The sequence below is a fragment of the Colletes latitarsis genome, chromosome 12 (genome assembly GCF_051014445.1).
Source record: "Colletes latitarsis isolate SP2378_abdomen chromosome 12, iyColLati1, whole genome shotgun sequence".
In the NCBI taxonomy this organism is placed as follows: domain Eukaryota; kingdom Metazoa; phylum Arthropoda; class Insecta; order Hymenoptera; family Colletidae; genus Colletes; species Colletes latitarsis.
Genome location: NC_135145.1, coordinates 18,231,808 through 18,808,523, shown reverse-complemented (window position 1 = coordinate 18,808,523; position 576,716 = coordinate 18,231,808). Strand labels below are relative to the sequence as shown.

General features: G+C 31.9%; 20 protein-coding genes and 1 long non-coding RNA gene across 61 annotated transcripts; 12 read left to right on the top strand and 9 right to left on the bottom strand.

Annotated features, from left to right (window-relative positions):
* Positions 1-20,837: 20,837 nt before the first annotated feature.
* On the bottom strand, positions 20,838-48,840 carry LOC143348837 (lysosome-associated membrane glycoprotein 5). The gene is made up of 7 exons (XM_076779498.1): positions 48,655-48,840; positions 47,915-48,051; positions 41,083-41,322; positions 37,849-37,965; positions 31,871-31,958; positions 31,649-31,787; positions 20,838-29,063 (listed from the first exon to the last, which is right to left on the bottom strand). Exons 1-7 carry the CDS (start codon positions 48,695-48,697, stop codon positions 28,853-28,855), a joined length of 975 nt encoding a protein of 324 aa, XP_076635613.1. The 5' UTR covers positions 48,698-48,840; the 3' UTR covers positions 20,838-28,852.
* Positions 48,841-62,418: 13,578 nt separating this feature from the next.
* On the top strand, positions 62,419-67,786 carry LOC143348787 (macro domain-containing protein CT2219). The gene is made up of 6 exons (XM_076779389.1): positions 62,419-62,676; positions 66,528-66,654; positions 66,810-67,064; positions 67,135-67,251; positions 67,308-67,516; positions 67,593-67,786. The coding sequence occupies exons 2-6, from the start codon at positions 66,597-66,599 to the stop codon at positions 67,677-67,679; spliced, it is 726 nt and encodes a 241-aa protein (XP_076635504.1). The 5' UTR covers positions 62,419-62,676; positions 66,528-66,596; the 3' UTR covers positions 67,680-67,786.
* A 59,425-nt stretch (positions 67,787-127,211) lies between these two features.
* Positions 127,212-421,417, top strand: LOC143348816 (serine/threonine-protein kinase MARK2). Of its 17 annotated transcripts, none has more exons than XM_076779449.1 (17): positions 127,212-127,354; positions 353,740-354,510; positions 356,906-357,206; positions 379,768-379,983; positions 384,508-384,886; positions 384,993-385,213; positions 385,317-385,416; positions 388,881-388,993; positions 389,087-389,294; positions 389,691-389,888; positions 391,657-391,861; positions 393,656-393,823; positions 397,231-397,351; positions 399,874-399,962; positions 411,025-411,066; positions 413,514-413,625; positions 416,247-421,417. In XM_076779449.1, exons 2-17 carry the CDS (start codon positions 353,891-353,893, stop codon positions 416,463-416,465), a joined length of 3,312 nt encoding a protein of 1,103 aa, XP_076635564.1. In that variant the 5' UTR covers positions 127,212-127,354; positions 353,740-353,890; the 3' UTR covers positions 416,466-421,417. The 17 variants fall into 17 exon arrangements, with proteins under 17 accessions (XP_076635564.1, XP_076635562.1, XP_076635561.1 ...); XM_076779447.1 differs by having other exon boundaries at positions 385,317-385,428; XM_076779446.1 differs by having other exon boundaries at positions 384,993-385,228.
* Positions 421,418-425,320: 3,903 nt separating this feature from the next.
* Apf (purine phosphoribosyltransferase family protein Apf) lies at positions 425,321-426,325 on the top strand. The gene is made up of 2 exons (XM_076779531.1): positions 425,321-425,676; positions 425,829-426,325. Exons 1-2 carry the CDS (start codon positions 425,571-425,573, stop codon positions 426,143-426,145), a joined length of 423 nt encoding a protein of 140 aa, XP_076635646.1. The 5' UTR covers positions 425,321-425,570; the 3' UTR covers positions 426,146-426,325.
* A 3,924-nt stretch (positions 426,326-430,249) lies between these two features.
* On the bottom strand, positions 430,250-435,196 carry Socs36e (Suppressor of cytokine signaling at 36E). Its single transcript, XM_076779486.1, has 6 exons — positions 434,852-435,196; positions 434,024-434,647; positions 433,589-433,902; positions 433,289-433,528; positions 432,954-433,220; positions 430,250-432,889 (listed from the first exon to the last, which is right to left on the bottom strand). Exons 2-6 carry the CDS (start codon positions 434,493-434,495, stop codon positions 432,554-432,556), a joined length of 1,629 nt encoding a protein of 542 aa, XP_076635601.1. The 5' UTR covers positions 434,496-434,647; positions 434,852-435,196; the 3' UTR covers positions 430,250-432,553.
* A 157-nt stretch (positions 435,197-435,353) lies between these two features.
* Positions 435,354-436,523, top strand: LOC143348839 (pyroglutamyl-peptidase 1). Its single transcript, XM_076779500.1, has 2 exons — positions 435,354-435,881; positions 435,948-436,523. The coding sequence occupies exons 1-2, from the start codon at positions 435,663-435,665 to the stop codon at positions 436,338-436,340; spliced, it is 612 nt and encodes a 203-aa protein (XP_076635615.1). The 5' UTR covers positions 435,354-435,662; the 3' UTR covers positions 436,341-436,523.
* Ints14 (integrator complex subunit 14) lies at positions 436,517-438,660 on the bottom strand. Its single transcript, XM_076779493.1, has 6 exons — positions 438,261-438,660; positions 437,857-438,181; positions 437,557-437,768; positions 437,229-437,483; positions 436,829-437,158; positions 436,517-436,765 (listed from the first exon to the last, which is right to left on the bottom strand). The coding sequence occupies exons 1-6, from the start codon at positions 438,435-438,437 to the stop codon at positions 436,538-436,540; spliced, it is 1,527 nt and encodes a 508-aa protein (XP_076635608.1). The 5' UTR covers positions 438,438-438,660; the 3' UTR covers positions 436,517-436,537.
* A 982-nt stretch (positions 438,661-439,642) lies between these two features.
* LOC143348722 (lysosomal phospholipase A and acyltransferase) lies at positions 439,643-441,879 on the bottom strand. Its single transcript, XM_076779305.1, has 7 exons — positions 441,372-441,879; positions 441,151-441,293; positions 440,842-441,076; positions 440,527-440,754; positions 440,287-440,458; positions 440,099-440,221; positions 439,643-440,018 (listed from the first exon to the last, which is right to left on the bottom strand). The coding sequence occupies exons 1-7, from the start codon at positions 441,472-441,474 to the stop codon at positions 439,799-439,801; spliced, it is 1,224 nt and encodes a 407-aa protein (XP_076635420.1). The 5' UTR covers positions 441,475-441,879; the 3' UTR covers positions 439,643-439,798.
* A 502-nt stretch (positions 441,880-442,381) lies between these two features.
* On the top strand, positions 442,382-447,341 carry LOC143349009 (uncharacterized). The gene is made up of 5 exons (XR_013080857.1): positions 442,382-443,578; positions 443,657-443,702; positions 443,791-443,837; positions 443,982-444,163; positions 446,115-447,341. It is a non-coding gene; the product is annotated as an uncharacterized LOC143349009 (long non-coding RNA).
* Positions 447,342-451,093: 3,752 nt separating this feature from the next.
* LOC143348825 (uncharacterized) lies at positions 451,094-509,554 on the bottom strand. 5 transcript variants are annotated; one of them, XR_013080829.1, is made up of 9 exons: positions 508,979-509,554; positions 508,774-508,857; positions 508,156-508,689; positions 504,227-508,098; positions 503,819-504,051; positions 500,265-501,074; positions 494,008-494,159; positions 451,392-451,557; positions 451,094-451,236 (listed from the first exon to the last, which is right to left on the bottom strand). XR_013080829.1 is itself a non-coding variant. In XM_076779481.1 (5 exons), the coding sequence occupies exons 3-5, from the start codon at positions 505,319-505,321 to the stop codon at positions 500,270-500,272; spliced, it is 2,133 nt and encodes a 710-aa protein (XP_076635596.1). In that variant the 5' UTR covers positions 505,322-508,689; positions 508,774-508,857; positions 508,979-509,554; the 3' UTR covers positions 498,398-500,269. The 5 variants fall into 5 exon arrangements, 1 of the variants encoding a protein (XP_076635596.1); XR_013080828.1 differs by having other exon boundaries at positions 504,227-508,082; XR_013080827.1 differs by having other exon boundaries at positions 504,227-508,689.
* On the top strand, positions 451,112-491,092 carry Ampdeam (AMP deaminase). 12 transcript variants are annotated; one of them, XM_076779465.1, is made up of 14 exons: positions 454,239-454,519; positions 457,918-457,976; positions 458,042-458,156; positions 458,392-458,569; positions 475,678-475,831; positions 477,730-477,916; positions 481,118-481,467; positions 481,560-481,757; positions 482,553-482,848; positions 484,637-484,763; positions 484,830-484,993; positions 486,084-486,378; positions 488,572-488,682; positions 488,993-491,092. In XM_076779465.1, the coding sequence occupies exons 3-14, from the start codon at positions 458,063-458,065 to the stop codon at positions 489,161-489,163; spliced, it is 2,325 nt and encodes a 774-aa protein (XP_076635580.1). In that variant the 5' UTR covers positions 454,239-454,519; positions 457,918-457,976; positions 458,042-458,062; the 3' UTR covers positions 489,164-491,092. The 12 variants fall into 12 exon arrangements, with proteins under 12 accessions (XP_076635585.1, XP_076635580.1, XP_076635584.1 ...); XM_076779462.1 differs by lacking the exon at positions 454,239-454,519 and adding an exon at positions 454,545-454,875; XM_076779468.1 differs by lacking the exon at positions 454,239-454,519 and adding an exon at positions 456,965-456,992.
* Idi (Isopentenyl-diphosphate delta isomerase) lies at positions 490,634-492,151 on the bottom strand. The gene is made up of 2 exons (XM_076779499.1): positions 491,631-492,151; positions 490,634-491,550 (listed from the first exon to the last, which is right to left on the bottom strand). Exons 1-2 carry the CDS (start codon positions 491,907-491,909, stop codon positions 491,092-491,094), a joined length of 738 nt encoding a protein of 245 aa, XP_076635614.1. The 5' UTR covers positions 491,910-492,151; the 3' UTR covers positions 490,634-491,091.
* A 100-nt stretch (positions 509,555-509,654) lies between the features above and the next one.
* Positions 509,655-514,263, top strand: LOC143348834 (uncharacterized). The gene is made up of 7 exons (XM_076779494.1): positions 509,655-509,732; positions 509,971-510,237; positions 510,565-511,051; positions 512,093-512,367; positions 512,429-512,648; positions 512,966-513,234; positions 513,310-514,263. The coding sequence occupies exons 2-7, from the start codon at positions 510,211-510,213 to the stop codon at positions 513,469-513,471; spliced, it is 1,440 nt and encodes a 479-aa protein (XP_076635609.1). The 5' UTR covers positions 509,655-509,732; positions 509,971-510,210; the 3' UTR covers positions 513,472-514,263.
* A 3,046-nt stretch (positions 514,264-517,309) lies between these two features.
* LOC143348805 (DDB1- and CUL4-associated factor 5) lies at positions 517,310-521,555 on the bottom strand. 4 transcript variants are annotated; one of them, XM_076779420.1, is made up of 8 exons: positions 521,259-521,555; positions 520,838-521,114; positions 520,465-520,645; positions 520,128-520,391; positions 519,825-520,051; positions 519,411-519,625; positions 519,066-519,336; positions 517,310-518,967 (listed from the first exon to the last, which is right to left on the bottom strand). In XM_076779420.1, exons 2-8 carry the CDS (start codon positions 521,031-521,033, stop codon positions 517,982-517,984), a joined length of 2,340 nt encoding a protein of 779 aa, XP_076635535.1. In that variant the 5' UTR covers positions 521,034-521,114; positions 521,259-521,555; the 3' UTR covers positions 517,310-517,981. The 4 variants fall into 4 exon arrangements, with proteins under 4 accessions (XP_076635535.1, XP_076635536.1, XP_076635533.1 ...); XM_076779421.1 differs by having other exon boundaries at positions 521,341-521,555; XM_076779418.1 differs by having other exon boundaries at positions 521,410-521,546.
* Positions 521,556-523,701: 2,146 nt separating this feature from the next.
* Positions 523,702-525,151, top strand: LOC143348808 (nucleoside-triphosphatase THEP1). Of its 2 annotated transcripts, XM_076779426.1 has the most exons (5): positions 523,702-523,751; positions 524,152-524,218; positions 524,486-524,654; positions 524,721-524,826; positions 524,893-525,151. In XM_076779426.1, the coding sequence occupies exons 2-5, from the start codon at positions 524,164-524,166 to the stop codon at positions 525,145-525,147; spliced, it is 585 nt and encodes a 194-aa protein (XP_076635541.1). In that variant the 5' UTR covers positions 523,702-523,751; positions 524,152-524,163; the 3' UTR covers positions 525,148-525,151. The 2 variants fall into 2 exon arrangements, with proteins under 2 accessions (XP_076635541.1, XP_076635540.1); XM_076779425.1 differs by lacking the exon at positions 523,702-523,751 and having other exon boundaries at positions 523,761-524,218.
* A 35-nt stretch (positions 525,152-525,186) lies between these two features.
* Ppd3 (protein phosphatase D3) lies at positions 525,187-528,802 on the bottom strand. Of its 3 annotated transcripts, XR_013080824.1 has the most exons (9): positions 528,538-528,802; positions 527,352-527,741; positions 526,984-527,270; positions 526,799-526,904; positions 526,587-526,729; positions 526,202-526,518; positions 526,050-526,131; positions 525,850-525,979; positions 525,187-525,764 (listed from the first exon to the last, which is right to left on the bottom strand). XR_013080824.1 is itself a non-coding variant. In XM_076779422.1 (8 exons), the coding sequence occupies exons 1-8, from the start codon at positions 528,629-528,631 to the stop codon at positions 525,920-525,922; spliced, it is 1,479 nt and encodes a 492-aa protein (XP_076635537.1). In that variant the 5' UTR covers positions 528,632-528,802; the 3' UTR covers positions 525,846-525,919. The 3 variants fall into 3 exon arrangements, 2 of the variants coding, with proteins under 2 accessions (XP_076635537.1, XP_076635539.1); XM_076779422.1 differs by lacking the exon at positions 525,187-525,764 and having other exon boundaries at positions 525,846-525,979; XM_076779424.1 differs by lacking the exon at positions 525,187-525,764 and having other exon boundaries at positions 525,846-525,979; positions 526,211-526,518.
* Positions 528,803-530,018: 1,216 nt separating this feature from the next.
* LOC143348818 (ribosome biogenesis protein BOP1 homolog) lies at positions 530,019-533,959 on the top strand. Its single transcript, XM_076779460.1, has 8 exons — positions 530,019-530,231; positions 530,511-531,434; positions 531,501-532,179; positions 532,248-532,457; positions 532,876-533,153; positions 533,224-533,323; positions 533,399-533,594; positions 533,666-533,959. The coding sequence occupies exons 1-8, from the start codon at positions 530,121-530,123 to the stop codon at positions 533,817-533,819; spliced, it is 2,652 nt and encodes an 883-aa protein (XP_076635575.1). The 5' UTR covers positions 530,019-530,120; the 3' UTR covers positions 533,820-533,959.
* Positions 533,960-536,327: 2,368 nt separating this feature from the next.
* LOC143348827 (uncharacterized) lies at positions 536,328-539,061 on the bottom strand. The gene is made up of 3 exons (XM_076779485.1): positions 538,712-539,061; positions 537,970-538,293; positions 536,328-537,880 (listed from the first exon to the last, which is right to left on the bottom strand). The coding sequence occupies exons 1-3, from the start codon at positions 538,798-538,800 to the stop codon at positions 536,410-536,412; spliced, it is 1,884 nt and encodes a 627-aa protein (XP_076635600.1). The 5' UTR covers positions 538,801-539,061; the 3' UTR covers positions 536,328-536,409.
* Positions 539,057-541,378, top strand: LOC143348836 (RAB6A-GEF complex partner protein 2). The gene is made up of 7 exons (XM_076779497.1): positions 539,057-539,340; positions 539,537-539,662; positions 539,728-539,849; positions 539,988-540,095; positions 540,157-540,306; positions 540,370-540,482; positions 540,555-541,378. The coding sequence occupies exons 2-7, from the start codon at positions 539,541-539,543 to the stop codon at positions 541,083-541,085; spliced, it is 1,146 nt and encodes a 381-aa protein (XP_076635612.1). The 5' UTR covers positions 539,057-539,340; positions 539,537-539,540; the 3' UTR covers positions 541,086-541,378.
* Positions 541,379-542,384: 1,006 nt separating this feature from the next.
* Positions 542,385-575,987, top strand: Apkc (protein kinase C iota type). Of its 4 annotated transcripts, none has more exons than XM_076779476.1 (10): positions 542,385-542,467; positions 546,731-546,816; positions 550,184-550,401; positions 568,868-568,918; positions 573,167-573,252; positions 574,027-574,312; positions 574,435-574,887; positions 575,035-575,507; positions 575,570-575,685; positions 575,765-575,987. In XM_076779476.1, exons 2-10 carry the CDS (start codon positions 546,761-546,763, stop codon positions 575,850-575,852), a joined length of 1,827 nt encoding a protein of 608 aa, XP_076635591.1. In that variant the 5' UTR covers positions 542,385-542,467; positions 546,731-546,760; the 3' UTR covers positions 575,853-575,987. The 4 variants fall into 4 exon arrangements, with proteins under 4 accessions (XP_076635591.1, XP_076635593.1, XP_076635592.1 ...); XM_076779478.1 differs by lacking the exon at positions 542,385-542,467 and adding an exon at positions 546,051-546,274; XM_076779477.1 differs by lacking the exon at positions 542,385-542,467 and adding an exon at positions 546,437-546,455.
* On the top strand, positions 542,459-545,609 carry Ns2 (nucleostemin 2). The gene has a single exon (XM_076779479.1). The coding sequence runs from the start codon at positions 542,650-542,652 to the stop codon at positions 544,789-544,791; it is 2,142 nt and encodes a 713-aa protein (XP_076635594.1). The 5' UTR covers positions 542,459-542,649; the 3' UTR covers positions 544,792-545,609.
* Positions 575,988-576,716: the final 729 nt, after the last annotated feature.

Here is a 576,716-nt window from a genome sequence, read left to right as displayed (position 1 = left end):
TCCACCTACCCCCCGTCGATTTTTCTTAAAAATTTGTTTTTCATTTTTAATAAATTTCTTTGACACTGCATGGAAATATTGTTTAATACTTTTTTGTAGGTACCCATGGGCTCTGCATCAGAAAAAAATTTCAATGAAATACATTCATTATTATAGGAATTATGGCCGTTTGAAAATTGGACCATTTTTAATGGCTTTTTTCTCAATTTACGTAGTTACGAAACAACTTTTCGAATATTCTCAGAATTTCTAAATATTCTTCACCAAAATACGCGTTATTTCCATTTCGAAACATTAAAATCCACCAATCCTTTCAAAAGTTATGATTTTTTAAACATGCGCCTGGAAACTTCGACGTAACATTTCCGACACATTATACTTTCACTAAAGAATTTTTTTCTCGAAAGTGCGTAGAATTTCGGGAATTTACATATCCACCAATAATGATTGCCATTGATCCCTGTACCCAAAAACAATTTTTTCAAAATGATTTGCAATTTTTTAATTTCGCCGAAAAATTTCTACATCTACCCCCTGTCGATTGTTTTTTTAAATTCGTTTTTCATTTTTAATAAATTTCTTTGACACTGCATGGAAATATTGTTTAATACTTTTTTGTAGGTACCCATGGGCTCTGCATCAGAAAAAAATTTCAATGAAATACAGTCACTATTATAGGAATTATGGCCGTTTGAAAATTGGGCCATTTTTAATGGGGGGTTTTCTCAGTTTACGGGGTCAAGGATCAATTTTTCAAATATTGTTGGAATTTCTACATATTCTTCACTAAAATACGCGTGGTTTGCCGTTTGAAATATTAAAATTCTCCAATCCGTTCAGAAGTTATGATTTTTTAAACATACGCATGAAGTTTTGAAGAGACATTTTTAGTCACACATGATATTTGCAGTAAAGAATTTTTTTCTCGAAATTGCGTAGGAATTCGGGGGTGTGAGTTTTCACAAAAAATAATTGTAATTGACTCCCCCAGTCAAAAATAATTTTTTCAGATAGATTAAAAATTTTTTAATTTCGTTGAAAAGTTTCTCCACCTACCTCCTGTCAATTTTTCTTAAAAATTCGTTCTTCATTTTTAATAAATTTCATTGACACTGCATGGAAATATTGTTTAATACTTTTTTGTAGGTACCCATGGGCTCTGCATCAGAAAAAAGTTTCATTGAAATATATTCACTATTGCAGGAGTTATGGCTATTTCAAAATTGGACCATTTTTATGGGGATTTTCTCAGTTTACGGGGTCAAGGATCAATTTTTCAAATATTGTTGGAATTTTTACATATTCTTCACTAAAATACGCGTGGTTTGCCGTTTGAAATATTAAAATTCTCCAATCCGTTCAGAAGTTATGATTTTTTAAACATACGCATGAAGTTTCGAAGAGACATTTTTAGTCACACATGATATTTTCAGTAAAGAATTTTTTTCTCGAAATTGCGTAGGAATTTGGGGGTATGTGTTTTCACAAAAAATAATTGTAATTGACTCCCTCAGTCAAAAATAATTATTTCAGATAGATTAAAAATTTTTTCATTTCGTCGAAAAGTTTCTCCACCTACCCCCCATCGATTTTTCTTAAAAATTCGTTTTTCATTTTTAATAAATTTCTTTGACACTGCATGGAAATATTGTTTAATACTTTTTTGTAGATACCCATGGGCTCTGCATCAGAAAAAAATTTCAATGAAATACATTCACTATTATAGGAATTATGGCCGTTTGAAAATTGGACCATTTTTAATGGGGGGTTTCTCATTGTATGGGGTTAGGGAACAACTTTTCTAACATTCCTAGAATTTCTAAGTATTCTTTACCAAAATACGCGTTATTTCCACTTTGAAATATTAAAATCCACTAATTCTTTCAGAAGTTATGATTTTTTAAACGTACGTATGAAGTTTCGAGGAGACGATATTTTCAGTAAAGAATTTTTTTCTCGAAATTGCGTAGGAATTCGGGGGTGTGTGTTTTCACAAAAAATAATTGTAATTGACTCCCTCAGTCAAAAATAATTTTTTCAGATAGATTAAAAATTTTTTAATTTCGTCGAAAAGTTTCTGATTGAAAATTCTTTCATAACAAAACAACTCATAGAATTCCTCGAATGGAAAACTCAATTTTGAAGCTTAGAAAAATTTGAAAAATTGCATTTCTATATTACGAACTCTCTAAACACTTTCCATTCTATAATTGAAAATTCTTTCATAACAAAACAACACATAGAATTCCTCGAATCGAAATGTGATTCAATTTTTGAGGCTTGCAAAAATTCAAAAAAATTGCATTTCTATTTTACGAGCTCCCTGAACACTTTCCATTCTATAATTGAAAATTCTTTCGTAACAAAACAACTCATAGAATTCCTCGAATGGAAAACTCAATTTTGAGGCTTAGAAAAATTTGAAAAATTGCATTTCTATATTACGAACTCTCTAAACACTTTCTATTCTATAATTGAAAATTCTTTCGTAACAAAGCAACTCATAGAATTCCTCGAATCGAAATGTGATTCAATTTTTGAGGCTTGCAAAAAGTCAAAAAAATCGCATTTCTATTTTACGAGCTCCCTAAACACTTTCCATTCTATAATTGAAAATTCTTTCATAACAAAACAACTCATAGAATTCCTCGAATGGAAAACTCAATTTTGAGGCTTAGAAAAATTTGAAAAAATCGCATTTCTATTTTACGAGCTCCCTGAACACTTTCCATTCTATAATTGAAAATTCTTTCGTAACAAAACAAGTCATAGAATTCCTCGAATGGAAAACTCAACTTTGAGGCTTAGAAAAATTTGAAAAATTGCATTTTTATATTACGAACTCTCTAAACACTTTCTATTCTATAATTGAAAATTCTTTCGTAACGAAACAACTCATAGAATTCCTCGAATCGAAATGTGATTCAATTTTTGAGGCTTGCAAAAATTCAAAAAAATCGCATTTCTATTTTACGAGCTCCCTAAACACTTTCCATTCTATAATTGAAAATTCTTTCATAACAAAACAACTCATAGAATTCCTCGAATGGAAAACTCAATTTTGAGGCTTAGAAAAATTTGAAAAATTGCATTTCTATATTACGAACTCTCTAAACACTTTCCATTCTATAATTGAAAATTCTTTCATAACAAAACAACTCATAGAATTCCTCGAATCGAAATGTGATTCAATTTTTGAGGCTTGCAAAAATTCAAAAAAATCGCATTTCTATTTTACGAGCTCCCTGAACACTTTCCATTCTATAATTGAAAATTCTTTCGTAACAAAACAACTCATAGAATTCCTCGAATGGAAAACTCAATTTTGAGGCTTAGAAAAATTTGAAAAATTGCATTTCTATATTACGAACTCTCTAAACACTTTCTATTCTATAATTGAAAATTCTTTCATAACAAAACAACTCATAGAATTCCTCGAATAGAAAACTCAATTTTGAGGGTTCGAAAAATTCAGAAAATTGCTTCCCAAGCTCACGGAGTCTCTAACAACCCTAATTTCCATAATTAGAATTTTTTGCGTCCGCAAACAGTTCGCAAAATTCCTCCAATCAAAGGTCAGAAAAGGCGATCGTAGAACTTGTGGTGTAATCGACACCTAAAATCGGTTACCATAATATTTGTCTTCCGCGTTTACGGCGTCCACTCGACCGCAAACACTGGGAAACCGCCAGCTTGTCAAAATATAGCTGCAATTCATTACCCAGGAACCGTGGAAGGTGTAGAATCCAGGTAGTTGAGAAGGCGCCTTTTGTCCGAGCTAAATGGATTCCCGGCGAGCGACTGCCAGTCTGCTTATTCTCGCTCGACAAGGTGCGAAGCATGCTTTAAAGAGGAAACTCGAAGCCTATCCGACCATTAAAGGCACGTTACGCGCCACGGAAATGCACAATCGTCTTTTTTCGAACCGTCTCTTCCCATCGACTAAACGCAATCTTTCGCAAATTACAGCTTAGAAAAATAAAAATTAAAATTAAGAATTTATATTACATTCATATTCTTTGGTTTCGATCCCAGGAGTGTCCTGGAAATCATAGAAATCTGCTATTATTAAAATAAAAATAAAAATATTAGGTAGTATTAAGGATTTATATTGTATTTATATTCTCTTTGGTTTCGATCCCAAATCGAGGGATTATCGAGTGTCCTGGAAATCATAGAAATCTGCTATTATTAAAATAAAAATAAAAATATTAGGTACTATTAAGAATTTATATTGTATTTATATTCTCTTTGGTTTCGATCCCGTATCGAGGGATCGTCGAGAGTACTGAAAATCATGGAAATCTACTATTATTAAAATAAAAATAAAAATATTAGGTACTAATAAGAATTTATATTGTATTTATATTCTCTTTGGTTTCGATCCCAAATTGAGCGATTATCGAGTGTCTTAGAAATCATAGAAATCTACTATTATTAAAATAAAACTAAAAATCTTAGGTACTATTAAGAATTTATATTGAATTTATATTTTCTTTGGTTTCGATCCCAAATTGAGGGATTATCGAGTGTCCTGGAAATCATAGAAATCTACTATTATTAAAATAAAAATAAAAATATTAGTTACTATTAAGAATTTATATTGTATTTATATTCTCTTTGGTTTCGATCCCAAATTGAGGGATCGTCGAATGTCTCTCAAATCATAGAAATCTACTGTTATTATGATTGTTGTTATTATTTTTTACTACATATGAAGTGATAAAAACGAGGATTATAATTGCAGATTAGGTATATATGTGAGTAGATTTTACATCAAATGTATTTTTTCGGCCCACTTTTCTGGGACTCTAGAGCCCCATTACCATTTTCGTGTCACTCGCAACATTACCAACAGATTACAGGAATGAACACAAAGGGAAAAGAGACAAAAATTGAAATTACAGAGACGTTACTGACCAAACGTTATATTTTCGGTACAGAATTTTTTTTCTCGAAAATGGTTAGGATTTCAAGGGTATGTCTATTGACCAGAAATGATTGCAATTAATCCCTGCAACCGAAAATAATTTTTTCAGGACGATTTGAAATTTTTTTTTGTCTCTGAAAAATTTAGGCACCCACCCCCTGTCGATTTTCCTTAAAAATTCGTTTTTTATTTTTAGTAAATTTGGTTGGCGCCGTACAGAAAAGTTGTCTAACACTTTTTTGAAGGTACCTATGGGTTCTACTTCAGAAAAAAGTTTCAATGAAATATGTTCACTATTATAGGAATTATGGCCGTTTGAAAATTGGACCATTTTTAATGGCTTTTTTCTCAATTTACGTAGTTACGAAACAACTTTTCGAATATTCTCAGAATTTCTAAATATTCTTCACCAAAATACGCGTTATTTCCATGTCGAAATATTAAAATCCACCAATCCTTTCAAAAGTTATGATTTTTTAAACATGCGCCTGGAAACTTCGACGTAACATTTCAAACACATTATACTTTTACTAAAGAATTTTTTTCTCGAATGTGCGTAGGATTTCGGGGATTTACATATCCACCAACAATGATTGCCATTGACCCCTGTACCCAAAAACAATTTTTCCAAAATGATTTGCAATTTTTTAATTTCATCGAAAAATTTCTACATCTACCCCCTGTCGATTGTTTTTCATTTTTAATAAATTTGTTTGACGCCCTACAAATAAGTTGTCTAGCACTTTTTTGTAGGTACCCATGGGCTCTGCTTCAGAAAAAAATATCAATGAAATGCATTCACTATTATAGGAATTATGGTCGTTTGAAAATTGTATCATTTTTATGGGGGTTTCTCATTGTACGGGGTTAAGAAACAACTTTTCGAATATTCTCAGAATTTCTAAATATTCTTCACCAAAATACGCGTTATTTCCATTCTAAAATATTAAAATCCATCAATCCTTTCAGAAGTTATGATTTTTTAAACGTACGCATGAAATTTTGGGGCACCATTTCTGGCCACACATTATATTTACACTAAAGAATTATTGTCTCGAAAGTGCATAGTATTTCAGTGGTTTGTGTATTTACCAACAATGATTGCCATTGACCCTCGTACCCAAAAACAATTTTTCCAAAAAGATTTGCAATTTTTTAATTTCGCCGAAAAATTTCTACATCTACCCCCTGTCGATTGTTTTTTTAAATTCGTTTTTCATTTTTAATAAATTTGTTTGACGCCCTACAAAAAAGTTGTCTAACACTTTTTTGTAGGTACCCATGAGCTCTGCTGCAGAAAAAAATTTCAATGAAATACATTCACTATTATAGGAATTATGGTCGTTTGAAAATTGTATCATTTTGTATGGGGGTTTTCTCATTGTACGGGGTTAAGGAACAACTTTTCCAACATTCTCAGAATTTCTAAATATTCTTCATCAAAATACGCGTTATTTCCATTTTGAAATATTAAAATCCATCAATCCTTTCAGAAGTTATGATTTTTTAAACATATGTATAGAATTTTGGGGCACCATTTCTGGCCACACATTATATTTTCCGTAAAGAATTATTTTCTCGAAAGTGCATAGTATTTCAGTGGTTTGTGTATTTACCAACAATGATTGCCATTGACCCTCGTACCCAAAAACAATTTTTTCAAAATGATTTGAAATTTCTTAATTTCGCCGAAAAATTTCTACATCTACCCCCTGTCGATAGTTTTTCATTTTTAATAAATTTGTTTGACGCCCTACAAAAAAGTTGTCTAACACTTTTTTGTAGGTACCCATGGGCTCTGCTTCAGAAAAAAATTTCAATGAAATACATTCACTATTATAGGAATTATGGTCGTTTGAAAATTGTATCATTTTTATGGGGGTTTCTCATTGTACGGGGTTAAGAAACAACTTTTCGAATATTCTCAGAATTTCTAAATATTCTTCACCAAAATACGCGTTATTTCCATTCTAAAATATTAAAATCCACCAATCCTTTCAGAAGTTATGATTTTTTAAACGTACGCATGAAATTTTGGGGCACCATTTCTGGCCACACATTATATTTACACTAAAGAATTATTGTCTCGAAAGTGCATAGTATTTCAGTGGTTTGTGTATTAACCAAGAATGATTGTAATTTACCCTCGTACCCAAAAATAATTTTTTCAAAATGATTTGAAATTTTTTAATTTCGCCGAAAAATTTCTACATCTACCCCCTGTCGATTGTTTTTCATTTTTAATAAATTTGTTTGACGCCCTACAAAAAAGTTGTCTAGCACTTTTTTGTAGGTACTCATGGGCTCTGCTTCAGAAAAAAATTTCAATGAAATACATTCACTATTATAGGAATTATGGTCGTTTGAAAATTGTATCATTTTTATGAGGGGTTTCTCATTGTACGGGGTTAGGGAACAACTTTTCCAACATTCTCAGAATTTCTAAATATTCTTCATCAAAATACGCGTTATTTCCATTTTGAAATATTAAAATCCACCAATCCTTTCAGAAGTTATGATTTTTTAAACGTACGTATGAAATTTTGGGGCACCATTTCTGGCCTCACATTATATTTTCACTAAAGAATTATTTTCTCGAAAGTGCATAGTATTTCAGTGGTTTGTGTATTTACCAACAATGATTGTAATTAACCCTCGTACCCAAAAACAATTTTTTCAAAATGATTTACAATTTTTTATTTTCACCGAAAAATTTCTACATCTACCCCCTGTCGATTGTTTTTTTAAATTCGTTTTCAATTTTTAATAAATTTCTTTGACACTGCATGGAAATATTGTCTAACACTTTTTTGTAGGTACCCATGGGCTCTGCTTCAGAAAAAAATTTAAATGAAATACATTCACTATTATAGGAATTATGGTCGTTTGAAAATTGAACTATTTTTAATGGTTTTTTTCTCAGTTTATGTAATTAAGAAACAACTTTTCGAATATTCTCAGAATTTCTAAATATTTTTCACCAAAATACACGTTATTTACATTCTAAAATATTAAAATCCACCAATCCTTTCAGAAGTTATCATTTTTTAAACGTACGTATGAAATTTTGGGGCGCCATTTCTGGCCACACATTATATTTTCCGTAAACAATTATTTTCTCGAAAATGCATAATATTTCAGTGGTTTGTGTATTTACCAACAATGATTGCCATTGACCCTCGTACTCAAAAACAATTTTTCCAAAATGATTTGCAATTTTTTAATTTCATCGAAAAATTTCTACATCTACTCCCTGTCGATTGTTTTTCATTTTTAATAAATTTGTTTGACGCCCTACAAAAAAGTTGTCTAGCACTTTTTTGTAGGTACCCATGGGCTCTGCTTCAGAAAAAAATTTCAATGAAATACATTCACTATTATAGGAATTATGGTCGTTTGAAAATTGTATCATTTTTATGGGGGGTTTCTCATTGTACGGGGTTAAGAAACAACTTTTCGAATATTCTCAGAATTTCTAAATATTTTTCACCAAAATACACGTTATTTACATTCTAAAATATTAAAATCCACCAATCCTTTCAGAAGTTATCATTTTTTAAACGTACGTATGAAATTTTGGGGCGCCATTTCTGGCCACACATTATATTTTCCGTAAACAATTATTTTCTCGAAAATGCATAATATTTCAGTGGTTTGTGTATTTACCAACAATGATTGCCATTGACCCTCGTACTCAAAAACAATTTTTCCAAAATGATTTGCAATTTTTTAATTTCATCGAAAAATTTCTACATCTACTCCCTGTCGATTGTTTTTCATTTTTAATAAATTTGTTTGACGCCCTACAAAAAAGTTGTCTAGCACTTTTTTGTAGGTACCCATGGGCTCTGCTTCAGAAAAAAATTTCAATGAAATACATTCACTATTATAGGAATTATGGTCGTTTGAAAATTGTATCATTTTTATGGGGGGTTTCTCATTGTACGGGGTTAAGAAACAACTTTTCGAATATTCTCAGAATTTCTAAATATTCTTCATCAAAATACGCGTTATTTCCATTTTGAAATATTAAAATCCACCAATCCTTTCAGAAGTTATGATTTTTTAAACATATGTATAGAATTTTGGGGCACCATTTCTGGCCACACATTATATTTTCCGTAAAGAATTATTTTCCCGAAAGTGCATAGTATTTCGGTGGTTTATGTATTTACCAACAATGATTGCCATTGACCCTCGTACCCAAAAACAATTTTTCCAAAATGATCTGAAACTTTTTAATTCCTTCCAAATACATTTACTAAAGAACTTTACCTCCCTTAATAAATCAATAATAACAACAAAGTGAGCAATTCTCCCACCAGCAACAATACCTAATTTTGCCCGGTGTTTCGCCAGCCAGAAGGATCGCACGCTTCATTTGCCCGTTACTCGTGGTGATTAATTTTCTTGCAGTGGAGGCGATACGACATCCGCGAGATACTGACGATCACGTTTGGAAGGGGTTGTTGGCAAGATAATTGAGCGTAATTGGGTGCGTTTGATGACAGATGTAATCCCGGGCGAAGGCTGGAGGCAGAAGCCGGGGGCGCAAGAGGGAAGGAAGAAGGGGCGGATGGGAGGTATGGGGATGGTCTATAATTTATAAACTAGGGGCTGTTTTCGGGTAATTGCAGATAACGATGGGGCGGTCCGGATAACAAGCCGACATGGGAGTCACTGGACACCGTGCCACTCCACCATCCACCGGTAACACCATAACCTTCGTTATATACGGCTATTCTCTGTATCGCTCCTCTGCATCGCTGGCCAGCCATAAGTTACGTCGCGCGTGACATCGCCGCGAGGGTTTCCCTAATAAATCGCGGTTTCCGGTCTCGCGCGACGTCCGCACCTCCGTTTTCGGAACGCAAAATTGGACTCTTTATTCACGATAGCGTCCAACCTCGCTTGTGCACGACTTCTTTATACGTTTATTTGCCAACGAAAATGGGGGCCATTGCTTTTCTTAACACTAGATTTACGGAGGCTGTCAATTTGACGGATGTCAGATTCCATATTAAAAATTGCAGAACGCGTAAATATTATTTTTTAACAACTTACGTTGAATTTGATTGATGCAATGGCGTGAATATATGTTTTAGTTAATAGAAAAATCGTATTTTAAGGTAATCGTTAATATGAAAGGTATCAATAAATATATGGACGATCAATGCCCGTAAATCTAGTGTTAAAAGTCCATTGTAAATTAATATTTTTTGTTTTTATTTATTCAATAAATGAGAAGATTGATTAAATTAATATAAGTTGATACGAAATTGTTTGGGATGAGACTGCTGGTTTTATGCGTTTAAGGGAAATTTTAGTGGTATTAAAAGTCCATTATCAATCAAGATTTTCATTTTTTTATTTATTTATTCAAGAAATGGGAAGCTTGATTAGTATAATATAAATTGATACGAAATTGTTTGGGGAAAGACTGCTAGTTTTATGCATTTGAGGGAAATTTTAGTGGTATTAAAAGTCCATTGAAAATTAAGATTTTTATTTTACTATATTTTTTTTTCATTTATTCAATAAATGGAAAGTTCAATTAGTATAATATAAATTGATACGAAATTGATTGGGGAAAGACTGCTGGTTTTATACATTTGAGGGAACATTTAATGGTATTAAAAGTCCATTGTAAATCAATATTATTTTTTTTTATTAATTCAATAAATGAGAAGCTTGATTAAATTAATATAAATTGATACGAAATTGTTTGGGGAAAGACTGCTAGTTTTATGCATTTGAGGGAAAATTTAATGGTATTAAAAGTCCATTGTAAATCAATATTATTTTTTTTTTATTAATTCAATAAATGAGAAGCTTGATTAAATCAATATAAATTGATACGAAATTGTTTGGGGAAAGACTGCTGGTTTTATGCATTTGAGGGAAAATTTAATGGTATTAAAAGTCCATTGTCAATCAAGATTTTTATTTTTTTTTTTTATTTATTCAATAAATGGGAAGCTCGATTAGTATAATATAAATTGATACGAAATTGTTTGGGGAAAGACTGCTAGTTTTATGCATTTGAGGGAAATTTTTAATGGCATTAAAAGTCCATTGTCAATCAAGATTTTTATTTTTTTTTATTTATTTATTCAATAAATGGAAAGCTTGATTAAATTAATATAAATTGATACGAAATTGTTTGGGGAAAGACTGCTAGTTTTATGCATTTGAGGGAAATTTTTAATGGCATTAAAAGTCCATTGAAAATTAATATTTTTTTTTTTTTTTTATTTATTCAATAAATGAGAAGCTTGATTAGTATAATAAATTGATACGAAATTGTTTGGGGAAAGACTGCTGGTTTTATGCATTTAAGAGAAATTTTAGTGGTATTAAAAGTCCATTGAAAATCAAGATTTTTATTTTTTTTTTTATTTATTCAATAAATGAGAAGCTCGATTAGTATAATATAAATTAATATGAAATTGTTTGGGGAAAGACTGCTGGTTTTATGTATTTAAGGGAAATTTTAATTTTCAAAAAACAGTAGAATATATTTAATATTCAAAAATATAAGAAATACGTAAGATACGAATTATTATAGAATACATTTAATATATAAAAATATAAGAAATACGTAAGATACGAATTATTATATATAGGGGTTGAGACAACCCTCTACAAACCACCCATTTAATTAATTCTATTAATAAAAATATGACTTTACATAAAAATTCACAATCTAGTTATAAACAACCCTATATCTTGAACTAAGCTTATTATATCATTATTTCTCTGCACAAATATAAATATGGTATTCCATTTTGTTAAATCTCCTCATGCTAACACCATTTTGCAAATAGCGTCCATCCATTACCTCTTTGAAGCACACAATTTTGAACAAAAAACCACTCAAAATGCACAGAATATTTTCTAAATAAAAGAAAGTAGAAGTAAACATTCATTTTAGTTATAAAACACGAGTATTTCAATTTTTTAATTTGAAAAATAACCCAGAAAAGAAAGCTAAGCAAAAGTCTTAGGTGGAACAGGTTTCAATCTAACCTCAAAGGGTTAAAGAAGCCTCAATTCATTCGCAAATAATAGAACTCCTACAAATCTTCCCTCTAAAAAATTTCCATTTCATTAATTCTATTAATAAAAATATGAATTTGTATAAAAATCCACGATTTAATTATAAACAACCCTAAATCTTGAACTAAACTTATTATGTCACTAGTTCTATAGGCAAATATAAATATGGTATTCCATTTAGTTAGTTCTTTTGGAACTCAAATGACTTCCATCCATTAACTCTTCGAAACACACGATTTTGAACAAAAAAACACCCAAAATGCGGAGAATATTTTTTGAATATAAGATAGTAGAAATAAACGTTCATTATAGTTATAAAACACGAGTATTTCAATTTTTTTATTTGAAAAATAACCCAGAAAAAAAAACTAAGCAAAAGTCTCAGGTGGAACAGTTTTCAACCTAACCTCAAGGATTTAAATAACTCACCAATCATTCTCAAACAATAGAACTTCTACAAATCTTCCCTCTGAAAAGCTTCCACTTCGTCAATTCTATTAAAACCATTTTGCAAATGGCGTCCCTCCATTAACTCTTCGAGCCCCATAATTTTAAACAAAAAACCACTCAAAATTTACAGAATATTTTTTAAATAAAAGAAAGTAGAAGTAAACGTTCATTATAGTTATAAAACACGAGTATTTCAATTTTTTGATTTGAAAAATAACCCAGAAAAGAAAGCTAATCAAAAGTCTCAGGTGGAACAGGTTTCAACCTAATCTCAAAGTGTTAAATGACTCACAAATCATTCTCAAACAATAGAACTTCTACAAATCTTCCCTCTGAAAAGCTTCCACTTCATCAATTCTATTAAAACCATTTTACAAATGGCGTCCCTCCATTAACTCTTCGAGCCCCACAATTTTAAACAAAAAACCACTCAAAAAGAACAGAATATTTTAGGAATATAATAAAGTAGAAATAAACGTTCATTTCTGTCATTAACACTAGTAATTTTAACTTTTCGATTTAAAAAATAACCCAGCAAAGAAAGCTAATCAAAGATCTCAGGTGGAACAGTTTTCAACCTAACCTCAAAGAGTTAAATAACTCACCAATCATTCTCAAACAATAGAACTTCTACAAATCTTCCATTTCATCGATTCTATTAAGACCATTTTGCAAATGGCGTCCCTCCATTAACTCTTCGAGCCCCACGATTTTAAACAAAAAACCACTCAAAATGAACAGAATATTTTAGGAATATAATAAAGTAGAAATAAACGTTCATTTCTGTCATTAACACTAGTAATTTCATCTTTTCGATTTAAAAAATAACCCAGCAAAGAAAGCTAATCAAAAATCTCAGGTGGAGCAGTTTTTAACCTAACCTCAAAGAATTAAAGAAACCACAAATCCTGTCTCTAAGAAGCTTCTACCTCATCAATTCTATTAATAAAAACATGAATTTACATAAACATCAGTCTATTAATCATCCTTCAGTGTTCCAAGCGCATTATTTCGCGAAATCGCATTCTTGCGTTAATGGACCAGCGTCGTTGGCGCTGTTGGCGAGAAGTAATCCGCGTGATTTCGGGCGATTAGGAGCAGAAGCATAGAAGCAGGCTACGTAAGATCCGAGATTAAGAGATGTAATCCTTGGTTAGAGGCGATTTTGTCGACTGCTCGTACTACCCGCAGCCAGGAGGGTCGAGATGCACGCCGACGACAATACGATCGGCCCATTGTCGCGCGGATTTCAATGGACATTGCGACAATAAACTATTGACAACTGTGCGTCGCGTTGCGTAAAGGGCCCGAAGGGTCCCCAGATCGACGGCCATAAGCCTGCTTGACTGTACTTTTCACGCCCTTTTTCCACGCTCGTCCACCAAATTATTATGTCCCGTGACCCTTCGTGCTCCGTAAACAGACATCTGCTATTAATAATATACGTGAAAATTTTACGGATCGTCACTTGCATCGATATGGGTTCGCCTAATTGCGTCGAGATGGTGGTCAATTAGGTTGAACGCGTCGATATTAGCGTCTTGATCTACGATTTTATTTTAAATAATTTTTTTCAAGTGTACTGTTTTGTTTTGGTTAAATTTGTTTATATTATGGGTTCGCCTAATTGCGTCGAGATGGCGGTCAATTAGGTTGAACGCGTCGATATTAAAGTCTTGATCTACGATTTAATTTTAAATAATTTTTTTCAAGTGTACTGTTTTGTTGAAATTTGTTTATATTATTTGAAAATTTTACGGATCGTCACTTGCATCGATATGGGTTCGCCTAATTGCGTAGAGATGGCGGTCAATTAGGTTGAACGCGTCGATATTGACGTCTTGATCTACGATTTTATTTCAAATAATTTTTTTCAAGTATACTGTTTTGTTTTGGTTAAATTTGTTTATATTATGGGTTCGCCTAATTGCGTAGAGATGGCGGTCAATTAGGTTGAACGCGTCGATATTAGCGTCTTGATCTACGATTTTATTTTAAATAATTTTTTTCAAGTGTACTGTTTTGGTCAAATTTGTTTATATTATGTGAAACTTTTACGGATCGTCACTTGCATGGGTTCGCCTAATTGCGTCGAAATGGTGGTCAATTAGGTTGAACACGTCGATATTGACGTCTTGATCTACGATTTTATTTTAAATAATTTTTTTCAAGTGTACTGTTTTGTTTTGGTTAAATTTGTTTATATTATGGGTTCGCCTAATTGCGTAGAGATGGCGGTCAATTAGGTTGAACGTGTCGATATTAGTGTCTTGATCTACGATTTTATTTTAAATAATTTTTTTCAAGTGTACTGTTTTGTTTTTGTCAAATTTGTTTATGTTATGTGAAAATTTTACGGATCGTCACTTGCATCGATATGGGTTCGCCTAATTGCGTAGAGATGGTGGTCAATTAGTTTGAACGCATCGATATTGACGTCTTGATCTACGATTTTATTTTAAATAATTTTTTTCAAGTATACTATTTTGTTTTGGTTAAATTTGTTTATATTATGGGTTCGCCTAATTGCGTAGAGATGGCGGTCAATTAGGTTGAACGCGTCGATATTGACGTCTTGATCTACGATTTAATTTTAAATAATTTTTTTCAAGTGTACTGTTTTGTTGAAATTTGTTTATATTATGTGAAAATTTTATGGATCGTCACTTGCATCGATATGGGTTCGCCTAATTGCGTCGAAATGGTGGACAATTAAGTTGAACGCGTCGATATTAGCGTCTTGATCTACGATTTTATTTTAAATAATTTTTTTAAAGTGTACTGTTATGTTGAAATTTGTTTATATTATGTGAAAATTTTACGGATCGTCACTTGCATCGATATGGGTTCGCCTAATTGCGTAGAGATGGTGGTCAATTAGGTTGAACGCGTCGATAATAATGTCTTGATCTACGATTTAATTTTAAGTAATTTTTTTCAAGTCTACTGTTTTGTTTTGGTTAAATTTGTTTATATTATGGATTCGCCTAATTGCGTAGAGATGGCGGTCAATTAGGTTGAACGCGTCGATATTAGCGTCTTGATCTACGATTTTATTTTAAATAATTTTTTTCAAGTGTACTGTTTTGGTCAAATTTGTTTATATTATGTGAAACTTTTACGGATCGTCACTTGCATGGGTTCGCCTAATTGCGTCGAAATGGTGGTCAATTAGGTTGAACACGTCGATATTGACGTCTTGATCTACGATTTTATTTTAAATAATTTTTTTCAAGTGTACTGTTTTGTTTTGGTTAAATTTGTTTATATTATGGGTTCGCCTAATTGCGTAGAGATGGCGGTCAATTAGGTTGAACGTGTCGATATTAGTGTCTTGATCTACGATTTTATTTTAAATAATTTTTTTCAAGTGTACTGTTTTGTTTTTGTCAAATTTGTTTATGTTATGTGAAAATTTTACGGATCGTCACTTGCATCGATATGGGTTCGCCTAATTGCGTAGAGATGGTGGTCAATTAGTTTGAACGCATCGATATTGACGTCTTGATCTACGATTTTATTTTAAATAATTTTTTTCAAGTATACTATTTTGTTTTGGTTAAATTTGTTTATATTATGGGTTCGCCTAATTGCGTAGAGATGGCGGTCAATTAGGTTGAACGCGTCGATATTGACGTCTTGATCTACGATTTAATTTTAAATAATTTTTTTCAAGTGTACTGTTTTGTTGAAATTTGTTTATATTATGTGAAAATTTTATGGATCGTCACTTGCATCGATATGGGTTCGCCTAATTGCGTCGAAATGGTGGACAATTAAGTTGAACGCGTCGATATTAGCGTCTTGATCTACGATTTTATTTTAAATAATTTTTTTAAAGTGTACTGTTATGTTGAAATTTGTTTATATTATGTGAAAATTTTACGGATCGTCACTTGCATCGATATGGGTTCGCCTAATTGCGTAGAGATGGTGGTCAATTAGGTTGAACGCGTCGATAATAATGTCTTGATCTACGATTTAATTTTAAGTAATTTTTTTCAAGTCTACTGTTTTGTTTTGGTTAAATTTGTTTATATTATGGATTCGCCTAATTGCGTAGAGATGGCGGTCAATTAGGTTGAACGCGTCGATATTGATGTCCTGATCTACGATTTTATTTTAAATAATTTTTTTGAAGTGTATTGTTTTGTTTTTGTCAAATTTGTTTATATTATGTGAAAATTTTACGGATCGTCACTTGCATGGGTTCGCCTAATTGCGTAGAGATGGCGGTCAATTAGGTTGAACGTGTCGATATTAGTGTCTTGATCTACGATTTAATTTTAAATAATTTTTTTCAAGTGTACTGTTTTGGTTAAATTTGTTTATATTATGTGAAAATTTTACGGATCGTCACTTGCATCGATATGAGTTCGCCTAATTGCGTAGAAATGGTGGTCAATTAGGTTGAACGCGTCGATATTGACGTCTTGATCTACGATATTATTTTAAATAATTTTTTTCAAGTGTATTGTTCTGTTTTGATCAAATTTGTTTATATTATGTGAAAATTTTTCGCAAGATATATTACAAAATGGCTTGTGTTTAATGATACAATCTTTAAAAAGACTCAACTTGACATCTTGACGTACGATTTATTTAGAAATTATTTTTTAAAAATGTATTATTTGGTTTTGTTGAAATTTGTTTATATTACTTTAAAATTTTCGTATAATATATTACAAAATGGCTTGTGTTTGATGATACACATCTTAAAAAAGACTCAACTTGACATCTTGACGTACGATTTATTTAGAAATTATTTTTTAAAAATGTATTATTTGGTTTTGTTTAAATTTGTTTATATTACTTTAAAAATTTTCGTAAAATATATTACAAAATGGCTTGTGTTTGATGATACACATCTTTAAAAAGGATAACCTGACCTCTCGACGTACGATTTATTTAGAAATTATTTTTTAAAAATGTATTATTTGGTTTTGTTTAAATTTGTTTATATTACTTTAAAAATTTTCGTAAAATATATTACAAAATGGCTTGTGTTTGATGATACACATCGTAAAAAAGACTCAACTTGACATCTTGACGTACGATTTATTTAGAAATTATTTTTTAAAAATGTATTATTTGGTTTTGTTTAAATTTGTTTAAATTACTTCAAAATTTTTCAGAAGATATTTTCAAAAATGGCATTTATGTATGATAATACAAACTTAAAAAAGCTCTACGTAACTATTTGATGTACAATTTAATTATGAATAATTTTTTTAACGCATACTATTTAATTTTCTTTAAATTTGTTTATCTGATTTCAAAATTTTTCAGAAGACATATTGAAAAATGGCTTGTGTTTGATGATACAATCATAAAAAGACTGAACTTAACCACTTGACATACGATTTAATTACAAACAATTTTTTAAAAGTGTAATTTATTATTTTTGTTTACATTTGTTTATATAAGGTCAAAATTTTTCAAAAGATATATTCATAAATGGCATTTATGCAGGTTGTTGGGCCACCCGTGGGAAAAATTATAATGGGAGATTCTAGAGGCCAAAATAAAACAAAAATCAAGAATATCAATTTCTTGACTGAGACTTTATTAAAAAGTTATTAAAAAATTAAATTAAAAAATTTCAAATCCTCCCGAAAAAATTATTTTTGGTTTCAGGGGACGATTACAATCATTTTTGGTCATTACACGTACCCCCGAAATCCTACGCATTTTCGAGAAAAAAATTCCTTACCAAAAATATAATTTCAAACCAGAAATGTCACTCGAAAATTTCCTTCGAATCTTTAAAACGTCATAACTTCTGAACGGATTGGACGATTTTAATGTTTAAAAAGCCAAACGCCGCGTATTTTAGTGTAGAATATGTAGCAATTATAAAAATACTCGAAAAGTTGGTCCCTGACCACGCAAAATGAGAAAAACCCCATAAAAATGGTCCAATTTTCAAACAGTCATAACTCCTACAATTGAGGATATATTTCAATGAAACTTTTTTCTTAAGTAGAGCTCATGGGTACCTACAAAAAAGTATTAGACAACTTTTCTGTAGGGCGTCAAATAAAATTACTAAAAATGAAAAACGAATTTTTAAGGAAAATCGACAGGGGGTAGGTGCCTAAATTTTTCGGCGACAAAAAAAATTTCAAATCGTTCTGGAAAAAATATTTTCAGTTGCAGGTGTCAATTACAATCATTTTTGGTGAACAAACATACCCCCGAAATCCTACGCGTTTTTGAGAAAAAAATTCAGAAAAATGCCTAAATTTTTCGGCGACAAAAAAAAATTTCAAATCGTTCTGGAAAAAATATTTTCAGTTGCAGGTGTCAATTACAATCATTTTTGGTGAACAAACATACCCCCGAAATCCTACGTGTTTTTGAGAAAAAAATTCAGAAAAATGCCTAAATTTTTCGACGGAAAAAAAAAATTTCGAATCGTTCTAAAAAAATTATTTTCGATTTCAGGTGTCGATTACAATAATTTTTGGTCATTACACATACCCCCAAAATCCTACGCGTTTTTGAGACAAAAATTCAGAAAGGAGCCTAAATTTTTCGACGGAAAAAAAAAATTTCGAATCGTTCTGAAAAAATTATTTTCGATTTCAGGTGTCGATTACAATCATTTTTGGTCATTACACATACCCCCAAAATCCTACGCGTTTTTGAGAAAAAAATTCAGAAAAGAGCCTAAATTTTTCGGCGACAAAAAAAAATTTCAAATCGTTCTGGAAAAAATATTTTCAATTGCAGAGGTCGATTACAATAATTTTTGGTCATTACACATACTCCCGAAATCCTACGCGTTTTCGAGAAAAAAATTCAGAAAAGAGCCTGAATTTTTCACCGGAAAAAAAAAATTTCGAATCGTTCTGGAAAAAATATTTTCAGTTGCAGGAGTCAATTACAATCATTTTTGGTGAATAGACATATCCCCGAAATACTACGCACTTTCGAGAAAAAAATTCAGAAAAGAGCCTGAATTTTTTACCGGAAAAAAAAAATTTCGAATCGTTCTGGAAAAAATATTTTCAGTTGCAGAGGTCGATTACAATCATTTTTGGTCATTACACATACCCCTGAAATCCTACGCGTTTTCGTGAAAAAAATTCGTAGAGGTGGACAAATTTTATTAATAATTCGAAATTTGAATTTTAAAAAAAGATTTAAATGGACGATTCTAGAGACCAAAATAAGACGAAAATCAAGAATACCAATTTGTAGATTGGGGCTTCGTTAAAAAGTTATTAACATTTGCGCCTGCAGAACAACTGTAGTTGCCTATCTACAGACGCAAATGTTAATAACTTTTAAACGAAGCCTCAATAAAAAAATTAGTATTCTTGATTTTCGTTCTATTTTGGCCTCTAGAACCTCCCATTAAAATTTTTCCCAGTTGTGGCCGAACATCCTGTATAATAAAATTGAAACATTTTAAAAATAATCGAACACGAACATTTAGAATAGACTCTTCGTAAAATTAATTTATATGGTGGGGATGAACGAGATTACAGCAACGAACGAACTTGTATAACAGCCTTTATTTTATCGATACGATACAATTTTTTATTAGCCGCCCGTTACTCACCGTGTCGCTGTATCGCGCTGAATCCATGATCCGTCTTGTTCTTCCGTGGTGTCTCACGCGTGACGCGTTACAATAATTACTACGAGACTTAACGTTTGCAGAGATAGGTCAAGCGATATGATTCGTTAATTCGACTCTGTTCCATAAAAATTCACGACACTTTGGACTCGCCCTTCTACCAGCTTTCTCTCCTGTAAAAATTCACCCTCGTCGACTTCGTTTGGAACGCTGCAAACTTACGGTCCCCTTTCGCGTCGATCACACGTTGGCTACCCAAAATTAATTTTGTCTCAGAACTAAAAATTAAGAATTAAAAATTCTCTTTTACGTACCATTCTAAAAAATCTATTTTTTTAACACACTATTTGCAGGATTAATTTCTTCAAGTTCCAAACAGGGGACACGATATTCAATATATTCAATAGTTTTTAAGATATAAATAATTAAAATAATTATATGTCAGCTCTGTATAATTTCACTGACTATTTACAGAATGTCTTGTAAAATTTAATATCAATTCTGTTTATAAATTTTTGTTTATTTTTCTATTGAACATATGTATCACAAAAGCTTGCAAACTCAATGAATATTAAATTTCACGAGACATCTTGAGAATAGTCGCTTTACGGTCGCACTTTAATTACTAATATCTTAAAAAGTGTTAATTATACGCACCCAATATTTTACGTACACCAAAAGGGATCACTCTACAACCATTCCAAGCGGTGACCCACATATGGGTCACCGGACAGCCAACGTGAGTCGGACGCTAGAATCGTCGTAGCGATTTCGTTTTCGATCGCTTAGGACAAACAACGGCCCAACAACCCCCCCCCCCCCCCCCCCAGCCGTCGATAATGTCTATGATAAGATTGCCTTTAGCACAAAAATACATCTTCGTAAATTACATCTATAGACCATCTCCGTTTGATATAATAGCGGCGTAGCGTTAAATTAATCTGTTTCGTTTCTCGTCGGTACGTTTGCGTACGTCGCGGCGCACGCCTCTCGAATTCCTCGAATCGCGCGAAAAGGGAAACACATTCCACGCCGGTTTTCTGCCGACGCAGACACGCCCCGATCATCGTCACAGAAACACGATACACGATATACCCATAATACGTATATATATATATATATTATATATATGCATTTATGCATGTATGTATTTATATATTTACACACGAAGTTTCAACTTTAATATGCACTTGGAAGACAGAGGTCATATGTTACGCACATATCGATAATTTTATAAATTTTATGCGCGTCGCGTAATGCGTGCACGCGCGTACGGGTAACACTTAGGTACGCCATTGCTCCTTAACTATAACTACAATATGTATATCCAGCGTGGATTGGCTGATTTTTTTTTTTGTCAACATTACACTCCGCGAGGGAAACCTAGGTTTTGACCCCTGAATTTTTTGTCACGGTCTTCTTTGACACTTTACCGACCGGTATCAATCTACTCTTACCGACAAACAGCCGATAAACAGACCGGTATCAATCTACTCTTACCGACTGACAGACTGTTTATCGGCTGTTTGTCGGTAAGAGTAGATTGATACCGGTCGGTAATCACTACTGGTCGGTAACCACTATCAGTCGGTAAAGTGGTAATTGCTCACGAGGTTTAATTAAATTTAAACGGTTCGACTCTTGGTTTTGTCTACCCTTTCTCGTATTTTAGAGGTTTCATTTTATGCAAAAATTGTGACTTTTGTGAAATATGTTTACCATCAAAAATTGTTTCGTAGACCCCAACTTTAACAATTTTTATTTGAAGACACGATGAACGTATATTTTGTATATTAACTCGTGAATAAAAAATTTGGGGAAACCTGAGGGGTCCCTCGTCAGAGACAAATTTCTCGACTTGGAATCCACGTAATCTCGATATAAGAGTAATTAAAGATCGACAGCGACGATTTTCCAATGTCCTGGTGCGGACAACGAGCCTCCATTCGGCTCGATCTCCCCCAAAAACGACTTTACACGCTAATATATCGTTGAAATGGAACTATCCATCGACTAATAATGAATGCACGCGACATATTAAAGAATCGTCGAAAAGTTTCGCGCGATCGTCGAAGCTCGCGAATCTCTGACGGATGTTAGAAAATGGCCGACGGACGAGAACCCAAATATTCTTTTATGCGACGCGTCGAATGTCCACTTCGTGGCGAGGAGGTGGTTCCGATCGTAAAAAATATCGACTGATCCCAGTTCGCCAGCTTCGTCGATCGCCCTCTTAACATATTTACACGATATGTTACATCGAGAATCAGAGGATAAAAACGAAACGATCTAATCTAGCGATCGTTACGCGGACACAGGACCCAAACGACGATCTAAAAATTATACAATTCTCATTTCAAAACAATTTAACGATCGACAGGGCACTATGTTTCAGCTTTGATCACGCGCACGTTGGTCGATTCGATATTTATATGTAGTCAGAGGCGTTCTTGTACATTGTTCGTCGGTTTGTGAAACGGAAAAATTGATAGACTCGACAACGATCGCTGAATACATTATTTACACGTTTAAGGGGGGATTATCGTGTAACAGCGTCAAAATTAAAGTTTCCTTTTTAATTTTTTTCGTGGAGAATTAAACGTTCTATCATATTTAACTTTTATAAACATGATGAGAGACTCTTAAACTATACGAAAATATTTTTTTTGGTCCATTTTTTATTATCTTTTATTAAATTGTAATTAAGAATTTTAATCCTGTTATATGTTGTAAAATGAGATTGGCGAGACTCTTCCGATGAAAACGAGTCCAAACACGACACCATTCGGACAATTTTTGATTATTCAAAATTGAGAATTTTTCAAAATTGAGTTTGAGTAAGTCGAAATTAAAAGTAGTCCAAACTAGGTCGTGTTTGGACTCATTTTAATCGGGAAAATCTCGCCAATACACTGATGATACTCTCACGAGGATACAAGTATAAACATTTCAAATTTCATTACTGGATGACACACTTGACCCTTTTATCTTCATGTCACTATTACCAATGTATTAGCAGGATTCTCCCGATGAAAACGAGTCCAAACACGACACCATTCGGACAATTTTTGATTATTCAAAATTGAGAATTTTTCAAAAATGAGTTTGAGTATGTCGAAATTAAAAGTAGTCCAAATTAGGTCGTGTTTGGACTCATTTTTATGAGAAGAATCTCACCAATATATTGATGATACTCTCACGAGGATACAAGTATAAACATTTCAAATTTCATTACTGGATGTCACACTTGACTCTTTTATCTTCATGTCACTATTACCAATGTATTAGCAGGATTCTCCCGATGAAAACGAGTCCAAACACGACACCATTCGCACAATTTTTGATTATTCAAAATTGAGAATTTTTCAAAAATGAGTTTGAGTATGTCGAAATTAAAAGTAGTCCAAACCATGTCGTGTTTGGACTCATTTTTATGGGAAGAATCTCACCAATATATTGATGATACTCTCACGAGGATACAAGTATAAACATTTCAAATTTCATTACTGGATGATACACTTGACTCTTTTATCTTCATGTCACTATTACCAATGTATTAGCAGGATTCTCCCGATGAAAACGAGTCCAAACACGACACCATTCGGACAATTTTTGATTATTCAAAATTGAGAATTATTCAAAAATGAGTTTGTGTATGTCGAAATTAAAAGTAGTCCAAACCATGTCGTGTTTGGACTCATTTTTATGGCAAGAATCTCACCAATATATTGATGATACTCTCACGAGGATACAAGTCTAAAAATTTCAAATTTCATTACTGGATGACACACTTGACTCTTTTATCTTCATGTCACTATTACCAATGTATTAGCAGGATTCTCCCGATGAAAACGAGTCCAAACACGACACCATTCGGACAATTTTTGATTATTCAAAATTGAGAATTTTTCAAAATTGAGTTTGAGTAAGTCGAAATTAAAAGTAGTCCAAACTAGGTCGTGTTTGGACTCATTTTAATCGGGAAAATCTCGCCAATACACTGATGATACTCTCACGAGGATACAAGTATAAACATTTCAAATTTCATTACTGGATGTCACACTTGACTCTTTTATCTTCATGTCACTATTACCAATGTATTAGCAGGATTCTCCCGATGAAAACGAGTCCAAACACGACACCATTCGGACAATTTTTGATTATTCAAAATTGAGAATTTTTCAAAAATGAGTTTGAGTAAGTCGAAATTAAAAGTAGTCCAAACCATGTCGTGTTTGGACTCATTTTTATGGGAAGAATCTCACCAATATATTGATGATACTCTCACGAGGATACAAGTATAAACATTTCAAATTTCATTACTGGATGACACACTTGACTCTTTTATCTTCATGTCACTATTACCAATGTATTAGCAGGATTCTCCCGATGAAAACGAGTCCAAACACGACACCATTCGGACAATTTTTGATTATTCAAAATTGAGAATTTTTCAAAAATGAGTCTGAGTAAGTCGAAATTAAAAGTAGTCCAAACTATGTCGTGTTTGGACTCGTTTTTATGGGAAGAATCTCACCAATATATTGATGATACTCTCACGAGGATACAAGTATAAACATTTCAAATTTCATTACTAGATGACACACTTGACTCTTTTATCTTCATGTCACTATTACCAATGTATTAGCAGGATTCTCCCGATGAAAACGAGTCCAAACACGACACCATTCGGACAATTTTTGATTATTCAAAATTGAGAATTTTTCAAAAATGAGTTTGAGTATGTCGAAATTAAAAGTAGTCCAAACCATGTCGTGTTTGGACTCATTTTAATCGGGAAAATCTTGCCAATACACTGATGATACTCTCGCCACATTTCGAGTCAATTCGATCGTGTAAATTAATTTTAAAAATGAATAAGTTTAGAGATAATATTATATTATTGTTTCCCAATTAACGTCCTTTATTAGGTGATATTTAATTCTTACTGGGTAGGATTAATTAGTATTTGATAAAATACAATAAAAAATGAAATAAAAAAATATTTTCGTACAGTTTAAGGGTTTCTCTTCAAATTTTTAAAAGTCTAATACAATAGAACGTTTAATTCTTTTGGAAAAAAATAAAAAAGGAAACTTTAATTTTAACCCTGTTACACGAGAATCCCCCCTTAAGGGCGGGAACTATTCGAAGCATAAGATTAGGATTTCGTTCTAAAATTCTCAGCTGCCTGACAGGGCTTCTCGTTTCCGGGGTCACGGAAGCGTCCAACGGGTGATTCTTTTAAACCAGCGAAAAGGAAGCACACGAAAAAAAAAACGTTACGATGCATAGTGAAATACAATTCTTGACACACGATCAGTGATAAAAGATATGCTTCGCGAAAACTTTAAGCAAACCGCGGCGTTTCGTAACCCCCGATGGAAGAAATATGCAAAAGGCGGGAAATTCAAATTTAACAGCGTGGAAAAGAATGTAAAATTTTTTTTTTTTACGCTTGGCTGTCCGTGTATAGTGTTTTATATGGGACTAACGATTTCCCTAGATCGTGTTAGAAGTACGTGGATCGACGCCCACGAATCAAAAAGCTATCGATACAACCATCAGAGCTTGCGACTACTGTGACGCTTACGCCATTGTTGTTGGATTTCGAACGATGGATTTCACCCCTTTGATTCGTCAAATCAATAATTTGTATGTAAATATATGACACCAATATATTAGACTTATTATCTGTAGATTAATAAATATTTATTAATTTGGTTTTTGCAAAATGTTTCAAATTCGAATTTTAGAATACTGGTGAACGAGTGGAAATATTTACAATAGAATACAAATTTATTGGTTGTGCATCGTTTCAATAAAATTTTTGAACAAAATTTGAAAATTTGATGGATCAAAATTTGAAAAATCGTTATAGGTTGCTCTCAAAATTGCCAAATTTTGATTTTACTCGATTGTTTCTAGACCAACCATTGGCGTCTATCTCAATTTTTTGCATATAAATATATGACCTCAATTACAATACATTAAATATTTATTAATTTGATTTTCGAAAAAAGTTTCAAACTCAAATTTTAGAATTTGAATTTTAGAATATTTTTGATCGAGTGGAAATATAATTGTTCGATCGAATATACGTCACAGATAAATTTGTAATTTATATATCGATTCAATAAAATTTTCAATCAAAATTCCAAAATTTGATGAATCAAAATTTGAAAAATCGCTATAGATTTGTTTCGAAATTGCCAAATTTTGATTTTACTCGATTGTTCCTAGACCAACCATTGGCGTCTATCTCAATTTTTTTCATATAGATATATGACCCCAATTAATATACATTAAATATTTATTAATTTGATTTTCGAAAAAAGTTTCAAACTCAAATTTTAGAATTCGAATTGTAGAATATTTTTGAACGAGTGGAAATATAATTGTTCGATCGAATATACGTCACAGATAAATTTATTATTTGTGTATTGTTTCAATCCAAATTTCAATCAAATTTTCAATTAAAATTTGAAAAATTGCTATAGATTGGTCTCGAAATTGCCAAATTTTGATTTTACTCGACTGTTCATAGCCCAATCATAGGCGTACACCTAAATTTTTTTCATATAAATATATGACCGCAATTAATATACATAAAATATTTATTAATTTGATTTTCGAAAAAAGTTTCAAACTCAAATTTTAGAATTTGAATTGTAGAATATTTTTGAACGAGTGGAAATATAATTGTTCGATCGAACATACGTCACAGATAAATTTATTATTTGTATATCGTTTTAATAAAGTTTTCAATCAAAATTCCAAAATTCGATAAATCAAAATTTGAAAAATCGCTATATATTGGTCTCGAAATTGCCAAATTTTGATTTTACTCGACTTTTAGTAGACCAACCATAGGCGTATACCAAAATTTTTTAGATTAATAGATATAGTAGATTAATAAATATTTATTAATTTGATTTTCGAAAAAAATTTCAAACTCAAATTTTAGAATTTGAAGTATAGAATATTTTTGAACGAGTGGAAATATAATTCTTCGATCGAATATACGTCACAGATAAATTTATTATTTGTGTATTGTTTCAATCAAATTTTCAATCGAAATTTCAAAATTCGATGAATCAAAATTTGAAAAATCGCTGTATATTGGTCTCAAAATTGCTAAATTTCGGTTTTATTCGATTGTTCGTAGACCAATCATAGGCGTACACCAAAATTTTTTTCATATAAATATATGACCGCAATTAATATACATAAAATATTTATTAATTTGATTTTCGAAAAAAGTTTCAAACTCAAATTTTAGAATATTTTTGAACGATTGGAAATGTAATTCTTCGATCGAACATACGTCACAGATAAATTTATTATTTATGTATCGATTCAATAAAATTTTCAATCAAAATTCCAAAATTCGATGAATCAAAAATTTGAAAAATCGCTATACATTGATCTCAAAATTGTCAAATTTTAGTGTTCGTAGACCAACCATAGGCGTCCACCACAATTTTTTGCATAGAAATATATGACCCCAATTAATATACATTAAATATTTATTAATTTGATTTTCGAAAAAAGTTCCAAACTCAAATTTTAGAATTCGAATTGTAGAATATTTTTGATCGAGTGGAAATATAATTCTTCGATCGAACATACGTCAGATTTATAATTTATAATTTATGTATCGATTCAATAAAATTTTCAATCAAAATTTGAAAAATCGCTATAAATTGGTCTTAAAATTGTCAAATTTTGGTGTTCGTAGACCAACCATAGGCGTCTACCACAATTTTTTGCATAGAAATATATGACCCTAATTAATTTACATTAAATTTAATTAATCATTAAAATTAATCATTAATAAATTAATTTATTAATTTGATTTTCGAAAAAACTTTCAAACTCAAAATTTAGAATTCGAATTGTAGAATATTTTTGAACAAGTGGAAATATAATTCTTCTATCGAATATACGTCACAGATGAATTTATAATTTAAGTATCGATTCAAAAAAAATTTTCAATCAAAATTCCAAAATTCGATGGATCAAAATTTGGAAAATCGCTATATATTGGTCTCAAAATTGCCAAATTTCGATTTTATTCGATTGTTCGTAGACCAACCATAGGCGTACACCAACCATAGGCGTACACCAAAATTTTTTAGATTAATAAATATTTATTAATTTAATTTTCGAAAAAAATTTCAAACTCAAATTTTAGAATTCGAATTATAGAATATTTTTGATCGAGTGGAAATATAATTCTTCGATCGAACATTCGTCAGATTTATAATTTATGTATCGTTTCAATAAAATTTTCAATCAAAATTCCAAAATTCGATGAATCAAAAATTTGAAAAATCGCTATAAATTGGTGTCAAAATTGCCAAATTTTGGTGTTCGTAGACCAACCATAGGCGTCCACTTATTCAAACCTCCAAAATTACCAAAAGGGTTGAATCCAAGTTCGTTCGATCCTCTCAAATACACGAATCCAGAATGCAAAGTCTCCGCGCGATCTATAGAAATTTGAAAGATGGACGACGCGCGATATTCGCGACAAACGGAACGTTGGAACTCGATAATCAAGGTTATCCTACGGGTCGATGAAAAATGGGCGTAGTCTCTCCCTGCTCGTCGGGCGAATTACAAACTTCGCGTATTTTGCGATTTTTTTTTTTTTATTTTTTTTTTTCAAAATCCTAGGACGAGGTTCGTTCGCGATCTAATCGTGATTATTAAATCGTAGGTCGAGGAAGAAAGTCGACGCGACGACGGAGAAATGTCGTAGGAAAGGGTTCGTCCTAGGAGCTGGTTTTTTTTTTTTTTGGATTTTGTTCGAGGACGATTTATTCCATGGTGTCGTACTTGACTTTCTTCACTTTGAAGTAGCGATAGGCCGCGTAGCCGGTGATGGTTAGCAACACGGCTGCTGCTAGCGTCGAGCCCACTGCAACCGGGGCTGTTTCGTCCCGGAATCCGCGCGCGCTCAACGACGTGCAAGAAAACTCCACGGCGAACTCGTTGTTCTTGAATTTGAACGGCTGGAGCTTCATGTCTCTGAAATTTTAGAGGGATTCTTGAACAATCTAGACCAGTGATTCCCAAAGTGGGCGCTAGCGCCCTCTGGTGGGCGTTTTAGCGCCATCTGGTGGGTGCTAGCGCCATCTGGTGGACGCTGTCGCCATCTGGTGGGCGAAGATGGCCACAGGCGCATTTGGGAGCGTTGAATATTTAGTGGAGCGTGGATTCAGTGCGGTAAACAATTTATTAACAAAAAAAAGAAACCTATTGCAAATAGTCAATGGCTGTGATTTAAGATTGTACGATAAAATTTAAATAAAATTAAATAGTATGAGTTTTAAAAATTATTTGGAATTAAATCGTACGCCAAGAGGTTAAGTAGAGCTTTTTTAATTTTGTATCATCAAATACAAGCCATTTTTGAATATATTTTTAGAAAAATTTTGAAATCAGATAAATAAATTTGAACAAAATTAAATATTATAGTATGTTTTTAAAAAATTATTTGTAATTGAAACGTAAGTCAGGAAGTTAAATAGAGATTTTATAAGTTTGTATTATCATATATAAATCCCAGTTTTGAATATATTTTTTGAAAATTTTTGAAGTCAGATAAAGAAATTTAAACAAAACTAAATAGTACGCTTTTAAAAAATTATTTGTAATTGAATCGTTCGTCAAGTTTTGTCGAATTTGAATAAATGTATCAAGATCAAATTTCAAAAAAATTTAAAGAAATTGAGATTTCGAGTGAAAAATTTTAAAATCAGATAAAGAAATTTAAACAAAATTAAATATTATAGTACGTTTTTAAAAAATTATTTGTAATTGAATCGTAAGTGGAAGTTAAATAGAGACTTTTTAAGTTTGTATTACCATATATAAATCCCAGTTTTGAATATATTTTTTGAAAAATTTCGAAAATTTTTTTCAAAAATTTAAAAAAGAAACTAAGGACTATGCTTTTAAAGGAACGATTTGTAATTAAATCGTACGTCAAGTTTTGTCGTATTTGAATAAATGTATCAAGATCAAATTTCAAAAAAATTTAAAGAAATTGAGATTTCGAGTAAAAAATTTTGAAATTAGATAAAGAAATTTTAACAAAACTAAATAGTATGCTTTAAAAGAATTATTTGTAATTGAATCGTAAGTCAGGAAGTTAAATAGAGATTTTATAAGTTTGTATTACCATATATAAATCCCAGTTTTCAATATATTTTTCGAAAAATTTTTTGAAAAAACTAAATACTCTGCTTTTAAAGGAATTATTTGTAATTAAATCGTACGCCAAATTTTGTCGAATTTGAGAAAATGTATAAAGATCAAATTTCAAAAATGTGAGGAAATTGAAATTTCAAGTGAAAAATTTTGAAATCAGATAAAGAAATTTCAACAAAACTAAATAGTATGCTTTAAAAGAATTATTTGTAATTGAATCGTAAGTGGAAGTTAAATAGAGACTTTTTAAGTTTGTATTACCATATATCAATCCCAGTTTTGAATATATTTTTTGAAAAATTTCGAAAATTTTTTTCAAGAATTAAAAAAAAAAACTAAATACTCTGATTTTAAAGGAATCATTTGTAATTAAATCGTACGTCAAGTTTTGTCGAATTTGAATAAATGTATCAAGATCAAATTTCAAAAAAATTTTAAGAAATTGAGATTTCGAGTGAAAAATTTTGGAGTCAGATAAAGAAATTTCAACAAAACTAAATAGTATGCCTTAAAAGAATTATTTGTAATTGAATCGTAAGTCAGGAAGTTAAATAGAAATTTTTTAAGTTTGTATTACCATATATAAATCCCAGTTTTCAATATATTTTTCGAAAAATTCGAAAATATTTTGAAATAACTAAATACTCTGCTTTTAAAGGAATCATTTGTAATTAAATCGTACGTCAAGTTTTGTTGAATTTGTGAAAATGTATGAAGATCAAATTTAAAAAAAGATTTAAGAAATTGAGATTTCAAGTGAAAAATTTTAAAATCAGATAAGAAATTTAAACAAAATTAAATATTATAGTACGTTTTTAAACAATTATTTGTAATTGAATCGTAAGTCAGGAACTTAAATAGAGACTTTTTAAGTTTGTATTACCATATATAAATCCCAGTTTTGAATATATTTTTCGAAAAATTTCGAAAATTTTTTTCAAAAATTAAAAAAAAATACTAAATACTCTGATTTTAAAGGAATTATTTGTAATTAAATCGTACATCAAATTTTGTCGAATTTCAGTAAATATATAAAGATCAAATTTCAAAAAAATTTAAAGAAATTGAGATTTCGAGTGAAAAATTTTGAAATCAGATAAAGAAATTTCAACAAAACTAAATAGTATGCTTTAAAAGAATTATTTGTAATTGTATCGTAAGTCAGGAAGTTAAATAGAAATTTTTTAAGTTTGTATTACCATATATAAATCCCAGTTTTCAATATATTTTTTGAAAAATTTCGAAAATTTTTTTCAAAAATTTAAAAAAAAACTAAATATTCTGATTTTAAAGGAATCATTTGTAATTAAATCGTACGTCAAATTTTGTCGAATTTCAGTAAATATATAAAGATCAAATTTCAAAAAAATTTAAAGAAATTGAGATTTCGATTAAAATACCTGAGTAAAACGCTGGCGAAATGTTTGCCATCGGTCAGATTGATCTCCGTCTCCCCACTACAAGAGTACGACTTTCCAACAGGCGTCGGGAACAGCATGGAAGCGTGCTTTTGCCCGGTGCTCAGCCTGATCGTCTTGTCTTTAATAGAAACAGAATTGGAATCGATCCAAAATTATTGCACGAACGTGAAAATTTCGCGAGGGACACTCGACTGTACTTACTGGGCTCGTCGATGTGCTCGAAGTGTCGATCACTCGAATTGTAGGTCAGCTCGATCTTCTCGACGTACCATCGCTCCCCACCTGGTGTCTGGAAGTTTTATTTATTTGAAAATTATATTCGTATTAAATTTAATATGTAACAATTAAATAATATAAAAATAGTATTTTTAAAATACTAATATTAAAATTTGCATTAGTAATAAATTAAGTATACTGTGTATGTTGATACTTGTGAAATATTTTAGTAGGGGGGTTGTTTTTTAAAAGTGTGGTAAATTTCCACGAATGGTGTCTGGAAGTTTTATTTATTTATTTGAAAATTATATTCGTATTAAATTTACTATGTAAAAATTGAATAATATAGAAATACTAATATTAAAATTTATATACTGTGTATGTTGATACTGGTGAAATATTTTAGTAGGAGGGTTGTTTTTGAAAAGTGTGGTAAATTTCCACGAATGGTGTCTGGAAGTTTTATTTATTTGAAAATTATATTCGTATTAAATTTAATATGTAACAATTAAATAATATAAAAATACTAATATTAAAATTTGCATTAGTTATAAATTGAATATTCTGTGTATGTTGATACTTGTGAAATATTTTAGTAGGAGGGTTGTTTTTTAAAAGTGTGGTAAATTTCCACGAATGGTGTCTGGAAGTTTTATTTATTTGAAAATTATATTCATATTAAATTTAATATGTAAAAATTGAATAATATAGAAATACTGATATTAAAATTTATATACTGTGTATGTTGATATTGGTGAAATATTTTAGTAGGAGGGTTGTTTTTGAAAAGTGTGGTAAATTTCCACGAATGGTGTCTGGAAGTTTTATTTATTTGAAAATTATATTCGTATTAAATTTAATATGTAAAAATTGAATAATATAGAAATACTAATATTAAAATTTGCATTAGTTATAAATTGAATATACTGTGTATGTTGATACTGGTGAAATATTTTAGTAGGAGGGTTGTTTTTTAAAAGTGTGGTAAATTTCCACGAATGGTGTCTGGAAGTTTTATTTATTTGAAAATTATATTCATATTAAATTTAATATGTAAAAATTGAATAATATAGAAATACTAATATTAAAATTTGCATTAGTTATAAATTGAATATACTGTGTATATTGATACTGGTGAAATATTTTAGTAGGAGGGTTGTTTTTGAAAAGTGTGGTAAATTTCCACGAATGGTATCTGGAAGTTTTATTTATTTGAAAATTATATTCATATTAAATTTAATATGTAAAAATTAAATAATATAGAAATAGTAATATTAAAATTTACATTAATTATAAATTGAATATATTGTGTATGTTGATACTGGTGAAATATTTTAGTAGGAGGGTTGTTTTTGAAAAGTGTGGTAAATTTCCACGAATGGAGTCTGGAAGTTTTATTTATTTATTTGAACTTTTTTACCAAACTTTTCAAACAACCCCCTTTAAAAATTCAACACACTGGAAAGAAATTTTCAATGCCCACAATAATCATTTTCCAAAAATGTACTGAACCTACATTTTCTATGGTTTTAAAAAATTGAAAACTTTTTGATTCCAAACCTGAGCCTCCATGTTTCTTTTTCACTAAATTTTTCAAACAACCCTCATAAAAATTTAACTCGTTGGGAAGAAATTTTCGATGCCATTAAAAAATCGAAATCTTTTTGAATCTGGTAAGCAAACCTCCATCTTTTGCATTTTTACCAAACTTTTCAATCAACACCATCGAAAATTATCTCCCTGTGAAAAAATTTTTCATATCATCGATTATTTTTCAAAATTTCATTAAATCCACATTTTCAAAGCCATTCAAAAATCGAGAATTTTTTAAATTTACTGCAAACCACCCTTCATCTTGTTTTTTTATCAAATTTGTCAAACAACACCCATCAAAAATTATCTCCATGTGAAAAAATTTCCCATATCATCGATTATTTTCCAAAATTTCATTAAATTCACATTTTCAAAGCAATTAAAAAATGGAAATTTTATTGAATTTACTGCAAACCACCCTACATCTTGCTTTTTTATCAAACTTTTCAAACAATCCCTTAAAAATTTAGCTGACTGAGAAGAAATTTTCGATGCCATCAATAATCATTTTTCAAAATTGTACTAAATCTACATTTTCTATGATTTTAAAAAATTGAAAAACTTTTGAATGAATTAACACAACCCTTCATCTTGTTTTTTTTACCAAATTTGTCAAACAATCCCTATCAAAAATTATCTCCCTGTGAAAAAATTTTCCATATCGTCGATTATTTTCCAAAATTTCATTAAATCCACATTTTCAAAGCAATTAAAAAATCGAAATCTTTTTGAATTTACTGTAAACAACCCTTTATCTTGCTTTTTTACCAAATTTATCAAACAACCCCCATCGAAATTTATCTCACTGTGAAAAAATTTTCCATATCATCGATTATTTTTCAAAATTTCATTAAATCTACATTTTTAAAGCCATTAAAAAATCGAAATTTTTTTGAATTTACTGCAAACAACCCTCCATCTTTCTTTCCCCCTCAAATATTTAAAACAACCCCCTTATAATCACCACAATAATCACACAGAATTAAAGTGTTTATTTCATGATTTTAAAAAATTGAAAATCTTTCTGAATCCAGGTCACAACCCTCAATCTTGCATTTCACCAAATTTGTCAAACAACCCCCAACGAAAATTATCTTGCTGTGTAAAAATATTCCATATCATCGATTACTTTCCAAAATTTCATTAAATCTACATTTTCAAAGCCATTAAAAAATTGAAAATTTTTTGAATTTACTGCAAACACCCCTCCATCTTGTTTTTTTACCAAATTTGTCAAACAACCCCCATCAAAAATTATCTCCCTGTGAAAAAATTCTCCATATCATCGATCATTTTCCAAAATTTCATTAAACCCACATTTTTAAAGCCATTAAAAAATCGAAAATTGTTTGAATCAATTGCACATAACTCTCCATCTTTCTTTCCCCCTCAAATATTTAAAACAACCCCCTTATAATCACCACAATGATCACACAGAATTAAAGTGTTTATTTCATGATTTTAAAAAATTGAAAAACTTTTGAATCCAATAACACAACCCTCCACCTTACTTTTTTACCAAATTTGTCAAACAACCCCCATCAAAAATTATCTCTCTGTAAAAAAATTCTCCATATCATCGATTATTTTCCAAAATTTCATTAAACCCACATTTGCAAAGCCATTAAAAAATCGAAAATTTTTTAAATCAATTGCACATAACCCTCCATCTTTCTTTCCCCCTCAAACATTTAAAACAACCCCTTCATAATCACCACAATAATCACCCAGAATTAAAGTGTTTATTTCATAATTTTTAAAAATTCAATACCTTTTGAATCCAATAACACAACCCTCCACTTTACTTTTTTACCAAATTTGTCAAACAACCCCCATCAAAATTTATCTCCCTGTGAAAAAATTCTCCATATCATCGATCATTTTCCAAAATTTTATTAAACCCACATTTGCAAAGCCATTAAAAAACCGAAAATTTTTTAAATCAATTGCACATAACCCTCCATCTTTCTTTCCCCCCCCCCAAACATTTAGAACAACCCCCTACAATTATCACAATCATCACCCAAAATTAAAGTATTTGTTTTCATGATTTTAAAAAATTGAAAACCTTTTGAATCCAGGTCATAACCCTCCATCTTGCATTTTACCAAATTTGTCAAACAACCCCCAACGAAAATTATCTCCCTGTGAAAAAATTTTCCATATCGTCGATTATTTTCCAAAATTTCATTAAATCCACATTTTCAAAGCAATTAAAAAATCGAAATCTTTTTGAATTTACTGTAAACAACCCTTTATCTTGCTTTTTTACCAAATTTATCAAACAACCCCCATCGAAATTTATCTCACTGTGAAAAAATTTTCCATATCATCGATTATTTTTCAAAATTTCATTAAATCTACATTTTTAAAGCCATTAAAAAATCGAAATTTTTTTGAATTTACTGCAAACAACCCTCCATCTTTCTTTCCCCCTCAAATATTTAAAACAACCCCCTTATAATCACCACAATAATCACACAGAATTAAAGTGTTTATTTCATGATTTTAAAAAATTGAAAATCTCTGAATCCAGGTCACAACCCTCAATCTTGCATTTCACCAAATTTGTCAAACAACCCCCAACGAAAATTATCTTGCTGTGTAAAAATATTCCATATCATCGATTACTTTCCAAAATTTCATTAAATCTACATTTTCAAAGCCATTAAAAAATTGAAAATTTTTTGAATTTACTGCAAACACCCCTCCATCTTGTTTTTTTACCAAATTTGTCAAACAACCCCCATCAAAAATTATCTCCCTGTGAAAAAATTCTCCATATCATCGATCATTTTCCAAAATTTCATTAAACCCACATTTTTAAAGCCATTAAAAAATCGAAAATTGTTTGAATCAATTGCACATAACTCTCCATCTTTCTTTCCCCCTCAAATATTTAAAACAACCCCCTTATAATCACCACAATGATCACACAGAATTAAAGTGTTTATTTCATGATTTTAAAAAATTGAAAAACTTTTGAATCCAATAACACAACCCTCCACCTTACTTTTTTACCAAATTTGTCAAACAACCCCCATCAAAAATTATCTCTCTGTAAAAAAATTCTCCATATCATCGATTATTTTCCAAAATTTCATTAAACCCACATTTGCAAAGCCATTAAAAAATCGAAAATTTTTTAAATCAATTGCACATAACCCTCCATCTTTCTTTCCCCCTCAAACATTTAAAACAACCCCTTCATAATCACCACAATAATCACCCAGAATTAAAGTGTTTATTTCATAATTTTTAAAAATTCAATACCTTTTGAATCCAATAACACAACCCTCCACTTTACTTTTTTACCAAATTTGTCAAACAACCCCCATCAAAATTTATCTCCCTGTGAAAAAATTCTCCATATCATCGATCATTTTCCAAAATTTTATTAAACCCACATTTGCAAAGCCATTAAAAAACCGAAAATTTTTTAAATCAATTGCACATAACCCTCCATCTTTCTTTCCCCCCCCCCCAAACATTTAGAACAACCCCCTACAATTATCACAATCATCACCCAAAATTAAAGTATTTGTTTTCATGATTTTAAAAAATTGAAAACCTTTTGAATCCAGGTCATAACCCTCCATCTTGCATTTTACCAAATTTGTCAAACAACCCCCAACGAAAATTATCTTGCTGTGAAAAAATTTTCCATATAATCGATTATTTTTCAAAATTTAATTAAACCCACATTTTCAAAGCCATTAAAAAATTGAAATCTTTTTGAATTTACTGCAAACACCCCTCCATCTTGCTTTTTTACCAAATTTGTCAAACAACCCCCATCAAAAATTATCTCTCTGTAAAAAAATTTTCCATGTCATCGATTATTTTCCAAAATTTCATTAAATCCACATTTTCAAAGCCATTAAAAAATCGAAATCTTTTTGAATTTACTGCAAACAACCCTCCATCTTTCTTTCCCCCTCAAACATTTAAAACAACCCCCTCATAACCACCGCAATAACCACCCAGAATTAAAATGTTTGTTTTCCAACATCCAAGCTCTATAAACTCTTGTTCGCGAAGATGTAATCGCGCTTTGCAACCATCAAACGAACAATAATTCCAGTGCTCGTGTTAATCGCGAATAAAACAGTTCGACGCGTAGGTCGAACGAGCAAATTGTCGCAAGGATCCCCCGTCACGCGAACGTCTGAATAGAAAATCTAACTGTACGTAGAATTAAACGTGAATCGTCTAGAAAAGGGCCGGCTGTATCGATTTCTGTTCGAAACGAGCATTTCGTGTGCGAGTTGAACGCAGCTTTCGTGACCCCGATCGCGTTCGCGGAGACGAGAACCGTTCGAAACGTAGGGAAATCACGTTTTCTCGGTTCTCCATTAATCGTATAGTACCTTGGCGAAGCTCCACAACAGTACGAACGCATTCCACTTGAGAGACATCGATACCGTGTTCTCGTTGTCGCAGTTTCCGGTCACCTTGGCATCGTTGGGAACGTAAATGTTCGATTCCTGCAATAAACGTTTATTCAGACTCTGCACGAACTGTTTCGTTTTGAATCAGGCTCGAATTAAGACTCGTCATTAGGGGTGGTTGCTGGCTCTCGAATGTTTAAATGTATTTTTGGTCATTTAGGAACGACATAATTAACACTAGAACTATCGAAACAGTCGAAATGAACCATTTATTGATTTTGATGAAATTTGTAAAAAGTTTAGTCGACTGAATTTTTGAAAATTTGATTTTGTATAAGAGTATAAATAAACGCTTGATTTTTATTGGATTATACATTTCTTTAAATCAGTCAAAGTTACTCATTCGAAATTTCTAATAAAATTTGTAAAAAATTTACTGATCTGAATTTTTGAAAATTCAATTTTCTATAAAAATATAATTAAACAATTTATTTTCATTGCATTATACGTTTCTTCAAAACAGTCAAAATGACTTATTCGAAATTTCTAATAAAATTTGTAAAAAATTTACAGATCTGAATTTTTGAAAATTTAATTTTTTATAAGAATATAAATAAACTCTTTATTTTCATTGCATCATAAATTTCTTCAAAGCTGTCAAAGTGACTAATTCGAAATTTCTAATAAAATTTGTAAAAAATTTAGTCGAACAATTTTTTGAAAATTTAATTTTCTATAAGAGTATAATTAAACACTTTATTTTCATTGTATTATACATTTCTTCAAAACAGTCAAAGTGATTAATTCGAAATTTCTAAAAAAATTTGTAAAAAATTTACTCTTCTGAATTTTTGAAAATTCAATTTTGTATAAGAGTATAAATAAACTCTTTATTTTCATTGCATTATGACTTTCTTTAAAGCAGTCAAAGTGACTCATTCGAAATTTCTAATAAAATTTGTAAAAAATTCACTTGAACAATTTTTTGAAAATTCAATTTTCTATAAAAATATAATTAAACAATTTATTTTCATTGGATTATACATTTCTTTAAATCAGTCAAACTGACTCATTTGAAATTTCTAATAAAATTTGTAAAAAATTTACTCGACAGAATTTTTGAAATTTTATTTTGTATAAGAGTATAAATAAACTCTTTATTTTCATTGCATTATGTCTTTCTTCAAAACAGTCAATGTGACTCATTCGAAATTTCTAATAAAATTTGTAAAAAATTCACTTGAACAATTTTTTGAAAATTCAATTTTCTATAAAAATATAATTAAACAATTTATTTTCATTGGATTATACATTTCTTCAAAACAGTCAAAATGACTCATTCGAAATTTCTAATAAAATTTGTAAAAAATTTACAAATCTGAATTTTTGAAAAATTAATTTTCTATAAGAATATAAATAAACACTTGATTTTCATTGCATTATACATTTTTTCAAAGCAGCCAAATGGACTATTCAAAATTTCTAATAAAATTTGTAAAAAATTTACTCCTGAATTTTTGAAAATTTAATTTTTTATAAGAATATAAATAAACGCTTTATTTTCATTGTATTATACATTTCTTCAAAACAGTCAAAGTGATTAATTCGAAATTTCTAATAAAATTTGTAAAAAATTTACTCCTCTGAATTTTTTGAAAATTTAATTTTTTATAAAAATATAAATAAACGCTTTATTTTCATTGTATTATACATTTCTTCAAAACAGTCAAAGTGATTAATTCGAAATTTCTAAAAAACTTTGTACAAAATTTACTCAACTGAATTTTTGAAAATTCGATTTTCTATAAAAATATAAATAAACATTTTCATTGCATCATAGATTTCTTCAAATCAGTCAAACTGACTCATTTGAAATTTCTAATAAAATTTGTAAAAAATTTACTCGACAGAATTTTTGAAATTTTATTTTGTATAAGAGTATAAATAAACTCTTTATTTTCATTGCATTATGTCTTTCTTCAAAACAGTCAATGTGACTCATTCGAAATTTCTAATAAAATTTGTAAAAAATTCACTTGAACAATTTTTTGAAAATTCAATTTTCTATAAAAATATAATTAAACAATTTATTTTCATTGGATTATACATTTCTTCAAAACAGTCAAAATGACTCATTCGAAATTTCTAATAAAATTTGTAAAAAATTTACAAATCTGAATTTTTGAAAAATTAATTTTCTATAAGAATATAAATAAACACTTGATTTTCATTGCATTATACATTTTTTCAAAGCAGCCAAATGGACTATTCAAAATTTCTAATAAAATTTGTAAAAACTTTACTCGAACAATTTTTTGAAAATTCAATTTTCTATAAAAATATAAATAAACACTTTACTTTCATTGCATTATACATTTCTTCAAAACAGTCAAAATGATTCATTCGTAATTTCTAAAAAACTTTGTAAAAAATTTACTCGCCTGAATTTTTGAAAATTTAATTTTCTATAAAAGAATGAATAATTATTTTAATTGCATTATGCATTTCTTCAAAACAGTCAAATTGACTCATTCGAAATTTCTAATAAAATTTGTAAAAAATTTACTTATCCGAATTTTTGAAAATTTACTTATCTGAATTTTTGAAAAATTAATTTGTATAAAAGCATAAATAAGCACTTTACTTTCATTGCATTATACATTTCTTCAAAGTAGCCAAATGGGCCATTCAAAATTTGTAAAAAAATTTCTAAAAAATTTACAAATCTGAATTTTTGAAAATTTAACTTTGTATAAGAGTATAATTAAACACTTTTTTTCATTGTATTATACATTTCTTCAAAACAGTCAAAGTGACTCATTCGAAATTTCTAATAAAATTAGTAAAAAATTTATACATCTGAATTTTTGAAAATTCAATTTTCTATAAAAATATAAATAAACACTTTACTTTCATTCCACTATACATTTCTCCAAGGCAGTAAAAATAACCCATTCGTAATTTCCAATAAAATTAGTAAAAAATTTACTCCTCTGAAATTTTAAAATTTTAATTTTCTATAATATTATAAACAAACATTTCTATTGCATTATATATTTTTCCGCGTATCTATCGTGTTAATGTCTTCGGTGCAAATAAATACACTATAATTGTCGAGTAGTTCTAGCGTTAAAAGATTTTTCGAGCAACCGTAGTTCGTCACTTGAGAGTCTTTGGTTCGGCCATGTTTGATTCATCAATGAGCATTGTTACCTGATCTTCACCGAGTTTCGTTCGATATTTCACCGTGATCAGAGCGTCCACCTGCAGGAGAATGCACGCTTGGCCGTTGCTGCCGTCCAATCGGTACAAGGGTTGCTCCGTGGAGAAGGATCTGTGCGTCGACGTGGACGTCGTCGTCGTCGTCGTCGTCGTCGTCGTCGTTGTCGTCGCCGTCGCCGTCGACTGTGCAGGTATCGTTGTTGTGCTCCATACTTCGAAGTTCACTGCTTGCTTCGAAATATCATTCACGTTAAAAACACGACTGTCCAAACAACAAAGATGGTCAGTTCTTATACAATATAGAAATATACAGGGTGTCCCGTAAATAGTGTACGAACCGAAAATGTGGGGTAGCTGAGACGATTCTGAACAACAATTCCCTTTGCAAAAATGTCGGATGCGGCTTCGTTTTTAAATTATTAACGAAAAACACTGACGAATTATATAGGGTGTCCAAAAAGGTTGAGTTAGGTTTGGGTTAATTTTTACAAATTAATCGACAAGTTTTTCTTTCTATATATATGTACACTAATTACTTATATACAGGGTGTCCATAAAGGTTGGGTTAGGTCTATTCTTATACAATATATATACCGGGTGTCCAAAAAGGTTGAGTTAGGTTTGGGTTAATTTGTATAAATTAATCGACAAGTTTTTCTTTCTATATATAGGTACACTAATTACTTATATACAGGGTGTCCATGAAGGTTGGGTTACGTCTATTCTTATACAATATATATACCGGGTGTCCAAAAAGGTTGAGTTAGGTTTGGGTTAATTTGTATAAATTAATCGACAAATTTTTCTTTCTATATATAGGTACACTGATTACTTATATACCGGGTATCCAAAAAGGTTCGGTTAGGTTTAGGTTAGGTAATGCATTTTGGATACATTCCCAAAACTGATCTTTTTCTATCGTAGTTTTCTGAATCAACTGTTTTGCGTGATCCCATAAATAAAAACGAATTTTTCCCGTAAATTTTGGAACTCTTATATCTTTTCAATAAAGCATTTTCGGACGTAAGTTTATAGGAACTTTCTTCATCTATTTGACTTCAGTAACTTGTAGTATAAGTTTGGTCCCAAATTTTTTGGACACCCTGTATAACGTCCTCAATTATAATTTTAATATCTTTAATGACGAAAAGTTAATTTACAGAACTGTGTTTCTTTAGGTTTTAAAGCTTGCTTTTGTGAGTTTAGTTTCGAAGTTTGGTCTCAACCTTTTTGAACACCCTATATAACGTCCTCGACTATGTTACAATTTGAATATCTTTAATAACGAAAAGTTAATTTGCAGAACTGTGTTTCTTTAGGTTTTAAAGCTTGCTTTTGTGAGTTTAGTCCAAATCATTATGGACACCCTATGTAAAGCCCTCGACTACAATTATAATATTGTTAATAACGAAAAGTTAATTTACAGAACTGTGTTTCTTTAGGTTTTAAAGTTGGCTCTTGTGAGTTTAGTTTCGAAGTTTGGTCTCAATCTTTTTGGACACCCTATATAACGTCCTCGATTATAATTTTAATATCTTTAATAACGAAAAATTAATTTACAAAACAGTGTTTCTTTAGGTTTTAAAACTTGCTTTTGAGAGTTTAGTCCCAACCAATATGAACACCCTATATAACTTCCTCGACTATCATTTTAATATTTTTAATAACGAAAAGTTAATTTGCAAAACTGTGTGTTTTTAGGTTTTAAAGCTTGCTTTTGTGAGTTTAGTCCAAACCAATATGAACACCCTATATAACTTCTTCGACTATCATTTTAAAATTTTTAATAACGAAAAGTTAATTTACAAAACTGTGTTTCTTTAGGTTATAAAGTTGATTTTTGTGAGTTTAGTTTCGAAGTTTGGTCCCAATTTCTTTGGACACCCTATATAACTTCCTCGACTATCATTTTAAAATTTTTAATAACGAAAAGTTAATTGACAAAACTGTGTTTTTTTAGGTTTTAAAACTTGCTTTTGTGAGTTTAGTCCAAACCATTATGGACACCCTATATAACATGCTTGATTATAATTTTAATACCTGTAATAACGAAAAGTTAATTTGCAAAACTGTGTTTGCTTAGGCTTCAAAGTTTGCATTTGCAAGTTTGGTATAGTATTCACACTCTGTTAAGTGAACATTCCATCTGTCAATAGGAAGCTAGAAACGAGGTTCGCGTGCAAGTATCGAGGTTGCATTTGCTCTATGCAATTGAGATAACGTATGGAAATGCTCGACGAGCAACAGGCTGCACTTAACGCATGCTCTAAAATACTTATCGACCGGGATCGTGTATCAAGTCACGATCTTATCGGACTCAAACTGCATCGTTTTCGTCTCTATATTTAGCAGACTATTTCAAACTCAATATTAAGAAATCAAAGACAGTCTAAAAGAATTTAATTTCCTATATTACATCATCCAAATAAAAAATAAAAATTGCATACAATTTTTAAACAATTTTACGAGTCATTCTATAGTTATTCTATAGTTCATTCAGACAGATTAATAATTATTCTAGAAATTCAAAATTAAAAAGTCAAAGAAAGTCTAAAAAAATTTAATTTCCTATACTTTATTCAACAAATAAAAAATAAAAATTCGATGCAATTTTTAAACAATTTTGTGAGCCATTCTATAGTTATTCTATAGTTAACTCAGACAAATTAAGAATTATTGTCGAAATTCAATATTTAAAAATCAAAGACAGTTTACAAAAATTTAATTTCCTATATTTCATCATCCAAATAAAAAATAAAAATTTGATGCAATTTTTAAACAATTTTACGAGCCATTCTATAGTTATTCTATAGTTAATTCAGACAGATTAATAATTATTGTTGAAACTAAAAATTTAAAAATCAAAGACAGTCTAAAAAAATTTAATTTCCTATATTTTATTATCCAAATAAAAAAGAAAAATTCGATACCATTTTTAAACAATTTTATGAGCCATTTTATAGTTATTCTATAGTTAATTCAGACAAATTAAGAATTATTGTCGAAATTCAATATTTAAAAATCAAAGACAGTTTACAAAAATTTCATGTCCTATATTTTATCATCAAAATAAAAAATAGAAATTGGATACAATTTTTAAACAATTTGACGAATCATTCTATAGTTATTCTATAGTTCATTCAGACAAATTAAAAATTATTCTAGAAATTCAAAATTAAAGAATCAAAGATTAAATTAAAAAATCAAAGACATTTGATACAATTTTTAAACAATTTTACGAGCCATTCTATAGTTATTCTATAGTTCATTCAGACAAATTAAGAATTATTATTAAAACTCAAAATTCAAAAATCAAAGACAGTCTAAAAAAATTTAATTTCCTATATTTCATCATCCAAATAAAAAATAAAAATTGCATACAATTTTTAAACAATTTTACGAGTCTTTCTATAGTTATTCTATAGTCCATTCAGACAAATTAAGAATTATTCTAGAAATTCAAAAAAAAATCAAACATTAAATTAAAAAATCAAAGATATTTGATACCATCTTTAAACAATTTTATGAACCATTTTATAGTTATTCTATAGTTAATTCAGACAAATTAAGAATTATTGTAGAAACTCAAAATTCAAAAATCAAAGACAGTTTACAAAAATTTAATTTCCTATATTTTATCATCCAAATAAAAAATAGATATTAGATACAATTTTTAAACAATTTGACGAATCATTCTATAGTTATTCTATAGTTCATTCAGATAAATTAAAAATTATTCTAGAAATTCAAAATTAAAGAATCAAAGATTAAATTAAAAAATCAAAGACATTTGATACAATTTTTAAACAATTTTACGAGCCATTCTATAGTTATTCTATAGTTCATTCAGACAAATTAAGAATTATTATTAAAACTCAAAATTCAAAAATCAAAGACAGTCTAAAAAAATTTAATTTCCTATATTTCATCATCCAAATAAAAAATAAAAATTGCATACAATTTTTAAACAATTTTACGAGTCTTTCTATAGTTATTCTATAGTCCATTCAGACAAATTAAGAATTATTCTAGAAATTAAAAAAAAAATCAAAGATTAAATTAAAAAATCAAAGATATTTGATACAATTTTTAAACAATTTTATGAGCCATTTTATAGTTATTCTGTAGTTAATTCAGACAAATTAAGAATTATTGTAGAAACTCAAAATTCAAAAATCAAAGACAGTCTAAATAAATTTAATTTCCTATATTTTATTCACCAAATAAGAAATAAAAATTTGATGCAATTTTTAAAGAATTTTACGAGGCTTTCTATAGTTATTCTATAGTTAATTCAGATAAATTAAGAATTATTGTCGAAATTCAATATTTAAAAATCAAAGACAGTTTACAAAAATTTAATTTCCTATATTTTATCATCCAAATAGAAAATAAAAATTCGATGCAATTTTTAAACAATTTTACGAACCATTCTATAGTTATTCTATATTTAATTTGAACAAATTAAGAATTATTGTAGAAATGAAAAAAAAAATCAAAGATTAAATTAAAAAATCAAAGACAATTGATACAATTTTTAAACAATTTTATGAGCCATTTTATAGTTATTCTATAGTTAATTCAGACAAATTAAGAATTATTGTAGAAACTCAAAATTCAAAAATCAAAGACAGTCTAAATAAATTTAATTTCCTATATTTTATTCACCAAATAAAAAATAAAAATTCGATGCAATTTTTAAACAATTTTACGAACCATTCTATAGTTATTCTATATTTAATTTGAACAAATTAAGAATTATTGTAGAAATGAAAAAAAAAATCAAAGATTAAATTAAAAAATCAAAGACAATTGATACAATTTTTAAACAATTTTATGAGCCATTTTATAGTTATTCTATAGTTAATTCAGACAAATTAAGAATTATTGTAGAAACTCAAAATTCAAAAATCAAAGACAGTCTAAATAAATTTAATTTCCTATATTTTATTCACCAAATAAAAAATAAAAATTCGATACAATTTTTAAACAATTTTACGAACCATTCTATAGTTATTCTATAGTTAATTCAGACAAATTAAGAATTGTTGTAGAAATTCAAAAAAAAATCAAAGATTAAATTATAAAATCAAAGATATTTTATACAATTTTTAAACAATTTTATGAGCCATTTTATAGTTATTCTATAGTTCATTCAGACAAATTAAGAATTATTGTTCAAACTCAAAATTAAAAAATCAAAGACAGTTTACAAAAATTTAATTTCCTATATTTTACCATGCAAATAAAAAATAAAAATTCTATAAATTTTTAAACAATTTTACGAACCATTCTATAGTTATTCTATAGTTAATTCAGACAAATTAAGAATTGTTGTAGAAATTCAAAAAAAAATCAAAGATTAAATTAAAAAATTAAAGATACTTGGTACAATTTTTAAACAATTTTACGAGCCATTTTATAGTTATTTTATAGTTAATTCAGACAAATTAAGAATTATTGTTAAAACTCAAAATTAGAAAATCAAAGACAGTCTAAAAGAATTTAATTTCCTATATTTCATCATCCAAATAAAAAATAAAAATTCGATGCAATTTTTAAATAATTTTACGAGCCATTCTATAGTTATCCTATAGTTCATTCAGACAAATTAAGAATTATTCTAGAAATTCAAAAAAAAATCAAAGATTAAATTAAAAAATCAAAGATATTTGATAGTATTTTTAAACAATTTTATGAGCCATTTTATAGTTATTCTATAGTTCATTCAGACAAATTAAGAATTATTGTTCAAACTCAAAATTAAAAAATCAAAGACAGTTTACAAAAATTTAATTTCCTATACTTTATTCAACAAATAAAAGATAGAAATTAGATACAATTTTTAAACAATTTTACGAGTCATTCTATAGTTATTCTATAGTTAATTCAGACAAATTAAGAATTATTGTTCAAACTCAAAATTAAAAAATCAAAGATTAAAATAAAAAATCAAAGACATTTGATACAATTTTTAAACAATTTTATGAGCCATTCTATAGTCATTCTATAGTTAATTCAGACAAATTAAGAATTATTGTCGAAATTCAATATTTAAAAATCAAAGACAGTTTACAAAAATTTAATGTCCTATATTTTATCATCCAAATAAAAAATAGAAATTAAATAGAATTTTTAAACAATTTGACGAATCATTCTGTAGTTATTCTATAGTTCATTCAGACAGATTAATAATTATTCTAGAAACTAAAAAAAAAATCAGAAATTAAATTAAAAAATCAAAAACATTTGATACAATTTTTAAACAATTTTACATACCATTCTATAGTTATTCTATAGTTAATTCAGACAGATTAATAATTATTCTAGAAACTAAAAAAAAATCAAAAACAATCTAAAAAAATTTAATTCCTATACTCTACCCTACAGACAAAAAATAAAAATTCAATAAAATTTTCAGACAATTTTACAAGTCATTAAATAATTACAAAAAACACGTGCAACAAAATTCCAAAAGACAATCGTAAAACGTCTCGTTCCACAGTAAAATTTCGATCGCCGAGACTCGAACCGGCTCTGTCACAGTTACCACCCACCGATAACACCGACACGCCGCGCCCCCTCCCTCGACAACCGGAAAGGTCACATCCTACGAATCTCCATTTACATAATTGTTCCCCACATACGTTACAACGCGTTCACTACTTCCGGTGCGTGTATCGATCGCGAAAAAAACCACCCAGCGACCATTAAATATTCAACTTCCTCGCGAAACTACATCCCCGTCATCCCTCGCGTAATTCGTTTCCTCGAGACACTCTGTTTACGTTCCCAGAGGGGCGGTGGGGAGCATTCCTCTTACCAGGGGTAGCTTGGAATTGGGAACAGGCAAATCGAAGATGACCCTAGGCGTTCTGCGTGTCGTGTAGAGATGCTCGTCCACCTTTTGCGGCGCCGTCGAGGGGCTGGGGACGCTGAACGCCGTGCTCAAGACACACCCTACGAGAAAATAAATCATCCCTTAAACGACTCTCCTAATAACACGCAATTCTATGCAAATATTCGGTCCTCCGAACCGAAAGTGTTCGCGAGGTGGTTGACTCCTTCGAAATGTCGCTGTGCCCCACGCTATCGCGCGACAATATCAAAGACAACTGTCTACGCCAGAGCCCCGGGCCACGAAATTCTTCTCAAACGGAAACAGCGACTAGAGACATTATTAAAAGACAAAAATTGTGATATATTTTTTATTCCGATGAAGACAGTGTGTTCTTCAATTTTTCGAATGGGAAACAACGACTATATTTTTTATTCCGACGAAGACAGCGTATACTTTAATTTTTCGAATTTATGAGATCGAGCTCGAGGAACGCGATGACCTGCTCGATCGTTAAAACGCGTTGCGACATCGTGTGTCCGCCAGAGTTAGGGTCAGGGCCTCTGAATACCATCTAGATTATGAAAAGTCGTGAAATTTTTCCTCGTTCGACACGATCCACAGTCTAAACCCAAGGGTAACCCCCTGCAACCCTCCAACGAAAGCACTGTCCGTTCTGTCGCAGAGCGATTATCAACACAGAGTCGAGGATTCGAGGAACTCACACAGTACGAAGACGGCCTTGGTGTGGTCCACGCGCCGCGCCATCGCTGGTCCGTCGTCTGGCTCGGAAATTCACGGACGAAGGTTGATGGGGTGAAAGGAAAGATACGCCTGGCCGCGAGACGACTCTGCCCAGGCGGCGTTCGCGAAGCTTGTGAGAGGAGCGAGAAAGCTCGGGGCGCAGACGGATCGATAGAAGCTTTCAGCATGCGCTGCGGTGCCTTTCTATATATGCGCGGGGAAGCACGGTTAGGGGGCTTTCCATTGGCTGGTTGCGCGGTTCGCCGCGCGGTGGCGCTGCCGGTGACGTCGCGCAGCGGGCTGGATCGAAGACTTTGGTGACGTTTTGCCAAAAAATGAACTTTTCATCAAATAAAAAATTTTTAATCAATTGGTATTGCCTCTCAAATATCTACTGACCTTGAATTAAAGAATTTGGTGAAATTAACTGTAAATTATGGCTGTATCGAACTGTTGAAGTTTAATGTTTTCAAATGTACTTTCTTTTTCACGGTATTTTGACGATCTCGTTTAATGTTTTCTCTTCGTTTCTTTTCTACAATAAACAGCATTGTTGTCTATTAAAAAATATTGATTACGACTCAAGTTATTTTATTTATTGTACCAGGAATGTAACGTTGAATGTACTACAGAAAATTGTCAATATTTTTATAATTGGCAAGGAATATCTTTTGAGTCCCAAATTGTCCCACACTCGAACATATCTCAATGTTTTCGGGATACTTTCTTTTAGATGATATATAAAAATCGTAACCATCTTCGTCCATCTTTCTGAATTATTAATGTTCAAAGTTGTTGGTGTCATGTAATATAATATAATGATGTAATATAATGATAATGATAGATTTTTCAAAAGAACTGTTCAGATTATAGAAACATGTATAGGAATAGTTCAGGTTAAGTATTAAAGTAGGGTTAATTTAAAAAATTGTGCATTTATAAAAATATGTATGGAAATGGTACGTTTATGAGAATGATAGTATAAGCCTCTATTATACACAGTGTTCGGCCACACCTGGGAAAAATTTTAATGGGGGATTCTAGAGGCCAAAATAAGACGAAAATCAAGAATACCAATTTGTTGATGGAGGCTTCGTTAAAAAGTTATTAACGTTCAAAGTTGCGGCTGTAGAACGACAATTTGTCCATCTATTTGAATTTTTTTCTCGAAAATGAGTAGGATTTTGGGGGTATGTCTGTTCACCAAAAATTATTGTAATTGGTCCCTGCAACTGAAAATAATTTTTCCAGAACGATTTGAAATTTTTTAATTTTGTCGAAAAATTTTACCACTTCTCGAATTTTTTTCTCGAAACTGAGTAGGATTTCGGGAATATATCTATCAATCAAAAATGCTTGCAATTGACCCCTGCAACTAAAAATAATTTTTCCAGAACGATTTGAAATTTTTTAATTTTGTCAAAAAATGTCTGCACCTACCCCCTGTCGATTTTCCTTAAACATCCGTTTTTGATTTTTAGTAATTTCGTTTAACGCTGTACGGAAATATTGTTTAATACTTTTTTGTAGGTACCTATGGTCTCTACTTCAGAAAAAAGTTTCATTGAAATATATTCACTATTATAAGAGTTATGGTCGTTTGAAAATTGGGCCATTTTTATGGGAGTTTTCTTGCTTTATGGGGTTAAGGAATAATTTTTCGAATATTTTTGGAATTTCTAAATATTCTTTGGCAAAATACGCGTTGTTTGCATTTCGAAACTTTAAAATCGTCCAATCCGTTCAGGAGTTATGATTTTTTAAACATTTTCGAAGTGACATTTATTATGGTCATGTATTATATTTTCAGTAAAGAATTTTTTTCTCAAAAATGCGTAGGATTTCGGGGGTATGTCTATTCACCAAAAATTATTATAATTGGTCCCCGCAATCAAAAACAATTTTTTTAGAACGATTTGAAATTTTTTAATTTTCTTGAAAAATTTCACACCTTCTCGAATTTTTTTCTCGAAACTGAGTAGGATTTCGGGAATATATCTATCAATCAAAAATGCTTGCAATTGACCCCTGCAACTAAAAATAATTTTTCCAGAACGATTTGAAATTTTTTAATTTTGTCAAAAAATGTCTGCACCTACCCCCTGTCGATTTTCCTTAAACATTCGTTTATGATTTTTAATAATTTCGCTTGACGTCCTACAGAGAAGTTGTCTAATAATTTTCTGTAGGTACCCATGAGCTCTGCTTCAGAAAAAAGTTTCATTGAAATATATTCACTATTGTAGGAGTTATGGTCGTTTGAAAATTGGACCATTTTTATGGGAGTTTTCTTGCTTTATGGGGTTAAGGAATAATTTTTCGAATATTTTTGGAATTTCTAAATATTCTTTGGCAAAATACGCGTTGTTTGCATTTCGAAACTTTAAAATCGTCCAATCCGTTCAGGAGTTATGATTTTTTAAACATTTTCGAAGTGACATTTATTATGGTCATGCATTATATTTTCAGTAAAGAATTTTTTTCTCAAAAATGCGTAGGATTTCGGGGGTATGTCTATTCACCAAAAATGATTATAATTGACCCTTGCAACTGCAAATATTTTTTTTCAGGACGATTCGAAATTTTTTTTTCCGTCGAAAAATTTAGGCTCTTTTCTGAATTTTTTTCTCGAAAGTGTGTAGGATTTCGAAGATATGTCTGTTCACCAAAAATGGTTGTAATTGAGCCCCGCAACTAAAAATAATTTTTCCAGAACGATTTGAAATTTTTTAATTTTGTCAAAAAATGTCTGCACCTACCCCTTGTCGATTTTCCTTAAACATTCGTTTTTGATTTTTAATAATTCCGCTTGACGTCCTACAGAGAAGTTGTTTAATACTTTTTTGTAGGTACCTATGGGCTCTACTTCATAAAAAAGTTTCATTGAAATATATTCACTATTATAGGAGTTATGGCTATTTGAAAATTGGACCACTTTTTATGGAGTTTTTCTCATTTTGCGGGTTCAAGGAACAACTTTTCGAATATTTTTAGAATTTCTACATATTCTACACTAAAATACGCGGCGTTTGGCTGTTTGAACATTAAAATCGTCCAATCCGTTCAGAAGTTATGGTGTTTTAAAGATTAGCATGAAATTTTGGGGTGACATTTCTGGCCTGAAATTATATTTTTGGTAAGGAATTTTTTTCTCGAAAATGGTTACGATTTCGAGGGTATGTCTATTGACCAAAAATTATTATAATTGGTCCCCGCAATCAAAAACAATTTTTTTAGAACGATTTGAAATTTTTTAATTTTCATATTTATTTACTGTAACATTTTGTTAGTGTTTAACAATATTATCTGAAATAATATTGGATTATATATTTCTATATAATCAAAAAATTAAATGTTTTCCAATATAAATTGTCAAAGGAAATAATATATCTAAAATAAGGAATACACTTCTCATTTTTCAATACAAATTGTCTAAGAAAATAATATATATAAAATAAGGAATACACTTCTGATTCATTTCGCCACATTTGTTGGAAACAATTACATTTAAAACATCGCAGAGACCAATTGAATAAACATAAATATAAAATTAATTAGACATAGTAGTAATAATTACAAAATATTCTGTACGTTATTAAAACGGGAGAATTTTTTAATATTTTTCTGTGGAAACCATACTTTGATATCTTCAATGGTTCAAAAGTTATACTAAATTGTCACTAAAATTTTTCGGGCGTCGGCGTTCCTCTTCATTCAACCCGATGCGTCGGAATCGAACCACTCGCTCGCTCTGAATGAACGCCCTTCGCGCACCGATCTCGCCATTGATAAGATCGAACGTCCTGGAATTGATCGCGCGGGATTATATCGACTTCTGGTCTCGTTTGACGGTGGTGGAGGACATCTTGGATGTAATTGGGGAAATGGAACGGTTTTTGATTACGGGGGATGGGAATTGTTACATATGGTTGAAGGAATTTATTGTAAACTTATTTGGCTGGGGCAGAATATAAGCTCGATTTATTTAGTGTAAACTGTAATAATTGTTACTTATAGTGGGTGGATTGAATTTATTTCTTGTAAACCCCTCTTATAAAATTAGTGGTGCAGACAATTTAATAATCTTGATTTATTTGCAACAAATTTCAACAAAATGGAATTCTAATTATTGGAGGATGCAGTATTTTAAAAGGAGTGAAAGAAAATTTGTAATATGGGGTAGAAATCGTTACTTATAGTGGATGGATTGAATTTATTTCTTGTAAACCCTCTTATAAAATTAGTGGGGTGATTCAAAAAATTTAAGTCTTGATTTATTTAGTCTAAATTTTAACAAAATAGAATTCTAATTATGCAGTATTTTAAAAAAAGTGGAAGAATATTTGTAATATGGGGTAACAATCGTTATTTATAGTGGATGGATTGAATTTATTTCTTGTAAACCCTCTTATAAAATTAGTGGTGCAGACAATTTAATAATCTTGATTTATTTGCAACAAATTTCAACAAAATGGAATTCTAATTATTGGAGGATGCAGTATTTTAAAAGGAGTGAAAGAAAATTTGTAATATGGGGTAACAATCGTTATTTATAGTGGATGGATTGAATTTATTTCTTGTAAACCCTCTTATAAAATTAGTGGTGCAGACAATTTAATAATCTTGATTTATTTGCAACAAATTTTAACAAAATGGAATTCTAATTATTGGAGGATGCAGTATTTTAAAAGGAGTGAAAGAAAATTTGTAATATGGGGTAACAATCGTTATTTATAGTGGATGGATTGAATTTATTTCTTGTAAACCCTCTTATAAAATTAGTGGTGCAGACAATTTAATAATCTTGATTTATTTGCAACAAATTTTAACAAAATGGAATTCTAATTATTGGAGGATGCAGTATTTTAAAAGAAGGGAAAGAAAATTTGTAATATGGGGTAATAATCGTTATTTATAGTGGATGGATTGAATTTATTTCTTGTAAACCCTCTTATAAAATTAGTGGTGCAGACAATTTAATAATCTTGATTTATTTGCAACAAATTTCAACAAAATGGAATTCTAATTATTGGAGGATGCAGTATTTTAAAAGGAGTGAAAGAAAATTTGTAATATGGGGTAACAATCGTTATTTATAGTGGATGGATTGAATTTATTTCTTGTAAACCCTCTTATAAAATTAGTGGTGCAGACAATTTAATAATCTTGATTTATTTGCAACAAATTTCAACAAAATGGAATTCTAATTATTGGAGGATGCAGTATTTTAAAAGAAGTGGAAGAAAATTTGTAATATGAGGTAACAATCGTTACTTTTTTTTTTTTATTGATGCAATTTGAATCTCAAGAAAGAGATTCTTTTGCAGACAATCGTTACTTATAGTGGATGGATTGAATTTATTTCTTGTAAACCCTCTTATAAAATTAGTGGTGCAGACAATTTAAGAATCTTGATTTATTTGCAACAAATTTTAACAAAATGTAATTTCAATTATTAGAGGTTGGAGTATTTTAAAAGAAGTAAAAGAAAATATATAATATGGGAAAAACGTGTATTTAATATTTGTTTTTACAACCCCTCTTATAAAATCAGTTTTATAGACAGTTTGACAATCTTGATTAATTCGATTTAAATTTTAACAAAATGTAATTCTAATTGTTAGAAGTGGTGAAAGAAAATTTGTAATATAGGTAAACGTGTGTAATTTTGACAAGTTATTTAACAACCCCATTTGTAAAATTATTAGGGCTGTCCAGAAAATTTTGCATTCTTTTGAATGTAATTTCAATAATTCTGAGGCAGGTAAACGTGCATAATTTTGACATATTTTTTTTTACAACCCTTCTTATAAAATTATTGGGGTGGTCCAAAAAATTTTAGAGTCTTGATTTATTTAGTCTAAACTGTAACAATCGTTAATTATCGGCGATAAATTTAAATTATTTTTTTACTACCCTTCTTTTAAAATCATTGGGGTGTAGCAGGAAATTTTAGTTTTCATTTATTTGGTCTGAATTTTAAAAAAAATCGTAATTTCAAGACTTATAGGATGCAGAATCTTGAAAGTAGCAAAAGAAAATTAGTAATATAGGTAAACATACATAATTTAAACATTTCTTGGAACAAACCCACTTATAAAATTATTGGGGTGGTCCAAAAAATTTTACAATCTTGATTTATTTAGTTTAAACTGTAACAATCGTTACTTATGATCGATAAATTGAAATTTTGCCTTGCAACCTCATTTACACAATTATTGGGGTGATTCAAAAAATTTAACAGTCTCGATTTATTTGGTGTAAATTTTAACAAAATAGAATTCTAATTATTGGAGAATGCAGAATCTTAAAACTAGCGAAAAAAAATTAATAATATAGATAAACGTGTATAATTTTAACATTTTTTGGAACAAACCCCACTTATAAAACTATTGGGGTGGTCCAAAAAATTTTACAATTTTAATTAAATTAATCTAAACTGTAACAATCGTTACTTTTGGTCGAAAGAATAAATTTACTACTTACAACCCCTTTTTAAAAATTATTGGGGTGATTCAAAAAATTTAACAGTTTTGATTTATTTGGTCTAAATTTTATCAAAATTCAATACTAATTATTAGAAAATGCAGAATCTTGAAACTAGCGAAAGAAAATTATTAATATTGGTAAACATACATAATTTTAACATTTTTTCTAACAAACCCACTTGTAAATTGTTTTGGACTACCCCAATAATTTTATAATCTTAATTAAAATAATCTAAACTCTAATAATCATTACTTATGGTCGATTGATTGAATTTACTTGTTGCAACCTCTTTTAAAAAATTACCGGCGTGATTCCAAAAATTTAAGTCTTGATTTATTTGGTTTAAATTTTAACAAAATAGAATTCTAATTATTGGAGAATGCAGAATCTTGAAACTAGCGAACATAAATTATTAATATTGGTAAACATTCTTAATTTTAACATTTTTTCTAACAACCCCACTTATAAAACTATTGGGGTAGTCCAAAAAATTTTACAATCTTAATTAAATTAATCTAAACTCTAACAATCGTTACTTATGGTCGATTGATAGAATTTATTTCTTGCAACCCTTTTTATAAAATTATTGGGGTGATTCAAAGAATTTAAATCTTGATTTATTTGGTCTAAATTTTAACAAAATAGAATTCTAATTATTAGAGAATGCGGAATCTTGAAACTAGCGAACATAAATTATTAATATTGGTAAACATGCTTAATTTTAACATTTTTTCTAACAACCCCACTTATAAAACTATTGGAGTGGTCCAAAAAATTTTACAATCTTAATTAAATTACTCTAAACTCTAACAATCGTTACTTATGGTCGATTGATTGAATTTACTTGTTGCAACCCTTTTTATAAAATTCCTGGGGTAATTCAAAAAATTTAAATCTCGATTTATTTGGTCTAAATTTTAACAAAATTCAATTCTAATTATTAGAGAATGCAGAATCTTGAAACTAGCGAACATAAATTATTAATATTGGTAAACATGCTTAATTTTAACATTTTTTCTAACAACCCCACTTATAAAACTATTGGGGTGGTCCAAAAAATTTTACAATCTTAATTAAATAAATCTAAACTCTAACAATCGTTACTTATGGTCAATTGATTAAATTTACTTGTTGCAAACCCTTTTATAAAATTATTGGGGTGATTCAAAGAATTTAAATCTTGATTTATTTGGTCTAAATTTTAACAAAATAGAATTCTAATTATTAGAGGATGCGGAATCTTGAAACTAGCGAACATAAATTATTAATATTGGTAAACATGCTTAATTTTAACATTTATTTACACAACCCCTCTTATAAAACTATTGGGGTGGTCCAAAAAATTTTACAATCTTAATTAAATTAATCTAAACTCTAACAATCATTACTTATGGTCACTTGATTGAATTTACTTGTTGCAACCCCTTTTATAAAAATCATTGGGGTGATTCAAAAAATTTAACAGTCTCGATTTATTTGGTCTAAATTTTAACAAAATAGAATTCTAATTATTAGAGGATGCAGAATCTTGAAAGTAGCGAAAGAAAATGACTAATATAGATAAACATGTATAATTTTAACATTTTTTGTAACAACCCCATTTACAAAATTATTGAGGATGTCCAACAAATTTTTCAATCTTAAATTAATCTTAACTCTAACTCTATTAATCTAAACTCTAACAATCGTTACTGATGGTCGATAAATTGAAATTCTTTCTTACAACCCCTTTTATAACATTCCTGGGGTGATTCAAAAAATTTTAATCTTGATTTATTTGGTCTAAATTTTAACAAAATCATAATTTCAGGAATTATAGAATACAGAATCTTGAAAGTAGTGAAAGAAAATTACTAATATAGATAAACATACATAATTTTAACATTTATTTACACAACCCCTCTTATAAAACTATTGGGTTGGTCCAAAAAATTTTACAGTCTTAATTAAATTAATATAAACTCTAACAATCGTTACTTATGGTCAATTGATTAAATTTACTTGTTGCAACCCCTTTTATAAAATTACTGGGGTGATTCAAAGAATTTAAATCTTGATTTATTTGGTCTAAATTTTAACAAAATAGAATTCTAATTATTAGAGAATGCAGAATCTTGAAACTAGCGAACATAAATTATTAATATTGGTAAACTTGCTTAATTTTAACATTTTTTCTAACAACCCCACTTATAAAACTATTGGAGTGGTCCAAAAAATTTTACAATCTTAATTAAATTAATCTAAACTCTAACAATCGTTACTTATGGTCGATTAATTGAATTTACTTGTTGCAACCCCTTTTATAAAATTCCTGGGGTAATTCAAAAAATTTAAATCTTGATTTATTTGGTCTAAATTTTAACAAAATTCAATTCTAATTATTAGAGGATGCAGAATCTTGAAAGTAGCGAAAGAAAATGACTAATATAGATAAACATGTATAATTTTAACATTTTTTCTAACAACCCCATTTACAAAATTATTGGGGTAGTCCAAAAAACTTTACAATCTTAATTAAATTAATATAAACTCTAACAATCGTTACTTAAGGTCGAAAGAATGAATTTACTTGTTGCAACCCCTTTTATAAAATTACTAAAAAAATTTGCCCTCTTGGTTTATTTAGTCAAAATTGTAACAAAATCGTAATTTCAAGCATTAGGGGATGCAGAATCTTGAAAGTAGCGAAAGAAAATTACTAATATAGATAAACATACATAATTTTAACATTTATTTACACAACCCCTCTTATAAAACTATTGGGTTGGTCCAAAAAATTTTACAGTCTTAATTAAATTAATATAAACTCTAACAATCGTTACTTATGGTCAATTGATTAAATTTACTTGTTGCAACCCCTTTTATAAAATTCCTGGGGTGATTCAAAAAATTTTACAATATAAACTAACGTGTGTAATTGCAATTTTTTTTTTTTAAACATGCTTTAATCAACTTATGATAAAGCAAGACCTCCCAAAAAAAATAAAAAATCACTAATTTTGAGGAACAATTGTATTCTTGGTTCTTGGTGCCTTAATCAACTTATGACAAAGCAAGATCTCTCAAAAAAAATAAAATATCACTAATTTTGAGGAACAATTGTATTCTTGGTTCTTGGTGTCTTAATCAACTTATGACAAAGCAAGATCTCCCAAAAAAAATAAAAAATCACTAATTTTGAGGAACAATTGCATACTTGGTGCTTTGTTCTTAGTTGCAAGAACTACCCACCCTTAATGACGTCATAATTATTGAATTACCACCCACTTCAAAAGTACGTCATGGCTTGGAGGGATGATAATCGAGTGAATCGAAATTCAAACTATCGTCATACAATTACTGAGTGCAGTGATTCATAAATTTTGCGTTTCTTTTTTTTTTTATGAGTGAAGTTGAGAATTTCTTGCTCGTTAACGCAAGTTTTTCTTTTTATCGTTTACATCCCTTATATTCGTGTATTCCCATATCACAGTAGTGTTTTTATAGTAAATTCGAAATATTTGACGCAACATTTTTCTGTAATATTTCAAACAATACTGTTGGAAACTTTCCACGGAGTTTCCACGATTTCCCAGAAATATAATTCTGTTTATATTATTTTTATTCGCGAGTTAACGCACATAATTTATTTTGTTTCGATAATAATTTCGAACATGTATAAATCTTTCTCTGAAATAAGTAAAATTTTAAAACAAATTCCTCGTAACAAATAACATAAGATTTTGTTTATTACTATTTAATTTTTCCTTTATCTTAATTGTTACATCAGCCTCTTTTATCCAGTTTTATGAGTAAATAAATTATTACGAACAAATAAATTTTTTTTTGTTTACGAATATATCAAATTAATTCCACTGTATCGAGAATCAAAACAATGGTTAATTTCCATGAAAACGCTTTTCCACCAACGTTTTATATTTTTATTTTTTTCTTGCCCACTTCTAACGATATTGTTGAAATTGTGGAGTATAAAAAAAAATAAAAATCAATACAACATTACGCCAGTAATATAACTAAGGACATAAGCACGCTTAAATAACAATATATTTTTCATGTAACACGATCTTGTTAAATCTAAAACCAGGTTTCTCGGGACGTGATATCTCGAGAATTACTGAACCGATCGATTTGAAATTTCGCGTGCATGTGAAGCAGATGTCTGTTTATAGCACCTGCCAGACTAAAGTTGATATCGTTAAATATTCTATTTGTTTAGCTCTGAGGGCAAACGAAATTGTGACAATATCGACACAAGCTTAAAAATTTCGTTAAATTATATTTTGTCTTTTTTATTCTGATGAAAATAGTACACTTTAATTGATTATTCTGTTTTCTGTTCGTGAATAACAATATTTATTATATCTAATTATAAAAATTGGTTATAAAAATTAATTCGATCAATTTTGCTGATTTTTTTCGTTTATGGATACTATTTTTACATAATTTTGAGGTTAGGTTTAAAAATAGCCTCCAGAAATTGTGACAATATCGATACTCAATTAAAAATTTCGTTAAATTATATTTTGTGTTTTTTATTCTGATGAAAATTGGCACTTTAATTGTTTTTTCTGTTTTTTATTCGTGTATAATAATATTTATTATAGCACGTTACAAAATTTCGTTATACACATTAATTCCTTCAATTTTTCCTAATTTTTTTCATCCATGGATACTATTTTTACATAATTTTGAGGTTAAGTTTAAAAATAGCCTCCAGAAATTGTGAAATTCGTTTAAGTTTGCTGATTTTTTCCGATCATGGATACTATTTTTACATAATTTTGAGGTTAGGTTTAGAAATAGCCTCCAAAAATTGTGAAATTCGATCAATTTTGCAGATTTTTTTCGTTTATGGATACTATTTTTACATAATTTTGAGGTTAGGATCAAAAATAACCTCCAAAAATTGCGATAATATCGACACACACTTTAAAATTTTGTTAAATAATATTTTATTTTTGTTACTCTGATGAAAATAGTACACTTCAAGTATTTATTTTATCTATTTTCTATTCGTGAATAACAATATTTTTTATATCTAATTATAAAAATTCGTTCAATTTTTTCTAATTTTCATTGTTCATGGATACTATTTTTATATAATTTTGAGGTTAGGTTTAAAAATAGCCTCCAGAAATTGTGAAATTCGTTCAATTTTGCTGATTTTTTTCGATCATGGATACTATTTTTACATAATTTTGAGGTTAGGTTTAGAAATAGCCCCCAGAAATTGTGAAATTCGTTGAATTTTGCTGATTTTTTTCAATCATGGATACTATTTTTACATAATTTTGAGGTTAGGTTCAAAAATAACCTCCAAAAATTGTGACAATATCGACATCCGTTTTAAAATTTCGTTAAATTATATTTTGTCTTCTTTATTCTGATGAAAATAGTACATATCAATTGTTTTTTCTGTTTTCTATTCGTGTATAACAATATTTATTACATCTCGTTACAAAAATTGGTTATAAAAATTAATTCATCCAATTTTGTTGATTTTTTTCGTCCATGAATACTATTTTTACATAATTTTGAGGTTAGGTTTAAAAATAGCCTCCAGAAATTGTGACAATATCGACATTCGCTTAAAAATATCGTTAAATTATATTTGATCTTTTTTATTCTGATGAAAATATTACACTTTCATTGTTTTTTCTGTTTTCTATTCGTGTATAACAATATTTATTATATCTAGTGACAAAAATTCGTTATAAAAATTCATTCGTTCAACTTTTTCTAATTTTTTTCGTTCATGGATACTATTTTTACATAATTTTGAGGTTAGATTTAAAAATAACCTCCAAAAATCGCGACAATATCGACACTCGCTTAAAAATTTCGTTAAATTATATTTTATCTTTGTTACTCTGATGAAAATAATACACTTTAATTGATTTTTCTGTTTTCTATTCCTATATAAAAATATTTCTTACATCCCATTACAAAAATTCATCATAAAAATTCATTCGTTCAATTTTTTCTAATTTTCTTCGTCCATGTATACATATTTTTACATAATTTTGAGGTTAACTTTAAAAATAACCTCCAAAAATTTTAACAATATCGACACTCACTCAAAAATTTCGTTAAATTATATTTTATCTTTTCTACTCTAATGCAAATAGTACACTTCAAGTATTTATTTTATCTATTTTCTATTCGTATATAACAATATTCATTACATCTCATTACAAAAATTCGTTCAATTTTTTCTAATTTTTTTCGTCCATGTATACATATTTTTACATAATTTTGAGGTTAGGTTCAAAAATAACCTCCAAAAATTTTGACAATATCAACACTCACTCAAAAATTTCTTTAAATTATATTTTATCTTTTTTACTCTAATGCAAATAGTACACTTCAAGTATTTATTTTATCTATTTTCTATTCGTATATAACAATATTCATTACATCTCATTACAAAAATTCGTTCAATTTTTTCTAATTTTCTTCGTCCATGGATACTATTTTTACATAATTTTGAGGTTAGGTTCAAAAATAACCTCCAAAAATTTTGACAATATCAACACTCACTCAAAAATTTCTTTAAATTATATTTTATCTTTTTTACTCTAATGCAAATAGTACACTTCAAGTATTTATTTTATCTATTTTCTATTCGTATATAACAATATTCATTACATCTCATTACAAAAATTCGTTCAATTTTTTCTAATTTTCTTCGTCCATGGATACTATTTTTACATAATTTTGAGGTTAGGTTCAAAAATAACCTCCAAAAATTTTGACAATATCAACACTCACTCAAAAATTTCGTTAAATTATATTTTATCTTTTTTACTTTAATGCAAATAGTACACTTCAAGTATTTATTTTATCTATTTTCTATTCGTATATAACAATATTCATTACATCTCATTACAAAAATTCGTTCAACTTTTTCTAATTTTCTTCGTCCATGTATACATATTTTTACATAATTTTGAGGTTAACTTTAAAAATAGCCTCCAAAAATTTTAACAATATCGACACTGACTCAAAAATTTCGTTAAATTATATTTTATCTTTTCTACTCTAATGCAAATAGTACACTTCAAGTATTTATTTTATCTATTTTCTATTCGTATATAACAATATTCATTACATCTCATTACAAAAATTCGTTCAATTTTTTCTAATTTTCTTCGTCCGTGGATACTATTTTTACATAATTTTGAGGTTAGGTTTAAAAATAGCCTCCAGATAATTACTCTATTTCGTACACGTTCGTCCAATCTGCATATTAAAGGCGTTACAATAATACCTCGCGGAGGTTCGAGCGATCGCCTAGCGATCTTCGGGCTGCAAATGGAGGCGTCGTGCATGAAATACGGGACGACGCGAAACCACCCCCGCATAGAATCAAAGGGCACAGGGTGGACAGATTTGGTGCATCGGAGCATCGCGTGGGCGTCGAACGGAAAGTTCAAGTTATCGTTACGTGGAATTTTCCCGAGAAACTTTACGAAAGCAGGTGTAAGAATGAGACTGAACGAAATAAGCCAAAGGTAAATGTTGCATTTACATTCTGTCGCAAATGTTAATGTTCCTTGGAAGTCGTAAAGGAAATGGTTCTATTTAAAGGGTCGATAGTCGTTGCTTTTCGATAATTACTAGTGCTGAAGGGCGTAACATTTGAGGTTGAGTCTAGTTTGGACGCATTAGTTGCTTCCGTTACCGCTGTGGCGCTGCGAGCGCCCTGCAAGCATAACAATGACGTCATTATTACGTCATAACTCACACGTAATATACAGGGTGCTCAGTCAACCCTGGGAAAAATTTTAATGGGGGATTCTAGAGGCCAAAATAAGACGAAAATCAAGAATACTAATTTGTTGATGGAGGCTTCGTTAAAAAGTTATTAACGTTTAAAGTTCCGCCCTTATTGAATTTTTTCCTCGAAAATGCGCTGGATTTCGGGGGTATGTCTGTTCACCAAAAATGATTGTAATTGACCCCCGCAACAGAAAATAATTTTTCCAAAACGATTCGAAATTTTTTTTTCCTCCGTCGAAAAATTTCAGACTTTCTCGAATTTTTTTCTAGAAAGTGGGTAGGATTTCGGGGGTATGTATAATAACCAAAAATGATTGTAATTGACCCCTTCAACTAAAAATAATTTTTCCAGAATGATTTGAAACTTTTCAATTTTTAGGGTAGCAGACTGTTATGGTCAGACATTATATTTTCAATAATGAATTTTTTTCTCAAAAATGCGTAGGATTTCGAGGTTGTGTCTATTGACCAAAAATGATTGTAATTGACCCCCACAACCGACAATAATTTTTTTAGAATGATTTGAAAAATTTTTTTTCCGCCGAAAAATTTCAGCATATATCCGATTTTTTTTCTCGAAAATGGATAGGATTTTGATGGTATGTCTACTCACCAAAAATGATTGTAATTGACTCCTACAACTAAATATAATTTTTCCAGAACGATTTGAAATTTTTTTTGTCGTCAAAAAATTTAGGCACCCTACCCCATGTCGATTTTCCTTAAAAATCAGTTTTTTATTTTTAGTAAATTTGGTTGGCGCTGTACAGTAAAGTTGTCTAATACTTTTTTGTAGGTACTTATGAGCTCTACTTAAGAAAAAAGTTTCATTGAAATATATTCACTATTGCAGGAATTATGGTTATTTGAAAATTGGACCATTTTTATGGGGTTTTTCTCAGTTTCTGGGCTTAAGGAGCAACTTTTCGAATATTTTTTTAAATTCTATATATTCTTGGCCAAAATACACGTGGTTTGCCGTTGGAAACATTAAAATCCCCCAATCCGTTCAGAAGTTATGACATTTTAAAGATTCGCATGAAATTTCGGGGGTGCGCACATTAAATTTTCGGTCAGGAATTTTTTTCTCGAAAATACGTAGGAATTTGGGGGTATGTGTAATGACGAAAAATGATTCCACTCGACCTCTGTAACCGAAGATAATTTTTTTAGAATGATTTGAAAAATTTTTTTTTCGCCAAAAAATTTCACCACATATGCGAATTTTTTTCTCAAAAATGGATAGGATTTCGGGGGTATGTGTAATGACCAAAAATGATTCCAATCGACCTCTGAAACCGAAAATAATTTTTCCAGAACGATTTGAAATTTTTTTTGTCGCCGAAAAATTTGTGCACATAACATTGTCGATTTTTCTTAAACATTCGTTTTTGATTTTTAGTAATTTTATTTGACGCCCTAGAGAAAACTTGTGTAATACTTTTTTGTAGGTACTCATGGGCTCTACTTCCAAAAAAAGTTTCATTGAAATATATTCATTATTGAAGGAGTTATGGCTATTTGAAAATTGGACCATTTTTATGGGGTTTTTCTCAGTTTCTGGGGTTAACAAGCAACTTTTCGAATGTTTTTTGAAATTCTACATATTCTTGGCCAAAATACACGTGATTTGCCGTTAGAAACATTAAAATCCGCCAATCCGTTCAAAAGTTATGGCATTTTAAAGATTCGCATGAAATTTCGGGGGTGCACACATTAGATTTTCGGTCAGGAATTTTTTTCTCGAAAATACATATGAATTCGGGGGTATGTGTAATGACGAAAAATGATTCCACTCGACCTCTGTAACCGAAGATAATTTTTTTAGAATGATTTGAAAAATTTTTTTTTCGCCAAAAAATTTCACCACATATGCGAATTTTTTTCTCAAAAATGGATAGGATTTCGGGGGTATGTGTAATGACCAAAAATTATTCCAATCGACCTCTGAAACCGAAAATAATTTTTCCAGAACGATTTGAAATTTTTTTTGTCGCCGAAAAATTTAGGCACCCTAACTTTGTCGATTTTTCTTAAACATTCGTTTTTGATTTTTAGTAATTTTATTTGACGCCCTAGAGAAAACTTGTGTAATACTTTTTTGTAGGTACTCATGGGCTCTACTTCCAAAAAAAGTTTCATTGAAATATATTCACTATTGCAGGAGTTATGGCTATTTGAAAATCGAACTATTTTTAGGGGGTTTTCTCAGTTTCTGGGGTTAAGGAGCAACTTTTCGAATATTTTTGCAATTTCTACATATTCTCCACCAAAATACGCGTACTGCATAGCTTTAATTAATAAAATAAATCAATTTTACGAGCTATTTACAAAATAAAATAAAACTAGATACAAATATGGTTGGAAAAATTTGTGTATATCAATTCCAAATAGTATAAATTACACTATAAAATTGTAACAAATCTTTCTCTCTATTGTCTCTCTTTTGGCGCTCTTGCTTGCACCGAAATGAACCGTTCCTAGCATATCTATAAATGCACATAGTGCGTGAGCGTCTAAACCGAACCGCACCCTTGGTCTAGTTGGATTAAATTCGTGATCGTACATTTCACTTTCGTTGGACGACAGCCACCAAGCGCATATCCTCGTTTACGCCCACTGCAACGCCCCCACAAGCTTAACAATATCCATTTGTCTCATTTCCGGTCGTTCCGGATTTCTACTAATTTTCAAGCGTTTCGTTGAAAACGAAAGTGAAAACACTTCACCTTCATCTTTTGTCAGATTAACGAAGCATTGCTAGTATGAATATAGAAACGATCGAGGAATGTATTTTGTCTACATCTCATTTGCATGATCAAGTAATAATACCTTCCGTAAAAGTGGATCGTCTAAACACAGACGAGTTATACGAGTACACCTTTCACCTTATCGACATTCGTGACCCAATCTGACTGCCTTACCGACCTGAAAATTCGGTGGTGATTTTACCGACCGACATGGATGGCGGTCAGTTGAGAAACTATTCACTGAATTAGTTTGAAACAGCTGTAGTGTTGCGTAAATACATGTGAGTTGACTGTGGAAGGGATTAAAATTCATTTCTGAATCTGTCGGTAACGTTGGGAATGACACGAAAATGGTAATGGGGTTTCGAGACCCCATAAAAATGAGCTGAGAAAATACATTGTGTGAAAGGTCTATACCTCGTCTGTAGTCTAAACTCAAACGAAGTACTCTACATCGCGAGTAGGTGGCGCGCGCGTATGAGAAAAGAATCCGATCGTTCGGAGGATTTCTCGTCAGATGTCTGCACGCGTTCCTCGTTGCTCCATCAACAAAGAGGTGCGTTTTCGCCGGTCACGATCGTGGCCGACAGATAGGACTAAATCGACGCAGTTTTCCTCGAATGTTTACCGTGAATAATCCCGAGTCCGTCGCGAGACCGTGAAAATTCGCAAATCGATCGAATTCCTCGTACGAAAAATCGAAAATCCGCGATTGTCAAACGTTAACGTCCCTTTCAAGTGGAAGATTATGTTCGCTCTCAGAGTAAGGGCAGGAAGGATACCGAGAGCCGAGTGAACTGCGTAGTGAGAAGAGAATTGTTTCTGATTTCCAGGCGGTGCTCGCCGACCGTTTACCAGTCGCCGCCGTACAATATCAAATCGTTCAGAGTCCTTTGTTTGTTATGAATTTTGCCACAGTCTTCGCTCCCGAGGCAAGAATGTCGATCGAGGCTGAAAAACGTAAGGCTAACCGATTACTTTGTTTATATTTTTTTAGTTACGTAAACGTCGACAACTTTGAACGTTCCATATGTTCGTATCTCGTTGTTCGTCCAGTCTCGTTGTACTATTATGAAAAGGGCAGCGCAGAAATTGCTTATTGTCATTGTCCATAGAAAAATTCATGACCATGCGATTAGCAGAGAAAAAGAAATACTATAAAGGAAGCATTCACACGTTAGATAAAATTCCAACGTGGCCGGAGTACTGGCGTAAGAATAAGTCCAATATCGGCCTGACTCTCGAGAAGGTCGAACCAGTCGACGAGGAACTGGCTAACAAAGTTTCTATGTGGCAAGGCGATATCACGTCTCTAGGGATAGACGCTATAGTGAATGCTGCAAATTCGAGTCTGCTCGGTGGTGGCGGAGGTATATAAGACACGTTCGATAGAAACAGAGTAGGTAACTTTGCTAAAGGGTAAATAAAAATCTTTGCTAGTTGACGGAGCTATTCACAGAGCTGCGGGGCGAACTTTAAAGAAAGAGTGCGCAGCGTTGGGTGGATGTCCTGTCGGAGAAGTTAGAATAACCGGGGGTTATATGTTACCTGCAAAGCGTTAGTATGCGCAGTAACGTGGTTGGGATAGCGCTTTCATAGATGTAATATTTTAGATGTTATCCATACGGTTGGTCCGCAAGGGGAAAAGCCAGAAAAGTTGAGGGATTGTTACAAAAATAGTCTCAGGATTGCCAAAGAGAATGATTTACGCACAATAGCTTTTCCTTGCATCTCGACTGGGATTTATGGATATCCGCAAAGACCAGCAGCCAAAGTAGCTATATCGACTGTTAAGAAGTTTCTACTCGACAACAAAGACGCAGTAAGATTTTGTTTGATAGTTGTACAGTTCACGGAGAAAGGCGACAGGACAACTGACGAATTTCTTAAACTTGCAGGTGGATAGAGTTATCTTTTGTCTGTTTCTTAAATCCGACAAGGACATATACGAGGAACTCTTACAAAAATATTTTGCTATCGATTGAACGTCCGTCGTCAGAGGTATCTCGTCCTGTACTTTAACCTGAAATTTTAGAATGTGCTTTACAAAGCTGTATCGAAGTGTGCGTCAAATAATATTCTTAGAAAACTATCGAGAAGATTCTTTCCTAGACGTCACCCTTATCGAAACGTCCGAGAACGGTTTCAAATTTCGCGCGTAAACGCGTCGCTCGCGGCCAGAGTGTCGACGATTGGCCGCGACGGTGGCGCCGCGGCTTTACGGTTCGTCCGCATCGTGTTTCGGGCCGACGACGGCGCGTCGCCATCTTGAAAAATCGAAGTGTGGTAATGTCTGTATGTGATAATAGGTGGGGGACGGTCGTTAATGTGGTGCGTCTCGTACGGAAAATCTGTCACAAATGGGTAAATATATTTTGTATTGAAGTTGCTCGTCTCGAGGGTCGACCGGTCTCGTGGCTATCGCGTCTGCCGGAACGACGGTAAGAGAAGCACACCCATAGTTCTGTACTAGTGCTCTCGCCGATCTGTCGTGGCGAAGGTGCGCTCTCTCGAGCGAGATCGCGGCTAGTGAGCAGTGCGTGCGTCCGAAAGGGAGTACAGTGCGAATTCTGTGGTCCCTCTGTACGGATTCGAGCGTCGATCGAACGCGGCCGGGTTATTCCGTCGTTCGAGCAACGAGCAAACGCGACGTCGCATCTTCGAACGTCGCCTGGCCCCGTAGTGTGTGCGTGCGTGCGTGCGTACGTGCGTGTGCGGCATGAAAATTCACGGATACGTCGGCCCGTGAGGAGAACGATCGAAAAAGGGACGAAATATCGTGGGACATCGTCGCCGGGACGGGACGTGGGTTGCGTATCTGGTCGGTGGGTCTTGTTCTCTCGCTCGGTCGCTCGGACAAGGCGGACGTACGGACGGAGTCCCGTAATCCTGAATGGCCGCCGCTACCGCTTTCTAGGTTACTGACGGACACCCAGCGGGAGCGACGAGGAACTAGCAAGAGCGACAGAGACGGAACGAGGCGAGAGAGCGAGCGTCAGGCGTAGAGAGAGAACGAGCGACCGAGAGACAGAGTGGGGTGCAGGCGCTCGCGACTCCATACACGACCGAGTACCGATGTGCGGCCGCCGAGGTACGCGATCACCGTCTCCCGGGTGTATTTCTCGCGTTCGTCGCCGATCCCAGATCGGAGACTCGCTGCATGTGGCAGACGAGGCTTAAATCGCTGGTGCTGCTACCACCGCTGGTGCTGCTGCCGCCGCCACCGCCGCCGCTTCCACCGCTGTCCTCCTCGTCGCACACGTCGGCATCGACGTCGAGAGACTTTACCTTAGCCGAACGAACGCGTGCCGATCTCTCGCGCTCGTTACGCGCGTATGCATCGCGACGCGTACGTATTTTAACGGACAGAGTGATATATCCCCGAGCGTGTCGCCGCGTCCTACCTACCCACCAAGCAGTAAGTGGGTGTGGGTTTCTTCGTTCGTATGGCTGGCGTGTGTGAGTGCTCGTGTGCTCGCACGTACGTGCCCCGTGTACCTGCGTTCGCGCGCGCGTGTGCCTATGTATGACTGTCGTTCCGCCTATGTGCACTATCGTGTAAGCGTGGTAAGTATCCAAAAAATCAGGCTCCTCGAGGGACGGCGGGAGGGGGGTCGCCAGCGAGGAGGCCCTCGTCGCGAGTTACTTCGCTTTCCTCGTTCACGTCGTCGTCGTCTCTCTCGATTTGGCTACGAAAAGGCTTCTTTCCCCTCTCCCCCCTCCGGGGAGGGATACACTTCGTCTTTTATTTTCGCGGTGCACCTCTAACCCCACATTTTCGTCACTCGTCTGTCACGATCGCGCTTCCGAACCGCGCGTTTCTCCTTGACGTACGTTCCGTTCGAAATCGTTGTCATTCGACGCATCACGGCGAAACGAATCGGCCAGCGAACCGGCTGACACGCGGCTCTCCGCATCGCTCGCGTCGAATATTCAAAAACGCGTGTGCGCCAGGCGTGATCTTGCGAGATCTCCGCGTGTGGGGGGAGGAAAAAAAAAAACGCGTTACGGGGTACCGTTGATCGAACGTTCCGCGTCGACTGGTGCACCGGGTGGCACACGCGTTATTATTATCGTTCGTCAACTCGGGAAGAGTTCTCGATACCGCCCACTTCCTCGTCCACGTGAAGCCTCGTGTCGATCGAAATGGTTTTTTATTACCTGTCTGGGGCCCTCTCTGTCCCTGTCGCCAAGGGTCACTCGCGACGGTGCTACTGACCTCGCTCGTACGGTTATCGCGAAAAACGATTATCGCGACGGTATCAATTTATCGGCGCTATCGGTCGACCGTTGCGTTCTCGTGTCGCGTTGCAACGCTGCCTCGCTCCTAGCGCAGCATCTCTCGTGCGTTTAGCGACCGTGTCGAATTTATATTACTATGACTCGCTGGATGTTAATTCTTTTACGAAGGCAGGTTAGACGCGTGACACGTATTGGCTCTCGACAGAGCTGAAACTATATTGAATACGTTTCGTGATATTCGTAGTTTTGGGGTTAGGTTTCGGTACAGAACTTTTGCTGTGCTTGTGTATTGTAATTTCGGTGATATTTATGTGTATTTTACGTGTAAGTGATAACGATAATAATAATTAGGGGTTAGGTTATGTTATTATATTACTAGCAGGATATTAATTTTTTTTACAAAGGAGGGTTATAAACGTGTAACATTCTCGGTAACGTTGAAACTACATTGAATTGTGCATCGATGATGTACATAACGATATATAACGAATGTGATAACGATAATAATAATAAGTGATTAGGTTATTATATTACTGTGACTCGCAGGATATTAATTTGTTTACAAAGGAGGGTTAAACGTGTAACATTCTTGGTAATGTTGGAACTATATTGAATTGTGCATCGATGATGTAGATATTCGTAATTTTGGGGTTAGATATAGTTTCGATACAGAATTCTTGCTGTTATTACATTACTAGTAGGATATTTATTCTTTTACGAAGGGAGGTTAGACGTGTAACGTTTTGTGATATTTGTAGTTTTGAGGTTAGGTTTCGATACAGAATTTTTGTTGTGCTTCTTACAGTACTCGTGTATTGTAATTTCCCAGTGATATTTGCATGCATTTTACATGTAAATGATAACGATAATAATAATTAGTGGTTAGGTTATGTTATTATATTAATAGCAGGATATTAATTTGTTTACAAAGGAGGGTTAAACGTGTAACATTGGTTCTCAGTAATGTTGAAACTATATTGAATTATGCATGGATCAAGCATTTAGATATTCGTAGATTTGAGGTTAGGTTTCTATACAAAATTTTTTGCTGTGCTTCTTACAGTACTTGTGTATCGTAATTTGACAGTGATATTTATATGCATTTTACATGTAAATGATAACGATAATAATAATAATTAGTGGTTAGGTTATTATATTACTGTGACTCGTAGGATATTAATTTTTTAATATCAAACGAGGGTTAAACGTGTAACATTCTCGGTAATGTTGGAACTACATTGAATTGTGCATCGATGATGTAGATATTCGTAATTTTGTGGTTAGATATAGTTTCGATACAGAATTCTTGCTGTTATTATATTACTAGCAAGATATTAATTCTTCTACGAAGGGAGGTTGGACGTGTAACGTTTTGTGATATTTGTAGTTTTGAGGTTAGGTTTCGATACAGAATTTTTGCTGTGCTTCTTACAGTACTTGTATATCGTAGTTTCTCAGTGATATTTATATGTATTTTACATGTAAATGATAACGATAATAATAATTAGTAATTAGGTTATTATATTACTATAACTCGCAGGATATTAATTCTTTTACAAAGGAGAGTCAAACGTGTAATGTTAGTTCTTGGTAATGTTGAAACTATATTGAATTATGCATCGATCAAGCATGTAGATATTCGTAGATTTGAGGTTAGGTTTCGATATAGAATTTTTGCTGTGCTTCTTACAATGCTTATATATCGTAATTTCTCAGTGATATTTATATGTATTTTACATGTAAATGATAACGATAATAATAATTAGTGGTTAGGTTATTATATTACTATAACTCGCAGGATATTAATTCTTTTACAAAGGAGAGTCAAACGTGTAATGTTAGTTCTTGGTAATGTTGAAACTATATTGAATTATGCATCGATCAAGAATGTAGATATTCGTAGATTTGAGGTTAGGTTTCGATACAGAATTTTTGCTGTGCTTCTTACTTTTATTAATTCTTTTACGAAGTGAGGTTAGACGCGTGACAGGTATTGCCTCTCGACAATGTTAGAACTACATTAAATACGTTTTGTTACATTCGTAGTTTTGAGGTTAGGTTGCGATACAGCATTTTCATTTGTGCCTTTTACGTACTCGTGTATCATAATTTCTCCGTGATATTCATATGCATTTTACATGTAAATGATAACGATAATAATAATTAGTGGTTAGGATATTAATTCTTTTACGAAAGTTAGAGTAACGTAGAGTATCTTTTACGTAAGTTAGTGTAACATTGTAACATTGGTTCTCGATAATGTTGGAATTACATTAAATTGTGCATCGGATTAAATGTCTAGGTATTCGTAATTTTGAGGTTAGGTTTCATTAAATTGTGCATCGATTAAATGTCTGGATATTCGTAATTTTGAGGTTAGGTTTCCATATAGAAATTTTGCTATGCCTCTTACAGTACTCGTGTATCATAATTTCTCCGTGATATTCATATGCATTTTACATGTAAATGATAACGATATTAACAATAAGTAGTGGTTAGGTTATTATATTACTATAACTCGCAGAATATTAATTCTTTTACAAAGTGAGGTTAGACGCGTGACAGGTATTGCTTCTCAACAATATTAGAACTACATTAAATACATTTTGTGATATTCGCAATTTTGAGGTTAGGTTTCTATACAGAATTTTAGCTGCACCTCTCACAGTACTTGTGTATCATAATTTCTCAGTGATATTCATATGTATTTTACATAATAACGACAATAATAATTACTGGTTAGGATATTAATTCTTTTACGAAAGTTAGAATAACGTAAAGTATCTTTTACATAAGTTAGTGTAACAATGGTTCTCGATAATATTGAAACTACATTAAATTGTGCATCGGATTAAATATCTGGATATTCGTAATTTTGAGGTTAGGCTTCCATACAGAATTGCTGTGCTTCTTACACTACATGTGTATTGTAATTTCGGTGAAATTTATATGTATTTTACGTGTAAATGATAAAGATAATAATAATAATAAGTAGTGGTTAGGTTATGTGATTATATTACTAGCAAAATATTAATTCTTTTACGAAGTGAGGTTAGACGCGTGACAAGTATTGCTTCTCAACAATATTAGAACTACATTAAATACGTTTTGTGATATTCGTAGTTTTGAGGTTAGCTTTCAATACACAATTTTAGCTGCATCTCTCACAGTGCTCGTGTATCGTAATGTCTCAGTGATATTTATGCGTGATAGTGATAACAATAATGGTCTAAAACTAGCGAAACATTACTTTCTTTAAATATGTTTTATCGCGACGAGGTTCGTTGGCTGCTATTAATGTTCGAGACAGGTAATTAGACACTACTCGTTATATAGTCAGACGTACTTTGTTGTAAAATAATTCTGGCCGACGACGTGATAGCAATACGCTGGATTGGCCCTCGGGCCAAAACAAGATTGACACGCCTGATTTAGATAAATACGTTGTAGACACAGTCCCGTCGAGCACATTGTATTTTAACAGTTCGGTCTAAGTTTGTCCGTTGCCCTACAGGGGGATCCTGATTTACAGATACAAATTGCAATCATCGCGTTAACACGTTCACTGTCAGATCAAAACCCACATAATCTGCAAAATTAACATTTCGATTTTTACACCATTCTAAGCTACATAACCTAACATTTTGGTACTCGTTTTCGTAACCTCGTCAAAATTCAAAAATTCTATCCAAATTTCCTTTCCTCAACGTCTTAGATTGAGAATTAATTTTGATAAAAAATAAAATTTTTTACAAAAATAAATACTGTCATCCATGTGTGGGTGACGTGGCAGTAAAAGCGTTAAAATCGACAATTCATGATTCTCTAAATTTATGGGGTGTGTACCGTGAACAATTGTATGCTAATGAGCGTGAATTAAAGCCATTATGGCATTTTGCACGTACCGTCTCGTTACAACAAAGTTCGTTTGTACGTTGTAAATTTACACTTAATAACTTAGAAAGCGTTTCGCGTACGATCCCGTATCGCGTGCACAACACTGAATATCGTAACGACTATTGTCTGCGAGCGTTATGCGAACTACAGTCCACTCCAAAAAGGTTAAACGGTTCGATTTATTCCGCTGCTCTTCGATACACGATGATGGTAATTTTCGAACCACGTTTTAACACCGACAACCGAGGGAAAAATTTTGATGGGGGATTCTAGAGGCCAAAATAAGACGAAAATCAAGAATACCAATTTGTCGATGGAGGCTTCGTTAAAAAGTTATTAACAATTAAATTCGAAAATTTCAAATCGTTCTGGAAAAATTATTTTTAGTTGAAGGGTTCAATTACAATCATTTTTGGTGAATAGACATACCCTCGAAATCCTACCCACTTTCGAGAAAAAAATTCGAGAAAATGTGAAATTTTTCGACAAAATTAAAAAATTTCAAATCGTTCTAGAAAAATTATTTTCGATTGCGGGGACCAATTAAAATCGTTTTTGGTCAATATACATACCTCCGAAATCCTACGCATTTTCGAGAAAAAAATTCCTTACCGAAAATCTGCCTAAATTTTTCGACGGAAAAGAAAAATTTCAAATCTTTCTGGAAAAATTATTTTCGGTTGCGAGGCTCAATTACAATCATATTTGGTCATTAGACATACCCTCGAAATTCTACCCACTTTCGAGAAAAAAATTCGAGAATATGTGAAATTTTGTCGAAAAATTAAAAAATTTCAAATCGTTTTAGAAAAATTATTTTTAGTTGAAGGGTTCAATTACAATCATTTTTGGTCAATAGACGTATCCCTGAAATCCTACCCATTTTCGAGAAAAAAATTCAAATAGATGGACAAATTGCCGTTCTACAGCCGCAACTTTGAACGTTAATAACTTTTTAACGAAGCCTCCATCAACAAATTGGTATTCTTCATTTTCGTCTTATTTTGGCCTCTAGAATCCCCCATTAAAATTTTTCCCAGATCGATGACAGGATTATCACTGTGGAACTGGTAAAATTGATTCTCGAGTTGAGTAAATTTGGATAGAATTTGTGGATTTTAAGAAGGTTATAAAAATAATTACTGGGACAAATTTTAGGTTATTTAGTTTACAGTGGGGTTAAATTCGAATTTTGGTCTTGCAGAATATTGTATGTGTAAAAGTAATTATTGTACAGGCGGTGGAGAACTGGGGATGGACGATGGCCGAAACGTTTCCTTTACGAGGCTTTCGAATCACTGTATCGATCACGTATAACCGTTCCTTTGTACTTTGACAAGCGCGTTCTCGACCGTCGGGATACTCCACGCTTACGTTAGCCTCGGGTATTGTTCTCTTAACGATGCGTCGTTTCTTAACCCTTTTACGTTCATCCTATATTTGTATTACTGGTATGAGACGCTCGGGCTAAATTCTAACGTATTTGCAGGTTAGAATAGAAAAGTTACACTTGCACGATGCAAACTATACATAGGATGTTCGATCAGTCCTGGGAAAAATTTTAATAGGGGATTCTAGAGGCCAAAATAAGACGGAAATAAGGAATAACAATTTGTTGATTGAGGCTTCGTTAAATAGTTATTAAAAAATTTTAAATCATTCTGGAAAAATTATTTTTGATAGCAGGGGTTATTTACAATCAGTTTTGGTGAATAGACATACCCCCGAAATCTTACGCATTTTCGAGAAAAAAATTCCCGTAGGTGCAGACATTTTTTGAGAAAATTAAAAAATTTCGTAATCATTCTGGAAAAATTATTTTTGGATGAAGGAGTAAATTATAAATATTTTTGGTGAATAGACGTACCCCCGTAATTCTACGCATTTTCGAGAAAAAAATTCGAGCAGATATTTTTTGACAAAATTAAAAAATTTCAAATTGTTCTGAAAAAATTATTTTTAGTTGCGGGGGACAATTACAACAATTTTTGGTGAAAACACGTACCCTCGAAATCCTACGCATTTTCGAGAAAAAAATTCCAGTAGGTGCAGACATTTTTTGACAAAATTAACAAATTTCGAATCGTTCTGGAAAAATTATTTTTAGTTGCAGGGGTCAATTACAATCATTCTTGGTGAATAGACCTACCCCCAAAATCCTATGCAATTTTGAGAAAAAAAATTCTTTACCGAAAATACAATGTGTGGCCAGAAATGGTGCCCCAAAATTTCATGCATATGTTTAAAAAATCATAACTTCTGAACGGATTGGAGGATTCTAATGTTTCAAAATGCAAACAACGCGTATTTTAGTGGAGAATATTTAAAAATTCTGAGAATATTGGAAAAGTTATTCTTTGACCCTGTAAAATGAAAAAAACCCCATAAAAAAAGGCCCAATATTCAAACGACCATAACTCCTACAATAGTAATTGTATTTCATTGAAATTTATTTACGAACTAGAGCTCATAGGTACCTACAAAAAAGTATTAAACAATATTTCCGTACATCGTCAAACAAATTAATTAAAAATCAAAAACGAATTTTTAAGAAAACTCGACAGGTGGTAGGTGCAGACATTTTTTGACAAAATTAAAAAATTTCAAATCGTTCTGGAAAAATTATTTTTAGTTGCAGGGGTCAATTACAATCATTTTTGGTGAATAGACTTACCCCCAAAATCCTATGCAATTTTGAGAAAAAAAATTCTTTACCGAAAATACAATGTGTGGCCAGAAATGGTGCCCCAAAATTTCATGCGTACATTTAAAAAATCATAACTTCTGAACGGATTGGAGGATTCTAATGTTTCAAAATGCAAGCAACGTGTATTTTAGTGGAGAATATTTAAAAATTCTGAGAATATTGGAAAAGTTATTCTTTGACTCTGTAAAATGTAAAAAACCCCATAAAAAAAGGCTCAATATTCAAACGACCATAACTCCTACAATAGTAACTGTATTTCATTGAAATTTATTTACGAACTAGAGCTCATAGGTACCTACAAAAAAGTATTAAACAATATTTCCGTACAGCGTTAAACAAATTTATTAAAAACCAATTTTTAAGAAACATCCACAGGGGGTAGGTGGAGACATTTTTTGACAAAATTAAAAAATTTCGAATCGTTCTGGAAAAAATATTTTTAGTTGCAGGGGTCAATTACAATCATTTTTGGTGAATAGACCTACCCCCAAAATCCTATGCAATTTTGAGAAAAAAAATTCTTTACCGAAAATACAATGTGTGGCCAGAAATGGTGCCCCAAAATTTCATGCATATGTTTAAAAAATCATAACTTCTGAACGAATTGGAGGATTCTAATGTTTCAAAATGCAAACAACGTATATTTTAGTGGAGAATATTTAAAAATTCTGAGAATATTGGAAAAGTTATTCTTTGACCCTGTAAAATGAAAAAAACCCCATAAAAAAAGGCCCAATATTCAAACGACCATAACTCCTACAATAGTAACTGTATTTCATTGAAATTTATTTACGAACTAGAGCTCATAGGTACCTACAAAAAAGTATTAAACAATATTTGCATACATCGTCAAACAAATTAATTAAAAATCAAAAACAAATTTTAAAGAAAACTCGACAGGTGTCTAAATTTTTCAGCGAAACTAGAAAATTTCAAATCATTTTTTTTTTTTATTTAGCGTAACATTATTCATTTTCCTAGTGTGGAAATATGCATAGATATATTGTAGAATATAAAAGTTACATTTGTGATGCAAATTATATGAAATATGTAGCAGAAACTAAGGACAAGACAATGTACAGAAATTCTACATATAATAATAATGACACAATTCATTTAACATGAAATTAATAATTTTTCTAACGTACAAATATGTACAGATATATTTTATATTATTATCAGTAATATCATTGTACGAGAATAGGAGTAGAAAGTTGAAAATTGAAACAGAGAAATTGGAATTTGAGATTAGACACTGGAGAAGTATAAAACCTACTTACTATGCCCGAGTTAGAAGGAATAAATAATGTTTGCCAGCGGTCAATGTTATTCACGACCAATATAAGGGTTATAGGTATCACGAGGAGCACGTACAATAGAACATGAAATATTAAGTAGTTTAATATCATGTTTCTTGTCTATAGGCATATTCTCAATTCCATTGTGCATACCTCTTGAGACCCTATAACCCTTATAACCCTTATATGTGAGCATTGGCCTCTGACAAACGTAAAAACAATTGTTTAATTCTTCTAATTTCTAAGTAGACTTCGTTTCAATTCGATTTAATCTGAAATTCTAATTTCTTTTATTTAATCACTTTCTACAAAACGTGTTTGCTTCTTCTGGGGATTAATATACAGGGTGTTTCGCATTCTTCTAAACACACTGCTGAAATGTGTTTTACAAGTCAAAATAGGACTAAAATGTTACACAGAGTGTTAGGCTAACCTAGGGAAAAATTTTAATGGGAGATTCTAGAGGCCAAAATAAGACGAAAATCAAGAATAACAATTTGTTGACTGAGGCTTCGTTAAAAAGTTATTAACAATTAAATTCAAGAATTTCAAATCGTTCTGAAAAAAATATTTTTAGGTGAAGGGGTCAATTACAATCATTTTATGTGAATAGACATACCTTCGAAATCCTACCCATTTTTTGGAAAAAAATTCGAGAAGGTGTGAAATTTTTCGACCGGAAAAAAAATTTTCAAATCGTTTTCGAAAAATTATTTTCGATTGCGGGGGCCAATTACAATCGTTTTTGGTCAATATATATACCTCCGAAATCCTACGCAATTTCGAGAAAAAAATTCCTTACCGAAAATCTGCCTAAATTTTTCGACGGAAAAAAAAAATTTCAAATCTTTTTGGAAAAATTATTTTCGGTTGCGAGGCTCAATTACAATCATTTTTGGTCATTAGACATACCCTCGAAATTCTACACACTTTCGAGAAAAAAATTCAGAAAGAGCCTAAATTTTTCGACGGAAAAAAAAAATTTCGAATCGTCCTGAAAAAAAATATTTCCAGTTGCAAGGGTCAATTATAATAATTTTTGGTCAATAGACATACCCCCGAAATCCTACGCATTTTTGAGAAAAAAATTCTTTACTGAAAATATAATGCATGACCATAATAAATGTCACTTCGAAAATGTTTAAAAAATCATAACTCCTGAACGGATTGGACGATTTTAAAGTTTCAAAATGCAAACAACGCGTATTTTGCCAAAGAATATTTAGAAATTCCAAAAATATTCGAAAAATTATTCCTTAACCCCATAAAGTAAGAAAACTCCCATAAAAATGGTCCAATTTTCAAACGACCATAACTCCTAGAATACTGAATGTATTTCAATGAAACTTTTTTCTGAAGCAGAGCTCATGGGTACCTACAGAAAATTATTAGACAACTTTTCTGTAGGGCGTCAAATAAAATTACTAAAAATCAAAAACCAATTTTTAAAAAAAATCGACAGGGTGTAGGTGCCTAAATTTTTCGGCGAAATTAAAAAATTTCAAATCGTTCTGTAAAAATTAGTTCCGGTTGCGGGGGTCAATTATAATCATTTTGGATTAATAGATATATCCCCGAAATCCTACTCAGTTTCGAGAAAAAAATTCGAGAATATGTGAAATTTTTTCGAAAAATTAAAAAATTTCAAATCGTTTTAGAAAAATTATTTTTAGTTGAAGGGATCAATTACAATCATTTTTGGTGAATAGACGTACCCCCGAAATCCTGCGCATTTTCGAGAAAAAAATTCAAATAGATGGACAAATTGCCGTTCTACAGCCGCAACTTTGAACGTTAATAACTTTTTAACGAAACCTCAATCAACAAATTGCTATTCTTAATTTTCGTCTTATTTTGGCCTCTAGAATCTCCCATTAAAATTTTTCCCCGGGGGTGACCGAATATAACAAATAATTAATAACAAAAGATTCATAAATGCTTTGTTAAGAAATTATAACAAAAATATGAGCTGCGAAAATAAAATCAATCTTTTGCAAGCAGTCGATATCGTGAGTTTCTCTGCAATTTACTCAATATAAACTCGAACAATAATTCAAAATTGTATAAATAAATCATTTATTAAGATAAATGATATCAACTAGACTCTGATAAACAAGTGTTTAAGTTATCCACATGAATCTACGTTAAAAATACTTTTTCATGCCTCAACTAGCAGTTTCTTCAAATAAAATTCTAGCAAATTTGTTTAGTAAATAAAAAAACATTTCATATTTTTGTCATAACCTCTTAATAAAGCAAACTTTTTGTTACCTAACACTTTACTGCCATTTTTATTTGTAAAACACCCAGTATATATTTTTAAATTTTTCAAACACCCTGTATATATATTTAAAACCCAATTAGACATCTCACGCTATATTTACGTATCTATAGGTGAACAAATTAAGTTCGATAATTTCCAACTACCTCAATTACCGTGTCTTTAGATAAACGTAAAGACACTGTTTAGCTTTGCAATTAGCGTTTACATACTAATCGGCAATTACAACTTCAGTTTGCAACTTGGAAACTAGTCTCGAATCATCGTTGCGGCAAGTAGGACCTCGATTATTGCACGAGGCTCTCGTTCGATGCGTGTTATCGACGAGTGGGGGGGATGGTCGCTAAGCAACCAAGTTTGAAGACTCCACGCATGAGCCACGAACGAGATTCCACGAGTTATTTTTTATCGAGTCGATCGTTCACGCAGGATTCCTCAGAACACCGATTTTCTTGCAACAATCGAGGGTGTATTGCGTGCACTAAGCAGAGGTTCGTCGTGGCCACCGTCTGTCGCGTGTCAGCACGCGAATCGACGTTTTCTCGTCCACGCTTCCTCCTCCCCCGCCAGCTGTTACGCTCGATACGACGCGCAGACAAAATAATCGCTCTTAGCGAGAGTTCATCGTTACCCGTCAGCCCGACGATTTATTCTTGGATTACCATTATGGAACCGCGGTGTTCGTTTACGTAATAGTACTTCGTAGCGCGCGTCTTTTCTGTAAAAATTATTTTTAGTTGTGGGGGGGTCGATTACAGTCATTTTTGGTTAATAGACATATGTTCGAAATCGTATCCATTTTTGAGAAAAAAATTCGAGTTCGTGGGGAAATTTTTCGACGGAAGTAAAAAATTTCGAATCATTTTGGAAAAATTGTTTTTGGCTTCGGGGGTTATTTACAATCATTTTTGGTTAATAGACATGCGTTCGAAATCGTATCCATTTTTGAGAAAAAAATTCGAGTTCGTGGGGAAATTTTTCGACGGAAGTAAAAAATTTCGAATCATTTTGGAAAAATTGTTTTTGGCTTCGAAGGTTATTTACAATCATTTTTGGTTAATAGACATACGTTCGAAATCGTATCCATTTCTGAGAAAAAAATTCGAGTTCGCGGGGAAATTTTTCGACGGAAGTAAAAAATTTCGAATCATTTTGGAAAAATTGTTTTTGGCTTCGGGGGTTATTTACAATCATTTTTGGTTAATAGACATGCGTTCGAAATTGTATCCATTTTTGAGAAAAAAATTCGGTTTCGTGGGGAAATTTTTCGACGGAAGTAAAAAATTTCGAATCATTTTGGAAAAATTGTTTTTGGCTTCGGGGGTTATTTACAATCATTTTTGGTGAATAGACATACCCCCGAAATTTTACGCATTTTCGAGAAAAAAATTCGAGTAGGTTGATAAATTTTTCGAAAAAATTGAAAAATTTCGAATCATTCTGGAAAAATTATTTTTGGTTTTGGGGGTCGATTACAATTATTTTTTGTAAAAACACGTACCCCTGAAATCCTACACACTTTCGAGAAAAAAATTCGTGTAGTTTGATCAATTTTTCGACGGAAGTAAAAAATTTCGAATCAATTTGGAAAAATTATTTTTGGTTGCGGGGGTTGTTTACAATCATTTTTGGTGAATAGACATACCCCCGAAATCCTATCCACTTTCGAGAAAAAAAATCGAATAGGTTGATAAATTTTTCGATAAAATTAAAAAATTTCGAATCATTCTGGAAAAATTATTTTTGGTTCTGGGGGTCGATTACAATTATTTTTTGTGAAAATACGTACTCTCGAAATCCTACCCACATTCGAGAAAAAAATTCTTTACAAAAAGTATAATCTGAGGCCAGAAATGGCCCCTTTGAATTTCATACAAATCTTTGAAATATCATAACTCCCGAACGGGTTGGACGATTTTAATGTTTAAAAAAGCAAACTATGCGTATTTTGGTGTAAAATATGTAGAAATTCCAAAAATATTAGAAAAATTGTTCCTTAGCCCTGTAAAATGAAAAAAACCCCCATAGAAATGTTCCAATTTTCAAACAACCATAACTCCTACAATAGTGAATCTATTTCAATGAAACTTTTTTCTGAAGTAGTGCTCATGGGTACCTACAAAAAAAGTATTAGACAAATTTTCTGTACAGTGTCATATAAATTAATTAAAAAGCAAAAACGAATTTTTAAGAAAAATCAACAGGGGGTAGGTGTCTAAATTTTTCGACAAAATGAAAACATTTTAAATCGTTCTAACAAAATTATTTTTGATTGCAGGGAACGATTACAAGCATTTTTGGTCAATAAGCATACCCCCGAAATCCTACTCAGTTTCGAGAAAAAAATTCCTAATCGAAAATGTCATTTATGGCCCCAAAAATGTCTGCCCGAACTTTCATGCGAATCTTTAAAACGTCATAACTTCTGAACGGATTGGACGATTTTAATGTTTAAAAAAGCAAACTACGCGCATTTTAGTGTAGAATATGTACAAATAGTAAAACTATTGGAAAAGTTGGTCCTTGACCCCGCAAAATGAGAAAAACCCCATAAAAATGGTCCAATTTTCAAACAGCCATAACTCCTGCAATAATGAATATATTTCAATGAAACTTTTTCCTGTCGTGGGGCTCATAGCTATCTATAAAAAAGTATTAGACAACTTTACTGTATAGCGCCAACCAAATTTACTAAAAATAAAAAACTAATTTTTAAGGAATATCAACAGGGGGTATTTTTCAAATCATTCTAAAAAAATTATCTTCGGTTGCGGGGGTCAATTACAATCACTTTTGGTCAATAGACATACCCCCAAAATCCTATCCATTTTCGAGAAAAAAATTCGAGTAGATGGACAAATTTATCGACGAAATTAAAAAATTTCGAATCATTCTGAAAAAATTATTTTTGACTTAGGGAATCAATTACTATCAGTTTTGGTGAACACACATACCCCTTAATTTCTACGCATTTTCGAGAAAAAAATTCTAGTATGTGTACAAATATTTCGACAAAATTAAAAAATTCCAAATTTTTTTTCATTTAACGTAACATTATTCATTTTTCTAGTGTATATACATATATATACATATATGTATACAGGGTGTTCGGCCACCCCTGGGAAAAATTTTAATGGGAGATTCTAAAGGCCAAAATAAAACGAAAATCAAGAATACCAATTTGTTGATGGAGGCTTCGTTAAAAAGTTATTAATGTTTAAAATTCCGCCCAAACTGAATTTTTTTCTCGAAAATGCGCAAGATTTCGAGGGTATATCTATTTACCAAAAATAATTATAATTGACCCCCGCAACCGAAAATAATTTTTCCAGAACGATTTCAAACTTTTCAATTCGTTTTTGAAATTTTAAATTTAAAATTCGGTTTTGATTTTTAATAATTTCGCTTGACGTCCTACAGAAAAGTTGTTTAATACTTTTTTGTAGGTACCTATGGGCTTCATTTCAGAAAAAAGTTTCATTGAAATATATTCACTATTATAGGAGTTATGGCTGTTTAAAAATTGGACCATTTTTATGGGGGTTTTCTAACATTATGGGGCCAAGGAACAACGTTTCCAATATTTTTATAATTGTTACATATTCTACACTAAACTACGCGGCGTTTGGCTTTTCGAACATTAAAATCGTCCAATCCGTTCAGAAGTTATGGTGTTTTAAAGATTCACACGAAATTTTGGAGTGGCATTTTTGACCTGAAATTATATTTTCGGCAAGGAATTTTTTTCTGGGAAATGGTTAGGATTTCGAGGGTATGTCTATTGACCAAAAATTATTATAATTGGTCCCTGCAATCAAAAATAATTTTTTCAGAAAGATTTGAAATTTTTCAATTCGTTTTTGAAATTTTAAATTTAAAATTCGTTTTTGATTTTTAATAATTTCGCTTGACGTCCTACAGAAAAGTTGTTTAATACTTTTTTGTAGGTACCTATGGGCTCTATTTCAGAAAAAAGTTTCATTGAAATATATTCACTATTATAGGAGTTATGGCTGTTTAAAAATTGGACCATTTTTATGGGGTTTTTCTAACATTATGGGGTCAAGGAACAACGTTTCCAATATTTTTATAATTGTTACATATTCTACACTGAACTACGCGGCGTTTGGCTTTTCGAACATTAAAATCGTCCAATCCGTTCAGAAGTTATGGTGTTTTAAAGATTCGCACGAAATTTTGGAGTGGCATTTTTGACCTGAAATTATATTTTCGGCAAGGAATTTTTTTCTGGGAAATGGTTAGGGTTTCGAGGGTATGTCTATTGACCAAAAATTATTATAATTGGTCCCTGCAATCAAAAATAATTTTTCCAGAAAGATTTGAAATATTTTTTTTCCGTCGAAAAATTTAGGCAGATTTTCGGTAAGGAATTTTTTTCTCGAAAATGCGTAGGATTTCGGGGGGATGTGTAATGACCAAAAACGATTGTAATTGACCCCCGCAACCGAAAATAATTTTTCTAAAACGATTTGAAATTTTTTAATTTTGTCAAAAAATTTCACATCTTCTCGAATTTTTTTCCAGAAAATGCGTAGGATTTCGGGGGGATGTGTAATGACCAAAAACGATTGTAATTGACCCCCGCAACCGAAAATAATTTTTCTAAAACGATTTGAAATTTTTTAATTTTGTCAAAAAATTTCACATCTTCTCGAATTTTTTTCCAGAAAATGCGTAGGATTTCGGGGGGATGTGTAATGACCAAAAACGATTGTAATTGACCCCCGCAACCGAAAATAATTTTTCTAAAACGATTTGAAATTTTTCAATTTTGTCAAAAAATTTCACACATTCTCGAATTTTTTTCCAGAAAATGGGTAGAATTTCGGGGGTACGTCTATTCGCAAAAAATGATTGTAATTGACCTCCGCAAGCGAAAATAATTTTTCCAGAACGATTTGAAATTGTTGAATTTAATTGTTAGTAACTCTTTTAACGAAGCCTCCATCAACAAATCGGTGTTCTTGATTTTCGTCTTATTTTGGCCTCTAGAATCCCCCATTAAAATTTTTCCCAGGGGTGGCCAAACTCCCTGTATATTCTTGGATTACCATTATGGAGCCTCAGTGTTTGCCAGTTTACGTAATGCTGTTTCATCGCGAGCAGAGCCAGGCCGGAAAACTTTCCTCGTAATTGTAAAGCGTTCTCGCGCGCGCTAGCATTCCCACCTGCTCTTAATTGCTATTCTTCGCGAGCGCTTCCTCTTTGCACGTTCGAGCCACGAAGCGATTACGCGAAAGCTCGCCGTCGATACGTATCGTCTGCAGGGAAGAACTATCGCGAACAGCGGTCGTGTCGGTGGTGTTTGATAAGTTTCGCTCTGGTTCGGGGGCGGCGGGGGCGGCTCCACCCCCACCAACTCGCTTAGTTTCGTGCGTACCCGGTGACCCAGTTCCCGCGGAAGGTTTAGGACAGGTTTGCAAACTAAGTTCACGGTGCCCTGGGTGTTTAGGCGATTCGTTCGCGACGCCCTTAGTGACCTAATGACTCTTCTACAGCGCCATCTTTCTTTTTTATTAATGTTGGTGTTTTGACGATATTTCTAATTCTTTAATGGCTGAACAATTCTCTTATTCGTCCAGTAATTATTTAGCAATGATTATTTAAGTGAATGGTTATTATTTATAATTGTGAACGGCGCCATCTTTTTTTTACGATGCTGTTTTGTGCTTCGACGATATTTTTGCGTGAATTTTAAGGGGAAAAAGGATACTCTTACTCGTACAATAGTTATTTAAATAAATATTGTTCTTCGAAATTTGGTTTCTGGAATTTTGTGCAGATTTGGAAAAATGACAAAAATGGAGGGAGGTGTATGGTTGCTATGCTTTACAGCGCCATCTTTTTTTTTTTCGATGCTATTAGTGCTTCGACGATATTTTTGCGTGAATTTTAAGGGGAAAAAGGATACTCTTACTCGTACAATAATTATTTAAATAAATATTGTTCTTCGAAATTTGGTTTCTGGAATATTGTGCAGATTTGGAAAAATGATAAAAATGGAGGGAGGTGTATGGTTGCTATGCTTTACAGCGCCATCTTTTTTTTTTAGAAACACAGATTTCAACATTCTTATTTGCTTTTAAAAATTCAAAATTCAAAATCCAAAATCCTTATTTAATTTCAGAAATTCAAAATTCTTATTTACTTTTAGAAACACAGATTTCAACATTCTTATTTACTTTTAAAAATTCAAAATTCAAAATTCAACATTCTTATTTACTTTCAGAAATTCAAAATTTAAAATCCTTATTTACTTTCAGAAATTAAAAATTCTTATTTACTTTTAGAAATTTAAATTTCAAAATTCTTATTTACTTTCAGAAATTCAAAATTCAAAATCCAAAATCCTTATTTAATTATTATTTATAATTGTGAACGGCGCCATCTTTTTTTTACGATGCTGTTTTGTGCTTCGACGATATTTTTGCGTGAATTTTAAGAGGAAAAAGGATACTCTTACTCGTACAATAATTATTTAAATAAATATTGTTCTTCGAAATTTGGTTTCTGGAGTATTGTGCAGATTTGGAAAAATGATAAAAATGGAGGAAGGTGTAAGCTTGCTATGCTTTACAGCGCCATCTTTTTTTTTCGATGCTATTAGTGCTTCGACGATATTTTTGCGTGAATTTTAAGAGGAAAAAGGATACTCTTACTCGTACAATAATTATTTAAATAAATATTGTTCTTCGAAATTTGGTTTCTGGAATTTTGTGCAGATTTGGAAAAATGATAAAAATGGAGGGAGGTGTATGGTTGCTATGCTTTACAGCGCCATCTTTTTTTTTTAGAAACACAGATTTCAACATTCTTATTTGCTTTTAAAAATTCAAAATTCAAAATCCAAAATCCTTATTTAATTTCAGAAATTCAAAATTCTTATTTACTTTTAGAAACACAGATTTCAACATTCTTATTTGCTTTTAAAAATTCAAAATTCAAAATTCAACATTCTTATTTACTTTCAGAAATTCAAAATTTAAAATCCTTATTTACTTTCAGAAATTAAAAATTCTTATTTACTTTTAGAAATTTAAATTTCAAAATTCTTATTTACTTTCAGAAATTCAAAATTCAAAATCCAAAATCCTTATTTAATTATTATTTATAATTGTGAACGGCGCCATCTTTTTTTTACGATGCTGTTTTGTGCTTCGACGATATTTTTGCGTGAATTTTAAGAGGAAAAAGGATACTCTTACTCGTACAATAATTATTTAAATAAATATTGTTCTTCGAAATTTGGTTTCTGGAATTTTGTGCAGATTTGGAAAAATGATAAAAATGGAGGGAATTGCATGGTTGCTATGCTTTACAGCGCCATCTTTTTTTTTTCGATGTTATTTGTGCTTCGACGATATTTTTGCGTGAATTTTAAGAGGAAAAAGGATACTCTTACTCATACAATAATTATTTAAATAAATATTCTTTGAAATCTGGTTTCTCGAATTTTGTGCAAATTTCGAAAAATGACAAAAAGGGAGGGAATTGCATGGTTGCTATGCTTTACAGCGCCATCTTTTTTTTTCGATGCTATTTGTATTTCGACGATATTTTTAAGTGTTCTTTAAGGGATGAAGAATACTTTTTCTCATACAATAATTATTTAAATAAACATTGTTCTTCTAAATTTGGTTTCTGGAATTTTGTGCAGATTTGGAAAAATGACAAAAAGAGGGGGAATTGCATGGTTGCTATGCTTTACAGCGCCATCTTTTTTTTTTCGATGTTATTTGTACTTCGACGATATTTTTGCGTGAATTTTAAGAGGAAAAAGGATACTCTTATTCACACAATAATTATTTAAATAAATATTCTTTGAAATCTGGTTTCTCGAATTTTGTGCAAATTTAGAAAAATGACAAAAATGGAGGGAAGTGCATGGTTGCAATGCTTTACAGCGCCATCTTTTTTTTTCGATGTTATTTGTATTTCGACGATATTTTTAAGTGTTCTTTAAGGGATGAAGAATACTTTTTCTCAGACAATAATTATTTAAATAAACATTGTTCTTCTAAATTTGGTTTCTGGAATTTTGTGCAGATTTGGAAAAATGACAAAAAGAGGGGGAATTGCATGGTTGCTATGCTTTACAGCGCCATCTTTCTTTTTTCGATGCTATTTGTATTTCGACGATATTTTTGCGTGAATTTTAAGGGGAAAAAGGATACTCTTACTCGTACAATAGTTATTTAAATAAATATTGTTCTTCGAAATTTGGTTTCTGGAATTTTGTGCAGATTTGGAAAAATGACAAAAAGAGGGGGAATTGCATGGTTGCTATGCTTTACAGCGCCATCTTTCTTTTTTCGATGCTATTTGTATTTCGACGATATTTTTAAGTGTTCTTTAAGGGATGAAGAATACTCGTACTCGTACAATAACTATTTAAATAAATATTGTTCTTCTAAATCTGGTTTCTGGAATATTGTGCAAATTTCGAAAAATGACAAAAATGGAGGGAATTGCATGGTTGCAATGCTTTACAGCGCCATCTTGTTTTTTCGATGTTATTTGTATTTCGACGATATTTTTAAGTGTTCTTTAAGGGATGAAGAATACTTTTTCTCATGCAATAATTATTTAAATAAATATTGTTCTTCTAAATCTGGTTTTTGGAGTATTGTGCAGATTTTGAAAGATTGTAAAAAGGGAGGGGGATGCAAGTTTCTGACTTCTGATTTAGACGCCATTTTGGTATCGAAATAAGTCTGGATTTAGTGCCTCCACAATGTTTATTCGAGTGTTTTAATTGCTGAACAATTGTTATTCGTACTCTTATCCATGCATAATTATTTAAAAATAATTATTTAGTAATAAATATTATTCTTCGAAGTCTGGTTTCTGGAGTATTGTGTAGATCTAGAAAGATGGCAACAAGGGGGGTCTCAAGTTTCTGATTTTTGCTTTTGACGCCATTTTGATATACAAATGAACCTGGATTTATTCTTGCTTAATTATTAAGCAATAAATATTGTTTTTCGATATCTGATCTCCCATGTACTGTGTAAATCTAGAAAGATGGCAACAAGGGGGGTACAAGCTTCTGATTTCTGCTTTTGACGCCATTTTGGTATAGAAATAAATCTGGATTTACTCTTGCTTAATTATTAAGCAATAAATATTGATTTTCGATATCTGGTCTTCCAAGTACTGAGTAAATCTAGAAAAATGGCAACAAAGGGGAGGTACAAGCTTCTGATTTCTGCTTTTGACGCCATTTTGGTATAGAAATAAACCTGGATTTACTTTTGCTTAATTATTTAGCAATAAATATTGTTTTTCGATATCTGGTCTCCCATGTACTGTGTAAATTTAGAAAGATGGCAACAAGGTGGGAGGGTACAAGCTTCTAATTTCTGCTTTTGACGCCATTTTGATATACAAATGAATCTGGATTTACTCTTGCTTAATTATTAAGCAATAAATATTGTTTTTCGATATCTGGTCTCCCATGTACTGTGTAAATCTAGAAAAATGACAACAAGGGGGGTACAAGCTTCTGATTTCTGCTTTTGACGCCATTTTGGTATAGAAATAAACCTGAATTCACACTTGCTTAATTATTTACCAATAAATTTACCAATGAATATTGTTCTTCGATATCTGACCTATCAAGTAGTGTGTAAATTTAGAAAGATGACAACAAGGGGGGTACAAGCTTCTAATTTCTGCTTTTGACGCCATTTTGATATACAAATGAACCTGAATTTATTCGTGCATAATTATTTACTAATAAATATTATTTTTAAATATCTGTTGCCTCGACTATTATACAGATCTGAAAAGATGGCAAAAGGGGGGTGGAGGGGTAGTTTTGACGCCATTTTGATATACAAATGAACCTGAGTTTATTCGTGCATAATTATTTACTAATAAATATTATTTTTAAATATCTGTTGCCTCGACTATTATACAGATCTGAAAAGATGGCAAAAGGGGGGGTGGAGGGGTAGTTTTGACGCTATTTTGGTATAAAAATAAACCTGAGTTTCTTCGTGCATAATTATTGTGTGCATAAATATTGTTCTCAGATATCTGGTGTCTCGAATACTTTGCAAATTTGAAAAGATGACAAAAGGGGGGTGGAGGGGTATTTTTGACGCTATTTTGGTATAAAAATAAACCTGAGTTTCTTCGTGCATAATTATTGTGTGCATAAATATTGTTCTTAGATATCTAGTGTCTCGAATATTTTGCAAATTTGAAAAGATGGCAAGGAAGGGGGGTGCAAGTTTCTAATTTTTACTTTTGACGCCATTTTGGTACAGAAGCAAATGTGAATTTAATAGATACTATAAATCTCGATCATTTTTTTAGCTCCCCACGGTATTTGAAATATTACAATTATTTCAAGCGAGACGCGATGATTTATATTTAACTTATACAGAAAATAATATTATGCAATGTTTTTAACGATTAATCACTATTTCGAATCGCTTCGAGGGGGAACGGAAATGTATTCGATGATTATACTTTACACGAGTTAGGTCTTACGACCGTTATAATTAAATGTGTAAATATTAAAAATTAAAAACAATTTATAAGATTATAATTCATCGAAAACACGTCTATGTAGTTTTCATTCCGGAAGTATAGTCGTATCTATGATAAATTTTAATAATAACGACTTCCGGAGCTCGGAACTTCGAAATGAATTATTAGAAAATATTAAATTGCGTCTAGGTTTCGCTGGTGGGCTCATTAGTGAAGCTCTGGCAAACCTTGTCAGACCTGGACGACATTTTATTTTTGTTGTAATTTATTTCAAAGTTCGAAGCTCAGAAGTATATTCTTACAATAATGCAATGGCGTCTCGTTTAAGTATTTCTCATAATATTGTTAGTAAGATGGCTTTCAATATTTATAGGTGTACTTCAAATTTTTAAATTCTTATTTACTTTTAGAAATTCGAAATTCAAAAATCCAAATTCTTATTTACTTTTAAAAATTCAAAATTTAAATTCAACATTCTTATTTACTTTCAGAAATTCAAAATTCAAAATCCTTATTTACTTTCCAAAATTCAAAATTCAAAATTCTTATTTGTTTTTAAAAATTCAATTTTTTACAATTTCTATTAAAAATTACAAATAGGTAATTTTGTCCACTTTGATATATAAAATTTTACTACCCTTATATTTACTGAAATAATAATGAAAAATATTGGATTTTGTAGAACTTTAAACTTTAGGACTTATTTTTAGAAATTTTAAATTCAAATTCTTATTTACTTTTAGAAATTCAAAATTCAACATTCTAATTTACTTTTAGAAATTCAAAATTCTTATTTACTTTTAGAAATTCGAAATTCAAAAATCCAAAGTCTTATTTACTTTTAAAAATTCAAAATTTAACATACTTATTTGCTTTTAGAAATTCAAAATTCAAAACTCTTATTTACTTTTAGAAATTCAAAATTCAAAATTCTTATTTGTTTTTAAAAATTCAATTTTTTACAATTTCTATTAAAAATTACAAATAGGTAATTTTGTCCACTTTGATATATAAAATTTTACTACCCTTATATTTACTGAAATAATAATGAAAAATATTGGATTTTGTAGAACTTTAAACATTTAGGACTTATTTTTAGAAATTTTAAATTCAAAATTCTTATTTACTTTTAGAAATTCAAAATTCTTATTTACTTTTAGAAATTCGAAATTCTTATTTACTTTTAAAAATTCAAAATTCAAAATTCAAAATTCTCATTAACTTTTAGAAATACAAATTTCAACATTCTTATTTGCTTTTAGAAATTCAAAATTCAAAATTCTTATTTGCTTTTAAAAATTCAATTTTTTACAACTTCTATTAAAAATTACAAATAGGAAATTTTGTCCACTTTGATATATAAAATTTTACTACCCTTATATTTACTGAAATAATAATGAAAAATATTGGATTTTGTAAAACTTTAAACTTTAGGAATTATTTTTAGAAATTTTAAATTCAAAATTCTTATTTACTTTCAGAAAAAATTCTTATTTACTTTTAGAAAATCAAAATTCAAAATTCAACATTCTTATTTACTTTTAAAAATTCAAAATTCAAGGCTCTTATTTACTTTCAGAAAAAATTCTTATTTACTTTTAGAAATTCAAAATTCAAAAATCAAAATTCTTATTTACTTTCCAAAATTCAAAATTCAACATTCTCATTTATTTTTAGAAATTCGAAATTCAAAATTCAACATTCTTATTTACTTTCAGAAATTCAAAATTCTTATTTACTTTTAGAAATACAGATTTCAACATTCTTATTTGCTTTTAAAAATTCAAAATTCAAAATTCTTATTTACTTTTAGAAATTCAAAATTCAAAATTCAAAATTCAACATTCTTATTTTCTTTCAGAAATTCAAAATTCAAAATCCTTATTTATTTTCAAAAATTAAAAATTCTTATTTACTTTTAGAAATCCAAATTTCAAAATTCTTATTTACTTTCAGAAATTCAAAATTCAAAATCCGAAATCCTTATTTAATTTCAGAAATTCAAAATTCTTATTTACTTTTAGAAATACAGATTTTGACATTCTTATTTGCTTTTAAAAATTCAAAATTCAAAATTCTTATTTACTTTTATTAATTCAAAATTAAAAATTCGACATTCTTATTTACTTTCAGAAATTCAAAATTCAAAATCCTTATTTACTTTCAAAAATTCAAAATTCTTATTTACTTGTACAAATTCAATTACAAAAGAAATGTATCCTAATGGCGGATAAAAATGTGACTTTCAGACCGAATGAATAGACGTGTGTTGGTTTCATTAATCATTAGTTTGGGAACCCCTGGTGGAGGACCTAATTTAGCACGACGGGGGGTAGCTCAGTTTCGACTGGCGACAGTTTTGGCTTAGGAAACAGTTTCTACTTGCACCTGTAAATACCTTTTAACGAACGTCGTGTCCACGACGCTCTTGGCCGCAGCCACAGGTGGCTCGAACTTTGGGACACAGTGACGCGCACGCCTACTCACCCCCCACCCCCTCCCACGCCAAATTCACTAGTAAACTTTTACTAGCGCAAAATTCTGAACTCGACAGACCCACCGGTAGCGACAGGATTAGATATATCGTACATATTAACCCCTCCACAAATTCCAAATTATTAAATTTCATGGAAAAACCATTTATTTTCATTTTTTTATTGTATTTTTTATCCATTTACGTGATTAGAAAATAATTTAGCATTTAAATTTGTAGGTCTCATTTATAGTCTTCCCCGAATTCAAAATTGTTAAATTTTATGGGAAAAATGTTTATTTTTATTTTTTTATAGCATCCTTTTTAGCCATTTGTGTGATTAGAAAATAATTTAGCCTTCTAATCTCTAAGTCTTATTTATAGCCTTCCCCGAATTTAAAATTGTTAAATTTTATGGGAAAAATGTTTATTTTTATTTTTTTGTTGCATTTTTTAGTCATCTGTGTGATTAGAAAATAATTTAGCCTTCTAATCTCTAAGTCTTATTTATAGCCTTCCCCGAATTCAAAATTGTTAAATTTTATGGGAAAAATGTTTATTTTTATTTTTTTATAGCATATTTTTTAGCCATCTGTGTGATTAGAAAATAATTTAGCCTTCTAATCTCTAAGTCTTATTTACAGTCTTCCCCAAAATTCAAAATTATTAAATTTCATGGAGAAAATATTTATTTTCATTTTCTTATAGAATCTTTTTTCATCCATTTGTGTGATTAGAAAATAATTTAGCCTTCAAATCTCTAGGTTTTATTTATAGTCTTCCCTAAATTCAAAATTATTATGTGATTAGAAAATAATTTAGCCTTCAAATCTCTGAGTCTTATATATAGTCTTTCCCAAATTCAAAATTGTTAAATTTTATGGGAAAAATGTTTATTTTTATTTTTTTATAGCATCCTTTTTAGCCATCTGTGTGATTAGAAAATAATTTAGCCTTCAAATTTCTAAGTCTTATTTACAGTCTTCCCCAAATTCAAAATTATTAAATTTCATGGAGAAAATATTTATTTTCATTTCCTTATAGCATCTTTTTTCATCCATTTGTGTGATTAGAAAATAATTTAGCCTTCTAATTTCTAGGTCTCATTTATAATCTTCCCTAAATTCTAAATTATTAAATTTCATGCAAAAAATATTAATTTTCATTTTCTTATGGCGTCTTTTTTTAGCTATTTACGTGATTAGAAAATAATTTAGTCTTCAAATCTCTAGGTCTTATTTATAGTCTTCCCTAAATTCAAAATTATTAAGTGATTAGAAAATAATTTAGCCTTCAAATCTCTAAGTCTTATTTATAATCTTCTCTAAATTCTAAATTATTAAATTTCATCGAAAAAATATTTTCATTTCCTTATAGCATCTTTTTTCATCCATTTGTGTGATTAGAAAATAATTTAGCCTTCTAATTTCTAGGTCTCATTTATGATCTTCCCTAAATTCTAAATTATTAAATTTCATGCAAAAAATATTAATTTTCATTTTCTTATGGCGTCTTTTTTTAGCTATTTACGTGATTAGAAAATAATTTAGTCTTCAAATCTCTAAGTCTTATTTTATAATCTTCCCTAAATTCAAAATTATTAAATTTCATGCAAAAAATATTTATTTTCATTTTCTTATAGCATTTTTTCTAGCCATTTGTGTGATTAGAAAATAATTTAGCCCTCTAATCTCTAAGATATCTCTAAATTATTAAATTTCATGGAAAAAATATTTATTTTCAATTTCTTGTAGCATCTTTTTTTAGCTATTTACGTGATTAGAAAATAATTTAGCCTTCTCATCTCTAAGTCTCATTTCTAATCTTCCCCAATTTCTAAATTATTAAATTTGATGGAAAAGATATTAATTTTCATTTTCTTATAGAATCTTTTTTTATCCATTTACGTGATTAGAAAATAATTTAGCCTTCTAATCTCTAGATCTCATTTGTAGCTATTTATGTATCACAGTTTACCACTTTCTCGACACTGTATAGCCATTTCGTTCGCTCATGATTGGATTATGGTTATATTATCTGGTCCCAGCATTACGAGACACGTAAGACCATGATCGGGGAGAGTGCAGTACAGATTTCTTGGGTTTGTTTCTTACCGACACACCTGTGTCTGCTTAATGCCATAATTATGATCTCATACGGTCAGGTTATTGACTCTCGGACAACGACATACGATGATTTTTTTTTTTTTATAATAGTAAAGTAATTTTGGTAGAAATATTTTCATAAAAATTGCTCTTTTAAAAATCCAGTTCCTCGTTCAAAACAATATTTTTTGTTTGGAGAGTAAAAATGTGATTTAATTTTATTTTAGAATGTATAATCATCCCCTAAAGGGTTCTTCCCTTGTAGAGAAATCTATATATTTAAAATGGAGGAGTATACTGGGTATCCACCATAAATTAAAACAGTATTTTTTGTTTGAATAGTACAAACTTGATCACGTGAATTTTCGTTTTATTTTAGCGTGTATAATCATCCCCTAAAGGGGTTATCCATTTGTGGGTAAACCTATATATTTAAAAAAATATAAGTATACTGAGTATACCGTTGAAAAAATATTTTCTTAGATAAAATAGGACTTTCCAAATTCCATGCAGGTATTTACCCAGTCCTAATTGAAAGAAAATTTAAATATTAGTTTTGTCAGAGTAAATTGAAACACAGTTTATTCAATATTAAATAAAACGTAGACCCATGAAATAAAATGTATGCATAATGCACAGCTAAGGTCTTTAAAATACTTTCTCAGATAAATTAGGCCTCCAAATTCTATAAAATTCGAATATTATATAATATTAAATAATTCATTAAATCTCGTAGTCTGATATATATTAAATTACTTAGCAACCAAATAAAATTTAATCTGGATCGGCCAGAAATAGCATAATTAACAAGCGCATCACAAACACACAGATTTTAAATGTGAAGGGGGATTTGCAACGAAGAATATTTTAAATTATACATTCTTATTATACTGAGGGATGCTTGACAGATTAAAACAATATTTTTTGTTTCCATACTAACATCGAGATCACGTTTCATATTATTTTCACACGTATAATCATCCCCTAAAGGGTTTCCCATCAGTAGGTAAATTTATAATATTTAAAATATAGGAGTATACTGAGGTATCCATTACAAATTAAAACAGTATTTTTTGTTTGAATAGTACAAACTTGATCACGTGAATTTTCGATTTATTTTAGTGTGTATAATCATCCCTTAAAGGGTTGTTCAGTTGTAAATAAATCTATATATTTCAAATATATGTTTATACTGAGGAATCCATTACAAATTAAAACAGTATTTTTTGTTTGAATAGTACACACTTGATCACGTGAATTTTCGTTTTATTTTAGTGTGTATAATCATCCCCTAAAGGGTTGTTCACTTCTAAATAAATTTATACATTTAAAATACACAAGTATACTGAGATTTCAATCATGAATTAAAACAATATTTTTAGTTTCAACAATAAAAACGTGATCACGTGAATTTTCATTTTATTTTCATGCATCATCCCCTAAAGGATTCTTCATTTGTCATTGTATATTTGAAATATGTAAATCTATTGAGAAATACATCACAAATTAAAACTATATTTCTTGTTTGAATAGTAAAAACGTGATCACGTGAATTTTCATTTTATTTTGACACATATAATCATCCCCTAAAGGGTTGTCCACTTCTAAATAAATCCATACATTTAAAATATATTTATACTGAGATTTCAATCATAAATTAAAACAATATTTTTAGTTTCAAGAGTAAAAACGTGATCACGTGAATTTTCATTTTATTTTCATGCATCATCCCCTAAAGGCTTCTTCATTTGTCATTGTATATTTGAAATATGTAAATCTATTGAGATATCAACCATGAATTCAAACAATATTTTTACTTTCAACAGTAAACACTTAACACGTGAATTTTCATTTTATTTCGTCACATATAATCATCCCCTAAAGGGTTGTCCACTTCTAAATAAATCCGTACATTTAAAATATATTTATACTGAGATTTCAATCATAAATTAAAAAAATATTTTTAGTTTCAACAGTAATAACGTGATCACGTGGATTTTCATTTTATTTTCATGCATCATCCCCTAAAGGATTCTTCATTTGTCATTGTATATTTGAAATATGTAAATCTATTGAGATATCAGCCATGAATTCAAATAATATTTTTAGTTTTAATAGTAAAAAAGTGATCACGTGAATTTTCATTTTATTTTGACACATATAATCATCCCCTAAAGGGTTGTTCACTTCTAAATAAATCTACACATTCGAAATACAAAAATATACCGAAATATGAATTAAAACAATATTTTTACTTTCAACAGTAAACACTTAACACGTGAATTTCTATATTATTTCGTCACATATAATCATCCCCTAAAGGGTCATCCACTTCTAAATAAATCTACACATTTAAAATACACAAGAATTCTGAGATTTCAATCATAAATTAAAACAATATTTTTAGTTTCAACAGTAAACACTTAACACGTGAATTTTCATTTTATTTCGTCACATATAATCATCCCCTAAAGGGTTGTCCACTTCTAAATAAATCCTTACATTTAAAATACACAATTATACTGAGATATCAATCATGAATTAAAACAATATTTTTAGTTCCAACAGTAAACACTTAACACGTGAATTTTCATTTTATTTCGTCACATATAATCATCCCCTAAAGAGTCATCCACTTCTAAATAAATCTATACATTTAAAATACACAAGTATACTGAGATATCAATCATGAATTAAAACAATATTTTTAGTTTCAACAATAAAAACGTGATCACGTGAATTTTCATTTTATTTTCATGCATCATCCCCTAAAGGCTTCTTCATTTGTCATTGTATATTTGAAATATGTAAATCTATTGAGATATCAGCCATGAATTAAAACAATATTTTTAGTTTTAATAGTAAAAAAGTGATCACGTGAATTTTCATTTTATTTTGACACATATAATCATCCCCTAAAGGGTCATCCACTTCTAAATAAATCTACACATTCAAAATACACAATTATACTGAGATTTCAATCATAAATTAAAACAATATTTTTAGTTTCAACAGTAATCACTTAACACGTGAATTTTCATTTTATTTCGTCACATATAATCATCCCCTAAAGGGTCGTTCACTTCTAAATAAATCTACACATTCGAAATACACAAATATGTCGAAATATCAATCATGAATTAAAACAATATTTTTAGTTTCAACAATAATAACGTGATCAGGTGAATTTCTATTTTATTTCGTCACATATAATCATCCCCTAAAGGGTTGTCCACTTCTAAATAAATCTATACATTTAAAATACACAAGTATACTGAGATTTTAATCATTAATTAAAACAGTATTTTTTGTTTGAATAGTACAAACTTGATCACGTGAATTTTCATTTTATTTTGACACATATAATCATCCCCTAAAGGGTCATCCACTTCTAAGTAAATCCATACATTTAAAATACACAATTATACTGAGATTTCAATCACAAATTAAAACAATATTTTTAGTTTCAACAATAAAAACGTGATCACGTGAATTTTCATTTTATTTCGTCACATATAATCATCCCCTAAAGGGTTGTCCACTTCTAAATAAATCTACACATTCAAAATACACAAGAATTCTGAGATTTCAATCACAAATTAAAACAATATTTTTAGTTTCAACAATAAAAACGTGATCACGTGAATTTTCATTTTATTTCGTCACATATAATCATCCCCTAAAGGGTTGTCCACTTCTAAATAAATCTACACATTTAAAATACATAAGAATTCTGAGATTTCAATCATAAATTAAAACATTATTTTTAGTTTCAACAGTAAACGCTTAATTACATGAATTTTCATTTTATTTCGTCACATATAATCATCCCCTAAAGGGTCATCCACTTCTAAATAAATCCATTAATTAAAATACACAATTATACTGAGATTTCAATCACAAATTAAAACAATATTTTTAGTTTCAACAATAAAAACGTGATCATGTGGATTTTCATTTTATTTTCATGAATCATCCCCTAAAGGCTTCTTCATTTGTAGGTAATGCTATATATTTGAAATATGTAAATCTATTGAGATATCAACCATGAATTCAAACAATATTTTTACTTTCAACAGTAAACACTTAACACGTGAATTTCCAATTTTATTTTAATCTATATAATCATCCCCTAAAGGGTTGTACGCCCATAAACAAACTTATATATTGAAAATAAATAAATGGCGAGGACCATAATCGCGCAGAGTTAGGATCGTCTGCTCTTCGTTTCGCATCGAGGAATTCGTCGCGCGTAAATAAATCGAATTCAAATTTAAATAGTCTATTGTTCGCAGACACCGACGCGCACCAGCGATTCTCGAGCGATTCGCGCGCTCGCGCTCGCTGCTATAATTAGTCGACGACGTCTCGCAGGTGCCCGTCGAACGAAAGCGTATTCGAAACACCTGTTTCTCGAGCGGATGAAACCGCGTCACCGGTCGTTCTCGCCTCGATCGCTATTATCGTCGCGGAACAATCGCCATTATGATAAACATTGTTTTGGTAGTCGTTCTGGCTACGAAATTGCACCAGACGCGACCTTACTAAGCACTTTGAGTGTTTGCTTGCCAAATTAGCTACTTTTCAAATTACATTTGAAAGTTGGATATTTTGCATTCTACATATCCAAGGATATTTAACATTTTTATTTTTTGGGGAAAATTGGAAAATGTGATTTATATTTTATTTTGGAAATTACTGTTTTGGTAGCCATTTTTTTTTCCTTTGTACTCAAGAATGAGATTAATTAATTCTTTGTAGTTTGAGAAGCTTCCAAGAATTTTGTAATATTTTTATTTTTTGGGAAAAATTGAAAAATGTTTGTGAAGTAAATTTCATTTTGGAAATTATAGTTTTGGTAGCCATTTTTTCCCCTTTCTACTGTAGAATGAGATGAATTAATTCTTTGCAATTTGAGAAGCTTCCAAGAATTTGGTAATATTTTTATTTTTTGGGAAAAATTGTGAAATATTTGTGATTTAAATTTGATTTTGGAAATTACTGTATTGGTAGCCATTTTTTCACCCCTTTGTACTTAAGAATGAGGTGAATTAATTCTTTGCAATTTGAGAAGCTTCCAAGAATTTTGTAATATTTTTATTTTTTGGGAAAAATTGAAAAATGATTGTGATTTAAATTTTATTTCGGAAATTACCAGTTTTGGTAGCCATTTTTCTTTTCATTTGTACTCAAGAATGAGATTAATTAATTCTTTGCAATTTGAGAAGCCTCCAAGAATTTTGTAATATTTTTATTTTTTGGGAAAAATTGAAAAATGTTTGTGATTTAAATTTTAATTTGGAAATTACAGTTTTGGTAGCCATTTTTCTTTTTATTTGTACTCAAGAATGAGATTAATTAATTCTTTGAGGTTTGAGAAGCTTTCAATTTTGTAATATTTTTATTTTTTGGGAAATATTGAGAAATGTGATTTAAATTTTATTTTGGGAATTATAATTTTGGTAGCCATTTTTTTTTCCTTTGTACCCAAAAATGAAACAAATTAATCCTTTGCAATTTGAGAAGCTTTCAAGAATGTTGTAACATTTTTATTTTTAGGGAAAAATTGAAAAATGTTTGTGATTAAAATTTTATTTTGGAAATTATAATTTTGGTAGCCATTTTTTTCCATTGTACTCAAGAATGAGATTAATTAATTCTTTGAGGTTTGAGAAGCCTCCAAGAATTTTGTAATATTTTTATTTTTTGGGAAAAATTGAAAAATGTTTGTGATTTAAATTTTAATTTGGAAATTACAGTTTTGGTAGCCATTTTTCTTTTCATTTGTACTCAAGAATGAGATTAATTAATTCTTTGCGCTTTGAGAACTTTCCAAGAATTCTAAAATATTTTTATTTTTTGGGAAAAATTGAAAAATGTTTGTGATTTAAATTTTAATTTGGACATTACAGTTTTGGTAGCCATTTTTCTTTTCATTTGTACTCAAGAATGAGATTAATTAATTCTTTGCAATTTGAAAAGCTTCTAAGAATTCTAAAATATTTTTATTTTTTGAACAAAATTAAGAATTGTTTGTTATTTAAATTTTATTTTAGAAATCACAGTTTTAGTAATCTTAATTTTTTTTTCCTTTCGACTTAAGAATGAGATGAATTAATTCTTTGCACTTTAAAAATCTACCAAAATCTCTAAAATATTTTTATTTTCCCAAAAAAAGTGAGAAACGCTTGTGATGTAAATTTTATTTTAGAAATTATAGTTTTGGTAGACAATTCTTTTTCAATTTGCACTTTGAGAAGCTCCAAAATCTCTAAAATATTTTTATTTTCCAAAAAAAAATTCAGAAACGTTTGTGATTTAAATTCTATTTAAGAAATTACAATTTTGGTAGACAATTCTTTTTCATTTTTACTCAAAAATGAAACAAATTAATCCTTTGCACTTTGAGAAGCTACCAAAATCTCTAAAATATTTCTATTTTCCAAAAAAAAAATTGAGAAACATTTTATGATTTAAATTCTATTGTAAAAATTAGTTTTGGTCCACAATTTTTTCTCCATTGTACACAAAAATGAAACAAATTAATCCTTTGCACTTTGAGAAGCCACCAAAATCTCTAAAATACTGTTATTTTCCAAAAAAAAATTATTAAAATTCAAATTCTATTATAGAAATTGCAATTTTGGTACCTTCTTTTTCCTTTGCACTCAAAAATGAAACAAATTAATCCTTTTCACTTTAAGAAGCTACCAAAATCTCTAAAATATTTTAATTTTCCCCAAAAAATTGAGAAACCTTTCTAATTAAAATTTTATCATAGAAATCACAGTTTGGGACTTATTTTTTTCACTTTTTACTTGTGAATGGGACGAATTTGCACTTTGAGAAGCTACCAAAATCTCTAAAATATTTTAATTTTTCCCAAAAAATTGAGAAACCTTTCTAATTAAAATTTTATCATAGAAATCACAGTTTGGGACTTATTTTTTTCACTTTTTACTCGTGAATGAGTCGAATTTGCACTTTGAGAAGCTACCAAAATCTCTAAAATACTGTTATTTTCAAAAAAAAAATTTTTAAATTCAAATTCTATTGTAGAAATTACAATTTTGGTATCTTTTTTTTTCTTTGCACTCAAAAATGAAACAAATTAATCCTTTTCACTTTGAGAAGCTACCAATATCTCTAAAATATTTTTATTTTCCCCAAAAAATTGAGAAACGTTTGTGATTTATATTTCATTTTAGAAATCACAGTTTGGGACTTATTTTTTTCACTTTTTACTCGTGAATGAGACAAATTTGCACTTTGAGAAGCTACCAATATCTTTAAAATATTTTTATTTTCCCCAAAAAATTGAGAAACGTTTGTGATTTATATTTCATTTTAGAAATCACAGTTTGGGACTTATTTTTTTCACTTTTTACTCGTGAATGAGTCGAATTTGCACTTTGAGAAGCTACCAAAATCTGTAAAATATTTTAATTTTTCCCAAAAAATTGAGAAACCTTTCTAATTAAAATTTTATCATAGAAATCACAGTTTGGGACTTATTTTTTTCACTTTTTACTCGTGAATGAGTCGAATTTGCACTTTGAGAAGCTACCAAAATCTCTAAAATACTGTTATTTTCAAAAAAAAAATTTTTAAATTCAAATTCTATTGTAGAAATTACAATTTTGGTACCTTCCTTTTCTTTTGCACTCAAAAATGAAACAAATTAATCCTTTGCACTTTGAGAAGCTACCAAAATCTCTAAAATACTGTTATTTTTCAAAAAAAATTTTTAAAATTCAAATTCTATTGTAGAAATTACAATTTTGGTATCTTTTTTTTCTCTTTGCACTCAAAAATGAAACAAAATTAATCCTTTTCACTTTGAGAAGCTACCAAAATCTCTAAAATATTTTAATTTTCCCCAAAAAATGGAAAAACCTTTCTAATTAAAATTTTATCATAGAAATCACAGTTTGGGACTTGTTTTTTTCACTTTTTACTCGTTAATGAGACGAATTTGCACTTTGAGAAGCTATCAAAATCTCTAAAATACTGTTATTTTCCAAAAAAAAATTTTTAAATTTAAATTCTATTGTAGAAATTACAATTTTGGTATCTTTTTTTTTCTTTGCACTCAAAAATGAAACAAATTAATCCTTTTCACTTTGAGAAGCTACCAATATCTCTAAAATATTTTTATTTTCCCCAAAAAATTGAGAAACGTTTGTGATTTATATTTCATTTTAGAAATCACAGTTTGGGACTTATTTTTTTCACTTTTTACTCGTGAATGAGTCGAATTTGCACTTTGAGAAGCTACCAAAATCTCTAAAATATTTTTATCTTCCCCAAAAAATTGAGAAACCTTTCTAATTAAAATTTTATCATAGAAATCACAGTTTGGGACTTATTTTTTTCACTTTTTACTCGTGAATGAGACGAATTTGCACTTTGAGAAGCTATCAAAATCTCTAAAATACTGTTATTTTCCAAAAAAAAATTTTTAAATTTAAATTCTATTGTAGAAATTACAATTTTGGTATCTTTTTTTTTCTTTGCACTCAAAAATGAAACAAATTAATCCTTTTCACTTTGAGAAGCTACCAATATCTCTAAAATATTTTTATTTTCCCCAAAAAATTGAGAAACGTTTGTGATTTATATTTCATTTTAGAAATCACAGTTTGGGACTTATTTTTTTCACTTTTTACTCGTGAATGAGTCGAATTTGCACTTTGAGAAGCTACCAAAATCTCTAAAATATTTTTATCTTCCCCAAAAAATTGAGAAACCTTTCTAATTAAAATTTTATCATAGAAATCACAGTTTGGGACTTATTTTTTTCACTTTTTACTCGTGAATGAGACGAATTTGCACTTTGAGAAGCTACCAAAATCTCTAAAATATTTTTATTTTCCCCAAAAAATTGAAAAACGTTTCTAATTTAAATTTTATCATAGAAATCACAATTTTGGTCATATTTTTGTTGCTTTTTACTCGTGAATGAGACGAATTTGCACTTTGAGAAGCTACCAAAATCTCTAAAATATTTTTATCTTCCCCAAAAAATTGAGAAACCTTTCTAATTTAAATTTTATCATAGAAATCACAATTTTGGTCATATTTTTGTTGCTTTTTACTCGTGAATGGGACGAAGGACCCGTTTCACGGGGCCAGACGACCGAGTTTCTCCTTGTGTCTTTAATATTTTCTATCGCCGACCAGTCTGTGGCTTTTGTGTTGCAAGGCGGCCGACCAAAGGCGGAAGTGTGTCGATCCTCTCACTTTATGCCTTCGTGCCCTGGCAAAGGGGTGTGCGTTTCTGTTCCACTCATAAGAAAATTACGAGGAGGCGTATTGAGACTCGAGAACGTTTCGTTGAATCCACTTATCTCAACGTAAATTTTACAACATCAATAAATACTGAAAATTAACAAACTCCCATTGTATAAACTCTGTGTTAAAAAATTTAAATAAACAGAGTTGTAATATATTTAGATTTGGATATTTTATATTTCTGAATATTTTAATATTTCACAATAATTAACACATTCGTTTAATCTTAATATCTCAAAATTTATTGGTTTCAGGAATATTTATTTATATTTATACTGTATTTATTTATATTGTAGTATTATTGTTGTAATGAGGATCGTCGTTTTTAATTATTATTTATCATGCTTTTAATACCGCATAACCGTTTCATTAGTCCACAATTGGATTATATTATCTAGTGCTGGTATTATGACACATAAAACCGCGATCGAGAGAACGCCAGCACAGCTTTCCTACCACATATATCTGTGTCTGTTTAATGCCATAATTATGATCTCATGCACTCGTAATGAAGTTAGAAAAAAATTCTAAAAGTGTGTAATTTGGTAAGCTAGAATTTTTTGGACGAATTTATGTCGTATTACAGAATTTTACTATCACTATATTTGTTAAAATTATAATGAACAATATTAGACCTGGCGAATAATAATTAAAACGTAATAAAAGTAGTTAGATAACAATTCAATAATTAAATAAAAATTTTTAAAGTTTGTAATTTGATAAGGTAGAATTTTTAGGATGAATTGATATCATGGTAGAACATTTTACTACCCTTAAATTTAATGCAATAATAATGGAAAATATTGGGTCTGAAAAATATCTAATGAAATTAAATAAAAATTCTAAAAAGTGTGTAATTTGGTAAGGTAGAATTTTTAGGATGACTTTATATCATGGTAGAACATTTTACTACCCTTATATTTACTGAAATAATAATTAAAAATATTGGATTTTGTAGAACTTTAAAATTTAGGATTTTCTTTTAGAAATTGTAAATTTAAAATTCTTATTTATATTTAGAAATTCAAATTTTTAAATTCATGTTTACTTTTAGAAATTCAAAATTCAAAATTCTGATTTATATTTAGAAATTCAAAATTTTAAATTCATGTTTACTTTTAGAAATTCAAAATTCAAAATTCTTATTTACATTTAGAAAATTAATAAAAATTTAAAAAGTGTGCAATTTGGTAAGGTAGAATTTTTAGGATGAATTTATATCATGGTAGAAAATTTTACTACCCTTATATTTAATGCAATAATAATGGAAAATATTGGGTCTGAAAAATATCTAATGAAATTAAATAAAAATTCTAAAAAGTGTGTAATTTGGTAAGTTAGAATTTTTTGGACGAATTTATGTCGTATTACAAAATATTACTACCATTAAATTTGCTAAAATTAGGATGAAAAATATTAGACCTGGCAAATAATAATTAAAACGTAATAAAAGTACTTAGATAACAATTCAATAATTAGATAAAAATTTTTAAAGTTTGTAATTTGGTAAGGTAGAATATTTAGGATGAATTTATATCATGGTAGACAATTTTACTACCCTTATATTTACTGAAATAATAATTAAAAATTTTGGATTTTGTAGAACTTTAAAATTTAGGATTTATTTTTAAAAATTTTAAATTCAAAATTCTTATTTATATTTAGAAATTCAAAATTTTAAATTCATGTTTACTTTTAGAGATTCAAAATTCAAAATTCTTATTTGTTTTTAAAAATTCAAAATTCAAAATTTTTATTTACTTTTAGAAATTTTTAATTCAAAATTGTTATTTATATTTAGTAATTCAAAATTTTAAATTCATGTTTACTTTTAGAAATTTAAAATTCAAAATTTTAAATTCATGTTTACTTTTAGAAATTTAAAATTCAAAATTCAAAATTCTTATTTACATTTAGAAATTCAAAATTTTAAATTCATGTTTACTTTTAGAAATTCAAAATTCAAAATTCTTATTTACATTTAGAAAATTAAAAAAATTCTAAAAGTGTGCAATTTCGTAAGCTAGAATTTTTGGGATGAATTTATACCATGCTAGAAAATTTTACTACCCTTATATTTACTAAAATAATAATGAAAAATATTGGATTTTGTAGAACTTTAAAATTTGGGATTTATTTTTAGAAATTTTCAATTCAAAATTCTTATTTATATTTAGAAATTCAAAATTTTTATTTACTTTTAGAAATTTTAAATTCAAAGTTCTTATTTATATTTAGAAATTCAAAATTTAAAATTCTTGTTTACTTTTAGAGATGCAAAATTTTTATTTACTTTTAGAAATTTTAAATTCAAAATTCTTATTTATATTTAGAAATACCAAATTTTAAATTCTTGTTTACTTTTAGTGATTCAAAATTCAAAATTCTTATTTACTTTTAGAAATTCAAAATTCAACGTTCTTATTTACTTTATAGAAATTCAAAATTCAAATTATTATTTGCTTTTAAAAATTCAAAATTCTTATTTATATTTAGAAATTCAAGATTTTAAATTCTTGTTTACTTTTAGAGATTCAAAATTCAATATTTTTATTTACTTTCAGAAGTTCAGAATTCAAAATTCTTCTTTACTTTTAGAAATTTTAAATTCAGAACTCTTATTTATATTTAGAAATTCGAAATTTAAAATTCTTGTTTACTTTTAGAGATTCAAAATTCAAAATTCTTCTTTACTTTTAGAAATGCAAAATTCAAAATTCTTGTTTGCTTTGAAAAATATTTATTTACTTTTAGAAATTTTAAATTCAAAATTCTTATGTATATTTAGAAATTCAAAATTCAACATTCTAATTTACTTTTAGAAATTCAAAATTCAAAATTCAAAATTGTTATTTACCTTCAGAAGTTCAAAATTCAACATTCTTATTTACTTCTAGAAATTCAAAATTCAATATTCTTCTTTACTTTTAGAAATTCAGAATTCAAAATTCATAATTGTTATTTACTTTCAGAAGTTCAAAATTCAACATTCTTATTTACTTTTAGAAATTTTTAATTCAGAATTCTTATTTATATTTAGAAATTCAAAATTTTAAATTCTCATTTACTTTTAGAAATTCAAAATTCAAAATTCAAAATTCGAAATTGTTATGTACTTTCAGAAGTTCAAAATTCAAAATTCTTATTTGCTATTAAAAATTCAATTTTTTACAACGTCTATTAAAAAATTACAAATAGTTAATTTTGTCCACTTTGATAATTCTACTATTAAATATCTCATAAATAATATATCCAAAACAATATCCTCTAAAACTACTTCCAGTAAAAAGTTACAGTTTTACTTCTACAAATTACATACTTTTCTATAGAATACTTCCCTCGCAGCCAAGAAATAATTTTTTGATTGCTATCGCAGTAGCAAAGGAGAAGCCAGTTCTCGACCCAGCTCCGTAAAAAAGTGTACAACTCCCGGAAGTAGCCGTGTTTCCGGTGTATTAATTAAACATCGTAGATTTGCGAAAGTGCGTAGGTAACTGACTTCGACCGTAATCGCGAAATCTTCTTTCCAGCGTAAATCGTTTCTAGCCGGTTCCACCGTGTTCTTTTTTTCAAACGTCACTGAAACGAGTTTTTTCCCCCCCTAGATCGATCACGTGTCGACGCTGTAATATCGTGCGCAGCATTTCCGTAAGACAGTGACACGCGTATAAATCTAGTATTTTCCAACGTGTAAAATAGTTTTATCTGAGTTAATTGAAAAACAGTTTTTTCAATATTAAATAAAATATTAAATAATTCACTTATTTAAACCTTGTAGCCTGATATGAATTAAATTACTTACCATTTGAAAAAAATTTTATGGAAATCGGATAGAAATTGTACGATTTACAAGGGAATCACAAACACACAGATTCTAAATGCAAATGGGAATTTTCAGCGTAGAATATTTATAATTATACATTCTTATTAAGATAGTTTAATTAATAGTTCGCCATTATTATAATAGCTTCTGTAAAACAGTAACCAAAGTATAAATCTAGTATTTTTTAATGTTTAAAATAGTTTTATCAGAGTTAATAGAAAAACAGTTTTTTCAATATTAAATACAACATAAACGAATTAAATAAAACGTAGATAATAAAATAATTCTCTGCATTAGAATATTTTCTCAGATAAATTGGGGCTTCAAATTATATAAAATTTAAATATTATATAATATTAAATAATTTCAATCTTTTAAACCTTGAAGCCTGATATGAATTAAATTACTTACCATCTGAAAAAAATTTTATGGAAATCGGATAGAAATTGTAGAATTTACAAGGGAATCACAAACACACAGATTCTAAATGCAAACGGGGAATTTTCAGCGTAGAATATTTGAAATTATACATTCTTATTATTGTACTATAATTTATAGTTCGTCATTAGTATAATAGCTTCTGTAAAACAGTGACAAAAGCATAAATCTAGTATTTTTCAACGTTTAAAATAGTTTTATCAGAGTTAATAGAAAAACAGTTTTTTCAATATTAAATACAACATAAACGACTTAAATAAAACGTAGATAATAAAATAAATGTCTGCATTAGAATATTTTCTCAGATAAATTAGGACTCCAAATTATATAAAATGTAAATATTATATAATATTAAATAATTTCAATCTTTTAAACCTTGAAGCCTGATATGAATGGAATTACCTACCATCTGAAAAAAATTTTATCCAAATCGGATAGAAATTGTACGATTTATAAGGGAATCACAAACACACAGATTCTAAATGCAAACGGGGAATTTTCAGCGTAGAATATTTAAAATTATGCATTCTTATCAAGATATTATAGTTTGTAGTCCGTTATTAGTGTAATACCTTCTGTAAAACAGTGACACAATTATAAATCTAGTATTTTCCAACGTTTAAAAAAGTTTTACGTGTAGTTTTAAGAGTAAATAGAAAAACAATTTTTTCAATATTAAATACAACATAAACGAATTAAATAAAACGTAGATAATAAAATAAATGTCTACATTAGAATATTTTCTTAGATAAATTGGGGCTCCAAATTATATAAAATTTAAATATTATATAATATTAAATAATTCAGTCTTTTAAACCTTGAAGCCTGTTATGAATGGAATTACTTACCACCTGAAAAAATTTTTATCCAAATCGGATAGAAATTGTACGATTTACAAGGGAATCACAAACACACAGATTCTAAATGCAAACGCGATTTTTTTGCGTAGAATTTATGAAATTTTACATTCTTATTAAGATACTATAATTTATAGTTCGTCATTAGTATAATACCTTCTGTAAAACAGTGACAAATGCATAAATCTAGTATTTTTCAATGTTTAAAAAGGTTTTATCTGAGTTAATAGAAAAATAGTTTTTCCAATATTAAATAAAATATAAATTATCACAAACTTTATCGGAGTACATAGAATAAACAGTTTTTTAATATTAAATAAAATATAAAGAATCACAAACTTCATAACATCGTAAATTTTATCACAATAAATAGAAAAAAAAAATTTTTTGAGTATTAAATAAAATATTAAATAATTCAATCTTTTAAACCTTGTAGCCTGTTATGAATTGAATTACTTACCACCTGAAAAAATTTTTATCCAAATCGGATAGAAATTGTACGATTTACAAGGGAATCACAAACACACAGATTCTAAATGCAAACGGGGAATATTCAGCGTAGAATATTTAAAATTATGCATTCTTATTAAGGTAGTTTAATTTATAGTTCGCCATTAGTATAATACCTTCTGTAAAACAGAGACACAAGTATAAATCTAGTATTTTTCAACGTTTAAAATAGTTTTATCAGAGTTAATAGAAAAACAGTTTTTTGATTATTATCATACAACATAAACGAATTAAATAAAACGTAGATAATAAAATAAATGTCTGCATTAGAATATTTTCTTAGATAAATTGAGGCTCCAAATTATATAAAATTTAAATATTATATAATATTAAATAATTCATTCGTTTGAACCTTATTGATATGAATTGAATTACTTACCATCTGAAAAAAATTTTATGGAAATCGGATAGAAATTGTACGATTTACAAGGGAATCACAAACACACAGATTCTAAATGCAAACGCGAATTTTTTGCGTAGAATTTATGAAATTATACATTCTTATTAAGATACTATAATTTATATTTCGTCATTAGTATAATACCTTCTGTACAACAGTGAAACAATTATAAAACTAGTATTTTTCAATTTTTTAAAAATTTTTATCTGAGTTAATAGAAAAACAGTTTTTTCAATATTAAATAAAATATTAAATAATTCAATCTTTTAAACCTTGAAGCCTGATATAAATTGAATTACTTAGCACCAGAAAAAAATTTTATCCAAATCGGAGAGAAATTGTACGATTTACAAGGGAATCACAAACACACAGATTCTAAATGCAAACGGAGAATTTTCAGCGTAGAATATTTAAAATTATGCATTCTTATTATGGTACTTTAATTTATAGTCATTAGTATAATACCTTCATTCGAGTTTCATACGATGTTTTTTCTCTTTTTCGCAGTTACTCTCGCGGAAAGTGGGAAAAAATAATTGCGTACGTTTCATGGTCATTGCAACGGTGTGTTTTCCATGCGAGAAAGTAAATCCTCGACCAAGCGAATTATCGCGAGAGATGAGATCGCGAACGTTCTACGCGTTGAAATTTAAACTCGAAATAAAAAGTAGAATCTGTACTTTTTTGCGTCGGTTTTTCGTTCCGTGGTTTTGAAAATGGGTTTGTGGTGTTCAATCATGAATTTTTTTGCTTTTTGAAAGGATTAAAATTACAATAACTCGACAGAAACGTGGTCGAACTAATAATTCAGATTCTTACTTAGTTTTAGAAATTCAAAAGTCAGAAATTTAATTATATACTTGTAAAAATTCAAAATTTTAAAGTTTTACTTACATTTAGAAATTCGAAATTCAAAATTCTTATTTACATTTAGAAATTTGAAATTCAACATTTTTATTTACTTTCAAAAATTCAAAATTCAATATTCTTATTTACTTTTAGAAATTCAAAATTCAACATTCTTATTTACTTTAAAAAATTCAAAAATCAAAGTTCTTATTTGCTTTTAAAAATTCAAAATTCAAAATTTTTATTCACTTTTAGAAATTTTAAATTCAAAATTCTTATTTACTTCTAGAAATTCAAAATTCAAGACTGTTATTTACTTTCAGAAAATATTTTTATTTACTTTTAGAAATTCAAAATTCAAAATTCTTATTTACTTTTAGAAATTTAAAATTCAGAATTCAAAACTCTTATTTACTTTCAGAAATTCAAATTTCAACATTCTTATTTGCTTGTAAAAATACAAAATTCTTATTTACTTTTAGAAATTTTTAATTCAACATACTTATTTACATTCAGAAATTCATAATTCAAAATTCTTATTTACCTTTAGAAATTCAAAATTAAAAATTCTTATTTACTTTTAGAAAATGAATAAAAACTCTAAAAGTGTGCAATTTGATAAGCTACAATTTCTTAGGACGAATTCATTACTTTTATAAATTCAGAATTTAAAATTCTTTTTTAATTTTTGAAAATTCAACATTCAAAACTCTTATTTATTTTTAAAAATTCATAATTCAAAATTCTTGTTTGCATTTAGAAACTCAAAATTCAAAATTATTGTTTACATTTAGAAACTCAAAATTCAAAATTCTTATTTACTTTTAGAAATTCAAAATTTAAAATTCTTATTTATTATTAGAAATTCAAAATTCAAAATTCTTATTTACTTTTAGAGATTCAAAATTCAAAATTCAAAATTCTTATTTATATTTAGAAATTCAAAATTTGAAATTCTTATTTTCTTTTAGAAAATGAATAAAAACTCTAAAAATGTGCAATTTCTTAAGCTAGAATTTTTTAGGACGAATTCATTACTTTTATAAATTCGGAATTCAAAATTCTTATTTATTTTTAAAAATTCAAAATTCAAAAATTTAATTATATGCTTTTAAAGATTCAAAATTTAAAAGTCTTACATTTAGAAATTCGAAATTCAAAATTCTTATTTACATTCAGAAATTCAAAATTCAAAATTCTTATTTACTTCTAGAAATTCAAAATTCAAAATTCTTATTTATATTTAGAAATTCAAAGTTTTAAATTCTTATTTACATTTAGAAATTTGAAATTCAAAATTCTTATTTACCTTTAGAAATTCCAAATTAAAAATTCTTATTTACTGTTAGAAAATAAATAAAAACTCTAAAAGTGTGCAATTTGATAAGCTAGAATTTTTTAGGACGAATTCATTACTTTTAGAAATTCAGAATTTAAAATTCTTTTTTAATTTTTGAAAATTCAACATTCAAAACTCTTATTTATTTTTAAAAATTCGTAATTCAAAATTCTTGTTTACATTTAGAAACTCAAAATTCAAAATTCTTGTTTACATTTAGAAACTCAAAATTCAAAATTCAAAACTATTGTTTACATTTAGAAACTCAAAATTCAAAATTCTTATTTACTTTTAGAAATTCAAAATTTAAGATTCTTATTTATTATTAGAAATTCGAAATTCAAAATTCTCATTTGCTTTTAAAAATTCAGAATTCTAAACTCTTATTTCCTTGAAAAATTCAAAATTTAAATGTCGTATTTACATTTAGAAATTCGAAATACAAAATTCGTATTTACATTTAGAAACTGAATAAAAATTCTAAAAGTGTTCAATTTGTTAAGCCATAATTTTTACAATGAATTTATATGATAGTACAAAATTTCAGCAGAGAAAAGTTGAATTCCAATGTAGAAAATTATCGATAGCGATTTGGTTCTCGAAGGTTCCTCGTCCCGTCACGCTGCAGGGATAATACTCATCGAGATTAATAATCTCTCAATGCCGAGGGACGACTTTCGCCAACCTTGTTTCGTTCGGTCGATTCGAGGTGGAAACGGCGCGAGAGAGAGCGCGACGCCGACACGTAACTCGACGTAGCGTCGGTACCAGTCCGCGTATTCTCGTTTTCTTTATCGTTCCTTTCGTTCGTATCCGCGGCTTCCCGTTTCACGCGATTGGGTCGAAACCTGAGCAAAAACCGAAGCGAGAGTGTCGCAGAGCCGTCGATTGATCGCCAAGAAGTGTCTTTACCTTTCCTCTCTAATTCACAGAAAATTTATATCGGGTTCGAAATCTTATTTCGAAACGTTTCTGGCTTCTTTACGTTCGAAGACACTCGAAACTGTCAGGTATGCGCCAAATATTTTGGCTGCTCAAGGTCATTGTGTATTGCAAACAATTGAAAATTGTGGTAGGAAAAACAAAGATAAATTGCAAATTGTAGTTTGAGTCATTTTGTTCTTCATTTGAAGTTAGTTGAGATTGTCAGGTTTGTGCCAAATATTTTGGCTGCACAAGGTCATCGAGTACTAATTCTATGTAAAATTGTGGTAGAAGAAACAAAGACAAATTGCAAGTTGTAGTTTGAGTCATTTTGTTCTTCATTCGAAGATGATTGAGATTGTTAAGTATGCGCCAAATATTTTGGCTGCTCAAGGTCATTGTGTATTGCAAACAATGTAAAATTGTGGCAGGAGAAACGAAGACAAATTGCAAGTTGTAATTTGAGTCATTTTGTTCTTCATTCGAAGTTAGTTGAGATTGTCAGGTATGCGCCAAATATTTTGGCTGCTCAAGGTCATTGTGTATTGCAAACAATTGAAAATTGTGGTAGGAGAAACGAAGATAAATTGCAAGTTGTAGTTTGAGTCATTTTGTTCTTCATTCGAAGATGATTGAGATTGTTAAGTATACGCCAAATGTTTTGGCTGCTCAAGGTCATTATGTATTGCAAACAATTGAAAATTGTGGTAGGAGAAACTAAGACAAATTGCAAGTTGTAATTTGAGTCATTTTGTACTTCATTCGAAGATGATTGAGATTGTTAGGTATGCGCCAAATATTTTGGCTGCTCAAGGTCATCATTTAATGTAGTGAATCCATATATGTAATGTGAAATTGTGGTAGGAAAAACAAAGTCAAATTGTAACTTATATTTTCAGTCATCTAACTTTCTGTTCCAAAAGATTTGAAATCGTCAGGTCTGTGCCAAATATTTTGGCTGCATAATGTACCAAATGTACCAAATCCAATGTAAAATTGTAAGTAAGAACAACAAAATCAAATTACAGCTTATAGTTAGTCATCTTATTCCCCATTCGAAGATAGTAGAAACCATTAGGTCTACGCCAAATATTTTGGCCACTCAAGGTCATCGTTTAGTGTAATGAATCCATATGTCGAATGTAAAATTGTAGTATCAAAAACAAAATAAAATTGCACCTTATAATTAAAGCCATCTTGATTCCCATTCGAAGATAGTTGAGGCCATCGAGTCTGCGCCAAATATTTTGGCCACTCAAGGTCATCATTTAGTGTAATGAATCCATATGTCTAATGTAAAATTGTGGTAGGTAAAACAAAGTCAAATTGCAACTTATATTTAGAGTTATCTAACTTCCCATTCGAAGACACTCGAAATCCTCAGGTCTACGCCAAATATTTTGCCCACTCAAGGTCATCAAATTTAGTGTAATGAATCCATATATCTCATGTAAAATTATGGTATGAAAAAAAACACAAATTATAGCTTATATTTTGAGTTATCTTATTTTCCATTCGAAAACACTCGAGATTGTTAAGTATATGCCAAATATTTTGACCGCTCAAGGTCATCGTATATCGAATCCAATGTAAAATTCTGGTAGGAAAAACGAAATCAAATTGCACTTTATAATTAAAGCCATTTAACTTTCCATTCGAAAACACTCGAAATTCTGAGGTCTGCGCCAAATATTTTGGCCGTTCAAGGTCACCATTCAGTATATCAGCTCCCACATATCTAATACAAAATTCTGATAGAAAAAAACACAAACAAAATTTCATTTTATAGTGTGCCCCATTTTCATTACTAACAAAAATTATATAATATCATAAAAACTCGAAACAATTATTTCTACTCAAAAACATGAAAATTTAAAAAATTTTAAATGTTTGTGATTTAAATTTTAATTTGGAAATTACAGTTCTGGTAGCCATTTTTCTGGTAAAATTTAAAATTTCCTCTTAAAATTCTGGTAGGAAAAACAAAGAAAAAAAATGTTATAATTAATGTAAAAAGCTTATAATTCGAGCCATTTAACTTCCCATTCGAAGCCACTCAAAACCATCAGGTCTGCGCCAAATATTTTGGCCGTCCAAGGTCACCATTTATATCAAATCCAATGTAAAATTCTGGTAGGGAAAACAAAGCAAAAAATTGTAGCTTATAGATTGAATCATCTAACATTCCATTCGAAAACACTCGAAATTCTCAGGTCTGCGCCAAATATTTTGGCCGTCCAAGGTCACCATTCAGTATATCGACTCCCACATATCTAATACAAAATTCTGATAGAAAAAAACACAAACAAAATTTCATTTTATAGTGTGCCTCATCTTCATTACTAACAAAAATTATATATTATAAAAACTCAAAACAATTATTTCTACTCTAAAACATGAAAATTTAATAAATTTGAAATGTTTGTGATTTAAATTTTAATTTGGAAATTACAGTTTGGGTAGCCATTTTTCTGATAAAATTTAAAATTTTCTCTTAAAATTCTGGTAGGAAAAACAAAGAAAAAAAATATTATAATTAATGTAAAAAGCTTATAATTCGAGCCATTTAACTTCCCATTCGAAGCCACTCAAAACCATCAGGTCTGCGCCAAATATTTTGGCCATTCAAGGTCACCATTTATATCAAATCCAATGTAAAATTCTGGTAGGAAAAACAAAGCAAAAAATTGTAGCTTATAGATTGAATCATCTAACTTCCCATTCGAAGTCACTCAAAACCATCAGGTCTGCGCCAAATATTTTGGCCGTCCAAGGTCACCATTCAGTATATCGACTCCCACATATCTAATACAAAATTTTGATAGAAAAAAACACAAACAAAATTTCATTTTATAGTGTGACCCATTTTCATTACTAACAAAAATTATATAATATTATAAAAACAATTATTTCTACTCTGAAATAGTAAAATTTAAAAAATTTGAAATATAATGAAAATCCGATCGAGTCAGACTACGAATGAAAATATTTTCGACGTGACTCACCAAGCCACGAGCGGCCAAAATATTTGGCGGCAACCTCGGTGCTTTCCCCCGTTTCTATATTCGCTGCGTTAAAAATAGAGGCGCGAAGTACGAATTACGGAGAGTTTTACCGAGCTACGGGCAAACGAGAGTCGAAGTTGGCCCGATGTTGCATTCCGTCGTATGGTCGACTGCGAGGCATGATTCACTCTCGCCTACCTGTGCAAGTTCGGTGGACCGTTTTCGATGGCTGACCTAATGCAACAGGGTCCGCGTGTCCTCCTTTGCGACCGATCGTAAAGTATCCTGTCGAGTCCCGAAATCGACTCGAATTCATCGTCTTTTGCACGCTTAAATTGTTTTTTTATTCCCCTTCGACGACCTTGGTCGCCATAACGAGGATAATAAAGGGAAATTCAACCACACGAATGGAGAAATCGAAGGAGAGTGTGGGCGGAGGTGCAAAATTGCATTTACGGTTTCAAATCTTAAATCCCGACAGTTGTGGTCAGACATTATATTTTCAGTCATGAATTTTTTTCTCGAAAATGGTTAGGATTTCGGGGGTATGTCTAATGACCATAAATGATGGTAATTGACCCCCGCAACCGAACGTAATTTTTCCAAAAAGATTTGAAATTTTTTTTTTCTGTCGAAAAATTTCACACCTCGAATTTTTTTCTAGGAAATGAGTAGGATTTCAAGGATATGACTCTTCACCAAAAATGATTGTAATCGACTCTTGTAACCAAAAATATTTTTTTAGAAAGATTTGAATTTTTTTTTTTTTTTTTTTTTTTTTTGTCGAAAAATTTCACACATTCTCGAATTTTTTTCTAGAAAATGAGTAGGATTTCGGGGATATGACTCTTCACCAAAAATGATTGTAATTGACCCTTACAGTCAAAAATATTTTTTTAGAAAGATTTGATTTTTTTTTTTTTTTTTTTTTTTTTTTTTTTTTGTCGAAAAATTTCACACCTTCTCGAATTTTTTTCTAGAAAATGATTAGGATTTCAAGGATATGACCCTTCACCAAAAATGATTGTAATTGACCCTTACAGCCAAAAATATTTTTTCCAGGACGATTTGAAATTTTTTTTTTTCATCGAAAAATTTCTCATCTTGAATTTTTTTCTAGGAAATGAGTAGGATTTCAAGGATATGACTCTTCACCAAAAATGATTGTAATCGACTCTTGTAACCGAAAATATTTTTTTTAGAAAGATTTGAAATTTTTTTTTCTTCATCGAAAAATTTCACACCTTCTCGAATTTTTTTCTAAGAAATGAGTAGGATTTCAAGGATATGACTCTTCACCAAAAATGATTGTAATCGACTCTTGCAACCGAAAATATTTTTTTTAGAACGATTTGAAATTTTTTTTTTTCGCCGAAAAACTTAGGCACCTACCCCCCGTCGATTTTTCTTAAATACGTTTTTTATTTTTAGTCATTTTATTTGCCGCCCTACAGAAAAGTTGACTAATACTTTTTTGTAGGTACCCATGAGCTCTACTTTAGAAAAAAGTTTCATTGAAATATATTCACTATTGTAGGAGTTATGGCTGTTTGAAAATTGGACCATTTTTATCGGGTTTTTCTCATTTTAGAGGGTCAAGGAACAACTTTTCGAATATTTTTAGAATTTCTACATATTCTACACTAAAATACGCGTCGTTTGCTTCTTTAAACATTAAAATCGTCCAATCCGTTCAGAAGTTATGACGTTTTAAAGATTCGAAGGAAATTTTCGAGTGACATTTCTGGTTTGAAATTATATTTTTGGTAAGGAATTTTTTTCTCGAAAATGCGTAGGATTTCGGGGGTATGTGTAATGACCAAAAGTGATTATAATCGACCCCTGCAACCGAAAAAATTTTTTTCAGGATAATTTGAAATTTTTTTTTTTCGAAAAATTTAGGCACCTACCCCCGTCGATTTTTCTTAAAAATTTGTTTTTGATGTTTAGTAATTTTGTTTGAAGCCCCACAGAAAAGTTGTCTAATACTTTTTTGTTGGTACCCATGAGCACTACATCAAAAAAAAGTTTCATTGAAATATATTCACTATTGTAGGAGTTATGGCTGTTTGAAAATTGGACCATTTTTATGGGGGTTTTCTCATTTTAGAGGGTCAAGGAACAACTTTTTGAATATTTTTAGAATTTCTACATATTCTACACTAAAATACGCGTTGTTTGCTTTTTTAAACATTAAAATCCTTCAATCCGTTCAGAAGTTATGACGTTTTAAAGATTCACATGAAATTTTGGGGAACCATTTTTGGCCTCACATTAGATTTTCAGTAATGAATTTTTTCTCGAAAATTGTTAGGATTTCGAGTGTATGTCTATTAACCAAAAATGATTGTAATTGACCCCTGCAGCTGAAAATAATTTTTTTAGAACGATTTGAAATTTTTTAATTTTGTCAAAAAATTTCCCACCTACTCGAATTTTTTCTCGAAAGGGGGTAGGATTTCGAGTGTATGTCTAATGACCATAAATGATTGTAATTGACCCCTGCAATCGAAAATAATTTTTCCAGAACGATTTGAAATTTTCTTTTTCGTCGAAAAATTTAGGCACCTACCCCCCGTCGATTTTTCTTAAAAATTCGTTTTTTATTTTTAGTAATTTTATTTGACGCCCTACAGAAAAGTTGTATAATACTTTTTTGTAGGTACTCATGAGCTCTACTTTAAAAAAAAGTTTCATTGAAATATATTCATTATTGTAGGAGTTATGGCTGTTCGAAAATTGGACCATTTTTATTGGGTTTTTCTCAGTTTACAGGGTCAAGGATCAACTTTTCCAGTATTTTTGCAATTTCTACATATTCTACACTAAAATACGCGTCGTTTGCTTTTTTAAACATTAAAATCCTCCTATCCGCTCAGAAGTTATGATATTTTAAACATTTCAATGAAATTTCAGTGAAACATCTCAATGGTCACACATGAAATGTTCGGTAATGAATTTTTTTCTCGAAACTGCGTAGAATTTCGGGATTATGTCTATTCACCAAAAATAATTGTAATTGACTCTTGCAACCGAAAATATTTTTTTTAGAACGATTTGAAATTTTTTTTTTTTCGTCGAAAAATTTAGGCACCTACCCCCCGTAGATTTTCCTTCAAAATTCGTTTTTTATTTTTAGTAATTTTATTTGACGCCCTACAGAAAAGTTGTCTAATACTTTTTTGTAAGTACCCATAAGCTCTACTTCAGGATAAAGTTTCATTTAAATATATTCAGAATTGTAGGAGTTATGGCTGTTTGAAAATTGGACCATTTTTATTGGGTTTTTCTCAGTTTACAGGGTCAAGGATCAACTTTTCCAATATTTTTGCAATTTCTACATATTCTTCATCTAAATACGCGTCGTTTGCTTTTTTAAACATTAAAATCCTCCTATCCGCTCAGAAGTTATGATATTTTAAACATTTCAATGAAATTTCAGTGAAACATCTCAATGGTCAGACATGAAATTTTCGGTAATGAATTTTTTTCTCGAAACTGCGTAGAATTTCGGGGTTATGTCTATTCACCAAAAATAATTGTAATTGACCCCCGCAACCGAAAATAATTTTTCCAGAACGATTTGAAATTTCTGAATTTAATTGTTAATAACTTTTTAACGAAGCCTCCATCAACAAATTGGTATTCTTCATTTTCGTCTTATTTTGGCCCCTAGAATCCTCTATTAAAATTTTTCCCATCGTTGTCGAACACCCTGTATAGGGCTGTGGTTCAGTTTCAATTGATGATTTTGAGGTGTGAGAGTGTACGCAGTAAACGACTGTTTTCCCCATTACGTCGACCGCGCCAATGTTCACAAACTGCATCGATTTTCCGACTGTGAAAATTATTAAACCTCGTTATATAATTGACAATACGCAGCTATCACATTTGAGAAAAAATCAGACTCCTAAAAAAAAAAAAAGAAATTCTATCAGTTTTGTCGAAACTCAAAAGTGGGGGGCGCTGTACAAACTATCGAACTGGGTTAGAATTTGATGCAAAAATTTTCTGTTGTGTCAGGAAAATTAATTTGACATTATTTCATTCAAAACAAATACCACGATTTATGCAAATAATTTTTATATTTTATATTAGTGCAATTTATAAAAAAAAAAATTGTTTAGTATGATGAATAAAATTACGAAATGATAGAGTAAAAATTTGAGGCTGTCGAGAAATTAATTTGACATTATTATTGGAATAAATTCCAATTTTTTTTTATTAAAATTATTATTAAATTATTTATTAACATTATTATTGGAAATTATTTCCATATAAAAATATTATTGGAATAATTTAATAATAATTTCCAATAATAATGTTAATAAATAATTTAATAATAATTTTAATAAAAAAAAATTGTTTAGTATGATGAATAAAATTGTGAAATTCTAGAGTGTCGATGAATTAATTTGACATTATTATTGGACATTCTTTTATTGAAAACAAGTATCACGATATATGCAAATAATTTTTATATTTTATATTAGTGCAATTTATAAAAAAAAAATTGGTTAGTATGATGAATAAAATTACGAAATGATAGAGTAAAAATTTGAGGATGTCGAGAAATTAATTTGACATTTATTGAAATTATTATTGGAAATTATTTCCAATAATAATGTTAATAAATAATTTAATAATAATTTTAATAAAAAAAAATTTTTTAGTATGATGAATAAAATTGTGAAATTCTAGAGTGTCGATAAATTAATTTGACATTATTATTGGACATTCTTTTATTGAAAACAAGTATCACGATATATGCAAATAATTTTTATATTTTATATTAGTGCAATTTATAAAAAAAAAAATTGTTTAGTATGATGAATAAAATTACGAAATGATAAATAAAAATTCTAGAGTGTTGATAAATTAATTTGACATTATTATTGAACATTATTTCATTCAAAACAAATATCACGATATATGCAAATAATTTTTATATTTTATATTAGTGCAATTTATAAAAAAAAAATTGTTTAGTATGATGAATAAAATTACGAAATTCTAGAGTGTCGAGAAATTAATTTGTCATTAAAATTGAACATTCTATTATTGAAAACAAATACCACGATATACGCAAATAATTTTTATATTTTATAATAGTGTAATTTATAAAAAAAAAAAAAGATTTTTAGTATAATAAATAAAAATTCTAGAGTGTTGATAAATTAATTTGACATTATTATTGGACATTATTTCATTCAAAACAAATATCACGATATATGCAAATAATTTTTATATTTTATATTAGTGCAATTTATAAAAAAAAAATTGTTTAGTATGATGAATAAAATTACGAAATTCTAGAGTGTCGAGAAAATAATTTGTCATTAAAATTGAACATTCTATTATTGAAAACAAATACCACGATATACGCAAATAATTTTTATATTTTATAATAGTGCAATTTATAAAAAAAAAAGATTTTTAGTATGATAAATAAAATTCTAGAGTGTCGATAAATTAATTTGACATTATTATTGGACATTATTTCATTCAAAACAAATATCACGATATATGCAAATAATTTTTATATTTTATATTAGTGCAATTTATAAAAAAAAAAAATTGTTTATTATGATGAATAAAATTACGAAATGATAGAGTAAAAATTTGAGGCTGTCGAGAAATTATTTCCAATAATAATGTTAATAAATAATTTAATAATAATTTTAATAAAAAAAAAATTTTTTAGTATGATGAATAAAATTACGAAATTCTAGAGTGTCGAGAAATAAATTTTTTCATTAAAATAAAACATTCTATTATTGAAAACAAATACCACGATATACGCAAATAATTTTTATATTTTATAATAATGCAATTTATAAAAAAAAAGATTTTTAGTATGATAAATAAAAATTCCAGACTGTCAAAAAATTAATTCGACACTATTATTAGAAATTATTTAATTAAAAACAAAAATATCACGATATATTCAAATAATTCTTACGCTTCATATTATCACAAATATATAAAAAAAAAAAATATTGTCATAAATAAAACAACCATCGCGTTAAAGTAAAAATTCCTGTCCAAAAATAAATAAGAAAATAAAAACCCAAAATCAAACATTCTTTCATCTAAAATTGATATTTGTTAATTCCATAATGGCGGGGGGGACCCAATAACGTCTCAAACAGTTAAAGTAATTTGACCCGGTTTCGCGTTGCACGGGTAGTATTAAAATCGATTAGGGATTTCCTGGCCCCAGCATTCCAATTTCGAAGATTGCATAAAACAAATGGAGGATCGGCTTATTAGCCGCGCTGAAACGCAAAGAGGCCGACGCGCGCATCGTAGTTTCACGGTTTGGCGCCACCGTCGCGCACACGTACCACTCTTCTAATTGAACGCACGGTTCACTGCGCATACCAATTAATAGAGAGCACTCGGGCGATCATCGATGGGACCAGATGCACCGTTATCGCCCGCGACATCCGATAAGTTGCTTTTTGCCTTCGACGCCGCAACGGGGAAAAAGTGAACGCTCGAGGAACGGTCGGTGGCCGATTTCTCGATTGGCGCGTCGATCGTTTCGGTAGTTGCGCGGGAAAATTCGAACGCGCGTTCAATCTTTAACGGTACAACAGAGACTTTTTGACTCAAAATACATAGTTTAACGGAATTATTCTTTTTGCAGCCTTCGAAGACCAACGATGAGGTGTTTGAAAATAATTTACTATTTCTAAAAAATTTTTAAGAGGCTAATTTCATAGTATTACGATGTTTTTATTATAAAATTTCTCGGAGAAGGAATGCAAAGTTTGAACAAGAAAATTCTCCCAATTGAAACTGCGTTTTATAGAAAATTGTCTAGTTGTTGTAACTTTCAAATTTGTTATTTAATAGTTCAATAGGATTTGATTTATTTGAGGTTAATTGCAAATCTTGTTTTGTAATTATAGTGTTTTTCAGCCCAATGAATTCAAGACAAAATAAAAAATTAAATGAAAAGATGTGTTAAAGAGTGACATAATTTTTTAAGTTATTTGTTATTTTATGAATTTGTTGTAATTTTTTTTACTATTTTTCTGGGCAATGAATTGTCATTATTCTTACATTTTTTTGACTATTGCAGAATTGAGAAAATAATAAACTATGAATCATAAAAATTTAAAATATATTTAAAAATTTTAAATATATTTAAATTTTTATTCTTCTATAAGTTTGTATTATGAAAGCATAATATCCCGTTAATTGGACCTTTTGCAAATTCTTTGTTAAAAATAAATCTCGCAAATTGAAGCACAATAACGGTTGGTCCATTTAACGATGATTTTAATTAATGGAGGATACTGTTATTATGTATTATATTAATTGAAATCGTACTTTATTAGACGATGTGTTGTGGTGGTTTGAAATAAACACGCGTTGAATAATCATTCGGTGTTTATTAAAATTCTAAAGTCGATATGCGGGGCTCTTGGGAATAATTTTTGTAAATATTATAGATAAACTAATAGAATTTCAAAGTAACATGATAAATAGAAGTAACTGTAATAAATATGAAACTGTTTAAAAATTAATTTTTTAATCGATTAATTACTATTTTTTCACGTTTGGAAGTACTGAATTTTTTTTTTAATTTGGAAAAATTATTTCGAAAAGGGCTTGAATTTTAATACGTATACTTGGGCCCTCGAGAATAATTTTTGTAAAAAGATAGATTAATAGAATTTCGAAATAAATTCATAATAAATAAAAATAACTAATAAATATGAAACTGTTTAAAAATTAATTTTTTAATCGATTAATTACTATTTTTTCACGTTTGGAAGTACTGAATTTTTTTTTTAATTTGGAAAAATTATTTCGAAAAGGGTTTGAATTTTAATACGTATACTTGGGCCCTCGAGAATAATTTTTGTAAAATAGAATTTCGAAATAAATTCGTAATAAATAAAAATAACTGTAATAAGTATGAAATTGTTTAAAAATCGATTTTAATCTATGGATAATTGTTATTTATCCACATTTGAAAACACCGAATTTTTTTTTTAATTTAGAAGAATTATTTTGAAGAGGAATCGAATTGTTTAATAAGCATTTTAGTACGACTTTTATATTATTGTCAAAATATTTTTTGGAAAGTTATTTTCGAGGGATTATTTTGAAGAGAGACAGAATTTTTTAATAAGCTTTTTAATACTAGTTCTATATTGTCGCCAAAATAGTTTTTGAGAAATTATTTTGGAAGGATTCTGAATTTTTTAATAAGAGTTTTAATGTGAGTTTTATATTGTCACTAAAAAAATTTTCGAAAAGTTCTCGAGAAATTATTTTGAATAGAATTATTTTGAAAAATTCCTCAAATTTCAATAAGCGTTTTATTACGAGTTTTATTTTGCCATTTTATCGCCAAAATATTTTTCGAAATGTTGTTTTCAAAAAATTGTTTCTTTGAAATTATTTTGTAGGGACCTCATGTTTTGATAAACATTTTAATACGAGTTTTATATTGTCGATAAAAAGGTTTCCGAAAATTTCCGAGAAATTATTTTGAATAGAATTATTTTGAAAAATTTCTGAATTTTCAATAAGCGTTTTATTACGAGCTTTATTTTGCCATTTTGTCGACAAAATATTTTTCGAAAATTGTATTCAAAAAATTATTTTCTTGAAATTATTTTGTAGGGACCTCATGTTTTAATAAACATTTTAATACGAGTTTTATATTGTCGATAGAAAGGTTTTCGAAAAATTTCCGAGAAATTATTTTGAATAGAATTATTTTGAAAATTGAAAATTGAGAATGCAATTATTTTGAAAAATGCTTGAATTTTCAATAAACGTTTTAATACGAGTTTTTTTGTGTCTTTTTATCGCTAAAAAGGTTTTCGAAAAGTAGTTTTCGAGAAATTATTTTGAAAAATTCCTCAATTTTCCAATAAGCGTTTTAATACGAGTTTTATTTTGCCATTTTATCGTCAAAATGTTTTTCGAAAAGTAGTTTTCGAGAAATTATTTTGAAAAGAATTATTTTAAAAAATTCCTCAATTTTCCAATAAGCGTTTTAATACGAGTTTTATTTTGCCATTTTATCACTAAAAACGTTTTCGAAAAGTTCTCGAGAAATTATTTTGAATGCAATTATTTTGAAAAATGCTTGAATTTTCAATAAACGTTTTAATACGAGTTTTTTTGTCTTTTTATCGCTAAAAAGGTTTTCGAAAAGTAGTTTTCGAGAAATTATTTTAAACAAATCCTAAATTTTACTAAACGTTTTTAAATACGAATTTTATATTGTCGACACAATAGTTTTCGAAAAGTTACTTTCGAGAAATTATTTCGGAAAGAATTATTTTGTAAAATCCCTCCATTTTCCAATAAGTGTTTTAATACGAGTTTTATTTTGCCATTTTATCGCCAAAATGTTCTTCTAAAAGTAGTTTTTGAGAAATTATTTTGAAAAATCTCTCAATTTTCCAATAAGCGTTTTAATACGAGTTTTATTGTGTCTTTTTATCGCTAGAAAGGTTTTCGAAAAGTAGTTTTCGAAAAATTATTTTAAAAAATCCTTTAATTTTCCAATAATCGTTTTAATATGAGCTTTATTGTGTCATTTTATCGCCAAAATGTGTTTCGAAAAGTAGTGTTCGAGAAATTATTTTGAAAAGAATTATTTTAAAAAATTCCCCAATTTTCCAATAAGCGTTTTAATACGAGTTTTATTGTGTCATTTTATCACTAAAAACGTTTTTCGAAAAGTAGTTTTCGAGAAATTATTTTGAAAAATCCCTCAATTTTCCAATAAGTGTTTTAATATGACTATTTTTGTGTCTTTTTATCGCTAAAAAGGTTTTCGAAAAGTAGTTTTCGAAAAATTATTTTAAAAAGAATTATTTTGAAAAATCCTTTAATTTTCCAATAATCGTTTTAATATGAGTTTTATTGTGTCATTTTATCGCCAAAATGTGTTTCGAAAAGTAGTTTTCGTGAAATTATTTTGAAAAAAATTATTTTAAAAAAAGCTTGAATTTTCAATAAGCATTTTAATACGAGTTTTATTGTGTCATTTTATCACTAAAAACGTTTTTCGAAAAGTAGTTTTCGAGAAATTATTTTGAAAAATCCCTCAATTTTCCAATAAGCGTTTTAATATGTGTTTTTTTTGTGTCTTTTTATCGCTAAAAAGGTTTTCGAAAAGTAGTTTTCGAAAAATTATTTTAAAAAGAATTATTTTGAAAAATCCTTTAATTTTCCAATAATCGTTTTAATATGAGTTTTATTGTGTCATTTTATCGCCAAAATGTGTTTCGAAAAGTAGTTTTCGTGAAATTATTTTGAAAAGAATTATTTGAAAAATCCCTCAATTTTCCAATAAGCATTTTAATACGAGTTTTATCGTGTCATTTTATCCCTAAAAACGTTTTCGAAAAGCACTCTAGAAATTATTTTGAAAATAATTATTTTAAAAAGTTCCTCAATTTTCAATAATCGTTTTAAAACGAGTTTTATTGCGTCATTTTATCGCCAAAATATTTTGTTTTTCGAAAAGTTGTTTCCCCCCAGTTTTAATCGTCCATGTGCATGTTGTTGCAGGCGTAGGGGAAGAGGGTGCATCGTCAAAGCGTCGGAGGGTTTGAGGCAGTGAAACTGGCTGGCCTACAATGTCCGCTAGTATGCGGAGCACTCTGCAAACCGTTCCAGAATCAGTGCCGGCCGACCACGTCACGAACTCCAAAGTAAGTCCCAGCAATTCGGCGAAAGCCAACGTACAGTTATGCTCGTTTACTCGTAGCTCTTACTCAACGACGAAACGGCCACGGTGCGCTTCGAGCGCGATAAAAATTCCACAGAGCGTCTAAAAAAACAAAAAATACAGACTTTACGGGCACTCCGTACTCGATAAATCTAGCAAAAAATAACGAAACGCGAATATTTTTATTTGGTACCTTTATTTTTTTAAGGAAATATTTATTTCATTAATATTGTTTCTATATTCATGGTATTATATGCAAAGTTTCACTTTTGTTATGTTTTTTAATTGGGGGGATCTTTATGCAAATTTATGCTTTTATTAATAGAATTAATTGTATGTTAGTTTGAGTGTTTTTTATATTTTTGTATGTCAAGTGCATTTTATAATATTTGGAAATTAATTAATTAATACAATTAATAGAGTTAATTGTATGTTAGTTTGAGTGTTTTTTATATTTTTTTATGTCGAGTGTATTTTTTAATGTTTTGGAAATTAAAATTTAGCATAAATGCATAAACATTCGTAGGTTATTTATGATAGTGTGCTTGGAGGGGTATAGAAAATTTTACGCGAGGAAAATATTTTTTATTAATATCAAATATCAAAAATTCATATTTTTCGAAATTGTTTATTTTCGAGTGTGGATTATGAGTTATTTGGGTCGTGAATATTAATAATGTTAGAGACTAGAATATATTGTGATTAATTTGCAAATTAAATAAATCAGAAATATTTTGCAACACTTTTTGCAGACTTTAAATAATAGATTTCTATTTGTGTAATTTATAAATTTGTTAAATAGAAATCATGTTTGAGACTTCTCGTTGCAAATAGTATTTTGCCAAAAATCAAAAAATCATACGAAAGTAAAGTATTTTTTATTAATATCAAATATCAAAAATTCGTATTTTTCGAAATTGTTTATTTTCGAGAGTGGATCATGAGTTATTTGAGTTGTAAATATTAGTAATGTTAGAGAATAGAATATATTGTGTTTAATTTGCAAATTAAATAAATGAAAAATATTTTGCAACACTTTTTACAGACTTTAAATAATAAATTTCTATTTGTGTAATTTATAAATTTGTTAAATAGAAATCATGTTTGAGATTTTTCGTTGCAAATAGTATTTTGCCAAAAATCCAAAAATCATACGAAAGTAAAATATTTTTTATTAATATCAAATATCAAAAATTCATATTTTTCGGAATTGTTTATTTTCGAGTCTGGATCATGAGTTATTTGAATTGTAAATATTAATAATGTTAGAGACTAGAATATATTGTGATTAATTTGCAAATTAAATAAATGAAAAATATTTTGCAATACTTTTTACAGACCTCAAATAATAAATTTCTATTTGTGTAATTTATAAATTTGTTAAATAGAAATCATGTCTGAGATTTTTCGTTGCAAATAGTATTTTGCCAAAAATCCAAAAATCATACGAAAGTAAAATATTTTTATTAATATCAAATATCAAAAATTCATATTTTTCGAAATTGTTTATTTTCGAGACTGGATCGTGAGTTATTTGAGTTGTAAATATTAATAATGTTAGAAAATACAATATATTGTGTTTAATTTGCAAATTAAATAAATCAAAAATATTTTGCAATACTTTTTACAAACCTCAAATAATAAATTTCTATTTGTGTAATTTATAAATTTGTTAAATAGAAATCATGTTTGAGATTTTTCGTTGCAAATAGTATTTTGCCAAAAATCCAAAAATCATACGAAAGTAAAATATTTTTTATTAATATCAAATATCAAAAAATTCATATTTTTCGAAATTGTTTATTTTCGAGAGTGGATTATGAGTTATTTGAGTTGTAAATATTAGTAATGTTAGAGAATAGAATATATTGTGATTAATTTGCAGATTCAATAAATCAAAAATATTTTGCAATACTTTTTACAGACTTTAAATAATAAATTCCTATTTGTGTAATTTATAAATTTGTTAAATAGAAATTATGTTTGAGATTTTTCGTTGCAAATAGTATTTTGCCAAAAATCCAAAAATCATACGAAAGTAAAATATTTTTTATTAATATCAAATATCAAAAATTCATATTTTTCAGAATTGTTTATTTTCGAGTCTGAATCATGAGTTATTTGAATTGTAAATATTAATAATGTTAGAAAATAGAATATATTGTGATTAATTTGCAAATTAAATAAATCAAAAATATTTTGCAATACTTTTTACAGACTTTAAATAATAAATTTCTATTTGTGTAATTTATAAATTTGTTAAATAGAAATTATGTTTGAGACTTTTCGTTGCAAATAGTGTTGTTATTTTGCCAAAAATCCAAAAATCATACGAAAGTAAAATATTTTTTATTAATATCAAATATTAAAAATTCATATTTTGTCAGAATTATTTTCTGGAGTCTGGTACATGAATTATTTGAGTCATAAATAATAATAATGTTAAAAAATATAATATACTGTGTTTAATTTGCAAATTAAATAAATCAAAAATATTTTGCAACACTTTTTACAGACTTTAAATAATAAATTTCTATTTGTGTAATTTATAAATTTGTTAAAAAGACGCCATGTTTGGACGCCATCTTGCCAAAAATCGAAAAATCATACAGAAGTAAAATATTTTTTATTAAAATAAATTTTGAAAGAATAGTATTGTCAAAGTTGGTTATTTTCGAGTTTGGATTATGAATTATTTGAGTCATAAATAATAATAATGTTAGAAAATACAATATATTGTGTTTAATTTACAAATTATATAAATCAAAAATACAAAAAAAAATATGTGAACATACACAATACTTTTTACAAACCTCAAACAATAAATTTCTATTTGTGTAATTTATAAATTTATTAAAAAGACGCCATCTTGCCAAAAATCGAAAAATCATACGAAAGTAAAATATTTTCTACTAATATCAAATATCAAAAATTAATATTTTGTCAGAATTATTTTCTGGAGTCTCATACATGAATTATTTGAGTCATAAATAATAATAATGTTAAAAAATACAATATATATTGTATTTAATTTACAAATTAAATAACTCAAAAATATCAAAAAAAAAAAAATATGATTATATGCAACACTTTTTACAGACCTTAAAAAATAAATTCCTATTTGAACAATTTATAAATTTATTAAAAAGACGCCATATTTGAGACTTCTCGTTGTAAATAGTGTTATTATCTTGCCAAAAATCCAAAAATTATACGAAAGTAAAATATTTTCTATTAATATCAAATATCAAAAATTAATATTTTGTCAGAATTATTTTCTGGAGTCTGGTACATGAATTATTTGAGTCTTGAATATTAATAATATTAGAAAATACAATATATATTATTTACAAATTATTTAAATTACAAATTAAATAAATCAAAAATATTTTAAAAAATATCTGAACATTTTTCGAAGATCATAAATTTCCCAGTTGCCTAATTAATAAACTCGTTAAAAAGGAGGTATGTTAGGGTCGTCTAACTGCAAATATTTGCCAAGTTTCTATGCTCGAGTGGAAAGTCCAACATTCGACAAACAATATGGTAAAATAATCCCACATTTAGAAATCGTGTACCACGGCCATAAGCAAATCAGAAAATCACCAACTCCGACAATATTGATTTTTCTACCCGTGTTGTCCAAGCATTTTTCGCTCTAACGAGTACTATGTCCCCTGTCGAAGGTATTTTCTCAACAATCCGTGCGTGCAACTCGCGAATTTTCTTAAATATTTTTTTTCCCCCAAATTCAAAACCGCGTTTCCATGTTTTTATAACGCTTTTATCACTGTAAAAGCTGAAAAAAGCGTTTTTCTGCAATTTTTTTTTCTTGTCTGACCATCTAGCCATCTTTTTTATTGGTCAAGGAATAATAAATATAATACGAGACGAAAAATCAATATTTTTGCATTTTTTTCGATCTCATATATGGTATTTTTAAATTTAGAATTTTCTAACTATTTTTCTTCATCAGTTAAGAAATAATAAATATAATATGAGGCGAAAAATCAATATTTTTGCATTTTTTTGATTCCATGTATGTTATTTTTAAATTTAGAATTTTCTAACTATTTCTTTTCATCAGTTAAGAAATAATAAATATAATTTGAGGCGAAAAATCAATATTTTTGCATTTTTTTCGACCTCATATATGTTATTTTTAAATTTAGAATTTTCTAACTATTTTTTTTTCATCAGTTAAGAAATAATAAATATAATTTGAGGCGAAAAATCAATATTTTTGCATTTTTTTTGATTCCATATATGTTATTTTTAAATTTAGAATTTTCTAACTATTTTTTTTTCATCAGTTAAGAAATAATAGATATAATACGAGACGAAAAATCAATATTTTTGCATTTTTTTTGATTCCATGTATGTTATTTTTAAATTTAGAATTTTCTAACTATTTTTTTTCATCAGTTAAGAAATAATAGATATAATATGAGACGAAAAATCAATATTTTTGCATTTTTTTCGATCTCATATATGTTATTTTTAAATTTAGAATTTTCTAACTATTTTTTTTCATCAGTTAAGAAATAATAAATATAATACGAGGCGAAAAATCAATATTTTTGCATTTTTTTTGATTCCATATATGTTATTTTTAAATTTAGAATTTTCTAACTATTTTTTTTCATCAGTTAAGAAATAATAAATATAATAGGAGGCGAAAAATCAATATTTTTGCATTTTTTTTGATTCCATATATGTTATTTTTAAATTTAGAATTTTCTAACTATTTTTTTTCATGAGTTAAGAAATAATAAATATAATACGAGACGAAAAATCAATATTTTTGCATTTTTTTCGATCTCATATATGTTATTTTTAAATTTAGAATTATTTAACTATTTTTTCTTCATCAGTTAAGAAATAATAGATATAATACGAGACGAAAAATCAATATTTTTGCATATTGCCACTGCAAAAACGCTTTATTTCAGGTTTTTAATTATTAAGGGGTAAGACCACTGCAAAAACCTAAAATAAAGTATTTTTGTACCACTGCAAAAATACTTTATTTTAGGTTTTTGCAGTGGTCTTATCCCTTAATAAGACGCATCGACACGAAAGTTGTAGAGGCGTCAAGGTGTAAAAGCGACGCTTTATTCCCAACCATTTCTCGACCTTTGAACATTCTTACACCGGGGGTTGAAAATGTCACGGGTGAACCAGCGCTGGATCCACGGCTGACCCTGTGGATCGATCATGCGCGCTGTAACGTAATGCCACGGTTCGTCTATTTAGCAAATCCAATCGCATTTGTTTGGTAAATCGTGAGACAATGTCGCCATATTTTTTTTTTTATTATGTAGTAATTTTATTATTTTTTTTTTACCGAAATTCTTATTTTGATAATTTTCAACTGATCGATGTAAATTAATCTGATTAGTATTTTAGATTAGATTACTAAAAATTATTTTTTCAATTTTCAAAATGACTTTTTTTATATAAAGTGTTTGGCCACTCCTTGGAAAAATTTTAATGGGGGATTCTAGAGGCCAAAATAAGACGAAAATCAAGAATACTAATTTGTTGATGGAGGCTTCGTTAAAAAGTTATTAACGTTCAAAGTTGCGGCTGTAGAACGGCAATTTGTCCATCTATTTGAATTTTTTTCTCGAAAATGGTTAGGATTTCGAGGGTATGTCTATTAACCAAAAATGATTGTAATTAACCCCAGAACCTAGAAATAATTTTTTTAGAATAATTCAATATTTTTTTTTTCGCCGAAAAATTTAGGCATCTACCCCCTTATCGATTTTTCTTATACATTCGTTTTTCATTTTTGATAATTTTATTTGACGCCCTACAGAAAAGTTGTCTAATACTTTTCTGTAGGTACCCATGGGCTCTACTTCAGAAAAAAGTTTCATTGAAATATATTCACTATCGTAGGAGTTATGGCTGTTTGAAAATTTGACCATTTTTATAGGGTTTTCCTTATTTTGCGAGGTCAAGAATCAACTTTTCGATTATTTTTAGAATTTCTACATATTCTACACTAAAATACGCGTCGTTTGCTTGTTTAAACATTAAAATCGTCCAATCCGTTCAGAAGTTATGACGTTTTAAAGATTCACATGAAATTTTGGGGAACCATTTCTGGCCTCACATTAGATTTTCAGTAATGAATTTTTTTCTCGAAAATGGTTAGGATTTCGAGAGTATGTCTAATGACCAAAAATTATTGTAATCGACCCCTGCAATCGAAAATAATTTTTTTTAAACGATTCAAAATTTTTTAATTTCGTCGAAAATTTGGTCCACCTACTCGAATTTTTTTCTCGAAAATGGGTAGAATTTCGAGGGTATGTCTATTCACCAAAATTGCTTGTAATTGATCCATGTAACTAAATATAATTTTTTTTAGCATGATTTGAAATTTTTTATTCCCGTCGAAAAATTTCACACCTTCTCGAATTTTTTTCTCGAAAATGGGTAGGAATTCAGGGGTATGTCTATTCACCAAAAATGATTGTAATGGACCCCCGCAACCGAAAATATTTTTTCCAGAATGATTTGAAATTTCTCAATTTTCAGGGTAACAAGACAGTTATGGTCAGACATGAATTTTTAGTAATGAATTTTTTTCTCGAAAGTGGTTAGGATTTCGTGGGTATGACTATTGACCAAAAACGATTGTAATGGACCCCCGCAACTAAAAATAATTTTTCCAGAACGATTTAAAACACGTGAAATTTTAGGGGAATCATTCATTCTGGATCAGACATTATATTTTCAGTAATGAATTTTTTTCTCGAAAATGGTTAGGATTTCAGGGGTATGTCTATTCACAAAAAATGATTGTAATCGACTCCCACAACTGAAAATAATTTTTTCAAAATGATTTGAAATTTTTTAATTTAATTTTTTAATAACTTTTTAACGAAGCCTCAATCAACAAATTGGTATTCTTGATTTTCGTCTTATTTTGGCTTCTAGAATCTTCCATTGAAATTTTTCTCAGGGATGGCCCAAAACACCCTGTGTAGCGATCGAAAGAGTATAATCACGTATACGTGACAATGGCCGTTAACTTCTGGTTTGCAAACAATCATACTCGAATCATAGCACAATAATATTTCCTTTCAATTACCAGAAAATGCAACTAATTTACTACTCTTTGACTCTGTAAAATTTGCAATTATTTATCAAAATTAATTTTCTGATTAATTATATTGCATTGAAAATAAATGTTTATTCATTCTCTTATAGAAAAGTACAATAAAGTTAAAAAACTCCAGTCGAGTAAATATTTCACAATTTTAATTAGAAATTTATTATTTTGAATATAATCACGTATACGTGACAGCGGCCGTTAACTACTGGTTTTCAAACAATCATAGCACAACAATATTTCCTTTCAATTACCAGAAAATGCGACTAATTTACTACTCTTCGACTCATTAAATTTACAATTATTTATCAAAATTAATTTTCTGATTAATTACATTGCATTAAAAATAAATGTTTATTCATTCTCTTATAGAAAAGTCCAATAAAGTTCAAAAACTCCAGTCGAGTAAATATTTCACAATTTTGATTACAAATTTATTATTTTGAATATGATCACGTATACGTGACAATGGCCGTTAACTACTGGTTTTCAAACTATCATAGCATAACAATATTTCCTTTCAATTACCAGAAAATGCAACTAATTAGCTACTCTTCGGTAAATTTCCAATTATTTATTCGAATACTTTCGCTAATTAATTTTTTGTTTACCCGCTAACCTATAATTTGTCTGTTTTCATGCCCCAAATAGCACATAACTATTCGCATAAGCCGACGAAACCGTGGTTATTAAATCGTCCATTTGCTCGATCGAATGTTTTCGAATGCTCAAGCGCCCGGTGGGCTAGATACCCGCTAATTGTAATACATTTATGCTCGTGTGTTTCGCTGCAAGTGAAATACAGTTTTGGACCATAGATCGAAATCACGCTCGGGACCACCGTCGCCGTTTCGTCGATCGATAATGTGCCTCGTCACGCAAAACGTGTTGAAAGGGTATGGTTGAACGATTGCACTCGGCAAAAGGGTTACGATTGCGGTAACCGGGGCAGAGCTCGATTCTGTAACGGGACGAAACGTCCGCGAAACACGGACGGGAAAAACTGGCTGCGTAAACGAAGGCCAGATCGAACGATTTGCAAGAATTGTTCGGTTACCGCAAACGCGGTCCATCGAGCGTAAACGCAATGGCTGCCGCTCGAGACTTCGAAGCGTTCTTCGATCTCCGTAGGGACGAAGCTTTTCATGTTGGTACGCTCGTTTCGTTGCAAGAGTTACTATTTGGCGCGAAATTCAAATAGTGATACACCAGGATTGGAATAAAATAGAATATTTCATAAATGTTTTGTATAATCGGTTTATTTTAGGTTATGTAGCTTATGTAAAATTAAATAATACTTTTTATGGGGGTCAATTTTTTAAAATGATATATTTTAAATTTATGTAACGTTGAATTTGTTTGAAATAGTATTTATTATTAGTATATTATTGTATAATAATATATTATATGATATATTATTAGTTTTTTGGGTCACAGAAGCATGTTTGAAAGCATTCCTCTTTGGCGCGAAATTTAAATAGGGATACACTAGAATTCAAATAAAGTGGAACATTTCATAAATATTATGTAAAATCGGTTTATTTTCGGTTGTGTAGCTTATATAGGATTAAATAATAGTTTGTGGGGGTCAATTTTTTAAAATAATTTAATTTTAAATTATGGAATGTTGAATTTGTTTGAAATAGTATTTTTATTAGTTTTTTGGGGCAAAGAAGCATGTTTGAAAGCGTTACTATTTGGCGCGAAATTCAAATTAGGGATACAGTAGGACTCAAGTAAAATAGAATATTTTATAAATATTTTGTAAGAGCAGTTTATTTTTAGTTGTGTAGCTTATATTGAATTAAATAATACTTTTTGTGAGGGTCAATTTTTTAAAATAATTTATTTTTAAATTATAGAATGTTGAATTTGTTTGAAATAGTATTTTTATTAGTTTTTTGGGGGCAAAGAAGCATGTTTGAAAGCGTTACTATTTGGCGCGAAATTCAAATAGGGATACAGTAGGAATCCTGTAAAATGGAATATTTCATAAATATTTTGTAAAATCGGTTTATTTTAGGTTATGTAGCTTATATTGAATTAAATAATAGTTTGTGTGGGTCAATTTTGTTAAATAATGTATTTTTAAATTATGGAATGTTGAATTTATTTGAAATAGTTTTTTTATTTGTTTTTTGAAAGCGTTACTATTTGGCGCGAAATTCAAATAGGGATACACTAAGATTCAAGTAAAATGGAATATTTTATAAATATTTTGTAAAATCGGTTTATTTTCGGTTGCATAACACGAAGCTTTTCATGTTGGTACGCTCGTTTCGTTGCAAGAGTTACTATTTGGCGCGAAATTCAAATAGGGATACACTAGGATTCAAATAAAATGGAATATTTCATAAATATTTTGTAAAATCAGTTTATTTTCGGTTGCGTAGGTTATATTGAATTAAATAATACTTTTTGTGGTGGTCAATTTTTTAAAATAATTTATTTTTAAATTATGGAATGTTGAATTTGTTTGAAATAGTATTTTTATTTGTTTTTTGAAAGCGTTACTATTTGGCGCGAAATTCAAATTAGGGATACAGTAGGACTCAAGTAAAATAGAATATTTTATAAATATTTTGTAAGAGCAGTTTATTTTTAGTTGTGTAGCTTATATTGAATTAAATAATACTTTTTGTGAGGGTCAATTTTTTAAAATAATTTATTTTTAAATTATAGAATGTTGAATTTGTTTGAAATAGTATTTTTATTAGTTTTTTGGGGGCAAAGAAGCATGTTTGAAAGCGTTACTATTTGGCGCGAAATTCAAATAGGGATACAGTAGGAATCCTGTAAAATGGAATATTTCATAAATATTTTGTAAAATCGGTTTATTTTAGGTTATGTAGCTTATATTGAATTAAATAATAGTTTGTGTGGGTCAATTTTGTTAAATAATGTATTTTTAAATTATGGAATGTTGAATTTATTTGAAATAGTTTTTTTATTTGTTTTTTGAAAGCGTTACTATTTGGCGCGAAATTCAAATAGGGATACACTAAGATTCAAGTAAAATGGAATATTTTATAAATATTTTGTAAAATCGGTTTATTTTCGGTTGCATAACACGAAGCTTTTCATGTTGGTACGCTCGTTTCGTTGCAAGAGTTACTATTTGGCGCGAAATTCAAATAGGGATACACTAGGATTCAAATAAAATGGAATATTTCATAAATATTTTGTAAAATCAGTTTATTTTCGGTTGCGTAGGTTATATTGAATTAAATAATACTTTTTGTGGTGGTCAATTTTTTAAAATAATTTATTTTTAAATTATGGAATGTTGAATTTGTTTGAAATAGTATTTTTATTTGTTTTTTGAAAGCGTTACTATTTGGCGCGAAATTCAAATAGGGATACAGTAGGATTCAAGTAAAATAGAATATTTCATAAATATTATGTAAAAGCAGTTTATTTTTGATTGTGTAGCTTATATTGAATTAAATAATAGTTTGTGTGGGTCAATTTTTTTGAATAATGTATTTTTAAATTATAAAATGTTGAATTAGTTTGAAATAGTAATTTTATTAGTTTTTTGGGGGCAAAGAAGCATGTTTGAAAGCGTTACTATTTGGCGCGAAATTCAAATAGGGATACAGTAGGAATCCTGTAAAATGGAATATTTCATAAATATTTTGTAAAATCGGTTTATTTTAGGTTATGTAGCTTATATTGAATTAAATAATAGTTTGTGTGGGTCAATTTTGTTAAATAATGTATTTTTAAATTATGGAATGTTGAATTTATTTGAAATAGTTTTTTTATTTGTTTTTTGAAAGCGTTACTATTTGGCGCGAAATTCAAATAGGGATACACTAAGATTCAAGTAAAATGGAATATTTTATAAATATTTTGTAAAATCGGTTTATTTTCGGTTGCATAACACGAAGCTTTTCATGTTGGTACGCTCGTTTCGTTGCAAGAGTTACTATTTGGCGCGAAATTCAAATAGGGATACACTAGGATTCAAATAAAATGGAATATTTCATAAATATTTTGTAAAATCAGTTTATTTTCGGTTGCGTAGGTTATATTGAATTAAATAATACTTTTTGTGGTGGTCAATTTTTTAAAATAATTTATTTTTAAATTATGGAATGTTGAATTTGTTTGAAATAGTATTTTTATTTGTTTTTTGAAAGCGTTACTATTTGGCGCGAAATTCAAATAGGGATACAGTAGGATTCAAGTAAAATAGAATATTTCATAAATATTATGTAAAAGCAGTTTATTTTTGATTGTGTAGCTTATATTGAATTAAATAATAGTTTGTGTGGGTCAATTTTTTTGAATAATGTATTTTTAAATTATGGAATGTTGAATTTGTTTGAAATAGTATTTTTAATAGTTTTTTGGGGCAAAGAAGCATGTTTGAAAGCGTTACTATTTGGCGCGAAATTCAAACAGGGATACAGTAGGATTCATGTAAAGTGGAATATTTCATAAATATTTTGTAAAATCGGTTTATTTTTTGTTGTGTAGCTTATATTGAATTAAATAATAGTTTGTGTGGGTCAATTTTTTTAAATAATGTATTTTTAAATAATGGAATGTTGAATTTATTTGAAATAGTATTTTTATTTGTTTTTTGAAAGCGTTACTATTTGGCGCGAAATTCAAATAGGGATAGACTAGAATTCAAATAAAATAGAATATTTCATAAATAGTATGTAAAATCGGTTTATTTTCGGTTGAATAACACGAAGCTTTTCATGTTGGTACGCTCGTTTCGTTGCAAGCGTTACTATTTGGCGCGAAATTCAAATAGGGATACAGTAGGATTCAAGTAAAATGGAATATTTCATAAATATTTTGTAAAATCGGTTTATTTTTTGTTGTGTAGCTTATATTGAATTAAATAATAGTTTGTGTGGGTCAATTTTTTTGAATAATGTATTTTTAAATTATGGAATGTTGAATTTATTTGAAATAGTTTTTTTATTTGTTTTTTGAAAGCGTTACTATTTGGCGCGAAATTCAAATAGGGATACAGTAGGGTTCAAGTAAAATAGAATATTTCATAAATATTATGTAAAAGCAGTTTATTTTTGATTGTGTAGCTTATATTGAATTAAATAATAGTTTGTGTGGGTCAATTTTTTTAAATAATGTATTTTTAAATAATGGAATGTTGAATTTATTTGAAATAGTATTTTTATTTGTTTTTTGAAAGCGTTACTATTTGGCGCGAAATTCAAATAGGGATACACTAAGATTCAAGTAAAATGGAATATTTTATAAATATTTTGTAAAATCGGTTTATTTTCGGTTGCATAACACGAAGCTTTTCATATTCGTACGCTCGTTTCGTTGCAAGCGTTACTATTTGGCGCGAAATTCAAATAGGGATACACTAGGATTCAAGTAAAATGGAATATTTCATAAATATTTTGTAAAATCGGTTTATTTTTTGTTGTGTAGCTTATATTGAATTAAATAATAGTTTGTCTGGGTCAATTTTTTTAAATAATGTATTTTTAAATTATGGAATGTTGAATTTGTTTGAAATAGTATTTTTATTAGTTTTTTGGGGCAAAGAAGCATGTTTGAAAGCGTTACTATTTGGCGCGAAGCTTTTCTCTCATATTGGTACGCTCGTTTCGTTGCAAGCATTACTATTTGGCGCGAAATTCAAATAGTGATACACTAGGATTGAAATAAAATAGAATATTTCATAAATATTTTGTAAAATCGGTTTATTTTTGGTTATGTAGCTTATATAGAATTAAATAATACTTTTTGTGGGTTCAATTTTTTAAAATGATATATTTTAAATTTATGTAACGTTGAATTTGTTTTAAATAGTATTTATTATTAGTATATTATTAGATAATAATATATTATATGATATATTATTAGTTTGTTGGGTCAAAGAAGCATGTTTGAAAGCGTTCCCATTTGGCGCGAAATTCAAATAGGAATACAGTAGGATTCAAATAAAATAGAATATTTTGTAAATATTATGTAAAATTGGTTTATTAAAATTCTCTCCAATCACTCAATCTTTCATAAACTTAAAAAAAATTCTATTTCAAAATTGACCCACCCAGAGTATTAAAAAAAATTTCAAAAATAAATTTTTTAGCATCGATATTCACAATTATCATCAAATAAATTAACACAAAATTCTCTGCAACCACTCAATCTTTCATAAATTAAAAAAAAATTCTATTTCAAAATTGACCCACCCAGAGTGTTAAAAAGAAACTTCAAAAACAAATTTTCTAGCATCAATATTCATAATTACCATCAAATAAATTAACATAAAATTCTCTGCAATCACTGAATCGTTCATAAATTTAAAAAAAATTCCAAAAATAAATTTTCTAGCATCGACATTCATAATTACAATCAAATAAATTAACACAAAATTCTCACCAATCACTCAATCTTTCATAAATTTAAAAAAATTCTATTTCAAAATCGGTCCACCTAGAATGTTAAAAAAAAAATTCAAAAAAAATTTGGTAGCATGAATATTCGTAAAAAAAATTCTATTTCAAAATTGACCCACCCAGAGTGTTAAAAATAAATTTTCTAGTATCGATATTTTTATAATTACCATCAAATAAATTAACAGAAAATTCTCTCCAATCACTCAATCTTTCACAAATTTAAAAAAAATTCTATTTCAAAATTGATCCACCCAGAGTGTTAAAAATAAATTTTCTAGTATCGATATTTTTATAATTACCATCAAATAAATTAACATAAAATTTTCTCCAATCACTCAATCTTTCACAAATTAAAAAAAAATTCTATTTCAAAATTGATCCACCCAAAGTATTAAAAAGAAACTTCAAAAACAAATTTTCTACCATCAAAATTCATAATTACCATCAAATAAAGTAACACAAAAATTTTCTCCAATCACTCAATCGTTCATAAATTTAAAAAAAATTCTATTTCAAAATTGACTCACACAGAGTGTTACAAATAAATTTTCTAGCATCGATATTCATAATTACCATCAAATAAACTAACAAAAAATTTCCTCTAATCACTCAATCGTTCATAAATTTAAAAAAAATTCTATTTCAAAATTGACCCACCCAGAGTGTTAAAAATAAATTTTCTAACATCGATAATCATAATTATTATCAAATAAACTAACATAAAATTTTCTCCAATCACTCAATCTTCCATAAATTTCGAAAAAATTCTATTTCAAAATTGATCCACCCAGAGTGTTAAAAAAAAACTTCGAAAACAAATTTTCTAGAATCAATATTCATAATTATCATCAAATAAATTAATACAAAATTCTCTCCAATCACTCAATCTTTCATAAATTAAAAAAAATTCTATTTCAAAATTGACCCACACAGAGTGTTAAAAAAAAATTTCAATAAAAATTTGGTAGCATGGATATTCATAAAAAAAATTCTATTTCAAAATTGACCCAGCCAGAATATTAAAAAAAAAGCTTCAAAACTAAATTTTCTAGCATCAATATTCATAATTACCATCAAATAAATTAACATAAAATTCTCTGCAATCACTGAATCGTTCATAAATTTAAAAAAAATTCCAAAAATAAATTTTCTAGTATCGATATTCATAATTACCATCAAATAAATTAACACAAAATTCTCTCCAATCACTCAATCGTTCATAAATTTAAAAAAATTCTATTTCAAAATCGGTTCACCCAGAGTGTTAAAAAAAATATTCAAAAAAAATTTGGTAGCATGGATATTCATAAAAAAAATTCTATTTCAAAATTGACCCACCCAGAGTGTTAAAAATAAATTTTCTAGTATCGATATTTTTATAATTACCATCAAATAAACTAACATAAAATTTTCTCCAATCACTCAATCTTTCATAAATTTAAAAAAATTCTATTTCAAAATTGACCCACCCAAAGTATTAAAAAGAAACTTCAAAAACAAATTTTCTAGCATTGATATTCACAATTACCATCAAATAAATTAACATAAAATTCTCTGCAATCACTCAATCTTCCATAAATTTAAAAAAAATTCTATTTCAAAATTGACCCACCCAGAGTGTTAAAAAAAAAATTTGCTAACATCGATATTCATAATTACCATCAAATAAATTAACACAAAATGCTCTCCAATCAATCAATCTTTCATAAATTAAAAAAAATTCTATTTCAAAATCGGTCCACCCAGAGTGTTAAAAAAAAATTTCAAAAAAAATTTGGTAGCATGAATGTTCATAAAAAAAATTCTATTTCAAAATTGACCCACCCAGAATGTTAAAAAAAAAATTCAAAAACAAATTTTCTAGCATCAATATTCACAATTACCATCACATAAATTAACATAAAATTCTCTGCAATCACTCAATCTTTCATAAATTAAAAAAAATTCTATTTCAAAATCGGTCCACCCAGAGTGTTAAAAAAAATTTCAAAAAAAATTTGGTAGCATGAATGTTCATAAAAAAAATTCTATTTCAAAATTGACCCAGCCAGAATATTAAAAAAAAAGCTTAAAAAATAAATTTTCCAGCATCAATTCGTACGTTTGGAGGATCGAAGGGCGTTCAAAGTCGTTCGAGCGGCAGCGTACGTATTCGAAAGTGTTGTCCTGTCGCGCCGACCGCGCGATTGGTGCTTCGTGACGTCTTTGGTTAACGGATCAGGGTTGTCGCTAGTGTACTAACGCAATGCTTGTCGAGGCGGAAACGATCCGTGGATCGGAAACGGACGAAAGCGTTGTCCCGTTCGCTGTCGTGGCAAAAGTCTCGAAAAACACACAAACCTCGGTAATACATGCATATGAACGCAACGGAACCGCTGGTACCTTTTTTGCTCGGCGCGACTAGGCTCCGTTTTACGGTTCGGGAACGAGTCGTGTCCCGATGACTCGGCCGAACAGGTTTTCACGACTGGTTGCTTTCGAATTTTCTCCCGGTTGTACGACCGCGCGTTCGTACTTTATCGCGTGCAACTCGAGCTTTCACGTTTTCATACTTAAATTGTCAACTGTATATGTTGAATTTGGACGCTCTTTATATCTAGGTTCGATTTTCTTGAAATTTAACCCTCTGAGGGTTTTTGGTGACTTCTAATTGCAATTTGAAGGATCTTTGAAAATTCTAAAAATTGTGTCGATTTTATTTTTATTTATTCTATAAATAGGAAGCTCCATTAGTGTACAAAATAATGGAACATGATAAAATTACTAAGGTAATTTTAATTTTAATGTTAAAAATGTAAAAAAAAGTTGAAATTTGAAAATTTTAAATATCCAAAGTGGTACAATTTGTACCAATCTTCGATTTTCTTGAAATTTAACCCTCTGAGAGTTATTGATGACTTCTAATCACACGTGGAAGGATTTTTGAAAATTCTAGAAATTTTTGAATTTAGTTTTATTTTATATTATATTTATTCTATAAATGGGAAGCTTTATTAGTGTACAAAGTAATAAAACAAGATAAAATTACTAAGGTAATTTTAATTTTAACGTTAAAAATGTAAAGAAAGTTGAAATTTGAAAATTTTAAAAATTCAAGGTGGTACAATTTATACCGATTTTCGATTTTCTTGAAATTTAACCCTCTAAGGGTTATTGAAGACTACTAATTGCAATTTGAAGGATTTTTGAAAATTCTAAAAATTGTGTCGATTTTATTTTTATTTATTCTATAAATAGGAAGCTCCATTTGTCTACAAAGTAATGAAAAATGATAAAATTACCAAGGTAATTTGAATTGTAACGTTAAAAATGTAAAAAAAAGTTGAAATTTAAAAATTTTAAAAATTCAAGGTGGTACAATTTATACCGATTTTCGATTTTCTTGAAATTTAACCCTTTAAGGGTTCTTGGTGACTTCTAGTCACACGTTGAAAGATTTTTAAAAATTCTAGAAATTTTTGATTTTAGGTTTATTTTATATTCTATTTATTGTATAAATAGGAAGCTTTATTAGTATACAAAGTAATGAAACATGATAAAATTACTAAGGTAATTTTAATTTTAATGTTAAAAATGTAGAAAATATTTAAATCCACAATTTTTTAATTATGCAATTGTGCCAGTAAAAAAATCAAATTACACTATCCAAGATGGTGTAATACAATCTACTATTACAAATCTGGAATTAAAAATTCATTAACAATTGTGGATGTTCGATTTTCTTAAAATTTAACCCTCTGAGGGTTTTTGGTGACTTCTAATTGCAATTTGAAGGATTTTTGAAAATTCTACAAATTGTGTCGATTTTATATTTTATTTATTCTATAAATAGGAAGCTTTATTATATAAGTATACAAAGTAATGAAACATGATAAAATTACTAAGGTAATTTTAATTTTAATGTTAAAAATGTAAAAAAAAGTTGAAATTTGAAAATTTTAAATATCCAAGGTGGTACAATTTGTACCGATTTTCGATTTTCTTGAAATTTAAACCTCTAAGGGTTATTGATGACTTCTAATTGCACGTTGAAGGATTTTTAAAAATTCTAAAAATTGTGACGATTTTATTTTTATTTATTCTATAAATAGGAAGCTTTATTAGTGTACAAAGTAATGAAACATGATAAAATTAACAAAGTAATTTTAATTTTAATTAATTTTTAAAAATTTTAAAATCGAAGGTGGTACAGTAAGATCTACCATTGATTTGTCAACTGTACTCACCGAATATGACGCCTTTTACACCGACGTTTTCCGATTTTTCTGAATTTTAACATCTAATCGCACGTTGAAGGATTTTAGAAAATTCTAAAAATTGTGTCGATTTTATTTTTATTTATTCTATAAATAGGAAACTTTATTAGTATACAAAGTAATGAAACATGATAAAATTACTAAGGTAATTTTAATTTTGGCGTTAAAAATGTAAAGAAAGTTGAAATTTGAAAATTTTAAATATCCAAGGTGGTACAATTTGTACCGATTTTCGATTTTCTTGAAATTTAACCCTCTAAGGGTTATTGGTGACTTCTAATTGCAATTTGAAGGATTTTTGAAAATTCTAAAAATTGTGTCGATTTTATTTTTATTTATTCTATAAATAGGAAGCTTTATTAGTATACAAAGTAATGGAACATGATAAAATTACTAAGGTAATTTTAATTTTAACGTTAAAAATGTAAAAAAATTTTAAATAGAGTTTTTTAATTATGCAATAGTGTTAGTAAAAAAAATCCAAGGTACAATAAGATCTACTATTAAATTGTCAACTGTATATGTTGAATTTGGACGCTTTTTATATCTAGGTTCGATTTTCTTGAAATTTAACCCTCTGAGGGTTATTGAAGACTACTAATTGCAATTTGAAGGATTTTTGAAAATTCTACAAATTGTGTCGATTTTATTTTTATTTATTCTATAAATAGGAAGCTCTATTAGTGTACAAAGTAATGAAACATGATAAAATTACTAAGGTAATTTTAATTTCAATGTTAAAAATGTATAAGAAGCTGAAATTTAAAAATTTTGAAAATCCAAGGTGGTACAATAAAATCTACTATTCCAAATGTGGACATAAAAATTGAATAACAATTGTGGATGTACGATTTTCTTGAAATTTAACCCTCTAAGGGTTATTGATGACTTCTAATTGCAATTTGAAGGATTTTTGAAAATTCTAAAAATTGTGTCGATTTTATATTTTATTTATTCTATAAATAGGAAGCTCCATTAGTGTACAAAGTAATGAAACGTGATAAAATTACTAAGGTAATTTTAATTTTAATGTTAAAAATGTAGAAAATATTTAAATCCACAATTTTTTAATTATGCAATTGTGCCAGTAAAAAAATCAAATTACACTATCCAAGATGGTGTAATACGATCTACTATTACAAATCTGGAATTAAAAATTCATTAACAATTGTGGATGTTCGATTTTTTGAAATTTAACCCTCTAAGGGTTATTGATGACTTCTAATTGCACGTTGAAGGATTTTTGAAAATCCTAAAAATTGTGTCGATTTTATATTTTATTTATTCTATAAATAGGAAGCTTTATTAGTGTACAAAGTAATGAAACATGATAAAATTAACAAAGTAATTTTAATTTTAATTAATTTTTAAATATTTAAAAATCGAAGGTGGTACAATAAGATCTACCATTGATTTGTCAACTGTATTCACCGAATTTGACGCCTTTTACGCCGACGATTTCCGATTTTTCTGAATTTTAACATCTAATCGCACGTTGAAGGATTTTTGAAAATTCTAAAAATTGTGTCGATTTTATTTTTATTTCTTCTATAAATAGGAAGCTCCATTTGTCTACAAAGTAATGAAAAATGATAAAATTACCAAGGTAATTTGAATTGTAACGTTAAAAATGTAAAAAAAAGTTGAAATTTTAAAATTTTAAAAATCCAAGGGTGGTACAATAAAATCTACTATTCCAAATGCGGACATAAAAATTGAATAACAATTGTGGATGTACGATTTTCTTGAAATTTAACCCTCTAAGGGTTATTGATGACTTCTAATTGCAATTTGAAGGATTTTTGAAAATTCTAAAAATTGTGTCGATTTTATTTTTATTTATTGTATAAATAGGAAGCTTTATTAGTATACAAAGTAATGGAACATGATAAAATTACTAAGGTAATTTTAATTTTAATGTTAAAAATGTAGAAAATATTTAAATCCACAATTTTTTGCCAGTAAAAAAATCAAATTACACTATCCAAGATGGTGTAATACGATCTACTATTACAAATCTGGAATTAAAAATTCATTAACAATTGTGGATGTTCGATTTTCTTGAAATTTAACCCTTTAAGGGTTATTGATGAGATCTAATCGCACATTGAAGGATTTTTAAAAATTCTAAAAATTGTGTCAATTTTATTTTTATTTATTCTATATATAGGAAGCTCCATTAGTGTACAAAGTAATGGAACATGATAAAATTACTAAGGTAATTTTAATTTTAACGTTAAAAATGTAAAAAAAGTTGAAATTTGAAAATTTTAAATATCCAAGGTGGTACAATTTGTACCGATTTTCGATTTTCTTGAAATTTAACCCTCTAAGGGTTATTGATGACATCCAATTGCACGTTGAAGGATTTTTAAAAATTCTAAAAATTTGTATTAATTTTATTTTTATTTATTCTATGAATAGGAAACTTTATGAGTGTACAAAGTAATGAAACATGATAAAATTAACAAAGCAATTTTAATTTTAACGTTAAAAATGTAAAAAAAAGTTTAAATTTAGAAATTTTGAAAATCCAAAATGGTACAATAAGATCTACCATTAAATTGTCAACTGAATACTCTGAATTGAACCCCTTTTACACTAACCATTTTCGATTTTCCCGAAATTTAAACACTTAGATTTTTAAAAATTTTAGAAATTTTTGATTTTAGTTTCATTTTATATTCTATTTATTCTATAAATAGGAAGCTTCATTACTGTAAAAAGTAATGAAACATGATAAAATTACTAAGGTAATTTTAATTTTAATGTTAAAAATGTAAAAAAAGTTGAAATTTAGAAATTTTGAAAATCCAAAATGGTACAATAAGATCAACCATTGAATTGTCAACTATATACTATGAATTGGACCCCTTTTGCCTGAAATTTAAACACTTCGTCGTTCCTAGTCACATCTAATCACACTGAGAATGATTTTTAAAAATTCTAGAAATTTTTGAATTTAGTTTTATTTTATATTCTATTTATTCTATAAATAGGAAGCTTCATTACTGTAAAAAGTAATGAAACATGATAAAATTACTAAGGTAATTTTAATTTTAATGTTAAAAATGTAAAAAAAGTAGAAATTTAAAAATTTTTAAAATCCAAGGTTGTACAATAAAATCTACCACTCCAAATGTGAAAATAAAAATTGTTTAACAATTGTGGGTTTTTGATTTTCTTGAAATTTAAACCTCTAAGGGTTCTTGGTGACTTCTAATCGTATTTTGAAGGATTTTAAAAAATTTTTAGAATTTTTTAAATTTATTTTTATTTTGTATTTTATTTATTCAATAAATAGGAAGCTTCATTACTGTAAAAAGTAATGAAACATGATAAAATTACTAAGGTAATTTTAATTTTAACATTACAAATGTAAAAAAAGTTGAAATTTAGAAATTTTGAAAATCCAATATGGTACAATAAGATCAACCACTCCAAATGTGGAAATAAAAATTGATTAACAATTGTGGATGTTCGATTTTCTTGAAATTTAAACCTCTAAGGGTTCTTGGTGACTTCTAATCGCATTTTGAAGGATTTTAAAAAATTTTTAGAATTTTTAGAATTTATTTTTATTTTGTATTTTATTTATTCAATAAATAGGAAGCTTCATTAGGATATAAAATAATGGAAGGTTACAAAGGTAATTTTAATTCTAACGTTAAAAATACAGAAAATATTTGAATACACAATTTTTGAATGATGCAGTAGTGTTAGTAAAAAAATCCAAAATGGTACAATAAGATCTACCATCGAATTGTCAACTCTATACACCGAATTTGACGCCTTTTACACCGACGATTTCCGATTTTCCTAAAATTTCACATCTAATCACACTTTGAAGGTTTTTTAAAAATTCTAAAAATTGTTGATTTTAATTCTATATTTTATTCATTCAATAAATAGGAAGCTCCCTTAGTGTATAAAGTAATGGACCATAAGTTTCAAAAAGACAATTTTAATTTAAATGTTATAAATATAAACAAAATTTAAATCCACAATTTTCTAATTATGCAATGATGTTAGTAAAAAAATCCAAGATGGTACAACAAAAATCTACCATTCCAAACGTGGGAATAAAAATTGATTAACAATCGAGAGCACTGAATATCGGCGTTAATCGAATGGTATAAAAATTCTTATTCTAGATCGCTTGCATAAGTTCAAATATTACTGACGACTATAATATATTTAAATGTCACGGGCGTAGCTGAAAATTGGTCGGCGTCCAAATCGAATTAGCATCGGGGCAATCCTTTCTGAAGAGATGCACGGAATCGGGAGAAAGAATAAATCGGGATCAAGGTGTTCCTCCTCTGTGATAAGTGAGTGAACAGGAACACCTTGATCTCAGTTTATTTTCTACCGATCTTTAACATCTCAACTAATCGGGCATCGTAACACTTTTACTGCTACGTCATCCATATATGGGCCAGAGAACTTATAACTGTGAAACTAAAACAATTCTCAATTTGAAATGTATAAAAAGAGACGAGAAAAATTAGAATAGCCTTCGTAAATTATACTTACGAAAGCGAGTACAAAGACAAGTTTTCGTTCAGGTTCAGCGTTTCTTACTTTCGAGAATAATGGAAATAAAAAAATATCAATTTTTTATTGTTAGAAATAAAAAGTATCAATTTTCTCTAATTAAAACTAAAAATTATCAATTTTCTATCATAAGAAATGAAAATTATCAATTATCTATTATCAGAAATAAAAAAGCATCAATTATCTATATTTATAACTAAAAATTATCACTTCTCTATTGTTAGAAATGAAAAAGTATCAATCTCCCATTATTAGAAATAAAAATTATCGATTTTCTATTGTTAGAAATAAAAAAGTATCAACTATCTATTATTGGAAATAACACTTTATCAATTTTCTATTGTGAAAAATAAAAATTATCAATTTTCTATCATTAAAACTAAAAATTTTCAATTTTCTATTATTACAACTAAGAAGATCATCAATTTTCTACTATTAGAAATAAAAAAAGTATCAATTTTCTATTATTATAACAAAAAATTATCAATTTTCTGTTATTAGAAATAACAATTACCAATTTTCTATTGTTAGAAATAAGGAAGTATCAATATTCTATTATTAGAAATAACAATTTATCAATTTTCAATCATTATAATTAAAAATTATCAATTTTCTATTGTTAGAAATAAAAAAGTATCAATTTTCTATTATTATAACTAAAAATTAACACTTTTCTATTGTTAGAAATGAAAAAGTATTGATCTACCTTTATTAGAAATAACAATTATCAATTTTCCATTGTTTGAAATAAAAAAGTATCAATTATTTACTATTAGAACTAAAAATTATCAATTTTCTATTATTAGAAATAAGAATTATCAATTTCCTATTATTAGAAATGAAAATTATCAATTATCTATATTTATAACTAAAAATTATCACTTTTCTATTGTTAGAAATGAAAAAGTATCAATCTCCCATTATAAGAAATAAAAATTATCAATTTTCTATTGTTAGAAATGAAAAAGTATCAACTATCTATTATTGGAAATAACACTTTATCAATTTTCTATTGTGAAAAATAAAAATTATCAATTTTCTATCATTAAAACTAAAAATTTTCAATTTTCTATTATTACAACTAAAGATTATCAATTTTCTACTATTAGAAATAAAAAAAGTATCAATTTTCTATTATTATAACTAAAAATTATCAATTTTCTGCTATTAGAAATAACAATTATCAATTTTCTATTGTTAGAAATAAGGAAGTATCAATATTCTATTATTAGAAATAACAATTTATCAATTTTCAATCATTATAATTAAAAATTATCAATTTTCTATTGTTAGAAATAAAAAAAGTATCAATTTTCTATTATTATAACTAAAAATTAACACTTTTCTATTGTTACAAATGAAAAAGTATTGATCTACCTTTATTAGAAATAACAATTATCAATTTTCCATTGTTTGAAATAAAAAAGTATCAATTATTTACTATTAGAACTAAAAATTGTCAATTTTCTGTTATCAGAAATAAGAAAGTATCAATTATCTATTATTAGAAATAACAATTTATCAATTTTCTATTGTGAAAAATAAAAATTATCAATTTTCTATCATTAAAAGTAAAAATGATCAATTTTCTATCATTACAACTAAAAATTATCAATTTTCTATTATTAGAAATAAAAATTGTCAATTTTCTGTTATCAGAAATAAAAAAGTATTAATTATCTATTATTAGAAATAACAATTTATCAATTTTTTATTGTGAAAAATAAAAATGATCAATTTTCTATCATTAAAACTAAAAATTATCAATTTTCTATCATTACAACTAAAAATTATCGATTTTCTATTGTTAGAAATAAAAAAGTATCAATTTTCTATTGTTAGAAATAAAAAAGTATCAATTTTCTATTATTATAACTACAAATTATCAATTTTCTATTATTAGAAATAATAATTATCAATTTTCTATTGTTAGAAATAAGGAAGTATCAAATATCTATTATTAGAAATAAAAATTATCAGTTTTCTATTATTACAAATAAAAATTATCAATTTTCTATCAGTAAAACTGAAAATTATTAATTTTCTATCAGTAAAACTGAAAATTATTAATTTTCTATCAGTAAAACTGAAAATAATCAATTTTCTATCAGTAAAACTGAAAATTATCAATTTTCTATCAGTAAAACTGAAAATTATCAATTTTACTATCAGTAAAACTGAAAATTATGAATTTTCTATTGTTAGAAATAAAGAAGTATCAATTGTCTTTTATTAGAACTAAAAATTATCAATTTTCAATTATTTTTGAAATGAAGAAACACTGAACCTGAGTGAAAACTTGTCTTAATACTCACTTTCGTAAATAAAATTTATGAAACCTATTCAAATTTTTTTTTAAAACAAATTTCAAATTAACTATTTTGAAATTGTTTAAAATCAAAGATTTTTAATCCCGTAAACAATATTTACGAATTCTTTATCATTTAGAATCTCTAAAATAAACATAATTTTCTCTATTTCACACACAAAAAATAAAAAATAAAAAATAAAAAGTGAAATAAACATAATTTTCGCTGTTTCAAATAAACATAATTTTCTCTATTTCACACACAAAAAATAAAAAATAAAAAATAAAAAGTGAAATAAACATAATTTTCTCTGCTTCAAATAAACATAATTTTCTCTATTTCACACACAAAAAATAAAAAATAAAAATTGAAATAAACATAATCTCCTCTGTTTCAAATAAACATAATTTTCTCTATTTCACACACAAAAAATAAAAAATAAAAAATGAAATAAACATAATTTTCTCTGTTTCAAATAAACATAATTTTCTCTATTTCACACACAAAAAATAAAAAATAAAAAGTGAAATAAACATAATTTTCTCTGCTTCAAATAAACATAGTTTCCCCTATTTCACACATAAAAAATAAAAAATAAAAAATAAAAAGTGAAATAAACATAATTTTCTCTGCTTCAAATAAACATAGTTTTCTCTATTTCACACATAAAAAATAAAAAATAAAAATTGAAATAAACATAATTTTCTCTGTTTCAAATAAACATAATTTTCCCCATTTCAAACACACTCAGTATTTTTTACTTTTGAGCTCAATAAAAACAAAAATTACCAATTTCCTAGTATCTCTACCAACACAAATTTTCCATAATCTCCAATTCCCAAAAACCAAAGTTTCAATCCCACAAACAATTCTACACTGTTGACCTGGCAGTCGACACATTTCAATTTAGTTATCCCTCAAATAATATTTATCTAAACGAATTAAACAAACTGAAGCTATTCTTACTCTCCTCGGCCGCAGAAAGTAGGATTGCACCGATGCAACTTGGATTCCATCCAGCCCCGACTTTCGTGCGTTTTATTATTTAGAGCAAACAAGTCTCGTAAAGTTTGATAAAATTCAAACGAAACCCGAAGCCTTAGTCCCAGAAGCGTCCGATTTAGCGTGAAACGACGTCGAATTTGCCACGAGAAGATCGAGAGAGAACAAAGATCCACCTTGTCATAAAAAAAGTACTCGAAATTTGTCAATAACAGAAAAGATTCAATTATTACATATTAAAACGCTTCTTCCAATCTTCAAAGCACTTTCGAATCGCTTTCAGCCTCTTCTGCGAATTCTTCATCGTCTCAATCACCTGAGAAAGCTTTCCATTCCTATGATTGGTTCATTTCGATGTCAAATCGATAGATCCATGTCTAATCATCGGTAACAATGCCTTCGATAACGTTTAGAACCATAGAAAACATTTTCCTAGCGACTTCTGCAAAACGTTCATCACTCTAGGCTCAAACGCTTCAACTTGTCTTGTTGGGTGGTGAACTACCATGATTGTTAGGACCCAGAAACATATATTCTGTCTTATTACACTATATAGTAATCGCGATAAGTCCGTTTGCAGCCTACCCAACGCGTCTCATGCCCAAAACATCGTCCATAACGCTCTGCACGGATCCTAACACCAATATCAGCTGCTTCCTGATGCTCACACGACCATTTTCGAGCACAGTTTCCTTAACTTTTTCAATGTTTTCGTCAGTCACAGAGGTAGGAACGAGGTAAATCATCACCCACAGTACGCACTTGTTTGCTCGTGTTTTCGACATTGTCTCCATAGGCTACCGTCAGACTCTTTGGTCAAGTAAATTCGACGAAATTTGCAGAGCACACCAAACTGGTGGATTCTAATAGAATTGGCAAGACTTTATTTAAGAGAAACTTGTACAACTATTAGGTAGACTAAGTACTAGACTCTTTGTGCTGGTTCTTCAATGATGCAAGCTTTTGTGTACTATTGCTGGAGATAGGTAGAAGTAAGGATGATGGTCAAGGGACAGTGTGACTCAGGGATGAGTGAGGATTAGAAGTCGTGACTAGGATATTTGGATGAGTAATGTTCGTGATGTAATGTTGTGATTTGGAAGCTATGAGTAGGATGTTTGCGTAAGGATGATTCTAATGCAGTATCAATGTTGGTTTACCAATTAGTCATTCAATTTTCTATTATTAGAAATAAAAAGTATCGATTTTCTATCATTGGAAACAAAAATTATCAATTTTCTATCATTAAAAATAAAAATTATGAATTTTCTATTATTAGAAATAAAAAGTAGCAATTTTCTACTGTTAGAAATAAAAATTATCAATTTTCTGTCATTAGAAATAAAAAGGCAAGAATTATCTATTATTAGAAATAACAATTTATCAATTTTCCATTGTTAGAAATAAAAATTATGAATTTTCTATCATTAGAAATAAAAATTATCAATTTTCTGTTATTAGAAATAAAAAGTATCGATTTTCTATCATTGGAAATAACAATTATCAATTTTCTATTGTTCGAAATAAAAATTATCAATTTCCTATCATAAGAAATAAAAAGGTATCAATTATCTATTATTAGAAATAACAATTTATCAATTTTCCATTGTTAGACATAAAAAGTATCAATTTTCTACTGTTAGAAATAAGAATTATCAATTTTCTATGATTAGGAATAAAAAGAAGTATCAATTATATATTATTAGAAACAACAATTATCAATTTTCTATCATTAAAAATAAAAAATACGAATTTTCTATTATTAGAAATAAAAAGTAACAATTTTCTATTACTAGAAATAAAAGAAGTATCAATTATGTATTATTAGAAACAACAATTATCAATTTTCTATCATTAAAAATAAAAATTATCAATTTTCTATTATTAGAAAAAAAAGTATCAATTTTCTACTGTTAGAAATAAAAATTATCAATTTTCTGTCATGAGAAATGAAAAGGCAAGAATTATCTATTATTAGAAATAACAATTTATCAATTTTCCATTGTTAGAAATAAAAATTATGAATTTTCTATCATTAGAAATAAAAATTATCAATTTTCTATTATTAGAAATAAAAAGTATCGATTTTCTATCATTGGAAATAACAATTATCAATTTTCTATTGTTCGAAATAAAAATTATCAATTTCCTATCATAAGAAATAAAAAGGTATCAATTATCTATTATTAGAAATAACAATTTATCAATTTTCCATTGTTAGACATAAAAAGTATCAATTTTCTACTGTTAGAAATAAGAATTATCAATTTTCTATGATTAGGAATAAAAAGAAGTATCAATTATCGATTATTAGAAATAAAAAGTAACAATTTTCTATTACTAGAAATAAAAAAAGTATCAATTATGTATTATTAGAAATAACAATTATCAATTTTCTATTGTTAGAAATAAAAATTATCAATTTTCTTTGATTAGAAATAAAAAGTATTAATTTTCTATTATTAAGAATAAAAAAAGTATTAATTATCTATTACTAGAAATAACAATTATCAATTTTCTATCATTAGAAATAAAAAGGTATGAATTATCTATTATTAGAAATAACAAGTTATCAATTTTCCATTGTTAGAAATAAAAAGTATGAATTTTCTACTGTTAGAAATAAAAATTATCAATTTACTATTATTAGAAATAAAAAAAAAGTATGAATTATCTATTATTAGAAATATCTATTATCAATTTTCTATCATTAGGAATAAAAAAAAGTATCAATTATCTATTATTAGAAATAAAAAGTATCGATTTTCTATCATTGGAAACAAAAATTATCAATTTTCTATCATTAAAAATAAAAATTATCAATTTTCTATTATTAGAAATAAAAAGTATCGATTTTCCATTGTTAGACATAAAAATTATCAATTTTCTATCATTAGAAATAAAAAGTAACAATTTTCTATTGCTAGAAATAAAAAAAGTATCAATTATGTTTTATTAGAAATAACAATTATCAGTTTTCTATTGTTAGAAATAAAAATTATCAATTTTCTATGATTAGAAATAAAAAGTATTAATTTTCTATTATTAAGAATGAAAAAAATATTAATTATGTATTACTATAAATAACAATTATCAATTTTCTATGATTAGAAATAAAAAGTATTAATTTTCTATTATTAAGAATGAAAAAAATATTAATTATATATTACTAGAAATAACAATTATCAATTTTCTATGCTTAGATATAGAAAGTATCAATTTTTTATCATTAGAAATAAAAAGGTATCAATTATCTATTATTAGAAATAACAATTTATCAATTTTCTATTTCTAGAAATTGAAGGTATCATTTTTCTATGATTAGGAATGAAAAGTATCAATTTTCTATTGTTAGAAATAGAAAGTATCAATTTTTTATCATTAGAAACAAAAAGTTATCAATTATCTATTATTAGAAATAACAATTTATCAATTTTCTATTTCTAGAAATTGAAGGTATCATTTTTCTATGATTAGAAATGAAAAGTATCAATTTTCTATTGTTAGAAATAGAAAGTATCAATTTTTTATCATTAGAAACAAAAAGTTATCAATTATCTGTTATTAGAAATAACAATTTATCAATTTTCTATTTCTAGAAATAGAAGTTATCATTTTTCTATGATTAGAAATGAAAAGTATCAATTTTCTATCATTAGAAATAAAGAAGAGTATGAATTTTCCATCATTCGAACTAAAAATTATCAATTTTCTATCATTAGAAATACAAAATTATCAATTTTCTGTCATTAGAACTAAAAATTTTCAATTGTCTACTATTAGTCATACAAATTATATAAAGACGATGACCAATGAAAAAAAAACAAACAAACAAACTGTCTGACAGATTGCGCTTGAAAATAACATATAAACAACTGACAGATCTACCAACTTGAAATAAAAATGATTTTGACAATGTCTCAGGTTCGTTTAAATGAGAAATTCCGGGTACTTTTAGATGAGAAGATAGATTGGTGACCCTAACAAGGCAAATCATCAACCAAACAGTACGACCCTCTTTTTGTACCACTCGTTTGCTTGTGTTTTCGACATTGTCTCCAAACATTTTTGATCAGAAGATGGATTGATGACCCTAACAAGGCAAATCATCAACCAAACAGTACGACCCTCTTTTTGTACCACTCATTTCCTTGTGTTTTCGACATTGTCTCCGAACATTTTTGATCAGAAGATGGATTGATGACCCTAACAAGGCAAATCATCAACCAAACAGTACGACCCTCTTTTTGTACCACTCGTTTGCTTGTGTTTTCGACATTGTCTCCAAACATTTTTGATCAGAAGATGGATTGATGACCCTAACAAGGCAAATCATCAACCAAACAGTACGACCCTCTTTTTGTACCACTCGTTTGCTTGTGTTTTCGACATTGTCTCCAAACATTTTTGATCAGAAGATGGATTGATGACCCTAACAAGGCAAATCATCAACCAAACAGTACGACCCTCTTTTTGTACCACTCATTTCCTTGTGTTTTCGACATTGTCTCCGAACATTTTTGATCAGAAGATGGATTGATGACCCTAACAAGGCAAATCATCAACCAAACAGTACGACCCTCTTTTTGTACCACTCGTTTGCTTGTGTTTTCGACATTGTCTCCAAACATTTTTGATCAGAAGATGGATTGATGACCCTAACAAGGCAAATCATCAACCAAACAGTACGACCCTCTTTTTGTACCACTCGTTTCCTTGTGTTTTCGACATTGTCTCCGTAGCCTACCATTAACATTTTCAACACTTCCGTGATATTTTGTTAGAAACACAAAATTCCAGGCAGACTGCTCAACTAAATTCGCAGAGTACCCCAAACAATGACTTGTTTAGAAGGCTATTACACACAAACTATCTGACAGATTGCGTTTAGGAGTGAAATGTAAACATCTGACGAATGTACCAGCTCTTCATCATTGTTACTACAATTAGACTCTTCTTCTATCCACTTCTACAGTGATTTCTGGTGCTGTCGTACGCCTGTTGCGTTTGCTGGGGGTCTCAATACACCAATCTTCAGCTTCTGTAGTCTTCTTTGGTCAACCTCATCTCTTCTTGCCGCTACAAGTGTCGCAATTTATGAAATCAGCAATCAAGAAACAACTTTGGCTCATCCCCAATGGAATGACCTTCTTTCTTCAATGTCTACTGATAATTCTTACCAAACGCAATGCAAAACTGAAACTGAGGCGCAGGAAACGCATCTATCACTTTGACTATATCTTTGTCTCCAACAAATGAATAGAACTTCACACAATGTACACAAATACTTAAAACAAGCCCCAAACTAGATGATGCAACCCTGAGTTGCGACTCTGGAGTCACTTGAAGCCTCCACATTCAGGTGCCTCAACGAGACCAATTTTAGTTGCTATCATTGTACTATTTGACATTAAACATCGCCTTTTTCGAATATCATAGATCCCATATGAACATCTGAATAAAACACAATGATCAAAGTTACGTTAGACAGTTTTACCCACAGATTCTGAAAAAATATGTTACCTCTGTCAAGATAGCGTTTTAAATAAAGAAGTAAAGGCACGGTGAACTTTTTTAAAAACTGTATTCGATGTCTGCTCGCGGCAAGAGCCAATACTCTGTACCCTGACAGAGAACCAGGGTCGTGAGGACACCCTTGACACTATGGCCCTCCTTTTTTAAGTGTCCTGGCCGATCCTCCTTCAAGAAACGCGCCAAAGAGCTCTTCTAATAAGATCGTTTCAGTTTTTTTTGACAAGAGATGTCCAAGTACTTATCATGTATGATCGACGTGGCAGTCAAAGCGTTAAGTGAGAAGTTCGGGATACTTTCTGATCGCAAGGTACGTCGGCCATTGGACGGTTTGACGACCGGTAGACCTTGGATAGGACCTCACCGACCGAATATGGTTTCGGTAGCACGGTCGATGACATCGAACGATCCTCGTGGCCACCGCTTATCCGGGCGATTAAATGGCCAAAGCCCGCGCGTCCGGTGTTGATCCGAGCCTCCAACGCGCGTTACCGGACAGGGAAACGATAATAATTATTGGTATCGAGGCGGAATGTTTCTATTTCGTTCGGTGGAAGATCGTAAACTCGATGGTGAAGAGTCAAAATGGACCAAAATAAGACGAAAATGAAGAATACCGATTTGTCAACATCGTCAACTCGATGGTGAAGAGTCCAGTTAACGTACGATAGCGCAATAACATCCGATGTGACAATCAATTTCTTTTTATTTTTCTAATTGGGTGATCGAAGTTCGTGGATTTGGACCCAGATTTGTCGTCAACAATTAATCACTGCGATTCCATCCCATCGGTGGTTCTCTGATCATTCAGACGCGAGATAAATACATCTCGACGAGTTCTCAACCCTATACTGGCGGCCATTTTACAGTTTAACTGCCCAGGAAAACGTGGGAAAATAACATAGGACAAGATTCGACAAAATGGACCAAAATAAGATGAAAATGAGGAATACCGATTTGTCAACATCGTCAACTCGATGGTGAAGAGTCCAGTTAACGTACGATAGCGCAATAACATCCGATGTGACAATCAATTTTTTTTATTTTTCTAATTGGGTGATCGATGTTCATGGATCTGGATCCAGATTTGTTGTCGACAATTAATCACTGCGATTCCATCCCATCGGTGGTTCTCTGATCATTCAGACGCGAGATAAATACATCTCGACGAGTTCTCAACCCTATACTGGCGGCCATTTTACAGTTTAACTGCCCAGGAAAACGTGGGAAAATAACATAGGACAAGATTCGACAAAATGGACCAAAATAAGACGAAAATGAAGAATACCGATTTGTCAACATCGTCAACTCGATGGTAAAGACTCCAGTTAACGAACGATAGCGCAATAACATCCGACGTGACAATCAATTTCTTTTTATTTTTCTAATTGGGTGATCGATGTTCGTGGATTTGGATCCAGATTTGTTGTCAACAATTAATCACTGCGATTCCATCCCATCGGTGGTTCTCTGATCATTCAGACGCGAGGTAAATACGTCTCGACAAGTTCTCAACCCTATACTGGCGGCCATTTTACAGTTTCACTGCCCAGGAAAACGTGGGAAAATAACATAGGACAAGATTCGACAAAATGGACCAAAATAAGACGAAAATGAAGAATACCGATTTGTCAACATCGTCAACTCGATGGTGAAGAGTCCAGTTAACGAACGATAGTGCAATAACATCCGATGTGCCAATCAATTTTTTTTTATTTTTCTAATTGGGTGATCGAAGTTCGTGGATTTGGATCCAGATTTGTTGTCAACAACGTTTATTTGGGAATTAATTTTTTTTATACTGAGTGGTAAATTGTGTCACAGAGGGTGAACTTGTGTAATTTGATAATGTTAATTTGTAATTGTTATTTTATTACTGGGGGTCTATTTAAAATGTTTTTTGTCTTGTATATGGTTCGGGGGGAATTTTGAGTATGTTAAATTTTTTGATATTTTTTTTTTCCAATTTGAAGAAATGAAACTTTTCTATGTAGGGTGTTGGGCCACCCTTGGGGGGGGGGGGGGGATTTTGGAGGCCAAAATAAGACGAAAATGAAGAATACCAATTTGTTGATGGAGGCTTCGTTAAAAAGTTATTAAAAAATTAAATTAAAAAATTTCAAATCATTTTGGAAAAATTATATTCGGGTACGAGGGTTAAGTACAATCATTTTTGGTGAATAGACATACCCCCGAAATCCTAACCATTTTCGAGAAAAAAATTCATTACTGAAAATGTAATGTCTGACCACAACTGTCTTGTTACCCTGAAAATTGAAAAGTTTCAAATCATTCTGGAAAAATTATTTTCGCTTGCGGGGGTCAATTACAATCATTTATAGTTATTAGAGATACCCCCGAAATCCTACCCATTTTCGAGAAAAAATTCATTACTGAAAATCTAATGTGAGGAATGGTTCCCCAAAATTTCATGTGAATCTTTAAAACGTCATAACTCCTGAACGGATTGGACGATTTTAATGTTCAAAAAAGCAAACGACGCGTATTTTAGTGTAGGATATGTAGAAATTCTAAAAATATTCAAAAAGTTGTTTCTTAACCCCCTAAAATTAGAAAAACCCCATAAAAATGGTCCAGTTTTCAAACAGTCATAACTCCTACAATAGCGAATTAATTTCAATGAAACTTTTTTCTGAAGTAGAGCTCATGAGTACCTACAAAAAAGTATTAGACAACTTTTCTACAGGACGTCAAACAAAATTACTAAAAATCAAAAACAAATTTTTAAGAAAAATCGACAGGGGTAGGTGCCTCAATTTTTCGGAGAAAAAAAAAAATACTGAATCGTTCTAAAAAAATTATTTCTAGGTTCTGGGGTTAATTACAATCATTTTTGGTTAATAGACATACCCTCGAAATCCCAACCATTTTCGAGAAAAAAATTCGAGTAGGTGAATCAAATTTTCGAGAAAATTGAAAAACTTCGAATCGTTCTGAAAAAATTATTTTCGATTTCAGGGGTCAATTGCAATCATTTATGGTCATTAGACATACCCTCGAAATCCTACCCACTTTCTGGAAAAAAATTCGAGAAGGTGTGAAATATTTCGACAAAAATTAAAAAATTTCAAATCGTTTTGGAAAAATTACATTCGATTGCGAGGGTTAATTACAATCATTTTTAGTGAATAGACATACCCCCAAAATCCTAACAATTTCCGAGAAAAAAATTCTTTACCGAAAATCTAATAATGTGAGGCCAGAAATGCACCTCTGAAATATCATGCGAATCTTTAAAATGCCATAACTTCTGAACGGATTGGACGATTTTAATGTTTAAAAAAGCAAACGACGCGTATTTTAGTGTAGAATATGTAGAAATTCTAAAAATATTCAAAAAGTTGTTCCTTAACTCCCTAAAATTAGAAAAACCCCATAAAAATGGTCCCATTTTCAAACAGCCATAACTCCTACAATAGCGAATAAATTTCAATGAAACTTTTTTCTGAAGTAGAGCTCATATGTACCTACAAAAAAGTATTAGACAACTTTTCTATAGGGCGTCAAACAAAATTACTAAAAATCAAAAACAAATTTTTAAGAGATATCGACAAGGGGTAGGTGCCTAAATTTTTCGATTAAATTCAAAAATTTCAAATCGCTCTAGAAAAATTATTTTCGGTTGCAGGGGTCTATTACAATCATTTATTGTCATTAGAGATACCCTCGAAATCCTACCCACTTTCTAGAAAAAAATTCGAGTTGTGAAATTTTTCGACAAAATTAAAAAATTTCAAATCGTTCTGGAAAAATTATATTCAAGTAAAAGTATTCAAAGTACCGTTCAATAACTACATTTCTATCCAATGAGTCACAGGATCATCGAATGAGTATAAACTGTGATTACTCGACTGTAAAAACAAATAAATTCTATCAATTTGTAACTATCCAGTTTTAACAGAATTTTATCGAAAACTGGACCTGCAACGCTTTCACAAAAACCGGATCTTTTAATACTTTTCTCCTCAAAGTTATGGAATGCTTCAGAAGTTTCGAATAATTCATAAGGGAAGACTTCTCAAATTCTCCAAACTTTCGAAATCAGTTCTGTTTCGATGATTCCAAACGATTAAAAATCAACGAATCCAAAATATTTAAAAAATGACAAATTCCAAAACTAATCGATATTTTGAAAATTTACCGAATCTAAATTATACAAAATTATTCCTATTGATCGAAAAATATTCAAAAAACCTACTTCACAAATTCCAAAACTAATCGATATTTTGAAAATTTACCGAATCTAAATTATACAAAATTATTCCTATTGATCGAAAAATATTTAAAGAACCTACTTCACAAATTCCAAAACTAATCGATATTTTGAAAATTTACCAAATCTAAATTATACAAAATTATATCTATTGTTCAAAAAATATTCAAAAAACCTACTTCACAAATTCCAAAATTAATCGATATTTTGAAAATTGTATCAAATTTACGTCCCATACGCTGAAACGGTTTATTGAAATTCACAACAGATGTCGCTGACTCGAAACGACAGTTTACATGGCAAATTCGAAATATGAAATTTGTGTCACAGGAGCACCTGATTAATAAACTTCGATACGAAATTCATGTCACAGACTATTCCGCCTGTCTGGGGCCCCCGACTAATAAGATTCGTAACTGACGTCACTGATTCTAAGCTAATCGATCTATTTTCGTGTCCCTGGATAATAACGTTCGAAACTAACCTTAACTTAAGGGGTAAAACCACTGTGAAACCCTGAAATAAAGCGTTTTTTTATTTGGATGAATAATAATATTGAAGAATGTAATTAACCATGTCGTTGAGTGTTAATAAAAAAATATTTATTCAAAAATAGTGCAAAATAAATAAAATAAAAATAAAAATAAAAAAAATCCCAAGTATGAGAGTTGATATTTTTTTAAAATGAGTTGATAGAATTTGAATCAGTTGCTCAATAGAACTGGAATTAATTTGTTTGAACATTTTCTCCGGGTCAGTGCTCATTCGCTCCCTTTGCAGAATTAATGTTTCTTATGTGTTGCTAAATTGATTGTGCAACCAGGTTCGTAATCTCGCTAATTAATAAAATGTAATAAATTCGAAACCGGTTTTCGGCTTCGAGGTAGTTTAAAAGCAGTGGAAATAAAATTTGTGGACTCGTTGAGGGTTTCAAAATGTTTGACGCGTTCATTGCCACGGTGGTCACCGGTGACCGTCACTTTGAATTTACGTGTTGTAATGTTTTTTGGAATGGAAAATCCCTGGAATTGTTAATAATGTTATTTTAATTTGGAATATTGTCAAATAACAAATTTATCATTGTAAAATAGTTTGTTGATTGCTATGGTGGTCACCGGTGACCGTCACTTTGGATTTACAGTATTATGTTGCGATATTATTTACGATAGAAAAATTCTAAATTGGAAATAACGATATTTTAATTTGGAATATTATAAAAAAATTAATTTATTATTTTAAAGTAAGACGTTGACTGTCGCGGTGGTCACCGGTGACCGTCACTTTGAATTTACAATAATATGTTGCGATATTATTTACGATAGAAAAATTCTAAAATTCTAAATAATGCTTATTGATTTGGAATATTATAAAAAAATTAATTTATCAATTCAAAATAAGATGATTTTCACGGTGGTCACCGGTGACCGTCACTGGAAATTTGCAATATAGTCCAATATTATTTGCATTGGAAAAATCCTAAAATTCTAAATAACATTATTTTATTTTTGGAAGTTTCTAAAATAACAAATTTATCATTTTAAAATACTTTGATTACCGCGGTGGCCACCGGTGACCGTCACTTAAAATTTGCAATATATTGCAATATTATTTAAAATAGAAAAATCCTAAAATTGAAAATAACGCTACTTTAATATGGAATATTGTCAAATAACAAACTCAACATTTCAAAATAATACGTTGATCATCACGGTGGTCACCGGTGACCGTCACTTAAAATTAGCAATATATTGCAATATTATTTGCATTGGAAAAATCCTAAAATTCTAAATAACGTTATTTTATTTTTGAAATATTATAAAATAACAAATTCATCATTTTAAAATACATTGATTACCGCGGTGGTCACCGGTGACCGTCACTCAAAATTAGCAATATATTGCAACATTATTTACAATAGAAAAATTCCTAAAATTGAAAATAACGCTACTTCAATGTGGAATATTGTCAAATAACAGACTCACCATTTTAAAATAATACGTTAATTGTCACGGTGGTCACCGGTGACCGTCACTCAAAATTTGCAATATATTGCAATATTATTTGCATTGGAAAAATCCTAAAATTCTAAAAAACATTATTTTATTTTTGGAATTTTCTAAAATAACAAATTTATCATTTTAAAATACTTTGATTACCGCGGTGGTCACCGGTGACCGTCACTCAAAATTTCCAATATATTGCAATATTATTTACAATAGAAAAATTCCTAAAATTGAAAATAACGCTACTGTAATGTGGAATATTGTCAAATAACAGACTCACCATTTTAAAATAATACGTTAATTGTCACGGTGGTCACCGGTGACCGTCACTCAAAATTTGCAATATATTGCAATATTATTTGCATTGGAAAACGCCTAAAATTCTAAAAAACATTATTTTATTTTTGGAAGTTTGTAAAATAACAAATTTATCATTGTAAATTAACACATTGATTACCGCGGTTGGTCACCGGTGACCGTCACTTAAAATTTGCAATATATTGCAATATTATTTGCATTGGAAAAATCCTAAGATTCTAAATAACGTTATTTTATTTTTGAAATATTATAAAATAACAAATTTATCATTTCAAAATAACACATTGATTACCGCGGTGGTCACCGGTGACCGTCACTCAAAATTTCCAATATATTGCAATATTATTTTTACTTAAAAAATCCTAAAATTCTAAATTACGTTATTTTATTTTTGAAATATTGTCAAATAACAAATTCACCATTTTAAAATAATGTTGATTGCTATGGTGGTCACCGGTGACCGTCACTCAAAATTTGCAATATATTGCAATATTATTTACAATTGAAAAATTCCTAAAATTGAAAATAACGCTACTGTAATGTGGAATATTGTCAAATAACAAACTCACCAATTTAAAATAACGTTGAGTGCCATGGTGGTCACCGGTGACCGTCACTCAAATTTTGCAATATATTGCAATATTATTTGCAGTGGAAAAATCCTAAAATTCTAAATAACGTTATTTTATTTTTGAAATATTATAAAATAACAAATTTATCATTTTAAAATACTTTGATTACCGCGGTGGTCACCGGTGACCGTCACTCAAAATTTCCAATATATTGCAATATTAGTTACAATAGAAAAATCCTAAAATTCTAAATAACGTTATTTTATTTTTGGAATTTTCTAAAATAACAAATTTATCATTTTAAAATACTTTGATTACCGCGGTGGTCACCGGTGACCGTCACTCAAAATTTCCAATATATTGCAATATTATTTGCAGTGGAAAAATCCTAAGATTCTAAATAACGTTATTTTATTTTTGAAATATTATAAAATAACAAATTTATCATTGTAAATTAACACATTGATTACCTTGGTGGTCACCGGTGACCGTCACTTAAAATTTCCAATATATTGCAATATTATTTACAATAGAAAAATCCTAAAATTCCAAATAACGTTATTTTATTTTTGAAATATTGTCAAATAACAAACTCACCATTTTAAAGTAACATTGATTACTGCGGTGGTCACCGGTGACCGTCACTTAAAATTTCCAATATATCGCAATATTATTTACAATACAAAAATCCTAGAATTATAAAAAGAAAACACTATCTTAATTAACAATATTACAAAATAACAAATTCACCAAATATATAGCAAATCTCGTATCATAGTGTTTCGAATCCTCGAAATACCAAGATTTAATACCAATTCGAGTAATGGTCATCGATGCCAAAGAAAACGACTCCGATCGGGCTGCAACTCGATAACGCAACGTCGTTTCTCGGATAAGCCGATTATCGAGAAGCGAACGTTACACGTTGACCTTGAACAATGTAACGGTACCTGCGGACGATAACGTTAATTAGCATCGGCGGACTATCAATGCGTACCACGGGAAGGATTAATCACTGCGATTCCATGCCATCGGTGGTTCTCTGATCATTCAGACGCGAGATAAATACATCTCGACGAGTTCTCAACCCTATACTGGCGGCCATTTTGCAGTTTAACTGCCCAGGAAAACGTGGGAAAATAACATAGGACAAGATTCGACAAAATGGAGTAGAATTTGTGCTATATCCACGTATTGAACTTGAATTTTTCGTTTAATTATATAAAATAATGTGTAAAATAATTTTCGTATAATATTTGTTTTTATTTTGAAACTTTTCATTTTTTTTAAATCACGCTATTTTATATGATTTGTGAGATCAGTATAAATGAATTATAATTAATGTAAAATTGATAGGTTAGAAAGGACATAATTATTAGACACTTTTGTTTTAATTAATTGTTATTTATTGTTATTGTATTTTGAAGATTTTAGAATCAGTACAAATAAATTAAAATTAATGTAAAATTGACAGGTTAAAAAGGACACAAATATTAGACAATTTTATTTTAATTAATTATTATTTATTGATTTGACTACTTGTTCTAAATTTTTCTAATTTTTTCGTCTAATCGTATCAAATATCATGTAAAATAATTTTTATATAATGATTGCTTACTGTTTTTATTTTTTTTAAATCACTCCATTTTATTTGACTCGTAGAATCAGTATAAATAAATTAAAATTAATGTAAAATTGACAATTTGAAAAGGACATAATTATTAGACAATTTTATTCGAACTAATTATTATTTATTGTTATTGTATTTCGAAGATTTTTAGGATTAGTACAAATAAATTAAAATTAATGTAAAATTAACAATTTAAAAAGGACACAAATATTAGACACTTTCATTTTAACTAATTATTATTTATTGTTATTGTATTTTGAAGATTTTTAGGATTAGTACAAATAAATTAAAATTAATGTAAAATTGACAATTTAAAAAAGACACAAATATTAGACACTTCTATTTGAGCTAATTATTATTTATTGATTTGACTGCTTGTTCTAAATTTTTCTACTTTTTTCTTCTAATCATATAAAATATCATGTAAAATAATTTTTATATAATGATTACTTACTGTTTTATTTTTTTTAAATCACTCCATTTTATTTGACTCGTAGGATCAGTATAAATAAATTAAAATCAATGTAAAATTGACAATTTAAAAAGAACACAAATATTAGACACTTTCATTTTAACTAATTATTATTTATTGTTATTGTATTTTGAAGATTTTTAGGATCAGTAAAAATAAATTAAAATCAATGCAAAATTGACAATTTAAAAGGGACACAAATATTAGACAATTTTATTTTAATTAATTATTATTTATTCATTTAACTACTTGTTCTAAATTTTTCTAATTTTTTCGTCAAATCATATCAAATATCATGTAAAATAATTTTTATATAATGATTGCTTACTGTTTTTATTTTTTTTAAATCACTCCATTTTATTTGACTCGTAGGATCAGTATAAATAAATTAAAATCAATGTAAAATTAACAATTTAAAAAGGACACAAATATTACACTTTCATTTTAACTAATTATTATTTATTGTTATTGTATTTTGAAGATTTTTAGGATTAGTACAAATAAATTAAAATCAATGCAAAACTGACAAATTAAAAAGAACACAAATATTAGACAATTTTATTTTAATTAATTATTATTTATTCATTTAACTACTTGTTCTAAATTTTTCTAATTTTTTCGTCAAATCATATCAAATATCATGTAAAATAATTTTTATATAATGATTACTTACTATTTTTATTTTTTTTAAAATCACTCCATTTTATTTGACTCGTAAAATCAGTATAAATAAATTAAAATCAATGTAAAATTAACAATTTAAAAAGGACACAAATATTAGACACTTTCATTTTAACTAATTATTATTTATTGTTATTGTATTTTGAAGATTTTTAGGATTAGTACAAATAAATTAAAATTAATGTAAAATTGACAATTTAAAAAAGACACAAATATTAGACACTTCTATTTGAGCTAATTATTATTTATTGATTTGACTGCTTGTTCTAAATTTTTCTACTTTTTTCTTCTAATCATATCAAATATCATGTAAAATAATTTTTATATAATGATTACTTACTGTTTTATTTTTTTTAAATCACTCCATTTTATTTGACTCGTAGGATCAGTATAAATAAATTAAAATCAATGTAAAATTAACAATTTAAAAAGGACACAAATATTACACTTTCATTTTAACTAATTATTATTTATTGTTATTGTATTTTGAAGATTTTTAGGATCAGTACAAATAAATTAAAATCAATGCAAAATTGACAATTTAAAAGGGACACAAATATTAGACAATTTTATTTTAATTAATTATTATTTATTCATTTAACTACTTGTTCTAAATTTTTCTAAGTTTTTCGTCAAATCATATCAAATATCATGTAAAATAATTTTTATATAATGATTGCTTACTATTTTTATTTTTTTTAAATCACTCCATTTTATCTGACTCGTAGAATCAGTATAAATAAATTAAAATCAATGTAAAATTGACAATTTAAAAAGAACACAAATATTAGACACTTTTGTTTTAATTAATTATTATTTATTGTTACTATATTTTTTAAATTTTAGGAACAGTGCAAATGAATTAAAATCAATGTAAAAATGACAATTTAAGAAGAACAAATATTAAACACTTTTGTTTTAATTAATTATTATTTATTGTTATTATATTTTGAAGATTTTTGGATCAGTACAAATAAATTAAAATTAATGTAAAATTAACAATTTAAAAAAACACAAATATTAGACACTTTTATTTTAACCAATTATTATTTATTATTATTATATTTAAAAAATTTTAGGATCGCTAAAATTAAACTGAAATCACTGTAAAATTAACAATTTAAAAAAGACACAAATATGAAACACTTTTACCTTAACTAAATTAACATTTATCTTTCCTATATTTTTAATAACAATAATCACAAATAAATACGTCATCTGTGAAACACACTGCTTACATTTTACAAAATATGAGAAACGTCCTTCCGCAAAGAACGTTCCACTACAAATCCGCCATATTGAATTTACTGTTGGCAATCGTCCCAAACATATCAGAACTTCCCATAAAAAACGATCACACTCCAAAAAAACAAGCTAGATAGCATCTATCCAACCTTCCCCACCTAAAAGTTACTTCACATAATCCATAAACATCCTAGACATCGGTGATCTCGTTTACGTGGTTCACCCATACAGACTCCCACAACTGGTCTCTTGTTTGGCCAGATAGAAAAAAAGTAGAAGAGAAAGTCGAATGGTTACAAGAGGATCTACCTTCCCCCCTCTGTCGAATGCTCGCGAGAAAGCTCAGAAAAAACCCCGCAAATAAATTTTCTCCCAACGATGAGAACCGCCATCGCTGTCGTATATACTCGGTCGATAAACAAGCGAATTAATTCGATTTGATTTGTTTTCATCCTCGTGACTCGTCACGAGTCCCTAATCGCGACGAATTAATCGCCAGGCAGAAACTGCATGGGCGCTGAGTCGTTTACGGAACGTCTCCGTACGACGAATCGAGTTTAACTCGAGCCCCCTGGCCCCCCCTCAGCCGCCAACGGTCGACCATTCCTCCGTCTCTGTTTCCACGTAGTCCTGCTGGTTTTCTCTCTTCCCGTCGTCGAGCCACGCGACACCGACGCGCTTAATCGTTGCGATCGTAATTGTTCGTTGAGCTCAATTCCAGCCGCGGACGGGGGACGATCGTCGGCAGCCAGTGGCGGCACACGTTCGCTCGTCCGATTTACCTTGTTCCGCGCGACGCTCGGAGGAAACGCACGCCCCGTGGCTTTTAGGTCGCGTCGATGAAAAGCGCCGCGGCGGCGGTTCCGATCGATCACGACGCTTATTCGCGGCGTACGAATCGTTGGGGAACCCATCCCGTCGCTCGATGGAACATCGCGAACGATTCGATCCGGGGAACACCCGATACAGTCCGTCCACCCGGTGGTTGGAAGTAGGTTTATCGACGACCGTCGAGCGTCGATCCAGTTTTTCGTGACTTTCCATCCATGCAGAATGCTGCGCTGACCTTGTAGAGTTATTCTTAACAGTTGCTCCAGTTCCAGGAGACATCGTTTGTGCGGAATTGTTTCTACCCGGTTATCTGAAATGGCCTTCCCCGGTTAAGTGAAATGGGTCTTTCAGTGGAGTAGTTATTTTGTGGCATTCCTAATTGTAATGTAATTATTTAAAAATTTGCAAGTATTAAGGTTCATTTATTGTAAGAGTTTTAAAAATACATAGGATTCAGTTTTTCGTGACTTTCCATCCATGCAGAATGCTGCACTGGACTTCTAGAATTATTCTTAACAGTTGCTCTAGTTCCAGTAGATCACATTTGTGTGAAATTGTTTCTACCCGGTTATCTGAAATGGCCTTCCCCCGGTTAAGTGAAATGGGTCTTTCAATGAAGTAGTTATTTTGTGGCATTACTAATTGTAATGTAATTAGTAACAAACTTGCAATTATTAAGCTTCATTTATTGTAAGAATTTTAAAAACACGATGTAGGATCCAGTTTTTCGTGACTTTCCATCCATGCAGAATGCTGCGCTGACCTTGTGGAGTTATTCTTAACAGCTGCTCCAGTTCCAGTAGACCCCGTTTGTGCGAAATTGTTTCTACCCGGTTATCTGAAATGGCCTTCCCCGGTTAAGTGAAATGGGTCTTTCAGTGGAGTAGTTATTTTGTGGCATTCCTAATTGTAATGTAATTAGTAACAAACTTGCAATTATTAAGGTTCATTTATTGTAAGAATTTTAAAAACACGATGTAGGATTCAGTTTTTCGCGACTTTCCATCCATACAGAATGCTGTACCTGCCTTCTAGAGTTATTCTTAACAGTTACTCCAGTTCCAGTAGATCACATTTGTATGAAATTATTTTTACCCGGTTATATGAAATCATCTTTCCCCGGTTAAGTGAAACCAGTCTTTCTCTTGGTCGCGTGAAATAATTTGTTTTGTGGTTGTTCGAGAAATAGAACCTCTACTTTTTCTAATTACGTTAAAAAAGGAGATTAAAGTTTGAATTGCGTATTTTTGAATCATGTTAACGAAGAAATTTACGAGTATTATAGTTTGAGCATGTGTTAATTTTCATTTATATGAAATTACTCCTACACGGTTATCTGAAATCATCTTTCCCCGGTTAAGTGAAATAATCTTTCCCCGGTTAAGTGAAATAAATCTTCTTCTGGTCAGGCGAATGAATTCTGTTCAGTGGTTTCTCCAGAAATGGGACCTCCACCTTCCCTAGTTACACCAAAAGAGATATTATAATTTGAATTATTTTTTGAATCATGCTAATGAAGAAATTCGTGAGGATTATAGTCTAAGAATGTGTTGGTTATCATTTAAGTAAAATTATTTCTACCCAACTATTTGAAATCATCTTTTCCCGGTTAACTGAAATGAGTCTTTCTCTAGTCGTTCGAAGTAATTTTGTTCAGTGGTTATTCGAAAAATAGTACCTCCATCTTGTGTCGATCACCATTTACGTGAAATTATTTCTACCCGGTTATCTGAAATCATCTTTCCCCGGTTAACTGAAATAAACCTTTTTCTGGATGTGCAAAGTAATATAATTCTGCGGTCATTTGAAAATTGGAACCTTCATTTTCCCCAATTGCACTAAAAGTGACACGAGAGTTTGAATTGTATATTTTTGAATTATTGTTAACGAAGAAATTCACGAGTATTATAGTTTGAGAATGCGTCGGTTATAATTTACGTAAAAATAATTTCTACCCGGTTATCTGAAATCATCTTTCCCCGGTTAACTGAAATGAGTCTTTCTCTAGTCGTACGAAGTAATATTGTTCAGTGGTTATTCGAGTATATAAGTAGTACCTCCATCTTGTGTCGATCACCATTTACGTGAAATTATTTCTACCCGGTTATTTGAAATCATCTTTCCCCGGTTAACTGAAATGAGTCTTTCTCTAGTCGTACGAAGTAATATTGTTCAGTGGTTGTTCGAGTATATAAATAGTACCTCCATCTTGTGTCGATCACCATTTACGTGAAATTATTTCTACCCGGTTATCTGAAATCATCTTTCTTCGGTTAACTGAAATAAGCCTTTTTCTGGACGTGCAAACTAATATAATTCTGCGGTCATTTGAAAATTGAAACCTTCATTTTCCCCAGTTGCACTAAAAGTGACGCGAGAGTTTGAATTATTTTTTGAATCATGCCAACGAGGAAGTTCACGATTATTACGGTTCGAGGATGCGTCGGTCACCGGTTTGTTTCCACGGTGCCCCGCGTCGCGTTACAGTCGCGGAACGGAGGAAGTCTGCTCAAGGAAAAAAGAAAAGCACGCCTTTGACGCGGCTCAATTGCGGCGGCAGTTATAGTAATCGCCCCGAGTTCACTGGTGCGCAAGCGGATAAAAATAATTGACGCAACCGATCATTCGGGTTCCACGCGACGGTTCGAATATCGATTAATGATATTGCCCCGGGTAAGAGAAGGGAAAAAGGTCGGGGAAGATTTACCTTCAGGGTCGTTTGCAAGAATATTTTATTTATTCGACCCAAGTCTTTGGTATAAGGACAAATTGCGGCAGAGTTTATTTTTAACGAGGCCTCACCGGAACCTTCCTCTATCAATTCATTTTCTATCGTCGTCTGTCGTGGACATTTCGAACCAAACGCCATTTTCCGTTCAAAATTCTTCCCATCGATTTTGATAGATTGAACATTTTCGAACATAGAAGGTTACTTAAAGATAGCCCGTGACCGATTTAAATGTTTGCGAAACGCTAGCACTAATAAATAAATTACACTTTCTACGCTGCACGAAACAATGGCTCAAGACAGAAAATCACGAGTTAATTGAAATTTAAAAATTAGGGCATTAAGCGATTTCGTCGAGGATAGGGCTTAGGCGAACGTTTGGTTCTTAAGTTATTTTAGGTTCTACGAAACGAGGATAACCGCTACAATTGCGAATAAATATTTATAATTAGATTTCCCAATGATATAACAAGGCAATAGCGTCACCACTTCTATAGATGCCATCGGTCAATATCAGTTAGAATTTTAATTTACTTTATACGAAGCCATTCGTCCCTGAAGGGGTCGAAATGATACGAGATAAATATACTCCTACAGTTTTTGCACTTCAATCGCTTAATTGCATTTTTTTTTTAGTTTAAATATGCAATCAATAAATATAAAAACTGCCCTTGAAAAGAGACGCCAACCCTCCCATGCATTTTTCTATGAGGGAACGTTTTTTTTTTTCAAATTATAAAAATTGAAAAATAAATATGAAACCAACCCTTTAAAAAAGAACGTCAAGCTTCTCATGCATTTTTCTATGAGGAAACATTTTTTTTGTTTAAATTTAAAAAATTCAGAAATGTAACACACAGAGTGTGGGGGATGCAAAGAACAAATCAATAAATACACAATTTTTAAAATTAAGAAGATTCAAAATTATAATACATATAGTGTGGGGGATGCAGAGAATAAATTACTAAATACACAATTTTTTAAATTAAAAAAATTGAAAAATAAAATACATATAGTGTGGGGGATGCAGAGAATAAATTCATAAATACACAATTTTTTAAATTAAGAAGATTCAAAATTATAATATATATAGTGTGGGGGATGCAAAGAACAAGTTAATAAATACACAATTTTTTAAATTAAAAAAATTCAAAATTATTATACATATAGTGTGGGGGATGCAAAGAATAAATTACTGAATACACAATTTTTTAAATTAAAAAAATTCAAAATTATTATACATATAGTGTGGGGGATGCTGAAAATAAATTAATAAATACTCAATTTTTTAAATTAAAAAAATTCAAAATTATAATACATACAGGGTGTTCGGCCACAACTGGGAAAAATTTTAATGGGGGATTCTAGAGGCCAAAATAAGACGAAAATTAAGAATATTAATTTGTTCATGGAGGCTTCGTTAAAAAGTTATTAACGTTTAAAGTTCCGTCCGTACTGAATTTTTTTCTCGAAAATGCGCAAGATTTCGGGGGTATGTCTATTCACCAAAAATAATTGTAATTGACCCCCGCAACCGAATATAATTTTTCCAAAACGTTTTGACATTTTTTTTTTCTAGCGAAAACTTTCAAATCTTCTCGAATTTTTTTCTCGAAAATGGGTAGGATTTCGAGGATATGTCTAATGACCATAAATGATTGTAATTGACCCCTGCAACTGAACATAATTTTTCTAGAGTGATTTGAAATTTTTTTTTAATCGAAAAATTTAGGCACCTACCCCCTGGCGATTTTTCTTAAAACTTGCTTTTTCATTTTTAGTAATTTTGTTTGACGCCCTACAGAAAAGTTGTCTAATACTTTTTTGTAGGTACCCAAGAACTCTACTTCAGAAAAAAGTTTCATTGAAATATATTCACAATTGTAGGAGTTATGGCTGTTTGAAAATTGGGCCACTTTTATGGGGGTTTTCTCATTTTAGGGGGTTAAGGAACAACTTTTTCAATATTTTTAGAATTTCTACATATTCTACACTAAAATACGCGTAATTTGCTTTTTTAAACATTAAAATCGTTCAATCCGTTCAGAAGTTATGACATTTTAAAGATTCGCATGAAATTTCAAGGGTGCATTTCTGGCCTTAGATTTTCGGTAAAGAATTTTTTTCTCGAAAATGGTTAGGATTTCGGGGGTATGTGTATTCACCAAAATTGATTGTAATTAACCCCCGCAACCGAATATAATTTTTCCAAAACGATTTGACATTTTTTTTTCCAGCGAAAACTTTCACATCTTCTCGAATTTTTTTTTGGAAAGTCGGTAGGATTTCGGGGGTATGTCTAATGACCAAAAATTATTATAATTGGTCCCTGCAATCAAAAATAATTTTTTTAGAACGATTTGAAATTTTTTAATTTTCTTGAAAAATTTCACATCTTCTCGAATTTTTTTCTCGAAACTGAGTAGGATTTCGGAAATATATTTATGAATCAAAAATGCTTGCAATTGACCCCTGCAACTAAAAATAATTTTTCCAGAACGATTTGAAATTTTTTAATTTTGTCAAAAAATGTCAGCACCTACCCTCTGTCGATTTTTCTTACAAATTCGTTTTTGATTTTTAATAATTTTGTTTGACGCTTTACAGAAAAGCTGCCTAATACTTTTTTGTAGGTACCCAAGAACTCTACTTCAGAAAAAAGTTTCATTGAAATATATTCACAATTGTAGGAGTTATGGCTGTTTGAAAATTGGACCATTTTTATGGGGTTTTTCTCATTTTGCGGAGTCAAGGACCAACTTTTCGAATAGTTTTACGATTTGTACATATTCTACACTAAAATGCGCGTAATTTGCTTTTTTATACATTAAAATCGTCCAATCCGTTCAGGAGTTATGATGTTTTAAAGATTCGTATGAAAATTCGGGCAGACATTTCTGGCCAAAAATTATATTTTCGGTAAACAATTTTTTTCTCGAAAAATGAAAAGAATAAATTAATAAATACATATCAATCCTCAAACATCTTTTTTTCTTGTTTAAATTAAACAAATTAAAAAATAAATATAAAACCAACCCTTAAAAAAAAACGTCGACATTTTTATTGTTTAAATTAAAAAAATTAAAAAATGTTACATATAGGGTGTGAGAAATGCAAAAAATAATTTAATAAATACACATCGATGTCTTATAATTATTTTTTATTATTTTTATTAAATTAAAAAAATTCAAAATTATAATACATATAGTCTGGGGGATGCAAAGAATAAATCAACAAATCCACAATATTTTAAATTAAAAAAACTCAAAATTACAATACATATAGTGTGGGGGATGCAAAGAACAAATTAACAAATACACATCGTTGTGTAGATTATTTTTTAATTTTTTTTAAATTAAAAGAATTCAAAGACGAGTATATAGAGTGTAGGGGATGCAAAGAATAATTTAATAAATACACATCAATGTCGTATAATTATTTTTTATTATTTCTGTTAAATTAAAAAAATTCAAAATTATAATACATATAGTGTGGGGGATGCAAAGAATAAATCAACAAATACACAATTTTTTAAGTTAAAAAAATTAAAAATTATAATCCATATAGTGTGATGCAAAGAACAAATTAACAAATACACATCGTATATTGTGTAAATTATTTTTTAATTTTGTTTAAATTAAAAAAACTCAAAAATCTACCAAATAGTGTGTAGGGGATGCAAAGAACAAATTAATAAATACACATCGATGTCTTATAATTATTTTTTATTATTTCTGTTAAATTAAAAAAATTCAAAATTATAATACATATAGTGTGGGGGATGCAAAGAATAAATCAACAAATCCACAATTTTTTAAGTTAAAAAAACTCAAAATTATAATACATATAGGCTAAGGGATGCAAAGAACAAATTAACAAATACACATCGTAGTGTAAATTATTTTTTAATTTTGTTTATATTCAAAACACTCAAAAATCTAACAAATAGTGTGTTGTAGGGGATGCAAAGACCAAATTAATAAATACACATCGATGTCTTATAATTATTTTTTATTATTTCTGATAAATTAAAAAAATTCAAAATTATAATACATATAGTGTGGGGGATGTAAAGAATAAATCAACAAATCCACAATTTTTTAAATTAAAAAAATTCAAAATTATAATACATATAGTCTAAGGGATGCAAAGAACAAATTAACAAATACACATCGTGTATTGTGTAGATTATTTTTTAATTTTTTTTAAATGAAAAAAATTCAAAGATGAGTATATAGAGTGTAGGGGATACAAAGAATAATTTAATAAATACACATCGATGTCTTATAATTATTTTCTATTATTTTTGTTAAATTAAAAAAATTCTGAAGTGTAACACACAGAGTGTGGGGGATGCAAAGAATAAATCAACAAATCCACAATTTTTTAAATTAAAAAAACTCAAAATTATAATACATATAGTCTAAGGAATGCAAAGAACAAATTAACAAATACACATCGTTGTGTAGATTATTTTTAATTTTGTTTAAATGAAAAAAATTCGAAGACGAGTATATAGAGTGTAGGGGATGCAAAGAATAATTTAATAAATACACATCGATGTCTTAGAATTATTTTCTATTATTTTTGTTAAATTAAAAAAATTCTGAAATGTAACACACAGAGTGTGGGGGATGCAAAGAATAAATCAACAAATACACAATATTTTAAGTTAAAAAAATTCAAAATTATAATACATATAGTCTAAGGGATGCAAAGAACAAATTAACAAATACACATCGTAGTGTAAATTATTTTTTAATTTTGTTTATATTAAAAACACTCAAAAATCTAACAAATAGTGTGTTGTAGGGGATGCAAAGAACAAATTAATAAATACACATCGATGTCTTATAATTATTTTTTATTATTTCTGTTAAATTAAAAAAATTCAAAATTATAATACATATAGTGTGGGGGATGCAAAGAATAAATCAACAAATCCACAATTTTTTAAATTAAAAAAACTCAAAATTATAATACATATAGTCTAAGGGATGCAAAGAACAAATTAACAAATACACATCGTGTATTGTGTAGATCATTTTTTAATTTTTTTTAAATGAAAAAAATTCAAAGACGAGTATATAGAGTGTAGGGGATGCAAAGAATAATTTAATAAATACACATCAATGTCGTATAATTATTTTTTATTATTTCTGTTAAATTAAAAAAATTCAAAATTATAATACATATAGTGTGGGGGATGCAAAGAACAAATTAACGAATACACAATTTTTTAAATTAAAAAAGTTCAAAATTATAATACATATAGTCTGGGGGATGCAAAGAACAAATTAACAAATACACATCGTGTATTGTGTGGATCATTTTTCAATTTTTTTTAAATGAAAAAAATTCAAAGATAAGTATATAGAGTGTAGGGGATGCAAAGAATAATATAATAAATACACATCGATGTCTTATAATTATTTTTTATTATTTCTGTTAAACTAAAAAAATTCAAAATTATAATACATATAGTGTGAGGGATGCAAAGAATAAATCAACAAATCCACAATTTTTTAAATTAAAAAAACTCAAAATTATAATACATATAGTCTAAGGGATGCAAAGAACAAATTAACAAATACACATCGTAGTGTAAATTATTTTTTAATTTTGTTTAAATTAAAAAAACTCAAAAATCTAACAAATAGTGTGTTGTAGGGGATGCAAAGACCAAATTAATAAATACACATCGATGTCTTATAATTATTTTTTATTATTTCTGTTAAATTAAAAAAATTCAAAATTATAATACATATAGTGTGGGGGATGCAAAGAACAAATTAACGAATACACAATTTTTTAAATTAAAAAAGTTCAAAATTATAATACATATAGTGTGATGCAAAGAACAAATTAACAAATACACATCGTATATTGTGTAAATTATTTTTTAATTTTGTTTAAATTAAAAAAGCTCAAAAATCTACCAAATAGTGTGTGGGGGATGCAAATAACAAATTAATAAACCCACATCCTGTAAATTATTCTTAAAATGACAACCCCCTCGAGATACTAACTATCACAGCGAGCATTTGCATAACTGGATCTCGCCATAAGTTGTTCGATGGGTTTCGACATATACACACACACTTATACACAATCCGTAGTGTAAAATTAATTAACTCTAACGTTTGAGTTACTCAATTTCTCGCTATACGTTCCCATTATCCTATATATCGTAAATGGGAAAGTTTGTAACCAGATTGTCGTTAATAGATAACGGACCACGACCATAACTTTTCCACGGAAATTAGAGCAACACCGATAGTTCGAACCTGTCCGTGGCTCGATGGATTATCGAGGAGCCTCGTGCCGCGGTAATCCGATTGACCGCGAACTTCGCCGGTCCTAGCTGACGCCTAAGTTTAGCCATTTTCTTAACGTCGTTTATAATTTGTGAATTTAGTCCACGGCATTCCGCCAATTCGCCGGACCCTGGCTCGCCGGGCCACGGACCTTTCGAGGGAATTGACGTGGATCCACGAAATTTCACGATCCCCGTTTCCCGCCAATTATGCGATCCCGGATGAAATTACGCCCGCCCCAACGAATTTCCCCCAATTTTTCTCGTTCCGCCAGCGACGAATTGAAATTGCATTCCGTCCTCGAATTCAATTCCACGACCATTAACTAAATTTTTATTCACCCAAAATCATCGTCAAAACTTCTTTTCGCAAGATCCATCCGAACGATTTATTAAAACTCATGAAAAAGAACTTAATTCTCAGTTCAGGAACTTTTTTTTATCGAGGAATTTTGAAATAGAAAAAAAAAACGAATTTCCAGACGCTCCGTGGATAAAACAGCGATCTTCAATATCGGCAGTGTCCTTTCGTTGGCGAAGGCGACGCCAGATGGCGACAGTAGTCCATTCGGTGATTCGAATCGAGGCAAAAGCGATTGGCGATGCATTTTGCGAAAACAGTTCGCGATAAAGTATCGTTTACGATATTAACAAATTTTTATCGAACGTAAATTGAATTCGTACGTCGAAGTGTCTCGTTTGGTCGAGGTTTACGTCGTTCCGGATTGTTTGACAGAAGTCGCTCGTAAGCGTCAGCTCGTTGCGTGCGAAAACAAACAGAGAGAGCTAACGAGAACGTAAAACGGTGAAAGATAAACTGAGGAGAGCGACCTCTTCGAGTCGAGACCGAAACCACTGATGATCGCCATTCTGTATGTCGAATTGGATTCGAAACATTCGAGGCTGAAAGTTTGAAACGCTTCGAAGTCGTTATTCTCTCTAGCAGTGAAAGTCTCGGTAGGTCTTGAAAGTCTTAAAAGTTTTGTTTTGATGCGCCTTGAAACTTTTAACGAGCCCCGCGAACATTTCATGCAAACAAATGAATTTTATGGGTTCATAAAACTCGTTAATAGTTCTCGACGGATAAATTATATTTATAACATTTGATAAATAATTCAAACGCCAAATGTAATTATAGTTTTCTCATAAATATTACTAATGATCTTCTCGACGCTAAACGCCCAGGTGGCGAGATAGTTCCCCATTTTTGGCGCTAGATGGCGCCACGAAATTCTGTACCGGTAATGCAGATACCTGTTCGAGTTGAAATCTGTGTGTTTGTGATTTCTTTGTAACTTCTGCTGTTTTTGTCCAATCACGATGGAAATTTGTGTGGTTGTTGCAAGGTTATAGTTTCGTCGTTTAATGCGATTTCTCGAGTTTGCTCGTGTCATCGGTAATTTCGAGAGAAATACTCTCCCTTTCTAAGGCGATTTACTTGCTTCTACCGTCGAATCGTGGAGTTTCTGTAAACTGCAGCGCAGTTGCTGGTGAACGGGGACGAACGACTGACGCCATAAATGGCAGCGTAAACGTTCATCGAGAATCTATTGTCTCGGTTCGCCAGCAGCTTTTCGATGCCCGGATCTCTCGGCCCGGGTCAATTGTTTTCACGTCGATTTCCACCTACGAGAATCCTTCGACGCCGTCAGCGTGGCTGAACGCCAGCGATCCACTGGAAAACGTGATCCTTTCTACCATTCAGTCGTATTTTTCTGCCTTCGAGTTTTGCAAATTCATGGAGAAATTTTCCTAAACACTTTCGATTTTTTATTTATTAATTTATGGTTTTGAGTGGTTGTATTTTATATTTTTCTTGCTTCGAGTTTTGCAAATTCATGGAGAAATTTTCCTCAACACTTTCGATTTTTTATTTATTAATTTATGGTTTTGAGTGGTTGTATTTTATATTTTTCTTGCTTCGAGTTTTGCAAATTCATGCAAAAATTTTCCTAAACACTTTCGATTATTTATTTATTGATTTATGGTTTTGTAGTTTGAGTGGTTGTATTTTATATTTTTCTTTCTTCGAGTTTTACAAATTCATGGAGAAATTTTCCTAAACACTTTCGATTTTTTATTTATTAATTTATGGTTTTGAGTGGTTGTATTTTATATTTTTCTTGCTTCGAGTTTTGCAAATTCATGCAGAAATTTTCCTAAACACTTTCGATTTTTTATTTATTAATTTATGGTTTTGAGTGGTTGTATTTTATATTTTTCTTGCTTCGAGTTTTGCAAATTGATGCAAAAATTTTCCTAAACACTTTCGATTTTTTTTATTTATTAATTTATGGTTTTGTGGTTTGAGTGGTTGTATTTTATATTTTTCTTTCTTCAAGTTTTGCAAATTCATGGAGACATTTTCCTAAACACATTCGATTTTTTTTATTTATTAATTTATGGTTTTGTAGTTTGAGTGGTTGTATTTTATATTTTTCTTTCTTCAAGTTTTGCAAATTCATGGAGAAATTTTCCTAAACACTTTCGATTATTTATTTACTGATTTATGGTTTTGTAGTTTGAGTGGTTGAATTTTATATTTTTCTTTCTTCGAGTTTTGCAAATTCATGGAGAAATTTTCCTAAACACTTTCGATTTTTTGTTTATCGATTTATGGTTTTGTAGTTTGAGTGGTTGTATTTTATATTTTTCTTTCTTCGAGTTTTGCAAATTCATGGAGAAATTTTCCTAAACACATTCGATTTTTTATTTATTAATTTATGGTTTTGAGTGGTTGTATTTTATATTTTTCTTGCTTCGAGTTTTGCAAATTCATGGAGACATTTTCCTAAACACTTTCGATTTTTTATTTATCGATTTATGGTTTTGTAGTTTGAGTGGTTGTATTTTATATTTTTCTTCCTTCGAGTTTTGCAAATTCATGGAGAAATTTTCCTAAACACTTTCGATTATTTATTTACTGATTTATGGTTTTGTAGTTTGAGTGGTTGAATTTTATATTTTTCTTTCTTCGAGTTTTGCAAATTCATGGAGAAATTTTCCTAAACACTTTCGATTTTTTATTTATTAATTTATGGTTTTGAGTGGTTGTATTTTATATTTTTCTTTCTTCGAGTTTTGCAAATTCATGCAGAAATTTTCTTAAACACTTTCGATTATTTATTTATTGATTTATGGTTTTGTAGTTTGAGTGGTTGTATTTTATATTTTTCTTTCTTCGAGTTTTGCAAATTCATGGAGAAATTTTCCTAAACACTTTCGATTATTTATTTACTGATTTATGGTTTTGTAGTTTGAGTGGTTGAATTTTATATTTTTCTTTCTTCGAGTTTTGCAAATTCATGGAGAAATTTTCCTAAACACTTTCGATTTTTTATTTATTAATTTATGGTTTTGAGTGGTTGTATTTTATATTTTTCTTTCTTCGAGTTTTGCAAATTCATGCAGAAATTTTCTTAAACACTTTCGATTATTTATTTATTGATTTATGGTTTTGTAGTTTGAGTGGTTGTATTTTATATTTTTCTTTCTTCGAGTTTTGCAAATTCATGCAAAAATTTTCCTAAACACTTTCGATTTTTTTTATTTATCGATTTATGGTTTTGAGTGGTTGTATTTTGTATTTTTCTTGCTTCGAGTTTTGCAAATTCATGGAGAAATTTTCCTAAACACTTTCGATTTTTTATTTATTGATTTATGGTTTTGTAGTTTGAGTGGTTGTATTTTATATTTTTCTTCCTTCGAGTTTTGCAAATTCATGCAGAAATTTTCCTAAACACTTTCGATTTTTTATTTATTAATTTATGGTTTTGAGTGGTTGTATTTTATATTTTTCTTGCTTCGAGTTTTGCAAATTCATGGAGACATTTTCCTAAACACTTTCGATTTTTTATTTATCGATTTATGGTTTTGTAGTTTGAGTGGTTGTATTTTATATTTTTCTTCCTTCGAGTTTTGCAAATTCATGGAGAAATTTTCCTAAACACTTTCGATTATTTATTTACTGATTTATGGTTTTGTAGTTTGAGTGGTTGTATTTTATATTTTTCTTTCTTCGAGTTTTGCAAATTCATGGAGAAATTTTCCTAAACACTTTCGATTTTTTATTTATTAATTTATGGTTTTGAGTGGTTGTATTTTATATTTTTCTTTCTTCGAGTTTTGCAAATTCATGCAGAAATTTTCTTAAACACTTTCGATTATTTATTTATTGATTTATGGTTTTGTAGTTTGAGTGGTTGTATTTTATATTTTTCTTTCTTCGAGTTTTGCAAATTCATGCAAAAATTTTCCTAAACACTTTCGATTTTTTTTATTTATCGATTTATGGTTTTGAGTGGTTGTATTTTGTATTTTTCTTGCTTCGAGTTTTGCAAATTCATGGAGAAATTTTCCTAAACACTTTCGATTTTTTATTTATTGATTTATGGTTTTGTAGTTTGAGTGGTTGTATTTTATATTTTTCTTCCTTCGAGTTTTGCAAATTCATGCAGAAATTTTCCTAAACACTTTCGATTTTTTATTTATTAATTTATGGTTTTGAGTGGTTGTATTTTATATTTTTCTTGCTTCGAGTTTTGCAAATTCATGGAGACATTTTCCTAAACACTTTCGATTTTTTATTTATTGATTTATGGTTTTGTAGTTTGAGCGGTTGTATTTTATATTTTTCTTTCTTCGAGTTTTGCAAATTCATGGAGAAATTTTCCTAAACACTTTCGATTATTTATTTATTGATTTATGGTTTTGTAGTTTGAGTGGTTGTATTTTATATTTTTCTTTCTTCGAGTTTTGCAAATTCATGCAGAAATTTTCCTAAACACTTTCGATTTTTTATTTATCGATTTATGGTTTTGTAGTTTGAGTGGTTGTATTTTATATTTTTCTAGCACAGTATCATGGAAATATTATTGGAATAACATTTTAAGGGGGGCAAAAATTTTATACTTTTTTCTAAATCAGTGTTTGGAACAGTTTTTTGGTAGATTCAAATTTTAGAGTTTTTTTTTAATTAATGTTTGAGATAAAGTTATTTGGTAGGTTTAAATTTTATATTTTTTTACTAAATCAATGTTTGGAATAGAATTTTTAGGTAATTTTATATTTTATGCTTTTTTTCTAAATTAGTGTTTGGAATAGAATATTTCGATGGTTTTAAATTTTATATTTTTGTTCTAAATCAGGATTTGGGACAGAATTATTTCATAGTTTTAAATTTTATACTTTTTTCTAAATCAGTATTTGGAGTAGAATTTATTGGCAATTTTATATTTTATGCTTTTTTCTAAATCAGTGTTTGGAATAGAATTTTTTGATGGTTTTAAATTTTATATTTTTTTTCTAAATCAATGTTTGGAATAGAATTTTGTGGTAATTTTAAATTTTATACAGAATTTTTTGATAATTTTAAATTTTATATTTTTTATCTAAATCAATGTTTAGAATAGAATTTTTTAATAATTTTAAACTTTATACTTTTTTCAAAATCAGTATTTGGGGCAGAATTTTTTGATAATTTTAAATTTTATGCTTTTTTCTAAATCAGTATTTAGAACAAAATTTTTTGATGGTTTCAAATTTTATATTTTGTTCTAAATCAATATTTGGGATTGAATTTTTTAGTAGTTTCAAATTTTATACTTTTTTCTAAATCAGTATTTGGGGCAGAATTTTTTTGATAATTAAAAATTTTATGCTTTTTTCTAAATCAATGTTTGGAATAGAATTTTGTGGTAGTTTCAAAATTTATACTTTTTTCTAAATCAGTATTTGCAATAGAATTTTTTGCTAATTTTAAGTTTTATATATTTTTTCTAAATCAATGTTTGGAATAGAATTTTGTGGTAGTTTTAAACTTTATATTTTGTTCTAAATCAGTATTTGGGACAGAATTTATTGGTAATTTTAGATTTTATACTTTGTTCTAAATCGATATTTGTATCAGAATTTTTTGCTAATTTTAAATTTTATATTTTTTTTCTAAATCAATGTTTGGAATAGAATTTTGAGGTAATTTTAAATTTTATGCTTTTTTCTAAATCAGTATTTAGAACAGAATTTTTTTATGGTTTTAAAGTTTATATTTTTGTTCTAAATCAATATTTACGACAGAATTATTTGATAGTTTTTTTCTAAATCAATGTTTGGAACAGAATTATTTGGTAGTTCAAAATTTTATATTTTATTCTAACTCAATATTTGGAACACAATTTTTTGATAGATTCACATTTCTACTTGTTTCTAAATTGTATTTGCTACAGAATTACTTATTAGGTATAAATTTTATACTTTTTTTCTAAATCAATGTTTGGGACAGAATTTTTTAATATTCAAAATTTTAATGCTTTTTTCTAAATCAATGTTTAGAACAGAATTTTGTGACATGTTTAAATTTTACACTTTTTTCTAAATCAATATTAGAACCATACTATTTTACTAATTTTTAATTTTATATTTTTCTCTAAATCAATCTTTAAAACAGAACTTCCATAAAATCTCATGATCTCGATTTAAATAGTTCCAAAATGGTATATCTAGGTTCTTCAATACCACAATTATTTACAAAAATTTTCACGATAAATAATATCGTTATATATTTGTTCTTTCGTTATAAGGGAACGAATTGCCAATGCAAGAATAATTTTACTCTTCTTGGTCCTTGTTTCTGAACTTCTGCAGTACATGTTTACATTGTGTGCTCGCGTCGAGTGCCACAGAACCGAGCCTTCAGTGTTGTAAGCTGCTTTTATGACTGGTTTGCGGGGAAGCGTGCAGACCACAATACGAGCGCGATTTATAGACCCCGCGAGTTTCTCCGATAAATATTTACCTGTCGATGGTCTCGCGGCTGTCGATTAAACGCGCACAAGACCCTGGGGAAAAGTGGAATTCGAATTATCATATTCCCCCGTCGTTGAGAGTTTCGCAACAAACTAGTCTCGATAACTGAAACAAGCGACAAAAGTTCTACAAGAACCGTATAGAAAATTTTTTTCTGGTTAACAACAGAAAGGATAAGATAACTTGTATCATAAATAATAGTCACAGTATCGAGAACATGGTCGATTCGTGTAACCATTTTCTCTTAAACATCTGTTAGCTCTGTTGTAAACAAATGAAATAGAGAATGCTTCGTATATTGTTCTTGCTATCAGTGAAATCGTCGTTACCCGGTTAAGTGAAACGTGTCTTTCAATGAACTATTTCGAATAGAATACTTATTTTGTAGTATTCTTAATGGCAATGATATTATTAAAAAAATGTATATTTCTACCCGGTTATCTGAAATCGTCGTTCCCCAGTTAAGTGAAACGTGTCTTTCAATGGAGTATTTCGACGAAGTACTTATTTTGTAGTATTCCTAATGGCAATGATATTATTAAAAAAATGTATATTTCTACCCGGTTATCTGAAATCGTCGTTCCCCGGTTAAGTGAAACGTGTCTTTCAATGGAGTATTTCGATGAAGTACTTATTTTGTAGTATTCTTAATGGCAATGATATTATTAAAAAAATGTATATTTCTACCCGGTTATCTGAAATCGTCGTTCCCCGGTTAAGTGAAACGTATCTTTCAACGGAGTATTTCGACAAAAATACTTATTTTATAGTATTCCTAATGATAATGATATTATTTAAAAAATGTATATTGTATAAGTATTAAGGTTCATATATTATAAAAATTTTAAATACACATTGTAGAATTGAGTTTCTCGTGGCTTTCCATTCATGCAGAATGCTGTACTGGTCTTTTAGAGTTATTCTTAACAATTACTCCACTTCCCATAGCCCTCATTTATGAGTAATTATTTCTACCCGGTTATCTGAAATCGTCGTTCCCCGGTTAAGTGAACTAAGTTTTTCTTTAGACGTATGAAATATTCTAAATACTCTTATATACTAAATACTATGAAATATTGTTTTCAAGGGTTGTTCAAGGAATTGGATTTCCATCTTCCTCAGTTTTAGTAAAAGAAACATTACAGTTTGCAATACATGTTTTTGCATCTAGTTAAAGAAAAAATTCATGAATATTATGGTTTGAGGTTGTATCAGTCATAATTTACGTGAAATTATTTCTACCCGGTTATCTGAAATCGTCATTCCCCGGTTAAGTGAAACGTATCTTTCAACGGAGTATTTCCACAAAAGTACTTATTTTATAGTATCCCTAATGATAATGATATTATTTAAAAAATGTATATTGTATAAGTATTAAGGTTCATATATTGTAAAAATTTTAAATACACATTGTAGAATTGAGTTTCTCGTGGCTTTCCATTCATGCAGAATGCTGTACTGGCCTTTTAGAGTTATTCTTAACAATTACTCCACTTCCCATAGCCCTCATTTATGAGTAATTATTTCTACCCGGTTATCTGAAATCGTTATTCCCCGGTTAAGTGAACTAAGTTTTTCTTTAGACGTATGAAATATTCTAAATACTGTTATATACTAAATACTATGAAATACTGTTTTCAAGGGTTGTTCAAAAAATTGGACCTCCATTTTCCTCAGTTTTAATAAAAGAAACATTACAGATTGCAATACATGTTTTTGCATCTAGTTAATGAAAAAATTCATGAATATTATGGTTTGAGGATGTATCAGTCATAATTTACGTGAAATTATTTCTACCCGGTTATCTGAAATCGTCATTCCCCGGTTAAGTGAAACGTATCTTTCAACGGAGTATTTCGACAAAAGTACTTATTTTATAGTATTCCTAATGATAATGATATTATTTAAAAAATGTATATTGTATAAGTATTAAGGTTCATATATTATAAAAATTTTAAATACACATTGTAGAATTGAGTTTCTCGTGACTTGCCATTCATGTAAAATGCTGCACTGGCCTTTTAGAGTTATTCTTAACAATTACTCCACTTCCCATAGCCCTCATTTATGAGAAATTATTTCTACCCGGTTATCTGAAATCGTTATTCCCCGGTTAAGTGAACTAAGTTTTTCTTTAGACGTATGAAATATTCTAAATACTCTTATATACTAAATACTATGAAATATTGTTTTCAAGGGTTGTTCAAAAAATTGGACCTCCATTTTCCTCAGTTTTAATAAAAGAAACATTACAGTTTGCAATACATGTTTTTGCATCTAGTTAATGAAAAAATTCATGAATATTATGGTTTGAGGATGTATCAGTCATAATTTACGTGAAATTATTTCTACCCGGTTATCTGAAATCGTCATTCCCCGGTTAAGTGAAACGTATCTTTCAACGGAGTATTTCGACAAAAGTACTTATTTTATAGTATTCCTAATGATAATGATATTATTTAAAAAATGTATATTGTATAAGTATTAAGGTTCATATATTGTAAAAATTTTAAATACACATTGTAGAATTGAGTTTCTCGTGACTTGCCATTCATGTAAAATGCTGCACTGGCCTTCTAGAGTTATTTTTAACAGTTACACTAGTTTCCATAGCCCCCATTTATGAGAAATTATTTCTACCCGGTTATCTGAAATCGTCGTTCCCCGGTTAAGTGAACTAAGTTTTTCTTTAGACGTATGAAATACTCTTATATACTAAATACTATGAAATACTGTTTTCTGGGGTTGTTCAAGAAATTGGACCTCCATCTTCCTCAGTTTTAATAAAAGAAACATTAGAGTTTGCAATACATGTTTTTGCATCTAGTTAACGAAAAAATTCATGAATATTATGGTTTCAGGATTTATCAGTCATCATTTACGTGAAATTATTTCTACCCGGTTATTTGAAATCATCGTTCCCCGGTTAAGTGAAACGTGTCTTTCAATGAAGTAGTTCGATGAAGTACTTATTTTGTAGTATTCCTAATGGCGATGATATTATTAAAAAAAAGTATATTGCATAAGTATTAAGGTTCATTTATTATAAAAATTTTAAAAACACATTGTAGGATTGAGTTTTTTGTGGTTTTACCATCCATGCAGAATGCACTGGTTTTCTAGAATTATTTTTAACATTAACTCCAGTTCCAGTAGCCCCCATTTGTATGAAATTATTTCTACCCGGTTATCTGAAATCATCTTTCCCCGGTTAACTAAAACAACTCTTTTTCTGGCCGTACAAAATAATGTTTTAAACTATAGCCTAACAAAATATTCAATAATTCAACGTAATACTTGTTAATTTGTAATATTCTAATATTAATGTAATTGTTAAATAATTTGCAATTATTAAGGTTTATTTATTGTCAACGTTTTAAAAACATGTTGTAGGATTTAGTTTTTCGTGACGTTATTTTTAACAGTAGTTCCAGTTCAGGTAGCCCACATTTGCGTGAAATTATTTCTACCCGGCTAACTGAAATCATCTTTCCCCGGTTAAGTGAAATAATTTTTTCTTTAGACGTTTTCTTTAGAAATACTCTAAATACTCTTGATACTATAAAATTCTCTTATATACTAAATACTATGAAATACTTTTTTCAAGGGTTGTTCAAAAAATTGGACCTCCATCTTCCTCAGTTTTAATAAAAGAAACATTAGAGTTTGCAATACAAGTTTTTGCATCTAGATAAAGAAAAAATTCATGAATATTATGGTTTCAGGATTTATCAGTCATCATTTACGTGAAATTATTTCTATCCGGTTATTTGAAATCGTCATTCCCCGGTTAAGTGACACGAGTCTTTCAATGGAATATTTCGACGGAGTACTTATTTTGTAGTTTTCCTAATGGCAATGATATTATTAAAAAAATTTATATTGTATAAGTATTAAGGTTCATTTATTGTAACAATTTTAAAAACACATTGTAGGATTCAGTTTTTCGTGACTTTCCATTCATGCAGAATGCTGCACTGACCTTCTAGAGTTATTCTTAACAATTACTCCACTTCCCATAGCTCCCATTTACGAGAAATTATTTCTACCCCGTTATCTGAAATCGTCCTTCCCCGGTTAAGTGAAACAAATCTTTCTCAGGTCGTGCAAAATAATTTTTAAAATTGTAGCATAACAAATCAGTAGTTCATCGGTGTATTTGTTATTTTTTACTATTCCTAATGACAATAACATTATTAAAAAATACATAAGTATTAAGGTTCATTCATAATCAATGTTTTAAAAAGACGTTGTAGAATTAAAGTGCCGGTCACCAGTGACCACCATCGAAGCCAACGTGTTACATATTTGTTCGAACGTGTTAAATATTTCTCGACATTTTCCACAAATCATAGAATAACAACTAGAAATATTCAGTAGTTTAATAAAGTACTTATTGTGTAATATTCCTAATGACAATGACATTATTTATTTGCTTGCTAAACACCCTTTATAAAAATGTGAAAAAATAAGAATTCTCATCGTTTATTAATATCAACTAACCATTAAAAAATACATTTAAATACACTTTGTGGAATCGAGGCGCCGGTCACCGGTGACCGTCGCGTCATTCGAACGTAATTCCGGCCATCTTTGTCCGCGACCGAGCCAGACGAAACTGGCTTATTCCTCGGGTCGATCGGCTCCCGAGCGAAGTCGATGCGTTTTGAAAGACTAGTCGGCCAGGTCGTAAAATTTCCTCTCGGTTTCGCAAGCAGGCAATCTCGAGCCACGACCGCTGAAACCCGGCCGGGGATGAAGTTTCGCAACGTTGAATCTATCCGGGGGAACGACACACGGGTGCACGATCGAAAACTCGCCGGAATTCTCCGTCGCGAAAGTGCACCGTGGCGCCACCAATCGAAATGGAAAACGTTTTCCCGCGAGCGCAACAAAGCATCGCGGGTTTCGACTTTCATCGCGAGAGAAGTGTAAAAGAGGTTATAATAGGATTTGTTGATGGGGTGCAGAAGTTGAACAGAGAAATAGTTTACTCTGGTAACATTTTTATAAGCAAACTGTATTTCGATACGTCTCCTCTCTCACGTGTCGCAAGACGTACTCATCAAGATGGCGCCCTCACCGATCGACTAGGTGGCGCTGTCAATCGACTAGGTGGCGCTGTCAATCGACTAGGTGGCGCTGTCAATCGACTAGGTGGCGCTGTCGATCGACTTCAATAGAATTAGACAATAAAACGACGCACGTACATTCTAGGTTATGTTTGATATTGCACGAATCGTTGCATACATAGTATCTTCGACTGTAACACTCGAACAAAAGATGGCGTGCATGTCTGCCAACATGGAAATGAGAAACGTTTCCAGCAAGAAAGCTTGGCGATCTCGCCGACGGAAAGGAAATGTTCCACGGGCTCTCGCGACTTATTTATTTATTATATTCGGTTATGAACCGGATCGAACCCGCGCGACAATAAAGTTAATACGGTCGTACAATTTCATACGGTTGACCCTACGCGATCCCATGGCGACGTCACGGCGATTCGTGTTTTATTTATAGTTGCACACACGCTCTAAGAATTATGTAAGCGAGCGGTGCATAAATTTCGAGAATTTATTCGGTTTTGTACGAGGGGAGAAGAATTGTTTGGTAAAATGTAACTGGAAGGTCTATTTTGTTTTTATTTAAACGAGAAAATATGTGGCTGATGTTTTTGGGATTTTAAATTCTGATATTACAATTTAAAGATTCTTAAATATTTGTCATAATCGGTAAATATAAATTGGTGACGATTTTTTTAAAAATGTAGATTCGTAAAATAAGTTTAACAAAATTTATTTTTTTGTTGTTTATTAATTAATGATAAGCTGCTACAGTTCCAGTAGACACCGTTTGTGTGAAATTGTTTCTACCCGGTTATCTGAAATCGTCTTTCCCCGGTTAAGTGAAACGTGTCTTTCGATGGAGTATTTCGATGAAGTATTTATTTTGTAGTATTCCTAATGGCGATGATATTATTAAAAAAAAGTAAATTGTACAAGTATTAAGTTTCATATATTGTAAAAATTTTAAAAACACATTGTAGGATTCAATTTTTTGTGGCTTTCCATTCATGTAGAATCCTGCACTGGCCTTCTAGAGTTATTTTTAACATTAACTCCAGTTCCAGTAGTCCTCATTTGTATGAAATTATTTCTACCCGGTTATCTGAAATCGTCTTTCCCCGGTTAAGTGAAACGAGTCTTTCAATGGAGTATTTCGACAAAAAGTACTTATTTTATAGTATTCCTAATGATAATGATATTATTTAAAAAATGTATATTGTATAAGTATTAAGGTTCATATATTGTAAAAATTTTGAAAAAACATTGTAGGATTTAGTTTTTCGAGGCTTTCCATCTATGCAGAATGCACTGGCTTTCTAGAATTATTTTTAACAGTTGCACTAGTTTTCATAGCCCCCGTTTGTGTGAAATTATTTCTACCCGGTTATATGAAATCATCCTTCCCCGGTTAAGTGAAACGAGTCTTTCTTTAATCGTGCAAAATAATTCTTTAAATTGTGGCATAACAAATCAATAGTTTAATGGGGAATTTTTTATTTTATAGTATTCTTAATGGCAATAATATTAATAAAATATACATATAAGTAATAAGGTTCATCTATTGTAAGAATTCTGAAAACTGCACTGGCCTTCTAGAGTTACTCTTAACAGTTGCTCCAGTTCCAATAGCCCTCGTTTATGAGAAATTATTTCTACCCGGTTATCTGAAATCGTCTTTCCCCGGTTAAGTGAAACGAGTCTTTCCCTGGTATAATTTTTTAAATTGTAGTATAACAAATATATAGATTCAATAGTTCAATGGGTTACTTGTTATTTTGTAATATTCCTAATGGCAATAATATTATTAAAAAATTTATATAAATAATAAGGTTCATCTATTGTAAGAATTTTGAAAACTGCACTGGCCTTCTAGAGTTACTCTTAACAGTTGCTCCAGTTCCAGTAGTCCCCGTTTGTGTGAAATTATTTCTACCCGGTTATCTGAAATTGTCGTTCCCCGGTTAAGTGAAACGTGTCTTTCAATGAAGTAGTTCGATGAAGTACTTATTTTGTAGTATTCCTAATGGCGATGATATTATTAAAAAAAAGTATATTGCATAAGTATTAAGGTTCATTTATTATAAAAATTTTAAAAACACATTGTAGGATTGAGTTTTTTGTGGTTTTACCATCCATGCAGAATGCACTGGTTTTCTAGAATTATTTTTAACATTAACTCCAGTTCCAGTAGCCCTCATTTGTATGAAATTATTTCCACCCGGTTATCTGAAATCATCTTTCCCCGGTTAACTGAAACAACTCTTTCTCTAGCCATACAAAATAATTATTTAAACTGTAGCGTAACAAAATATTCAATAATTCAACGTAGTACTTGTTATTTTGTAGTATACCTAATGTCAATAACATTATTAAAAAATATATATAAGTATTAAGGTTCATTTATTGTCAGCGTTTTAAAAACACGTAGAATTGAAACGCCGGTCACCGGTGACCACCATGTAAGTGAACGCGTTAAACAGTTTTCGATTGTCGAGAGTTCAAGGTCGCGTGGAATCGGAAAGATAAGATCGCGTTGCTTCAGCCTCCGTCGAAAATTCTCGAGCTCTCTCGAGAATCGATCTCGAGATATCGTCGAGATATCCGGGGCGTCCTTTGGCGAATCGATCAACCACGCGTGTTGGGTTTAATCCGACACGGTTCGTGTTCTTACATGGCTCGAGAGCAATCTTTGCTACGAAAGCAGCTGGCACCCACAGCCTGCAGTCGCCCCAGATATCGCCCGACCGTCTGTCGATGGGCTTCTGCTTCCGCTATACTCTGACGCACGTAAAATGTCACCTTCCGATCGAACTTTTTGTTTACCCCTTCAAGAACTCGATTGGTCCAAACAAAAAGAAATCTGTAACAAATATGGTGCTTTATGACGATTTTTATGTTCAATTTTAGTGGTAGTTTCAATATTTAAAATATTGGAAAAATTAAATGTATTGCATGAAGAAGAAAAAATCTATCCAAGATTAATCCGTTGACAATTGAATGTATTCTCAATTTTAGTGGTAGTTTCAATATTTTAAATGGTTGAAAAATTAAATGTATTGTACGAAGAAGAAAAAATTAATACAAGGCTAATCCGTTGAAAATTAAATGTATTTTTGGTTTGGTCCGAAGAAAAAGAAATCTATAACAAACATGGTGCTTTATGACGATTTTTATGTTCAATTTTAGCTGCAATTTCAATATTTAAAATATTGGAAAAAATAAATGTATTGTTTGAAGAAGAAAAAATTTATCCAAAATTAATCCGTTGGCAATTAAATGTATTCTCAATTTTAGTGGTAGCTTCAATATTTTAAATTATTGAAAAATTAAATGTATTGTACGAAGAAGAAAAAATTAATACAAGACTAATCCATTGAAAATTAAATGTATTTTTGATTTGGTTCAAAAAAAAAGAAATTTGTAACAGATATAGTTCTTTATGATGATATTTATTCTTAATTTTAGCGGTAGTTTCAATATTTAAAATATTGGAAAAATTAAATGTATTGCATGAAGAAGAAAAAATCTATCCAAGATTAATCCGTTGACAATTGAATGTATTCTCAATTTTAGTAGTAGCTTCAATATTTTAAATTATTGAAAAATCAAATGTATTGTACGAAGAAGAAAAAATTAATACAAGACTAATCCATTGAAAATTAAATGTATTTTTGGTTTGGTTCAAAAAAAAAGAAATTTGTAACAGATATAGTTCTTTATGATGATATTTATTCTCAATTTTAGCGGTAGTTTCAATATTTAAAATATTGGAAAAATTAAATGTATTGCATGAAGAAGAAATAAACTATCCAAGATTAATCCGTTGATAATTAAATGTATTCTCAATTTTAGTGGTAGTTTCAATATTTAAAATAAGTGAAAAATTAAATGTATTGTACGAAGAAGAAAAAATTAGTCCAAAATTAATTCGTTGAAAATTAAATGTATTTTTGGTTTGGTTCAAACAAAAAGAAATCTGTTACAGATATAGTTTTTTACGATGATTTTTATGTTCAATTTTAGCGGTAGTTTAAATATTTAAAATATTGGGAAAATTAAATGTATTGCATGAAGAAGAAAAAATCTATCCAAGATTAATCCGTTGACAATTAAATGTATTCTCAATTTTAGTGGTAGTTTCAATATTTTAAATGATCGAAAAATTAAATGTATTGTACGAAGAAGAAAAAATCAATCCAAGACTAATCCATTGAGAATTACATATATTTTTGGTTTTGTCCAAACAAAATGAAATTTGTAACAGATATAGTTCTTTATGATGATATTTATTCTTAATTTTAGTGGTAGTTTCAATATTTAAAATAATATAAAAATTAAATGTATTATCCGAAGAAGAAAAAATCAGTCCAAGATTAATCCACTGGAAAACTTTTTCTAGTTATTTTTGTTTTGAACTAATTATTGCAATAAAAAAAATTGGGCAGCTAAAATAGTGAAAATTAATAACTAATTAAAAATTTATATTGCATGAGAGCAGATATTGCAATAAAGAATTAAGCTTATATGTTGATTTCAAACTAAAAATGAAATGAATATCTCAGTGTTTTCTACATATTTGCATCTGATGCAAGCTTCCATTTTCACCGATATCTCGTTTAAAGAGTTGCAATAATGCAATTGGAGACCTGCTGCAAGCAGAAACGACTTAAGTTGCCAAACGTCTATTCATATCATATCTTTAACGGTGTCAAATGAAATCACTGGCAAGTTTATATTCAAATTTATGGGGCTCGACAAGAAAGGCTGACTGAATAATCAGAGTCCAGTAGTATAGTATCTCCCAGCATATCTGACGAGGCTGAAACTTTATTCCTGGTATTCTTTTCTTGAAATGATCCCATACACGTGACTCAATACTACGATGACTTAATAATACCAATCTTTGAATATTGCATAATAGAAGAAAAATCACACATATTATTTTTGTAAATAAACTAATCAAAGGTCATATTTCATTAACAATTATTCAATTATTTCTCTAGTATCAAAAAATATCCACAAAAATATTTTCTGTATTTTATGTACTATCAAATTATCACAATATTTGGATCCCAAAATTGAAGTCATTAGAAAATTCTAAAAAATTATATTTGCAGTGCATTGTAAATTATTTTTCGTAGGAAAAATTTTAATGAGAGATTCTAGTGGCCAAAATAAGACGGAAATTAAGAATACCAAATTGTTGATTGAAGCTTCGTTAAAAAGTTATTAACAAAATTATTATTAAATTTATTACAAAATTTGTCCACCTGCACGAATTTTTTTCTCGAAAGTGCGTAGGATTTTGGGGATATGTCTATTCACCAAAAATGATTGTAATTAACCCCCATAATCAAAAATAATTTTTTCAGAAAGATTTGAAATTTTTTAATTTTGTCGAAAACTTTCACACCTTCTTGAATTTTTTTCTAAGAAATGAGTAGGATTTCGGGGATATGTCTGTTCACCAAAAATAATTGTAATTAACCCCCGCAACCGAAAATAATTTTTCCAAAATTATTTGAAATTTTTTAATTTTATTTTTTAATAACTTTTTAACGAAGCGTCAATCAAGAAATTAATATTCTTGAGTTTCATCTTATTTTGGCCTCTAGAATCTTCCATTAAAATTTTTCCCAGGTATTAAAAAGGATTTTTCTCGTCAATAAATTAATAGTAATAATAATATCGTGATTTCAATTTGATGCAAGAAAAGGGGATGTGAAATAAATTCTTTGAAGTTTGCAGCGACCTGAAAAGCTAGTCGACGAATGCGTTTGGCCGCGAAAGACAGTCATTGCGTCGTCATCGTTGACGTCGGCGTCCCCTTTAACGCTGATCCGTCAGAAACCACGAACAATACCCTCGAGTTACTCTTAACAGTTGCTCCAGTTCCAGTAGTCCCCGTTTGTGTGAAATTATTTCTACCCGGTTATCTGGAATCGTCTTTCCCCGGTTAAGTGAAACGAGTCTTTCCCTGGTATAATTTTTTAAATTGTAGCATAACAAATATATAGATTCAATAGTTCAATGGGTTACTTTATATTTTGTAGTATTCCTAATGTCAATAATATTAATAAAAAATATATATAAGTAATAAGGTTCATTTATTGTAAGAATTCTGAAAACTGCACTAGGCTTCTAGATTTACTCTTAACAGTTGCTCCAGTTCCAATAGCCCTCGTTTATGAGAAATTATTTCTACCCGGTTATCTGAAATCGTCTTTCCCCGATTAAGTGAAACGAGTCTTTCCCTGGTATAATTTTTTAAATTGTAGCGTAAAAAATATATAGATTCAATAGTTTAATGGGTTACTTGTTATTTTGTAATATTCCTAATGGCAATAATATTATTAAAAAATTTATATAAATAATAAGATTCATCTATTGTAAGAATGTTGAAAACTGCACTAGGCTTCTAAATTTACTCTTAACAGTTGCTCCAGTTCCAATAGCCCTCGTTTATGAGAAATTATTTCTACCCGGTTATCTGAAATTGTCGTTCCCCGGTTAAGTGAAACGTGTCTTTCAATGTAGTTCGATGAAGCACTTATTTTGTAGTATTCCTAAAGGCAATGATATTATTAAAAAAATGTATGTTGTGTAAGTATTAAGGTTCATTTATTATAAAAATTTTAAAAACACATTGTAGGATTGAGTTTTTTGTGGTTTTCCATCCATGCAGAATGCACTGGTTTTCTAAAATTATTTTTAACATTAACTCCAGTTCCAGTAGCCCTCAAATCGTCTTTCCCCGGTTAAGTGAAACGAGTTTCATCTTATTTTGGCCTCTAGAATCCTCCATTAAAATTTTTCCCAGGTATTAAAAAGGATTTTTCTCGTTAATAAATTAATAGCAATAATAATATCGTGATTTCAATTTGATGCAAGAAAAGGGGATGTGAAATAAATTCTTTGAGGTTTGCAGCGACCCCGAAATGCTAGTTGACGAATGCATTTGGCCGCGAAAGACAGTCATTGCGTCATCATCGTTGACGTCGGCGTCCCCTTTAACGTTGATCCGTCAGAAACCACGAACAATACCCTCGAATTACTCTTAACAGTTGCTCCAGTTCCAGTAGTCCCCGTTTGTGTGAAATTATTTCTACCCGGCTAACTGGAATCATTTTTCCCCGGTTAAGTGAAATAATTTTTTCTTTAAACGTTTTCTTTAAAAATACTCTAAATACTCTTGATACTATAAAATTCTCTTATATACTAAATACTACGAAATACTGTTTTCAAGGGTTGTTCAAGGAATTGGACCTCCATTTTCCTCAGTTTTAATAAAAGAAACATTACAGTTTGCAATACATGTTTTTGCATCTAGTTAAAGAAAAAATTCATGAATATTATGGTTTGAGGTTGTATCAGTCATAATTTACGTGAAATTATTTCTACCCCGTTATCTGAAATCATCTTTCCCCGGTTAACTGAAACAACTCTTTTTCTGGCCGTACAAAATAATTTTTTGATCTATAGAGTAACAAAATATTCAATAATTCAATGTAGTACTTGTTGTTTTGTAGTATTCTAATGTTAATGTAATTGTTAAAGAATTTGCAATTATTGAGGTTCATTTATTGTCGGCGTTTTAAAAGCATGTTGTAGGATTTAGTTTTTCGTAACGTTATTCTTAACAATAGCTCCAGTTCCAGTAGTCCCCGTTTGTGTGAAATTATTTCTACCCGGCTAACTGGAATCATTTTTCCCCGGTTAAGTGAAATAATTTTTTCTTTAGACGTTTTCTTTAGAAATACTCTAAATACTCTTGATACTATAAAATTCTCTTATATACTAAATACTACGAAATACTGTTTTCAAGGGTTGTTCAAGGAATTGGATCTCCATCTTCCTCAGTTTTAATAAAAGAAACATTACAGTTTGCAATACATGTTTTTGCATCTAGTTAAAGAAAAAATTCATGAATATTATTGTTTGAGGTTGTATCAGTCATAATTTACGTGAAATTATTTCTACCCGGTTATTTGAAATCGTCGTTCCCCGGTTAAGTGACATGAATCTTTCAATGGAATATTTCAACGAAGTACTTATTTTGTAGTATTCCTAATGGCAATGATATTATAAAAAAAATGTATATTGTATAAGTATTAAGGTTCATTTATTATAAAAATTTTAAAAACACATTGTAGGATTGAGTTTTTTGTGGTTTTCCATCCATGCAGAATGCACTGGTTGTCTAGAATTATTTTTAACATTAACTCCAGTTCCAGTAGCCCTCATTTGTACGAAATTATTTCTACCCGGTTATCTGAAATCGTCTTTCCCCGGTTAAGTGAAACGAGTTTCATCTTATTTTGGCCTCTAGAATCCTCCATTAAAATTTTTCCCAAGTATTAAAAAGGATTTTTCTCGTTAATAAATTAATAGCAATAATAATATCGTGATTTCAATTTGATGCCAAAAAAGGAGGAAGTGAAATAAATTCCTTGAAGTTTGCAGCGGCCTGAAATGCTAGTCGACGAATGCATTTGGCCGCGAAAGACAGTCATTGCGTCGTCATCGTTGACGTCGGCGTCCCCTTTAACGCTGATGCGTCAGAAACCACGAACAATACCCTCGAAAGTGTGCATGTTCCGCGTCCCTCGAAACCTGGCTCCCGGGTCCGCAGCGTCGAGGGTGCAAACTTTTTTGCAGATCAGTCGAATATTAACGAGATCCAGTCATACGTGCTCCATCTTCAACCTTTCCCCATTTATTTTCTCGACATATTCATAAAAAAAATTTCGATACTTGCTAGCAGCATTTTTTTTCTTTTACGTTTAATATTGCAATATTTCGAGTTTCTATTTCGGGAAATTCTGGTTGGGAATCGATACCGTGACATCATATGTCGTGATCTCACCGTGACAGCGACGATTCCGCGTTGAGGGAGTCGTAGTTACGTAATTACGCCGGGGACGGTGTACACCGCAGAAAAAAGGTGGTTTTCTAAGGCGCGGTCCCCCCGTAACGAGCGAAACGGGGAGCAGAGATCGCGACTGGTCGCTCCGGGCGACGCGACTGATCGCTCCGCGCCGCTCTCTGTCCCGTTGGCTCGCCGCGAGCGGCGGACTTTGCTTTCAACGAGGACCATTTCCCGCAAATTTTGACTAAAACGCTCTTCTTTGAGTTTTCTCTGGGAATTCGAACTGTTGGACTTGGAAAATAACTCGTCGTACGATCGTTTTATCAAGTTTTGTTAGAGTGAGCTCACACTTGAGATAAAGTATACATAAGTATATTAAAAATAGTATTATTTGTTAAACAAGTGGGTTCTTTTTTGTGTACGTGTATGGACAAATTTAACATTAGAATTATCGAAGTGGTAATTTCTAATTATTATTGTTATTGAATAATGGAACTTAATGGGCAATGTTCTTTTTCACAAACTTATATAGATAAAATAGAATGCAAAATACTTAAATAATATATGGGCTTTAATGAACTTTATTAAAGATTGTTATTATTGTTATTTATTTATTTATTTATTTATTTATTTACGGGTAAAAAATGACCCTTTCAAGAATTTGAGAGGTTCTTTTTCAAGTTATTGAAGATCCTTATTAGGAAAAATATTATTGTTATTATTATTGTTAATGAATGATACATTTTAATGGACAATGACCATTTTTTAAAATTCATACAGCTAAAATTGAATACAAAATACTAAAATAATACATGACCTGATTGAGCTGTTAACAGTGCACTCTAATATTATTATTATTTATTTATCTACATCTGAAGAAATTATCCTGTCATACAAATAAAAGTTTGACGAAATTTTTTAATTTTGTCGACAAATTTCACACGTTCTCGAATTTTTTTCTAGAAAATGGGTAGGATTTCGAGGGTATGTCTATTGACCAAAAATGATTATAATTGACCACCTCAACCAAAAATAATTTTTCCAAAACGATTCGAAGTTTTTCAATTTTCTCGAAAATTTGGACCACCTACTCGAATTTTTTTCTCGGAAATGATTAGGATTTCGAGGGTATGTCTATTAACCAAAAATGATTGCAATTAACCCCAGAACCTAGAAATAATTTTGTTAGAACGATTCAAAATTTTTTTTTTCGTCGAAAAATTTAAACACCCCTGTCGATTTTTCTTAAAAATTCGTTTTTCATTTTTAGTAATTTTGTTTGACATTCTACAGAAAAGTTGTCTAATACTTTTTTGTAGGTACCCATGAGCTCTACTCCAGAAAAAAGTTCCATTGAAATATATTTGCTATTGCAGGAGTTATGGCTGTTTGAATATTCAACCATTTTTATGGGGTTTTTCTCACTTTACGGGGTCAAGGAACAACTTTTTCAATATTTTTAGAATTTCTACATATTCATGACCAAAATACTCGTCGTTTGCTTTTTTAAACATTGCAATCCTTCAATCCGTTCAGAAGTTATGATGTTTTAAAGATTTGCATGAAATTTCCGGGGTATATTTCTGGCCATAAATTATATTTTCGTTAACGAATTTTTTTCTCGAAACTGGGTAGAATTTCAGGACTATATCTCTTCACCAAAAATGATTGTAATCGACCCCTGCATCTAAAAATAATTTTTCCAGAACGATTTGAAAATTTTCAATTTTGTCAAAAAATTTCACACCTTCTTGAATTTTTTTCGCGAAACTGGGTAGGATTTCAGGTGTATGTCTATTGACTGAAAATTATTATAATTGACCCCTTCAACCGAGAATAATTTTTTTAGAACGATTTGAAACACTTGAAATTTTAGGGGAATCATTCATTCATGATCAGACATTATATTTTCGTTAACGAATTTTTTTCTCAAAATTGAGTAGAATTTCAGGATTATATCTCTTCACCAAAAATGATTACAATCGACCCCTGAATCTAAAAATAATTTTTCCAGAACGATTTGAAAATTTTCAATTTTGTCGAAAAATTTCACACCTTCTTCAATTTTTTTCTCGGAACTGGGTAGGATTTCAGGTGTATGTCTATTGACTAAAAATTATTATAATTGACCCTTTCAACCGAGAATAATTTTTTTAGAACGATTTGAAACACTTGAAATTTCAGGAGAATCATTCATTCATAATCAGGCATTATATTTTCGGTAATGAATTTTTTGCTCGAAAATGCGTAGAATTTCGGGGGTATGACAAATGACCAAAAATGATTATAATCGACCCCTGCAACTAAAAATAATTTTTTCAGAACGATTTAAAACACGTGAAATTTCAGGGGAATCATTCATTCAGGATCAGGCATTATATTTTCGTTCAAGAATTTTTTTCTCGAAACTGGGTAGAATTTCAGGATTATGTCTCTTCACCAAAAATGATTGCAATCGACCCCTGCAACTAAAAATAATTTATATATTCTAAAGAAGCAGCCAGGTAATCTGAGATGACCTCGAGCAGCAAAACTATTTGGCGGCAACCGATTCGCGCGAGAGTGTCTTCCGAGGCGCGAATGTCCCGGGTTACGCGCCTCGAAAGAAATTCAATCGACCGTGAGAAACGACCAGGCAGTCCTTCGCGGAATCGATAACGCTACGAAAATATTCCCGGTGTCGAATTAATCGTCGAACAACGAACGGTTGTTTTCGTTGGCCGCTCGTATCTCGCGGCTTTCTTCTGAAAGACGAGCGCCGCCCGATAGTAGAGACGAAAATAACGTCGTCGTCGGACACCGGTGGAAGGTTTCACGAAGACCCTTGTACTTCGCGGGAGATTAACCGATTTTCGTGCGATCCCCGTTGCGACGCTGATATTATTATTAGTCCGCACACGCGTGGACGTGTGCACGGCCTTCGATTTATCGACTCTCCAAACCCGTATAATCGACGCGAAGTGTGTGGGTGGACCGCGTCCTTGGCATTGTATTAAGAATAGAAGCGCTGCCGAAAGAATCACCCCGCGAGAAATCGGGAAAAAACAATTTTTACGACGGGGTCCCGCCGAAAATGAGAACGAACGCTCGGTTGCTGCGACAATATGAGAGACACGGTGGATACGTGAAAACTTGCATCGAAGCTTCATACAGGGTGTTCAGCCACAGGGAAAAATTTTAATGGGAGATTCTAGAGGCCAAAATAAGACGAAAATCAAGAGTACTAATTTGTTGATGGAGGCTTCGTTGAAAAGTTATTAACAATTAAATTCGAAAATTTCAAATCGTTATGGAAAAATTATTTTTGGTTGCAGAGGTCAATTACAATCGTTTTTGGTCATTACACATACCTCCGAAATCCTAGTCAGGATCGAGAAAAAAATTAGTTACCGAAAATATGATGTCTGATCATGAATGAATGATTCCCCTGAAATTTGACGTGCTTCAAATCGTTCTGGAAAAATTATTTTCGGTTGCGGCGGTCAATTACAAGCATTTTTGGTTAACAGACATACCCCCGAAATCCTACTCAGTTTCGAGAAAAAAATTCGAGTAGGTACTGAAATTTTTAGACGAAATTAAAAAATTTTGAAACATACTAAAAAAATTATATTTCGTTACAGTGGGCAATGACAATCATTTTTGGTTATTATACATACCCTCGAAGTCCTAACCATTTTCGAGAAAAAAATTCCTTACCCAAAATATAATTTCAGGTCACAAATGCTTCTCGTAAATTTCATGCGAATCTTTAAAACACCATAACTTCTGAACGGATTGAACGATTTTAATGTTCAAAAAGCCAAACGCCGCGTATTTTAGTGTAGAATATATAACAATTATAAAAATATTCGAAAAGTTGGTCCTTGACCCCGCAAAATGAGAAAACCCCCATAAAAATGGTCCAATTTTCAAGCAGCCATAACTCCTACAATTGTGAATATATTTCAATGAAACTTTTTTCTGAAGTAGAGCTCGTGGGTACCTACAAAAAAGTATTAGACAACTTTTCTATAGGGCGTCAAACAAAATTACTAAAAATCAAAAACAAATTTTTAAGAAAAATCGACAAGAGGGTAGGTGCCTAAATTTTTCGGCGAAAAAAAAAAATTTTAAATCAGTCTGAAAAAATTATTTTCGGTTGCGGGGGTCAATTACAATCATTTTTGGCGAATAGATATACTCCCGAAATCTTGCGCATTTTCGAGAAAAAAATTCAGAACTGGCGGAATTTTAAACGTTAATAACTTTTTAACAAAGCCTCCATCAACAAATTGTTATTCTTGATTTTTGTCTTATTTTGGCCTCTAGAATCCCCCATTAAAATTTTTCTCAGGAGTGGCGAAACAGCCTGTATAATTCCAATGTTATTTCTTAAGATAGTCGAAAATTATACAGGGTGTTCAACCACTCCTAGGAAAAATTTTAATAGTAGATTCTAAAGACCAAAATAAGACAAAAATGAAGAATACCAATTTGTTGATTGAGGCTTTATTAAAAAGTTATTAACGTTTCAAGTTGCACCTGTAGAACGGCGCGTGTGGTTACAGTTTTACACGTGGAACTTCAAACGTTAATAACTCTTTAACGAAGCCTCAATCAACAAATTAGTATTCTTGATTTTCGTCTTATTTTTGCCTCTAGAATCCCCCACCAAAATTTTTCCCACGGTTGACTGAATACCCTGTATAATTATCAATTTATGAAGAAATACAATAATAAAAATCATTGTAAGGGTGTTCGACAACGATGGGAAAAATTTTAGTGGATGATTCTAGAGGCAAAAATAAGACGAAAATCAAGAATACCAATTTGTTGATTGAGGCTTTATTAAAAAGTTATTAACGTTTAAAGTTGCACCTGTGAAACGGCGCGTGTGCCATTCTACATATGAAACTTCAAACGTTAATAACTCTTTAACGAAGCCTCAATCAACAAATTGCTACTCTTGATTTTAGTCTTATTTTTGCCTCTAGAATTCCCCACCAAAATTTTTCCCAGTGGCCAAACACCCTTATAATGATTTTGATTATTGTGTATCTTCATAAATTGATAAATATTGATTATATAATTCCAGTGTTATTTCCTGGGAAAAATTTTAATAATAGATTCTGGGGGCCAAAATAAGACAAAAATGAAGAATACCAATTTGTTGATTGAGGCTTTATTAAAAAGTTATTAACGTTTAAAGTTGCACCTGTGAAACGGCGCGTGTGCCATTCTACATATGAAACTTCAAACGTTAATAACTTTTTAACGAAGCCTCAATCAACAAATTGCTACTCTTGATTTTCGTCTTATTTTTGCCTCTAGAATCCCCCACTAAAATTTTCCCCACGGTTGACTGAATACCCTGTATAATTATCAATTTATGAAGAAATACAATAATAAAAATCATTGTAAGGGTGTTCGACAACGATGGAAAAAATTTTAGTGGAGGATTCTAGAGGCAAAAATAAGACGAAAATCAAGAATACCAATTTGTTGATTGAGGCTTTATTAAAAAGTTATTAACGTTTAAAGTTGCACCTGTAGAACGGCGTGTGTGCCATTCTACATATGAAACTTCAAACGTTAATAACTCTTTAACGAAGCCTCAATCAACAAATTGCTATTCTTGATTTTCGTCTTATTTTTGCCTCTAGAATCCCCCACCAAAATTTTTCCCACGGTTGATTGAATACCTTGTATAATTATCAATTTATGAAGAAATACAATAATAAAAATCATTGTAAGGGTGTTCGACAACGATGGGAAAAATTTTAGTGGATGATTCTAGAGGCAAAAATAAGACGAAAATTAAGAATACCAATTTCTTAATTGAGGTTTTATTAAAAAGTTATTAACGTTTAAAGTTGCACCTGTAGAACGGCGTGTGTGGTTACCGTTTTACACGTGGAACTTCAAACGTTAATAACTCTTTAACGAAGCCTCAATCAACAAATTGCTATTCTTGATTTTCGTCTTATTTTTGCCTCTAGAATCCCCCACCAAAATTTTTCCCACGGTTGACTGAATACCCTGTATAATTATCAATTTATGAAGAAATACAATAATAAAAATCATTGTAAGGGTGTTCGACAACGATGGGAAAAATTTTAGTGGATGATTCTAGAGGCAAAAATAAGACGAAAATCAAGAATACCAATTTGTTGATCGAGGCTTTATTAAAAAGTTATTAACGTTTAAAATTGCACCTGTGAAACGGCGTGTGTGCCATTCTACATATGAAACTTCAAACGTTAATAACTCTTTAACGAAGCCTCAATCAACAAATTGCTACTCTTGATTTTCGTCTTATTTTTGCCTCTAGAATCTCCCACCAAAATTTTTCCCACGGTTGACTGAACACTCTATATGTCGCACACTCGTAGCAATAATACATCCCTGCCTCGTCGGTGAGATCGATTCGTGGTTCAAGAAACTCGGAAAAACGAATTTACCTTTTATTCTCGTAGCCCCCGGAGTCGATGTTCCATTCAGTTATGCTATAAACCGCGCTGTCTGTATTTAGAATAAAGCGCCCCTGAAGTGCCATCCACTCAGACAGTTCGAAACGATAAAGAAAATCGATGTAATATCGCCAACGAGCGTTTACCTAGTCGCGAGCGTTTCACGAATTGGTAATATTGTTTCCACGTGTGTGTCGATGGCACTAGAGACGAGTATTTCTGGCGGCCATTTTTATCGAAGCCACTTTCATCATCGTTTCGGAATAAAATAATCGTTAGACTTTCCCATGGAGTCTTTTTTATTCATTTAAACGATTTTATGAAGAGAAAAGGGAAACTTTAAATAGTAAATTACTCGATCAATATTTTCTATACAAAGTACAAATATGGTTTGTTTTGATTTTAAACGAATCACGCGATGACGTCGTGGTTAGCGATGACGCTGTCGTCGAATACGACGCGAACGTCACGTTTGCCCTTTGAACTTGGACAGAAAAGTGCCATCGAGACGGGCAAAATAGCCGACGGATGAATTATACAATGAATCGTGAGCGAAATCGTTCGCCATTTTCGTCTTTCTATTGTCGTACGGAAAGTATTGCGTAGAATATCGAACAAACGCATGTGGGGAAATAATTTCAGACGAGATTTCTGGCATTCTTATTTTAGTTTATTTTAAAGAATAATGGTGCAATTATATGAGTAGTACTTATATAATTTGCATAGTATTAAACAAATGTGACTGATAAAATACTTTTAAGCGAGACTTTAGATATTCCCATTTTAGTCTATTTTTAAAAAATAATATTAGTATTTGTCAATTGATGATGATATAGAATAGTAGATCATTATATAGAAGATTTTCTATTTTTACTTTTATTTTGAAAGAGTTTCAAACAGAATTTTTGATTATTTTTTCTTCCTCTACTTTAAAAAATAATGGTGCAATTATATGAGTAGTACTTATCTAATTTGTATAGTATTAAACAAATGTGACTAATAAAATACTTTTAAGCGAGATTTTAGATATTCTCATTTTAGTCTACTTTTAAAAAATAGTATTGTAATTATATGATTAGTATTTATCAATTGATGAAGACATTGAATCATTATATAGAAAATCTTCCATTGTTACTTTTAATTTCAAACAGTTTCAAACAGAACTTTTGACTATTTTGTTTTTCTCTACTTTAAAAAATAGTATTATAAGTAGTATTTATCTAATTTGTAAAGTATTGAACAAATGTGACTAAGAAAACATTTTTAAACGAGAATTTTGGAATTTTCATTTTACTCTATTTTTAGAAAATAACATTGAAATTATATGATTATTATTTATAAATAAACGAAGATAGAATAGTAGAGATCACTGCATACAAAATTTTGCACTGTTTGAAAATAAAAATAACAGTGGAAGATGTATATACTGATCTCTATTATTCTATGTTTTCAAAAATTGATAAATATTAATTATATAATTGGAATGTTATTTTTTGAAATAGATGAAAATCAGAATGTTAAAAGTCTTGTTTGAAACTGTTTGAAAATTAAAATAACCATGATTCATCAATTTATGTCTTCATCAATTAATAAATATTAATCGTATAAGTGCAATGTTATTTTTTAAAATGGACGAAAATGAGAATGTTAAATGTCTTGTTTGCAAACGAATGAAAATTTAAATTAACAATGATCAATTATTCTATGTTTTCAAAAATTGATAAATATTAATTATATAATTGCAATGTTATTTTTTAAAATTACCAAAATCAGCATGTTAACAATCTTTTTTGAAACTGTTTGATCAGTTATGTTTGTTTGACACTTCACACATTTGATAAATATTAATCATATATATAATTGCAATGTAATTTTTTAAAATTGACGAAAATGAAAATGTTAAATTGCAATGTTATTTTTGAAAATGTTTGATCAATTACATTTGTTTGACACTTTACACATTTGATGAATATTACCCATATAATCCAATGTTATTTTTTAAAATAGACGAAAATGAAAATGTTAAGTTGCAATGTTATTTATTAAAATAAAAGGTAATGAGAATGTGAAAAGTTAGGCTTGAAAATGTTTGATCAGTTACGTTTGTTTGACACTTTACACATTTGATAAATATAAATCAAATATATAATTGCAATGTTATTTTTTGAAATTGACGAAAATGAAAATGTTAAGTTGATCAATAAATATTAATCATATAATTGCAATGTTATTTTTTAAAATAGACGAAAATGAGAATATTATATGTCTTTTTGCGAACGAATAAAAACTAAAATAACAATGATCAATTATTCTATGTTTTCAAAAATTGATAAATATTAATTATATATTTGGAATGTTATTTTTTAAAATAGATCAAAATCAAAATGTTAAAAATCTTGTTTGAAACAGTTTGAAAATTAAAATCACAGTGAAACATGTATATAATGATCTCAATAATTCTATGTTTTCACCAATTGGCAAATATTAATTATATAAATAGAATGTTATTTTTTATTTTGTAAAGTATTTAATTTTCAAAATAGACCAAAATCAGAATGTAAAAAATCTTGTTTGAAACTGTTTGAAAATGAAAATCACAATGGAAGATATATATAATGATCACAATTATTCTGTATTTTCACCAATTGACAAATATTAATAATAAAAATAGAATGTTAATTTTTATTTTGTAAAATATTCAATTTTTGAAATTGCTGAAAATGGGGATATCAAAAGTCTTGTTTGAAACCGTTTGAAAATGAAAATAACAATGATCCACCAATCTATGTCCCTATCAATCAATAAATATTAATCATATAATTGCAATGTTATTTTTAAAAATGGACCAAAATCAGAATGTTAACAATCTTGTTTGAAACTGTTTGAAAATAAAAATCACAATGAAAGATATATATAATGATCCCAATTATTCTGTATTTTCACCAATTGCTAAATATTAATTATATAAATAGAATGTTATTTTTTATTTTATAAAATATTCAATTTTTAAAATTTACAAAAATGAGAACATCAAAAATCTTATTTAAAAATGAAAATAACAATGATCCACCAATCTATGTCTCCATCAATCAATAAATATTAATCACATAATTGCAATGTTATTTTTTAAAATAGACTAAAATGAGAATGTTAAAAATCTTGTTTGAGACTGTTTGAAACTGTTAAAAAATAAAAATCACAATGAAAGATATATATAATGATCCCAATTATTCTGTATTTTCACCAATTGACAAATATTAATTATATAAATAGAATGTTATTTTTTATTTTGTAAAATATTCAATTTTTAAAATTGAAGAAAATCAGAATATCGAAAGTCTTGTTTAAAAATGAAAATAACAATGATCCACCAATCTATGTCTCCATCAATCAACAAATATTAACAATATAATTGCAATGTTATTTTTAAAAACACTCACAGCAGAGTGCAAAACGTTTGGATCAATTTTCGAGCCCTTCGGATGCCAAATGTTTCGAAATTGATTTCCAAACAGCTGGAGAGATAAATCCCGCGTAACCCGCTCGAAAGCGTAATTCCCCGATGGCGTGTAGGATCAGGCAAGATAGAGGGAACGGAACTATCGATCCTCCAGTCAGCGTACACATCCTTGACACCTTCCCTTTGCGCGCATAAAGATCAACCTAGTTAATGGTCCGCTTACGGTTTCCCACGGCGAGCTAATCACAAGAGGCGGCGATTTGCTTCGCGGGGAAAACTATAACGCGGAACAAACCGCGCTGTAAGAAATCGGAGCGTGAACGGTGCGCTGGAATATCGTCCTTTGGATCGTGCGTGCGCCTCAGTCTACGGGAAAATACGTTCTGAGGGCTTGGAGACTGGAAACTGGGTCGTTCTAATCGAAGGTGAAAGAAAAATCGGAGTGAAAGATTTTCTGTAGTTCAGTGATCTACTTTTCGTGTTTCTGTTAATTTTTTTTGTTAAATAGCTAGTTTTTTGAAATTTAGGAAAATGGAGATTTCGAATGGCTGGTTTCAGAGTGTTTGAAAGTGAAATTAACAGTGGGGGATTTTGTGTATAATGACTTCCATTATTCTCTGGTTTTGGCAAGTGATAAATATTAGTCATGTAGGTGCAATGTTATTTTTTGAAATTGATGAAAATTGGAATGTCAAAAGTCATGTTTGACACGGTTTGAAAATGTAAATAACACATTTCATAAATATTAATCGTATAATTACAATATTATTTTTTATAATAGACGAAAATTAGAATGTTAAGTCTTGTTTGAGACTGTTTAAAAATGAAAATAACAATGGAATATTTTGTGTATAATGACCTCCATTATTCTTTGTTTTTGTCAACTGATAAATATTAGTCATGTAACTGCAATGTTATTTTTTGAAATTGATGAAAATTGGAATGTCAAAAGTCATGTTTGACACGGTTTGAAAATGTAAATAACAATGGAAGATTTTGTATATACATTTCATAAATATTAATCATATAATTACAATGTTATTTTTTACAATAGACGAAAATTAGAATGTTAAGTCTTGTTTGAGATTGTTTGAAAATGAAAATAACAGTGGAAGATTTTGTGTATAGTAATCTGTAATATTCTCTGTCTTTTTCAAGTGATAAATATTAATCATATAATTACAATGTTATTTTTTAAAATTGATGAAAATTAAAATGTCGAAAGTCATGTTTGACACGGTTTGAAAATGAAAATAACAATGGAAGTTTTTGTGTATAATGACTTCCATTATTCTCTGGTTTTGGCAAGTGATAAATATTAGTCATGTAGGTGCAATGTTATTTTTTGAAATTGATGAAAATTGGAATGTCAAAAGTCATGTTTGACACGGTTTGAAAATGTAAATAACACATTTCATAAATATTAATCGTATAATTACAATATTATTTTTTATAATAGACGAAAATTAGAATGTTAAGTCTTGTTTGAGATTGTTTAAAAATGAAAATAACAATGGAAGATTTTGTGTATAATGACCTTCATTATTCTCTGTTTTTGGCAAGTGATAAATATTAGTTATGTAACTGCAATGTTATTTTTTAAAATTGATGAAAATGAGAATGTTAAGTCTTGTTTGAGATTGTTTGAAAATGAAAATAACAGTGGAAGATTTTGTGTATAGTAATCTGTAATATTCTCTGTCTTTTTCAAGTGATAAATATTACTCATGTAAATGCAATGTTATTTTTTAAAATAGATGAAAATTAGAATGTTAAGTCTTGTTTGAGACTGTTTAAAAATGAAAATAACAATGGAATATTTTGTGTATAATGACCTCCATTATTCTTTGTTTTTGTCAACTGATAAATATTAGTCATGTAACTGCAATGTTATTTTTTGAAATTGATGAAAATTGGAATGTCAAAAGTCATGTTTGACACGGTTTGAAAATGTAAATAACAATGGAAGATTTTGTATACACATTTCATAAATATTAATCATATAATTACAATGTTATTTTTTACAATAGACGAAAATTAGAATGTTAAGTCTTGTTTGAGATTGTTTGAAAATGAAAATAACAGTGGAAGATTTTGTGTATAGTAATCTGTAATATTCTCTGTCTTTTTCAAGTGATAAATATTAATCATATAATTACAATGTTATTTTTTAAAATTGATGAAAATTAAAATGTCGAAAGTCATGTTTGACACGGTTTGAAAATGAAAATAACAATGGAAGTTTTTGTGTATAATGACTTCCATTATTCTCTGGTTTTGGCAAGTGATAAATATTAGTCATGTAGGTGCAATGTTATTTTTTGAAATTGATGAAAATTGGAATGTCAAAAGTCATGTTTGACACGGTTTGAAAATGTAAATAACACATTTCATAAATATTAATCGTATAATTACAATATTATTTTTTATAATAGACGAAAATTAGAATGTTAAGTCTTGTTTGAGATTGTTTAAAAATGAAAATAACAATGGAAGATTTTGTGTATAATGACCTTCATTATTCTCTGTTTTTGGCAAGTGATAAATATTAGTTATGTAACTGCAATGTTATTTTTTAAAATTGATGAAAATGAGAATGTTAAGTCTTGTTTGAGATTGTTTGAAAATGAAAATAACAGTGGAAGATTTTGTGTATAGTAATCTGTAATATTCTCTGTCTTTTTCAAGTGATAAATATTACTCATGTAAATGCAATGTTATTTTTTAAAATAGATGAAAATTAGAATGTTAAGTCTTGTTTGAGACTGTTTAAAAATGAAAATAACAATGGAATATTTTGTGTATAATGACCTTCATTATTCTCTGTTTTTGGCAAGTGATAAATATTAGTCATGTAACTGCAATGTTATTTTTTGAAATTGATGTAAATTGGAATGTCAAAAGTCATGTTTGACACGGTTTGAAAATGTAAATAACAATGGAAGATTTTGTATACACATTTCATAAATATTAATCATATAATTACAATGTTATTTTTTACAATAGACGAAAATTAGGATGTTAAGTCTTGTTTGAGATTGTTTGAAAATGAAAATAACAGTGGAAGATTTTGTGTATAGTAATCTGTAGTATTCTCTGTCTTTTTCAAGTGATAAATATTAATCATATAATTAGAATGTTATTTTTTAAAATCGATGAAAATTAAAATGTCGAAAGTCATGTTTGACGCGGTTTGAAAATGAAAATAACAATGGAAGTTTTTGTGTATAATGACCTCCATTATTCTCTGTTTTTGTCAACTGATAAATATTAGTCATGTAACTGCAATGTTATTTTTTAAAATTGATGAAAATTGGAATGTCAAAAGTCATGTTTGACACGGCTTGAAAATGTAAATAACACATTTCATAAATATTAATCGTATAATTACAATGTTATTTTTTATAATAGACAAAAATTAGAATGTTAAGTCTTGTTTGAGATTGTTTAAAAATGAAAATAACAATGGAAGATTTTGTGTATAATGACCTCCATTTTTCTCTGTTTTTGTCAACTGATAAATATTAGTCATGTAACTGCAATGTTATTTTTTGAAATTGATGAAAATTAGAATGTTAAGTCTTGTTTGAGATTGTTTGAAAATGAAAATAACAGTGGAAGATTTTGTGTATAGTAATCTGTAATATTCTCTGTCTTTTTCAAGTGATAAATATTAATCATATAATTACAATGTTATTTTTTATAATAGATGAAAATTAGAATGTTAAGTCTTGTTTGAGACTGTTTGAAAATGAAAATAACAATGGAAGTTATTGTGTATAATGACCTCCATTATTCTCTGTTTTTGTCAACTGATAAAAATTAGTCATGTAACTGCAATGTTATTTTTTGAAATTGATGAAAATTGGAATGTCAAAAGTCATGTTTGACACGGTTTGAAAATGTAAATAACAATGGAAGATTTTGTATACACATTTCATAAATATTAATCATATAATTACAATGTTATTTTTTACAATAGACGAAAATTAAAATGTTAAGTCTTGTTCTGAGATTGTTTGAAAATGAAAATAACAGTGGAAGATTTTGTGTATAGTAATCTGTAATATTCACTGTCTTTTTCAAGTGATAAATATTACTCATGTAAATACAATGTTATTTTTTAAAATTGATGAAAATTAGAATGTTAAGTCTTGTTTGAGATTGTTTGAAAATGAAAATAACAGTGGAAGATTTTGTGTATAGTAATATGTAATATTCGCTGTCTTTTTCAAGTGATAAATATTAATCATATAATTACAATGTTATTTTTTAAAATTGATGAAAATTAAAATGTCGAAAGTCATGTTTGACACGGTTTGAAAATGAAAATAACAATGGAAGTTTTTGTGTATAATGACCTCCATTATTCTCTGTTTTTGTTAACTGATAAATATTAGTCATGTAACTGCAATGTTATTTTTTAAAATTGATGAAAATTGGAATGTCAAAAGTCATGTTTGACACGGTTTGAAAATGTAAATAGCAATAGAAGATTTTGTATACACATTTCATAAATATTAATCATATAATTACAATGTTATTTTTTAAAATGGACGAAAATGAAAATGTTAAGTTGCAATGTTATTTTTGAAAATAAAAAAAAATGAGAATGTCAAAAGATGTGTTTGAAAATGTTTGACCAGTTACGTTTGTTTGACATTTTACACATTTGTTAAATATAAATCGTATATATAACTGCAATGTTATTTTTTAAAATAGACGAAAATGTGAATGTCAAGACTTGTTTGAAAATTAAAATAACATGGAAGATTCTGTATATAGTGATCTACTAATCTAGGTTTTCATGGATTGTTAAATATTAATTATATAACTTAAATGTTATTTTTCGAAATACATGAAAATAAGAATCTCAAAAGTCTTGTTAGAAAGTGTTTGGCCAGATATGTAGATCATTTTATACAAAATCTTCTATTGTTATTTTGAGTTTCAAACAAGACTTCTGATATTCTGATCTTCTTCTATTTTAAAAAATAACATTGGTGTTAGATGGTTAATATTTATTAATTAATCAAGACATAGAATAGTAGATCATTGTTATTTTAATTTTCAAACAGTTTCAAGCAAGACTCTAGACATTCCCATTTTCGTCAATTTCAAAAAATAACATTGCAATCATATAATTAACACATATTAATCGTACAAAGTAACGAACAAACATGATTGATAAAACAATTTAAAACAAGACTTCTGACATTCCCATTTTTTTTAAATCAAAAAATAACATTGCAACTTAACATTTTCATATTCGTCAATTTTAAAAAATAACATTGCAATTATATATATGATTAATATTCATCAACTGTGTAAAGTGTCAAATAAACGTAACTGATCAAACATTTTCAAAAATAACATTGCTACTTAACATTTTCATTTTCCTGTATTTTAAAAAATAACATCGCAATTATATGAATAATATTCATCAAATGTGTATACATAACCTTCTGTTATTAATTTTATTTTCAAACCTTGTCAAACATGACTTTTGACATTCCCATTTTCGTCAATTTCAAAAAATAACATTGCAATCATATAATTAACACATATTAATCGTACAAAGTAACGAACAAACATGATTGATAAAACAATTTATAACAAGACTTTTGACATTCCCATTTTTTTAAAATCAAAAAATAACATTGCAACTTAACATTTTCATTTTTGTCAATTTTAAAAAATAACATTACAAGTATATATATGATTAATATTCATCAAATGTGTAAAGTGTCAAACAAATATAACTGACCAAACATTTTCAAAAATAACATTTCAACTTAACATTTTCATTTTTGTCTATTTCAAAAAATAACATCGCAATTATATGGGTTATATTCATCAAATGTGTATATATAACCTTCTATTATTAATTTTATTTTCAAACCTCGTCAAACATGACTTTTGACATTCACATTTTCGTCAATTTCAAAAAATAACATTGCAATCATATGATTAACACATATTAAACGTACAAAGTAACGGACAAACATGATTGATAAAACAATTTAAAACAAGACTTTTGACATTCCCATTTTCTTAAATTTAAAAAATAACATTGCAACTTAACATTGTCATTTTCGTCAATTTCAAAAAATAACATTGCAATTATATATTTGATTTATATTTATCAAATGTGTAAAGTGTCAAACAACTGGTCAAACATTTTCAAACATAACTTTTAACATTCTCATTTCCTTTTATTTCCAAAAATAACATTGCAACTTAACATTTTCGTTTTCGTCAATTTTAAAAAATAACATTGCAATTATATGAGTAATATTCATCAAATGTGTAAAGTGTCAAACAAATGTAATTGATCAAACATTTTCAAAAATAACATTGCAACTTAACATTTTCATTTTCGTCAATTTTAAAAAATAACATCACAATTATATATATGATTAATATTCATCAAATGTGTGAAGTGTCAAACAAACACAACTGATCAAACATTTTCAAACATAACTTTTGACATTCTCATTTCCTTTTATTTTAAAAAATAACATTGCAACTTAACATTTTCATATTCGTCAATTTTAAAAAATAACATTGCAATTATATATATGATTAATATTCATCAACTGTGTAAAGTGTCAAACAAACGTAACTGATCAAACATTTTCAAAAATAACATTGCTACTTAACATTTTCATTTTCCTGTATTTTAAAAAATAACATCGCAATTATATGAATAATATTCATCAAATGTGTATACATAACCTTCTATTATTAATTTTATTTTCAAACCGTGTCAAACATGACTTTTGTCATTCCCATTTTCTTCAATTTCAAAAAATAACATTGCAATTATATATTTGATTTATATTTATCAAATGTGTAAAGTGTCAAACAAACGTAACTGATCAAACATTTTCAAACATAACTTTTCACATTCTCATTTTCTTTTATTTTCAAAAATAACATTGCAACTTAACATTTTCATATTCGCCAATTTTAAAGAATAACATTGCAATTATATGGGTAATATTCATCAAATGTGTAAAGTGTCAAACAAATGTAATTGATCAAACATTTTCAAAAATAACATTGCAACTTAACATTTTCATTTTCGTCAATTTTAAAAAATAACATCACAATTATATACACGATTAATATTCATCAAATGTGTAAAGTGTCAAACAAACATAACTGATCAAACATTTTCAAACATAACTTTTAACATTCTCATTTTCGTCAATTTCAAAAAATAACATTGCAATCATATAATTAACACATATTAAACGTACAAAATAACAAACAAACATGATTGATAAAACAATTTAAAACAAGACTTTTGACATTCCCATTTTCCATAAATTTAAAAAACTATTTTCAAAAATAACATTGCAATTACATATATGATTAACACATATTAAACGAACAAACGTGATTGATAAAACAATTTAAAACAAAACTTTTGACATTCCCATTTCCATAAATTTAAGAAACTATTTTCAAAAATAACATTGCAATCATATAATCGATATTTATAAAACATATAAACTATCCTACAAACATAACTTACCAGTGTCAAATTTTTTACAATCTCATTCCCATCCATTTCAAAAACCAACATTGCAATTACATAATAAATATTCATCAATCATCCAAAATATTTGAAAATCCATTTCTTATCGAAGCAATTTGGAAGATTTTCCAAAAATCGATCCAAACATTTCGCTTCTCTGTCGTAAGACACAGACTCCTAGAAAGTTTCCAATCACCAGAGACTTCCAACCCCAAACTTTCCACTATGGAGGAACCCCTTTCGACGATCGATCGATCCTCCCGCGTCGAGGGGACGTCGAAAACCATTTCCCCCGTCACGATCCCCTAGCTATTCTCGCGAGCTGAATAAACCATGTCGATACTCGATCGAAACGAGAACGAAAGGTGCCTGCCTGCTTAACCCTTCCTTTCTCGAGCTATTTCCAGCCTATGGAAAAAGCTTCACCGATATTTTCCACTTTTTTTTATCTCACGAAAAATACTGTCGACACGTGTTTGACATTTGCCACGAACTTCTTTACCGACGCATGGTAATTTGAATTTCTTTTCGAAACCGTTGGAATTTTCTTATCGATAACATCGCGATAAATTAATCCTTCCTGACGATTCTCAATTTAAAAAATAATTAATATTTATCATAGAATAGCAGAGCTCTTGAAACTCAAAACCGTTGGAATTTTCAAACATTACGATAAATTAATTCTTCCTGGGGGGTTTACAGTTAAAAAAACTAATTTTCCATTCTTCAAAGCGTCCAAAGGACGAGTTCACCTTGACATTAAATATTTTTAGCGCCGCAACTGGTCCCGCGAGAGACTCGTCCCCAAAGTCAATTAATTTAATGGACCCCTAGCGATGTTAGCCGTTTTTTTTTCGCGTTGGAAAATTTCGCTGGTCTCTTTTTCTCTCCCCGGTGGTTGCACAACGTATCTAGGCGCGGTTCGCGTCGTTTAATTTCTATTCAGCCGACGACGCGCGCAGAAATGCATGCACGCTGAACGGTGCTGTACGTGAGACGAGTAAGCGGACGATGGGGGCACAAAGGAGGCTCGTAAACGCACACCTAGTGACCTCATCGTAGCGACGGGGCGACGAAAAGCGCGGGTAACATTCGCGCGATCTACGGACTCGTGTCCATCAACGTTCATTGAAATCGCTCGAATGCCACGGAGACGCGACCTTCCAGCGGAAGAACCGTCGCAACGTGGTTTAAAATAGTCACCCGACCGGCGAGAAAAATAAATGTGCGAATCGGACGGGTCAAATATTTTTTTTAAACAGCGAGCTAATTTGTAGGGTGACGTTACGTTATTTTGTCGCGACTGAAAATAGACTTTTAAATTATTTTGATATTATACAATTGATAAAGTTAATTGTAATTTAATAAATTAATCGAATCCACCTATTCAATAGGAAAAAATTTTTCTTAATACTTTTTGAAACTAAAAATTTAATAATGACGGTATTAAATAAATAAATGTGCGAATTGGATGGGTCAAATATTTTTTTGAACAACCAATTTGTACTTTGACGTTACATTATTTCATGGTGGATGAAAATAGTTTTTCAAACTATTTTGATATCAAAAAATTTTTAAAATTGAGATTACATAATTGATGAAGTTAATTGTAATTTTATAAATTAATCGAATCCACCTATTCAATAGGAAAAAATTTTTCTTAATACTTTTTGAAACTAAAAATTTAATAATGACGGTATTAAATAAATAAATGTGCGAATTGGATGGGTCAAATATTTTTTTGAACAACCAATTTGTACTTTGACGTTACATTATTTCATGGTGGATGAAAATAGTTTTTCAAACTATTTTGATATCAAAAAATTTTTAAAATTGAGATTACATAATTGATGAAGTTAATTGTAATTTTATAAATTAATCGAATCCACCTATTCAATAGGAAAAAATTTTTCTTAATATCTTTTGAAACTAAAAATTTAATAATGACGGTATTAAATAAATAAATGTGCGAATTGGATGGGTCAAATATTTTTTTGAACAACCAATTTGTACTTTGACGTTACATTATTTCATGGTGGATGAAAATAGTTTTTCAAATTATTTTGATATCAAAAAATTTTTAAAATTGAGATTACATAATTGATGAAGTTAATTGTAATTTTATAAATTAATCGAATCCACCTATTCAATAGGAAAAAATTTTTCTTAATATCTTTTGAAACTAAAAATTTAATAATGACGGTATTAAATAAATAAATGTGCGAATTGGATGGGTCAAATATTTTTTTGAACAACCAATTTGTACTTTGACGTTACATTATTTCATGGTGGATGAAAATAGTTTTTCAAACTATTTTGATATCAAAAAATTTTTTAAATTGAGATTACATAATTGATGAAGTTAATTGTAATTTTATAAATTAATTAAATCCACCTATCCAATAGGTAACAACTTTTCTTGATATTTTTTGAAAATTATTGAGAAAACGAAAATTTAATAATGACGGTATTAAATAAATAAATGTGCGTATTGGACGAGTCAAGTATTTTTTTAACCAACCAATTTGTAGTTTGATGTTGCATTATTTTATGGCGGCTGAAAATAACCTTTCAAATTATTTTGATATCAAAAATTTTAAAAATTGAGATTTTAAGATTTTGGAATTATATAATTGATGAGGTTAATTGTAATTTTATAAATTAATCGAATCTACCTATTCAATAGGTAACAATTTTTCTTGATATTTTTTGAAAATTATTGAGAAAACGAAAATTTTTTGAATAACCAATTTGTAGTTTGACGTTACGTATTTTATGACGACTTAAAATAGACTTTTAAATGATTTTGATATCAAAAATTTTTTAAATTGAGATTTTGAGATTATATAATTGACGAAGTTAATCATAATTTTATAAATTAGTCAAATCTACCTATTCAATAGGTAACAATTTTTCTTGATATTTTTTGGAAATTATTGAGAAAACGAAAATTTTTTGAATAACCAATTTGTAGTTTGACGTTACGTTATTTTGTGGCGCCTGAAAATAGCCTTTCAAATTATTTTGATATCAAAAATTTTTAAAATTGAGATTTTAAGATTTTGGAATTATATAATTGATGAGGTTAATTGTAATTTTATAAATTAATCAAATCTACCTATTCAATAGGTAACAATTTTTCTTGATATTTTTTGAAAATTATTGAGAAAACGAAAATTTTTTGAATAACCAATTTGTGGTTTGACGTTACGTTATTTTGTGGCGCCTGAAAATAGCCTTTCAAATTATTTTGATATCAAACATTTTTTAAATTGAGATTATATAATTGATAAAATTAATTGTAATTTCATAAATTAATCAAATCCATCTATTCAATAGGTAAAAATTTTTGTTGATATTTATTGAGTAAAGAAAAATTTTTTGGACAACCAATTTGTAGTTTGACGTTACGTTATTTTGTGGCGCCTGAAAATAGCCTTTCAAATTATTTTGATATCAAACATTTTTTAAATTGAGATTTTGAGATTATATAATTGATAAAATTAATTGTAATTTTATAAATTAATCAAATCCATCTATTCAATAGGTAAAAATTTTTCTTAATATTTTTTCCAACAACCAATTTGCAATATTAGTTTTTATTATTAATTTCAACATTCGATTGACGTTACGTTATTTTATGGCGGCTGAAAATAGTCTTTCAAAATATTTTGATATGAAAAATTTTTAAAATTGAGATTTCAAGATTTTAAGATTATATAATTGATGAGGTTAATTGTAATTTTATAAATTAATCAAATCCATCTATTCAATAGGTATTTTTCTTGATATTTTTTTAAACAACCAATTTGCAATATTAGTTTTTATTATTAATTTCAACATTCGATTGACGTTACGTTATTTTATGGCGGCTGAAAATAGTCTTTCAAATTATTTTGATATGAAAAATTTTTAAAATTGAGATTTTAAGATTTTAAGATTACATAATTGATGAGGTTAATTGTAATTTTATAAATTAATCAAATCCACCTATTCAATAGGTGAAAAATTTTTCTTGATATTTTTTTAAACAACCAATTTGCAATATTAGTTTTTATTATTAATTTCAACATTCGATTGACGTTACGTTATTTTATGGCGGCTGAAAATAGTCTTTCAAATTATTTTGATATGAAAAATTTTTAAAATTGAGATTTTAAGATTTTAAGATTACATAATTGATGAGGTTAATTGTAATTTTATAAATTAATCAAATCCACCTATTCAATAGGTAAAAATTTTTCTTGATATTTTTTGAAACCAAATATTTAATAATGACGGTATTAAATAAATAAATGTGCGAATTGGACGAGTCAAATATTTTTTTTAAACAGCAGACCAATTTGTACTTTGACGTTGCATTATTTTATGGCGGCTGAAAATAGCCTTTCAAATTATTTTGATATCAAAAATTTTTTAAATTGGGATTTTAAGATTAAATAATTGAAATTAATCGCAATTTTATAAATTAATCAAATTCGCCTATTTAATAGGTATAAATTTTTCTAGATCGTTTTTGAAAATTATTTACAGAACAAAAAATATTTTTAAATCACAGTATAAATATTCTATTATAAAGTTGCTGTTTTAATTTACGAATTTTTTACCGATCTTCTACAATTATTCTTTTTTATTAATTTTGGATATTTAAATAAACATCGATTATTGAACAAAAAAAAATGTTCAAATCGTACTATAAACATTCTATTATAAAATTGCTATTTCAATTTACGAAATTTTTACTGGTCTTCTAAAATTATTTTTCTTTAATTTCAGATACTTAAATAGACATCAATTATTAAACAAAAAAAATTTTTAAATCGAACCATAAATATTCTATTATAAAATTGCTGTTTCAATTTACGAATTTTTTACTTATCTTCTATAATTATTCTTTTTTATTAGTTTTGGATATTTAAATAGACATCGATTATTGAACAAAAAAAAATGTTCAAATCGTACTATAAACATTCTATTATAAAATTGGTATTTCAATGTACGAAATTTTTACTGGTCTTCTAAAATTATTTTTCTTTAATTTCAGATACTTAAATAGACATCAATTATTAAACAAAAAAAATTTTTAAATCGAACCATAAATATTCTATTTTAAAATTGCTGTTTCAATTTACGAATTTTTTACTTATCTTCTATAATTATTCTTTTTTATTAGTTTTGGATATTTAAATAAATACAACAAATATTAAACAAAAAAAATTTTTAAATCGAACCATAAATATTCTATTATAAAATTGCAGCTTCAATTTACGAAATTTTTACTGATTTTCTATAATTATTTTTTTTAAATTTCAGATACTTAAATAGACATCAATTATTCAACAAAAAAAATTTTTAAATCACACTATAAATATTCTATTTTAAAATTGCTGTTTTAATTCACAAACTTTTTACTTATCTTCTACAATTATTCTTTTTTTTAAATTTCAGATATTTAAATAAACATCGATTATTGAACAAAAAAAAATGTTCAAATCGTACTATAAACATTCTATTATAAAATTGCTATTTCAATTTACGAAATTTTTACTGGTCTTCTAAAATTATTTTTTTTAAATTTCAGATACTTAAATAGACATCAATTATTCAACAAAAAAAATTTTTAAATCGAACCATAAATATTCTATTATAAAATTGCTGTTTCAATTTACGAATTTTTTACTTATCTTCTATAATTATTCTTTTTTATTAGTTTTGGATATTTAAATAAATACAACAAATATTAAACAAAAAAAATTTTTAAATCGAACCATAAATATTCTATTATAAAATTGCAGCTTCAATTTACGAAATTTTTACTGATCTTCTATAATTATTTTTTTTAAATTTCAGATACTTAAATAGACATCAATTATTCAACAAAAAAAATTTTTAAATCACACTATAAATATTCTATTTTAAAATTGTTGTTTCAATTCACAAATTTTTTACTTATCTTCTACAATTATTCTTTTTTTTAAATTTCAGATATTTAAATAGACATCAATTATTCAACAAAAAAAATTTTTATAATCGCAGCATAAATATTCTCTTATAAAATTGCTGTTTCAATTTACAAAATTATTACTTACCTTCTACAATTATTCTTTTTTATTAATTTTGGATATTTAAATAAACATCGATTATTGAACAAAAAAAATGTGTTAAATTTATTCAAAGCAGGTATAAACAGAGAAATATAATTAATATTTCACATATTTATACGAGTTATTAGAATTTTCGAATTTTTTGAATACACTTATTGCAAAATTTAACCATATATCATGAAAATATTCTAACTAAAGATTCCATGGAATTTTAAAACTTTGAAGAACCCTAACAATTAATTAATAGAAAACGATGAAATTTACAGGTTTTTTACGGGTCAAACAAACGTTACAAATCACTGTGCGATCGTTCGTTAGAAATACGCTCAGAATTGGCGGCGTTTATATCAAACTATCAATCCGGATATCCTTATCTCGCGTGTGCAGTGTTAGATCTAACCACATACTATTTGCATTCTGTCGCACGATAGTTAAATTCACTATTCCCCAATTTTTCCCCCAAAACTGGTTTCAATCTCACGTTTACTTTATAGAAATCGAGTGTAATTTTGTGAAACCAAAGGAACGTCGATAACAACCGCGACCTCGTTTAATTTGAAAGCATTTAATGGAACAATGTTCCTCAGATGCGAATAAAAATGTCAGATTAATTTCTTTTCCCCGGTGATTATTATTGATTTCGTACACTGAATAGGTCCTCGCGTATTATTCTATGAAAAGTAACATTGTTTCGAAACAGATACGAATAAGAAAATTCAATTATGCATCTGTGTTGCAGGAATTATTAATTTGTGAACTGACAATGCATAATGGACAAAATTATGCATTTTCGCCTATTATAAAGTGAATGCATTCACATGCTAATAACTCGTATAAATATGTAAAATATTCATTTTATTTCTCTGTTTATACCTGCTTTGAATAAATTGAAAAAATTCTTTTTGTTCAACAATCGATGTTTATTTAAATATCTAAAGTTAATAAAAAAGAATAATTATAGAAGATAAGTAAAAAATTTGTAAATTGATACAGCAATTTTACAATAGAATATTTATAGTGTGATTTAAAAATTTTTTTTGTTGAATAATTGATGTCTATTTAAGTATTTGAAATTTAAAAAAAATAATTTTAGAAGACCAGTAAAAATTTCGTAAATTGAAATAGCAATTTTATAATGGAATGTTTATAGTACGATTTGAACATTTTTTTTTGTTCAATAATCGATGTCTATTTAAATATTTGAAATTTAAAAAAAAGAATAATTGTAGAAGATAAGTAAAAAATTTGTGAATTAAAACAGCAATTTTAAAATAGAATATTTATAGTGAGATTTAAAAATTTTTTTTGTTGATTAATTGATGTCTATTTAAGTATCTGAAATTTAAAAAAAATAATTATAGAAGATCAGTAAAAATTTCGTAAATTGAAGCTGCAATTTTATAATAGAATATTTATGGTTCGATTTACAAATTTTTTTTGTTTAATAATTGATGTATTTATTTAAATATCCAAAACTAATAAAAAAGAATAATTATAGAAGATAAGTAAAAAATTTGTAAATTGATACAGCAATTTTACAATAGAATATTTATAGTGTGATTTAAAAATTTTTTTTGTTAAATAATTGATGTCTATTTAAGTATTTGAAATTTAAAAAAAATAATTTTAGAAGACCAGTAAAAATTTCGTAAATTGAAATAGCAATTTTATAATAGAATGTTTATAGTACGATTTGAACATTTTTTTTTGTTCAATAATCGATGTCTATTTAAATATTTGAAATTTAAAAAAAAGAATAATTGTAGAAGATAAGTAAAAAATTTGTGAACTAAAACAGCAATTTTAAAATAGAATATTTATAGTGAGATTTAAAAATTTTTTTTGTTGATTAATTGATGTCTATTTAAGTATCTGAAATTTAAAAAAAATAATTATAGAAGATCAGTAAAAATTTCGTAAATTGAAGCTGCAATTTTATAATAGAATATTTATGGTTCGATTTACAAATTTTTTTTGTTTAATAATTGATGTATTTATTTAAATATCCAAAACTAATAAAAAAGAATAATTATAGAAGATAAGTAAAAAATTTGTAAATTGATACAGCAATTTTACAATAGAATATTTATAGTGTGATTTAAAAATTTTTTTTGTTAAATAATTGATGTCTATTTAAGTATTTGAAATTTAAAAAAAATAATTTTAGAAGACCAGTAAAAATTTCGTAAATTGAAATAGCAATTTTATAATAGAATGTTTATAGTACGATTTGAACATTTTTTTTTGTTCAATAATCGATGTCTATTTAAATATCTGAAATTTAAAAAAAAGAATAATTGTAGAAGATAAGTAAAAAATTTGTGAACTAAAACAGCAATTTTAAAATAGAATATTTATAGTGAGATTTAAAAATTTTTTTTGTTTAATAATTGATGTCTATTTAAGTATTTGAAATTTAAAAAAAATAATTTTAGAAGACCAGTAAAAATTTCGTAAATTGAAATAGCAATTTTATAATAGAATGTTTATAGTACGATTTGAACATTTTTTTTTGTTCAATAATCGATGTCTATTTAAATATCTGAAATTTAAAAAAAAGAATAATTGTAGAAGATAAGTAAAAAATTCGTAAATTGAAACAGCAATTTTAAAATAGAATATTTATAGTGTGATTTAAAAATTTTTTTTGTTGAATAATTGATGTCTATTTAAGTATCTGAAATTTAAAAAAAATAATTATAGAAAATCAGTAAAAATGTCGTAAATTGAAGCTGCAATTTTATAATAGAATATTTATGGTTCAATTTAAACATTTTTTTTTGTTCAATAATTGATGTTTATTTAAATATCTAAAATCAATAAAAAAGAATAATTATAGATCAGTAAAAATTTCTTATATTGAAACAGTAATTTTATAATAGAATATTTATAGTGTGATTTAAAAATTCTTTTTATTCAATAATCGATGTTTATTTGAATATCCAAAATTAATAAAAAATAATAATTATAGAAGATCAGTAAAAAATTCGTAAATTATTACAGCAATTTTATAACAAAATACTTATAGAACGATTTTTAAATTTCTTTGTTCAATAATCGATATTTTTTTAAATATCCAAAATTAATTAAAAAAAAATATTTATGGAAGATCAGTAAAAAATTCGTAAATTGATTTTATTAATGATTAAATTGAATTTAATAAGAGAATACTTACAGTACGATTTAAAAATTTCTTTGTTCAATAATCGATATTTTTTTAAATATCCAAAATTACACAAAAAAAAAGTAAATAAATAATATTTTCCACGGATACCATCCAATTAGAACACACGATATAATTATCTAAACGCCAACGACTAATAATAAATCGACGAGATAAAACTAATCCGCTATTTTTATATTCCACGTGGGTTTAAACTGCGTCAACTAGATAATTATTAAAAATTTCTTGTCGGTGCAAAAAAAATTTCAAACATCTTAACAAAAAAAGACAATGCTTTCTCCTAATATAATAACAAAAAAATGACAAATTTAAAAAACAAAATTTCATATCTTCGGTTTGAAAGCAACAATTACATTTTTGAAAACTCGAGCCAGTCGAAATCAAAAATACTCTAACGAGGGATGATCTAGGATTTTCTGCGCCAGTTTCCCACTCGTAAATCTCCTATACAGGGTGTCCCAATTAAAGTGTAACAATCGCGATATTTCAATAACTATTGATGACACGAAAAAATTGTTTACATGAAAATTGCAGGATAAAATAGGGTCTTTATTTTGGCGTGAACGAAACATTCGTTTATGTTGTTAATTTAAAAAATACGATAGTGAAGTTTCGTTTTTTAAATAGAATTATATATTTTTTTTTGGATCACGCGATAGTGTTTTTCAAAACGAATTCATTAACCTGCAATTTATTCACCCGATTTTTATTAGTTTTCAAGATACAACGCTTGGAAGTTTACTGATTTTCGGCGCACGCGTCTCAGCTTAAATGGCGCCATAAAAGCAGTCCTAAGCGCCATCTGAGAGTCGCGTTTAACACTAGATTTACTTTCATATTGACGGTTACCTTAAAATACGATTTTCCTTTCAATTAAAATACGTATTCATGCCATTGCACCAAACAAATTCAACATAAGTTGTTAAAAAATAATATTTACGTGTCCTGCAATTTTAAATATGGAATCTGACTGTCAAATCTGTTAACACATTAACGACGGGGCATTTTTATTAAAACTGTATACTAAAAATGTGATGTGTTTTTGTAATTAATATAGTTTATTTAAATTCTCAGAAATTATACGTGAATAATAGAATGTTTTTCTTGTATTGTCGGAGAAATTACTAGAAAAATACACATTTGTCGTGAAACGAGAATACTCGTTTCCCGTCGATAATGTGTTGAGCTGGTCTCTCGAGCTGTTGGAAACAGCGAGCGAGAAACGATTAGAGCCCGAGGGGCAAAAATCATTGCAACTCGACAGGTTTCACTGCACTACGCAGAACCCAGTATGACTCATGCAACTTGCGTGAAATGGTGTGGCTGTGTATGTGTGTACCTTTCAAGAAAAACTGGCAAGAATTCTGAACTCTTTCTCCAACCTGGAAAACCGTGGTCCACAAATAATCTCTTATTTTTCTGAAAAATTACGAGGGAAGTTGTTTCAACGAAAATTGTATGCTCATATTTTTATTTTTATTTTGGAAATGCATAGAAATTTTTTGGATATAAAAATAGTGAAAGTTTTGGGAATTATATAATAAATAATCTTTTGTACATTTTTTTCAAAAAATACCAAGAAACATTCAACGAGAATTGTGTGCTCAATTTTTATTTTTCCTTTGGAAATACATGAAAATTGTGAAATTTTTATTTTTCCTTTGGAAATACACGAAATAAATGAAAATCGTAGGAATTATATAATAAATAATATTTTTACATTGTTTTCAAAAAATACCAGGGAAAAAATACCATATTTCAATGAAAATTGTATGCTCATATTTTTATTTTTCCTTTGGAAATAAATAGAAATTTTTTCGTTACAAAATAATGAAAATTGTTGGAATTATATAATAAATAATATTTTTACATTGTTTTCAAAAAATACCATATTTCAACGGAAATTGTATGCTCATATTTTCATTTTTCCTTTGGAAATACGTAGAAATTTTTTGGATACAAAATAATGAAAATTGTAGGAATTATATAATAAATAATATTTTTACATTGTTTTCAAAAAATACCAGGGAAAAAGTACCATATTTCAATGAAAATTATATGCTCATATTTTTATTTATCCTTTGGAAATGAATAGAAATTTTTTCGATACAAAATAATGAAAATTGTAAGAATTATATAATAAATAATATTTTTACATTGTTTTCAAAAAATACCAGGGAAAAAATACCATAATTCAATGAAATTTGTATGCTCATATTTTTATTTTTCCTTAGGAAATGCATAGAAATTTTTTGGATGTAAAAGTAATGAAAATTGTAAGAATTGTATAATAAATAATCTTTTATATTTCTTTTTTCAAAACATACCAAGAAACATTCAACGAGAATTGTATGCTCAATTTTTATTTTTCCTTTGGAAATACATGAAAATAGTGAAATTTTTATTTTTCCTTTGGAAATACACGAAATAAATGAAAATTGTAGGAATTATATAATAAATAATATTTTTACATTGTTTTCAAAAAATACCATATTTCAACGGAAATTGTATGCTCATATTTTCATTTTTCCTTTGGAAATACGTAGAAATTTTTTGGATACAAAATAATGAAAATTGTAGGAATTATATAATAAATAATATTTTTACATTGTTTTCAAAAAATACCAGGGAAAAAGTACCATATTTCAATGAAAATTATATGCTCATATTTTTATTTATCCTTTGGAAATGAATAGAAATTTTTTCGATACAAAATAATGAAAATTGTAAGAATTATATAATAAATAATATTTTTACATTGTTTTCAAAAAATACCAGGGAAAAAATACCATAATTCAATGAAATTTGTATGCTCATATTTTTATTTTTCCTTAGGAAATGCATAGAAATTTTTTGGATATAAAAGTAATGAAAGTTTTGGGAATTATATAATAAATAATATTTTTACATTGTTTTCAAAAAATACCAAGAAACTTTTATCGGGAATTGTATGCTAATATTTTTATTTTTCCTTAGGAATTACGTAGAAATTTTTTCGATATGAAATAATAAAAATTGTGGGAATTATATAATAAATAATCTGTTGAATAATTAGACTTAATTTCCTTTACTAATAATAATAACAAACCTTTATTAATAAGGAAAAGAACCACGCAAAAAGGGAAATGAAAAGATCTTAACCTATTATAGCGCCACATAGCGGCATCACTTAATAACAGAAGGCGCGAAATTCAAACTGAATATTCTAATATATAATCTTTGGTAAATTTTTTTCAAAATATACCAAGAAACTTTCAACAAGAATTGTATGCTAACATTTTTATTTATCCTTCGAAAATATATTGAAATTTTTTCGATACAAAATAATAAAAATTGAGGGAATTATATAATAAATAATCTTTTATATTTTTTTTTTCCAAAACATACCAAAAAAGTTTCTACGAGAATTGTGTGCTCATATTTTTATTTATTCTTTGAAAATATATAGAAATTTTTTCGATACAAAATAATAAAAATTGTAAAATAATAATAAATAATGTTTTATATTTTTTTTTTTTTTATCAAAACATACCAGAAAACTTTTATCGAGAATTGTATGCTAACATTTTTATTTATCCTTCAAAAATATATAGAAATTTTTTCGATACAAAATAATAAAAATTGTAGGAATTATATAATAAATAATTTTTTATATTTTTTCCCCCAAAACATACCAGAAAACTTTTATCGAGAATTGTGTGCCCATATTTTTATTTATCCTTCAAAAATATATAGAAATTTTTTCAATAAAAAATAATAAAAATTGTAAGAATTATTTAATAATGTATTTATACAATTTTGTGTAAATAGAATGATTATTCAGTATTCAATAGACGCAAAAATAGTTATAATTGAACAATCCTTAGAAAGTCTAAAATTGTCGAGCATATCGTATATTAATTATTTTACTAACTTTTATAAATTATTATATTTTTTCTTGCATAATTTTTAGTTGCTTTTTTCTTATATGCTACTTCTTTTTCTACAGAAATGTTTTTCGCGTGAATAAATAAATAATAGTAATTCGTCCTGGATGTCTCAAAAAAAGTTGGCTATATTTATGTTATATAATATATAAAACAACACAAAATACAGTGTCGTGAAAAAAATAGTTAAAAAAGAAGAGAAAAATAAAAAAAAAAATCCCTTCAATTGGTTATGATTATAATTATTAACAACACAAAATGTCAAATTCCATTATTTGTTCAAACCGAATATTTAGATAGTTCTATTCGACTATATTTATATTATATAATTCAACACAAAGTGTCATGAAAGAAGTAAATAGAAAGGAACAAGAAAAATAACAAAAAATTGAATTTCATTATTTCAAGTATTTTTTAGTTTATTCAAGTCTTAAATCGTTTATTCAAACCAAGTATTTGAAGAGTTCCAATCGACTATGTCTATATAATATAACACAAAGTGTCCTGAAAGAAAGAAATAGCAAAAAACAAAAAAAATAACGAAAAATTGAATTTCATTATTTCAACTCTCTTCTAGTTTATCCTAGAATCATACTGTTTATTCAAACCGAGTATTTGTTCAGTTTCAGTCGACAATGTTTATATTACATAATATATAACACAACAGAAAATATAGTATCGTAACAGAATTAAATAGAAAAAGACAGAAAAAATAAAGAAAAATTAAATTTCATTGATTCAAGTCTCTTCTATTTTATTCTAATATCGTATCGAGGATTTGCACAGTTCCAATCGACTATGTCTATACAGGGTGTTCGACCATCCCTAGGAAAAATTTTAATGGCAGATTCTGGGGACCAAAATAAGACGAAAATCAAGAATACCAATTTGTTGATCGAGGCTCCGTTAAAAAGTTATTAACGTTTAAAGTTCCACGTGTGAGAACAGCTGCGCACACGCAACTTTAAACGTTAATAACTTTTTAACGAAGCCTCAATCAACAAATTGGTATTCTTCATTTTCGTCTTATTTTGGCCCCTAGAATCTCCCATTAAAATTTTTCCCAGATCGAACACCCTATATAATTCAACACAAAACATCATAAAAAAAGTTAGAAAAGAACAAGAAAACAAAAAAACTTCAATTCCCTTATTTCAAGTCTCATCTAGTTCATTCTAGTCTCGAATCGTTTATTCAAACCAACTATTTGTAGTTCCAATCGACTGTATTTACATTACATAACACAAAGTATCGCGAGAAAAGTAAATAAAAGATCACACGAAAACAAAACAGTTCCATTCACTTCATTATCTCAACTCTTTTCTGGTTCACTCCAGTATCAGATCGACTATATTTACATTATATAATTCAACACACGTCATAAAAAAAATTGAAATTCAATTCCCTTATTTCAAGTCTCAAATCGTTTATCCAAACCATTTGTACAGTTCCAATCGACAATATTTATATCACCTAACAAAACAAAAAATTGAAATGCAATTCGTATATTTACATTATACAATATATAACCCAACAGAAATAGCGCGAAGGAAAACAAAGCAGTTCCATTCGCCTCCATTGTCTCGACTCTCCTCTCGTTCGCTATCAGATCGTGCAGAGTGTCGGATTCGCTATTTTGTCAGGTGCAGACGTTGATTCCACCGCACTCGTGTTTCCAAAGAGTCCCCCCCGCCATCTCGTCGCTCTTCCCCACGCAGCGACACCTATGTTGCGTCGCGAAGTGCGTTGCGTGCCGTGCTCACGCGTCAGACGCTGCTCGACGCGTACGCGGGACTGAGAGAGAGTCAGAGTCGCGTCGTGTGTGCGTGCTCACGCGTCAGACGCTACTCGACGCGTACGCGTACGCGGGACTGAGAGAGAGTCAGAGTCGCGTCGTGTGTGCGTGCTCACGCGTCAGACGCTACTGGACGCGTACGCGGGACAGAGGCAGAGTCAGTCGCGTTGGGAACGCGGGAGGGGGGGTGACGGAGAGCGTATCGGCGGTAAGATCCAGTAACGAAAGAGCTCCGCTCGGAGCTCGCGTGTTCCCGTCGCTCGTTCCGGCTCTCAGTTAGCACGAGACTCGCGATCGAGCAGCACACTCGCGCGAGCCGTTCGAACCGATCCCGGCGAGTGTTTTTCCACGATCCTGCGACGATCGGCTAGACACACGGTAAACGAAGTGGAAAACCACGTGGCAGCGCGACGCTCCTGTTAAACGCTCGACGAACGATCCACGACGCGGATACGCGATCGATACCTGTGGATTTACGCGGAACAGTGTCTCAGCGGTTTGTGAACGATCCTGTGCACCCGGAGATATTTACCCGGTCCTCTGGTTCGAGAGAACGAGAACGTTCCAAGGTACAACGCATTTAGGGAACGAGGAAATCTGAATTTTGAAATTTTTGTATCTACGTGGCATTCTTTTTGGGGGGACTGGAATTTTGGTTTTTTGGAGACTAGTGGAGATCGTAGACGAGATTTTAGGTAAATTGTACAAGAAATATTTCTTGTTTTGAATTGTGGATTTTGTATTTTGAGGTAGGGGTTTTTGGGAGACGGAAAATTTTATTTTAGGGAATCGTGGGAATTCTGAATGGGAATCTAGATGAAGTATGGAACTTGGAATTTGGTTTTTTAAATTTTGAAATTTTTGTATCTACGTGGCATTCTTTTTGGGGGGACTGGAATTTTGGTTTTTTGGAGACTAGTGGAGATCGTAGACGAGATTTTAGGTAAATTGTACAAGAAATATTTGTTGTTTTGAATTGTGGATTTTGTATTTTGAGGTAAGGGTTTTTGGGAGACGGAGAATTTTATTTTAGGGAATCGTGGGAATTCTGAATGGGATTCTAGATGAAGTATGGAACTTGGAATTTGGTTTTTTTTAATTTTGAAATTTTTGTCTCAGGGTAACTGTTTTTTGGGAGACACAGACTTTGGTTTTAGGGAATAGTGAGGATTCTGAATGAGATTCTAGATGAAGTATGGAACTTGGAATTTGTTCGTTTAAATTCTGAAATTTTTATTTCGTGGGGCAGTGTAATATTTGTTGTTTTAAATTTTGAAATTTTTAGTTGAATGTAGCTGTTTTTTTGGGAGACCCAGACTTTGATTTTAGGGAATAGTGTAGTATATAATTTAAAATTTGTTCTTTTAAATTCTGAAATTTTTCAATTCCAAAATTCTTGATTCTAGACAATAGTGAACAATATATAACTTAAAATTTGTTTTTTTAAATAGTGAAATTTTCATTTCAATATAACAATTTTTAAAAGACCAAAATTTTGATTCTAGACAATAGTGTGCTATATAACTTAAAATTTGTTCTTTTAAATAGTGAAATTTTCATTTCAATATAACAATTTTTAAAAGACCAAAATTTTGGTTCTGGACAATAGTGTACTATACAGGGTGTTCGGACAACCGTGGGAAAAATTTTAATGGGGGATTCTAGAGGCCAAAATAAGACGAAAATCAAGAATACCAATTTGTTGATGGAGGCTTCGTTAAAAAGTTATTAACAATTAAAATCAAACATTTCAAATCGTTTTGGAAAAATTATTTTCGGTTGCGGGGGTCAATTATAATCATTTATGGTCATTAGACATACCCTCGAAATCCTAATCATTTTCGAGAAAAAAATTCCTTACCGAAAATATAATTTCTGGCCAGAAATGTCTGCCCGATTTTTCATGCGAATCTTTAAAACGTCATAATTTCTGAACGGTTTGGACGATTTTGATGTTTAAAAAAGCAAACTACGCATATTTTGGTAGAGGATATGTACAAATCGCAAAAATATCCGAAAAGTTGTTCCTTGACCCCTTAAAATATGAAAAACCCTATCAAAATGGTCCAATTTTCAAACAGCCATAACTCCTACGATAGTGAATATATTTCAATGAAACTTTTTTCTGAAGTAGAGCTCATGAGTACCTACAAAAAAGTATTAGACAACTTTTCTGTAGGGCGTCAAATAAAATTATGAGAAATGAAAAACGAATTTTTAAGAAAAATCGACAGGGTTAGGTGCCTAAATTTTTCGACGAAAAAAAAATTTTTCAAATCGTTCCAAATAAATTATTTTCAGTTGCGGAGGTTAATTACAATCATTTTTGGTCAATAGACATACCCCCAAAATCCTATCCACTTTCGAGAAAAAAAATAAAGTAGGAGGCAAATTTTTCTATAAAATTAAAAAATTTCAAATCATTCTGAAAAAATTATTTTCGATTACTGTTGTCGAATACAATAATTTTTAGTGGATACGCATACCCCCGAAATCCTACTCAGTTTTGAGAAAAAAATTCCTAAAGGTAGATAAATTTTTCGAAAAAATTAAAAATTTCAAATTGAACTGGAAGAATTATTTTCGGTTGCAGGGGTCAATTGCAAGCATCTTTGGTCAACAGACAAAATTGTTTGATATTTTTATATAGATCGATTCTTTGGTCCATTCGACACATTAGAGGTGTGAAACATAATCATCGAAAACTCAATACTTTAAAAGATATTTCACATTCCTTTTTATGAGATTTTCTACAAAATCAAAATAACAAGAAACTTTTAAAAATAAAATAAAATATCTTAAGAATTGAGTTCTCGATAATCTCGTATCTGTTACAAAATGATCCAAGGTATCCAAAAAATCCAGTAAACAAACATTAGAAATTGAGGCCTCCGTGGCTAAGTGGATTAGACGCTTGTCTTTGATTCTTGAGGTCTCGAGTTCGATCCCCAGAGAATTAAAAAAAATACACTCAAATCACAAAAACACACACTCGAATTACAAAACACACACTCGAGTCACAAAACACACACTCGAATCACAAAAACACACTCGAGTCACAAAAAAACACACTCGAATCACAAGAAACACACTCGAATCACAAAAAACACCTTCAAATCACCAAAACACACTCCAATCACAAACAAACACATTCGAATCACAAGAAACACGCTCGAATCACACAAAAAAACCTTCAAATCACAAAAACCTTCAAATCACAAAACACACACTCGAGTCACAAAAAACACACTCAAATCACAAAACACGCGCAAATCACAAACAAACACACGGATCACAAAAACACACTCGAATCACAAAAAACACCTTCAAAACACCAAAACACACTCCAATCACAAGAAACACGCTCGAATCGCACAAAAACACCTTCAAATCACAAAAACACTAAAATCACAAAACACACACTCTAGTCACAAAAACACATTCGTGTCACAAAAAACACACTCGAATCACAAGACACACCCTCAAATCTCAAAAACACACTCGAATCACAAACAAACATACGGATCACAAAAACACACTCGAATCACAAAAAACACCTTCAAAACACCAAAACACACTTCAATCACAAGAAACACGCTCGAATCGCACAAAAACACCTTCAAATCACAAAAACACTCAAATCACAAAACACACACTCTAGTCACAAAAACACATTCGTGTCACAAAAAACACACTCGAATCACAAACAAACATACGGATCACAAAAACACATTCGAATCACAAAAAAACACCTTCAAATCACATAAAACACACTCGAATCACAAGGAACACACTCGAATCACAAAAAAACACCTTCAAATCACAATTTTCCCCCCAATGAATTGATACACTCGAAAGCAAAGTCGAATCGTAAAAGAGGTTTTCAACCCCCTCATAAATTTTTTGCAGTACTTCTCTCTTCCCTCGCTCAGAGCATAGCTATAGTTAGTCCCATTTGCTGGAATCACTCACTGTAGGAGATAATTCTCGGTACGGTAGGGACATTTCATCCGCGCGGTTACAGATCACCCATGAAATGCATATCACCGGGGATTGTGACGCGATAGGACGCCGAATCGAGAGAATTAATTGCACCGACGGGATTACAATCCGATCTTCCCATTGGCAAACGCAGGATGCAGGCGCGATAAGGTCAATTCGACGAATTACAGTCTATCCAGATCGCATTGAAACCATTTAGTAATAAATCTCACGTGAATAACTAGCTTCGTATTGAGGGGGCCATCTACTGTAAAACTGACTTTTTTTACGTTCTCTTTGGTATTTTTTTTTTTTGTAAAGAAACTACGCAAATTCTTGCATCGACATTTCGCATATACAGGATGTTCAGACAACCGTGGGGAAAATTTTAATGGGGGATTCTGGAGGCCAAAATAAGACGAAAATCAAGAATAACAATTTGTTGATGAAGGCTTCGTTTAAAAGTTATTAACGTTTAAAGTTCCGCCTGTGAGAACAGCTGCGCGCACGCAACTTTAAATGTTAATAACTTTTTAACGAAGCCTCAATCAACAAATTGGTATTCTTGATTTTCTTCTTATTTTGGCCTCTAGAATCCCCCATTAAAATTTTTCCCACGGTTGTCTGAGCACCTTGTATATTTATTACTTTCAGTGATATTCATAAATTTTTACATTGAATATTTTTGCAAATTTAACCATAGAGAAAAAATTCATTAGACTTTCTTATTTCTATGTGTATTCATAACAATTCTAAATACATCAATAGGTAAATCGTTCGACTTTCCTGTAGAAAATTTATAGTGCAATTCAGACTGCAACAGGTGTGTGTGTTGCCCGCGAAGTGGCGTTAAATCATTCTAAAAATAAACACTATCTTGTTGACGAAATAATTTATTTGTCACTAAAGCTTAAAATTGAAAGCTTTGAAATGGATTTTTCATGTTAAAATGATAATTTGAAGTTGTACAATTATTTTTTCAAAAACTTTATATGAATCAAAATTGATAAGATAGAACTAGATATTTTGGATAACATACTGTTTTCGAAATGATTTACTCAGATATTAATTGGAAGTACTCTATTTTTGAAAAAATATAAAATTGTACAAAATTCTATAAAATTCTACAAAAGTCTATAAATTTCTACAAAAGTCTATAAAATTTTATAAAATTCTATAAAATTCTATAAAAGTCTATAAAACTCTATAAAATTCTATAAAAGTCAAAAAAATTCTATAAAATTCTATAAAATTTGAGAAACATTTATCGACACAAACACAATTATTTTATAATTCCCTGAAGCGTGAATAAAAGCCAAAACGGTCCCCAAAGTATTATTAAAATATTTTACACTTGCGATTATTCATTATTTTATGATGCAATCCAACATAAAAATTGAAGATTCTTTTTTCTTTTTCTTTTTTTTTGATTACTGTGTTTTTGTTTCGATCTTTGAACTCTGACGACATCCGTATCGATGTACATCGATCAAATCATTTAAATCATTCTTAGACAACGAGATCGAAGTCGAAGTAGCAATCGATTCGAACGATTCGCGATTTCTACGGTCGACGACATTTTATTTTTTTACTTGAAGATTTCTCGACAGTTTAAGTGGTTCGTACAATTTTATTTATGCGTGTTTTGAGGATATTCTAAATTTTAAAAAGAATATAAAAATAAATTTTCGAAGATTTTTCACTATATTCAATCACTCAAAAATTTTTCTAAATTATCAAAAAAAATTCGTGTATATTAAAATTGATTCAAAAGTTTAGAAAGAATACGAAAATAAATATTCTTAGATTTTCTACTATATTTATTCACTCAAACATTTTTCTAAATTTTGAAAAAAAAATTTCGTGTATATTAAGATCGATTCAAAATTAAACATTCCAAAACTTTAGAAAGAACACAAAAATAAATTTTCATAGATTTTCCACTATATTCAACAACTTAAACGAATTTTTCTAAATCTTCAAAAAAAATTTGCTGTATATTAAGATCAATTCAAAATTTCATATTCAAAATTTTAGAAAGAACACAAAAATAAATATTCTTAGATTTCCTACTATATTTATTCACTCAAACATTTTTTCTAAATTTTGGAAAAAAATTTGGTGAATATTAAGATTAATTCAAAATTTTAGAAAGAATACAAAAATAAATATTCTTAGATTTTTCACTATATTCAACCATTCAAACGAATTTTTCTAAATTTTCAAAAAAAATTTGGTGTATATTAAGATTGATTCAAAATTTCACATTCCAAAATTTTAGAAAGAATTCAAAAATAAATTTTCATAGATTTTCCACTATATTCAACCACCCAAATATTTTTCTAAATTATCAAAAAAAATTCGTGTATATTAAAATTGATTCAAAATTTTAGAAAGAATACAAAAATAAATATTCTTAGATTTTTTACTATATTCAACCTCTAAAACATTTTTTTAAATTTTCAAAAAAAATTTCGTGTATATTAACATCGATTCAAAATTAAACATTCCAAAATTTTAGAAAGAATTCAAAAATAAATTTTCATAGATTTTCCACTATATTCAACCACTCAAAAATTTTCCTAAATTTTCAAAACAAATTTCGTGTACATTAAGATCAATTCAAAATTTCATACTCAAAATTTTAAAAAGAACACAAAAATAAATGTTCATAAATTTTCCACTATATTCAACAACTTAAACATTTTTTTTTAAATTTTCAAAAAAGATTTCGCGAATATTCAGATCGATTCAAAATTTTATAAAGAATACAAAAAGAAATATTCTTAGATTTTTCACTATATTGAACCACTCATTTTTTTAAATTTTCAAAAAAAATTTCGTGTATATTAAGATTGATTCTAAATTTTAGAAAGAATACAAAAATAAATTTTCATAAATTTTCCACTATATTCAACCATTCAAACATTTTTCTAAATTTTGAAAAAAAATTCGTGGACATTAAAATCGATTCAAAATTTTAGAAAGAATTCAAAAATAAATTTTCATTGATTTTCCACTATATTCAACCACTTAAACATTTTTTTTTAAATTTTCAAAAAAGATTTGGCGAATATTAAGATCGATTCAAAATTTTATAAAGAATAAAAAAGAAATATTCTTAGATTTTTCACTATATTGAACCACTCAAACATTTTTTTAAATTTTCAAAAAAAATTTCGTGTATATTAAAATTGATTCAAAATTTTAGAAAGAATACAAAAATAAATATTCTCAGATTTTCCATTATATTCAACCACTCAAAAATTTTTCTAAATTTTGAAAAAAACTTTCGTGTATATTAAGATCGATTCAAAATTAAACATTCCAAAATTGTAAAAAGAATACAAAAATAAATGTTCATAAATTTTCCACTATATTAAACCACTCAAACATTTTTTTTAATTTTCAAAAAAAATTTCGTATATATTAAGATCGATTGAAAATTGTAAAAAGAATACAAAAATAAATTGTCATAAATTTTCCACTATATTGAACCACTCAATTTTTTAAATTTTCCAAAGAAAATTTTGTATAAAGTAAGATTAATTCAAAATAAACGAGAAAATTCTTAATAAAAATATTTGACCCCTCGAAGAAATTGCTTGAACTGAAGCATCGACTCGTATTTATTTATTTACGTCCGTAATGATCCATCAGTGTACTCAGAGTGATAAATGTTGCAATAATGTTAACGTTAGAAGTTTCCTCAGACTCCAATTGAATCTGTGAATAATAGATCCGAAGGAAGTGAGATATCCATCAAAGAAATCTATCTTGCAGCAATAGCTATTCGCATGATTACATACTCTGTCGATGAGATCACCCGTGTTGTAGCGTGGAAGCAAAAAGCAAATGTTTGAACAACGGAAAATGTTTAACTTTTCCATTTAACATTCTCAAACATATTTTACTACGGTCGAAATAACGAAATTGTTATTCAGAAATTTTTTTTTTTAAATTGTTTTGTTCAACGACGGTGTGTTAATTATTATTTATGATTTCATGGAATAATTTATGAGAATGTTACACTTAATGGAGAAAATATCAAAGAGCCTGAATGGAGAAGTACAGAGTTGGACACGGGCGACCCACGCGACAGGAAATGCGTTAATCTGCATTATTACGACAGTCGTTCAATAAATAAAGAGACAAACAACTCGTTATTTTAACGTGATTTAATAAATTTCACGATTTAATTCCTTGTTTAAATTATACGTTTGCATCGATCTACTTTGTTAACACAAAATGTTGTCGGTTTATTAAATAAAAAGGAACATGTAAATTATTTTACAAGTTATTAATCATTTGACGTACGATTTAATTACAAGCAATTTTGCAAACAATTTTTATTCTAGATAATAGTGAATTATATGTAATTTAAAATTTATCCCAACAAACTTTGAAATTTTCATTTTGATATAAAATTGTTTAAAAGACCAAAATTTTGATTCTAAACAATAGTGATGATTCTAGATAAAATTCTAGACAAACTGTATAATTTAAAATTTGTACTTCTAAAGCCTGAAATTTTTATATCAATGTAACAGTTTTTAGGTTATAAAAATTTTTATTCTAGATAATAGTGAACTATATGTAACTTAAAATTTGTCCCAACAAACTTTGAAATTTTCATTTCGATATAAAATTTTTTAAAAGAGCAAAATTTTGACTCTACACAATAGTGATCTACAATATAATTTAAAATTTGTCCCCCTAAACTCTGAAATTTTCATTCCAATATAATAATTTTTAGAAAACCAAAATTTTGATTCTGGACAATAGTGAACTATACATATAACTTAAAATTTGTCTCCTTAAATTTTATTAGTATTGAGCAAAATTTTCATAATATAATTTTCATAATTAACCATTTGATGTACAATTTAGTGACAAGCAATTTCTCAAAAGTACACACTATTGAATTAAAACATTATTCAAAGGCTTGTTAGAAAACGTGTTTTCTATCTTTGTTATATTCGATTTTTCAATTTAATTTTCATCTAATATTAAGCTTCACATAATTTCTAGTAATAGATATGACGAAAAAGATAAGACTTTTATATAATAAATATTAATTTAGAAACTATTGCACTTGTAGATGTAATTATCAGGTTTAAAAATATATAATGTTATGGGGACAGATATTCAATAATTTTTGAAATATTAATGGTTAAAGTTACATTTTTATGTGCAAATATAGTTTTAATCTATTAATTATTAATTACCACCATAGGATGTGGTGGTAGAGTAAGAGACTCCTACCCAGTTGGTCCGAGTTCGTTTCCCGGATGACCACATGAGTTTTTTCTCTTAATATAAATAAGTTTTAATAATTAAATTCATACATAAAAATGCTAATTAGCTTTTAAATAAAGTGTTTTTCCAGTTATTAAAATTTACAACGTACATAAACAATATAAAAATGTGGTATTGATAACCATGGTGGTAATTGGCAATATAAAATTATAATTGTAGATAATAATGAAACTCGAATCATTAATTCTCAAAAATTATTGATTATCTATAATGTTCATACATTCTTAAACCTGATAATTAAATCTACAAATGTTAAAAATTTTCAACAGAATCTTTGTTAAATTCAGTTTTCATTAACACGTTCACTGTCCGGTTTCTTAACGTCGTATCTAAAAGCATGGCACTGTGTCCCGTATATGGGTCATAGACAGTGAACGTGTTGGCGGTTGAAAAATCGTTTAACGCGTTCACTGTCCGGTTTCTCAGCGTCGTATCCAAAAGCATGGCGCCGTGCCCCATATACGGGGCATGGACAGTGAACGTGTGTTATAACTCTCACACTGAAAATTAAATTCTCTTCCCTTGACTTTCCGTGAAATACAGTTACAGAAAATGGGAAATATTTCAAACGAGGCTACGTTTGATAATAATGATGCTTTAATCATCGATATAATATTAAATATATATAATGTTTATATATTCTTAAACCTGATAATTAAATCTACAAATGTTAAAAATTTTCAACAGAATCTTCGTTAAATTCAGTTTTCATTAACACGTTCACTGTCCGGTTTCTTAACGTCGCATCTAAAAGCATGGTACTGTGCCCCATATACGGGTCATAGACAGTGAACGTATTGACGGTTGAAAAATCGTTTAACGGCGTTCACTGTCCGGTCTCTCAGCGTCGTATCCAAAAGCATGGCGCTGTGACCCGTATATGGGTCATAGACAGTGAACGTGTTGGCGGTTGAAAAATCGTTCAACGCGTTCACTGTCCGGTCTCTCAGCGTCGCATCTAAAAGCATGGCGCCGTGCCCCGTATATGGGTCATAGACAGTGAACGTGTTGGTGGTTGAAAAATCGTTCAACGCGTTCACTGTCCGGTCTCTCAGCGTCGCATCTAAAAGCATGGCACTATGCCCCGTATATGGGTCATAGACAGTGAACGTGTTGGCGGTTGAAAAATCGTTTAACGCGTTCACTGTCCGGTCTCTCAGCGTCGTATCCAAAAGCATGGCGTCGTGCCCCATATACGGGGCATGGACAGTGAACGTGAGTTGTAACAATCACACTGAAAATTAAATTCTCCCCTTGACTTTCCGTGAAATACAGTTACAGAAAATGGGAAATATTTCAAACGAGGCTACTTCTTTTACCAAGTAAAATCCAGATAAATAGAAATGAAAGTCTAATTTAAGAGCGTTGGAAAGCTTCGACAAAATCGTTGAACCTCTCCTTGTAAGTATGCTTGGCGAGGAAAAGTTAGATTCACCTATTCGCTACTCCGGCTTACCCAGTGGGCAAGATTTACGCCCCTGTTCGCGACACGCTCGCAGCCTTTATCAATTGCACTGGGCAGCGAGTGTCGCAAACGAGGAGGCGAGTTGACGCGTGACGCGAGTAACGATAGCTGACATTGCGTTGGACGTCCCCGTATACGCGTGTGCGCGCTTGGTCGTCGCTTTTTAATTTGCGTACCGTCGATGCAACAGGTTCCCCGACGACCCGCGTATCGCTCGAAGCTGCATTCGCCAGTTGGAAGACATCTCACTCGCTGCTCGGTTTCATCGATTTCTCTAGAAAGTCAAACACCGCGACACTTACAAGCGAAGGACACGAAATATACGACTTCGATTTTAATGTTCTTTCGTAGAGTGATAGTAAAGAGATTCCTTTTGATCTATGTAAAATATTAATTGTAGATACTGAATAGTTTTTGAGATATAAATAATCAAACTGGGACAATTATAAATTAGTTTTGTATGACCTCATTGGATGTCTTATGAAATTGAATATTAATTCAATTCGAATGTTCAATAAGGGATTCTAGAGGTCAAAATAAGACGAAAATCAAGAATACCAATTTGTTGATGGAGGCTTCGTTAAAAAGTTATTAACGTTCGAAGTTGCGGCTGTAGAACGGCAATTTGTCCATCTATTTGAATTTTTTTCTCGAAAATGCGCAAGATTTCGGAAGTACGTGTATTCACCAAAAATTATTGTAATTCACCCCTGCATCTAAAAATAATTTTTCCGGAACGATTTGAAAATTTTTTTTTTTTCGTCGAAAAATTTTACATCTTGAATTTTTTTCTAGAAAATGGGTAAGATTTCAGGGGTATGTTTATTCACCAAAAATGATTGTAATTTACCCCTGCAACCGAAAATAATTTTTTTATAACGATTTGAAGCACGTGAAATATCAGGGGAATCATTCATTCATGATCAGACATTACATTTTCGGTAATGATTTTTTTTCTCGAAACTGGGTAGGATTTAGGGGATATGTCTATTCACCAAAAATGATTGTAATTCACCCCTGCATCTAAAAATATTTTTTCCAGAACGATTTGAAATTTTTTAATTTAATTTTTTAATAACTTTTTAACGAAACCTTAGTCAAGAAATTGATATTCTTCTAAAGTATCGAATATCTGCATCTGATATTTTACATACACCGAAAAGGATCATAATATATTATGAACAGCTAACGAACTGAAGCGAAAATTGACAAATTTCGAAAAAGTTTACACGATTATTTAAATTTTGATTTTTACAATTATTTCGTGAGGGACAATAAATCTATCATGAACAACTGACGAACTGAAGCGAAAAGTGAGAAATTTCGAAAAAATAAAATTATTAAATTAAGTTTTTATTATCATAAAATTTTGATTTTGACGATTATTCTGCTCAAAACAAGAAGTCTATTATGAACAGTTAACGAACTATATCGAAAAGTGACTTCTAAAAGATAAAATTATTGAACGAAAATTACACGTTTATTTAAATTTTGATTTTCTCGATTATTCTGCGTGGGACATTGAGTTTGAAAATGTAGAATATAATTTTTTCCATAGAATGTTTTGTTTTTGAAAATATTTGGATAATTGGCGAACATGCCAGACCAGTACTGGTTATTTCTACTTGCGTGGGAGTTCTTAATAATTGATTGTTGCGTGGTAGTATTCGTTGGGACTGTCTTTTTAATAGTCAGACTCGGTTGGAATAAGTAATAGCGTATCGATGTCGATAAACGACGTTGCGTGCAAGTATAAATAATGAATAATGGACAATTCGAGAGGTTTCACATTCTATATTTGAAGTTATAGAATTTCATAGTTTTCTTAGTAATTTATGTTGAATTTGTTCGATGTATATTTAAAGAAAACACCATTTTAATATAACCTTAACGTCAATGCGTATAAACATGTTGCAAGTATGCATAATAAATGATGGACAGATAAATTCGAGAGCTTTGACATTCTATATTTGGAGTTATAGAATTGAATAATTTTGTTAGCAATTTATGTTGAATTTGATCGATGTATATTTAAAGAAAAATAGCGTTTTAAAGTGACCTCAATGTCGATGCATGTAAACATATTGCAAGTATGCATAACGAGTAATGGACAGACCAATTTGAGAGGTTTCAGACTCCATATTTAAAGCTACAAAACATAACAGTTTTTAAAAACAGCATTTTAATATACTCATCACGTCAGTGGATATAAACACTGTGTGCAAGTATGCATAACAGGTAATGAATAGATCAATTTGAGAGGTTTCAGGCTTTGTGCTTAAAATTACATAACTTATAAACACTTTTATTAGGAATTTATACTGAAGTTGATCGTAGTATTTATATTAATAGAAAAACTATATTTAAATAAAATCATCAAGGTGATAAATTTTAACAAAAATTCGTCCCATCACTGTCCCTAGATCTAACGTTAATAGTAATGAAAAAGTCGTTTTAAAAACCCCCAGTAATAGCCTCTAATTTTGCTAAAAACGAACAAGATTGTCACCAAAAATATTCTGATATATTTGTCAGCGTGACTCGGGAAGATCACACGATTTTTAGTATCTGGCGCCATGACGCGACTATCTTTCATCGATCGTGCAGTTTGGAGGATGACAACAATCCGGGCAGCGAGAGGTTATCGCTCGTAAGACCATTGCTACGCTCTTTGGAAAAATAAATAGCAAATCTTGACGACGCAGAAACACATGAAAACAAGAGTGATTTATCAGCTCTCACAAAGTAATCGTAAAAATCAAAAGTTATATAAACGTGTAAATTTTTTTGAAATTTTGTCCTTTAAAAATGAAAGTTTGAATAAACGTGTAATTTTATTTCAAAAATTTTATTTTTGAGAAATTTCACACTTTTAGTTTCAGTTCGTCAAATGTTCGTAAGAGACTTATCGTCTCACGCAAAATATCTATAAAAATCAAAATTTAAATAAACTTGAAAATCAAAATTTGAATAAATATGTAAACTTTTTCGATATTTCTCACTTTTCGCTTCAGTTCGTCAGTTGTTCATAATAGATTTATCATCTCTCACAAAATAATGGTAAAAATGAAAATTTGTATTTGTTTTTTTAAACTTAATTCAAAATTCTATTTTTTATATTTTTCACTTTTGACTTTAGTACGTCAACAGTTCATAATAGCTATTGTCTCATGCAGAATAATCATAAAAATCAAAATTTGTATGATCGTGTAAATTTTTTCGAAATTTTGTCCTTTAAAAATGAAAGTTTGAATAAACGTGTAATTTTATTTCAAAAATTTTATTTTTGAGAAATTTCACACTTTTAGTTTCAATTCGTCAGATGTTCGTAAGAGACTTATCGTCTCACGCAAAATATCTATAAAAATCAAAATTTGAATAAACTTGAGAATCAAAATTTGAATAGATATGTAAACTTTTTCGAAATTTCATTTGTTTTTCAAATTTCTTACTATTCGTTTCAGTATGTCAGCTGTTCATAATAGATTTATCATCTCTCACAAAATAATGGTAAAAATCAAAATTTGTATAAATGTGTTTTTTTAAACTTAATTCAAAATTTTTTTTTATATTTCTCACTTTTGACTTCAGTTCGTCAACTGTTCATAATAGCTATTGTCTCATACAGAATAATCATAAAATTCAAAATTTGTATGAACGTGAAATTTTTTTCGAAATTTTGTCCTTCAAAAATGAAAGTTTGAGAATAAAAGTGTAATTTTATTTTTGAGAAATTTCACACTTTTAGTTTTAATTCGTCAAATGTTCGTAAGAGGCTTATCGTCTCACGCAAAATACCTATAAAAATCAAAATTTGAATAAACTTTAGAATCAAAATTTGAATAAATATGTAAACTTTTTCGAAATTTCTCACTTTTCGTTTCAATTCGTCAGACATTCCTAACAGACTTGTCGTCTCACACAAAACAATCGTAATAATCAGAATTTAAATAATCGTGTATACTTTTTCAAAATTTCATTTTTTTTTTTTTCTTCTCAAAATTTCTCACTTTTCGCTTCAGTTCGTCAGCTGTTCATTTATTGTGTTTCGCAAAATAATCGTAAAAATCAAAATTTAAATAATCGTGTAAACTTTTTCGAAATTTCATCTTTTTTTTCAAATTTCCTACTTTTGTCTTTTGTACGTCAGCTGTTCACAATAGATATTGTCTCACACAAAATAATCGCAAAAATCAAAATTTGTTTAAATGTGTAAACTTAATTCAAAATTTTTTTTTTTAAATTTCTCACTTTTATCTTTAATACGTCAGTTGTTCATACCAAATTTATCATCTCATGCAGAATAATCATAAAAATCAAAATTTGAATAAACTTGAAAATGAAAATTTGAATAAATATGTAAACTTTTTCGAAATTTCTCACTTTTCGTTTCAATTCGTCAGACATTCCTAACAGACTTGTCGTCTCACACAAAACAATCGTAATAATCAGAATTTAAAAAATCGTGTATACTTTTTCAAAATTTCATTTTTTTTTTTTCTTCTCAAAATTTCTCACTTTTCGCTTCAGTTCGTCAGCTGTTCATTTATTGTGTTTCTTAAAATAATCGTAAAAATCAAAATTTAAATAATCGTGTAAACTTTTTCGAAATTTCATCTTTTTTTTCAAATTTCCTACTTTTGTCTTTTGTACGTCAGCTGTTCACAATAGATATTGTCTCACACAAAATAATCGCAAAAATCAAAATTTGTTTAAATGTGTAAACTTAATTCAAAATTTTTTTTTTTTAAATTTCTCACTTTTATCTTTAATACGTCAGTTGTTCATACCAAATTCATCATCTCATGCAGAATAATCATAAAAATCAAAATTTAGATAAACTTGAAAATCAAAATTTGAATAAATATGTAAACTTTTTCAAAATTTCATTTTTTTTTTTTTTTTTTTTTTCAAATTTCTCACTTTTCTTTTCAGTATTTCAGCCATTCACAGTCTTGTCATAACCATAAAAATCAAAATTTGAAGAAACGTACAATCTTTTTCAAAATTTTATCCTCCAAATATAAAAATTAGAAAAACCCCATAATCCTATTTAAAAAATGTTATGCTTTAAAAATTTCTCACTTTTCGTTTCAATACCACGAATGCTCCTAACAGATTTATCGTCTCCGTTTCATTTTCCCTCGCGAAACACGTTTACTCGAATCGTCTCTGCGGTCAGTCGTTCCGATAGAAGCAACGTGACAATCCATAAATTACGCAGCGAACGTGTCGCGACTGGCCGCCATAGTGTGTCGCGTAAATAGAAATTCGGAACAAAAATCAAAGCTTCTAAACTTGTCAATTTTCGACCTGAGACTCAATCGATGCACAACAAATTACACATATTTGTTAAAAAAAAATTGAATCCACCTTAATTTTTTTAATAAAAATCATTTTGCTAATTTCCACAAATTGGGACCAATTGTTAATACTGTAAAAAGATTGTTTAGCAATTTGGAAGGTTCTATAGTACTGTACATAATTTGCAAAAATCAAATTAAAAGTTCCAATAAATTTCTGGCATCATTTTCAACGATAAATTGGCAAATTCAGTCAAAATTGTGGATAGTATTAAAATCTACGTTCCTTTATTAACATTTTGGAATATAAAAATTTATAAAACAATGAAATGTTGGAAGTTAGAGATAAGTAAGAAGAATTATGGAAGTTTTTAACTTTTCCCCATTACTGAACACACTGTGGTTCGCTATATCAGTGGTTCTCAAACTCATTTAGCCAACCGCCCCCTCTCCAAAAACAAAACATCACTTAGCGCCCTCTGGGAAAGAATTTTTCCTAAATTTGAATATCAATCAAACAGAAAGCTACATTTCTACCTTTTTCGAAAAATATACTAAAGAAAGGTTGTAAATTAGAAACATTGAATTATGAAACTATTCATCGAACTAGAAAGGTAATATAAAACAAGTTAAAACATTCAAAGTCATCTTAATTCGTCCAAGTACACTCAAAGAAAAATTCCAAATCTTCTCTTCTTTCTTTTACGCTTTCACCGCCCTCTGGTGGGCGCTGCAGCGGCCGCCAGGGGGCACTAGCGCCCACTTTGGGAATCACTGCGCTATATGGTCTAAGGTTACGTGCTTGTCCGCGGATCGTACTGGCCTAATTCGTTTAACTTAACGACATTAGGAAGTCGCGCGCGCGGATCCACACTCTGTGGCATCGTTTCTCGCGAACTGCGTCCGCGACGCGTTTTTGCTCGCGAGAGAAGAGAAAAATTGTCTAAATAATCTCGATCCCGATCTTCGTGGATGGAAACGGCGCTCGACTCGCCGAGCACGGTGGCTGTCGACGATGTGTGCTCCAGATTCGAAGCGATACGTCGATCTTGATGAAGAAATTGCACGCGAGCTGGCGAAACGTAAGGAGAACGCGCACGATTCGCGAACCCGCCGCGAATAATGCGACCATTCGCGGGTGGTGAAACGACCATGGACTCGACCGGGTAAATATGCTATGGAAGTTGGATTTTGGGGATAATGTAACTCCAAATCGTCGATTCAAACGCGATTATGGGGAACATTGGACGAGAAATTGAGTTTATCATGGGATTTTTTACCTTGAATGATATTGAATGATATTGGTTTGTTTTTGGGGTTTTTTGGAGTTGTGGAATTTTTAAATCTGTGTGGTGGTTCTCGAAGTTTTCATATTTGGGTTATTGGGGGTGGTTTTAAGAGCTCTGAGACGAAAATTTATTGAATTTTTTAGTCGATAAATATTTTATTTTTATTTTTATTTTTATTTTTATTTTATTACACATCAAAAAATTGTTAAACTTGATCAAAATATTTTGTAAAAATGGCACTAATATTCTTGATAAATTTCCTGTAATCGTGTTACAGTTGAAAAGTAACTGCAATTTTTTAGTAGAAAGTATTTCATTTTTATTTTTATATTTATTTTTATTTTATTGATTGAGTAAAATAGAAGTCCCATTAGTTTACAAAGTAGTAGAATATAATAATCGAAATGAGGTTGAGAAAGTTTCAAAACACAGTTTTTGAATGATGCAATAATAGAAATCGAAATTTCTCGAAAAAAGAAAATATTATAAAATTTAGACTTAATCAAAATATTTGTTTAAAAGTAGCACCAATATTCTTGATAAATTTCCTGTAATCGTGTTACAGTTGAAAATTAATTGAAATTTTTTAGTCAAAAATATTTTATTTTTATTTTCATTTTTGTTTTCATTTTTATTTTATTTATTGAGTAAACTAGAAGCCCCATTAGTTTACAAAGTAGTAGAATATAATAATGATCGAAATGAGGTTGAAAAAGTTTGAATGATGCAATAATAGTAATCAAAATTTCTCGAAAAAAAAATATTATAAAATTGTTAAAATTAATCAAAATATTTTGTAAAAATAACACTAATATTTATGATAAATTCCCTGTAATCGTGGTACAATTGAAAAATTAACTGCAATTTTTTAGTCGAAAATATTTTATTATTATTTTTATTTTTATCTTTATTTTTATTTTATTTATTATATTCTACTACTAAAGTAAGTAGAATATAATGATCGAAATGAGGTTAAGAAAGTTTCAATACATAGTTTTTGAATGATGCAATAATAGTAATCAAAATTTCTCGAAAAAAGAAAATATTATAAAATTGTCAGACTTGATCAAAATATTTTGTAAAAATGGCACTAATATTCGTGATAAATTTCCTGTGATCGTGTTACAGTTGAAAATTAATTGAAATTTTTTAATCGAAAGTATTTTATTTTTATTTTTATTTTTACTTTATTTATTGAGTAAAATAGAAGATTTATTAGTTTACAAAGTAGTAGAATATAATAATCGAAATGAGGTTGAGAAAGTTTGAATACACAGTTTTTGAATGATGCAATAATAGTAATCAAAATTTCTCGTAAAAAAAATATTATAAAATTGTTAAAATTAATCAAAATATTTGTTTAAAAGTGGCACTAATATTCGTGATAAATTTTTCTTAAAATCGTGTTACAGTTGAAAAGTAACTGCAATTTTTTCGTCGAAAATATTTTATTTTTATTTTTATTTTTATTTTTATTTTTATTTTTATTTATTATATTCTACTACTAAAGTAAGTAGAATATAATAATCGAAATGTGGTTGAGAAAGTTTCAATACACAGTTTTTGAATGATGCAATAATAGTAATCAAAATTCCTCGAAAAAAAAATATTATAAAATTGTTAAAATTAATCAATATATTTTGTAAAAATAGCACTAATATTCGTGATAAATTTCCTGTAATCGTGATACTGTTGAAAAGTAACTGCAATTTTTTAGTCGAAAATATTTTATTTTTATTTTTATTTCTCTTTTTATTTTATTTATTCAATAAACAATAAGCGTCTATTAGTGTACAAAATAGTAGAACATAGCAATCGAAATGAAGTTGAAAAAATTTCAATATATACTCTTTGAACGATGCAATAATGGTAAAGAAACTTTCTCGAAAAAAAAAAATATTATAAAATTGTTAGACTTGATCAAAATATTTTGTAAAAATAACACTAATATTTATGATAAATTCCCTGTAATCGTGGTACAATTGAAAAATTAACTGCAATTTTTTAATCGAAAATATTTCATTTGTACTTTATTTTATTTAAATATATATTATTCAATAATTAAAACATGGTTACAAAGATAATTTTTAATACGAATTAGGTAAACAATATATTCAAAAAAATTAAATTCCACAGTTTTTGAATGATGTAATCATAATAATAAAAATTATTCGAAAAATATTATAAAATTGTTAGACTCGATCAAAATATTTTGTAAAAATTGCACTAATATTCGTGATAAATTTCTATAATCGTAGTTCAGTTAAAAAATTAACTTCTTTTTAGTCGAAGATATTTTATTTTATTTATTCAATAATCAAAATAAGGTATCAAAGACAATTTTTAATGCAAAAATTATAAATTCACAATTTTTGAATGATGCAATAGTAGTAAAAAAAATATTATAAAATTGTTATAATCAAAACATTTGTTTACAATACCAATAATATTCGTGATTAACTTTTTAGTCGAAGATATTTGATTTTTATTTCATTTTATTTATTCAATAATCGAAACAAAGTTACAAAGATAATTTTGTAACACGAATTGGGTAAACAATATAAGGATAAAATATTTAAAAAGTTTAAATACAAAGGATTTGAATGATACAATAATAGTATAAAAATTTCTCGAAAAAAGAAAATATTAGACTCGATCAAAATATTTTTTTCAACATAGCACTGATATTCGTGATGTTTCTGTAATGGTGGTACACCTGGGGGCTACGTGGAAAAATAAATCGAAAGTGTAGGATGTAATTTCTTCGTTGGAGGAAATCGACTTAGACGCTAGAAGTAGAAATAGCGAGTAATGGACAGACGCGTCGAGCAAATTATATTTCCATCCCCTGTACGACAAATTTTCAAATTCAATCACAAAGCATTGCTCAACTAAATTTTATTTCTGATTTTCCAGTGATAACTTCACTTTTTAAATTTTCTTTTAAGAGTCAAATCTATGAAATTTATAATTTTCAATTAGGACGAATAACAACACAATTCTGATTCTAAAAAAAAGTGTCTATTAAATGCTTGTGAAAAATAAAATTTTATTTCTGATTTTTCAGTACGTAATTTCTTTAATTTTTAAATTTGATTTCTATTTATTCACAATCGTCTATTCTATGAAATTCATAATTTTCAATTAGGACGAATAACAACAAAATTTTGATTCTAAAAAAAAGTGTATTAAATGCTTGTGAAAAATGAAATTTTATTTCTGATTTTTCAGTACAATAATATCTTTAATTTTTAAATTTTTCTATTTATTCACATTCATCTATTCTATGAAATTTATAATTTTCAAATAGGACAAATAACAACAAAATTTTGATTCTAAAAAACAGTCTATTAAATGCTTGTGAAAAATTTAAATTTTCCAGTACATCATATCTTTAATTTTTAAATTTGATTTTTATTTATGCATCATCGTCAAATTTATGAAATTTAAATTTCTCAATTAGGACGAATAACAACAAAATTTTGATTCTAAAAGAAACTATTTATTAAATGCTTGTGAAAAATTAAATTTTATTTCTGATTTTTCAGTACGTAATTTCTTTAATTTTTAAATTTGATTTTTATTTATTCACATTCATCTATTCTATGAAATTTGTAACTTTCAAATAGGAAGAATAACAACAAAATTTTGATTCTAAGAAAAAGTGTCTATTAAATGCTTGTGAAAAATTAAATGTTATTTCTGATTTTTCAGTACGTAATTTCTTTAATTTTTAAATTTGATTTCTATTTATTCACAATCGTCAAATTTATGAAATTTAAACTTCTCAATTAAGACAAATGACAACACAATTTTGATTCTAAAAAAAAGTGTCTATTAAATGCTTGTGAAAAATAAAATTTTATTTCTGATTTTTCAGTACGTAATTTCTTTAATTTCTAAATTTGATTTCTATTTATTCATCATCGTCAAATCTATGAAATTTATAATTTTCAATTAGGACGAATAACAACAAAATTTTGATTCTAAAAAAAGTGTCTATTAAATGCTTGTGAAAAATTAAATTTTCCAGTACATCATATCTTTAATTTTTAAATTTGATTTTTATTTATTCACCATCGTCAAATCTATGAAATTTAAACTTCTCAATTAAGACAAATGACAACAAAATTTTGCTTCCAAAAAAAATAGTCATTTGTCTTAATTGAGAAGTATATAAATATCATAAATTTGACGATGGTGAAACTTTCGTTTGTTCTAAACTCGATGGAGGAAGAATTCGATCGCTGGATCGATGAAAAGTGGTTCGCTAAGTGGTTCTGCCATTCTTTTCTCGACGCAAAGTCCCCTGTTAATCGAAGAGATTGGCTCCGGATCAAATCCGTTGCGTAATCTTTGATAAAACGATGGCTAAGTAATAAGGTAAATCAGGGATTGAAAGATTATCGGGCGCTTCGAGAATCTTACGTCATAGATCGATCCTGTTAATCGGTTCTTCCGTGGATCTTTACTTGGAGAACGCATAGTTAAAGTTTCGATGTTTGATTATTTATTGGGGCTGTTCTAGCGATCTTCTGAATCCATTCACGAGTCATTTTGGGTCTGTAATTTGCAATAATTGAGGAATAAATTATTATTAAAAGGCAAACTCGTTTATTATTGGTTGTTCAATAATTATTATTCAATTCAATTTTTGAAATTGTAATTATAAATTTCATATTTTGCCCCGATTGATTATTTCTAGTATTTTTCGTTTGAAATATGTTTGAATATTCTCCATTTTCCCGCGAAAAAGATCGCAAGAAAATGGAGGTCGAAAACGTGATTCACGAGTCATTTTGGGCCTGTAATTTCCAACAATCGAGGAATGAAATATTATTAAAAGGCAAACTTGTTTATCATTGGTTGAACAATATTTTTTTTTACTTAACTTTTATTGTTGCATCAACAAATTAGGTTAATTATAATTATTGATCAATTCAATTTTGAAAATTCTAATTATAAATTTGATATTTTGCACCAACGAATTACTTTTAGTATGTTTCGTTTGAAATATATTTGAATATTCTCCATTTTCCCGCGAAAAAGATCGCAAGAAAATGGAGGTCGAGAACATGATTCAAGAGTAATTTTGAGTCCGTAATTTCCAACAATTGAGGAACAAAATATTATTAAAAGGCAAACTCGTTTACCATTAGTTGAACAATATTGTTTTTTTATTTAACTTTTATTGTTGCATCAATCAATAAGGTTAATTATAATTATTGATCAAGTCAGTTTTTAAAATTCTAATTATAAATTTGATATTTTGCACCAACAGATTATTTTTAGTATATTTCGTTTGAAATATGTTTGAATATTCCCGCGAAAAAGATCGCAAGAAAATGGAGGTCGAGAACATGATTTTTACGAGCAATTTTGCATTTATAATTCCCAACAATGGAGGAATAAAATATTATTAAAAGGCTAACTCGTTTATTATTGGTCGTACAGTAATTATTTTTATTTTTTTTTAATTTTTATTTCATTTTTATTGTTGCATCAACCTATTAGGGTCATTTGCAACCACGATACCTGACAAATGATAGATATTGAACTAGGTTAATTATAATTATTGTCCAATGCAATTTCTAAAATTCTATCTGATTCTAAATTTGATATTTTGCACCAACAGATTAGTTTCAGTATGCTTCGTTTGAAATATTTTTTACTTGTTTACCATTGGTTGAACAATATTTTTTTTTGTTTAACTTTTATTGTTGCATCAACAAATTAGGTTAATTATAATTATTGATCAATTCAGTTTTTAAAATTCTAATTATAAATTTGATATTTTGCAACGATCGATTATTTTCAGTATATTTCGTTTGAAATATGTTTGAATATTCTCCATTTTCCCGCGAAAAAGGTCCAAAGAAAATGGAGGTCGAGAACGTATTTCGTACTAAATGCACTTATTTGGAATTCAAGGATCGTTTCAGTTAAATTTCGAGCCACCTCTGGGAAAAATTTTAATGAGAGATTCTAGAGGCCAAAATAAGACGACAATCAAGAATACTAATTTGTTGATGGAGGCTTCGTTGAAAAGTTATTAACATTTAAAGTTCCCCCCGTATTGAATTTTTTTTCTAGGAAGTGGGTAGGATTTCGGGGGTAGGTCTATTCACCAAAAATGATTGCAATTGACCCCCAAAGCTAACAATATTTTTTCCAAAACGATTTGAAATTTTTTTTTCCCGCCGAAAAATTTCACACTTTCTCGAATTTTTTTCTAGAAAGTGGATAGGATTTCGAGGATATGTCTAATGACCATAAATGATTGTAATTGACCCTTGCAACCGAAAATAATTTTTCCAGAACGATTTGAAATTTTTTTTTTTTTCGTCGAAAAATTTAAGAATTTAATAAGATTTTCAGTAATGAATTTTTTCCTCGAAAGTGCGTAGGATTTTGGGGGGATGTGTAATGGCCAAAAATGATTGTAATTAACCCCTGTAAGTAAATATAATTTTTTTAGTATGATTTGAAATTTTTTAATTTCGTCTAAAAATTTCAGTATCTACTCGAATTTTTTTCTCGAAAAGGGGTAGGATTTCCGGGGTATGTCTATTTACCAAAAATGCTTGTAATTGACCCCTGCAACCGAAAATAATTTTTTCAGAGCGATTTGAAAATTTTTTTTTTTGTCGAAATATTTAGGCACATACACCCTGTCGATTTTTCTCAAAAATTCCTTTTTCATTTTTAGTATTTTTGTTTGACGCCCTACAGAAAAGTTGTCTAATACTTTTTTGTAGGTACCCATGAGCTCTACTTCAGAAAAAAGTTTCATTGAAATATATTCACTATCGTAGGAGTTATGGCTGTTTGAAAATTGGACCATTTTTATGGGGTTTTTCTCATTTTGCGGGGTCAAGGACCAACTTTTTGAATATTTTTAGAATTTCTACATATTCTACACTAAAATACGCGTCGTTTGCTTTTTTAAACATTAAAATCGTCCAATCCATTCAGAAATTATGACATTTTAAAGATTCGCACGGAATTTCGGGGTAATATTTCTGACCAGAAATTATATTTTCGGTAAGGAATTTTTTTCTCGAATTTGGTTAGAATTTCGGGGGTATTTCTAATGACCAAAAATTATTGTAATTGACCCCTGCAACCGAAAATAATTTTTTCAGAACGATTTGAAATTTTTTTTTCACCGAAAAATTTAGGCACCCCCCCCTGTCGATTTTTCTTACAAATTCGTTTTTGATTTTTAATAATTTTGTTTGACGCTCTACAGAAAAGTTGCCTAATACTTTTTTGTAGGTACCCATGAGCTCTACTTCAGAAAAAAGTTTCATTGAAATATATTCACTATCCTAGGAGTTATGGCTGTTTGAATATTGGACCATTTTTATGGGGTTTTTCTCATTTTGCGGGGTCAAGGACCAACTTTTTGAATATTTTTAGTATTTCTACATATTCTACACTAAAATACGCGTCGTTTGCTTTTTTAAACATTAAAATCGTCCAATCCATTCAGAAATTATGACGTTTTAAAGATTCGCACGGAATTTCGGGGTAATATTTCTGGCCAGAAATTATATTTTCGGTAAGGAATTTTTTTCTCGAATTTGGTTAGAATTTCGAGGGTATGTCTATTGACCAAAAACGATTGTAATGGACCCCCGTAACTAAAAACAATTTTTCTAAAACGATTCTAAATTTTTTAATTTTGTCAAAAAATTTCACACCTACTCGAATTTTTTTCTCAAAAAGGGGTAGGATTTCGTGTGTATATCTAATGACCAAAAATGATTGCAATTGACCCCCACAACCGAAAATAATTTTTCCAGAACGATTCAAAATTCTCGAATATTAATTGTTAATAACTTTTTAACGAAGCCTCCATCAACAAATTGATACACTTAATTTTCGTCTTATTTTGGTCTCTAGAATCTCCCTGATATATACTTACAAATTTTACATTCTGCACCCTTTCCCTTTCTATAATTCTCAACTTCATTAAAGATACTTTTGAATATTTCTCATTTCCCCGCGAAAACGCTCCCAAGAAAATGGAGGTCAACGTGTTCCTTACTCGTCGCGCGGAGTACTTGAAATTCAACGATCGTTCGCGCCGATGTAAGAATTATTAATGTTGGTAAACAAAGTCGGTGTTAATTTTATTCGTCGATTCTCTGTTGCACGGTACGTACGTAGGATCGACTGGGAAAGACGCGTTTCGATCGATAGCGCGCGCATAACCTTCGACTGATCGTGCCTCTCGTGCGTTCCGCGAGGCATCGACGGCTGCGCGCGACCAAACGAAAATGGCGTCCCCTGGCGGTGACGTTCGTGGGTCGACGATCCTCCTCCCGACGGAGCAACGTGTTCCGGACCGGATTTTTCGTAACGTTCGTTCGCGAGTACGCGACTCCACCTTTGTCGCGCGTGTGCCTAACGAGAATAGCTTAAAAATGTGCTTTCCATTCGCGACTCTGGGGGGATTCCGTTTTGAGCGCCACTGCTTCTCGAGCCGCGTATACAGAGACGGTCGTCGCGGTCGTTAAAGCGGATTATCTAAACATAATCGTAACCGCGATGATCGTACGGTCGACTCGTTGAATAACATCGTTCCGTACGCAGCTGCGTTTAACAGTGGCCTCGACAAACGGGGCCCTAGCGCCGTCGTAAATTCTTATCGCCAGCTCGTATTTCTTCGAATCGATCTCACGGGGACCAACCTAACCTCCGAACCACCCGAAAACACGGTGAACCAGAGATGGCCAGAGTTACGTTAGAAACGAGAACGAAGATCGTACGATATGAGAATTTATTTGTAAGGTTAGGTTAGATCGAGAACTCTTGCAAGAAATTCTATGTATACTGTATCCCCGTGCACAATAAAGACGTTTATGTTAATGGTATACGGGGTGTCCAAAACGTTTGGGAACACGTTTAAGTGTTACTGAAGTGAAGTAGGTTAAACAGGTTCGTGCAAGGTTATGTTCGAAAATGTTTTATTGGAAAGTTATTCACGATTCATCGTGGCAATCTTCGAAGGTTTCTCACTCTGTGAGAATGGTTTTTAATTTGTTGAATTAGTGATTGTGGAACTCTTTTAATGACTCTGTTTTGGAAATAAGAGTAAATGGTTTTTAATTCGTTTTTGTAGCAGAGGTTATGGGATTGGAATTTTTTTAGGTTATGTTTAATACTGCACGCTATTCAGAAACAAAAGATGGCGTGCATGTTTGCCAATGAGGGAATTAGAAACATTTCTAACAGTTTTGTTGTAACTACCATAATGAATTATAGATATCTTTAAAAGCTTGTATCTTTTTAATGATGCATTTTCGGACATAAGTTTATATGAACTTTTTTTATACAGGGTGTTTGGGCACACGTGGGAAAAATTTTAATGGGAGATTCTAGAGGCCAAAATAAGACGAAAATCAAGAATACTAATTTGTTGATTGAAGCTTCGTTAAAAAGTTATTAACGTTTAAAGTTCCCTCCGTATTGAATTTTTTTTCTAGAAAGTGGGTAGGATTTCGGGGGTAGGTCTATTCACCAAAAATGATTGTAATTGACCTCTGTAACTGAAAATAATTTTTCTAAAACGATTTGAAATTTTTTTTTTCCCGTCGAAAAATTTCACACTTTTTCGAATTTTTTTCTTGGAAGGGGGTAGGATTTCGAGGGTATGTCTAATGACCAAAAATACTTGTAATTGACCTATGTAATTACATATAATTTTTTTAGTATAATTTGAAATTTTTTAATTTCGTCGAAAAATTTAGACAAATTAGATTTTCGGTAAGGAATTTTTTTCTCGAAAGTGCGCAGGATTTCGGGGGTATGTCTATTCACCAAAAATGATTGTAATTGACCTCTGTAACTGAAAATAATTTTTCCAAAACGATTTGAAATTTTTTTTTCCCCGTCGAAAAATTTCACACCTTTTCGAATTTTTTTCTAGAAAGTTAGTAGAATTTCTGGGGTATGTTTAATGACCAAAAATACTTGTAATTGACCTATATAACTACATATAATTTTTTTAGTATAATTTCAAATTTTTTAATTTCGTCGAATTTAGGCACCAAATTAGATTTTCGGTAAGGAATTTTTTTCTCAAAAGTGTGTAGGATTTCGAGGGTATGTCTAATGACGAAAAATGATTGTAATTAACCTCTGTAACTGAAAATAATTTTTCTAAAACGATTAGAAATTTTTTTTTTTTCCGTCGAAAAATTTCACACATTTCCGAATTTTTTTCTTGAAAGTGGGTAAGATTTCAAGGGTATGTCTAATGACCAAAAATGCTTGTAATTGACCTATATAACTACATATAATTTTTTTAGTATAATTTAAAATTTTTTAATTTCGTCGAATTTAGACACCAAATTAGATTTTCGGTAAGGAATTTTTTTCTCAAAAGTATGTAGGATTTCGAGGGTATGTGTAATGACCAAAAATGATTGTAATTAACTCCTGTAACTAAATATAATTTTTTTAATATAATTTGAAATTTTTTGATTTCGTTTACAAATTTCAGTATCTACTGGAATTTTTTTCTCGAAAGTGGGTAGGATTTCGAGGGTATGTCTAATGACCAAAAATGCTTGTAATTGACCTATGTAACTACATATAATTTTTTTAGTATAATTTGAAATTTTTTAATTTCGTCGAATTTAGGCACCAAATTAGATTTTCGATAAGGAATTTTTTTCTTGAAAGTGAGTAGGATTTCGAGGGTATGTCTAATGACCAAAAATGATTGTAATTGACCTCTGTAACTGAAAATAATTTTTCTAAAACGATTTCAAATTTTTTTTTTTCCGTCGAAAAATTCACATCTTTTAGAATTTTTTTCTTGAAAGTGAGTAGGATTTCGAGGGTATGTCTAATGACGAGAAATGATTGTAATTGACCTCTGCAACCGAAAATAATTTTTCCAAAACGATTTGAAATTTTTTAATTCTGTCGAAAACTTTCGCACCTTCTTGAATTTTTTTCTAAGAAATGAGTAGGATTTCGAGGATATGACTCTTCCCCAAAAATGATTGTAATTGACCCCTACAGCCAAAAATATTTTTTTTAGAACGATTTGAAATTTTTTTTTTCGCCAAAAAATTTAGGCCCTGTCGATTTTTCTTAAAAATTCCTTTTTCATTTTTAGTAATTTTATTTGACGTCCTACAGAAAATTTGTGTAATACTTTTTTGTAGGTACCTATGAACTCTACTTCAGAAAAAAGTTTCATTGAAATTTATTCGCTATTGTAGGAGTTATGGCTGTTTGAAAATTGGACCATTTTTATTGGGTTTTTCTCAGTTTACGGGGTCAAGGATCAACTTTTCGTATATTTTTGCAATTTCTACATATTCTTCATCTAAATACGCGTCGTTTGCGTTTTTGAAAATTAAAATCGTCCAATCCGTTCAGGAGTTATGGTGTCTTAAAGATTCACATAAAATTTCGGGTAACGATTTCTGGCCTGAAATTAGATTTTCGGTTAGGAATTTTTTTCTCGAAAGTGCGTAGGATTTCGGGGGTATGTCTAATGATCAAAAATGATTGTAATTGACCCCTGCAACCAAAAATAATTTTTCCAAAACGATTTGAAATTTTTTTTTTTCCTTCGAAAAATTTCACACCTTCTCGAATTTTTTTCTCGAAAGTGGGTAGGATTTCGAGGGTATGTCTAATGACGAAAAATGATTGTAATTGACCCCCACAACCAAAAATAATTTTTCCAAAACGATTTGGAATTTTTGAATTTAATTGTTAATAACTTTTTAAGGAAGCCTCCATCATCAAATTGGTATTCTTGATTTTCGTCTTATTTTGGCCTCTAGAATCCCCCATTAAAATTTTTCCCAGGGGTGGCCGAACACCCTGTATACTTGACTTGAGTAATAAATAGTATAAGTTTGGTTCCAATGTTTTTGGACACTCTGTATAGTAGAGTGTTCGAGCCAATGTATTTCTCTTTAATCAATGAGTAAAATGTTTTATTTTTATTTTTTTTATAATCATAGTAAATTTTATATGTTTGCAGTACATTTAGAGAACCAATGGTAACCTTCAATTTTTTTTAATGATATGCTACACATTTTGTTATTCATACGCAAGCGTGCGAACCCTAATTACCATTTGCGATACCGCGAAGCAAGCAAAGTCGCCTCCAAAACTGTAAACTAAAAACTTCGTGCAAATATTGCTCATTTTCTATTGTTCCATTTCACTCAAATTTTTTTTTATATCATTCTACTTGATACTGGATATTTTCTTATTTAACATTGTTTTTGTTAAAATATTTTTTCATTTATAGCTCCATGAATTTAATTTTGCCCGAAAATATTTCTCTAAAATCAAAAAAATCGCCTCCAAAACTGTAAACTAAAAACTTCGTGCAAATATTGCTCGTTTCCTATTTTTCCATTCAAATTTTTTTTTATATATTTGTAATTCGATATTTTCTTATTTGACATCGTTTTTATGGTGTACTTTTCTTGATAAATTTAATTTTGCCCAGATATATTTCTCTAAAATTAAAAAAATCATATCCAAAATTGAGAAACTAAAAACTTTGTACAAATATTCCTCATTTTCGATTTTTCTTTTGCAAAATTTTGCTTGATACTGAATATTTTCTTATTTAACATCATTTTTATTGTGTACATTTCTTCATAAATTTAATTTTGCCCAAAAATATTTCTCTAAAATCAAAAAAATCGTGTCCAAAACTGTAAACTAAAAACTTCGTGCAAATATTGCTCGTTTCCTATTTTTCCATTAAAATTTTTTTTTTTATTATTTTGTAACTCGATATTTTTTTATTTAACATCGTTTTTATTGTGTACATTTCTCCATAAATTTAATTTTTCCCAGAAATATTTCTCTAAAATCAAAAAAATCATATCCAAAATTGAAAAACTAAAAACTTCGTACAAATATTCCCCATTTTCGATTTTTCCATTTAACTTAAATTTTTCTTTTGTAACATTCTGCTTGATACTGGATATTTTCTTATTTGACATCGTTTTTATTGTGTACTTTTCTTCATAAATTTAATTTTGCCCAAAAATATTTCTTCAAAATCAAAAAAATCTTGTCCAAAATTGAGAAACTAAAAACTTTATACAAATATTTCTCATTTTCTATTTTTCCATTAAAATTTTTTTTTTTATTATTTTGTAACTCGATATTTTTTTATTTAACATCGTTTTTATTGTGTACATTTCTCCATAAATTTAATTTTGCCCGAAAATATTTCTCTAAAATTAAAAAAATCATATCCAAAATTGAAAAACTAAAATCTTCATACGAATATTCCTCATTTTCGATTTTTCCATTTAACTCAAATTTTTCTTTTGCAAAATTTTGCTTGATACTGGATATTTTCTTATTTAACATCATTTTTATTGTGTACATTTCTTCATAAATTTAATTTTGCCCAGAAATATTTCTCTAAAACCAAAAAAATCATATCCAAAATTGAAAAACTACAAACTTCGTACAAATATTCCTCATTTTCGATTTTTCCATAAAAATTTTTTTTTTTTATTATTTTGTAACTCGATATTTTTTTATTTAACATCGTTTTTATTGTGTACATTTCTCCATAAATTTAATTTTACCCAGAAATATTTCTCTAAAATCAAAAAAAACGTGTTCAAAATTGAAAAACTAAAAACTTCGTACAAATATTCCTCATTTTCGATTTTTCCATTTAACTCAAATTTTTCTTTTGCAAAATTTTGCTTGATACTGGATATTTTCTTATTTGACATCGTTTTTATTGTGTACTTTTCTTCATAAATTTAATTTTGCCCAGAAATATTTCTCTAAAACCAAAAAAATCATATCCAAAATTGAAAAACTACAAACTTCGTACAAATATTCCTCATTTTCTATTTTTCCAATAAAATTTTTTTTTTTATTATTTTGTAACTCGATATTTTTTTATTTAACATCGTTTTTATTGTGTACATTTCTCCATAAATTTAATTTTACCGAGAAATATTGCTCTAAAATCAAAAAAATCGTGTTCAAAATTGAAAAACTAAAAACTTCGTACAAATATTCCCCATTTTCGATTTTTCCAATAAAATTTTTTTTTTTATTATTTTGTAACTCGATATTTTTTTATTTAACATCGTTTTTATTGTGTACATTTCTCCATAAATTTAATTTTACCCAGAAATATTGCTCTAAAATCAAAAAAATCGTGTTCAAAATTGAAAAACTAAAAACTTCGTACAAATATTCCCCATTTTCGATTTTTCCATTTAACTTAAATTTTTCTTTTGTACCACTCTGCTTGTTACTGGATATTTTCTTATTTACCATCATTTTTGTTAAAATATTTCTCTATCATTTAAAAAATAAAAAAAAATATCCAAAATTGAAAAACTAAAAACTTTATACAAATATTCCTCATTTTCCATTGTTTAACCCAAATTTTTCTTTTGTAACATTCTGTACAAAAAAAAAATCTTTTTTTATATAATTCTCCTTGCTATTAGATATTTTCTTATTTAAAATCGTTTGTATTGTGTACATTTCTTCATTTATAAAAATATTTCTCCAAAATCAAAAAAAAAAATCGACACGTTTCACATTTCACGGAACATGGAACAAAAATGCATTGTTGCTTTATTTTATTTGAAAAATAAATAAACTCTCTCTAACAATTTATTTGCAACGTTCATTAACGAAAGACAGAATATTGTACTTTTTAACGAGCAACACACACCGAATTAAAAATTGTTTGTCTTTCGTTCGTTAATATTTCGCGAATTTTTTGCCCATCTCTGTAAAATTGGACGACCGTTAAAATTCACGGAAATATTCATCGAGTACGTCGACCTGAAATTATTCCGCTCGCGATGACGTGTATTGTTAGTCGTTTTCCACTGTGCAACGATAAGAATTCTGACTAGGCGCACAGTTATCATCCATGCATTCGCTCGTACGGAAAATTTTCACATTCTTATTTGACTATCTTCCTATATATTATTGTCACAGAAATTCCTCGACGTTGAATTCTCGAAACACTCTGTATTGAATTTTACTCACAACCGTGGGAAAAATTTTAATGAGGGATTCTAGAGGCCAAAATAAGACGAAAATCAAGAATACCAATTTGTTGATGAAGGCTTCGTTAAAAAGTTATTAACGTTTAAAGTTCCACCCTTACTGAATTTTTTTCTCGAAAATGCGCAGGATTTCGGGGGTATGTCTATTCACCAAAAATGATTGCAATTGACCCCTAAAGCTAACAATATTTTTTTCAGAACGATTTGAAATTTTTTTTTCCCGCCGAAAAATTTCACACTTTCTCGAATTTTTTTCTAGAAAGTGGATAGGATTTCGAGGATATGTCTAATGACCATAAAAGATTGTAATTGACTCTTGCAACCGAAAATAATTTTTCCAGAACGATTTGAAATTTTTTTTTTTTCGTCGAAAAATTCAGGAATTTAATAAGATTTTCGTTAAGGAATTTTTTTCTCGAAAGTGCGTAGGATTTCGGGGGTATGTGTAATGACCAAAAATGATTGTAATTAACCCCTGTAAGTAAATATAATTTTTTTAGTATGATTTGAAATTTTTTAATTTCGTCGAAAAATTTCAGTATCTACTGGAATTTTTTTCTCGAAAAGGGGTAGGATTTCGGGGGTATGTCTAATGACCAAAAATGATCGTAATTGACCCCTGCAAACGAAAATAATTTTTCCAGAGCGATTTGAAATTTTTGAATTTAATTGTTAATAACTTTTTAACGAAGCCTCCATCAACAAATTGGTATTCTCGATTTTCGTCTTATTTTGGCCTCTAGAATCGTACATTAAAATTTTTCCCATCGTTGTCGAACACCCTGTATATCATTGTTTACTTATTTAAGTAAACACGATCATCCATGATTTCCTTATTTACATAGTTTTTCAATTATGGAAATTAAATTGGTCGATATAGTAATTTTATTTCGAAGTGTTTACTCAAGTAAATACAAATGTTTTATAATTTCTCAATTTGTGTTTTTATCGAAATTAAATTAGTAAACATAGTAATTTTACATGAAAGTGTTTATTCTCGTAAATACAAGGAATTTATTTAAATTTTCAAATTAGTTTTTCAATTTTTATTTTTATAGAAATTGAATTAGTCAGTATAGTAATTTTACTTGAAAGTTGTTACTTTTTCAAATAAACATAATGTTCTATAATTTTTCAGTTTGTGTTTTTATCGAAATTAAATTAGTAAACATAGTAATTTTACATGAAAGTGTTTATTCTCGTAAATACAAGGAATTTATTTAAATTTTCAAATTAGTTTTTCAATTTTTATTTTTATAGAAATTGAATTAGTCAATATATTAATTTTACTTGAAAGTTGTTACTTTTTCAAATAAACATAATGTTTTATAATTTCTCAATTTGTGTTTTTATCGAAATTAAATTAGTAAACATAGTAATTTTACGTGAAAGTGTTTATTCTCGTAAATACAAGGAATTTATTTAATTTTTCAAATTAGTTTTTCAATTTTTATTTTTATAGAAATTGAATTAGTCAGTATAGTAATTTTACTTAAAAGTTGTTACTTTTTCAAATAAACATAATGTTTTATAATTTCTCAATTTGTGTTTTTATCGAAATTAAATTAGTAAACATAGTAATTTTACTTTGAAAGTTTTTAACTTATTTGAATAAACTCCAGGAATGTTCAATAATTTTCCAAATTAGTTTTTCAATTTTTATTTTTATAGAAATTGAATTATTATAGTGTTTTTATGGAAATTAAATTAGTCGATACAGTAATTTTACTTTGAAAGTTTTTAACTTATTTGAATAAACTCCAGAAATGTTCAATAATTTTCCAAATTAGTTTTTCAATTTTTATTTTTATAGAAATTAAATTAGTCAATACAGTAATTTTACTTAAAACTTCTTAACTTATTCAACTAAACACAAATATTTCATAATTTCCGAATTTAGTTCTTTAATTTTTGTCTAAATTACTCAGTCGATATAGTAATTTTCTGTAAAATGAAATTTTACTTAAAATATTTCATTTAAATTTATAATATGAAACAATCTATAGATCTATTTCAACGACTATAATTTTCATCAATTAAGTTTTTTCTCGAATGCAATTATTGCCAGAAAATAACTGTCCTCTCTTAATTATTCTTATATTTTTTTTACCAGTAGTCCAATTTAGCCCTGAAACCCCATACAGCAGAAAATTATTACCCATAAAATACCATGCACGTACGAATTATCGAAATTAAAAGTGTCAAGAAGTCCACAAACGTCGCCATACTGCTTTTTTATTTCGATAATAAAATATAGAGTTCTCGATACGGTCAGCAGAATCCTCGCCTTCCACCTGCCACAGAAACACCTGCGTGCCCGCAGATTTACTTGTTCCACCTGTCGTAACTCCATTCGAAAACAAACAAAAAAAAAGAACTGAAATTCAAAAATACTCTCCCGGAACGTCGCGCTGCCACTCGAAAATTCATCGTCGCTCCAGCCTTAAGCTTCTGTTTCCCCCCTACAGATACACAGATCGCGACACGGTTCTAACGACCACGTTTCAGTGAACGCGCGAGAAAAAGATTGTGCGTATCCGTTCCACCCTGATAACTGCGCGCTCGAACGAACAGTTACGCGGGAAGAGCAAATGAGTGGGAGGCGACGTCTCGAAGAATCGGAACGCCCACTGCAAGCCAGAAGATACGGTGAAAATTTCTGCTTCATCGGTGTATCGTTCGGGATACTCGACGAGTGAAGAAAGTTTGCTGGCATCGAGTCGACCTGAAGGGCGGAGGAGTCGAGAGAGTTGTATTATGCGTGGAGGGGCGTAGAAGTTCTCGATACGACCCTGACACGTGGTAAAAGGGCAGATCCCCCCGTGAAGATCGCCTGCAAAGGGTAGCACGACCTTCTCGGTCCCCCCAAAAGGTGAAGGAAAAGTCGCCAGTATTGCGCCGCACGTAGAAACGGTGGCTGCCATGTACGTGACGGAGACGGGCGGCCACAGGGTGGCTCCTGTGCCCGCCAAGACCAGAATGGTCGAGTACAAGACGATGAACGAGGCCAGCGAGGGGCGCGGCGGCGGTGGCGGCACGCATCTGGCCGCCACCGTGAAGAACACGGTCCGACGTCTGCTGCGGCGTACCAAAAGTCACCGTGACGCGCCGCAGGCGAACGTTACCGCCGCGACGCAGACGCAGAACGGGAACCACGCGAACCACGCGGCGGTCACCGTGAGGGCGAAGCCAAACAACGCGAACGACACGGCGCAGAGAAGGTCGCAGCCGCCGTTGCCGCCATCGTCCTTCGAGCGGTACTCGAGCAGAAACAGCTACGTCAGGCGAGTCTCCAGACCACGCGTGAAACTTCAGGTAAGAGAATGCGAGGGAATATCCTCGAGAAGATCGAGTTTTATCAGCTGCTTTCGCGGGGCGAGAGCAGCTGCGAGATACATGCAACGCCGCTACTTAATTAAGATGTCGATTGCCCCCGGAGGGGAAGTTCGTTCGTGGAAGTGGGAGTTGTTTTTAGTTGGAGGGGAAAAAGTTCGATGCGACTTTTTCAGGTGCGTCTGGATGCAGAGTTTTTTGGTAGGATGTTGTTGGGTTTTTTTTAAATTATTTGTTGCATAATATTGTATGTTTTGTAATATCTTATTGAAAATTTTGAATATTTTATTGAACGATTTTTTACATTTATCTATTCTGACTTATGTAGAAGTCTAATGCAATTTAAATAGGGATTAATAATTTGTATGATACGAGACAATACCAAATGTTAGGTTCGTGAATCGAGTGACCCGCTTAGTTGTGACATATTCGCGACCATGCTCATCGTATTGATGCGACCATTTCACGTGCACTTGGAAGCAAACTTTTTTGGTAGGATGTGTTGGGATTTGTTGAAATTTAGCGGGTTTTATTTTGGGATTTTTTAAAGTTATTTATTGCATAATATTGTATAATATTTTGTAACATTGTCTTTAAAATTTTGAATATTTTATTAGACAATTTTTTAAATTTATTTATTTTCACTTATATATTGAAATTCGTAGTTAGTTTCAGAGTTTTCATTATCACGTTCACTGTCCGGTCTCTCAGCGTCGTATCCAAAAGCATGGCGCTGTGACCCGTATATGGGCCATGGACAGTGAACGTGTGTGTTAACTCTAGTACTGAAAATTAAATTCTCTCCCCTTGACTTTCGTAAAATACAGTTACAGAAAATGGGAAATATTTCAAACGAGGCTACGTTTGATAATAATTTCATCAATATAATATTAAATATACAATGTTTATATATTCTTAAACCTGATAATTAAATCTACAAGTGTGCAAAGTTTCAATAGAATCTTTGTTAGTTTCAGAGTTTTCATTATCACGTTCACTGTCCACTCTCTTAGCGTCGTATCCAAAAGCATGTTACTGTGACCCATATACGACTCATAGACAGTGAACGCGTTGACGGTTGAAAAATCGTTTAACGCGTTCACTGTCCGCTCTCTTAGCGTCGTATCCAAAAGCATGTTACTGTGACCCATATACGGGTCATAGACAGTGAACGTATTGACGATTGGAAAATCGTTTAACGCGTTCACTGTCCGGTCTCTTAGCGTCGTATCCAAAAGCATGTCGCTGTGACCCATATACAGGTCATAGACAGTGAACGTGTTGACGATTGAAAAATCGTTTAACGCGTTCACTGTCCGGTTTCTTAGCGTCGTAACCAAAAACATGGCACTGTGACCCATATATGGGTCATGGACAGTGAACGTGTGTGTTAACTCTAATACTGAAAATTAAATTCTCTCCTGCAATATCTATTACCTTAATCTTGCTCTAGAAAGTCTAAATAAAATAAATATAGCTTTCCACGTTGTTTAATCGAACAATAAGCAATATCATTATTATGCATTACGATATATTAAACTTTATATTCGATGAGAGTTGCGTCGTTTGTGTCGGGGCTCGAAGCACGAACGTTTCTAAAGTGTAGCTCCTTTGTCGTCAATCACAAAGACGGTCACGTTTTCTATTCGTTTTGCTCATTGTTTATTCCCTTTTATCGATTCACGTTTACGTAACCATAATTTAGCATCTGCAGCATAAATGACCAATTTGCCCCGGACAATTCCCAGAACGACACTTATGCAACGAACCGACGTTTTCGCGCGAAAAATATTCAGACGTCTTCGTGAAAGCGACCACCATATTTGGGACCAGGTTCGATGCTTCGACGCAATTAATACGGAAAATTACTCGAACGAGTGAATCATCGGTACGGAGAACGTATATGGAAGCTTAAAGTGTGCTTTTCAAGGCCCTTTTATGAACTTCGAAATTTCAAAATAAATCGTAGATTTTTAAATTTGTAAATAGTAAATATAATGAGATAAGGTTTGCTAGGAAACGTGTTTCCTATCTTTATTATCTGCGATTTTTCAATTTAATTTTCACCTAACATAGATTAAGCTTCCCACCATTTCTAGTAATAGATATGACGAGAAAGATAAGACTTTTATATAACGAATACTAATATAGAATCGATTACGTTTGTAGATTTAATTATCAGGTTTAAAAATATATAACATTGTGGGGACAAATATTCAATAATTTTTGGAATATTGATGGTTAAAGTTTCATTTTTATGTGCAAATATAGTTTTAATCTATTAATTATTAATTACCATCATAGGATGTGGTGGTAGAGTAAGAGACTCCTACCCAGTTGGTCTGAGTTCGATTCCCGGATGGCCACATGACTTTTTTCTCTTAATATAAATAAGTTTTAATAATGAAATTCATACATAAAAATGATAATTAGCTTTTAAATAAAGTGTCTTTCCAGTTATTAAAATTTACAACGTATATAAACAATATAAAAATGTGGTATTGATACCATGGTGGTAATTGGCAATATAAAATTATATTTGTAGATAATAATTAAGCTTGAATCATTAATATTTCAAAAATTATTGAGTATCTAGAATATTTATATATTCTTGAACCTGATAATTAAATCTACAAGTAGACAAAAAGCTTTAAAAGAGAATCCTTTGTTAGGTTCAGAGTTTTCATTAACACGTTCACTGTCCGGTTTCTTAGCGTCGTATCTAAAAGCATGGCGCTGTGACCCATATACGGGTCATGAACAGTGAACGGTATTGACGGTTGAAAAATCGTTTTACGCGTTCACTGTTCGGTTTCTTAGCGTCGTACCCAAAAGCATGGCGCTGTGACACATATACGACTCATAGACAGTGAACGCGTTGACGGTTGAAAAATCGTTTAACGCGTTCACTGTCCGCTCTCTTAGCGTCGTATCCAAAAACATGTTACTGTGACCCATATACGGGTCATAGACAGTGAACGTATTGACGGTTGAAAAATCGTTTAACGCGTCCACTGTCCGGTTTCTTAGCGTCGTATCGAAAAGCATGGCGCCGTGACCCATATATGGGTCACGGGCAGTGAACGTGTTATAACTCTCACACTGAAAAGTAAATTCTCCCCTTGACTTTCCGTGAAATACAGTTACAGAAAATGGGAAATATTTCAAACGAGGCTACATTTTAAAGAGTAAAATTCTTATCCGGGAAAATCCAGATAGAAACAAAAATCCAATTATAGAGCGAAATAAAGGTTCGATCGACCAACGTGAAATTGCTATCCGGGGTTATTGCTTATCTATTATTCCGACCGTCTCTGGTTTTCATGGGACAAATCCTTCCCCCGTTGGGACACGTAAGACGATCGAAACGTTCTTCTCCGAACAACGAAACGTTTCGAGGAACTCTGCTCGTGGATCGTAGTCGAGTCGATCCGCGAAACGACTGGTCGTTAACAGTATAATTGACCTCGTAAAAACCGCCGTACGAGCTTAATTGCTCGTCGAATATATCCGTGTGGCTCCGTCGTACGACGTCGGGGAGACACAAAGAATATTCCATAATTTTCCAAGTTAATTTTTTCAATTTTTATTTTCATGGTAATTTCATTTGAAAATTCTTAACTTATTCAAATAAATATGATGTTCCACAATTTCTCAATTGAGTTTGTCAATTTCAGATATATCGTCGTAATTCTAGGCGCGTTTCGAAAATTTCCGCGAAGCTCCTCTCGCATCTTCAGCCTCCGCGATAATTACTTCCTCCGTGTCGAAACAATGGATTCTTGTGGATACACGCCGCGCTCGTGAAACGCTTCTTTGTCCGACGAGAAACACTTGTTCGTTCGCTGGCAGAATAGCCAGTCGTTTTAAAAGGACCTATCGTCGTCGATGGAATTCGATCGATTGTTTCTCGCTAGACACACGACTATGGCGCGTGTTCGCTCGTTCCTTGTACGGAGCACACTCGCGACGAGGTGCGTTTCCAGCTATCTAATCTATCGCCAGGCAGTTGCATTTTTCCAGTCTGCCAGTGTTCGGTGCGTCGCTAATTCGCGTCGACGTAAATCAACGCGACGCTTGTCGAGCGATATCGCGCTAGGGAATTTCGTCTAGAATATTCTAGGGATTTTTTTTTATCGATTTTTGTAGTCTTGTTTCTCGACGATATTTTTTGCTGGTTTTTCAGGAGTTTTTAAATGGTTGGAAATGGGAGGGAAAAATTATATTGGGTAATTGTTTAAAAGACGAAATTCAGGAAATAGTACATTGTTAACAATTGTTATTCTTTTATCATTATTATTGGATGAAAATATATTAACATCAATAAAATCGAACGTGATTTATAAGAAGGTTTGTTCATAATTTATATGTCAACAAGAATAGTAAAAATTTCAAAAAATTATATTAGACAATTGCATAAAACTAACCTCAAAATTAAAAATAAAATACACTGTTTAAAATTCTCTTTTATAATTATTATTGAATGAAAATACAATAGCATCAATGGAGTCGAATGTTATATAAGAATGTTCGTTCGTAATTTGTGAATTTTTATAAATATTGTACACTATTTAAAATTTTTAATCTTTTATAATTTTTAATGGATGAAAATATATTAACATCAATAGTATCGATCGTGATATAAGAAGGTTTGTTCATAATTTATAATTGGACAAGAATAGTAAAAATGGCAAAAAATGATATTAGACAATTGCAGAAAACTAACCTCAAAATTTAAAAAATAATACACTGTTTAAAATTGTAAATCTTTTACAATTATTATTGAATGAAAATATAATAACATCAATGGAGTCGAATGTTCGGTAGTAATTTATAAAATATTTATAAATATTATACACTATTTAAAATTTTCAATCTTTTACAATTTTTAATGGATGAAAATATATTAACATCAATAGAATCAACCGTAATAATGTTTATTCATAATTTATATTCTGACAAGAACAGTAAAAATGTCAAAAAATTATACCAAACAATTGCATAAAACTAACCTCAAAATTTAAAAAATAATACACTGTTTAAAATTGTAAATCTTTTACAATTATTATTGAATGAAAATATAATAACATCAATGGAGTCGAATGTTATATAAGAATGTTCGTTTGTAATTTATAAAATATTTATATTTAAAATTTTCAATCTTTTATAATTATTATTGGATAAAAATATATGAACATCAATAGAATCGACCGTGATAATATTTATTCATAATTTATAATTGGACAAGAATAGTAAAAATGGCAAAAAATAATATTAGACAATTGCAGAAAACTAACCTCAAAATTTAAAAAATAATACACTGTTTAAAATTGTAAATCTTTTATAATTTTTAATGAATGAAAATATATTAACATCAATAGAATCGACCGTGATAATGTTTATTCATAATTTATAATTGGACAAGAATAGTAAAAATGGCAAAAAATGATATTAGACAATTGCATAAAACTAACCTCAAAATTAAAAAAATAATACACTGTTTAAAATTGTCTTTTATAATTATTATTGAATGAAAATATAATAGCATCAATGGAGTCGAATGTTATATAAGAATGTTCATTCGTAATTTATAAAATATTTATATTTAAAATTTTCAATCTTTTATAATTATTATTGGATAAAAATATATGAACATCAATAGAATCGACCGTGATAATGTTTGTTCATAATTTATATTCTGACAAGAACAGTAAAATTGTCAAAAAATTATACCAAACAATTGCATAAAACTAACCTCAAAATTTAAAAAATAATACACTGTTTAAAATTGTAAATCTTTTACAATTATTATTGAATGAAAATATAATAACATCAATGGAGTCGAATGTTATATAAGAATGTTCATTCGTAATTTATAAAATATTTATATTTAAAATTTTCAATCTTTTATAATTATTATTGGATAAAAATATATGAACATCAATAGAATCGACCGTGATAATGTTTATTCATAATTTATAATTGGACAAGAATAGTAAAAATGGCAAAAAATGATATTAGACAATTGCATAAAACTAACCTCAAAATTTAAAAAATAATACACTGTTTAAAATTGTAAATCTTTTACAATTATTATTGAATGAAAATATAATAGCATCATTGGAGTCGAATGTTCGGTCGTAATTTATAAAATATTTATAAATATTATACACTATTTAAAATTTTCAATCTTTTATAATTTTTAATGAATGATAATATATTAACATCAATAGAATCAACCGTAATAATGTTTATTCATAATTTATATTTTGACAAGAACAGTAAAAATGCCAAAAAATTATACCAAACAATTGCATAAAACTAACCTCAAAATTTTTAAAATAATACACTAATTAAAATTGTCAATTTTTTATAATTATTATTGAATGAAAATTGTAATAGCATCAATGGAGTCGAATGTTATATAAGAATGTTCGTTTGTAACTTATAAAATATTTATATTTAAAATTTTCAATCCTTTATAATTATTATTGGATAAAAATATATGAACATCAATAGAATCGACCGTGATAATGTTTATTCATAATTTATATTTTGACAAGAACAGTAAAAATGTCAAAAAATAATACCAAACAATTGCATAAAACTAACCTCAAAATTTTTAAAATAATACACTAATTAAAATTGTCAATTTTTTATAATTATTATTGAATGAAAATTGTAATAGCATCAATGGAGTCGAATGTTATATAAGAATGTTCATTCGTAATTTATAAAATATTTATATTTAAAATTTTCAATCTTTTATAATTATTATTGGATAAAAATATATGAACATCAATAGAATCGACCGTGATAATGTTTATTCATAATTTATATTTTGACAAGAATAGTAAAAATGGCAAAAAATGATATTAGACAATTGCAGAAAACTAACCTCAAAATTTAAAAAATAATACACTGTTTAAAATTGTAAATCTTTTACAATTATTATTGAATGAAAATATAATAACATCAATGGAGTCGAATGTTCGGTAGTAATTTATAAAATATTTATAAATATTATACACTATTTAAAATTTTCAATCTTTTATAATTTTTAATGAATGAAAATATATTAACATCATTAGAATCAACCGTAATAATGTTTATTCATAATTTATATTTTGACAAGAACAGTAAAAATGTCAAAAAATAATACCAAACAATTACATAAAATAATTGCATAACCTCAAAATTGAAAAAATAAAACACTGTTTAAAATTGTCTTCTATAATTATCATCGAATAAACATATAATAACATCAATGAAGTGAAACATAAATTATTAACGAATATTCTTTTATCATATTTTTACAAGAACAGAATAAATAAATAAAGAGAATATATCGATCTCCTGGAAAGGAAAAATTCTTCGAAGGAAACAATCGCCAGTGTCGAATCACGTTTCTTGGTTATCGATACTATACTGGCGTGCCATATTCCCGCGTTGGTTTCCTTTCACTGATCAAATATGCGTACACATTGTGGCTCAGGGTAATAGGAGGTCGCCATTGCCATCTGCGCAGGTGCAGCGCTCTCTGTCCACGATGAATCGCGATTGTGGTCGTCGAGCGTCCACCTGGCAGAGCTGCTGCAATCAGCTATAAAGAATGCTGCGAGCAATGTTCACCGTACGACTGGAATCCGTAATTTCTCCTATAAATTGCACGATTTATTTAACGATTTCGTTCGCCACCATTGTTTACACAATACGCCATTTCGATAGTCGATAAAATTTGTAATATACAGGGCCAACGCTGGGAAAAATTTTAATGGGAGATTCTAGAGGCTAAAATAAAACGAAAATCAAGAATAACAATTTGTTGATGGAAGCTTCGTTAAAAAGTTATTAACGTTCGAAGTTGCGGCTGTAGAACGGCAATTTGTCCATCTATTTGAATTTTTTTCTCGAAAATGCGCAGGATTTCAGGGTTATGTCTGTTCACCAAAAATGATTGTAATTGACCACTGCAACCGAAAATAATTTTTCCAGAACGGTTTGAAATTTTTTTTTTCACCTAAAAATTTGGGTACCCGTGTCGATTTTTCTTAAACGTTCGTTTTTTATTTTTGATAATTTCATTTGACGCCCTACAGAAAAGTTGTCTAATACTTTTAAAGTGCTCGTACCATAATTACACGCAATTGCTCGAGGGTGAAGTATTATGGGGCTATCAAACCTAACCTCAAAGTGTGTTCGTCGACTCTGAGAGCCGTATACGTGAGAATCTCGCGTCATCGCTTCGCTCGACTGTGATTCCTTTCTTTTGTTTGGATAGCAAACTATGATTCCTTTCTCTTGTTTGCTCTAGCCCCGTCTAATATACACTGGGACCACAAAGAAAAGACCTGAGAACAATATCCTCGCTTACGATAGTATTTCAAATCAAAATGGCGCTGTTTATTATACGATTCAATTACAAACAATTTCTTAAAAGTGCATTCTTCAATTTTATTTAAATTTGTACGCACAAATTCATAAAAGAAAAACAGATTTATTTATGAAATATTTTGCAAATGTGAAAAAACTTGTTGGTTTCAAGTTTCAAGAAAATTTGTAGTTGCAAAGAAAAGAAAATAGACTTCTTAAAGTTCCATATGAATACTTGTAATTAATAAAACAAAGTAATATCTTTGTTTGAAATAATAATTGTATTATAATAATTGTATTATAATAATTGTATTATAAAAGACTCACTTAATACAGTCTTTCGAATCAAGATGGCGCTGTTTAACACCTAATACGATTCAATTAAAATCAAAATGGCGTCGTTTAACCTCTAATACGATTGCAAGCAATTTTTCAAAAGTACACTATTCAATTTTGTTTAAATTTGTACGCACAAATTCATAAAAAAAAAACAGATTTATTTAAGAGATATTTTGCAAATGTGTAAACTTGTTGGTTGCAAGTTTCAAGAAAATTTGTAGTTGCAAAGAAAAATTTGTTAAAATTCCATATGAAAACTTTGAATTGATGACAAAATAATTAGATTTTTGTTTGAAATATAGTATTACTATGATATAGTTACTTAATATAGTATTTATAATATTTTGCTTAATAATAATTGTATTATAAAAGACTCACTTAATACAATCTTTCGAATCAAGATGGCGCTGTCGAACACCTAATACGATTCAATTAAAATCAAAATGGCGTCGTTTAACCTTTCATACGATTGCAAGCAATTTTTCAAAAGTACACTATTCAATTTTGTTTAAATCTCTACGCACAAATTCATAAAAAAAAACAGATTTATTTAAGATATATTTTGCAAATGTGTAAACTTGTTGATGTTAAGTTTCAAGAAAATTTGTAATTGCAAAAAAAAAATAGACGTTAAAATTCCATATAAAAACTCGAAATTAATAAAAAAAAGTAATAATATCTTCATTTACAATGTCTTTACTTACAATAATATTTCAAATCAAAATGGCGTCGTTTAACCCCTTGCAAAACGATCCAATTACAAAATATTTATCAAAAATACACTATTCAATTTTATTTAAATTTATTTACACAACTTCATGAAAGAAAAAAACAAATTTATTTCACAAATATTTCACAAACGTGAAAATGTGTAGGTTTTGACTTTCAAGAAAATTCGTAGTTGCAAAAAAAAAATAGACGTTAAAATTCCATATAAAAACTTAAAATTAACAAAAAAAAGTAATAATATCATCATTTACAATGTTTTTACTTACAATAATATTTCAAATCAAAATGGCGGCTTTTAAACCCTTGCAATACGATTCAATTACAAAATATTTATCAAAAATACACTATTCAATTTTGTTTAAATTAATTCGTACAACTTCATGAAAGAAAAAATCAAATTTATTTCACAAATATTTCACAATCGTGAAAATGTGTAGGTTTTGAGTTTCAAGAAAATTTGTAGTTGCAAAAAAAAAAATAGACGTTAAAATTCCATATAAAAACTCGAAATTAACAAAAAAAATAATATCTTTGTTTACAATGGTTTTACTTACAATAATATTTCAAATCAAAATGGCGTCGTTTAAACCCTTGCAATACGATTCAATTACAAAATATTTATCAAAAATACACTATTCAATTTTGTTTAAATTTATTTACACAACTTCATGAAAGAAAAAAACAAATTTATTTCACAAATATTTCACAAACGTGAAAATGTGTAAGTTTTGACTTTCAAGAAAATTTGTAGTTGCAAAAAAAGAATAGATGCCAAAATTCCATATAAAAACTCGAAATTAACAAAAAAAATAATATCTTTGTTTACAATGTCTTTACTTACAATAATATTTCAAATCAAAATGGCGTCGTTTAAACCCTTGCAAAACGATTCAGTTACAAAATATTTATCAAAAATACACTATTCAATTTTATTTAAATTAATTCGTACAACTTCATGAAAGAAAAAATCAAATTTATTTCACAAATATTTCACAAACGTGAAAATGTATAGGTTTTGAGTTTCAAGAAAATTCGTAGTTGCAAAAAAAAAATAGACGTTAAAATTCCATATAAAAACTCGAAATTAACAAAAAAAATAATATCTTTGTTTACAATGCCCTTACTTACAATAATATTTCAAATCAAAATGGCGTCGTTTAACCCCTTGCAAAACGATTCAATTACAAAATATTTATCAAAAATACACTATTCAATTTTGTCTAAATTAATTCGTGCAACTTCATAAAAAAAAACAAATTTATTTCATAAACGTGTAGATTTTAAACTTGAAGAAAACTTATAGTTGCAAAAATAAATAGACTTATTAAAGTTCCATATGAATACTTGTAATTAATAAAAAAAAGTAATATCATTGTTTGAAATATAGTATTATTCTAATATAGTTACTTAAAACAATATGTGTAGTATTTCACTTAATAATAACTATCATAAAAGACTCACTAAATATAGTCTTTCGATTCAAGATGGCGTCGTTCAACCTCTAACACGATTACAAGCAATTTCTCATAAGTACATCGTCCAATTTTCTTCAAATTTATTCATAAAAACTCACAAAACAACTAATTTATCTCACAAATATTTCACAAATGTGAAAATGTATAGATTTTAAGTTTCAAGAAAATTTATAAAAAAAAAATGGACTTATCAAAGTTCCATATGGAAACTTGTAGTTAATAAAAGCGTAGTAAAATCTTTGTTTTGATCGTACATTTCCGAAAGAAAGTGATTTCGATAAGAATTGTACGTAATCCCGATAGAGGAAGAGTGGAAACGTTGCCACGGAGATAGCTTTGGGTTGGAGGAGGGGGGCCAGTTACGAAACGCAACCTTGATAGATCGTGAACTCGGCGGTCGATTTTATCGCGCCATTGGGTTAGTGGAACGAAACGAATTTATTTGTTAGGCATGTGACTAATGTTGCCCGTAGATCCGGCCGCCAGTTTCGCAATGCACGCTGCAACGTGCTGCATCGCGAACAGGTGACAGAACCCTACATACGTATATGGAGTTCCAGGTTGCACGCTACGCTGCCTGGTGCCGCCGTACGGAACTAATCGACTCGTGACAGCAACGAGACATTTCTTTTTAATCGAGGCTTTGCGCTACGGCGAAACCTCCTTAACGCGTACCCCAGATCAATACTCGTAGACTTATCCACCAGGCAGACATTTTGCTTTTGAACAAAAATTAAAGTTCAAAGATTCGTCGAGATTTATCAAATCGAAATAGTTTTTTTAACGTCCTATCTTGAGAATATTTATTTTAACAGAAAAATATGATATATTATTATTCAAATTTAATTTTGAATGAAATTTAATTACTTGAAACTAGAGACTTATCAACGAGGCAGACATTTTGCTTTTGAGGAAGAATTAAAATTGAAAGATTCGTCGAAATTTATCAAATCCAAACAGAGTTTTTTTTTAACGTCCTATCTTGAGAATTCTAATTTTAACAGAGAAATATGATATATTATTATTCAAATTTAATTTCGGTATTTTATTAATACTTTTTTTTTCTAAAAATTGTACCGTTTAAGTTTAAGTATTGACAGCCAAAATAATGAAATTTAATTACTTGAAACTAGACTTTTCCACGAGGCAGACATTTTGCTTGTGAGCAAAAATTAAAGTTCAAAGATTCGTCGAAATTTATCAAATCCAAACAGAGTTTTTTTTTAACGTCCTATCTTGAAAATTTTTATTTTAACAGAAAAATATGATATATTATTATTCAAATTTAATTTTGAATGAAATTTAATTACTTGAAACTAGAGACTTATCAACGAGGCAGACATTTTGCTTTTGAGCAAAAATTAAAGTTCAAAGATTCGTCGAAATTTATCAAATCCAAACAGAGTTTTTTTTTAACGTCCTATCTTGAGAATTCTAATTTTAACAGAGAAATATGATATATTATTATTCAAATTTAATTTCGGTATTTTATTAATACTTTTTTTTTCTAAAAATTGTACCGTTTAAGTTTAAGTATTGACAGCCAAAATAATGAAATTTAATTACTTGAAACTAGACTTTTCCACGAGGCAGACATTTTGCTTGTGAGCAAAAATTAAAATTGAAAGATTCGTCGAAATTTATGAAATACAAATTGAGTTTTTTTTTAACGTCCTATCTTGAGAATTTTTATTTTAACAGAGAAATATGATATATTATTATTCAAATTTAATTTTGGTATTTTATTAATACGTTTTTTTTTTGTAAAAATTATACCATTTGAAATGAATTAAAGTAAGTGAGATAATTATTGTTTTAGTATTGACAGCCAAAATAATGAAATTTAATTACTTGAAACTAGAAACTTATCCACGAGGCAGACATTTTGCTTTTGAGCAAAAATTAAAATTGAAAGATTCGTCGAAATTTATGAAATCCAAATTGAGTTTTTTTTTTAACGTCCTATCTTGAGAATTTTTATTTTAACAGAGAAATATGATATATTATTATTCAAATTTAATTTCGGTATTTTATTAATACTTTTTTTTTTGTAAAAATTGTACCATTTAAAATGAATTAAAGTAAGTGAAATAATTATTGTTTAAATTTAAGTATTGACAACCAAATAATGAAATTTAATTACTTGAAACTAGAGGCTTATCCACGAGGCAGACATTTTGCTTTTGAGCAAAAATTAAAATTGAAAGATTCGTCGAAATTTATGAAATCCAAATTGAGTTTTTTTTTTAACGTCCTATCTTGAGAATTTTTATTTTAACAGAGAAATATGATATATTATTATTCAAATTTAATTTTGGTATTTTATTAATACGTTTTTTTTTGTAAAAATTGTATCATTTAAAATGAATTAAAGTAAGTGAAATAATTATTGTTTAAATTTAAGTATTGACAACCAAAAGAATTAAAATTAATTATTTGAAACTAGACTGTTCCACGAAGTAAACATTTTGCTTTTGAGGAAGAATTAAAATTCAAAAATTCGTCGAAATTTATCAAATCCAAACAGAATATTTTTTAACGTCCCATCTTAAGAACTTATTTTTATTTTAACCTACTAAAGAATAATCCATGTATGATATATTATAATAATATTCGAATTTAATATTTTTTATTTCATTATTTAGTAATTTTTGTTATAAAAATCTAACCTTCTAATCAATAATTAAACTACATAAAATAATTATTGGATAAATATTGACAACCAAATGATACAATTTAATTATTCAAAATTAACTGTATATCACTCCATATTACAAGCTTATTTTTTTTTTGTCTTTTACCAAAATATTCAATTCAAAATAATTAAATCTACAAAAAACACTAACAATAAGTGAAACACTCACTTTTCTAGAGTCTGTTTTTGCTTCGACGTACTCTTTAAATCAAGTTATGAATGATTTTCGTAATTTGTATATCGCGTCGTAAACACAAGTTTCATTGCTTAATTAGGCGTGTCTCGTACGCTAGTAACTGCTGAACGATAACGTTCGATTCGATTTCCCCAATTACGGAGTATCTTGTGTAATTCCAGCCACTCCCATACTTATCGAAGATACACGAAAGTGTTGCCATAGCTTTTGTCGGCAGACAGGATGACGTGAAATTATGAAAACGCTTTTAATTCGTGTTATCGTCTTTTTTTACGCGTTATCGGGAGGTCAGAGGTACCAGCGGAGAACAAAATGTTATTATTGTCGTTCCCGTGCAGATGTCACCGTTCTATTTTGACGTTTCGTGAAATTTGCTGATTTCGTTCATTCTTGTTTTCGCGTTCAAAGATTTATCGTCCATCATTGTCTCCAGTTATACGTCTCTTTCTATATTAATACGTTTATCGTCTCGGATTTAACAACAGTGGAAACGTATTTTTTTCTTATATTATTTGCCAAGAAAAATTACGTAAATAAATCACTCGGATTTTCTGAGCTTTTTATATCGTGTTAACACGTTCACTGTCCGTGATCCGTATACGGGTCATGACACCGTGCTTTTGGATACGCCGCCGAAAAACCGAACAGTGAACGCGTTGAACGATTTTTCAACCATTAACACAGTACACTGTCTATGACCTATATATGGGTCATGGTACCATGTTTTTAGATATGACGCTAAGAGACCGGACAGTGAACGCGTTATACGATTTTTCAACCGTTAACACAGTTCACTGTCTATGACCCATATATGGGGCATGACATCATGTTTTTAGATATGACGCTAAGAGACCGGACAGTGAACGCGTTGAACGATTTTTCAACCGTTAACACAGTTCACTGTCTATGACCCATATATGGGGCATGACATCATGTTTTTGGATACGCCGCCGAGAGACCGGACAGTGAACGCGTTGAACGATTTTTCAACCGTTAACACAGTTCACTGTCTATGACCCGTATATGGGTCATGGTACCATGTTTTTGGATACGCCGCCGAGAGACCGGACAGTGAACGCGTTGAACGATTTTTCAACCGTTAACACAGTTCACTGTCTATGACCCATATATGGGGCATGACACCATGCTTTTAGATATGACGCTAAGAGACCGGACAGTGAACGCGTTATACGATTTTTCAACCGTTAACACAGTTCACTGTCTATGACCCATATATGGGGCATGACATCATGCTTTTGGATACGCCGCCGAGAGACCGGACAGTGAACGCGTTAGTAAATATAATTTGGCCCAGAGACTCTTTCAAATAATGTTTTAAACATGACCAGACATTTTTTTATTTATTTATTTATAACGTGGGAAAAAAGCTTTCGATTTTACGATTATTTGCATTGGCATGCATTTCGACGAAATTATTTGTTTGCAGAGGGACGTGTAAATAAATTTTTCGCGAGTAATCAATTTCGTTTTGAAACTCCGCAGAATGTCTGCGTTTAGCGCGAAATAGGCGCGTAATTTTTGCGTTGAAAAAACAGAGTCTCGTGTTTTTGTAAATTAACCGTCGGATCGAAGCGAGTCTATAAATATTGGTGGTTGCGATATGAAACGGTGTTTGCCAGGCGAGATAGAAGGGGATTACCTTATCGAGTACGCGGTAAAAAAAAATAAATTTTCAATGCGTGCAAAAAACGCTGCTCATTTCGCTTTCGAGCAAGGCTGTTGGTATTGCGAATTTTATAATCGAACTTGGGGAATTTTTTTACGACCCATCGTGTATACTAACAAATTTTTAAAAATATCAACATCGAAATATCGTTACGAGAAAATTTTATATTGCAATTTAATTATAACGTCACCAATTTCATCTAATTAATTTTATAGGGAAAATATTTTTATCGTTTCTGGAGGAAAATGGTTCTAATCAGTTTTCAACGTCACAATCTCGCCTAAAGGTTAAGAACTCGCGTATGGTTCTTTATTTATGCAAGTCCTATACTTGAGTTACTTCACTACCGGGTATCTTTACTATACCAAGGTTAGGTTAATAGCAGCGTAAAACTGTGCGTCGTCTTTGTGCCTCGTGCATACCCATGTTTACCGTTTCTTTTTATAACTCGACTCTAATAATGTTTACAAGGGTGTATTATTATTATATTTTAATTAACGTGTTTAATTCTCTGGGGGTCACCGGTGACCGGCACTAGATTTGACTGGTACCGTCGTGGGGCCCACCGGTGACCGGCGACCTTTTTATAACTCAATTCTAATTTCTACGTGTTTACAAGGGTCTCACAAGCGCCTATGATTATTATATTATAATTAACATATTTAATTCTGTGGGGGTCACCGGTGACCGGCACTAGATTTATCTAGTAGCGTCGTGGGGCCCACCGGTGACCCCCGACAGAATTAAACGTGTTAATTATAATATAATAATCACAGACCCTTGTGAGACCCTCGTAAACATGGAGAAATTAGAATTGAGTTGTAAAAAGGTCGTCGGTCACCGGTGGGCCCCACGACACTACCAGTCAAATCGAGTGCCGGTCACCGGTGACCCCCACAGAATTAAACGCATTAATTACAATATAATAATAATAGGCGCTTTTGAGATCCTTGTAAACACGTAGAAATTAGAATTGAGTTATAAAAAGGTCGTCGGTCACCGATGGGCCCCACGACGCTACCATTCAAATCGAGTGCCGGTCACCGGTGACCCCCACAGAATTAAACATGTTAATTACAATATAATAATAATAGGCGCTTTTGAGATCCTTGTAAACACGTAGAAATTAGAATTGAATTATAAAAAGGTCGTCGGTCACCGGTGGGCCCCACGACGCTACCATTCAAATGAGTGCCGGTCACCGGTGACCCCCACAGAATTAAACGCATTAATTACAATATAATAATAATAGGCGTTTTTGAGATCCTTGTAAACACGTAGAAATTAGAATTGAGTTGTAAAAAGGTCGTCGGTCACCGGTGGGCCCCACGACGCTACCAGTCAAATTGAGTGCCGGTCACCGGTGACCGGCGACCTTTTTATAACTCAACTCTAATTCCTACGTGCTTACAAAGGTCTCACAAGGGCCTATTATTAATATATTATAATTAACACGTTTAATTTCGTGGGGGTCACCGGTGACCGGCGACACCAATATTAGTGAAAATACATAATTAGAATAAATGTCAATACTTATAAATTATCCAATACTATCATTGTTACTATAATAATGTGGAGAATTTAATGCACTATAGAACATATAAAAATAGTTTTATTTATACATAGAATATATTATGTATGTTATTTTAAATATTGCATGTGTTATTTTAAAACAGTCCAAAAAAAGTAAAGATAAACCAGTACTTCACGATATGTCACATTTTTAGTATAATTTTTTGCAATTGCACTATCTAGTTTTTTTTAATGTTTTTCTTAAAATATTTTACAAAATCATATTTTGAAACTCCTGAGACGTGATTTTCTCAGCAAGCTTACACTATCGTCAGATGAATTACTCAACGCATAATCTTCATTTAAAGTCACATTAATTTTAAAAACCGACTAAAAAATTAAATAGAATTTATAAAATGCAAAAATTTGTGTAAAGCTTTTACCCGATCGTTGTACCCACTCGAATATAATAAACAAGTGAAACATTGCTAAACAACTTGAATAAACAATCTGAGACAGCTGATAATCGCGAAAAATAAAAAAAATCGAAGAAATACATTCCAACGTCACGGAGGTCACCGGTGACCCCCAGTGAGATAAATTCATGAAACATAATTATACACCTCAATTTATCCACTATAGATAATATTTCAGTATATATCACACAATAAAAAATTCACTTTGGCTCCATAAACAATCCATAAAAAATAAAACAAAAAATTTAATTATCGCTCGAGATTCAATCTCACAAATCATGAACTTTTCATCGAGTTCACGGAAGGTCAATTACGAGGGACGTTACCCCTCTGCAGAACGATTAGAAACCCTAATCGTGGAAAAATTCCAATCTGACTAATTTTTACGTTCATTCTGAAGAGTTCGCCGCTCGTTGAGGGCAAATAATTCTTTGTCTACGCCGGTTAACAACGGCTCAAATGTACTTTAAACGATTCACTTCCGCGATAACTATCGTGGGGTCCGGCCATAAGCGCAGGCAACGTTCGAGACGAATATTGGATGGGAGTTCCACGAAGGACGTTTCCATCTAACGACTGGGGCTCCCCTAGGGGGGGGCAATCGTATTGAAAATTATTTTAAACCTAGCATAACGCCAGCTCCGGCATCAAAAAATTCCAGGACGTACGCCATATCGCGTTGTGCATTTTAATTACCGTATTTTAATCGTCAGTGAACCTACCAAGAATCGGTGAATGAAATAAAGAATTACATCCACTCGTATTCGTGCATTATAAATGGAAAAAAAAAAAATTGTTGTTTTCGAAAGTGGTATAATAAATCATTCGTGCATTGAGATATGTGAGGGTTTATATGTATGAATAAATTAAAAATAGCTGTCGACACTTCTGGTAGATTGGATGCATTGGTCTCGTCCCGATCGTCGACGTTCAGCTGCATTGGGCGCGCTCGAATCCTGCACTTTGGGATGGGTGACCGCTCGAGGAAAAAGACGTATTTATTATTAGAATTTGCAATTGTCGTATGTTGTATATATTGTAGCTCTTTATCGGGGTTGTAATTTGACGTCTACCCCTTTAATTATTAAAAAAAAATTAGAAAAAAACCACTTCATAAATAGGGGTATAACACAGTTATTAAACAATATTTGGTAAGAATTAAAATGAAAAGAAATATAAGAAAAGTGAAGTCACCATATTATGGAATACAACAAATCCGAATGGAATTAAGTTGGGTATATATCATTCAAAGTAAGATTTATATGAATTGTGTGAATAGTTGTATAAATAATATTTCGTAAAAATTAAATGGAAAAAATATATGAGAAACAAATGAATCAGTATATTATGTACGAATACGAGTGGGATTAAACTTCATGTATATATGTATATCATTCAAGTAAAATTTATATGAATTATATGAATAGTTGTATAAATAATATTTGGTAAAAATTAAACGGAAAAAAATTTGAGAAACAAATGAATCAGTATATTATGTACGAATACGAGTGGAATTAAACTTCATGTATATATATATATCATTCAAGTAAAATTTATATGAATTATGAATTAATAGTAGTAGTATAAATAATATTTGGTAAAAATTAAATGGAAAAAAAATTTGAGAAACAAATGAATCAGCATATTGTGTACGAATACAAGTGGGATTAAGCTTCGTGTATATATATATATCATTCAAGTGAAATTTATATGAATAGTTGTATAAATAATATTTGGTAAAAATTAAACGGAAAAAAAATATGAGAAACAAATGAATCGACATATTATTGTGTGTACGAATACGAGTGGAATTAAGTTTGGTATATATCATCGAAGTAACATTATATGAATTATATGAATAAATTAAAAATAGTACTTGTGAACGGTGGTGGTGCATTGGGGGCACCAGTCGTCGTCCGATCGTCGACGTTCAGCTGCATTGGGCGCGCTCGAATCCTGCACTTTGGGATGGGTGACCGCTCTGGGGGGAAAAAATGTATTGGCATATTTGTTATCGTTGTAGACTGTCATATAATTATATTTCTCTATCTGTCTTTGTAATTAGGTAGTATTTACTTAGTTAATAATAATAATAATAACAATAACAATAACAATGACAGAAAAAAAACAACTACTTCGTGAATTTAGAAGCATAACACAGTTGTAACAAATAAATAATATTTGGTAAAAATTTGAGAATTAAGTGAATCCACCAAATATACAATGTGTACGAATATGTCTGAAATGAAGTGAGTGTATATTTCATTCAACTAAGTAATCTAATCTAGTGTTTAGAATTTTCACGTGCAACGGGATGCACATGCAAAAGTTTCCAGTATGGTGGTTTTCTAGTCTCGAGATGGAAAACACAGATGGATTTTGAATAACATAGAATTAAACTATAACGAGGCAGATTATAATGAGCTAGAAAGCAGAGAGAAATAGAAACATTTAGTTCATCGCTAGATAATTTTCTCTCTATACGATTGCCAGGGAAATAATTGTCCCGGAAACTTTCACGCGCCACCGTGCATTAGAAAACTCGTTTTTCCGGCGAACGAACGTTCCGAAAAATGTTACGAAAATTAGTCTTAAATATTGAAAAAAATAATGCACACTCTTTGTGTTCGTTTATCTGCGCATAACCGGGTCCGAAATCGCCTCTCACTTCCGTCATCGACTGTTTCTACGCTTGTCTCTGGCGTTTATCCGCCGTACGATCGATCTGCAACAGTTACGAACCGGCTCCAACCGGTAATTGCCGGCGAAACTAGGAAGTTGGGGAGATAAACGTACCTACGTAAGTTCACGAAAATTCCCCCGCGAAAGTTATCGATCATGCGATGCGGAACGAACGGGAAATTCGACGATACATCGTCGATGCTCGCTGAAGCGCGAAGAGGTCTTGATGGCTTTGCTGGACTGACGCAGGTCGCAGCACCGTCGCCAAGATCGCCATTGCACGATTGGACCTAACTCGACGCGTAACTTCTGAAGTAATTCATTTTCGACCCAAGACCCCTGATACTTTTTTAAAGAAAATCAAAAAATGCATAAAACATATACAAATTCCTAAAAAAAAAATGAGACGATTTTATGTTTTTTTATTACATAAAAAATTGTGAATTGTAACTATTGCAATTTTTTTAGAAATGATTACTAACTTTTGTTTGAGACATTTTCTTCGAGAATTCTTATTCGAGATATCGAGTTAAGATTCGTTTGCTTTAAGTGTCGGTCACCGGTGACCACCATCGACCATTGAATAATAAAATGCAACAAAAATCGAAAAATCGTAACTTCTGAAGTAATTCATTTTCGACCCAAGACCCCTGATACTTTTTTAAAGAAAATCAAAAAATGCATAAAACATATACAAATTCCTAAAAAAAAATGAGACTATCTTATGTTTTTTTATTAAATAAAAAATTGTTGTGAGTTGTAACTGTTGCAAATTTTTTAGAAGTAATTACTGACTAATTTTTGTTTGAAACATTTTTTTATTGGATCAACAGAAATGCCTGAAAAATCATAATAATATCGTTCTCAATTTTCCTCTTATTCTTTTTTTAAATAATCAAATATTATTTGTAACTTAAAAAGTATGCAAAAATAAATGTATAACAAATAAAACATAAAATAGTTAAATACAAAAAACTTTTAACCTTTTCCTTAAAAATGTATAAAAAAATTGCCATCAATTTTTGAGCAATTTTGAACAATATTTATTCAATTGTTTACTAAGTAAATTTGCAAAATTAATCGCGTACATATTGGTAGATGTTTATTAATATGAAGCAACAGACATCAGAATTAATTTTTATTGTTTGATAAAATAAATTTATTTTTATAAATCTGTCGATGCATCGTTAGAGTTAAAATGGCGATGAAATCTGCAGTTCGACTTTTTGGAAAAAATAAAAATTGAGTTGGATCGTTTCACGTTTCTAACAAAATGATATAAACAATGAAATACGAACAGATTTTCCAGTCTGTGTTGATGTTATTGTACTTTCTAACTCGCAAATGAATTTCTGCAATTATTCCGGTAATTAAACTCGCAGGGTTCTGCATCGATCATTCGTTTGATACTAAACTATGACGATGAAAAATAGTTTCAATAATTACGAAAGAGTGTTTCGATAGAAGGTGTAAAATGGAGTAAATAGAGTGTAAAATAGAACAGTAAATAGTTGGAATAGTTAAGTGTTCAAAGCAGTGGAACAATGGAGGTTTCGATAAAAAATTTTTAATGTAAATAGAAAGTAAAGAATTGGAAAATCAGATATGCTATTATATAAACAGACCTTCAAATAAATAAAGTTCTACCATGATTTATGTTTATTAAAATTTTCCTTCAAATTTATATTATTATTTTTCACCACCAGCCAAGTATTATTCAAATTATAGGGTTGGAACCCTTTCTATGCAAAGTATCAATAATTCTGATGCTGTAGAAATTTATAAAAATTACAATTTAATACATTTACATATCTATTTTCTTATCACATTGAGTAATATAAATTTTTAATGAGAATGTAAGGCAATGTTCTTTGAGTCTGGGAATTTTTGACGCCATTTTGGTACCGTTGAAAGTAGGAATTGAAGACCATATTTAGACTGCAAAAATTTGAAAAAATCGGGGTTTTAAATTTTTCTTAAATTTAACGTAAACGAATCTCAAAATTTTGTTGAAAAATTTGGAAAAATTTAGGTTCTGAATTTTTCATGCATAAACAAAAATTTACTTTGATTATATTTCAATATTCAGTGAGTCGATGGTCACTGGTGACCGACACTTAACGTAAACGAATTTTAATATTTTTTTGAAAAATTTGGAAAAATCTGAGTCCTGAATTTTTCATGCATAAACAAAAATCAATTTTTGCTGTGTTCTTATGTTATTGTATTATTTGTATTATTATATTATATTATGCTGTATTATTTTAACATTTTTTTGAACAATCTCACTGACATTGGAAATATTGTAAACTAACAAGTACATCATCGAATTATCAAGTAATTGTCGCGTTATAAATTCAAAAATACTTAAACCTCGCTTGTTAAAGTGTGATAAATATTCTCGAAAAAATTTAACCAGAAAAATCAGAAAGTTCCAGTTAAAATTATAAAGCCACATTCCATACGATCCGAGCCAACGCGATAAAGTTTAATAAAATTCCAGACATTTCTATTTAATTAACTACGAAATCGTCAATTTCGTTCTCTAAGCTCATCAAATAAAAACGAAACTACTATAAAGAACATTTTCACTAAAATTCAAATCCTCGCATTAATTTAAAATTTCCATTCAAAAAAGGAAAATTCCAATCCCAGATCTAACGATATCGAGGAGCCAAAGAAGGAGTCGTTTCTATTTAATTGTAATTATTCCGTGTTAACGAGCAATGTTAAAGTCCACAACATTGCTATGTATAACAGGTCTGGAAGAATTGTGGGAGGAGAAAAAAAAATTGAAAAGTCATGTCGAATAGAGATAAAAAAAAAAAAAAAAGAAAAAAACGCTCGAGCGATTCGCGTTGGCCGCGAAGATAACCCGTGGTATCTGAACGAATCAGGAAACAACTGCGCGATTAAATGTTTATTGTGCACACACGTGTCCAAAGCGATCAAGCCCCGTGCAGCTTTCATGTGCACGAGCCTCGCGAGTGCAATGGTGGCTGGGTTTACATAATTCCGCGTCGCTGGCTGCGTACGCAGTTGCCGGAGTTTAAGATCGCGATGGTGGCTCGTGACACGAGTCAAAACCGTTTCGCGGCCGACTGTTTGTGCTCGCGTCAGCGTTTATGCTGCGTCTGATGATGTAAATCTTGCGGTATCCGGGTGTATTTGTTGATACATCGTCGCGTACGATTCAGTGTAACGACTATTGGTCGACAATTCGTATTTTCGACGACGCTTCAATGGCATTACAAAATGCAAACCTAACCTAACCTAACTCTGATTCGCGGAGAATATTATATGCTTTTGTTTAGAATTTATATTACTCGTTTGATGTAAGAAAGAAGTTTTAATTCTTATACATTTGAATCGTTACAAATATAAAACTAACCTAACCTAACCCAGATTCGGGGAATATTATTTTATGCTTTTGTTAAGAATTTATATTACTCGTTTGATGTAAGAAAGAAGTTTTAATTCTTATAAATTTGAATCGTTACAAATGTAAACCTAACCTAACCTAACCTAACCCAGATTCGCGGAGAATATTTATGCTTTTGTTAAGAATTTATATTGCTCGTTTGATGTAAGAAAGAAATTTTAATTCTTATAAATTTGAATCGTTACAAATGTAAACCTAACCTAACCTAACCTAACCCAGATTCGCGGAGAATATTTATGCTTTTGTTAAGAATTTATATTACTCGTTTGATGTAAGAAAGAAGTTTTAATTCTTATACATTTGAATCGTTACAAATGTAAAACTAACCTAACCTAACCCAGATTCGGGGAATATTATTTTATGCTTTTATTAAGAATTTATATTACTCGTTTGATGTAAGAAAGAAATTTTAATTCTTATAAATTTGAATCATTACAAATGTAAACCTAACCTAACCTAACCTAACCCAGATTCGCGGAGAATATTTATGCTTTTGTTAAGAATTTATATTACTCGTTTGATGTAAGAAAGAAGTTTTAATTCTTATACATTTGAATCATTACAAATGTAAAACTAACCTAACCTAACTCAGACTCGAGGAGAATATTATTATATGCTTTTGTTAAGAATTTATATTACTCGTTTGGTGTGAGAAAGGAATGTCAATTTAATACATTTCAATTTTTATAAATTTGAATTATTACAAATGTAAAACTTTTAATTCTTAAAAATTTGAATCGTTACAAATGTAAAACTAATCTAACCTAACCTAACCCAGATTCGCGGAGAATATTATTTTATACTTTTATTAAAGAATTTATATCGTTTGGTGTGAGAAAGAAATGTCAATTTAATACATTTCAATTTTTCTAAATTTGAATCATTACAAATACAAATCTAACCTAACCTAACCCAGATGCGTGGAGAATATCAATTTATGCTTTTATTAAAGAATTTACATCGTTTAGTGTGAGAAAGAAATGTCAATTTAATACATTTCAATTTTTATAAATTTGAATCATATTTGGTTTTTGGGGAAAATGATAATATAATAGTTTACATGTTTACTTTTTCTATTTTTGTCAATTCTTTATTGTCAATGATTTCCTAACCTTAACCATTATTTATTGTATATTCTATAATCTAGTAAATTTATGCTCTTGTTAAGAATTTGTACCACTTGTTTGGTGTGAGAAGGAAAGGGATATGACAATTTATTAAATTTAATTTGTATAAATTTGAATCACATTTGGCTGCTAGAGAAAAATGATAATATAGTAGTTTACATGTTTACTTTTTTTATTTTTATCAATTTCTAATTGTCAATGATTTCCTAACCCTAACAATTATATATTGTATATTCTATAATCTAGTAACTTTATGCTCTTGTTAAGAATTTGTATCACTTGTTTGGTGTAAGAAGAAAATGGATATAACAATTTATTAAGTTTAATTTTTATAAATTTGAATCACATTTGACTGCTAGAGAAAAATGATAATATAGTAGTTTACATGTTTACTTTTTCTATTTTTATCAATTTCTAATTGTCAATGATTTCCTAACCCTAACAATTATATATTGTATATTCTATAATCTAGTAACTTTATGCTCTTGTTAAGAATTTGTACCACTTGTTTGATGTGAGAAGAAAATGGATATAACAATTTATTAAGTTTAATTTTTATAAATTTGAATCACATTTGACTGCTAGAGAAAAATGATAATATAGTAGTTTACATGTTTACTTTTTCTAGTTTTATCAATTTCTAATTGTCAATGATTTCCTAACCCAAACCATTATTTATTGCATATTCTATAATCTAGTAAATTTATCCTCTTGTTAAGAATTTGTATGACTTGTTTGGTGTGAGAAGGAAATGTCAATTTATTAAATTTCAATTTTTATAAATTTCTACAATGTCAGATCTATTGATAGTTTCAGTAGAAAGTGTTCAAACCTTACAATTTAAATTATATTTGGCTGCTGGTGCAAAATGATAATCAAATAAACTGTTATTTATATTGTTGTAACTATTCAAAATTTTTGTTTATGTAAGAAAAATTTAAAACCCCCATTTTTTCAAATTATTCAAAAAATTGTGTCAGTCACCGGTGACCACCATCGTTGTATAATAAAATACAACAAAAATCAATTTTTGTTAACACAACAAAAAATCAGGACCCAGATTTTTCCAAATTTAAGAAAAAAATATTAAAATTCAATTTTGTTAAGTGTCACCAATGACCAATAAACCAAAAATCGATTTTTGTTAACGCAAGAAAAATTGAAGATCTCGATTTGTTCACATTTTTCAAAAAAATGTTAACATTCGTTTACGTTAAGTGTCAAAATACAACAAAAATCAATTTTTGTTTACACAAGTAACATTCAGGACCCACATTTTTTCAAATTTTTCGACAAAATATTAACTATCGACCATCATCGTCTAATTGAATAATAAAATACAACTAAAACCAACTTTTATTTACGCAAGAAAAATTCAAAACCTAGAATTTTCCAAATTTCCAAAATATTAAGTGTCGGTCACCGGTGACCACCATCGTCGAACAATCCAAAACTCCATTGTTGTTAACCCTCGAAAAATTGAGATCCCCAGAAGCTTGAAAAGAACTCGAAACAAAAATATTTATACCGAATTCGCGGGAATCGTAAATCGCGATTTCTTCGAACCGATTTGCTTTTTCTCGAAACGTCCAAACTTTTCTCTCGAAGGCAGAAGAAAACAATGCAGTACGTTATCTGTGGCTTTGTTGTGGCTGTCGTCGCGTGAAAGGCTCGGCAAATATTAGGCGCCGCTGCTTTAAACCGAAAGGCGCCAATTTGTTCGCTCTAGCGCGATCTATGGTAGTCGTTTCCCGCCAAATCCTTGGCCAAACTAGCTCGCGGCGCCGTTAATATTTTTAGACACTCGGGAAAATTGATGATAATAACGAAATGTTTGTTTACCAAAACGTCTTCGATCCAACGCGTGGGAAGCTTGGGGGATCACGATTGACAATTACATACAATATAAACGTCTTCTGTTTGCACTCGAGATCAAAGTAATTTAGAGTAACACTAATTTAGAGCGGAGATAGGCGAAATTTTATACAAATTGCAGATAAGACCAACGTGGCTATTTATTCTAGTAGATTGTCGTAAGGTTGGTTTTCAACATATAATTTAATTCGATGTGAAAATTTCGATATTTTTAATAGTTCGTGACGTGTTGGAAGAAATACGTTTTACTATGAAGGTGGATTTTACTCCTTCGATATGGACGATAAGAAAAAAATAAGAGAAAAAGGTTAGGTTTGAGTTAAATATAAAGCGCCATTTGTTTCTGCGCCACCTAGAGTTTTTCTGACTTACTATTGTATCGTGTGTCTTGTCTGTAACGAAGCCTCGTGCTGACAAAGCCTGACATATTTGTGTTTTCAAATTATACGTTGGATACAACATTGTAAGTAACAAAAACCACAATTTTTAGAAACAAATCCATTAATACAAGCGTTTACTGTTTCGCGTGAATTCGACTCACGTGTGTGCAATCCTAGGTTAGGTTTACGCTGCAACACAGAAAACAATTTATACTTCACTATACGTGTACTTCATACCTTTTAACGTAGTTTATAATGTCCTTAGGCACATAACCTATGGGAATTTATGAACAAAACTCGACTTTCTCTCAGTAACACATATTCAATGAGCCACGAGGCTTCATTGCAGTCGAAAAACACACAGTACAATAGTAAGTAGTACATCAGAGGAACTCCAGGTGGCGCAGAAGCAAATGGCGCTTTATTTCAAACACCTTTTTGAGGAATTTGTATTTATATGCAAATATATTGGAAAAGAATAAATGAATTGTTAGTTTAAATTTGAGTCTCCAGAAATTAATTTCGAAACCAATTTTATAAAATATAGATAGTTTAGTAATATTTAGTTTAGTAAAATATTCATATTTTATATTCTTAATAATTTTAGTGATATTTGATAAATATTTTAGTAACATTTATTTTTTAGATATATGTACAAAATTGGTTTCAAAATATTTTTAATCTGTCAGTGATATCAATGATTGATGTTTGGTATGATTTTTGTTAAGTAATCAATTTTATTTGTCGTCAATTTTTATCTCCATTTCGAGACTTGTAAATCTCTCTGATTTGGAGAATAGAAATAGGTTAGGAAATTTATGAAGGATATGAAAGTTTCTCTGAATTTATTATTAGGTCTAATTGTTAACGAAGACTGACATAATAAGAGAAGTATTAATCTTTACCACAAACGTGGTACAGTTTTATTGTCGAGACTTTGTGAAACAGCGAGATAAATATGCTTCTTAGGCGCCACTTTCCCGTTATTCTCGGAAAACTGTAATTGCTAAATACTTATTATAAATTTGTAAGAACTAAAAATTGTTATCAACTTCCAAATATTAGGGACATTGTTACAAGAAACTATAAATATTGATACCACAACGAACGCATGACGCAAGTCCTGAGACCTAAACGAAATTAATAAGTTGAGCAAGTGATGACATAACGATTGGAAGTGAACGTCATGATATACATGTATATGTACGTAAGCGAGCTATTTCAAGTTCGTGATTCGCTCATTTTTAGCATCGATCTTCCCATAATTTATTCTTCTGTAATTCTTGTATTGATAGAAATTCTACATAACAAATTAATAATAATAATAAATTTAATTTCATGACTTTTGAATTTAATAAATTCAATTTTCTGGCTTTTAAATTTAATGAATTTAATTTTCTGACTTTTGAATTTAATAAATTTAATTTTCTGGCTTTTAAATTTAATGAATTTAATTTTCTGACTTTTGGATTTAATAAATTTAATTTTCTGGCTTTTAAATTTAATAAATTTGATTTTCTGGCTTTTAAATTTAATAAATTTGATTTTCTGGCTTTTAAATTTAATAAATTTGATTTTCTGGCTTTTAAATTTAACAAATTTAATTTTCTGACTTTTAAATTTAATGAATTTAATTTTCTGACTTCTAAATTTAATAAATTTAATTGTAAATTTGTGTTTATAAATTGATACTTCTGAAATTCTCATATTAATAGAAATTCTACATAACAAATTAATGATAATAATAAATTTGTGTTTAATCTGTTTATATATTTCATTTTATAACATTCAAATTTAATAAATTTGATTTTCTGACTTTTAAATTTAATAAATTTAATTTTCTGACTTTTAAATTTAATAAATTTAATTGTAAATTTGTGTTTATAAATTGATACTTCTGAAATTCTCATATTAATAGAAATTCTACATAACAAATTAATGATAATAATAAATTTGTGTTTAATCTGTTTATATATTTCATTTTATAACTTTCAAATTTAATAAATTTGATTTTCTGACTTGTAAATTTAACAAATTTGATTTTATTACTTTTACATTTAATAAATTTAATTTTCTGACTTTTAAATTTGATAAATTCAATTTTCTGGCTTTTAAATTTAATAAATTCAAGTTTCTGACTTTTAAATTTAAGAAATTTAATTTTCTGGCTTTTAAATTTAATAAATTCAATTTTCTGACTTTTAAATTTATAAATTTGATTATAAATTTGTGTTTATAAGTTGATACTTCTGTAATTCTTATATTAATAGAAATTCTACATAACAAATTAATAATAATAATAATTTTATGTTTAATATGTTTATAAATTTAATTTTCTGACTTTCAAATTTAATAAATTTAATTTTCTGGCTTTTAAATTTAACAAATTTAATTTTCTGGCTTTTAAATTTAACAAATTTAATTCTCTGGCTTTTAAATTTAATGAATTCAATTTTCTGATTTTTAAATTTATAAATTTGATTATAAATTTGTGTTTATAAATTGAAATTTCTGTAATTCTCATATTAATAGAAATTCTACATAACAAATTAATGATAATAATAATTTTATGTTTAATTTTTTTTATAAATTTAATTTTCTGACTTTTAAATGTAATAAATTTAATTTTCTGGCTTTGAAATTTAATAAATTTAATTTTCTGGCATTTAAATTTGATAAATTCAATTTTCTGACATTTAAATTTAATAAATTTAATTTTCTGACTTTCAAATTTAATAAATTTAATTATAAATTTGTGTTTATAAATTGATACTTCTGTAATTCTCGTATTAATAGAAATTCTACATAACAAATTAATAATAATAATAATTTTATGTTTAATATGTTTATAAATTTAATTTTCTGACTTTTAAATTCAATATGATATACAGGGTGTGCGGCCACCCCTGGGAAAAATTTTAATGGGAGATTCTAGAGGCCAAAGTAAGACGAAAATCAAGAATATCAATTTCTTGACTGAAGCTTCATTAAAAAGTTATTAAAAAATTAAATTAAAAAATTTCAAATCATTCTGAAAAAATTATATTTCGTTGCAGGACTGAATTACAATCATTTTTGGTGAATACACATACCCCTGAAATCCTAACCATTTTCGAGATAAAAATTCGAGTAGGTACTGAAATTTTTAGACGAAATTAAAACATTTCAAATCATTCTGAAAAAATTATATTTAGTTACAGGGGTCAATTACAATCATTTTTGGTCATTATATATACCCCCAAAATCTTATGCATTTTCGAGAAAAAAATTCATTACTGAAAATCTAATGTGAGGCCAGAAATGGTTCCCCAAAATTTCATGTGAATCTTTAAAACGTCATAACTTCTGAACGCATAGGACGATTTTAATGTTTAGAAAAGCAAACGACGCGTATTTTAGTGTAGAATATGTAGAAATTCTAAAAAGTATTCGAAAAGTTGATCCTTAACCCCGAGAAATGAGAAGAACCCAATAAAACTGATGCAATACCCAAACGGCCATAACTTCTATAATAGTGAACGTATCTCATTGAAATTTTTTTCTGAAGTAGAGCTCACGGATACCTACAAAAAAGTACTAAACAACTTTTCCATACAGCGCCAACCAAATTTATTAAAAATAAAAAACGAATCTTCAAGAAAAATCGACAAGCGGGTAGGTGCTGTAATTTTCCAGCGAAAAAAAAAATTTCAAATCTTTATGGAAAAATTATTTTCGGTTGCAGGGGTTAATTATAATCATTTATGGTCATTAGACATACCCCTGAAATCCTACCCACTTTCTAGAAAAAAATTCGAGAAGTTTTGGTTATGACATAAAACAAGAGAAAAAAATAAAAGCTAATTATATTGGTTTCCAAATTAATTTATAGATTTTTAAAAATATTATAATAATCTAAAAATAGTAAAAATCTCCATAAATTAATTTTTTGACCAATTTATACATTTTTTTCATAAATTCAAACCAATTTTTATAAATTTAAAATCTCATAAATCAATTTGCAAAGCAATTTAGAAAAATTGGTTAAAATTTACAAAGAAAATTTAATAAATCAGTTTTCAATTTAATTTATAGTAATTTTTAGTGTTCTTCTAGTTTTTTTCTAGTATTTCAAAGAATGTTGAAATTTTTTATATTTACTTAATATTTACATTTTTATAAAGACTAAAAATACTGAGAATCTCCATAAATTAAATTAATTTGGAAACCAATTTTTTTCGAGATCTTCCAATTTTTTGTGTTTTAAAATCCGATGAGAGAACATACGCAATGGCGTCGCGAACAAACGAAATTCGAATCCCACGAGAGTCCGAAAATAATCCCGTGACTCAGAGCCCAGCCTTTGTGGAAATCCGAGTCCTACGGACAGATTGTCGTCCGATAACAACATTCTTTCCTCGATCGAGCTTGTAAACCGGTATCGATCAAAGGGATTATTTATTTTGAACGCGCGTAATCCGCACGCTCTACTTAGCGCGTTCTCTCGATGGACGCCTCGTAAATAGGTTAGAATCCTTTACGCGTGGCCTTCGCGACGTACAAACTTATTAAACCGTCTTCACGATCGATTTTTCCGCCATTGTTCAACGTGTGAAAATTTGAGGGTTCAAATGAGCAAAACTCGACTTCCTCTCAATATATAAATTATGGATTCATATATTAATAAATAAATTATACAGGGAAAAATTTTAATGGGGGATTCTAGAGACCAAAATAAGACGAAAATCAAGAATAACAATTTCTTGATTGAGGCTTAGTTAAAAAGTTATTAACAATTGCGTCTGTAGATAGGCAACTACAGCTGTTCTACAGACGCAAATGCTAATAACTTTTTAACGAAGCCTCAATCAAGAAATTGTTATTCTCCATTTTCGACTTATTTTGGTTCCCAGAATCTCCCATTAAAATTTTGTATGATTGGGGTTTCTCGTTAATTAGGTACTGAGAAATGTATAGGGTGTTCGACAACGTAGGGAAAAATTTTAATGGGTGATTCTGGAGGCCAAAATAAGACAAAAATCAAGAATAACAATTTGTCGATGGAGGCTTCGTTAAAAAGTTATTAACAATTGCGTCTGTAGATAGGTAACTACAGCTGTTCTACATGCACAAATGTTAATAACTTTTTAACGAAGCCTCAATCAAGAAATTGTTATTCTTCATTTTCGACTTATTTTGGTTTCTAGAATCCCCCATTAAAATTTTGTATGATTTGGGTTTTCTCGTTAAATTAGGTACTCTGAAATGTATAGGGTGTTCGACAACGTAGGGAAAAATTTTAATGGGGGATTCTAGAGACCAAAATAAGACGAAAATCAAGAATAACAATTTGTCGATGGAGGCTTCGTTAAAAAGTTATTAACAGTTACGTCTATAGATAGGCAACTACAGCTGTTTTACAGGTTCAAATGTTAATAACTTTTTAACGAAGCCTCAATCAAGAAATTGTTATTCTTCGTTTTCGACTTATTTTGGCCCTCAGAATCTTCCATTAAAATTTTGTATGATTTGGGTTTTCTCGTTAAATTAGGTACTGAGAAATATATAGGGTGTTCGACAACGTAGGGAAAAATTGTAATGGGAGATTCTAGAGAACAAAATAAGACGAAAATGAAGAATAACAATTTGTCGATGAAGGCTTCGTTAAAAAGTTATTAACAATTGCGCCTGTAGATAGGCAACTACAGCAGTTCTACAGACGCAAATGCTAATAACTTTTTAACGAAGCCTCAATCAACAAATTGTTATTCTTCATTTTCGACTTATTTTGACCCCCAGAATCTCCCATTAAAATTTTGTATGATTTGGGTTTTCTCGTTAAATTAGGTACTGAGAAATGTATAGGGTGTTCGACAACGTAGGGAAAAATTTTAATGGGAGATTCTAGAGAACAAAATAAGACGAAAATCAAGAATACCAATTTGTTGATGGAGGCTTCGTTAAAAAGTTATTAACAATTGCGTCTGTAGATAGGCAACTACAGCTGTTTTACAGGCTCAAATGTTAATAACTTTTTAACGAAGCCTCAATCAAGAAATTGTTATTCTTCATTTTCGACTTATTTTGACCCCCAGAATCTCCCATTAAAATTTTGTATGATTGGGGTTTTCTCGTTAAATTAGGTACTGAGAAATGTATAGGGTGTTCGACAACGTAGGGAAACATTTTAATGGGAGATTCTGGAGGCCAAAATAAGACAAAAATCAAGAGTAACAATTTGTCGATGGAGGCTTCGTTAAAAAGTTATTAACAATTACGTCTGTAGATAGGCAACTACAGCTGTTCTACAGACGCAAATGCTAATAACTTTTTAACGAAGCCTCAATCAAGAAATTGTTATTCTTCATTTTCGACTTATTTTGACCCCCAGAATCTCCCATTAAAATTTTGTATGATTTGGGTTTTCTCGTTAAATTAGGTACTGAGAAATGTATAGGGTGTTCGACAACGTAGGGAAAAATTTTAATGGGAGATTCTGGGGGCCAAAAGAAGACGAAAATCAAGAATACCAATTTGTTGATGGAGGCTTCGTTAAAAAGTTATTAACGTTCGAAGTTGCGGCTGTAGAACGGCAATTTGTCCATCCATTTGAATTTTTTTCTCGAAAATGCGCAAGATTTCGGGGGTAGGTCTATTCACCAAAAATTATCATAATTGACCCCCGCAACCGGAAATAATTTTTCCAGAACGATTTGAAATTTTTTAATTTTTTCGAAAAATTTCACACCTTCTCGAATTTTTTTCTAGAAAATGGGTAGGATTTCGAGGGTATGTCTATTGACCAAAAATGATTGTAATTGACCCCTGCAACCGAAAATAATTTTTGCAGAGTGATTTGAAACTTTTCAATTTTGCCGAAAAATTTAGGCACCTACTCCTTGTCGATTTTCCTTAAAAATTCGTTTTTCATTTTTAGTAATTTTATTTGACGTCCTACAGAAAACTTGTGTAATACTTTTTTGTAGGTACTCATGAGCTCTACTTCAGAAAAAAGTTTCATTGAAATATATTCACTATTATAGGAGTTATGGCTGTTTGAAAATTGGACCATTTTTATAAATTATAAATTATATAATTGTCTTCCTTAATTTTATGATAGAATATTTTGATAAGAAATTTAAATTTAATTTGTTTGAGAATAAATAGAATTTAAATATCGAATTTATTGGGCGATTTATTTAATTTTTTCTAACGAGAAATCTTATAAAATAAGGAAAATAAATTATAAAATAAGTTATAAATTATAAATTATATAATTTTCTTCCTTACTTTTATGATAGAATATTTTGAGATGAAATTTAAATTTAAATGTCGAATTTATTTAATTGTTCCTAACGAAAAATCTTATAAAATAAGGAAAATAAATTATAAAATAAATTATAAATTATAAATTATATAATTCTCCTCCTTAATTTTATAATAGAATATTTTGATAAGAAATTTAAATTTCATTTGAGAGCTAATAGAATTTAAATGTCGAATTTATTGGGCGATAAATATTTACTTAATTCTTTCTAACGAGAAATCTTATAAAATATGGAAAATAAATTATAAATTATATAATTTTCTTCCTTAATTCTATAATAGAATATTTTGATAAGAAATTTAAATTAAATTTGTTTGAGAGCTAATAAAATTTAAATATCGAATTTATTGGGTGATTTATTTAATTTTTCGTAACAAGAAATTTTATAAAATAAAGAAAATAAAAAATTTGTTTTAAAACGAATAGAATTTAAATATCGAGTTTTTGAGCGATTTATTTAATTTTTCCTAACATGAAATCTTATAAGGAAAATGTAAAATTCAAAATATTTAGAAATAATTGTTATAAAATCGAAAACGTTCAAATTGAATAGTAAAATTGTTGACATCATTCGTTTCCATTGAAATGGGAACATGTTACACGCGTCTTATTTTGAATTACAATGGTGGAACTTTGTTCACGAACCGGAAATAAATTTGCAAACAATTAAGTGCACTTTGAATATGCAGTGCTTACGAAATATGTGATTCACTATAGTTCGTGGAAAAACCTACCTTTGGTTGACCTTATTGTCGAACAATATACTGTAAAATACTTGCAATTCGCAATTTTAAAAAAATCTGGAAATATTAGAGATCGAAAAAGTTGAATATTTTTTCATTGATGATGTATTATTTAAAAAAAAATTGGAAATAGTGTCTTTCTGATTTGAATTTCGCGCCTTAAAAATGATAATAAATGTTAATAATGGTAAGGAAATGTCTTCTGAATGGGGCACTGGCATTTATTGGATTAAATAAATTGTACGCCGGAAGTTACGTAAGACAAAGTGAACGAATTTCCATCAGGACTTTCTTTCCGGCTTTGCATAACAAGAAACATCGTTGAAGATTGAAAAGAGATTGAATTTGTTTGTTTTTAGACCGTAAAAACAGTCCACGGGGTTCGTTGGAAACGGTCGTTCGCAATCTCGTTCGAAGAAATCGTATTTATACCTGAATTCAACTTTTCGAGAACAATGCCAATACGCATTGTTCGAATTTTTAAGACCAAATTTGTTTTCAAAGCGTCTTACATGCATAAATATTTTAAATATCAAAAATAGAAATAAAAAAAAATTTGTTCAGTCTCCTTGAAAAATTCCTTACAAATTTCAGAATTAAATTTCTTTATTCAAATTTTTTAAAAATATTAAGAATTTAGTTTCAAAAATTAGTTCCAAAACTTAGTTTTAAAAATTTGAATTACAGTTTGAAGATATAAAAAGAGTTTTCAAATCCAAAAATTGTATCGAGATACGAGATACTTCTGGAATAATTTAGTTGCTTTTGTAAATTTGTAAGAAAGATTTTTAAAATTTGTAAAATCTACGAAGTAAGACCAAAATTATTTTCAAAGCGTTTTATATGCATAAATATTATAAATATCAAAAATAGAAATCAAAAAAAAATTTGTTCAATCTTGTTAAAAAATGTCAGGTGCTTATAAATTTCAAAATTAAATTTCTTTATCGTGTCAAATTTTAGAAAACTATTAAAAATTCAGTTTCAAAACTTAGTTTAAAAAATTTAAATTACTAGTAATAATTCAATTTTATATTGTAATAATTTAATTACTTTTATAAATTTGTAAGGAAGATTTTGAAAATTTAAAAAGAAAAATTTGATAAATTTGTAAAATCTACGAAGTAAGACCAACATTGTTTTTAAATTTCTTTATCATGTCAAATTTTTGGAAATTATTAGTAGGAATTTAGTTTCAAAACGTAGTTTAAATAATTTGAATTACAGTTTGAAGATATAAAAAGAGTTTCCAAATCCAGAAATTGTATCGAGATACCAGATACTTCTGGAATAATTTAGTTTCTTTTGCAAATTTGTAAGGAAGATTTTGAAAATTTGAAAAGAAAAATTTATTAAATTTGCAAAATTTATGAAGTAAGACCAAAATTGTTTTCAAAGCGTTTTATATGCATAAATATTATAAATATCAAAAATAGAAATCAAAAAAAAATTTGTTCAATCTTGTTAAAAAATGTCAGGTGCTTATAAATTTCAAAATTAAATTTCTTTATCGTGTCAAATTTTAGAAAACTATTAAAAATTCAGTTTCAAAACTTAGTTTAAAAAATTTAAATTACTAGTAATAATTCAATTTTATATTGTAATAATTTAATTACTTTTATAAATTTGTAAGGAAGATTTTGAAAATTTAAAAAGAAAAATTTGATAAATTTGTAAAATCTACGAAGTATGACCAACATTGTTTTTAAATTTCTTTATCATGTCAAATTTTTGGAAATTATTAGTAGTAATTTAGTTTCAAAACTTAATTTAAAAAATTTAAATTACAGTTTGGAGATATAAAAAGAGTTTTGAAATCTAGAAAATGCATCGAGATACTTCTGGGATGCTTTAATTATTTTTGCAAATTTGTAGGAAAGATTTTGAAAATTTAAAAAGAAAAATTTAAAATTTATCAAACTTGTAGAATCTTCAAACAAAATTTATTCAATCTCCTTGAAAAATTCTTGATGTTTACAAATTTCAAAATTAAATTTCTCTATTGTGACAAATTTTTGGAAATTATTAGTAAGAATTTAGTTTTAAAACTTAATTTAACAAATTTAAATTATAGTTTGAAGATATAAAACGAGTTTTGAAATCTAGAAATTGCATTGAGATAGTTCTGGAATATTTTAATTACTTTTGAAAATTTGTATGAAAGACTTTGAAAATTTAAAAAGAATAATTTATCAAACTTGCAAAATCTATGAAGACCAAAATTATTATCAAAGCGTCTTATATGCATAAATATTATAAATATCAAAAATAGAAATTAAAAACAAAATTTGTTCAATTTCGATGAAAAATTCCAGGTGCTCAAAAATATCAAAATTAAATTTCTTTACCGTGTCAAATTTTGGAAAACTATTAAGAATTTAGTTTTAAAACTTAGTTTAACAAATTTAAATTACAGTTTGAAGATATAAAAAAAAGTTTCCAAATCCAGAAATTGTATCGAGATTTCTGGAAAATTTTAATTACTTTTGAAAATTTGTAAACAAAAATTTATCATACTTGCAAAATCTACGAAGTAAGACCAAAATTATTTTCAAAGCGTCTTATATGCATTAATATTATAATTATCAAAAATAGAAATAAAAAAAAATTCGTTCAATCTCGATGAAAAATTCCTGATTCTCACAAATTTCCAAATTAAAATCTTTATCGTTTCAAATTTTAGAAAACTATTAAAAATTTAGTTTCAAAGCTTAGTTTAAAAAACTGAAATTACTAGTTATAATTTAATTACTTTCATAAATTTTGAGGTTAGATTTTAAAAATTTGGAAACAAAAATTTGTCAAACTTGCAAAATCTATGAAGACCAAAATTATTTTCAAAACGTTTCATACACATAGATATAAAAAATACGAAAGGTAGAATTTAAAAAAAAATGTAATCAGCCTCCTTGAAAAATTCCTGATGTTTACAAATTTCAAAATTAAATTTTTGTATCATGTCAAATTTTAGAAAACTATTAAAAATTTAGTTTCAAAGCTTAGTTCAAAAAATTTAATTTACTAGTTATAATTTAATTACTTTCATAAATTTTGAGGTTAGATTTTGAAAATTTGGAAACAAAAATTTGTCAAACTTGCAAACTCTATGAAAACCAAAATTATTTTCAAAACATCTCATATACATAGATATAAAAAATGTAATCAGCCTCCTTGAAAAATTCCTGATGCTTACAAATTACAAAATTAAATTTTTGTATCGTGTCAAATTTTTGAAAACTATTAAAAATTTGGTTTCAAAGCTTAGTTTAAAAAACTGAAATTACTAGTTATAATTTAATTACTTTCATAAATTTCAAAGTTAAATTTTGAAAATTTGAGAACAAAAATTCGTCAAACTTGCAAAATCTACGAAGACCAAAATTATTTTCAAAACGTCTCATATACATAGATATAAAAAATGTAATCATCCTCCTTGAAAAATTCCTGATGTTTACAAATTTCAAAATTAAATTTTAGTATCGTGTAAAATTTTTGAAAACTATTAAAAATTCAGTTTCAAAACTTACTTCAAAAAACTGAAATTACTAGTTATAATTTAATTACTTTCATAAATTTGTAAGTTAAATTTTGAAAATTTGAGAACAAAAATTCGTCAAACTTGCAAAATCTACGAAGACCAAAATTATTTTCAAAACGTCTCATATACATAGATATAAAAAATGTAATCAGCCTCCTTGAAAAATTCCTGATGTTTACAAATTTCAAAATTAAATTTTTGTATCGTGTCAAATTTTTGAAAACTATTAAAAATTTAGTTTCAAGGCTTAGTTCAAAAAATTTAATTTACTAGTTATAATTTAATTACTTTCATAAATTTCGAAGTTAAATTTTGAAAATTTGAAAACAAAAATTTGTCAAATTTGCAAAATCTATGAAGACCAAAATTATTTTCAAAACGTCTCATATACATAGATATAAAAAATGTAATCAGCCTCCTTTAAAAATTCCTGATGCTTACAAATTTCAAAATTAACTTTCTTTACCGTGTCAAATTTTAGAAAACTATTAAAAATTCAGTTTCAAAACTTAGTTTAAAAAACTGAAATTACTAGTTATAATTTAATTACTTTCATAAATTTTGAGGTTAGATTTTGAAAATTTGAAAACAAAAATTTGTGAAACTTGCAAAATCTATGAAGACCAAAATTATTTTCAAAACGTCTCATATACATAGATATAAAAAATGTAATCAGCCTCCTTGAAAAATTCCTGATGCTTACAAATTTCAAAATTAAATTTCTTTATCGTGTCAGATTTTTGAAAACTATTAAAAATTCAGTTTCAAAACTTACTTTAAAAAACTGAAATTACTAGTTATAATTTAATTACTTTCATAAATTTTGAGGTTAGATTTTGAAAATTTGAGAACAAAAATTCGTCAGACTTGCAAACTCTATGAAAACCAAAATTATTTTCAAAACGTCTCATATACATAGATATAAAAAATGTAATCAGCTTCCTTGAAAAATTCCTGATGCTTACAAATTTCAAAATTAAATTTCTTTATCGTGTCAGATTTTTGAAAACTATTAAAAATTCAGTTTCAAAACTTACTTTAAAAAACTGAAATTACTAGTTATAATTTAATTACTTTCATAAATTTTGAGGTTAGATTTTGAAAATTTGAAAACAAAAATTTGTGAAACTTGCAAACTCTAGAAAGTATAGTTTAATTCAGAATTTTGGCGTCTAGTAGAGTTATTATAACGAAATTTAGCTCGTTTATGACACAAACGTGCTTTTCTCGGAGCCACAATTTCCTTATCTTTATTTTTCTCGGGCGTAGTCGAGTTCGGGGAACCGAAACGACTGTTTTCGGCCGCGCTGACGCGTGCCACGAAGCTACTTGTCGACACACAGCACCACTACTAGCCCCGCGATGAGTCACTTCAAGTCATCGTTCGCCAGAAGAGAGAAAAATGAGCAAAAGATTCGCTAACGGTAATCTATTATGGCCAACGAGCATCGAGTCATTATTTTTCTAAGCGTTTTGTCCCTTTTACAACGCGCAAATAGAGAGTCCAGATATGGTTACTGATAATTGCCCTGATAAAACGTGCGTGCACGAGTTTCAATTCGATTTAATAGCGCGAGAAAGGCTCGTTGAACGACGTCGTTGAACGCTGCTGGAAATTACGCGTTAGTTTATATTTGAAAAAAACATCAATTTATATCTTCCAGTGCACTATTTATATTCAAATAATAATAAAAACTTAAATTACATCTCACTGTGAAAAACAATTAATTCTCAAGTTGAAATGTTAAAGTGAGGTTATGAAAGTATTACTAAGGGAAATTTTAAGTTCTGTAGTTTATAGTTATTTAAAATATAAAAATATATTCTATTTCCCACGAAAAATTTATAAATACCTATATTTTAAATTCTATTCATAAATGGAACTCAAATCGAGATATGGTAGAGTTAAGACGCCATCTTATTTCGATAAGAAATGCTAGAAAATATTATTTACAAAATTCTTGAATGTTTGGAATCTGTAAAACTTTGAATATTTCTCTTTATTTCACACGTAATCAATATTTCTTACTTTTTCGAACCTAATTGGAATGAAAATTACTGAAAAATTTTGTGTAGCTTACAATTCTGTTCTGTATAATATAATATACATGATATATATAATATTAATTAGAGTATAAATTAAATATAATTCTGTAGTAGTAACAGTTATATTCCAGTGATATACTTAGTAATTTTTTCGAGCGTTTTTAAAATTCTTTTTAACCTTGAAAACAGTAGTTGTACTTATGGTTGTGAGTTCTGTAAAAATTCTGAGGGGATTTGCAATTTTCACGGAAAATTTTCTAAATAAATTCTCACTGAGACTCATCCTCGAAGTTGGAAAAAGAAATATGGCGGAGGAAAGTTTCAGAACACGAAGGTCGCGGTTATTTCGTGACTGGCGGCAACTACGACGAAAAGGGAAAAAGAAAAAGCGAAAAGCCGATCGCGTAGAGCTCGTGCAAACGTCCACGTGCGTGATTCGACCCTAATTTAAACGCACGGGCAGTTTTCACCGACCACCATTTTGTTTTCTCTCGCTGGAACGTCGAAGATTATGCACTGTTTCTGTCGATTTCAAACTTGACGTTCAGAAGGTGGACTAAATTCAAATAAAACGTTAAAAAATTCTGATTTAAATGGTCTAGTCTAGTGATTTCTAGTGGACGCCATATTGGATTTCCAGAAAGTCACTAAAATGACAAATCTGGGGGAAAATATGTGGATTTTATCATTTTTTAAATTATATATCGCGACGAATTATAATATTTTTTTTCAAATTGTTCACAAAAATGAAAATTAGTTTTTAAATAATTGAAAACTAGCATATACTCAAATTGTTATAGAATTTAATTTGCAATCGAATTAAAATTTAAGAATTCTTTCTAGATGTGTTTTCTTTAATATTTAATCTTGAAAATTAACAATTGGAAAGTAGCAGAACCTATAATTTGTCATAAAACTTATTTTTACTGCCTAAATTAATGATTTCTAGTGGACGCCATATTGGATTTCCAGGAAGTCACTAAAATGACAAATCTAGGGAAAATATGTGGATTTTATCATTTTTGAAATTACATAACGCGACGAATTATAATATTTGTTTTCAAATTGTTCACAAAAATAGAAATTTGTTTTTAAATAATTGAAAACTAGCATATCCACAATTTGTAATAGAATTTATTTTTGCAATCGAATTAAAATTTAAGAATTTCATCTAGATCTGTTTTCTTTAATATTTAATCTTGAAAATTATTTTTTTTAGCTTCTTATAATATCAATATTGGTCTTCAAATTGTTCACAAAAACGAAAATTTGTTTTTAAATATTTGAAAATAGCAATACCCACAATTTATAATAGAATTAATCTTTGCAATCGAATTAAAATTTAAGAATTCTATCTAGATCTGATTTCTTTAATATTTAATCCTCAAAATTATTTTTTTTAGCTTCTTATAATATTAATATTGGTCTTCAAATTGTTCACACAAACGAAAATTTGTTTTTAAACAATTAGAACCTAGCAGAACCTACAATTTGTCATAAAACTTATTTTTACAGCCTAAATTAATGATTTCTAGTGGACGCCATATTGGATTTCCAGAAAGTCACTAAAATGACAAATCTGGGGAAAATATGTGGATTTTATTATTTTTTAAATTATATAAGGCGACGAATTATAATATTTGTTTTCAAATTGTTCACAAAAACGAAAATTTGTTTTTAAACAATTGGAAACTTGCATATACTCAAATTGTTATAGAATTTAATTTGCAATCGAATTAAAATTTAAGAATTCTATCTAGATGTGTTTTCTTTAATATTTAATCTTAAAAATTAACAATTGGAAACTAGGAGTACCTATAATTTGTCATGAAAATTATTTTTACAGCCTAAATTAATGATTTCTAGTGGACGCCATATTGGATTTCCAGAAAGTCACTAAAATGACAAATCTGGGGGAAATATGTGGATTTTATCATTTTTTAAATTATATAAGGCGACGAATTATAATATTCGTCTTCAAATTGTTCACAAAAATGAAAATTAGTTTTTAAATAATTGAAAACTAGCATATACTCAAATTGTTATAGAATTTATTTTTACAATCGAATTAAAATTTAAGAATTCTATCTAGATCTGTTTTCTTTAATATTTAATCTTGAAAATTATTTTTTTAGCTCTTTATAATATTAATATTGGTCCTCAAATTGTTCACACAAACGAAAATTTGTTTTTAAACAATTAGAAACTAGCAGAACCTACAATTTGTCATAAAACTTATTTTTACAGCCTAAATTAATCATTTCTAGTGGACGCCATATTGGATTTCCAGAAAGTCACTAAAATGACAAATCTGGGCGAAAATATGTGGATTTTATTATTTTTTAAATTATATAACGCGACGAATTATAATATTTGTTTTCAAATTGTTCACAAAAACGAAAATTTGTTTTTAAATAATTGAAAACTAGCATATCCACAATTTGTAATAGAATTTATTTTTGCAATCGAATTAAAATTTAAGAATTTTATCTAGATCTGTTTTCTTTAATATTTAATCTTGAAAATTAATTTTTTTGGCTTCTTATAATATCAATATTGGTCTTCAAATTATCCACAAAAACGGAAATTTGTTTTTAAATAATTGAAAACTAGCAGAACTTACAATTTGTCATGAAAATTATTTTTACAGCCTAAATTAATGATTTCTAGTGGACGCCATATTGATTTTCCAGAAAGTCACTAAAATGACAAATCTGGGGAAAAATATGTGGATTTTATCATTTTTTAAATTATATAACGCGACAAATTATAATATTCGTTTTCAAATTGTTCACAAAAATGTAAATTAGTTTTTAAACAATTGAAAATTAGCAGAACCTACAATTTGTCATAGAATTTATTTTTATAGCCCAGTTAGAATTCAAGAATTCTATCTAGATCTATTTTTTTAAACATTTAATTTTGAAAATTAATTTCTTTGGCCTCTCAGTGAAAAATCATGTCATCCACAAATGTCAAAATGTTAATTAATGTGGAAATTATAAGCTTAGATCCAAATAGATAGTCTCAGTCACTTGAACATTTATCGAGGTCACACTATGTTCGATTAGGGGTTTCGTTATTCGAAACAAACAGTACAGTTACACCGAACTGCACGGTATCTTCGTTTATGGACCGATTATACGTGCAATCGCGCATACAATTTATGTTCTCGGTCGATAAACGGTTGTTCTATTAGAAGAATATACTATAATAATTCCTGTAACGATCCAATAATTTAATTTCGAATCTCATGTCAGGCAACAATTGTTATTCGACTAATAGATAACGAATAAAATCGAAATATAATAAAATCAATATATTAAATAATACATTTTAATAATAAATGATATTTCAATTTTAACAGTGGAACTAAAACAACTAATTTTCAAGTTGAAATGTTAAAGAAAATGATCTTGAATAGGTTTCATAAATTTATGAAAATAACAAGTACAAGTTTTAGGTTATGTAGTTCAGAATTGTCTAAAATCAAAATTTAGACGATTTAAACGATGTTAAACTAGCAGTCAACGTGTTAAATAATATATTTCAATTTCAACAGTGGAACTAAAATAACTAATTCTCAACTTGAAATGTTAAAGAAAATAATTTTCAATAAGTTTCACCAATTTTAGCGAGGTTATGAAAGTAACAAGTACGACAAATTTTAAGTTATGTAGTTTACAATTGTCTGAAATCGATGTTTTTGCCTCATAAATAATTGTTTCGATGTTAAATTGGCAGTCAACGTGTTAAATAATATATTTTAATGTTAACAGTGGAAAACAATTAATTCTCAAGTTGAAATGTTAAAGAAAATAATTTTCAATAGGTTTCACAAATTGTAGTGAGGTTATGAAAGTAACAAGTACGACAAATTTTAGATTATGTTGTTCAGAATTGTCTAAAATCGAAGTTTTGGTCTCGTAAATAATTGTTACGATGTTAAACTAGCAGTCAACGAGTTAAATAATATATTTTAATTTTATCAGTGGAACTAAAACAATTCTCAACTTGAAATGTTAAAGAAAGTAATTTTCAATAGGTTTCAAACCCTTAATGAGGTTATGAAAGTAACAAGTACGACAAATTTTAGGTTATGTAGTTTATAATTGTCTAAAATCGAAGTTTTTATCTCGTAAATAATTGTTACGATGTTAAACTGGCAGTCAACCTAAATAATATATTTTAATTTCAACAGTGGAACTAAAACAATTCTCAACTTGAAATGTTAAAGAAAATAATTTTGATCAAATTTTCATAAACTCTAGTGAGGTTATGAAACTAACAAGTACGACAAGTTTTAGGTTATGTAGTTTACAATTGCCTAAAATCGAAGTTTTGGTCTCATAAATAATTGTTACGATGTTAAACTGGCAGTCAAAGTGTTAAATAATATATTTCAATTTTAACAGTGAAACTAAAACAATTCTCAAGCTGAAATGTTAAAGAAAGTAATTTTCAATAGGTTTCAAACCCTTAATGAGGTTATGAAAGTAAGAAGTACGACAAATTTTAGGTTATGTAGTTTATAATTGTCTAAAATCGATGTTTTTGCCTCATAAATAATTGTTACGATGTTAAACTGGCAGTCAACCTAAATAATATATTTTAATTTCAACAGTGGAACTAAAACAATTCTCAAGTTGAAATGTTAAAGAAAATAATTTTGATAAAATTTTCATAAACTTTAGTGAGGTTATGAAAGTAATAAGTACGACAAGTTTTAGGTTATATAGTTCACAATTATCTAAAATCGATGTTTTTGTCTCATAAATAATTGTTACGATGTTAAACTGGCAGTCAACGTGTTAAATAATATATTTTAATTTCAACAATGGAACTAAAACAATTCTCAACTTGAAATTTTAAAGAAAGTAATTTTCAATAGGTTTCAAACCCTTAATGAGGTTATGAAACTAACAAGTACGACAAGTTTTAGGTTATGTAGTTCACAATTGTCTAAAATCGAAGTTTTGGTCTCGTAAATAATTGTTACGATGTTAAATTGGCAGTCAACGTGTTAAATAATATATTTCAATTTTAACAGTGGAACTAAAACAATTCTCAAGCTGAAATGTTAAAGAAAATCATTTTGAACAGGTTTCATAGACTTTAGTGAGATTATGAAAGTAATAAGTACAAGTTTTAGGTTATGTAATTTACAATTGTCTAAAATGAAAATTTTAGTCTCGTAAATAATTGTACGATGTTAAACTGGCAGTCAACGTGTTAAATAATATATTTCAATTTTATCAGTGGAAAACAATTAATTCTCAAGTTGAAATGTTAAAGAAAATAACTTTTAACAGGTTTCATAAATTTTAGTGAGGTTATGAAAGTAACAAGTACGACAAGTTTCAGATTATATAGTTCACAATTATCTATAATCGAAGTTTTGGTCTCGTAAATAATTGTTACGATGTTAAATTGGCAGTCAACGTGTTAAATAATATATTTCAATTTTAACAGTGGAACTAAAACAATTCTCAAGCTGAAATGTTAAAGAAAATCATTTTGAACAGGTTTCATAGACTTTAGTGAGATTATGAAAGTAATAAGTACAAGTTTTAGGTTATGTAATTTACAATTGTCTAAAATGAAAATTTTAGTCTCGTAAATAATTGTACGATGTTAAACTGGCAGTCAACGTGTTAAATAATATATTTCAATTTTATCAGTGGAAAACAATTAATTCTCAAGTTGAAATGTTAAAGAAAATAACTTTTAACAGGTTTCATAAATTTTAGTGAGGTTATGAAAGTAACAAGTACGACAAGTTTCAGATTATATAGTTCACAATTATCTAAAATCGAAGTTTTGGTCTCGTAAATAATTGTTACGATGTTAAACTGACAGTCAACGTGTTAAATAATATATTTTAATTTCAACAGTGGAACTAAAACAATTCTCAAGTTGAAATGTTAAAGAAAATAATTTTGATCAAATTTTCATAAACTCTAGTGAGGTTATGAAACTAACAAGTACGACAAATTTTAGGTTATGTAGTTTACAATTGTCTAAAATCAAAGTTTTGGTCTCGTAAATAATTGTTACGATGTTAAACTGGCAGTCAACGTGTTAAATAATATATTTCAATTTTAACATTGGAACTAAAACAATTCTCAACTTGAAATGTTAAAGAAAATAATTTTGATAAAATTTTCATAAACTTTAGTGAGGTTATGAAAGTAACAAGTAACATTTTAGGTTATATAAATTCACAATTGTCTATAATCGAAGTCTTAGCCTGTCAGTCAAGGTGTTAAATAATATATTTCAATTTTATCGCATATTTGTTGTTCGAGGTCCGTAAGAATTTCGTTCGTTACGAAACGTTTCTTACCGTCGATAAAACACGGCAACTTTTATTCAGCGGTCGATGAATAAAACGGTTGTTTATCTTTCGCTCGTTATCCGAAACTTTTATCCAGATAAGAATTTTCTCCGGTTCTCTGGTACGCGCCAGCGATTACGTTTCCGCGATGTCGTAACCCCGTTAACTGCGTAACGTTTTTGGCTTCGTAAATCTTCGCCCATACGATAAGCCGGGGATCGTATTATAGTAATAATCCCGCGTTAAAAATAGGCATTGCGAGCAGTGTAGTAACCTAATCCAGTCTCACGCGATCGCGTACGACCGTAACGATAATGAAATCGTTTAAAATATTTTAAACGCCATCTTACGCGATAGTCAAAATAAAACAATATTTTTAACGATTTTATAGCGGAAGTTATAGGATTAGACAGTAAAAAACGACGAATGTACTTCTTAGGTTATGTTTAATGCACAACTGGTATACTCGAACAAAAAATGGCGTGCATGTGGCCGCCATGGGATAGAGAAATATTTCCACAGGTGCATGTTTGCCAACGTGGAAATGAGAAACATTTCCAACAGGTTTATTAGTAAATTTTATTCTGGTTGTTCGAGTTATTATTTCAATAGTATTTAATTGGGAATTTTACATGTTTTTTTTCTTACATTTGTGTAGAGTATTGATATAAATATGTCTATTTGGCATTTGTAGGTTAGAAATTTAAGGGGTGGTTATGGAGGTCAGAATATAAGGTGCAAATCAAGAATAGTAATTTGTTTATTGAGGCTTTGTTTAAAGGTTATTAATATTATTGTAACATAGTAACGTTAAAAGGAAATCTCAATTAACAAGTTAGTATTTTAGATTTTCGTTTTAGTAATAATTAAATCGTTTAAAATATTTTGACGCGATAGTCAAAATAAAACAATATTTTTAACGATTTTATAGCGGAGATTATAGGATTAGACAGTAAAAAAAAAAACGACGAATATACTTCTCTTAGGTTATGTTTAATGCACAACTGGTATACTGTAACAAAAGATGGCGTGCATGTGGCCGCCATGGGATAGAGAAATATTTCCACACATGCATGTTTGCCAACGTGGAAATGAGAAACATTTCCAACAGGTTTATTACAAAATTTTATTATGGTTGTCAAAATCTGAATTGTTGTTATTATTTCAATAGTATTTAATTGGGAATTTTGCATGTGTTTATTTTTTTATATTTGTAAATATATCTATTTGGTGTCTGGATGTCAAAAATTTAAGGGATGATTATGGAGGTCACTATAAAACGAAAATGAAGAATAGTAATTTGTTAATTGAGGCTTCGTTTAAATGTTATTAACATTATTATAACATGGTAATATTTTAAGTTAATTTAAGGGATGATTTTAGAAGCAAAAATAAAACGACAATCAAGGATAGTTGTTTGTTAATTGTGGCTTCGTTTAAATGTTAGTAACATTATAATAACATAGTAACATTTTAAGTTAATTTAAGGGATGATTTTAGAAACCAACATAAAACGACAATCAAGAATAGTAATTTGTTAATTGAGGCTTCGGTTAAATATTATTAACATCATTATAACATAGTAACATTATAACGAAGTCGCAATTAACAAATTACTAATTTTGATTTTCGTTTTATTTATGCTTCTATAATTATCCCTTAAATTTTAAAAAATGGTGATTTGTGTTAGTAAAGAATTTTAATGTTATTAACATTTAAACGAAGCCTCAATTAAAAAATTACTATTCTTAATTTCGTTTCATTTTGGCTTCCAGAATCATCCCTTAAATTAACTTAAAATATTACTATGTTATAATAATGTTAAAAACATTTAAACGAAGCCTCAATTAACAAATTACTATTCTTGATTTTCATTTTATTTTGATTTCTATAATCATCCCTTAAATTTTTAAAAATAGTAATTTGTCTTAGTAAAAAATTGTAATGTTAATTGTAATGTCCCTTAAATTAACTTAAAATATTACTATGTTATAATAATGTTAAAAACATTTAAACTAAGCCTCAATTAACAAATTACTATTCTTGACTTTCGTTTTATTTTAGCTTCTATAATCATTCCTCAAATTTTTAACATAGAAATACTGAACACCCTGTATAGATATAAATGTTAACATTTAAACGAAGCCTCAATTAACAAATCACTATTCTTGATTTTCATTTTATTTTGGCTTCTATAATCACCCCCTAAATTTCCAAAAATAGCAATCTATGTTAGTAAAGAATTATAATATTATTAACATTTAAACTAAGCCTCAATTAACAAATCACTATTCTTGTCTGTCGTCTTATTTTGGCCTCTAAAATCATCCCTCAAATTTTGGACATACACAAACATGTATATACCACTTACTTCCACTCTTATTTGTACATACATTATAATATTACAATATAAATGAAAAAGAAAACTTGTTTCTTGCAAATTAAACCATTATATTTAAAACTAGTATAAATAAGATAAATATAAAAACGAAATATGTCAACGGTCACGGCATTTGGATGCATTGGTTCCCAGTACGATCATCGACGTTCAGCTTCATTCGCCGCGGTCAAATCCCCTACTTCGGGATGGGTGACCGCTCGGGGAAAAAAACCACATATTATATCGATGATTCGTTTGTCGTTGTTCACATTACATTTCACCATCAGAGTCTTATAATAAAAAAAACCTTATCCGTTAATAATTAAACCAAAAAAAAAACTTCATCAATAAAAATAACACACACAGTTATAATAAACATAAGAAATATTTCAAGCACCTAGCAGTGAAACAATGTGAAAGCTTTACTCATCAGTTAATAATAATTAAAAGGAAAAATACAAAAAAAACTACTTCATAAATAGAAGTATTACAACACAGTATAATAAACATTTGGTATATTATAAATACAATATACCAAGCTTCCTAGCAGTGAAACAATATAAAAGCTTTCCTCATCAGTAAATAATTAAAAGGAAAAATACAAGAAAAAAACCTTCATGAATCAAAGTATAACACAGTATAATAAACATTTGATATATTATAAATATATACCAAGCTTCTAACAGTGCAACATATACATACATATACGTTGTCATAATGAAACTAAAAAAACAATAAAAAGTAACTTCGTTAAAAGAAATGACACACACAGTTGTAATTAACACATTCACTATATTCAAGCGCCTATTAGTGAGAATGTAAATACAGCTTGAAGCTGATGTCAGAGTCTATTTCCATTAACAAAGCGCGGGATCTAAATTCTAAAGATGAATGGGACTTCGCCGCAACTTTCACGGCGAACGGTTGAATTGTTTCCGCGGAAATCACGTTCCTCGGTCAAGCGATGTTAATCGTGCTCCGTGATGCGCGAGAGGCTCCCTCGTTCTTGTTGCACCCCGGTTTTTTCGCGGATAAAGAACGTTTATTATTCGAAATTACACTCTCTAACGCCGCCACGGACAACGGATCCGTTACGCGGCTACCGGGAGACCCGATTCGTTCGAGAAGAAAAAGGAAACGGTTCCAATAGCGATCGCCGTTAACTGTTACCTTCCGTTCTGCATCGGTTCATCGACTTCCATCTCCGTTCACGGCTGAACGACTGCCTATCTCGTCGCTCCGCAGCTTTGCTGGGAAAAAAAAAGTTTACGCCAGAGTCGTGTTCCCCATCGTCCTTTCGATTGCTCGCCCGTTAAGTATGACGAGCGTCCTGAGCGAAGCAGCGTCCTCCTTTCGATCGCGACACGAATGGTTTCGCAACCGGACATAACCTAGCGACGTTCACTTTTGTAGCGTTTGGGTAAACTGGCGGCCATATTGATTCATTGCAAAATTGAGTAGAACGCTTTCGAAACGATAGGAATTATTTTTAAATTGATACTTTGATAATTTGTTAAGTGTGCAACGAAAAATAGGAATTTTTATTTAACACTAGAATTATTGATAATTATAGTGTGTTTATTTGTATCAAAGAAATTGAAACGAGTGGACATAACCTGGCGACGTTCACTTTTGTAGCGTTTGGGTAAACTGGCGGCCATATTAATTCATTGCAAAATTGAGTAGAACGCTTTCGAAACGATAGGAATTATTTTTAAATTGATACTTTGATAATTTGTTAAGTATGCAACGAAAAATAGGAATTTTTATTTAACATTAGAATTATTGATAATTATAGTGTGTTTATTTGTATCAAAGAAATTGAAACGAGTGGACATAACCTAGCGACGTTCACTTTTGTAGCGTTTGGGTAAACTGGCGGCCATATTGATTCATTGCAAAATTGAGTAGAACGCATTCGAAACGACAGGAATTATTTTTAAATTGGTACTTTGATAATTTGTTAAGTGTGCAACGGAAAATAGGAATTTTTATTTAACACTAGAATTATTGATAATTATAGTGTGTTTATTTGTATCAAAGAAATTGAAACGAGTGGACATAACCTGGCGACGTTCACTTTTGTAGCGTTTGGGTAAACTGGCGGCCATATTGATTCATTGCAAAATTGAGTAGAACGCGTTCGAAACGATAGGAATTATTTTTAAATTGATACTTTAATAATTTGTTACGTGTGCAACGAAAAATAGGAATTTTTATTTAACATTAGAATTATTGATAATTATAGTGTGTTTATTTGTATCAAAGAAATTGAAACGAGTGGACATAACCTGGCGACGTTCACTTTTGTAGCGTTTGGGTAAACTGGCGGCCATATTGATTCATTGCAAAATTGAGTAGAACGCGTTCGAAACGATAGGAATTATTTTTAAATTGATACTTTAATAATTTGTTACGTGTGCAATGAAAAATAGGAATTTTTATTTAACATTAGAATTATTGATAATTATAGTGTGTTTATTTGTATCAAAGAAATTAAAACGAAACGAGTGGACATAATCTAGCACGCTAGGTTCATTTTTGTAGCATTTCCTGAATTTTTTTCTAGAAAATGGGTAGGATTTCGAGGATATGACTCTTCACCAAAAATGATTGTAATTGGCTCCCATAGCCAAAAATATTTTTTTTAGAACGATTTAAAATCTTTTTTTTCGTCGAAAAATTTAGGCACCTACCCCCTGTCGATTTTTCTTAAACATTCGTTTTTGATTTTTAATAAATTTGGTTGGCGCTGTATGGAAAAATTGTTTAGTACTTTTTTGTAGGTATTCGTGAGCTCTACTTCAGAAAAAAATTTCAATGAGATACGTTCACTATTATAGAAGTTATGGCCGTTTGGGTATTGCATCAGTTTTATTGGGTTCTTCTCATTTCTCGGGGTTAAGGATCAACTTTTCGAATATTTTTGCAATTTCTACATATTCTTCATCTAAATACGCGTCGTTTGCGTTTCTGAAAATTAAAATCGTCCAATCCGTTCAGGAGTTATGGTGTCTTAAAGATTCGCATAAAATTTCGGGGAACGATTTCTGGCCTGAAATTAAATTTTCGGTTAGGAATTTTTTTCTCGAAAATGCGTAGAATTTCGGGGGTATGTGTAATGACCAAAAATGATTGTAATTGAACCCTGCAATCGAAAATAATTTTTCCAGAACGATTTGAAATTTTTCAATTTTGTCGAAAAATTTCACACCATCTCGAATTTTTTTCTAGGAAATGAGTAGGATTTCGAGGATATGACTCTTCACCAAAAATAATTGTAATTGACCCCCGCAGCCAAAAATATTTTTTTTAGAACGATTTGAAATTTTGAAGTGTCGGTCACTGGTGACCACCAAGTGTCATTTGTTTGGAAATTGAAAATAAAATAAATTGTCCGGTTTTCGAAGCTCCTGACAAACCTAAAATCAACAAAAATTGTGTTGTATCAAGTTATCTCGAGTTTTCATTTCATTCTATGATTGTTTGAAGTGTCGGTCACCGGTGACCACCAACTGCCACTTCTCAATAGATCGAAAATAAAATAAAATCTCTGATTTTTTAAGCTCCTAACATATCTAAAATTAACAAGAATTGCGTTTTGTCAAGTTATCTCGAGTATTAATCCATTCAATTACTGTCTGAACTGCCGGTCACCGGTGACCACCAACTGGCACTTCTTAGAAGATTGAAAATAAAATAAATTCTCTGAATTTGAAAGCTCCTAACAGATCTTAAATCAACAAAAATTGAGTTTTGTCAAGTTATCTCGAGTATTAATTCATTTAATGACTGTTTGAAGTGCCGGTCACCGGTGACCACCAACTGCCACTTCTTAGAAGATTGAAAATAAAATAAAATCTCTGATCTTTTAAGCTCCTAACAGACCTCAAATCAACAAAAATTGCATTTTGTCTAGTTATCTAGTGTTTTAATTCATCCAATGACTATTTAAAGTGCCGGTCACCGGTGACCACCAACTGCCACTTCTTAGAAGATTGAAAATAAAATAAATTCTCTGAATTAGAAAGCTCCTTTCAGACCTTACATCAACAAAAATTGAGTTTTGTCAAGTTATCTCGAGTATTAATCCATTCAATTACTGTCTGAACTGCCGGTCACCGGTGACCACCAAGTGCCACTTCTTAGAAGATTGACAATAAAATAAATTCTCTGAATTAGAAAGCTCCTATCAGACCTTAAATCAACAAAAATTGAGTTCTGTCTAGTTATCTCGTGTTTTAATTAATTCAATGACTGTCTGAAGTGCCGGTCACCGGTGACCACCAACTGGCACTTCTTAGAAGATTGAAAATAAAATAAATTCTCTGAATTAGAAAGCTCCTAACAGATCTTAAATCAACAAAAATTGAGTTTTGTCAAGTTATCTCAAGTATTAATTCATTTAATGACTGTTCGAAGTGCCGGTCACCGGTGACCACCAACCGTCACTTCTTAGAAGATTGAAAATAAAATAAATTCTCTGAATTTGAAAGCTCCTAACAGATCTTAAATCAACAAAAATTGAGTTTTGTCAAGTTATCTCGAGTATTAATCCATTCAATGACTGTCTGAACTGCCGGTCACCGGTGACCACCAACTGGCACTTCTTAGAAGATTGAAAATAAAATAAATTCTCTGAATTTGAAAGCTCCTAACAGATCTTAAATCAACAAAAATTGAGTTTTGTCAAGTTATCTCGAGTATTAATCCATTCAATGACTGTCTGAACTGCCGGTCACCGGTGACCACCAACTGGCACTTCTTAGAAGATTGAAAATAAAATAAATTCTCTGAATTAGAAAGTTCCTATCAGACCTTAAATCAACAAAAATTGCGTTTTGTCTAGTTATCTACTGTTTTAATTCATCCAATGACTATTTGAAGTGCCGGTCACCGGTGACCACCAACTGCCACTTCTCAACAGATCAAAAATAAAATAAAACCTCTAACTTTCGAACCCCTCAACAGACCTAAAATCACCAAAAATCGCGTCGTAGCTATTTACCTCGATTTTTAATTAATTCAGTGGCTAATAATCAATATTCACGAGCAATTACGATTAATTCGGTCGTTAATCGTCACGCGTGATTAATTTAATCGTCGGTCGTCGCAGCCAATTTGCAGTGAGCGTGGTCCTAGATCGTAATCGATAATCGTTATTTCGATTAAATTTTGCCCAACGCGTATTACACGAGCTGTATTATTCTGTGTCTAAATTCAACATCGATATCGTCAGCTGACGTACTCGAAGCACTATCAGCGCGCAAATAGCGATTAAAAAACGAACGTCGCGATTGGGTACGTTCTCTTGCCACAGACAGGTCGGTCCACTCTTGTTCGCGATTCTCTGCGGACTCGGATCTCCGCGAAAGCGACCCACGCCGATCTCGCGCCGCGCAGAGAAATAAGAAGTCGTTCCACGAGCGTAGGACGACTCGTTTACCGCCCACCTGTTCCTCGCGTCGAGACTGCCACGGCGATGCAATCTCGGAGCGATCGTTCGCGAGTAAAATCTCCGTCTGGGTCTCGTCGCTGAAAGACAGAGGCAGAGACGATCGTGTTTATTGATAGTATAATTAAAATAACATATTTGATTTTAAAAAAATTTTACAAATTAAAAGTTTCTCTGTCGACGAAACGTCAATATACAGGGTAATCGAAAAGTACTTAAATAAAGAAACCAAATAAAATTCAAAACTGTTTTTTTTTTAATTTTAAGATAATTTCCTATGGTTTATTTCGGATAACTCGTTGCACGTGCAACAGAGTCGACTTTTAGATTTTGAAACTTGATTTTAACTCCATCTTGCGGGCTAATATAAATCCGATGATCCAGATCGACCAGTTTGCTCGTCCAGCGCCTTAAAGCTGCATTTTCAACGACGCTGTCCTTCGATAAGGAACAGGAAGTCGACCGTTACGTCGGATAAAATATTTTTTCCCGACGGTTTATTCGCGAAACTTGTTTCCACGATGAGAATAGACGCAAAATGTGACTGACTCGACAGAGACTGGCTCGCGATATATCCTGGAGTACTTTTAGGTTTGTTATTTAACGCAGTTTACCTTTTTATATTACTTTACTGGGTAGGTTTGTTATTTAACGCGGTTTCTAGCAGAGTTTGACAACATTCTTAGCTAAATAAAAATTTTAAAAATTCAGATAAGAAAAATTAAAATTTTGATTTAATAATTACAAGTCTGAATTGTGAAGTTATATTTAATTTTAATAACATCAACGCTACAAATATATTTATGCAAATACATTCTATTAATTATTATTAAACAAATGATTTTTCAATAGATTAGGTAGAAGTTTTAGAGTTCGTTTATCTTTGGTTTATCTGAAACCTCATGATCAATTTTTAACGATAAATTTATATTGAAAATAGAGGGTGTTCTGCCACTTCTAGGAAAAATTTTAATGGGAGATTCTGGAGGCCAAAATAAGACGAAAATCAAGGATACTAATTTGTTGATTGAGGCTTTGTTAAAAAATTATAGAAATATTTCCAAATAGTATATTTTCAGTAATGAATTTTTTTCTCGAAAATGCGTAGGATTTCGGGGATATGTCTATTGACCAAAAATGATTGAAATTGACTCCCACAACCGAAAATAATTTTTGTAGAATAATTTGAAAAATTTTTTTTTCCGTTGAAAAATTTCATACCTTTTCGAATTTTTTTCTCGAAAGTGGATAGGATTTCGGGGGTATGTGTAATGGCCAAAAATGATCGTAATTGACCCCTGCAATCGAAAATAATTTTTTCATAACAATTTGTAATTTTTAATTTTTTCGAAAAATTTGCCCCCTATTCGAATTTTTTTCTCGAAAATGCGTAGAATTTCGAGGGTATGTCTATTGACCAAAAATGATTGAAATTGACTTCCACAACCGAAAATAATTTTTTTAGAATAATTTGAAGTTTTTAATTTTTTCGAAAAATTTGCGCCCTATTCGAATTTTTTTCTCGAAAATAGTTAGGATTTCAGGGGTATGTCTATTGACCAAAAATTATTGAAATTGACCCCCGCAACCGAAAATAATTTTTCCAGAACGATTCGAAATTTTTTTTTTCACCTAAAAATTTGGGCACCTACCCCCTGTCGATTTTTCTTAAAAATTCGTTTTTCATTTTTGATAATTTTATTTGACGTCCTACAGAAAAGTTGTCTAATACTTTTTTGTAGGTACTTATGAGCTCTACTTCAGAAAAAAGTTTCATTGAAATATATTCACTATTGTAGAAGTTATAGCTGTTTGAAAATTGGACCATTTTTATTGGGTTTTTCTAATATTACGAGGTCAAGGAAGAACTTCTCGAATATTTTTAGAATTTATACATATTCTACACTAAAATACGCGCCGTTTGCTTTTTTAAACATTAAAATCGTCCAATCCGTTCAGAAGTTATGACGTTTTAAAGATTCATATGAAATTTTGGGGAACCATTTCTTGGCTTCACATTATATTTTCAATAATGAATTTTTTTCTCGAAAATGGTTAGGATTTCGGGGGTATGTCTATTGACCAAAAATGATTGAAATTGACCCCCACAACCGAAAATAATTTTTCCAGAACGATTCAAAATCTTTTTTTTCACCGAAAAAATTTTTCTTAAAAATTCGTCTATCTGAAACTTCATAGTCGATTTTTAGCGATAAATTCATAAAATAGCAGTGAAAATTGTACAAAGTAGGGGGAAATATTTCAAAGATTAATTTTGCAATACGTATACTATGTATAAATAAAAGAAAATTAAAAAAAAAAACAGTAAAAATTTTACATAAATACTTGCAATTTATTACTCGTAATTTTTTCTGAAGAAAATTATTTCTTTCGAATTTATTGCTTCCTCGAGTTTAGTAAATCTGTATATTTACTATTTTTTTATTCATCATGTATCATTTGCAATCTTGCTCAGTAATATTTCAGTCTTCTCGTATTTAAAACAGAGAATCGATGGCGTGGTATCGTCGTTCGTGATCCTAGCAATTATCTAGAAGCAGTAGACCCTCCATAGTTCCACAGGAAGCACATTCCTTGGAAAGAATCGACGTTCGGTTAGACTTTAGTTGGGCACAGATCCAACTTAAACTTAAACTAATAATAGTTTAATATACGTCAATGTAATTATTTTAAAATTTATATAATCCTCCATTAGTTCATTATTTTTTAAATGCTTTACAATTGATTTGTATTTACTAATTTGGCAAAAGTCAACATCAAGTCAGTTGAGATCGAGAATCCATTTAAAGGTTAATTTAGAGTCGATGTCAAAGGAAAGATCGAACGTTCCAGAAATATTTAACTCGTATCGCGGTTCGACGAGAAAGCAAATGGCGATAGAAGGAAGGACTCGAAGGTCGCGATCATGGCAGTCTCACGAGATACGAGCGTGGCTTAACGCGAACACGAGTTTCTACCTCCGGATCGGTGTTCCCCGAGACGCGGACCTTGAGGCCCGCGGGCGATCCGCGGTCGGAACGAGTTCTCTTCGTCTCCTTTGAATCGCGGTTTACACGGATCGAGTTCAAGGACGTCGTCGATCCTCGAAAATTCCTACGCGTAGACACACGCGACCGGAAGCTGGGCGCGTTGATCTCCGTCCTTTCCCACGCACGGGCAGAGTATAGGGATCGCGATTACTCGATGAACGTCTTTCGAGGTTTTGGTAATTTATTAGTTCGTTCTCCATTTGCATCGAATAGATAGATAGAAAAGAAACGTAGACAGTGTAGGGATCGCGATTGCTCGATGAACATCTTTCGAGGTTTCGGTAATTTATTAATTCGTTCTCCATTTGCATCGAATAGATAGAAAAGAAACGTAGGCAGTGTAGGGATCGCGATTGCTCGATGAACATCTTTCGAGGTTTCGGTAATATATTGATTCTCCATTTGCATCGAATAGATAGAAAAGAAACGTAGACAGTGTAGGGATCGCGATTGCTCGATGAACATCTTTCGAGGTTTCGGTAATATATTGATTCTCCATTTGCATCGAATAGATAGAAAAGAAACGTAGACAGTGTAGGGATCGCGATTACTCGATGAACATCTTTCGAGGTTTCGGTAATATATTAGTTAGTTCTCCATTTCCATCGAATAGATAGAAAAGAAACGTAGACAGTGTAGGGGGGTCGCGATTGCTCGATGAACATCTTTCGAGGTTTCGGTAATATATTAGTTAGTTCTCCATTTCTATCGAATAGATAGAAAAGAAACGTAGACAGTGTAGGGGGGTCGCGATTGCTCGATGAACATCTTTCGAGGTTTCGGTAATATATCAGTTGGTTCTCCATTTCCATCGAATAGATAGATAGAAAAGAAACGTAGACAGTGTAGGGATCGCGATTACTCGATGAACATCTTTCGAGGTTTCGGTAATATATTAGTTAGTTCTCCATTTCCATCGAATAGATAGAAAAGAAACGTAGACAGTGTAGGGGGGTCGCGATTGCTCGATGAACATCTTTCGAGGTTTCGGTAATATATCAGTTGGTTCTCCATTTCCATCGAATAGATAGATAGAAAAGAAACGTAGACAGTGTAGGGATCGCGATTGCTCGATGAACATCTTTCGAGGTTTCGGTGATATATTAGTTGGTTCTCCATTTGCATCGAATAGATAGAAAAGAAACGTAGACAGTGTAGGGATCGCGATTGCTCGATGAACATCTTTCAAGGTTTCTGTAATATTAGCTCGTCTCCATTTGCATCGAATAGATATATGGAAAAGAAATGTCGATACAGTAATTCATGTCTATTTATTAATGAATTTGTCTCTTTGTTTTATATGAAAAAAAAATATTAGGGTGCAATGTGACAAAAATTAATATTTTATGTAGATGTAGAATTTCGTACATTATTTTACGTACATCTTCTTTCAACATTGCTAAAAAATAATATTCAACTTCGTAATAATACGATGTTGCGATGAACATCTTTCGAGGTTTCGGTAATATATCAGTTGGTTTTCCATTTGCATCGAATAGATAGATAGAAAAGAAACGTAGACAGTGTAGGTATCGCGATTGCTCGATGAACATCTTTCGAGGTTTCTGTAATACTAGCTCGTCTCCATTTGCTTCTAATAGATATATGGAAAAGAAATGTCGATACAGTAATTCATGTCTATTTATTAATGAATTTGTTTCTTTGTTTTATATGAAAAAAAATATTAGGGTGCAATGTTACAAAAATTAATATTTGATGTAGATGTAGAATTTCGTACATTATTTTACGTACATCTTCTTTCAACATTGCTAAAAAATAATATTCAAATTCGTAATAATACGATGCTGCGATGAACATCTTTCAAGGTTTCGGTAATATATTAGTTGGTCCTCCATTTGCATCGAATAGATAGGTAGAAAAGAAACGTAAACAGTATAGGGATCGCGATTGCTCGATGAACATCTTTCGAGGTTTCGGTAATATTAGCTCGTCTCCATTTGCATCGAATAGATATATGGAAAAGATATGTCGATACAATAATTAATGTCTATTTATTAATGAATTTGTCTCGTTTTATATGAAAAAAAATATTAGGGTACAATGTTACAAAAAATTAATATTTTATACACGTGTTGAATTTCATACGTTACTTATTTGTATATTTCTATCGTATCGATTCTGGTACGAAAAGTACAAAGAAACGATGAATGATGTATTTCCAATATGGCGGCCAAATGCTGAAACACATTTAATACGTTGACTGTCATGGTGGTCACTAATGACCACCAAAAAACTTACAATATATTTTAAAACCAATCACAGTGAAGAAATTTTTGTAAAATACTAAATAATATTACTGTCATTAAAAATGTTAAAAAATAGAAAATACGCCATTGAACCACCGAGTATTACTATTTTTTACATTATAGTTTAAACAAACGACAAAGAAAACAAAATATCTCTTGACATAGAAATCTAGTGTGGCAATCGATATTTCAACGGTAGATTTATCTATTTTAATCAACACATGAATTGCTAAAAAAAATTCAGCCAAACTCGTAATGATACGTGTTTGGGGATCAAACTACAGATTCCGATAAAAATTCGCGAGCAAGCTAGAGCCAAACCGGAAGTACGAGGTGAAATATCGTAAGTGGCACGATTTTGGCTGCTTTCCCTCGCTTACGTTTACATTTCGGTGTACGTAAGAATGCACGCGACTCTTTCTTTCTGCCTTTGTAAATGTTGCATTTTGGCTCGCCGCCCGAAAGGTTGGCGACCCCCGATGCATTCTGTTAGTACGTTATCCGCCGCGGGGTCACGGAGCGGTTCGTGTTTTTAATAAATTACCGTAAACAAGAACCGCCGCGGTGTATTTCCAGCGAGAATCTAGTTTAATGCGACGACGTGTTGAGCTAATAAGAGAAAAATGATAAAATAAAAAAGGTGACCTCATTTTTTGTCGAACGCTGATTTGCTCCCGTGTCGATAACTGGGACAAATCACGATGAGACGTCGATGAACCATGTTTACCAAGTTTTCTATTAATTTACATACTAGACAATAACAAAAAAATAATAAAATATTCCCGCGAAAATTCAAACGTTTACAAAATACAGTTTTACTGTAATTAAATTTTCAAATAATTTTACAACTTCGCGATAAAAAAAGGTAGGGTGTTATTTTTCTATTAATTATAATTTTAATATATATAAATCCCAAATTTTGTATGTCATATATTTTCTCAATTACAATTAAAAATTCGTGCAATGAACCAGTTCTAACCTATTTTGTACTCGAATTTTTCTTAGCTTCGAGAAGCAAAAATACGAATTGTAAATATATTTAATATTCGCTGGGCCATGTTGGGTGCCCTCGCCCGGCGAAATATCGTTTTTCCGTGGCTCCCGTAACGCGTGTCGCTGGATTATCGGCCGATTGGCCAGGATCTCGAGGTTGCTCAGCGGCACGAGGCGTTTCAAAGCGTTCCCTGCGGTCGGCGCGCTTTACGGACTTTCATTTTTATCCGACGATTAAGCGTGGGCGGCGAAGCGTGTATCTCTCGTGCGCCGGAGATACATTATGCGCGGAAGGTTAGGCACTTTCTAAGCGCGTGGCACGCAGTACGCTCCCGACGCACCTGGCCGGAGGATCGCCGGGAACTCGCGTCCGAGTTTTCCTCGAATCCGAACATACGCGCAGAAAATGCGATAGTGGTGAGCGCCAGTGATCGTGTCTTTTACCAAATTTTTCCCTTTAGATTCGAAAATCACCACATTCTTCATTTTCTTCAATGCGTTCACTGTCTGTGACCCGTATATGGGTCATATTACCACGCCATTGGACACGCCGTCGAGAGACCCGAACAGTGAACGCGTTAAACGATTTTTCAACCGTCAACACGTTCACTGTCTATGACCCGTATATGGGTCATATTACCGCGCCATTGGATACGCCGTCGAGAGACCCGGACAGTGAACGTGTTGACGGTTGAAAAATCGTTTAACGCGTTCACTGTCTATGACCCGTATATGGGTCATGTCGCCACGTTAGTGGATACGCCGTCTAGAGATCGGACAGTGAACGCGTTAAACGATTTTTCAACCGTCAACACGTTCACTGTCTATGACCCGTATATGGGTCATGTCACCACGTTATTGGATACGCCATCTAGAGACCAGACAGTGAACGCGTTAAACGATTTTTCAACCGTTAACACAGTTCACTGTCTATGACCCGTATATAGGTCGTAGCACCATGCGTTTGGATACGCCGTCGAGAGACCGGACAGTGGACGCGTTAGTAAATTTAATTTGGTCCAGAGACACTTTCCAATAATGTTTTAAACATAACGAGACGTTTTTTTATTTATTTATTTATAACGTGGGACGAAAACTTTCGATTTTACGATTATTTGCATTGGCATGCATTTTGACGAAATTATTTGTTTGCTGAGGAACGTTTTTATATCATGTTAACATGTTCACTGTCCGTGACCCGTGTACGGGTCATATCGCCATACTTTTGGATACGCCGTCTAGAGACCGGACAGTGAACGCGTTAAACGATTTTCCAACCGTGTCAACACGTTCAATGTCTATGACCCGTATATGGGTCATATCACCACGTTATTGGATGCACCGTCTAGAGACCGGACAGTGAACGCGTTAATACTTCTCGAAAATTCTTAAACCTTCGCAGATTCAAACATTCTTACTTTCATCATAGTCATGAAAACCTGAAACCCTTAAAACTATCCATCGTACACAAAATTGCACAAATTTTATTCGCAGACTTCCATTTATTTGTATTTGTATACAAATTCAAAATATTTTCTTTTCTTCTAAAAGGGTGTCTCAAAAAAATTTTCCTCGAACAGGCGCTGAAAATAAGATTTTAAAAAAATTTTTTCGAAATATTTCGAAATTTTGTTGGGAAATCTAGGGAATTCACGATCACTGGTGCGCACGCTTCGCGAGGAGGCATGTACTTCGCAAGAACGTCGAGAAAATTGGAGGAACGCGTGCATTTCGATCGTGGGACTCGTCGAAAGGTGAAAAATATTTCCCCCGACCGATATTCCGCGAGGCACAATGGCGGCGGTGAAAACGCGCGCGAGATTCGAGCGAGAATCGAAAGCCCGTGGAATCGACGGTGGGAGCTGCGACGAGATCGGGACGTCGATCGACGCTAATCTCTTCTGCTCGTCCGTCGCGTGGGATCTCGACGGAAGGTCGAGATTGTTTGCTTCAATCTGACGTTCCCTCGATTTCACCAGACGAACGCTTCCCCCGACAAATCACCAACAAAACAGGATTCTTTCCACGAAAACTAAAAAAAAAAATAATTCAGTAATATAATATCGTTGAGGAAAAAATCAAAAAAGTTCCGGGCGTCGATTATTTTTAAAAATTGTTAACTTTTAAATTCACGTAATAATCTTGTCTCGCGTATCGATGCAGTGATTCTCGGTGGCGATGTTTTGCAACGGTCCAACGTTAATGTTCGATGTTTACATAATAGATAGCTAAGACCTCGACTCGAAATACGCCATTAGCTAGGTAAATCGCGATTTTTCCGACGAGAGCACCGCTTGACATCGATTTTGAAGCGAGCTTCCAGATGACAGCGCTTGAACTTTTCTTATTTTGCTCGAAAGCGCGTAAACAACGTTCCAATTAATCATCCGTCGCTCGAGTCTTCGTAAATAATTCGATAACGTCGGGGCAAGGAACGATTATTAAAAAACGGTGATTATATTACCAAAAAGAGCAGCGTTCGCTCTTTGTCATCTAAAAATTACAATATTTTAAGAAACATCGATACTTCCCCTACTGTGACAAGTAATGGAACAAGTTGAAACATGCATATTTATCGCGCCGATACAAATCGAAAAGTCCCTTGCCATTTTGCAATTCGAGGCATTCTTTTCGAGATACAAGCGGTACAAGTTTTTACGGCGTGAGAACGCCACGGACGCGAGTTTCACGCGTGTGTGTGCGCCGCGTGCGTGAGCAGGTGCGCGATCAGCTGGCCCGGGCATAAATAGCGAAGCCGCGCATGCGCGTACTCACACGCACTAGGACCACGTGTCCGGTGGCGTTCTCACGCGTAAAAAAACTCGAACTCGCGTCTCGAAAACGGAAGCCTTGAACTGCAAAATGGTAAGGGACTTCTCGATTTCTGCTAGCACGAATTTGCATTTTCCGGCTTGCATGACCAGTTTGTTTGCCTCTTTGGGCACAAATTCTTAATAAAAACGCGTTAATAACGCGAACGTAACCTAAAATATCTTTCAGAGGTTATACATATAACATAAGACACGTTTCTCTCGAATTACAGTACGTTAAAGGCGATAGTAGCCGGGAAATGTGAAAATTTGGGGCTCACGACGTGGGGCCCCGGTCGACGGGGGGCACGGGCCTGCTATCGGCACTTGCACTTTGAGCTCGCGGTACGATAGGCGCTTGGGGTGGGGCGGGGCGGGGCAAGGCGAAGGCGAGACGGCTAGTTGCTCGGAGACCCGTGAGTCACGGAACGCGGCTTTCGCCGGTCGCGCGCAGTTGATCACAGTCGGCGTTGTAGCGACTCCGGTGGAAGCGGATTTTTTTTGTTGTAATATCGCGTCGATCGCCCGGCGTCGACCGGAACCGACGCGCACGGCCCTGGGCGACGACGCGCCGCACGGCGCGCTCCGTCGACCGGATGCGATCACGGCGAGATCGGGCGGCGCAGACGGCTCGACGCAGAAATCAGTTTCAGTGGCGGCGCGTCGCTTCGTCCGCGCATCGACGATCGTGCGCGTGCGTCCGCTTGCACGCGAGCAGTGTCGTTCCTCGTGCCCAGAACGCGCGAAACGCGAAACGAACTCGCACACGTTGAGTTTTTCCGTTCGTACGGTGAACGCGTCGCCAGAAAACAGTGCAAACGTGACAGTGAAGTGCAAGTGCTAAAGGGGGAAAACTGGTCGCGAGCAACGAGCGCGAACGTCGCGCCACCAGTCGCGACACGCCACAGACGGTGGTTCTTAACCTCTTTAACCGCGCTCGTCGCTGCCAGCGTTGGTCTTTTTTTCCCCCCCGTGGACGAAATGATTTCCGACGCAACTGCGAGACAGACGCCGACCCACGAGATAACTCGTTAGTTGTGTTGCCTCTATTTATTCGGTGCTCCGCGAGTGCACGCTTTTCGATACTCCGAGCAGCCCGTTGCGATTTGTTTGCTCGTAGGTGGCGTGCAGTGACAGATCGTCCGACTACGAGGATGACTCGTAGCGTGGCAGGTCGATGCGTTATGCTTACGGTACAGTTTAGAACAGTGATAGCAAAATTGGATTGTGTATTGATTCCAGCACGCTGAATATTTTCATGTGAAATAATCGTTTAAATGATCAGTGCGCGTTAGATCTGCGTACGTGAGTACCAGACGTCAGAACGTCGTGACAAGCGTCTCGCCTGACATTTCTAATTATAGCGTGCAATACGTTCCAAATTTGCCATCATCGTTTTGAAAGACACGATTCTTAATGTTTCTTTTTTGGGGCTCGTAGCGCAGTGATCGAATCGAACCTGGTACAATCGTTAATCGCGAATGGATCTAGTAAGAATTTTCGATACCAAAAGAAGTAAAAATTTATTTACTCTCGTGCCAAATATTTGTAGCACAGTGTTGCCAGCTTCACGGTACGGTGGTCAAGAATCACTGGGCTGCGCGAATCTTTTGTCGATCCGATTGGATGCGCTCCGGATACCGTGCGAAATTGACGCGTTTAACGCGAGTCTACCGAGGTTTTGTTGGGGCTGGGACGAAAATATTTGTTCGTTCTTTTCGTGTTCAAACATTCGAGTACTCCGGTGGATCGAATGTACGACGAATGCAATTCGATTATCTGAATATTCTATATTGCATTTCTATTTTTATAGATGAATAATTAATCTGATTACATTTTTCGGCCGTTGGCAGCCTCGAACGATCACACGTGATATTGTACTCTACCCATACACTAATATCAGATACAAATTGCTATATTTGTATATACAGGGTGTTTCTCCCTGGGAAAAATTTTAATAGGGAATTCTAGAGGTCAAAATAAGACGAAAATCAAGAATTTTTTTTTCGAAAATACGCAAGATTTCGGGGGTATGTCCATTCACCAAAAATAATTGCAATTGACCCCCGCAACTAGAAATAATTTTTCCAGAACGATTTGAAATTTTTTTTTTCGGTCGAAAAATTTCACACCTTTTCGAATTTTTTTCTAGAAAATGGATAGGATTTCGGGGGTATGTCTATTCACCAAAAATGATTGTAATTGACCCCTGCAACTGGAAATATTTTTTCCAGAACGATTTGAAATTTTTTTTTTTCGTCGAAAAATTTAGGCATTTAATAAGATTTTTGGTAAAGAATTTTTTTCTCGAAAGTGGATAGGATTTTGAGGGTATTTGTAATGACCAAAAATGATTGTAATTGACCCATGCAACTGGAAATATTTTTTCCAGAATGATTTGAAATTTTTTTTTTCGTTGAAAAATTTAGGCATTTAATTAGATTTTCGGTAAAGAATTTTTTTTTCGAAAGTGCGTAGGATTTCGGGGGTATGTGTAATGACCAAAAATGATCGAAATTGACCCCCTCAATCGAAAATAATTTTTTTAGAATAATTTGGAAAATTTTTTTTTCCGGTCGAAAAATTTCAGACCTTTTCGAATTTTTTTCTAGAAAATGGATAGGATTTTGGGGGTATGTCTATTCACCAAAAATAATTGTAATTGACCCCCGCAACTGGAAATAATTTTTCTAGAACGATTTGAAATTTTTTTTTTTCGTCGAAAAATTTACGCATTTAATTAGATTTTTGGTAAAGAATTTTTTTCTCGAAAGTGGATAGGATTTTGGGGGTATGTGTAATGACCAAAAATGATTGTAATTGTCCCCCGCAATCGAAAATAATTTTTTTAGAATAATTTGGAAAATTCTTTTTTCCGGTCGAAAAATTTCACACCTTTTCGAATTTTTTTTCTCGAAAGTGGGTAGGATTTCGATGGTATGACTCATGACCAAAAACGATTGTAATTGACTAATGCAACTGGAAATAATTTTTTTAGAATAATTTGGAAAATTTTTTTTCCGGTCGAAAAATTTCACATCTTTTCGAATTTTTTTCTAGAAAATGGGTAGGATTTCGGGGGTATGTCTATTCACCAAAAATAATTGCAATTAACCCCCGCAATTGGCAATAATTTTTCCAGAATGATTCGAAATTTTTTTTTTCCGTCGAAAAATTTAGGCATTTGGATTTTCAGTAAAGAATTTTTTTCTCAAAAGTGCGTAGGATTTCGGGGGTATGTGTAATGACCAAAAATGATTGTAATTGAACCCCCTATCGAAAATAATTTTTTTAGAATAATTTGAAAAATTTTTTTTCCGTCGAAAAATTTCACACATTTTCGAATTTTTTTCTCAAAAGTGGGTAGGATTTCGATGGTATGACTCATGACCAAAAATGATTGTAATTGACCCCTGCAACTGGAAATATTTTTTCCAGAACGATTTGAAATTTTTTTTTTTCTTTGAAAAATTTAGGCATTTAATTAGATTTTCGGTAAAGAATTTTTTTCTCGAAAGTGCGTAGGATTTCGGGGGTATATGTAATGACCAAAAATGATCGTAATTGACCCCCGCAATCGAAAATAATTTTTTTAGAATAATTTGACAAATTTTTTTTTTTCGTCGAAAAATTTCACACTTTTCGAATTTTTTTCTAGAAAATGGGTAGGATTTCGGGGGTATGTCTATTCACCAAAAATAATTGCAATTAACCCCCGCAATTGGCAATAATTTTTCCAGAATGATTCGAAATTTTTTTTTTCCGTCGAAAAATTTAGGCATTTGGATTTTCAGTAAAGAATTTTTTTCTCAAAAGTGCGTAGGATTTCGGGGGTATGTGTAATGACCAAAAATGATCATAATTGACCCCTGCAACCGAAAATAATTTTTCTAGAATGATTTGAAATTCTTTTTTTCCGGTCGAAAAATTTCACACCTTTTCGAATTTTTTTCTAGAAAGTGGATAGGATTTCGGGGGTATGTCTATTCACCAAAAATAATTGCAATTGACTTCTGCAACCGAAAATAATTTTTCCAGAACGATTTGAAATTTTCGAATTTAATTGTTAATAACTTTTAAACGTAGCCTCCATCAACAAATTGGTATTCTTGATTTTCGTCTTATTTTCGTCTCTAGAATCCTTCATTAAAATTTTCCCCAGGGAACACCCTATATTTATACATTTTCGAAGTTAATCACAGTCGATTACAGTTATAATTGGTTATGTGATCAATTATATTAACTGTAATTTTATGGACTGTATTTTGTAATCATTAATTGTGACAAGCATAGAAAATCGTTCGCATAATTCAACTTTTTCATATATTTGGTATAAATTTATTTATAAGAATTGTATGAAAAAGATGTACGAATGTGTGAATGATTAATTGCTATTGCTCACTGACTATTACAACTAAATTTACATAATTGTAACTTACTTACAATTTTAAGTGCTGTTGATAAAAACTAATCAAAGATTTTATTTATGCTATCGATTACCAATTACGTTTGTAATTGTTTTTGCTTATCGTTAATTCGATTACGTGTTGCTCGACGCTGATTTATATAGACGAGGATTATTAATCATCTTCCAAGAATTATCGGTTGCACCGATTCATCGGTATGCCTAACGCGAATCAACCGATGACCATATATAATATTTAAATGCATCGCCAGTATCCTCGTTATTTAAATAACGCAGTCGTACGAATGCCTTCTTGGAAAAAATTGCAACAAACATTATTGCAAGAGCAATAAATTTGTTTTATTAGCTATTTTCAATCAACTTTGCCAAGCAAAATCGAATTAGCAAGAAGTAATAATTACTAAACAGATCCCAGGAATAATTAGAGTTTAGTACAATATTACCTGAGGAAAAAAAAAATTATTTCTATTTACAATAATTCTACATAAATTTTATATAACGTTATACCAAAGGGTTTGAGACGTTTATTATGAAACGATCTAAGCTAGTTTACGTTTAAAATTTCTATTTTCTTTACGATAGTTACTAGATTCGATTAGTCCCAGCCCTAGTCTCTGTCGAAGGCGACGCGTGCGCAGCCATCGCGCGCAGCCGTCGAAAATGGCGCTGCGCGCGTATCCTTGGACGCGTTGCTTATCCGTGGCAGAAGAGATAAGGTGCGCGGCGATCGGGGAATCGAAGGACGGTGACGCGCCGGGTGGGTTAAAGAGAATCGGTGTGTCGTCATTGGACTCGTTTCCCGACTTCGAGAACGACGCTGGAAAGAGAGGGGGGTGGAAGAAGTTGGGCCGTGTCGCGGAATAGAACAGTCGGAATGGAAAATAAGAGTTAACGGTTTATATAAGTTGCGCGTAATTCCACGGTTACGACTCCTGCCCGGGAATGGCTCGCGGCTAATTAGTACTCTCGCGGTCTCGTGGCTATATCGTGTAGGTTAATTCAATTCCGCGGAACTGTTTGCTTGTTTGCTCGAACGAATCCGCCGCGACGCGAATCCACGGAGATCTTTCCAAACGGAATATCTGGTCTGTCGGTTGGAAGATAGGGGGGGATGGCGGGAGGATGGAGGGGGGGGGGGGGGTAATAGAGTCGACGGCCGCGATAATGTCTGCAGCAAGGTAAATTAGTTATTCGCGATCGATTATCGCAAATTGATATCTGAACGAATACGTTCGGCTCGTATCCGCTCGACAGTCTCCGTATTAATTAGAAATTACACGCGCCGGGACCGCCTTGGATCGAACGACGATTAGCCACCGAAACGGGCGTGTCGAAGCCGTTTCGGAGTCTAGGGAATTTTTATTTTTAGGTTGCGCGATATTCTTAATTTTTGTGTATGTTTTTTGTTTGTTTTGAGGAATTTTTGTTTTTAGGTTACACGGTCTTCTCAATTTTTGAGTTTTTTTTATTTATTTTGGGGAATTTTTATTTTTAGGTTACACGATTTTCTCAATTTTGGAATATTTTTTATTTATATTAGAGAATTTATATTTTTAGATTTCACGGTCTTAATTTTGGAGTATTTTTTATTTATTGTAGGGAATTTTAATTTTTAGGTTACACGACTTTATCAATTTTTGGAGTATTTTTTATTCATTTTAGGGGATTTTAATTTTTAGATTTCACAGTCTTCTCAAGTTTTGACTATATTTTATTTATTTTGGAGACCATTAATTTTTAGGTTATTTGATATTCTCAATTTTGAAGTATTTTTTATTTATTTTGGGGAATTTTTATTCTTAGGTCACACGAGCTTCTCAATTTTAGAATATTTTTTATTTACATTAGAGAATTTTAATTTTTAGATTTCACGGTCTTCTCAATTTTAGAGTACGTTTTATTTATTTTAGGGAATTTTAATGGTTAGCTTATGTGATATTTTCAGTTTTAGTGTTTTTTATTTATTTTGGGGAATTTTTTGTTTAGATTTCACGATCTCTCAATTTTGGATTATTTTTTATTTATTTTAGGGAATTTTGATTTTTAGGTTATGTGATATTCTCAATTTCAGAATATCTTCTATTTATTTTGGGGAATTTTCATTCTTAGGTTACACGATTTTCTCAATTTTAGAATATTTTTTATTTATTTTAGGGAATTTTCATTCTTAGGTTACACGATTTTCTCAATTTTAGAATATTTTTTATTTATTTTAGGGAATTTTGATTTTTAGGTTATGTGATATTCTCAATTTCAGAATATCTTTTATTTATTTTGTGGAATTTTCATTCTTAGATTACACGTTTTTCTCAATTTTAGAATATTTTTTATTTATTTTAGGGAATTTTGATTTTTAGGTTATGTGATATTCTCAATTTCAGAATATCTTCTATTTATTTTGGGGAATTTTCATTCTTAGGTTACACGATTTTCTCAATTTTGGAATATTTTTTATTTATTTTAGGGAATTTTGATTTTTAGGTTATGTGATATTTTCAATTTCAGAATATCTTTTATTTATTTTGGAGAATTTTCATTCTTACATTACACGTTTTTCTCAATTTTAGAATATTTTTTATTTATATTAGAGAATTCTCATTTTTAGATTTCACGGTGTTAATTTTGGATTATTTTTTATTTATTTTAGGGAATTTTGATTTGTAGATTACACGATTTTTTCAATTTTAGAGTATTTTTTATTTATTTTAGGGGATTTTAATTTTTAAATTTCACGGTCTTCTCGAGTTTAGAATATTTTTTATTTATTTTGAAAAATATTAATTTTTAAGTTAATGATCTTCTCAATTTTGGAATATTTTCTATTTATTTTAGAGAATTTTAATTGTTAGGTTATGTGATATTCTCAATTTTAGATTATTTTTTATTTATTTTAGGGAATTTTCATTCTTAGATTGCACGGTCTTCTCAATTTTAGAGTATATTTCATTTATTTTAGGGAATTTTAATTTTCCGATTTTACGGTCTCTATTTTGAATTATTTGTTATTTATTTTAGACAATTTTAATTTTTAGGTTACACGATCTTCTCAATCTTGAGTATTTTAGAGAATTTTAAGTTTTAAATTTCATGTTTTTCTTAATTTTATGGTATTTTTTATTTATCTTGATTTATTTTAGGGAATTTTAATTTTTAGATTCCATCGTCTCAATTTTAGATGTATTTTTTATTTATTTTAGGGAATTCGAATTTTAAAATTCCACAATCTTGTTTCAATTTTTGGGTATTTTTTATTCATTTTGATTTATTTTAGGGAATTTCAATCACTAAATTTCACAATCTTCTCAATTTTAAAGTATTTTTTATTTATCCGCATTCGACAATTCTTTAGCGCACACGGTATCAATTACTCGTAAAAACTGCAAACGAATATGCGTGCAAAGTTCGAAATCACCGTGTCCGACAGTTTTCCACGTAAAGAAATTTCAAATACCGCTTTCTGGAACTCCAAGCTAGTCCCTCGATCAACGCAAAAAAAAAAAAAGAAAAACGTTTTATCGAGCACGGGATGCCTGGTGCACGTTTCAACGGAGGTTTTAATTACGGATTCAGCGAGGAAACTCGAATCGAACCGCCCATCCGACGGACCATTATTCCCTGGTCGGTTAAAAAAGTACGGGAAGTATGTAATTGAAACGACTCGGTTTCTACGTTACGCGCCTAGTTCCTGAAACGATCTCGAGTCACTCTGCGAAAATTGCTCTTTGGAACGATTCGAAAAATCCAACATCAAACCTTCATCGAAATTCATCTTAATTTTGTACTCAATTTTTTTCTAATAATTTTATTTTTTATAATAAAATTAATTTGACCTGCAATCTTCAAATCTATAGTTGCAATTAGTTATAATTACAACTATAATTGCAATTAACTAAATAATAAACAACAATAAAGTTACAATTACAATTTCTGAAACCAGGATAGACACTTTTTTTTAATAATTTTTTTTTTGGTTAATAAATTTAATTTGTTCTGGAATCTTCAAATCTATAGTTGCAATTAGTTATATCAGTCATTTCTTACAATTTTTCAAATAGGATACACTTTTTTTTTAATAAGTTCTTTTTGTTAATAAAATTAATTTATTCGGGAATCTTCAAATCTGTAGTTGCAATTAGTTATAATTATATCAGTCATTTTTTAAAATTTCTCAAACCAGGATAGACACTTTTTTTATTTTTAATAAGTTCTTTTTGTTAATAAAATTAATTTGTTTTGGAATCTTCAGATCTATAGTTGCAATTAGTTATAATTATATCAGTCATTTTTTAAAATTCCTCAAACCAGGATAGACACTTTTTTTTTTAATAATTTTTTTTTTGGTTAATAAAATTAATTTGTTCTGGAATCTTCAAATCTATAGTTGCAATTAGTTATAATTACAACTATAATTACAATTAACTAAATAATAAACAACAATAAAGTTACAATTACAATTTCTGAAACCAGGATAGACACTTTTTTTTAATAATTTTTTTTTGGTTAATAAAATTAATTTGTTCTAGAATCTTCAAATCTATAGTTGCAATTAGTTATATCAGTCATTTCTTACAATTTTTCAAACCAGGATACACTTTTTTTTTAATAAGTTCTTTTTGTTAATAAAATTAATTTATTCGGGAATCTTCAAATCTATAGTTGCAATTAGTTATAATTATATCAGTCATTTTTTTAAATTCCTCAAACCAGGATAGACACTTTTTTTTAATAATTTTTTTTTGGTTAATAAATTTAATTTGTTCTGCAATCTTCAAATCTATAGTTGCAATTAGTTATAATTATATCAGTCATTTTTTTAAATTCCTCAAATCTGGATAGACACTTTTTTAATAACTTTTTTTTGGTTAATAAAATTAATTTGTTCTGGAATCTTCAAATCTATAGTTGCAATTAGTTATAATTACAACTATAATTACAATTAACTAAATAATAAACAACAATAAAGTTACAATTACAATTTCTGAAACCAGGATAGACACTTTTTTTTAATAATTTTCTTTTGTTAATAAAATTAATTTGTTCTGTAATTTTCAAATCTATAGTTGCAATTAGTTATAATTACAACTATAATTGCAATTAACTAAATAATAAATAACAATAAAGTTACAATTACAATTTCTCAAACCAGGATAGACATTTTTGTTTTTAATAATTTCTTTTTGTTAATAAAATTAATTTGTTTTGGAATCTTCAAATCTATAGTTGCAATTAGTTATAATTATATCAGTCATTTTTTACAATTTCTGAAACCAGGATAGACACGGTTGAAACTATGCAAAAATAGTTCGAGGTCACCCAGTGGAAAGAAATAATGAATAAAAGATAAGCCTCTCAATGAAAATTGCAGGTTCAAATTATGCAATGGAAGTATGTTTCGCGTTCGAGCGAATAAAAACTGTCGAACGACTGTTTTGGTAGCGTAAACGGGTAAATAAATCTTCTCCGCGGTTTGTCGTTCTTCTCTCGCCTCGATTTGATTGTCGCGTCTCCGTTAATCGGTCGTTCGCTCCGACGACTTTCGCGCGCTATTTGTCGCGCCACCTTCGCGGAAAGATGCAAAACGTCGCTTGGTTAGTTGCACGCGAGAAAAGAATTCATTAAAATAATCATTAGGACCTCCAAAACGGAAACACTGTAACGAACAACGCGTCGTATTGTTAGACATATCTTCTTTAATTTCTGTGTAATCTTACAAGAAAAAGACACTATTTTACTACAATTTTAATGTATTTTTTCAGAATGATAGGAGAGTTATCTATTTTTGTATATGTAAAATATTAGGTTAGGTACTCGACACTTTTTAGAATATAAATAATCAAAGTTGGACAATTATAAGGTTATGTTTGTATGAACTACTATTAGGTTAGATTTGTATGAACTATTATTAGGTTAGGTTTGTATGAACTACTATTAGGTTAGGTTTGTGTGAACTACTATTAGGTTATGTTTGTATAAACTACTATTAGGTTATGTTTGTATGAATCACTATTAGGTTATGTTTGTATGAATCACTATTAGGTTAGGTTTGTATGAACTACTATTATGTTAGGTTTGTATAAACTACTATTAGGTTAGGTTTGTATAAACTACTATTAGGTTAGGTTTGTATAAACTACTATTAGGTTATGTTTCTATAAACTACTATTAGGTTAGGTTTGTATGAACCACTATTAGGTTATGTTTGTATAAACTACTACTAGGTTAGGTTTGTATGAACCACTATTGGGTTAGGTTTGTATGAACTACTATTAGGTTAGGTTTGTATGAACCACTATTAGGTTATGTTTGTTCATAATAACATTCATAAGGATGTGTTGTAAAATTTAATATTAATTCAGTGCATAAGCTTTGTGTATTTTTGTAGTAGAAGAAAATATGTACCCAAGTAGAAGTTAATTGATATTCTAATAATGTAGTAATTAAAATAATAATGCCTTTTAGTCTATATAAAATATTAGGTTAGATGCTCAACACTTTTTAAAATATAAATAATCAAAGTGGGACAATTATAAGGTTATGATGGAATAAACTACTATTAGGTTAGGTTTGTATAAGGATTTGCTGTAAAATTGAATATTCATTCAGTTGGTAAATTTTTTTGTGTTTTTGTAGCAGAGTAGAGGTTAATTGATGTTAAATAATATAGCAATTAAGATAATTGACATATGTATATGTATTTTACGTATCTATTACATAATATACACAAAGACGTTTGAAGTGAATTAATATTCAGTTTAATAAGACATTCTATGAATTGTTGATGGAATTATACAGAACTAACCTATAATTATAATATCTACATCTTGTATTTTACAGATCTATTTTCTAATATACACAGAAACGTTTGAATTGAATTAATATTCCATTTTATGAGACATTCTATAAATATTTGATAAGGTTATACAGAATTAATTTATAATTGTTCCACGTTAATTACTTATATTTTGTAAAGTGTTTAGTATATCTAGTATTTTATACAAGTGTTTAGCCAACCCTGAGAAAAATTTTAATGGGGAATTCTAGAGGCCCAAATAAGACGAAAATAAAGAATATCAATTTGTTGATAGAGGCTTCGTTAAAAAGTTATTAACAATTACATTCGAAAATTTCAAATCATACTAAAAATTTATATTTAGTTACGGGGGTTAATTACAATTATTTTTGGTCATTACACATACCCCCAAAATCCTACCCACTTTTTAGAAAAAAATTCGAGAAGGTATAAAATTTTTCGACGAAAAAAAAAAATTTCAAATCATTTTGGAAAAATTATTTTCGGTTGTGGGGGTCAATTACAATAATTTTTGGTCATTACACATACTCCCGAAATCCCACCCACTTTTTAGAAAAAAATTCGAGGTGTAAAATTTTTCGACGAAAAAAAAAAATTTCAAATCATTTTGGAAAAATTATTTTCGGTTGTGGGAGTCAATTACAATAATTTTTGGTGAATATACATACCCCCGAAATCCTACGCACTTTCAAGAAAAAAATTCTTTACCGAAAATCTAATTAAATGCCTAAATTTCTCGACGGAAAATAAAAAAATTCAAATCGTTTTGGAAAAATTATTTTCAGTTGTAGGGATCAATTACAATAATTTTCGGTGAATAGACATATCCCCGAAATCTTGCGCATTTTCGAGAAAAAAATTCAAATAAATGGACAAATTGCCGTTCTACAACCGCAACTTCGAACGTTAATAACTTTTTAACGAAGCCTCCATCAACAAATTGGTATTCTTGATTTTCGTCTTATTTTGGCCTCTAGAATCCCCCATTAAAATTTTTCCCACGGTTGGCCGAACACCCTGTTTAGACCTAACCTACAATTATTTAATTACTTGTATCTTAAAAACTATCGAATATCTACACCTAATATTTTGCATACCCCAACAGAGGTCACTTTACTATCATTCTACAAAAGCACGTTAAAATCGATGACTAACAGTTCGAGTCTTTTGTTAGTTGCCAACTTACCAGCAGCATGCAATACATGTGGTTTCAAAGAACCACGAAGGACAACTTTTCTTCACAAAACTATCTCCGTGCACCACCAATGCACAACCAACTCGAAAGAAAGCGATGTAGAAGCATTCTGCGGGCATTATTCTTCCTCGTTCTTTTCTTTCCCCTACACGATGGAACGCGAGCACTTGTGAGCGTCCCCGATAACCGCGTATCTTATCCTATCGTCGATTACAGAATCGCTCGTAAAGATTGTTTTTTCGTCGTGGCAGAAACAAAATTTCGAAGAAGATACGGCCTTATTTGGAACGATCGATTTTCACGGAACTCGAATGATTATCTGATTTTTGTATCTATTTTAGTTTTTTTTTTTTATCACTAGAACTATCGACAATTATAGTGAACTTATTTCTACCAACATTAGAAATTACAAAATCAAAATTAAAACGATAGTTACTCGAACAAAATATATATTACAATGGAGATAAATGTTTATTCATTTTTTTATAAAAAAAATCACGATAAATGTGCAAAAATTCAATCTAGTAAATTTTTTACAAATTTCATTAGGAATTACAAATGAATTATTTTGAATACTTTCATAATTTTGGTGTTGAATTCCAATCTGCAATAAATAATAATTTCGAATATATATTATCTGATTTTTGTATCTATTTTAGTTTTTTTTTTATCACTAGAACTATCGACAATTATAGTGAACTTACTTCTACCAACATTAGAAATTACAAAATCAAAATTAAAACGATAGTTACTCGAACAAAATATATAATGCAATGGAGATAAATGTTTATTCATTCTCTTATAAAAAATCACGATAAATGTGCAAAAATTCAACCTAGTAAATTTGTTACAAATTTCATTAGAAATTACAAATGAATTATTTTGAATACTTTCATAATTTGGTGTTGAATTCCAATCTGCAATAAATAATAATTTCGAATATATATTATCTGATTTTTGTATCGTTTTAGTTTTTTTTTTTGTTACTAGAAATATCGACAATTATAGTAAACTTATTTCTACCAAAATAATTAAAACGATAGTTACTTGAAAAAAATGTACAGTGCAATGGAGATAAATGTTTATTCATTTTAATTTATTTTTCACACTAGACAAATTTCAAAATGGTCATTTGCTTTAAATTCCTGTCTCCAGTAATAACGTTAAAGATAACTTCCGGTTTCTCTAAGCTTTCTAAATTCCCCTCAAGATACAATTAATTAATTAAAAACAATATACATCATACATATAATAAAATAAATTTCAATCGAGAAAGTCGAGCGAAAATAATACCAAAACAAAGAAAATTTCTGGACCACCCTAGTGCATCGTTGCGCCGCCATTTTGGTCCGCGTAAGAATTTTGTCCATCTCGGGGCGATTCCCAGAGTCGCTGGCCGCGCTCCAACGTACCGGCGCGTTTCTAATTTTGCTCGACTCGCGCGCGAAAGAATAATCGCGGAGAACATTCGTCCGCGATAAAAGACGCGTTCCCAGTCGAAACTTTCGCCGCAGCTCCGATCAACGATCGCGGGAATCGATTAAGAACGGACGTCCTTCGGAAAAATTCGCGGGTCTCGAGACGGAGCGGCCCGGAGATAATGTTCTGACGTGACAGCCACTCGAACGGAGTTGTAAAGCCAATCCGTAGATACGCGTTGATATTGCTGGTTGATAAACGGACCAACAGCACGCGTTTCGTTTAATCCGGTTCTATTCATGGCGCGTGCACGCCATTTCTTACGTTTCTCGTAATATTTAATTCTTTGAAATTATTAATGGCAGATTTTAGAAGTCGATTTGACGGGCGCTAGATTGCGTGATTGAAGATGTAGGAAGTCGTAAATATTAGCGATTTGGGTTAAATTTTATTTAGAATATTCTGAAAGAAATTTTAAAGAAAAAGTACGTTTTAATCTGATCGTCAACGTGACTTTCGGTGGAAGATGAATTTTCGTATTTTTGAGTATTATAAATTATAAACATTATTTTAAGAGTATGGCTACTTAACTATCTCTTGCAAAATGAGATTGATGAGATTCTGCCGAAGAAAACGAGTACAAACACGACACCATTCAAATTTTTGTGAATTTTTGAGAATTTTTCAAAAATGAGTTTACGTAAGTCAAAATTAAAAGTAGTCGGAACGAGGTCGTGTTTGGACTCATTTTTATTGGAAGAATCACACTAATATATTGATGATACTCTCATGAGAATACAAGTACAAATTTTTAATTTCATTACTGGATAATATTGCATGTAACGTACGTATTTTATTACTCTCATCTGGAGAAATTGTCACACTTGAGTCTTTTATCTTCACGACACTATTACCGATGTATTGGCAGGATTCTCGCGATGAAAACGAGTCCAAACACGACACCATTCGGACAACTTTTAATTATACACAATTGAGAATTTTTCAAAAACGAGTTTGCGTAAGTCAAAATTAAAAGTAGTCCGAACCAGGTCGTGTTTGGACTCATATTCATCGGGAGAACCTCCCCAATACATTGATAATACTCTCATTACATTTCAATCTGATCGTCAACGTGACTTTCAATAAAAGTTGAATTTTCGTATTTAAAATTATTAAACTTGGTTCAACCAAAGAGTGTTATATAACTTAAATGTACGATTCGGTAACGATCTCTTGCAAAATTAACTTGGCAGGATTCTCGCGATGAAAACGAGTCCAAATACGACATCATTCGGACAATTTTGAATTATACACAATTGAGAATTTTTCAAAAATGATTTGGATAAGTCAAAATTAAAAATAGTCCGAACCAGGTCGTGTTTGGACTCATTTTCATCGGGAGAATCTCACCAATATAATAGTAACACTCTCACTACATTTCAATCTGACTGTCAACGTGACTTTCAGTAAAAGTTTAATTATCAAATTTAAAATTATAAACGCTAGATTTAGAAATTAACGAGAATTTCAATGCTTAAAGTTATGGAACTCGTAAATATTGGCAATTTGTATTAAATTTTATATTTATGCTATATGAATTTATATTCTAAAAGAAGTTTAAAATAAAAATCATATTTTGATCTGATCGTTAACGTGTAACTTTCAGTAAAAGTTTAATTTTCGTATTTAAAATTATTACACTTGGCACGACCAGAGAGTGTTTTATAACTTAAGAGTACGATTCGGTAACAATCTCTTGTAAAATGAAATTGACGAGAATTTCCCGATGAAAACGAGTCCAAACACGACACCTTTCGAACAATTTTTAATTTCACATAATTTAGAATTTTTCAAAAATAGTTTCAGTGCGTTAAAATTAAAAGTAGTCCAAACCAGGTCGTGTTTGGGCTCATTTTCATCGGGAGAATCTCGCCAGTACAATGATAATACTCTCACAATGATACAAATATAAAAGTTTGAAAAAATGATCGGCTAGTAAATAAGCATAGGTGGGAAAGAATCACTTTTCTCTTTTATCTTCACGACACTATTACCAATATATTGGCGAGATTCTCCCGATGAAAATGAGTCCAAACACGATACCTTTCGAACAATTTTTAATTTCACATAATTTAGAATTTTTCAAAAATAGTTCGAGTAAGTCAAAATTAAAAGTAGTCCGAACCAGGTCGTGTTTGGACTCATTTTCATCAGAAAAATCTCACTAATACATTGACGATACTCTCACAAGGATATAAGTATAAAAACGTTTAATATCATTAACAAGTGACATTCAACGTCACGTACGTATCTTATCGCTCTCGTCTAGAAAAATCGTTGGCTAGTAAATAAACATAGGTGTGGACGAAATACTTAGCTCTGTTATCTTTACAACAGTATTTCTAATGTATTGGCGAGATTCTCCCGATGAAAACGAGTCCAAACACGGCACCATTCGGACAATTTTTAATTACACGTAATTTGAAATTTTTCAAAAATAATTTGAGTAAGTCAAAATTAAAAGTAGTCCGAACCAGGTCGTGTTTGGACTCATTTTCATCGGGAGAATCTCACCAATACAATAGTAACACTCTCACCACATTTTAATCTGACCATCAACCTGACTTTCACTAAAAGTTAATACAAAATATATACTACAAAAATAGTCTTAAAAATAAACGTTTCGATCTTTGTATCAGCCCTCCACGAGTAACACAAGAACAGATTTTAGAATTCATTTTTAACACTTTAATTAATTGAATAATTAATTTAATAAGATCTTTATTTAATGATCCTATCAATAAGACGTAACAATTCTAATCGCGAGTTCTTTATTAATTTCTTTTCTGTGCCAATTCATAACTTCCTACAGTCTATTATCCGTGGCCCATAATTTACATTACCATAATGAAATATACAAATTTATACACAAAAAGTAGTACTAAAACTGTTCACAAAACGTGAATTAAGTCGTCGACGGATATATTTTTCTCCCGATCGAGATTTCCGCGACACGGTCGCCGGAACCCGGGTTCTGAGTTAGGTGTAAACGCTATCGCTTATCAGCATCTACCACTGATAACAGGCCGACGAAGTCGAGTTGGCCGGTCGCTTATCGTCGCCGGGGAAATGGACCCAGTTCAGTGTGGTCGTTCGCGAGCAACCTTTCGCTACTGGTTCTCCTCGTCTTCGCGTTGGATTTTTCCGCCATTGAAATCCACCCTTCCGTCGATAACGGAATATCTTCGAAACAATACAGGAACTTTCGTCATCCTCGATCGCGGTACGATAAGAAATTTTAATCCGTCGATCGAGAAGCTTCTCTCGTCCTCGTTTCACGCGATTATCGGTTGCACGTTGCGCAAGTTTCTCTATGGTCCTCCGTGGCTCGTTGCAGTTAGGAAAAGTTCACGTTACGAAAGTGTAAGCATGAAGTGTGGCCGAAACAACGGGGCAAAATGGTTGTTCGATCGATGACTCACCAGAGGGAGCGTTTCGCGATGGAAATCGGTTTCCCTTGAATTTTGATCGATTTTTATTTTTAGTCCATACTCGTGCACGGGTGTTTTTTTTTTTTTTTTAGAAAGATGGTTGAAAACTTTGGAATTCAAGTGTAAATTATTTGCTGTTATCGAGCAAACAGCGTGCACGTTTCTTTTGGATTCTCATGCTGCGATAATTTATGACTAAGTCTTGGATTTTCTTGGCGAACAAGACCACTCTGATAACGGATCGAATCGGCCGTTTTGTTCGATGGAACGATCCGTAATTTTTTACCAATTAAGAGATTAATTCGATCGAGCGTCGCGGTAATAGGAGAATTGAAATGCAGGAAGTGTCTTGTTTCTTGCGTTCTGTAGTTTTGCCCGTTTCGAGTCGAGTAATCTCTCCATGGAGAGATTGCCTTCGGACAATTTGCTCGAGTTCTTATTACGGCGATAATAACGGGAATATAAACTAATTAAAGATTGATAAAGGTAAAAGGCTCTGCAAATATTAAATAAATAACTTTCTTAATAGTTTCACTTTACTGTTCGCTACTAAAAGTGGTTAATCAACGTGGACAAAATAACAATCACTTTCGGTGTTAATAAAATTTTTTTAACAATAAATATTTCATCGTCTCTTCTAGACAATACTGGAATATCTTTCTGATACATCTACGGTTCGTTGGTACGATTTTTATCGCGTCGAAACCGCCTTGACCCACATGTGGGCCACTGGACAGTGTACGTGTTGGTGAGCAGTAATTATATTTTAAAAATATCAGTTAATCGTGGAATTAGCGATGATCGAAAGAAACTGACTTTTCATTCATTAAAACGGTTGTAATAGGAGCTTAACTACTTTAGAAAAAAGAAAAATTGTAAATTTCGGTGTTTATAAAAGTTTTTTAACAATAAATATTTCATCGTCTCTTCTAGACAATACTGGAGTATCTTTCTGATACATCTACGGTTCGATTTTTATCGAGTCGAAACCGCCTTGACCCACATGCGGGTCACTGGACAGTGTACGAGTTAGTGAACAGTAATAATATTTTTAAAATATCAGTTAATCGTGGAATTATCGACGATCGAAAGAAACTGACTTTTCAATTCATTAAAACGGTTGTAATAAAAGTTTAACTACTTTAGAGAAAGAAAGAAAAATTGTCAATTTCGGTGTTTATACAATTTTTTTAACAATAAATATTTCATCGTCTCTTCTAGACAATACTGGAGTATCTTTCTGATACATCTACGGTTCGATTTTTATCGAGTCGAAACCGCCTTGACCCACATGCGGGTCACTGGACAGTGTACGTGTTGGTGAACAGTAATTATATTTTAAAAATATCAGTTAATCGTAGAATTATCGATGATCGAATGAAACTGACTTTTCAATTCATTGAAACAGTTATAATAGGAGCGTAACTACTTTCGAAAAAGAAAGAAAAATTGTTCAGCATTTTGAAATTTGAAATTTATTTATCAGTTGCGAAGAAATGTCAAAGAAAATTATTGAAAAATATTTTTATTTTGAAAAATATTGTCATTACATAGATTTATAACGTTTCATTAATTAAATTGAATACTCTAAAGCGCTATAAAACGAATGAACACACTTGAAATCCTCGTATCTTGTACTTCCCTATCGTAAGCAATTAATAGACACCGATAACTACTATTGTTGCAATAGGAAATTGTTTAACGTGAAAAGATCGTTAAGCATTCTTTTTTTTTTATTCGGTCTATTCGACGTTATAAATAAAGTTTTCAACTATTTATCGAAAACAACCGTGCACGCAGATGGAAAAGTTTAGACGACAATGGGCTCGATCTAGCGACGATCGAGGCTCGATCACGCGCATGCGTTATCGTTTGGCGCGACGTATGCGGTCACATCGCGATATCGTTGCACGTTTTTTCTTTCGTCGGTCACTCGTATCCGTGAGAACTCATCAACCACGATGATCGTACTTTTCCAGAGTTTTATTGAGTTCTGATAGCGTTCCCGACTGGCGTCTAGCAAAATACATTATTGCAAAATACAATTTGTCAAATTCGAATTTTGTAAAATTTGTTAAATTTTAATACGAGTTATGTCAAATTTGAATTTTGTAAAATTTAATAAATTTGAATTCATAAAATTCGATAAATTTCAATTCGTATCATTTGTCAAATTTGAATTTGTACAATTTGTTAAATTTTACTACGTGAAATGTCAAATTTGAATTTTTAAGATTTATCAAACTTGAGTTTGTAAAATTTGACTAATTTTAATTGTGAAAATTAGAATCGCGATTAAAATGCAGTATAATTTTTCCTAATTAAATCAAATTTTATAGTAGATTATTTACTTGCACTCAGTGGGGAGGGGGAGGGGGGAATTTTAGCAAAATTGAGTGACTTTCCATCCATGCATAATGGTGCACTGGCCTTCTAAAGTTATTCTTAACAGTTGCTCCAGTTTCAGTAGCCCCCATTTGTGTGAAATTATTTCTACCCGGTTATTTGAAATCATCTTTCCCCGGTTAAGTGAAATAAATCTTTCTTCAGACGTACAAACTAATTTTTTCAGTGGTTGTTCGAGAAATTGGACCTCCACCTTCCTCAGTTTCAAGAAAAATGACATTAGAATTTAAATTACATATTTTTGAATCATGTTAACGGCAAAATTTACAAGTATTACGGTTTAGGGATGTGTCAGCTCATCATTTACGTGAAATTATTTCTACCCGGTTATCTGAAATCATCTTTCCCCGGTTAAGTGAAATAAGTCTTCTTTTGGACGTAATTTTTTCAGGGATTGTGCGAGAAATTGGACCTCCACTTTCCTCAGTTTCAAGAAAAATGACATTAGAATTTAAATTACATATTTTTGAATCATGTTAACGGAAAAATTTACAAGTATTACGGTTTAGGGATGTGTCAGCTCATCATTTACGTGAAATTATTTCTACCCGCTTATATGAAATCATCTTTCCCCGGTTAAGTGAAATAAATCTTTCTTCAGACGTACAAAATAATTTTTTCAGTGGTTGTTCGAGAAATTGGACCTCCACCTTCCTCAATTTCAAGAAAAGTGACATTAGAATTTAAATTACATATTTTTGAATCATGCTAACGGCAAAATTTACAAGTATTACGGTTTAGGGATGTGTCAGCTCATCATTTACGTGAAATTATTTCTACCCGGTTATTTGAAATCATCTTTCCCCGGTTAAGTGAAATAAGTCTTTCTCTGGTCGTGCAAAATAATTTTTATAAATTATAGCGTAACAAATAGAAATATTCAATAGTTGAGTGGCGTACTTATTTTGTAATATTCTTAATGGCAACAACATTATTAAAATATATATAAGAGTTTTAAAAATACGTTGTAGGATTGAACCGCCGGTCACCGGTGACCACCATAGCAAATACCAATTACTTAAATACGAAATTCACAATTAAATAAGAGTATGAAAACTCACCTAAATTCTATTCGTTTAATAATCGTGAGAATTTCTCAAAATCTCATAAATCACATCTACCATTTCGTTGATAGAAAAAAATAAAACATGCTCGACAAGAGGATGAATTTGATTTGCAAAAATTTGAATTCGCGTCTAGATCGATTCGCCGATAGATCCCCCTCCCCCACCCAAAAAAAAATCGCTTGTTCGCGATCCAAGGCGGTCCCTCGAGCCAAACACGAGCTTTGATCGCAACGTGCCCGCCTCAATTCCGAGGAAAGCTTTTCTCTCGCGAAATGTGCCTACGTATGCGCGTCGCTGCTTCCTGCTTGTCGATAATTCTATGTAATTGTTTTGCCAAACGCGAGATGGCCAGTCGTGTCTCGTTCCACGGTTTAAGGGTTAAATGTGAACGCTGAAACAGTGATGATCGTTCGAGGATCGACGGGGAGCGCGGGCATCCATAACGAAAGGACGCATGTTTTTCTGACAGAAATCCGAGCCTACGGCCTGACGACGTCCGTTCCGCTGTCCCGATGAATCGATGTTGAGGGATCGTAGACGACCGTACGAACGTTTAAACGAGGTAGCGAGAGGGAGCACGTTCGTCTTTCAGCGAAAGCGCGCGCGAAAGTGTCTCGGTCATGGACGATCGCGAGAGCCCTTTCTCTCGGACGCAACCGAGCAGAAGTTCGATTCGAAGGAGCGCCGCGACGGACGGGCAGCAGCAGCAGCAGCAGCAGCGCCATATCGCGCAGCGGCAGACCAAGGAAGCTGGTCCCAGATCGCCGAGAAGGTTAGGCCCTCCTGCCTTGGAGAATTTGAAACAGTGGGAACTCGTGGAGGGCGATCGTGGATTGAAAGTGGTGGAGAAGAGGAATCTCGGGAGTAATCGAGTCAGTATCGTCGAACGAACGACGCCCACTGTCCAAAGGAAGGCGAACGTCGCGATCGACCCGAGCTTCCAAGAGAAGGTAAAGGCCTTTAAGGATTCGAAGATCATCCAGCCGATCGCCATGTCCGCGGAGGACACCAGCGCACCGATCAGCCTCGATCTGATCCTCAACAAACAGGAAGGCCCCGCGGTGGAGAGCACCGACATGCTCCAGAGATTGGAGCTGCAGGTCAAGGCCATCGAAATGGGCACGCTCGCGGCCAGAACGCGACAGCTGGAGGACAGCTCGGATTTCGAGCCGGAAAAACAGCTTCGATACAGAGAGCACGAGGATCTCCTTCGAAACGTGACGGACGACGAGGCCGAGGGGTAACATTTTCTCGACTCTGATCATACGAATCTGTCGCGCGTGTTCGCAAAACTCACGAATATAGCCCCATCGCGTAGGAGGACCCATCTATTGATTCACAATTTTTTTTTTTTTTTTTTCAATTTTTCGATTTCATTCGTTATTGATACAATTTAAAATTCGATATAAGTTCGTTTGAGGCCAAGAATTTTAGTTTTTATTTTTTTTGTGATTACTCGCTACAATATTCCCTAGGACGACCCTTCTATTGATTTACAATTCTTTTTTTTTTCAATTTTTCGATTTCGTTCGTTGATGATAAAATTTTAAACTCGATATAAGTTCGTTTGAGGCCAAGAATTTTCGTTTTTATTTTTGTTGTGATTACTCGCTAAAATATTCCCTAGAACGACCCATCTATTGACTTACAATTTGTTTTTTTTCTTTTTTTTCAATTTTTCGGTTTCATTCGTTGATGATAAAATTTCAAACTCGATATAAGTTGGTTTGAGGCCAAGAATTTTAGTTTTTATGGTAATTACTCGTTAAATTCCCTAGGACGACCCATCTATTGATTTAGAATTTTTTTTTCAATATTTCGATTTCATTCGTTGTTGATACAATTTTAAACTCGATATAAGCTCGTTTGAGGCCAAGAATTTTAGTTTTTATTTTTATGGTAATTACTCGATAAATTCCCTAGGACGACCCATCTATTGATTTAGAATTTTGTTTTTTTTTTTCAATTTTTCGATTTCATTCGTTATTGATACAATTTTAAACTCGATATAAGCTCGTTTGAGGCCAAGAATTTTTGTTTTTATTTTTATGGCAATTACTCGTTAAATTCCCTAGGACGACCCATCTATTGATTTACAATTTCTTTTTTCAATCTTTCGATTTCATTCGTTGTTGATACAATTTTAAACGCGATATAAGTTCGTTTGAGGCCAAGAATTTTTGTTTTTATTTTTATGGTAATTGCTCGTTAAATTCCCTAGGACGACCCATCTATTGATTTAGAATTTTTTTTTTCTATCTTTCGATTTCATTCGTGGATGATAAAATTTCAAACTCGATATAAGTTCGTTTGAGGCCAAGAATTTTAATTTTTATTTTTATGGTAATTACTCGTTAAATTCCCTAGGACGACCCATCTATTGAATTAGAATTTTGTTTTTTTTTTTCAATTTTTCGATTTCATTTGTTGATGATAAAATTTTAAACTCGATATAAGTTCGTTTGAGGCCAGGAATTTTAGTTTTTATTTTTGTTGTGATTCCTCGTTAAATTCCCTAGGACGACCCATCTATTGACTTACAATTTTTTCTTTTTTCTTTAATTTTTCGATTTCATTCGTTTATGATAAAATTTTAAATTCTATATAAGTTCATTTGAGGCCAAGAATTTTCGTTTTTATTTTTATTGTAATTACTCGTTAAATTCCCTAGGACGACCCATCTATTGATTTAGAATTTTTTTTTCTATCTTTCGATTTCATTCGTTGATGATACAATTTGAAACTCGATATAAGCACATTTGAGACCAAAAATTTTAGTTTTTATTTTTATGGTAATTACTCGATAAATTCCCTAGGACGACCCATCTATTGATTTAGAATTTTTTTTTCTATCTTTCGATTTCATTCGTGGATGATAAAATTTAAAATTCGATATAAGCTCATTTGAGGCCAAGAATTTTAGTTTTTATGTTTATGGTAATTACTCGTTAAATTCCCTAGGACGACCCATCTATTGAATTAGAATTTTGTTTTTTTTTTTTCAATTTTTCGATTTCATTCGTTGGTGATTAAATTTGAAACTCGATATAAGCTCATTTGAGGCCAAGAATTTTAGTTTTTATTTTTATGGTAATTACTCGTTAAATTCCCTAGGACGACCCATCTATTGACTAGCAATTTTTTTTTTTATTTTTCAATTTTTCGATTTCATTCGTTGATGATAAAATTTTAAACTCGATATAAGTTCGTTTGAGGCCAAGAATTTTAGTTTTTATTTTTGTTGTGATATTGCGTAGGATGATCCATCTATTGAAGTACAATTTTTTTTTTTTTCTTCAATTTTTCGGTTTTATTTTTTAATATTCAAATTTGATACTCGATATAACTCCATCTATAGCCAAGAATGTTACTTTTTATTTTCATTGTGATCACTCGTTTAACATTGCATTTTGAACATCAAACTACGAATGAGGTCGAAAATTTCTTCACAAATTTTCTTTTCAACCCTACATTTTACCATAAAACAACCCATTTTCTAGTTCGTTTTTACCCCTTTTCGGGCTATTCTTTCGAAAGTTGTTTGCAAACTTGAATCCCGGGGACGGCGAACGCGTAGAATTTCGTACAGTAAAGAAATAGACGAAAAAGTGACCTCGGTGAATTGAAACGAAAAGGTCCTCCCCGTTGCACCGAGGAGACGCGACGAGGAACTCGACCGGAAACGCTGGGATCACGGTGAAGAAGCCCACGGCGAAATTGTCGAGGACAGCCTCAGACACGAGGCGAAGACAGGAGGGGGAAGTGCCTCTTCGAACGCACACCAGGGTGCAGCAGTTGCGCACTTTGGGTCGACCGATCATCACCAAGAAAGATCAGCGACAACAGCAGCAGCAGCAGCAACAAAACAATGCGGTCAGCAGTGGGCTCAGACCGTTGTCAGACATCATGCAGAAGGCTGGTCAGAATGAAAAGGAGGTAGATATTGTATAACGGATGACCATTTAAATAGAGATAAACCCTTTCGAGGGGTTTTTTAAGAAAGTTTCGATGCAGGGAGGGAAATTAAAACAAGAGTGACATGGTTATTTCAGATTCTTACTAATGGAATCATTCACCCATGAAAATCAATTTTTTTCGTTTTATCATCACGACACTATTACTAACGTATTGGCAAGATCCTCCCGGTGAAAATGAGTCCAAACACGACACCAATCGGACAATTTTTAATTATACGTAATTTGGAATTTTTCAAAAATAATTTGAGTGAGTTAAAATTAAAAGTTGTTAGAACCAGGTCGTGTTTGGACTCATTTTCATCGGGAGAATCTTGCTAATAGATTGGTAATAGTGGCGTGAAGATAAAATGACAAATATAAAAATTTTCATTTTTATTACTGGGTGACATTCAATGCCGCGTGCGTATCTTATCGTTCGTCCAGAGATTATTTTATAGCTTAAGAATACGACTTGGTATCAGTCTCTTGCATAATGAGATTGGCGAGATTTTCCCGGTAAAAATGAGTCCAAACACGACACCTATCGAACAATTTTTAATTTCACATAATTTAGAATTTTTCAAAAATAGTTCGAGTAAGTCAAAATTAAAAGTAGTTAGAACCAGGTCGTGTTTGGGCTCATTTTCACCAGGAGAATCTCGCCAGTACATTGATAATACTCTCACAAGGATACAAATATAGAAGTTTGAAAAAATGATCGGCTAGTAAATAAGCATAGGTGGGAAAGAAGCACTTTTCTCTTTTATCTTCACGACACTATTACCAATATATTCGCGAGATTCTCCCGATGAAAACGAGTACAAACACGACACCATTCGAACAATTTTTAATTTCACATAATTTATAATTTTTCAAAAATAGTTCGAATAAATCAAAATTAAAAGTAGTCCAAACCAGGTCGTGTTTGGACTCATTTTCATCGGGAGAATCTCACCAGTACATTAATAATACTCTCACGAGGATACAAGTATAAAAATTTCAAATTTCATCACTGTGTAACATTCGATGTCACATACGTATCTTATCGCATTCGTCTGAAAAAAATCGTCGGCTAGTAACTAAACATAGGTGGGGAAGAAACACCTGTCTCGTCCAGAGAGTGTTTTATAACTTAAGAATACAGCATGGTAACAATCTCTTGCAAAACATAGAATTACAAGACTGTATTTAAACTTGACAGTAATTGACGCTAAGTGCTTAGACTTCTAAGAACCGGATACCCAGGATGACAGGCACTAAAAGATGCTTCGGACATAATTTTCCGAGGGATACGTATGTATTATCGTGTTCGATGGGGGAGAATGACCTTAGCTCCTAATTGCTATGAGTAAGACAACGAATGAAGACTTGGAACTAGAAAGTAAGAACCAGACGATGAGTAATGCTTTAGGGAAGACAACTGTTAGATCCAAGTTTCTCTCCAGTAAATTTGGCGATGTAAAAACTCACGCGTATTACGGTTTGGGAATGTGTCAGTCATCATTTATGTGAAATTATTTCTACCCGCTTATCTGAAATCATCTTTCCCCGGTTAAGTGAAATAAGTCTTTCTTCAGACGTACAAAATAATTATTTCAGAGGTTGTTCGATAAATTGGACCTCCACTTTCCTCAGTTTCAAGATAAGAGACATTAGAATTTAAATTACATAGTTTTGAATCATGTTAACGGAAAAATTCACGAGTATTTCGGTTTGGGGATGTGTCAGTCATCATTTGCGTGAAATTATTTCTACCCGCTTATCTGAAATCATCTTTCCCCGGTTAAGTGAAATAAGTCTTCCTTTGGACGTAATTTGTTCAGTGGTTGTTCGAGAAATTGGACCTCCACCTTCCTCAGTTTCAAGAAAAGTGACATTAGAGTTTAAATTACATAGTTTTGAATCATGTTGACGGAAAAATTCACGAGTATTTCGGTTTGGGGATGTGTCAGTCATCATTTGCGTGAAATTATTTCTACCCGCTTATCTGAAATGATCTTTCCCCGGTTAAGTGAAACGAACAGTTGAAACAGATGTAATCGCGATGTTAGATCGTCGATTCGCGTTCGAGCGACAGGAACCCAACGATCGTTGATCGACCGGTACCCCAGTCGTTAGCTGAGCGCAACGAGTGCAGCGTTAACGCATATCTGCGCTCTCGGGTCACGTACAGCGCACAGTCTACGGCTCATCCGTTGGAGCTAAAATAATGCGGATGGCTTCCCTGCCTGTTCGACTGTGCGAATGCGTGCCACCTAACGATCGTGAGACCCGTCAAAGCCGATTAACCGCCTCAGAGTTGCGCGCATCGAATCTCTCCCCTCGAGTTATATGCATATCCCGGCTTCTTTTTTCGTCCGGCGAACAGATTGCACGCGTTGAGCGCCGAAATACTATTCCAGACACCTGTCGACGCCCCCAGCATCATCCTCCACTCTCTCGCCTCGGTTGCCTGCTAAAAGAGCTTTGTATATTTACCATGTTTCAACGCATTTAATATTTTAATATGTAACACATTAACAACGGGTGATGTATTTGAACCAAAAATGTTACAATGCGTAGAACAAATATAAAAATGCCCCATAAATAATACCGTTATCGAAGAAATTACTGGAAAAACACGCTTGTCGTAGAACGAGAATACTCGTTTCCCGTCGGTAATGTAAATTTCAGTGAAACGAGAATACTCGTTTCCCGTCGGTAATGTGTTAATATTGTAATCTTTTTGGTAACTGGAGCATCGATTCGACCTTTCGAAAGCTTCGTTCGATTTTTATTGCAGATATTATTTTTTATTTTGAAAATGATGTATTTATTTTTGTGCCTCGTTTGGTTAGATGCGTGCACAAAAGCTGTTCAGTAATGGTAGCTCTAACTATCCCTTTGGTGCTCTGTGCTCCGTTGCAATAATTAGCCACTCCCGAGCCTCTCAACTCTTTAATCTTCAACGATGTCGCGTTTTTGCGTTTCCCAAACACACGTCACACGCTCGTGCCACGTGTCCACAGATTCACATTGTTAGCATCTGTTCGCCCTTCGTCACCCTTTTCTAACGATTGGGACTTCACGCGTACGGGGGACATCCAATTGCACTGAAAAGATAATTAAAAAAATTTCCTGCCCCCTTATAAGCAGTTAAGAAAAACAATATTACAAAATTTTTAAAACAGTTCTTAAAGAATGAATAAAGTAAATACACCATAATTTTTTAAACTTCAACTGATTTATTGATACTGCAATGACAGAAAACAATTTTTATACAATTTTACAATATATATTTGATCAGTGTGTTGGGGGGAAAAAACCAACAAAAGTTGTAAATCTGAAATCAGAAAAAGATAATTAATTTCTCTTATAATGAGTTAAGAAAAGCAATATTACTGTATCTAGCAGATTCTGACCCATCATTTTTACTTTAGTTACAATAAAACCAGGAAGTTCTTCAAAAATGAGTGAAATAAATACTAGATAATGTTTGAAACTTCAGTGATAGAAATAATTTTTATACAAATTTTCAATATGTATTTGATCAGTTTGTCAAAGCAAAAGAAAAAAGGAACAAATTTTAATTGTAAAGATGTTCGAATAGATTTTTATACATATATATTATAGAATATATTATAGAATATTATAGAATATTATAGAATATTATAGAATAGGTGTGGTTATAGAAAATTGTCTGTTTGCCTTTCAAATTTTAATTGTAAATCTGAAGGAAAGAAGTTCAAATAGATTCTTGTATATTATAGAATAGCTGTGGTTATAGAAAGTTGTCAGTTTGCCTTTCAAAGCATTTGATTGTCTCCAAGCTCCTTTATGTAAGGTTAGGTTAGGTTTTGGTGCATTTATTGAAACTTCAATAGCAGGAAACAATTTGTACAACATTTTACAGCATATAATTTATAAGAAAGTTTGAATAGAATCTTATAGAGAATATATGTGGTTATAGAAAATTGTTTGTTTGCCTTCTAAAACATTTGGAAACCACATTAACTATTTCCAAGCTCTTTTATGTAAGGTTAGATTAAGTTTTGATATATTTATTGAACCTTGAATGGCAGAAAACAATTTATATAACATTTTACAGCGTATAATTTAAAAGAAAGTTGGAACAGAATCTTATAGACAATATATGTGGTTATAGAAAATTGTTTGTTTGCTTTTCAAAGCATTTGGAAACCACATTGACTGTCTCCAAACTCTTGCATATATAGTTAGGTTAGGTTTTGATATATTTATTGAACCTTAAATGGCAGAAAACAATTTATATAACATTTTACAGCGTATAATTTAAAAGAAAGTTGGAACAGAATCTTATAGACAATATATGTGGTTATAGAAAATTGTTTGTTTGCTTTTCAAAGTATTTGGAAACCACATTGACTGTCTCCAAACTCTTGCATATATAGTTAGGTTAGGTTTTGGTGCATTTATTGAAACTTCAATAGCAGGACACAATTTGTACAACATTTTACAACGTATAATTTAAAAGAAAGTTTGAACAGAATCTTATATAGAATATATCTGCTTATAAAAAATTGTTTCTTTGCTTTTCGAAGCATTTGGAAACCACTTTGATTGTCTCCAAACTCTTGCATATGTAGTTAGGTTAGGTTTTGGTGCATTTATTGAAACTTCAATAACAGGAAACAATTTGTACAACATTTTAGAGCATATAATTTCAAAGAAAGTCAAAACAGAATCTTATAGAGAATATCTGTGGTTATAGAAAATTGTTTGTTTGCTGTTCAAAGCATTTGGAAACCACATTGACTGTTTCCAAGCTCCTGCATATATGGTTAGATTAGGCTTTAATACATTTTTTGAAACTTCAGTAACAAGAAACAGGTTTTATACAATTTTGCAACATATATTTTATCAAGTTACTTAAAAAAACATAACAAATTTTGAATTGTAAATCTGAAGTAAAGAAGTTTGAATAGTTTCTTATAGATTATAGACTAGGTGTGGTTATAGAAAGTTGTCTGTTTGCCTTTCAAAGCATTTGATTGTCTCCAAGCTCTTTCATGTAAGATTAGATTAGGTTTTGTTATATTTATTGAACCTTGAATGGCAGGAAACAATTTGTATAACATTTTACAGCGTATAATTTCAAAGAAAGTTTGAACAGAATCTTATATAGCATATGTGTGGTTATAGAAATTTGTTTGTTTGCTTTTCAAAGCATTTGGAAACCACTTTGACTGTCTCTAACCTCTTGCATATGCAGTTAGGTTACGTTTTGGTGCATTTATTGAAACTTCAATAGCAGGAAACAATTTGTACAACATTTTACAACGTATAATTTATAAGAAAGTTTGAATAGAATCTTATAGAGAATATATATGGTTATAGAAAATTGTTTGTTTGCTGTTCAAAGCATTTGGAAACCACTTTGACTGTTTCCAAACTCTTGCATATGTAGTTAGGTTAGGTTTTGGTGCATTTATTGAAACTTCAATAGCAGGAAACAATTTGTACAATATTTTACAACGTATAATTTAAAAGAGAATTTGAATAGAATATTATAAAGAATATATGTGGTTATAGAAAATTGTTTGCTTGCTTTTCGAAGCATTTGGAAACCATTAATCCACTTTGACTGTCCTTAGCTCTTGTATATATGGTTAGATTAGGCTTTAATACATTTTTTGAAACTTCAGTGACAAGAAACAGTTTTTATACAATTCTGCAATATATATTTTATCAATTTACTTAAAAAAACGTAACAAATTCTAATTGTAAATCTGAAGTAAAGAAGTTTGAATAGTTTCTTATATATTATAGACTAGATGTGGTTATAGAAAGTTGTCTGTTTGCCTTTCAAAGCATTTGATTGTCTCCAAGCTCTTTCATGTAAGATTAGATTAGGTTTTGATATATTTATTAAACCTTGAATGGCAGGAAACAAATTGTATAACATTTTACAGCGTATAATTTAAAAGAAAGTTTGAACAGAATCTTATAGAGAATATATGTGGCTATAGAAAATTGTTTGTTTGTCTTCCAAAGCATTTAGAAACCACTTTGACGGTCTCCAAGCTCTTGCATATATAGTTAGGTTAGGTTTTGATATATTTATTGAACCTTGAATGTCAGGAAATAATTTGTATAACATTTTACAGCGTATAATTTAAAAGAAAGTTAGAACAAAATCTTATATAGAATATATGTGGTTATAGAAAATTGTTTGTTTGCTTTTCAAAGCATTTGGAAACCACTTTTTTCCAAACTCTTGCATATACAGGGTGTTCGGCCATCCCTAGGAAAAATTTTAATGGGGGATTCTAGAGGCCAAAATAAGACGAAAATCAAGAATACCAATTTGTTGATGGAGGCTTCTTAAAAAGTTATTAACAATTAAATTCGAAAATTTCAAATCGTTCTGAAAAAATTATTTTCGGTTGCGAGGATCAATTACAATCATTTTTTGTGAATACACATACCTCCGAAATCCTATCCACTTTCGGGAAAAAAAATCGAGTAGTTATTGAAATTTTTCGACAAAATTAAAATATTTCAAATCTTTCTGAAAAAAATATTGTTAGCTGTGGGGGTCAATTGCAATAATTTTTGGTGAATAGACATACCCCCGAAATCTTGCGCATTTTCGAGAAAAAAATTCAAATAGATGGACAAATTGCCGTTCTACAGCCACAACTTCGAACGTTAATAACTTTTTAACGAAGCCTCCATCAACAAATTAGTATTCTTAATTTTCGTCTTATTTTGGCCTCTAGAATCTCCCATTAAAATTTTTCCCAGGGGTGGCCGAACACCTTGTATAGTTAAGTTAGGTTTTGGTGCATTTATTGAAACTTCAATAACAGAATACAATTTCTACAACATTTTACAGCATGTAATTTAAAAAAAAGTTAAAACAGAATCTCATAGAGAATATATGTGGTTATAGAGAATTGTTTGTTTGCCTTCCAAAACATTTGGAAACCACTAATCCACTTTGGCTGTCCCTAGCTCTTGCATATATGGTTAGATTAGGCTTTGGTGCATTTTGGGGGCTACCGTTTCGTCGGAACCAAAGAACATCAGCTGCGGTGTGTCAGGACTTGCAAAGCTTGGGCGGTACAAAGCAGATTTCATATACGCGCTCCGATCCTTCTCAGCTACGAGACGCGGGGACCATAGTTCGCCGTGTGCTCTCGTGTTTATCGCTTCTCTCGCTGAATATGGAGTTGCATAAATCACGGTCTAGCGGAATATCTAGACCGAGTCCCACTCCGCTTGTCTCTGAATTCCCAAGAATATCGCAGTTTCTCATCCTATTTCGAGTCGATCCCATTTTTCATATTCGATTAAACTTACAAAGGAGCGTCGTGACTCGCCTCCCCAGTCCACCTATTGCGTCAAACTTTGCATATAGGGGTCGTTGAATATGTTTAACACAGATTCAACGACTGATTGATCCGTAACTAGCCGTAGAGTGCAATAGCAACAGAAATTAATGAATCGACTTACACAAAATTAAAAGAATATTTAAAATTCGATGCTGTAGCGTTACTTTAAAAACAATTTTATTTTACGAAATATAAAATCATCAATTCTGAATTTTTCAAGCAAAATGGGGCAGCAATGTTGCTTGGAAATTTTTTTAAATTTAATTTTTGGACTAGCAAAAGGATACTGTTTGTTTTTTGAATTTTTCGTTGCTGGAAATTTAGTGAAATCTAATTTTTGAACAGGCAAAAGAATTTTTTGTTGCTGGAAATTTAATGAAATTTAATTTTTGAACATGTAAAAGAATTTTTTGTTGCTGGAAATTTAGTGATATTTATTTTTTTGGAGAAGCAAAGGATATGTTTTGCGAATTTATTGTAGCTGGAAATTTAGACAAATTCTAATTTTTGCAAAACAAAAGAACGTATTTTGTGAATTTTTTGTTGCTGGAAATTTAGTGAAATCTAATTTTTGAACAAGCACAAGAATTTTTTGTTGCTGGAAATTTAGTGATATTTATTTTTTTGGAGAAGCAAAGGATATGTTTTGCGAATTTATTGTAGCTGGAAATTTAGACAAATTCTAATTTTTGCAAAACAAAATAACGTATTTTGTGAATTTTTTGTTGCTGAAAATTTAATGAAATCTAATTTTTGAACAAGCAAAAGAATTTTTTGTTGCTGGAAATTAGTCAAATCAAATATTTGAACAAGCAATAGAATGTATTTTGTGAGTTTTTTGATGCTGGAAATTTAATCAAATCTCATTTTTGAACCAGCAATAGAATTTGTTCAGTGAATTTTTTGATACTTGAAATTCAATCAACTTTGTTTTTTGAATATGTAACAGAATGTATTTTGTGAATTTTTTGTTGCTGGAAATTTAGTCAAATCTAATTTTTGAACAAGCAAAAAATTTTTATTACTGGATAATTTAGTGAAATCTAATTTTTGAAAAAGCGAAAGAATTTTTTGTTGCTGGAAATTTAATGAAATCTAATTTTTAAACGAGCAATAGAATGTATTTTATGAATTTTTTGTTGCTGGAAATTTAATGAAATCTCATTTTTGAACCAGCAATAGAATTTCTTTAATCAATTATTTGTTGCTGGAAATTTAGTGAAATCTAATTTTTGAATAAGCAACAGAATGTGTTTTGTAAATTTTTTGTTGCTTGAAATTTAATCAAATCTGATTTTTGAATATGTAACAATGTATTTTGTGAACTTTTTGTTGCTGGAAATTTAGTCAAATCTAATTTTTGTATAAGCAAAAGAATTTTTGTTGCTGGATAATTTAGTGTAATCTAATTTTTGAAAAAGCAAAAGAATTTTTGTTGCTGGATAATTTAGTGTAATCTAATTTTTGAAAAAGCAAAAGAATTTTTTGTTGCTGGAAATTAGTCAAATCAAATTTTTGAACAAGCAACAGAATGTATTTTGTGAGTTTTTTGTTGCTGGAAATTTAATCAAATTTCATTATGAACCAGCAATACAATTTGTTCAGTGAATTTTTTGTTACTTGAAATTTAGTGAAATCTAATTTTTGAACAAGCAACAGAATGTATTTTGTGAATTTTTTGTTGCTGGATATTTAATGAAATCTCATTTTTGAATCAGCAATAGAATTTGTTTAGTGTATTATTTGTTGCTGGAAATTTAGTGAAATTAATTTTTGAACAAGCAAAAGAATTTTTTGTTGCTGGAAATTTAATGAAATCTCTTTTTTGAACACGCAAAAGGATATACTTTGCAAATTTATTGTCCTAGAAATTAATCAAATCCAATTTTGGAACAAACAATAGAATTTCTTTAGGGAATTTTTTGTTACTAGAAATTCAGCCAAATCTAATTTTTGAACAAGCAACAGAATGTATTTTGTGAATTTTTTGTTGCTGGAAATTTAATGAAATCTAATTTTTGAACAAACAACAGAACGTATTTTATGAATTTTTTGTTGCAAATCTGATTTTTAAACAATCAATAGAACGTGTTTTGTAAATTTTTTTGTTGCTGGTAATTTGGTTAAATCTAATTTTTGATCACATAATAAAATTTATTTAATGAATTATGTGTTGCTGGAAATTCAGTGAAATCCAATTTTCGAACAAGCAATAGAATTTGCCTAGTGAATTTTATGTTACTAGAAATTCAACCAAATCTAATTTTTGAACAAGCAACAGAATGTATTTTGTGAATTTTTTGTTACTAGAAATTCAATCAAATCCAATTTTTGAACAATCAACAGAAAGTGTTTTGTAAATTTTTGTGTTGCTAGTAATTTTATCAAATCTAATTTTTGATCAGACAATAAAATTTATGTAATGAATAATTTGTTGCTGGAAATTCAGTGAAATCCAATTTTCGAACAAGCAAAAGAATTTTTTATTACTGGATATTGAAATCTAATTTTTGAGCAAGCAAAAGATCGAGTTTAGTAAATTTTGTCCACTAGATTCGATTAATAATATTACTGTAGATGGCGCCTCCTCCAAAAAAGAAACAGCCTTCTAAAGTTAACTGAAATTCCCTAGGCAGGTCTTGACGTTGGCTTGTTAGTTACTGTTTACGTTTTCTCGTCAAAGGGATCTTCGTTACTAAACTCAAAGGATTGCTGGGCGAAGAATGCCCCCAGAGTAACGACGACAACGTTTTTGAAAGAAACAGCAGCGCACGAGAAGAGATTTAGGTATTCTAAAGTGGGGTCCTGAGCGTTATATAAATTATGCATCCGAGTTATGGTATCCGTCGCAAGAAGCTACGAAGAATGCCCCGCGGCGATGTTTGTAATCCGAAAGAAATTCGTCTTTTTAATAAACGACGTTCCCATAATAGTTTCACGTGAATTGCTCTTACAAGGGACCATCCCGAGTTGTATATCTCCAATTTTGATGAAACTTCGCAATTATGTAGTTCTCATAAATCTATTAGACACGTATTTTTTTCTAGCTGCTAATATTCACTTTAAGGGGTTGAAATCAGCCCTCAAAGTTCGGGGTCAAAACATACTTTGTTGAATATCTCGGAAACTATTAGAGATAGGGATGTGCTTCAAATGGATGAAATTTATGTTTTTAAACGGCGAATTTGACGGTGTAAAGAGATTTGCAAAACTTTTATTTGTTTAAACAATATGTTAAAAAATAGCACATTTTTTTATTTTTCTCGTTGGATATTGATGATTTTTTTTTCTCCATTTGTACAGAGAAACTACACATCCATGTACAAAATACGGATGAATTGGAATTTTGATTTTTTCACGATAAAGAAAGATTTTATATTCGTAATCTTTTTCGTATTTCGTGTTGCACGAAGTACCAGATCGCATACAGGGTGTTAGGCCAACCCTGGGAAAAATTTTAATGGGAGATTCTAGAGGCCAAAATAAGACGAAAATCAAGAATACCAATTTGTTGATGGAGGCTCCGTTAAAAAGTTATTAACAATTAAATTCAAAAATTTCAAATCGTTCTGGAAAAATTATTTTCGGTTGCGGGGGTCAATTACAATCATTTTTAGTCATTACACATACCCTCGAAATCGCACCAACTTTCTAGAAAAAAATTCGAGTAGGTATTGAAATTTTGTCGACAAACTTAAAATATTTCAAATCGTTCTGAAAAAAATATTGTTAGCTGTGGGGGTCAATTACAATAATTTTTGGTGAATAGACATACCCCCGAAATCTTGCGCATTTTCGAGAAAAAAATTCAAATAGATGGACAAATTGTCGTTCTACAGCCGCAACTTCGAACGTTAATAACTTTTTAACGAAGCCTCCATCAACAAATTGGTATTCTTGATTTTCGTCTTATTTTGGCCTCTAGAATCTCCCATTAAAATTTTTCCCAGGGTTGGACGAACACCCTGTATGCGATCTGATACTTCGTGCAACACGAAATACGAAAAAAATTACAAATATAAAATCTTTCTTTATCGTGAAAAAATCAAAATTCCAATTTATCCGTATTTCGTACATGGATGTGTAGTTTCTCTGTACAAATGGAGAAAAAAAAATCATCAATATCCAACGAGAAAAATAAAAAAATGTGTTATTTTTTAACATATTGTTTAAACAAATAAAAGTTTTGCTAATCTCTTTACACCGTCAAATTCGCCGTTTAAGAACATAAATTTCATCCATTTGAAGCACACCCCTGTCTCTAATAGTTTCCGAGATATTCAACAAAGTATGTTTTGCACCCCGAACTTTGAGGGCTGATTTCAACCCCTTAAAGTGAATATTAGCAGCTACAAAAAAATACGTGTCTAATAGATTTATGAGAACTACATAATTGCGAAGTTTCATCAAAATTGGAGATTTACACCTGGGGATGGTCCCTTGTTAGTTTACTCGATGTAAAATAACCCTTTCTAAAATTCTAAAAACTCCGTCGAGGAACCATTATTTTTAATATCTAATTATCGACGATAAAATCCTGTTTCCTATACCCCATAATATGGATTTCGAATTCACTCCGAAAGTGGGCGTTGGCGGTTCTCTTTCAGTGTCGCTGGATTCTTGGTCGATCGATCAGCTGATCGGCTAGAGAATTCGATTCCTACGGCGGCCGAGAATAGCCCATTTAAACAGTTCGAACGCGATGGCCTCGAAAGTAATAGTGCATTGGTACGATTGTATCAGAAATTTCGTTCATCGTCGAAATAGGATCTCTTGCTTTCTTCCGTCGTCCTGTGTCGTCGACAATCACGAATCCACGTTCGAGGTAGCATTTCATTCTGTTTCAGTCGTTTTCGTATCGTGACTATGCTAAAAGGCAAAAATTAATTTTCAACAATTTAACATTTATCAGTTTTGTCGAGTTTGGTCGCTATATGGAAAGGTGCAGAAATGGGGGTCAGCTCGATTGTTCGAACGCAGATGCATTTATAACCTATTATACTGTAGTAATACCGCGTGGCGCGCAGCGTCGGCGCACGACACGTGCGTTTGCAGCGCCGCCTGGCGGTGCTTACTGTGCCCAACGATTCTGTTATTCGTTGCTTTTATTCGTGGACTTTATCGCAGCGAGCCAAACGACGCGATCGACTGGCTCTTCCTCGTGAACACACTAAGTGGAGCAATCGAGTTTAAAAAGTTCCAAGATCTCCGTGACAGTGGTTATACAGGGTGTTAGGCCAACCCTGGGAAAAATTTTAATGGGAGATTTTAGGGGCGAAAATAAGACGAAAATCAAGAATACCAATTTGTTGATGGAGGCTTCGTTAAAAAGTTATTAACGTTCGAAGTTGCCGCTGTAGAACGGCAATTTGCCCATCTATTTGAATTTTTTTCTCGAAAATGCGCAAGATTTCGGGGGTATGTCTATTCACCAAAAATTATTGCAATTGACCCCCACAGCTAACAATATTTTTTTCAGAACGATTTGAAATATTGTAAGTTTGTCGAAAAATTTCAATACCTACTCGAATTTTTTTCTAGAAAGTTGGTGCGATTTCGAGGGTATGTGTAATGACTAAAAATGATTGTAATTGACCCCCAAAATCGAAAATAATTTTTCCAGAACGATTTGAAACTTTTCAATTTCGCCGAAAAATTTAGGCACCTACCCCCTGTCGATTTTCCTTAAAAATTCGTTTTTGATTTTTAATAATTTCGCTTGACGTTCTACAGAAAAGTTGTTTAGTACTTTTTTGTAGGTATTTGTGAGCTCTCCTTCAGAAAAAAATTTCAATGAGATACGTTCATTATTGTAGGAGTTATGGCCGTTTGAAAATTGGACTACTTTTATGGGGTTTTTCACATTTTACGGGATCAAGGAGCAACTTTTACAATATTTTTAGAATTTCTACATATTCTTCACTAAAATATGCGTTGATTGCTGTTTTAAATATTAAAATCGTTCAATCCGTTCAAAAATTATGACGTTTTCAAATTTCAGAGTGACATTTCTGGCCTGAAATTATATTTTCGGTAAGGAATTTTTTTCTCGAAAATGCGTAGGATTTCGTGGTTATGTCTATTCACCAAAAATTATTGCAATTGACCCCTGCATCCAAAAGTATTTTTTTTAGAACGAATTGAAATTTTTTTTTCGACGAAAAATTTAGGCACCCCTATCGATTTTACTTGAAAATTCATTTTTCATTTTTAATAATTTTGTTTGACGCTGTATGGAAATTTTGTTTAATACTTTTTTGTAGGTACCTATGGGCTCTACTTCAGAAAAAAGTTTCCTTGAAATATATTCGCTATTATAGGAGTTATGGCTGTTTGAAAATTGGACCATTTTTATGGGGTTTTTCTAACATTACGGTGCCAAGGAACAACTTTTCCAATAATTTCATAATTGTTAGATATTCTACACTAAAATACGCGACGTTTGGCTTTTTGAACATTAAAATCGTCCAATCCGTTCGGAAGTTATGGTGTTTTAAAGATTCGCATGAAATTTTGGGGAACCATTTCTGGCCTCACATTAGATTTTCAGTAATGAATTTTTTTCTCGAAAATGGTTAAGAATTCGAGGGTATGTCTATTAACCAAAAATTATTATAATTGGTCCCTGCAATCAAAAATAATTTTTTTAGAACAATTTAAAATTTTTTAATTTCGTTGAAAAATTTCACACTTTCTCGAATTTTTTTCTCTAAACTGGGTAGGATTTTCGGGGTATATCTATTCATCATAAATGATTACAATCGACCCTTGCAATGGGAAATAATTTTTTTAGAACGATTTGAAAAATTTTTTTTTTCGCCGAGAAATTTCATCTTCCCGAATTTTTTTCTCGAAGGAGGGTAGGATTTCGGGGATATGTGTATTCATTAAAAATGATTGTAATTGACCCCCGCAACCGAAAATAATTTTTCCAGAACGATTTGAAATTTTTTAATTTAATTGTTAATAACTTTTTAACGAAGCCTCCATCAACAAATTGGTATTCTTGATTTTCGTCTTATTTTGGCCTCTAGAACACCCTGTATATATTCGAAAAGGCTACCAATCAACTCGGAATTTTTTTTCAGATTCGATTAAAATGAAAATATTTTTATGGGAACGTATTACAATTTAATTCGTCGATTTAGTAAAAGAAATTAGAAGAATACACAAATTTAATCTGCATTTCATCCCCTCGTGGGCGAATCCAATTAGCCAGGACAAAAGGGGAAAAATCTTTTATCTTTCATTTATTTATTTTACTTTATATACATATACACACACATTTAATCAGAAACTAAATGAAAATATTGTAACAAGGGACCCTAAAATGAAACACTAATATAAATATACATATGTATAATGATATAATGTAAGATGGCGACTATATGGCGACATAAGTGTAGAATAAGTTAATATATTTAATATTCTATAATGAAAAAATGATTAAAACATACTAAATTCCATTTAACCCCCAAGTGGACTCTCAATCTCAACTGAATTATTTTACTTAACGTTAAAACAATGAACTAACCGGAAGATTACATAAATTTTCAAATAATTTCAGATTATTTGTCCAAGATATAAATGAGTTATACTTCCATGTTAGCTCACACAGTATATTCCTATATTTGTATAAACGTATACAAAAAATAGAACCATCTCGTGGAACTTAATCCAGCAGATGTCGCTGCCGTGACCACGTCGTTATCTCAATATTTACCAACGATTACATCGATCTATATCGAACAATTATTCTAAACTCGCGGCCCCGATAATCCACTCAAGGGTCAAAATGTCGCTTCAAAAGTTACAAGTACAAAGCCCAAACGCGACCACACGAAACAGTCCGTAATACGAGCTGAAAATTCAAAGCATAAAGCGAGAATCGCGCTGGCGGCGTCCAAATATTGAAGTTTACAGTTATATCGGTGATTCTCGGTCGCGATCAGCTGACCGGGCGAAAACTCGGTTTCGATCGCGTAGAGCGGTGGGGGGACGGTTCTCCGTGGGCGAGACTCGCGGCGGGAGATGGAGGGGGCACGGGAGTCGGGGCGGCAATGGCGGGCCGCGCATGCGCGCCGCGTCAGTCGTCGTCGGGCGGCGGACGAGGGAGGGCGCGGGGTGGCGCTCGGGTTTCAAGGGTGGTTCGTTTCCACGCTTCCAGCAGCAGCGACGGGGGTGGTGGGACTCGCGTATTGATTCTCCTTTCGCATCCCTCGGCTGTGTGTGAACTCCTCCTCCGGGTGACTCGTGGACTCGGCTCGGCTCGTCGAGGACAACGGGGAAAGGTAGTCGCGGCACACGGTCGTCGTCGGGACGACCGCGACGACGACCCAATATCAACCGGGCGTGCTAGTCGTTCCACGGATTCTCCCGTCGAAAGAGGATGAACGCGATCGGTGACGTCAGACGCGCTCGCGGCACGCCTCCGAAGACAGGATTTCAAACGTCGATCGATTCCTCCGTGCCAGTGGAACTGTCCGGCCAGCGTGGACGTCGTTCGCTTTAACGGGATATTCGTTTGGTGCTCGGTGCCGTGTGTGTCCGCTTGTGCCGCGCCTGTCGCGTCGAACTCTGTGGTTAGGTTCTCTCGCGGCCACTGGGCGAAGAATTCCACCGGAAGTCGCCAGCGACAACGTGCGATGCTCGACGGAACCGATAGTGTCCTCGATATTTCTCGCCGAGGAAACAGGAGTGCTACAGCTTGGGAAAACTTAGCTCGCCACTTTCGCCTTCGACTCGCGAGATAATTTCGTTCGAACGACACCGGAGTCGCCTGGAGCGTCCTCGAAGGGAACCTGATTCAGCTGTCGCGAAGCACCGACAGATTTCGTGGTTATCGATCGCGAGGGATTCGTAAATACCTGTAGCGTCGCGCGGGGTCCCAGTTCCATTCTAAGCAGACATGTTGTCGAGGCGCGGCGGAGTTTCGAGCGTGTCGCGAGAACAAAAATGGCCAGAACGGACGAGAACGAAACGGGAGATCTCCGTTCGGTCCGCACGGTCGATCGCGCGTCGTCGTCGTAGCCTCGAGACACCTGTTTCTGCCCGCCGAGAGGGATACGAGAGTGCCGTTTAAGAGAAGAGAGATAAACGCGTCGGTCACTCGCGACAGAATCCAACGAGGGACTAAAACCGCCGTACGTCGTGCGTCGATTTCGTTTCGACGACGATTGTTGCCTGTCTCACGGGACATCGAAGAGATCGATCGAGTCAATCAGTCAAGCTGGCGGCCTCGAAAGTTGCTGCGACCACCTCTAGCAAGGTGGTCACTCGTATCCGCACGCGGGTAATTGAACCGTTCTACAAATTAAACGCATGTCTAACGCAATTATTTATATCGTCGAGTGTCTGCGCGCGAGCACGATTTATTTAGGAAATTTAATTTATTTCTGAATCGAACATTTAGAGTCTGGTTCGAGCCCTCCTCAAACCCTGACGAACATAAAAATAGTACAAATACTAAATATATATTTTTTTTTATGCAAGTATTTGTTTCATTAACTGTCTTCATAGGAACACAAATTATTTAGGAAATTTAATTTGACGTAGAACGTTTAGACTCTGGTTCGAGTCATCTTCAAACTATGACAAACATAAAAATATAGCGAAATGTAAATATACAGTGTGTTCGACAACGATGGGAAAAATTTTAATGGGAGATTCTAGAGGCCAAAATAAGACGAAAATCAAGAATACTAATTTGTTGATGGAGGCTTCGTTAAAAAGTTATTAGCGTTTAAAGTTCCGGTCGTACTGAATTTTTTTCTCGAAAATGCGCAGGATTTCGGGGATATGTCTATTCACCAAAAATTATTGTAATTGACCCCCACAGCTAACAATATTTTTTTCAGAACGATTTGAAATATTTTAATTTTATCGAAAAATTTCACACCTTCTCGAATTTTTTTCTAGGAAGTGGGTAGGATTTCGGTGGTATGTCTATTCACCAAAAATGATTGTAACTGACCCCTGTAACCGAAAATAATTTTTTCAGAACGATTTGAAATTTTTTTTTTTAGTCGAAAAATTTACGCATTTAATTAGATTTTCGGTAAGGAATTTTTTTCTCGAAAGTGCGTAGGATTTCGGGGGTATTTGTAATGACCAAAAATGATTGTAATTTTCCCCCGCAACCGAAAATAATTTTTCCAAAAGGATTTGTAATTTTTTTTTTCCGTCGAAAAATTTCACACCTTCTTGAATTTTTTTCTCAAAAGTGGATAGGATTCGGAGGTATGTGTTATGACCAAAAATGATTGTAATTGACCCCCTCAACCGAAAATAATTTTTTCAGATCCATTTGAAATTTTTGAATTTAATTGTTAATAACTTTTTAACGGAGCCTCCATCAACAAATTGGTATTCTTCATTTTCGTCTTATTTTGGCCTCTAGAATGTCCCATTATAATTTTTCCCATCGTTGTCGAACACTCTGTATATTTTTTTTTTTCGTTAACAATCTTTACACGATCACAAATTATTTAAGAAATTTAATTTAACATAGAATGAACTTTCACATTCTAATTCAAGTCCTCTTCAAACCCTGACAAACATAAAAATATAACAAATCATAAATATTTTTTTCCATAAGTATTTGTTTCATTAACTATTTTTACACAAATACAAATATTTGTATAATTTAATTTAACGTACAAACTTTTAAACTCTAATTCTAATCCTCTTCAAACCCTGACAAACATAAAAATGTAACAAATTGTGAATACATATTTGTTTTACACAATTATTTGTTTCATTAAGTGTCTTCATAGGAACACAAATTATTTAGGAAATTTAATTTGACGTAGAACGTTTAGACTCTGGTTCGAGTCATCTTCAAACTATGGACAAACATAAAAATATAGCGAAATGTAAATATACAGGGTGTTCGACAACGATGGGAAATATTTTAATGGGAGATTCTAGAGGCCAAAATAAGACGAACACAAATTATTTAGGAAATTTAATTTATCATAGAACGAACATAAAATTGTACCAATTCTGTTTTCTAAATCTATATTCCAGAATTGATGCAACAAATTTAATACAAATTGCCTAAAATTCAAAATCGATACTTCAATCCTGAGTAAAACATTTTTTCAATAGATTGCACATACCTAACCATACACTAACTCTAAAAGAATATTTATTTATTAAAATTCTGTATCCATCGGAATTTCCAAGATCAACAGACTTCAAGGGAGAAAGTATTTTATTTATTGTTATACAGGGTGTTCGACAACGATGGGAAATATTTTAATGGGAGATTCTAGAGGCCAAAATAAGACGAAAATCAAGAATACCAATTTGTTGATTGGGGCTTCGTTAAAAAGTTATTAACGTTTAAAGTTCCGTCTGTAGAACAGCTGCGTACGCGGAACTTTAAACGTTAATAACTTTTTAACGAAGCCTCAATCAACAAATTGGTATTCTTGATTTTTGTCTTATTTTGGCCTCCAGAATCTCCCATTAAAATTTTTCCCACGGTTGACTGAACACCCTGTATAACCAGTTAAATGAGGCTTTGAAAAATGTATCGAAGTTCTTGTTTTTCTCTTCGAAAAAAATATTTGTTTCAAAAATTTAATTTGTACCCCCCCCCCCCTGCTCTTTCGAAAGATGACGGTGTTTTTAATTGGTAGAAAAATTGTTTTTGTTCGAAACGTTCAGTCGATATCTTTTGCAATTATGCGTCCCTCCCCTCGTTCCATTCTTCATTAGTTCAATCGCTAAACATAGTTTCGCTTGTTTATCCAGCGACTATGATGCCCGAGTTAACTCGGGCGTGGCAGAAACAAAGAAAAAAACGAGCTCTAATCTTTTAATAATATTGTGCATCAATGGTGTTATCACTTTGTATAAAATGCAATATTTAATTAAACGTGGATATAATTTTTCTCTTAAAAAATATTGTACCTCTACGACTCTCGAGCTAAAATGCGTTTTTAAAACCCCTGCAAAAGTGAACGAATAAAAAAGATGTATCCGTAGCTCGTTAAATAAAAATAAAAAGTGTCAAGTGTGGAATAAAATGTTTCGTATCAAAAACTGAAATTTTAATCCGTTCGATATAATAAACGTCACCAGTAAAGTGATACACGTTCGTTTGGTTATTTGTTGGTCAAATAAATTCGTAAAATCAGAGTTTAAAAGAGCGGTATAAAAATGAATAAATCGTGGATCGAGTGATTTTTGCAGGCGTCGCGAAGTCGGACAAAATATTTAATTCGTTAGAGAAGAAAAAAAGGGTCGAAATGAAGTACATTTTTCATCGAAAAAAGTCACAACGTTTCAAATTTCATTTTTTAAAAATCTCGTTTAACGATGCACCCGTACAAAAATGCACTTTTATCCGAGTTTCACACTTTTTCGATCGAGCTTCGAAACTCTGTATCTCCGGTTCTATTCTCGATGCTAGATAACAAAAAAAAAAATTATTTATTTACAAATAAAAATTATTATCTACTTGGAAGTTTTTCACTACTGTTGAATCTTTTTTTTTAATGTCGTGATGCAAGCATCTCGTAATTATTTAATCTGCTTTTGTACCATAATACAATTAGTAGAAGCGAAGGTCAGTTTAAACGGAATATACTTCAACCTTTAAATGTGAAATGTGATATCTCTAATTTTATATTCTCCATAATAATAAACCACAATTTTTATATGTCATTCTTACTAACATTCGTGAACTCTAATAAGAATTGTTATATAGAGTGTTCGACAACGATGGGAAAAATTTTAATGGGGGATTCTAGAGGTCAAAATAGGACGAAAATCAAGAATACCAATTTGTCGATGGAAGCTTCGTTAAAAAGTTATTAACAATTAAATTCAAAAATTTCAAATGGCTCTGAAAAAATTATTTTCGGTTGCTGGGGTCAATTACAATCATTTTTGGTCATTACACATATCCCCGAAATCCTACGCATTTTCGAGAAAAAAAATCCAAAAGGTGTGAAATTTTTCGACGGAAAAAGAAAAATTTGAAATCGTTCTGGAAAAATTATTTTCGGTTGCTAGGGATAATTATAATCATTTTTGGTCATTACACATACCCCCGAAATCCTACGCACTTTCGAGAAAAAAATTCCTTACCGAAAATCTAATTAAATGCTTCAATTTTTCGACGGAAAAAAAAAATTTGGAATCGTTTTGAAAAAATTATTTTCGGTTGCGGGGGTCAATTACAATCATTTTTGGTCATAAGTCATACCATCGAAATCCTACCCACTTTTGAGAAAAAAATTCGGGAATGTGAAATTTTTCGATGAAAAAAAAAAAATTTGGAATCGTTCTGGAAAAATTATTTTCGGTTGCGGGTGTCAATTGCAATCATTTTTGGTGAATAGACATACCCCCGAAATCTTGCGCATTTTCGAGAAAAAAATTCAAATAGATGGACAAATTGCCGTTCTACAGCCGCAACTTCGAACGTTAATAACTTTTTAACAAAGCCTCCATCGACAAATTGGTATTCTTTATTTTCGTCTTATTTTGGCCTCTAGAATCCCCCATTAAAATTTTTCCCACGGTTAGCAGAACACCCTGTATATATCTTACATTTTTATCGACAGATGGCGCATAGAGATAATAAATTTACGCGCAGTACAAAATTTATTCAACTGGATTTTCGAAAATTTACAGTAGTTTTCTAAAAGAGAAATAAACATTTATTTCCATTGCATTCTACATTTCTTCAAGTATTTATCGATTTAATTTTGTTAATTTCTAGTGTTAAATATGTTCCTATAAATTAGTGTTTTATTTCAATTTATTTACAAATCCATTTCCACGAAATATATATATACATTTACATATAAATTCGCAGTGGAACGTTTACTCTTGATTATTGCGTTTCTCTATGAATCCATTTTCGAAAAATATATATTTGTGCATAAATTCGTCGATGCAATGGATTTTGTTAGTCTTGATTATTGGGTTTGTTGGCCTAACCTGTGCCATTGGAAACGCGTCGTCAGCTCCCGGGAGTCAACGACCGTCTGCGAATATAAATTATAACTACTCTTTCCCCGTCGATTTCCATCGAATACTCGCCGCGAGATTCCGCCGCGCGGCGATTACGATTAAACAGCGCGGCGCGCTTCGTTCAAAACAATCTGTATCTGGTGCAGCTTTAACAAGGTTTAATTAATTCCATTGACGATCGTCCCGTTCGTCCCTGGAAATGTCAAGTGCGGTCCACGGAACAAATTAAACGACGCGTGGTCGTTGAATTTCGTAATTCTAAGCAACCGATCGCGTATGTGGCCAGCGTACGTAGCTTTGGCGCTACGCAAGCGCTGTCGCGCCTCTACTGGCGAAGCGGTGAACTGTTCACGCCAGCGTCCATGTTGCTTTTCTTTGTTCCAAGAAGGCCCTCATGCTTCACCACTCGATGAGTCGTGGCCATTATTCTGAGTCTAGTTCTAGTCACCTCACTTTGTTAATCGTTGTTTAAATAAATATAGTTATAGATTGTATAAATAAGCTGTTTCATTGAACATGCGTATTAATATAGGGTTAAGTGCTATACGTGTGCAGCAACCAGCGCCATCTATAGAACTTAACCTCTCGAAAGAGATCTTATCTAGATCCGAAAAGACAAAGAAACGTGACTTTGACTGAAATATTTACAATTGCAAATACATACAATTTTTTATATTGATACGTGGAGTTGCGTAAATAGAAAATCTAGAATTTATTAGAGAATTTTTATAATAGAATTTCTTTCTGATTGCAAAAATTTCTTCCGAGCTACATGATTTTTATAGAATATTTTCATGTTAGATAAATAATGAAAATTTTAAATGCACGTTTATTTGTCGATCGAGGACAATTTTTATATAGACCCAACATAGTAAACAACGAATAAAAGACATAGAAATGATCACTCGTTCGAATTCGAATTTTGTTGAACGAAATTTATTTCCTTTGACTGAAATATTTATAATCGTAATTCCAATAATAAATCTAGAATTTATTAAAGAGTGAATTTTTTTTTTGAAGTGTATTTTTGTTTTAAAATTGACGTGAATGGGGTACTTGCAACCCCCAATGTTGGAAGGGTAAAATAATGAAAATTTAAAATGCACTTTTATGTGTGATAAGATCGATAGCTATCGTGAAACCCCTTGTTGCTTCAATTTCGTGTAATTAACGGTTTGTTTCCACTTATTGCAGACAGGGGATGGCGTGGGAGTGTCGAGTAGCGGTGGTCGGCTCTCCTCGAGGAGTCGGACATCGGAGGAGCCTCACATCGGCAAGTACAAATTACTCAAAACAATTGGCAAGGGTAACTTCGCTAAGGTAAAACTTGCCAAGCATGTGCCCACCGGAAAAGAAGTGGCTATCAAAATTATCGACAAGACTCAACTGAATCCCAATAGCCTTCAAAAGGTAAGCATTTCACCCCAAAACTACTAACATCCACCAACTGTTCCAAGTGTGTTTTTAATATCCAGTTGTGTATTGAAAACACATTTTAATACACAATTCCAAAATCAAATTTTAAAATTTTTAATTGAATTTTTTATTCGTAGATTCTTTTATAGAAAGAGTGATAATTATGCGGATATTTATGCGTTTATGGGAAATTTAAATTTTCAGAAAACTACAGAATGCACTTAACTCGTTAAATCTTAATTATTCTACATTTTGATTTGAATTGAAATTTATGTAAAATTTAATAAAGGTATTTTTATTAAAATTAAATTAAGTTATGCAAAACTATGAGAAATATTTCAAGTAGGATGCGAATTATTATATTTAGGGGTTGAGACAACCCTCTGCAAAGCTTTCATTTAGTTAATTCTATTAATAAATATATGAATTTGTATAAAGATCTAGAAATTCATTTTATATCATATTTAATTTAATACATAATTCCAAAGTCAAATTTTTAAATTTGTGATTGAATTTTTTATTCGTAGATTCTTTTATAGAAAGAGTGATAATTAGACTGTGGATATTTATGCGTTTATGGGAAATTTAAATTTTCACAAAACCATAGAATGCACTTAACTCGTTAAATCTTAATTATTCTACATTTTGATTTGAATTGAAATTTATGTAAAATTTAATAAAGGTATTTTTATTAAAATTAAATTAAGTTATGCAAAACTATGAGAAATATTTCAAGTAGGATGCGAATTATTATATTTAGGGGTTGAGACAACCCTCTGCAAAGCTTTCATTTAGTTAATTCTATTAATAAATATATGAATTTGTATAAAGATCTAGAAATTCATTTTATATCATATTTAATTTAATACACAATTCCAAAATCGAATTTTTAAATTTTTAATTGAATTTTTTATTCGTAGATTCTTTTATAGAAAGAGTGATAATTAGACTGCGGATATTTATGCGTTTATGGGAAATTTAAATTTTCACAAAACTATAGAATGCACTTAACTCGTTAAATCTTAATTATTCTACATTTTGATTTGAATTGAAATTTATGTAAAATTTAATAAAGGTATTTATGTTAAAATTTTTACAAACGACAGTATATAAAAATTAAATTAAGTTATGCAGAACTGTGAGAAATATTTCAAGTAAGATGCGAATTATTATATTTAGGGGTTGAGACAACCCTCTGCAAAGCTCTCATTTAGTTAATTCTATTAATAAATATATGAATTTGTATAAAGATCTAGAAATTCATTTTATATCATATTTAATTTAATACATAATTCCAAAATCGAATTTTTAAATTTTTAATTGAATTTTTTATTCGTAGATTCTTTTATAGAAAGAGTGATAATTAGACTGCGGATATTTATGCGTTTATGGGAAATTTAAATTTAAAAAAAACTACAGAATGCACTTAACTCGTTAAATCTTAATTATTCTACATTTTGATTTGAATTGAAATTTATATAAAATTTAATAAGGGCATTTTTGTTAAAATTTTTGGAAACGACAGTATATAAAAATTAAATTAAGTTATGCAGAACTGTAAGAAATATTTCAAGTAGGATGCGAATTATTATATTTAGGGGTTGTTGAGACAATCCTCTGCAAAGCTCCCATTTAGTTAATTCTATTAATGAATATATGAATTTGTATAAAGATCTAGAAATTCATTTTATATCATATTTAATTTAATACACAATTCCAAAATCGAATTTTTAAATTTTTAATTGAATTTTTTATTCGTAGATTCTTTTATAGAAAGAGTGATAATTATGCGGATATTTATGCGTTTATGGGAAATTTAAATTTAAAAAAAACTACAAGAATGCACTTAACTCGTTAAATCTTAATTATTCTACATTTTGATTTGAATTGAAATTTATGTAAAATTTAATAAAGGTATTTTTATTAAAATTAAATTAAGTTATGCAAAACTATGTGAAATATTTCAAGTAGGATGCGAATTATTATATTTAGGGGTTGAGACAACCCTCTGCAAAGCTCTCATTTAGTTAATTCTATTAATAAATATATGAATTTGTATAAAGATCTAGAAATTCATTTTATATCATATTTAATTTAATACATAATTCCAAAATCGAATTTTTAAATTTTTAATTGAATTTTTTATTCGTAGATTCTTTTATAGAAAGAGTGATAATTAGACTGCGGATATTTATGCGTTTATGGGAAATTTAAATTTTCAAAAAACTACAGAATGCACTTAACTCGTTAAATCTTAATTATTCTACATTTTGATTTGAATTGAAATTTATATAAAATTTAATAAGGGCATTTTTATTAAAATTTTTGGAAACGACAATATATAAAAATTAAATTAAGTTATGCAAAACTATGAGAAATATTTCAAGTAAGATGCGAATTATTATATTTAGGGTTTGAGACAACCCTCTGCAAATTCTGCGAATTCGTAATTATTATTTGTTAATAATTTATACAAGGTGTTCTACCACCTCTGGGAAAAATTTTAATGGGAGATTCTAGAGGCCAAAATAAAACGAAAATCAAGTATAGCAATTTGTTGATCGAGGCTTCGTTAAAAAGTTGTTAACGTTCGAAGTTGCGGCTGTAGAACGGCAAATTTGTCCATCTATTTGAATTTTTTTCTCGAAAATACACAAGATTTTGGGGGTATGTCTATTCACCAAAAATGATTGTAATTGACCCCTGCAGTCGAAAATAATTTTTCCAAAACGATTTGAAATTTTTTTTTTCCGTCGAAAAATTTCACACTTTCTCGAATTTTTTTCTAGAAAGTGGACAGGTTTCCGGGGGTATGTCTATTCACCAAAAATGATTGTAATTGACCCTCGCAACTGAAAATAATTTTTCCAGAACGATTTGAAATTTTTTTTTTTAGTCGAAAAATTTAGGCATTTAATTAGATTTTCGGTAATGAATTTTTTTCTCGAAAGTGAGTAGGATTTCGGGGGTATTTGTAATGACCAAAAATGATTGTAATTAACCCTTGTAACTAAATATAATTTTTTTAGTATGATTTGAAATTTTTTAATTTCGTCTAAAAATTTCAGTACTTTCTCGAATTTTTTTCTCGAAACTGGATAGAATTTCGGAGGTATGTGTAATGACCAAAAATGATTGTAATTGACCCCTGCAAACGAAAATAATTTTTCCAGAACGATTTGAAATTTTTGAATTTAATTGTTAATAACTTTTTAACGAAGCTTCCATCAACAAATTAGTATTCTTGATTTTCGTCTTATTTTGGCCTCTAGAATCCTCCATTAAAATTTTTCCCAGGAGTGATCGAACACATATTTACAAAATACTTAGAATTAGAATTTAAAATATAAAACAAATATTTAGAATTAGAAGTTAATCTTGTGAAAATATACATTATCAATCTTTCAATAATACAATGTACTACTATAAATTCATTTAAATGCTTCAAAATTAATATTATTATTGTGCATTAAATTAAATATAATATCAAATGAGTTAATATACAAGATGTTCGGCTACCCTTGGGAAAAATTTTAATGGTAGATTCTGGAGGCCAAAATAAGACGAAAATCAAGAATACCAATTTGTTGATGGAGGCTTCGTTAAAAAGTTATTAAAAAATTAAATTAAAAAATTTCAAATCATTCTAAAAAAATTATTTTTATTTACAAGGATCAATTACAATCATCTTTGGTCAATAAACATACCCCCGAAATCCTACCCACTTTCTAGAAAAAAATTCTAGAAGTGTGAAATTTTTCGGTGAAATTAAAAAATTTCAAATCATACTAAAAAAATTGTATTTAGTTACAGAGGTTAATTACAATCATTTTTGGTGAATACACGTACCCCCGAAATCCTACCCAATTTCTAGAAAAAAATTCGAGAAGTGTGAAATTTTTCGGTGAAATTAAAAAATTTCAAATCATTCTAAAAAAATTATTTTTTGTTGCAAGGGTTAATTACAATCATTTTTTGTTATGAGACATACCCCCGAATTCCTACGCACTTTTGAGAAAAAAATTCGAGTAGGTGGACAAATTTTTCGACGAAATTAAAAAATTTCAAATTGTTCTAAAAAAATTATTTTTAGTTGCAAGGGTCAATTACAATCATCTTTGGTCAATGAACATACCCTCGAAATCCTACGCACTTTCCAGAAAAAAAATCCTTAAAAAAAAACTTCAAATCTTAATAACTTTTTAACGAAGCCTCAATCAACAAATCGGTATTCTCGATTTTCGTCTTATTTTGGCCTCTAGAATCCCCTGTTCAAATTATTCCCAGAGTGGAACACCCTGTATACAGTAAAATTTCTTGATCGAATATATACAACAAATAATATAAACATTTGGAGTCTTCAAATTTCAAAATTCCTCAGAGTAAAGCTAAAAACTCTATCAAAGAATCTTATCGCCCATACTTTCAAAAATACTTGGATCTGTTCAAACGAGCCCCCCCCCCCCCCCCCCCTACCCCGTACCAAGAGCGCATTATTAACAATATTCCCTGTTTCAGTTGTTCCGGGAAGTGAGGATAATGAAGATGCTCGACCATCCGAACATAGTGAAGCTTTTCCAAGTGATCGAGACTGAAAAGACACTGTACCTGGTAATGGAGTACGCCAGCGGCGGCGAGGTGTTCGACTACCTGGTCCTGCACGGTCGTATGAAGGAGAAGGAGGCACGAGCAAAGTTCAGGCAGATCGTGTCCGCCGTGCAATACTGCCATCAGAAGAAGATCATCCACAGGGACCTGAAGGCGGAGAATCTGCTGCTCGACAGCGAGATGAACATCAAGATCGCCGACTTCGGTTTCAGCAACGAGTTCACGCCCGGGAACAAGTTGGACACATTCTGCGGATCGCCGCCATACGCAGCGCCCGAGCTCTTTCAGGGTACAGGAACATCAATTGCGTTATCGTTTTCATATATAGTTTCTGTCAAACTGACCGTACAAATTGTAAACAACGCGACTGACGATGTGTTCCGATCACCCTGTAGGTAAAAAGTACGACGGGCCAGAGGTGGATGTCTGGTCGTTGGGAGTGATATTGTATACTTTGGTGTCCGGCTCGCTGCCCTTCGACGGCTCAACGTTGAGGGAGTTGAGGGAAAGGGTGTTGAGAGGAAAGTACCGAATACCGTTTTACATGTCCACCGATTGCGAGAACCTCCTGAAGAAGTTTTTGGTGCTCAACCCGACGAAACGGGCCTCATTAGAGGTACGTGGCGACAAGGTTCGATCGTGTTCCGAAACATGTAACGCCTCCGTTGCGTTTAAGATCGACCGACAGTCTCTAACTTATTCTCTCCGTTCTCCCGTAGACTATAATGAAAGACAAATGGATGAACATGGGATACGACGACGACGAACTAAAACCGTACTTAGAACCCGAGCCCGATTATAAAGACCACAAGAGGATAGGTGAGTCTGCCAGTATGTACATAACACTTACTACTTATTGTTTTTATATAATATATGTAGTTGCATCGTTTACGACCACCTCGTGCGCCCGTGAATGTGGCGATCGCAGCACCGAGATGCACCCCAGTCGCGGTACAATTAAAAATTACGTCCGTTCGAGGCGAGCCTCTGCACCGTTTATGAGCGCGTTTATTGACCGCAATAGTAACTGCTGACTCGAAGGTGGTCGTAATCAAACCAATTCTCCAATTTGGAGAATTGGTGTGCGATGGCGTAGACACAGCATAGATGCATGGATACCTCTTCGTAGATAGGACAATGGTAGAAGGTAGAACGTTTTGGATCTCGCTGAAGATGAAACATTTTTACGCAGCAAGTATCTACAGGGCTGAGAATTGTAATTGATATATGAAAAAAATTAAAATGTAGAGTATAAGTTTCCATTCGAGTCTTTTCGTTCAAGGAAAACAACCTTTGAACCATGTTGTTAGCGTTGGAACAATCAAAAATGCACAAAAATGGACGACAATTTTGAATTCTTTTGTTAGCATGTTCGTGATCGGAGCAAACAAGATGATTTCGTAATTGAAAATGGCGATTTCGAATTTCACGTTGCAACAACATCTTGATCTATTAATTACCGGATATACCAAATTGGAGTTGATCCTCTTAACGCCGTATTAAATCATCTGTGCCTCGCGTTCTGGATAGAGTCCATCTTCACAAAATAATCATCCATTCAGAGAATTTTCTTTCGTCGTAGAACTTTATTTTTAACCCTTTGGAATATGATTTAATTAGAAGCAATTTCTCGAAAGTATTCGATTTTGTTTAAATTTGCTTGTACAAGCTTACGAGGGAACAAATTTATTTCACGAATGTCTTGCAAAATGTGTTGATTTTGAGTTTCAAGAAAATTTGTAGTTGCAAAGAGAAAATAGGCTTACTAAAATTTCATATGGAAACTTGGAGTTAGTAAAAAAGTAATAAAATCTTTGAAATGTTCTTGCGATAGTATTTCGAATCAAAATGGTGTCGTTTAACTTCTTGCAATACGATTCCATTACAAGCAATTTCACAAATGTATACTATTTAATTTTGTTTAAATTTGAAAATTTGTAAAGGATTTATTTAAGAATACCTTGAGAATATGATTTTAATACATGAGACTTATTGACAAGTGTAGTGTTGTTGTAAAACTTGACATAAAGAACTTTTTACGAGTTGGACACTTTATTGTACAGCAAGGGGTTAAATAATCAAAGTGTAACGAGTGAAACCAAGTGCAGTAGATTAATATTAAAACACTAGTTTTTAATTCGTTACACGGAGTTTTCATAAAAATTTAATTTTGCATAACTTTGTTAAACGTAAAATAATGGAACTGAAACTAGAGCCACCATTTTAACTTTCGTTTGCAATGGAGCAGATAATACTAGAATTGTCTTCCTAGACGAAGAGTGCATATTTGTTGATCATTCTTGCTATCTAAACTAATGTCGAACTTAACCCAAATCTAACCTATACAGGGTGTTCGACCAACCATGGGAAAAATTTTAATGGGAAATTATAGAGGTCAAAATAAGACGAAAATCAAGAATACCAATTTGTTGATGGAGGCTTCGTTAAAAAGTTATTAACGTTCGAAGTTGCAGCTGTAGAACGGCAATTTGTCCACCTATTTGAATTTTTTTCTCGAAAATGCGCAAGATTTTGGGGGTATGTCTATTCACCAAAAATTATTGCAATTGACCCCCGCAACCGAAAATAATTTTTTTAGAACGATTTGAAATTTTTTTTTCCGTCGAAAAATTTCACACCTTCTCGAATTTTTTTTTCGAAAATGGGTAGGATTTCGATGGTATGACTCATGACCAAAAATTATTGTAATTGACCTCCGCAAACGAAAATAATTTTTCCAGAACGATTTGAAATTTTTTTTTTTCATCGAAAAATTTAGGCACCTATCCGATTTTTTTTCTCGAAAATGAATAGGATTTCGGAGGTATGTCTATTCACCAAAAAATATTGTAATTGCCCCCCGCAACCGAAAATAATTTTTCCAGAACGATTCCAAATTTTTTTTTTTTCGTCGAAAAATTTCGCATTCTCGAATTTTTTTCTCGAAAGTGGGTGGGATTTCGGGGGTATGACTCATGACCAAAAATTATTGTAATTGACCTCCGCAGCCGAGAATAATTTTTCCAGAACGATTTGAAATTCTTGAATTTCGTCGAAAAATTTGTCCACCTACTCGAATTTTTTTCTCAAAAGTGCGTAGAAATTCGAGGATATGTGTAATGACCAAAAATGATTGTAATCAACCCCCGTAACTAAATATAATTTTTTTAGTATGATTTGGAATTTTTTAATTTCGTCTAAAAATTTCAGTATCTACTCGAATTTTTTTCTCAAAAATGCGTAAGAATTCAAGGGTATGTCTATTGACCAAAAATGATTGTAATTAACTCCCGTAACTAAATATAATTTTTTTAGTATGATTTGGAATTTTTTAATTTCGTCTAAAAATTTCAGTATCTACTCGAATTTTTTTCTCAAAAATGCGTGGGAATTCGAGGATATGTCTATTGACCAAAAATGATTGTAATTGACCCTTGTCACTAAAAATAATTTTTCCAGAACGATTTGGAATTTTTGAATTTAATTGTTAATAACTTTTTAACGAAGCCTCCATCGACAAATTGGTATTCTTGATTTTCGTCTTATTTTGGCCTCTAGGATCTCCCATTAAAATTTTTCCCATCGTTGTCGAACATCCTGTATATGACCACCATTTTAACTTTCGTTTTCAGTAAAGCAATTAGATGATACTAGAATTTACTTCTCAGACAAAGTGTGCACATTTGCTGTTGATCATTCTTGCTATCTAATGTTGAACCCAAACCTAACCTACATATGACTGCCATGCTATTCATATGTGGGTACAATTTCACTTTGTAATCAAAGAATCAATTCTCAAACTGAAATGCAAAAGGAAATAAATTTGAACAGAATTCACGAAGTCGACTAAGTGACCTTTTATTTACTAAATTGACCGTAGATACGAGTTGCGCAGAAATAGTAGTTCGACAGCGAGGTCAAAGGCTGGTCTAAATTCCAGCACTGTCCTTTGGTAAATGGTTCGATACGAAGAAGAACGACGATTTCCTCGCGGTTTGCTAGTACCTACAATGGTAAATAGTAGTGTGTAAAATGGTGTCTACGAACGCATTCTTCCTGCACAGCGAACCACCGAGCTTCTTCTCGAAATCTTTGTTTGCCTGCCCCGCGATGCATCGCCGATCCGCGCGACGGTAGATAGAAAAAGAAACGTGTAATGCGTTGGATTCCGTGAGTTGGATGACGGGTATTATCCGGGCGTTGCTCGTTTGTTGAATTAATAGCATCATTCTGGCTAGTATTCTTAGTGGTTGTGACTATGCCGCTACGCCTGTTTGTTTTAGAGGCCCTGGCTAGTATGGGGTACACGAGAAGTGAAATAGAAGATTCCTTAGAACAAGCGAAGTACGATGACGTGTTCGCCACGTACTTACTCCTAGGAAGAAAGACCACCGATGTAAGTAAAACGGGGAGCGTGGTAGAAGTGGACGAGGATCTAGTTATAAATTTAAAAAAAAAAACAAACAAAAAAATACGATTCGTTTCGTAGCCTGAATCGGACGGTTCGCGGTCAGGCAGTTCATTGTCGTTGCGCAACATTCCGCCGCAAGCTGGTTCGGGCGGAAGCGGAGGCGGAGGAAGCGGAGGAGGCACGGGTGGCGCCGTGCAGAGTCCATCGCACAGAGGTGTTCACAGAAGTATTTCCGCTAGCAATCCAAAACCCAGTAGACGGGTTTCGTCCGTAATCGAATCGCTTCGTAAGTTTTAAAAACCGTTAATTCCACCTTCCCAAAAGCTCTCGAAACATTTTCTCACCGACACTCTATAGCCAGTCCGGATTTGAAACGTTATCGGTACCGAGTTGACGCGAACGTCGAACGAACGAGGCAGACATACATACGTATATAGGTAAGGGACGTAAGAGAGATACCCAGGCGGCCCCGAGAGAGTGTTTAAAAAAAAAAATAACTGTGTCTGATCGTCGACGAAACGTACATATATGCGTCGCCTCGGTGAAACGTCCACGTCTGGCAGCGACTTTTCGTCGATGTTCTTTGAAATGGTCGATTAATGAAATTTACTACTCGACGAGCGAGAGGCGTGGTTTGTCTGATTGTCCGTACACCCGTTGTATAACGCATTTACCTCGCTAGGGGGAGCACCGAGTCCAGGGAACGCGACGAATCATAATCACGCGACTGCTGCGACCAGCGGGACTGTGACTGGAAGCGGTGGTAGTAATTTTAAACGGCAAAATACCGTAGACGCAGCCACGATCAAGGAGAACAGTGCTCGTGTGTCCGCGAGCCGTCCTTCGGCTCCGAAAAACAGTCCAGGGCAATTAGACACTAGTGAGTTCTTCTTTTTGTTGTACCGTAACCTTCACTCGAATCTCACCATCCTTGTCCAATCGTTTGCGATGTTGTACCTTTACGAAGCTTTAGCAAAACATACATATTTATATACCATATATTTATCTGCTTTGGATAAGGTTGCAGTGGTTCGTTCCCCCAAATTCCGACTTTTTAATGATTTCGTAATTTACATTTTTATTTATACTTTTGTGTCACGATTCTATGTGCTCCCAATTCGTAAGCCCCCATCCACTACCCCAAAGTTACTATACACTAAGTTAACCCCAGACGTCTATCGTGGATGCGTTTAATTACAATTTTTCAAACTTACGCCTGTTTGAGGTTAGAAGTTTGTGCATCTCTGTAAACTTTCAAAGTATGCGTTGCTCAACAGAATTTTGTATGAATGAGTTGCATGGTTTGAAGGGATACACTATTGTCTTTTTTATAGGTTGAAGGTGTTTCAGAGATTTGAAGGTTAACTTTGGTTTTTTTTTTATGAAATACTATTTATACCAAAATATGGAAGAATATCAAATTCTGAGTAGATAAGTATCGATCTGCAGTAGCCCTAAACCTAATATCTAGACTGTGGATGTTTATGCATTTACAGATTAATTTAAATTCTCAAAAAACTACAGAATGCACACTTTCATTGCCACGTCACCCATATATGACAGGATTTACCATTACGATACTAGAAAAATTCATTCTCAAGTTAAGACGTTGAGAAAAATAAATTTGGATAGAATTTATGAACTTTAACAATGTTACAAAATAAATACTGAAATAAAGTTTAGGTTATGCAGCTTACAATGGTCTAAAATCAAAATTTTACAGAATATCACACAGTTTTGATCTGGCAGTGAACGTGTTAATATGCACAATTATAAGACGTACTTAAAGTACGATACGAATTAGTATATTTAGAGGTTGAGGCTAACAGAGTTCGCATTTCATTAATACTATTAATAGAAGTATGAATTTGCATAAATATCTACAGTCTACTAATAACTAATGAATAATTTCACTTTATTCCTTGACAATTTCCACTGTTTTGCAAAAATTTGCAATAAGGTTTAGTCTTCCTTTTGATATTACGTAAAGAAACTTTTCAAAAAATAAAATGAAATTACTCATTAGTTATTAAGTTTAGAGCTAATACAGATCATCATTTGGGTATAAAAAGTATTCCACGTAAAAAACCAACGCTGGTCTTCAAATCTCTAAAACGTCTTAGCCTATAAAAAAGACAAATGCACTATGCAGCGTACCCCTTCAAACCAACTTTTTTATACAAAATATTTTGAGCAACGCATACTTTGGAAGTCCTAGAGTTGCACAAGTTGCATAGACTTACGTACTACCTTTGTACAAACTTAGTCAAACTTGTCATCGTACAAGAAATTATTAATATGTCTCCACTTTATTATCTTGCCATATTTTTGATAAATTCAGATTTACTAAAGCATCAGCGACATTCGTCTGGGGTTAAAGATTGTTATTTGTACTTGTAAATAATTTAAGCGTCGTATCTGCTTCCTGAATCCTTCAGTGATTCGTTTAGAGGACATTGACTGAATGATTAAAGAATATTAGTCGAAGCTTGAGGATTCAGAGAGAAGTAGATGCGACGTTACGCCAGTACCAGATGTTTTTAGTCCTTGTTGACACTCGTTGCCATGCCTGTGTTATAATTTTTTTTAAAAAAAAAACGTATCCGCTGCTTTGTTTTGTGTTGAACTATATCTAATGAGGCTTGCAGTGACAATGTTCATTCTAGGCGTGGGTACAAGTCCCGGTGGTAGGGCATGGACAGGCAAGAGCAACACGATGAATACAGGGGTAGGTGGTGGTGGTCGACCACTCACCTCACCTAGCGTTGTTTTTGTTGGTCGACGTAGTACCATCTCCTATGATCAAGCGAAAACGTCGTCCTCGTCTACCGAAAAAACCAACGATCCACCCAGGTATAGTAACATCCAATTGTTCTTTATCTTCTCTCATCTTCGTATGTACCGATTCGATGAATATTCATGAATTATCGTAACGATTGTTACTTAGTCTACCAACGATACCGTAGACACTGGATCCACAAGAGCGCAAGCAACGTTCGAGGAACGTGTTACAAGTTTTTCGAGGAAGCACCAAGTGTCTCTAGTGTGATCCAGTGTCTGCACCCGATAAACCATATACAATTTCTTAACGCGCACAGCGAAACTTCGGTTCGTAATTGGTTATTTTTTTACAGTTTCTTGTCGACTAAACAGTGGTTTCTTGCGTATATTTTTTTTCTAATTTTTTTTTCCTTCTTTTCTTTAATTGTACCGACTAACCATAGGCGACCGATTGCTCGTGTGTTAAGTATACTAAACCACCTACGTTCGAACGAGAAGATTGACTTAAACATCCGGACAATAACCAAGACTCTGTCATTAAGCCCCAAGGGAGTTTATTTGTTTGTTGTGTTGCTCTAGCATGTTGGCTGCTGCCTGCCAATCGTTCATTGCAGACCACTTTCTTTATGGCTTGACAGATGTTGACCGAACAGATAGTCTAATCAAACGTGTAATACTTACAATTATACAAATTGCTTGCTATAAATTATACCGAGCCACAGTTACATTCACATGACCTTTACTCTGTTCTATTTTTTTTACAAATGTATATCTAGATCTACAAGCGTGTGCGTATAGATACCAACCATTAACATTCATCATACATGTTCTCATTCTTATTATGTTTTAGCGTCGTATTCTGTTCCTCTCGACATAGAATTTCTCGCGAGCCAAACTTATTACGTAGCACAGGACAGTATTTTCAGTTTACACCCGTCCTCTCTCTTCGGTCCCACAAATTTCATCCCCACGGCTCCTCCAGTTATCAGTGAAAAATTGCGTTTCGCTATATTTTTACCCGTGCACACGGCACCATCCATTCTTGGCGATCGAGGAAAGTACAGGATTCCCCTTTTCTTATTTTTTTATTAGTAATAGAGTATTGTTATTTGTAACTAAATTTATTCTCAAAGTACAGCAGTATATATTTAGTTAATAATTCTGTATTCCATAGTTAGTCTTTTCTAAGTTACCGTTAATAATTAATTTTCCTAGAAACTTACCAAAATGGAGGAGGGAATCCATTTTGTTTGCTGCACTTCCCTCGATCGGTAGAAATCCAAGGGTCTTTCCAGTTAAAAATCCTTTTGTGAAAACAATTATGTACATAATATTCAATTTCTGAGTATATCGTATTTAAACGTATCAATCACGTAAATTCGTCTAAGATTTTTCATATACGCGAAGATAGAGCAACAAAGATGGCCGCCAACTTCGCAGCCGTTATTTATCAAAAAATAATTAGAGCTTTGTAGTCTACGATAGCTCTGCAAAAAGATCACGTCCAATGCAACATAACCTCTCATTTAGGATAAAGAAAAATGGGGAAAGGCCCTTGGGTGGTCCCGTGTGCCCACCGTGGATGGTTGATAACGCGTCGAACAAATATCGCGCATCCCATACGCTGGATCAGTCCTTTCTTTTTTTTTTTAATTCTCTCGACGGACGAAAAATTACCTGATTTCCAGAGAACCGTTTATCGATCGCGACAACGAGGAAAGTAACACGCGTCTTCCTCTGCGAATTACGAACCGATTCGATCTGCGAGAACAGCAGTGCTATTATTATTAAAGAAAAAAAAAAAAACGGTAGAAATGGTAGAGCCGGTGCCGAGCAGGGCAGTTTGTTGATTAGTTTTGTGCACAGCCTGGGCGAGGGCACTAGACCAACGCGGGGTCACACCAAGTCTGCGAGCATCAGCGCAGGTCACCGTTCCTCGAGTGGCGTACCCCCCAGCGACCATTCACTACTGGACCCTCAACCACGCAACGCCCACAACTCCTTACTCGCCACTGCTGACCCTCTTAGACAGAGGTACAGGTCCCCTACGCCTTATCAGCCAACCTATATACAATTCCTCATGCTAGTTGTGCCAAAAGTCTAACGTGCAATCCGTTACTTCGACGAACTTGACGGTTGCTCCTCGGTTTAACGCTTGCAATTCACCTGGTCGCCTTCGAAGCATTAACCCTCTTAGCACATTCATGGTAATCCCCTAAGAAACGTGGGGGGACAGAGTTCTGTGGGCATCTAGCTTTCTCAGTTTAAAATATTAAAAGTAACATAAATGAGCACATTTATGCTAGAAACCCACCTTGGATTTTTAATGCCACGTAGCAAAACTGTCATGCCTTGTAAAAAGTACTAAAATATTAGTCGTTACCTTACATAAGTATCTACAGAAAGCGAGGCATAAATATTAACGCAAAGAAATTATTGTAGAGCAAAGAAATATCACTCTTGGAATTGCAACTCGTATGCAAACATATTACATTATCATTTTAGTTACTCATAGTGTACCATGTGCTTCTTAGCTTGAATCTAACCTCTCTTTTACTATCATAAAGATACAGATGATTTGTCGTAACAAATATTTCTTTTTGCATTCTTATATCTGACAATAAGTAACTACTGATATAGTTTTTGACTAAATTTTTGTAATTTGCTGTACATTAAAAGGGTTGAGCCACATAATAAAAATGTCATACTTTGTACAAAGTACTACAATAGTAGTCGTTAGTTTATATAATTATGTACAGAACACAAGGCACAAATATGAATATAAAGAAATTATTGTAGAAGAAAATATCAGTCATGGGAATCCCCTAAAAAACGTTGGGGGACAGAATTCTGTGGGCATCTAGCTTCCTCAGTTTAAAATATTAAAAGCAACATAAATGAGCACATTTACATCAGAATCTCACTTAGGACCTTTAATTCCACGTTACAAAACTGTCATGCCTTGTAAAAAGTACTAAAATATTAGTCGTTACCTTACATAAGTATCTACAGAAAGCGAGGCATAAATATTAACGCAAAGAAATTATTGTAGAGCAAAGAAATATCACTCTTGGAATTGCAACTCGTATGCAAACATATTACTCAAGTATTCATTTTAGTTACTCATGGTGTACCACGTGCCTTTTAGCCTGAATCTAACCTCTCTTTTACTACTTTCATAAAGATACAGATGATCTATCTTAGCAAATATTTCTTTTTGCATTCTTATCAGTATATCTGACAATAAATAACTACTGATATAGTTTTTGACTAAATCTTTGTAATTTGCTGTACATTAAAAGGGTTAAGTCACATAGTACAAATGTCATACCATGTACAAAGTACTAAAATAGTAGCTGTTAGTTTATATAACTATTGTACGGAGCACTAGGCACAAATATGAATATAAAGAAATTATTGTAGAAGAAAATATCAGTCATGGGAATCCCTTGAGAGACGTAGCAGGACAGAGTTATGTGGGCATCTAGCTTTTACATTTAAAAATATTAAATACAATATAAATTAGCAGGTTTACATCAGGAACCCACCTTGGACTTTTAATGCCACATAGCAAAACTGTCATGCCTTGTAAAAAGTACTAAAATAGTAGTCGAAGAAGAAAATATCAGTCATGGGAATCCCCTAAGAAACGTTGGGGGACAGAATTCTGTGGGCATCTAGCTTCCTCAGTTTAAAATATTAAAAGCAACATAAATTGGCAGGTTTACATCAGGAACCCACCTTGGACTTTTAATGCCACATAGCAAAATGGTCATGTCTTGTAAAAAATACTAAAATATTAGTCGTTACCTTATGTAACTATCTACAGAAAGCAAGGCATAAATATCAACGCAAAGAAATTATTGTAAAGCAAAGAAATATCAATCTTGGAATTGTAACTCATATGCAAACATATTACTAAATTATTCATTTTAGTTACTCTTGATGTACCACGTGTCTCTTAGCCTGAATCGAACCTCTCCTTTACTACTTTCATAAAGATACAGATAATCTATCGTAGCAAATATTTCTTTTTGCATTCTGATCAGTATATCTGACAATAAATAACTACTGATATAGTTTTCAACTAAAGTTTTGTAATTGTACATTAAAAGGGTTAAGTCGATAGCGCCAATGGTGGACCATCGAAGAATAAAAAGTAACTTGCAATTCCACGCTAGACTATTGGAGCACCCTACTCTTGCGAGAGATACATTCGGATACATATTTTTTTCCCCCCCAATTCGTTCGTTTACTTGTTTATTTTTGGGCCACTAACTCTCTTAGGGTAACTAGGAGCCAGCGGTCGAGAATTTAAAAATTGCCTTTCGTAGGTTCTCTAGGACAGTTTCTGGTCATTTAGCTCCATTTACTTTCTCTTTTGTTTCTAACTTGCACGTCTCTCTATCGCAATTTTATTATTTCTGTTCTGATCATCCGGCTTTGGTCGCCTCTTTCATTTCTGTATACCTCATTTCTCGTTACATCGTTCTCGATTGGTATTCCCCGGACTCACGCCGCGGCCGCGAACACAAGCTCCACATATCTCGTTCGTGCTGAATCGGCCATTAAACTACAGAAACAGTATACGTAGAACAATTTAACTTTACCGTTGATGGAGTAATTCGCATGTACGTTGTAGCGTATCTTTTTTTCGAAAGTGTGAGAGACTTACAGTAAGTATTATACTGCTTTAAATTAGTATACGAACTTCATACAGGTATACTGATAAAGATTCTAATTCTAACATCATGTACTGTAGGCGTTCGGAATATTTTTATATACGATCCACGTTTTATAGCGTTACTCGTAATAATTAGAGTTCTATAGAAGAGCAGTCGGTTATGTGTAAACCATCATGCACGTATCGGTACATTCACCGTTGCAGTTAACCGTTCCTGTTATCGTCTCGTCGCGTTATCAGTAAAACACCGACTAACTTGGACTAAATGTTCTCTTCTATCGACGCATGTTGCAAACAAATGTTTCTCGGTACATTGTACCCCGATCATTCGTGTAACTCTCTTCGTTAGTGTAAATTGTTTAACAAGTTCTGCTTACTTAGCTGAAAACTATCGAAGCTTGTCTTGCAAGACGTAGAAGGATCGCTTGTGCATTATAAAACCGTCCTCTTAAAGGACACTTGTCGCGCTGATAGTGAAGATTTTGTTTACTTTTACATCCTACTATACTTCTTCTAATTTTTTATTTTTCTATTTTTTTTCCTGGTGTTTTCTTTGCATCTTGTCTTTTGCTTCCTCCGTAACGAAAGTTAACGAAAAAAAAAAAAGACAAAAACGGTCTATCGTATTGAATCAAATGCACATAATTTCTAGCAAAGAATCGACACGGACAAAGCAATTATTTACACATAGTTACTATACACGCAGCGAACCGTATCGAGCAACATTAATATAACAAAAACAACTATTTCTAATTAGCTTGGGTGTGTCTCCAAGTAATAGACTGGCAACACCTACAACACCAGCATTTCCTCGAAATGTTCCAAGTCGTAGCACGTTCCACTCTGGCCAAAACAGACCGCAGCGAAATCATACTCAGGTTCGTACAGTCTTTATTCTTATCTTACAAATGTAATTATAATTGTTTTATAGTATTATTAATTACGAAAATATTTTTAATTTTTAACGTGTTACATGTAACAAATATAATTATAATTGTTTTATAGTATTATTAATTGCAAAAATATTTTTAATATTTCACGTGTTACATGTAACAAATATAATTATAATTGTTTTATAGTATTATTAATTACGAAAATATTTTTAATTTTTAACGTGTTACATGTAACAAATATAATTATAATTGTTTTATAGTATTATTAATTGCAAAAATATTTTTAATATTTCACGTGTTACATGTAACAAATGTAATTATAATTATTTTTGTAGTATTATTAATTACGAAAAGATTTTTAATTTTTAACGTGTTACATGTAACAAATGTAATTATAATTGTTTTATAGTATTATTAATTACGAAAATATTTTTAATTTTTAACGCGTTAGATGTAACAAATATAATTATAATTGTTTTATAGTATTATTAATTACGAAAATATTTTTAATTTTTAACGCGTTACATGTAACAAATGTAATTATAATTATTTTTGTAGTATTATTAATTACGAAAAGATTTTTAATTTTTAACGTGTTACATGTAACAAATGTAATTATAATTGTTTTATAGTATTGTTGATTACAAAATGATTTACACGTGTAAGGAGAAGTTTATTTATTGCAAATACAAATCAGTACTGTTATTTTTGAAACAGTTAATCTGTTTGAAGTGCATACTATTATTGAATAATAATTAATAAATGGCAATGATTTTTTTTTACAAATTTATACAGCCAAACCGGAATACAAAATACTGAAATAGTATAAAAATACAGTATATTTGATTATGGAGAATTGTTGTTATTATTATTCTTATTAGTATTGAATAATATATTTTAACGAGTTATATGCTTTTTTCACGAATTTATACAGTTAAACCAGAATACAAAATGCTGAAATAATATTATATAAAAATATAGTATATTTAATTGTAGAGAATTGTTATTATTATTATTATTGAATAATACATTTTAACGAGTTATGCTATTTTTACAAATTTATACAGCTAAACCAGAATACAAAATGCTGAAATAATATTCAACAAAAATATAGTACATTTAATTATAGAGAATTGTTATTATTATTATTATTATTATTGAATAATACAGGGTGTTCAGACAACCTTGGAAAAAATTTTAATGGGGGATTCTAGAGGCCAAAATAAGACGAAAATCAAGAATACCAATTTGTTGATGGAGGCTTCGTTAAAAAGTTATTAACAATTAAATTCAAAAATTTCAAATCCTTCTGGAAAAATTATTTTTGGTTGCGGGGGTCAATTACAATCATTTTTGGTGAATAGACATACCCCCGAAATCCTACTCATTTCCTCGAAAAAAATTCGAGAATGTGTGAAATTTTTCAGCAGAATTGAAAAGTTTCAAATCACTCTGCGAAAATTATTTTCGATTGCAGGGGTCAATTGCAATCATTTTTGGTCAATAGACATACCCCCGAAATCCTAACCATTTTCGAGAAAAAAAATTCGAATACGGGGCAAATTTTTCGAAAAAATTAAAAATTTCAAATTGTTCTGGAAAAATTATTTTTGGTTCCTGGGGTCAATTACAATCATTTTTGGTCATTACACATCCCCTCGAAATCCTACGCATTTTCGAGAAAAAAATTCATTACTGAAAACATAATGTGAGGCCAGAAATGGTTCCCCAAAATTTCATGTAAATCTTTAAAACATCATAACTCCTGAACGGATTGTACGATTTTAATGTTTAAAAAAGCAAATGACGCGTATTTTAGCGAGGAATATGTAGAAATTCTAAAAATATTTGAAAAGTTGTTCCTTAACTCCTTAAAATGAGAAAAACCCCATAAAAATGGTTCAATTTTCAAACAGCTATAACTCCTACAATAGTGAATATATTTTAATGAAATTTATTTGTGAATTAGAGCTCATGGATATCTACAAAAAAGTATTAAACAAAATTCCCGTAGCGCGTCAAACAAATTTATTAAAAATCAAAAACGATGTATTAAGAAAAATCGACAGGGGGGGTAGGTGCCTAAATTTTTCGACGAAAAAAAAAAATTTCAAATTGTTCTAAAAAAAATATTTTTGGCTGCAGGGGTCAATTATAATTATTTTTGGTGAATACACATTCCGACGAAATCTTACGCATTTTCAAGAAAAAAATTCGAAACAGGCAGAACTTTAAACGTTAATAACTTTTTAACTAAGCCTCTATCAACAAATTGATATTCTTGATTTTCGTCTTATTTTAGCCTCTAAAATCCCCCATTAAAATTTTTCACAGGGTTGGCGGAATAACCTGTATATTTTAATGATCTATGCCATTTTTACAAACTGACACAGCTAAACCAGCATAAAAAATACTAAAATAACACAACAATATACTATATTTAATTATAAGGAATGTATCACAAAGCGACGTAATAATCCTACAAATAATTTTCATGCTATTTTCAGGGTCACACTCACACGCAGGACACGAATGCAATTAGCCCGCTAACGAGAACGTCCTTTTTCTCAAAATTATCGTCGAGGTTCTCCAAACGGTAAGTTTTTTATTCCTAACTAAACGTACATACCGACTAGACATTTTTTTCCGATATTTGACAGCATGCTAGTACATGTACCACTGTAAAATACCACTGTTCGTCCGCAAATATATCGAACGTCGGCCAAGTAACTTTTTTTTTTTTTATAAAATTGAAAAGTCGACCCGAACGAACGAACCGATTCGAAGCATTTGAGAAATACGGTTTTTCGAGGATTCGCGAGATTAAAAAAAAAAAAACATCGCGACGCGCTTATAGCAAATTTCTTTGAATTCACGATCGTCGACAGATTTTTTTATTTTTTTTACACTCGTCGCGCGGCGAACCGAATTCGATCGTACGAATTAATATTTCCACCGGGACGATCGATCGAAAACCACACGCAGAACGAAGCAAAAAGGCAATAGAAGACGCGCGACAGCTTTTGCAGTGGGCCCTCCCCCAGATGCATGCGTATTAATGGATCCGACAAAAACGAACGAATCTTGGACTGTGTTTTCTTATATTCATGCTGAAATAGTTTAAAACGAGTCGAACCTATCGTTTGCATGCGATTATGATATTTCTGTTTTAAGGATGCACAATGACTATGTAATTCTGAAAACCGTATATACGTACGATATACATTTCTATATCGTATACGTCTCTTTTGTAACACGTGTATACATCATGTTGTGAAAAAAAAAAAAAAAAAAAAAAAACTATACAGTATGATCGGCTAAACAGATCCGATGAGCCAGCAGCGACCATTATCAGTGAAAGCCACGAATTACACGTAGCTTGTCCATGACGTTTCGTAGTTTTATTTATTTATTGCGCCAATTTTTTCATCCCGAAGCCGAAACGCGTGTTCGCTCGCTCGTACAGTTTCTTTCATTTTCTTTCTTCCTTTATTTTCTCTTTACTTTATTTTGTCCCGCAAACGTTTGCTCGTAAGGTCTATATAGCCCCTCCAGCCCCCCTCTAACCCCCAACCCCTTTAGTTCGTTTCTTCGTAGACAATAAAAAAGATAAAAAACGTTATGGTCTCTCTGTTTTACAGGAGTACGATTCGTTTGTCAAAGACTAGTAGAAAATAACCGCAAACGTATATACAGGGTGTTTGGTCAACCCTGGGAAAAATTTTAATGGGGAATTCTGGAGGCCAAAATAAGACGAAAATCGAGAATATAAATTTCTTGACTGAGGCTTTGTTAAAAAGTTATTAACAATTAAATTCAAAAATTTCAAAAGCGTTCTGAAAAAATTATTTTCGGTTGCGAGGGTCAATTACCATTATTTTTGGTCATTACACATACCTACGAAATCCTATCCACTTTCGAGAAAAAAATTCGAGTAAATACTGAAATTTTTAGACGAAATTAAAAAATTCCAAATCATACAAAAAAAATTATATTTAGTTACGAGGGTTAATTACAATTATTTTTGGTCATTACAGATACCCTCGAAATCCTACGCCTTTTCGAGAAAAAAATTCCTTACCAAAAATCTAATTAGGTGCCTAAATTAGACGAAAAAAAAATAATTTAAAATCTTTCTGGAAAAATTATTTTCGGTTGTGGGGGTCAATTACAATTATTTTTAGTCATTAGATATACCTCCGAATTCATATCCACTTTCGAGAAAAAAATTCGAGTAGATACTGAAATTTTTAGACGAAATTAAAAAATTCCAAATCATACTAAAAAAATTATATTTAGTTACAGAGGTTAATTACAATTATTTTTGGTCATTACACATACCCTCGAAATCCTACGCCTTTTCGAGAAAAAAATTCCTTACCAAAAATCTAATTAGGTGCCTAAATTAGACGAAAAAAAAATAATTTAAAATCTTTCTGGAAAAATTGTTTTCGGTTGTGGGGGTCAATTACAATTATTTTTGGTCATTACACATACCTCCGAAATCCTATCCACTTTCGAGAAAAAAATTCGAGTAGATACTGAAATTTTTAGACGAAAGTACAAAATTCCAAATCATACTAAAAAAATTATATTTAGTTACGGGGGTTAGTTACAATTATTTTTGGTCATTAGACATACCTCCGAAATCCTATCCACTTCTGAGAAAAAAATTCGATTACATACTGAAATTTTTTGATGAAATTAAAAATTCCCAATCATACTAAAAAAATTATTTTTAGTTGAAGAGGTCAATTACAATCATTTTTGGTGAATAGACATACCTTCGAAATCCTATTCACTTTCGAGAAAAAAATTCGAGTAGATACTGAAATTTTTAGACGAAATTAAAAAATTTCAAATCATACTAAAAAAATTATATTTAGTCACGGGGGTTAATTACAATTATTTTTGGTCATTAGACATACCCTCGAAATCCTATGCCTTTTCGAGAAAAAAATTCCTTACCAAAAATCTAATTAGGTGCCTAAATTAGACGGAAAAAAAATAATTTAAAATCTTTCTGGAAAAATTATTTTCGGTTGTGGGGTCAATTACAATTATTTTTAGTCATTAGATATACCTCCGAATTCATATCCACTTTCGAGAAAAAAATTCGAGTAGATACTGAAATTTTTAGACGAAATTACAAAATTCCAAATCATACTAAAAAAATTATATTTAGTTACAGAGGTTAATTACAATTATTTTTGGTCATTACACATACCCTCGAAATCCTACGCCTTTTCGAGAAAAAAATTCGAATAGATACTGAAATTTTTAGACGAAATTAAAAAATTCCAAATCATATTAAAAAAATTATATTTAGTTACAGGGGTTAATTACAATTATTTTTGGTCATTAGACATACCTCCGAAATCCTATCCACTTCCGAGAAAAAAATTCGATTACATACTGAAATTTTTTGATGAAATTAAAAATTCCCAATCATACTAAAAAAATTATTTTTAGTTGAAGAGGTCAATTACAATCATTTTTGGTGAATAGACATACCTTCGAAATCCTATTCACTTTCGAGAAAAAAATTCGAGTAGATACTGAAATTTTTAGACGAAATTAAAAAATTTCAAATCATACTAAAAAAATTATATTTAGTCACGGGGGTTAATTACAATTATTTTTGGTCATTAGACATACCCTCGAAATCCTACTCACTTTCGAAAAAAAAATTCCTTACCGAAAATCCGATTAGGTGCCTAAATTCGACGAAAAAAAGAAATTTCAAATCGTTCTGGAAAAATTATTTTCAGTTGTGGGGCTCAATTACAATCATTTTTGGTGAATAGACATATCCCCGAAATCCTACGCATTTTTGAGAAAATAATTCGAGTAGGTAGACAAATTTTTCAACAAAATTGAAAAGTTTCAAATCGTCCTAAAAAAATTATTTTTAGTTTAAGAGGTGAATTACAATAATTTTTGGTGAATAGACATACCCTCGAAATCTTGCCCATTTTCGAGACAAAAATTCAGTAAGGGCGAAACTATAAACGTTAATAACTTTTTAACGAAGCCTCCATCAACAAATTGGTATTCTTGATTTTCGTCTTATTTTGGCCTCCAGAATCCCCCATTAAAATTTTTCCCAGGGTTGGACGAACACCCTGTATATATGTATATACACATCGTGTGCAACGTGCAATTTTGGTCCGTATCCACGTTCCGTTCCACGTTCCGTGTCCGTTCCATCGTCACGATGCTCTCTTAACGTTCGAACGCTCGATTATTGACAGAGAATGTGCCCCACGGGATCCGTCGACGAATGTAATACTGCTTGGCTGAGTTCGGGCCACCTCGCATACTCATTGTGCATCCCTTTTTGACTTGAGTTGTAGCGAGGCATAATCCTTGATTTACCACCTACTTTTATATACGTACACGTATATATTTAACATGGGACTTTGATCTTGCCGCCATTACGGTAATCGTACAAGCGACGAGAACGCGTGATTGCGTTAGACGCGTAGAGAGAACAAGCGAAACGGTTGTAATAAAAGCGTAGTTGGAACCGAGGACGCGAAGGCCACAGAATAACGAGAGTAAACCCGGGTTTCATGCTAAAAAAAAAAAAAAAAAAAAAAAGTTGTACTTTCACGATATGGTCACTGTACTCATCGTCGATACAGGGCGGATGAATTTAAACCGAAAAGAATTTTTTTTTCATTTTTTTTTTTTCTTTTGTTCGTTGCCAATTCTCGAACACAGAGCATAGCCATTGGTGCATCGCTTAATTCTTCGACATTTAATTTATACCGGTGTGTGTATTCTATGCTACAGGACGTGAACCGATTAAAGCTTGGCTTCGCTCGGGTTCCGACAAGCAAATGGCCATAGAGACGCGCGAAAACTTAACATGCGACCAAATGTGCTGCCGAGACCAGAAACACACGCACGCCTAACGCATTTGTTCCGTGCGATCGGCCTCGAAGAATCGTGCGCAGACACGTTGCGCACGTTGTGTACGACCCAACGCTCTCGACCGGATCGTTCTCGCCCGGGGACGCGTTTGGAGAGAAAAGAGAAACGACGTTTTGGCTCCGTTATTCTGTGGTGTGTCGCCGAGGTGTATGGTTCGAGGATCCGTTCTCGCGATGGGAACATTTACACGAACGAACGAATATCAATTGACAGCCGTCGGTGATCCCCGGAAACGCGCGGGAATTCTTTAAGAATCGCAAAATTCTCGTTTCCGTACGAAAAAAAATTGTAAATAACTAATTTTTGATTCGTTCTTTGCGCGATACTTTTCACGGAGAGCCTATAAAAAAATTGTCGAAACTAAATGAGAGATACACGAATTTCGACGAACTTACAAAAAATAAGTTGACAAATGTCATTATCAGGCGTGACGTGTGATGGGGGGATTCTCGCGAATATTCGGAGGATCTCGCGCGAGTCTGTCTCTCGCAGTCGTGCGAACGCAACGATTCGAGAATACGAATGTCTTCCTGACACGCGCGACGATGCAGGAAGGCGCCTTATCCACTTAGATGTAGCACTCGAATTTGTGCCTTTCCTAACTCAGCCTGCCAACTATACCGAACGTGCACTCGTATGCCGCTCATCTAAAGATATACATATACCCGATCTTCTTTCTATTTTTATACGTATTCGTACGTCGTGACATATACCCTCGGCTTCGTTTTTTCTTTACCCTCTTTACCCCTAGAGTAAGAACGAGCGCGCGTTTACCGTTTGTCGGTGATCCAGAACAGAGCTGCGCAAACCGGCGGCGCAGTAGCCGCGCTCGACTATCGCGTTCGCTGCGCAAACCGGCGGCGCAGTAGACGCGTCGTAGCTTGTGAAAGTTTTCGCTTTCGTTTAAAGTAACAGTGAGGGCAGTCCACGACGAGTGAGACCGACATTCGATAATATCAATTGTACTTTGTCTGTGGTGAGCGACTAGTACCTGTCTGGCGTTGTGCAGCTCTGATCCAGAACAATTTTCGGCGGAAGTCGGATATCCAGTGACGTGAAACGCGAGCATTCGGGGTTTCGTCTTTACCGACGGTCGATAAAAAAATTGTCGCGAGTTTAAAGGCAGAAAGATCGAATCTTCCGGTGCTGTGGGTGCTTAGAAGTTAGGTTAGGTGGGGCGTTCAAGCTTCAGCACCGAAATGACGCAAAGCAATTCCGTGCCCGTCGAACGATCGCGATTATTCTCGACACTCGTTTCCGTTGTTCGCACTGGGCGTATTTTGTCGACGGCCAGAAACGAAAACGCGTACGCGCGCGCGCGCGAGCACTCCGAACGTTCGTCAAAGTGGTATATAATTGTACTAACAAAACGTTGCGCGATCGATTTCACAAAGATAAATGGAGTACATGTAAAACAATTCATTCATGCATTGACAGGTTTTCTAAGTGAAGGGTGAAGTCTCGCCTTGTTTCCCTCGAGCTGAAATGAGAGCGAGCCGTACGCCGAATATCGAGCAACGGCCCCGATATGCACGCCAGCCACTTTGCTGGCTAAATAAAAAGAACTAGTTAAAATCTGATCGAGTGGCCAAGCGTGACTTCCTACGTAGCGTATTCTTTTAATCCATCTCACGTTCTTTTTTTTTTTTTTTTATCTCTCTGTTTGTTAACAATATTACATAGGATTACGATGAAACTGTAGAATAACGTTATCGCCCTGTAATTACCGTATTTCTGTATCGTATTCTTACGATCCCGGGAAAATATGTTGGATAACAATTAATTTCCTCGCCCCCTGTTAACTGTAAAACGTTTCCTTTTCTCATTTTTGTTTTTCTCGCGTCATCCCAAGATACCAGAAACAGTTGCATTTTCCGAGTTTCGTTACTCGTTTACTCTACCCCCCCCCCCCCTACCCCCCTTTTTTTTTTCTTCTCACAAAGTCCTTGACTTCGTTTCTTTTTTACGTATATATGATATCCAGCATAGGTTCCTCACGAAAGCGTGAAATTTGCGTTTAGTTCTTTGACGCGCGATCCCACGTCGAACGCGAACTCGTCCAGGCGAGAACCGCCAATGGGGTGATCCCCGTTTCTCCGTACGAATTCGCGCATGCGGACGGGCACGAACGGCGAGTAAAACCGATGCGCGGCGGATTCGTTCGCGACGTGTTCATTCGATTCCAGTGAAAATTTTTATTCGTTCACCACGCGACGTATATTTCCATTCTGTAACGCAAATTGTCGTTTTTATACGAGTGAACTTTCTTTACCCGTCGTTCGAGAACGTTCGTTCGGATGAGAAAATCTCGCGCGAATTACGTGTGTGCGTATATATCGCGTTACACGCGTGCAATTTTTGTAAATACAATTACATTGGGGAAAAGTCGTTACAACGAGGGGGCGAAAATTCCGCGTCCATTTATATCGGGTTTTCCTTGGTTTCTCCGGCATTTGAGTCTTTTTTTTTTTTTTTTACACTGTTCGGTTGGTGCAATTCAACGAGTACTATTATACACTTTCATTTTTCGAAGTTGAATCGCTACGGTAATCGGCGAAACGTATGGCTAAAGGCATTCCACTATTATTATTTTTTTTTTCTTCCCTTTCGCGCGAAGACGATTTTAATCCAAACGAAGGAATAACAAAAAGGAACGACGCCTCGCGACCGTAAATGTGCATTTTCTTTTTTCTTTTTTCTTTTACATTGTATATTTTACATTAAACACAAAAAAAAAAAGATACCAGCAACAAGAAGCTCTTTACTTTCTTAACCTTGTACGAGACTGATCTCAAAACCGACTAACGAATTAAACAATAGCGTGCTACTCGATTTCAGTGACCGGCAATTCGCGATATTCGCATTTATTTTTTTTTTTTTTTTTTTTTATTTTTTTTTTAACTTATCACGGTTCAACATCAAACAGGGTGCAAAGATTTATCGGTACAGACAGGCCATAAACGATTATTGGTTACTCGTTTCTTTGTATATTGATTATTGTAACTCGATCCATATTGTACTAATTAATCAATAGAAATATATAACATAGAGACCTGTATATTTATATATATATATAGACCTATATATATATATAGACCTATATGTATGTATATAGACCTATATGTATATATATATACATATATAAATACTATATATATTTTTGGCAGTCATCGTAAGACGACAGGAAATTACTTTGTTTATCCATTGTGTTTCTCGACGAGACAATACCGCGCTTAGTATAAAATTCACGACAGGAACGCGACAATTTTGTCCGCGACCGACACATTCGACTGGTTTTCCTCTACTAAGCGCGTGTATTGGGCTTGCATGGGGGCGCAATAAATCGTAAAAACGAAGATGAACATTGCGTAGACCGGATACTACCCCGTTATCGTAAACTGCGTGCCTTCCTCTTTTTGATATTGTACATTTCACAACGTATTTTGCTAAACGAAGAAACGAACGGAGGAGAAAACCGATGCACTAGTTTTTCAAGAATTTCGTCGCGAGTTTAGCGTAGAGTAATCTGGTCAGTGTTTGTGTAGAGCGTGTGCACGCGCCGAACGACGACAGCAACAACAAAAAGTAACAATTTATCATACTATTATTTATAAGAAAGCAAGAAAAAGAGAAAAAAAAATACACGATGAGACAGAGAGAGAGAGAGAGAGAGAGAGAGAAACGAAGGAAAATGTTCGTAATGTGTTACGATAGATCGTTGAATGCCCGGGAACGAATGGACGAGAGAAAGGGCAGTGCGCGTGCGCGAGAGAAAGTCGAAGTGCGCATGCGCGAGCGAAAGGCGAGTGCGCGTGGCTTGTTTTCGATTACAGTTAACGACTAAGGTCTTGTTTAAGTTCTTTTTTTTTTTCCACATCCACGGATCAGAATATAAGTTTGTGCCTACGTTTTACTTTAATTTCAACTGCATGGTGATATCAAGTATGCTTTACATGTAAACTTTAGTGTCTCTTAACCGATATACCATCGTCCGAAATTACGAAAACAGATACGATCGTGCGCGGGACTCGGTCGGGCTCTCGATCGACAGCGTCACGGATCGATTTCTTTAGTGTTCGACTTGTATTTTTATCGTTGATAAACGAGATGTTGTGTTTTGAATAAGTAATTTGATGGAAGGGCATTGTCTGTCATTTAATTAAAAAGGAATTCGTGGATCAGCAACACGTGCTGACAGAAGCGCGATGTTTCCATTTGGGCTGTTGATCAGTCATGCAACGAAAGAAAGAATTTATGGATCAGTTGTATGCAATATGTGGCGCAAGACTCACAGTTGGGAATGTTGACCATATTAGGCTGATGACCAATCGAGAGGAAGGTGCATAAAAGGCCGTGTCACCTGTCGTTCTGCATTGGTACAGTTCCCTTTGCCACCTGCTCAAAGTCTGGTGAATTCTAATTCTTCACCAACTCTCAAATCTTCCCACTCAATACGTTGAACCCCCAGGGGCACAACATTATTTAGTGGCAACGGTGGGGTGTACTGGAGAGCTGGGCTCTTGATGGGCCTTTACATCATCCATGAGACCAATGACCATCTGCAAGTGTTGTCACTTTAGTTTCTAGGTCTTCGAAGATGTGGTTGAAGAGCATGAGGGATGCACCGGAAGATCCCTTTTAGATACACCGTGATGAGGACCACTTCTACCATGTTATATTCTATAAAGAAGAAAGAAACTTTTTCCAAGAACGTCCATAAGTCAGATGTTAAAGGACATTTCATTTTTGATACAAATGCCTTAGCTTGAAGAAAGTAATGAACAGATCCTTCTCTTCTCTGATGAACAGATTTGATGTATTCTAAGTAGGCTAAGGTTTGTGCTCCAGGGTCTGTCGGATGTCCCTTTTGAGGATACCAAGAGGGTGGTGGCAGGTACAGTTTTGCTAGTGTGGGAGAAGGATCGTGATGAGGAGCTTTAACTTCTTGAGGTGACTGGAATGCATCTTGCTTCGTTGTATCTGGACTCGATCCCAATGGTAACCCACTTACCAGGAGAAAGGAAGATAGAGGAATGTCTGCAGAAGATCTGGGAATGCTTGATAGTCGTCTGGGGATCCCTTGAACTTCTGCTGCCTCTCCAGGGGACCCTAATGTGGGCCAACTAATGTTGTGCTCCTGGGGGTTCGACGTGTTGTGTGGGAAGATTCGAGAATTGCTGAAGAATTAGAATTCACCGGACTTTGAGCAGATGGCAAAGGGAACTTTGTCAATGCAGAACGTTAGGTGGTTTATTCGTTACTTTGAATTGTCAATCTCCGCCTGTGGGCTTGACACGGCCTTTTATGCGCCTTCCCCTCGATTGGTCATCAGTCTAATATGGTCAACTGGGAGTGTTGCGCCATATGTTGCATACAGCTGATCCATGAATTCTTTCTTTCGTTGTATGACTGATCAACAGCCCAAATGGAAACGTCGCGCTTCTGTCAGCACGTGTTGCTGATCAGCGGATTCCTTTTTAATCAAGCAGACAATGCCATTTCATCAAATTACTTAGTCAAGGCACAACAACGTCGATCGAATTTTCTTTGTAAATCGGTTCTCGCTGGTACGCGTCTGATAACGCGCGCGTGTTCGATGAAACGTAACGGTTTTATCGTCTCTAATGATTCCTGTCGTGCTCAGACCGAGATCGAATGCGTGAAAAAGAAGGAAACGGCCACACGACAAATTAATGTTAACGCGTTGTGCACGGCAGTAAGAAAACGAGAGAAGGTAACGAGAAGCAACTCGATCGTCTTTACGCATTATAAAAAAAAAAAGAAACGTATAAACGGACAAAGTATCAGCCGCAACCGTTTGTACGTCGAAGTAATAATGAACATAGCGCATTTGTAAATGGTTTGAACGCTCTTTGCTGCACTCCACAACTCTGTACGCCCGTCCAAAACGCCCGGATCGTTTTTTTTCTAGTATTTCTGTTTTATTTTTTTTTTTTTTTTTTTTTCGTCCTTTTTCTTTCTAATTTCGATTCGATGAACCTGTAGAAGCGTCTGCCTTAGATCTTTGCAACAAGAGAAGAAAAAAGCGAATAAAATAAAAATGGAGGGCAGTAAATGGCTCGTAGAGACAGGATAGAAATATTATTTAAAATAATTTTAAGAAGCAATAATAGTAATAATTTCGTATTAATAAACATGTTGAAACTGTCTTGTATATGTTGTATCAATTTATTTCCGAATCCTCAATTAAAAAGGAATCATGTTTTGCTCGCGCGCGCGAGAGACAAATCTCGGTCCCATGTGTTCGTTTTGTGCATGCGTCTTCGATTAGAAATGTTTTATGTGCGAATTCGCTTGTTTCGAGCAACATAGATATACGTATATTTGCGTTACGTGAATACATATTTTTTTTTTTTTTTTTGTTTTTTAGGTACGACGATTGCCAAAATGTTTCTTCGTAGTTTGTAATGCCGTTTAACCCCCCTCCCCCCTCACCTCGTTTTTCCGTTTCTTTTTTTGTTTTTTTGTAGGAGCAAATTACTAACTAATATTAACGATAGATAATTTTAACGGGTCTCAAGAACTGTTACATCTCGTCCCAAACGCTATACGACCTCTCGTTGCATCGTAAAAAAAAAAAATAGGTGTGCAAGTGGTGATATAGAATGGTGGTGGTTTATACATATAAACTGAAATTTGATTTGACGATTTATCATGTTTAGTGTTTGTTAGCAACTGCCTTTGTTTTGTTATTTCAGCCCCATGGACCCATCCGTACCCCCCAAGCACCCAGTAGTGAGGTACGTTGCTGCATACCATAATACCACTGCCCATACGTTCTAATTTCTTTCATTTACGCCTCCTCTGTTCTTTTCTGTCGTTGAATTTTGTTCGTTCGTTTGTTTGTTTGTTTGTTCGTTCGTTTCTTTCATACTCGTCCAAATTTTTCGTTTTACTTTTTCTTTTTTTCTTCTTTTTTTTTACTATCGTTTTACTTTTCCTTTTTGCGTGAAATTTCTCTCTTTTAACACTTTCTAACGATGGCGACTGGTACGAAGTGAGCCGCGTCTTTTCCCTGCGAATCGAAACGTTTGACACTCGACGTACGACACTGTCGTAGCCCATAGCAACGATACACACACGTCTATAATAATAATTTTTAAACGAATGAGTCGTTGGGACGCAACTGTGTTTTGCTTGCTGATGTTGAACAGTCATTTCGCGAACAGTGGACGAAACGTTTAGTCCCGACTTCGTTTGGAAATACGAGCAATCTTCTCTTGTAAATAATACTTGCATTTCTCAGTTTTAGGAAAGCTTTGAATTTAAATGGGCGACGTTTGTTGGGTAAAAGTCACAGTGACCCACATGTGGGGCATTGGACAGCGAAGCTCGAGGAAACATCGATGCAATAAACGAGGGTGGAAAGCTTTGAGTTTAAATGGGCGACGTTTGTTGAGTAAAAGTCACAGTGGCCCACATGTGGGGCATTGGACAGCGAAGCTCGAGGAAACATCGATGCAATAAACGAGGGTGGAAAGCTTTGAGTTTAAATGGGCGACGTTTGTTGAGTAAAAGTCACAGTGACCCACATGTGGGTCATTGGACAGCGAAGATCGAGGAAACATCGATGCAATAAGCGAGGGAGGAAAGCTTCGAGTTTAAATGGGCGACGTTTGTCGAGTGAAAAGCGCAGTGACCCACATGTGGGTCATTGGACAGCATAGATTGCGGAAATAACGATGCAATAAGCGAGGGAGAAAAGCTTTGAGTTTAAATGGGCGACGTTTGTCGAGTGAAAATCGCAGTGCCCCACATGTGGGTCATTGGGAAGCGAAGATCGAGGAAACATCGATGCAATAAGCGAGGAAATATCGTATAAGGAGAGATACTTCTTGAGATCCCTTCGTTGTTCATTTGAAGTGCAACGAGTGCACGAAAAGTGAATCTTTTTACTACGATATCGAAACCTTTTAAAATCATAATAATATCCAAGTAATTATTAGGAGTCTGAGAAAAAATTTTTTAAATTATTTACGATTTAGTACGACTCGCTAAAAAAAAGTCTCGATTGTTCTCAACAAGCGTGGACGCAAAATTCGAACTGTGGTTAAATGCATTCACTGTCCGGTCTCTCAGCGACGTATCCAATAGCGTAGCGTTATGCCCCATATGTGGGTCATAGACAGTGAACGTATAGAGGAATATTGCTCGTATCGGTGAACGAAGCTTATCAAATAGCGTAACGATATGCCCCATATGTGGGTCATAGACAGTGAACGTATATGGAGAATATTGCTCATATCGGTGAACGAAGCTTATCCAATAGCGTAACGGTATGCCCCATATGTGGGTCATAGACAGTGAACGTATATTGAGAATATTGCTCGTATCGGTGAACGAAGCTGGACAAAACCGTCCACCGTTTACGTAAATTACTCGTTCGTAATTTCGATTTGTTGTGCGAGGTACGACGAAATCACGCACGAATCTTGTTTTACCGTCGACGTGTGCAGCGATCAACAAGTTTTGTTATTTCGGCGTCCGATCGCTGCGTACCCGCTTTCGACACGCTCCAAACGCTCTCTGTTCCCCCGTTTGCAGCTTTCCAAAACATGTTCCGGCATACGCGCGCCAAGATTCGGGCAAATTTTATTCGCAAACAACGACCAAAACCTTTAGATTAATTCGTAAATTCGACGCTATTACAAGAATTTATTTTATCTCAACGAATTTACCAACGAATCTAAAAATGGCGTCCGTTGATAAAATTCGCCCGACTCTGGCCGAACAGCATTTTTTAAATGCCCGACGTCACCCGTTACGTACGACTAGAACCTAACCTAGAACTTACATCCTAACACTACTTCTGCCCTCGTAAATTTTTCGGTGTGTATATACGAATAAATACATATACGCGACCACGAGTTGCATGCATGGCACGCATGTGTGACGTTTTTTTACGTTTTTACTTTGCCGTCGTTCAGTTCGCGATCGACGGCCCACGGAATCAGCCTAGTGCACGTTTATTGAATCATAGACGTATCCCGTTGATCGTCAGAAAAGTCTTTGAACGACAAGGGAAGTCGCTTTTGTAACGTTGCGACCCCGTGCGACTGGCGAAGAAAAAAAAAATGGCCGACACGATGCCGGAATCGTTCGTGCACGACCACTTAAAGAATAATGTCTGTCGCATGTTTTGGTGCGCGGCCTGATCGTGCAGATTTAAGACATTCTTTTGTTACAGCGGAGCAACCACTAACGATGAGCAGGTTAAACCACGCAGTCTACGTTTCACTTGGAGTATGAAAACTACCAGTAGTCGAGATCCAAACGAAATCATGTCTGAAATTCGAAAGGTATTGCACTGGAACATAAAGCTTTCTATTCATTGCCCTTCTTGGGACATTTTTTTTTTAATGAACGCTGTAGCGAGAATATAGTTTCGAGTTAAATTTATGCTTTATTGAGTATTGGGTTCGTGTAGAATGACCCAGTATGTATAATGAGGATATTATAATTAGTGAAACTCGTACACAAATATCTAATGAATAGACTGCGGATGATTATGCATAAAAAAACTACAGAATGCACTTAATATGTAAAAATATAAGAAATACTTAAAGTTAGATACAAATTATTATATTTAGGGATTGAAAAAACCCTTTATGAAGCTCACATTTCATTAATTCTATTGAATAGATGAATTTGCATAAATATTGGCAGTCTACTAACGAAGTACTACTTTTTTATTGCCTCTACAATAGTATTAGTATCTATCAATTAGATAGAAAATGTACTTGGTATTAATTTTCAATGCTCATTCAAGTATTCACAAACAGGTATAATTTCAAACATTTATTTCTATCAATTACAGTGTGCAATTGTTTATTCGAAGTTGTATCTGTTTTCTTGTACTACTTATTTCATGCTGAACAATAAATATTCCAAGACTTGGTTAGAATAATGATAAATATCGATGCTAACTAGGGTTTATTATTTTATCCCTTGTACATCAGTATAAAAAATTAATACCAATTTCCAGAATTGTTTGAATAGAAGATCGACAGACAAATTTGTTTGTCCAACGTAATTAATCATTTATGTATACATATTGGGTCATGCTGCATTGCTTAATACTTCACAGTTTCGGCCAATCCTGACGTACATTGGGTCAACAATGTTCCTCATGCTACTAGAATTTCTTAACGAATCGATTGCAATGTTACAATGTTCTTTAAACATATTTTCATTTCATAGTATTGAAAAGGAAATTTACTTATTCTTTCATTTGTTCTTTTCGCTATAAATACTTGAGTATCTAAGATGATGTTTTAATTGTTTTGGTACGTTACACAGTAAGCAGTATTTAACTTTTCGACACTGCTTTTTGGATTTCCTCTTAATATATTCAAATAAACATATTGCTTGATTGTAGTATTAATAAATTTTAAACTTCCAACCTCTGAAGCACCCGTCAAACTGAAATACATACTCTCCCTGTGGAATGTACACCTATTAACTATTTTTAAAGCTTGGTTAAGACTGAGAAATTCATTTTTAAATCAACTCTTGTATAGATCACAGCCTGCCGGACAAAAACATTTATAAACACTTTGTAACGTTGTAATAAACTCATTAAGAAATTTAAGTAGGGTGTATCGGAAACATTGTTGATCCAGTGTACGAAAGGGTACTCTAAAATAACTAGAATTATTTTTCTTTTAACGTGTTTATTAAAATTTACCATTTCATGTTCTAGTCTTCTTCAAAGTACTCTCCACGCGAGTCAATACATTTGACCTAACGTAGTTTCCACTGTTGGAAAGTTTTCAGGAACTCTTTAATAGGAAATACTGTTCATCGTCTTGGATGATATTCTTTCTACTTTCCTTTCGATAGGTTTCTTCGTTCATCTTCGTCTGTTCTCTACTACAAACTGTTTAACAAACGAACAGTGGCGGATTTAGAACTAAAAAGGAGCACGTGCATTTATGTGCAACGCGTTTCCAGCAGTGGAAGAAACTTCTGAACAAGTATATTTGACTCGCACAAAGCATACTTTGAACAAAACTAGAATATGAAATTGTAAACTTCAAACTCTTTCATTCCCAAATTATTAAACAGTCATGAGAAAAAATATTTCTCTGTTCTCTCTTTGCAGTGGATTTTTTTAGACCAAAATAGTTAAAACTGTTTCGTTGTCTATCCTCTCTCAAAGTTTGAGTTATAATGGATGGACTGTGATTTTTTGGTATTGATCAAGATAATACTGTAACGAGAAATAATTTCATATAACCATTTACTTAAAACGATACTATTTTACAAATAATAGATTACAGAATTTTTGTTTTACTGTGGTTGAAAATATAAGTGACAGTAATATTCCGTTCAATAATTCTAATTATTTTTAAAAGACCAATTCATTTAATGTCTAGATCTCTCAAAACAGGGTTGGTAATATTGCATGTGTTTAATAATTAAGAAGAAAACAGTAATTAATCGTATAAAGGGATGGTTAGGTTAGGTTAGGTTAGGTCTGAGTTAGATTAGGTTAGGTCTGGGTTAGGTTAGGTTAGGTTAGGTCTGGGTTCGGTTGGGTTATGTTAGGTTAGGTCTGGGTTCGGTTAGGTTATGTTAGGTTAGGTCTGGGTTAGGTTAGGTTAAATTCTAATTAGTTTTAAAAGACCTATTTATTGAATGTCTAGATCTCTCAAAACCGGGTTGGTGATATTGCATGTGTTTAATAATTAAGAAAACAGTAATCGTATAAAGGGAGGGTCACGAAGTAATGTGAATATTTAATGAAAGTGGTCGGTGTGGCTGCAGTGGGAATGAAAGGGTTAATAATCATGATTAAAAAAAATAATTCCTGTTATTTTTGTGTAGTCCACGGACATCGGAACGTAGTTTTTGAAAAAAATTACGCCAGTCGCCCGAAAATCCACTTGTTTACTAACCGGTTTGTCGATCGCTTCAGGTACTGGACGCCAATAAATGTCAGTACGAACAACGCGAAAGGTTTCTGCTGCTGTGCGCGCACGGCGATGCGGCGACAGACAGCCAGGTACAATGGGAGATCGAAGTGTGTAAACTGCCACGACTCTCTCTGAACGGCGTGCGTTTCAAACGCATCTCGGGCACGTCGATCGGTTTCAAAAATATTGCCAGCAAGATAGCGAACGAGCTGAAGCTGTGACTGCCGACAACAGGCTCCCTAGCCGCCCGCGCCAATCCATAACGCCCTCGTGATCGATCGCACGGATTCCTCGCGACCGCCGATGACGACAACGACGACGACGACGACGACGACGACGACGACGACGATGACGATGACGACAACGACGACAACGACGACGACGACGACGACGACAACGACGACGACGACGACGATGATTTTCACTCTTCCTTCGTCTGGGACTCCGATTCCGATCCCGATCCCGCACCGGATCCCGATCCCGAATCAAACACCCGTGAAATCTTCGTTTGACGATGTTCTGCGGGCCCCGGTCGAGCAACGGAAAATTACGTCAACGGATGGTCGAGAAAGCTTCGAACGATCGTCGACCCATCGATCGCGACACGAGTCCCGGAATCGTTCGTTTCACGAACGCCACCTAGCCTGGGGACCCTGTGATCCGTCGGAACACGTATAAATTACTCAAATACTCCCGAGTGCCAAAATGTGGGACTAGGTCGGATGTTCATGAAAACGGATAAATGAATCGGAAGAAAGACAGGAACACGTTGGGTAAAGGGGGTGGGGGGTGAAGGAGAGAATGCTGCTGCGTGCGTGTGCCGCGTCCACCGACGGAGAGAAGAGTGGGGGAAGAACGCGAGGAGCAGAGGAATCCCGCCGATCGAGCGCGCGCATGCGCGTACTACGCAAGATTGGTCCCGCGAATCGCTTATTAAGCCGGTCGTTGGGTAATTCGAAATTCTTTCTCGTTCGCGACGAGACTCGATAAACGAAAGCGACAAAAGCGCGTTGTTTCGCGCGTACAACCGTGCACTTCAGTTTCGATGAACATCGAGACGGTCCGTGTCGCAGAGCCAGGGCGCGTCTTACAGTATTATTTATTCGAAGCCCACATTGTCTCGATGATGCATGTCGCGGCTGTCCACGGCGTAACCCGGACGCTCGTCTTTCTTTGTCCTTTTATTTTGTCCTTTCTTCTCGCCAATGGTCTAGAGATTTCGAACTATCCGAACGGTGATAGACACGATCATTGTACTTCAACTGTGCCTAACGATGCGTTATCGATGAAGCGAGAGCAGAGTGAAGAAAGGGTGGAGGAAATACGTGTGCACTCCGCAGAGGAGAGAAGTGGTTGTCAAAGTGAAAGACGTTCGATGAACGCGCATTATGTATACGTATATATATATATATATATATATATATATGTATGTATGTATATGTATATGTATATGTATATGTATCGAAAACCCGCGACGTAAAGAGTCTTTCTTTTCGCAACGTTGTCTTTTAGCTACGATTCAAAGACGCGTAAGAGACACGTTCGAGGAAATCGAGAGGTCTGTTTGTAAATAACCGATCGAACCTCTCGGACGATAAAAAAAACCTGTAAAGGAAACACGTAGAATTGTACTCGTAACAAAATTACCTTCACACACTTATCATCCTCCATTTAGCGTCGACAGGAAATTCAACCGTTTATAAAAGCGACGCGCGCCGAACCATTACGTTTTTTTTTTTTTTTCGAATATTTTTACGCTACTTTACCTTCCTTTTTTTTTTTTCTTTTTTTTTTATATCGTAAGTTTAAAAGCTATGCAGCACTATAGACGTTAGCCGATTAATCAATGCGTAACGATAATTATTATTATTATTACTATTATTATTACTATTATTATTACGATTATTTTTATGGATAGTATACAAGTAATATTACGAACACAAATGTTAAACGAGAAACGAAGGCGAAAGACGAAGAGGAGCTATTATTTAACAATTATTTAGGAACTAATCGTCGTCGAAGCGATTCCTACTCGTAGCTCGTGCGAGTAAAAAACGACGCCCAAGTATTTCGCTCCGAAAGAATTCCGGGATAATACCTAGCAAAAGAAAGAAAGAGAGAGAGAGAGAGAGAGAGAGAAAGAGAGAGAGAGAGAGAAACACGCACGCGCGTACGACAACGTCGATAAATGAGATCTGTTATTTCTACGAAGGATATCATGTAAGATTATATTTAAGTATTGTAATTGGCTATACACTATTACGCTATTTAACCTTTTATTCGCAGATGTATTCGCGGTTGAATGAAATTAAATTAGGAATTATTGTAAATGTAGAGGCGAACTAGAGAGACTTGGTGTATATAAATAATAATAATATACGAAGGTACTAAATTAACCAAATAAATGAAGCCTCACACCAAGAACAGTTAAATAAGAGAATAACGCAAAAAATGAAGAACAAAACGCGAAGAATATGCAAACGGGGAAGCCCAGCGGAAGATAGCCGGAAACGGAGAAGAAGAAATAAAAAAAAAAAAAAGAAAACAATGGAACGAGGGAATACCGGACGGAAAAAAAGAAACCTCGGGATATTCGAGTGTCGCAAAAAACTTTTTATATTTGCCTAAGATTAATCGAGTACATATTACTTATAGGCAATGACTAATTTATTTAAATAAATACGAAACTCGAATGATTTTTTCACGTTTCTAACACGCGCTGTACACGCGCGCGCGCATACAATGCATACGTTACACACACACACGCGCGTGCAAAGACAACCCACACACAGGTACACGTACACACGTACACAGACATGGAATATACAGGGTGTTCGACCACCCGTGGGAAAAATTTTAATGGGAGATTCTAGAGGCCAAAATAAGACGAAAATCAAGAATACCAATTTGTTGATGGAGGCTTCGTTAAAAACTTATTAACGTTCGAAGTTGCGGCTGTAGAACAGCAATTTGTCCATCTACTTGAATTTTTTTCTCGAAAATGCGCAAGATTTCGGGGGTATGTTTATTGACCAAAAATGCTTGTAATTGCCCCCAGGAACTAAAAATAATTTTTCCAGAACGATTCGAAATTTTTCAATTTTGGCCGAAAAATATAGGCACCTACCGCCTGTCGGTTTTTCTTAAAAATTAGTTTTTGATTTTTAGTAATTTTGTTTGACGACCTACAGAAAAGTTGTCTAATACTTTTTTGTAGGTACCTATGAGCTCTACTTCAGAAAAAAGTTTCATTGAAATATGTTCACAATTATAGGAGTTAAGGCTGTTTGAAAATTGTACCATTTTTATGGCGTTTTTTCTCATTTTGCGGGGTCAAGGATCAACTTTTCGAATATTTTTGCAATTTCTATATATTCTCCATTAAAATACGCATTGTTTGCTTTTTTAAACATTAAAATCGTCCAATCCGTTCGGAAGTTATGATGTTTTAAAGATACGCATGAAATTTCAGTGAAACATATCAGCTATGGTCAGACATGAAATTTTCGGTAATGAATTTTTTCCTCGAAACTGAGTAGGATTTCGGAGGTATATCTGTTGACCAAAAATGCTTGCAATTGGCCCCTGTAACTAAAAATAATTTTTCCAAGACGATTCGAAAGTCTTTTTTTTTCACCCAAAACTTTCAGCACTTACTCGAATTTTTTTCTGGAAAGTGGATAGGATTTCGGAAATACGTGTAATGACTAAAAATGATTGTAATTGACTCCTCCAACTAAAAATAATTTTTTCAGAACGATTTGAAATTTTTAAATTTTCAGGGTAACTGACAGGTATGGTCAGACATATTTTCAATAATGAATTTTTTTCTCGAAATTGGATAGGATTTCGGAAGTATGTGAATGACCAAAAATGATTGTAATTGACCCCTCCAACTAAAAATAATTTTTCCAGAACGATTTGAAATTTTTTAATTTAATTGTTAATAACTTTTTAACGAAGCCTCAATTGACAAATTGGTATTCTTGATTTTCGTCTTATTTTGGCCTCTAGAATCCTCTAAAATTTTTCCCAGTGGCTGAACACCCTGTATATATATATATATATATTCCAAAACGCCGAGTGAAAACATTTTCGACCCAGCTGAATGTGTTTACTCTCCATATACATACACACACACACACGTGCTCCTCCGATGCGTGGCTCTTTTCAAATCGACAAACGACTGATAGCAACTAAGTACCGTCGACGGTCTGTGTATATCGGAATTGTTCACTTTCAAGAACAATACTAACGAAAAAGAAGTTTTCGATCCGCGACGGAAAACTGTACGCGGTAACAGGCATCGGGACTTACATAAAACTTCTCCATTCCTCCCCTCGCTAACCTCTTAACGATATCTAACGAGAAGTAACTTTCCTTCCTTCGCTGAAATCACCAACGGGTACACTTCTTCAGACGGGCGAAACTATCTTGGAAAAAAAAAGAGAATAACGAAGGAAGCGCTTGGTAACCTTTTATTCGTTATTCGTTCGATGAAAATGATAAATCGAAAGTTCGTGACTTTTATTCGAACGCAAAGTTTCGCCCGTCTCTGGATCAACGACGGAGAATCAGCACGTCCGCGGAGTACGATCCGAAAACTCCTCTTTTGTTGACTCCATTTCATGTAAAAAGCAGCCGATAACGAAACAAAATGGGATTAACCGAGAACACTATAGTGCGTTTAGTACCAATGTTTGCGCGCGTTACAGCGATCGTGCGTGTCTCGATAATTCGAATAAATCCATTGTATAATTCCGAGCGCGGTCGCCGTAACCCGAAACGGACACGCGGAGACAATTGTAGAAAACGAGAAAAAAAAAAAAAATTTATCTTTACGGATAGCGGTTACGAATTAATGTTACAGAGTATAAGATCCTTCGATAACGTTTAATGGTATATGCCTGTAAGACGCAAATAGGCGAAAATGAACAAAAAAAAAAAAAAACACCATTCTATACTGTAACGATATATACATAACACAACCCATCGTTCGCTCGTTCGCTCGCCGCTCGCTTGCTTTGTCGAATAAATGTAAAAAAAAAAAAAACTTATTATCGATACTTAATCGAGAAGAACGCGCGTTCAAAGGGAGGCTCGACGATTTAAAAAGTTACGAACCCCCCCGCCAGAGGCGCTGAACGGATGACACCTGGAAAAATAATAATAACCTTGAACGGCGAGCGACGCTTTGGTCGTCGAACCCGCCGCGCCGACAGAAAGTTTTTGTGATTTTTGTATGTAAGTAATAAAGCGACAGGAAGAGAGAGAAAAACAAATTATACCGTGTCCGGTCCCGGTTGAGTCCGGTTCGTCATCCATCCAGCCGCATTCACACTTCGCCCTGCACGCACATACACACATGCAATACATACACGTGACAGTTTGTAGATAGGTACGTACATACAGCTTTGCTAAGTGTTTTCTGGTGATCGGTATTTAGCCAACAAAAAATGTAGCAGAAACATTTATAATAAAATGGTAACACACATTGTTTCCCAATTCAGATTCCTTTCGAAGCTGACCGGTTCTGTTGCCTCGAAAATCCGACATTTTGTTTGATCTTGCGTCCACTGACGGATGAGACCTCGAAAGAGGTACATATGTGTATTTCAGGAAGAAAGAAACGAGAAGTTGGGAAACGTGAGTTTGAGGAAAGAGAAGAACAGGAACAGGGAAAGATATGTCAAGATCGAAAATTTTCAATATGGCGGATTAGTGGACCAACTCAATTCGTATTACGAATCATCATTTGCACTCAAGACATCTGAACAACTCTTGCACGAGCCAAACTGCTAAATATGATTAATAAAAACTAAATTCTTAGCTCTACCTATATCATTATAATTGTAGTCATATTCAGCACTGTTGGAACAAAGTTGCACCATATTTGGACCAAATAGAAATTCACGTAACTATATCTAATTGCATAGATATATTTATGTGTGTATAGATATACAGTGTTCGGCCACACCTGGGAAAAATTTTAATGAGGGATTCTAGAGACCAAAATAAGACGAAAATCAAGAATATCAGTATCTTGACTGAGGCTTCGTTAAAAAGTTATTAACGTTTAAAGTTCCGTCCGTACTGAATTTTTTTTTCGAAAATGCGCAAAATTTCGGGGGTATGTCTATTCACCAAAAATGATTGTAATTGCCCCCCACAGCTAACAATATTTTTTTCAGAACGATTTTAAATATTTTAATTTCGTCGACAAATTTCACATCTTCTTGAATTTTTTTCTAGAAAGTGGGTAGGATTTCGGGGGTATGTCTATTCGCCAAAAATGATTGTAATTTACCTCTTCAACTAAAAATAATTTTTTTAGGACGATTTGAAACTTTTCAATTTTGTTGAAAAATTTGTCTACCTACGCGAATTTTTTTCTCGAAAATGCGCAAGATTTCGGGGGTATGTCTATTCACCAAAAATGATTGTAATTTACCTCTTCAACTAAAAATAATTTTTTTAGGACGATTTGAAACTTTTCAATTTTGTTGAAAAATTTGTCTACCTACTCGAATTTTTTTCTCGAAAATGCGCAAGATTTCGGGGGTATGTCTATTCACCAAAAATTATTGTAATTTGTCTCTTCAACTAAAAATAATTTTTCCAAAACAATTTGAAACTTTTCAATTTTGTTGAAAAATTTGTCTACCTACTCGAATTTTTTTCTCGAAAATGCGCAAGATTTCGGGGGTATGTCTATTCACCAAAAATTATTGTAATTTGTCTCTTCAACTAAAAATAATTTTTCCAAAACGATTTGTAATTTTTTTTTTTCCGTCGAAAAATTTCACATCTCGAATTTTTTTCTAGAAAATGCGTAGGATTTCGGGGGTATGTCTATTCACCAAAAATTATTGTAATTGACCCCTGCAACCGAAAATAATTTTTCCAAAACGATTTGAAATTTTTTTTTTTTCCGTCGAAAAATTTCATACCTTTTCGAATTTTTTTCTAGAAAATGGATAGGATTTCGGGGGTATGTGTAATGACCAAAAATGATTGTAATTAACCCCTGTAACTAAATATAATTTTTTTAGTATGACTTGGAATTTTTTAATTTCGTCTAAAAATTTCAGTATCTACTCAAATTTTTTTCTCGAAAGTGGGTAGGATTTCGGGGATATATGTGTTCACCAAAAATGATTGTAATTGACTCCTGCAACCGAAAATAATTTTTCTAAAACGATTTCAAATTTTTTTTCCGCGTTGAAAAATTTCACACCTTCTCGAATTTTTTTCTAGAAAGTGAACAGGTTTTCGGGGGTATGTCTATTCATCAAAAATGATTGTAATTGACCCTTGCAACTAAAAATAATTTTTCCGGAACGATTTGAAATTTTTTCTTTTAGACGAAAAATTTAGGCATTTAATTAGATTTTCGGTAAGGAATTTTTTTCTCGAAAGTGAGTAGGATTTCGGGGTTATGCGTAATGACCAAAAATGATTGTAATTAACCCCTGGAACTAAATATAATTTTTTTAGTATGATTTGAAATTTTTTAATTTCGTCTACAAATTTCAGTATCTATTCGAATTTTGTTCTCGAAAGTGGATAGGATTTTGGGGATATGTGTGTTCACCAAAAATGATTGTAATTGACTCCTGCAACCGAAAATAATTTTTCTAAAACGATTTCAAATTTTTTTTCCTCGTTGAAAAATTTCACACCTCGAATTTTTTTCTAGAAAGTGAACAGGTTTTCGGGGGTATGTCTATTCATCAAAAATGATTGTAATTGACCCTTGCAACTAAAAATAATTTTTCCGGAACGATTTGAAATTTTTTCTTTTAGACGAAAAATTTAGGCATTTAATTAGATTTTTGGTAAGGAATTTTTTTCTAGAAAGTGGATAGGATTTCGGGGGTATGTGTAATGACCAAAAATGATTGTAATTAACCCCTGGAACTAAATATAATTTTTTTAGTATGATTTGAAATTTTTTAATTTCGTCTAAAAATTTCAGTATCTACTCGAATTTTGTTCTCGAAAGTGGATAGGATTTCGGGGGTATGTCTATTCACCAAAAATGATTGTAATTAACCCCTGTAAATAAACATAATTTTTTTAGTATGATTTGAAATTTTTTAATTTCGTCTAAAAATTTCAGTATCTATTCGAATTTTTTTCTCGAAAGTGGTTAGGATTTCAGGGATATGTATATTCACCAAAAATGATTGTAATTGATCCCTGCAAACGACAATAATTTTTCCAGAACGATTTGAAATTTTTCAATTTAATTGTTAATAACTTTTTAACGTAGCCTCCATCAACAAATTGGTATTCTTGATTTTCGTCTTATATTGGCCTCTAGAATCCCCCATTAAAATTTCTCCCAGAGATGGCCGAACACCCTATATTTACATGGCTTTTTATCAACAATATTAACACATTGTGGACCAATCACGAGTTAATTCATGTTTGTCTGTTTCAATTCATGAAACTCCAGGGCGTAATAGAATATTTCAAAAAACTTTGTTCATTCTGTTTAGAATTCTGTGTGAAATTGTCAACAATGTTTCAACACCACCGCAAACAGTGTTGTTACCAACATTCAACCGCAACTAACCTAAAATTTAAATCTTTGCTAGCCTTGCGATATCCTAAGCGATACAGATGATTTTAAAAGAAATTTGGTTTCTACAGAGATCTCTTAGATTTATCTGCTCAGTTAATCGAAAAGCATTAATTTAATGTTAACCTCCGTTGGGTCGTTTAAGTCCAAAAAAATTTGTTTTCTACAAAATGAACGAGTCTGTCTGCTTGCTCCCTCTACCTATAACTTATCGAAATAGAAACTCTAATAAATGCCTTGGAATTTTTGCAGAGATTTTTGTAATGCATAAAACAATGAAAAACCCAAGCCTGAACTTAAAAGACACGTGTCGTTCGCGTTAATGAATATAGGTTATGTTGATGCAAGGTTAAATATTCTTAATTTTACGTCTTCTCAGCTGAAGTTTTAAAAATACAGATTTACCCATTTCAAGTAAAATTAACTCTAGAGAATTAATATTTTCCTCGAGCAGAGCAAATTAATTTCTTCGAATTACAAAATTTGCACAAAGAAAGTGTGAGAGTGGATAGTTACACACAGAGTATCGTGTTAATATTTTTCTATTGAAAAAAGGTGTATTTATTAGTTTCCACAGAAGCAATGTAAACAGAGATTACGATTTCCATGTTCTACGCTCAAGTTCTAAATCTTGTTACATCCAATTACGATCGTACTGGAAGTCCTACGACGCGTCACTGCTCTTTCGATAAGTACTTGTCCACATACTAATCGCAATAAACTGTCGATTTTCCCGAGGATGTCACGACGCGCTTGTGGATTCGTTCTGTTTCGTCGAGTGCACGAAATTATCGAATATCTTCTTATGCAAGCCACGTACGACGATCATTGGTCACCGCCGAAAGGTTCGTAACGAGATTGTCTCTTTTTGCGTTGCATGCGTAACCCTTGCTCGATTCGGAATAAAACTTTGCACCGAACAGGAAGCGAACGAGAGATGAAATTTCTCTGCTTGAAACGAACACGATCGCGTTAATTTTCCATAATTTGCTCGAAGGTCACGTAGATCCCGGTGAAACGGACATGGAAACCGCGTTGCGCGAAACAAAAGAAGAAACTGGCTTAATGGTCGACGATATCAAGATTTTCGAAGACGCGAGACAAGAACTGAACTACAAAGTGAATGGACACCCGAAAATTGTTATTTACTGGCTAGCTGAATTAACAAAGCCCGACAAACCCATCAAAATGTCGGACGAACATCGAGCGTTCAAGTGGCTTCCGCTCGAAGAAGCTTGTTCCACTGTCGAGTACACAGATATGCAAACCACGTTGAAAATATTCAATGACTATATACTTAAGAATCTGTCGTAATATACCTAGTACCTTTTCGAAACGTTTGTCAGAGATTAATAAAAATTTACATTCTGTTACTGGAGTGAAAACTCTAATTTGGGACGCTCTAAACTATTGTATTTAAAAGAAATTCTTGAATGTTATATATGAAATCGTATAACGTAGAATTGTAAGTGCAATGAATGTAATGAAAAGAGATTTATTCGATTATTTTCATTTAATATTTAGGTGACATAGAAACGCTTTTTCTTCGCGTCCTCGCCAACAGATGGCGCAACAATCGCGTGCGCGCAATTTACTAAACTAGGGAAAATACACCAGTGTCACTGCAGCACAGAGATGCCAGATTAAGCACCCGGTGCACTACTCACACTATGCCAGATCACGCGTACGTGAGCTCGTGGAGTTTCGGAGAGTCGACAAAGGCAAACTGACGCATGCTCTCTTTCTCGATTATTCCGAAGTTGCCCGAAGTAACTTCGGACCGCCTCGTGGGAGTCGAGAGAGAAAGGCTCACATTTGCCTTCTCGCTCTTGAACAACTGAAATCCGACCTCACGACAACGGCATACGATTCGGAATCTCGACTGCCCAGGTATTTTTACTTGCCTTTCCTAGAGTTCATTACTAAACTCTGCAAATTACTCCTGGTTTCTATTTGCCTCTGATGACCTCTGATGACCAGTGCTGACAAAAGTACAGAACTCCCGACAACTTTTGACACCATACAGCGACTGTTACTGACTGCTCCTGATTACTGCTTGCCTCTGCTGGACTCTGCTGACCATCGCTTATATTTCTGACAACCTATAACGATTACTACTGACTTCTGCTAACCTCTGTTGGTCTTTGCTGATCTCTGTCAGCGTGTGCTTGTCTCTGCTGAACTTTCCTGGCCTCTGCCGAACGCTACTGACCACTGCAGGTATTTCTGATAATGTATAACGATTAATACTTACTACTGCATGCCCCTACAAGTCTCTGCTTGCCTTTGCAGGTTTCTGCTTGCCTGTGCATGCCTTTGCTGGCCTCTGCTGAACACTGCTGACCACCCCCGATGCTTCTGACATCGTATAACAATTACTACATGCTACTGTTCGCTCCTGCTGATCTCTGCCTGCCACTGCATGCCTCTGCTCGCCTCTGCTGACCGCTGCTGACCACCTCTGATGCTTCTGGCAACATATATCGCTTACTACTTGCTACTATTCGCCCCTGGTGATCTCTGCTTGCCACTGCTGGCCTCTGCTGACCACCGTTTATATTTCTGGCAACGTACAACGATTACTACGACTCCTGCCTTCCTCTGTTAACCTCTGCCAACGTCCCCTGGCCTAAGCTAGCCTCTGCTGACCACCGTTTATATTTCTGGCAACGTGCAACGATTACTACTCGATACTGCCACCCTCTGCTGACCTTTGCCAACATCTCCCGACGTCAGCTGACCATCGCTGACCATCGCTGACAAATTGTGACACGATGTAATATAATATAATATGTTTATATGTATTAAAGTGTTGTATAATGTAAATCTTTGTCAATAAATGATATAATTTCAAAGAATTCTATGTGTTCTCATCATTTTTACCCTTCTTTTCCTATCGAAATCATTCCCTTAGTTATAAGACACTCCGAATCTTTTAAAATTTTCCAAGTTCCCTGGAAAGATTTCAAATTTCCCGCCGCCAGGAATTTCTGCGAATTCCTGGAAATGACGTAACTTCTAGGAATTCCTGAAAATTCTCGGAATCCCTGAAATTTCCAAGAAGCTTCAGTAATATTACATAATGTTACGTAATATTACGTAATTTTTGCCGAAAAATTCCGGCCGGAGAAATTTTAAAGAGCTATTACGTAATATTACGTAATATTACGTAATTTTTGCCGAAAAATTCTGGCCGCGAGAAATTTTGAAGGTCTATTACGTAATGTTACGTAATGTTACGTAATGTTACGTAATATTACGTAATATTACGTAATAGCTCTTTAAATTTTTAGCCGAAAAATTCAGGCTGGAATTTTAGCCGCTGCCTGAAACTTCTTGGAAATTTCAGGGATTCCGAGAAGTTTCAGGGACGTCGGTAAGTTTCAAGGATCCGAGTATTTTCAGAAATTCTTAGAAATGACGTCATTTCCAGGAATTCGCAGAAATTCCTGGCGGCGGGAAATTTGGAGAGGGAAAGAGAGGTAAAAAATGATGAGAATACATAGAATTCTTTGAAATTATATCATTTATTGCCACAGATTTACATTATACAACACTTTAATACATATAAACATATTATATTATATTACATCATGTCGCAAGTTGTCAGCAACGGTCAGCAGTGGTCAGCGATGGTCAGCTGACGTCGGGAGATGCTGGCAGAGGTCAGCAGAGGCTGGCAGTAGCCAGTAGTAATCGCTGTACGTTGCCAGAAATACAAGCGGTGGTCAGCAGTGGTCAGCAGCGGTCAGCAGAGGCCAACGGAGGCCAGCAGAGGCATGCAGAGGCAAGTAGAGTCCAGCAGGGGCAAGCAGTAACAAGTAATAATCGTTATACGTTGTCGGAAGCATCGGGGGTGGTCAGCTGTGGTCAGCTGTGGTCAGCAGAGGCTAGCAGTGGCAAGCAGAGTCCAGCAGGGGCAGGCAGTAGCAAGTTGTAATCGTTATACGTTGTCAGAAGTAACAGGAGTAGTCAGCAGCGGTTAGCAGAGGCCAGTGGAGACCTGTTGACGGGAGGTCGGATATTAGTTGTTCAAGAGCGAGAAGGCAAATGTGAGCCTTTCTCTCTCGACTCCCACGAGGTGGTCCGAAGTTACTTCGGGCAGCTTCGGAGAATCGAGAAAGAGCGCATGCGTCGGTTTGCCTTTGTCGACTCTCCGAAACTCCACGAGCTCACGTACGCGTGATCTGGCATAGTGTGAGTAGTGCACCCGGTGCTCAATCTGGCATCTCTACTGCAGCTCTAAACGTGAGAAGGTGCAGTGCGTTTTATGAAACAGTAACCTAACCTTGTTCGTCGGATTCGAACGTCAAACAAATATTTACGAATATGATTAATCCGTTGCAAAGGTTACTTTCGTTCCTCCAATATTGGTATTTTAGATATATGCTCGTCACGGAGCTGTACATGGTTGAAAAATGGGAAAGAAATTTTACCAGTATCCTTTTCAGAAATGTATGAAATTTTTCTGCAACATCGCACGTAAATTTACTTCCGTCTCTTACATCAACGATTATCACAATTTCTTTTCGTATTGTCGCGTGTGTAATTGTCCCTTATTATTTCCTACTTTATTTTCGTATTAAATACTTCCAACCAAAAGATCTCTCTAACAATATAATTTGATACAATTATTCTATTATACATTCTCGTGTCTTAAATACATTGAAAAACTTTCGTATCAGAATCGTTATTCTCGTTTATAAACAAACACTTAACTACGTTATTTCCTATATTAAATATAGATATATTTCTTATTACGCTCTTCTTTCTTTTCTTTTTATTCAATTGTAAAGTATTACTGCCTGTTATGCAATATACGCTGCATACTTGAAAGAAATCATATCGCAAAAAAGAAAAGACATGCACAAGATCGTTATAGGCTCTACAGAAAGCGAAACTATATTTTCTTCCGATTTTTAAGTATAATGTAACTTGTTAGATATCGAAACATTAAGCATGTGCAATTAAAAAATCATTCCACAAACAATTAGTAACGGAATCTTATTTATTTAATATTTTTAATGCATATTTTTCTAGTACGATAAGTTAATTATTGGGGCGAGAAACTGACTTGTGATTCTTCATAAACGAACGATACATTTCGCGTGGACATTACCGTACCAAGGAATAATTTACATATACACAAATAATTTCTTAGTTTCTTTATATTTAATAATGATAAACACGAACACAGACAGTTTTTTCAATGATATTTTGTGTTAAGTAGGCACAACAGGAGCGATATGAATCAAATTTCTTGGAAAGTGATGTTCGACAAACGTATTCAAAGACAAACGTTACCAACGATACTGAACTTTGGGCATTTATAATCTCTCGCAAGCACAATTAAAGTATAAATCCAGTTGTATTTTCTATGAATATCGATTAAATTAAATTACAAATAAAACGTTGAAAAAAGATAATAATAAGAGTTTTAATTACTAAAAAAATAAAGACAAATGAAACTTATAATATGTTGTGTATCTCAAGCGGCCATTGCAATGTATTTACAAGTTGCTTCATCCAAATTAACGTATATTATCTGTGATGTGAATGTAGACGTGATAGGATTAAAAACGATAGCTACTGTTTAAATTAAGCTACTGTTCTGTTTTATGCAGATTATGTACGGTTTACTTGCTAATATTGCAATCGTTCTGTTTGAGAGAGGAGTCGAAACGAATTTCGACTCCCCGGCGCTATAATACTGTGCATATGATAATAGTGGATCCAAATCGTTCTTTTCTGCAATCCTTAAATCAGACATTTCGTTAGAAAAATTATCGATACTTATCACAGGAATGTAAATACACAAGCTCGTAATAGTAGAGGAATCTTATTCAGAAAGATAGAACGAAGAAAAAAAAAAGAAAGAGGACGGACAATGTTAAGAAAAGGATCATTTCTTAAATTTTTCAACGGTCGCAAAAAAAAGAAAATACATTTTTTTTTGTAAGTATCGACACTCCTGGCAGTGATATTGGTCCCAATACTGTACATATGCCACGTATGACTGTAGTAGAGTGGTAGATGCGAATGAAAAATTAATAAAGTAACGTACGATAGTTCTATTGAATATGAATACAGAGACTCATATTAAAGATAAATACAACAGTTTCCGTTTCACCACTGTTTACGTTGATCCGGCTCGAGACGAAAGTGATAAAGTATCGAATTTCATCCTCCGATAGAAATCATCAAATTTTTTGTTATATTTCTAAATCTATACGAAAGTATTCTCAATATATCGGTGAGATTTTTCTAGTGAAAACGAAACCAAACACCGTCTTGAACAAGCTTAAATTATATACAGGGTGTTCTGGGAAAAATTTTAACGGGAGATTTTAGGGACCAAAATAAGACGAAAATCAAGAATATCAATTTTTTGACTAAGGCTTCGTTAAAAAGTAATTAAAAAATTTCAAATCATTCTGAAAAAATTATTTTCGGTTGCGGGGGTCGACTACAATCATTTTTGGTGAATACACATACCCCCGAAATCCTAACCATTTTCGAGAAAAAAATTCATTACCGAAAATTTAATGTCTGATCATGAATGAACGATTCCCCTGAAATTTCACGTGTTTCAAATCGCCTTGAAAAAATTATTTTCGGTTACAAGGGTCAATAACGATCATTTATGGTGAATACACATATCCCCGAAATCCTAACCATTTTCAAGAAAAAAATTCATTACCGAAAATTTAATGTCTGATCATGAATGAACGATTCTCCTGAAATTTTACGTGTTTCAAATCGTCATGAAAAAATTATTTTTGGTTGCAGGGGTCAATAACAATCATTTTTGGTGAATAGACATATCCCCAAAATCCTCCGCATTTTTGAAAAAAAAATACAGGAAGCTGGACTTTTTCGGCGAAATTGAGAACTTTCAAATCGTTCTAAAAAAATTATTTTTAGTTGCAAGAGTCGATTACAATCATTTTTGGTGTATACATGTACCCTCGAAATCCTACGCACTTTTGAGAAAAAAATTCCTAAAATATAATGCATGGCCAGAAATGTACACCGGAAATTTTATGTGAATCTTTAAAACATCATAACTTCTGAACAGATTAGACGATTTTAAAATTTTAAAATGCAATCAACGCGTATTTTGGTGAAGAATATATAGAAATTCTAACAATATTGAAAAAGTTGTTCCTTGACCCCGTAAAGTGAGAAAAACCCCATAAATCTGATACAATTTTCAAACTACCATAACTCCTACAACAGTGAACGTATCTCATTGAAATTTAGCATGGAAGTATATCTCATGGATACCTACAAAAAAGTATTAGACAACTTTTCCGTACAGCGTCAACCAAATTAGTTACACATGAAAAACGAATTTTAAAAAAAATCGACATAATAAAAAAAAAAAATTTCTATTCTTAATTTTCGTCCTATTTTGGCCTCCAGAATCTCCCATTAAAATTTTCTCCAGTGGCCAAATACCCTGTATAAAGGTCTTTAGAAACGATTCGTATAATTAAAAATAGTCTGAACGAGGACTTACTTTCATCGAGAAAACCTCATCGATCTATTAACGATACTCTCGCGAAGATAAAGAAATTTTTATTTCGCATTAGCGTTCGATACATCGATATGCATCACTTCGTAGTTTCGATATCTCGCTCGCTCTCGGATGTAATTCACTCTCCTCTTCCGAACGGCTGGTTTCGGTGTTCCATCCAAACGCGAGATAAATTCGCCGCCTTAACCAGCCTTCAAAATAATCTGCGGCCCCGATTTCCTTACTTGACAGGGGGAGCTACTGTATGATATGGATCTTCCGTCCGACTGCAAATCGTTCTCAGTGTCCAATCGCCTGACTCGTACCCTTTGCTTGTAATGGTATTCCTTGAGATAACTTTTAAGCGTCTTTGGCAATTGCAGCTTATTTATACCGTCGTACGTCGTTCGCGTAGTTATCACCGCTCGACACAAGTGTTGCAACGGAAAGGCGAAGTTCCGATGCAACGGTATCGTGAGCATAGGTTCGAAGAACATACAACAAGACGGGTCCTTATAATGCTCGATTAAACCACACACCTGAAAAATCGCGCGTTGAGAACAGTCGATCCTTCCTCTTTGCAAAGATGATTTTAGTACGTACCGTTTCCGAGGCGTACACGCCCGGATCGTGCGAGTCGAAACTAAATTTGTGATTCCACTGTTCGATTCGGGCATGCAGCGAGCGTCCGTATTTTCGAAAGCTAACAGAGAACAGAAACTCCTCCTGGGCAGAGTCACGCAACAGGAACGTGCCTTCTTGCTTGTCCTCTAGCAAACGTTCTGCTTCGTATCTATCCATTTTGCCCCAATAAAACGAACAAGCTGTGATCGATCTGAGGTCCGGCACAAGACAATGAACGTAATCGACCTGTAATATGTAATGAAACGTAATGGAATGTCTGACAAACGTAAACAAACTGATCCTAATTAATCTACCTGTGTATGTGCCAGCCTTTCGATGTTTGGAATTAACGTAAAATCGATTTGAGATAAGGCTGTGAGCGCGGCTGCTTGTATGCCAGCATGCGCTTGAAACAGCGCCGCTAAACTGTCCACTGTTATTCCATTTGGATGCACTTGTATACCTGAAGAGTAATTAGGCTTATAACCAGGAGGAGGTTCAACGCCTTCCTCCATTTCTCGTGCTCGCTGCAACCGAGCTCTTTCGTCGCAGTCCTACAACAAAACGACAGAATTCTGAATATACCCCTGTCGAAGAGAAAATATATTATGTACCTCCATCGGAAACTCCTCTGGATTGAACCTCGAAAGGTCAATCACAGGACTGGGAGGGAGCGGTCCAAGTACTGGACTCTGGGGAGCAGATCGACTGTTAAATATGACACCAGCTCCCATAGAATGCTCTTCGGTTCTTCTGTAACCAGTGCACACGCAATCTGAATTGTTATTTCCGTGGCCAGGGATAATGTCCGTGCTTTTGGAACCTTTACTCTTGGCACAATTAAATTTTAACACCCAGTTGCTACGTTTCTTTTTCGAAGATAAAACGTGGGTACACACTGGACTTTGATCCTTGTTACGCTGTTTACCTAAACATATTAAAACACGTATACGCATAGAGATTAAAATTTATAACCTCTTGCACTGGAAAGACTGTGAACGTTGCAGAGACATTGAGCGGAAAGAAGATGCAAGTAACACGTTTCTTACCTTTTCGTTTTCCAAATGATAATGTTTTAGAAGATCTCCTTAAAGGAGGGTTTACAGGACTATCTTCCGAACTACTACTAGTATTACTACCCTCGGAACTACTGCAACACGGTTCCTGTTGTTTAAAACGTATCTCGCTACTAACGTTCCCATTGCTACAGATCTGCTTCGAATCCTGAGTTTCGACCGGTTGACTATACAAGGTCTCAAATTTAGAATTGTGATTATCTAAGTCTAAATTTAAATGATCGTTGTCCAAACTTCCGTCAAACTTGCATTCGCCGTGCAAGATCAAATTTGAATTTAACGCAGGTACATTTCCATTATTCTTATTATCGTGTAAATTCTCTATGCCGTCTTGGTTCGTCATCTCTAACTGCGATGATTGAATAACGTTAGCGCACACTTCGGAAGACTGCCGTTCGCTATCCATTCTAAAAAATTCTCTGAGACTAGCGAAATGCTGTCCCATTATTAAATGGATCGACAGGCATCTTATCGCCTCAAAAGTATATCATTTGTATCTTTTTTTTCTTTTCTTTTATAGGAATATTCTAAATACTTTCACGTTACACTTTATCATTATATCACATAAGTTGCCAATCGGTATGAATTTTTGATCATCTAAAACAAAGGAATTTGATATACATTAGAAAAATTATTTTCTCCGTAACAAACGTTCTTCGATTTTCTCTGAACAAATAAAATTACGTTACGGAACTATATAGATCGTGATAGAAAAAGTTTCAACAAAAAATAAACCTTTTACTATTTACGACGAAATCGTACTCGTTAAAATTTCGAATGTAAACGTAAATATATATTTACCAATAGTATAAAAATTCTATTACGCTAATTGTTTCCTCGCGAAGGCTGTTAAATCACTTTTTTCAAGCGTTCATAATGAGTATTTCCTGATGGCAGCTACTTAAAACACGTCCAGACAAGTTTTGACAGGATTTCCTCGGTCGATCGGATCACGTGTACCGACAAATATTTTTAGTCCCCGTTAAAGTATTTATCTCACGGTACGATCGAAATCATACTTTAAAACACGACACACCGTTTTTCTCGACGATCGTAATCAAAGAAGTAAAATTGTCAAAACATGACCTAATGCATAGTCGGCCATTTTCCCTAACTGGTTCTTTCTCGTGCATCATTGGTAAAGTGCAAACTAGATAGTGTTTCGTACGCTGGAATAAGAAATTAAGTTTAGATTTCAACCATATACGTAGATGTATGTACAGACAATTATTTTCATTCTTTATTTAGAACGTACCGTTCGTATGCACAGATATGATTAAAAAAGAAAGAAGAGTAGAAGAAATGCGTTTCGTTTTATTTCCGTTAACGATATAACCTAAAAACTCTTTCTCGAGAGTTTATATCGATTATCGTATATTTAGAAATTTAAACAGCCTAAAACTCTTTCTCGAGAATTTATATCGATTATTGTATATTTAGAAATTTAAATAGCGAGCAACGCGATCTCTTCGTGGCATTACTGTTATCGCAATGACATCACAAAGCCTTTACAAATCCGTTCCGATGACATTGTTATCAGATTTTTGCAATGATAAACGTTACTAAGTACTGTATAACAAAGATCTCGTAAATGTAACAATACGAAGTAACGATGGAGTCTAATTTTAAATACATAGTTATAGTGACTGGATTCGGACCGTTCGGCAATCATGTTATTAACGCCAGCTGGGAGGCTGTGAAAGAATTAAGTAAACTGCACGCCGATTCGAGGGAGTTGAGAGACGTTAAATTGATCATTAAAGAGATACCAGTTTCGTACGACGATGTAGCTAGTTATGTACCTGAACTCTGGAAGGAGTATAATCCGACGGTAAATCTTCATTTCCAACGAAATCGTATTTTGTTATGTTAAATATATGAAAATTTGTTTTCATAGGTAATTCTACATGTCGGTGTGTCGCAGCAAGCTAACTGTTTAACTATAGAATGTTGTGCGCACAGCAATGGCTACGAAAGGCCAGACATACACAATAAATGTCCAGACGAAAGTAACATTACGCAGAAGGTATTAAAAACTAACATCGATGCTCATATGATTTGCGACACGATAAATGAAAATTCAATGGAAACAGAGTGCAACGCTTGCATTTCGTACAATGCAGGTAGATATCTGTGCGAGTATATATTTTACCAATCTCTGTGTATAGAGCCTACGAAAGTATTGTTCGTTCATGTTCCTGATTTTAACACATATTCGAGCCATCAAACTGCCAAAGGCTTGCTTCACATTTTACGTTCTATGATCAAATGCACGAGGGAAGATAATTGAGAAGCAATGGTCGTTACTAATCGTGGGATGAGCTTCTTGACGTAAAAATTATAATCCGATTTTATGAAAATAACTTACGAATTGTATTTTAGATAATAGAAATGATCACAGCGTAAAACATCAAAATTGTTTTTAATGTAAAAATTATTACTGTTTTATGCAAATATAACATTGTATCACAAATGTTATCGTCTCGTTTACGATCCTCCGTGTTGGAACCTAGTACGCGCGGGTGGTATGTTGTACCTAAGCTCGAGAAATTCAGATTTCCTTATCATAGAAGCTACGTGGCCCAGTTGGATCGTACAGTCGGGGTTCAAATTCGGTGGTAATAGTGTACACTCCCTTTCCAAAATGCACGCCAAACCTTCCAGAAGCTCCACGAATCCCATCGACGCAGCAGCTCTGCGCAGTCGATTCACTTCCTGCGTGAAAATTCAAACGTCACGGATCAAATGGATTCACGACTTTAAATACGATCGTTTTACCTTGTAAAAGTTTTGCGTTTTCTCTGGCAATTTCCTTGCGTGCCTTAAAATTTTCTGAATATCAGATTGCAGTCCAACTTGGCGAATCCAAGAAGGCGCGTTCTGAGTGTAACTTCTCTTTTCGTTTGGTCTGACTGGGAAGCTAACGGCTGCTCCCTTGGCCGCATCTATCGGGCCTAAATTACTGAAATTACCTAACCACGGTACAACGTCTAGACCTGGCTCCAATACCGTTAACATTAAATTTGATTTTTTTTTTGTATCCGCCCACGAGTATATAAAACCGTACCATTCGTTATTTAACAAACAAAGCGCTACCATATTTTCGACCTGCAGTACGTACACAGAAATTTATCACATCCTCGATGACGAGAAAATAAAAATTCTTTTTAAATGCTACCTTTAATGCTCCGTGCAATAACACGCAGAAGGATGGTATTTTTCCTTCGTCTCCGTTCTCGTCTGTGTCCGAATCTTCTTCGAGAGATATGCCTTGCATACTTGGACCCTTTTCCGTAGCTAATGGTAAAACTAAATGTCTAGATATAGCGCTGGGGCTACCGACATCTGCTACTGATATAAATCCGCAAATCTCTATGGTTTTTGATATCATTAAGCCGGACACTAATTCGAAATCTGTTTTCTTGGTATAAGGCTAAAATAACATAGGCATATTGCATCGGGTCTAGAGTAATTAATGTTTGTTTCTTATATGTTTTATTGCTTACCATAGGCGCTGGCGATAAAAGAATACACGAACCTAAATTTCCACATTTTAAATATCCTTGAAAGGAAACGTAATTACTTTCTGCTAATTTTTGGAAACAAGCCGTGATCGAATGCTTCGACAATGGCGCTTCAGGCACAAGTACCACACTGTCGCCTCCAGCTAACTCGACTAATCGTTGATAAAGTGGTAAGCCCATTTGTAACCCAGCGTCTAACAATGTATCAAACATTAGGAATGTACTTCGGACCGATGAATCTTTTCTAAAGACTGTTAAACAGTTTTATCTCTTTAAATATACCTTGTTGCGGAGCAATGCATACAACGCTTAACTTTCCTGGGTAAGGAAAAGGTAATGGGAATGGATTTACGTCTCTGGTTACGTTTAAAGAATTCAAAGAGTCGCCTAAAGACATCGGACCTACTCCAGGATTGCCATCTGTGATTAGTACTACTTGACAGGCTGTGGTATTGCCCCACTCCGCCATAATAACATTATTAACGCCATGAAGAGCAGTTTCTATACAAGTCTTATCGCATTCCTCTATATTTTGTAATTTTGAACGTATGCTGTCGTAATCGCGAGTGAATGGACAAACAACTTCGTACAACGAAGAGAAGACAACCTGAAGCGAAAAACTAAATATAGTATGATCGTTCAAAACAACAACAAAGCGGTATAACATAACCTCAAACGATGCTTACTAAGGACACGAATTCCAGCTTTGAATTTACTTGTAAATAATGTAATAACGCATTTATCCCGTGTACAGCTAGATGATGCCTCGTTAATTGCTCATTTTGATTATTTTCTGTGGAACCGGTTCCTAATACGGGACGTCTCATTGACAGAGATACGTCCAATGCTATGACGGTTGGCATTTTTGCACATTAAAAACAAGGTTAAATTCTAATCTACATAGACGCGTCTTCTAGAACTACTTTGTACATTAAATATTATCCGATACGTTGATGAAGATATAACATTTTTAGGCTAAACACGCTGTTTGTTTTTATTTCAGGCTGCACATCGATTTGTGTGCAGAGATGGCGTGCAAAATCACTAACAGTGATCACAAAATCACGATCACGCTCGTGATTGAACTCCATTTACGACCGTGATCCGGAAGATGGCGTTTTAGTAGCGGTTCACGTTAAAGATGGCGTCAACTGCTACTTTTGAATCACTCGTGATTCGACCACATTCATTCCCAATCATAATTCGTGATTCTTCGTGATCGCTTTTGATTGGTGGGGAGCGTTCTTTTCACTTTTCTCAAATTATGTCCTTAGACTGTATACGTATTATATTATAATATTGTCTAAAAGCAATGTTAACATAATTTTCTTATTAGAAGAAAGAAAAGGAAAAATTGAAAGTGATAAATAGATGTAAATATAAGTTTTATTTCTCATTGCTTCAACATTCGTTTCATAAATGTTCGTGAAACTTTTCAACAAAGTAATGAATACGCAGAACTAACCTGTTTGTAATTTTTGAATTCTAACTATGTTCACATGAGAATGTTCGTTTTTGAGAAAATTGGCAAGAACTGGAAAACCAATAATTATTTATTCTTGTTCTTCCCAAACGTAAACGAAGAAATAACTTTTTATTCGCAAATGATACGTAAATTGTTTGCGACGTTATTAAATAAACATTGTTTGAATAGAGATTTGACTGTTATTTGGAATTAACATTTTATTGTCACTTATTTGGATGTTAAAGAAAGTACCATTCTTCCACGAGAGGGCACAATGTGTTTACATCCCCACTCCTGGTGCTGTCCGCTGACTCACAGGTATTGGTAGAAAACAGTGACGAAGATCGGTGACAGCCAATCAGCGGACTGCAACAAGAGTGGCGATGTAAACTGTGCCTTCTTCTCGTAGAAGGACGATATTTGAGAACTCAAATAAGAAAAGAAAAAATTTAGTTGTGCAGGTCTATATTTACAATATTAAAGAAAACATATAAAAATGCAAAAAGAATATCAAACCCTGAAATATACGAAACAAGTAGGAAATACATCGATTATTTTCTAACTATATATAACTCTGATAAGAATTGGATTCTATATCATTAATTATGTACATTCGACTTTACTTAATACAAATATCTATACACATGTACATCGAGACAGTACTATTTCTTGTAATTATGGTACATTACTCTTCTATTATTTCAATTTCCCAATTAATCGGAGGTAATACATGAATACACATTAGCCTGGATGATGTAATCAGACTTGTAAAACTGTTTTGATGTAATTTAAAACTTTAATGTTTCTGAGAATGTCCATATGATTTATACCGTGAAATTTTTGGGAATAAATTTTTTGCTTTTGTTTCTCCGTCCAGTACTTACAAGCCTCCAGACTTCTTAAGTTTACAGTGCCATCGCCATCGCCGGGAACTAACTGAGGAGTACTTTCTATCGACGAGCCAGGTTTATAATACAATCTAAAAATCGTTTATACACGAATATTAAAATAAAATGATATATAATTGGAAATTAGTGAACTGCGATAGAATCAATGTACTTTTGCACTGTATCTATACCACTTCCATATAGACAATGTACTTCGACGCCTGGAGCAGCAAAATTTAGTTGGTACTTTTCGTTATCTTTCCTGAATTCCCACGCATTTGGAACATTTATATCTCTGTAAAAATAGTTGTCATTATTTATACTATAATAGAAATGACACGTTACAACATCGTACTGTACATTAGGTAGTCTTTTAAGGTGGACAACGTGTAGTTTTTCTGTTCGGTTTGCACCAATACTTCTGTTTCTTTCCAAAATAATTTCGATGGTAACAACCACCCTAAACTAGGACTAGTTATTTGTTCGTCTTTCAAAATGGCTTCGCGTAAAACGTACGCGCCTAAATCATCCCCTGCAATTGAAAAATAATTAAGAACATACATTACAACACGTAACATACGTGTTGCATATTCTTTTTACCAATAGCGAAGACTTTGAGAGCCTTGACACTGCCTCCCCAAACAGCTGAAAGCGTAATCAAAGAATTTATATATTTGTCCTTCCACTTTTGACTTTGACGTTGTAGGAATATGAGCGTCATCGGTCCACCCATACTATGAGCTATCAATGTCACAGGAACTTGTTTGTTCGCATCATAGGTTTTTTCAACCAATGTCTTTAGTTTATTGAAAAATTCTTCGTTCTCATCTAAAAGAAACGTTATCCTTATAGTACAGACTAGATCGAAACTTAGTTATTTGCAATTATATAAACGATTCTAACAAATATACATACTGGGTCCTTTTCTGAAGTCGTAAGGTGCTCCACGCAAAGATTGATTTCTAACGTATCCAAGCTGATCGACTAACATGTTACCGATATCTTTAAAGTATGCTCCGGGAGAAGCTTTGCTTGGGTCTAAATATTCGACGTAGAACGGATCACCCCAGCCTGGTATACGTATATCAACACCGTCTTGATTTCTTGTCGTTCTTGTCGCATTGTTGTAAATCAATTTCATGTTATCGACCTTAAAATAATAATGTTTTTATAATTGGTTACGCATCGTCGAAAATACAGAGGATATAAAAAGAAAGTCCGTACCCAGCAATCTATAATAACCGGTACAAGTAATTCCAGGTTCAACCAAATATTAAAGTAGTCTGTGGAAACCTTTTCGCACAAATAATGTACCGTGATTGTTTTATTGAGTTTGGCTTCGACTTGACTGCCCCCATCACCTGGAACTTTCGGTACAAGAATCGTTTGAATTGTAAAAAAGAAACAACTGATCAAACGTATCTGGTGTAATGGAAAATGGTTACCAAATATAACGGGGGATATTTGTTTATCTGTGTTGTGCCACGGTTTCACAGGTATGATACAAAACAACGATATTATTATGCAGATATTAAAATGCAAGCGCATCGTTTACCAAACGATTCTTCTAATTGGTCTTCAAATCACATTGAAATTTTTCACTTTAATTTTCACTTCAAAATTAACCTTAACATTTAGAATACCCGTTCAGGTAATCAAGGGCACCTAACACGGTGACAAACAAATCGAAAACCTTGCGTTAAATGTTGTTATTGCGATCTCCGTGGTACGCAATCAGCTGATGACACACACATTTGACCATTAATAGATAACTGCAATAAAAATTGCTTCACCGTCAAAAAACAAATGACCATTGCACTGATCGAGCTTGTTTAATATGTATATGCATCTATGTACATATGTCGATACACTTATCGAATGTGCGATAAAAAATATGTTTTTCGATAATAATTAGCTATAAATTAAATCAAATTTAATGAACGTACAATTTTTCAATTATTCGAGTAAATCTTTATGCATGCTTTGTTAAGACGAAATTAGTGTATATATCTTATTTCGTCTGTGTACATACATATATACACATAAGAGGTATATTTCACAACTCAACATACTTGACATACTTGTCAGAGTATGTCACATCCAGAACTGTTCGGGAATAGGTGTAATTAATTAAATAACTACGATAGAGTGATTATCGAAGAAAATTTATTTAAACAAATACAGAGAATGTTAGCTAACCATGCCAATAGATTTTTAGACGACGAATGAACGTTTCTAGAAGTTAAATATTCTTTTACAAGACACTTTCGGTATCCCTACAAGCTTAATGTGTGGAATTAAGACTAAATAATAGAAGAATTCAATTATTTCGGAAGCAATTAAAATATAAAAACAATTATAATTATGAGTAAAAATAACTACGAGAACGAAGCAATAATAATCCAAAAGCTTCGACCTCGACGGCAAAATGGCCACAAGCCATAGTTTTCATCGCGGTAGTTCGAAAACACTGCCAACTTTTGCTTCGCGTAATTGTAATTTCTACATTTCTTTGTGCATAAACATACAATCGCGTTAAGTGTAATACAAAGTAAGTTGAAATTACGTACGTTGACCTTGTTGCGCGATCACGTGGTCGGTGAGTTAGGGAAATAGGGTCGTGGGACGGTGCCCGTGGAGCGCTGAACCGCTCTGCTCGGCGAGGCGCGCGGAAATCAAACAACTCAATTACGTAAAAATACTTTAACAACTTTATTCAGTACTTTTCTTTGGATATCTCTAAATAGCGATTGAAACGTTCTCTAGCGCAACACGTTAACTCGTATAGACTGAGAGAGCCCCGGCCACGCGGGCTCGGTCTTATATATCCAGTCGTCCCGATCGGCGTTTGTTTCTTCCTTTCCCCGGTTGCCAAGTTTTCGGCGCGTGCCATGGAATATTCCCGATCCTTCGAGCGAGAACCGGCGACATGGCCAACCGAGCGATTCTCACACACACACATAACCGCGCCACAAGCATACAGCCTATCTCTAACGGTCAAACTACATTGTATGCACAAAGTATCGCCAACGGTCTACAAATGCTCGGTTTGTGCCTGGATTTCCTCGCGTTGAATTTCCTACCATAATAATACGCATTACAATACGCGATTTCATTTGAATCTCCCTCGCTCAAATCGCAGCTTCGATGGTGAGAAAACCAGTTCCAGCAATTTCCCGTCGCGCCGCTGCATGTACATAAACCCTACGTCATGCAAATGCGTAACACCTTCCCCCTTATACAAAAAGGTGTTTTCATAAAACAGCTTTTAAGTAAAAGTCAGCATTTATTATTATTACCCTGAGCCAGGTCGGTGTCGGTTAACAATATTTACCACGTACAATATACTCATACTTATCACGCGCTTTATGATTTCGAGATTACTTAATATCCGCAGGGAAATAGTTAATATATTCCGGTATCGACATGTATTAAACTAGACGGTTAACAAAAGTCGGTGCGGTGATTTGCAGTAAGCTATACAGAGTCAGTTGGGATATACATTATATACGGAGAACATAAATTAGAGCGTAGTCCCGAATCCGCAAAACATTACATTGAGTAACTACATCGAGTATTACAGGTTATTTACTTTATTTAATCTCCCGCGGAGGGAGAGTTCGGTCTTATATGCGCTAGTTTTAATTTATTGGTATGCACTATCTTAAATCTATCTTTCGTTAACTCTATCTCGGCAGTTAAATCGCTAAATAATCGGTTTATCTTATAGGGGCCTAACCAAGTACAATCGAATTTGGAGGTTCTGGGCTCCTTAAGCAAGTATACCATATCGTTTAAATCAAATTTACAAGGTCTAAGTGTTTGATCATAATAATTTTTACTTTTCTGTTTCGCCTTTTCTAGATTCTGTGCAGCAGTCGTCTGAGTAGTTTGTAAGGTTATCTTGCAGGGTAAGTAGGTACTGATTACCTCTTTTAGTTATGGGTAGGGGCCCGACTATATCCATTTGCAACTTTTCAAATGCGCGTTTAGGGGTGTCGGTAATTCGCATCGGCTGTTTTGTTTGCCTAGTATGATTCTTGTTCCTTTGACAGGTGGGGCACGAACAACGAACTCTACAATTTCCTTTGCCATACCGGGCCAGTAAAACCGTTCTTGGATAAGTTGGCGAAGTTTAAAGGAGCCACGGTGATCTCCGACTACCGATTCATGGTGCTCTTTAATAATCTGTGACCAGTCCGACCTTGGTGGGATTATAGTCTCCCTACTGCGTATGGTAATGTTGTGTTGCGGGTCATTAACGATTTTCCTAAGTAAGTTTAATATACTATACTGAACGGGGAAAATTTAATTTGTTTGGGTCTACCGAATTTCTCTACCGAGGTCACACCACTGGATATCCCTGTGCGGTCCTGATCATCCCCATTCACACTTCCATCTGGCATCACCCGCCAGGATACCCGCAAACCTCGGTCCACCTGACCGAGTTGCAAACATCCACCCGGTCCACCTGACCGGATGGGATACTCATTCACACTTCCATCTGGCACCACCCGCCAGGATTCACGCAAACCTCGGTCCACCTGACCGAGTTGCAAACATCCACCCGGTCCACCTGACCGGATGGGATACTCATACACACGGGGCGCCCCTCTCCCCTGAGACGACACAGGTTGCACGTCGAGTACAGATTCCCTCTCACGGCCTCCGAAGCGGGTTCCTGGGGTTCGGATTATACACCCGTTAGCCAACGAAAGACCGAGTTGAGGAGACTCTGGGGTACTCGACTGGGGTGTTCCTTCAGGAAATTCTCTCGCGACATCTATTACCGAGCATGCTTTTTCCGAATCGAAAATCTTTACTACGCCGTCGGTGACCTCGTTTACTTTCCCCTCTGTTTTCCTGCGCGCTAGGAACACAGAGGCAATGAATCTATCGTTCTCCGCGGATTTCGCGTCATCTCTCCTGCTAGTAATTTTATGACTTAAATATGCAATTTCCTTTTGCAGAAACGACATTCCTTTGCTTGAAGAGCCAGTCTGACGTTTTGCTTCCTCGGAAAAACGATATCAATGATAAGGTTTTAGCGCCTCGCCAAAGTGCCTCTCTCTTCCCATTGGTTCGATGCAAAACGCTCGCTAGGCGTAACCGGCTGATACCTTAACGTCCCACCATCGTTTTCCAAAATTGAAGAACTACGTTTACAATAGAACTACCCGATCCGATTTTCGTTAATTCTTGATAGTCTATTATTCTCGCAAATTCTACAAATAAATTCGAAAGGAAACATTCGTGGACCAGGTGATCAGATACACGCGCGGTCTCGCAATCACTATTCATATTCGTAATAAAGAGAGACATGGGGCGGCCAACTTCTCAGAGTATATCTCCTCTTTCGAGTTCCGTCCGTATCGTGTTTCTCATCGTGCCGTTCGAGCCTCTCCATAGAGGATGATCGTCGGATTCGTTTGATAAATTATCATTTTTCCCTGGGGCTGTACGAACGAACAAAGAGGAAGACGACGATCGATGGATACCGCAAATTCCACGTGGTAAGGTACATTATATAAATATTTATCAGAGCTTAGTCAAATTTCTTTCCCGTGTTCCTTGTTATGCTCAAAACTAGCTTACTTTCTCTTCCTCCTTTTGCATAAATTACGTTAATATTAGTCCATGGGTCTGATTTTAATTCCTTCCGTTCTATCAGGTTCAATTGGAAGCCGGTGTCGATCAAGAATTTAACTGAGCCGCGGTAACCTAGGTGCTGTATCCGCGACGGAGTTCTCGGAGTTTCCGGCGGCAGGATCGAGACGGGAGATCGAACAGGGGTGGCGATCGAGTTAACGGAAAGAGTTTGAAAGGCGCATGACATAGGGGGTGACGAGAACGTGCTGTTAATTATATTTAAGGGACTGTCTGTCGCGTTGGACCCGTGAATTATTGGCTGTACGGGGGTTAAACTTGTCTCGTTAGTTCGCGGTACCACGGTTTCGGAAGTAGGGGGGTCTATGTGGGGAGATTTTAGTAACTCTTCCATAAATGTCCCACTACCACCACTCAGACGCTGCTTACGGCTCCTTTTAGCCCTCACGTATTTCTTTAAAAACGGCGGCATTTTCACCGACTAACTAAATCTAATTGAGGCGAATATATCAGACTAGTACAAACAAATCTAGCTACTAGTCTGCGCAGTGATTATTACTAACGTAGTACTACACTTACAGTGCGCTAGCAATTACGACGGAAATGTTCCGGAACGTCGCTGATCGGTTCTCCTGCAACGGAGCCCTCCACTCGTCGTCGATCTGCTGGGCTGGCGGTCTGCGTCCCGGACGAAGATGCTGGAAACCGGCGATGGTCCGCGATGTCCTCCAGGTGCTCCAGGTGTCGGGGGGGGGGGGGGGATGGTCCGTGATGTCCTCCAGGTGTTCCAGTCGTCGGCGATGTTCGTCTCTCTGCTTTACAGGAACCTCGTTCGGTGGCGTTCGTCTCTCCGTGCTGAGTAAGGCGGAAGCTCAACCGCGACGTGAACAGGGTGCATGTGATAACGGTGGTGGCTTGCACGGCCGCCGAAATCACCCGTCTCCGGTATTTACCCGTGCCCTTAGGGAAACCGTGCGAAAACCCAAGGGAGAGCGGATGCACTGATTCTGATGTTCACTTTGTATTATAGAAGTTCAATAAAACGGTTCACCAAAATTCAAAGTTTTTGAAGCGCGCACTCGCGAGCCGGCAAAGTTTGTCTTAGGTCCGAGTGTAATTCTAATTTACTTTAAACTAATCCCACCGCTGTCACCAAAAATATATGTTGCGCGATCACGTGGTCGGTGAGTTAGGGAAATAGGGTCGTGGGACGGTGCCCGTGGAGCGCTGAACCGCTCTGCTCGGCGAGGCGCGCGGAAATCAAACAACTCAATTACGTAAAAATACTTTAACAACTTTATTCAGTACTTTTCTTTGGATATCTCTAAATAGCGATTGAAACGTTCTCTAGCGCAACACGTTAACTCGTATAGACTGAGAGAGCCCCGGCCACGCGGGCTCGGTCTTATATATCCAGTCGTCCCGATCGGCGTTTGTTTCTTCCTTTCCCCGGTTGCCAAGTTTTCGGCGCGTGCCATGGAATATTCCCGATCCTTCGAGAGAGAACCGGCGACATGGCCAACCGAGCGATTCTCACACACACACATAACCGCGCCACAAGCATACAGCCTATCTCTAACGGTCAAACTACATTGTATGCACAAAGTATCGCCAACGGTCTACAAATGCTCGGTTTGTGCCTGGATTTCCTCGCGTTGAATTTCCTACCATAATAATACGCATTACAATACGCGATTTCATTTGAATCTCCCTCGCTCAAATCGCAGCTTCGATGGTGAGAAAACCAGTTCCAGCAATTTCCCGTCGCGCCGCTGCATGTACATAAACCCTACGTCATGCAAATGCGTAACAACCTAATCAAATAACTCAGTCCAAACCAATGGTAACTCCTAACAACTGCTGACCTCTGTCGGCCACTGCTGGCCTCTATTGGCCTTTGCTAGCCGATGCTTGCTCCTCCTAGCCTCTGGTAGCCTCTGGTAGCCTCTGGCCGCCTCTGCTGACCACTGATGACCATCGATGACCACAGATGCCAAATTGAGCACCGGTCAGAGATGCCAGATTCAGCACCCGGTGCCCTACTCACACATACCAGATCACGTGTACGTGAGCTCGTAGAGTTTCGGAAAGTCGACAAAGGCAAACTGACACATGCCTTCTTTCTCGATTATTCCGAAGCTGCCCGAAATAATTTCGGACCGCCTCGTGGGAGTCGAGAGAGAAAGGCTCACATTTGCCTTCTCGCTCTTGAACAACTGAAATCCGACCTCACGTCAACGGCATACGATTCGGAATCTCGACTGCCCAGGTATTTTTACTTGCCTTTCCTAGAGTTCATTACTGAACTCTGCAAATTACTCCTGGTTTCTATTTGCCACTGATGACCTCTGATGACCAGTGTTGACAAAAGTACAGAACTCCCGACAACTTTTGACACCATACAGCGACTGTTACTGACTGCTCCTGATTACTGCTTGCCTCTGCTGGACTCTGCTGACTATCGCTTATATTTCTGACAACCTATAACGATTACTACTGACTTCTGCTAACCTCTGTTGGTCTTTGCTGATCTCTGTCAGCATGTGCTTGTCTCTGCTGAACTTCCCTGGCCTCTGTCGAACGCTACTGACCACTGCAGGTATTTCTGATAATGTATAACGATTAATACTTACTACTGCATGCCCTTAGAAGTCTCTGCTTGCCTTTGCAGGTTTCTGCCTGCCTGTGCATGCCTTTGCTGGCCTCTGCTGAACACTGCTGACCACCCCTGATGCTTCTAACATCATATAACAATTACTACATGCTACTGTTCGCCCCTGCTGATCTCTGCTTGCCACTGCATGCCTCTGCTCGTCTCTGCTGACCGCGGCTGACCACCTCTGATGCTTCTGGCAACATATAACGCTTACTACTTGCTATTATTCGCTCCTGGTGATCTCTGCTTGCCACTGCTGGCCTCTGCTGACCATCGCTTATATTTCTGGCAACGTACAACGATTACTACGACTCCTGCCTTCCTCTGTTAACCTCTGCCAGCGTCCTCTGGCCTAAGCTGGCCTCTGCTGACCGCTGCTGACTACTACTGACCACCGTTTATATTTCTGGCAACGTACAACGATTACTACTGGCTACTGCCACCCTCTGCTGACCTCCGCCAACATCTCCCGACGTCAGCTGACCATCGCTGACCATCGCTGACCACTGCTGACCGTTGCTGACAACTTGTGACATGATGTAATATAATATAATATGTTTATATGTATTAAAGTGTTGTATAATGTAAATCTATAGCAATAAATGATATAATTTCAAAGAATTCTATGTGTTCTCATCATTTTTACCTTTCTTTTCCTATCGAAATCATTCCCTTAGTTATAAGACACTCCGAATCTTTTAAAATTTTCCAAGTTCCCCGGGAAGATTTCAAATTTCCCGCCGCCAGGAATTTTTGCGAATTCCTGGAAATGACGTCATTTCTAAGAATTCCTGAAAATTCTCAGAATCCCTGAAATTTCCAAGAAGCTTCAGGCAACGGCAAAAATTCTGGCCTGAATTTTTTGCCAAAAATTTTAAAGAGCTATTACGTAATATTACGTAACATTACATAATTTTTGCCGAAAAATTCCGGCCGGAGAAATTTTAAAGAGCTATTACGTAATATTACGTAATATTACATAATATTACGTAATTTTTGCCGAAAAATTCAGGCCGGAATGTTAGCTGCTGCCTGAAACTTCTTGGAAATTTCAGGGATTCCGAAAAGTTTCAGGGATGCCGGTAAGTTTCAGTGGCCAGCAGTGGTCAGCACAGGCTAGCAGTGGCAAGCAGAGTCCAGCAGGGGCAGGCAGTAGCAAGTTGCAATCGTTATACGTTGTCAGAAGTATCAGGAGTGGTCAGTAGCGGTCAGCAGAGTCCAGCGGAGGCAGGCAGAAGTTAGTAGTAATCGTTATGCATTGTCAGAAATATAAGCGGTGGTCAGCAGGGGCCAGCAGAGGCTGGGAGGGGCTAACAGTAGCCAGTCATAATCGTTATACGTTGTCAGAAGTAGTAGGAGTGGTCAGTAGTGGTCAGCAATAGTCAGCAGAGATCAGCAGAAGCTTGTAGTAGTCAGTAGAAGGAAAATTCACTCGGGCTCGGCTCGTACAGTAGTATGGCCGTATATCTGACGAAATAACAATTGACCAGACCTAGCCAAATCACTAAAACTAATTTTCGGAGTACTGATTAAATTAAGTAATTAAATTGAGTGATCAGGTTAGGTTTGGCTATATTTTATATCGTCGTCTAGCGAAGGGCCACTTGTGGTCCAGCACAAGTGCAACACTATGCACACATAAGCTAGGCTAGATTAATATATTATTGAAACTGATCAAATTTAATCTGTTTATCCACGTTAAAATGTCGACCTTAAAATTGAAGTACATTAATTCTCATAACTAGTTGCCAAATATTCTCGAACGTGAATCAACATTTACTGTTGCCAAAACTGTAGTACCATCGTTGTCACTTTTAACAAGTTTCACAGTGCATTTCGTCTCCAAGGAAGACTACGGGTTTGTTCGTCTCTGCAGAAAATCTAAACAAGACTAGTATCATTGACAAAATGTACCAGAAAATTATCTTCGTATTTTCAGCTAGAATACTTACGTATACATCCTTGAACGTACATATTTGTGGAGTCAATTTTCATTTTTTGCCTTATCTCTGTACCGATGAATGATAAAAAAAAATGGTTCCAGTAAATGTTATTCGGTTCGATAAGAGCTATTCGAATAATAAAAGAATAATAACATGTCCTGTTTAAACAGTGGCCCCGACGAAATTCATTCAGAAGACAAAGTCTGAACGTAGAACGCGAGAATATTAATGCTTTGTTTTATTTATTAGGTTTAATACTAATGTTGTAAGCACGTCTATGAAGTTAGCGTATTTGATAGTAGTATCGTCAGGTAGCGTTTCTGATATTTGGCAAAGAGCCGACATCTTTCTTTCTTTCGAGGTCGCTCTCTTTCCCTCTTGCATCAAATAGTATTTTTGCCACTGTACAGAGATTCTCTGGCCGTTCGCGCGCAGTATGCTAGCTTGCTTCGAAGTTTTAGTACGCGAATAGAAATAAGACAACTTGTATTAACCTCGTTTGCCGATTAATAGAACGACGCTCATCCGCCTTGGAATAATTTTCTCCGTATCGATGCATTCACATTCTAAAATCGGCCTCTATGTAATCCCGTTGCGACTTATTTTCGGCATATTATTTAAAAAATTCCTGTAATCGATCGAACCGTGTCGCCGTAACTTATTCCAATATTTATTAATCAAGTATCGTATTGATCATAAATGAATTTAAACGATTTGACCGTGGACCCTGTACAAATTGTGAGCACCGTTACTCGCGTCGAGTAATATTTATTTGAGCAAAGCAGTTAGTACATACGTGTCATAACGTCAAACAGATAATTATACTTAGTAGCGAGTTCTACGTCTGAACATTAAATTCAGTTAACGACAACGCTACAGCTGAGACCAGAGTTTATCGTCGTCGAAGAAAACACGGCAATCGGGTGTATACTTCCGAGTCGAAAAAAAAAGAAGAAAAAAAACTTATTCGCAGTTTTATTGAGAACACAATTTAAAGTGGCGTGCGGGGAGAAACCAAAAGTTGAAAAATGTCGAGCAGAGGCGTTACGTCGATGGAAGATGACCTTTATATTTCCTTACGGCTGCCGAATTTTCTTATAGATCCTGAAGACGAAGGTAAACAATTGTATCATAAATTAAGTTAAAAACGGTTTGCATCAAGAAATAGAATGTGTTATTTATAACTCGATAGTGAATGCAAAATAATTCTAAAATTACTATTTTTTTGAAAATCATAGTACTTAAAATACGTTACGGACCATCTGCGACGATCGAAGATCGGGCATCAATAATTTCGTTCTCTTCAGATCGTTGTTAATATTACTTCCTGATCCAGACACTCGTACTTTGATGTAGATCGTTCCGCGTCCAATCACAGAGATCGAACATCACACGTGGAGTAGTCTCATATCTTGATACAAATTTCTGTTTAATAAATTTTAAAGGATTAGTACGTCTTATCGTGACCAAGAGAAACGCGAAGATAGTTTTACAGAAAATGAAAGTCTCTGTAAGATTAATTTCTTCTACCGGAATAAATCGAGAAGACTGTTACCGTTTCATACTTTGAGGCTTTACAGAGACCATAAATGCTTTAAAGGATATAAGCAAAATACAGGGGTAAAAAATATGGTAATTTAGCTTCAAATGCTGATAAATGTACGCTGCAAAATGAATAATGAACATACGTGCAATTAGAGGAGGGAAGAATTCGAAAATTCTAAGTAGGAGTTATAGTACGTCGATCTGACGAGAGAAAAAATTGTATTTGTTGATTGTAACAATGCTAAAAGAAATGACATTAACTATAAATCATTAATGACCTAGATTATTTCATGTCAACATGTACTATCTATTTTAAATCATTCAGTGACTCGTATTGACCAAAAGAAGAACTTAAGATCAATTGAAATACATTGTTTGTGAAATGCCAATTAAAGTTATTTGAAATGATTACTTTCAAATTAGTATTTGAGATAAATTTTGCTCAGATCTGATCGTTACCATCACGAAAAACGTGTAGTTTCATTTTTCCATCAATTACAATTTGAGTTTTAGATGTTAAACGATCATCGTCGTAGTCAAGTTTGTAAAATTACAATTTTAGAATTCGCTAGTTTAATATTTAAACACTTTGCAATTACAAGTTTCTCTGTAGAAATATTTATTATCTCTATGAAACGTAAGATCAGATCTGAATCTTCAAATTCTCGAATAACTTTTTTATCTGTGTCTTTCAAGACAATTTTTTAGAATAGCATAGGCTCTGTACAATATTATTGTACAAAATTTACAATTCTTCGTTCTTTGGAAATAAAAACACATGAATTAGTAGATTGTAAACTGTCATCATTTTCCTTACAATCGGAAACACAGCAACACCATGGCGTTGTCGTTCTTAAACAGTGTTTCGATAGGTAATTAATTCTATAAAGAATAAATTTGCACTGTATTATATTTGTTCCATTGTATCAGAATTTATTTAGAATTAATTAGACAATGAAATATGTATTTGTCACGAGAAGCAATTCTAATAAATTTAGGTTATGTTTACGATGCACTCGACTATTATACTACAACTTTTGTGTATGATACGCACACTGATCTCTATATGCGTAATGCATACTGGATTATTCAATCTGGATGCGATATGGGTTGAAATTGAAAGTTTTTATGCCACCATGAGGTCCGAAAATTCAGAAAATGTCAGCAACGTCACCCCGTCGGTGTTTATATTTGGTATCGTCCTTCCATGAGAAGAAGGCACAGTGTGTTTACATCCCCACTCTTGCTGCAGTCCGCTGATTGGCTGTCACCGATCTTCGTCACCGATTTCGACCAATCAGCGGACTGCAACAGGAGTGGGGATGTAAACACGCTGTGCCTTCTTCTCATGGAAGGACGATACTATTACACAGAGTGGGGGTAACTTTTCGGTTTTTTCCTTCTTGTTTGAGACGCCGTAATGTGCTCTTTTGCAGTTTTTCGCGTTGCATAGTTTTCGAGCAAGAAGTTATAAAATTTACGCGTCAAAAGATTTAAAATATCTTGCATGTGTTAGTTTCCACCTCGCAAAGTACGACAAAAATGGATAGGTGTGTAATTCGTAAAAGGAAATGGCCGACGCCGGAAGTATTCTTTCACAAGTGAGTACCAGTTAAACGTAAAATTATCCGTGAATTTTGTAGATCGTTATTTTGGCTCTAGGATAAGGGAGTAATATATAGTATTTTAATTTAATAATATATTGTTTAGATTTCCAAAAAATGAGAAAGTCTGAAATTTTGAAACAGAATTTAGAAATGTATACTACACCTAAAGACCAATAAAAATCTTTTGATAATCGTGAATTTATCAAATTATTCTTTTTCAGATGCAGCCACTTCAAATTTTGCAGTATCACCAAACTGTGTTTTTAACTTAATGTAATGTTATATTTCTATATGTAAATTTCATTTCCACACATATTTTATATCTAAAATTGTATGTTAACCACTTAAGTAGAAATTATATATATAAATCTATTTTGTATTCAACAATATACTTATCTTCTATATTCCGTATGAAATGTTTTGTTATTTCAATCGAAAAAATGTATATATTCCTTATATTTAACTTTAAAGTAAAATAAACAGAAAATGTTGAAACTGTAATGTTTTTGTTCTTATACAAGAATAATATAGATAGTATTTCACTTTTTAAGATTCTATGCTTAATAAACAATGTTTGTTTATGTACATATCTCGTATATTATTATATGAGCCCCTCAAAAGACAAATTGAACTTCACTTTCAGTAAATCTTCAACTTCAACCGAGTTTTAAATGATAAAAGTAAAATAATGTTTATAGCATCGATTTCTTTTATCTCGTATTTTTCATAGTTGATCAATTTGGCCTTTTAGAGACTCACAATATCATATCTACAACCTATATATGATTTTTTGCATGTATCTATTTTTGAATTAACCGCCCAAAAACGTAGTACCTAAAGCACCAATGGGGTGGCGTCTATGGTATTTTCTGCCCCCCATGGTGGCACAGAACCTCCTCAAGCCCCCGTACCGCATTCAGTACATAGGGATCCGTGACAAATAATTCTAGGATGTCTATCTAGTAGATTCTACCAAATGCCAACTCCACGTTACAGATTATAGCTTATAGTTAGTGTATTCGACGCTTGCGACGAGTTAAGGTGGTCAGTGCCCTCTAAAGTACGAACTAGGCGCGCCTCGTTTCTTTTACCGTCGGTTCGGAAGAGTTTTTCTCACATATTTCGTCGCATAAAAGTGTTAATTTCCGTCGAGGAACGCGTGTGATATATTCGTGCGTTCCGTGTTGCGTTGTAATTTAAAGTCACAATTGACGGTTCGAAACGACAAGAGCGTGGTACTATTAATTAAATTTCTAACAATCTTCGAAATGTTGATCGTTTATGTTCCTTAACAAGTTTTACGTGCACGATTAAAATTATTTAATAGAATTGAAATTTTACAAATGACAAACGTTTGGTCGTGGCTCTTTGTTCTTAATTGCGTTTATTAACGTAAACGTGTAAAATGATCGAAATATTAGTAACGATGCAATATTATTTCACGGACATTATATTTTTTTTTCTTTCATCGTTGAAAATATGATGTTCGATTTACGATGAAATAGTGCCGTTTGATCTTTCTTTTCTTTGTGATACGCTTGACAAATTATCTTATATGTCGTATCTTATCTGGAAGTGTGAACTATGGAAAGTACGTAAACAAATCGATACGATTTATTTTTGGTAGTCGGCGGTATTGCATCAAGGTTTCTTTCAAACGTTCTTGGAATTATATCGTCAATGATACAAGCTAGACATTTCTCTCCTGAAAGTTAACGCGTTGACATTGCTAACTGGAACCGGTTGATCTAAATATATGCGCAAAAAATCTTTTTATAGATACGAAAACGGTACATGTTCGACTAATTCGATTATGAGACGACGGAGGAGCAATACTGCGCAGAACGTTCAGTAATCCTCGCGCGTCTCACTTTCCTTACCGAGAATTAACAATTTTTTACGACTGCACAGTTTAGAGGCACAATTATTTATATGTATATGCAATTAAAAACTGACGATAAGCAGTTAAAAATTTTCCAGTAACTAACAAATACAGATAAAAGTTTATACTTTAAATTTTGTTTGCGTATTTGTTAAATCAGTTTCTACTAATGTAAAATATTGCACAAGTAGCATGCAAAGGTTTAAATATTTCGTGACTAACATTTTCGTACATGACTTAAAATTAATTGGAAATGTTCCTTGTTAAGATTAGTAAAACAGTATTAACAATGCATTTCTTATCTATATCCTTGGATGAAGTATTTACTTTCATTATAAAAGTTTATAATGTGTATTGACAGAAAGTTTATCAGTCCACAAAGGAAAATTGATATTTTCTTTAACGAAGCAGTACAGGTTTATCGACAATAACACTGAGAAATTTTAATTGTAATAATGTCAAACGTAATTATCCGTATAAATGTTTATCAATCTGTAATTACAATTTTTTTCTTAATTGCTGTAACCAAAATATTAGCTTTTGTAATATGTAAACATTTGTAGGAAATTGAATTGAGTTTAACCAAATGAAAGAATTGATTCGAACAACCTATGTTTATACTTTAAATTTTGTTTGCGTATTTGTTAAATCAGTTTCTACTAATGTAAAATATTGCACAAGTAGCATGCAAAGGTTTAAATATTTCGTGACTAACATTTTCGTATATGACTTAAAATTAATTGGAAATGTTCCTTGTTAAGATTAGTAAAACAGTATTAACAATGCATTTCTTATCTATATCCTTGGATGAAGTATTTACTTTCATTATAAAAGTCTATAATGTGTATTGACAGAAAGTTTATCAGTCCACAAAGGAAAATTGATATTTTCTTTAACGAAGCAGTACAGGTTTATCGACAGTAACAGTGGGAAATTTTAATTGTAATAATGTCAAACGTAATTGTCCATATAAATGTTTATCAATCTGTAATTAGAACTTCTTTCTTAATTGTTGTAACCAAAATATTAGCTTTTGTAATATGTAGACATTTGTAGGAAATTGAATCGAGTTTAGCCAAACGAAAGAATTGATTTGAGCAACCTAGTTCTTTCAAGGGAAATTAAAAAAATCTTTTTCTCAGCGTTAAAATAGTAATAAGATTTAGTGGATTCCAACGAACCTTTTTTTCATAACTATTCTAATTGAATGTACTTTGAATAAATTGGTAAAAATGAAACAAAAGTGTAAAAGTAAAATGTGTAAATAATCATAAAATATTATGTACTTCGCTAGAAACAATTGAGACGATATAATGAGTTTTCGTTAGCTAAATCGATACTTTCATTTATTCAAGGATACTCTGCGTACTTGCAAGGAAAAGTACCAACCTTTTATCTGACAAAGAGAGTTTACAATGAAATTGTAAAGATTGATAAGCAAAAGATACAATAAAACAAGAAAGTTTATTGGATCAATGATTTTCGAGATAAGTAGATTCCAAGAAATGCAAATGGATGGGCTGAAGAGTTATTCATATTCAAAAATACTTTATTTTATACCATTGGCCGCCATGTTGAAAAGAAATGACGTCAGCGTAGATATTGATTTTGTTATTATTTTTTATCGACGTCTGATAACGTTGATATCTTAAAAACCGATGCCCGATGTTTACTCAAGACGAGATTAAATTAAAAATTATAATGCAAAAACAAAAAATATCCGATAAATCTCCGCTGCTCAAAATTTTTCGTTCCTCAAAATCTAGCAATATTACAATATTTATAAACTTGGAAATTACTTACGAAGACAATAATTTGGTTAAAAAGTAAAATTAACAAATATAAACGTTATAAATTTGTTAATTATAAAAAGAGTTATATTCATTTAAGGATTTTACAAATACTGGAACATTCTAAATTACTTTTATTCGCTTCCGGTTGTGCTTATTTAATAATTATTTAAAGAATGGAAGGCGTCAAATATGTTTAACTCTTATTTCGTCATCGTTCAAAATTCTGCAACCAACAGTTACTAGATAAAATTGTTGCTTGGACTTAATATTTCGTTTAATTGTAAGGCTTGCTTGTAGAAGATTGATTCACTAATTTTCGAGTTATAGGTTATGAGTACCATTCTTTCACGAGAATAAGGCACAGTGTGTTTACATCCCCACTCCTGTTGCAGTGCGCTGATTGGTCGAAAACGGTGATGAAGATCGGTGACAGCCAATCAGCGGACTGCAGTAAGAGTGGGGATGTAAACACGCTGTGCCTCATTCTCGTGGAAGGACGATAAACTGTATCGCCTAAAGCAGTATTTCGTGTGGTTGACATATGGCTTTCTTTTTACTTTTATTTCTTCCATTTATTGTCACTTCATTTCTGAAGTTAACTATTTTAGAACCGTTATTTTTTAACACTATCTCTTAATAAATCTCTCCTGTACTTTTAAGTTTTATCAAAATAGCAAAGACGTTTTGCGATTTGAGATATTACACTATGTTATACATTTGACTACAATTATAAGTCTTGGAGCTAACATTAAAACATTTACTCTGCGTATGCATTTTGCGTAAACTGTTGTTGAAAATTAGAAACGAAATATGGTACATGTCTTAAACATTTTCAAATTTTATTGTATAAATTTTAAAGTGTTGTAACTCTTGAACTATTAGATTTAGGGTTTAAGTATCTTAGTTTTTTTGTAAAGATTTTAAAAAACTGCATCGAATAATCTAATGAAAATTATAGAGTTCCGTTTGAAAAAGGGATGCAGTTGCATCGATGCATCAAAATACGACGATCAGCAGGTTCGAATCACGAATAGTAAGAAATAGATAAAGTCGATAATTAAAATTGAGAAAAATCTTTCTAGACGCATAAAACGAGTCACAAGATGGTACTGGGTAATGATAATGAATACTTGACGGGATGTAAACGAAATTCGGTAACGGAATGGTTGCAGAAAACTGAGCAAGCAGAGAACAATGGTAATTTTTCGGACGCAACATACGTTGTATATTTACGTTAGGAATAATTGTAACAATGAAAGTATACGCTATGCGTTCACGATGATAAATAAATCGTAAAAATATATGATTCGAGCTAAGAAAAAAATTTAACGAATCCTAATTTTCCTTTAATAATTGCAAAATTTAAAATAAAGTTCAGAATATATGAAAGAGAAACGACATCGGATCTGTACTATATAATTTTTCGTTACAGGAAGCGAAAGTCCAGTTTTCGGTTTGGAAGGTAACGCGACAGCTACAGGTGGTGGAACCTCATTGAGACTCGTCCCGCACGAGTTACCCAATGAAATTTCAGCCCCCTACGAAGTTCCGCAATTTCCGATCGAACAAATCGAAAAGAAGCTCTTGATACAAAGGCAATTGACCGTTAAGTAAGTAAAACCAATTTCAATATTAAATTGTTACTTTCTAATACGATCAATAATTGTTAAACATGTGTAATTGCTAAATTCGTCGATAGTTAAAACTTTAATCAATTATTCTTTCGACGATTGTGTTATTACTGTTAATCGTTAATCGCGACTGTGGCGCCGCTTTGCTGCGAGTGGGAACTCGGAGAATTTCATAGAACTCGTCAGTCAGACTTTTGTCTATTGGGAAGTCGGTCGAGGATTGTGTATACAGGGTGTTCAGCCACCCTTGGGAAAAATTTTAATGGGAGATTCTAGAGGCCAAAATAAGACGAAAATCAAGAATACTAATTTGTTAATGAAGGCTTTGTTAAAGAGTTATTAACGTTTAAAGTTCCCCCCGTATTGAATTTTTTTCTAGAAAGTGGTTAGAATTTCGGGGGTAGGTCTATTCACTAAAAATTATTGTAATTGACCCCCGCAACCGAAAATAATTTTTCCAGAACGATTTGAAATTTTTTAATTTTGTCGAAAAATTTCACAACTTCTTGAATTTTTTTCTAAAAAGTGGGCAGAATTTCGAGTGTATGTCTAATGACCAAAAATGATTGTAATTGACCCCTGCAACCGAAAATAATTTTTCTAGAACGATTTGAAATTTTTTTTTTTTCGTCGAAATATTGTTGTCGATCTTTCTTAAAAATTCGTTTTTGATTTTTAGTAATTTTGTTTGACGCTCTACGGAAAAGTTGTTTAGTACTTTTTTGTATGTACCTATGAGCTCTACTTCAGGAAAAAGTTTCATTGAAATATATTCACTATTGCAGGAGTTATGGCTGTTTGAAAATTGGACGATTTTTAGGAGGTTTTTGTAACTTTACGGGGTTAAGGAACAACTTTTCGAATATTTTTAGAATTTCTACATATTCTACACTAAAATACGCGTCGTTTGCTTTTTTAAACATTAAAATCGTCCAATCCCTTCAGAAGTTATGACGTTTTAAAGATACGCACGAAATTTTGGAGTGACATTTCTGGCCTGAAATTATATTTTCGGTAGGGAATTTTTTTCTCGAAAACTGTTAGGATTTCGAGGGTATGTCTATTCATCAATAATGATTGTAATTGACCCTCGCAACCGAAAATAATTTTTTTAGAACGATTTGAAATATTTAAATTGGGTCTAAAAATTTCAGTACCTACTCGAATTTTTTTCTCGAAAGTGGGTAGGATTTCGGAATTATGTATATTCACCAAAAATGATTGTATTTGACTCCCGTAACCGAAAATAATTTTTCCAGAACGATTTGAAATTTCTCTTTTTCAGCCAATTTAAGCACCTAATTAGATTTTCAGTAAGGAATTTTTTTGTCGAAAGTACGTAGGATTTCGAGGGTATGTGTAATGACCAAAAATGATTTTAATTGACCCCCGCAACCGAAAATAATTTTTTTAGTATGATTTGAAATTTTTTAATTTCGTCTGAAAATTTCAGTACTTTCTCGATTTTTTTTCTCGGAAGTGGATAGGATTTCGAAGGTATGTGTATTCACCAAAAATGATTATAATTTACCCCTGTAACTAAATATAATTTTTTCAGAATGATTTGAAATTTTTTAATTTAATTTTTTAATAACTTATTAATGAAGCTTCAATCAAGAAATTGATATTCTTGATTTTCGTCTTATTTTGCCCTTTAGAATCTCCCATTAAAATTTTTCCCAGGAATAGTCGAACACTCTATACAGGGTGTTCGGCCACCCCTGGGAAAAATTTACATGAACGATTCTAGAGGCCAAAATAAGACGAAAATCAAGAATACCAATTAGTTGATAGAGGCTTCGTTACAAAGTTATTAACGTTTAAAGTTCCGCCTGTAGAATGGCAACCTGCGTACAGCTGCGTTCGCGCGGAAGGTTGCGGCAGGCCAGTCCTAGTGGTTCTCACGCAGCATGAAAAATTCTACTTACCGACGCTATCGACAGCCTTAGATTTTTGTCCATTTAGGGAAATGCGAACACCTTACGTTGAATAAGATTCAACCTGTCTTATGAAAATCCAGAAGGGCATATCAAAACTCGCCCGACGAGATTTTCACAGAGAAAGGGTGAATGTCACTTCCGATACCATAACGTTGTGCACAAAAATCACCCACACGCGATCATACACGCCCCACAATCGTCCACAATGTCCGTAAGTATCCACAAATAATCCTTTCAGGCACTAACCACTATGCAATTAAATAAACACGCACCGCAATTACGGTATTCGTGAGTGACTATGTGTACGTGCACCACGATTCTTCAGAATTACTTACGAATAAAATTGTTATTAATTTTTCAAATATACTTTAATTTAAAAATGTAAAAAGGAATTTAATAAGTATTCGCTGATTGTTTATATCACTGTATTTCTTACATGCTCGATAATACATAACTGAATGAAATATCTCTAAAATGTGTCGCGTGAACTGTCTTGACTGATTCTTTTTTACGACTAACTAGCTGGCCAAACACGTGCCGATGTTGCCCTTTGTCTCCACTGAGCGTAGAGTGCATGTGTTGTGTGTATGTGTGTGTGTGAGAGAGAGAGATAAGCGAGACGAGTGACGTAGAATCGGGGTCCTTTTCGGCATTTGTTTCTCAGAACCTCGTCGATCGATGGCACAGTCAGCTGCTAGTATTGTTACATTCTTCGACGTGAACGCAAATCGATGGGAAAATTTCATTTATCCTACGATTCCTTTTTACATTTTTAAATTGTAGTGTATTTGAAAAATTAAGAACGTTTCTATTCGTAAGTAACTCGGAACAATCGTGATACACGTACACATAGTCACTCACGAATACCGTAATTGCGGTGCGTGTTTATTTAATTGCATAGTGGTTAGTGCCTGAAAGGATTATTTGTGGATACTTACGGACATTGTGGACGATTGTGGGGCGTGTATGATCGCGTGTGGGTGATTTTTGTGCACAACGTTATGGTATCGGAAGTGACATTCACCCTTTCTCTGTGAAAATCTCGTCGGGCGAGTTTTGATATGCCCTTCTGGATTTTCATAAGACAGGTTGAATCTTATTCAACGTAAGGTGTTCGCATTTCCCTAAATGGACAAAAATCTAAGGCTGTCGATAGCGTCGGTAAGTAGAATTTTTCATGCTGCGTGAGAACCACTAGGACTGGCCTGCCGCAACCTTCCGCGCGAACGCAGCTGTACGCAGGTTGCCATTCTACAGGCGGAACTTTAAACGTTAATAACTTTGTAACGAAGCCTCTATCAACTAATTGGTATTCTTGATTTTCGTCTTATTTTGGCCTCTAGAATCGCTCATGTAAATTTTTCCCAGGGGTGGCCGAACACCCTGTATATGGCAATCGAGTGATCGGTCGAGCGCTTGTGAGAGCGCGATCCCTCTGGTGGCGAGCATGGGAAGCGACGCTACACGACTAACAATTAAAATAAATTTAATCGTTAATTTCGATTAATAATTAAAAATAACGTAATCGTTATTTTCAATTGAAAATTAAGAGTAGTAATTCAATCGTCGTTGATTCATTTTTTCCAACACTTCGTCGTACATTACAATGTCGAAGACTAAATCGTACCGGATGCACATTTTACAAACAGTCCACATCCTTTAGATCAGCTTTTAGGCAAACTTTATTTACAAATAACGAATACGAAGGAGTTAAAAAAATTACCATTTTTGGCATCGCTTGGAAACGAAAAATTCATTCAGGATTTTTCCAGAGAACAAAAAATGTCACCATTTCTTCGAATAAACTATGAGAAAGTTTAAAAAAATTTTAAATTAGTCGTGAAAATACGGACAGATGAATTTTGGCTTTGAAATCGAGCAAATTCAAAGTATCAAATAATCAATACTACGTGAGAGCAACACTCACAACGTATTCATCGCTTTGCAAGCACTGGTGAATACTTGTATCCATTATACTTTCAATTATTATCACCAAAAATAGTTATAATTATATAAAATACATACATCTGTATATTTTTTAAAATAATAACAAATTGTGACAAATCAGAGTAAAGAGATGTATAACTAATTTAGTTATGATAACTAAAACAATCACAACTGTTTTCTGCCCTAGCTGTGAGGTCTCATCCTCTTGTACTCGAAGATTTGTTTATTTTGAGGATTTCATGTTACAGTTAATATCGAGTTTAAGATAAGGACTTGTTTTCGTTCGTTTGAGGTCTCGCCACATTAATCTGAATTTGTAGCGTCAAACAATATCAAATCCTGTCACAAACTCTCTGCAAATAGCAAAGATTTGTGTATTTTGTAATTGTGGAAATTTTGAGGTTCAAATGAGCAAAACTCTACTTCCTCTCACAATTTAATGAGCACGAGGCTTCGTTACAGACGAAATACACATGGTACAATAGTAGTACGTCAGAAGAACACTAGGTGGCGCTGAAACAAATGGCGCTTTAGTTCTAACAGTAATATGTCCCTCAAAAAAACTAGCAAATAAGAATTATTACTGGTCTGAATTATACACATTGCAAAGTGAAACATACTAATTCACCGACACAGAAAATATTAAACGAAACTCTAGCGCAGAAAAAAGTGCTATAGAGAATTTTTAAATCTAGTAATTTTAAAATTTCGAACTTCTAGTAACTTCTATGAATTTTTCATTTTCAAGCAATGTCAAAAATGGGCTTTTTTAACATCCTCCATTAGATTTATTTGTAAAATTTTTCTCCCGTTGTTAAATTGTAAAAATCCATTGTTAAATTGTAATTTGCAAAATTAAACGTACGAAACGTAAACGGAAATTAGTTTTCAAATTATTTTATTATTTTTATTCGCTGTTGTTCGAATAAAATTTGTCTAATTGACTCTATTATAAAATATAGTACATTTTGTGTCACAAATATTTCCGAAAATATTCTGTTGTTACGTGTTACGCGCTTCGTAAGCCTGTATTACGAATTGATCACAGTTTATCTTGTTTCAAATGTCGAAGCGATACTTTGAAATCCAATTTGTAGTATCCGAAAAAGGGTGAAACCCTACATAACAAGTGACATAACTTGAGGAAACCTTAATCTTATATAATAAGAAATATCCCTTGCAAAACGAGGCAAAATTATGCAATTCGATCCACATCGAATTTTACTAAACAATATTCAATGATGAAAGAACGAAGTATTAAAATCTTATTTTTTCGTAAAAAATAATCCTCAGCATAAATGTTATTATTATACTATTATTTTTCCCGTTTATGAAATATCAAACTATATTGTGTTTCTTAAATGTTCATTTAAAAACTTTAAATCCACGTATCTCGAAAACAACTTGGCAAAAATATTAAATACAAAAGTATTTTAGTTTCAGGGGGGAAATATATTTATTTTTTATTTGGTGGACGTTTGAAAAATAACTTTTTTTTTTAAATATAGAAACCTATATTTTTATTTACAGATTGTTATCCTACGTAAAAAAAAAACGGGACAAACTTTTGTATGGAATATTTTTCCTGCCTTGTATAACGCATTCTGTTAGCTTTGACACTTGGAATAGAATCGAAGGAAGACTAAGCGATTGTTCTCACTGGGTTATCGCTTCCAAGTACCGCTAATGTTTACGAATCGATACGCCACGCGAATCTGTAACAAATTTTATTTGTCTTCAGACGCAAATATTTCAAGATTAAATCATTGGAACCGGCGTAGCTATTAATGTCGATAAATTTATTTTCTATGCTCTGTTAGAGTAAAAATTATGTACGTTTGTATCAAGTAGTATTTTTGTACAACGAAAATTGTTGCTTAACTTGATTCAAACATTCTGAATGGGTTCCATTTTATTTAAATATTCTGAACAATCTAACGCCATCTTCAGGTTGACCCATAAACCAGCTCATATATCTTGTTAATTGTCTTTCTTTCTCCTTAACTTGATTCAAACATTCTGAATGGGTTCCATTTTATTTAAATATTCTGAACAATCTAACGCCATCTACAGGTTGACCCATAAACTAGCTCATATATCTTGTTAATTGTCTTTCTTTCTCCTTAACTTGATTCAAACATTCTGAATGGGTTCCATTTTATTTAAATATTCTGAACAATCTAACGCCATCTACAGGTTGACCCATAAACTAGCTCATATATCTTGTTAATTGTCTTTCTTTCTCCTTAACTTGATTCAAACATTCTGAATGGGTTCCATTTTATTCAAATTCTATGAAAAATATTCTGAAGAATCTAACGCCATCTACAGATTGACCCATAAACCAGCTCACATATCTTGTAAATTGTCCAACTTTCTTTCTCCTTAACTTTATTCAAACATTCTGAATGGGTTCCATTGTATTTAAATTCTATGAAAAATATTCTGAACAATCTAATGCCATCTACAGGTTGACCCATATATCACATATCTTGGAAACTGATCATGATATTAAAAAATGTTTCAGGTAAAATGCCATATATAACCTGCTGATGCGAGTAAGCTTTTCCTAAATGGACGCGTGGAGGGCACGCGAAGGTCAAGTTTCTTTTCTTAAATGAAATTATATGTACATCAATTAGAGCGCCCCCTTACATGAAACTACCGAATCACTTGCGGCGAGAAATCATTAATTCAGAAGATATTTTAACAATATTCTTGTTATGCCATCAATTTACAATATTACAATTAAAATATCTTCTAAACTAATGCTTCTTTGTCACGAATGATATAATATTTTTGCGTAAGAAACTTGTTAGAATTTGTGAGTTGTGAAGTGTTTAGAACACTTATTTCTTTTCCTAACTTCAGTTTATTCCATACACCTTCATGCAATCGCTTATATATTGTATAACCAACACATTTTTCCTATGTAGTTACAATTATAGTTATAATTAACCCCTTGACGTACGATTTAATTCTATTTTTCAAACATATACTATTCAATTTTATTTAAATTTTGTTCGTACAAGGAATGGCCACGAAAAAGAATAGATTTGTTTTAGGAATACCTCGTCAATGTAAAAATGTGCTGATTTTAATATATTAGACTTGATGACCAGTGAGTAGCCTCACGATTATGAAATTTGACATTAAGAATTTGTAACGAGTCCTTCATTGTACTCTTCATTGTACGGCAAAGGGTTAAGTAAATATAGTTGTTTTGTTCTACATCCTGTTTCGATCTTTTCATGCACCTATCAAAACAGTTAGGAACATGTTTTGACTTTGGTCTTTTCTCAAGCGATACAATTGTTTATATAGAACTGCTTTCCTTACCTGGCCTTTGGACTCACGTATGTTACTTAATTGTTTTCAAGCATCATTTGATGTATTACACTTCTTAACATAATTTAATTGATTCTTGGATACAGGTAAGAAAATTAGTGCTAATGCTTTTTCATCCTTGTCCATTGAACTTGGTTTCTTTCATCTTTAAGTATAATTCCATTTGTATACTCCCACAATTCATTACAGGTCAATGTACTCTTCATCTGGAGTTTCCGTGACTCGTGATTTGTCTAATTTTTCAATGTGTCGCGTACCTCTCACGTGGCTCATTTTGAGGTTAGGTTTAGATATTTTCACTTACGGGCAGCACCTGGGCTCATAACCTCTTTCGACAGGTGCACGAAAAGATCGAAACAGGATGTAGAACAAAACAACTATATTTACTTATCTACAAACTACATAGAAAAAACGTGTACACAATACATAAGTGTATATGAAATAAACTGAAGTTAGGAAAAGAAATAAGTGAAGGCGCATTGACGATAGTGGCGCGTAGCACAAATTCTAACAAAACGTATTAAAAAATACATATACGATTCCATTTGAGAAAACAAAGTTCTCTACGTGTCCATTTAGGAATGTGACATTAGATCATGTTTTCAACATTTTTTTTAGTATCGTCAACAGTTTCCAAGGTACTCGAGCGGATCGATTTAAATGTTTTCGACATTCGTAAGGTAGATAATAAGAGAAAACGGAGCAGAAGGTTACGTCAGCAAAAGTGGGTTGTATACATATACGATACACTCCCGATAACGCATTATGTGTACTGTACTCCGCTGACTTGAAGTCCCGCGGCAGGAATGCGAGAAAAGTAGGAGGGATACACGAACACACTGGACTCCGGTTCGCTATTGGTCGCAGCAGTCACACGCACGCGTGGACCGCCTGAGAGCAAGGGAGCGAGATAGATAAATGGGCGGTCCTATTCCCCTTGCCCCTGCGCCGTCCCGCGGGGCACCAAGTCAGCGGAGCACAGTACGACGTATGTATACGAGCTGGAGAAGGGGTTGCTTGCACCTCCGGCGGTCCACACGGTCGTCTTGCTCAGTCGTCGTGCGACCGCCAAGGGAGTGCCAGATCTTTTTTTTTCTCCTCCCTCTCCCCCCCGTGACGCAATGAATGCGACATAGAGCACACTTCCGGTCTAGGACCACAAAAATAATTTAAGCCCGTGGACGACCGTAGAAAATCATCGATCGTTTCTCGAATTACCCTTTCGTGACCTCGCGACAAGTGTTAAACCGATGTCAGACTATGTGAGTCAATGTATCGATTTGTAGCAATTTCATTCTTGAGAATTGTGTTGATTGTGCTGTGACATCTATGATCATGTGAAAAATGTAATTGACGGGATTTGAAGGAAAAACTACGTCGACGATCGAATCGCAGATTTTTTTTTTTTTTTTTTTTTTCTCGGAAATAACGAATTTTCGTTGTCGCGCACGAATACAAAGATCGTGATTTCGTATAAAATTTTTGCATTATTTAACGACGCATAAGTAGACGTTTCAGAATTTTTTTCAAGCATTTCTCTACGACTGCAGTGGTTTCATTTCGTTGGCATATATTTTTCGGATCGTGTGCTTTTTCAGACGAGCCAGGATCCAATTTATTTACAATTTCTAATTCATTTCGACTGAGCATCGTAGGATTATTGGCGTTGTAGCCAACGTATGGACGAACGCTATGAATCTGCGTTCCATTTTAAGTCTCATTGATTCGTGGCGTGATCGTGTATAGTTTTTTATACCAAATAGGTTTATCATTCCGAGGAAGTGTTATCGCACGGTAATAATGTCAACTTGGTCAGTAAATAGTTAAATCATCTACACGTAATTTTCATGTGAAACTAACGATTTACATATATATATATATAATGATCGAAGAATTATTTTTATTTTTGGAGCCCGTAAAAATGATCTGTAAATTGATGGTAAAAATCGAGTTTATCAACACAATTAAAATCCTCAAACGGGAAATGAATAAAATAAAATTTTTAAATGAGAAATACAATGTAAACTGATAAACGAGAAACTGAAGTATCGTTTTGTTGTTCGAATGTTCGTAATAAATTTTTGTTTGGAGTATTGAGATAAATAAAGAAACCAAAGAAGTAAGATTAATAAACGCAGAAAGGAAGATATCCTTACGAAATGTTTTCATCTTTTTGGCGGTATAGCCGTATACATATACAAGGAAGTAAAGACCAAGAAGAATTATCTAACATGTTCGCTGGTGCGAACGAATCGAAACGATGGCTGAGGGATAATAGGATACTCTTGAGGTAAAATAAAAATGCGCTAGTTACGATTTGCTCGTATTCCCTGGAGGAAAACGCCATCCGTAAAACGCCAAATATTTTGATTGCCTTAGTTAGTACATATTGAATTGTTTCTATCGTTTGGTAGTAAATTGTCACGTTTGAAAAGTCGATTTTTAAGTTCTCGTAGCCTTATCCTTGGTGAATAGAAGTTTGAACATTTTTGATGGCGTATGCTTGCCAGCAACGATCTAAATATATCATACTCGCAGATTTTAGATTTATTTAAGTACGCTGGATCCTTTATCGAGATTGAATTTTTCACGATACTTGCAAAGACATCGAGCACGATACTTTGACACGAAATTATGATCCTTTCGACGAGTCAGTAGTTACATTTGTTATTTATATTTTCATGAACATGCTTCTACATTAATAAATTACAGGTATTAAATTAACCCTTTTGCAGATCGTATTCACCTTTCTGCAAATCAAATTCAACTTGTGGACACGAAAGATAAAATAAACACAATGTCACATTGTCGATTTTTGTCGTTTTATTTGTAAAAGAGACTGATACCTTAAATTTGATTTGCGATAAGGCGAATGAATATACAGTTCGGTCACCCGTGGGAAAAATTTTAATGGGAGATTCTGGAGGCCAAAATAAGACGAAAATGAAGAATACCAATTTGTTGATGGAGGCTTCGTTAAAAAGTTATTAACAATTAAATTCAAAAATTTCAAATCATACTAAAAAAATTATATTTAGTTACAGGGGTAAATTATAATCATTTTTGGTGAATAGACGTACCCTCGAAATCCTACCCATTTTCGAGAAAAAAATTCGAGAAAGTGTGAAATTTTTCGACGAAATTAAAAAATTTCAAATCGTTCTAAAAAAATTATCTTTAGTTGCAAGGGTCAATTGCAATCATTTTTGGTGAATAGGCATACCCTCGAAATCTTACGCACTTTCGAGAAAAAAATTGTTTTCCGAAAATCTAATTCGATGCCCAAATTTTTCGACGAAAAAAAAAGATTTCAAATCATACTAAAAAAATTATATTTAGTTACAGGGGTAAATTACAATCATTTTTGGTGAATAGACGTACCCTCGAAATCCTACCCACTTTCGAGAAAAAAATTCGAGAAAGTGTGAAATTTTTCGACGAAATTAAAAAATTTCAAATCGTTCTAAAAAAATTATCTTTAGTTGCAAGGGTCAATTGCAATCATTTTTGGTCAATAGGCATACCCTCGAAATCTTGCGCATTTTCGAGAAAAAAATTCAAATAGATGGGCAAATTGCCGTTCTACAGCCGCAACTTCGAACGTTAATAACTTTTTAACGAAGCCTCCATCAAAAAATTAGTATTCTTGATTTTCGACTTATTTTGGCCTCTAGAATCTTCCATTAAAATTTTTCCCAGGGGTGACCATACATATATATAATACTAATATGAAAGTGGTAGTATCGTAAAGAGGAGGTATCTTTTAATTACATGAAAGTTTGAACAATTTTTGATATTTTAGAAATTTTATTCTGAAGTGTACTACTAAGGTGGCCATATTTCTCAGCATGAAATTCGGGGGGTGAAATTACGCGGGAGAATTTAAAATTCTTTTCTTCGAATCATAAGTGCAATAAATATCTTTCCATACGTACATAAACTGTAGTTATTCGAAAAAATTTCCATCGCACCGATTTCAACGACACTCAAATACTTATATTGTTGGAGACAAATCGTCTTAAACATTTCCCTACGATCTTCGAATTTTCAAAACATTTCTGAAAATTTATTTATTACTCTTACGTTCAATTTTGTTCGTATCGACAATCAATAATGTACAACGAATTAAACATAAAACTTAATCGACTCTAACACAATCGGTGGATTAGGTTAACTTCACGCAAGACAAAGTTTGTTGTTCAAGAAAGAAGTTGCTCGAGAGAATTTCTCTAACATATTTCAAAACGAAAATATGACCACGAATATTTCCTCGACGAACAAGCGAACTGTATTACAAATCTTTGGCAAAGTAAAAATGGTTTTACGTACATTTACTTCCGATCTCTCTCGCGTCCATGTCGATTCTGTTTCGCTGATCGTTTTATACGTTCTACTGCGCACACTCTGGACGCAACGCAACTAACTTGCACTCGACCGTCGATAATACAGGAACCAATTAGCGATCCAACAGTCTATTATCAACTGGATCTAATTTACGAAAACAAATGAAATTTACCAACTTCAATAAAAACAACATAATTTTGTACCAATCCTAATACTTATCTCAAATATTATACGACAGATAGTATTGGGAAAAATTGTTTTTGTTTAAAATGATGTTTTCGACGACATATTTCAGTATCGTTGAAATCGGTGTTACTCCAAATAATTATCATATAAATATGTAAGAATACATATATTTCGAGTTAATAAATATTTTTACATTAATGCTCGTTAATACTGAATACAAAAAGTAAAATGTGTGTGTTTGTGCGCCGTGTGGTCCAAATGAAGTGTTTACAGGTGTTTTCTCAGAAACCAATAAAGCTATAGACTTCATTTTTCATATATATGTATATACATATATTTATTTTATTTATTCGGCGTTTTTCGAGAAATTGCAGAATACAATGCTATGACGTGCACTAGTGTGTGTTGAGGCATGAGGCGGACACTTCGAACATTTTCTTCAATCATCCATCACTCGGAAACTAAGGTATATAGGACATATATGTTCATATGACACTTTTTTTTTTTTACTTATTTTAGTGTGTAGATTCACCCCCTGAAGTAAACCGTATATTTTTGGGACACCCTCTATACAAGTATATTTATAAGTGGGAATCTTAAAAAATATAACCCGAAAATTTGCTACTAAAATATCGAAATCGAAGGTGATTTAGAATTTTACCACACTATCAATTGTTTTGTAAAAAATAACTATTCGAAAAAAATTTTTAAATTAAACTTTTTCTATCGAAAAAAAATTTTACGAGCTGTTTTCTCAAAAAAAACCAATGAATATATCGATTTAATATTGTTATTATTGAATAGTTTAGGAGGGCTAATGTTTTCATTTACAACAAATTCTTTTAAGGAGACTGTTGGGTGGAAAAGGTAGTTCCTCAATTTTTTAAAATGGTGGTATTATTTTTATTGTTTGTAATTTATGTAGATTACCAAAAATAACGGGACAAAGAACTCCAAAAAATTCTGGACTTATGGTCACCTTAGCACTATGACTCTATTAAAGGCTTTGAAGAACCATTTTGAGAATGTCAATTTTAACGAATTACGAATTTCGAATTTAAATTTTACTCTAAACTCACTTTAAAGGACATTTCCAATGTATATGGCGTGTAAAATGCATATTTTTTTAACGAAGAATTTCATTCTATGATCAATTTTTACACGTAGAAAGATATATTACGTCGTCTCATAAGTAATGCATTTTTTTATGAAACAATAAAAAAATGTTACATTGGACACGATATATCTTTACACATTTAATATAAATATTAGCGTAAATAGACTTCAGTCAAATATTGCACCAGTAATAATTTTTTCATTTTAAGGATTTCAAATAAAATAAGAAAACAGTAAATCTCTGTAAAAATGAATCAAAATATTATTGAGCAAAACTGAAACTTGGAAGAATTAGTTTACAAATTGAACTCGTTCTACAATTTCTCGTACCGACTGTAAGTAACTCCCCAATTATTAGTAATCCAATCGTCATTAAAGAATAAAAGTCGATTCAGCTTTTCTTTCTATTATAATTTAGTCGTCCATTTTCGTTATGTTCGTTATTTGCTTGATACTACTGCGTGCAATAGAGTACATCTTGGACTTAAGAGCAAGTAGAGCCAGTGACTAATGGCCAAATGCGTCAAATAAATTGTATTCAAGAAACAGCATTAAATGACACAAAATTATTCTTTTTTTCGAACATGCTTTTAAACGTAGATTCATCCATTTACTAGTTGTACTGTTATGGAAGGATCATAGGGCAGGATCTTCACAGAGGATCTTTTCTGAGGAAAAGTGTGAAGGAGTGATGTTTAATATTATGCAAATTTATTTGCATAACAGTACTTTCGTTTAAGGATACACCCACTCACATTGCATTTGATCATGGCGACCTTTCATCGAAGATTGAAGCAGAATAGAAAGATTTCCTTATAGATCAACAAGTGAGAATATTAAAATTTGACTGCCAACTGATACGTATCTATGATAGTTAGTGAACGATGGCAGTTGAGAAACGCGTGGAAAACCAAATGTCACTTGCCTACAATAATTTGGGTTACAGCTGTATCGAGAGCAAGAAGATAAGGCTCAGACTCTTGTCTTATTTTTCTATTTCGTTTCAACCTTCGGTACAAACATTGCCATGATTGGATCCAATGTGAGTGGACGACTGCAATAAAAATTGTGTGTTAAAGCTATCATTATTTGATGGGTATTTGAGTAAGACGAGGTCCAAAGGCGGAAAGTCTTTAAACGCATCTGGAATGTTCGATTGCCTACCGTGGAGTGTGTCTGTATGGGATCAAATGCTCTGAGCAAGAGAAACGATTGGGTGTCCCTCTAGTGGCGAAATCGGGAAGCGTCGCCACATCCTATCGATGGTTCGCCATATCGAAACAATTATTTCTTGCGAATATCGAATGTTCATCGTTATCGAACGGGCGTAGCGATAATTTAATAGGTTTTTCCTCGGGTTGGTTGTTCTGAACATCTGCGGTAGAAATTGTATATTAGTTTACTGTAGAATTATTATTATGGGTGCTTAATACGAGGTTAAAACTCGGAGGTAAAGCTTTGAAATACCTCTAAACATTTGAAGATGGATCGAGACTTGTGAGAACAGAAACAGTTAAGTGTCACCGCATTGCAGTGATGATTCTTAAAATGAACTCCAGGCGTGACTCGTAAATTGAACATTTCTCCTTCGAACCAGTGTCTTTTACGCATCACTGGTTCCACGGGATAACCTCGGTTTGTAGGGATAAAAATGTTCAACTTACGAATCGTGAGTTCATTTTAAGAATCATTACTATACATTTAATATTTATGCAAAGTTTGTTATTTTAGGTTAGGATTTAGGCAGACTGTAGACTACTTAGTTTTAGTACTAAAATTAAATACTAACCAGTAGTTAAATATATCGATAATTTAAAATAAGATTAAAATCAACGTTTTTATTGTTGATTGATGACTGTTAAAATTCCTCTGCTTGTTCACGAAAATTAAGTCTAATATATTAAATTCAATATCTCTTACATTCTCTACATATTTTGTTAGAAATAAAGCGCCATTTTTTTCTGCGCCACCTAGCGTTTTTTTGACTTACTACTATTGTACCGTCTTTTGTCTGTAACGAAGTCGAGTTTTGCAAAATTCCCACATATTCGTAAAACAATTCAGTTTCTTTTTGCAAGCATTTCATGTTCGAACAGATTTAATTAAAATTAAATGATACACATTTGGGGAATTACTTGTAAATAAATCGTTCATCAAGGAATTAAAAACTATCGTGAATTATTGTTCGAAAGAATTCTATGTACACGTGAAGTTATAAATACACGTTTATAGATTTAAACAGCTATTAAATAATGTTTGTCTATGAAAATTGAATATAAAACAGAATTTTATACAATTTTATACAATTTTATACAAATTGCGACTTACGTCACTATGATTTCCAGCCCGCCATTTGTTTCAACCATTTTGTTCTTTATGAATAATATTATTAGAGCTTTTGTTTGACCGAGATGGAACTACTGCAATATTTAAATAACTATTCTCGATGGATAATCCGAAAAATATCAAAAAAATTAAAAAAATATTTTCTAAATATGATACTATGGCCTCGACGAAATTCTTTTTTTGATGATATCTGGGAAAAATTTTAATGAGGGATTCTAGAGGCCAAAATAAGACGAAAATCAAGAATACCAATTTGTTGATGGAGGCTTCGTTAAAAAGTTATTAACAATTACATTCAAAAATTGCAAATCGTTTTGGAAAAATTATTTTCAGTTGCGGGGGTCAATTGCAATCATTTTTGGTGAATACACATACCTCCGAAATCCTATCCACTTTCGAGAAAAAAATTCGAGAAAGTACTGAAATTTTTAGACGAAATTAAAAAATTTCAAATCGTTTTGGAAAAATTATTTTCGGTTGCAGGGGTCAATTACAATCATTTTTGGCCATTACACATACCCCCAAAATCCTACGCATTTTCGAGAAAAAAATTCGAGAAGGTGTGAAATTTTTCGACGGGGAAAAAAAATTTCAAATAGTTCTGGAAAAATTATTTTCGGTTGTGGGGGTCAATTGTAATCATTTTTGGTCATTACACATATCCCCGAAATCCTACGCATTTTCGAGGAAAAAATTCGAGAAAGTGTGAAATTTTTCAACAAAATTAAAAAATTTCAAATCATTCTAAAAAAATTATTTTTAGTTGCAAGGGTCAATTACAATCATTTTTGGTCATTACACATACCCCCGAATTCCTACGCATTTTCGAGAAAAAAATTCCTGATCGAAAATCTAATTCGGTGCCCCAAATTTTTCGACGAAAACAAAAATTTCAAATCGTTCTGGAAAAATTATTTTTAGTTGCAAGGATCAATTGCAATCATTTTTGGTGAATGGACATATCCTCGAAATCCTACCCATTTTCTAGAAAAAAATTCCAGAAGGTGTGAAATTTTTCGACGGGGAAAAAAAAATTTCAAATAGTTTTGGAAAAATTATTTTCGGTTGTGGGGGTCAATTGCAATCATTTTTAGTGAATAGACATATCCTCGAAATCTTGCGCATTTTCGAGAAAAAAATTCAGTATGGGGCGGAATTTTAAACGTTAATAACATTTTAACGAAACCTCCATTAACAAATTGGTATTCTTGATTTTCGTCTTATTTTGGCCTCTGGAATCCCCGAACACCCTGTATTTGAAAAATGTTTATCGTTCTGAGTCAATGAAATTAAACGATGATTATTATTACCTCTTTTAATGCTCGAGGCTAAATAATTTGTCACTATGAGGATATATGATACAAAGAAGTTGTAAAAAATATGAAACGAAAAACAAAACATCGAAACGTACAAAGTTAATGTTTTAAATAAATTATAAAACTTATTTTATCATATTAATTTTTGTAATAAAATCTAAATTTATATATCAGAAATACGTTCGATTCAAAATGAAGCGTGTCGTCGTGCATTGCACTTTTTAAATTTGAAATTAAACTCGAACAAAATGATTTTTCTATGCCATCGTATACTTTGCTCATAAACAAACGTTTTAAACTATTTCAATGAAAGAAATTGAAATAAGAACGTGATTTAGCGATGTTATAATTTATAAAAAAAATTACTTATGGGACGACTTTGTAAAAATTTAAACAATGTGAATTTTACAAGCAGATGCAACGTATTTATGTAAAATTACGTTTGTACGCGTACGTTTGCTATTTTCTATTAAGTCGTGGCATATCTTTAGTCGAATTTCATCGTTTCTACAAATAAATAATCATGTCTCGGGTATTCTTTCAGAGCCGCCAAGGATTTAGAGGAACGTCGTAGCCTTTATGAACCTTCGCTTGGACCTGGCGTACCAGATGACATCGATCATCTGTACAATCTCGAAGAAAATGACTTCGTACCACATTTTCAAAGAGTCTCCATATCGGGGGAAGATACTTCTGGGGTATGCAATATATTATCGTAAACATAATTATAACTTTATAATTAAAATCGATAATTAATCAGTAATGATTCTTAGAACGAACCTCAGACGTGATTCGTAAATTGAACGTTTCTATCCTTACCAACTCCCCCATAAAGCTCAGTGAACCATGAATCACAAAGCTTCGTGAACTAGCCGCTGGCGCGCTCGGTTGTTTCCATCAGGTCGCGCCATCTAGTATTCGAAGACCACAACTTATTAACTTCGAAAAGATATTTTCAAAAATATACTGTTAGTTACAATAAATTATTTAATAATTTAATAATATAATAGTACATGATGAAACTATCATGAAATACATTAAATTTTGGTTAATTACAGATCATAAAAAGTTCTTCGACAATCTTTCTGACTCGCTCTCACTTGTTAGCCTTTTCTTTGTCGTTTGTTTTTCTCACTCTTTCTCACTCGCTGTTCTTTTCTTCGATTGTCGAAAGATAAAGGCAACTCTAAGGTTCGATGATATCGCTGTTGCCAATGTCGAAAGCCTCCGCTGTACGAAAAATGACCATACCGAGAGCAATGTTCATTTTAAGAATCACTGAGTTTCACTGCGTAAGATGTCGAAAAATACGGCATATTACATCCTGTAGGAACTTATTTTCAAAAGAATGTACGCAGAACGACTACTCAAGATGTTTATATTTACTTTCCGGGCACAGATTTGGCGATAGACTCGCTATATATACACGTATGATTTCGACTTGGCGGTCGTTCGGTAACTGAGAGCAAATTAATCATCGCACGCGAGCACTTCGCGAACTTGTGGCGCTAGTAGCGCTGCGAACTCGTCGATTTCGCGCGCGATTTGAATACAATAATTGCTACAATACCACTAAATAAATTTTGGTCCATCCATTCTGTGATTTAAAAAATTCTGGCAATACTTCTGATTCTTTAAAGCTCTTGGCTTCTTATACTTGTGAATTGGCAACGGTTCAAGTTTATGTTTCCCAGTTTCGTTGGCACATAATGCGACTGTTGTTCTTCCCTTCTTTCATTTGTAACCGCCAATACTTTTCTCGTTCTCTTCTACTAGGGTTTTTGTCAATAGTACAATAATTTCATAGAATTCTTCCTTTTACATTAATTTTTTCATCAGCACTGGGCTTTCTAGCCAAATGCATGTCTTCATTGCGTCTAAGTTTAAGCTTTAAGAGCCATCTTTTGCTTTAAAATTAGAAGAAGCCATGGTTTCCTTTAATTCGGTAACCTCCAAATGCGTCAGAGATAAAACTGCTGAGCATTCTACTTTGTACGAACCACGTTAATAATTTTTAATAACTCTTCGTGTAATTGTTCATACATTGACCGTCTCAATCTTTGCTGTCTAATATGAGACGCATTGCTCCTGGATTCAACGAACTGTAATCGACTGAGCAAGCTGACGCTCGCCATCTTTCTCAATTTTCCGAAGTTGCCCGAAGTGAGCGCGAATGCACTTCGGATATCTTCGGTAAATCGAGGGAGAAAGGCTCACATTTACTCTCTTCTTCGGTTCGAACAATTTCGGGGACCGTATCATTTACGTAAAGCGAGATTCAAAGATGGACGAAAAACAGTTATAGTAATTTCGAACGTTCTCGAGTATCTTTCATTTTTTCCGCTGAAACGTTCGGAAAAATGGACCATGCATTTATTTCTAAAATAGCGAACATTTAACACATTCACTGTCCGGTCTCTTAGCGGCGTATCCAAAAGCATGGCGATGTGCCCCACATACGGGTCACGGACAGTGAACGTATGGACATATTAATTTTGAAAATATAACTATATTTAATATCTGAAAGTAGTCGAACCAAAGTAGAAGACTAATTATTCGTCAACTCGCGAAATATATAATGTTATGTATAATTTAGGTACCGTTGGAAGACCTTCAACAGGCATCCCAGATGCTGGTTCAAGCATTGGCAATACGTGAAAAATACATGAACAATTCTAAACAGAGTTTCCCTTCGATAACGTCACGATTTCTGCGCAGCATCGACAAAAGGCCGGTAAACAGCGACGATGAGGTTCAACACGACGATCGCAAAGCTATTGCTGGTATAGAATTTATTAATTGTTTTTGGTACTAAATATTTGTATTAAGTATTTTTATTAAATGTTCTTTATCTAGTACGAAATCCTTATTAAAAATAGGAGTCTGTGGACATTTTTTAAAGAAGAGATATTAATCATTTTTAAAAAAAATTAAAATTTATGCGAAATTTATAGCTGATTTTTCAAATTAAAAAGTGCAACTGTTATTCCCATAAATTATTATAATTATTATATGAATTATCAGCTACACAATTTTTGTACCATATTTGTTCATAATTATGAATTCCATATGTACAAAATTGGTAATTGCTATTAATAAATAATTTGTGTATATCTTTGTATTATATATAGGGTGTTCGGCCACCCCTGGGAAAAATTTTAATGGGAGATTAGAATTAGAGGCCAAAATAAGTCGAAAATTAAGAATATCAATTTTTCGTTGAGGCTTCGTTAAAAAGTTATTCAAAAAAATGAAATTAAAAAATTTCAAATCATTCTGAAAAAATTATTTTCGGTTGAGGGGGTCGATTACAATCATTTTTGGTGAATAGACATATCCCCGAAATCCTAACCATTTTCGAGTAAAAAATTCATTACTAAAGATATAATGTTTGACCATAACTGTCTTGTTACCTTGAAAATTAAAAAGTTTCAAATAATTCTGGAAAAATTACTTTCGGTTGCGGGGGGCAATTGCAATCATTTTTGGTGAATAGACATACCCTCGAAATCCTAACAGTTTTCGAGAAAAAAATTCCCTACTGAAAATATAATTTCAGGCCCAGAAATGTCACTCCAAAATTTCGTGCGTATCTTTAAAACGTCATAACTTCTGAACGGATTGGAGGATTTTAATGTTTAAAAAAGCAAAGGATGCGTATTTTAGTGTAGGATATGTAGAAATTCTAAAAATATTCAAAAAATTGTACCTCGACCCCCTAAAATTAAAAAAACCCCATATAAATGGTCCAATTTTCAAACGACCATAACTCCTGTAATAGTGAATATATTTCAATGAAACTTTTGTCTGAAATATGTATCTCATATGTACCTACAAAAAAGTACTAAACAACTTTTCTATAAGTCGTCAAAAAAAATTACTAAAAATAAAAAGAGAATTTTTAAGAAAAATCGACGGGGTAGGCCAAATTTTTAGGTGAAAAAAAAAATTTCAAATCTTTCTAGAAAAATTATTTTCAGTTGCAGGGGTTATTTACAATCATTTTTGGTTACTAGACATACCCTCGAAATCCTGCGCACTTTCGAAAAAAAAATTCCTTACTGAAAATATAATTTCTGGTCAGAAATGTCTGCCCGAATTTTCATGCGAATCTTTAAAATGTCATAACTTCTGAACGGATTGGAGGATTTCAATGTTTAAAAAAGCAAACTACGCGTATTTTGCTAAAGAATATGTAGAAATTGCAAAAATATTCGGATAGTTGCTCCTTAACCCCGTAAAGTGAGAAAAACCCCATAAAAATGGTTCAATTTTCAAACAGCCATAACTCTTACAATAGCGAATGTATTTGAATGAAATTTTTCTGAAGTAGAGCTCATGGGTACCTACAAAAAAGTATTACACAACTTTTCTGTAGGGCGTCAAATAAAATTACTAAAAATCAAAAACGAATATTTAAGAAAAATCGACAGGAATTTGGTGCCCAAATTTTTAGGTGAAAAAAAAAATTTTCAATCGTTCTAAAAAAATTATTTTTAGCTAAGAGGATCAATTATAATCATTTTTGGTGAATAGACTTACCCCCGAAATCCTACTCAGTTTCGAGAAAAAAATTCTAATAGATGGACAAATTTTTCGACGAAATTGAAAAATTTCAAATCGTTCTGAAAAAATTATTTTCAGTTGCAGGGGTTATTTACAATCATTTTTGGTCATTAGACATACCCCCGAAATCCTGCGCACTTTCGAGAAAAAAATTCCTTACCGAAAATATAATTTCTGGTCAGAAATGTCTGCCTGAATTTTCATGCGAATCTTTAAAATGTCATAACTTCTGAACGGATTGGACGATTTTAATGTTTAAAAAAGCAAACTACGCGTATTTTGCTAAAGAATATGTAGAAATTGCAAAAATATTCGGATAGTTGCTCCTTAACCCCGTAAAGTGAGAAAAACCCCATAAAAATGGTTCAATTTTCAAACAGCCATAACTCTTACAATAGCGAATGTATTTGAATGAAATTTTTCTGAAGTAGAGCTCATGGGTACCTACAAAAAAGTATTACACAACTTTTCTGTAGGGCGTCAAATAAAATTACTAAAAATCAAAAACGAATATTTAAGAAAAATCGACAGGAATTTGGTGCCCAAATTTTTAGGTGAAAAAAAAAAATTTTCAATCGTTCTAAAAAAATTATTTTTAGCTAAGAGGATCAATTATAATCATTTTTGGTGAATAGACTTACCCCCGAAATCCTACTCAGTTTCGAGAAAAAAATTCGAATAGATGGACAAATTTTTCGACGAAATTGAAAAATTTCAAATCGTTCTGAAAAAATTATTTTTAGGTTCAAAGGTCACTTTCAATCATTTTTGGTCATTACACATACCCCCGAAATCCTACCCAATTTCTAGAAAAAAATTCGTGAATGTGTGAAATTTTTCGACAAAATTGAAAAATTTCAAATCGTTCTAAAAAAAATTATTTTTAGCTAAGAGGATGAATTATAATCATTTTTGGTGAATACACATACCCTCGAAATCCTGCGCATTTTCGTGAAAAAAATTCAGTACGGTCGGAACTTTAAACATTAATAACTTTTTAACTAAGCCTCAATCAACAAATTAGTATTCTTGATTTTCGTCTTATTTTGGCCTCTAGAATCCCCCATTAAAATTTCTCCCGTGATTGTCCGAACACCCTGTATAACAACAAGGAATAACACGTTATTAATATTCTTGTTACATTTATACTCGATTTTGTCTGTTGCATAGTATTAATCTTAACTTGATCTTAAGTAACTGTCCACTATTTTAATGACAATAGATATACAAGAAAATGTTGGAAATAAAATTATGTACTATGGTACAATTTAGTTAAATGTATATTGCATACAAGTTTAATACATAAAATATTCATAAATATTCAATTTATGCAATATATGCTATGTTGTTTCATAGAACTAACAAGCAATTTTATAGAAATCGTAATTACATTTGTTTCTGTTTAATGTTGTTGCTAGATCATCCGGTACATGCACCTGCATCTCGAGGAGATCCGTGGGACTGCGTATTTCCTCAGACGAAAAATTACATAATCGCACCTGTTAATGGCGTGTTCAACGTGTTCGCGAGCCAAGAAGATTATGTCAATGGCAAGCCAATTCCATATTCGTATCCTGACTTGGCGACATTCGTCAGAGACATGAACCTCCTGTGTGCGATGATCGCAGATGGCCCTTTGAAATCCTTTTGCTACAGAAGATTAAGTTACCTTTCGTCTAAATTCCAATTACATGTATTGTTAAACGAGCTTAGAGAACTCGCGAGCCAAAAAGCGGTTCCCCACAGGGACTTCTACAACATCAGAAAGGTCAAAACAATAGAGATAAATAAGAAATATATTTCATGAAAGTTTGAAACTAATTTCAAAACTAACACAATCCTGAACAATTGTTATTTCAGGTCGACACGCATATTCATGCAGCGTCTTGCATGAATCAGAAACACCTACTTAGGTTTATTAAAAAGACCTTGAAGAACCATGCGGATGAAATTGTTACGTGTTCAAAGAATGGGGAGACGATGACTCTTCGTGAAGTATTTCAGTCCATGAATCTGACCACTTACGATCTAAGCGTTGATATGTTAGACGTGCACGCGGTAAGCTTTCGTTGACACTAGAGCTACCGACAATTGTGGTGTACTTGTTTGTATCAAAGGAATTAACCAGTTAACTGTGACGATCTCTTTGCAAAGCGCCCATCAGTGTGTCAAACACAGAGTATGTGGCGCTGCTGAAATATTGGCTCAAAAAGACGGTTTTTTTTTTGGTTTTGATACACCAAGATGAAAATCGGGATAATCAAAGATCCAATGTTACTGCATTGCTTACGAGTTGGCTCTCAGGAAATTATGAACCCAACTCAAATTATTTATAATTTCCATTTGTTTGTTTCATTTCGTCTTGACCTCTAAATATTTTATATAATTTAGTTTTCGCCAGAATTATAATTTAAATGTCAAATTGTAGCAAAATTTTACGCATGACGGATATAATCGTCATGACACTAAATTCTGCCACGTCTCCGTAACGGATATAGTCGTCAAACACACTTAACTGGTTAAAACGGTAGATACCGTCCTTCCACGAGAAGAAGGCGCAATGTGTTTACATCCCCACTCTTGCTGCAGCCCGCTGATTGGCTGGCCCAATGACCAATAGCTGTGAGTCAGCGGACAGCACCAGGAGTGGGGATGTAAACACGCTGTGCCACTCAAAGAAATGTATAATGGAAATATTTATTCATTTTCTTATAGAAAACCATGGTGAATTTGTAAAAATTTTTATTAATTATGGGTAATTTTGACCACTTCGGTAGTTCTAGTGTTAATACGTGTATTTTCGGAGGGAGGAAATTTAAGAATGCAAAACTTAGGGTGCAACTTTATTTTTAGGATAGAAATACGTTCCACAGGTTCGATAAATTCAACGCCAAGTACAATCCGATTGGCGAGAGTCGATTGCGCGAGGTATTTTTGAAAACGGACAATTATCTAAACGGCAGGTTCTTCGCGAGCATTATCAAAGAAGTTGCCAGCGATCTGGAAGAATCTAAATACCAGAATGCAGAATTGCGTCTTTCGATTTATGGAAAGAGTCCAGAAGAATGGGACAAATTAGCAAAGTGGGCTATTCAGAGCGACGTTTATTCCGATAACGTGCGTTGGCTTATACAAATTCCTCGACTGTAGTAAGTATTCTCAATGTAGGTAATGTAGGGTGTCCAATCTATTTTCGACATTATCGATCGATCATGAGTCTATCTTATTTCGCTTTTGAGTGTGTCTCGGTCGATAAAGTCTTCAGAGGCATCCTATATAGAGTGTTCAGCCACCTCTGGGAAAAATTTTAAAACTTTCTAATTTGTTGATAAAGGCTTTGTTGAAAAGTTATTAACGTTTAAACTTCCGATCGTACAGAATTTTTTTCTCGAAAATCCGTAGGATTTCGGGGGTATGTGTATTCACCAAAAATGATTGTAACTGACCCCCACAGCTAACAATATTTTTTTCAAAGCGATTTGAAATATTTTAATTTCGTCGAAAAATTTCACACCTTCTCGATTCTTTTTTTTTTTGAAAGTGGATAGGATTTCGGGGGTATGTGAATTCACCAAAAATGATTGTAATTGACCCTCGCAACCGAAAATAATTTTTCCAAATCGATTTGAAATTGTTTTTTTTCGTCGAAAAATTCAGGCAATTAGATTTTCGGTAAAGAATTTTTTTCTCGAAAATGCACAGGATTTCGGGAATATGTCTATTCACCAAAAATGATTGTAACTCACCCCCACAGCTAACAATATTTTTTTCAGAACGATCTGAAATTTTTTTTTTCCCCCATTGAAAAATTTCACACCTTCTCGATTTTTTTTCTCGAAAGTGGGTAGGATTTCGAGGGTATGTCTAATGACCAAAACTGATCATAATTTACCCCTGTAACTAAATATAATTTTTTTAGTATGATTTGGAATTTTTTAATTTTATCTAAAAATTTCAGTACCTACTTGAATTTTTTTCTCGAAAACTGTTAGGATTTCGAGGGTATGTCTATTCACCAAAAATAATTGTAATTGACTCCCGCAACCGAAAATAATTTTTCCAGAATTATTTGAAACTTTTAAATTTTCAGGGTAACAAGACAGTGATGGTCAGACATTATGTTTTCAGTAAGGAATTTTTATCTCGAAAACTATTAGGATTTCGAGGGTATGTCTATTCACCAAAGATAATTGTAATCAACTCCCGTAACCGAAAATAATTTTTCCAGAACGATTCGAAATTTTTTTTTCACCTAAAAATTTGGGCACCAACCCCCTGTCGATTTTTCTTAAAAATTCTTTTTTCATTTTTAGTAATTTTGTTTGACGACCTATAGAAAAGTTGTCTAATACTTTTTTGTAGGTGCCTATGAGCTCTACTTCAAAAAAAAGTTTCATTGAAATATATTCACTATTGCGGGAGTTATGGCTGTTTGAAAATTGGACCATTTTTATGGGGTTTGTTTCAGTTTAGGCGGTCGAGGAACAATTTTTCGAATATTTTTAGAATTTCTACTTATTCTACACTAAAATACGCGTCGCTTGCTTTTTCAAACATTAAAATCGTCCAATCCGTTCAGAAGTTATGGCGTTTTAAAGATACGCACTCTTTCTTTCTGTGCTGAAATTTTATTTTCGGTGGGGAATTTTTTTCTCGAAAATGGTTAGGATTTCGGGGATATGTCTATTCACCAAAGATAATTGTAATCAACCCCCGCAACCGAAAATAATTTTTCCAGAACAATTTGAAATTTTTGAATTTAATTGTTAATAACTTTTTAACGAAGCCTCCATCAACAAATTGACATTCTTGATTTTCGTCTTGTTTTGGTCTCCAGAATCTACCATTAAAATTTTTCCCAGAGGTGGCCGAACAACCTGTGTGTTGTTGCATTTATAATTAACAGGCGTTAATCATAAATTGTTTTCCATGTGCAGCGATATTTTCAAATTGAACAAGCTGATGACAAACTTCCAAGAAATCTTGAATAATATCTTTTTACCCCTGTTCGAAGTAACGAACGACCCTACTTCTCATCCAGAATTACATAAATTCCTTCAATATGTAAGTAGTTTGAAAAATACGCTATTGGATAAGTTATTCATACGGTTAATTTGATAATCATTGTAGGTGATAGGATTTGATTCGGTCGATGACGAAAGTAAACCTGAAAATCCTTTGTTCGACAAAGATGTTTACCCGCCAGCCGAATGGGACGACATAGAAAATCCTCCTTATGGATATTACCAGTACTACACTTACGCAAATATGACTGTTTTGAACCATTTTAGAACGTGAGTTCGCGTTTAATAATTAATATTATTCTTATAATTGAACACTAGAACTACCAAAGCAGTCAAAATCATGCATTAGTAATTTCTAATAAAACTAGTAAAAGATTTACTCTGAATTTCTGAAAATTTACCATAATTTTCTATAAGAGAATGAACAAACTCTTATTTCCATTGCATCATACATTTCTAATAAAACTAGTAGAAGATTTACTCTGAATTTCTGAAAATTTACCATAATTTTCTATAAGAGAATGAATAAACTCTTATTTCCATTGCATCATATATTTCTAATAAAACTAGTAGAAGACTTACTCTGAATTTCTGAAAATTCACCATAATCTTCTATAAGAGAATGAACAAACTCTTATTTCCATTGCATCATACATTTCTAATAAAACTAGTAGAAGATTTACTCTTAATTTCTGAAAATTTACCATAATTTTCTATAAGAGATTGAATAAACTCTTATTTCCATCGCATCATACATTTCTAATAAAACTAGTAGAAGATTTACTCTGAATTTCTGAAAATTCACCATAATCTTCTATAAGAGAATGAATAAACTCTTATTTCCATTGCATCATATATTTCTAATAAAACTAGTAGAAGATTTACTCTGAATTTCTGAAAATTCACCATAATCTTCTATAAGAGAATGAATAAACTCTTATTACCATTGCATCATACATTTCTAATAAAACTAGTAGAAGATTTACTCTGAATTTCTGAAAATTCACCATAATTTTCTATAAGAGAATGAACAAACTCTTACTTCCATTGCATCATACATTTCTAATAAAACTAGTAGAAGATTTACTCTGAATTTCTGAAAATTCACCATAATTTTCTATAAGAGAATGAACAAACTCTTATTTTCATTGCATCATACATTTCTAATAAAACTAGTAGAAGATTTACTCTGAATTTCTGAAAATTCACCATAATTTTCTATAAGAGAATGAATAAACCTCTTATTTCCATTGCATCATACATTTCTTCGGGTATCTATCGTTTTGACTTCTTTGGTACAAATAAATAAACTATAACTGTCGGTAGTTCTAGGGTTAAATTCTGATTTATTTTTTTACAGAGACCAGGGGCTTAACACGTTCGTTCTCAGACCCCATTGCGGCGAGGCTGGGCCCATTCAACATCTCGTCTGTGGCTATATGATGGCAGAGAATATTTCCCATGGTCTTCTACTTCGAAAAGTACCAGTGTTGCAGTATTTGTATTATTTGACACAAATTGGGATCGCAATGTCGCCTCTCAGTAACAATTCTCTCTTTTTGAACTATCATCGAAATCCTCTTCCGGAATACTTAGCGAGAGGTTTATGCATCAGTCTTTCTACAGACGATCCTCTTCAATTCCACTTTACCAAGGTCGGTACTATCTTGTTACCTAACAAGGGGAGGACCACAATTGTGCGAATTTGATTTTAACGGGTCTGTGCAAGGTGATAATATACAGAGTGTTCAGCCACCACTGGGAAAAATTTTATTGGGGGATTCTAGAGGCCAAAATAGAACGAAAATCAAGAATACTAATTTGTTGATTGAGGCTTCGTTAAAAAGTTATTAACGTTTAAAATTCCGCCAGTACTGAATTTTTTTCTCGAAAGTGGGTACGATTTTGGGGGTATGTGTATTCACCAAAAATGCTTGTAATTGACCCCTGTAACCGACAATAATTTTTCCAGAACGATTTGAAATTTTTTTTTTTTCTCCTAATTTGGGCACCTACCCCCTGTCGGTTTTTCTTAAAACTTCGTTTTTGATTTTTAGTAATTTTATTTGACGCTCTACAGAAAAGTTGTTTAATACTTTTTTGTAGGTACCTATGAGCTCTACATCAGAAAAAAGTTTCATTGAAATATATTCACTATTGTAGAAGTTATGGCTGTTTGAAAATTGGACCATTTTTATGGGGTTTTCTGCATTTTTCGGTGTCAAGGATCAACTTGTCGAATATTTTTGCAATTTTTATAGATTCGTCACTAAAATACGCGTTGTTTGCTTTTTTAAACATTGAAATCCTCTAATCCATTCAGAAGTTATGATTTAATTAATTAATTTAAATTAATTATCTTTTCGATAATGAATTTTTTTCTCAAAAGTGCGTAGGATTTCGAGGATATGTGCATTGACAAAAAATGCTTGCAATTGACCCCCGCAACCGAAAATAATTTTTCCAAAACGATTTGAAATTTTTTTTTCCGTCGAAAAATTTCACACCTTCCCGAATTTTTTTCTCGAAAAAGCGTAGGATTTCGAGGGTATGTGTATTCACCAAAAATAATTGTAATTGGCCCCTGCAATCAAAAATAATTTTTCCAGAACGATTTGAAATTTTTTTTTTCACCTAAAAATTTGGGCACCTACCACCCCCTGTCGATTTTTCTTAAACATTCGTTTTTCATTTTTGATAATTTTATTTGACGCCCCACAGAAAAGTTGTCTAATACTTTTTTGTAGGTATTTATGAGCTCTACTTCAGAAAAAAGTTTCATTGAAATATATTCTCTATTGCAGGAGTTATGGTCGTTTGAAAATTGGATTATTTTTATGGGGTTTTTTTCATTTTAGGGAATCGAGGAACAACTTTTCGAATATTTTTAGAATTTCTACATATTCTACACTAAAATACGTGTCGTTTGCTTTTTTAAACATTAAAATCATCCAATCCGTTCAGAAGTTATAACGTTTTAAAGATACGCACGAAATTTTGGAGTGACATTTTCTGGCTTAAAATTATATTTTCGGTGGGGAATTTTTTTCTCGAAAACTGTTAAGATTTCAGGGTTATATCTATTCATCAAAAATGATTGCAATCAACCCCCACAACCAAAAATAATTTTTCTAGAATGATTTGAAACTTTTCAATATTCAGGGTAAAAAGACAGTTATGGTCAGACATTATATCTTCAGTAATGAATTTTTTTCTCGAAAATGATTAGGATTTCGGGGTTATGTCTATTCACCAAAAATGATTATAATTGACCCTCGCAACCGACAATAATTTTTCCAAAACGATTTGAAATGTTTTAATTTTATCGAAAAATTTCACGCCTTCTTGAATTTTTTTCTCAAAAGTGGGTAGAATTTCAAGGATATGTCTAATTACCAAAACTGATTATAATTTACCCCTGCAACTAAATATAATTTTTTTAGTATAATTTGAAATTTTTTAATTTCGTCTAAAAATTTCAGTATCTTCTCGAATTTTTTTCTCGAAAGTGTGTAGGATTTCGAAGGTATGTCTATTCACCAAAAATGCTTATAATTGCCCCCTGTAACTAAATATAATTTTTTTAGTATGATTTGAAATTTTTGAATTTGTTAATAACTTTCTAACGAAGCCTCCATCAACAAATTGGTATTCTTAATTTTCATCTTATTTTGGCCTCTAGAATCCCCCATTAAAATTCTTCCCAGGGGTGGCCGAACACCCTGTATATACATGCATACTATCACCTTGCAAAGACCCATTAAAATCGAAGTCATTGGGGTCATTCCCTTATAAGTTTACATTTTTTAAAAGCACGTTTTGACCTATTTATCCATCATTTCTCATAGGAACCTTTAATGGAGGAATACAGTATCGCTGCACAAGTATGGAAACTCAGTTCATGCGATATGTGCGAATTGGCACGTAATTCCGTACTTATGAGTGGTTTTCCACACAAGGTATGTCATATCTATTATCATAAGTATCGAGAACACTTAACCGAATCATTGTCAATGTTTTAACCATTGTAACTTCAAAAAAGTCGTACGACAATCTTCCTGGGGAACTATCTCCTCTTTCACGTGTTTAAATTAAATTTTCTCCAAGATCCTTACACACTAGAAAGCAATTGAAAACGTAAAAGTTGCTAGTTCCTGGCTCTTTTGTCATTTTATTTAATTTCAAATGAGAAACGTGCCTTCTACAGTAGAACAAGCATAGCACATTTACTCTATGAAGAATAATAATTAATTTGTTGTTTTTTTACAGAGCAAACAATATTGGCTTGGACCGAATTACACTAAGGAGGGAGTAGCTGGTAATGACATTACTCGAACAAATGTGCCAGATATCCGGGTGGCCTATAGATACGAAACGTTAGTCGACGAGTTATCGAATATTTTCAAGGTCACTGAAAAACCAGACGCCGTTTCATTCTAACCACTAGCGATAGTACAAAGAATTCTATGATATGATAATTATTACTGTGACTATAAATGATATCCATGAAATTCAATAAAATTATGACGAGGACTATTTCCAGCGTGAAGCCTGTATAATGTAACCAGTTATGTAATTTTAACGTTAATGATTTTTATCAATTTTTGATAATTCCTTGGTAGGGCATATATTATTTTTGTTAAATGTACGATATCAGAATTATTTTTTTAACATTGTTTGTAAAAATGTTGTCTCGATTGTATGTAATTAGATGCAGAGTCTATACCTAACGAGAAGTAGGGAATATTTTTATTTTTGCATTTCCACGATGTTTTTCGAATACAAAAATGAATTTATTGCGAGAACCGAATGCAGACTAAATTACGGGAAATATGGTTTGCTTTTTAGATTACGGACATTCGACGTAAAACAGAGATCGATTAATTTGACGTTTATGATGGACGTTGACCAATTTAAGAATAGCTAGGTAGTAGATGGGGTTCCAATTTCGACTGTTGCAATCTTCAAAATGTACGTTAGATCGAATGTTGTTGCACGATTTGAACTATAAACCGATTATTATATTAATTTAAAATACATGCAAGCACTGGAAAATTCATTTTTAACGCTCGAGCAACACTAAAATTGGTGACCCTGCTTTTTCAATTTTTAGCTTTAATTTATTACGTTTTTATACATTTATACAGCTATTGTGTATACTATTTGTATTTAACAAACGTACATTAAAAAAAATACGTCTAAACCTGTATATGTATATTTATCTCGTGATTCGTATATACATATACATACATATATACATATATATATACATACATATATACATATATACATATATATATAATATATACATATATTTTTTGTATCATAATCAGCATGTAAACCACTACGTTTCAACGTACTAAATTCTGTATATTTTAAAAACTAACCGAAGTTGCACGATAAAAGAATTGTATAACTTATTTCCGAAGTTATTTAAATAATGTAATCATGAATAGTTTATCTATCATTGTCGATATTTATTTTCCAAATGTACTTTTTCGATCAACGAAATTTTATTAACAAGTATATGATACTGTATGAATATTCGTAATATGACCTAATATTCCAAACAAATTGTTACTGAGTAGAAAAACTATATATTTATTGTATAAAATATATTCTATATAAAAAATATATTCGTACCGTGAAAATAATTGTGTAGCTATTCGATACCAAGAACCACCGTTTAAATATATTCGTAAATAGAGACAGATAACGCACGAATAGATTTCGTTTGCTCCTTTTTAATATATAGATATTTTAGTAGAAACTAATACGAAGTTCAATACGTAGAAACGTCTGTCATTTTGTCTAAAAAACTTTAATTCCTGTTTACGTTTCTTTCCATAACTTTCGTTAATTACGTTTCCATACGTTAGTATACTAATTACGTAAAGTTATACAAAAGCATACGACGTAAGATTAATTTTATTTTGTATTTACAAAACTATACTTCATATGAGAAAATTGTATTCACAGAAATTATATACATACATAAGTATATCGTTTAAAAGTAATTATTCGTAGTCGTTAAAGTTATACTACACTACCATACACACAGACCGTAAATTTATAAGAATAATTTGTTCTCATATTACAAACTTAAATTCGTAACAAACATCTTACTTCAGAAAATTGGCCATCAGAATGTTTGTATTTAAGCTCTGCTATGGTAGTCGCTTAAATTTTTATACAATAAATGAATAAAATGTTTCATGAATTGTATGACTATGTATATTAAACTGCTAATTATTCGAATAATTAATCTTTATTGTATTTAAAAAAAACCGTTCTAGAGTTGCCTCATTTACAAACTTTACGAAACTTTGTTTAATTTTAATATTTATGGGAACTAAAAAGTTTTTAATTTATATAAATCTTTGTATCGTATTGTGATCTTGCATTCGTTCCAGCGCGTGTAGATTATCCCACCAAAGAGGCAGTTTATGTTTCAGAATCAATTTGAACCACGGAGTCAACGGGGAATTAAGATTTTCCATGAACTGATTGCATTCAGATCGCGACACCCAATGAATTTCGCTAATTTCGTCAGCATTTGGATCCAACGTTATATTATCCTTTTGCGCAAATAACACATAATCTATCTCGTGCTCGCCCCATTGACCATTCACTGCGTGATAATGGATCCTTGTTAAATACAGAAAGTCAGACGGTGTGACTTGCGTCAGAGGAATCCCCAATTCGTAATTGAGTCTCCTTTGAGCCGCTCTACGAATTCCTAATGCTTCGTGTTCTACAGTTTCGCCAGGTATCTCAGCCAACGGATGGCTACAACACGTGTTCGTATAATGGTTTGGAAACGTTATCTATAAAAAGAAGCGACGAACCATGTTTAACTCTGGAAACGAATATAATAATAATCTTTGTCCACTCGTACACATTTTACCTTATTGGCAGACCGTTTCTGAAGCAACAACTGTCCTGCATTGTTAAAGAGAAAAACACTAAACGCTCTGTGAAGGAGAACTTGACCCTCAGAGTTAACGGTATGGCAGTCTCTTTTTGTGGCCTCACCAAGGGGCTTGTCTGATTCATCGACAAGAATACAACGCTCCTCCAATGCAGCCTCCTGCAAAGGAGCTGTTTGCGCACTACCAAAATGCCTCACTGTGGGTGTTAGTTTCCGCGCAACAGCACATATTTCTTTAATCGTTTTAGCCATCATTGTGCCAATAGCTCCTTACATATAACGTTTAAAGTTCATAAATGCACTACTTTATATAGAGCTATTTTACACAGCAGTGCATACGACGCGAGGTATGTAAATGATAGGTTAACTAAATCAACGACCTTGCGTAAATTCGACAGATAAATGACGACAACAACGTAAAAAAGTTTAACTAAAAGTATAACGTGCGTTTCGCGCAAAAAAACTTTCTTTTGTAAAAATGCGGCCACATACTTTCGACTATATGAGCACCACAAAGCTTTCGACTTGACGTCAACATCTCTTGAATAAACATGCTCGATATCTCCTGTGACAAAAGAGTACGTAGTGTCTCTGTTCAACCAATACAAAATCAGATGTAATTTCGCTGCCCCTCTCGCTCGGCAGATAGTGTCAATAGTGGAAGAATTAACAGTTTAAATATTTAAAAAGTAATTCATTTTGCTGTCTCACGATGACGAAATTTTTATTGAGCTACGATAATAATTACTAAAGTAGTGTCGTTTGAAAATAGACTAATCAGAAGTTCAAAAATGCTTATTAATTTTTGCTCGTAAACTTCCTATATTTTACCGCGTACGCGGTCAAATGCTAACGGCAGTATAATGGAAATTGTTAGAAATTTTATTCGCAAGTAACGAATAAATTTGTATTCAACGGAAGAAAAAAAAGGATTCAAACGACGCAGATAAGCGAACGAGCATTCATTCGTTATGAGACCGATAAAACTATTCCGTTCTAGAGCCTGGGATCTTCAATGCCGCGTGCAATGCATATTGCATGATTCAGAATTCCTGACTGCATCTATAGATCTATACAAATAGACGGCACGGATGCTGGACTGCAAACGGATGCAGTATGCAATACGTTTGCGAGAAATTGGCTAGCGAAAGGAATACGAGTCTGATTGGTGCTTAGATTGGCCAATACGCGATCTTATTAAATGCATGCATTATCGCTATTGGCCGAAATGACAATGTGGTGTACGATGAAAGTGGGGATAGGTGGAGGTAGTGTGGCTGGTAGTCTCGTAAGGGGTTATTTACGAATGTTCTGATGGATGTTTGTAAACAAATTAGTTTATAGGATATTTTCAAATTGAATATTTTACATCTAATAATTTCAAGTATTCAAAACTCTGTGAACTTTATAGTAATTTCTGTCACGGTATTAAATAGTATTCACTGTTCTTAAAGCATCTCAGTAATAGATTTCGAACGAATATAAACAAATCTCTCTTGGCTTTAGTTAAAAAAATATAACATATATAGAACTACATCATGTATATTGATCAACAAATCAATTCATTAAATTTACAAGACCTTTTTCAAACTACTAGTTATTGAATAATACATCGATATTTTGCAAAACTTGATATATACTAGACATGCATAACATAACATAAACATAACAGAAATGTTTCTCACTTTTGCACTATTTAAATGACTAATATTACGATATTGACATCGAGGGGAAGAATTAATATTTAAAATGCTGATAAAAAGTAGGGGAAAGAGAATTACAAATAAATTTACGTAACACGCAAAAACCGTAACGTAATTTAAATTTTATATTACACGCCAGCTATATCGAAGTATTTTATAAAAAATGATTCAATCATGGTCAAAAATTGTGATTACAGTAAATTTACTCACGAAAGATCACGATCACGGTCGTGAATGAAGTTAAATCACAGCCGTGATCGTGAATGTCGTGATTTTATCACCAAGGCCTGACCAATCATTAGTACCAACTTTGCACACGGCGCTAGCGTCCTAGTCGTAACATTATCCCCTAATATAATCCCTGTGATGCTTGTCCGATAATACACTCACTGATAACTTATACAAGTCTTCTGACACCCATCTTCGCTATTCCAGGCTTTACATTCGACCATTCCTTTTTCCCCTTCCCTTTCGCGGCGGAATCAGCGCTTGCATAGATCTACATTTGTCAATTCCGGCGTACGAGCCTTCTCTTTATAATGCAAAATACATTCGAACGCCTTCCAAGGCAGACGAAGTAAAGGCGTAAAAAGAGGGATTTGAGCTGGAGTTGATATACTAAATAATTGGCCATTTCGTGTGCATCATACCTGCAGAGCTCTAGAAACGTCCTGGGTTCACGAGTCGATCGAACGATCATCCAATTTTCTCTCTAATATGAGCTGTTCTTCTGATGCCGGACTATCCGCCATCATCCCCCTTTTCGCGTTAAAGGAGCAGTCCGAACCTCGGTGGCTTTGCCCTTCGAACAAACAGAATCCAATGAAAAATATTAATTAAACTAAATTGATCGAAGAACACGTGACGTTATAAATGTATTAAATGTTTAGTATACAAGCTATATTATTTTGTACATAGGTATTGATACGATGAAAATTAATATAGTATGTTTGATCTATCGAAAGCTATTGATGTAACAATAATATAGAGCAATCTTATTTAATCGAAATGTCGTTTATTATCTCAATTAATATAAATGACGATAATAGCCTTATCTATAACAGTTTCCATCATATACATTTAACAGTGAGTATTTTTTTTTTTTTTTTTGGAAAATAATTGTATGTACATTTATTCTACAGTTATATCAAAGATCGATCAGACCGCTACTGAAACTACTTAATATCCATTATATATATATATATCGATCCATAAGAATATGGAATTCGTCGTTCGAATATACATATTCGATCATATAAAATTCAGGATAACGTTAAAGTGATTAGAAAATTGTATATCGTTAAATCGTTTTAAATGACCCTTTCCTTTTGTCGTCGGGGAATATATATTTAAAAGATCAACGCTATATAAGTACGTTATCAGGGACATGGTCTTATACATTATAAAGATTTTAATGGTAAAATATTTTCAAAATTCTTATAACTAGAATTTAGAATATCGAAGAATCTATGTCCATATATTAATTTTTCTTTTTTTTTTTTTTTGTAAAATATACAAAATTCAAACGAGAGGTTAAATTTTGTACTTTCATATTGCACTTGTTTTGTATATTAATGTCACACTTAATTTCTTAAGAATATTTAGATGTTACTACGAAGAATATTTAGATGTTAACGAAACACGTTTAATTCTAAATCTATTATGCCATTTATCGAGGGATATACAGGGTGCTCGACAACGATGGGAAAAATTATAATGGGGCATTCTAGAGGCCAAAATAGGACGAAAATCAAGAATACCAATTTGTTGATGGAGGCTTCGTTAAAAAGTTATTAACAATTAAATTAAACAATTTCAAATCGTTCTGGAAAAATTATTTTCGGTTGCGGGGGTCAATTACAATCATTTTTGGTCATTACATATACCCTCGAAATTCTACACACTTCCGAGAAAAAAAATCGAGAAAGTACTGAAATTTTTAGACGAAATTAAAAAATTTCAAATCGTTCTGAAAAAATTATTTTCGATTGTAGGAGTCAATTACAATCATTTTTGGTTATTACACATGCCACCGAAATCCTATCCACTTTCGAGAAAAAAATTCGAGAAAGTACTGAAATTTTTAGACGAAATTAAAATATTTCAAATCGTTCTGGAAAAATTATTTTCGGTTGTGGAGGTCAATTACAATCAATTTTGGTCATTACACATACCCTCGAAATCCTATCTACTTTCGAGAAAAAAAATCGAGAAAGTATTGAAATTTTTAGACGAAATTAAAAAATTTCAAATCATACTAAAAAAATTATTTTCAGTTGTGAGGGTCAATTACAATCATTTTTGATGAATAGATATACCCTCGAAATCCTACGCACTTTTGAGAAAAAAATTCATTATCGAAAAGATAATTAATTAAATCATAACTTCTGAATGGATTGGAGGATTTCAATGTTTAAAAAAGCAGACAACGCGTATTTTAGTGAAGAATATATAAAAATTGCAAAAATATTCGAAAAGTTGATCTTTGACACCGCAAAATGAGGAAAACCCCAAAAAAATAGTCCAATTTTCAAACAGCCATAACTTCTACAATAGTGAATATATTTCAATGAAACTTTTTTCTGAAGTAGAGCTCATAGGTACCTACAAAAAAGTACTAAACAACTTTTCCGTAGAGCGTCAAACAAAATTACTAAAAATCGAAAACTAATTTTTAAGAAAAACCGACAGGGGGTAGGTGCCCAAATTTTTAGGTGAAAAAAAAAAATTTCAAATAATTCTGGAAAAATTATTTTCGGTTGTGAGGGGCAATTACAATCATTTTTGTTGAATAGACATACCCCCGAAATCCTACCCACTTTCTAGAAAAAAATTCCAGAATGTGTGAAATTTTTTGACGGGAAAAAAAAAATTTTAAATCGTTTTGGGAAAATTATTTTCGTTTGCGGGGGTCAATTGCAATCATTTTTGGTGAATGGACATACCCCCGAAATCTTGCGCATTTTCGAGAAAAAAATTCAGTATGAGCAGAACTTTAAACGTTAATAATTTTTTAACGAAACCTCCATTAACAAATTGGTATTCTTGATTTTCGTCTTATTTTGGCCTCTGGAATCCCCCATTAAAAATTTTCCCAGGTGTGGCCGAACATCCTGTATCTGTACTTAAGAAAATAAACTATTGACGCTGTGTACTCGAGAATAATTAATATTTCAATTTTGATACATATTACTAGTATAATGTACGTACCACGTCCCCAGTAATACAAATAATTACGACATTTATTCGAATTCGTTGGATCGCGAATTAATTTCTTTATTGTTTATATTTCTCTTAATTTAGTTTATGGCAGTTCGTTTTGATATAATACCTATGTGCCATTTATTATCGAGACCAATAAATATACAAATTATTACTACGTTTATACACGAAACGACATATTAAAGTCACCCAGATTGGTATAGTTATACGGGCCTTCCCCTTCATTCAATAGTTTATTTTCTTGAATTCCGATTCACGGATGCGAGAGAGAAAAATAATAACTCAGAATTCGTTCGATTTGTATTTCATAGTTCTACTTGCAACACAAACGAAGAAACCTATTATATAATTTACTATCTGAAATGAAAATCGAACGAGTATTTTTAAATATTAATGTATTAATACACGCATATCGAATATGCATATAAATGTTTTGAGCGTACGCGTATCGTGTATGTAATAATTATATTAGCTACTGCTCGCACTCTTATTTTTTTTTCTTTTCTCTTCAAACTTGAAATAAATATATCATAACAATAACGATTTTTCATACATATTAAATACCCGATAACATCATTTTTATAAATCGCCTTAAACAAGTAAAAGCCAATTGGCAAATTGTTTATTTATTCGAACGAACGAAATCCACATTAACTTTTGTAATATCGTGCATAAATGTTAATAAAGTCAGACATCGCATATTATGTGTTTATTTGTAATTTCCCATTTTAACTTAATACATCACCCATTCGAAATTAAAATACATCTTTAGTAATGGCAGTTACATGATTCATTGAAACTTTATATGCAGATCTCAAATATATTCAAAACCGAGTTTTTATGTAATTCGTATTGTACTATTTACGACATATTCTATATATCTATAATAAACTGAGTGCGTATGAAAATCATAAATTATAACATTCTTAATCGTAGGTGGGATGCTTATAATATTATTACAACAATATGATGTAACATACATATGTCATATGTAGCGATCAAATGTTATATGGAGTATAATGAATGCGTTTATTCTATGTAATCAATTATATCGTACACCTTAAATTTTCTTTTCTAACAGATTGCTTTGAAAATTTACTATTCGCTTTACTTTGAAAGTGAACGTTGCAAATAATAAAATTGAAAATGGAAATTTCTTACGTCTTGTTGCTTTGATGCGATACAAGAATTACTGGCACTCTTGTTACGTTAGAAAAATGTATATGATAAGAGATCTTCGAAGCAGTCTCGAAATATATGTATATGTATATTTCAAATACACAAATGTATAATTACTAATTGATTTTTATTATAATATGTAAATATGTGTAAGATTTATATCGTATTTCTAGTATGTATCCAATACAAAAAGCTTTCCAAGCTTATAAAACAACCTTTTTTTTCAATATATTTATAACTTTTTAAATATTTTATACATTTCAAACATTTTAATTACTTTTTTTTTTCAAAACAATATTATACTTTTCAAAGTACAAATTAATAACGATACATCGAATGTTTTAAAGTTGCACTCGAATTTAAGAAATTTGTCTTTACATTATACTAATTTCACGTGTAAGACAAAATGAGGGGTAAAAAGTGGAAAAAAAATTTAAGAAAATAAACGGATATACTAAATCACAAGAACCAATAAAGTTAAAAAACTGTATGTTCAAGATATATACAAATATAAATATATATTATATGAGAATTTATATATATTTATATCTTTATATTTATGGTTTCTTATTCTTAGATGTCTAGTGTGTATCTAGGTATATCTCTAAATCAGTGTTACTTTTGCATAAATATTTTAAAAAAAGATGTATTCTTTCTATTATTGCATGTACACGCCATAATAACGAGCAGAAACAAGAATAGTGTTCGATAAAAGGCAGAGTTGTGCTTATAATTTTCTTCCAGGATACCCTACAAGTACCGATTACTTTATTTTCGTAGATCTTAATTTTTTCTTTCATCATGAAACAAATATTTCTAATAAATCACATTTAAAATTTCACGACCCACAGGGTTGAATATCTTCCAAATTTTAAATACAGTTAAAATGATATGTAAATATAATGTTTCAAATAAATATCAATACGAAAAGTATAATAATTCTACGTAACGATTCCCTATAGCAAATGTTTTATGCTACAGTATTTTTTGCTAAAGATGACAACTCGCTAATAAGATACTTATTTTCTTGGGACAATATACAGTATTGCGAGAGAAATAAAAAATAAAAATACATCAAAGGGGATATTCTAATGTGAACCTTTGAAAAAATCGATTTCCTTTTTTCTTTACATTTTCTTAAAAGATATAACTTGGAAAATATATTTGCAAAATGCCTGAACTCCTAAAATTAACGAAATTATAACTGTTAATTTTTTCTTTATATTTTAGGTTTTCGAAATTAAAAAAAAAATATGAAAAAATTGATAAGCTTAAGCGTTGCCATTTTTTTCTTTTATTCTAGTATCTGCTACAGTCGAATTCATACTAATTAAAAATCTTTCACGTTTTTTCATTTCGAACAAATAAAATGGCGACTACGTTTGAGAGTATGCAGTGCCAAAAATTTAAAAATGTCTCTGAAACATATATAAATATTGTAAATTTGACTGTAAAAGGTATTATAGTTTATTTGCAAAAAATTCCTAGAGTTTTAAAAAACGCATTTCACACTAGAATATCCCCTCAAATAAAATAACGTTCATTCCAGTCTTAATACAACTGTTCGTAACGCGATCGAACCATTTTTAAAAAAATTGGAATTAGTTGTCTCATCATAAAATAATGTAACGACTACACGACGTATAAAAAGATTATTAATTTTCCGTATAAATTAAATTATCGCAATTCCCTGTAATATCACTCGTATCGTATAATAATAATAATTTCATTTATTTCCGTGTAACCGTTCGAATTGAATTTATTAGCGTCGAACGAAGCTTTATTTGCATTCGACCCTATAAAAAATAATAAAATTAAAAATTAATCGAGGTGTTTAATATTATGGTATAGTACGAACTGTTGAAATACACCTAGATTTATGCTTAGAACATTCCTAATGTAACGATATAGCACCTAAAGGTTGTTTGTACTTTAGCAATATTTTGCATGATGTTATTAATATAAACATACATCTATGATACTTGAATGTATTTACATTATGCAGTCATGACTATAAAAAGTAAATGGAAAGCAATCTAATCTCTTATTTTTCTGATCGTCGTTCAATTAGAAAATTAAAACGAACGACCATCGAAATCTTTGCTGTGTATTGCATATTTAATATGCACGGGAGACTTATTTAATAATCGTTACGTGTAACTACTAAATGGCATGGTAAATTCTGGTTAACTTATTTTGCTTTTCCATATGTTACAATATTTACATTCGATTTTAATTGAAAATCGAGACAATGACGTTTGATTACAATACAAATTTCAAATAAACCGTCGTTAACGTTAAAGGCTCTCTATGTATCACATAACCTAAACAGTTTTTTTAATCATTTAGAATTTTTTATCGTTATCATCATCATTATTATTGTTATTATTATAGCTAATACTAAATTTAATGCACGCCTCTCTGGCCAAAGGATAAGCGTTGCAAAAAATTGGTGAGCAGTTTCTTTTTCTTTTTTGTAGTAAATAATTTAAAAAATTCTAATCACCGATTTTATTTTTTACTAACTGCCAGAACAACAGACTCCGACTCCTCGTTATTCGAAGGTAATACAGGCTCGGTCTCTTCGCTACCTTCGGTGCTATCAGCCGCGCTTGCGTTCGCCGGTTCCGCCTTTTTATCACCGCCATTGGATGATTGTAGCTTCTGCATTTGCAATTGATTACGTAATTGAGATATCTCGCGTGCGTTCGAACGTCGATGACGTCGTAACTGTACGTTCTCCGAAACTATACGTCGCGCAAGCTCCAGAACATCTCGCGGTACTTCCAACGCCAATAGTCTTTCTTCTAAATCTATCGCCGTTGTTCCCTCCGAGTCGGAATCACTTTCTAGCAAAGAAGTTCGAAACTCGGCCGAGGGCGGGTCTATGTTTACTGTGGAAGATGTTACCGCGGCGCTGCTCTCTTCTTCCTCGCCCACTTCGTTTTTACTCCTCCGGTGCAATTCCCTTTGATTGCTTCCACGCGTGTACGAGGGGGCCGAGGAATAACCGCCGATACCGGATTCCGAATTTGGGGACGTTTTCTCAACTTTCACACTATCTAACGAGGGTTCCTTTTTCTCGCGGGGGCTTGACAAATGAACATTATAACGTTTATGTTCGTGGTGATGTCGTCGCTGAGGATGAGCGGATGGCGGAAGTACTACAGGCACTGATGGTGCAGGTATAGGTGCTAAGGCTACATTTGGTTGAAAATGTGGTTCGAAATGTTTGCACTCAGAAAGGGGAACCACGCACTCTGGATGTTGCAGTACAGGCGGACCTCGACTAAGGTACGCAGGCACCAACGACGAACTGTTCACAGAAAATTACATATTTATATAGAAAATATGATAAATCTCTTCTAGCGATCCTTAACACTAGGTTGCCGGAGCGAGTCAATTTGACTCATTTACAATTTTAATGTTATATAAAAATTTTAAATAATTTCTTTTACATCGTTTGTTGGTTTTGCATAGAATTATGAAATGTATACAAAAACTAATTCCTACTCCTCCCCACTCCTTCGCTCCAATGATCCATGTGTGCTATACCTATTTTGACGGGCACGAGTCAATTTGACTTACAATTTTATTGTTATACAGGGTGTTTGGTCATCCCTGGGAAAAATTTTAATGGGGGATTCTAGAGACCAAAATAAGACGAAAATCAAGAATACTAATTTATTAATGGAGGCCTCGTTAAAGAGTTATTAACGTTTAAAATTCCGCCTATTCTGAATTTTTTTCTCGAAAATGCGCAGGATTTCGGGGATATGTCTATTCACCAAAAATGATTGTAATTGACCCCTGCAACAGAAAATAACTTTTCCAAAACGATTTCAAATTTTTTTTTTTCGCCTAAAAATTTGAGCACCTACCCCCTGTCGCTTTTTCTTAAAAATTCGTTTTTGATTTTTAGTAATTTTGTTTGACGCTCCACGGAAAAGTTGTTTAGTACTTTTTTGTAGGTACCTATGAGCTCTACTTCAGAAAAAAGTTTCATTGAAATATATTCACTATTGTCGAAGTTATGGCTGTTTGAAAATTGGACTATTTTTATGGGGGTTTCCTCATTTTGCGGTATCAAGGATCAACTTTTCGAATATTTTTGCAATTTTTATATATTCTTCACTAAAATACGCGTTGTTTGCTTTTTTAAACATTGAAATCCTCCAATCCATTCAGAAGTTATGATTTAATTAATTTAAATTAATTATCTTTTCGATAATGAATTTTTTTCTCGAAAGTGGATAGGATTTCGGGGGTATGTGTAATGACCAAAAATGATTGTAATTGCCCCCCGCAACCGAAAATAATTTTTCCAGAACGATTCGAAATATTTTTTTTTCGTCGAAAAATTTAGGCAATTATAATAGATTTTCGGTAAGAAATTTTTTTCTCGAAAGTGCGTAGGATTTCGGGGATATGTGTAATGACTAAAAATGATTGTAATTGACCCCCGTAACCGAAAATAATTTTTCCAGAAGGATTTGAAATTTTTTAATTTCGTCTAAAAATTTCAGTACTTTCTCGATTTTTTTTCTCGAAAGTGCGTAGGATTTCGAGGGTATGTGTAATGACAAACAATGCTTGTAATTGACCCCCGTAACCGAAAATAATTTTTCCAGAACGATTTGAAATTTTTGAATTTAATTGTTAATAACTTTTTAACGAAGCCTCCATCAACAAATTGGTATTCTTGATTTTCGTCTTACTTGGGTCTCTAGAATCTCCCATTAAAATTTTTGCCTGGGGTGGCCAAACACCCTGTATAATATAAAAATTTTAAATAATTTCTTTTACATCATTTGTTGGTTTTGTATAGAATTATGAAATGTATACAAAAATTAATTTCTATTCCTCCCCACTCCTTGCTATACCTATTTTGTCGGGCACGAGACAATTTGACTCGCCGTTTTACACACACGTAACTTATTTCCTGTGCGTACAAAACTTTTTGTAAACACTCTGGTGAGAGAGAGTTTTCATGTTAAAACTACAATGTTGTGAAATTATTTTTTGCAAGTTCAAATAAAAAATAAAAATAAAATAGTTCTATTATTGAACTCGAAGCATCGAAATGTAGAAATTGCAAAAAATAAAAAATTTGTCCCGGAAACTATATCATTTTATAATAATACTAAGTATGGAGTCGATATACTTGACCAAATGGCGCGAAAATATAGTACCAAAGCAGGCTCTCGCAGATGGCCCCTTCACGTATTCTACAATATCTTAGATTTAGCAGCAATCAATGCTTGGGTTTTATACATATAAAGACGTCACTCAAGTAAAAATCTCAAGAAAAGATTTTATTTTACAATCGACTGAAGAACTAAGCGGTAATTACGACCATGAAGCCAAAAGTACTTTCACTCCTCCATCCAATATACAGAATATTGAAAAACGGTTGAATTGCCAAGTTCAAGTATCATGCAGGAGAAATAGAACGGTGTTTGTGCTAAATGTAATAAAAAAATCTGCGGAAAATATATTTTAAAAACAGAATATATATGCAAAAAGTGCTTTGAATAAATTGGTTTATAATAGAATTTTATTTTGTTAAAAAAGCTTCATTTTTTATGTTCGAGTCAAATTTACTCATTTCAGGCAAAGTAGGTATACTGGGTGTTCGGCCACCCTTGGGAAAAATTTTACTGGAGGATTCTAGAGGCCAAAATAAGACGAAAATCAAGAATACCAATTTGTTGATGGAGGCTTCGTTAAAAAGTTATTAACAATTAAATTCAAAACTTTCAAATCGTTCTGGAAAAATTATTTTCGATTGCGGGGACCAATTACAATCATTTTTGGTGAATAGACATACTCTCGAAATTTTATCCACTTTCTAGAAAAAAATTCAGAACGGGCAGAACTTTAAACGTTAACAACTTTTTAACGAAGCCTCAATTAACAAATTGGTATTCTTGATTTTCGTCTTATTTTGGCCTCTAGAATACCCCATTAAAATTTTTCCCAAGGGTGGCCGAACACCCTGTATAACCAACATCCGGCAATCCAGTGTTAAACGACGTATCCATTTGATGCTATACTTACTTATCTTTGTGCTTACAAGTACTAGTAGTATTCCAAGGTCTAAAAGCTGATGCCCCTCTAGTTGCTAATTCAAAGACTGCCCATTGCATTTGCAAATATGGATCGGTCGCATTAGCTACCTGAGATACAGGATGATACATGCCTAAACCGTTTCCATTATACATTCCCGGACAATCGTCTCTCCCAACGTCTCTTCTAATTCGCTTAGACAGTTTCTCCGAGTCGATCCGCAACTGAAAAGAAAGAGTTCTTTATTTCCTTCCGTCTATTCTACTACTTATCTCTTTTAATATAGATTTTTGAAAAATATTACTATTTCCAATTGTATCGTATAAATTGTTTTTATATTTGAAACAGTGTACGTAGAAATAATTTACAGATTATTGGTGATAATTAAAAGTACGATACCTCCGACTTTCGTTTGGAGTTCAGAGTGAGATGTTTCTCTTTTAATTCTCGGAATACAGCAAGCGATTTATTATAATGTTCTTGTTCCCGTGAAAGTAACAAATACGACCGCCAGTTTGCAGAATCAAAGCCCCAATGACAAGTACGGTTTTCAAGAGACCTGTGAGCGTGTCTGACGAACCGTCGAGGTGAGAATTGGCAGCCGCATTCGATACACTCTATACACGCGGAGTCATCAGATTCGAAGAAACTCGTGTCGAAAATGCCTTTACATTTTCCAAAACACTCGTGGTACACTTTAAATTTGACAATAGATTCGTCGTCGTTACCATTCTTGGTAGACACCTTTTTCTCAGTGCTATCTTCATTTTGACCGACGCGAGGAGGTTCGCACGATTCTGTCCTTAATAGCAACGCACTGACAAGTCTTTCGGCATCCGTTTGAGTGATAAGGCCGCAAGAAGGAGCGTTACGTGGCAAAATGCCCGAATGCTTAAGCTCCTCCAACTGGTCTCGAGTGCATCGAGAACAATAGATTTGCAATTCGTCGCATACTTGATTGATCTGCTGAAGAGAAAATTCTTGTAATACCGTATTTAAAATTTGTGGCAAACATAACCTTCGTTCACCTCCTACGACAAAGCAAGATATTCTTTCGCCCTCTAAAACAGTTTCGCATCTTTCTGAACAACTTTGGTCAGGCGCCGTTAGAATAGGTATTTGAAATTCTAATTCTCTCTTTTCGCAAACATTTTTAGAGCGCTCCAATTGAGGATCTTCGTCCGAGTCTTCGAATGGTTGATCCGTTCCACGAACTTTACACGGAACGACAGGCGTTACGGACAGGTTGTCCTTTTCGGTATCCTTCGCAGAGATCAACTCTGACACCGAATCGACGATGCAATTACTCGATCGACTGGAAGGGGAGTAACAAGATGTCTGTTCTTGCAGCAGGTTCTTACAGTCCATACCAAGCAGGGCCGAGCTTGGTCCCTGTAAGCTTTTCACAGCGGACAGCTGATACGTTTTTAATACAGTTTTTAGTTGCGGACTGTACGATTGACTGTTTGCATTGCTGGGCAATAACGTCTCCATTATTCGTAATGTATGTACAATGATTCGAGGGGACCGAGAACTTGATAGTCGTACAAATTGTCTAAGACTGCTCGTGACATATCACGCTCTTCTGTATGATTTTTAACATAGGCGTGATTTACACCTACGATATACGAAACCTATACACGTTCACTTTCCAACACTCGATCTCTTCTATCATTCGTTTAATTGATATTTTCGATTACAGATGAGAAACTAACAACAATACGAAGTGTTCGTTTCGTACGATGCACTTGTTCTATCCTGTGGCCACACTTTTGGCCAGCGAGACGAGCACAGGCTAACCCGTTTCATGCGTTTCTCTCCGTTCGTTCCCCTCGTCGTGATATCACGTTCAACGCAACAATCCGATTATCCATTATCCGCAGTCTATCGTCCATCGTAACGTCGCTTCCATGCACATAATTCGAACTTGGCTAAACAACCGTGTACACAGATATACTAAAAATAAGCGATACCCGCCACTGTAAACGAATCTCGCAGACGAGACGTTACTCTTCCTTTCGATTTTACATTTCCTCGGTTTTATTTGCACGCGAGCATCGCCCGAGCGAAGTTTAAAAACCGAGATTATTCCCAGCCACTTCTTTTTCTATAACTTGCTGGTTTTGTTTGCATATTCTCCCGTCTATTATGTTCATTTGGATCGAACGAATTTCTACGGGCAACGCATATCCATTATTTCGCGTACTTTGTTATCACTGTCGTCGTTGGTATCATCGTTACATTCGATAATATCGTTACTACCGTCGCTGTCGTCGTTATCACGATCGCCACCGCGACCGCCATTCGACCGCCACCGCCATAGCTATTTCTACCACCACTGTCGCTGCTGCCGCCGTCACAATCACCGCTAGCGTCGTCGTCGTCACTGTCACTACACCTACCACCACCGACACTAGTGCCGTAGCTGACGATGACGAAGACAAATAAATATGTACTTGTACTATTTGTTATAATATTGATGAAATTGATCGATGAATATTACAATCATCATTGTCGCCGGTGGATATCGTCGGACAACGGATTTACTTAGTACATCGTAACCAAGTGACGTATCGATCGCACACGCACCAACAAACGAAGAACGGCTCGTAAAGATACGCATATTTTTTTATCATATTGCACAGTGTCGCTTACGAACAATGTAAAGCCGAGTAAATTATGCACGCTCGGTCGTTCATTGCCAATACGTATCCGAGTAACCGAACGCCAGTGCGTGTACTCGTGTTTTTCCTAGCGAGACATTTTGTCGATTGCATATGTCTCTTATTCTCACTTCCTCTACCACCGCCGCCAGTTATCCTTTTTCTGCTACAAATACTCCGCCTTGCTATTATTTTTACACGTTTAACCCACGCTGCAACCGTATGCATATGTAAACACAAGAAGGTAGCACAGGCCCTTAAAGAGACCGTGTATCATTGTGTGTTTTTCTAAACATTTAGAGCGCCGTACTTTTAATTGTATACGAATCATATGCATGTATGCGATCCGTGAAACCGTTTCGCGCGCTCATGCTGCTCGGATGACAATTACCGTAAATTCTATCAGTCTTGGAACTCGTTCACAATTATCACGCCGTCAATCGAACTTCACTATACTCCCTTCTTAACACCGCTTAGTCTACAAAGTTAGCATAACACTTGCCCTCCACCGCACTTCTACGTCTCCTACCTTACCAGCTTTGCCTCTATCTACTGATCTCTATATATTGGATGCGGTACGGGGGTATCTAAGCATAGGAAGCATTTGAAGGCCGCCATCTTTGAGAATAAACAACTAGCGACGCCTGGCCAACGACACATCTACTAAGTTACTAGATTTACGTTTATGCTTTGTTACGATTCTCGTCTTTGCTATAGTATGTGTTATGATTCCCGACTATACGTCTTTGATCTCATTCTAGGTGTGAACATAGCTACTTTAATATACGTAGACATGTTCATGCTGAATTCTGGAGGGAGAATCAAATCTGAGAACGCTTCACATAATTGCGATATTGTTTTATTATAAAATCAATATTCGAACCCATCAAATTATGTGCTCGATGTAAAACAAAAGCGTATTACTTATGTTAGCAACGAAGAAATTTTTTCGATTTCCCTGAATTTGTTGATTTACTGAAAACCCGCGCAACAGCTTATTTCGAATATAGTTCGAAGAGAAGCAAAATTTTTATAAAACATGAAAGGCATGATCTGTATATCATATACAGAATATATGTAAAAAAGAATAGAATTATATGTACTATGAATATAGTATACATATATCTTTTAATATTTACGTAGTTTAACTTACCTATCGAGGCTTGAGAATCTAAATCTATATGTCTAATAAATTTCGAAGAGGAAGCACCAGAATGGAAGTTCAATCGAACAAACGTTGCAAATTAATCATTATATTTTTTAGAAATATTGAAAATATGTACAGAATATATACGTAAATGAAATTTGAAAATTCTCAGAATCTATTTGAAAATAGATGCTGTAATTTGAAGTAGTTGCAACCAAAAATATAGTTCGATAAACTTACGTTTATAAAAAAAGTTGAATTAATTTTTATGTGTAATACACGTTCGTAAATTTTGTTACAGTATTTCGAACCCACCTTTCGTAGCAATGAATATGCAATGTATACATACATGCATGCTAACTGAATTGTAGACTATTTTTCCAGTATCAAGTTGTCTGGTTAACTTGATTCATGCTTTGTCTGTTCCCAGTTGTCCTGCTGCATGCTATAATTTGAATTGACTACGTCAAAAAAACAATGGCTTGAAAAAGTCGTATTATATCCACGTGACCACATACTTTATCTTCACGTTTCCTTTGATACCCCGTACGATTGTTTCATCGATAATGCACATACTAAATCTTTATTGATTTCGATTTCTGCTTCTATTCAAACTTCATATTGCAATATAGTAAACCATGCTCTTTACGTACTGACGTGCAATAAAGCTAATTTAAATATTCTTTGAACATAATTATATGCTTTGGGGAAATATGAGTGTAACGTTAGTGCGATGACACACAAGTCGGATATATGCAGGGCCTTACATACTACATGAATCTTTCCATTTTTCACCAGTTTGGAAAACCCATCAAATGGAGCATTCTTTCTTTTGATAAAGAGGCAGTCTTCTGGAGACGTTTCGCTTTTTGCCCTAGAACTTTGTTAGATTTACGGCAGACGCGTAACCTCCTATTTATAGCATGTATCTTCCTTTCGTTATCCTGAGGCATTTTAACATAGGTACGATCAGTCAATGATCATTTGACTATGTTTGTGAAAGATCTTCGAAGACTTGTGCCAAGACATTTGCAAGATCTGTGTTTGAAAACCTTTGGATTTTAAGATATCAGTTATTAGATGAAGTAATGAAACTGAGAGCGAAATGAAAAACACTGTATGATTTGAATGCGTACCTTTTGCGAAAGTATGGAAAGTATGAACTCCTTCGGATGTAAATGTGACTTCGTACGACTGACGTTACACGATAGCATTTCCATCTATAAATCAAATGTAAAGAATAGTATGTAATGTATACAAATTATTCACCTAGCAATTTTTTTGCATTTTGTGAAGCAGAAACCAACACATATCAGAAGAATTAATCTAAATCACACTCACTATTTCGCCACACTAAACTTTACAATGAAAAATTGCAAAAATAAATGCACAGAAATGCTCGCTACGACGCATCGAAAAAAAAGAAGGGACTCCACTGAGTCGTAAAAGAATGCTGTATGACAGAGGTTATACAACTTTTCAATTTCACCATTGTCGTTTGTCGAAAATTCGAACGGATGGCGATACAAATGCAAGAAGTTTCTCGACTATTCCAATCTGTCCAATAATGTGGTCAGATTTGGCATAATTAAGAGCATCGACGATGATGCTAGTAATAACGAACTTCCTTTAGCGTCTAATAGAGTAGTGGGGAAAGCAGCGCATCCTATCGTCCTTCCACGAGAAGAAGGCACAGTTTACATCCCCACTCTTGCTGCAGTCCACTGATTGGCTGACACCGATCTCCATCACCGTTTTCGACCAATGCCTGTGAGTCAGCGGACTGCAACAGGAGTGGGGATGTAAACATGCTATATCCTTGTGGAAGGACGATATACATCTTACTGCACGGGCCGCACTTCGTGCAACTTCGTGCAATTTCGGGAAAGCGAGAAAGATGGCGAATGTGAGTCGTTCCTTCTCGCTCTTGCAACAATCGAAATCGGTATACAACAATCGGTATACAATTTCGCTCCAAAAAAACTATATTTAGTGTTTGGAAGTAGACGAACACATCATAATGCTTTCCAATACATTACTTACGTTAAGTCTTATATGGTGGAATTAGAAAAAATACAAAGTGATTAAGAAAAAGGTTCAACGATAAATAGAAATTAATGAAAAGCGTAAAAAGTAAAACAAAATTACAAAAGCACTGGGCCTCGTGTTTCGTTTTTGCAAAGATTTTAAAAATTCTCTCACGATGTAATGAGGTGGCAACGCTATGCGTTTCCGGTGTACTTTTAAAAATAAAACGAAGCCTGCTCGGTTCTTTCGTCCGCGTATAAAATAAAGTTCCCAGATTTTCTGCAATTAAGTATATTTAATTACAGGCGAACATCGTTGCGGTGCAAGGTGAGTTTGTACAATGCATCTGCGCAGAATCATGCGCGTATAGTTTGTGCCGCATTGCACAGGTCAAACTGGAAACGTCAGCACTCCAAATAGAAATGTTTCGCGAGAATTGGAAGGGAAGTGACAGCTCGTATTCGTATGCGCAATAGCGTTCGCCACGGTCTAATTTTGTATCGGCGTATAAATTTTATATACGTTTATAGAAACCAGCGACAAAAATGTCATCCGAACCAGTTTTAAATCCTGTGAGTAGTGCCCTTTTTTTTTTTTAAATTACAAAACTATGTAATGTAATGTAACTATGTAATACTGCAAAAGTGATCATCGTTGATCGATGACGAATCCAATATCCGCAATGCAGTTGTAATCGCATCAAAGTGTGATTTATTAATCTTCTTTATTTTCAAACTTATAAATTTACGATATATATCGCATAAAGCTTTTCCGTGTAAAAATTTATTACATGTTATATGTATAAATTTATACGCAGTTTAAGAATAAAACTCCAAATTACTTAGAATATATTGCATTTAGCCTTAATATTATATTAATAAATTTCTTACGTTTAACAGCCAGTGCCGTACGTGGAACTTATTAAAGGTGGCCTGGTGCCTGGAAAAATGGTAAAAGTTCGAGGAAAAATTCCTTCAGATGCTGTACGCTTTGCTGTTAATTATCAATTGGGACCTACGTTGAATCCAAGGGACGACATAGCCATCCATGTGTCGCCACGCTTTTCAGAAGGATTTATCACTAGAAATCACATAGAATCTATGAGTTGGGGCATGGAAGAAAACGAGGGTCCCATGTGGATTCAACCTGGACAAGAATTTGAGATCTTTCTTCTCTGCGATTATACTTGTTACAAGATTGCCATAAACGGCAGACACTTTGCAGAGTTTGCTCATCGGCTGCCGTATCAGAAAGTTACGCACTTGGTTGTCGATGGTGACGTGGAATTAGAATCTGTATCGTACGAGGATGTGCCCGTTGGTCCACCTAGTTCTCCCAGAGCCCCGCCTGTGCCAGATGTACCTGCAGCTAATTTTGGACCACCACGTAATACAATATTTTACACTTTATCTTACTTCCTTTAATAAAATAAATGTAGGATTCATAAATGTCCAAGAAAATATCTCATAAATTACAAGTTACAAAACAGTTCGATGAGAGAAATTTACATGCTGCATAAATTAGTTTTTTTAAAACACATAATTTAGAATATCTTGTTTAAAATTGCTATTGTGCATCGTTTAGAAAATAATCAGCATTTCAAGTATTAAAATAGCAAATTATATTGTATCTTCGAACTAAATTTTAAATGTTAAAGAGCTTAGAAATATTAACAAACAAAATTCTAGTTACTTGTATGATAGATATCGTACAGCAATTCATACTTTATCGTCCTTCCACGAGAAGTCACAGCGTGTTTACATCTCTACTTTTGTTGCTGTCCGCTGATTGGCTGTCACCGATCTTCGTCATCGTTTTCGACCAATCAGCGGACTGCAACAGAAGTGGAGATGTAAACACGCTGTGCCTTCTTCTCGTGGAAGAATGATGCGAATTATATTTTAATTACAAGAACATAAACATGTATTTCGATGAGTTGAAGGTTCAGAATTATGTAATTTGATCAATTTTGTCTTTCACATTGTAAACTACTCTAGTATTTAAGATATCGACTATTTCGTAAACGATGCATAACAACAATTTTTAACAAGATATTCTAATTGCAAATGATTTCTACTAATTAAATATGTAAATAAAATTGTGTGTATCTATCTAAAAAAACTAATTTACGTATCACGTAAATTTCTCTTATCTCGAACCATTTACGAGATATTTGCTTGGATATTTATTGGATTCTGTATCGTTCTTTCACGAGAAGAAGACACAGTTTACATCCCCACTCTTGCTGCTGTCCGTTGATTGGCTGTCACCGATCTTCGTCATCGTTTTCGACCAATCAGCGGACTGCAACAGAAGTGGGGATGTAAACTGTGCCTTCTTCTCGTGGAAGAATGGTACATTGTTTTACTCCTTAACGATGAATTTTATAAATAGTATAAATATGTTATATTAATTATCTGATTTTAGCACCTGGTGGATTATATCCGACGATAGGTTCGCAAGGTGGGTACGGTCCACCTCCCCCAACCGGCTATGGTCCTCCGCCTAATACGTTCGATAGACCTCCTTATATTCCCCCAAATATGCCTGGATATCAACCTGGATACCAACCTGGTTACCAACCTGGATATGAAAAACCACAAGAAGAGAATGTGTTCGGTGCCTGTTTGGATAAAGTGGGTTTAGCATTGGGAGGATTGGTTGCTGCGGGAGGCATAGCCAGTGCTGCTCACGCATTGCAGGTATATTCGATGACAATGTCGTAACTTCTGAAAACTACAAACATGTTTCTGCGATTCACAGAAGAAAAAGGAGGAAGATCCGGAAAAAGACCACGAGAAATCGGACGCTTCCAAGTCGAAAACAGAATCCGAGGGAGGTTTGGGGAACCTTGGATCTCTCGGTGCAGCTTTAGCGAGCAGCTTAATGACTAATGCTTTACAAAGTAATTCGCACGCGCAGCAAGGGTATCCTCAAGAATCAGGCGGCGGCGGTGTATTAGGCTCTATTCTCGGGGCATTAGGTATTACATTACTTGTAACTTAGTTTGAGACAGCAATTTTTAACCAGTGTACTGCAAGAAGTAGTTTCTTAAATATTTTTTTAAGCATTATTTCTTTAGTCGAGATATTATAAGTGAAAAAGAAGTGGTTAATTCGTATTATTTTTATTTTTAATGGACCGAGAATATACTCGTTAGTGATAGATAACAAAATATTTTTCAATGATTAATGTAGCCTTGAAAGAAAAGAGGTTGAAAATTACTGACGTAGACTAACGAACAGTAGTTTGAATTATCTTAACTATATTTTATGATTATATTCTTATGTATTACGTAAGGTGGCAATAGTGGACAACCTCAGCGCCCACAAAACCAGCCAGCGTCTGATCCACTATCAGGGACTTTAGGGTCCATTATAGGTGGTGTTTTCGGAGGTGGTGGAAACCAACAGTCTGGATATCAAGCTCCAGGAAATTATCAACCATCCGGTGGTTACTCTAATCAGCAATCGAATTCGGGTCCAGATCTTTTGTCCGGAATAGGTTCTGCGATTGGTCAGTCTCTGTTCAACTCTGCTATAGAAGGTCTAAGCAAACACGGAAAAGATGTGAGTAAAAGGAGGTAGTTCTAAATTGGCAAATTTACGAATTTCACGTTTTACCTAATGTTTCTCTCTGTGCAGAAGAATCACGGAGAAAATCGTACAACGCCTCCGCCGACTTATACGCCAAGTAGTCCGCCATTTACGCAATCTACTCCACCCGCTCCACCTGCTGATAGTCCTGCTTCAGGACATAAATTAACAGCGGATGAAATTTCGAAGGGTTTAGGTTTGGACGATTAATATAAATTGAAATAAAAGCCTATATAAATAGAACAAGTTTTATGCTCTTAAATCGTCGTATAATTTACGATACACTGTGCTATGTTGAATGTGAACAGTTAAAGTATTACGAATGCACAGTTTTATTGATTCTAAAAACGTTCAACGTTAATGGCAGCTTGTTTAATTTTGAGCATAGAACGTTTTGACGAATAATGTATAGAAACATAGTGTAAGCTGCCCGAATCTCATATTGAACAAATCACGGATTGATATTAATTGATATTTTGTATATAAATTATTTATTTAAGAGAATTCCGGTTTAAATATGCTTTTACAGAGTATTACATATCTTAAAGGGGTATTCTAGTGTGCACCTTTGAGAAAATATTTTTTTTGCATTTTTTTAAAGAATTTTGAAAAATATATTTGCTATTGTTATAGGGATACAAAACTTTGAAAGTGTTTTTCTCGAAACTATGTTTACCAGAACGGTATCCATGAATTATCGACTTTTTTCTTTTCTTTTGCTACCGACTATAGCCAAACCTTTTTTAAAAGCGACTATGAGACTATGAAGTGCCACCAATTTTAATTTGTTTTTCGTTCAAATAATTTCCCTCACGCTAGAAGGCCCTCTTAGGCAAGAATTAGAAATGTAACAGAGTAAAATATTTGTTGTACAACCTTTCCAATCTTTACAGTTGGATGTTCAAATTAGGTTGATGTTTTGTAAGATTTATTATATTTTTATAAATGTATCGATGGCCTTACAAGAACATATATATGCTTATACATGCTTATTGAACAGAACACTTTGTAATTTATTCTTTTTATCCCATTTTCAGAGCTTTTAAATATCCTTTATACCTTTTCTCAAAACTCATTTTGGAATGAAAGAAGAAGAGTAAGTCAACTCACAACAGAAATTAGCTAAGAGTAATTAAGTTTCACATGTTAAAATATAATTTTCCATATTTTAATTTGTATTTTCATTTGCCTTCTTATTCACATTCTTATGTAATAATATTTAATTAATAATCTCATTAATATTGAGGATGAGTATTTTTTGTTTAGAAAATTAGCTTCTTTCCTACTATGTAGGGATCTGGACATTACGATTCGGCCCTGGTTTGATCACGTGTCGCGCGTGCGCAGTTGTTTATATTTCCCGGTAGTTGTTGAATCGAGTTAAAATGTACCGTGCTTCCACGAGAAGAAGGCACAGCGTGTTGACATCCCCACTCCTATTCCAGTCCGCTGATTGGTCGAGAACGGCGACGAAGATCGGTGACAGCCAATCAGCGGACTGCAGCAAGAGTGGGGATGTAAACACGCTGTGCCTTCTTCTCATGGAAGGATGATACATAAAAACATCCCAAACTAACCATAACTTAGATGATTCTAGATACACACACATCGTGTGATGTATGATAGTAGGTTTTTGAAAATTTTCCCGCTAACACAAACCATGAAATCTAACTAGAAAAAACACCATGCAACATAAATATATACAGATACTAATTCAACATTCTAAATGCAGGTTATAGGGAGAAATCCAAGGAACTGCATACACCAAGTGAGAAAAATACAAAACGAAGTTGAATCGGATTATAGAGCCCATCGTGTAGAGAAAAGTCTAACCTATTCCAAATTTATATTCACGACGCGATATTTTTATTCAGATTTATCTTAGAATTGTGTTCAACCTAACCTTAAATAACTTGCTAACTTCAATCTGCTCTGGGAGCACCGACCAACAGTAACGAATCTTTCTTTACATTAAGTGCAACAGAAAATCTAAAGTAACTTCCAGGAATATCAAACGTTTTAGCATTATCAACATCTAAGTTATATGTGCTATACTTGAAAATTGCAAGCTTAAAACCGAAGTATCGCGTATTAAATTTTATTGACGTACATTAAAGTCAATGTTAGTAAAATTACGAGAATACTAGATATAGACTTTCTAAAACTTTACAAGAACTAAAGTTTCGTATCGACAAAAAGTTCTATGCATCGTCCCTCCACGAGAGGAAGGCACAGCGTGTTTGCAAATCGTACCCACTTTCGAGAAAAAAATTCGAGAAGGGGTAAAATTTTTCGCGAAAAAAAAATTTCAAATGGTTTTGGAAAAATTATTTTCGGTTGCAGGGGTCAAGAACAATCATTTTTGGTAAATAGACATACCCCCGAAATCTTGCGCATTTTCGAGAAAAAAATTCAATACGATCTGAACTTAAAACGTTAATAACTTTTTAACAAAGCCTCCATCAATAAATTAGTATTCTTGATTTTCGTCTTATTTTGACCTCCAGAATCTCCCATTAAAATTTTTCCCAAGGATAGCCGAACACTCTGTATGTAAATACATATGTATGTATCTAAAAAATCACATTATGTAGAAATCGGTAAATTGTTTACAATGTTCACGATAAAACTTTAAATAACGATCAAGTCAATAAAGTAATACGTATATTTATTTCCTTTATTTGTAATAAGTTAATAAAGAAGTATAAATGCAGGATTAAACAATGCGATATTGTTCGTTTGTCTTCGCGGCAGAACATACAAATATCAATTTATTGTTTCCACAACTAAACATACATACATACTTACATATACATGTGCGTGTCCACACAAACAGGTGGGGGGTGGGGGGTAAATAAATGAAACCATTTCGATTATTCCACAAGTAAGGATTTTTGTTACAAATGTTTCGGATAAAAGTTGAATAATTACATTGACAAGTTCTTCCTACCTTACCGATTTCAATGATTTTCAAATATGCGTAGAACTCAACGTACCGACACGCTTTTCTTATAACCCCTGCTCAGCTTTAGTTTCTAAGATCTTTAAAAAATTCTGTCAGTACTTCTCCATACGTTGAACTGTGACTACGCACAACTGCTATTTATTTATTGTTTTTATAAACGCATCAGCGATTTACAATCGACTTGGCTTTAGAAATATTTTGAAAATTCCATGTCGCGAAGAAAGCTAGCCCAACCTTAACCTAATTCGTAAGAACCAATACTGTTTTGGTAATATAAAATGATACAGTTTGACTATTCTTTTCGACACCGTTTGGTTGACACGTTAAAAAAAATATGATCCCATCCACCTGTCTATACACCCAATATGCCCTTTTATTCCATCCATTATACAAAGTTGGTTATCGTCAAATTTATTATACTTATACTGAAAGTTGGTTCGGTATAATTACTGGAATATTAGCCAATATATTTTGCACGTATCTCGAAAATTAATGCTGAGCAGGTTTATATCTATAAAAAGAAACTTGAGTCCTACAATACATTTAAAAATGATCAAAATCGGTGAGGTGCACGTTTTATCCGAAATATTTGCCGCTAAAATTATTTACGGCGTAATCGATGTGATATCAGTTACCATTTTTCCACGAGAAGAAGGCACAGCGTGTTTACATCCCCACTTCTGTTACTGTCCGCTGACTCACACGTATCGTCCTTTCACGAGAAGAAAGCACAGCGTGTTTATATCCCCACTCCTGTTGCAGTCCGCTGATTGGTCGAAAACGATGACGAAGATTGGTGACAGCCAATCAGCGAACTGCAGCAGGAGTGGGGATGTAAACACGCTGTACCTTCTTCTCGTGGACGGACGATATTGGTCGAAAACGGTAACGAAGATCGACGACAGCCAATCAGCGGACAGCAGCAAGAGTGGGGATGTAAACACGCTGTGGCTTCTTCTCGTGGAAGAACGATACGTGTTTCACCCTGATTATGTGACATCATGTATCTTGATATACAATATGTATACATATACATACACATACGTATATATACATATATACATACATATATACACATAAGTACACGTATCAATTTATTGTTTTATTATTTTCCATCACGCTTACAAATCATGTCAACAATACACATTAGCTGGGTTGCTTTATTATAGCTAATGATACGTTAATTTACCTATATATCTCTCGGCGTTGTTTTGCTGTAGTTTTCGATTACATATTACTTTAATGGTCATATCCAAACACGTTTACCTCGTAATAATAAACGGGATTTCTAAATAATTACTATGACGGCCATTAATTTTCAAAGATGCGAAACCACTAAATTCGTTTTATTTTTCGTAACGACGAAAAAGAAGAAAATACTCGATTTGTGATTAGTTCACGGATAAAGATCGCTACATACGGTGAAAGTACATGTATTATTAATGCTTTAAAGTATTATTACTCTGGAACAGTCTTGTATCATTAAGAGATTCCCATAAAATATTTATAGAAGGTGTCTTGCATCGTAAGTGATTCCAATAAAAAGTACTTCGTAAAGATCCTCATGAACGATAAAGACGCCGAAAAAATGAAAATGACAGAAAAAAAAAATAATAATAAAATTCTCGAAGAAGATAGAAAAACCATATTCGCGTGTGATCGAACTCAGTGTTATAAAAATATACTTCAAGGAATCGCATATTCATTATGTACAATGGGAAATGGATTAAAAGGTTCTGAAGGTTACATAGAAGTTTAATCGGAAGAATCGGTTGTAGTTGAGATGGTTTGTGATAAAGGCGTAGATCGGTTACGATAACTTCTTCTCGCGACATCCACTTTTTTTCTAAAACACTCTAAATTTTTCAGTTTCTGCTCGTGGTCCGAACTCTCCGCGTTGTTTCGCTCCTTCTGCGTTTCCTCGCCGTTCTTCTCGACCGTGGACACTTCTGATGTAATACCACTGTCCGGGGTCGAAGGAACTTTGCATGATTTGTTCGCGGGCGTCGACGGACCATCGTCTTGGACCTTCGTCGCAGAGACGCCGTTCAAATAAATCTTCCAATCCTGTTTCTCGTCATCCGTGTCGTAATTAATTTGCGGCCCCTTACGTTTCATTTTACTAGTATCACTTTTGGTATTACTTTTACATTTACCGTGTTTCTTTCTGTACACTACCGTGGAAGTATCAGAATCAGTTTTCGAACATTTCCGCTTGACAGAGCTCTCGTTATCTTCCGAACTGCTACTACTGTAACTTGAATGTTTCGTGTCGCTCTCGATCGCATTCGTAACGTATCGTGATCTTCTAGAGATTACACCGGAACTGGTACTAGGTTGCGTTGTATCGATGGGTTGTTCGTCGCTGTTAGAATCGCTATTAATTTGCAACAGGGTACACTTTCTCCTAGCTTTGCTTCTTCTACCAGAAATTTTACCGTGTTTTCTCTTTATACCTTTTAATTTTGATTTAGATCTGCATTTGATTTGCGTGTTCTCCCCGTCGCTGGCAGAGCCCGAAGCGGATGGGCCAGCTGCTGTGGTAGAAGCATTGTTCAACGGCGTGCCACAGTCCATAGCCGCGAGACGCATTAATTTTTCTCTGCGATTTGCTATGAGTCGCGATATACGGTTCCGATATTCCGAAGACATTTCGGGGGCTACTCTGTCTCTAGAGGATCTACGAGATGTTACCAGTCCTAAAATGCATAGCATTAATCGACGATTGGATGCAGTCGAATCTATAAAAAACATATTATACAATTATACAAGCATATATGATAACTCTGCGTTGGCTCGATACAATGAAATACGAGATTTCCACATAAAACGGATGTACCATCGGAGTCTGTTGTACTATAAGTGAGTCCAGTCGTGGAATTATTTTCAGAATCGCTGGTCGTCTCGGGCGCTGATGTCGTGTGCTCGTAACTCCAGTCCCCTATTTCACGTTGCACCAAAGAATCGAAGAACGCCATCATTCTTGGATCTTCTCCGGTCGATTGATGACTATAATCGTGTGTTATGAATTGACCACTGCGTAACACCAATCCAATGTACTCGTTGTGTGTAAATATTTTGCGTTGTCTTTCTCTGGATCCAACGTCTTTCTGCGAATGGAAACGGAAAACGAAAAATAATACGAGTTATTATAAAGTAATACGATTATTTATTTGCATACAACCTTTAATCCACCTAAACAGCCGTGTCCAAGAGAGAATGGACTCCAAATCTTAATAATTTTTTCAACCCCGGACGAAGCAAAAATGCAACTAGCTTGATTGTATCGTACTTGGTTAACGATGGATCTGTGGCCACGCAAAACCATATGCGCAGAATCTACCCATTTTACACTCTCAGAAGGAATTTTCCACATGTACAAATTAAAATCATCTGAACCTTAAAGTAGTATATTAAATTATTTGTAGAAGCACCGAGAGTGAGTTCAGTTAGCTTATGTATTATAAATAAAGTAACGAATGTGTTAAAAAGTTCAAAACAATTATTAATTGGTAAAAAACCTTGATTTGCAAACAGGTGAATACGATCTGCGAAAGGATTAATTCAAAACCTGCATTGTGTCGATATTACTGCTTACCAGACAGAACGTATTCGTCATTATCTCCAGCAAAACAACACGACTTCATTGTGCAACTATTATAATACCCAGGATGATCGAATTGGCATAAATGTGTAGTAGAATCTACTGCGTACAGTACAGGCGGTAGTCTTCTTCTCAAAGCTAATAATCTATTGCCTGCCGCATTAAATCTAACATTCATACAATTCTGTGCAGAGCTTTCGTTCCCATAACGCAACACAGGCCTACACGTTCAGAAAACGGACACAGGTTTTATTTCCTCTACGCAATGTAACAAATTGTTTTACGTTAATTACTTACTCTAAGGGTTTCCGCACGTCCCACATGCTGACGCCTTTGGCATTGGTGGTAGCGAGCATCTTGGGCTCCATAGGATTGAACATAACGGAGTGAAAAACATGTTTGTCTTGCGCCAAGCAGAAAGTTTCCATGGCGCTGGAGCCCCGTATATCATAAATTAAGACTCTTCCGTCGCAAGCGCTTGCGAATACATTATCGTTATGGGGATGAACCGATAAGCCGTAAACAGGCTTACCGTGCAAGAAAAAATTTACAACATCGCCCCTGTACGGTACATAGAAACGTTATTGAATTGTAAACGATCGCAAATGTTCTGGAGGTTTGAAATTATTCGTACGTTCGTAAGTCGTGGACAATAACTTGACCGTCATTTCCGGCAGAAAATATTTTTGTTTTACTGTTGTCGTAAGCAAGACAAAATATGTTGCTAATGTGTTGAGCCTTCATCACCATGGGCCTACCTACATCTTGTATCGCCTGTTCAACTTTCCACAATAAAACTCTCTTATCGTCGCCGCCTGTTGAATTAACAAATCATGTAATCTCATGGTAAATATATTTTCGTTACGACGATTAACCCAGCATTAAACGAACAAATATACCAATAAACTATCGTTTGCCGTGTTTCTTAGAAAAGTTAATTTTTGAAAAATCGACGGTCACATTTCCATAGAAATAAAAATAAATTCAATGTATTTTCAATTTCTTACCGGAGACGAGAAGATCTCCCTGATTCGAAAATTCAATTGCATTAACGCATCCATAATGAGATAACAGATCCTTTCTAAATAGGTTTTCGGAAGTATCGAATCTAGCGTTAACGAGACGTTTGCAGTGATCGACTTTGTTGTCAATCTGTCGTGTGATAAGGTACGAAAGCGGATTACAAACGGAAGGACGAGCCATTTCTCCTTTATGGATACCGATATGTACACGAGAACGGATAAAACCGTCGTCTTCACCTTTCGTCCCTTTCTTCCATGTATCCTGTAACTAATGACTGTATTCTCCTGTTCGTTAAGTGCTAATCGAAAATTCTAAAGCTATCCTCCGCGAATTTCTAATCAGGGACTCGAGAAGCCGGAAAATTTTTGGTACGATCAATCAATCTGTACTATTAAAAGGCGCAACTGTTATAAATTTCGTCCTGGTCAATCTTATATTTATTCTATGACAGACGTGTCGCGAGTGTAATCTCACGACTCACACAAACATGGGTCGCACGAGGCACGTATCACGCACGGAACGCAGCAAAATGCGTAGGTACCGTGAACAGTGTTACCAAATCGTGCACCGGGGGCATCGAGAACTCCTCATTCCACTTTCTCACACTATGCCTTAATCACGTGTACGTGAGATCGTAGAGTTTCGGAGAGTCGAAAAAGATAGGCTGACACTCGCCCTCTTCGTCGATTCTCCGAAGCTGCCCGAAGTGAGCGCGGATGCACTTCGGATATCTTCGGCGAGTCGAGAGAGAAAGGTTCACAGCTTTCTTCATCGGTTTACCGAAAATATCCGAAGTGAGAGCGTGGCATTTCGGGCAATTTCGGGAAATGTATTATTTATATAAAGCAAAATTTAAAGATCGATGAAAAACAGCTGTAGTCATTTCGAACAGTCCCCGAGTATCTTTCATTTTTCCCTTGAAACGTTAAGGAAAATAGAACAAGCGTTTGTTTCTCACATGACGATTTAACAGGAAGAAAAAGCAACATTGTCGCTTCGACATACGACATCGGATCGTATTACACTATTCGAAATCGAGCTCGATCCTCTGTGCGTTTTTGTCTTCCACTTTCTTTCTTTTTCTACGCTCACCCAAATGGCAAAGCATAAAAGACATTGTTCCCTTTCGCTAAATGTGCCTCTTCGATCCCGAGAAACGTGTATATTTAACGCAAGAAGACTGTAATAGGTATACAGGGTGTTCGGCTACTCCTGGGAAAAATTTTAATGGGGGATTCTAGAGGCCAAAATAAGACGAAAATCAAGAATACCAATTTGTTGATGGGGGCTTCGTTAAAAAGTTATTAATGTTTAAAGTTTCGCCCGTTCTGAATTTTTTTCTCGAAAATGCGCAAGATTTCAGGGGTATGTTTATTCACCAAAAATGATTGTAATTGATCCCCGCAACCGAAAATAATTTTTCCAGAACGATTTGAAATTTTTTTTTTCGTTGAAAAATTTAGGCACTTAATTAGATTTTCGGTTAGGAATTTTTTTTCTCGAAAATGCGTAGGATTTCGGGAGCATGTGTAATGACCAAAAATGATTGTAATTGACCCCTGCAATCGAAAATAATTTTTTTAGAATGATTTGAAAAATTTTTTTTTCGTTGAAAAATTTCAGCAGTTATCGAATATTATTTCGGTCATTTACATTCCTCGAAAGCAGACCTGGACGCTTTTTGAAAGTTTGCTGACTTTACCAAAGTATTTAAATTTTTTAAAAATGAAAAAATGAAATAATCATTTTTAATAATATTCCAGTCTTTTATTTTCGGTAATGTTATTTCGAAATAATCAGGTATAGAGAGTCTCAACTTCTCAACAGTTTCAACTTCTATTTTTTTTTCATTTGGTTAATTTTAACGAATCAGCGTTTCTCGAAATTGCTAAACAAAGAGAAAGAATAAGACTGTATTCTCAAATTTTGTCGGATTTAAAAATTTTTTATTAAAAAATCGCTGTACAGCAGAGGCTATACAACTTTCCGGTTCCTAGCATGCGTATGTATATGTATAGGATAGAGTGGTTTTGGCGTGAAAAGTTAGCTAATCTTCAAAAAGCATCCAGATCTGCTTTCAAAAAATACAAGCAACGTCAGTCATGACAACCGAACGGATGTAAGAGCGAGAAAGAAAGGCTCACATTTGCCTTCTTTCTCTATTTCTCGAAGTTGTCCGATATGCCACGCTCACTTCGGCCATTTTCGGCCAGTCGAGGAAGAAAGAAAATGTGAGCCTTTCTCTCTCACTCCCACGAGACGGTCCAAAGCGCGATCGCGCTCACTTCGGGCAGCTTCGGAGAATCGAGGAAGACAGGCTGACACTCGCCCTCTTTCTCGATTCTCCGAAACTCCACGAGCTCACGTATACGAGATCTGCCATAGTGTGCGAAAGTGGAGTGAGGCGTTTCCGATGTCTGACACTCGATCTAGTAGCACAGACCGTGAACCATAGATTCTTACTGTTTTCGGAGAAATTAACTAACTATAGATTACCTTTGGTACGTGCTGCGTGACACAAAGTGCGCAAACTATTGCTGATCACGACATACTAATATATATAAAATATACAATGGATTAAAAAACAAATATCGTTCGACGTGTATTACAATGTATTAAAGTATATCAGAAAGTTAAAGTTGTTTGGCCATACGATCGACGGTATTATGCACACCAATGCCATAAGAAAAAAGATTAGTCTCTAGCTAGTTAACTTTCTCGAAAATAGTAACCAACGATAGACAAAAACATTCTTACCGTTTTCAGAGAAGTTGAGTATCTAGAAATTTCTCTTTCTCATTGGCGGGTTGCTCGCGCATGCGCTGCGCGATACATGCGTGCAAATACAACCGATTGTATGTCCATGCGACTTCAACCTTTTGCTATACTTTAATATAGGTATTGTATTGTCCGTTGCGTGCTCTTTAATATTTTATTACGTACATCGATGATTTGTATGCTTTGATACATTGCGTAGTTTAATATATAGTAATCAGCGGTAAGTATTTTGCGCACCTATGACACACAGGACACGTGTGAACCGCCTGGCTGGTTAACAACTTCGAAAATGCTACAAATCAGTTTAACTCACAGTACACGCTCACATTTATACAATCATCGTGTATGCTCGAGTAGAGTGTGTTTTACTCGATCACGATTCAGATTTTCTTTTTCTAATTTGTCGGTATCTTTGTTAACCATAGTTGTATAAAGTCACAATTCTTGCCCTGCATGTTTTAAACGTCTATTAACGTTATTTTTTCATGACATGTCATCGACACCTACAATCATTCGTCAGAGTCAGATTGATATGGACACTAGCGCCACGGTGCGTATTTCGCGTGTACTTCTTACCGGACGCCCTGGTAAGTCCGCAACTTTCAAAATTGCGCGGGTATTCGAAAGGTATTCTACCAGTAAATATTGATAAATGTAAAAAACTACATTTTTAACAAATTAAACATAAAATATTAAAATTTTTTAACAACCTTGATCGTTGTGTCGTCGAACTCGAAATTTTAACGATGCCACGCAATTATTAATCTAGAAATAATTCGTTCGATATCTCTATTTTAAAAAGTAAACATTTAGATCACGTTTACTGCAAACATTTACTTATAAAATTGTTATAGGCATTGGAAAGACTACAGTATGCAAAGAGCTGATTTCGATCATAAATAAGGGAAATTATAATCTCGAAGGGTTTTATACGGAAGAAGTAAGAGATCAAACTGGTAGCAGGATTGGATTTGATGTTGCGCTCGTAAACCGTTCTGGGGGAAAATCGTTGGCACGAATCGAGTCAGTATTATCTTATAATTATAAAAAATTTAATTTTACTTTTGTCTAACGCAATATTATTCGCAGAGACGTGATAAACCAGTCACAACGGTCTAAATATAAAGTGGGGAAATACCATGTGTTTCTTAATAATTTTGAAGAAATGGCATTACCAATCTTCGACTCGAACGCAGTAAGCAGACTATTCTTATTGTGTACTTATTTAATAGTAAAATACTTATGTTTTTATTTCTATCAGGATATACTAATTATAGATGAGATTGGTAAAATGGAATTATTAAGCGAAAAGTTTCATGACCAAGTGCTGAAGTTATTTTCGAAAACTTTGAGCAAACCTTTCATAATTGCAACGATACCCGAAACCCATAAAGTGCCGCAGAAATATTTACCGCTGTTCCAACAGCTCTGCACGGACAAAAGATCTAAACTCATAACCGTAAATCATCAAAATCGAAACAGTTTACCGGAAGAAATTTTCCGTATGATCTCGTAAGGTACAATTCGTTCACTGTTGCAAGAAAAACAATATGAATATTAAATACATTATAAACACTGTTTATTCTTAACAAAAAAACAAAACGGTAGATCAAAGAAATCTTTCCAATAACGTAAGATTCGTAAAAAAGTTTTTATCACAAATAATGTGATGAATAATGACTGGCTGGAAAATTGTACTATATAATCATGCTAAATCACATACGCGTTAGATATCTTTATAATAATCGTTTTATAAAAACCACCGTTATTCATTAAAGAATAAACTAAAAGTACGATAGGTGTTCGTTATGTATTCGGTAATCTTCTTGGAATATAAGTTAATCCGTCGAAGATTTTTGATATTTTTTATTTACCTTACGCGTGGATATTGATATCTTTAATGAACAAGGTGGTTCGATTGAGAGTACAAAATAGAAACGTTCTCTTTGCGTCGTTTCATTGCAATGGAATAAAAGTTACTAACAAGGTATCATTCTTATCGTAGACAAGAAAATTTGATACGTCTGTTCGCCAGTCGTCGAAACGAGCAAACGTTTTTTCATTTTTTTTTTACACCCATCGATAATTATGCCTTCGTTGCATTTATTATGATACAGAAAATTTTTCTTGTTCCTAGAAAGAATACAATATTTATTGTTTCGGAGATGCCTAAGCGTTTTCTCGTTTCCTCCATTTCGGTATCAAATATATTACGTACACTTTGATTGGTCTACTCATATTCATTTATCGTTATTCGTTTATTTATCAACTGTATCTAGAGCGTTCCACTAGCACATGAATTTTAGTAGAGAATTAGCGTATATCATTGGCCTTACATCCGGATGAGGCTAAAAGAAACGGACACGTGCAGTTCGATTAAAAAATAATACAGAATTAATCGATTAATTATAAACGTACCACTGCTTCGTACGATGTAAAATGGGGTTTCATATCTTTGCCGTTAAGTGTAATGAAGGCACCCTGGTTGCCCATAGTATCGCTGAAAAAGTAGATAAAATCAGCACGCTGTTACGGAATCATAAACATTATTTGCTCCATCAAATATATACTTAACGTGCCAATAATTTGGAGCGGAGAATACGGTGATGCATTTTCCATCGTGACCGACTTCGTATCCGTTGCTTTTCACTTCGTGACTCCTCACGATGTAATCGAGGTTGTTCAGCGTAAGGAAATTCTGCGTTACGTCGGGTCCAAACTGAATACCGACTCCTCTCTTGCTGGGTGCTCTTCCAAGTTGAGGCTGTGGATCGGACCACAATAATTCACACATTAATCCTTCCTCCGGTGGTTGTCTGTTTCTATCGATTTCCCGTATTTCTTGCAACGTGACGTCGTCTCTCGAAAACAGACCGCCATGCATCACCTAAAAAATCGTAGGTTTACACCTGGTAATTTACGTTGAAACTACCGTTAACGATAATATGGACTTACGAGAACTCTGTTATTGAGACAATGCGCCAGGGGAAGCCAATTGTAAACCACGGTGAACAGTTCCGCCATGTGGGAAAAATACTTCGTTTTAACTTCTCCATCGAATCCGTACATTTGGTTCATCGTAGCAGATTCGTGATTACCTAAATATCATATCTTACAATGAATGTGTATTGCTTGTTAATGGTGCAAACGAACTAATACTTACATACCTCTGGCCATAAAAAAGTGATTTGGATACAATAATTTAAATCCAAATAAAGTAAATATACACTCTACGGAAAACGAGCCTCTATCTACAAAATCTCCATTGAATAACTATGTAACCGTTAAGGAGTATGTTTCACAAACCACAAATTTAAAAAATACAATAAACACGACTCGTTACAAAGGATACGTATGGGTTAGTTTCCGAAGGCAATCCATTTAATTCAAATATATTAAGTAAATCGTAGTATTGTCCGTGTATGTCTCCACAGATAACAAATTTACTATCTTCAGGAATTGTGATATCGACTAAGCTTGGTTGTGCCATAAACAATGTTTTTACGTCTAAAAGAATCTTATACGCGTATCTACGATGTAATATCTGTTGCTTCCTGTACCATTCTAACAAATCCTGCATAAATTTTAATGTGACTTTTCCATCTTCCAGTTTAGGCCCCACGTATTCATCTTCGATGGCTATAAAAATACACAAAATGACATTGAAAATTTTTTTAAGAATTCAGTTGAACGCATTAAACATTAAATAGAGCAACTTACCCATAGCTTCTAAATTAATCATACTGGCTATACTCTTTTTATTCTCGTCTACAGAAATTGCTTTTTCGAAGGCTAATTTTTTTAATATTTTACAACATTCTGTATATTTAGCCATCGCATCTTTATCGTTTGGTCTTGCTTTAGTAACAGTTTTATAATCCTTAAGAGCTAGTTTGAACTTGCCAACCGACATATGAGCTGCGGCTCTACGATAATATCCTTTTATATAATTTTTATCTAACTCTATGGCTTTCGACGCATCCGTCAGTGCATATCCAAAACATTCCGTCTTCAAATAAGCAAAACTTCTGTTTCCATAGTATACCGCCACTGTAGGGTTTAATTCTATGGCTTTAGAATACAATTCTATGGCTTTGATATAATTTTGATCTAGAATATGATATAGAACAGCAAATTATAGACGATCGACAATGTATTTACAATATTAACCCTCAGAGTCCGGATGCTTAAGTAGCAACACGAAGCTCAAATGCCAGATCACTTTGACTCGTACAGGAAAATTCAGATATACGTGTATACAGATTTTAAAGAACGATTTTCTAATAAATTCCGCTACGATTACTTTATTAACATTCTTCATTACTTTTTAACTGCTTAGCATCCTTTTCATGCTTGTGCTTATTGGATTATACGTTTAAAGTTTCAACTTTCTTTGCTGTAGCTCTATCGAATATATCAAATGTAAATCCAACATTTTGTTCCCTTAAGCAATAACGTCGCATCAGCATTTGGACGACGAGGGTTAATGAAATTTCCAGAAGCTATTTTTTCTTTACAGGAATTACGAAATCGTACAATATAAATTACTGTAGAATGCAAAGCAAAATACGTGACACGACATAAATAATACATGTCATGTAAAAGTGTGAATGCCAAATTAGTATAAAAGAATTTTAAAGATGAAAATAAATATTTAAACCATGCTCGTAAAAACAGTTACGACATATAGTATGGTCGTTTTAAATCTTTACTCGACTATGTCCAACTACGAAGTTTCGCTCGATAATTTAATAACCATTTACGTCGCGGAAGTTGGGTTAGTTTTAAACACACACGTGACTAAATTGCATTAATCAACCGATAATCGTGACATCTTCTCGAATACCATAATAAAGCATAAAGTTAATTTTAAAACCGGATGTAGGACGATATTTAATAAACGCACTTTTGAAGCATTCGTTCGCTTCTTCTTTAAATTTTTCCGCTCTGGTCGTATCTTCGGGCGATATTACTCCCGTGATTTCTGCGTTTTCGCTCATCTCGTGCGTTTCAACCAGCAAACTAACAAGTAAATGTGAAATCACTTAAATTATACCGAAACGTACACAATAAATAACGCATTAAAGAAAGAATAACGTTTTTTTATATAACGGCCTTTATTCCAAGCACACTGAATGCCGTGAACTGTTCAACTACCCCGTGAAACGATTCGATCGATCGAAAACGAACACACGAGAACTATCGATCATTACGATTCAATTGGTGACAATAAAAAAGTTGTGCAATATTTGAATAACTGAATAAATCTGAATAATTAATCGAACAAAGTAATTTTATTCCGATAATCGTTATTTAGTGTCAATCGTAAATAAAAGATTTTTCTTAATATTAACGACGGATAAATTTTTGTTCAGAACGAATGAAAGATGTACAAATATTTGTCTGTTATTGCTCTGGTACATGATTAATTAAATAAAATTTAGTAGTGTAAAAGGAATAATAACCTTGTTAAAATTTTCCCTGCATACGGTTTGAATAAAATGCGTGTTAAGGTTCGTTTGAACTTGCTAAATATTTAATTTTAATTTCAAATGCTAAAAATGCTGATTTCAAATTCCGGTCTGAACCGATAATGTTGGAAGTGACACGGAAATGGTAAGGAGCGATCAGAAAGCAGTATCACAGACGAAGTATACGAGTATAGACCTCCAACGTATTTTTTCGACCCATTTTTCCGAGGCTCTAGAGCCTCATTACCATTTTCGTGTCACTTGCAACGTTACCAACTGGTTATAGAAATGAACACAAGAGAAACTGAGACAGGAAACGAAGTTGCAAGAATTCGTTTGTTTTAATCGATTAACGGATACAATTAAAAATTTAGTTGTCATAAGTTGGTTACAATTAATAGAATTATACAGATGTCTAGCAGGTCTCCAGAAAAAATTTTCTAGCATATTCTATGCATTCTATGGCTATTAAATAGTTTAAATAATACTCGTAATACACCATAGTAATCGTTATTTTGTTCTTTGTAAAGTATCAAATGTTTGCGTGCAAGTTATGCGTTCGCATACATAATCAAATTCATAATCTTTAAATGAGTTATTACAATTTAAGGTTCCGAATAATCGATGAGATTTATCTTTTATTTGTAGCATTTGTTGTAGAGCGTTGTATAAAAAATTTCATTTCGTCTGTCTCAGTCTAATTTTCTAAAATTTCGATTAAGACTCGAAATTGCATATCGACCGTTGCAAGGTCGAGCTTCGACTGTTGCAAGAGCGAGAAGGAAAGGCTCACACTTGCTTTCGAATCGTTTTCGATTTCCCGAAGTTGCACGAAGTTACACGAAGCGCGTGCCGTTAAACGCTAAAGGAAGTTCGTCGTTACTAGCGCCACCGTCGATGCACTCAAATATGCCAAACCTAACCTCACTGCACAATGCTCGTTTCTGCTCGATCAGGTTAGATTGGTACATACGTGAAATTTAATAACCTCATTTCTGTACTTATGAAACCGTAAAAAATGAGCAATCAACGTAAAAATTTAAAAAGAAGACAGACTAATTTGAAGGTTGGAAGTAGTACCAAGGAAGTAGAAAAGAATTCAATAAAATTTCAACCAGAAGAAGAATCGGTAAAGTTTTCTTCTCCACAATACATTCTAACCTATAAAAGTGTCACTCGGTAATGAAAATTAATGTAAATTTTGAAATCTAACCTTTTATTGCGAATTCTCATTTATCGACGAGATTGTATTATCATGAAATTTTCTGTAGATCATTACGCTGTGCACAGTTTATTTTATATATAGCAACATAATAAGCAATTCGATGTTTCTCAATTATTATAAGCTCAGTGGTGCTTAATAGTAATAATAAAAAAACATAACTTATGTTATAATAAAATTGTTTAGGATTCAGGTACGGAAGATTTGTTGAACGCTGAAGTGAATAATAATGACGAAAGTACAGACGAAGAAGCCGAAGATGATCAAGATATATTGGAATCAGATACCGAGAAAGATCCAATTGTCTTTGAATCGGATGATGAAGAAGACGAATTAGAGTTTGATACAGGTTCTAGTGATCTCGATTCGGAGAATGACTCTTCCATTAGCACTTCCGAAGACATATCCGAAGAAGAAAACAATACGAATGATAAATTTGAAAGAGAGTCCAAACCTGCTGCTACTAGTTCGAAATTCAAACGCAATGAGAGTAAGGCGAAAGCTACGCTTGCTAAATCTCCTGCATCTACGATCGAAAGTACAAATATACCTTTTGTATCAAAATCCAATAAGACGAATAAGTCTTCTGCGAATAAAACAGATGCACCGGAGGAATCGAAATCTCGTAAACTTACGCGAAAAGAAAAAGTACAAAATAAAAAGACTTCAGAGCCAGATAATTTAAAAAAGAATGCAGAAATCGCATCGACGAAAGGACCATCAGAAAAATGTAATAAAACTAAGATTAGTAAAGAAGAGATTAGTAAAGCCTCGAGTAGCAATGTTCCAACGGTAAATCAGCGACTAGAAGAATACGAATATGACAGTTCGGACGAAGAAGACATTCGTAATACAACAGGAAACATACCGATGAGGTGGTACGACGATTATGACCATATTGGTTACAATTGGGATGGTAAAAAGATTATGCAACCTCAGAAAGACGACCAGCTAGATAAATTTCTGAAAAGAATGGAAAATCCTGATTTTTGGAGAACTATAAAGGATCCTCAAACTGGGCAGGACGTTGTATTAAGCGAAGCAGATATAGAATTAATCACAAGAATTCAGAAACAGAAGATTCCTTCTGTAACTTTCAACGAATATGCTGTAAGTTCCATCTTACTTTCTAACATTTTATAATTTTATAATTTATCTTGTTCCTTTTTATTATAGCCATGGGTAGAGTGGTTTACTTCGGAGGTAATGAAGATGCCCTTGCGGAAATTTCCTGAACACAAGCGTTCATTTTTACCATCCAAGATAGAAGCTAAGAAAGTGTCGAAGATAGTTCACGCGCTTAAGATGGGTTGGGTAAAGTCTACTGCTGAGATAGAAAAAGAAAGAGAGCAGAAAATGAACGAACAACGGTTTTACATGTTGTGGCAATCGGACGATCAAGCCGAGGAGATGCGTAGAATTCACAAGCACATCCCAGCGCCGAAGAGACACCTACCCGGTCACGCGGAAAGTTATAATCCCCCGCCGGAGTATTTATTCAACAAGAACGAACTGAAAGAGTGGAATAAATTACAACCGACGCCGTGGAAACGAAAGTTGCATTTCATCCCGCAGAAATATAATTCTCTTCGCGAGGTTCCTGCCTATAGTAAATATATTAAAGAAAGATTCCAGAGGTGTCTAGATTTATACTTGTGCCCCAGAGCATTAAAGATGAGATTAACGATAGAACCTGAAGCATTGGTGCCACAATTACCTAGTCCAAAAGATCTACAACCGTTTCCCACGACGATGTCTATGGTATTTAAGGGCCATACGGATATGGTTAGAAGTATCACCGTGGAACAAATGGGTCAATATATTGCTTCTGGCGGGGACGATATGAATCTAAAAAGTAAAGTTTTATCGGTTCTTTCCGAGGAAGCAAGTAATATATTGTGTATAATGTTGATTGCGTTACAGTATGGGAAGTTGGAACAGGCAGATGCGTAAAAACAGTGCCGTGTGGTGGAATAATCAGGTCCGTGGCTTGGTGTCCGAATCAATCTATATCGCTTATAGGAGTGGCGACCGATAACAAAGTCTTTTTGATAAATCCTGGAGTTGGGGATCGCTTAATCACTAACAAAACGGATCAATTATTGGAAATAATACCGCAACACGATGTTATAAGTATGATAGAATATATATCTTCATTAGCAGCAAAGATATATCGTCCTTCCGCGAGAAGAAGGCACAGTGTGTTTACATCCCCACTCCTGCTGCAGTTCGTTGACTGACAGAGACATTGGTCGAAAACGGTGATGGAGATCGATGGCAGCCAATCAGCGAACTGCAGCAAGAGTGGGGATGTAAACACGCTGTGCCTTCTTCTCGTGGAAGGACGGTACCATTTTTCCACCAGAAGAGGGCGCAACGTGTTTACATCCCCTCTCCTGTTGCAGTCTGTTGACTGACAGGCATTGGTCGAAAACGGTGACGACGACAGCCAATCAGTAGACTGCAGCAAGAGTGGGGATGTAAACACGCTGTGCTCTCTTCTCGTGTAAGCACTGTACTAGAACCTGATTAATTGTACATTTTATATCAGTAAGCGACAGAGTTAAAACTGCTGTTCAATGGGAACAAGTAGAAGGCGATCGTTGGTCCCTGGGCATCAGGATAATTTTGAATCACTTCAAAACAGTAAAACAGATAACGTGGCATGGTAAAGGTGATTATTTCGCCACCGTTATGCCGGATGGTCAAAACAGATCCGTATTAATAAATCAATTATCGAAACGAAGATCTCAGTTTCCCTTCGCTAGGTCGAAAGGTTTAATACAATGCGTTTTATTCCATCCGATCAGGCCATATTTATTCGTAGCGGTAAGTGAGAATTAGGTACAGGTTGGAGCGTAAAATTTCAAATTTATTAATCGAAATAAAATAATTACAGACACAACGAAATGTTCGAATATATGATTTGGTGAAACAAGAAATGATAAAGAAATTATTATCAAACTCGCAATGGATATCGACGATGGCAATACACCCTGGTAAATATTTCTAACGTCCGAATAATCCTAATCGATTCTTTGTTTCATGTCTAATATTTGCTCATTTATTTTCAGGAGGTGATAATGTTTTAGTAGGCACTTATGATCGTAAAATGCTTTGGTTTGATCTCGACTTGAGCACAAAACCTTATCAAACGTTGCGTTTACACGGTACAGGTGTACGTGGTGTTGCATTTCACAAGCGATACCCTCTTTTTGCATCTGGCGCTGACGACAGAGGTCTCATCGTTTCCCACGGAATGGTATACAAGTAAGGTCAAGCATTTATACATATTAACACCATCGTTAATTACGTATTATTTATTCTGATATACATTTTAGCGATTTACTACAAAATCCGTTGATCGTACCGCTAAAAAGATTATGTAATCACGAGTCTTACAATGATTTTGGTATTTTGGATGTGCTGTTTCATCCTATTCAACCGTGGGTATTTTCAGCAGGTGCGGATTCAACGATACGAATGTATACTTGAATCGCGTAACGTCCATCTCTAACGTGTTTTTATACAATAAAATGTAAACAGATAACATTGTATAAGAACAAAATCGTAAAAATTCCGACGAAAGTTTCTTTTTTTTTTATGAAAAAATAAAAATTGAAAGTTGAATCTTTTTTTTACGAATTTTATTTTTGCACGAAAATGTGTAAATGCAACTTGCATCAGAATTGTATACAAAGATTAAACGTATAGGAACTTCTATGTTGTAAGAAAAAGCTATGTGATAATCTAATTACAAAAACAATATCGTAAAAAATTTGACAATAAATATTCAATAATGAAAATAATAAAAAATGTATCTATTTTTATACAACGTGATTCTTAAGATTAAAAATTGAACGAACCTTTTGAAGATATATACGAGTCTCGACACGCGCGCAGAAAGTCTAGAACTAGTTTTTACATACTGTGTGTTAGGAAGAAAAGGGATTATTATTTTCTTTAGTAAAATTATTAATAAACATATTCAAATTTCGAATAATATAATTAAAATTTAAACCAATAACAGATCCTTGCGATAGTTTACGAAGTTTGAGTGGTTGGAATATATACAGGGTGTTCCACCATCCCTGGGAAAAATTTTAATGGGAGATTCTGGAGGCCAAAATAAGACGAAAATCAAGAATACCAATTTGTTGATGGAGGCTTCGTTAAAAAGTTATTAACGTTTAAAGTTCCGCTCGTACTGAATTTTTTTCTCGAAAGTGGGTAGGATTTCAGGGGTAGGTCTATTCATAAAAAATTATTGTAATTGACCACCGCAACTGAAAATAATTTTTCCAGAACGATTTGAAATTTTTTAATTTTGTCGAAAAATTTGTTAACCTACTCCAATTTTTTTCTCGAAACTGGTTAGGAATTTGAGGCTATGTTTATTCACCAAAAATGATTGTAATTGACCCTCCTAGCTAAAACTAATTTTTTTAGAACGATTTAAAATTTTTTTTTTTCGCCGAAAAATTTAGATTCGACCCCCCCTGTCGATTTTTCTTAAAAAATCGTTTTCGATTTTTAATAATTTTGTTTGACGCTGTATGGAAATTTTGTTTAATACTTTTTTGTAGGTACCCATGGGCTCTACTTCAAAAAAAAGTTTCATTCAAATATATTCACTATTGTGGGAGTTATGGCTGTTTGAAAATTAGACAATTTTTATGAGATTTTTCATACTTTACGGGGTTTAGGAGCAACTTTTCGAATATTTTTGCGATTTGTACATATTGTCCATCAAAATACGTGTAGTTTGCTTTTTCAAACATTAAAATCGTCTAATCCGTTCAGGAGTTATGTCGTTTTAAAGATTCGCATGAAATTTTGGGCTGACATTTCTGGCCAGAAATTATGTTTTCGGTAAGGAATTTTTTTTTCGAAAATGCGTAGGATTTCGGAGGTATATCTAATGACCAAAATTGATTATAATTTACCCCTGTAACTAAATATAATTTTTTTAGTATGATTTGAAATTTTTTAATTTCGTCTAAAAATTTCAGTATCTATTCGAATATTTTTCTGGAAAATGGGTAGGATTTCGAGGATATGTCTAATGACCAAAACTGATTATAATTTACCCCCGTAACTAAATATAATTTTTTTAGTATGATTTGAAATTTTTTAATTTCCTCAAAAAATTTCAGTATCTACTCGAATTTTTTTCTCGAAAATGGGTAGGATTTCGAGAGTATGTGTAATGACCAAAACTGATTATAATTTACCCCTGTAACTAAATATAATTTTTTTAGTATGATTTGAAATTTTTTAATTTCGTCTAAAAATTTCAGTTCCTACTCAAATTTTTTTCTCAAAAGTGGGTAGGATTTCAGGGGTATGTCTATTTACAAAAAATGCTTGTAATAGACCCCTGTAACTAAATATAATTTTTTTAGTACGATTTGAAATTCTTTAATTTCGCCTAAATATTTCAGTATCTACTTGAATTTTTTTCTCGAAAATGGGTAGGATTTCGAGAGTATGTGTAATGACCAAAACTGATTATAATTTACTCCTGTAACTACATATAATTTTCTTTGTATGATTTGAAATTTTTTAATTTTGCCTAAAAATTTCAGTATCTATTCGAATTTTTTTCTGGAAAATGGGTAGGAATTCGAGAGTATGTCTAATGACCAAAACTGATTATAATTTACCCCTGTAACTAAATATAATTGTTTCAGAATGATTTGAAATTTTTTAATAACTTTTTAATGAAGCCTCAGTCGAGAAATTGATATTCTTGATTTTCGTCTTATTTTGGCCTCTAAAATCTCCCATTAGAATCTTTCCCAGGGGTGGCCGGACACCCTGTATGATTTCATAATAATAACAATGCAAACTCCATTTTGAAATAGCAAAAGAATTAAATAACTGTTTCAAGAAGTCTTTTTAATAAATCTAATAGTAATAAAAATTCTTAAATAAATATTCGTGGTTAATTGTGGAATGATAATGGATATAATATACCTCGTAACTGTATAAGTTAAGAACTTGCATTTCTTACAATATTATTGACAAATATAGATGTACACCAAATGTGTCAATAACGCGGGTTACGTACACGAAATACGCATTAAGACGGAGGCAACGAATGACCTAAGCATTGCCATTCGGGTTCTCCACATTCGCAGATACGTCCAGCGTGTCTAACTTGAAAAACTGTTACTACGCCTCTGTTGTCGTCGAATCTACAAGTAATATGTAAATCGTGGATCAAGAATGTATAAAATTGGCTACCCCATCTTTGTCTGAGATACACGGATCTGGGATCTTCGCGGAGCACGTTTTCAATTGCTACTTTTTGGTCGTTAATTTTGGTTCCTAATATTTTATTTAATTGGATGAGTGCTCGGTCGTTAAATATCACGCACAGGGGCGTTCGTGATCTTGATATCCACTCTGGGATTCTTACTTCCGACGAGAAATTAGCTTCTGCCTCTCTGTTTTCGGCGTTTCTTGATTCAGGCGAAAATATTGCATTTATATCCGCGCTGTCCGGCAGACTACTGTTCGACGCAGTCCTTGCTACCTCGATATTCGGCAAAACTTGCGACGGAGTAAGCGTTTGCGACTCCAGACCCTCCTCGCCGTCGGGAGCCTCGCGTATCCCCATCCTTATAGGAGAATTATCGATCCTCGCGTTCAACGAACGTCTAATTAAATCTAAGTCGGTACCACACACTGTGCTTGGTCCATCCGCTCCGTCTAAGAGTCTGGAGCGAGAAGCATGCGCTTCTATGTAATTAGATCCCATATCGGTTGAAGTATACATTGGCTCGACGTTCGTACGACTACTTACATTCCTGTTTTGTAATCTACTACTTATATCTACTAAACTTTCTGATCGTTGTTCCAAATTAGCTGAAAGCACGTTACGCGCAGTGGATATGTTCGACCTTGGATCGGACGAGGAATCGGAGGATGTATAAAATGCTCTGTGTATACCAGTTACGTCTACGTTATGCGGTAACGTACCATTATTGTGCAAATTGATATCACTCAACTCCGAGAAGTGTCTCACGCTGTTGTAATTTTCAAAATTCGAATTTCTCTGAAACTCTTCCGCTTGCAATCTTAGAGCAATTTCTTCGTCTCTGGAAATATCTTGGTTTATATCGTTGGTATTTTTTCGATAATAAGAATCTGAGAGCAGACTTCTGGTTTCGTCTCCAAGATTAACGTTGGCATCGAAGGTGCCACACGTTTGACTTCTATTTAAACTAGTAGTCTCTTCTATGCACACGAATGTATTATCTATGGTGGGTTCCTGCGGCCTGTTACATTTCTCGAAGCACATTGGACTGTCGTACAATGGTATGTAAGGTTTTATATCTAATACGGGTGACTTGTCCACCATGTCCACGCCTTCGAAATAAATGGTGTGATTTTCTATTCTTGTAATCTTTACTAAACTCAAACCGATAGGGCATGGACGATGAGGTGATCGCGTGGAAAAGACCCCAGTTTTTGTACCGTTTAATCTCGGTGGTGCAACTTTAGCACGAACGTGCGTCGAATCGTTTCTATGAAAATAGAATAAGACCCTGTCGAAGTAGAAATAGTCAGTTACGAAACGGAAATTTATAACTACGATACGACACAGTCAGAATATTTCTTTCTTCCATTGTCTTACCACATATGCGAGAAATCTTGTAATCCTTCCAGGGCGTGGGCTGGATTGGTATATATAGAGTTATACAACAGTAGCTTTCCCGGTACATTTCCACAAATTCCTGGCTGCCTAGGAGTGCCGCGTTTGCACGGAAACCAAGTGGATATTATTCCGATTGGTTTTAACTTTACGTTATCGTCGTCCGCGCTAGTGCTAGGTTTTACATCGTCTTCGGATATAACTTTTGGTTCGGGCACAGACGCTCCATTTCTGTACGATTCTAAAAGACGTTTTATAGTATTGACATCTTTTTCATGTATATAACGAAGAGTTTTTATTTGTTGTCTGTAAATATTAAAGAGCAACGATGTGGTAAATACGATACTAGCTTCACAAGTACATTAACTTTAACATTAATTATATTTGTCAATTTCAATAGGTATTAACAGATATCATTTTACATGCACGTAAGATGGTTTTAAAACACATTTGTATTAGTCGTATATTTCCTATATTATTCATTTTGTTCTATTCTCGTATATGGACGAGTTAAAAATTTTAAATAAATTTTGTTTAGTAGTATGTTCGTATACAGAATTGTACGATGTGCCAAAACTTATGTTAAGCACCATAGCCACGCATATACGAATACATTAATAGGTGCATAGAAAACAGCACCTTCAAATGGAACTTGTTAATACCTTTTCTAATAAATTCTTCGAATCTATAAAGCCACGATATGATAAAAGGAATGTAATAATACCTCAAGTTATTAATTTCTTTTCTGGCTGTATTTAACTGACCAACCAAGTATTTGACATTAAAATCTGTGTTTTGACAAGCTGAATCCATAACTAACTAACCGAGTGCTCTCCCGAGTGAAATCGTCGGTTTAATCGAATAGAATGAAATAGAAATAATGGTTGCAGGGGTGCCAGATGCGGCGCAAGAGTCACAGAACAGTACCCTCTCCACTTTGGTTATAAGAGAACCCACTGATCTCTATATACTGGATGCGACATTGGCCGTTAACTAGTGAAGCATGTACAGCGGCCGCCATCTTTGAGAATGAACAACGTGCGACACCTGGTTATCGTCCCATGTACTAGCACATTCCGTAGAGCCTGGTTGTCCAATAATCACAAGCTAACTTTTAGAGGTTGCTTTTCAGTATCATCGCAAACTCTGTTTCGCATCTTTATAACAAGTTGAAAACTAATATTGAAAATGATGTCTTTAAGGACGTTTTTTTAAAGATGGCTTATGGTGTTGTGATTCTCGATTTTTCTATAGTATATGTTACAAGTGCCACACTGGCCCGATCTAATAAAACTGCAGCTGCTGACATCAGCTGACGTTTGTATAGGAACTGAGAAACGTCATTTTTAAAATGTAATCGAATTATTGAAATAATACTTCAAATAATAATTATACATACCATACATAACCTATGAACTACTTTGCGGTTGTTGCTTGTAATACCATATTTTATAATAAGTTTATAATATAGTTTTTTTAACTACTTTTAGAAAGCTATAATATTCGTATTTTGTGATTTATATATAGAAATTATTTTTAATTATAACAGAATCATGATTGAGATAATGGCGAAATTGGTTAGAGGACCTGTATATTTTACCGGAGAAGTTATAGAATGTTTAGTCACGTTTAGTAATCCGCCAAATCCAATTCATCAAATATCTCAGAGCCACAGGTAATATGCAACTAATTTATTTCAAGCAAACACGTTCTTGCATATAAATTGAAATCTAATTTTAGTGATATTTTTGAGAGTCTTGCGTGGGCCAGCGCGCAAGTTCATTGTCAATGTTCCACAAATATGAAACTCGTGTTATCGGAAAAATTAAATACCACTGCTCGTTTGGCAGCTATTAACGCAAGTAAGATCACTTTGAAGAAATATTGCGAAAGGATTCCTTTTGAATATTAACGATTCAAAAGTAGAATAATTAGTAAACTTTATAGAGTAAATGTAATGTTATCCCTTATAATTACGAATGCTACTCATTACTCTCCAGATACAACATTTGCCCCGTGGCAACAAGATAACGGTCACGTTGTAATGAACACAAAACCCAAAATTTTGTTCTGCGACTTAAGGTTATCACCCGGTGAAAGTAAAACATGTAAGTCTTTGAATGTAACGTATTACATAGCATCTAGAGATTGTACATTTACATCTTACAGATATCTATCGGGAAATAATTCCAAACGACGCGCCTCCATCGTACAGAGGACACGCAATAAAGTATTCTTATAAAATTACAATCGGAACACAACGAGTAAACACGGCTATTAAATTACTTCGAGTTCCATTCAGAGTACTTTCTTTAAGCGGTAATATTATTTACGCATTTTCAATGCAATGTATGCATAATTAAAATACCATAATTTTAACAGAATTGCCTGAAATAACTACTTGCAACGATAGCATCGATTTAAGTCCGAACAATCCATTCATGGAAACTCAACACAGAGAAACTCCGTTAGACGTTGCGTTACAAACTCTCCAGGTCCGTTATCTTTCATAACATAGACATAACGTTTTACTTTATTATTAATGCTTCGATCTTAAATGTGTTTAGAATTTAACGGCCAGACGCAGTCCGAATTTTTACAATATTACTAACGGACGTGGGCGCGTCGTAAGGTTCTGCCTTTTTAAAAATTCTTATAAACTCGGAGAAGACATAGTTGGAACGTTCGATTTTTCAAACGCTACCGTGTCGTGCGCGCAAGTATCAGTTGCGTTGCAATCAGAGGAACATATTTCAGAGGAGTACAGACGAGGAAAAGCCGCTAATCTGACATTAGTCAGTTATAATAAACATCACGAAATGTGTATGGGTTTAAAATACTCCCATTTAGTGTTACCCATACCCTTACACGTAACTCCAGACTTTACCACCGATTTGATGACGCTAAAGTGGAGGTTGCATTTTGAATTCGTCACCACTTGTAAGCTGATAGAAATGCCTAATGCAAGTACCAACAGCTGGCAAGGACCATCAACTTTGGACGTAGAAACAATGATTTGGGATTTGCCTGTGCACATTCATCCAACAACCACACCACCTAATACTGCACAACAAACGAAGTATAGTATATTAATATAGCAAATTGAGAAGTATTATTGGCACGGTGCAAGAAATTCTTAAAGACTTACTACCTTTCGTCGATAACTGTTCAATATATAAATATAAATTATTCTATATCGCGTGTACAAATTTGTCAGGATAAATTATATTTTGACAAAAATAATCTGTATGACATTTTGATACGTCAGATAATATGTAAGCAGTACTATAATAAGAATGTCGAGAATCTCGAGAACGTAGAAAGAAGTCTCTGGCTGCTAGTTTGAATTGCAGGGATATGCATATAACTGCGTGTTGTTTCTGCCAATATAGGGAATCTTGTTTTGTTTTCCATCAATTTGTAACGCTGATGTTTCAAAAAAATTAGCATTTTTTCATGTGAATAATATTTTATTTATAATTTTAAGTTATGTACTTATATAGTTATACACTATGTATCGTCCTTCCACGAGAAGAAGGCACAGCGTGTTTACATCCCCACTCTTGCTGCAGTTTGCTGACTCACAGGCATTGGTCGAAAACGGTGACGGTGAGAGCCAATCAGCGGACGGTGCCAATCACCGTTTTCGACCAATGCCTGTGAGTCAGCAAACTGCAACAGGAGTGGGGATGTAAACACGCTGTGCCTTCTTCTCGTAGAAGCACGGTATATCTACCATTTATTTAAATTCTTGAAATTTTCGAGAACTTCGATATTTTTAAGATTCTCAACATTCTCGAATAACAAGATACTTTCGAGGTTTCGTCTCACACATCGAGGCCTCGCAAACCTGTAATATTAATAAAAACTATTATTATATTAATTATATTAATTAATAAAAAAAATATAAAACATTAAATATTGCGAATATAAAACAGTATATATATATATATATATATTTGAAGTAAATGAATTTAATTAATTCTTTGACTGGTGCGTCGTATACACGATAAACACTGCGTTAATTTTATAATTAGGAATATCTTTTTTTACACGTAAGTCTTGTATATGTATTATATTTTAAAGTTGTTTCATTTCAACATGATTTGCTTCGACCTCGTTTCATCGTAGATAACTGATTACTTTTTACTTTGAAAGTAAAAATGCTTGGACAGTCGAGACTCGAAATTGTATAGCGATTATCGCGAGCTCGAATATCAGCTGTTGCAAGAGCGAGAGGAGAAGCTGACACTTGCCTCTTTCTCGATTTCCCGAAGTTGCACGAAGTTACACGAAGTGCGGAGTATACAATAGGATGTGCTGCTTTCCCCCTACTCCGCTAGGCGCTAAAGGAAGTTCATCGTTACTAATGTCGCCATCCATGTACTCAAATATGCCAAATCTGGTCACGCTATGCAGCGTGGTTTCATTAAGTGCAACGAAAGTTCATTTAAAGGAATATTTATAATATAAACAAAAGGTATATAATTGTTATAGAAGATAAATGTATAAAAAAGGAAAATAACATTTGTAAAATAGTATTAGATTACTGTATAACCTAATAGTATGAAATAACATTGAATACAAACAGTAATATCAATTAAAACTACGTGTTGTATATAAGACGTATTAGAAGATAAAGGTGTAAATAAATTTTACAAAATGGCAAAATCACATACTACAAATAAACCCCCGAAGAAGGAGGGGTTTAACCGTTCTAGTCATAGTATGAATCCTGAACGACCTACAGAAGGATTAAAAGGTGTAGCTAAAGTTCGATCTAAGGCAACGATCAAAAGATTGCAAATGTATCGCAATCAAAAACCCAAGCGTAATCGAGTGGGTAAAATACTTAGTCCAGCGCCGTTTCAAGGCTGGCAAAAATCTGGTACTATGTCCCGTGTGGAACCGTCGCACAGATGGTTCGGTAATTCGAGGGTAATTTCTCAGGATGCTTTACAAAAATTTCAAGATGAATTAGGGAAAGCTAAGAAAGATCCTTATAATATTATTATGAAACCCACACAGTTACCGATCACTTTACTTCAACAAAAAGCTGCACACGCAAGGGTACATTTGTTAGATACGGAAAGCTTCGAGAGTGTTTTTGGTCCTAAAAAACTACGGAAGAGACCAAATTTAACGATATCAACGTACGACGAGTTACAGAAATCGGTAGAAGAGAAAGAGGAAACATATGACAAGGAGAAGGATTCTAAAGATGTAGATCTTATATGTCCTGATACGGGTATAAAGGATACAAAAAGAGACTGGATTATGTCGGCAGGGCAGAGCAAAAGAATTTGGAACGAATTATATAAAGTTATAGATTCTTCCGATGTCGTTTTACAAGTACTGGATGCCAGAGATCCGTTAGGAACTAGGTCTCCTCCGATAGAAAAATACCTTAAAACAGAAAAGACTCATAAGCATTTAATCTTTATTTTAAATAAAGTAGATCTTGTACCGACGTGGGTTACGCAAAGGTGGGTTGCGATTTTAAGCGCAGAGTATCCGACAGTAGCATTCCATGCTTCGATGACACATCCGTTTGGTAAAGGTTCTTTGATAAATTTATTGCGTCAGTTTGCAAAATTGCACATTGATAAGAAACAAATAAGCGTAGGCTTTATAGGATATCCCAATACAGGAAAAAGTTCAATTATAAATACCTTGAAATCGAAAAAAGTGTGTAATGTTGCGCCGATAGCAGGCGAAACCAAAGTGTGGCAATATATTACTTTAATGCGTCGAATTTATTTAATAGACTGTCCAGGCGTAGTTTATCCGTCGGCTGAAACGGATACGGAAAAAGTTTTAAAAGGCGTGGTGAGAGTAGAACTTGTCCAAAACCCCGAAGATTATATTTCGGATGTATTGTCGCGAGTGAAAGCAGAATATATACAGAAAACTTATAAAATTATGGAATGGAGCGATCACGTTGATTTTTTGGAGAAATTGGCTCGCAGAACTGGAAAATTGTTAAAGAAAGGAGAACCGGACATTGGTGCTGTTTCACGAATGGTTCTAAACGATTGGCAGCGTGGTAAATTACCATTTTACGTATCCCCTCCTGGTTTCGAAGAACCATTATCAAAGATGGTTAACGAATCTCCTGCTAAAAACGATGAGAATGAAATAGAAAATAACGATATCGATATAGAAAATATTGAAAATACACAAAGCAAAGAATCGACAAAATGTCAGTTAGCCGTGATACAAGACTTTCGAAAAATAAGAGTTGGTTTACCATATTCAGGCGATGACGTTAAAAATAATTTAAATATCAAATTTAGTACGTCTGTAGATGACAAGGAAAATGAAGATGGAATAGAAAGTAGTTCAGGTACGTCAGACTTGGATGATTCTGACATTGAAGATACTGAAGATAAATGTAATACAAAACTCGGCAAAGTAGTGGTTACAGGAAATGATGAAAATATTGAGAGCTCAGGGGATAAAAGTAACGAAGATGAAGACTATTCTGATGATAAAATTTGTCTTCCGTTGGAAAAAGATACTTTATTACAAAGTGTATACGACATAGCAGAAGAGGAATACGATTCTAGCAGTAGTGAAACTATCAACACTAATACTGTATCAAGTAGTGGTGCGTTCAAAATATCTTCTGTATCTTCTAAAACAGAGCATTCGATGAAAATAAGAAAAAATTTAACAAGCAAACAACGGCGAGCTATAGAAAGGGCTAATAAACGAAAGAAAGTTGGTAGCAACTTTTATGAAGTTACTAATGTTAAAAATAGAAACAGGCATAGAAAAGTTCCAAAAATTAAAAAGAAATAGTTTTCGATAGAATAAAAAACTTGAAATTTAAATCTGTACTAACATATTTACCGTTATTAAAGAATATAAGTTTTATTCGTGTAAAGTGTTATATAGAAATTCCTGTCCTGTTTTTCTTTATTGCTATTATATTTCTGCAAAATGCGTAAATAGTTTAATTACACGCATAAATTTTATCAATTAAATTTATGTATTACATGTGCTATGCGTGGTTAAGTACTTCGTAAAATAATAATAATATGCTTGTAAATATATAATCGATTCGGTATAGTGTATGAATTCAAAAGTCTGAGAAAAAATAGATTGTAAATATAGAATAACGATTTTTTGTTCGTGACTTCGTTTTCGAGAAAATTGAATTTGAAAATTCTACACATGCGCGTAACAAGTATCGTCCTTCCACAAGAAGAAGGCACAGTGTGTTTACATCCCCACTCCTGTGCAGTCCACCGACTCACAGGATTGGTCAAAAACTGTAACGAAATCGGTGACAGCCAATCAGCGGAAAGTAGCAAGAGTGGGGATGTAAAGACGTACCTTTTTCTCGTGAAAGGACGATAGGTATACACATATGCGGATAATTTCCAAATTTATTATTCTCAGAAACGAAGCGACAAATAAAAAAATTGTTATCTTATATTTACGATTTACTTCCTGATAAGGGATCTACACATACTTAGTTGTATTACGCGAATCGACACACCCTGTAGATTAGGGATAAGTATGATGTAGCCTGATATTCTGGTCACATATATTATTTCCCATAGTTCAGGAACCAACATATATAAACTGTAACTTTATTTATTAGAATCTTTCGATTCGACAGGGATAAATTTCTATATTTTCAATATTTATTATATATTTGAAAAAAAGACAAATTGTACAAGTTTTTCTATTTTGATTAATTAAAATACACATCGTGTGAAATTATGGAATTTATAAACAGTTAATGTACATATTTGACAATGTATGTAATTCTAACATAGAGTAACAAACGATTAATTAAATAAATTATGTAATTCGTAAATGGTAACGTTATTCATAGAGATTATATTTCTCGCGAATAAAAAATGAACAATTTTTATTCAAGATTTTTGATAATAATTACATTATAATTTGATAATCTGGTATTGTATAATAAAACAATGTAAATAGTTGGGTTATAAATTGTATCGTGAATATCAAACTTCGAAGTATACTAATTGAATTCGTTTATTCGCTACTACACTTATGAAGATTGCATGCATACACACATTGCATTACAGAAAATATACGCTGGGAAAGTGTGCGTTTAATAACATGGCGGCTGCCAATTGACAACGCGTTTTGTCGTGTTAAACAGTTTTCAATTTTGTATTTGTTAGACCTCTACGTATTTCTAATTAGTAATTTAAAAAGACGATATTCTATTCTATTAGAAAATAGTCCCAAGAATATTTCATCCAACGTAGCGGTTAGATCATTTTTTGAAAAAATTATTCTGGTGAGTCAGAAATCATGCATTGAAATTAAGTAGTCTAAATTAGGCTAGATTACGAGTACAATGATTGTTTAAGGAGTTTTAGATATTGTAAAGTACCAAATTAATAAATGCATTTAATGAATTTGTATGTGTTGTACATGTTAACTTCGTGAATTTTGAATAGATCTTCGTTACGTTGAGTGTTTGTGCCATTTTATTTAATTATAATTACAAAATAGTTTTAACTATCATAGGCCAGAGTGGCATTTTATATTATCCAATACTTTGAGGAGACTAAAAGATTTTGCGATTTTGTAAATAATTTACAATCATAAAGATCTATTAGATATATTGTATTTATTATGTAATTAAATTAGAATATTTTATTAATTAACACTTTTGATATTTTATGTCTATAAAACAATGTTTGTTAAAAATATTTGAAACTAATAATTTTATATTGTAATTATTTTCTAGCAAGAAGAGGAGTATATAAATCGAATAAAAATGCCTACACAGACAACAGAGAACGATGATATTCGAGTGAAAATTGTTTATAATGGGTAATATATTTAATTTCATTGTTAATCTATATATACAGTATCGTAACATACGTTACTTCTGCGGTAAATGCAGAACAAAAACAATGAAAATGTTTGTATAAACGCATGCTCTATTTGACCTTGATTCTGACGTAATAATCATTTCTTTTGTCTACTTATGTATAATTGTTTGCTTTTATAAGAAGCGACAAACATTTATATTTTTATCTTAAATGCAAGCCTTCGATTGTAGTGTTGTGGAGTTTCTTGATCCATTAATTAGGAAATCGCTAGTTTAAGAATCACTCTGCTACTCTACTGAAATGCGATGGTGCACCATCGTACCACACGTAACATAAAACATTATACTAATAAAGTATACTCATAGTCGATGTATATAATTTGAAATCTGAATCCGATAGAGCACGTGTTTATATTCGTTTCATTATTTTTGTGTTTGAAATTGTTAATCAAAATGCTTAAATGAGATAAGCAAAAATTCAGTAGTGTCGATTTACAAAAGTTTAGAAAGTGATAATCGATGTTATTTTATACAGTAGTAGTTTATTATTATTATTTTATACGTATACGTGTGTTATTAATTAACGTAGTAAGGTCAGTTATCGTTTCTAAACATTTCTCTTTGGAGAAAGCAAAATTTAAAACTGCTTGTGTTCGATAATTCTGTTCACGCTGTACATTTTAAAATATTAGCCACTATATACTGAAATTTTTATTCCATTAAAATGTGCTTAATGGACTATAATGCGTTAAAATTTTAGAATTATAACGCATTGTGAAAGTTATAAATTTATTCTTGAACAAATGCATTTTATGTGCACATACAATTGTACAGACTGTGATAAAATTGGTAGTTAACTTTAAATACTTATAGTAGTTATTAAAATAAACAGAAGAGCATTAATAAGTATGGATTTAGAAATCAGCAGATTTTAAGTTTCGACGAGTATAAAATATTTGCTGCAATAAAATCAAATTTTTTTTTATAAGTTAAAAACTATTAATTTCTAAACCTATATTTACTAATATTTTTTTGTATATTTTGATGAGTACTACGTTCGTCTATCACAACTATATTTGTATTACTTTATAATACAAGTAAAAACTATAACAAGGGCAATAGATTAATTCTATAACAAGTAAGCGAATTATGTTTTAGAAAGTATACAGGCTGTTCGGTCACTCTTGGGAAAAATTTTAATGGTGGATTCTAGAGGCCAAAATGAGACGAAAATCAAGAATATCAATTTGTTGATGGAGGCTTCGTTAAAAAGTTATTAACAATTAAATTCAAAAATTTCAAACTGTTCTGGAAAAATTATTTTCGGTTGCAGGAGTCAATTACAATAATTTTTGGTCATTATACATACTCCCAAAATCTTATCCACTTTCGAGAAAAAAAATCGGTTAGATGCTGAAATTTTTCGGCGAAAAAAAAATTTTTCAAATTGTTCTGGAAAAATTATTTTCTGTTGCGGGGGTCAATTATAATCATTTTTAGTCATTATACATACCCCCGAAATCCTTTCCACTTTCGAGAAAAAAAATCGGTTAGATGCTGAAATTTTTCGGCGAAAAAAAAATTTTTCAAATTGTTCTGGAAAAATTATTTTCGGTTGCAGGAGTCAATTACAATAATTTTTGGTGAATAGACATACCCCCGAAATCTTGCGCACTTTCGAGAAAAAAATTCCTTACCGAAAATCTAATTAAATGCCTAAATTTTTCGACGAAAAAAAAAAAATTTCAAATCGTTCTGGAAAAATTATTTTCGGTTGTGGGGGTCAATTGTAATCATTTTTGGTGAATAGACATATTCCCAAAATTCTACCCACTTTTCAGAAAAAAATTCGAGAATGTGTGAAATTTTTCGACGAAAAAAGAAAAATTTGAAATCGTTTTGGAAAAATTATTTTCGGTTGCGGGGGTCAATTACAGTCATTTTTGGTGAATAGACATACCCCCGAAATCTTGCGCATTTTCGAGAAAAAAATTCAGTACGGGCGGAACTTTAAACGTTAACAACTTGTTAACGAAGCCTCCATCAAATTGGTATTCTTGATTTTCATCTTATTTTGGTCTCTGGAATCCCCCATTAAAATTTTTCCCAGGGAGTGGCCGAACACCCTGTATACATCGTTCTAACTTATACAGCTAACTGAATAGCATCGTTATTTTGAGTAATATGACAAAGTGTTGGTCGTAAACTTCAAGGTGAGCTAATACAGTGGCAATAATTTCTTTTAAAGAGACAATTTTTAAAAAGACAATTCATTATTTTAAATAAACTCCAATTTTTATGGCAGGATCCGAAGAATATAATATTTGTTATTGTTTAAAAGAAGTTAAACTATGGAAAAATGACAAAGATCAACTCTGTATTGCTAAAAAATAAAAATTTTGATATTCAATATTTCGAAAAGCGTTTCAAGCACGCAGTTTTCATCGTTTAGTTGTTTAACACCGCCAACAGATGGCGTAGCTGTAGTATTATAACAATACCGCATAACCCAAAGGCAAACAGTCTATGTAGGATATTTGGCGGGGAAAGGAGACTATCATTCTGCAATTATAGGAACCTTCTCTAAGTTATCGAGCTATATCTTAGTCCTTTTATTCTTAAAATTTATTGTCTTAGAAAAATCTGATCATTGCAAACTGAATGCCCCATTTAAAGAAATAAAATTTCGCGTTTCTTTTATGTCTCGTATCTTCAATGAAATTACAGCCAGCATATTATGTTCCTCTCGAAGTCATACAACTTTTGCGAGTAGTACTTTTTCTTATTATTAACGCGTTCGCTACCAAGCGTAACCGACGAGGTAGAAACAATAGATCGGTATCGCATTACATGCGATCAAACGTGTAACAAGATAGGTGCAAAAGGGAGCCGATAGCCGCCTTTAAAACTAAACAAAAATTAAATCTGTATCACTGGTACTGTTCGTATAATTTACTTAAAAACTTAGCATACGGTGGAATAATAAAGTCCTTCCTCCGCTCGTGTATCGCGTGTCAATAAACCGTAATTATCAATTATTTTCTTTATGCTTTCCTTCTGTTCAAAGCGCCCCCTAACAACAGGCAATTCGATGCTCAAGCGAGATAATGGATTTGCAATAATATCGTGCAAATTAAACGCGAGCAACTTAGAAATAACAAAATTAATCTAAGTAAAAATTCATAATGATATTGTTTCTTTTTCGTTTCCCATTTTCATTAAACATAACACTTTGCATACAGTTTGATTTCTGTTTTTACATGTACGGGTGTCACCCTTACGCGTCGAAATTTAAATAATGTTTAAATAATATCAACTGTAATTAAAGAAGTATCAAAACGGTTATAATGGTTTGTTTTACATTAGGGAAGTGCAGATTACATATATTACTCCTGGAATTTCGGTAGACACGCTGCGGGAGGAAATGCGTACAATATGTGGATTTGGTGCTGCAGGACCAGATCAGTTTACAATGAAGTGGGTTGACGACGAGGGAGACCCATGTAGAATTGCTTCTCAACAGGAACTGGACGAAGCACTGCGCCTTTATGAATTGGAAAAGGATACCGAAATAACTATACATGGTAAGTATAGATGTAACATGTATATATATATATATTTCTAACATAAATGTATATTTATATCATGCTCGAAGTATTACAAACATCATCCAGGTGTTAATTATATTTAATACGTAAATTATCCACGTGTCGTCCTCCCACGAGAGGAAGGCACAGCGTGTTTACATCCCCACTCTTACTGCAGTCCGCTGATTGGCTGTCACCGATCTTCGTCACCGTTCTCGACCAATCCTGTGAGTCAGTGGACTGCAACAGGAGTGGGGATGTAAACACGCTGTGCCTTCTTCTCGTGGAAGGACGATGCATCGAAAACATTATTTCCATCGTTGACATTGCGTAACTCTACAGGGTGTCCCGTAAATAGTGTAGGAGCCGGAAATGTGGGGTAGCTGAGACGATTCTGAACAACAATTTCCTTTGCAAAAATGTCGGATGGAGCTTCGTTTTTGAATTATTAACGAAAAACACTGACGAATCACGGCGCTTGCCTGCCGCGCGCTCAGGGCCGTCCGAACTAAGAGAGCCACCGTGTCGGGTAGGTAGCAAGATGTGCATCGGAGATACGTCGAGGAACGAATACAAATAATTAAAAATACTACCACTGCAACTGTTACCTCTGCAGATTGGATAAATCAGTCAGATAAATCGAATTTATTAATTATTTGTATTCGCTGTTTCCAAGAAAGAAGAAATAAAATGTGGGAAGATGCTCTCGGAATTTTTAGGAAATTAATTCTTCGCACCTGAGTGACGCTTCTCGCCAGAGTGTGTTAAAATTAAAATAAGAATTATTTTCAGAAAATTAAAATAAATACGGTAAGAACCATTTGTAATCGTTTGTTATTAAAAACTGTACTGGAAAAGCAGACTGGATTTGTGCGAACCGAAACATTTTTCGCATGCAAGGGGTTAATAGAGAATTAATTGAAATTCGCCTTACCCATTTACTTGCAAGTTGCAATAGGGCCAGTTAGTGCACCCCTGTCGATCATGGAAAGGTCGAAGACCCCAATAAAAATCAGCTGATGGGACGGCCCGGTCACTGCACCCGCTTCTTACCCCGAAAACACTTTACAGTACGGTCACTAGCACTTTTCACTTTTACATTTTCGGGGTAAGAAGCGGGTGCAGTGACCGGGCCCATCAGCTGATTTTTATTGGGGTCTTCGACCTTTCCATGATCGACAGGGGTGCACTAACTGGCCCTATTGCAACTTGCAAGTAAATGGGTAAGGCGAATTTCAATTAATTCTCTATTAACCCCTTGCATGCGAAAAATGTTTCGGTTCGCACAAATCCAGTCTGCTTTTCCAGTACAGTTTTTAATAACAAACGATTACAAATGGTTCTTACCGTATTTATTTTAATTTTCTGAAAATAATTCTTATTTTAATTTTAACACACTCTGGCGAGAAGCGTCACTCAGGTGCGAAGAATTAATTTCCTAAAAATTCCGAGAGCATCTTCCCACATTTTATTTCTTCTTTCTTGGAAACAGCGAATACAAATAATTAATAAATTCGATTTATCTGACTGATTTATCCAATCTGCAGAGGTAACAGTTGCAGTGGTAGTATTTTTAATTATTTGTATTCGTTCCTCGACGTATCTCCGATGCACATCTTGCTACCTACCCGACACGGTGGCTCTCTTAGTTCGGACGGCCCTGAGCGCGCGGCAGGCAAGCGCCGTGATTCGTCAGTGTTTTTCGTTAATAATTCAAAAACGAAGCTCCATCCGACATTTTTGCAAAGGAAATTGTTGTTCAGAATCGTCTCAGCTACCCCACATTTCCGGCTCCTACACTATTTACGGGACACCCTGTATAAGCGATAATTATTGTATTAGTTTTGTATCATTTTTATGTTATTAATTTAATACAAACATTTGAAACAAATTTTTTTACGAACCTGTGTTTTTACAGATAAGTAAGTTATCGGTTCAAAAATTTGAATAACAAAAATTTTGTTTAAATTTTACATATACACATTGTATATTATACAGGGTGTTCGGCCACCCCTGGGAAAAATTTTAATGGGGGATTCTAAAGGCCAAAATAAGACGAAAATCAAGAATACTAATTTGTTGATGGAGGCATCGTTAAAAAGTTATTAACGTTTAAAGTTCCGCTCGTACTGAATTTTTTTCTCGAAAATGCGCAAGATTTCAGGGGTATGTGTAATGACCAAAAATGATTGTAACTACCCTCTGTAACTAAATATAATTTTTTTAGTATGATTTGAAATTTTTTAATTTCGTCGAAAAATTTCACACATTCTCGAATTTTTTTCTAGAAAGTGGATAGAATTTCGAGGGTATGTCTATTCACCAAAAATGATTGTAATTGACCCCTGCAACGGAAAATAATTTTTCCAGAACGATTTGAAATTTTTTTTTTCACCTAAAAATTTGGACACCTACCCCCTGTCGGTTTTTCTTAAAAATTAGTTTTCGATTTTTAGTAATTTTGTTTGACGCTCTACGGAAAAGTTGTTTAGTACTTTTTTGTAGGTACCTATGAGCTCTACTTCAGAAAAAAGTTTTATTGAAATATATTCACTATTGTAGAAGTTATGGCTGTTTGAATATTGGACCATTTTTATGGGGTTTTCTGCATTTTTCGGTGTCAAGGATCAACTTGTCGAATATTTTTGCAATTTTTATAGATTCGTTACTAAAATACGCGTTGTTTGCTTTTTTAAACATTGAAATCCTCCAATCCATTCAGAAGTTATGATTTAATTAATTAATTTAAATTAATTATCTTTTCGATAATGAATTTTTTTCTCAAAAATGCGTAGGATTTCGAGGGTATGTGTAATGACCAAAATTGATTATAATTGACTCCTGAAACGGAAAATAATTTTTCCAGAACGATTTGAAATTTTTTTTTTCGTCGAAAAATTTGGGCACCTAATTAGATTTTTAATAAGGAATTTTTTTCTCAAAAGTGCGTAGGATTTCGGGGGTATGTCTGTTGACCAAAAATGCTTGCAATTGACCCCTGCAACTAAAAATAATTTTTCCAAGACGATTCGAAAGTCTTTTTTTCACCCAAAACTTTCAGCACTTACTCGATTTTTTTTCTCGACAGTGGATAGGATTTCGAAGGTATGTGTATTCACCAAAAATGATTGTAATTGTCCCTCGCAACCGAAAATAATTTTTCCAGAACGATTTGAAATTTTTGAATTTAATTGTTAATAACTTTTTAACGAAACCTCCATCAACAAATTGGTACTCTTGATTTTCGTCTTATTTTGGCCTCTAGAATCCTCCATTAAAATTTTTTCCAGATGTGGCCGAATACCCTGTATACATATACATTGTATATTATACATATGTATAATGTATAACTGACAAAGTACAAACAATAGATTAGCGTTATATTACACATATAGAATGTTCATCATATTTACACTAATCTGATAACAAAATATTTGGAATAAACATCAACGAGTACTTTGAGGTGAACAAAATGCAAAAATAAAAATTTTGGAAAATTATTTTATTCGATAAGAAGCTCAGGTTACTTTGAGTTTTTTAACTCAATAATGTATGTAACTCTATAAGGTTACAAAATACATAATGCTATTTAAAAAAAATCAAGATGATTTGAGTTTTTTATCGAATAAAAGAATTTTTCGAAATTTTTATTATTGCACTTTGTTTTTCTGAAAGTACTCGTTAACTTTTGTTCGAAACGTTTTTTTGTCACATTAATGTAAATGCCTCAGAGATTTTAAGATGAACACTCTGTATATGTATATCTTAATGATCTAAACGTTCAATAAAATTGTATAGAAGTAAAATTAAAAGATATCCACAATTACAGTCCACACACAAACTGGAACAGTTATTGTTTATTAAAGAGCATAGTTATGGTGAAAAAAATTATCTTTTGAGAATTATATTGTTATCATAATTTTCAAAGGAAAAAATAACCATTAGAGTACAAGATGACGATGGACGTATTTTAGGGTGAAACTAAATGTATGAATTTAACATTTTATTTACATTAAAGTGAACGGTCGAAATTACTTTAAACTTACAAAGAAATAATATTTATACGTAGACCAAACGCATTGCTGGGTACATTGTATCCAATAAGATAATGCCATTCAGTAAAACTAGTAGACAAGTGAACGATGGTAAAACTAGTAGACAAGTGGACGATGGTAAAACTAGTAGACAAATAGGCAATGATAAAACTAGTAGACAAGTGGACGATGGTAAAACTAGTAGACAAATAGGCAATGGTAGAACTAGTAGTCAAGTGGACGATGGTAAAACTAGTAGACAAGTAGACGATGGTAAAACTAGTAGACAAATAGGCAATGATAAAACTAGTAGTCAAGTGAACGATGGTAAAACTAGTAGATAAGTGGACGATGGTAAAACTAGTAGACAAGTGGACGATGGTAAAAATAGTAGACAAATAGGCAATGATAAAACTAGTAGACAAGTAGACGATGGTAAAGCTAGTAGACAAGTAGACGATGGTAAAACTAGTAGACAAGTAGACGATGGTAAAACTAGTAGACAAGTGGACGATGGTAAAACTAGTTGAAAAATAGGCAATGATAAAACTAGTAGATAAGTGGACGATGGTAAAACTAGTAGACAAGTAGGCGATGGACGTATTTTAGCGTGAAACTAAATGTATGAATTTAACATTTTATTTAAATTAAAGTGAACGGTCGAAATTAACTTTAAACTTATAAAGAAATAATATTTATACGTAGACCAAACGCATTGCTGGGTACACTGTATCCAATAAGATAATGCTACTGTCCATTCAGTAAAACTTGTTTTAGAATATATAAAAAAGGAGAACATTAAAGTCCATAAATGGCTAGCATGCTTCACCGACCTTAATACAGTGGAGAAATATTGGGGATTGTTATTGCGTGCTATGTACACCGAAGGACAATTAAAAAGAGTGGAATAATTTATTACTATTGGAAATTAAAAGTACAAACAATTACCTACGAGAAAGGTAGGAATAGTAAGAAATAAAGACTCCTTTAATTTCAATACGATCGGGATTATTTTTTGGTCAATGTATATGTTATAATCATAGTTTTGTAATTAATGAATTTAAAAAAAATTCATTATATTTATAAATTTTTAAAGAATATAAAAATGTAATAATTTTTGAATTTAAAAATATAATAATTTTTGAATTAAAAAAAAAATTCTTAAATAGTAAAAAAAAGTGCTATTATTTTGTGTCTACGTATCTAGATGTTTATATTTCTTGGCGCAGAATTTGCTGACGTCGAAAACAAGGTCAGGAGAATTTTCATATTCGCGCGATGTAGTGTTTACAATATTGATCAAGATTTGCCAGTTACCATAAGCACACGCTATCTTTTTGTTTGGGAGCGTAAGTATCTAGGGGAGAAGAAGGAGAGAGGGGTGGACGAAAAGGCCTCTCGCAAGAGGGCTAGAAAAGAAGGGAAAAAGAGAGCCAGTGTCGGGTGTTTTGTTAAAGAGAAATCAGTTCTGTTTTCGGTATGCCTTTATTCTAGCGTTTGCGCATTTGGCGGAGTAAAGCGCGTCGGGTGGTGACGGTAGTTAATGAATCCCGCGGCGGTAGTCGATATTCTTGCGCGGACCGATTAGCCAGGAAGTTTCGCTCGGAGAGACAGTCGTCGGCGGACGTTTAGAACCGGCGTACGGGCAAGAATAAGATAACCGGTAGCGAGCGTCATCTGGTCGCGAAAGAAAACGGATTCGCGAAAGGGTGACCGGTTGATATCGGTTCTAACGGTTCGGACCGACGATAACACGCTGTCCGGACGAAGAATCTTAACGATAGTCGATTTCTCGATGGTCGCGATTCATGTCGAGAGGTTGTGACAGCGTACCTTTAACAATAGCTGTTGTTGGCGGAGAGGTTGGAAAAGTGGCGATAAACCAGCATCGATCGTGCTGACTCGTCGCATTCTCAGCCGGGCTCCTGCAAGAGGTCGGGGCGACGGTAGGAAGGGACGGAGGACGGAGGACAGCGGGGGGCGAAAGAAGGAGAGGAAGGGAAAGACAACGAGGCGAAAAGAGAGAGGGAGACAGAGATACATAGAGCGCGCGCAGCACGTAGCGTAGGAAGGAAAGTAGGGAAAAGGTGTCGGGGTGGGGGTCGGAGGGTGATAGCGAGCGAGAGACGGGAGCCAGTGGTGTACGGCTGTTGGCGGACGATATTAGGCAGCCGGGATAGAGGAAGGTGAGAGATAAATACGGGTGAGAATTGGTCGCGAAATGGCGTGGGGTTACTGGAGCGCAACTTCGGTCAGCGATCGGGGTCGGTCACCCCGTCGTGAAAAGGATAAACAACAGCATCAGAGTTTGCATCAGCAACAACAACAATATCACCAGAGCGATACAGGCGTTACGCAGCAGCAGGGGCTGTACGGCGTACAGCAGGTACAAGGCGAGCTGGGTGTGAGCTCCTCCTCCTCCGTCTGCGGCGGTCCTAGTACCGGTCCCAGTGCCGCGCTCGAGGAACCACCCTGCAGTATGATGATACAGGGTGGTTCCTTCTATTCTTATTCCGCGGCCACGGCCGCCGCTGCTGCCGCCGCCGCCGTTGCTCGTAGAGTACCTCCTGCCATCGAGGGACCCTCCACTTCCTCCACGGGCGTTCAAGTATTATCCAGGGATCGTACGATGAAATCGAGCACCAGCGTTTATCCGCCGTCTCCTAGCAGCGACTCCGCCGAGTACGAGCAACCGATCGCCGGGATTCGTGCCGAGTCTCCCAACAACAGCCCCCACGACGATATATTCGTCCAAGCGAGGTCCTCGTCCAGAATGAAGATCCTATGCGAGAAGGGGATCGACGATACGTCCGACGTCGACGTTGACGAAGTCGTCGCGACGGAGATCAAGTACGCGACGAGCAATCGAGCTATAGGAACTGGTACGTGTCGTGTACACGGACCGTGTAATCCACCGCTGGATACCGCAGCCCCCATGCCCTCTTTGATAGACGATACCACCGGAACTCCGCAATTTTGGTTCAACGACATCACCTGGGGTAGGTTTTCGGCACGATCGTGTCTTGATTCCGCTTGGTCGATTCCGCTCGCAACCGAAACACGTTGGTTCATCGGATATTTCCTTTTTTTACTTTGCAGCTGTTCTTTTTCGTCGATATCGGGGCCGAGATTTAAGTTCAGTGCGACGAGTATACAGGCATTCCCGGAATTAATAACTTCTAGACTGCTCGGTTTTCGACTCGAGGGGTAAGACCACTGTGAAAACCTGAAATAAAGCGTTTTTTTGCGAGTTTTTCTTTTTTTGGAGATGCAATTTGAAGAATGTTATTAACCATGTCGTTAAGTGTTAAAAAAAAAATATTTATTCAGAAATAGTACAAAATGACGACGCTGGAGCCATTCTCGCGAGGCGTGTTTTGATTTTGAGGCGCTCTGACGCAAATTTGTATCTGGGAAAAAATAAAAAATTTTCTCTTATTCTACATGAGTATAGCTAGAGAAATACGTAGGGGATTTTTGAAACATTAATTTTTGCACGATTGGCGAGCATTTGAAGTAGAAAGTTGAATTTTGTACAAAAAATGGGGCAATCATTTGTCAATAAATAATGTTAAAATGAACTTATCGAAGATCCCCTACGTATTTCTCTAGCTATACTCATGTAGATTAAGAAAAAATTTGTTGTTTTTTTCCAGATACGAATTTGCGTCAGAGTGTCTCAAATTCAAAACACGTTTCGTGAGAATGGCTCCAGCGTCGTTATTTTGCACTATTTTTGAGTAAATATTTTTTTTTTAACACTTAACGACATGGTTAATAACATCGTTCAAATTGCATCTCCAAAAAAAAAAAAATCGCAAAAAAACGCTTTAATTCAGGTTTTTAGAGTGGTCTTACCCCTTAACACCTTTAATACTTTCTTAAAGAGAACGAAAGGATTCATTGACCGACGCAAACGAAATATTTTATAAACAATATTCAGGTGATTACAAGTTATTTATTAATTTTTAGTTGCGTGACTTTTTTTTTTAATTTCAGCTAAGATTTTTTAAAAATTACAAGGATCGTTGTAATGGCTTTAGTAATTCGGTTCTTTTTTTTTATCTATTGTTTTTAACAAGTTAGTAACGTAAAATAGAAGATTCAGCCATTTTTTTTAATTAAATTGTAATAAACTTCTTTTTTAACAAGTTAGTAACGTAAAATGAAAGTACACATGGCAGGTTCAGCCATTTTTGTTGATTAAATGAAAAACGATTGTGACCCCTATTTTAGCCATTTTTTTAAAATAAATCCACATGAAAAATTGCAATATTTCTCTAAATTGTTATGAACTTCTTTTTTAACAAGTTAGTAACGTAAAATGGAAGTACACATGGCAGATTCAGCCATTTTTGTTGATGGTCTCTGTTTCAACCATTTTTTAAAATTAAAGCCACACATAGAAGGTTGCAATATTTCTCTACATTGTTATAAACTTCTTTTTTAACAAGTTAGTAACGTAAAATGGAAGTACATATGGCAGATTCAGCCATTTTTGTTGATGGTCTCTGTTTCAGCCATTTTTAAAAATTAAAGCCACACATAGAAGGTTGCAATATTTCTCTAAATTATTATAAACTTCTTTTTTAATAAGTTAATAACGTAAAATGGAAGTACATATGGCAGATTCAGCCATTTTTGTTGATTAAATGAAAAACGATTTTGACCCCTATTTTAGCCATTTTTTAGAAATAAATCCACATGAAAAGTTGCAATATTTCTCTAAATTGTTATGAACTTCTTTTTTAACGAGTTAGTAACATAAAATGGAAGTACACATGGCAGATTCAGCCATTTTTGTTGATGGTCTCTGTTTCAGCCATTTTTTAAAATTAAATCTCCACGAAAGGTTGCAATATTTCTCTAAATTGTTATAACCTTCTTTTTTAACAAGTTAGTAACGTAAAATGGAAGTACATATGGCAGATTCAGCCATTTTTGTTGAGTAAATGAAAAATGATTGTGACCTCTGTTTCAGCCATTTTTTAAAATTAAAACCACACATAAAAAGGTCACAATATTTCTCTAAATTGATATAAATTTCTTTCGTGCGATTATTTAATTTAAATAAATGTTGAATGTGTGTTCTAAAAAGAAATATAACTAAAATTAAACGGTTCGACTTTTGGGGATTTTTGGGGCAAGTAAATTTTCTATAATACTATTATGGGAAGTATTTTAAAATTATTTTTTCACAGAAATCTCAAAATATGATGTTATACCTTTTTCGAAAAAAATTAAAGTTGAAGAAACATACAATTTTAATTATACAATTTTATTTTAATTTAATATATTTAGGTAAAATTTAAGTAAAAAAGAAAAATTACTTTGTATCTAACTTAAAAATTTTAACGACCACAATAGATATAACCGGAGTAAATAAACTATAGTAACCTGTTTTTGGCCAAGAACATTTTCTATAATACTATTTGGGAAATATTTAAAAATTATTTTTCCATAGAAATCTCAAGATATGATGTTATATTTTAAAAAAAAAAAATTAAAGTTGTAAAGAAAGTACAATTTTAATTTAACTTAACATAAAATTTACATTAAGTAAAAAACACAAATTACATGATTCATTGAAAAATTACTTTGTGTCTAACTTAAAAATTTTAACGATCACAATAGATATAAGTAAACAAACTATAGTAACCTTTTTTCTGAGTGTTGCAGACATTTGTAATTTACTTTTAAATTTTTTCTATAGAAAATATTACATCGTAAAAAAGAATATTGAATTTTTCGGATCTTTTTCCATTAAGCGAGGCAATGTGTGTCGGATGGAATTGCAAAATATTGATCGTGAAGAATACTGTGTTTTCGAGACGGCGGTATGCTAACGTATGTGCTTATCCAATCATCTTTACGTGTCCCCTATTTTATACTCTCAAAAGAATCTCTGCGTCCTACACAAGTATCCGTTTCCTTTTCTTTTTTTTTCCAGTTTTTAAAACGAAGATTTTGCAAATAAAATTTTGCAGCGTTCTTGGAACTCTAACCCGATCGTTTCTATTATTAAAAACGTGAATTTATATTCTACGTGTACGTGCAAGTGATCGAAGGATGTTGAAGGAATACCAAGTATCGAAGTTTATTTTTAATACGGTAAAACTGTTTCCGAAATTTTATTTTCGAATAGCAAGAAATTAATAAAACGTATAATTCAAGATAACGGGGGAGTAACGTTCAAGGATGATTCTAGAAAATGAGTAAAATATTTGGAGCACAAGGAATATTGTTTACAAAAGTTAACTTGTAATACTACTACGAGGAAGAAATTGTTGTGGCTGTTCTTTGCCACCCACGCTGACGTAGTCAACCTTCCTCTGCGAGCAGCAATCTTCGACCCTGTATCCTGCATTGCTGCATTTTGTAAACGTGCCTGACTCTTGGTCCATATGTGTGTGTATGCTAGTACCCGAATAGCGTCGACAATATATTTAACGATTTCGTTGTTCCAAATTTCTCAGAATTATTTTTTCATGTACGTGGTATGAATTATATATGTATTATACAGTGTGTTCGGCCAACCCCGGGAAAAATTTCAATGGGAGATTCTAGAGGCCAAAATAAGACGAAAATCAAGGATACTAATATGTTGATTGAGGCTTCGTTAAAAAGTTATAGAAACATTTCCGGCCACACGGTATATTTTCAGTAATGAATTTTTTTCTCGAAAGTACGTAGGATTTCGGGGGTGTGTGTATTCACCAAAAATTATGATAATTGACCCCCGCAACTGAAAATAATTTTTTCAGAACGATTTGAAACATGTGAAATTTCAGGGAAATCGTTCATTCATGATCAGACATTATATTTTCGATAAGGAATTTTTTTCTCGAAAATGGTGAGGATTTCGGGGGTATGTGTACTCACCAAAAATGATTGTAATTGACCCACGCAACCGAAAATAATTTTTCCAGAATCATTTGCATTTTTTTTTTTTTTTTTTTTTTTTTTTTTTTTTTTTTTTTGTCGAAAAATTTAGGCACCTATCCAAATTTTTTCCTCGAAAATGGTTAGGATTTCGGGGGTATGTCTATTGACCAAAAATGATTGTAATTGACCCCTGCAATCGAAAATAATTTTTCCAGAGTGATTTGAAACTTTTCCGAAAAATTTAGGCACCTCCCCCTGTTGATTCGTCTTAAAAATTCGTTTCTGATATTTAGTAATTTTGTTTGACGCCCTATAGAAAAGTTGTCTAATACTTATTTGTAGGTACCCATGAGCTCTACTTCAGAAAAAAGTTTCATTAAAATATGTTAACTATTGTGGGAGTTATGGCCGTTTGAAAATTGAACCATTTTTATGGGGTTTTTTTCATTTTGCGGGGACAACGACCAACTTTTCGAATATTTTTGCGATTTGTACATATTCTCCATCAAAATACGCGTAGTTTGCTTTTTTAAACATTAAAATCGTCCAATCCGTTCAGAAGTTATGACATTTTAAAGATACGTATGAAATTTCAGGGTAGCATTTCTGGTCAGAAATTATATTTTTGGTGAGGAATTTTTTTCTCAAAACTGGGTAGGATTTCGGGGTATGTGTATTAACCAAAAGTGATTGTAATTGACCCCCGCAACCGAAAATAATTTTTCTAAAACCATTTGCAATTTTGTTCTTTTGTCGAAAAATTTAGGCAACTACACCCTGTCGATTTTTCTTAAAAATTCGTTTCTGATTTTTAGTAATTTTGTTTGACGCCCTATGGAAAAGTTGTCTAATACTTTTTTGTAGGTACCCATGAGCTTGACTTCAGAAAAAAGTTTCATTGAAATATGTTCACTATTGTAGGAGTTATGACTGTTTGAAAATTGGACCATATTTATGGGGTTTTCCTCATTTTGCGAGGTCAAGGATCAACTTTTCGATTATTTTTGGAATTTCTACATATTCCTCACTAAAATACGCGTCGTTTGCATTTTGAAACATTAAAATCGTCCAATCCGTTCAGAAGTTATGACATTTTAAAGATACGCATGAAATTTCAGGGTAGCATTTCTGGCCAGTAATTATATTTTCGGTGAGGAATTTTTTTCTCGAAACTGGGTAGGATTTCGGGGGTATGTTTGTTCACCAAAAATGCTTGTAATTGGCCGCTGTAACTACATATAATTTTTTTAGTATGATTTGACATTTTTTAATTTCGTCTAAAAATTTCAGTACCTACTCGAATTTTTTTCTTGAAAGTGGGTAGGATTTCAGGGGTATATCTATTCACCAAAAATGCTTGTAATTGCCCCCTGTAACTAAATATAATTTTTTTAGTATGATTTGAAATTTTTTAATTTCATTTTTTAATAACTTTTTACCAAAGCCTCAATCCAGAAATTGATATTCTTGATTTTCGTCTTATTTTGGCGTCTAAAATCTCCCATTAAAATTTTTCCCAGGGTTAGCCGAACACCCTGTATAACGCATTTTGTCCTAGATCGAACGTACCTTGTGAACACTCGTACATCTACCATCGAAGAGCTTTCCCTTTTAATATTTGAAGGTCAAACTGAGTTGTTTCTGAGAAGAACAAATATTGCAACACAAAAATTCTGATCCTTTATCAAGCATTTGCTTCATACTATACCAGGCATATTTCTTTTTAGATGCAACGGTAAACAAACATATCGACAGAGACTAGTATGTGGAGAATTACGGAAAACACGAAAGAAGTATACCTATTGAACGACTGAGCAAACATAATGCACAAGTTTGTTTTGATTACTTTTATACAACGTCTGAATTCTGAAATATATTTGATTTTTTTAAAATAGCGCTTGAACGAAGCTTCTGATATTTTAATCGAATCACAAATATACTTAAATTCTTTTTATATATTATGCCTTACGTAAGTACGATCCTTTCAGCGGAAAATATAAAAGCACTTCATAAAATTAATCATTAAATACTATTGCGTAAGCGGAATAACAAAAACAAATATTTTAAAAGTTTACAATCAGCATTTGAAAGTATTAGTATAGATTACATTGAAGCCCCAATAAACAATATTCAATGACAGTTGGAAGCAATAGTTTAAACAAAAGGAAACAATACTAAATAATTGATCATAAATTTATTATGTATTCTTTTATGTGGTCACTTATTTTGGTCTCTTCACAATTAGTAGACTTGGTCATTAAACGTAATTTATTTATTCAGAAATATAAGCATTAATTTCAATTATTTACTAAATAAAACTTATATGTATATACAATAATAGTACCATGTCGACTAAAATTCATCTTTATCTATTTCCATTACCTGTCCACTCAATTTGATCCTTTACAAGGCTTATAAAATCAATTGTATCCTTTAACAAGGCTTATAAAATCAATTGTATCCTTTAACAAGGCTTATAAAATCAATTTTATCCTTTAACAAGGCTTGTAGACTTCATAGACTTGAATAAAAGTTATAACCAATTTCAGATAACAAAATGTATTGAAAATAGGTAACCGTTATAACAAATGATAGAACAAGTCATTTTTAACACCCCCTCGTGTACATCTACCGGGGATCACCGGTTTCTATCAATTCAAAAATAGTAGCTAACGCTATCATAATACGTTCACCTTGTACTATACAGTTTTTATATACAAAATTTTGTTCTGTGTTGTATAAACAAAATGTAACTGAAGTTTTCAATCAACGATAGATTATCAATTGCTGCATCCTGCAGTATAGAATTAGACTTATAAATTATATCAATGCCTAGAATAAAATTATGCTAGAAGCACTATGTTCTACCAATCGGAAGACGCATTGTTACAATTTCAATGCCTCCGTATGTACGATGCGACACACGTGAAATCGTAGTACTACCATTGATCTAATTGATCTATGGAAATTTACTGTGGCATGATTCCGCTTATCTGTCATATTGTCGTATTTGTTTTCTTTTTCATTGTATGTCAATACAGTGTTTACTCGAAAATAGATGATATTGACGGTCGTTGCTATTCGTTGCACTAGGCACATCTATTGTTTATTCTCGTTTTACAGAAAGTCGTATCTTCAAATATGGAAAGTCTATGCAATGTACGAAACGAGAACTATATTTCTAGAATTCTCTAACGACAAAACAACTGTTTCTTCGGGTCTTTAAAAGTGTATGTATACATCGTACGAGAATAAAGATTAAGATGTCGATTTGAAGTTTTGCATAGTTTTAAACGTACTACCTCCTTCTGGTGGATTTGCTCTTCCTAAATCATATTTCATAAGCCTTGTTAAAGGATCAAATTGAGTGGACAGGTAATGGAAATAGATACCAACGAAGTTTAGTCGAAACAGTATTATTATTGTATATACAGGGTGTTCGACAAACCCTGGGAAACATTTTAATGGGGAATTCTAGAGGCCAAAATAAGACGAAAATTAAGAATACCAATTTGTCGATGGAGGCTTCGTTAAAAAGTTATTAACGTTTAAAGTTCCGCTCGTACTGAATTTTTTTCTCGAAAATGCACAAGATTTCGGGGGTATGTCTATTCACCAAAAATGATTGTAATTGACCCCCGCAACCGAAAATAATTTTTCCAGAACGATTTGAAACATGTGAAATTTCAGGGGAATCGTTCATTCACGATCAGACATTATATTTACGGTAAAGAATTTTTTTCTCAAAGGTACGTAGGATTTCGGCGGTATGTGTATTCACTAAAAATGGTTCTACTTGACCCCAGGACTTAAAAATAATTTTTTCAAAAAGATACGAAACTTTTTTTTTCGCTGAAAAATTAGGCACCTTTTCGAATTTTTTTCTAGAAATTGCGTACGATTTCGAGGGTATGTTTAGTGACAAAAAATGATTGTGATCGACCCCAGCAAACGAAAATAATTTTTTTAGAACGAATTGAATGTTTTCTATTTCACCGAATTTCAGGGGAATCACTATTCTTGGTCAGACATTGTATTTTCGGTAAAGAATTTTTTCCTCGTAAGTGCGAACGTTTCAAAGATATGTGTATTCACCAAAAATGGTTCTACTTGACCCCAGGACCTAAAAATAATTTTTTCAGAACGATTTGAAATTTTTTTTTTTCGCCGAGAAATTTCAGCAGCCACCCCTTGTGGATTTTTCTTAAAAATTTGTTTTTCATCTTTAATAAACTTGTTTGAAGATCTACGGGAAAGTTGTCTAATACTTTTTTATAGGTACTCATGGGCTCTGCTTAAAAAAAAAATTTCAATGAGATACTTTTACTATTGTAGGAGTTATGGCCGCTTGAAAATTGGACCAGTTTAAACTTATTTTAAACTTATAAAATTAAAACTTATAAGAACACAAGTAGAATGGTGTGAAGAGAGGTAAAAAGTAAAAGGGAAACGAAGATTAGTTACACCTTTGGAACTATGCAACCAGTAGTCATTAGGACGTACAACTGGAACAGGTCTGATTGGTGACCAGTCAACCACGACATGAGCTCCGGTGATTGGTGACCAATGATCCATAACGCATCTTAAATAAACTCAAACCATACGAGACACACACGCACACACCGATATCAGTGTGTCGTCTGACCACAAAAGAACGATAGGGGAAAATTTAGTGGACAGGTAATAGAAATTGTTACCAATAAAGTTTAATCGAAATAGTACTACTGTTATATACTTAACTTTTCTTTATTACACAGGGAGATTCCAGAGGGCAAAATAAGACGAAAATCAAGAATATCAATATGTTGATTGAGGTTTCGTTGAAAAGTTATTAAAAAATTAAATTAATAAAATTTCAAATCGTTCACGGAAAAATTATTTTCGGTTGCCGGGGTTAATTACAATCATTTTTGGTGAATACACATACCCCCGAAATCCTGCACACTTACGAGGAAAAAATTCTTTACCGGAAATACAATGTCTGACCATGAATGATGATTCCCCTGAAATTCGGTGAAATAGAAAACATTCAATTCGTTCTGAAAAAATTATTTTCGGTTGCTGGGGTCGATTATAATCATTTTTGGTCATTGCACATACCCCCGAAATCCTACGAACTTTCGAGAAAAAAATTCCTTACCAAAAATCTAATGTGGAGTCAGAAATACTACCCTGAATTTTCATGCGTATCTTTAAAATGTCATAATTTTTGAACGGTTTGGAGGATTTTAAAGTTTAAAAATGCAAACAACGGGTATTTTGATGCAGAATATGTAGAAATTTCAAAAATATCCGAAAAGTTGTTCCTTAACCCAGTAAAGTGAGAAAACCCCCTAAAACTGGTCCAATTTTCAAACGGCCATAACTCCTACAATAGTAAAAGTATCTCATTGAAATTTTTTTTTGAAGCAGAGCCCACGAGTACCTACAAAAAAGTATTAGACAACTTTCCTGTAGATCTTCAAACAAGTTTATTAAATTGAAAAACAAATTTTTAAGAAAAATCCATAAGGGGTAGCTGCTGAAATTTGTCGGCGAAATAAAAAAAATTTCAAATCGTTCTGAAAAAATTATTTTTAGGTCCTGGGGTCAAGTAGAACCATTTTTTGTGAATACACATATCTCTGAAAGCTTCGCACTTATGAGGAAAAAATTCTTTACCGAAAATACAATGTCTGACCAAGAATAGTGATTCCCCTGAAATTCGGTGAAATAGAAAACATTCAATTCGTTCTAAACAAATTATTTTCGTTTGCTGGGGTCGATCACAATCATTTTTGGTCAATAAACATACCCTCGAAATCCTACGCAATTTCTAGAAAAAAATTCGAAAAGGTGCCTAATTTTTCAGCGAAAAAAAAAATTTTATATCTTTCTGAAAAAATTATTTTTAGGTCCTGGGGTCAAGTAGAACCATTTTTGGTGAATACACATACCTCCGAAATCCTACGTACCTTTGAGAAAAAACTTCTTTACCGTAAATATAATGTCTGATCATGAATGAACGATTCCCCTGAAATTTCATATGTTTCAAATCGTTCTGGAAAAATTATTTTCGGTTGCGGGGGTCAATTACAATCATTTTTGGTGAATAGACATACCCCCGAAATCTTGCGCATTTTCGAGAAAAAAATTCAGTACGAGCGGAACTTTAAACGTTAATAACTTTTTAACGAAGCCTCCATCGACAAATTGGTATTCTTGATTTTCGTCTTATTTTGGCCTCTAGAATCTTCCATTAAAATTTTTCCCAGGGTTGATATACTTCCCAGTTATTTTTATAAGTTCATCCTGCTCAAATAAACGGTACTCGAACGTTTCGATTAGGCGAGCAGCTTCGACGAACATCATTAAAAAAAATTGCTAAAAATGTATGCTAATTGAGATAGGGCGTAAGCGTAATTTCAAGTTGTCACGCGAAATGTAATGGCTGAGATCGAAAAGAACATTGTATCCACTCGTATTCGTCGAGAGACTTTGCCGATAAGCGATAACACGATCAATTGAATTCAATGTTATTCGTTATCGGGCCGCGTTTTATGATCAAGTTACGGAATAAAAGTAACAGTACAGGATATACTAGCGGCAAGCAATGACTTTCAAAAATAGATTGTTATCTATACAGATTGGTAAACGTAAGTACAGTCGGTTGGCGCTGCTTTTTTACCATCCAGTCAGCCGCCATAGTCAATCATAAGTGGATGTCACAAGCTTATACCAACGCTGTATGCTGTAACGATGCATTGTTTGTGTTCGTAATCATGTTTACACTTGGATACGATATACAAATCACGTATTAAATATTCCATGCTTTAAAAGTTATATTTAAAGCGTACAAATGTGTTCGTAGCGATTACAGGCGTATTGAACATTGTAAACGTAAATAGAAGTATAAATCAGGCATTCTAATCGCAACTCGTACCGCAAACCGAGTTATCAACAAAATGTTATTTGTAATCCGTAGTAACGATAAAGGTTACTCAGATAATTGTTACATGCGATAATCAGACATTATAATCGATTCACCAGAATTATCATCCGCCTTACCCCGCCAAGATTATCACTGTACCCGTAACTAAGTATGAGCAAACGGTATTTGAATCCGTCAACGAGCGTTACCAGAAAATGTGGGACCTTTTTCAGGATCAATTCATCGATCGTAAAGTCTTTTAATATCTTTCAATCCGAGTATTTGTTGCCCCTAGACGCAACCGCTTGAATCTCAATTCGTCGCGCCTCTGAGTTCACCTCTTCATCGATTTGTAATAAAATTACGCGGCGATATTTAAAAAATTCATCATCCGTAGATTTTTGGAACATAGAAAACATGAAAAAGCGAAATACTTCTGTTCGATAAATAATGTTCTGTAAAAAACAAAATAAGACGAGATCTTATGGTTGCTATGGTAATATGCATATGTATGCTTAAACATTTGTTTTTTAACTCTTTCGAGGAGCAGCATAAAATGTAGTATTAATCAGAATGATTCTCGATAGAGAAAAACACGATTCGTAAATGAAAAAGTGTTTTGTTTTTGTTGCAGTTTTTCCTAACGTGCCGCCTGCACCAGGGATGCCATGTCAGGGAGAAGACAGTGAGTTTCACCTACGACAGTAATAATATAAACTTGTAATACACACACGCACACTAGCCAGCGAGTTATGCGATTAACAATAAGTTTATCACAAGGTCTGGCTAACATTCGTACAACGACGATTACGATTGGATCTTTGGTGTATCGTTTCTTTTATGGACGCTTCTTTCTCTTCTTTTGACGTTATTGCCGCATTTAAATTGAGTAGAATTTACTTTGTTTCGTTTCTCATGAAACATTGCCGAGCTTACCGCTAATTATCATCATTTACATCTAAATGCATAACGATAAATTAACGCCGCGGTTTAGAAAAAGTATTCACTGTTGGACAGAATGATACGGCACCGTTTTACACGTTAAAAGTTTCATGTACAGTGACTGTCACTTAAAATCGTACATCTAGCGGTTCAGCCGATATTCTTTTTAATAAAACATGAAAATTGTATTAAATTGTTGGAACTCGTATAGAGGTATATGTATAACATACAACACAAAAAACTTTTAGTAATACTCAGCAAATTAAACAAAATTTTAGGTTACGTATGAAACTTAGCTATCAATAAAAATCGTACACTGTTGGTAGCATTGGAAATCCGGTGAATCCCCAATTGCTTTTGTGCAACAATGCTTAACAACGATTGAATCTAGTTGATTTAGTAGCATTCTGATTGTTGTATGCGTTGTTCTGCTACAAAATCAATAAAATAGACTTAAAATGCGACAAAATACAGTAGCAGAGTTAGTTATTTATCACTATAAAAACAAAAGAAGTTATAATGAAATTAGTAAAATTATTAATCAAAGTAGAAGCACAGTTCAATGTAGAATAAAACGATACAAAGAAGAGGACTGTGTAGTGAATAAATTAAAAGAGAGGTCTGATAAAATCGTACACTGTTGGTAACATTGGAAATCTGGTGAATCTCCAATTATTTTTTGTGCAACAATGCTTAGCAACGATTGAATCTAGTTGATTTAGCAGCATTCTGATTGTTGTATGTGTTGTTCTGCCACGAAATCAACAAAATAGACTTAAAATACAACAAACTACAGTAGAGGAGAATTAGTTATTTATTACTACAAAAATAAAAAAAGTTATAATGAAATTAATAAAATTATTAATTGAAGTAGAAGCACAGTTCAGTGTATAATAAAATGATACAAAGGAGAGGACCTTGTAATGAATAAATTAAAAGAGAAGTCTGATAAGAAACTGAATATCAGGAATGAACGATTGTTAGAAAAATTAAGAATGATTTGAGGATTAGTGCTTCAAAATTAGCATCAGAAGTTGAAAAATATTTAAATAAGAAAGTAAGTGACTCAACCATTAGAAGAGTATTAAGAAAACAGAAGTATCATGGTAGAGTTGCTCGAAGGAAGCTGTTCATAAGTTTGTAAAATGGGAAGAAGAGGTACGAGTTTGCTAAAAAGTATATAAAGGAACAGTTTGCTTTTTGGAAAAATGTAATTTTTACTGACGAATCGAAATTTAATATCTTTGGTTTGGATGGAAGAGAAATTGTATGGAGAATATCAAATACAGCTATGGATATTAAAATCTCAGAGTGACAGTTAAATTTGGCGATGAGTCTCAAATGATCTCTGGCATTGGAAATTTGGTATTTATTGATAATATAATGGATAAATGGTCGTATTTGAGTATATTAAAAAATAATTTAAGAGAAAGTGCCGAAAAAATGGGAATTTTAAACGATTTTCAATTCTACACTGACAACGATCCGAAGCACAATTCTTATGTAGCAAAAAGTTGGCTATTGTATAACTGCCCCAAAGTTCTTCAAACGCCCCCACAATCTCCTGATATCAATGTTATAGAACATATTTTGACCGAATTGGACAAAAAAATAAGATTACACAATATTACAAACAAGGAAAGCCTTAGAAAAGCTTTTCAAGAAGAATGGTCGAAAGTAACACCTGAATTTTGTGAGAATTTAGTAAAATCAATTCCTCAACAACTGTAAAGTATTCAAAATGCATTTAGTTACCCAACTAAATATTAATATAAACAATTTTTATTATATATTATTCTAAAACTGTATTTTATTTCCTCTGTACGATTTTTACTGACAGCTAAGTTTCATACGCAACCTCAGATTTTATTTAATTTACTGAGTATCACTAAAGGTTTTTTTATATTGTTGTTATGTATCAAATAAAGAAGCATTACGCTATATGCCTCTATACGAGTTTCAATGTAGTACAATTTTCATGTTTTATTGAAAAAATATCAGCGGAACTACTAGGTGTAAAATGACAGTCACTGTATATTTGGTAAAATCTTAAAGTTATTATGAATAAACTACATAATAAGTGAGAGACTTTTGTTTAAGGCTATGCATTAATGTGAACAAACAAAGCCAAGAGGCTTAGTCTGCTCGAATTAGTCTGTTAAAAACATTTCAAGTGTATAGATCTGTGCAAGTCTATTCGGTAGAAATTACTTGTTAATAGATAGTTTTTAAATATTGAATTACTTTCTAGATCTTAAAATTGGAAAAGTGTTAAGATTAAAATACTCCAGTTAAAGTTCAATGGAAAAAGTCAAATACAAATTGCAAAAGAATTAAAAAGAAATCGATTTGTTATACAAAATTTGTTTAAAAATCCCCAGAAATATGGGGAAAAGAAGTCAAAGAGAAGGTCTGCAGCGTTTCTTCAAAGGGGGAAATATTAACTTTAAGATCAGCATTGAACTTCAGACTTGTACCTTAACAAATTACTAAAAATTTTAGTGTTAACGTATCTATTAAAGCAGTAAAAATAATGAACAAAGCAACTCACTTAAAACGGATAAAGTCTTTTATAAAACTGTTTTAAATTCGGCTACGGAGCATATTTGATGGAAAAAACTGAACTTGGATGGTCCAGATGGATACAAATAGTATGTTCACGATTTTAGGAAGAAATAAAGGGTTTTAAATCACTGTTACCATGTGGGCAAGTATTGGCTATAAAGAAAAGACTAAAGAATAGTGTTAGCTACTTAAATTTAATTAAGAAACAAACAGAGACCTATGCTTGCAAAATTTTTAAAAAACATACATATATTTCAGGAGGATAATGCAAGTTTGCATAGTAAAAAATTATTTTGAAGTGGAAAATATAAGGATTTTAAATTGGCTTGCAAGATCTGACCTAAATACTGAACGTTTGGGGTAAACTAAGCAGGAGATTGTATGGAGGTTGAAAGCAGTATAACCCAGTGTCTGAATTAAAATTTTCAATCTTAGAATCTTGGAAAAGCTTGGATCAAAATTATATAAGAAAATTACATAGAAGTTTACCAGAAAGAATGATCCAAGTGGTAAAATATAAAAGACAGTCCACAAATTACTAGAATTTTAAGAAACTATGTAATTTTATTTAATTCCAATACTTTTGTTAGTTATATTCAAAATAACATTTTGTCGTAAATTTCATTTTTTTCCATAAATAACAAATGGACAATTTATTTTATATTTTAGTAAATTATGTCAAAGTTAGTATTTTATTTCGTTATATATTCGTTTTAAACGAAAATGTCTTGAGGAATGCAGTGTCGCCACCTATGAGACCGATCCGAATGGGACTTCCCCGCGCGACGATTAATACGTTCGCTGCACTCGATGATGTTACATGCCTTTTTCATTTTCTAAAAGTTACACTATGTAGTTTTAAAGTATTATTAAAGTAATAATAAGTCTATGAATACATTCGTGTTAATAGTAGTCTTATCCAAACCATAACAAATGTACAAATGTACATTAACATAAGAGATGTTAATTTCCAAAAATCTTGAGGTGCCTCATTGTTCTGTCCACCAGTATACCATACTCGATTTCCAGTTTAAACATCGCGGGTTTCGCGATCGAGATGATCTTATCGTGTTTACAAACGATCCAAGTTACTTGTCTCGTCCTTCTAAAGATTATTCGTTAGTTTCGACGAGCGAAAGTATGGAAGGACTCAAGCCAATTGCAGTACTTTTACTGCAGGCTTTTCAGTGCGGTATTCCAACGTAAATCAATTCATGTTTTACCTTATATCTACAAAAATACGTTATAAAAGAATATTCTCGTAATTTCTAACAAAAACACCGTATAAATAAATCTGCAATTGCGACGGTTTCGCGCTTGATTATTTTAGAGTTATATTCCGGAAAGAGCGAAGACATCGAAGCAGACATTCAAGACATACTCTATCTCTTCTTTTGTGATATTTATGTTTTTTCATTTTCCAAAGGAAGCATCTACAGACGCGGCGCACGTAGATGGAGGAAGCTGTACCGGGTGAATGGTCATATATTTCAAGCAAAACGTTTCAATCGGGTAAGCATCATATTTCATTCAATTATTTGCTCGACTTGCTTTCTTTTTCCTCGTTTCGCTGTTCTTAATATACTTTCACACATTCTGTCCCTTCTCGTTGTGCCCAAACTTCATCCGCTACACATTACATTCTCAAAACAATGTTTTCTGTTAGATAGATTAATTCCTGATAAAAGAGAACTTGCTGGCTAGTAGTCTCCAGGAATCATTCTGTGTTTGTCCGGTGTATCCAGTTTTAATACTAATCTTTCTTCGCGGTAAAATGAGAGTGGTGTCAGTCAATATTACCGGTAAAAATTTAAAAGATAGGTACACGAACAGTACAATAGATAGTATCGCAAAGAATCGTCAAAATATTTGAAGAAGGGAAAAATAGAAGGAAGAACAACGAAAAGGATTGCTATATTTGGATCGAGATGAAGAAGAGAAAGATATTGGAAGAAGAAAGAGAAAAAAGTGTATAAAATTGAAGGGGAAGGATGAAAATTTGTGAGAGAATGTAAAGTACAAATGTTTAGGAGGAAAAATAGATGGTGACGCAGGAATAGAAGAGACGGTAGGAATAAGTTAGTAGTTACAATTATAAAATAAATTATCGAGAATCCGTGGAGAGACAATTACATGATACATAATAGCGTACAGTGGTATGGTTATCGGTAGCAAAATGACTGTATTTCCCAATATTATTTTGACTTACACCATTCTCGTTCAAAGAACCTCTTTTTCGAAACGAACTACTTGTTTTGTTTATTAATGTTTTCTTAACTTTCACAGCGAGCGTTTTGCGCCTTCTGTCAGGATCGGATTTGGGGATTAGGAAGGCAGGGGTTCAAGTGCATTCAGTGCAAGTTACTCGTTCACAAGAAATGTCACAAGGTGGTACGTATGCCATGCTTGAATATACAGCAACAGCAGCAGCAACAGACCCCGAGTACGGAATCGCAGACAATCGACAGAAATGGTGATCAACTGCAGCTTGATTCCGTACAATGTAGCCTGTTAACTCACCCCGAAGATGAAATCTCAGAGTCGCCAATTATAGAGGAGCATTCGCGCAATCGTAAGAATACAATCTCTTGTTCGCAGATTTTAAGTGAAATTAAATAATCCTTTTTCATAAAACTAAATTGTTACAAGGCTATTGTAGAATTAAACGAATGCTTATGGGATGTTTGCTTGTAGGAACCGGTAGCGAAGAAAGGGAGGAACTGCCCTTGGACACGCTAAACGATGCGGATAATTCGAATGATATGCAGAGGCAGTATTCGTTAAACGATTTTGAATTGATTAGGGTAATTGGTCGTGGTTCCTACGCGAAGGTTTTGATGGTAGAACTGAAGCGTACAAAAAGGATTTACGCTATGAAAGTAATAAAGAAAGCTTTGGTAACGGACGACGAGGACATCGATTGGGTTCAGACGGAAAAGCACGTGTTCGAAACTGCTTCGAATCATCCTTTCCTCGTGGGGCTGCACTCGTGTTTTCAAACGCCTTCCCGTCTGTTCTTCGTGATCGAGTTTGTACGCGGCGGCGATCTTATGTTTCATATGCAGAGACAACGCCGACTTCCGGAGGAGCATGCTCGATTTTATGCAGCTGAAATTAGCCTGGCGTTGAACTTTTTACACGAGAAAGGTAAAAGAGAAACTCCCTCATGGAGAAGAACCTCGTTAGAGCAAATTAAACATTGTATTCTTAAAGTTACGGAAGTTTTCCACGTATCTAATAACATTTAAATAATCGATGTAAGTATATAAATTAATTCGTCATTTTTCTGTGCAGGTATTATATACAGAGACTTGAAGTTGGATAATGTACTACTCGATCATGAAGGACACGTTAAATTGACTGATTACGGAATGTGCAAAGAAGGCGTTCGAGAAGGCGATACGACCGCCACGTTTTGCGGCACTCCAAATTATATTGCGCCTGAAATATTGCGGGGTGAAGATTATAGTTTCTCTGTAGATTGGTGGGCGCTTGGAGTACTGCTGTACGAAATGCTTGCAGGTCGCAGCCCGTTCGACATTGCGGGCGCGTCCGAAAATCCAGATCAGAATACCGAAGACTATCTGTTCCAAGTTATTTTGCAGAAGACGATTCGGATACCAAGATCGTTATCGGTTAAAGCAGCTTCTGTTCTTAAAGGTTTCCTTTGCAAAAATCCTAACGAAAGATTAGGCTGCGGCAAAAGGCCAACTGCTTTTCTAGATATCGTTGCTCATCCCTTCTTCAAAGCGATCGACTGGGAAATGGTAATTAATCATTATCCGCAAAGTGTTTGGAATAATAATTATTTATACGTTGAATATTGCAGTTGGAGCAGAAACAAGTTACGCCACCTTATAAACCGCGTTTAAATTCTGATCGTGACCTAGCTAATTTCCCGCCAGAGTTTACAGACGAACCGGTACATTTAACGCCGGACGATCCGTAAGTTTCATAAGTACGACGCTATATTAAATTAAAGGAATAAGTAAATTTAACGAAGTAAATAATGAATGTTTTACAGGAGAGTGATCGATAAAATTGATCAAAGTGAATTTGAGGGCTTCGAATACGTGAACCCGTTACTTATGTCTCTGGAAGACTGCGTGTGACAAGAACCGCTTGTTATTGTGCAACATCACAATCAAAATCAGCAACAATTACAGCAGTGTTACATGTATGAGTTACAAGACAAACTTGCGAAGCTTCGAATCGATCCTCTATTTAACATCGGCTCGAGGAGCCGAGGTTACCATAATAACGTTTTTTTAATGACGTACTCCGAAGAAAACGAGAACGACAATAATTATAACGAATATCGGTTATCGCCACCTTTTCCATTCCGATACGAAAGTCCGTTATACTCAAGTTCTCTAAGTATCACAGAGGTTACTTACGGCTCTAGCAATAACAATGAGATCATTAGTAACTACGATGAACAGAATTATGACGACGAGGAAGATGAAAGTCCAAAGAAAGGACTCTTAAAGCAAATGTTTTGCCTTCCATTAAATTAAGCTAAATAAGGCTTGTTTAATAATACAAGATTGCCTCTAATCGATAGTTGATATAAATTTTGTAGATTGCAAGAGATATGGAACCTGTAACAACGTTAAAGTTTACAGAATCCTCGTATTAAGTATCGAAAAAAAGTATTTAATTTAACGCCACTTGTTATACGGTCGTGTTGATTCTTCTTTCACATGGTGCTGCAATTAAGCGTATTAATGGGTATTATTTTCAGTTAATTTTAGATGAGAAATGAATTAAAACAAAAAAATGTACCTGACTGCTTCGATTAATCTCGTAGATAATATGTCATTCCGTTATGCAGTCGTTCTATTAATAATTACAAGCATTATACGATCTAATATATCGCTTGCATGAACGTATTCACTGAAACAATAGCAACAATATATTTCTAACGAACTAATATCTATTTAAGGAGAACACTGTATATTATAGATTAATTACGT

What these genes read in the sequence shown, in the direction of transcription:
- LOC143348837 (XM_076779498.1), bottom strand. Translation starts at nt 48,697, where the DNA reads ATGGCGCGGCGCGTGGACCACACCAAGGCCGTCTTCGTACTGT. An exon ending in CAAGGCCGTCTTCGTACTGT is followed by an intron (nt 48,052 to 48,654) that starts GTGAGTTCCTCG and finishes ATTTTCTCGTAG; the next exon opens with GGTGTGTCTTGAGCACGGCG. An exon ending in TGTTGTGGAGCTTCGCCAAG is followed by an intron (nt 31,959 to 37,848) that starts GTACTATACGAT and finishes TAAAACTTCCAG; the next exon opens with ACACCAGGTGGGGAGCGATG.
- LOC143348787 (XM_076779389.1), top strand. Translation starts at nt 66,597, where the DNA reads ATGAATTTTGCCACAGTCTTCGCTCCCGAGGCAAGAATGTCGATCGAG. An exon ending in TCTGCTCGGTGGTGGCGGAG is followed by an intron (nt 67,065 to 67,134) that starts GTATATAAGACA and finishes AATCTTTGCTAG; the next exon opens with TTGACGGAGCTATTCACAGA. An exon ending in TACTCGACAACAAAGACGCA is followed by an intron (nt 67,517 to 67,592) that starts GTAAGATTTTGT and finishes TTAAACTTGCAG; the next exon opens with GTGGATAGAGTTATCTTTTG.
- LOC143348816 (XM_076779442.1), top strand. Translation starts at nt 353,891, where the DNA reads ATGGACGATCGCGAGAGCCCTTTCTCTCGGACGCAACCGAGCAGAAGT. An exon ending in CTGGTCAGAATGAAAAGGAG is followed by an intron (nt 357,207 to 379,767) that starts GTAGATATTGTA and finishes CACTTATTGCAG; the next exon opens with ACAGGGGATGGCGTGGGAGT. An exon ending in CCCAAGCACCCAGTAGTGAG is followed by an intron (nt 411,067 to 413,513) that starts GTACGTTGCTGC and finishes CTTTTGTTACAG; the next exon opens with CGGAGCAACCACTAACGATG.
- Apf (XM_076779531.1), top strand. Translation starts at nt 425,571, where the DNA reads ATGTCACGACGCGCTTGTGGATTCGTTCTGTTTCGTCGAGTGCACGAA. An exon ending in TCATTGGTCACCGCCGAAAG is followed by an intron (nt 425,677 to 425,828) that starts GTTCGTAACGAG and finishes ATTTGCTCGAAG; the next exon opens with GTCACGTAGATCCCGGTGAA.
- Socs36e (XM_076779486.1), bottom strand. Translation starts at nt 434,495, where the DNA reads ATGGGACAGCATTTCGCTAGTCTCAGAGAATTTTTTAGAATGGATAGC. An exon ending in ATCATTTGGAAAACGAAAAG is followed by an intron (nt 433,903 to 434,023) that starts GTAAGAAACGTG and finishes TAATATGTTTAG; the next exon opens with GTAAACAGCGTAACAAGGAT. An exon ending in AAAGGCTGGCACATACACAG is followed by an intron (nt 433,221 to 433,288) that starts GTAGATTAATTA and finishes TACATATTACAG; the next exon opens with GTCGATTACGTTCATTGTCT.
- LOC143348839 (XM_076779500.1), top strand. Translation starts at nt 435,663, where the DNA reads ATGGAGTCTAATTTTAAATACATAGTTATAGTGACTGGATTCGGACCG. An exon ending in GGAAGGAGTATAATCCGACG is followed by an intron (nt 435,882 to 435,947) that starts GTAAATCTTCAT and finishes TTGTTTTCATAG; the next exon opens with GTAATTCTACATGTCGGTGT.
- Ints14 (XM_076779493.1), bottom strand. Translation starts at nt 438,437, where the DNA reads ATGCCAACCGTCATAGCATTGGACGTATCTCTGTCAATGAGACGTCCC. An exon ending in TTTTATCGCCAGCGCCTATG is followed by an intron (nt 437,484 to 437,556) that starts GTAAGCAATAAA and finishes ATGTTATTTTAG; the next exon opens with CCTTATACCAAGAAAACAGA. An exon ending in TATTGCACGGAGCATTAAAG is followed by an intron (nt 437,159 to 437,228) that starts GTAGCATTTAAA and finishes TACGTACTGCAG; the next exon opens with GTCGAAAATATGGTAGCGCT.
- LOC143348722 (XM_076779305.1), bottom strand. Translation starts at nt 441,474, where the DNA reads ATGCGCTTGCATTTTAATATCTGCATAATAATATCGTTGTTTTGTATC. An exon ending in AATATCCCCCGTTATATTTG is followed by an intron (nt 441,294 to 441,371) that starts GTAACCATTTTC and finishes TTGTACCGAAAG; the next exon opens with TTCCAGGTGATGGGGGCAGT. An exon ending in ACCTTAAAAGACTACCTAAT is followed by an intron (nt 440,222 to 440,286) that starts GTACAGTACGAT and finishes CTATTTTTACAG; the next exon opens with AGATATAAATGTTCCAAATG.
- Ampdeam (XM_076779462.1), top strand. An exon ending in CAAAGGCAATTGACCGTTAA is followed by an intron (nt 458,570 to 475,677) that starts GTAAGTAAAACC and finishes GTATTCTTTCAG; the next exon opens with AGCCGCCAAGGATTTAGAGG. An exon ending in TGAGTGGTTTTCCACACAAG is followed by an intron (nt 488,683 to 488,992) that starts GTATGTCATATC and finishes GTTTTTTTACAG; the next exon opens with AGCAAACAATATTGGCTTGG.
- Idi (XM_076779499.1), bottom strand. Translation starts at nt 491,909, where the DNA reads ATGATGGCTAAAACGATTAAAGAAATATGTGCTGTTGCGCGGAAACTA. An exon ending in AGAAACGGTCTGCCAATAAG is followed by an intron (nt 491,551 to 491,630) that starts GTAAAATGTGTA and finishes TTCTTTTTATAG; the next exon opens with ATAACGTTTCCAAACCATTA.
- LOC143348825 (XM_076779481.1), bottom strand. Translation starts at nt 505,321, where the DNA reads ATGGAGACGTTATTGCCCAGCAATGCAAACAGTCAATCGTACAGTCCG. An exon ending in ACTCCAAACGAAAGTCGGAG is followed by an intron (nt 504,052 to 504,226) that starts GTATCGTACTTT and finishes CTTTCTTTTCAG; the next exon opens with TTGCGGATCGACTCGGAGAA. An exon ending in ACTTGTAAGCACAAAGATAA is followed by an intron (nt 501,075 to 503,818) that starts GTAAGTATAGCA and finishes TTCTGTGAACAG; the next exon opens with TTCGTCGTTGGTGCCTGCGT.
- LOC143348834 (XM_076779494.1), top strand. Translation starts at nt 510,211, where the DNA reads ATGTCATCCGAACCAGTTTTAAATCCT. An exon ending in CCGAACCAGTTTTAAATCCT is followed by an intron (nt 510,238 to 510,564) that starts GTGAGTAGTGCC and finishes TACGTTTAACAG; the next exon opens with CCAGTGCCGTACGTGGAACT. An exon ending in GTGCTGCTCACGCATTGCAG is followed by an intron (nt 512,368 to 512,428) that starts GTATATTCGATG and finishes TGCGATTCACAG; the next exon opens with AAGAAAAAGGAGGAAGATCC.
- LOC143348805 (XM_076779418.1), bottom strand. Translation starts at nt 521,430, where the DNA reads ATGCCCCCGGTGCACGATTTG. An exon ending in GGGAGATCTTCTCGTCTCCG is followed by an intron (nt 520,646 to 520,837) that starts GTAAGAAATTGA and finishes TTAATTCAACAG; the next exon opens with GCGGCGACGATAAGAGAGTT. An exon ending in TAGTACAACAGACTCCGATG is followed by an intron (nt 518,968 to 519,065) that starts GTACATCCGTTT and finishes TGTTTTTTATAG; the next exon opens with ATTCGACTGCATCCAATCGT.
- LOC143348808 (XM_076779425.1), top strand. Translation starts at nt 524,122, where the DNA reads ATGTCATCGACACCTACAATCATTCGTCAGAGTCAGATTGATATGGAC. An exon ending in ACTTCTTACCGGACGCCCTG is followed by an intron (nt 524,219 to 524,485) that starts GTAAGTCCGCAA and finishes AAATTGTTATAG; the next exon opens with GCATTGGAAAGACTACAGTA. An exon ending in AAATCGTTGGCACGAATCGA is followed by an intron (nt 524,655 to 524,720) that starts GTCAGTATTATC and finishes TATTATTCGCAG; the next exon opens with AGACGTGATAAACCAGTCAC.
- Ppd3 (XM_076779422.1), bottom strand. Translation starts at nt 528,631, where the DNA reads ATGAGCGAAAACGCAGAAATCACGGGAGTAATATCGCCCGAAGATACG. An exon ending in AGCGAACGAATGCTTCAAAA is followed by an intron (nt 527,742 to 528,537) that starts GTGCGTTTATTA and finishes ATCATATTCTAG; the next exon opens with ATCAAAATTATATCAAAGCC. An exon ending in GATTAATTTAGAAGCTATGG is followed by an intron (nt 527,271 to 527,351) that starts GTAAGTTGCTCT and finishes GTATTTTTATAG; the next exon opens with CCATCGAAGATGAATACGTG.
- LOC143348818 (XM_076779460.1), top strand. Translation starts at nt 530,121, where the DNA reads ATGAGCAATCAACGTAAAAATTTAAAAAGAAGACAGACTAATTTGAAG. An exon ending in GGCCATATTTATTCGTAGCG is followed by an intron (nt 533,154 to 533,223) that starts GTAAGTGAGAAT and finishes AAATAATTACAG; the next exon opens with ACACAACGAAATGTTCGAAT. An exon ending in TCCCACGGAATGGTATACAA is followed by an intron (nt 533,595 to 533,665) that starts GTAAGGTCAAGC and finishes TATACATTTTAG; the next exon opens with CGATTTACTACAAAATCCGT.
- LOC143348827 (XM_076779485.1), bottom strand. Translation starts at nt 538,800, where the DNA reads ATGGATTCAGCTTGTCAAAACACAGATTTTAATGTCAAATACTTGGTT. An exon ending in AAAGAAATTAATAACTTGAG is followed by an intron (nt 538,294 to 538,711) that starts GTATTATTACAT and finishes TAATATTTACAG; the next exon opens with ACAACAAATAAAAACTCTTC. An exon ending in CAAGATTTCTCGCATATGTG is followed by an intron (nt 537,881 to 537,969) that starts GTAAGACAATGG and finishes CTACTTCGACAG; the next exon opens with GGTCTTATTCTATTTTCATA.
- LOC143348836 (XM_076779497.1), top strand. Translation starts at nt 539,541, where the DNA reads ATGATTGAGATAATGGCGAAATTGGTTAGAGGACCTGTATATTTTACC. An exon ending in CAGAGTACTTTCTTTAAGCG is followed by an intron (nt 540,307 to 540,369) that starts GTAATATTATTT and finishes TAATTTTAACAG; the next exon opens with AATTGCCTGAAATAACTACT. An exon ending in TTGCGTTACAAACTCTCCAG is followed by an intron (nt 540,483 to 540,554) that starts GTCCGTTATCTT and finishes AAATGTGTTTAG; the next exon opens with AATTTAACGGCCAGACGCAG.
- Ns2 (XM_076779479.1), top strand. Translation starts at nt 542,650, where the DNA reads ATGGCAAAATCACATACTACAAATAAACCCCCGAAGAAGGAGGGGTTT.
- Apkc (XM_076779475.1), top strand. Translation starts at nt 556,660, where the DNA reads ATGGCGTGGGGTTACTGGAGCGCAACTTCGGTCAGCGATCGGGGTCGG. An exon ending in GCCATGTCAGGGAGAAGACA is followed by an intron (nt 568,919 to 573,166) that starts GTGAGTTTCACC and finishes CATTTTCCAAAG; the next exon opens with GAAGCATCTACAGACGCGGC. An exon ending in AAGCAAAACGTTTCAATCGG is followed by an intron (nt 573,253 to 574,026) that starts GTAAGCATCATA and finishes TAACTTTCACAG; the next exon opens with CGAGCGTTTTGCGCCTTCTG.